Here is a 576,716-nt window from a genome sequence, read left to right on the forward strand (position 1 = left end):
CCCTTTTAAATGGAAAACCATGTTTCAGAAATGTGTTTACTAATGAACATTCATCCCATGGAATCAGAATCCATCCAGACCAATCTAAGCCCTCCAAAATGTGTGCAACGTAGACATCAAATCCTCAGTACCAGCTGTTTTTCTTTAGAGCTCCATTCCTATCATGTTGCAGTATTTGCAATGTGGCAAACCACACAACCACTTTTGACACCACTGCATCCTAAATGCATTTTCTTGTCCTTGTTCTCTATTAAAAACACACAGAGAAAACTGTTTGGATTGGGAAGAGGATTCTGCAGACACAGATTTTTTCTCCCCATGTGTCAAGAAGTGCCATTTATATTTGGATATTTTAAAGCCCTTCCTACAACTTCTTCATAAATTCCCTGGTATCAGTCTCTCTGCGCAGGAAAGGCAGCAGAGACAACTTTGCTCTCAGGGAATCATGCTTATTTGTTTTGGGTTCAGTGCTGAGGCTATGCCTTGCTGATCTTTCATCTTATGAAATATTACCTCGTCAGCAGTGCCGTTCTCCAGGGCCTGTCCCCTTCGTTCTCCAGCCCTCATTGCTCTGACTGGGGCAACGCTGTTCTTGACACGAGCTCTCCTCTCAACCACATCTGATCAAACCACCACTGTTCTGCTAGTTGGACTACCAGGTAGCATGAATAAACCTTTAATCATTCACTGCTTTATACTCCAGTGACTGCGCTGTTGTTTCCTATCCATAGCAACTACAGCTGCATTTTTCTATCTGCTCAGGCCAAAGGCAATTAGTCAATTAATAACAACTAAGTTCCTTCACTCAAACTCTGTGGTCCCAAGAAACCACTTCTGGACATGAAACATCCTATTCTGGTTTCACTTGTCTTTTATGTTGTGTAATAAATTTGACCAGCTGTAGAATATTGGTGTTTATTTGTTACTTTATGGAAATATTGAAGACAACTCTAACTTCAGACGACTTCACTTCCAATCATTTATTGTTTGTTATCTTGAGACTATGAGGCATGAGGTTTATTGCAGCTGAGTTTAAGCATCTAAAAACCAGACATCTAGTATAAGCATGTATTCAGACTCCCTGTATAATCAGTGGGGAAACACAGGTGTCTATGAATGATTCCCCTTCTATCTGTCAGGGATATCTCTCAGCATTAGATGAAAGTCTAGGGTAGAAAGCTTGTCTACCCAATGCGGCTTGTTAATGAAGCCGGAGAGCTTCTTCAGAGGAAAGATTCAAAGCATAGTTTATTGCTTAGGGTGTAGGAGGAGGCTGGAGAAGGCACCCAGAAAACTGGTCTGCAGCCACAGGTCTGGCCTGCAGCTAGCTTTACGTGCAAATGTTTCTCCGACTAAAAGATCCCCCTGAGCATTAACACATTGGTGTCTTTTGGTTGCAGTCCAGCATCTGGTGCATGAGTTATTCAAGATTTTCATGGCAATAGGGAATTCATGAGCACAGCAGCTGCTGGGTGGTCCTTCTCTCCCAACACTGCTGACCATGTTTTCAGCCTGCCTTTGTGAGCCCTTTCTACCATGCATTTCTCCTACATCAGCAAAGAGCTTAATGAAAAAGCCACCTAATACCGTCTGCTGAGGATAACGACAGTCTGGCAGATACTGCAAGGCCAAGTGGCAAATAAATATAGGAGCAAAGTAGAAGATGTACATACTTGCCGAGGGAAATGAACAGGACCTGGAGATGGTTGGGTGAAGCAGCCTGACAGACAGCCATCAAAAGCCAGGTGGATTTATTAGCCTGCCAAGAAGCAACAGGAGGAGGGAGATGAGGTGAAAGCAATATGTTAAATTTAAATGTCAGTCAGAAAGATGAGCTATAGAGCACTGTGAATAGCCTCTAAAGACCAAACCCGACGTGCCAAAGAGCCTTCATTTCCAGTGGTCAGTCCTCCTGCCTGTCACTGAGCAGCAAGAACAGTGTGAGCTTTCCAAGTTCAGAAAATGACACGGTTTCTATCCAGCCATTTTATTCTTTGCATCCTTAGGGGTGACTCATGGACTTCCTGGTAACCACATCTCTGGCCATGAAGAACTGCAGACACTACAGAGGAGCCCAGCCAAGGCCAGGGCTCCTTTGGTGATGCAGAAGAGATCACTGAAGATCAAAGCAAATAGAATTTCCATCCCACTAAAGTAGGGCTTGCACCCTCACTACTTTCTCCCCTGGAAAAATGGAAAAAAAAAAAACACCTGCAAGTTTGGTAATCTTCCTCTATCCCCTTTGGTCCAAACTCTGAAAGGAACTTTCTTGCTCTGGCCTCTGAAGCCACTGAGCCCAGTATTTTCCTTACAGTTTTTCAGCACAGGGCTGGGGACCTTCTCTGCAGGAAGAAATATCAGCGTGGAAACTGCTCCACACTCCATTCAGCAGTGAGCCTCTTCGCTGAGATTGCCAATAAGAGTGGATGCAGCCAGCCCCCAAAGAGCTGTGGTTTCAGTGGTGTGGGCACCTGTCCAGTAGAAAGTGCTATGAAACCTCCAACTTATTTCATTGGTTCCTCCAAAGACCAGCAAAACACTAACAATATTCAATCACCGCTAACCAAGGCTGATTTTGGACCAGACGCTTGAAGTGAAATACTACCTATTGGATGAGCAGCCCCTGCTGTAAGTCAGTTACACACTGTAGTATTTGAAGCCAGTAAAACAGAGCTTTTTATTATAACTGTGGCTTTCTTTGGAAGTTATTGCAACCACAGTTGAGTTTGGAAACTTCACATACAGCTTACTTCATTTTCTTCAATGACTTCATAAATATATATCTTGTTACCAACCCTTTTATTCACATGATGTTATTATTTTTTTTTAATTGCTGAGAATATTTTGGTTCTGTTTCTGCTTGGCAATGAACCATATAATCTTATTCTTTATTTAGATGCAGTTGTTCACTATTCAGACAGTACTTCCTACAGTTAGAACTCTCTCAAATTCAAACGCCATCACTTACCACACTCCAACCCACACAATAGGCACTTGCGGTCACAGGGACCTTGGAGCATCTTTGTGAGTACTTAATGCTGGTGTTTGAACCGTGGTTTGGACCCATGCAGAGATCCATACCAACTCTAGCAGTGCTCGGTGGCTTTGCTGGACAGTCAGATGTCACAGGATGCAAATGTGAGCCACATTTCTTACAGGTGAGCTGCAGGCCAGCAGTGATTTGTAGTGCTTGAGCAGTAAGAAGCTTAAAGCAGAGCGAGTTTCATGTGAAGATGACCTGCCGCTGGGTTCAGCTGGCTTTGAAAAACGCCTTTTAGATGAACAAAGCAGATCTTGACTCGAGCTTAGGTAGCTCTGGATGGTGAATAGTTGTATAACCCTGATTCACAGTCAGATCATCTGTCAGCTCCCAGGAAGAAGAAATCTCCAAGAAGAAGGAAAATTTGGAGCACGAAGAGAAAAAAAGCTGTTGTTTTGTTTTTATCAGAATTTATAAAATGAAGTGCTTCCACAGCTTAAGTGCCTCAGTGGAAAAGAATAATGATCTGTAAGAGTAAAGGAAAGGTGAAAATAACACTTTCTCTTTTAATTAAAAGAGGAAAGTGATGGAAGAAGGGGTGATAATTAAATTAAGTACAACATATAATGTGAAAGCACACTAAATCAAAAGAAAGAAACACAACCTGCCCCTTTCCAGGTATATTAAAACCCAGGGCAGCTGCAAGGGGCAGGGAGTTGTTGCTCTGTGGCAGGGGGAGAAGGAATTCCCACCCCACCCTTTACTCCTCTCCAGAACCCCCTGCTCCCTTCCTCTGTCCCTTCCATCTGCCAGACTCTGGCCTGCCATCCTTCAGTTGCTGCTCGCCTCTCATCCTGCACTGTCTTTTGAACTTTAAGCAGTTCCCTAGCAACAGCTGCTTCAGCGGAGAGGAAGAGCAGTGGACATGTTGCGGGCATGGCAATGGGCAGGGCTTGGCCTTGGCTGCTGGGGAAGAGTGTCCCCAGGACAGGGTTGATGGCTGTCCCCAGGACAGGGTGCAACACATCATCACTGCACCAGCCTGGGGTTACGACCTGAGACAGCACTGCACTTAACACGCTTGCCCTATTCTTCTGGGTTAACACAATGTTGCTCATCCTGTTTCATTAAAAATGTTCATTTGCTCTGGGCTTTGCCCAATCAAGAGCCTCTCAGATGCCATCAGTGTGACAATCCTATGGGAGAGTCACGTAGTCAGGCATGACACAGGGCTCCTCATTCATGAGGATCAAAATAAGAGCTCTGATTTTTATGGGTTCGATGGGATATTAGTGCCCTCCCTGCCCAGCCCGTCTGCCAGCTGGAGCAGAACTGGGAAATGCATGCTTGCAGCTCAACAGCAGCACTTCATCATAGCATGTGTGAGCTGCAGCCCATTGTGGGCTGCGCAAGGACAGCTGCTGATCCAGGCATGCTTCCCTTCCATCGGCTTTGCTTTGGCAGAGGAGACGGTGAGCAGCTGATGGCAGCAGCACCACTGTGGTTCAATTTACCAGAGTTCATGTGACAGCAAGCTCACCCTCCCCTTGTTATTGGTGCTGCTGTTACTCTTGTTATGGTTATCATCATTGTATGTCCCTTTTAATTTGCCCCAAAGAAACCAAACCTAGCATGTCCTGTGCTCCTTTCTGTAGCAGCAATTCTCTCACCACTCTCTGACTTCTCCCATCCAAGACTCCCCCACTCCAAGACCTCCCCATTCTTAACGTAGGCTATGATGCTTCTGAAATACAAAACAAACCCCCCTAAAGTACAGAGGGTGATTTTGAGAGCCCAATCGAAATCGACTACTGATAAAATTTGATCTCAAAGTGCTGAAGTTGCTCTGGAAAATATGATGCAACCTTTTAACCATTTGATAGGGCTTTTGAAAATTAGACCCAAACTCAACACTGCAATATTTAGTTAGTCCAGAACAGATTAGTGCACTAGTTAAATTTGTAAAGTGGGCACACGCACCTGTAGAAATTTATAAAGCCAAGAGATTAAAGCATGTGAAAAGACCTGCAGTATTCCATCCCAGTTTAAAATAAGACAGGGTTTCCTCTACTATCGAATAAAACAAGTGAATAGTGCTTTTCTCATTGGGTGCTCCCTGATGCTTGTGATCCAAGGTTTATTCTTGCTCATTATTTCCAAGTCTTTTAACTCTTACATCGAATAAAGGTGCAGAACTGTCACGTGGTGGAAATTACATGTCTGTGCTGCGAATATGACCTCAATCTCAGTCTTGTCCCTTTCCACTGTGTTGGTTTGTCTGTGCTCTGCTCAGCCTGGTAAGACCAGGACTTTCAGCCCTGCCAGCTGGTGCACCTTCTGCGTGCAACACATCAGTTCCCCACTGCTTCACCCCACCTCCTGCCACCTGGCACAGCCGCTGCATCTCCCTCCTTCCCTGCTCAGCACTCCCAGCACTCTCCCCTTTGCACCCTGCCTGTCTGCCAGCCAGCTGTGCCCAAGGCTGCGGTCTCACAGCAGGCTCTCCTGCAGGAGAGGTGGCAGCTGCTATGGGGAATTTGACTGCTAAGGTACTCCCACACTCACATATACCCCATAAACTGTGTTTTCTGTAGGAACAGACCTTCCCCTGTCAATTGCCACATCACTTGACATATTAAAACCCCTGTAAGTTAGACGGTAGTATTAAGGCGAAGACTTATGAAGGATAACTAGGTGCCTGGGCTCCCTTATCTATATGTTGCCTTTGCTACCCTCTGCATTGACAGCGATGGTGCAGTCATTTGCACTTGCTTCTCCTTCACCTTATGCCATCATTTCTGTCTTCCTAGTTGTGGCCCTGTGCTCATATCCCTGTGGCAGCAGTCTCTGTCACAGGAACCATTGTGCTCAGTGGGATGAATGATAAACAGGACGGAGAAACTACGCGCAAGTAGAAGGATGCTCAGGTAGAGAGAGGTGTTTGTGGGATGCAGGAAATGGAGCAAGTTGGAAATGGAGCCCATGTGTTCCACGAAGTAAAGGGCACCAGAAGAGGTGGTGAGTGAACTGGAAGAGAGGAGACAAAACCCCATTGCCTGCTTGTGGTCTCTCATAGATTTCAAAATCCCACTGCCACCCTCTCTTGCTCACACTCCTCCTGAAATCTATTGTCTTTTCCATCACGCTGATGCTGCCCACAGTACTAACGATCCTCTTCCTGCTCCCCTTCTTTTCAGCTTTTGAGACCTCCTTTCTTCTCCTGCACTGCACTGCACTGCACTGTTGCAGACCTTACCATTCTCACCCTAAAACGTACTGACAGCAGAAAAATCGTCCAAGGCTGAAAACCCAAGCTGACAGGGCTGCGACCTGATGCCCGGGAATTTACCTCCCAGGCAGCCTCACACCAACCTCACAAGAGCTGTGGCTGCTCTCACACCTCTGTGAGCTGCAAATATCACTCCACCAATTGCACCCTTTGCTGGGAGATCTCTATGGGGATGAGAACATGCCCACTTCCTTTATTTTTTATCCCTCCCAAATCTCTGCTTTTTTTCTTCTACTCCCTTCTCCTGTCACTTCCTTTGCATTTCCTACTTTTGGCCATATTCAGTTTTCACCCAAGCATGTCTCTTTATCAGTTACTGAGGCTTGGCAGCAAGCTAGTTATTTCTGACTGTCTAAGTGCCCTCATTAGGCTTAATCTGAGATTAATGGCTGAGTACAGGAGTTTGCACTACTCAGGCTTTGTTTTAAGCTATCCATTGTCTCATGCAGAGACCGTTGCCTTAGTTATATCAGCTTGTATTCAATGGGTTCTCTCCCAAAGCAAAGACTTTTATTTTTCCAAAGGAATTCTTACATACTGCAGAACTTAAATATGCCATTTGGGCCACATAAACGTATGTTGGCCAGATGTTTAATATGCCTCTTTCAATGTGTTTTGCTGACAATAAAAGAATAATGAATATTCCTGTAAGACAGTTTGATGTAGATTAGGATACAATAAACATATTTTGGCATTAAAAGCAGCAGAGACAAAAAAATGAATGAAGTGTAAATTCTTTTCTTATTTTTCCTCTGTGAACTTGCTATTTTATCCACAGCTCTAACTATAGCACATACTGTGAGTTGACCAGCAATATACTGTAAAAACAAAACAAGCAAACATCCCAAATCCATCACAATAACTGTCACATAAATCATTTCAAATAATGGATCTTTAGAATTTGCCCTTCTTGGTTATAGTCAGTGACTATCAGTTGCATTCCACCAAGGCCAAACTTGGTCAAGTGCTAATCTGGAGTGCGTATATGTTCTACACATAGATATGATGAACATTCAGAAATACTGAGACTAGAAGGGAACAGATTCTTCTGTAATTTATCTGTTTTAAAATACTATAGAAGCTACTGCTTTTGTGTTGGTGTAACTGAAAAGCAGCATTAGGCCTAAGATTTATGGAAGCAGTTTAGTATAGAGATAAGAGCTTAAAACACACACACACAGTTTGTGCATTTGGTGAACTGCTATAAATCCCCAGCACTGCCACCAAAGAAGACTTTCTAGTCTACAATAAAATATATTCTTTTTGAATTTGGTACTAGAAACATTTATTCCTTGCACAGCTCAACCATATGAATAAAGATCTCAGAATAACTTAAGTCGATTCCAACACAAAATTGTTGGTATGCAGCGTAGTGAATGTCATATGGAGTACTTCAAGTTATAAGCTCAAATACACTATCAGCCAACGTTTTGAGAAGCTGGAGTATGAAATCCTGGTTCTACTAAAATCACGATGTAGTCATGCCACTGTTTCAGTAGTTTGTTGCCTGAAAGGCCTCAGCTATATCAGTCCTGCATCGTCTGGAAAGAACGGACTACAAGAGGAAACTAGTGGGTGGACATTGGTATGTTTGAAATGTACTTTGCAGCTCAGACTGATCCCTAAAGGTGTGTTATCTTCCAAATATTTACCTCCTATGGCCTATAATGGCATTGCAGAAGGAAAGATGAACACAGTGATACAGAGCTATAACCATCATCAAAAGCTGTCATCCATCATTGGATCCTCGTGCTTTTCATTAGAAGTGGCACTCATCGGAAATCAGGAAGCATTTAAGACAATAGCAAAAAAACTATTCAGAGGTATGACATAAAAAAGCCTGTGACTGGACTGAGTGACACGGCATACATAGGTCTTGACATTGAGAGTTGTGAACTACTCTTCCCAGCAGCTCCAATAAGAGTGACTTCTTCCCAGCTTCTTTTCATTGCCTGATCTGTAGTGTCTTTTTGTCTATTTTTTTTTTTCAGCATCCAACTTCTTTGAGGAAAGACTCCTCTTCTGTTGCAAGGCATCACAGTGTACATTAAACACCCAGTCTCTGTTATGGCACCAAGATCATGTGGCAGGCAAAATAAAGGGTAAGCAGGGATGAAGATTGAAGTGTCGTCTCTGCAATGATATATAGAGATCTGATGTCACTAAAGCTGATGTGACTCAAAGACTTGGAAAAGGCCTGTTTCCAAGAGCTGGGATTTCCCTCCCAAGCGTGTAAATACAGAAGACTCTGGTCTCAGCCTATGCTATGTAAGAATATATCATAAACGCTATAGCAAAAGAAACCATTCAGGATACCCTGGAAAACTGCCCCCAGTAGTGGCTGACAGGATGCCTTGGTAAGAGTATGAAGCAGGGACAGCAGGTAACATCCCTTTTCTTGTATACTCCTTCTCTCAGCATCCAGCAAGTTTTGGCTTAAAAATTCCCTGTATAATCCAGCAGAAGAGCTACATCAGGTAGCTTCAGATGTTTGTTTCTTCCAGAATGGTATCTGATTACTTTGGAAACTTAAAAGAATTTGAGCATCCATAAAATTCTGAGGAAAGGTACTCCTGAGCTTAACTGCACGTTATGTAAAGGAGCTGTTTCTTCTTTCCATTTTGAACATGTCACCTGCCTGCCTTGCACATGAGCTGTGATTCCAACATTTCTGGTCTCTTCTCCAAGCTTAGGTGCAGGAAACTGTATTTTTTGCAGAACTCGGCAGTATTATTTAGCACACATTAGTGTGGATGATGTGCATTGGAGGTGGTGCTATTTTCATACCACTTCTCCTGAGTTTTCAGTGACTGAAAGGCTTCTGGACTTCCAGTTCACCCTTTGACTGCATCTGGCTTTCTGTTTTTCAGGATGGATGGACATGATGCCAAGTATTCCTGGCGTAAGGAGTGGTCCAACTATTAAAAAAGAATCCAAAGAGAGCCTGCAATGATTTTCTTCCTTCCTCTGATTCACAGTCATGTTTCATTTTGTAAGCTAAAGCCCTGAAGTGACACAGGAGGTTATTCAGGGCCATTCCATGGCAATGCAGCTGAGTAGAAAGTATGGTTTCCAGTCTTACTGGCAGCTGTGCATGTTGAACACATGACTGTTTCACCAGCATGAAGAAGTCATGTGGCTCCACCAGCCTTTTCACTGTAAAGAGAATGGAATAGGTCATGCAAGCTGTGTGCAAAAGTGCACAGTACAGCCTCATCCCTCCACTGTATTGCTCTGCAGTAAGTGTAAAACGACACTAAATACCTCTATCACCATGTTAGGACTCCTCTGATTTTCTGATAAAGGCTCTTGGTATTTAAAAACGAGTCCTTATGTGTTTCTCCAGGCTCAACTGCCTGAGACTCAGTACTGTTTATTGCAGAAGGGCAAGTGCAAGCTCAGGTCTGCTGACACCGCTGCAGTGTCTAATGAGATGAGCACACTGGGTTGTGCTCTCCAACATCCACGCGTGCTGCCTGATTCAGTTTAGGCAGTGACCGTGGCAAAATATCTGATAGTAGAAATAATAGCAACAGTGCCTCAAAATTGGGGTTAAACACTTCTGTTCGGTGTTTTGTTTTTTTGTTTTTTTTTTTAATTTGCCCTCCTTTCAAACCTTCTCCTCACAGAGATAAATTATCCCTCTTTTCCCCATGAATACCCTGCTCCATGCAATGGAGATACATCCCATGCCCAGTAGGATGCTGTACAGGGACCCTAAGCCAGTCATCCCTATTCACAGCAACATTAAGTGGGGACAGTTAAGAAAGGGGGAAAGAATGTGGTGGAAAGAAGAGTTGGTAAGGGATGCAGGGTTTTCTCCGTTCCCGAATATTTAGGAAAATATATAAATATTGAACTGACAGGGATGTTCTACAAGTTTCAAATATAAAATGCAAGATTGCTGCACTGAGAGTGAGTGAACGAAAGAGGGTTGTATATTTAATGGCTGAAATACTGCCAGTCTCTCTCCCCCGCCTCGAAATATGTTCATGATGCCGAGACATAAAGTTCAGTGTTTCATTCCATCTCAATAGGGATTTTATGACTAAAGTGCCGAGGATAAGAAAAGACCAATTTGTAGTTTTATTGATCAGGCTAAAGGTCAGGGACAGACGTGTAGGTCATGGCGCTTCCTCTGAACAGACAGAGGACCGAGCACCAACCTTCTGAAGGCTGAAGAATGAGGCAGGGAAGGGGGGACTTACAGTGATGAAACATGACAGCTGAGATGTCAATCATGACCAAATTGGACAGGCTCAGAGATAGGAGGTCTCACAACAACCATAACTTTGCCCCTGTGCCTGCATGTTCTGGCAGAGGGACTTGTACTGCATGTTTGCTCAGGCTGTCATGTGGTGTATGGGCAAACGCCAAGAAACAATTTAATATAATAAAATCATAATTCATGCTGACAAAGTTTATGAGATCAAGTTTCCCAGTCCTAGCAGAACCACAAAAAGCATATACTGCCACTACAGGCATTTTGGCTGAAACAGTAGGGGCTTCTGCTGCATGGAGATAGCACGGAAGGTATTTGTCATCAAGGCCCACTCTGGGTTGGCTGCAACAGTAGAATAACAATGTACAAAAGTACATTGATTCATTGTCAGGAATTTACAGTTTAAACTTAAAATGTCATGAAATGAAATGGTTTCCACAGCAATGTCAGTTTTTCTCCCTTACATATATTAATTTTGTCCTCATTTGCCCCTGTGAATCACCACTGAAAGCAAAGATTGGTCTCTGTAGTATACTCTGTTCCGGGAGTCACTGTGTTGTTACTTTTGAAGTCTAAACCTGTTTTGCGACTGAAACGGAGCTTGCTGTAAAAAAGAGATAATCCAACACAATTTTAATTAAGAAATGGGTGTATGCTAATTTTTGTTCCTGCTGATACTGAATTTTGAGAAGGAGCTGCTTGTGTAATGGTGGTGGGACCCATCCATCTTCTGCCCTTAGTTTGCTCCTGCCAGAAGAGCTGTCCCAAAGCCCTGAAGCCAACCCTACCTTCATCCTTCTGGCTGACCTCCCTCCTGTGAGAAGACCCTTATTAAGCAACCTGTGGCGTTCTCTGCCTCTAAATCCAATTTTCATCTCCTTCCTCACCCCACAAAGTTTAGCAGTAGGAGGCTCTCACGCTTTCCCACTATTTAAGGTACATGCAGGCCAGATAAACATTAATATAAGTGACTTAATTTAGGCATTGTACTTATTGATTTCACTTCTTCAGATTTAGTCTGTACAAAGCAAAAACAGAGTTTGTTTTGTGCTAATTTTAATCTTTGGGTACAAAGTGTGGAGGATTCCAAACTCATAAGTGACGGACTAACACAGCTAACCTATTTGAAGAGGTAAAACTTCATCCTAAACTTCCCTGCAGTAGGCTGAAGGCAAATTAAGCCTGAAAATAGGCAAGGTTCCAAGTCCCTGAAGGAGATATTTCATTCTTCTAAGTACAAACACTTGGGATAAATCCCACCACCCAGATTGTCAGATGGTTTGATTAATATCTCACTATGTCACTACATTATAATGATGAAAACAATGCCAGTTACCAGTGTGGGCATTTCTTGGTAGCTGATCCTGGGTAGTGGCAGGGAAGGCAGACAACAAGGTCTATTGGTACCCCTTTGAACCCTATTTTCTCAGATTTTGGAATTAATGGAGTGGCAGTTAAAGGTGCTGGGAAGCACAAGTTTAGTTATGGTATATGTTACATGCCAAATCTTTCAAGGGACTGAGATAGTCTAGCATACACACTAGGGTGTACTTGCAAAAACTGCATGCTGAAATGGAGAACAGGTTTATTTTCATTTACCCATTTTTATTCTCTGTAATCGGTTGATTTTTTTCTTTGCACATTCCCTCCTCATCCTAATGGCTTCTGAGGGCCAAGCAGAATCTAATTTCATTCTCCCCCCAATCTATTTCCTCCTCCATCTTTTCATCCTGTACTTCGTTCCTCTATTTGTTGATAAGCCAAAGAATGAACTTCATGGTGGATTCTAGCAGTACTGGTATATGAGGTCTGTTGTCTGGAGGCAATGTGTTGCTTAGCTAGTTACATAGCTGCTACACAGCTGGGTGGCTTCCAAATGGCTGTCGCAGTTGAGTCAACCAGAGCTTCTTCTGGCAATGGCAGTTTCATTGTTGTGGTCAGCTGGGAGAGTAATAAAAGCACAGATGCCTTATTGAAGAGCTCATTCTAAAGGAAGAGGTGCAGCAGTTCTGATTAGACAAAATAGAATGAGGTTTAGATACGTGTCTAAACCTCAGTAGCAATTTTTATGACTGACAAACTCGAAGACTTCAGTGCAACTCCCAGCACTCACCTCCCTGTGATGTGTGTTTTTCCTCAGGTCCATGGAGCTAGAGAACTGGCCTAACATCACGTAACAGGGAGTGAATAGCCTAGGCTCTGTGTGTATTTAAATTACAGCCTTAATGCTCCATTAGCGTGCACTTCTATCACCTTCATTACTTATATATTTAAGCGTTGGATAAATGGGTTGTTCTAGTAGGGAAGAAGGAAGGGTCATATTTATTTAGTGTAATATGAAAATATGGGAGGAGCAGAAAATAGAGAGCTGCTTGCAACTACACCTAGCATTTTACAGCTGAGGGGGTTTGCATCTAACACTCAGGCATATTAGATCACATCAGATCTCATAATTTACTAACAGCAGTGTCAAGGAGACATTCCTTGGGTGAAGCCAAACAGCACCTGCCATGTCTCTAATGTGTCATATTAGGGAGTGAACTCTTGGTGTTGAGGCATGGGAGGACAACAGCAAAAAAAGAGATTTTGAGCTGCAGTCAATACTGGAGAAAGGTAAAAGGCAGAGATCATTATAGGGAAAATGCAGGGAGGGAAAGCTGGAGGACAACAAGCAGCCAACACCAGTTTGATTTAGAAAAGCTGAGACAATAGGGCTGCCTCACATACACAGGCAAAATCTTAGTCTCAGCCAGAGTGTACAGCTATGAGGAAATGCTCCTTTTGATCTCTGGCATATAATTGCTAGTTGGGGACACTGTGAAATATTACAGCAAAATTGGGCAGAAAGATTTCAGCAGCCACATAATTAGGGACATGACTGAGAACAGGACGAGATCCAGGAGAGCTTCTTAGGGATGAAGGTGTTTTTAGGGCTAGATCAAGATAGGATTATGGATAAATCCAAAATTAGGAACATACTCTGACCTTCCAGTTGCCATGAATCTCTCAGAGTGAAACTGGAGATGAGGTTTTGCTAGCCAGGAAGGTGTAACTGGGAGAAAGGTGGAAAAAAATGTACATTCAGACAGGAAAGCTGAATTTCCTATTTTATTTCAACCCACTTTCAGGACATAATTTGAGATGCATTTGCACCACTAGGCTAGTTCTATAAGAGTCTACTGGAGGACCTGTTGATTTGCTACAGGATCTGCTGTGGGTTTTGTGAGGGCTTCCAGAGCCATTTCCCATTTCTGCTGCGTGGTACAACTCTTCTTTGGAAGCTTTGATCACATTTGTCTGTGCGGGAGCACATGGGAACTGCATGAAGGGAACTGAGGTTGGGAGGGGCTTGAGTGGGATGCTGACAACTTTTGCAACGAAGAGGTATGCTACACAGTCCTCCCATAAGGAGAGACACAAAAATGATCCAAGGGATGGAATACCTCTCCTACAAGGGCAGGCTGAGAGCCGGGGCTGTTCAGTCTGGAAAAGAAAAGGCTCTGGGGAGAGCATTTCAGTATCTAAAGAGGGGCTATAAGAAAGGAGGATAGACTCTTTAGCAGGGTGCCTGGTGACAGGCCAAGGGAAAATAGTTTCAAACTAAACGAGGGCAGATTTAGCCTGGATCTAAGGAAAAAGCTCTTTACACTAAGGGCACCGAAGCACTAGCACAGGTTGCCCAGAGATGGTGGACGCGGGCATCCATGGAGATATTCAAGGTCAGGCTGAATCGGACCTAGCTGATCCACGATCATTGCAGAGAGTTGGACTAGATCGCCTTTAGGAGTCCCTTCCCCACAAGGGAAGCCTCCTCTTTCAGGACTTGAACTGGGGCAACCGCGCAAGCACAGGCTGCAGCGTGCTGCCACCGCTCCATCCCCTCCTAGTCCCACCAACGCCGGGCTGCTCAGGCAGGAGGACCGGATCCGCCGCCCCTATCGCTGACCGGGCAGAAAATGGCCGCCCTGCGGGCAGGTCGCAAAACCGCTGCGGCCATCGCTTCTCTCCACCACCTTCTTCGGAGGCGCCGCGGCGGCCGGGCCGCAGCCGGCAGCTGATCGGGGCCGGTTTCCATGGCGATTGCGGCGGGGGAAGGGGAGTCGTCTGCGGAGACGCGAGGGAGAATGGGGGCGGGGAGAGATGGCGGAGGGATGGCGGCGCAGGGCGGAGGCAACTGCATCCTCCAAGGAGCTGTCATGCGGTAGTCTTGGTAAAGACACCAGCCGTTCTCCTGATCAAATATTTAGGAGGTCAGCCCAGCTGCTTCCTCTGGTGGCAGCCCCTACGGTGCCCCAAGGGTGCGCCAGGTCATCTCAGAAATGTGGTGGGGTGCAGGAAGGTGCTTGGCGAACAGCAGAGGCTGAGATGCTGCGGCTGGGATTCACAGGCAAAACAGACTGCCTGTGTCAATACGCCAGCTTCATCTTCAGACTGGAGTAAGTTCCAGAGTTCAGAACAGTTGTTACCATATAGAAAAGTGTTTATTGCCATGGTGACCGCGCAATGCAGAATCTTCCTGGGAAATGAAAGCGCCAGGCCCAGGGATCTGCAGTGTGTGGCCAGAGGGTTAAATGCAGCTGTCTTTACCTTTTAAAGCCAAGGATCACAATTCATGTGAGAATTGTATATATGTCCATGAAATGAACAAGTTGAAATCAGACAAATGTCTACCCATTAGCTATACATAAAGAAGATGGACACCAAGTGGTGTCCATTGAAGGCAGTGTCTTCCAAAAAGAGTCTTGTAAAATTGAATGCAGCAGCAGGGAGCTCTAGCTGTAGTGCAGACTCACTATTCACCAGTTCTCATACAAGGGAGGAAAGAAAATCAAACCAAGCAAAAAATACCCAGCCCTCTGGATTCTCTTTTATCCAGGTCTCCCTAGAGTCACGTGAAGCTTGGCTGATTTTAGCCAAGTTTTAGTAGTGGAAGATTTCTGAAGCATTCTGAGAGGAATTTGTTGAAGATGAGAGAGGTTTTGAGTCCAAGAACTGCTTGCACTGCAAAAGACATTGCCCACGGAGATGAAAACATCACTCATGAATAGGCTACACAGGGCATGTTCATATAGGCAGATCAATGCTGTACTGTGGGTACTTCAGTGTGCACCGGATGATCTGGTATATTTGTGTTTACCCATGCAGAGACATGAACTGTGGAAAGAAATTAGCCATATTAACATAGCATGGCATTGAAGTTAATCAACCTTGTTCCTGAGTAGAATTCACAGGGGTTCAAATCTGTGCACAGGTGGTTGTATTTTTTCCAATTCTGGAGTTATATGGGGCAGAACTATCCATGGCCAACTCTAGGCACATACAAATTAGGCAGTAGCTGCATGAGGTAATGAAATGCCTCTGACACTAGTGTCAACTCTGTCAGAGTAATGGAAAGCAAGGCTAGCAGCATCACTCATAGAAGGGCCAAGATGTGTAAATTTATGAGGGCTGAGGTTACTGGCATCTCATAATCTTCTTTCCCTTCCAAGTCCATTTTCTTTCTGTTTCCTCTTCTTGCACAGGACCAGTCCCTCAAATCCTTACTTCACAACTGAACTTTATGTACACTCCTTAGAATTCACCAACCACAGCTGGCACTCCACCTCTATACTGTCTGATGTAGTCACATCTTTTGAGACCCTTGGCTCAGGTTTGCTTGCCATAGTTAACCACGCAGAAATTCCACTCCCTGTCAACCCTGTTCCCTTCCTAAGGCACTACGGGAATGGCAGCAGCAGCTGAATTACCTGGCTGCTTTTCAGAAGAACATATCCCAGAGCAAAGTAAGGCAGTGGCCTCAGCCACTCAGTGTAATTAAACATAAGCATCATATTTGTGTAGCTTGTGCTGTGGTAACCACAGCAGTTATTTTCATTCAGCTGAAAGGTTTAGAAGGCAGACCTGTGGTATTTCACAAAAGATCCTCTTTGCAAGCAGTGCCTTAAGCTGTTTATTGAATGAAATACATTCGTGGAGCAAAAAGTGCTGGGGTGGGTTGGGGGTGGAGGCCAAAGAAAAACACATTGGATAGAACCACATCATTTCTGGCTGTGGTTCAAAAGTAGCTTTTGGAACAGGACCTGATATACTATTAGGGTGAAAAAGCCTTTTAATACATAGTGCTTTGGCACCCAGATAGCATCTCTGATTTTCTCCCTGGAGAGGAAATGTATTGTCTTGCCTCTACTTAAAGGGAGAGGGGGCTGTTTGCATAGACAGGTCACTGTTTCTGTTGCAGGTAAAATGAAAAGACTGGCTATTTCACACACACAGGCAGGAGCATATAGCACTGTACTGTCAGCCATTACAGGAACCTGCAGCAAGACCAGCTGGAGCAAGGCAGCTCTGAACAGTTTGCACAGCACTTTGGCGCAAACCTTTGTGTCAAGGTTAACTGATAGAGTGATGCTGGTAAAGAAAAGCCCATCAGAAAGTAAGGGAAAAGCAGATTTAAAAGACAGCAAGTCTGACTTCTTGGCTGCTCTACATCTCCCTGTATTCTCCTGGAGCAATGGTTGGGAGAGAAAGGGTGTGGCCACAGTACTGTGATGTCCCATCTATACTGGGCTCTAATACACACAGCATGCAACCAGTGGTGATATTGCCAAGGGGAGAGTAGCAAGCACAATCTGGGACATGCAAAAGGGACTGAGTGATCTCTCACTATCTCTTATGGTCTCTACCTGTTACACTGGAAGTTCTGAGCAAGCCAGAACCCGTGTCATGATCTGCTGAAGGGAGCAGCAGGATTAGAGAGCCTAGAGTTAGAAATCCTGGAATTCAGAGTTGGATACTGCTGCCAAGGAGAACACAAGAGATTTAGTAATCCCTCTCTGCTAGTGCAGAAGAACAGTACCACCTGAGTCTTACACAGTTCTTTTCATCAAGAAATCTCATGCCCACGTCTTTACTGCTAGATTTTGGTTGTTTTTTTTGTTTGTTTGTTTGGTTTTTAGCTTAGGAAACAGATGTGCAGAAAGTGAGTGGAGTTGTCCAAGATTGCCCAGTAAACTGGTGGTAAAACAAATAGGAAACCTGATGCCTCCCACTGCCAAATGGAATTCACTTGTCACACACAAGGTAATGAAACATAAGGCTGCTGTCTTCCTCTCAGCCTTTCTGAGATAAAGCAAAAAGCTCTTTCTGAAGATGCTGATGTCTCCTGTGCCAGGATAGCAGATGCCTGCGCTGTGTGGGTCCCATGTCCTATGAAGATCACTGTCCAGACAGCATGTCTCACTCCGCAACTTATCTGAAGTATTTGTTCCTCACGTGGGATGGCAAGTGGTGGGGAGATAACTAAATTGATCTCCCTTTTAGGTCTTTTCCTGGGACTTGGTACGTAGGTTCCAGATGGTACCAAGCCCCTGCTGCTTGGATCTGCACAGAAAACTGCTTCTTCCTCTGCCTATTTCACAACATATTTGGCTCTCTGTCGGTCGGTTGCTATTTGTACAAATTAAGCTGCGCTGCCAGGAACGTTTGCAAACAGTGAACAGGAAAGTGGGATGCACAAGGCAAGTCAAAATAGGTCTCAAATCTGGCAAAATGCCTGCAGGTGCTTATAACATTTGACTTACTGCATCCCATATATTACACACCCACACACTCATTCATCCATCTTTCTCTTGCCCTCACGCCCACACATGCTCACCCTTCACAGGTTCATTCACCTTCTCCCTTCCCTCCTTTCGCTTCCAAACAGTTATTCCCACACATAAATCCACCTCTGACACTCTTTGTTCCCAATATACAAACACACACCCATTAATGAATGCTGGAGTGCAGTGTCTGTGGGTGGAATATACACATTCATACAGCAGACTATGCTGTAATCTTGCACCTATGCTGTGAAAAATCCTTTGGGATTAGTGAGCTGAGAGCTCTGATTACTCTCACTTTTACGTAAAATACCACTGATCCAGTTTATGGGGCTGGTGCTTTCTGTATTCCTCTGCTTCTTCAGGGACACCTCCCCTTTCTCCTCATCTTTCTCTTCACTCTTTCTCCCTCTGCTTTTCCCTTCCCACGCTACTCTCCAAGACCACATGGGTTCAGAGAGCTTGCCCATCCCCATCCTTCCTCATGACCTAAAGCTAGCTCTGATTATCTCACAGGGACAGTGAACAGGGGTGAGCAATGAGCCAGCCATTCAGTGGTAGGACATGGTGCAGGAAATCCTGCAGGCTATGGTGAGATCAGAGGCAGAGTCGGTAAACGGTGGGGCAGACTGCCCTGCCATCCGAGCAGAGCTGAGTCCGCCTGGCATCGAGCCTACCTCTAATGGAATGTGACCCACCGTTGGGAATGAGCTCATCTGTAATCCACTTAATTGAGTTTTATGAGCAGGGCTCTCACATCAGGGAGCCAGTCTGCCTTCTTCCAAGCACTTGCCCTCCTTTGGTTGCCGCTTGGGAAGGGAAGGGCAGTGGAGATGTAGGCAGTGCTCCACTCAGCTGTCATTTGCCTGCTTTCTGGCTTTCTCCCTACTCTGGGGTTACAGGGAGCTGGACATATATGCTTTTCAAGAGGTCTGTTGCTTCATCGTCTCACATTGTTTGCTTTTGCTGCAAATAGTGAAGATCAAACATCCAGGTGAATACTAGCGATGCAGTCTAGACTCCCAGCTTTTTGGTCTCTGTGACAGTATTAGATACTCAGAGGAGAGGTGTCGCTGTGCTTTATGAATCTCATACACATGTACTCGGCTCTGGTGAGACCTCGCCTCAAGCAGTGTGTTCAGTTTTGGGCACCTCAATGCAGAAGGAACACTGAGGTGCTGGAGCAGGTCCAAAGAATGGCAACAAGGCTTGTGAAGGGCTTGGAGAACATGCCTTATCAGGAGTGACTGAAGAAACTGGAGCTGTTCATCAGGGGAAGAGGAGGCTGAGGAGAGACCTTATTGCTCTCTTCCAGTACCTGAAAGGTGATTGCAGTGAGAGTGGGGCTGGTCTCTTCTCAGTGGTGACAGGTAACAGGATGAGGGGAAGTGGCCTCAAGTTGAACCAGAGGAGATTTAGGTTGGATTTTACAAAGAACTTCTTTACTGAAAGAGTTGTTAAGCACTGGAATAGGCTTCCCAGAGAAATGGTTGAGTCACCATCCCTGAATGTGTTTAAAAAATGTTTGGATGTGGTGCTCAGGGACATGATTTAGCAGTGGGTTGTTAGAGTTAGGATAGTGTGGTTAGGTTGTGGTTGGACTTGATGATCTTTAAGGTCTTTTCCTCTTTTCCAACCTGAGCGATTCTATGATTCTATTATTCTATGAACAATCTTACCTAGGAATCCAAGTGGGATAGGGAAAGAACCATTCTGTTCTCACTTCTGCCTTTGGTCTGCAGAAGTCAAGTGGTGGTGCTGTCATCATCCCACAAGAGCCTTTGTTTACATTGTAGTTTTGTACCATCTTTAGCATCTGCCTCATCACTTGTTTGTATTCTTTGAGTTGGTCACAGAAGGGCCAGCAAACAGAGAGATCTATCTGTTGTCTGCCTAGGAATTTGCAAGCTTAACTGATGGAAAATGCAGCATTTTCTATTATTGAAGCATAACAGGAGAAGAAAGAGAGAGCAAGGGAAAGCCATCTCCTCAAGGGAGCATTGCTTTCCTTGGGAAGGGACAGTAGAGACCCTCTGGCATGTGTTATTTGGGAAGTATGTCATCCAGTGCTGGCATAAAGGTCTATCTTTGAGACAAATGCTGGATGAAACTCCTGCTGCTTTTCCATTGCTTCTGGTCTACCTTGTAGGGAAGTAACTTTGACATGGCTTCAGATCTAACGTTACACCCACATTACACCCATCCACTGAGAAGTAGCTCAGCAGTTCCAGGAATCCACAGCTTTAAGGAAGGCTATGATATATGGAAGGGAAAGTGTGCATTAACAGAAAGATTGTAAACAGACCTATGCTTGGAACAGCAGTGTCCAGCACTGTGCATTACATGGTACTTCAGCTGTTTCTTAAAATCCCCAGCCACTAGAATCATGGGATTACACAATAATAAAATATTTCATTTTTGTAAATATGAGCTTCTAGTTTTCAGAGTTGCAAACAACCCTAAAAGAATGAGCCATATGAAATCTGAGGACTCAAAACCCAGCAAGGAAATTAAAAGAATGCAGATTGTAAATATGCATACGTACATACATATGTATTTACATGTATGTGTTTTGCATTGCTTGATTTTGAAGCCAATCTCACACAGAGATGCAATGACTTTCCACTGAGGTCCAGATGCTGAGCCACTATGATGACTTCAGGATGGTTCACTGCAGCTGTGTTACAGCTGGAGCACACGTTTTCTTCCCTTCTGCTTTCCGAAGTTAAGCACTTCTTAAATCAGCTGTTACTTCTAAGGAGGAAGTCTTTTTGTGTTGTGGGCACCTAGAATGTGCGTCCAGCTAGGTAAGCAATTCTCTTGTCTTCCTTTTCATAACACATTCTTGCAAAATGAGCATAGTAGGAATGCAGGGTTCTTCTGTACCCAGTACCTCACCTTTGCCTCTCCCTTCTGTTCCAGCTCCCGTGTACACATACATTTAAGAAAGGTCTTTACAGTAATGACTCCACTACTCTTCTAGTAGCAACTAGAGACAAAATCTGTCAGAAGTCATTGCCAGAAGACTGGTAGGCAGTCGGACAAACTTAGACACAGACTGCCTTAGGGTGAACAAAGAGACTTTTTTCTTCTCATAGCACTTACTGTAAAATCTCAAAACAGTCATCCCAGAATTATATGAAGTCCCCAAATGGCCATGCAATCTGGATAGGGGTAGCAGTCTCCCAGTGAATCAATGCTGGAAATATCTTCTCTCAACTTAAATGCTTTCTTTTGCCGTGTCCTGTTACTGCAGAAGTCCTGACATCATGTTTGATACTATTTTATCCCTTGAGTAGTAGTTAGCTTCAAAAAATGGCAGGAGACCCTCAATATTGCCTTCGGCTCTCTCTATTTATGGAATCTGCGCACGACATATGGCACATGGAGAAAGGAAGAGCTGTTAAAAGGATGAAAGCTGTTCCACTAGATGTGGTTGTTAGAAGCCATTGGAGTATGTCATTGATGGGAGCAAAATATTTTGGGATATTTGTACTTGATGGCATGAATGTTTTTTAGAGAAGTTTTGTAGAAATTATTTTTTGAAAGAGCAAACTGTCCAAAAAATTGCCTCTGTTATGTCTCAGAGTACTGGCAATGTCAAAAGTTTCTGCAAAGATCTACACAGTGTTTCGCTCCACTGCTGCTTCAAACCCAAGAGAACCCTGTGTGTCCCAAAGCTCTTTTCCTCCCCATCCATAGATTTTGGCCTCATAAATGGTACTGATGCTCTCTACATTATTTGCCTCCTTTTTGATGTTCAGTTAGCAATGGGGGCTATCTTGTTTATCCGTGGCCAGAAATCTTGAAGCAACCAAGTCAGAAATAATTACTGCTCTTCCTTCCCCCATTAAGTTTCTTCCTTCCATGGCAACTGCCCAGATTTGTTGGTGGGGCTGAATTAAAAGCAAGAGACAGATTGGATTGCTGACACAGGCTGTGCTGTGGAGGTATTTACTACATCAGCCATGGAAGGTCATGCATCTCGCCACTCTCCTTAATAAAAATCTGGCTTGGTTCTTCAGCCTAGCCCATCCATTGAGCTCTTCACACACATCTATAAAACACCCACTCACATGTATGCTTATAAACAAGCAAACAAATCACGGCACCTAAAAACTAATTGAACAATTCCTCCTACAGCCTTGGAAGAGAAAAAAGAAAGGAGCATATCGTTTGTTTCTATTTCAGAAATATTGAAGTGCTGCTTAACTGCTATTGTGACAGAAAGATAGATAACTAGGTTGATTCATCAGAAAAGAAGAAAGTATGGAACACAGAGAGACAGAGAGGGAGAATCTTTGTCACATGGCTTTCTGTCAGCTTGATTAGTGGCTTTTTCCTGAATACCAATGGAATGGCCTCTGTGGGTCAATCTCATTAGAGATAAAGGTAAAAGAACTGCAGGAAACCGCATTGAGCTCTACCTGGAAAGTTTGACAGTAAGGCCTCTGCTCAGACTTGCAGGAACAGCAAGGTCAGGAAGCAACTGAGAGGAATATGGCAGTGACAACTGCTCCACAGACCAAGCGACCTGTGGCAAACTCTGATCAGCTATGCACAAAAATGGTTTATTTCTAGTGATGAACCGTTGGCCAAGACACCACAAGTAGATGCTAAGCAGACAGCTTTCCAGGTGAGCTGACTAGCCCGCAAGTGACTTTCCCCTGCAGGTCCTCAGAGACTTAGCGCTGTGAAGGTGATTCTGAAAAATAAATATCTCTTGCAATCGGCATGTAGGGTTTTAAGGTCAGTGGCAGAGCAGCAGAAATGACATCTAAATAACATTCAAAATAGCAAGGATCCCCAGTGTCAGGATATTTGATGTTGTTGGGGAGAAGGAGAAAAGTCTGCAGCTGCTGAGAGCAGCAGAGCTAGTCTCTTAGTTTATTTTGTGGGGAATATTTTCTATGCAGCAGATACCAGGTGGCTATCAAATATCTCAAGAAAGGGGACAGGGCAGCATAGGCCACAGTGTCAGAAATTCATGTGCCATGTTACGCTTGTATTTGCTATATGCAACAGCTGAATTTCTCACTGTAGAAAGGGGCTTAGTGAAGCTGCCCTTCAGGGGCTGAGTGAGCTTGGGTCTTGATTGCGAAGTGCTCTTTTTATCCTCTAATGCACGCCAGTGTTATAAACAGCCTTACAGTCAGGATCGTGGTCACTTGGCATCTATTTCAGAGGGCATGAGTATGTGGTGTGTGGGGGAAGTTTGCAGCGCATCTGCTCCTGCTCTGTCAATTCTGTGGACAGAAAGAGGCTGACATTAACGCTCACTGTATGGATTTTGCAAGCTCTGTGGTGATGTGTGCTTCCTGCAGTAGATTAGAGTCAATTTCTGTCTTGTCAAAAGTGGTTAGACATAGTCCAGTTTTGTCATAAGCTTGGGTTTAGATATTTGTGGGTTAGCTGAATACTGGGCTGATGCTGTTAGAAAACCACTACTTTATACTTTCCATAGGACTACAGACTAACAAATGCCAGAAGTCTGCAAGGCATGGGTGTTTCACATGCCCTGTTTAGTGCTGCTAACAACATACATGTACTATCCGCAGGTCTCACTGCCAGGAGCTGGAGATACCACATTCCCACCACACCTGAGTGCAGTTCTTCAAGTTCTGGGCTTTCACACCTTTAAAATGGGATCTGTTGTCTCCTATTATTTGCCTACATCCATCCACTCCAATTGCCTGTGATCACAGTTGGTTCTGGCTCAGCAGGCTTCCTGCTGGGAGCCGTATGGTTCTGCTCTGATAACAGGTTCTCAAAGCAAGATATTGTTAATTTGAACACTATCATAAACTATGAAAGGAAAACCTCTCCTCTAGTCTCTACTGGTAATATGACAGATGTCTTGGCACATCCAAGCACTCAATGGAGCCTGTCTTCTATGTGTTTCGGCTCCACAAAGGTACTCCCTTTCCCATATCTCCAAGGAAGTGCTTTTTAAGCACCTGATCCTGTGACCCAAATTCTTGGCCAAAATCCCCCTTATGGCCTAGAAGTAGCATTTTCCCAGGGATTTTATCAAGTTACTGCATGTTAGTGACCAAGAGTGCATATATAAAGCTAAGACAACGCCTTTGAAGCTATTTTCCTGATTTATTTATTTATTTTTAATATTTTCTATTCCTCTTTAGTTTTCCTTTATAACTTGCCCTATGGAGGTAATAAAATTACTGGCCGCCCAATATAGCCCTGCAAAACTTCCTCTTTTGCTACTCTTTAGCATCACTGACGAACTCCTGATCCTTTACAGTGTTTTCATTTTAGTATTTGTTTTGGTTAAAGCGTAATTTATTGACTGGAAATCAGAATAAGGATATGAAACTCACTTTTGCTGAGTTCCCCCAAAACCATCATCAAACTCCCCATCTCTGAATTATTGACATACAAGAGAACTGCTCAGTGCTGTATCCCCTAATTCTTGCTGTTATCAGTCTCCATTGTATAAAGAAGCTCACAAAGGCAGACATTCATCTAATATTCCCATTAGAACAATCCTGCTAATACAAGTGATTTAAGTGTAGACTTTTGTTGTAGAAATAATAGCTTAAGTGGAGGTGGAACCTCCTCTATACATCTTTCTTTTTTTTTCTTTTGATATCTAGGGCCTACACTGTGTGATATGTCACAGGGAATATCGGTGTAACTGCATATTGTAATTTGCTTGCAGCAAGAGTCGTTCGGTATATCAATGAAATATGTGACAGTGGTAGAAACATGGAAATAATATGTTTTTATGATCTAGCAGACTTCTTTTTTTATCAAGTTGTTTGAGTTTCATTTGTTAGTGGAGTAATATCATCACAAGAAACACTGCATAACCAATACTGCATCCAAAGTGAAAGTGTTACTTACAACATATTCTTTGTAAAAGAAAGTCTTTCCAGAAAAGGCTTCTTCGTGTGAGCACATAGGCGTTTGTATGCTCAAGGACTCCCTTCCATCCACATCCTTCCACCTCTGCAAGCATTTGAGTAGTTGTGAGTGATGGAGTCTACAAATGAAAATATCAGGCGGAAAGTAATTCTGAAAATAATGTAGATAATGTAGTTGAATCTGAGAGAGATTACACTGTATGTGTACGTTTGTGTGTCTCTGTGTATATGAAAGAAAGTGAGCGTGAGAGAGATTACATTGTGTTAGGAAAAGGAACAACAGTACGTATTAGAGAGAGATAAAATCGTGTTCTCAGGGCCTCTGTATTTCAAAGATTTCATTGTGCAGGTGTATGTACCTGTGCTTTTCCTAAGAAATATTTATTTGTGCTTTAGGAGAGGGTGAGATTACACTGTGTACATGACATTTTGTGAATGCAGTGCGTTATAGTATGCACACGTGTGTATGTGTGTATACAAAAAAGAGAGCCTGCATTGTGCTTGTTCAAAAGAGGAAAGGCCATGTGTCCTAGAAGAAAGACAGTGTGTGTCTATTACACAAAATGAAAGTGTCTAAGTATAAAATAACACAGCTTGTATATATGCATACAAGTCCACATGTATTTTAGATAATTTTAAAATTCTATTGCAATTTTTTTTTACAATAGAGACCACTGTAGAGGTTTAGAAACATAGAAACATTTTTTTTTTGAAATTGTGGAATGTCCTGGACTTTTTTTTCACTTTTTCACTCAAAGCACTTAGGCTTTCAATAGTTATTATTAAAATGCTTGTTGAAGATTCAAAATGATACCTAGGGAAATGCAACTTACAAAATACCTGCCTTAGAAGAGTCAATTGGAGCAATTGTTTGGTTCATCAATAAACAATGCTTGGGGCTAACAGAAAAATCAAAAATCATCAGAAGTTGTATGTTGTCCTAAGCAAATTTTAATGACACTTGTTTGGTATTTTACGACAAATCCATTCTAAACAGCAAGTTACCAGAAAAACATTCTTCCCTCCAGGAAAAATGAATATGTCACCAGTGATTCAGAAGCTAGAAGTTGTGAAATAAATACACCTTTTTTAAAAGAATCCTTTTTTTTTTTTTTTTTCCCCACAAGTAGTTTGTTCATTTTAATTACCTGCTAGAAGCACCTTTTTTTTTTTTTTTTTTTTTTTAATATTCAGGAAATAATCATCTGAATAGTGTTTCTCTGTTGAGAAAAATTAATGTTTTGGATATGTGAGAGGAAAGTATGACTGAGCCATATGCTGGAGAAGTAAGAAATCCTTTTCATCTGTGAAGAGAGAAAAAAGACTTCTACTGTCTTCTCCCTGACTCAGACCTCCCCTGCATCTTGACAGCAATGCCTCTGCTTCCCTATTTCTTACACATATTTAGCTCTCAGCAGCAGAAACTCCTTGTCATTGCAGCTTTAGTGGGATGAGAGGGCCGCTCTGGATCTACCCACGCTGTGTCCTGTCTTTGTGGACAAGGGCTGAGTCTACAAGGAGCCCGACACTGAGGCAGAAAAAGCAGAGAGACAACTTTCTGTGGCCTTAGCTTTAGTTATTCTACCTATCATCATCTTACTCAAGAAAAAGGTTGAAGTGGCCACTGACAACTGCTTAAAATGTTTTAATCTGATCTTGGCTTCATCATTTCAAAGAATTATAGAATAGGATCATAGAATATTCTGAGTTGGAAGGGACCCACAGGGATCATCAAGTCCAACTGCTGGCCTCACAGCGCCACACAAAATTCAAAGCCTAATTCTAAGAGTGGTGTTCAAATGGTTCTTGAACTCCAGCACTCGGTGCCGTGCCCACTGCTGTTGGACTCCAAGACTATCAATCACTACACAGGTTTGGAGAGGGGTGCTTGACATCCTCCTTCATGCCTGCTTCTAGCAAGGGGAAGGCAATCTGCCTTAGTAGAGGGCTTCTCAGTCCTGAAAAAGTATACACAAGGGGCAAGTGGAGTGGCATGAGGGGTGTTTTGATATGGCCAGACTGCTGCTTCTCTGTGTGGCACGGAGTCCAAACCTTACTGATGGCATCCTTTTAGTATTAGCCGCCATAGATCATGAATTCCTTGGATATCCAGCCTTGAAAAACTCCTTAGGTTTTAATGGGGAGGCCCCAATGCCATTCTGTAGGTATTTCATTGCAATAATTAACTTCTGTGTGTAAGTTTGCCTTTTTGGCCTACAGCCATCTCACCTCAGGCTGCAAATTTGATGACAGTTTTGAGGCGTGAAGAAGAGTGAGACTGCAAGTGGTGAGGTACTGAAGAGAAGAACTTGAAAACAGAGCTCTTTCATCTGTTTCAGCATTAACACAAATGCAAGTGATACTGCTAGCTATGGAGGATAACCATTCAACATCTGTGCCACTTTGTGCTATCATATAATGAAACCTTCTCTATGTCCCACGCTCAAGTAAGATGATAGGCACACATTTACACAAACAGTTAATCTCTTTAAGCTCATCCCCCAAGATAGCTAATTGTGGACCATGTTAGTTTCAGTGCTGCTGAAATCTGGCTCCACTACTCTTTGACAGCACATCTACAGGTTGTCTTGATGGCCACGTCTCTCTGCAATAACACCCAACAAGTCCTTCTCTTTATACACACTCATCCACTTTGTAGCAAACGTATCTGTTGTTCCTCTTGTGTGCTCTTGTATTTAAGTGTACTGCCAACTTTCAGCACCTTTTTATATTTCTCATCATATTTGTTACTTTTCTGTACAGCATGAGCTCCTATAGTCAGGCAGCTGAATGAATGTGCTGGCTGTCATTTAAAAAAGGATGTAAATCGGGTTGTGGAGAAAGCCTTTAAATGTAGTGCCTACATTTAAAGTGTATTAAAAAAAGGAAGGAAGGAAGGAAGGAAGGAAGGAAGGAAGGAAGGAAGGAAGGAAGGAAGGAAGGAAGGAAGGAAGGAAGGAAGGAAGGAAGGAAGGAAGGAAGGAAGGAAGGAAGGAAGGAAGGAAGGAAGGAAGGAAGGAAGGAAGGAAGGAAGGAAGGAAGGAAGGAAGGAAGGAAGGAAGGAAGGAAGGAAGGAAGGAAGGAAGGAAGGAAGGAAGGAAGGAAGGAAGGAAGGAAGGAAGGGAGGAGGAGGAAGGAAGGGAGGAAGGAAGGGAGGAAGGGAGGGAGGAAGGGAGGAGGAGGAGGAAGGGAGGAAGGAGAGGGAGGAAGGGAGGGAGGAAGGGAGGGAAGGGAGGGAGGAAGGGAGGGAGGGAGGAAGGGAGGGAGGGAGGGAGGGAGGGAGGGAGGGAGGGAGGGAGGAGGGAAGGGAGGGAGGAAGGAAGGAAGGGAGGAAGGAAGGAAGGGAGGAAGGAAGGAAGGGAGGAAGGAAGGAAGGAGGAGGAAGGAAGGAAGGAAGGAAGGAAGGAAGGAAGGAAGGAAGGAAGGAAGGAAGGAAGGAAGGAAGGAAGGAAGGAAGGAAGGAAGGAAGGAAGGAAGGAAGGAAGGAAGGAAGGAAGGAAGAAGGAAGGAAGGAAGGAAGGAAGGAAGGAAGGAAGGAAGGAGGAGGAAGGAAGGAAGGAAAAGGAAGGCAGGAAGGCAGGAGCACAAATTTTTCCATGTTTAATTGCTTGATTTCTCAGTCAACTTATTGATTTTTTGGAGGAGTACAAAACAGGTTCTGGACTGTTAAGTCTGGATTTACACATACCTTTTCAGCTGCATACATAAAAATACAGATGCATTTGGGTGTAGAGATGCATGTGTACACCCTCACCTGCCAAATGCATACATCCTCTTCTCACAGAAACCTTTGCTCCCACTCTGCCTTTCTTTCACATGTTTCCTTTCCTGCAGCTTCTGTCCACCACCTTTCCCGGAGTTCTGGAATCTCCACTGTTGCTTGTACTGAGTAACCTTTCCCCCGCTCTCCCTCCCTCATCTCCTCCTTCACTCCAGGAAAGCTCTTTTTGATTCTCTTTTCACTGATGTCTGGCATTCGTACCTCTGTAGACAGAGAATGGCAGGAAGACAGTGACGTGCGCAGACAGAATAACCGGAGAATAAAGAGGAGTTGGTTGAGAATCTGTAATTAGAAGCCCAATTTCCATTTCCTTCTCAGGCACTTTAAAAATCCCTTTCAGGGTTTTCTTGACTGTCTCAAAATTGAATGTCATTGAGATTTTTTTCTTATTCTTTTTTTTTTTTTCTTTTTTCTTTTTTCTTTTTGCATCCTCTTGTTTCCTTGGCAACAAGTTGGTGATGCAGGAGCTAGAAATGTGCTGTGTCTCCGTGGAGATGTTGGCGTGGGTGTGCCATGGTGACATCCACGATGGACGCACAGCTCTACCAATCCTACCCCACCCGTTGCAGTAAGCACAGTAGGCCCAACATCTGAGGCGATGTGCTTTTATTTTTAGCTTGATAGCTGTTAATCTGCTCTTTTTTTCAATATATGCCACGACAATGTCGTAAGATCCAGATACCTCATTAGTTACATCAGCAAAAATTGTCTGACTTGAGGGCTTTTAGGTCCAAATTTCAGGTTTTAATTCAGCGACTTTTAAACTCATGGTATACTCCTGTCTTGAAGAAGCACTTGTTACAATGACTTAAGTCTTTCCCCTTCTCTTTGAGAAGAAAGAGTTACCAGTTGTTAATGAATAGGATGTGAATCAGAGTTCCTAAGTTTCATTGTATTCTAAACTGAGTAGTTTCTCTCTTTCTTACCTCACGAGCTGATCATTTGGAATTTGAAGAAGCTGCTATTTGCTCTTGAGCTGGAGCGCGGGAGATTACAAGGAACTTTACTTGTGTGCTCCCATAAGACATAACTTTCTCTTCCAAAGAGTCTGTTACTCTGATTACTCAGCCTTTGTTTGGATTTGCCCAACTGCAGGCAGATAGCCTATAGAACTGTTCATAAAACAATAGTAAACTGTAAATACATATAGATTAGTCCTCCCCAAACACCTTGGTACAAAGCTCTCTCTCCCTGTTGTCCTACGCACTCAATATCTTTACAGTATTTGTTCTCATTGTGCATACAGCCTGTTCAGGTGTTGCTCTGTATTCTGCATTCATCAATGTTTTGGCTACAAGCCAAGACCCAAACACTTCTTTAGCTCTTGATACACACAGTATCAGAATAAGGACTTGCCACAGTCTCATCAGATATCCAAAAGTTCTACTGCTATTTTTTTTTTTTATTTCCTAGGAGGCTTTATGACATCACACAAAAACTCTGATGTCAACAAGGAACCCTCTGGGTAGGTTTTTGAGAAGTTGCTGAGGATCTTCTTACTGCCAAATGACTGTAACTTCATCCCAATGGGATTTGCAATAGAGCTCATCCATGCAGCAATAAAGCCAAGTATCAAATTCTTCTTGCCAGAAAGACCAATTAAAGGATTAAATGTGAAAAGCTGAAACCTACAACATCCATAGTGACAGGGTTTTCTTTTCTTTTTTAGACTGTAATCATCTTTGTAGCATATTGTTCTGGGATCAGCACCTTTGGGGATACATTAGTACGGCGATTGACGGAAAGAAGCTGAAGAGGGAAACCAAAGTGAACCCAGCCAAGGCAAGATAAGCTTCTCTCTCAGCCATGCTGGCAGATTTCTTTTGCCTTCTTTCCGTCACTCCTTCAGCAATTCAAGCACATTCTGAGATTATTCCGCTCCAAAATGGCAAGGTGCTTGTTTAAAAGGTGTTTTATTACATGAAGCGAGAGGAAACATGAGGAACAATCAGACACGAGAAGCGTGTTAAGATTTACACATTATGACAATGAGAAGGAGTAAATCCAGGCTCTGTTGTAGGGACGTTTTGTTCCAAAGCAAGCACATAAATCTGACTCAAATGCCTTGCTTATTGAATCTGAATCCAAAGTTTATTCCTGACTGCCACTGAAATCCAGGTCCAACTTTTCTTTTTATTTGGACTTCTTTTAAAACATGAAAAAACTGACACATCTACCTACCTTCTGCAGTTTGTTCAGCATTGTACCTGGTGTTGTGTAAAGGATGTCTCCTACTGCAAGGAATTAGGAGCCTATAGGCGTGACAAGATGCAGAACACCATTCAAAAACTTTGGTTGGGAAAAAGGCTGTATGTTCACTGGAAGTAGAAGTAACACAGCAGTACTCTGGCTTAAAAACATTAAGAAAAGAACTAACTGGTATCAACAGTAGAGACAGGAGAACAGTAAAGATAGGAGTAGCTAGGGAACCTGCTTTAGTGGGGGAGTTGGACTCGATGATTTCTTGAGATCTCTTCCAACCCATGCAGTTCTGTGATTCTGTGACACATTAGAGGGAATGTATCTAAAATCATGTGTCTAAACTAAACAGAAAGGAAGATGTGGGGTGAGGTGGGGGGAGCATCCTCAACGACTGAGGCAGAACTGTGGGATTATTATTTTTTTCATTTACATCCATTTAACAAAGTACTTAATCTCTGTAGAAAGTTTTCATCTAAACATTGCCATATTGCCATGGTTTTTGTGTGTGTGTGTGCGTGTTTTTTTTTTTCCTCAGTCTACAAATTGTTACTGATTTTGTAGGAAGACTCAAAATGCTTCTTAAAAAAACACAACCTCTTCCTTCTGCCATTCCTTCTCATCTCAGGTGTCCAGAGCTGTGGAACTGTGGAAACCTACCAGGAATATTGCATTGCAAGGAGGATCTTGCAGGCTAAAGTTCCTCTCCATTTTTGACAGTCAGATCAGCTTTCCTCATAGACAAGAGCAATAGTTTTCTCCATGATATTTGAAAAGTGAGTACAACATAAAGTTCAGATTCTTCTAGCTCCTTTTGCTGACTGCTTTTTGCATTTGTTAGCACCCTTTCATAGAATGTGCTGTACACACAGAATACACAAGAGTTCTCACCCTATCTTTTGCCCCCAGGAGACTAGACTGGCACACACCAAGTATATGATTGATTTTGACTTCTCTTCCCTGCCTCTCCTTCTCCCTGACTGAGATTCAGCAGCTTCTGCAATACATTCCTGTCAGCTGTCAGGGCACTAAAATAAACCTTTATCTTGTCTCCACAGCTCTGAATGACGGGGCTGGCAATAGGTGCACCACAGCCAGGCAGCCATTTCTGCCATATGCTCTTTCAACCTTACTGCATGCTAACACAGCAATCTGTAGCTTGGCAAATTTGCTGTTTTTCCTTGCAAGACCTCCAAGAGGCAGCAACTCTGGTTCCTATCTCTTCCTATGGCAGTATCTTGTTATGCTGGGTTACAACATTTCTTTTGCCTTCTTTCTCCAATATTCAGTGAGAGTCAGAGGCAGAATGCTAGTCCAATGCTAGAGAAGGAAAATCCTGCTAATTCTTTTAAATTAGAATTGGCTGCAAAAATGGCCTTGGGGCACACATTGTAAATTGAGTGAAACCATGCAGTTGGAGGGGGAAAAAATTGTCTTTCTTTAGGGAGAAAAGACATTACATATTCACACTTCAAGCATGCATATCATTGCTAACTAATCCTTCTTATACCACAATGCTAATTTCAAAATAGCATTTATATGGCATGGTTTGCTCGGGAGGGCATGGATGAATCAGTTAGTTGCCCTTTTTAATAAGCCCTATGCAACTGCTTCCTATGTTGCTCTTTTCTAGCCTTGCCTTCTAGTCATCTCTGTGCCACATGCTTCTTATTCAAAGGGCAACTGTTGAATAACCATGCAGCAAAATCACAGAGCAGGGGCAATAAATAAGGGGAAGCACAAACGCACAGAACAGTTCAAACTACTACTTTTCTGTGGTCTTGCTGCAAGGGCATGCAGATTCTGCTGAATGTCAGTGCTGATGCTTGATGAGGAATGATAAGCCTATAATTTACTTGCATGGCTGTGCAACTTCTTCCTGCTGAGTGGGAAAGCCTAGAAAACATTGTTATTCCTAATACCACTGCAGCTCAAAGCCGTCCTTTGCACCATGGGCATCACAAACACCATTGGTTAAATGAACCAAACAACACAACTTTTGCTTTAATATTGCTGCCCAATAACAGTTGAGAAGTCCATAAATTGCAGAATGAATATGTTTGCAGACAGGTGATGTAGAAATAGCTTCTGATGGGTCTGAAATGCTGTACTGATTTGGAAACCTACCCGTAGAGAAAATTACATCAAAACTGCACTGCATTATCAAAGACACATACCCAAAGTGCTGGTATTCTATATTGTCAGAATGGAGATGGTTTTGCTTTACCTGGAGCTTTACTTAAGTTTGTTAACTCATTATCTTTCAAAGACCTGAAACATTGGTGAAAGAACCAAAATTGGAAGAAATGCAAAGAGCAGTTGAGCGCTGGGGTCAGAATAAAGCAACAAATTCTGTTGTGTTCCAGACTGGGTGACGGAGAACAGAAAGATTCGTTCTCAAAGTTGAGGATAGGATGTTGCAAAGAATTTTTTTTTTAAATGAGAGCAAGTGGTTCTGCATCCAAATTTGAAAAAGGCAGGCAAACTAATGTTTATCAAAGCATTTTTGTCAGTCTGCAGAATCCTACCTTTGATCCTTCTATGGATTTAATCCCTTAGAAGAAGGAATAAGGATTTGAGAAATAATTCACAGCAGATCCAACAACTTACCAGCAAATCGAAAGAAATTGAAAAGACATGAGATTATGACTAGAATACTTGCAAAGATTTTACAAAAATACGATCGCATTGGATATAAATAAAGAATTTAAAATCCTCAATAAAGTAATTAAGGTAGGACAATTTTGCATTTTGTGGTTCAAAAAGTGGTGACTACAGAGTAGAATCTGTTCCACTTAGTAACACTGCAGGAGAGGGCAGAAAGGTTTACCATCTCTTGCGGTTTTTAATAATATATTTGCTAAAACTGCTGTGAAATTCTCAGAATTAGGTGAAATGACATGTCCTGCACTAATTTCTTTGATTCGCAGATGACCCTACTATTGTGAGACAGGCAGGAAGTCTCATACAATCTATTGCATGAGTTGAAGGAAGCGATAGGAAAGATAGGATTTGAAATCAGTTGTAAAATCGACAAAGACAAAATAAATGCTTCCTAAATTTTTTTCATGCAGAGGAACAGAATTGTAGTCTAATGCTGAGTATGTCTTATGTTTTCAAAGTACAAAATCATCCTCTAATTCTCCCAGGATGTGAGACCAGTATACTTACACGGAAAGATGTAGATTTCTCTTAGATTTCCTGGGAAATAGCAAGACAAATTTCAGGCCAGTGAGGTTGAATTGTGTGTGAAGAAGATTTAGTAAGAGATTGCAGGAGGTTGACGAGATAGTAAAAAGGTAGATTCAGCAAAGTCCTGATATTTTTAGTAGTCAAGATTAAATAAGACAGTCACTAAACAACCCTTGGGAGACCATTTGATTTCTTGGATGAATAAACATAGAAGGTGGCAGTACTTGCCAAAGGTCTAAGAAGTAATAACCTTTACTGGCTTTCAGGCAACAGTGTTAATGTGCAGTGTGTTTCAGCAACTTCCCTTTTTCTATTGGGTTCAGCTTTGGTTTATTAATTCCCTGTTGTTGCAGGAAGGTTGGAAGACCTAGCAGGCATCACAGTGCCTCAAGCCATGTCTTGGTAACTGTTGGAGCTTAATGCAAGAGTGAAAATGACCATGCTGTACTCTGTTCAGTGTTAGAGGCTAACAGTTAAACTGGAGTGTGTTGTGTAATGGAGATTACCTGACACTGTAGCATCTTTTCCTCTTTTTTCTTGGTGTTGCCTGTGATGTTTTGTTTTCTCTGATCTTCTTTTTTTTTTTTTTTAGCTTTTATCCTTAAGAAGGGATTACTAACATTTAAAGTTTTTGACTGAACTCAGAATTGTTCTTGAACAGAAGGCCATTCAAGACTTATCTTTATGCTGTGACTAACTTTGAGAAAGCAGAACATACAAAGCTGGCTTTTCTAATGTTGCAAAGACTTATTTCCCGTTTAGAAAGGAAATAGCATGCAAAAAGCTGTGTTGAGAAAACACAGATTCCTGTAGAGACTGTAGAGAACTCTAGAAATTGAGGAAGCTCAGAATTACAGTTCCTGAAGCAGCTGAAATTGTATTCTCTTGTATCTATCCTTAACAATAGAACCTTTCAATAGATGATCATATGATATGGATAAGATTTTCAAACTCTCTGTCATTTACTATGGAACATTGTTCATACCTGGGTTTAGCTTTCATAACAAACAGAGAATGAACCGTTTCCTCCTCTCTGCTGAATAAATTAGGGTAGAATTGCCTTTCATATTTTACAGCATACAGTAATAAAATAAATTTTAACTTTTCCCTGCTGAGATGAACACACATGAAAAGATCGTCAAGATCAGAATACTTATCTTCTCTGATGCAGGCGGTAGATGAATGCTTTTCTCTCTCTCCCTCAAGCTGAAGGAGACCTTTCCACCTCCATTGAGTATTGCATTTCCTGTGCTATTTTGTTCCATAAAAATCCCTGTTCACTTGGATGCAGGTCCTTGTCACCTCGCTTGCTCCTTCTCACCGCATTTTTCAGGATAGCATTTCCCTCTCTCTGGCCTCAGCCCACATCTTGTTGTGCCTCACCTACTGGGTAGTGAGGACTGGCAGCTGTGGATGGCAACTACTCCAGGAGGATGGGAAAACCTGGGTGAACTGTGAAACTAGTGTGCAGCAGTGCTAGGCACATTTTATGCCACTGATGTTGTATAACACAGTTCTGTCAAGTAGTGGGGGGGACTGTATGGCAGCCTGGGAGATTAAGCTGTCTCACCCCAGAAAGCTTCTCTTTCTCCTTGCCATCAGGATCACTTGTGGAAGGAGCTAATCCCATGGATTTACACAGTAAGAAAATTCACTGTTATGCTTGGAGCTGCTTCTAAATCTCCAGTAAGACAGGCTCCAGAAACATGGCTCTGTGTCCCATGGAGCTGAGCTAAAACAGGGCCTTTCCTTGCAACGCAGTTTCCATCCACAGGGCAGCAGGTTTGGATTCCTGCCTGCACAGTCCTGGACTCTTAATAAAATTCCATCTGTGTTTCCTGCCCTCCAGGGTGAATTCTTTTGGCTGACAGTGGGGTCCTGGAAAGCAAACAATAATTGCTATACCAGGGCACTACTGTGAGGGCCGTGCATGGTGTACCTCTGTCAGTGTAAGATAAATCTTTTTTAATGCACACACATGCCAATGCAGAGCTCTGATGCCATTGGAGTGAAGTGATGAGGAAGCTGAGCTGTGGGATTCTTAACTAGAAATTTCTGTTCTCCAATACTGATAATTTTATAGACCAAACTGAGCACTTCTACCCTATAAGAGTATCACAGTACCTATCTACAATTCATAGAGGTCTGATGCCGGATTTCTTAAAAATCACTGGTTAAAAATCTTAAAAATCTGGTTTCAAGTAGGACTACTTTTTGGGAACTCTAACAATGATAAGGCCTAGCTACCCACCAGTTGGCTGATCGAGCCCTGTGCTTGGTATTTTGGATAAGGACTCTTCTACTTTAATTGGACACAGTGAGGTTTGTGCCGTGGAACTCACTGCAAGGGAACAAACCCTCTGCATGTGTCATGCATGCCTGTTGGAAAAACTGAGGGACATGGACTTTCCTCTTTCTAGATCTTGTGTCCAAACTGAATGAAGTCACAATGGGGAGAGCTGCTTTTTATGGCCTTAAGGTGGGTGTTAAAAATACTTCAGCCTTTATTTCTGAAAGAGCCGCAGTGATTCTACTCGTGGATGTTTACAGTCTTCTACTCCCAGTAGAAACTGAATAAACTGAATAAACTGTTCTACTATCTCCTTGTATAGTTCTGGAAATGTGAAAATAAGTGAAAATATCCTATCGGTTCAGTCCAGCACCTCACAATACAGGCACTCTTTTAAAAACCCTCTCTGTGGTTTCTGAAGCCTGCTGCTGTGATCTTGTTCAATACGTGGCCTGGTCATCACATACCTGTGACTGAAGCATGGCCACAGTCAGAAATTCTTAATGCTGTTTCCTTATGTTCTGAAAGTTAGGTAAGATCTGATCTATTGGATGCAGCACTGTAGTGTTAGGGGAATGGCAATGTATCAGTGAAGAAGTCAACAAGGGATTGAAACAGCACTGGGATGGAATCCTCTACTTTTCTCATGCTATGAAGTTAGAGCTGGACTCACATCTCAGTGCATGCCTGTCCCAGTCCCATCACACCAAGAAGCAGGGAGCAGCACGGACATCATTTGCGTGGCACTGTAAGGTAACAAGCCTGGATGCTGGCAGCAACTTAGCCACGACACTGCAGGACTTGGCTACAACAGATATAGAGAAGGCTAAGGTACTCAAGGAGTTCTTTGTCTCAGTCTTCACTGGCAGCCAAAATTCTTATGACCCTGAACCTCACAGCCCTGAACCTGAACCGCTAGGTAGGAACTGGGGAGCTGGGAAGCTGGCTGATGTGGTTGCTGAGCCACTCTCCAACACGTCTGAAAAGCCATGGCTGTCAGGCAAAGTCCCCAGTGACTGGAAAAAGGGAATAAGGAAGACCCAGGGAACTACAGGCCGATGAACATCACCGTTGTGTCTGAGAAGATCATGGAACAGATCCTCTTGGAAGATATGTTAAGGCATATGAGGGATGATCGGGGGTCTGAGACAGCCAGTATGGCTTCATCAAGGGGGCGTCATGACTGACCAGCCTGGTGGCCTTCAGTGATGGACTTCAGCATCACTGGACAAAGGAAAGGCAACTGATGAAATCTACCTGGATTTCTGTAAGACCTCTGACGTGTCCCCTATCACATACTTTTATCTATGTTGGAGGAATATGGATTTGAAGGGTGGATGAATTCACTGGGTAAGGAGTTGGTTGGAAGGCTGCGGCCAGAGCGATGTGGTCAATGGCTCTGGAGACCAGTAATGAGCAGTGTCACCTAGGGGTCCATCTTGGGGCTGGTACTCTTTAACATCTTTATAAATGACACAGATGATGGGATGGAGTGCATTTTCAGCAAATTTGCTGATGACACCAAGCTGAGTGGTGTCGTTGATACAGCAGAAGGAAGGGATGCCATCCAGAGGGACCTTGATAAGCTCAAAAGGTGGACCCTTGTGAACCTAATGAGCTTCAACAAAGCAAAGTGCAAGGTTTTGCACTTGGATTGAGGTGATCCCAGATATCTATACAAACTGGGAGAAGAACTCCTTGAGACTACTCCTGCTGAGAAGGACTTAGAGGTTATGGTTGATGAAAAACTTAACATAGGTTGGCATCGCATACTTGCAGCCCAGAACGCCAATGGTATCCTGGGTTCAATCAGAAGAGGAATGGCCAGCACGGTGAGGGAGGTGATTATTCCCCCTCTACTCTGCCCTCATGAGAACCCAGCTGGAATACTGCATCCAAGTCTGGGGCTCTCAACAAAGGAAAGATGTGGAGCTTTTGGAAAGGGTCGAGAGGAGTGCCACAAAGATGATCCAAGGACTGGAGCACTTTTCTTATGAAGATAGGATGAAGGAACCGGGCTTGATCAGCCTGGAATAGTGAAGGCTGCGAGGAGACCTCATTGCAACCTTCCAGTATTTCAAGAGATTTTATAAACACGACAGAAATCAAATTTTTATACAGGTAGATTGTGATAGGACAAGGGAGAATGGTTTTAAACTAAACGAGGGAAGCTTTAGATTGGATGTCATGGGGAGGCTTTTCACTGAGAGAGTGGTGAGGTGCTGGAACAGGCTGCCTGGAGGCTTTGTGGATGTCCCATCCCTGGAGGCATTTAAGGCCAGGTTGGATGGTGCCCTGGGCAATCTGATCTAGTACTTGGTCTAGCAGCTGGAGACCCTGCCTGTAGCAGGGGTCCTTCAGATCCATTCCAACCCGAGCCATTCTATGATTCTATAACTTGGAGTAAATGATAGAGCCAACTTGAGAAATAGGTAAGTGGTCCATCTGGGTTACAGCTGGTTCTTGTTCAAAGCTTGCTTTCCTGAGTCTACAGCACAAGGGACTGCTGTGTGGACCCAACAGCACAGATTGAAAGGTCCCCGAAGAAGAAAGAAGGGGCTTCCTGTGTCATCCTGCCATATATTTGGTTTGGCTTGTAACGTATTGTGTTCTCCAATGGCAGACTTATACTATATAGAGAATAATAGTGGATAGGCTGTCTGCTCTCCATGAAGATATTTTTCTTGTTGACAGATAAACAGATGAGATTTCATTTTATTAAAGAGTTATGATATTCAGCATTAAACTGTTCTGGTATTTAACTATTGTGTTTGCATTTTTTATCATACTGAAGCTCAACAATAATTAATAATGACCTGGGAGTTGTAAAGACCATTCTTTGTGCATGTTAAAATCTTTCTACTCTTGGTTCCACCCAGATATTCGAGTTTGAATATGCCACACAAGTTACAGAAAACGCATTTTTTCTCTAATAATGAAAAACATGGAAATTCTTGAGGCCATTTCTTACTATGTTTCCAATTGTAAAGCTGTGTGTTTTCAGTACTGTGACCCAGCTGTGCAGGTACAGAAAGAAAAGTGGAATTCACTGGGAATAAATGCAGAGCACCTGTGAGTTGGCAACAATTACAAATGTCATGTGTACTCACTGTTGCAGAGGATGAGCTACCAAGCAGTTGTTAAAGACATTGAATGAAATAGAGCATTCCTGGACTGGCATTTTTGGAAGCCTTCCAGATAAGGTATCAGAATTTAAAAGATTCAATACCACACTGGCACTGTGACTATTAAAAATCAGGGTTTCAAAGCCATTTATTTCAGCTTGATGAACATGGACAGTCTTGTCAAAATAAACCAGGCTCTCCTTTTTTAACTTTTAAACTCAGGATTAACTGAAATCTAAGGTAGCATAAGTAACCCTTATACTGGAAACCACACTCCCCCAGGGAGATTCCTGAATATATCTAAATCAGGCTAAAAAAGGAGTTTGCTCATAGTGGTACACTACACTATTTTGTGTCAATAGACTTTAGATGACTGAAAGTGAGGCCAAATGAGACCAGAGTTGGATAGCTCCAGAGGACATTAAAAATGCAAACGGCCAACAGAGGGATTTTCAGGAATGCCTATTCAAACGAGGATCCTAAAAAATCTTTTTAAAATTGGCTTTTTTCCCTTCAGTATGAAATTTGGCTAACAAAAGGCAAGGCTACCACTATATGTGGAACATATGAATAAAGAGAAAATCCAATCTATCTCCTAACGAAAGCAAGTCGTTCACTTCAGTTCTGTTTATACTGAAGCTTTAAATATCCTTAGTAACAGGACTTTCACAGTGCTTCTCTTGAAAAGACGCCTCTTCAGCTCAGCTTGCTTGCCACTAGGATGGTTCCTATAGGCAAATTGTCTTCCTTTAACTTGCTTTTATTTAATTTTTTCTGTCCAGGAGATCAGCCTGATGATAGTCACAGAAACTAGTTCAAACAAGGTGATTCTTTAAACCAAAATTGAAGATGAGCTTTTACTGTAGCACCTAGATTTGCAGCTGAACTGAAGATGGTTCTTCTTTGAACCAATATGGACCATGAGCTACCGGGTTAACTTCAGGCGCTGATAAACCTTGCAAGAGAAGTCAACAGGAAAACAGCACTGGTTTGCATTTCTCAGTTCCCTCTCCTCCACCCTATGTTGCAACAACCACCAATACGTGTCATTACTTTTAAATGATCTGGAGTCTTTTAAACTGAAAACATGGTTTTGAATTAAAGAAGTTATCTTAATAATTATTTTACATTAACCAAACCTTCCTTCACAGAGGAGGAACGTGCAGCATACACCAAACAGTAGGCTATATATCTCTCCAAATAATTCCTTTCCCTTCTTGAGGCTTACAGCTTTTGAAAATACCACACTTCTCCACCTCCTCAGGTGTCATTAAGACAAGTCTCACAGATGAAGCATTTAAAATCTATACTCATTGTTCATCCCCTCCTGCCAGCTCTGTTGCCCAGTTCCCAGTTCATGTTGTTCTCTGAAACTGCTCTTCCTTTTACTTGTATAGGTTCAAAAGCCAAGGTCGAAGGAGCCTTCCAGGGCATGTCTGCACTGCATAGTGCAGTGATATCCAGAAACTCTGAAGGAGTGGTGAATGAGCCAGCACTGGCAGGGCAGCACAGTGGAGAGATGAAAGAGTCATTTGAATAAAGCATCCTATCCTGACTCAGTGACATTGAGAAATGGGGATTCACCTCTACTTTCCTTGAGTTTTGCTTCTGATATTCAATAATGCCTTGGTTGAAGTGTGTGTCTTTAACCTCATACTCAAATTCCACATTCTTTTCAACTTTTCTATAATTGCTGTGGACTCATCCTTTTTTTCCTTTCTATGTGGTAATCAGATAATTTACCCTACAAGTTGAAGTGATGACATAGCCAAAATGGCAGGACAGCAGGTATAGGGATATCACAAACTCATAGAATATCCTGAGCTGGAAGAGTCTCACAAGATTCATCAAGTCCAACACGTGACTCCACACAGCACCACAAAAAATTCAAACCCTATGTCTGTGAGCTTTATCCAAATGCTCCTTGAACTCCACCAGCTCCTTGAACTCTGGGCAGGCTGTTCCATGCCCAGCGCCCTGTGGTGCAGCCCCTGTCCCTCACCCCCAGCTGCCCTCCCCTGACGCAGCTCCATGCCGTTCCCTCGGGCCCTGTCGCTGTCACACAGAGCAGAGCTCAGCGCTGCCCCTCCGCTCCCTGTGAGGAGCTGCAGCTGCCATGATACTTCCCTTTAGCCTCCTCACATATAATTATCAAACACATAATCGTCACACGTATCATTGTCAAAACCACGCAACTGGGTAAACAATGTAAAGTACCACTTTTTAAAGTACTTAAGGGGTCCTGATTTTTAAAGAAGAAGGTGTCAGGAACTAAAATAGGTGGTAACTTGGGTCACGGTATATGGCTCTTCTACATGAGAAGATTAATTCAGAGGGAACTCAGATGTGACTCTCCAGTGACTGGCTGACCACCACTAACTCCACATGCACAGCAAACTCATTAAGGACTTTTGTCTTTATGACAGAAGTGGTTTGCAGTGGGTGAGAGTGTTGAGTGCCCATGGGGCTGGATGTGAAGCAAAGTGGCTCTGACTTTGGCTCTGACTTCAGGGGCTGAGCAGCAACCCCAAGTGCATACAGGACGTTGGATTTGCCTTCACTGTACTCATGCAGTCATTCAGCTGCCAGCCTGCTCCTTGTCTGAGTGGGCGTCTGGGAAAAGTGGGGGCCAGGCAGGCTTTCCTTGCCAGGGCTCCCTATAGCAGGGAGGTTCCCTAAAAAGGCCTCTTCAGTGGGAAGAACATGAGCTTCTAAAACACTTCTGAAGTGTGATTCATCTGACCCAGTTTAGGCTTCTGCTATAGGATGATCTGAATCACATCCTAGAAGTTCCCATTCCTCTTCATTATCTCCAAAGTGAGTCCAGGGTTATATTCACAGACAGAGTGCGTGCTTGAACAGGGCGAGTTCTGTATCCCAAGGGCACATGTTGTGTGGGGTAGCAAGCAGATCTGAGCTCACGACACACTAGCTTTGTTGAGAAGATGAGCCCCGGCAACATCTGAAGCTGGGGCAGAGACTCGTAAGCCCCATAGGCATATTCCAAAATACTATAGCCTTGCTTCTCATTGCCTTGACATGGAGTTACCATCAATGGTTTATGCCACCGACATCCCTTCCTCTGATCTGATGCCAATTGTTTTCTGCAGATCCACTTCTCACTTCTTCTACGATTGCATGGTTTGCCTTCTTTCCCTCCGCATGCATCTTCTGAAGATGAATCTAATTTTTGTTATTTAATCCTTTGGTTTACTTCGCTGTCAGCTGGTGCTCACAACTCTTCCCAGTTTAGTATCTTCTCTGCATCTCATTACCGTGCAATGGTTTCCCTTTTCTAGACGATAAATCCAGAAGTAATATTTATACCTGCTTAACTCTAAAAGGCACTTCCCTTAAACTACACACAGATGTAGCTAGATAGATTCTCTTTGAAATGCTGTTTACTTTCCTTAAAAAAAAATATGGGGTGCTGGGAATTGCAATGATGTCATAGCAACTGAATATGATTATGCAGGAGTCTGCGCTGAGGGGTATTTCAGAAACTGTATCTATATCTGTATTTATTTGTATGTGTGTGAATATTTGTATTCAGAATCTATTTAGCTATATTTGCACTTACTAATAACCTAAGACTCTTTTTTCTTTTTTGTGAGCAGTTTCACATTACAGTAAATTAGGAGTAACTCCATGGTGTAACTGAGAAGTTGATGTAGTGACATTAGTACTATGAAAGAGAACAGCATTTGACTGTGCCTCCTAGACACAGTAAATTAAATAAGCTAAATTTGAATTTCAGTAGATGAAATCCTAAAAATCCAGCAGTCTTTTTATATTTTTCACATGCTCAACATTCTCATGCTTTGCTTTAAACATTGTCTGGAATATTTTTTCAGAATGACAGATATAGCTACCCTGCTCGTATATATTCCGAGAAAACACCATGCTAAAACTTTCAAGACGTGTGCTTGGAGGTGTGTGTGTGCATTAATGTTCACTCCAACTCACTCATTGCCATGATCTGCTGTGCATGCAGACCCATACATTTTTGCCCCTACACGTGCATAGGGATGGTTGTGTGTGAACATGCACATCTCCCTTACCATAGTTTTACAGAAATCAGTTTACAGAAATTCGCTGGCTGAGATCAATAGATGCAGAAATCACTTAGGCAGGGAAATTAATATAGAACTATAGAGAAGGGAGACAGATGACTTCTGTAGTGCTATTTAAATTTAAAAAAATAATAAATCTGTTGCAGGGGTATCGTTTTCTGTGCCTACGCAAAGTCTATAGGATGGACTCAGGGGACAAGAGGGAAAGTTGTCCCGTTGTAGGGACAGCAAGACATTGCCATGGGGGTTTGTGCCTGCACACACGGAGATGGCAGCATGTGCATATATGTTTGCGGGTGTGCTGGGAGGGGGAGGGGGGGCTTCTAACAGCCATTTTAACATATTTTCCAACTCCCGTTTAGCTGACAGCTCCCACCTACGGTACGTCACCTGTGCATGAAGCACACGGCGTGCGGCGGCAAGAACCCCGCTCCCTCGTCTCCCCTCCGTGCCCACCCCGTGCTCCTCCATGTATAAATCCCACTCCCGACGGTGGCCGGGGGCTCGGGTGGGAGCGGGGCTGGGGGCTCCCGCCGCGTCCCCTCTTCCCAGTAGCCTCTGAAAGGCGTTGGGTAATTGGGTCCAGATTGGAGATGTTAATTATTCATGAGGCTGGCCGAGGGACCTGGGGGGGCTGCGGGGCTGGGCGTGGGGTGGGCCGGGGAGGGGACGAGTCGGGGAGCGCCGGGGAACAATTCTGGGCAGGGTGTAGGGAGAGGCGGCGGGTGCATGTGCGACGAGCGGTGGCTGTGGACCTTCCAGTCACTGCTCGCTGCCCTGGTGTGTGTGCGTGTGTGCGTGTGTGCGTGTGCGAGAGAGGAGAGAGAGGGAGGGAGGGAGGGAGGGAGGGAGCGGAGAGGGTGGGGGGGAGAGATAAGAGAGAGAAGAGGAAAAGCAGAGAGGAGAAGGAAGGAAGAAGAAGGAAGGAAGGGGACAATACGATCATGCTGTGCTGTATGAGAAGAACAAAACAGGTAGAACTGCAGATTTTTATATTTCTTTCTGCTAAAAAATCTCCCAGGCTCTTGGTTGCCCGTGGGGTGTGTGTCTGCCCGCATGTGTGAGGGGCTTGGGTAGGGGCTGGGGCAAGGGGGAGGACATTTCAGCTGCTTTCAGCAGATGTCTCTTTTGCAATTCTTTAGCATCTTGCGACTGAAGGCTCTTTTCACACCCTTCAGCGTGACTGCTTTGGTTTTCCTGGGCTGCTGATGTGGGGAGGGGGGTGGCCTGTGTCCACATTTGGGGAGCTACCAGCATCTCCCCATTACTATTAGTATTATTTTTTGCTTTAATTGTGATCAGATGCATTGCCTAGGATTTTCTCTCGGTGGTTCTGAGGGTGTGGATGTAGGGTGGGGGGTGGGGGGGGGGAGGCTGGCAGGAAGCGTGATGAGATCTGGCTCTACCTTGGAGATAAAGGAAGCGATTCTTCATCATATGCCAAGAAAAGAAAGGATGCCCGGTGAGCCTTGATCCCTGGTCAGAGTGCTTTCTATTGCTCCTGGCTCTGATGAATGGGAGATGCTTTACGGGCATGTGCTGTGAGGTGGCTCGGAGAACAGGTGCATTCCTTTTTTTTTTTTTTTTTTTTTTTTTTTTTGTCTTACAACAATCCGAGCAGGAATTAACTTGAAGCTTTTTTTTTTTTTTGCTTTTTTTTTTTTTGCTTTTTTCTCTCCCCTTCTTCCTACCTATGGTATAATGAAAAGTGTAATTAATTAATAACAAAAGCATTGGCCAGGAGAGGGGAGATGCAGCCTCTTTGCGGTACCCTTCGTAGTACAACCAGTTAGACAACTGTGCACCAGCTGGTGAGGAGACAGAGGACCACGCCTCTGCCAGCTCCGAACTCGGGTGGGATAAGAGAGGCTCACGGTGTGAACCTGTTGGAAACCAGTTCATTCTCTTCACTGGTTCCTCCTGGCTTTTCCTGTCAGGAAATCGGGTTGATAAGGAAATTCGGGCGGCGGCTTGATTGTCAGCGATGAAATTTTTGTATCTAAAATGATATATTTGAATGAAAAAAAAAAAAAAAGCTATATAATTCATTCCCACCTTCCCTGTTTTTATTTTGTATGAAAGCCCAAACCTGCTCCTTGTTAAAAGAGCCCATTTTCATGGAGCTGCTTGGACTTTCTTGGGAGGATGTTGGATTTATTCAGGTAAAACTTGGAGGCAGGAGATGCCCCCAGATATCTTTATAAGGCATTTGGGGAACTTCCCCTAATTATAGGTTCAGAGGTAATGACAAAGAGCTTGGATCCTTGTTCTGAGAGCAAAGCTCAACTCAGTCTTGGGTGTGGAACCACAGTGGTTACTTTATATGTGCATACATTGATATATCCTTTACAGTATAGCACTGCAGCACTCTCGAGCCATAGCTTAGCACATTGATGCAAGAAGCTCCCATACTATAGAACAGCGCAGTGCTTAAAAAAAATGCAGGGAAAGGTGTGTTTCTGAATGGAGAAACGTGTGTTATCAGATGAAGGAGTGATTTTGTAGAATAATGGGGAGGGGCAGGCAAGCAGGGTGGAAAGGGACCCTGCGTCATCTTGTGTTTTTCCCCATGCAGGTTTCAAATGCTTTGCAATTAATGATACGTTTGCTAAAATCTGGAGGGAGGGGGTGATGGCTGGGGGGAGAGGGGATCACACTGCAGCCAGCCAGCACAGCATGTTCAGCTGGCAGTTATGGGATGAAAAGAGCGGAGGAGGAAAAGGCAGGCAGACAGAGAGGCAGAGTGCAGAGGTTCATGGCAAATTTTAAGATAAAGTAAGTAGCATTGAGGTCTTCTGGAGTCAGAAAAAAAGCTATTGGGGAATAATTTTGCCTCCACTTTCACAGGCTGAGCATTTGCACTCCTGATTCAAACTGCAACGTGCTGTTCTTTACATCTGCGTGCATCCGCTCCTATCACTTCGTATTCTAACATATTAAGAAATGCGTGGCATGCAGGTATCTGGATCACACGCGGTCCTCTCCCCCTGCCCTGTACATTAATCCACCGCATGGTACACACCCCTTTGCGTGTGCATGTGCAGCACACATCCGCGCTCTCTGATCGCTCGCAACCCTACTACACATATATGCACCAGCACACATGCTCTCGTTTGCACATGCTTTCTCATCGTTATGCGACCATACATCCTGAATGTGCCTGCCTGTGCATATTCCATGGATGTTTCTGGGCTTGGAGCCCAGCTCCCATTCCTATACCTCAGTATACACTGAAATTGCCAAACTGGCAATATAGCAATGCGGTCAGCGATGCTGGTGATACATTAGAGGCATATTTAATTTGGAGAAGAAAAAGATTGCAGTTTTCAGCTTGGGCTCTTCCTATGTCCCCACCCAGATCTTTCATGGAAGGACAAAAAGGGAATGAGTTATCAGGACAGATCGGAGCTTCCATCGCAAAAAATAAGGACAGCTCACCTCATATTATTTTTTTAGGGGAAACCCCCGATGTCCCGCCTTTCTGGCAGCAAAAGAGCAAACCATTGAAGTTACAGGCTTGGGCGTGGAAGGAATCTCTTCACATTTGTGTCTAGGTGCGTCTGTATGCGTCTGTTCTCCCACCCGTCGAAGACAAATACGTTCACACACTTGCAGTTTGCAGATGATTCTTTCTTGTGGGTGCAATGCCAGCGTGAGGAGCAAGGTATCTGACTGCACGCCCATGAGAGATGTAGATAGCTTGGTGTTGTCATTTCTGCCCACAGCCAATTGCACCTCTGAATCCGTGCCCGCAAAATATTCAGCTAAAAAGAGGCATAACGTAAGGGCTGTGTCAGGCAGTTTCTGAAAAATTGAATGTAACCTTTCCTTCTGGCAAGAGATGCGGTCAGTAATTTGCAGGGCTGGGTAGTCAGATAGGTGTCTAGAAATGCGAGTGTTGTATGCACCGCATACTGGAACAGATGGGCGTGATGGGGGTATGTGCTCAGTATTGGATTGCATGAGTGATTAAACAATAACCCGCAAGCAGGTTTCCCACTTGTGGGTGAGATGAGTCTCATTCATCACCAGCCATATCCGACGGCTTCCCTCCCGCTCCGTCCTCTGCTCCGCGCCCAGTGCTGGCGAGCCTCGGCTGCAAAGGTTTAAACCTGCCACACCCATCGAATCAAAGGAGGGAGGGGGAGAGGCAGTCTGCATTTCTTTCCCCTTCCACACGAGCAGCATGAATAAACAGGGCTGTATCTCTGAAGAAGCCGCTTAATGCAATCGGAGAAAGCATTAGGGAGTGTTTTAGCAATTGCAGCCAGCCGGTGAGGTGTCTTGTCATTCCAGGAACTGCAGAGGTGTGCGGGAAGGAGGAAATGGAGAAAAAGAGAGAGAGGAAGATGCACGCGGAGTTAAGGGTGTATGGCCTCAGGATATTAAAATGTCTCAGATCTCATTTAGAATAACTTGATTATGCCGCACGATGTGGATGCTTCCAAACTTGCGAGGCATGGCTGTGCCTATAAACACCGAGATGGAGGGGAAGAGGAAGGGAAAGCAAAAGGAAAAGTAAAGGAAAGGGGCTATCCACATTTCTCCTCTCTCCACTCACCAGCATGGTGTAAATGTCACCTCCAGCCATTGACTTCAGGGCAGGGGCATCTGCACCCTAGGAGAGCCAAGCCACTGCCCTGATTTTCTATGAGGCTCAGAGCCGTTTCTGTGCTGCTTCCAGTAAACAATTGCTGCCTGGAAGTTTAATTACTTCAGGTCCTTACTATTTCTTTTCCTGTGACAATACTACTGGGATTTCTCCTGAGAAGCATGTCTCCAGAGAAACACCCCTCCCATCTCCCTGTTCTCCTCCGCTGCCATTGCTGACAATTAAAGGCATTGATTTCTTCTCGATCGCGTAAAGTAAAGGTTCTTAATGGTGCAGACAAGCCCCTTCTTCAGCAAATGTAGGCAGAGTTGACAGGGACAGAAGGACAGCCGTAATGCTCAAAAAGAGAGATGCCAGTCTGTTGATTGAAACTTCTTTTTGCCACTTGCTCCTGAGTTGGAATCCCCGGCGTCATGCAGCAGGCAGTACCACTGGTACCTACAGGCTATGGCCTGGTACACTTGAGTCTTCTCCTGCTAAAGGCTTGATCTGACAGGAAGCTCTCCTGCTGTTGTATGGCTCTCACTGACATGAAGATGAAAGTGCACAGAGATTCCTCCTGAAGTCTGCTCTCACTTCAGGCCAGCTGTCATGGACTCTGTGATCTAGGAGCTGCCCTACACAGACATTGCATTTCTCCCTCCCCATTTCCCAGAGACACTGTGGAGGGAGAACACCCCACTGTGACATCTGCCGTACTGCAAAGCCTTCTTATGCTAGTGGGAAGGTAAACTTGGCCCTTTGCCCACAGCAGGATAAAAACAGGCTGATAGACTTGTGTGATGTAAATCAAGGATGTGTATACCTGCTTGGGTTCACTGGCCTCACACACAGGGACATGTGCCCCCCTGAGCAACTTGTTGGCTCTATGTGCAGAGAATGTGGGGCATATGTGGGCTCACCCTGGTCTGTACAAAGCAAGTACATACATGCTGAGGTGTTACCAGCAGGCATAACCCAAGGACTACCTTAGCTTTTGGGTGAGATAGTATGAAGCAAAAGCTTGCTTTTACACCAAGTTTGTATAACTTGAGTTCTCTCATGCTCCCAGTGGTGCATTACTGCTGGTGATACATCACTGACTGCCATTTGCTCAGTCCATGTGTTGCTGGCCCTTGTATCCTTTCCTTTATATAACTCCCCTCTTGTCCGTTGCTGTTCCGTTGTTTCAGGCTTCCTCAAAGGGAGGGCTTTATTTGGGTTTGAGAATGAATGAAAGCTCTGACGACAGGTCCAGGCTAAAGCCACCTGAGGATGGGAAACCTTTTGATGGCAGCCCTCTGTGCTGATGCCCTTTGGAAGTCACAGCATTTCATTACTCATTTGCCTTGAGGCTGGCAAATCTCAGGAAGGCATTAGGTAGCAGTCCACATCTGGCTGCATCTGAGCTATGAAGAACCAATTTCCAACTGTAAGGCAACAACCACAGCCCAGTAGCTCCATCCAGGGTAATACTAGGCTGCTGAGATGAGGCTAGCCATCTAGAAAGGCTGAGTGAAAGATGAATGGGCCTTGCAAGTGGAAATACCAAAATAGCAGAGCAGGTATCCTGGAAGCAGGTACTGAAGTTCAAAGTTTGAAGTCCATTCGCAGTCATTTCATCTCTAATTCCAAGATCTTCCTGAGCATGCTGGGAGGCAACATGTAACCTCAGACTTCTGATAGCCTCATGTGGAGAAGGTGTTTATATATCCTTAGGGCTCTCTCTATTACCTGCTGAGTGTGTGTGTGTAAAACTCCATGGCTTTTCATGGTTGCAAGCACCACAGGCCGGTAGTTAGTATACAGGAATGTGTTCGGGGAGAGCTGATTTCTGAATTAGCTGATTCTAACAGCACTATTAACCTGCTTTCTGACTTGATGAAGGCATAGTTTTTCTGGCTATCACGGCCCTCTCTGCAAGATGCTGCTTTAAAATGGAATCTAAACAATTAGTATGTGGGGAAAAAAAAAAAAAGGGATTCAGATGCCTTCAGGTGAAAGGTGATGTAAACAGGCAAAGCATTGCTGTATCTGTCCTCAGCTCATGCTGGGATGTTTATTAGCCACTTGTGTGGCTAATAAACAAAGCACTGAATTTCTCCCCAGACTCATTTTTAACCACGATGAACCAGAGTTTGAGAGAGGGTTACTACTTAACCTTCCCCCTACCTTTCACCAGTATGCTACTCTTCTACTACTATCACTGTGCACCAGCCTGTACAACCTACAGAATTTATGTGGGGTGGAAATACTAATGAAAATACTGATTTGTTTTCCATATAAAAATGGGAATTTGTAACTTTTGGAGTTACATCGATCCTGGTGATTCCTCCTATTATTTGTTTTGTCTCTTCTGTTCTTCTCTTTGCCTCCTTCCTGCTCCCTTGACCATGCAGTCCTCCTGCTGCTGCTTTTCTCCTCCAGCTGGGTACCTACCAGCCCTCCATAAGTCTATGCTTCTTGGGAAGTCCTGCTGGCAGCAGCATTCTCTGCTACCATCAGGGGCCTTTTCCTTTCACCCTCCTGGCTCTGGAATGAGCAGGGAAACTGCTAGAAGAAAATACAAAGGTTCTTTCTTTGTGCTTCCGGTTGGCATTTGTAGCATCCCCAGGTCTCCTCCGCCTTGGGTAGGTGTTGCAGCTGAAGAAAATGAATGCCTATAGGCAGAAACAGCAGAGTGGTTCATTCTCACCTATTTCATTGCTGTCACATAGGTGAAAAATTGCCCAACACCAGCAAACAGCTGGGGAGGAGTATGGCTGCCATAGAAGCAGTTCATACAGTACATGCTAGTATCAGTTCCTGCTTTCCTGATGGTTCATGCTTCCTCTGGGCCTGTCCCTCAGCTGCTGATGCCACTCTTAGGTGTCAAGATGTGTTCTAGCTGTCTTGTTAGTCAAAAGAGTGTCCAGAGATTGCCTTCTTCTCACCAGGGCTGGTTGGCTTTGATTCCTTGAAAAGGAAGCCAGGATGTACTTATCTTCTTTCAAATTATAACCAATAAATGTCAGTCTCATTCATTACTCATCTTACTTCTGAAGTTTCTTGAATTAATTCCAGCTATAATCATGGTATATATTTATAGAAAACTGGGACATCTCATAATATTTAAACATTTTCAATGTAGGAGACATGTATCTCTGAAGGCTGGTAATTAGTATAGCTAACAGACTCTGAAAGAATCTTACTTGCTTGGTTTGAATGCCCCTAAAATTTAATCAGTCAGAGGAGTGTGTTTGGATCTGGACCCAGCTCTGAAGCTAGTCTTATTCCACTGTTCTCGTAGTTTCCTAGGACTGAAACTGTGGTCCCAGGAACTCCTAGTTTTCATCATTTGGGATAGCTTCTAATAATTGATGATGTTTAGAATAATTTAGTTTCGATTACTCTTATAATTAAGACCTATCAATTGGCATCCAGTTCATCACAATATCGAATAGAATCTAATCTATTTATTTTATCAATAGTATCCAATAACCTTATAAATCTGCAATGTTAAGTCTCAAGGATGAGGATATTGGGGCAGTGTGGCACCATGCTTTTCTCTTTTGTTTACCCACAGATTTAGGAATAAGTTATTCAGTGGTGGATTTAACAAGAATTTCATTAAAGTTATCTGTGTTTTGAAATGTAGAACTAAGGAAACAAATGTGACTTGCTGATTTGCTGAAGTAAAACTTGCAGGCATTTATTTTCATGTAAGTGTGAGATCCACTGCTGAGAAAATGCCTGGATAGCATCATCTGCTCTGCTTGAGCAGGGCATGGTGTGGCTGGAAGGTTGCACCGGAACTCTGGGGAAATGGAACAATGGGGAACTGATGTAAAGGGGCTTTTACAAGCTGACCCAAGGGTTTGTGCTCAGCAGGGACATTTCACTGCAGACTAGAGGGCTACACTGAAGTTGCTTTTTATGTTCCTCAAAACCAGAAACATTTTGGTGTTACTATTTCCTTCTTAACTTGTTTCATTGGAGTAGTCAGATTGGCATCTTGCAAAGGGCTGGACAGCACAGGCTGAGTCAGAACCTGTCAGAATGGAGACTCTGCCTGATCAAGGATGAAGTACAGTATTTTTAACCCTTCCTGCTCTTTGCATTTCCAGTGGAAGACCCAGGGGAAGCCCTGTGAAGAGTTTTGAGGACAAACATCCACAACAGAAAATTGATGTTTAACGAAGTCAGGACCTTTAAAAATGTAGTAAAAAGCATGAAAGGGATGCAACCAATCCCTCCTGAAGTGCAGGATCTTCTAAAGGGCCTTTCCTATGTTTCCAAAGCCCAGTCAGAAATACTGACTAGAAGAGATTCAATCTGGAGGGGAGGATGAATGGAGCAAGGAAGAAAGATACCCCCTCAAAGTAACAGAACTGAAGCTAACCAAAAACTTCCATGAAGTAAATAGAATTTAGATCATTTACAGAGCATATTTACAAAAGTTAATGTGAATCAATACCCTCTTATAGGCTAAAACTAGACATACAGCAAAAAAAACCTTCCATAATGATGCCAGTTTATATGACTCTTGGAAGATAAAAGAATTGACAAATTAGTAAAAAATGAGCCCAAAGGGCTTATAGGATTAGCAAATCTTCCTTTAAAGTTCAGTTATTTCTGTTTTATGATCCTTGTTTTCTTCCTTTGAATTATGGGATTCTACAAGGCAGGAAAAGATACCATAAGACAGTGCCTTATCTTGTAGAATTTCATTCCTTTGTAATTAAGGTGTGGCTGGAAAGAGAAGTCCAAGATGTATCACAGTATTTACCATTGTTCTGAAGTCAGAAATCAGCGATTTATGCTGTTCAACTACCTTCTTAGAGGTGTCTGTCTGACACTGTAGAACTTTAGATCTTCCTTCCTTTCCAACTATGGAGGTAACTCAAGTCTTGAGGTAATTATACATATACCTGTAGGGCTTCCTAAACATTGAAAGATTTCTTACTAGAATCCCTAAGTAATCTTAGTTTTATAAACATTATAAATCAGCTCAATACCTATTTAACAGCTAAGCTGTTGGGATCAACAAACCAAGTATTCTTCCAGTTGCTTTCCCTGCACAGCCAAAATGGGTAAGTTTGTCAGATCAAGCCTCTGCAGAGTGCATCCAAGAAGAAGAGAGTTTACTACCTTCCTGTAATCCAGAGACACTTTGGTTGAAGTAATCACCTAGAAATGTGGTAAATATACCGTTACTCCCAGAGTAGATCTGAAAACCCATCTCCAAGGAGAATGTGCTATTAGTCTATATTAGACATTATGCAGGGACCCACTTATCCCTGTGTTTCTTGGACACAATGATCATTTGTTGCATGGAAGAATCAAATATTGTTTGGACCAGAGGAAGGAAGTGTAAGAATGTCATCATAACTCTCTACCTTGGTGTTTACGATATTCATGGAGGGAGGGAAGAGCTTCAGTTAGGACTTTACATCATGTTTCTTGAAGTATTTAATGCTTATTTTGCATGTCTTCAGTGGCATGGTCAACTGCTAGTAGATGGCTAAAATGATGTGCAGCCAAAGGAAGAAGGTCAAGATGTAGGAACGGGTAAGAACAGATCAGAATGTAGTGATGTAATATGGTTGATTCAAACCATCCTGAGTTGTTTATGAAGCTGGTGGAAGCAATCTGTGAAGCTCTGAGTGCTTTGAAAACATGTGAGGACTGGGTGAAGTGTCTGAAACCTGAAAAAGAACAAGGAGGAGATAAGAAATTACAGACTACTCAGTCTAACTTCATTCCTGGGAAAAAAAATGGTGGAAATAATCTAATAAAGAAGATGATTAGGAACCAGCACAGATCTGTCAAGAATAGATCATGTCAAACTAATTTAGCTTTCTTCTGTAACAAGCCTTGTGGATACAGGGGAAGTGGTTGTCATACCTTGTCATTTTTAAGGATTTTGACATTATCTCACAAGCTTTTATCGTAAGTGAAGCAAAGGAGCATGGTCCAAATGAAAACATTGAAACAGAGATGCATAACTGATGTAGATAATCCTACTCAATGAGTAACTTTGGCTGACTTCCTGTCGAAATAGAAGACTGTATTGAGCAGATTGCCACAGCTTGAGCTGTGGTCTGTTAGTGCTTAATTGTTCTCATTAAGTACATTGTACTTTATATTTTAATTTCAACCTGGATGACTGGCTAAAAGAAGTGTTTTATTTAAAATACAGACAATGTGAACCAGGTATATGTTGGTGAAATTTACTGGAATTCAAGGCAATCTTGTCAAACCAAGGACTTAGTCTGAAAAGCATCAGAATGAATCCAAGGTGCTCTGCATGGGCAGGATTAATAAATTGCACCCAGCTATCCATGGTGGCCAACACAACAACCAGCTATCCTTCAGGAGGGGAGACAGCATCTCTAGATGACCACAAGTTCATCTTACCAGGTTGTGCAAATAGAAGTAGAGGCTGTAAGATGCACATAATAAGCCTTCTGCTCTGATCAGGACATGTAAGTCTCAGCTGAAATGCCATGCTTTATTCTTCATCGATCTCTAAGAAAGTCTGGTCCAGTGAGGGAGGGTGCAAACTGGGACAGTGAGAATTGCTGGAGGTCAAGGGAAATGTAATCTGCAAGGAAAGACTGAAATAATTAGCTTGTTTTTAACTTAAAAGGCGTAAGGCAGAGAGGACTTAGGATAAAGGTCTTCAAATGCATAGGAAACAAGTGCAATAAAATGAGAATAATCTCTTCTTTGAATCCAGAATGGATAAAACAGGGAGTGAAGGACTTTAATGGGCTATGAGAGTGATTCAGACTATGGTTTAAGAAGAGTTTTCTCACCAAAAAGAAGCTGATGCAGTGGGGTAGATTGTCTGAGAAAGCCATGGCAGCAGCTCCAGTCACTGTAGGGCTCTTGAGGTATTGCTGAACCCGGAGTAAATGGTCTCATAGGGTCTCCAAGGAGGATTTTCTGTGATTAGTATCAAATATTCACTGAAGCAGGAACTGGACCCAATCTGCCCCTTTGCAGAAGAGTGCTTAGCCACTGGACTGTAAAGCTAGATGTACTTCTGTGCTGTCTCTGGTCTCAAGCTAATTTAATTCTGCCATGAAAAAGAAAAAAAAAAAAAGCCTAATATATTAAGCATGAAAAGCTAGAAGTACCTTACTCTAAACAGTCTTCTGTAGTAGGAAAAGTAAGACTTGAGATCCCTTCAGGTAGAGAACTGGGGGATAATGTAGGTACCGTAATTTGAGCACTCAGATAATTACCTAAAAGCCTATAAATTGCATGCTGTCAGAGAGGACTATAGTTATGTCCTTTTTGAGCAGAGATTCAGGGATTGGAGTCCAAAACAGATGATGCTTCACTGATAACTGGAGCTAGATGCCTAAATCCTGACAGTTTAGATGCCACTCTGTCTTCTGCTTTTAGCATGAGCATATAGGCTCAGAAGACATTCATTTGGTGTATTGTGATAATGAGGTGTCTAGTTCTGCACATATTTTCTGGTGGCCTTAAAGCTATGATTTCTGCAAGTCATCTCATCCTAGATGTAACTCCACTATCTGTCTTCTGAACTTGGTCATCTGCTGGAACTCCACACTGATATTTCCTTTTCATCACCCTCAGGAGAGGATTAGTAGGGATTTATCAGTTGGTGACTTCTTCTACCTGTCTGACATGAATTATCTCAAAGCATTTATATGGCAGTCACTCAGGAATTCCCAACTGGAGTGCTGTACCCCTACTAGCACTCACCTTTAGTACTTATTCCCCTCTATTCCCATTATGATGTGTCCCAGCGGTTGCTGGGAGTACTAAATAAAACATGCTGAGATGTAATATTGAAGGGATTTCACTTTCTTTGGATAAATTCTTCTACAGCAGAAGAAGTACTGCTGCATGAGATTATGGAAGAAATAAAGCTGATCTGTAGTATCTTCTATTATCATGTGCTGAGTCCATACAACCCTCAGCGAGATATCCTTTTCTTAGGTTCTTCCAAAGCCTTTGCAAAACAGAAAAGCAGGAACAAAACATCTTCCCTGTAGTCAGGATTATCCAGCATTTAGGGGATAAATTGTAACAATCAAAGATGGTCTTTTTAACTACATGGAATTTTGCTGAATTTTTCCTGTTTGGACAAGGAGTTCCTTGGTAGGTATCTTCTTCAAAAGCATATTGTGATTTTTTTTTAAATTTTTTTTCTTTGTCTGGCTGTGTCTGAAGTTGATAGTAGAAGAAAAAGTGTAAGAGTTTTGCAACCATTTAATAAGCAACAACTGTAGCTTTAAAACACAAGGAAACATAATGCCATTATAGTTTCAAAAGATGGAATTTCCTATTTCCTTTCTTTTTCATTTGCATTTTTAAAATAGGAAATTACTTCTTAAAGCAAATTTTGAGTTTTCAAAGCCAGACACTTTGAATGTAAATAATTAATTAAAGAGTTGTCATTCCTTCCTTCTCTAATTTGCCCTCTCTCGTATACAGGCATATGGTTTGGTCCTTAATTATATGGTCAAATAGTGTGTTGATCTTATTTTTTGGGGAGGGGGGGAAAGAGGGGAAGGGAGTGGGTGGGTTAATTTTTTGCTAGGATCCTAGCCTCATTCAATGCACAGAATGAGATATACTTAGGGACTGAATGAGTTTTGCCATGAACAAAGGTGTTTTCTATAGTCTCCTGTTCCATTTATTGCCAGCGATGAAGGTTGTGTATTGAACTGAGCGGAGGGCTGTTTGAAAGCAGAAGAATGGTCTCATGTTATGGCAATTGAATTCTGCTCCTGATTTTTTCCTGCCTCCTGCCACAGGTTTCTGTGTGATACTGAAAATGCCTATAAATGAGATTTCCAGGGGTGGCCACTAATTGGTGTGTTCTCATTTTCTGGTTTCTCCATCTGAGACACCTGGGCTCTGACTGGCAGAAATGCAGAGCTGGTATTGTGTGGAGTTCTGCTCCCAGTGTGCACACAAATCTGGGGAAATGCTAATCCAAGGCGTCTCAAATTAGGGACCCCAAATCAGCAGATGCTGCGGACTTTTTCACCTTACACTCTTTGTGTCTGATTTCAGTGTCTGTGAAGTAGAGATAACAACCCCACCTACCTCCCTGGTGAGAACATCTGTTAAGGCTCATGGAGCACTGAGATACTGTGGCAAAACAGTACCCTAGAAAAGGCTGTGAGGTAATTAGTAATTCTGTATTCAGTCCTGGCTTTGAATGATGTGTGGCAAATAAGGCACTTTGCCATGCCTGAAATTAGGATAAAGGGAAATACTGAATAGCTACCCACTCAGTGAGCTTTGCCTATCTTTTATAGTAGCTGGGGGTGGGGAGGACTTGCAGAAAAAAATAAATGACATGATAAAAATTATCATAGGGCATACTCAAAAGGGTGTGAAAGCCAAGTCTCAGAGAAAGTCTCCATTTTACATTTTCTACATCAGCTTTTAGCATGTGCCCATAAAGATGATTGTAGGACAGGCTTTTTATGTAATGCATGAGTCACACTACTGTGTACTTGTGCCTGTGAATAAGGGGTTGCAAAATTACTGGACCAAAATGGGCCAAATATTCTGTCATTGAAACTAGTACTACCCTTTTCTGTAGTATCATCCTAGATCCCTAACAGATCAAGCCTAGACCTCTCTTGTTGTTATTCCCTTTGTGAGTGCAGAAACTGAGGCACAGAAGAAAGTGGAATCATCAGCAAAAGTCATTCTGCCTGTTTTCTCCTCTGTGTACCATCAGTACTGTTTAAACTAGTATTTACATTCCTTCCATAAACTAATCTAGAAATAATGGGAAACATACTTTTCTTTTCCTCTTCCTTTGCCTTGCACCTGGAAGATGTGGCTTGAGTAATGTAAATCATTTGTTTGCTTGGTTTGCTGGTCATTTTGTGTGTGTGCCTGTGGGAATGGAGCATGCATCTGTCTGTAGGATTGCGTGGGAGGATCTCCTGAGGAAGACCTAGATTTGACAAGCGAGAAAGCAGGCAGGTATATGGCATTGTGGGTTCTATGTCCCAACCTTGATGCTGCTCTCATGAAGTTTAGATTCCTGTTCCACCAGGGCACAAAGCAACCTAACATGCTCAGGGAACAGTTTTGTCTTAACAGAGGCTGAAAAGGAAATAGAGAAATTCCATCGCAGAAATTTAGAAGTCTTTGAACAAAGCAATTCTCCTGCACTCCATGCATAGAAGAAGACTTGTACCTCTGTTCTCTTGAGGTGTGTCAGCATGTCATGACACTGTAAACCTGACAAAACTAACTACTAGTTATGAAGCCTGTGCCTTATGAGGGCACCTTGTCTCCTGTTTTGAGTACCTTCTGGCAAGACTGCCCATCATGGCATCTTAAGAGACTGCTCCTCTAGTTAGTCCTCTGATTTTTGCAGACTCATTGGCCAGGGCTGAGTGATCTGGAGAGACACTATATGGAGTTGGCTATAAGAGAAGGTTTTGATGTGAAGTCTGGAGGCAGGATCCCTCTCCTTGGCCAGTTAGGGGTGGAAGTGGAGAGGTTATCAGTGTAGAGAATAAAAAGGCCTTGCTGCAAAGTGAATCTGGCCAAACTAGATGCATGCTTGCCAGAGGTAATGAAAATGCAGGTCTTGTGTTAGCATTTATGAGGTGGTGCGAATTTTGTAGCTCTCACTTCTTTCAGATCAGATGGGATTTCATCCTGGAGCAACTCCGACTCCTTTTTTGATCCCCAAAGCATCTCCACTGCCACAGCACAGAATTCTACAACTGAATGGGCCTTCCCACACTGAGGTTAGCCTTCCTGTCTTGCTAAGTACAGTGATTGGTCCCACTGACAGGTCTGGTTTTTCCTCTTTTTCTTCTGTGGTTCTGACCCGGTCCCACAGAAAGGAAAACGTGTTTCTCGTTGCTCTGGCTCCTCATATCCAGCCCCATCCAGCTCTACCTCTCACATATAATTAATTGCATCTCAGCTTCACACAGCAAGGTAGCATCGATACTGATATCTCCAAGCTGTAATGTTTCAACTTCTCTCTTGGGTACTTGCCTCTAAGCTTTTCCTGCTGTCAGGTGCAGTGAGCGGCAGAGTATGCTGAGTACCTCTTTGGAGTACAGAGCAACTCTGCTGTTTGGAAATCTATTTGTGAAAACTCTGAACATCGCAGAAATGCCTGGCGAAATGAATCACAATTGGAGATGGGCACAGTTTCTAAAAAATGCGATTTTCAAGTGCTGCAGTGTGAACTGGAGGTCAGTTTGCTGCCAGTGGCAGTGAAATAGCACTCAGTTATACAGAGCAGAGAAAAATGCTGAGCAGAATTTCTGCCATTCCATTGTTCCACTTTTATCAGCATCCCATGCTCTTGCCCTGCAGCACCTTTGCTGTTCCAGTTCTGATACTGCAGGATAGCTACTGAGTTGCTGGAAACTAGGCAAGGATATAACTGATCCTTTGAACAAAGTAATTCTCTGTTCAGTAGCTTTTTGTACATATTAAATAGTGAAATCTTCAGGGGGCTTTTCCCTGATGCAGTAATTGTGCATTCATTAAATTGCCAGATAAGACTTACTTTCCATTAATTTATTTTTTTGCTAAGAAAAATATCTCATTTTCCACTGATAATTCTGCCTTTCCTAATTTGACTATGGCCGACCTGTGGCTTCTAAGCCACACACAGAGACTGAGGAATTGAAGTGTGACTCCTACTATGGAGATACGTCACATTACTGATAGCACACTTTGCTGGTGCTAGGGCTGCTTTTCAGTAGGCATTCCCATATAGGAGGACAGTCTCGTGGTCTTATAGAATCACAGAACAGCTTGAAAAGGTCTGCAAAGACCATCTAGTTTCACCCCGCCTGCTATGTGCAGGGTCGCCAACCACCAGACCAGGCTGCCCAGAGCCACATCCAGCCTGGCCTTGAATGCCTCCAGGGATGGGGCATCCACAGCCTCCTTGGGCAACCAGTTCCTGTATGTCACCACCCTCTGAGTGAAAAACTTCCTCCTAAGCTACTTGTTGAAAATCCCTCACCTCATTCCTGGTACCTGCCATGGGTTTGGCACCTCTTGAACATAGAAAAATTGAGTAACAGAATTATAGAACAGCTTGAATTGGAAGGGACCTTGAAGATCATTAAGCTCCAACCCTCCTACTGTGGGCAGGGCTGCCACCCACAAGCTCAGATTGCCCATGGCCCCATCCAACCTGTCCTTGACTACCTCCAAGGATGGGGCACCCACAGCTCTTCCAGGCAACTTTTTCCAGAGACTCACCACCCACTGGGTAAATAATCTTTCCAATATCTAATCTAAATAGCTCTTCTTTTAGTTTAAAGCCATTCCCCCTTGTCCTGTCACTATCAGGTCGTGTAGAAAGTTGTTCCTTCTCTTGCTTATAAGCTTGCTTAAATACTGGAAGACTGCAATGAGGTGTCCCTAGTGCCTTCTCTTCTGCAAAGTGATCAAACTACAACCTGCCCAAACAATGGCAGGTGTTTTTGTAGGCCAGGAGGTTTGAACTCCCATGATGAAGTTCACTGCATTTTAGAAGGTGAAATCAGGGTAGAAATGGAATTATCCTGCATTTTTAAGAGTGAAAATATATTTAGATTTTAGATGCAATGTGAGCTAGTGTACATGTGAAAAAGACCACAGAGAAACTGTGTTAAAAGACAGTTATTAAGGCTGCTAAGTTAAGTACTCAAAAGCTAGCCAGTACTGGAAGTGTAGCTGCCTGTGCAAACTCACAACGGTCTCCTCTTGTGTATGTATTTTAATACACATCTAATAGCAGGAGTACATCTTATTTTTCTATCCAGGGATTCCTGCCACACTCAGGTCACAGAATGGACAGCACTCACTTAATGAGCAGTTATTCAATATTTTGTTCACTCATAATAAGTCAGCATGTGACCCCACAGCTATACTCAGTAAATACTCTTCAGATTCTGCTCTGAAATCAGAAATATTAATTTTCTCCTGGTCTGCCTTGTGATTCTGTGAACTTCCCTGACATTACTTAGTTAATCTTTGTGACACCTATGTGGGATAACTGAATATTTTATTCTGTTTTTGCAGATGGACAACTGAGGCACAAAGAGATTGTTTGGTCAACAGGATTCCCTAATTTCAGGTGCCAGTTCTGAGAAAAGATGTGACTTTTACTACTGGCTTTTATCTTCTGTTGCACATACGTGAAAACATTTCCCTTTGATCTCAGCTGCAGCTCTGAGTGTTCAGCACTGCTCTGAATCAAACCCAAAGCATATAAAGCCAGCTAATCAAAGGTGAGGGACATGCAACTAAGAGCTGCCCTGTGAAAATCCTGGGCGAGGCTAACAGAAGACTTCTGCAAAGTAGAGCAGGGCTGTAGGAGTTTGTCTGCCTCCTGCATTTCCACTTTCCACCATCTGACTGCAAAAATCGGGACCAAGATTTTACTGTAATCCTTTTATACCCCTGAGTTTCCTGAGCTTGAAATATCCAGAATTCCCTCTCAAGCGTTAAGTCTTCTTTAAGCTCCTTTGTTTTACTTTGCAATCTTTCAGCAGATATTTACTGTGCTGCTTTCCAACAGTAGCAAGATGGCATTGGGTAATTGACAGAACTGTCCTGACAAATTAGATTTATATAGGCAGGAGCCCAGGAGGTTTTTCGAAGAGTCTTGGTGCTTAATTCTCACTGGTTTTAGCAGGATTAAGGCAAGGAGGCATTTGTGAAAAGCCCACCACTGGTTCCTTAAGACCTGACCCTTTAATTCTTCATTGAATCAAGTTTATACTGACCCACTAGATCTAAAGCATATAAACGTGTACTAAAATGTCAGCAATTTATTAATGTCTGTAAAGCGCAATCTGGAAAGTGAGCACCTTGATGAGGAGAGAGGAGGATGTGTTATATTTTCTTGAGGCTTTGAAATAAAAGTTTCTGCAACCAAAGCAAGAAACAGGTGGAAACTGTTGTCCTTTGCATTACACTGAAATCAAAATGTTAAGTATCTGAAAGCCCCAAAAGGGTCTTCACATCTACATTCAATGCTGTTAAGTATTACTAGTGATTAGACAGATTGTGAAACCCTGAGTTAGAGACTAGTTTGGAAGACTACCATTCATGCATTTGGAACTTGTTGTTTCTTGAGGAGCTCAAAGGACCCTTGTGGAATTTATTCTGTTTGGAAATATTCTGCACCTGTGCTTCATTTCTGATTTTATTTCAGCAGGATTTAGTGAATAGGTTATGCCAACTGAATTCAGGCAGTAGATTGCTCCCATGTTTTTGATGTACTCCTCTGTTTTTATATATATATACGTTTGTGACATGCAGTTTGTGATACTCCAATGATAGTTTCCTCTTTCTCACTGAGGAGGAAGGAAATAAAAGGTTCAAATGAACAAAACCCAAACAACCCACAAATAACAAAACGAGAAGATTCCAAGGCTAAAATATCTGATACAGTAATCATTCACTGTAATAATATATGTGGGATTTGTGACTATTTTCATGGCTAAGCCAACAGTTCATCTGAAAAGTGGAATATAATTACTGATGTAACCTCCACATAACATAGACCGTAATCTTTGCATACCGTAATTTTTTCTTCATTTGAGCAGACCTGCAATTTGCCTAATTCCAGTAGCATGTCTTGTGAAGGACTAAATGTTGTTACTGTTGATGAATCAACAAATTGGACTCACAAGAGTCATCTTTGTCCTGTGATTTCCCAAAGAAGCAGAAATTAAGTCTTTCTGCAAAAAAAAAAAAAAAAAAAAAAAAAAAAAAAGGCTCTGTCTGATGGTGCTCTAAGAAAGCAAGCTGGTCCCTACAGTATCTCAATTGTCTTTCCTCCTTAAACCAGTATGCTGCCTGTGAACTTTCTTGTATTCAGCACTCTCATTGTCTTGACTTCTGTTGCTTGCTTCTTTGCTTCCTGTCCCAGCACCACAAGGGAGAAATATCTCAAGGATATAGAAATAATAACCATCGTCATCATCATAAATCCTCCTGCATTTGGCTCTTCTCACAGCAGGCACCTCTTCCTTCATCTGGAAACTCACTGTTAGTACAATAGGAGCCCGGATGAAAACTCTAAGAACCTCTGAAAAGTGGCTGGCTTCCTTCCACTCCATCTTATTTGTCCTAGCCAGCTTCAGCTATCCAACCTCTTGACATCCTCAGAAAACTCCTAAATGTACTGAATGGCGTTTGGGAAAGGCTGACAGGAAATGGAGCAGTCAGGCTTAGGACTGCACTGAACAGTCTACATGGATTGCTATCTATCTATAGGATACTTGGCCGTTCCTAAGTTCCCCTGAAGTCTTTCTTTTTTTCTTTTTTTCTGAAGTGCTGAGCTATTTTCATCACCATCTATGTTCGTGGCTGCGGCTTTTCTTACTGCCTTTGGGAGTCTGATCCACACACTGATGTATTTTTAGCTACACTGCTAATTATTATTTTCGTGAGTATAGTGTTTCGTTATTCATTAAAGCTGGGGTGATGTTTTAGTCATTTCTCAGCAGAACAAGTGTGAATTCAGTAAGTAAGTAAAGTAGGATCCCTGAGTTGGGATTAAGACTTGTAGGAAGAATGGTCTGGTAAGAAAGAACAGTATGAGAGGTGGGAGTTATTGATTTATAAAGGAATGTTACTAAGAAAGCAGAAGCAGGCTGTTCTCAGCATGGTCAAGAAGCAAGGGGCTGACTGAAACTCTGGGAAGGAACTCTTTAGCTTACCAAATGAATAAGCTGTCAGAGAAGCCCAGAGAATCATCTTTGGGGGAAATGAATGAATACTGGTAAGAGGTGCTGATCTTACAGAGTTGGTTACATATGAACAATATCAGCCCTGCTGCAGTGCACAGAGAGGGCTGAGAGGACCCTGGAGAGCATCTAACTGGCCTTCAATGCTTTCTATTTGCTCTTCATTCTGTGACAAAGCTGGGCACTCTGTGTGTGCTGGCTCTTCCTGAAAGACTGAACACACACTTTCCTGATGTTAGACAGTCTACACGCTTATGCCATTGCTTTCTGCCTGTCTTTGCACTGGCTCATGAGAGAAGAAACCTCACAGGTTCTGCTCATGATGAAAACCCACTTCTCATAACACATCCACAGCAGAACAAAAGTAGAAGGAGCTTGTTCTGTTTCCTGAGTGAAGAATGGAAAAAAAACAAAAAAAAAAAAAAAAAAAAAAAAAAAAAAAAAACAAACAAAAAAAAAAACAAAAAAACAAAAACAAAACCAGAAGATTTTAGGACCAAGATATTTAAAGCCATTTGAAGCTCTCTTATAAAATCTACTTAATGATGGGATGTCCAGAAGAGCAAGACAGAAGAGCTCATCTACAGCAGGAAGCTTAGGGGAAGCTCTGAGAGACTTTTTACATATGTCTGTGGGCATACTAGCCCTTATGAGAGGCAGATCCAAACACTTAGGCTTTTTTCCCAACATCTATTCAACATGTTCCTTTTGGCTGAAGATCTTTACAACATTAACTCAACAGTGTCCACAAAGGGTCTATCTCAGCATGCACTGCAGGCTTGCCTCCCCCTCTTCCTTTTTCAATAGAGTTGTGTACAGTAGAGGAGCAAAGTAGGAAACAAAATGGCTTGAAGCCACATGTGCATTTCCCAGAGCTCAGTGCCAGTCTCTGGAATAAGTGATTAAGCCCTAAGGCTGCTCTGTGTCACGTTTTCTGCCTGTGGCCCCCAAGGAAAGTTCCCATCAAAGCCTTGTCTGCGCTCTGGTGACAACCCTGCCTGAAGGACAGGAGAGGGGTAAGGACAGCATTAAGCCGTGGGCACTCTGCCACCAGGAGTGACAGCTGCAATCAAGGGTTTGATTCTTCAGCTTTATGCACCCTGGAAAGTATTAAAGTAACACAAATGGTGCATGGTCTCAGTCAGTCAAGCCCCAAATACTTGAGTGAAAGAAGCTGTGTCATACAGGTCCCCTCTGGAGGCCTTTTCAGGTTCTGACAGACTCTCATCCCTCCTTTCAGGATGTTCTTATCCTACATTGACAGAAGGGAATAGATAAGAGCAAAGCTTAAATATTGCACAATACTTTGTCTTGCTACAACACCATGCATTTGAGACTCTCACAGCACTACAAATGCTAACTCAATTAGGATCAGAGTCCTTTTGGAACACAGCAATGTCATCTTTCCCAAGCAGTTTGGAGTAGAGGATCACAAAGGACTTATAAATATTATCTCAGGTGAAAATTACATTGAAATCAATAGAATTACACCCCGCTTTAGCCACCCAATGTTGCATTTGGCTTTGAATTTCCAATGAGATCTCAGTGCAACTGTCTGTTAGTGAGCTGTACAAACTTTGGGCTAGGAGGAATAGAGAGATACGGTCCAGGTCTTCTCACACTTTTCTGTGTCAGCAATATCTAAGAGCTGATAGTGGGCCCAAGGACCCATTCTCCTCTATGATATTTCAAGAGTAAGTTTTATTCTTTCCATCCTCACTTCAACTAAGATGAGGGTAAGTAGGGAGGAGATACACATCTCCCTCCTTTCTCTGCTTGTATTTAAACACATAAAAGGAGTGAAAAGAAAAAAAGTAGGCCAAGGATAATTTCACAGAAGATTTCCTTTAAGGTCTCTGGTATCCAAGACATGCTGTTGGTTGGAAAAATTCAGATCCATAAGAGGTGGCCATGTCTTATCCATTACTTGTAGTGAGTCCATATGCATACTGTAGTGAGAGCCCTATTTGCTCCATTGCAGAAAATCTGTGGAGCAACCATGAGCACCAATGATACCACTGAAGTAAGGGTGGGTGGAGAGAAAGGCCGGGGCAAGCCAGAAACAAAAAAATGCATCTGTGTGGATGAAGAAAATCCCAAATTAACATGAAGAGCCACAACACAAATCAGTAAATGCAGGTGCTGTGAAAATCAGAGCCAGCATTCAACACTGCCATCCAGATACAAAGCTAACTGCAGTCTTAGTGGAACTAGGCCTGATGTTAGTAGGGTTAGGCAACACTGCAGAGCAAGAAGCTGAGCCAGCAGATCTAATCGTGGCTGGTTAGGAAAGGCAGGGCCACCAGGAGCCACTGAACCCTTCAAAACTTTAAGCCAAGTAAACAAGCTGCACCTGTAAGGAGACGGAATCTGTATCAATAGCCTTTGTTATGAATTCCTCCTCTTTAAGGATACAAGGTCACAATACATGCACTGTTCAGCTCTGCAGAGAGATTGTGGCATTGGTCTCTCTGAAACAGAAGCTGAAAAAGTAGTGAGAGATGCTTCAGAATGATCTGGTTTAGAGCATTTTTCAAGTAATGTAGAAGACCTGCAAGTCTGGTTGTTTGGGCTTTGCTGGAAGTAGCTCTGATGATTAAAGAGGTTATTTTCTGCTCCCTGTGGAGCAGGAAGGTGTTGGCTGAAGGTGGTCCCATGGCTCAGGCTCACTTTTGGGAGATTAGAAAAACAGAAGAAAAAAGTCTGACTGGGTAGATAATGAATGGTAAGAAAAGCAATATTGACTGTCCTTGCCAGATCCTGATCAAGAATCTTGGTTGTGACTTCCTTCGGTCTGCCACTAATTTCAGTGGGATGCAGCACCCCTGTGCCACCCATCATGGCTGTGGGCACAGGAAGCAGGTGTAGAGTATTACCCTATCAATAGCTGAAGTTGAGGACGAGAGAGACCTTTTCTTCTTTGGGCTGGTCCTAGGTATAAAGCAGTGTGGGATGCAATGTGTTATAGAAGCATCATCTCGCAGAACAGTTTACTGTAGAGCAGTGTGGGGAAGGCAAGGGAGGCTATTGCACAGTCAAAGAGTTTTCCTCACTGAAGACTTGGTTGATGTGAACACAGTTAATGAAGTGAGCATGGCTGATGGGGGTGGTCTGTGCTGAGTGAAGTGGCTTGGTTCTGACAAGGTTTTACTTCTTCTTCTCCTTTCCTTTTCTCCTCCCAATTTAATTCTTTTGTACTTTCCAGTCCTACACTCTCATTTCTTTCTCCCCCTCCCTCTCAAGCTCTGACATGGCACTGCCCTAGCCTTCTCTCTTACCAGATCAGCCCTGTGCAGAGCCCCTTCTTTTCACTGTGGGCTTCATCTCCACAACTTCCTTGCTCAACCAGACAGTGGCAAGGCCTGGGGCTGTGCTGGGAGGGGAGCTTACTGCTGCATTGGCAGAGCCCACCCTCTGAGCATATTCCCAAGTCACGGGAATTAATACGCTCTTTGCTTTCTCTAATTGCTTATGATGTTTGTTTGACTTTAACAAACCTGTGAATGCTTTCTCAGATGGTAATTGCCCCCATTTTCAATGATGTAAATTAAAATAATAATAGTAAAAATAATAAATACAGCCCCATGCTTATCATCAAGCAGGGAGGGAGCTACTTGATGCTCTACTCTCTCTCTTCACAAGGTTGAGTGATTAGTTTTAAGAGTTACTGTCATAGGTACCAGAAGTCTAAGACTAATAAGCAGATTAAGAAGAAGGTTTAGGGATTGGATGGTCTTGGGGCTTGAGCCTTTCATTGTCATTCTGCTGGCTAGAAAAACCCTGGGCAAATTAGCAAGGAGAAATATTGTGTGCAAAACTAGTAATAGGGCCTCAGCCTGGTTGCTCCTGCTCTGTAGGTGCCAGCACAAAATGCCTCATAATTCCTTGGTGCAACCTAGTAAAGGTCAAGTGAACCTCAGAGACCAGCAGTGGAAGGATTTGTGGTATCCCTGCCTGCAGTTTGCTTGGGTTGGGGAGAAGCAGGGACACTTCCCTTCAGCAGAGCTTGATGCAGACCTGTGGTCGCACAGAGGGGATGAATAAGAGCTGCAGGATACAAGCTACTGCTTCATGTAAAGGTGTTACTTTAAAAGGTTTTGTGCCTTGACCTGAACACCTGCTGGCTGGCTCCTTCTGGAGCAACACAGGTATTTCTTTCCAAAAAGAAGACTAGGCACAGCTGGTAGCATGGCATGTGCCAAGATCCAACCTAGAACAAGAGCATAGATGCTGATTATGGCAAGCACTCAAAGCCTTCAATATAGTCCACACAGACCTTGTGTTCTCAGGTACCCTCACACACATAAGCCCTCAGGGTAAGCATACATCCTTGACATCCTGTAAAAGCATCATTTTGGTGGGCTGTAGCACCAAAGTATAATTTGGGCACATGGAGCTGAAAGATGAGTGAAGGCATCTTGTGCTCTGTGGCCACGGCAGCAAACCCAAGTAGTATTTCCCACAGACCCAAGTGCTATTTCTCACAGACTTCCCAAAGCCATTCTGCTCCAAAAAGTCTGAGTGTTGGACATTGGGCACTTTGCATCAGCTTCAGGTATGAGGCTTTTCCTTTGCTGACCCAGCCTGCAAAGGCAGTGTAGGCATTTATGGTGCCTTTCTCACTTTAAACACTGGAACTATGGGGAGATCAAGTAGTAGATGACACCAAAGTGGAAAGTATAGTGGATTTATTGAGAAGGCACACTGAAAATACTTACATAGATTTAGTTTAGGTAATTTTCTACCTCACTTCTCAGTCACCATACACAAGTGTATAACATCCATCTATTGCCTGCCTATCATAAGCCTGTTCCATTTCAGGTATCATAAAACAGAGGGGAAAATTCACATCTGTGAGAGAATCTCATAGGGAAAATAATGGAAACCTAATAATTGCTCAAGTATTAAAGCTGAAGAGCTGACGCCCTGCTGGTTATACTCTGGGGAACCATCTTGCATAGCCTCTGGAGACACAAACTAACCTTTTCTCTTTCTGGGGTGTTTTGCCACCATCACCATTGCCAGCCTGGGAATAAAAGGAACTCTGTTTGTTTCCTCGACTTGCAGACAGGTTGTGCTAAGAGGTGCCATCCCATATCCAGGTGTCTTCACACCATTTAACTGGGTTAAAAAAGAAAGCTGTTCTCTGTGCTAAATTGCTTCCTCACTTCACAAGATGTGAAAGTCTTTTCTCTCTCTCTCTCACGTGTCCATGTTTCACTCCTTCTGGGGAGACAGATGGTTTTTTGTGTTTTTTTTTTTTTTTTTTTTTTTTTTTTTTTTTTAATGCGCTCTGCTCCTTAAATGCTGTATCTGAGACAAATCAGGTCATGCAGAGCCAGGCCCACAAAAGCTTTGAGGTGACTCAATCCTGTGAAATCAGTGAGAATCAGGTGCCTAAATCTCATTGCAAATCAATTGAATGATGTCAGTCAAATATATCTTGTACAGTAGTCAAGATTAGAGCATTATGGGCTGATGTGTATCTTCCTCAGAGGGCTGACGAAGAAAGGCTGAGGGAGCTGGACAGATCCAGCCTGGGGAAGAGAAGACTCTAGGGAGATGTCATTGCAGCCTTCCAGTATTTAAAGAGAACTTACAAACTAGAGTTAGACCAGCTTTTTACACAGGCAAATAGTGTTAAGGCAAGGATGAATGGTTTTAAACTACATTTTTTCACTTAGAGGATGGTGAAGTGCGGAAAAAGGCTGCCCAGAGAGGTGGTGGATGTCTGATCCCTGCAAATGTTTAAGGGCAGGTTGGATGGGGCCCCGGGCAGCCTGAGCTGGTGGGTGAAAGTCCTGCCCACATTAGGGGCTTGGAACTGGATGGGCTTTGAGGTCCCTTCCAACCCAAGCCATTCTATAATTCACCCCACAAATACCACCAATGATTAGCTGATTCAGCACTGTTTCACCCAGTCAACTGAAGGAAAGATTTCTACATGTACCTTAGTGCATGTAATGAAAATTGTCATGAAAATTGAATTACTTAAGGTCCATATATCTTTTCACTAAATACAAGGTTGTTTTCTTTTTGTTTGTTTGTTTTTTAAAATGAGAGTAACATATTTTAGCTGGTCTTGGAGGTTAAAACATAGCTTTCTTCATTATTTGTTATATTTGATACCTCTGTAAGCTCTGGAGATGGAAGGTAGAAAAGTAGCCAGAGATTAGAAATCTTGGGGTCTTGGGTCAATGAAATTTCCACATTTTTATTACCTACAAACTAACCTCTACCCTGTCTATGTCCTAAGCATTCATTTCTCATCTACTACTCTGAGCTATGTGACAGCAAGGAAAGTCTCAGTTACAGGAACTGTCTGCCTGGGAAGGAATGTCCTAGAAAGCTGGAGGTGTGGCAGACAAGCAGATTGAGATGGTGAGAGGATCATTTTTCCAGGATTGGAAAGATGACATGGGCTATGCAGATAGAGACATAAATCCTAGCAGTATGTTTCATAAAGGGAAAGCTTTGTACATTGGCTTCAGAGGGTATGTGGGGATGGTCTAAATGAAGAAGGACGTGTTTGGCTCTTCATGTACCTATATATGAACCAGCCTTAGTATGTTCAAGTTCCATGCACATTAAGAATATCATGAATATTTCAATATTAAGTATTAGTATGAGTTTTATACATAAATTTATAGATGAAGGGGGTGCATGACTGAATAATAATACATGAAAACTTTCCTTACCAGACCTGCTTTCTTGGCTAGGGGCTCTTGAGTCTGTACAAACACTAATAATAATTGTCACTTTTATACCAGAATACTACAATATTATGACCAAGATGTCATACATGCATGGCGGATAGATAAGACAGATAGATTTCTCGTTTTCCACTGCAGTGCTTTTGAATACATCCTGGCAAGGCTGACTCACCCTTTTAGCTTTCGAAGGAAGACAAATTGCTTTCCAGGAATTTCATTGTGTACAGGTTATTTCTGAGCCACTTCCTTAATTAAACCTTATCTGTTGTGTGCGTAATCTACAGATGAAGAGCCCTCATTTCTTTTGTGAGAACAGAAGTTTACCTCCAAACAATCTGCTTCTTATCCAACCCATTGTTACACAACATGACTTACATACTAGATAGATATCGTGTCCTATCCCAGAGGTAGCTTCAGGCCAGTAGCTCAAAATAAGTCATTTCAAATGCCTAGGATGCTGCAGTGGAGAAAAACTGAAGTGGGATTCTTGAGGGCTACTAAGAGCAGTTTGAATTGACACAGTCCAACTATTAGAACATTGTTTTTATTCATGACCTTAAAACCATGTCTGACCCAGCCTCATGTTCCTTTCTTTTATATCTGAGTTGATGCTGTAAGCGCACTGTTGGAAAAACATTCTGCAATTGTGAACCTTGCAGTCTGGCAGGGACTCAAGCTGATGTCATCCCAATTGGGATAAGGGGACAATGATGTCATTGGAATAGCAGTGAGCCTTCTAGCTCTGAAATACAGTAGTTGTGGTTGTGAGGTTCCAGTCTGACATCCCAGAAGAGGAAAAGCACTCTCCCACTCCTGGTCAGGTTAAGGATGGTTGGCCAGTGAGCCCTGCATGCACCTTAATCAGAACTCTTGTGTCAGGAGAATCCATCCTGCAGCAGGAGGGAGAGAAGCTCTCGCAGAACTGCATAGCCCTGGTGACAGGGTATCTGCTGTGGAGGAAGCTGTCACCAAGATATGCAGCAAGGCTACATTTCATCACAGCTGTCCTAGTGGCAAGAGATCTTTCAAGCAGTAATTTTCACCTTTTGTCCAAGGACTGAAATTTTGCCACGTTCACTATTGGCTTGACAGGAATCTGACATATAGTACTGGATCTTTAGGATCTTGTAGTTATTTTTCCAGTTTCCCAATCATGCTGCTGTTTGAAACTGATCACAGATCTTTGTGAGTGTCAAAGCTAGGGCATGTGTTACTTGGTGCTAGAAAGGAATATCTACATCCGTGTATCTGTGTCTGTGCTGCTCTGGCTTCAGTATAACGCATATATATTCAAGCTCTCCTTAAACCAACTTGTCTACACAGAATCACAGAATCGTAGGGGTTGGAAGGGACCTCCAGAGACCATCGAGTCCAACCCCCCTGCCAAAGGAAGTTCCCTACACCAGGTCACACAAATAGGTGTCCAGGCAGGTCTTGAACATCTCCAGAGAAGGAGACTCCACAACCTCCCTGGGCAGTAGTAATGTTGCTGCAGCAACACAGGACTTAGTGGAAACTGCACAGCTTGCCTGAAGAGCAGGGTAGGTGAATTTGTGCAGAACTCTGCTCTGCTCATCTGGGTCACATTGCAACATCAGCTGTGCTGCTGCATTCAGACCAATCCTTAATCCTACACAGCTGTGTGGAGCAGCTCTTTTTCCATGATTATTTGGGGCTGCTAGATCCTTGGCCACCACCTCTACTGAAATTCACCCCTTTTTATCTGGAGAACTATCCTGCTTGGACATCAGGAGAGGGGACCTTGTCCTCATTGGTGGCCCCAGAAGGATGTGGTGGGTACTTCTTGCTTACTGGTGGCCAAATATTGGGTTTGCTGGCACTGCTTTGTTCACATGTGCATTCCCATCTGTCTCACATCAGTGTTTTCATTCTGCATGGGAACGATCCCTTACAGTCTGTTTCTCAGTGACTGATGACTGTAGCCAGTCCACTGTCACCCTCTTCACATGCACTGTTTTCCAGCACGATGTGTTGATACAGCAGTGTCTCCTCCCTTATTCCAGCTGCGGTCTTTTTGGGCGTATTTATGAACTTCTGGTTCTGGTCCTTTCCCCAGATGGCATCTCTCAGTTGCAGTGGCCCGAGGAATAGTTTCTTCTTCCCTTGCAGAAATAAACACTTGCTATCTTTCTCAGCCAGCTCATTTTCTTTCTTTTGTGACCCGAGCCAGCATTGGAAACCAGGCGCAGACAGCAAAGAGGCCAGTGCCTCTGCTTCTGAGTAGCTCTTTTGAATGCTTCCCAATGGGAATATTAATAGAACAGTGTCCTTTCATCAGTATGCAGCTGAGCTGCTACTTGCCCAAGAACAGCTAAAGTTATTGGGGTGAAGAATGGTATGACCTGTAAATTCAGTAGGATTTTACAAACTGAGCATTATCTGTCTGCAGCAGACCAGCATGAAGTATGGGCTCTGTTTTGGTCCTATTTAAGTCTTTAATGCATGGCTTAAGTCTAAAAAACAGGAGGAATGCTTGTTTTTTGTTGTTCTACCCAACAGTCAGAGAAATAGTCATAATCTGCTGAAATTGGAAACACTGATATCTATCTGTCCATTATTTTTACAATGAAACCAAGAGTGGGGAGCAGAGAAAAAGGGCTCAGAATGCTTGCAGGCAGGCCATTTGTGAGGAGGGTATGTATGTGTGTGTAATAGCTTGCATCTGTGGCAGGGCGGGTGGCAGTAATGGTCTCTGCAGGCAAATCTGAGTCAAAAAGCTATAAAGCATGAAACACTCGATGTAGCTAGAGTCACACACCTGTGAAACAAAGTTTCATTAAAAAGGAACAAAGATTTGAAGGCATAAGAGGATCTGGAAAGAATGTGGAACACCCCTGTGGGAGAGTGTTTTAAAGATGACTGGGGGAAAAAAATGGAAAATTTCAAAATGGATGGGAAAGTAAATCATGCCAGCAGTGACAGTCCAGCTAGTGCAAACCTTTCCATGCAGGCAAGTTGCTCTAGCATTGCTAGCAGAGATGATGGCAAATTCCTTTTGCCAATCCCCTGTGTCTGCCCAGCCATGAAATAAGAGCCACTGTCCTCAAACCCATAACAAATGCAATGGCTGCTTCCGAACTTGTCACCTGTTAGCAGGAGGGGAGGGTGGGAATTTCCCAATTAAAGACGAGTCTGGGCTGTGTCTGGAGTAATCTTAATTTACCTAATCATAGAATCACTCAGATTGGAAAGGACCTTAAAGATAAAGTCCACCCACAACCTAACCATACTACCCTGTTTTCTCCTCTGCCCTCCTTCCTTGTTCTTCTTCTAAGGTTGAAAAAAATGAGGACGGGGACCAAAAGATTGAGCAAGATGGCATCAAACCAGAAGATAAAGCTCATAAGGCAGCGACCAAAATCCAGGCCAGCTTCCGTGGACACATAACAAGGAAAAAGCTCAAGGGGGAGAAGAAGGCAGATGCCCCCGCATCCGAGTCTGAGGCCGCCGACAAGAAGGATGAAGGCCCTGCTGGCGGAGCGGCTGAGAACAAAGAGAGTGAGGCTTCTGCTGCCACAGAGGCCAGCGCCGCCGACAGTGCCCAGCTGGATGAGGGCAGCAAAGACAGCAGCGCGCCAGCAGAGGAGAAAAAAGGGAACGGAGCCGCTGACACGGGCTCAGAGCAGCCAGCCCCGCAGGCTGCCACTCCTGCCGCCTCCTCGGAGGAAAAATCCGCTGCCGCCGCCGAGACGGAAAGTGCCACTAAAGCTTCCACTGATAACTCGCCATCCTTGAAGGCTGACGAAGCCCAAGACAAAGAGGAGCCTAAACAAGCCGACGTGCCTGCTGCTGACACCACTGCCACCACCACCCCTGCTGCAGAGGATGCTACTGCCAAGGCAACAGCGCAACCCCAAATGGAGACAGTGGAGAGCAGCCAAACCGAAGAGAAGACAGGTGAGTGAGCGCCTCGGTAGGGAGTGGGCCTCTCCAGAAATGGGTGCCTGCCTTGTTCTCATACAGATGGCTCCGAGACCTCTGATTCCATCACAGGAATCAGAGTGAGACTTAAAGACGGAATGCCTTCGAAAGGTTTTGTGGGTGGTGGATGTGCATGCTATTCCTTAACACCCTCTCTTCTGCTTCCCAATATCTTTGGAAAAACTGCATCTCCTCTTGAGGCTCTTGTTCCTCTAGGTAGGTGGATGCGCCATCTAGCCCTTTTCTACATGGTGGCGAGAGAGGGTCAGTCAGCTGATAATAGGATCAGGTAGGAAAGGGAAGATTAAAGGCCCTGACAGCTCAATGAATGAGGAATGGAGAGATAGAGCTGAATGCAGTCAGTCTAGGAAGTGTTTTCCAATTCTTTCTCCTAACCAAGCTGCAGATCTGTTTAACTAGTTCCCTGGGAAGAAGTCAAAAGTTTGGAGAGGCAAAAGTGAACATTTTTGACAGTAGCATATTGCTTGCAAACCATAAAGAGCAGTTACTGAATTATGATACTGAGATAGGTAGAAAACACATCAAAGACCTGAGGACGTTTTTGCTCTTGGTCTTTACTTTCTGTAAATTATCAAAGAAAAACAACATAAATAAAAGAAACAGTACATCAGAAGCAGGCACCACATGAAACTTGATCAAGAGGCAGTGCAAAGTGTAACTGACCTCCACATTCATGAGGCACTCAACTGGGATCAATAGCTTGTTGAGGAAAAAAAAGGTAGTGTACCACCTTGATTTTCATAAGTGGCCTTATATAAATGTTAGAGAGCATCTTCATCCAGACTTGCACTCACTGATGTTTTTTCCTCATTCCATTTGTTTGAATGACTTCTCTTCCAAAACGATAAATCCAATTCTACAGTTAGGCTTCCAAGCTTCATAGCTAACTCAGAGCTTCAGGTGACTGCACCCACTCAGCAAAGTGGAAAGATAAGGAAGTACTTATCCAAAAGGACAGATAAGTACTCAGAGAAGAGCTCGTGCAAAATAGTTCTGTTTTAATGTGCAGACAAGGGGAACTGCTTTGAGGAGTGTGACTCTAAGCTGAAAGTACATAACAGCAAAGGGATGCTTATTTTACTTCCTTTTATTTAAGCATTTCTAGAGATAAATCTTGAATTTGCATTCAACCATGTTGGCTCTTGGTGGTCTCCATCCCTTCTGTCTTTCACTTTATATGATGAGTTGAGTGGCAAAATAAATGGTATATGATTTGAGAAATCTAATTTGGTATGTTGCATGCTGTACTTGCATTGTATTTGTACATAAGCAAAGGTATAAACGTCACTGGTAAAAACAGTGTAATTCAGTGTTTTGGAGTCTTGTGTACACAGAATAATGAGTGCAAATTAACTTTTGGTTAAGATTTGGAGTGCCTTATTCCTAAATAAGAATAGCTATTCTGCTTTGAATTAACATCCTATTTTTATTCAGTGTAATATTCTGTAATGAATAGAGATAGGCAATTCATAGCATTAAGATATTTCACTTGCTTAATCTTACCTGTTTTCAATGGTCAGTAATCAAATAATGTTGGTTTTTGTTTTTTTTTTTTTTGTACTCAGTATTCTGAGTCATTTGCAGATATCTTCCCCATGGTCTTGTTGCCCTTAACATCATTTGAAATGATAATATTACAATCTAATACACATTTGCACATGATACTGCTGCTTATGTAAATAACTAGCCAACAGAGTAAGTTACAAAATCTACAATCAAATAAGTGTTTAAAAATGAGCTTTCAGTGATTATTTGATTGTTCAAGGCCAGTATGTGCATCTATTCAGACCCACTTAATATGCATGCAGTAATACTCAAGCTTACAAATGTTTGCAGAAAGCAAACATGGAAGGTGTGTGGCCACAGTTAAACTGATATTCTCTTTAAAATGTTAATGAATATAGATTTTTTTTTTCTAAATTCTTATTAAAGGATGGTATCAGCCTCCTAGCCACAAAGTCAAACAGCTGGGCCCCAGAGCAATGCAAGAAGGAAATGAAGAAAAAAACCCCCACAGATTAAATAGGCCTTCTTGTCTCTCTCTTTGAGGATGCTAGGTTGTGTTCTGCAACATGCTCTATAGCACAGTGTCCAGAATAGTAAGAAGCAGCTCTCTCTTCATAGCATCTTCCACAGAAGAGCATCATCACAGTATCAAAGATCCCACAGACAGAAAATATTTGATGTTAGGATGCCTGAATTCTCTTTTGCTTATCTTAATTCTGTTATTCTCTCTCATCTCTTTAAAACTCTGTTTCTCTCTCTTGGCACTTACACCTTTCATGGTCTTACAGACATGTACTGTGTCTCAACCTTTCTCCCAGTTTTCACCCAGTAAACATATCATTCACTGATGGTTGCTGGCATAACTGAACTAGTTGATTGTTCTTGGAAGAGGGAGGGCTACCAAACATCTGCCACTCTGGTACTCTGCTAGCCTGGGGACAGACCCTGTTTCAGCTTCATCAGTTCCCTTCTCCCAGAAGTTGTCCCCTTGGCTTTCAAAGGTCATCTCTTATCGTTTCTGTGATCGAAGACTGGCACAGTAGTAGAATGCAGTCTCAGGCTGCCAAAAATAAATCAAATTGGCTCCTCGCCAGCGTCATTGGTTGGCTGGTTGCCATAGCATGCTTGGCTGCTACTACTGTGAGGCATGCCGACCGTGCTACTTTTGTGCAGTCATGTTCATCTGCCTTGAATTTTACTACAGGCTGTAGATACAGGCTATGTCGTGTTATCTGTAGATATCTTCTATGGACAAACACAAGAAACAGTCAAAGAGATTTTTTTATTTTTATCAGAAGACAGGACAAAGAAGACAAGAAGAGAGGAAAAGGCTAATTAATGGATAAAGAGGACTGCATGATTTTTAAATGCTTAATATTTAATGTTTCTGGAGTGGGAGGGAGGCTGGGTGATTCTTCATACAATCCTCTAATTCCCCTGACAGACCTCAACCCTTTTTGTTATTCAGTTCCATGTACTCGACCTGTATATTGGTAGTGGCTTAGGAAATGACTTCAACCAATTGTCCTGCATCCATTATTAGTTGTTCTCATATCATGGGCATTCTGAATTGTAAAGTAGGGCAGTTCCTAAGCAATCCTCAGTGAATCGTCTCTGAGAAAAGTAGGAAGATTCCAATCTGAGGACACTAGGAAATGAGTCACTGGGCTTTGTTCAGTGGCAATGCAGGACTGAAGTAAGAAAGACATCTTTCTGTTCTCTTCATGACTAGTGGATGACTTGCATGTCAGAAAGGTATTCTCTTACTTGAGCTTTCTTGCCAATACTTATTTTTGTTGACTTTCTAGTTATGATACCACTTTTGCCCCTTTAATGTTGGAATTATGCTTAGAGAAATTGCCTTGAATGACAATCTACTCAACAGGTCAAAATTCAAAAGTGACTGGAAGGAATTTATACCTTACATATGGATGGAGAGGTGAGATATTAAATCTAGGGTGCACTAACTTAAATGTGGAGAGTGTCCATCAGAGTCATTGGAAAGAATCTACGTTAATACAGCTTTGAAGTGAGATCAGCATCCAGCACAGCAAATTATAGAAGGGATACTGTGGGCCTTATGAGGAGAAGAGGTGAATATCACACAATGTTAGATTCTCTTTGTAATTTACCAGGTTTTCAAGGCTCATCTCCAAACTTGGCTAGCTCTCACTTCAAAAGCATTCTCAAGTTGTCAGGTAAGGATACAACAAAGCCCAGAAATGTGAAAGAGTAAATTGTGCCTAAGGAAACAAATTGGTCTTCTTTTGTTGAGCAGTGAAGATTGCTTTCTCCTGCTTGATGAAATAGCTTTACAATGGGGTAGTTTCACGGCTGAAATGAAAAATCAGCCAGATGTCAATTGTCCTGCATGCGTGCAAGCCCACAGTTCTCCCTGGGGCCCCGTACCCTGCAAGCAAGGAACACAGGGAGGCACCATGTTCACTTCCTCAGAGGCAGCAAGTCCCTGCAGATCCTTTTTCATGGTTTATAGCTGAATAAGTTCTTTGTTTATTGCTCAATCAGTGTATTGATTGAAGGACAATAGTTGCTGCATCCAGAGAGTGCTGGCTGTATAAAGATTTGGAAGGGAAGACTGTCCATTGTCATGTAGGAGCTAGAGAGTACAGCCTGCGCTATGCAAGAGGATTGCAGTTGTATAACTGGAATTTTAGTCTTGGCTTGTGGGTAGCTGGCAGGAGACAGAACAACCTCACTGACATTCCTGTTTCACTGGAGCTTATCTCCACTGCTACACCTGGCAGCTGAGGAACACAATGCAAATGCACTAGTCCTCCCATGAGCACCCCAGAGGGAACAACTCTAAGCAAGCATACCAGAATTTTCCTGTCTGTAGTATTACTCAAGCAAAAAAGTAAGAATATAAATGCAATTTAGGTTACCTGCACCATGGTTCAGGGTGACAAAGTATGTGCCTAGCCCTCAGCTGCTCTGAAAATTTTAATCTTTGCATTGTGCCTAGGTGGATATGTGGATTGCAGTCCCTGTGAGGAGCAGAGTTTTTCAGACAACCAGAAACTTGTAATAGATGCAGATTTTCTTCTCTGTTGCAGAGTGAAATATTATCTCTGGTGCCATGTATGTGTTAAATTTGCCATTTTTAAATGAGATACTGCTTGCCCGGTATACATGTAGGCAGTATAAAAGACCTGACCATTTTTAATGAAATTCTAGGTGGCATTAAGCATATTTACTGATACCATGTGGGATGATTCTGGAAAATGCCTCCCAAGGAAAGCAAATTAATCACTGGTTTAGGCCAGGGAGGCCTCAGTTAGAAAGAGTGGTTAACTGGTTTATTTTGTGAAGGATGGAAATTATAGGAAAGATGACACCTTTTAATGCTGAGAACCACAGCTGTTGCAGTATCAGGTGAGCCACTCCTCACTGATCATGGCAAACTGCATGGCTTTCCTGTCCATGGGGAGGTTGTAAATAACAGCCTCACTATTGTTTGAATCTATATAGCATTCTCACAAATGGACAAAGTCTTGGACATGTATAGTACTAAACTTTCTAGGTGATGCATACAGTGAGGTTTGCTGAGAGCATTATACTCCTACAGACCTCTATAGGAAAGAGCTCTTGCAAGCAGTACATGCAGATGGAGTTGAAGGCAGTACATACTGATGTCATGTGTATTGCGTAGTGGTCACTCACACTAACACGGGTCTCTACAGCCAAAGTCCATGGTTAAACTGCCTAGGTCATGCTTTCAGTCACTATGTCCTTGTTACAGTGCCTTCTGCAGTGACCTGCTACAGGCCATCTTCAGAAAATGCTCCAAAATCCCCACATGGAAGGAATCCCCTCTGCCATAAATGGTAGCTAAATTTTTAGTGTAGGAAGTTTGAAATAGCAGACTCTTGGACAGAGCAGACAGACAATGAAATTTAAATGGCAGCTGTTTGCTGTAGCTCCCAGCTGTGCTCTGCAGCACCACCAGTGTCATCTCTTTGCACTGGGATCAAGTAGGCTGAACTTTGCAGACAGATATAAGCTTGCAGAGTATCAGCTGGGATTTACAGATCCAAGAAGCGTCACTCTAGAGGTAGCAGTACTGACTCAGTGGTATAGATGACTGCAGAAAGAAATGGGACTGGGAAGGTTCAGCAGGTCAGAGGGATCAGATTAGTTCAACATTCCTTGAGTGCTGCATAATAGGTGCATTAATACTGGATTACCAGTGGCAGTTCAGCGATCGCTTCCAATCTCTGCAGCAGCTCCATGGAGCCTAGCAGGGTGAAGTTATAGAATAACTGCAGAGGGACATAAAAGCTGCCAATACAAGTCAGACCTAACATTCATTTACTGTACTTCTCCTGCTGTGGCCAGCACCAAATGCTGCTATAGGCTCTCTACAGCTAGGACCCATCCCTGTCCTCTGCCACTTAGAATTTAACACCTAAAGCGTGATGTATCATCTCTTTCGATACTAATTATAACTAGGGCTTTATGTGGCGTATATAAAAATACACAATATCTGATTAACTAAGTGTCAACAGCTTTCCCAACTCCAATCAACTGTACCATGTCTGGAAAGATTACCAATGAATTGGACATCATTGCCTGAAATATCTTTCTTTACTTGTGTTCAGCACAGAGAGAACAAAAGCTTCTGATAGCCCTTTATGCTATTAAGCAACATTATGCTGTTGCTTATGGTATATAGTGTATTCTATATGCATATGCACAGATGGCACAGTACCACAGACCTTGCTATTTCACTCTTTCCTGACAAAAACGCAAGCAATGTTTTCAGTTGCATTTTGTATGAAAGAATTCCCAGGCTTTGTCTCTTGCTCTGAACTCCCCTTAAATCTACAGATGTTCTTTGTGAAACAGGGTGACAAACACTACATACATTAGTCCAGAAAAGGCTGTACTTGTTATGTATTTCCAGGAAGGCAGTATTTCTTCTGTGTTTCTCTTCATTCCAGCCCTTTTACACACTAACATATTTGTTTTTTGAACACAGCCACTCAATGATCGTGGATGACTGCAATGACATGTAGGTCCATTTTATACTTGAAAGGTGTCCTTTTTGTAAAAGTGCAACACAAGTATATTCAGCCATATAGTTGTCTGTGAGACTTGGCAGTGGTCAGGAGAACCAAAGAAATGGAAATAGTTGCAGGAGGCCTACAAGTCAGTGGTGGACATGAAGACAGCTACTAGAGTTGGCTTTGTGTGTAGGTTCCACCTCCAGTTCTGAAATTCCAATAGACTATCCGAAACCCCAACTCATGCAAGCTCAATTTGAACATCTCTAAGCACAGTGTATTTCTCAAGGCTGCATTAATGCTGTAGATATAAAGGAGAACTTCCTAATTCCTTAGCTTTTCTCTCTGTTGATATTGAACTATTTTTCAGGCGGAAAAGTAGAGGAGATGGTTAATAATAAAGTATCGGAAAAAATTAAGTAATAAAGAGTGCTGTAGCTTTTCCCTGAAGGGGAATTTGATTTTGCAGACAAGTAGATCTGTGGTTTTCTTCCCAACTAGAGGATCCCTTCCCGTATCCTTTAGCTCTAATACCCTACACCATATAAAGATCTTTGGCTTTATCATCTTCAACTTTGAATATGTGGTCTGTGAAAATGCTGCTTCTTCCTTTCTGTGGCCTATGTAATATCACTGTCAGCAAGCAACACTGGACCAGGGCTTAAATCTCAGCTGAGGTTCTGGCAGCCAGGTGCCCATGCTGGACATTGGCCCTTTGCTGAGCTGCAGAGTATTCAGGGAAAGAACTAAAGAACTGGACAAGGACAAGAGATGCAAAGGAAATGTTCCTAATGATAGGAGCAGTGAGACTCAAGGCTTCATGTAAATAAGCCTTAGATAGAGGTCATAAGGTCCCAATTAGCCAGTATTCAAGTGACCACACGCTTCCAGCTGTACCTCAAGCAAACGAATCCTCTTTTCATTATGAAAGAAAACAGACACTATTCAACCTCTTCATTTTCCTCCAGCAAGAAACAGTAATTGGAAATGCTATTAATGATGACTGGACATTACCTGTAACCTACAGGGCTTAATGAAGAAGAAAATTTCTCAAACATTTAGAAGAGCATCCCAATCCCTATGTTAAAGCTGTGCAGTACTGCAGAACCAGAACTGACAATGCATTTCATGTATAGAGAAAGGGATGAGAGGGCAGGAGTGAGAGCAGTGGCTGGTGTGCAGTAGCATTCCCCAGTGCTGCTGACTTCGGCAGAACTGTCTTACCAGCTGTGAAAAATGTTTCAAAGATCTTACTAGATAACTGATGGAAGACATGGAAAATGGGATAAAAGTAGTTAGAATTAAGGTAGTGCAAAGTATTTTTAGAATACCGTTTTGGTTCTGAAGAGATTTGAGCACCTGTTGATTTGAAAATGATGCAAAACTCTAAGAAGGAGGAAGAAGGTTTGAATGCAAGCCTGTGTGGATGAAGTCCATAACTGCCTAGTGTTTTGGTGAATTTTAATACTTTATCCCCACATTCTGTCTGGCTTTAGGCATAAGTATATATTCTGTCTCTGACAACCTGCGTTGCCTATTCCAAAATTTGTCTTCAAGCTCCTGTTCTTTCTCTCTCCTTACTTCCATCTTTTACAGCCAGTTCGGAAGCAACACTCACAAATGGCGGCTGCAGCTTCAGAGCTGAAATATAAACCTCACCAATTTAAGTAAGGCTAGGATTTCACCTGTTATTTTAGCATCGGTGTTGTAAGAGATTCAGAATAATCTTCAGTCACCAATGCTGAAACAAGAGAGAAGCCATTGGAGATGCCCAGAGAAGCTGTGGATGTCCCATCCCTGGAGGCATTCAAGGTTGGGTTGGATGGGATCCTGGGCAGCTTGATCTAATTACTGGGAACTCTGCCCATGGCAGGGGGTTGGAACTGGATGATAGGAAAAGGGGCAATGTTTTTAAACTGAAGGAAGGAAGATAAATCTTAGATGTTAGATGTCAGGGGAAGATTTTTCACTGAGGAGTGGTGAGGTGCTGGAACAGGTTGCTCAATGAGGTTGTGGATGCCCCATCCTTGGAGATGTTCAAGACCAGGTTGTGTGGAGCCCTGGGCAATCTATAGTACTTGATCTAGTTGTTGGAAACACTTCCTGTGGAGGGAGTGGGGGAGGAGGGGACTGGAATGCGGTGATCCTTGAGACCCTTCCAACTGCCATTCTGTGATTATATGATTCTGTGATTCTATAAATATTGGCCTTCTGCTTTCACTTGTGGTCAGAACTTGTGGCAGAAAGTTGCAACTCTGCTGTATTCACAGAGTGCTCCAGGTTGGCAAGCCAGTGGGACTGGTAAGATCCTGCAGCAGTGTAAATGGTTTGGGCACATCCTTAAGCTTTTTTTGTGTGCATGAAGGTAGTAAGCACGAACCCTTCCCTTCGCTACTGTCAGTTCTTTGTTTGTAGACCTGACAATGTGGCCAAACACAGCACCAGGCACAGGGACTAAACTTCACTTCCTGTCTATGACACAACCCCTCCTAAGGTACCTACAGCCCAGCAGCAAGGCACTGGGGAGAAACACACAGCCCTGCCACTGTACAGCACCAGTGCTGTGAGTGAATGGCTAGATTTGGTCTCAAGAGATACTAACTCAGTACTGTTCACTGCACTCAATAAAGACACATAGAATGAGAAATAAAATGTTTCTTTCTGCCTTAGGCTACAAACCTTCACGGCTGAAGTCAAATGACTGAGAAAGATGGATGGAGTCACTGATGTCTACCTGAGGGAACAAGGAGAAAATTCCAGTCATTCCTGAATGATGTTGCATGATTCTAGACTTCATTTCTAGCAAAACAAGTACACATGTTTCTGTCAAACAGAGGGCCTGAGCTTTACTGCAGTTTAGACTGCCTTCATGCAGAGCTTCTAAGTCCTGCCAGACTCTAATTTTTGTAATGAAACTTGTTTTCATTAAAGATCCCTTTAATTTCAACATCTTCAATGACATAGATGATGGCATGGAGTGCACCCTCAGCGAGTTCGCAGATGACACCAAGCTGAGCAGTGCAGTTGATACAGTAAGGGGGAGGGAAGCCATCCAGAGGGACCTGGACAGGCTGGAGAAATGGGCCCATGAGAACCTAATGAGGTTCAACAAGGCCAAGCGCAAGGTGCTGCATTTGGGCCAGGGCAATCCCAGTTATTTATACAAACTGGGGGAAGGTCTCCTTGAGAGCAGCCCTGCAGAGGACTTGGAAGTCCTGGTAGACAAGAAGACGGATGAACCAGCAGTGTGTGCTTGCTGCCCGGAAGGCCAACTGTGTTCTGGGCTGTGTTAGAAGAGGAGTGGCCAGCAGGGAGAGGGAGGTGATTGTCTCTATTTAGCTTTGTGAGACCCCATCTGGAGTACTGCATCCAGGCCTGGGGCCCCCAGAACAAGAAAGACGTGGAACTCATGGAATGGGTCCAGAGGAGAGCCACTAAGATGATCAGAGGGCTGGAGAACCTCTCCTATGACAAAAGGTTGAGGGAACTGAGAATGTTCTGGGGAGACCTCATTGTGGTCTTCCAAAATTTGAAAGGAACATATAAACAGGAGAGGGAAAGACAGATTACAAGGGTAGATAGTGATAGGACAAGGGGAATGGATTTAAACAGAGTCAGGGGAGGTTTAGGTTAGATATTAAGAGGAAGTTTTGCACTCAGAGGGTGGTGATGCACTGAACAGGTTGCCCAAGGAGGTTGTGGAAGCCCCTGGAGGCATTCAAGGCCAGGCTGGATGTGGCTCTGGGCAGCCTGTTCTGGTGGTCGGTGACCCTGCACACAGCAGGGGGATTGAAACCAGATGATCACTGTGGTCTTTTTCAACCCAGGCCATTCTATGATTCTATGAATTTGTCAGAATGAAACATAACACACCAGAATCAGGAACTGTGGGATTTCTGGATGAAAGTAGTAAGAGAAACCTTTGTCTGTTTTTATAGTAGCAAGCATGTGAGGGGTCAGGTACTCCCTAAAGTGGCAGAAGACAACATGTGTCTGTGCCTTGCATCAGGAAAATGAAATCAAATAAGCTTAGCAACAGGGAATACATCAGGCTGTTTGCTGTGCTGGATGTTTCTCTTGATGCCTCTTGCTGTAGTTGTTCCACTTCGTATAAATTATTTATTATTTATTGGGACCAAGATTGGGACCAAGCTTGATCTCCCCCTTTCCAGATGAGTATCCTCACTACCAGACTACAGAATCAATCTTTTTCTCTGGCCTAATGAATGTTTAATGACTTATGGAAGTGGAACAGCTCCAGTAGGAGAGGAAGAGCGAGAGAGATATGTTCATTCACATGGATATCCCCCAACAACACTCTATGAGCAGCATGCAGGACCTGAGCCAAGAAACTTTCCAAGGAAAAACATCTGCCAGAGGACCAAGGGAGACAACATGAGCACAAAGCGGTGGCCATTGTCTCTGATTCAGTGCAATTTCTGAGCTGCTCAGGCCTGGTCAAGTTTATGCCTCGGATAAGAGTACATGAACCATACAAATGAGCTTCAGCTTTGCCAGTAACAACCAACGTGAACATGCTGCGCCACCATTCTGGGTATAACCTGGCTGTACCTCTGCAAGATGTCATTTGTAGCATTTGCAGCCACTCTGTTCAAAGAGACCAAATTCATTACTTTCCTAATTCAACTGTTATTGTGAAAAGCCAATTAAACTGAAATGGCTGTTGTGGGGCAGCCGCCCTGATGTACTTGGTGCAGTGCTCACACTGGAGGACAGTACATCCCTCCCATGAGAGGGATGTCTCTCCTTCCTGGGAGAAGATTGCTTTGCTGTGTTTTTTGTTATTGTTTTTGTGTTTGTTTTTTTCTTTAAAGCTGCCATATTTAGACTAAAACTAGAATTAGTGATGCTACTGCTGCTCCTTTCACAGCAAGAGATTTCTTAGGGCAGAAGAGGCAAGTATGTTGCCTGGCCTTCTGCTGTAAGATAAGCTGGGTTCTCTCACATCACAACTCTTAGACATTGTCATAGGCACCTAAGGGAAGAGGTCCTCAACCAGGGAGGATCAGGCCTTTGCAGGGTTAGATTGAAAAGTGTCATTACCCATTCACCTTTTCAGGATGGGTGCTGTTATTCCTGCTCTTTCCTGCCATGGAGGGCTGTGATTAAGCAGTCCCAAAGAACGGATTTGGATTTAAGAGGAAGGGTGTTCTGCACCAGCAGTGCCACTTCATGTTCTCTCCAGATGAGGATTTCCCCAGCAGACTACTTGGTTCACAGTGTCTTTTCCTGCATCCAGGCTGTCACAATGCATGTGAAGACCTCTTCTCATTGAAAAGAACAGCAAAGGCTCCCAGTAATTTCAGTGGGAATAGTATTAATACCAAACTGCCTCCCAGAGAGCTGTGGGTGCGTTTTGATGCTTATTCTGAACAAAACACATTGCGACCTTACAGGTCAGCATGTGGGAAATATTAACATCTTTGATGCAAAGAGCTCATATTGGTGACGTTGCAACTGCTGGGGGCAGTTATCAACGAAATGGCCGTGGAAGGCCTGACAACAAGTATTCATTTTAGCATCAAATTTGCAGAGTCTTGAAACAAACTAATGATCTCTAAATGAAATTTCCCTTTTGCTTCAGCACAAAATCGGAGGGTGGCAAAAGGAAGAAAAAGAGACATTTTATTTTCTCTCCTTGATTGTAATTCCCTGCCTTCAGCTAGATCAATATCATTTCTGCTGGAGATGGAGTCTGCCTCTGGTTTCCATGGCAATCTGAGTTGTTGGAGGCTTGCAGGCTCCATGAATCCCCAATTTATCAGCCTTCCAGGGTTTAATAATGGAGACTAGCAGTCAGGCAGCTTATGAATGGCACATGTCTTTTGGACTGGGGGAAGGGAGGCGGGAGTGTGGCTTATAGTAAGGGCTGCAGTAATTTGTTTTCCTGTCAGTGACAGCTGAAAGGGGAGGAGAACAAGGGGAGGAGCAGCACATTAATTCTGGATGCACCAAAGGAATTTCTAGACCTTTTTGCTGCAATTACAGAAAATTTCCTCTTCTGGCCTCTTTTCCCTTGCCAATATTACCAAAGCAGGGGAGGAGAGCAACCTCACAGCCTGTCCCATGTGACAAGGTGGGTAGGAGCTGAAGACTGAGACCCAAAGGCTCCAGCATTGCATATTTCCTTCCTCTCCTGAGCCCTTGTTATTTCAGGATCAGCAGTGCATGAATGCCAGCAGGCTGCCACTGTTTTGGGTTATTTTTTTTCCCCTACTGATCCTACCACAATTGCCAGGCTGATCAGCAGAGCTGTCACTCTCTGTGTATCTGCCAGGACTCTCCAAATGTGCACCTCCATCTCCAAAGTGCTGTAAGCTTCATTCCCTGAATTAATTACTTTTCTGGGATTGTCCCGATTGTACAGGAATCACTAGCAATCACTTCAGTCAGGCTACTTTTGGCTCACTTGCCCATGATCAGTTCCGAGTATTTCCATTCCCTCTTATCTTTCCTCTGATTTCTCCTCTATGATCTCACAGGGCAACAACAGTAGAGAGGCTAAAGAATAAATGGATGCATCTTGAGAAGACCTTGATACTCTTTCCATTCACATTCCCCGTTTCCAAACCATTCTCCAGCATTTAATCCAACTTAGGAGGAAAAGATGGGTGGCACAAGAGAGTACTCTTGTATGATGAGACGGGGACATCTTGTTTTTCAATGCATATGCCAAGAACAGCTGCCAAGAGTTACATTCCACAGCTGGAAGCCAGTAAAAACCTCTGTATTCAAGCTGTTTAAATCACAAGGTATTTAATTAATTAAGAAGAGTTGCCTTTATGGTGTGCAGGACCTTTGTGAAATCTACTGGAGTAGCAAATGTGAAGAGCAAAGAATAACTGCTGGGTTATTTTTTCTCAGGTATTCCTATTTCAGAGAGGTAAAGTTATAAATGCTGTTCTTCTACCTGCTGTCTTGTGATGGCTGGCTGGTAATATTGCTGAGGTTGCTGCACTTCCAGCTTTAGCCTGAAATTAGGGAATTTCAGAAATCACAGACCTTTTTCTGAACACCAGGACCAAGTTGCTGCCCCTATGAAAATGCTGCTGGAAGAGGAGTCTCAGCCACAGGGAAATACCACAGGCTCTTGTATGACTGCATCCCAGCTCCTCATACTGTGTCTCTAAAATGCAGATAAAAGCCCTTGCTTCCCCACTGGGAGGGCACAATAATTAAATACCTCCACAATTGTGAGTTAGGTCATTGTTATGGTGATAAAGATCACATAAATACATTGCTGTCTGCCTATAGATATTTGGGAAGGTCACAATGAAGAGGGCTCTTAAGTTTCACATAGATCTGGATGCATCACAAATGTATGATTTAGGGATTATACCTTATAAAATAAGCTTTTTTAGAAGGGATAGGCAAGGTAGGAGGGGCAGGGGAGTTGCACTCTATGTTAAGAAGTGGATACACAGCAAAGAGCTGCCTCTGAGAAACAGCCCTGACCAGACTGAGAGTTTGTGGATTAAAATTAGGGACTGGACCAATAAAGAACACCTGGTGGTCAGGGTCTACTACATTCTGCTTGATCACGGGGAGCCTGTTGACTAGGTTTTCTTGCTTCAGCTACAAGAGGCATCACTCGCAGGTTCTCATACTAATGGGGGACTTCAACCACCCAGATGTCTGCTGGGAAATGATATAGCAAGCTGCAAGCAATCCAGGATACTCCTGGGTTTCATTAAGGATAACTTTCTGGTCCAGGTATTGGATAGACCAGCCAGAGGTAAAGCATTACTGGACTTGGTGCTCAGCAGTGCAGCAGATATCATTAAAGATACTAAAACTGCAGGCAGTCTGGGCTGTAGTGATCATGGCGTGGTCAAGTGTGTTAGCTTGAGAATGTGGGCCTGGCAAAGAGCAGGAGTGAAATTCTAGCTGTTTCAGGAGTCATTGGATGAGATCTTCTGGGAAACTGTCCTTAGGAACAAAGAAAGGGAACAGACCTGTCAGCTCTTTAAGGACACCTTTCTGAGAGCATAAGAGCTCTCCATCCCTCAGCATAAGACATTAAGCAGAGGAGGCAGGAAACTGGCGTGGTTGAGCAAGGACCTACTGGACTAACTGAGGGAAAAGATGGAAATGTATATGCACTGGAAACAAGGATGGGTGGCCAGGAAATAATACAGGGATGCCATTCAGACATGCAGAGATGGGATCAGGAAAGCCAATGTATTGACAGAATTGAAGATGGCAAGATGTGAAAAGTAACAGGAAGGGATCTTTCAGATACATGCATCAGAAAAGACAGGCAAAAGAGAGTATATCTCCTCTGATAAATGAGAAGAGAGATCTGGCTTCAACAGATATGGGGAAGGCTGTGGCACTAAGCAAGTTCTTTGTCTTGGTCTTCACTGACAGTCATGCTTTCCATACCTCTCGTATGTACAAGTTGACAGGGTTAGACAACATGCATGCCAGAGTCCTGAAGGAATTGGCTGATGTTGTTGCCAAGCCATTTTCCATCGTATTTGAAAAGTCATGTCTGTCAGAGGAAGTCCCTGTTGACTGGAAAAAGGAAACATCTCTCCCATTGTTAAGGAAGATGAGCCTCACATCTTGAGGATCATGGAACAGATCCTCCTGGAAGAGATGTTAAGGCACATGTGAGCAAGAAAGTGAACTGAAACAGCCAGCATGCTTTCACCAAGGGCAGATCATGCCTGACCAATCTGTTGACTTTCTACCATGAAGTGAGGGCATTAGTGGACAAAAGAAATGCAACTGATGTCATCTACATGGACCTGTGCAAGGCTTTCAACATGATCTTGAACCACATTCTTGTCCCGAAATTGGAAAAATATGGATTTGGAAGCAATACTATTTGGTAGATAAAAAGTTAGTTGGATGGTCACAGTCAGAGGGTTCTGGTCAATGGTTCTTTGTTCAAGTGGAGACTGGTGATGAGTGGTGACCCCATGGGTCCATCTTGGGACTGGTGCTCTTCAACATCCTTATGAATGACATAGACAGTGGGATGGAGTGTACCATTATCAAGTTTGCAGATGGTATGGTTGATGTAATAGAAGAAAGGGATGCCATCTGGAGGAACCTGGACAGGCTTGAAATTGGGCCCACATTAATCTAATGAGGTTCAACAAAATCAAGAGCAAGGGGCAATCCCAGATATGTGTACAAACTGGGAGAAGAATTCAACAGCCCTGCAGTGGAGTTAGGTGTCTTGGTGGATGAAAAGCTGGACATGAGCCTGAAGTGTGTATGCTTGAAGCTGGAAGGCCAAGAGTATCCTGGGCTGCATCAAAAGAGAAGTAGGGAGAGGGAGGTGATTGTTCCCCCCCTTCTTGTCCCCAGCACAAGAAAGATGTGGAGCTGTTGGAGCTGTCTGAGGAGGGCCACAAAAATGATCAAAAGCCTGGAGCACTTCTCATAGGAAGAAAGGTTGAGAGATTTGGGCTTGCTTAGCTTGGAGAGGAAAAGGCTCTGGGGAGACCTCATTGCCAGCCATCTGCCTCTGAGGCACTCTCACACCAAAAAAGCTCCTTTGCCTCCTCTTCAACTACTGTGTCACTCTTGGACTGCATTTGCTGTAGCTGTGATGGCAGCTGAGAGAGAACTATGACTGAAAAACCTAACCACTTTGGTAAGCTGTAGGCTTCTTCCCGTTGTAGCTGACTGCAACGGCCCTGCCATAGGTGCTGTATGTGGGCCCAAAGTGCTGTCAATAGGCAGTGTGATCACACACCTGCCAGCAGCTGGCATGTCATTTGTCTCAGCCTTCAGGTTTGGCTGCCTCTGTGTGCAGGAAGGAAACAGCAGCAGAAGAAAGGACAGCCGCTCCTTTCCCAGTTCTCCAGGAAGCAGAAATATTTGCAAACGTAGCTGTAACAGGGTTAACACCTCCTATTTGTGAAGAACATCTCCCTTTTTCTCTCCCCACCCTCATGCTGCACCACTTCCTTTTCTCTGGAGACCCCGCAGCTTCTGCCCATCCGCCCAAGTTGAGTGTTTCCATGGCAACCCGGCAGCTGGTGTCTAGACACTGGGAAAGATGCTAGGCCATGGAGCTGCAGCCCTTCGCAGCCCCTCCCTGAGCCCATCACCCACTCCTCCCTTCCCACCTCCTGCACGCACAGATGCCAACACAGGGTGGGATTTCAGTGGTGCTGGGGAAGAAAGGGAAGGAGGGGAAATCCCTAAGCTACAAGCTGGGCAGCCTGACAAAGCGCAAATGTGGCTGGGAGGACAGATCTGGGGCTGGTTGTCCTCTGAGGATTGAGCTGAAGTGGAAGGAGAAGGCTGCCCAAGCTGGGCCCGCAGTCATCAGCTGTGGCACTGGCAGAAGTGGCTTTTCCTCTCTCTGTTGGTACAACTGGGGTTGGCATACACGAGGCTGAAACAGAGGTGATGTGGTGCAGGAGTGGGAGGCCAAAAATGCCATGTGTTGTGGCCACATTCACCTTTTTGTTCAAATCTTCACCCCTTCCCCAGCATCCCATGTGCCTCCTTTACCAGCAGGATCCGTGAACACAACACATTCTACTTCCCTGCTGCTTTGCCTTGGGTCTGCCCATAGCGAGCAAGGGATTCCCTAGGCTTCTGGGAAAAGTCTCTCAACCCCTCTCCCTGGAACAGGAATAGTCACTTGTCCGAATTCCGCAGCTCTTCACTCCCCAGCATAAATTTGTCGATCCACAGAAGCAGTGAGCGGACAGGGCGTAGGATTTTAGAGCTGTGTATGGTGCATAGCAGGGCTGACTGCAATAGGCTAACTTGGATCAGGAAGGGAGCTGTATAAGCAACAGCTCTGAACCCGAGCTGCATCTGATTTCAGCAATTTCAGACATACCATAGACTGCCTGGAAGCAGCTTCTGGCTGGCAAGAAGGACAGATGGATCGGGACAGATGAATCAAGCTGTGAAGCCTGGATCCAAATCTGGACCCAAATGTCATTAAAACTAGGAGATGCTTAGGTCACAGATTTCAAATGGGGCCTCCCTGTATTCCTTACCTTCCAAAAAATTCCCCTCTCTGAGGTAAACGGGGGCTGCTTATAACAGGGCAGCAAAACCCAGATTAATATTTGGAAGCAAAGAGGAGACCAGACAGGGTGCAGGCTTTCACTCCCATTTCTGGCCAAGCTGTAGCTGGCAGAGGGCAGAGAGAAAAAGAAGTTGAGTATGGCAAATGGACCCACATTGTGGCCAATGCTTGAGAAAGAGCAGCTGTTGAGGAGGGATGGGCAATGCGTTAGCACGCAGACATGTTCAAGCCACACAATATCAGCAATAATTATGCAAACAGTGGGAAAGCAGCAGAAGCAAAATTCCTGCATCTGTAGTAGAGTCCCAGAGTGTTTGTGCAATTTCTTTTATTTTGGCATCAGCTGTGGCAATTTGAAGATCTACAATGGAACAGAAAAGAAAAGGAAAACAAAACCCAAGCCACCAGCCACAAAAGAAATGATCAGAAGAGAGGTTACTGCTACTCTGGCCATAAACTGATGTCTGCTCTGATTTAATTAATCTTGGCAAGTCAGATGGGAGCTGGGCAGGTCCCAAGAGACAGTATTTTACCCGGAAATCCACTCAACCTAATTTCACTAATGTAGGGCAGTGGGGAGACTTGGAGAGAAGCCTGCATGCTCAACCATTAGAGTGCAGCACAGGCAAAGGCAGCTGGAGGTGCCACCATCCAGCCATGCTGTTGCCTGCACGCTTGCTGCGGCTCCACAGCATCCAGAGCTGCATATGTTCAAGATGTTTGCTCACCAGCAGAGCTTATCGATATGATTCTCATCATTTCCAGGAAATAGAGTGCTGAGGGGCAGAAGCTCCCTAAAGACCCTATTTCATCAAGGATCTGTAGTTTATTTATGTATCATTTCTCTCCCATGGACAAAGCACTTAAAATTCCCTGTCAGGTGCGAGCTCTAGGTATGAGGCAACTGTCAAGACAGAGCCCTTAAGCTGGGAAGCAAGCACACTTCAGTCCCTCCCATCAAACAGCCCTATCCTTGAAGCACTTGCATGGTCACAGCCTAGGGTTTGTCCAAGGCTGTCCAAAAGGTTTTTGTACTTACTGACAATCACTGACAACGTCTGAACATTTCTGAAGTCCAAAGAGTGGATGTGAGCACAGCGAGGCAGTGGGTCGTGTTTCAGCAGTGGCAAGAAAAGCATCGGGGCACCTTTACTGGTGCAGATCTTGATGAGTGTGGCATGCAGGCTCATGCCAAACCACCAACATCCTCTGATGTCATGGGCCAATGTAATAAAATATGAGCCATTACTTTTGAAGCAGCCCTTAGAGGTTCAGTTAATAGCCTCAAAAATGCCATGTTTATCTTCAGTAATTGGAAAGGAAGAGCAGGGTGAGAAGACCAGCTGATGATGTCTGTGCATTGCTGCCAGGTGATGAATAGGGTCCCTATCCTCTCTATCCTCTCTTACTTCAACATTCCTATTTTGTGATGTCTCCCAGTGCATCTTTCTGCTGCCCTGGTCCAGGCCCATCTTAAAGGATAAGTCAGTGCCACTTGTTTGTTCTCTTCACTGAGAATGGACACGGGCACTCTGGTCTTTCTGGTTGAGACCTCACAATGCTTGCATGTTCTGAAGGGGCAGCTTTAGACAGGTGGAAATTTGGCCGCTTGGGATGGCATGCTGTTGTTCCTCAAGCAGGGTGCAGAACATTTCACCTCAATGCCCTGAATTCTCACCTGCTTTTTTTTTTTTGTCACCTTTTACACCTAGTTCAACAAAGTGCAAAGTGAATGTGAAATGTCAAGGTTGTACAGGTCTGGCTGTGTAATTGTACCTGTCCATTACAAATCAACATGTGCAACAGCCCAGAGTTCAAGGCAGTGGGAAATCAAGCCTGATATCCAGGAAGAGAGGAAGAAAGCTCCTCTCTGATCTATGAGATCCCCCAGGATATGTCTGTAATAATCTCCCCAGGGATACCTGGCAGACTTTACTGGGACGCTGAAAACTAGGTTGGAGAAAACCCCTGAGAAATAACTGCAGAAATACCCTGCATCAAACAAACCGGTGAAGGGTGAGTCAGGCAAAACCGTCTCGTCTCTCCTTGTGAATCATGAACTGCTATTAACTGGCCCTGATGTCAGTAGGGTTGTGCTGCAATGCTCCCATTGCTCGGGGAGAACCCTCTTCTTTTCACTGCTGTGATTTAGCAGTGCCACAGCTTGAACTTCATTTTTTATGCTGAATTGTTTATCCTTTGTGATGTTACCTCTTGCTGAAGCTCATTACTGAATAATAACACCAGGTTGCTTCTTTTCCCTTGTCTTAAAGATCAATGGAATTGTGCTAAAGCTGCTAGGAAGTGAGACATAGGTTAGTGGCAGCAGGGTGCACGTGTGGGTATGGTATTTCCCCTCGTTTCGAAACCATGTACAATTAAAAGGAGAGTGGCTAGATGAATTTGGCTTGATAGCTCTTGTTAGAAAGATACAGCTCTTATTTATACTTGGGCCATTAACAAAGGGTGAAAAGTGACTCAAGGTTGCGTTCAGCGTATGTTTGTTTTTTTTTCTGATTCCTTTCTGTTCTGCAGAGGACTTGAATATGTAATGAAGTGACTTTATAGTCTTTCTGCTGCTCCCTGACCTTAGGGTCAGTCTAGGCTATTTCAGCATGGCAGAAGTCAGTGCAATGTCTGCCTACTGCCAACTGCCTCCAGAGAAGTACAGGGTGGGCAGCAAGGCTTCTGTGCAGCAAGGAAATTCCTCTGCCAGCCAAGGCCCTATAGGTGCCACAGACAGTTCCCTGGAAATTAGATTTGCCACTATGGTGAGCCAGCAAGGAAAGTATTGTGAGCAATCCCACATCATTCCCCCATTTTGAATGCAACCAGAATTCCTGTTCACATCACTAGAACAATTGTCGAAAGCCTATAGTACTATAGGATCCTACTTCTGTAGAACCAGGACCCCAGTTTTAACTGCAGTGAGGGAATCTTTGCAACATAATGGTTTGTATGGCTTGGGCAAGGCTCTCACTATGGACAGCAGGAACTCAGGACCTCCCAGTGTCTGTCCCTGTGCTTGTTGCATTATGTGCCCTTCTGTTACACTGTCTTCAGAAGGCTGTGGGGAGTCTTGGCTGAAATCTGTGTGCATTTTCACTAAGAAGATGCAAAAAGTTTTAAACACATGTTTAAAACATGAAATGTGGCTGGGATTGTGTTCCTTATGCTGAGTTGCCCATCCTTTGCTGATCTTCCATTTATCTTGCATTTACGTATGGGAAAACAGACCTTTTGTCTTACTGGGATCTAGACTAACAAAGCTACTGGCTAAATGACATTGTTTTGGCCTACACTGAGATGTAGATGGCCATGCACGTCCTCAGCTCCATAATTCAACATGTGCCCTGCCATGAATGCCTTGGAGAAGAGCAGGATAAAAGAGATTCCCTGCCCTCTATGGGGAGTTTGATTGAATCATTTGGAAACATTAATCAAACTAAGGCAAATTAGTCTGCTTTGCAATCCTATCCATTTTTACATCCCATTTTTATCAGTAGTCTATTTTGTCTTTGGTTCATTGTTGTACCTGTACTATATATAGAAAGGGTCTTTAAGAAGCACTCTGTTTTGCTGCTCAGTATCAGGGAAAAGCAAGTGCATAGAAGCTTTTGCTGGCTGGCAATGCAGGGTCTCAGGCCATGGTATTGGGTGATGGGGATGTTCTTGAAGAATTTTTCTTACTGGAAAATCAATGTCTGAAGTTCATTAAGACAGAAAGTGTTTTAAGTTCCAAAAGCAGAGCAGTTGATAAAGTTGATTTAGGTTGGGATGTTACACCTTAAAGGTGATGCACGTGGAAATGGTGCATAGGAAGGCATAAAAAGAGAGGCTAAGGAGCTGAGGCAGAGAGGGGTGTGAGAGCTGCGGCACCTGCTTCCAGTGCTGGAAGCAAATACAAGTCTGCCATCTGATGGCATCGAATGGACCAGGCAAAAATGCATCATCGGCCTCAGTCAGGAATGGTTCACATCCCATTTAGTATTCTGACTAGTGATAAACATGGATGAGAGGATGCTTACCTTCACAAACTAAATCACGTGAACATCTGTAATGTTAAGCTGACAAAATGGGCCATACTGTGGTTTTTTAATATTCCAATTAGCTTTGCTCCAGACAGCTCTCAGACACATCCTTTCTTGTTCTGGAGTGCAAGGATTTAGCCATGTGTACCTGAGTTGAGTAGTGCCATGTAGCTTCAGGGCAAGAGAGCAAACCCTGGCCTATTTTATTTGCCATTGTAACACAAGATGGTAGCCCATCTCAGAAGCCAGGAAGTGGTTTGTTCAAGGGTACCCTTGAGCCCACCAGAAATACATAGATGATGTAGAGGTATATCAAGCACCAGTGCTGCAGTATGTGACATACCAGTCCTGTACCCCATCCTGCACGACCCAGCCCTTTGGCACTTTTTTTCTCTATTGTTTATAATAAATCTGGAGTGATGATCCTTGCTTGACTTCTCCACAGTGTCAGTGCATATGTTTAGGTGGGTTGAGGAGTAGTAAGCATGGAATGGGGAGAATTGGCAGACCAACCACTCCAGTGCACTAAGACCTTAGCATTATCCTGCAACCCTTTGGTGAACCACTGTCTTGTTCCTCCTGACTGCCTCTGTCTTCCCCTCAATGCTAGCTCCCTGATTGTTTGTTTACTGTGGGATTGCAGATCCACCCTCCATTTGCTATCACTGCTTCCCCCCATGCAGCTCTGCCTTTGGAAGGAGAGGCCAGAAAACTGGAGGGAAAGACAACCTCCTGTCCAAAGGCTCGCATTCGTTATTTCTGTTTGGTGTAAGAGGAATCTGAGTTACAGGTTACAATTTATTTTTTCCCTCTTCCAAGCTTCTGAGAAGTTCAGTAGCAGTTTAATTAGAGCTGAGAAATTCAATGGTGATTGGCACAGCCAGTGGGTGTAGTAAAAGGATAATTCAGACATTGGATCTAGCTGGTTTCACCCTACAAGCCAAGAGCTTCATCAGTGCATGTGGTGAAATGAGTGAGAGTTGACTGACACATCAGCAGGAGGCTGGGCTTAGGGCTCTAGGCAGCTCCTCCCAGTTGCATCAGGTTTCTGGTAGGGCTGGAGATTTCATGTGAGAGCCATGCACCCATCTGCTAGGCTGAACCTGGGCATCTTCTTCCCATGCCACAGAAATGCTAGAAACCTTGAGACCTGGGTCTCCTTTGGGAGAGAGAAGCCAAAAGCCCAGCAGTTTTGTTGTGCATGACTGCATGCATGTGCAGGATGCTCTAGATTGTGGCTGACTAATGCTGAATCATCTCTTTCCCACTAGATGCTGTAGAAGAAACCAAACCTACTGAAAGTGCCCAGCAGGAAGAGGTGAAAGAAGAAGAGAGCAAGGCGGACCAAGAAAATGCCTGAACATTAAGAAATGACTCCCCGTTGCCCCTCCCTCCCTCCCCCTATCCTCTATCCTTCCTTCCTGCCCCGATCTTGATCTCCCCCCTTCCTGCTCACGTCTGTGAGCCTGTCCGTCCCTCTCCCATTCCCACTTAAACCCTTTTTCTCTCTGTGTGGCAAACATTTAAAGAAGAAAAAAAAAAAAAAAAAAAAAAAAAAAAAAAAGCAGGAAAAATCCCAGTCAAACAGTGTGGCTTAAACATTTCTTTGTTTCTTGGTGTTGTTATGGCGAGTTTTTTGGTAATGATGATCCAATCATTTTGGGAAAATTCTTGCACTGTATCAGAGTTCTTTGACCTGGCGCGTGCGTGTGTCTGTCTGCCCACCGCGAGCGCTCTCTCTCTCTCTCCTCTCTCTCTTCTCCAAGTGTGTGTGTGCAATGTTCCGTTCATCCGAGGAGTCCAGACTTACTGAGTGAGTTAAAACAAAAGCAAAGCAGGAAAAAAAGAATAGTAATCCTTTTCTTCCTTTTTCAATGTGATGGAATGAACGAAAGAAAAACAAACAAACTTAACAAAACAAATGAACAAACAATAGTACTAAATCCCATTTTCTTTTCAGAACTAGAACAACAGCAACAACAAAAAAAAATGTGCCAATTAGCATAATGCTTGGCTCCAGGCTCCTTTTTCAAACTGAACAATAATTATAATAAATGAGAATAATGATCATTAACATAACCGTGTCGCATTTCTATGCTGCTGTACGTCCTGCTGGCCTCTGTGCAGACTGCTCTTTGGTGGCCTGCTTGCTGCGTGGCCCCACTCTGCTCTTCAGCCACTGCTCTACCATCGGTCAGTGGCCAAGCACTCTCCTCCTTGGCATCACTCAGGGGATTTTCAAGGGAAGCAGGCTTTGATTTTGAGTGAGGCATCAGCTCTGAGTGAGGCATTAGCTTAAGAAAAGTAGCAAAATTGATCTTGGGAAAGAACAAAAGAAGTGCGCTTCCAGGAGTCCTCTAAGCCCTGATTTTAGGGGAGCACAGTGACCTCAGAGGAGTGATCCCAGGGAGCCCCATGGGTGCTATCTGAAGGACCTGCTTTGGTCCGTGCTGAAACTCTGAGCCCTGCCAAGAAATGCATTGAGAGCCAGGAAGGGCCAGGTCCCCACTGGTGTTTGCCTCATTGGGATGGAAATTAAGAAGTTGTTGACTGATGTGACATTGTTCTGTTTGGCAAAATGTACTGGGGCAGTGCAGTAAGTGCATAGGCATGTGGTCATGGCAAGGTCTGGTGGTGTCAGAACCAGCCAAAAGCACTTGGAGAAATTTTTGTCCCTTGCTGCCTGGTAAAACCTAGGTTTAGTCACCCAGCCTGGGCTTCAGCTGTCATTTGTGACCACCTCCTGCAGCCTGCTCTAAGCACAGCTGAGGCTGGGCTCTTCATCCAAGCACCACTGTGTATACCTCCTGGCCACTGCCCACAGGATGCAGGATTGCCCCCAACTTCCCACCAGACCTGGCCTTCCATCGTGAAGGACGGGCAGCCCAGAGGCCAAATGGCTGCTGGGACTGCCGAACAGTGCTGTTGGCAGGAACAGGATTAAATTGGCCTAAAAGCAGTAGCACCAAAAAATGAGTCTGCTGACAGCCCCAAAGTCTTGCTAATTCCCGCTTCCTTTGTTCTCCTCCATCTCTTTGTTGGAAATAGGGAGAAAAGATGAACTGTGTCTCCTCAGAGTGAATCCCTTTGAACTGGATGTGCCATCAAAATGTGTAGGGATTCATTTCCATGCGCTTCCTGGCCTTGTGTAGAAATATGAGAGAGAGAGAGTGGGAGGATTGAAAAAAGAGAGGGAAAGAGAGAGTGGGAGAGAGATTGGACAGAGATTTTTTAAAACAGGGATTAGAGAGAGGAAGGGAAAAAAAGACTTTAGAGTGGATAGATGGATGATAGGGAGAGAGAGGGGAGTATAGCTAGAGTAAGAAAGGTTAGAGTGAAAAAGGTGAGAGAGAGACAGGAAGAAATTAGGTAACATGGAGCAATAGGTGATTGATAGCGATAGTGAAACGTAGCTAGCTGAAGTAGATTAGACAGACTCAATAGGTAGAAAGATGGGCTGACTGACAGATAGGTATTGTGTCATACTTCATAAACGATATATATGCTAATATTCCCATGTCATGATGGGTACTAAACCCTGAGACACCTTCCAGCCTGACCTCAACTCAGCAAATGTAGCGCGGACATCAGGCACTGCTTGGACCGTATGCCAGGTCTCACGAGCCTGCGGATGGGGTATGGGAGGGAGAGCGCTCTGATGGGCACGGGGCGCACCAGGAGAGGGGCAGAGTATGTTTGCTGTTCATGGCACGCTGGGTGCCCGGCCAGGACGCTGCGGACGCTCTGTGACTCTAGCGCTGCACGGAGAGGAGCGAGGTTCAGCTCTCAGGAGTGTGGGAGAAGTGTTCAGGAGGAGGCAGGAAGGAGAAAGCATGGCTTTTATTTGACCTCATCTCCTGTCATGGCCATTTAGAAGGGTTTACTTAAGGGTTGCGTGTCTGCAAGGACCGCTTGGTATCCCTGCTCTTCTGACTTCAAACCCCAAACTTTCCCTCTTAACTCCATTTTATTATTACTATTTTTCACTTTATCAGGAAAAGAAAACAACCTCTTATGTCTTCCTGGACATAGACCTTCCTCCCTCCTTGATAAACAGAAACATTTGCTCTCCCTTGGGGATGTTTTATCTTTGCATTTTGCATGTTGCTTCCCCCTTGGCTGATGGCTGGGGCATCGCGTGTGTTTTGCCACCGTTTATAAGAACATACTTTGCCATGTTGCTTAGAGAACAAAGGGTTGGGTTTTGTGTTTTCTTTTCCCCCCCACGAAGAGAACGGGGTATGTGGTTACCAACTGCAAACCTAAAAAAATTTGAATACTAATTCCTCTCCCTTGGTTCCAGTTTAAAATTTACTGGCTGTAACCAAGCACCCCCCTATCTTTCTTATTGTACCGTGTCCTGATCCTGCCAGAGAGTCAGGGCAAAGGGAGCGTGAGAGAGAGCGCACAGACAAACCCTGCCTTGAGCACGAGGTGGTTTCATGTGTAGTACACAAGATTTGTATAGGAAGTTGGGCTGTCTGCAGGGTACAGGAAGAGAGCAGAGAAAAGCATTTGGATTTCCTTGTGTTGCCTCTTCAGTCAGACTTTAAAGGCTGAAAGGAAGCAGTTCAAAGGATGTAGCACAGGACGGAAACTGGAAGGAAAACAGGGGTTTTGGGGGAATGAATTTTCCAGCAGGGTATCATGTGAGCTGAGAGCAGCACAAAAGACAGGAGGTCACAGAAGTGAAGAGGGGAGTGAGGAGTATCCAGCAGAGTGGCTGGAGCTTTTCTACTGCTCCTAATGCAACAACAGACGTGTATCTCTTTCTCTTTCCCTGAAGAGTATATATCCTGCCTGAAGGTGTCTGTGGTTGTTGCTTTGTGTCTGGAGAGGGAAGGGGATGACAAGGTGACTCCTGCAGGGAAAATGGTGCCTGGTCTCATGCGCAGAGCTGAGTCCAGGAGGGACTTTTTGGTGCCTCTGTAGTGAGATGTGCCAGTGATCCACATCTGTACTGAATGCTCCTAACAGCTGTAGGCCGGCTCTTGACATTTCACCTCATCTAGATTAAGCCTTGGAAAACCATAAAAAATCCAAAGTTAACAGCCCCCCCATCAGTGCAATGAATCATTTGCTTGAATTTGGTCTGCTTTGCAATGCTTACGGCATCCATGGACTTGATGCATTGATAGCATATAAAAAACCACAACACCTGGAAGCATTGCATCAGCCAAGAAGATCCTCTGTGAGCCACTCTCCAAAGGGAGGGAAGTGTATCCTGCTGGGACACCTCCAGACCCTGTGTTTTCCAGCACCAAACCCTAACACAGCCCCATGAGCGGCCTTAGCTGGAAGGAACTCATGTAAGGTGACTACATAAGCACTGTCTCTAGGGGAGCGTGTTGCTGTAGATGAAAGAATTGACCATAATTTAGGAAGAAAGGAAGGAAGAAAAACATAAAATGAGGTAGTTCGTTTTTTTTTCGGTGCTCTCCAAATGGCACATTGTAGCACATGAGGCTTTTTGTACCAAAGGTCTGGTGTTTGTCATAGGTGTCTTTGGAGGGAAGCAGTGAGGCTGTGGTTTGCAGAGGTGGAGGGGAGGCTCTTTTGGGCCCTCTTGGCCAAGAGTCCGTTCGGTGACCACTTGAGCTCAATGACTGGGGTGGCGGTGGCGGAGTCTTATTCCAGGCCTGTGCTAGATTCCCCACTTTTCCGCATTGCCACATTAGCACTTTCACTGGATATTTAGAGCACCTCAGGACTGGTTCTCCTCTCGCTCACACTGGGGTAACTCAGGAGTCACTCCACTGGAAGCAGTGGTGTTAATCTGGTGTGAAAATAATGCAAGAGGAGGATTCAACTCCTCGGGGGGAGTTTTCCAGGTCCCCGAGGGGGAAAAAAATCAATGGGAGTTACATGTCTAACTGCCACTTGTGCCTGTGAAAGTCTGCCCCTTACCTACCCATATGTATATAGGGTATCATTTTCAGAATAACCCAAGTGACATGGGTGCTTGAGAGTATACATTTCACTGGCTTTCAAATTAACTTAAGGCTCCTAAGGCCCAGATCCTGAAGGATGTCCAAGCTTCTATCTGAAGCCCATGTCAGGGCTAAAATTCTCAAGTCATTTTGGAAAAAGGAGCTATAAATCCCAAGTCATTTAGGTGGCCCTGAAAACACTACCCTCTATCCATTGTTCAGGGTGTTGATCTCAGGTCATATGCGAGCCTGCATTCTTACCTACAATGCTTTATTACCACATTCCTCTGTTGAGCAATACTCGGAAGAAAAGGTGAAGGCTGAGATTTTCAGAACCGGATAGTGACCAAGTGGTTCACATCTGGAGCGCCCAACTTGGAGACTCCTTACTGGGGCACAAACTTTGAGGTCCTCAATGTACTGTGAGCATCAAGATTGATGTAGTACACACCCAGAACCACCGGTCACTTCCAAAAATCCCAGCCCGAGATCCTGACTGCTCTCATAAGAGAAAATCCTAGGATAGCCGTTCATCCAATAGCTTGGTTTTTCTGCTCATGCCTGTTCCCAATGAACAAAACACATCCCTATGCATCACCTAAGCCCTATTTTGAGGAGTTACACTGGCATACAGCTGAAGTAACACAGTGGTAAATCAGGGCCCGAAGAAGAAGGCTACAGCCTAGAAAGTGTAAAGAACTGTGACGTGTCTGGAAGCTAATAAGAGCAGAACTTGACGATTAGAGCGGCCCATTTCCAATGCTCTTGTGTGAGGATCTGGAAAGAGTCTCTCACTCATTGTACTTGTGCATTATGAATGTGTCCATCTGCAGAGATCTAATGTACACATATGTCCTGAATATTGTCCTAAGGTTGCAAGCTTCAAAACTGAGCAGAAAACATTCCCGAGAAGTGAGAATAATACAGATGTCTGTATTTGAAAAATTGGTTCAAATAAAGTCTCTCACTTACAGATATGTGCTCTTGTGTGCAGTTATTTGCTCCTGGAATAGCAGTTTCTCCCTTGTGCAGATTTTCAGAGCTTGTTCGACAAATCTCATTCCAGTATCCTGCAACCTTTCCAGTTAAATCCTGTTACTGTGGAAAGAAATACTTTCTGTTTATTCTCTCTGGGCAAAAAAAAAATTATGTTAAAATGAAAGGGTGAAGTAAAAGGCCTGGTATGGTTTTATTGTTGTTAAATATCCACTGAGGTAGAAGACACAGGACCAAAGCAAGATGTGGTCTTCCCATACAGAAGTACCAGATATTTATATAATAAGAAACACATATAGCTGCAGATTCTCTTGACCCAGGAAAGATCTGTGGCTGTCTTGGTGCTCCCCAAGATGTGGCCAAACTGAGGAAAGCTGTGCCTTCACCACCACATATCTGCACCATGTCTGCAGTAAAGTGCTGGGCCTGGGATGTTCTGAGTGGAGGAATTCGCTGGTGTGTGCAAGTAGTGATGTGACTCACCATTAAGGAAAGCACCCAGCATGTTTAAGGAAAAGCAAGTACCAAATTTTTTAGACAATCAGACAATCTGTTGGTTGTTTTTGTTCTGTTTTGTTGCTTTCTATGCAACTCTACCTAAAGATATCGAATACCCCATAAGAATTGAAGCTTTGGTAACCCACTGGGATAAGAATACATACCTCAGCACCTTAGGAATCCCACCAAGTACTTTCATCAGTTTTGTGCCAAGTGCAATGAAATATGAACAGAGCAGCAATTCCTGAAGCTGTGCTAGGCTGCTGTCTTTAATACTGTGCTGTATATGTCAGCAGCTCAAGAGCAGAGCTGAAATCAGACATTTTTATCTCATCTGTTCATCCCAGGAAGCTTTGCAAGCACGATTTAGAAAGCGTTTGCATCTCCTCTCTGAAATACAGCAGCTGGCTTAGCAAGGGCCCAGGAAAATTCCTGATGGGGCTCCACGGAGCTGCCTGGGAAACAGAGCAGACCTCAGCATCTCACATGGGCTCTGGACAAAGTGCCAATTTGCAAATGAAAATGACACAATTAGATGTCTGTGTTCTTGCATGTAATCATCAGTTGCCCCATGCTTCTCCAAAAAAGGCGTGGACTCCAGCTTGTGTGCAAACAAATATTTAGCATTCAAAATCAAGTGGTTTCAATTAGCCACAGAGCTAGATTGCAGGGCTCAGCCCTGGCAGATTGGTTTTGCTTTGGTGGGATGAAACAGCTGGGAAGCAGCAGGTAAAGGCCTCCTTCCAAGTGAATGGCTCCCTCAGGGTGGCAGGGCTGCCTGGCGCTCTGCATGGCAGTGTGGGGACAGGAGGCTGAACTGTTAGGCCTTGGCACACGTGTCAGCAGAGACTCTCAGCTGCATATCAGTCCCCTCCAGAACCTTTCCAACCAGGCACACAAAGCTTCTTGGGCATCCTTTTCAGTGTCATACTCCTGCCACTGTGGGGTGGAATCAATTTTCTGCCCAAACTGTACAAAATGAGGCTCACCTTGGGTGCTGTCCAGGTACACAGCCTCCTCTGGGAGGCTTTTTATGTATGTGATCTGTGTCAGCAGCCTCCCCGTGACTGCTGTGAGGTGTGGGCAGATGAATGTGTTTCTGGTTCCCATGGCATTGCCCACACTTATCCCACACCTTCCTGGGAGATGTCCTCTCCTTGGAGAAAGCACACCGAGAGCTTCAGAAATGTGTAAGGGCAGAAGATGAGTTACTTTCACTCGCATTTCTAGGTCTGCTTTCCTTTGTGTTGCAGGCAGCACCAAGCACCATGCAACAGACATTTACTGGCTCCTAATCAGTTACATTTTGCCCTGTTTTACTGTCATATGCAAGGCTGGCATCCAGATTGACAGAAGCTGCTGCCCTCTGAAGAAGAGCAGGAAATGCCAGACAAAGGAAATTGCGCACTTCTGTACTTAAGATCACTTTTGTTTATCAAAAATGAAATTATTTTCCTGTTCATAGGACTGTTTTTGTTTATTAAAGAGGAAATAATTTTAATTTCACTTGGCACAGAGTGGTGAGCATGAACAAGACAGTCAAGGCAGTGAAAGTCTGGCTCTCTCCAAGGAGTAGCACTGAATCTGCAGTGCGGTGACAGAGTTTGCAGAGGTGGCAGCTTGTACCAGATGAGCTGCAGTAGCTGCAGAAACAGGCGGATTTCAGGGTGCTTTAGTCTATAAATGAACCAGCCTACAACCTGAATTATAAGCTGAGTATAGGTAGAAAGGCACTGCTTCGAGCTTAATTTAATTATGATAATTGATGAAACAAGTTATGAGTAAAATGTAATTAGACATTTGGGAACCATGGGTGGATGCTAAGCCAGGAGAGAGATAAGAGTCATTATCTGTCGAGGGAGAGAGGATGGTGCAGGCCATCGCTGGCTGGATAGCAGGGGGGAGATTGTCTGGGCTGAGGTGGAAACTGCTGGTGAAGTCTCTACAGAGTCTGTGATTGTTTTTTTTTCCCTCTTGAGATGTCATCTTCTAAAGTATTTGGTGGCCATCCTTAGGACCCTGACCGAGAGGAGAACCAAATTTTCTTGGTGAAGGAGAGGTCAAAAGGAGAAGAGTCCCCTTCAATTGTCCCCTGCATGCTCTGGGTGCCCATCCATGGCCATTTATCTACGCACATTCATTCAGTCTGTGGTTTAGACTTTGATGAGCTTCATTCACCTCCTGTCTGTGCTTGTGTTTAAATGCAGGGTTGGTCTAACTGTGGGTGCTGTGAGGCAGAGTCCTCACCTTCATGTTCTCAGTTTGTGATGTAATTGAACATTATAGGAACAACATAGGAAAAGCCATGAAATTGCTAAGTACAATCATGCCCTAAGAGGGTGCTGGAGTCTAGCTGTTTGTGATGTGGAGAACTGACCCTCCTGGAAGCCGTGAAGCATCCCCAGGACTGATGAGGGGTCAGTTTGGTGTTCTCTGGGGACCATCTAGTCATCAAAGTGCCAGTTCAGTGCTAGTTGGCAAAAAGTAGTCTTAAAAGACCCTGTAGGCTCACTAGACCCCAGGAAAAACCCAATAACCATAGGGATACAGCTGCTAAGTTTTATGCCTCAGAAGGAGGAGGAGGATGAGTGGGGCAAAGGTAGGTTGGGAAAGATGGTAGGGTATGTGGCATGTCATTGTGCATGGCAGGGTGGTGGTGGCCTGGAGACAGGGGCTCTCTCTTGCCATCTCCACCCACTGCTGGGCAAATCAGCACTCCCCACCCGCCTGCCCCTTGCCAGCCGAGATCCCATTAATAAGGCTTTCCAGCTTGTCACTTCCACACTGAATCCTTTGAAAGCTGTGCTCCTCTGGGCCCATTAGAGGGAGAAACTGTCTCTGCCAAAACATATGGGGCTGTCAGGCTGCGTCTGGCTGTTGCTATGAAAGCTGCCGCCATGCTCACTGTTTGCTGACTGCGGGAAAAAATGTCTGGAGCCCGTGGTAATGGGGATGGGGCTGTGAGAAGCTGACAAGGTGGCTGGGAGAGAGGGTGGGCTGCTGGAGGAGGAGAACATGGGGCTCAAAGCCAGCCAAAAGGATGTGAAAGGGCAGCTGGGACTAAGCGGGTATGAGAGTGGGAAGGGGAGCGGGGGCAGAGGATGAGCAGATGATGATCATTGGGTAGGTACCTTGGGCCAGGCTGCAGTAGCAGAAGATACAATGGACTGTGGCATTGTTCAGGCCTGTCTGGGGAAGGAAAAGATAGCACTAGTGCCGGATGGATGTGTGGACAGCGAGGTATGGAGAAGGGTACTGGGATATGGGGTGAAATGCATATGGTCACAGCAGCCTGGAAGCTGCTGGGTGCATTCCTGACATTGCCTGGATGCCGCTGAAGTCTCTCATTAACCAGTGCACCCTCCCCCGCTCCATTTGCAGAGACTGAAGAGGATTTAATGGAGTCCCTTGACTTTTCCCTCTGAAATATTCATGGGTTTTAGCAGTCCATTTCATGCTCACCTCCTCCTCCATTAGAGAGCATCGAAGAGGGACTGAGTGGAAAGTAGGCTGCCGTGGAGCCAGGGAGGCAGAGGAAGAGACTTGAGCCTGTGACCAGAGCTGCCAGGGCTGCTCTTGTCCCTCTTGCTGGGCCCTCAAAATGAGCCCAGGGCAGCATGCACAGGAAGGTGATTAATACAGCAGGAAAGGAAGGAAACCAATTAGGCAGCGTACTCCCTGGAGTTGCTGCCGCAACACTGTTGCAGACATACAGCCCATGTCTGTCTCCCTGCCTGTCTTCCTCATCTGTGAGGCCAGGAGCTTTGCAGAAATTGCACAGGCTGATGGAAAATGCCTGGAGGCAATTAGCTCCCTCCTTGCCTCAGCACTGAGGCTGTGCTGGGATACAGGGAAAACCCAGAGCTTCAGGGAGAGAGCACAGAAGTGTGCTGGGTTTCAGATGCTCAGTTCCAGACACAGCAAAGGACCTGCTGGAAAGAAAGGGTGTGACAAATAGTGCCACTGCACTGTGTTGTAGGAAGTGTCTCAGAAGATCAAGGCCAGGTGGGGTCTGTGTATCCCTCCCTGGCACAGAGCAAGAGCAGTCAGACCTCATGGCACAACCTGCCATGATATCAGTTAGATCCTTTGCAGGTGTGCTCATTTCCTTTTTCTTATCTTGCCCCCGATTGGTCTGATGTTTCCCAAATGAAAGTCATAGAATCATAGAATCACAGAATGGATGGGCTGGGAGAGACCTTAAGCCCTTCTGGCTCCAATCCCCTGCTATGGGCAGGGCTGCCCCCCACCAGATCAGGCTGCCCAGGGTCCCACCCAAGCTGGCCTTGAATGCCTCTAAGGACGGGGCATCCAAAGCTTGTCCAGGTCCTGAGGAAGTTTTTATCGGTGGATAATAGCAGGGCCTGGAGACTGCCCTGAGAAAACAGATTCTTGCTACAACAGTGTTATCACTGCAAGCTACTTTGAGGTGCTCAGCCAGGGGCTCCCAATTCTGCCTGGTAGGAAAAAACCAACACAGCTGCAGATGCACCAACACCTATTTACCTCACTTTCAAAGCGCTCGTCAGGCTGCTTCCTCTTCCCCCCTTCCCCATCGCACACGTGCATGTGCCCCGGGAATCGGCTGTTTGTGTAAGTGCTTGCAGGATGTTCCACATCTTCCTGAAGTGATAATCAGCGTGCCCAGAATCAGCTTAATTACTAGGTATTCATCGCACGCCCACAGGCTCTGCCACGGAGCCCTGCACAGCAGCATTGCTGTGAATGAGTCTGCATGTTTTTACTTTACTGCCAAACGGTGCTCGTAACCACGCACCCCAGAGGGAGGAGAGTCCGGTTATGGGTTATTTGTGTGTTTGCAGGCAAGGAGAGGGAAGTTTGCAAAGCAGCAGGCATGTGCCAGCAGACACGGAGCATCTCAGGTTTAAACATGTCAGGTCCAGAGTGTAGCAATTAACTCTCTCTGTAGAAAAAACATTTAATCGAGGACTTAAGTACCAGATGATAAACCACTGGTAGATGGTGTATCATCTACCAGTACGGTTAGATGATAAAGCTTCTCTTTCCATGCGTTGTACCCTGACATGTGTAGGTGTTCAACAGACAGGCACTTGCATAATCAAGGGAGAACTACTTGTTTTGGCTGAGGTGGTCAGAAAGCACTGTGAGATGGGTGCAGCCAACATGGAACTTGTGACTCAGATTTGTGTCTCATCTCTTCTTGCGGGTTGGAACATAAAACTATTAGAGAGTGCTGAAAGGAAGGCTATTAAGGTAGGGAAGGGTCTGGAGGGCAAGGTGTATGGAGAGCAGCTGAGGTCCCATGGTGTGCTCAGCCCAGAGCAGAGGAGCTGAGGGGAGCCTGATGGCGGAGCAGAGGGAGCGGAGGGGCAGTGCTGAGCTCTGCTCTGTGTGACAACGACAGGGCCCGAGGGAATGGCATGGAGCTGCGTCAGGGGAGGGGAGCTGGGGTTAGAGAAACGTTCTTCATCTTCTCCTAATGTCAGTGGGCACGGCCCCAAGCTGTCAGAGTTCAAGGAGCATTTGGACACTGCTCTCAGACATAGGGTTTGGATTTGGGGTGATCCTGCATGGGGCCAGAAGCTGAACTTAATGATCTGATCTGGCTGGATGTTGTGTTAAGGCTGGATGTTGTGTTGAGGGACATGGTTTAGTGGGAGCTATTGGGAATAGGTGAACGGTTGGACTGGATGATCTTTTAGGTCTTTTCCAACCTTGGTGATTCTATGATTCTATGATTCTATGATTCTATGATTCTGTGATTCTATGATTCTATCTTTATGGGTCCTTTCCAACGCAGAATATTCTGTGAATTATGATTTGTGAAGCAATTGTTACAGTGCTTGAATTTCTCTCCCTGAGCAATCAGACATTCCACAATGCATCCATGCTCAAATCAGTTCATGTCACACTCCCCAGAAAATAAAAATCGCTATTTACCACTCTAAAGCAAGTAGTTGCTTGTACTTGCACATGGAAATGTATTGTACGTTGGTTCAAAATGCTGTGAACAGGCACACAGCGTTATTTTTTCCAGTGATGGCTGTCCTGTGAGGCAGGAGAATGCATCTTGTGCAATGAGAGTGGCTGAGCAGAACTTTTCTGAAGGCTCTGGGTTGAGGCTGAGGGCATCTGCAAAGATCTTGGCCATGCCTTCAGCTTCTATGAGTGCACTTCTGTCAGCCCTGCAGCAAACAGAAAAAAAACTCCTGTACCTTCTCAGGTGATTTCACAGAGATACAAAGGACAGGTGGAAGAAGGATTCAGGCTTCCTTTCATTGCTCTGTTGGCCTGACAGGGTCTGGATGCTTCATGCAACAGTAGTCATTTCATTTCCTTCCTGGTGGCACTGCACAAAACTCGGCTGACAATCCTATCATAATATTGCACAGACTGGAAGAATTTGAGTCTATTCACAGAAAACTAAAAGAGGGGAGAATTAGATGTCAGGTGAGATTTTTTTGCTGAAAGGATGATGAGGTGCTGGAACAGGCTGCCAGAGAGGTTTTGGATGCCCATCTCTGAAAGCATTCACGGTAAGAATAGGTCCCTGAGTAGTCTGAACCTAGTGGGTGGCAGCCCTGCCCATGGCAGGGGATTGGAACTGGATCATCTTAGATGCCCCTTTCAATTTAAGCCATTCTATGGCTCTATAATTCTATGACTAAAACTGTTCTTCTCTTCATATTGGATTTCCTGGGGAGCTTGGGGACTGCAAAGTCCAGAACCAGGAACTCCTTTTGTCCCACAGTGCTCACCATCAGGGCAGAAAGTCCCCTTTCATTTAAAATACAAATTCAGATCTTAGATGTGCCCTGAACTGCCAAATCAACATTGTGGTCTGAAACCAGGAGGAAGCCAAGAAACACGTCGTCACATCTTGCCCATGACACACTTAAGATGTGACTTATCCTCTCTGTCTTGTGGGAAAATTGCAGTGAGCTCATCCCTCAGGAGCTTGTGCAAATCAGATCAATAATTTTTCTGCTCCAGAGTATTTGTTCTGTGGGGGAGAGGACGGGAATAAAACATACCTTTAAGCTTTGTTAAAAATACACACCACAAAGATAGCTGCCTTCTGGGGGTAAAAGTGTCTCCGGGGATCATCTCCGGGGAATGCCCCTGTTCATAAAGCACTCAGTGAGGAAAAGGCCCCCGGGGAGCATCTCTGCAGAGAGCACTTTGCTAAGGGCGGTGCCCCAGGGGAGCACCTGCACACCTTTACAGCTCACTCAGCTCCTCATCCATACTTTCTCTGTGCCCGCTGCACAGAAGGTTTTGTTGGGCAAACCAGCAGGAGAGTGAATCTGCTTTGGTGCTGAGTTACCTCTCTAACCAGAGAGTTACCCTTTTATTAATATCTGAATTCAATATGTGAATAGGTAATGGGGGGCTACTCCGCACACTGTGCTGGGGAAAAAGGGGTTGGGGCAGCAGCCTGCAGGGTGCTGCAGTGTTTGGAGAGAGGGCAGCCAGACAGTCATGCATATATGGAAAGGCGCCTGTGCTGTGCAGACACACCAGCCCTGCCTTTTTCTGCTGCTGTGACTGCTGAAGGGGAAAATAAGATTTGCCTTTTGTTTGGCAAGCCTCACGGCAAGCTCAGCTCCACAGCTGGCTGAGAGGAAGCACCTGCTCCTGGCTCAAGTGCTAAGCCACAAGAGATCCCAAAAGCTACCCTTCTGTACAGTCTGCACGCTCTAACACCTGTGCTGTGGTAGAGGTGCTGCATCCCTGCCACTGGGATCTCATTCTCCTCAGCAGCCATCCATGCTGCCCCACTCATAATGGAGAAAGCCGTGTATGAAGTGACGCATTGGGATTCATCCTTTTCTAAGCTGGACTGAAGGTCCATCATGCATGCGTGTACTTTCTTGACTGACTGCAGATACCCCACAGATACCCCATGCTCTTGTCCTGCTTTTGTGCCACCTGGGAATGTCACTGCACACCACGATCACATGCAATTGAAGGAGGGGAACACTGCTGTTCTTCATTCCTGACTGTATTTGACTGATAAGGCACCTCGCGTAGCAAAAGGGCTTCTGAAGGAGCAGAATTTATTACTTTTTTTCCATAAACATTTTTTTTTTCCATGAGCCATGGGGCAGATTGGAGTCTGACAGGTTCATCTGTTACTCGAAGAAGGGAAGAGCAGAAGTGACAAGAAATTTTAGGAGAACTATATTAAACTCGCTTTGTGTTGGTTTCCTATTCAGTATTAACAGTAACTGATAGTCCATTATCCTGTTGGCACCGCACTCTAATAGTATCTCCATTCACAAGGCAGTTCAGCTTCTGTCCTTCTCTTCTGATCTATTTGTTTTGCTCTAGAGTGGTTTTCAGACTGCGATGGATTTGTGCAGCATACCTTTGTGTAGAGGAAGGGATGGCACCTTTGCAGGCTGCCAGCTCTGTATCTGTGTGTCGGATCCCATGAATGAACCAGGGCTGCTCTAAAAGTAATGCCTCTTATTTTATTATGTCAACTCCCATCTTCAAAGGCGGATGTTGGTATGGCATTATTGGTTGAACCTTCCCACCAATATTCTGTTACTGTTACCCACTGACCCACTGATGCTTGCTGAATGTTTAGAGAGACCAGACTGTGGATGCGAGCACAGTGAGGTGGTGCATTTCAGCAGTGGTGACAGTGGCAGCGGGGCACCTCCACTGGTGCAGATTTTTATGAGTGAAGCATGCAGGCTCTTGTTCATCGCTGGCCAAAATGTGCAGCTAATAGTGGTGAAAAACAGTTGAAAAACAGTGTTTTGCTGCTGAGAGTATAGTCCATCAAATAGTGTTATTTGCTCCTTGTATCTGTTGTAGTTTCCATTGAAATAAATAGGTGGTGTCACTTTTGGAGCAACCTTCATAACTTCCCAGGTGTGCATTATTTCATATGGACACCTCTCTTCACGAACACTTATTCATCTCTGTTTCTTTTTCCATTTTCTGGACTACCAGCAGGCAGTGTGAGCAGAGGCAATGAAAAGAGGGAAAACACAAAAGGAGGGCTGGTTAGGAAAGGCTGAGTGCTGGGGAGGGAAACTCATTTTTCTGTTTCCACCTGAGTAGGTTCCAGTGACCCATCACAAGTGCGTGACTTGCCTGGTTTTGCAGAAATCACGGCATGTGGTCTCACCGGAGAGCTGCAGCCTCTCCTCCCTTGTGCCTGGATAGAACTGTGCGAATCTTTTGTTCTCTAGCTCTGCCCCTGCTCCCGGAGCAGGCTGCAGTTCTTCTCCCAGCGCACCAGATGTGGGGTGTGACTTTCTCTGCCCACTCCTGCCTGAAAACGTGTCCCCTTTTATTGGAAAAGTGCTTCATCCTTTGCTAGTGTTTTCTTAGCACCTCTGTGCTGTCAAATCCCAAGGAGATTGTTACACCCTGGTCTTCCACTGGCATAACAGGTGCATCATCCCAGCAGTGAGTCCAGACTGATGTGTGCCCCTTCTCCACTCCCACCTTTGCAGCCCCTGCCATGCCAACCCACCCACTGCTAAGTTGTGAAGGGAAAAGTTCTCCATCTTCATTAATAATCCATGAGGGCCAAATGGCTCATGCTTGCTCAACAAAACCGAGCGCTAGAAGCAGAAATGGGAGAGAAAAGCGGTAAGCTGGCAAAGCCCCTGTGGCTATTAACTACCAATTGGCAGCAAAGGTGGGGAGGTGTGTCAGCCAATGGGAATGCAAAAGAGTAAGAGTAGAGGATGATGGAATTGAGCACCCTATGCAGCCATGCATTCGTAAATTAACACACTGATGCTGGCTAAGGCCTTTCTCCTCTGTCACCACCCTCCAGGTGCAGGCCCCACAAGATAGAATATGAGCCCCTTCCCTATAAGGCACACTTCTTCCCACCCTTCACAAGAATCCCTCTGGTAGGACATGGGGCTAAAAACACCCCCAGTGTCATGGAGGTGTCATGGAGCAGAGGAATACATGTGCATCAGAATGGACAAGGACTCATTAAACCAAACTGCCTGTCTGACCAAGGACAAGCCTATTCCCATGGGCATACAGGCAAACACCAGAGTTCACAGCCTCTGTCCTTGCATCCCAAGGCGAAACATCCCAGGTCCTATTGTTAGGACATGCCAGTTTGTCAGATGGCTTTATGAAGCACAGCATATCCAATTTTGAACATTGGAGATGGGATGACTTCCTGCTCCCCTTTGCCTTCCTTGCAGACAGGAAGGGTTTGTTGCAGATATGAATTGAAAAAGGAGGGAGGGAAGGACAGCACCAAAGCAGATTCACTCTCCTGCTCTGAATAAATGTTTCCTCAGCTCCAGCAATTATGTAAGAGTAAAAGCACCAGAGGATGGGAAGGAAGCACTCCAAGGGTGCAGCCCACGAGAGTGGGAGAACAAGAAAGAGCTGAATTCCTTGGGAGATAAAGTTTTATTGCCACAGAGTTAATCTCCTGAGCTTTTAATTACAATTTTGTCTCATTCGCTGCCTCTTGAAATGAGTCCCCATTTGTCTGTCTGGTGCTAATTTTCCCTCATCGCAGCCATCATTAGAGACACAAAGATCCTGCACTGCCTTTGTTCCCCTGCCTGCAGATGCCCTCCTGGCAGACCTGGCACCCTCAGGGTGCCCCAGCCGGGGGAAGGGGAGATGCCTTAGGGCAGTCGCAACATTACCACAAGCACTACAGCTTCTTCATGGAGCAAATCCTTGCCAGCAGGCAGCAGCACAAATCCCCCACCTCTTCTCTGCAGAGCTGGAGGAGATCCCCAGCTGCACTGAGAGAGGCCATCTTGGGTGTTACTACAGGGCAGAGTGTGTGTCCTCAGTGATGGTTCTCTGGACATTTCGGTGTCCATGCTATGAAGAGCACCTTTACACCATGGATGGATGCTGTGCTGAAGGTGTGCAGGACTCTACGGTGGAAGGAAGGCTGGGTCAAGAAGTTGTCATGGAAAGATAGGGTGAGTCCATACCTCCTCTCACAGGGAAGACAACCAATGCACAAACACTGGCAAGGGGTCTATCTTGACTCTGCTCTGTGCAAACCAGTAAATCAGCAGCCAGGGAGAAGATTTGTGGAGATCTCAGTTCTCAGGTCACTCTACAAATGGATGATGGCCCTAGAGGAAGACATACCAGCCTTTATTTGATGTAAGGACTTTTCTCTCTGTGCTGCCTTTCCCTCCAGCCTGATAATAAAGCACCATCTGTTAATGGCATACATCACCTTTTCCTGTCTCTGACCATGAAAATTTTGATGGTAAACTGCATGGCTTCACTGGTGGGAGAGGCAGTATGTATTGTATGTCGTACATTAAAAGAACCTGAAATTAAGATTTACCACCAAAGTTATTGGAATGTATGATAGCCTTAGTGAGCACTTCATTTAGCACCTTCCTCTTTCTGAAAATGGCCGAAACATTAATTCCTGCAGCTGCCTGGGTATTGTAACATTCTTGAGCTTAACAGGGAACACGGGACTTCTGAAAAGGAAGGAGTAAGTTTTCTACCAACCATATACTCTGGAGGAATTAATCAACAGGAAGCACTGTGTAGAGTAGTTTTTCTGCAGTGTGTTTCCAAGATTGGACAGACACCCTCCCCGGCCATGCTTGGACAGTGCTAGTAGCACAGATGACAGAGTAGTAGCAAGGTGGTAGGTGCTCTCTGGAAGTAAAGCATTCCTTTACTGGGTACCCCAACTCACTGCAACTCAGAGATGCACCCATGTTTTTGGGCTGCCTGGGTATGGATTTTTTGGTAAGCTGTGATGTTTGCATCCTGATTTGTAACCCAGCCTGGGATATCACGTTTGGTGAAACTTCATGTAAAAATTTGTACTTCATGTCTGAAGCACCAAAATACGGTGTCTCTAAATCAAATACACTGCCTTGGGATTCCAGCAGATGATGGGCACATGAGACAAGTCCTGTCAACCTTAAGAGTGCCAACTGGTGCACAGCTGTGGTAAATCCTGTGTTTCATCCACTGCAAAGTATTTCCTTGTATCCAGCCCTTTTGCCCATTCTGACAATGCGTGCTTTGGACAGTAAAATCTTAGAATCATAGAATCACCAAGGTTGGAAAAAACCTCTAAGATCATCCAGTCCAACTGTCCACCTTCCACCAATATTTCTCACTAAACCATGTCCCTCAGTACAATATCTAAATGTTTCTTTAACACCTCCAGGGTCAGTGACTCTACCACCTTCCTGGGCAGTCATTGTAGTCCCTGATCATTCTCACAGAAAAGAAGAATTTCCTAAGATCCAACCTGAATGTTGCAACTTTTTGCTGAAATGCAAGATACTTTTAGAGACATGCCTTTTCTTGTGCATCTGATGATGGCCATTGTCCATAAATCCATTTCCAATTGCAATTCAGCTGTGTTTGAACACAGTCCTCCAGCAAGGAAGGCTGAAGAACACCGACCCCAGAACACCTCATCCCCTTTATTACACCTGTGGATGGTTTTTTTGAGTTAAGTGCCAAGAATTTGGATCTTCATTTGCTGGTATGTCTGCATCACTGCTAATAACTTCCTATGTACCTTTTCCAGTGGAGAATGGGGTACATATAATAACTGCTGTTACAGATACGGACAGCTCTTTGTGGTACTAACTGCAGCAATTAATGCTAATGAGTCTACTCTTAGCAAGTAATGCTATTGGTGTTATGCTCACGCCTCACCAAATGCAAAGCTTCAGTTTGTTAAGCAGATGCCAGTGTTAACAGCCAAATTCTCTTCCCATGGATAAGTTACTCTTAGTTAAATGTACCATTAAAAATAACCATTTAAAATGTTAATGAAAACAGAGATTGTGTGTGCCAGGGTTTTGCTGCCTTACCTTCACTCTGAGCTTCAGTGCGCGTGGACCAGGACCTCAGCACTGCCAAGACCCTGTGCAGCAGAGAAGCCACCAGCAGACAGACTCGGAGAAGAGACAAGGCAGGGTACGCAAGGAAGGGAGGGGAAACGAAGGAACATCACCTCCTTTTCACGTTTATTTCATTTTTGTATTTTTTTGTATTTTTTTTTTTAAGATCACAGAAGAGCAGAGCATTCATACATGTAAAGAAACAGAAACAAGATAACAGAAGTTAAATACATTGAGAAAAGAAAAAATAAAAAGCTTCTTTTTTTGTTTGTTTGTTTTCATCACTGGGTTTGGCTCATTCATTGGTTGGGTGGTTTCATTTCTGATCGCTTCCACTACATACACACTTGCACTTTTAGAGTTGCCTTTCACAGAGCTAGTTCCAAAAACAAACCAATGGCGAAAAATAAAATGGCCCTTTTCTCGTTTTGTTAAAGAGAAGTTCAGCTCATGTCTACAGTGCTGGGGAAAAATATATATAAAGATATAGATATATATATATATTTATATGTATATAACACTGTTAATGAGGAGAGTTCTAACCACCCCGCCGTGCAGCAAGAAGGGACTGGCCTTTGTTCTCAAGGTCTAGAGGATGAAACCTGGCTCCAGCTGGGAGAGCTGAAAAGTTTGTGGGTGACGGTGGCCCCGCAGGGCAGGCACTTGCCCTCGGCCCCCCTCCTCCCTGTCCTCGCACGTTTGTGCTCCTGCACGTGCACAGGAGTTCACCGTGTGCCGGACAGACGGAGCCATCACCAGGAGCATGCACATGTTAGGCTTTGTGTGGCAGAGGACAGCAGAGGACACAAGGTGTGTGCCTGTGTGTGACAGTCTGGAGAGCAGTCCTGGCTGGGAGGTGCTGTGCTCACAGAGTGGCTTCCAGGTTGACCTGATCCTTGCACCCATCTATGCATGGGCTATACAGACATATCTATGTGGGGGCAGGGTGGGGAAGGGAAGGGAAGGGAAGGGAAGGGAAGGGAAGGGAAGGGAAGGGAAGGGAAGGGAAGGGAAGGGAAGGGAAGGGAAGGGAAGGGAAGGGAAGGGAAGGGAAGGGAAGGGAAGGGAAGGGAAGGGAAGGGAAGGGAAGGGAAGGGAAGGGAAGGGAAGGGAAGGGAAGGGGGAGAATGAGAGGGAGGATGAGGGGGAGGGGAAGGGGGTCCTGCCCTACCTAGGAACTGCACCTGGATTATGGTCCTGTGACCTTCTGACATGCATTGCCCCTTCCTCTCCGTTGCCTGGGTGCCTCTGCAGGGCTTACCAAGGCAGGCTGAGGCACTGCAGCATAGAAGTGACCTCAATCTGCAACAAAGGAAGGACTCTTCACTTGCCACCCTTCTGGGTTAACCTGGAGAGATGCTCGTTTTTCCCAAGCCGTGTTTTGGCTGATCTCATTGCCACCACATCTCCCTACGCTGCAGAGATACAGAGGGCCTCACCTACATATCCTCCCCAAGCTGACTTCTGCTTTCCCACAGTAAATATCTCAGCCTGGCCTGATGGGAGCCAAGCAGAAACTTTGGGGGGACGCAAGATCTACCTGAGCACCATTCTAGCAAGTTGCAAGAAGGAAAAGAGAAAGAGGCTTTAATGGTGTGACACAGCTCTTTGTAGCAGGAGTCATGCAGTTTAAAATAAAATATCTTCAGGGTATCCCACTGGAAATGAAGCCACTTTATGACCAGTGCTGAGAGGCACAGTCTGCCCGCTGGTATGCCTAGGAGCTCTGTGCGTGGATGACGGGCAGCACTCGTCCTTACCCATTTCCACTGCCATCACACCTTGGAAATTACCATCCAGTTTCACCTCTGCTTCCCTGCCTGGCATGCTGCTCTTTCCATGGGACAGTTCACTTCTAGCATCCCTAGCTCAAGGAATTCTGGAGCCAGAGAAGCGGTGAGATCATGCAGCAGGAGAAGAGAGAGGGGGAGAACTTCTCACCCACTACGACCTCCACAAGACTGTCACTGTTGCTACATCACATCAAGCACTGTGATGGTGTGGGTGACCAGTCAGTGTGCTTGGATCAGAGGTGTGGGTGGAGAAGAGTTGTTATCCTTGCCCATGATCTCCATCATTAGGGAGGAAGAAGATGTAGCACAAGATGGAGCTGAACAATGGCAGGTTGAGGAGGACTCAAATGCAACTCCTCTGACTTCCCAAATCCTCTTCCCAAAATGCTCTTGAATCCTCAGAACTCTCTGTTGCTCCCCCAAGATCCTTTCCAGACGTGTAGCTCCCATTCAGATGACGGCATGACTAACTTGATCTGTGCTGGGGGCTCGGACGTTGCAAATGAGATTGCTCAGCCAAGTGGTCTGGGGGCATGGCCAGGATGCACCCAGAGCTAAGGATCACTGATGGAATTCAGGCTTTTTTTGACCAAGAGGGGAGCAGGCAGCAGTACATGAGGTCTGCCTAAGCAGCGACAGTCAGTGGCGTAAGAAAGTTGTGCAGACAAAGACCAACTCTCGACATAATGCATGTCACCAATGAAATCTTCATGAATGGCACGTTAACATGCACTCAGTGCTAGCATGAGGCGACACAACGTCACTGTTGAAGAGAGGAGGAGGGGGGGGGGGGGGGGGTGCATCACTGAGCAACATACCAGCCAGCTGCGGGGTTGGAAATGAACAAAAATGAGCACAAGTGCCATGGTACAGGCGTCAGACGCAGAGTCCCATACTGCCTGCTTTGCCTGCCACCCACCAGATGTGCCAAGCAATGCTGTGGGAGGCTGAGGTAGCACTCCCGCTGCCCAGCTCCTTCCAGAAAGACTTGCCTCCACCCTCCGCTTGGCCATCCAAAAGGGTTTGAAATCTGCTAGCAAGTACGGGGCCATATATTAAATCTAAGTCTTTGTTCCTCTGCTTGGACATTACCAGACATTTCATGTAACTCTTGGAATATTTACAAACCGGTAGAAGAAATACAATTTTTTTTTTTTTTTTCATTTCGTTCGCTTCTTTTTATAACACTAAATGTTAAATCTCCATTGACCAAACACAATGACACTGACAAGCTCAAGGAACTGGTGTCCTGTTCCAAACCCCCCTCTCCAGTCCAGAGGCAGACAAGAGGCAGTAGGAGGCAAGAGCATAGCTATCTGCAGGGGATGGGGAGGCAGGAACGTGAATGCAGAGAAAGAGAGCTCTAGAAGAAAGGGCTTGAGATATGACCAAAGGAAGGGAGGGCAGCTGACCTTATGTTTCCCCTGTTCATCTGAGCTCTTATCTTGGCAGATGCTCTGAGTAATACCTGCTAGAGATCTGGCAGAGTGGAGTGCCTGCAGCACCCATGGGGCACACCTGGGGTAGATCTGCTGTAAGCCTGCCTCACAGCCACACAACCAGGACATGAATCTGTGGACATCCTGCAGGAAAGACCAGAAGCCAGCATCGAGGTTGTGGCCATTTCCTGCAGTGAAGAAGATGGCTTCAGCAATTGGGTGTCCTGCTTTTTGTAACATATTTGTCTTTAAAGCAAAAGCTTGAGTGCTTTCTTCAAAAAAATAATAATCTCCTCAAAACTCTTCAAAACACCCAAACCCATGAGGACATAGCATGCAAGCAGCACCCCAACAGGGCTCTGACCCATGCAGGACAAGATACAGGACAGACCCCACAGTGACCAACAGGCTGCCATGGAAGAGAACCCTCAACCTAAACAGGAAGGACTTAACCCAGACCGGAGGGGCAGCCTGGTGACAACAGATTCAGGGGGACCCAGACATGCTGGCCATGTGGAGTTTTCCCACTCCCAGATTCGGGAGCAGCATCAGCCTGCAGCTGCAGGGTCACCCCGCAGAGGACAAGGAGCCTTTGCTGCAGCAGGAAATCCGGAGCTGTGACCAACGTGCTGAGTGACACAGATCTCCTGAAATGCAGACACAGTGACAGGGGCATACAAATACTCTGAGGGATATGGGACATGATGGCACCAAGGCCTGGAGACTGAGCATAATATAACACCACTCAAGCCCACAGCAGGCCTACAGTAAGTCTGCCACTATCTACCCCTCAGCCTTTCTCATTTCCTCACTCACCCTGGCTGCCTGCTGAATTGCCTGCTGGCTGCTGCCCCGAAAGCTGAGCCTGGCAGCCAGGAGGAAGGCATCAGGCCTTGGGATGTGCAAGCTGCTGGGCATGATGCTCCTATGCCCACTTGTAGGCAAAATAGAGAAAAGCCAGCTTGCAGGTGCTTAGAGGCCTGGCAGTGCCAAGCACTTGCATGGCATTTCCAGGGGATTTGCCTGGAAGCAACAGCCCTCTCCTGCAGGCCCAGCACCCTCCACACAGGAAGAGGCAAGAGTGTAGCCTACTTCTTCACTGTACCACTTGAAGCCCCTTCTGACTAAGCCCAGAATTTTGGATCTGATATTTGTTTTTATTCTTACATTCATAGGTCCTGGACATCTTCTGACCCAGTTTGTTTTGTATGTGTAAGCTGCAAAGTGAGCTTCATCCTGGCAGCGGTGTAAACACACAGTAAGACAACAACAGAAGGGGGCACTGGTTCTATTTAGGAACCATCACACTGTGGGGTTCACATCCACATGAGCTGCTCTGCTGGTACATGAAGGCTGAGAGCCAGACGGGTGTGGGTGGGAGGGAAAAAAAGGTGAAGAAAGGATGCAGAATGACTCCTGCTGTCAAGGTGACCAGGCACTCTAGAGAGGGGCCAACATGGGGCCCTGAGCTGCAGGTGCTCCTCTCTCCTCAGCCCTCTTCTCAGTCCAAGAGATCTCTCAGCATGCGGTCTCACAATGACAAGGCAGGACGTTATCTACAGTGGGATGGGTGTATGTACACATGGACTGTTCTTCAGCATGCTTAGAGAGAGCAGGAGAAATAAAGAGAAGACAGAGCACGAGGGCCACACATACACGCATGCACGCACGCACGCAGGCACACACTGGAGAAAGACACTTGGCCAAATTGAGGGGGAGAAGGAGAGAATCAAAAAAGCAAATAAAAGAGCAGGCTGGGTTGGAAGGACATAGCTTTCCTTCAGGTCAGAGCGGGATGTTGCATGAGGGAGGGTGCAGGACAGAAAGCATTTAGCAAAGTGCACAGGAGCATGGGATGATGTGAAGAGAGGAAGGGGTTCTTCATAGGACACCAGTGCGCAGAGAGCTTTGATAACTTGCTCTGTTCATTATTTTTTTTTTCCTTTTTTTTTTTTTTCTTCCCAAAAGTATGAAGTGCCTGAGCATCGGCTCACAAAAATGACCAAGGGCATCCAAAAAGTTAAGTGGCTATAGACACTGAAGCAAAGACCTCTTTCTGCGCAAGAAAGAAAGAGGAGGGAGGGAGGAAGGCAGGTGAGGAGTATGGAAAACAGCAAGGAGGAGAGAAAAGAAAAGGGATCTTCTTTTTGCTCAGCTCGGTGTCATCGATGTGGATGAAGCGCAGCATCCTGTGGCTCCATGGGCCCTGCGGGTGCCCCGTTTGCCTCTCTCCTTGTGAGGTCGGTGCTGTGACGGCCGGCAGTCGGAAATCATGTAAGCGTTGCTGAGTGGTCCTGCTGTGATTTTTCCTCTCCCCCCTCTTTGCTCCTGAACAGGCAGAAGTTGTTGTGATAGAAACGGTCCTCTCACTTCTTCTCTCCCCCTCTTTTTTCTCTCTCCCCTCTCTTCGCTCTGTCTCCTGTATAATGCGTTTTGTTTTGTGTGTTGTCGTCGTTGTTGTTGTTGTTGTCGTGTTGGTTTATTATTATTATTATTATTATTATTTTTAATTTTGATTTGTATTAACACTTGCTGAGTAGGCAAAGCAGGGATGCTGCCAACAGCCACAGTGGGACGGCCAAGCTCACGGAGCCATTGTCTACTCTCCCCGTGCCGGGTCCTGCAGGGTGCGAGAAGGGAAGAGAAAAGAGGACAACGTCACATTTGGCTTGGGGACACAGGGCTCCAGCACTCTCTCCCTGTGTGACACCCAGCCCACAGGAATGGGGCTTTGAGTGAGTGGAAGGCTTCAACCCAAGGCCACCAACATCACGTGAACCTTCACAACATGGCATCCCCTGCTCTGTCCCCATCCTTGCGGTGACCCTTGGGTGTAATTTTGCATGCTAGTGTTCAAGGCCAGACTGGACGGGGCCCTGGGCAGGCTGATCCAGTGGGAGGTGTCCCTGCTCATATCAGGGGTCTGGAATGGGATGGGCATTAAGATCCCTTTCACCTTAATAATTCTATCATTCTATGCTTTTATAATCTTTCTATGATTCCATGATTTGATCATCTTTCTATGATTCTTTGGCAGAAAGACACCAGCTCTGCAGGGACTGATGCATCATACTGGTCCAATCAGTCAAGCCCCCATCCCAAAGACTTCCCCATCACCACTCCTTATTCAGGGCGGAGGAGAGCATGGTACCTAAGGGGCAAAACCAGGATTTTTGGCAAGGGTGGAGAACGAATCTTTGTGTGTGCATGTGGGTCTGCCAGAGGGGGCAGGGAAGAGAGCTCTGCTGCAGCAACAAATAACACAGGCTTGCTCCAGGAATATTAAGTGCAAACGCTTCTGACATCTTCTCATCCATCCTTTCCTTGATGGGTTTCCTTTCCTGGATGACTTTAAAAGCAGCGATGCTGTTTTAAATTCATCCTGCAATGACAAGCCTCAGCAGCCTCTCCTTTATAGTGAGGCAGCGCTGTGTGCATTGCTGTGTTTTCATAAAAGGCGTGCTCGTCATCATTTCCATGTGTGTATATATATGTGTATGTACATGTATGCACACTGTTTTACACAATAAGATTCTGAAGTGTGGAGGTGGATTTGAGTCTATGTAAGGAACAATCCTGCTGTGGAGAAAGATATCCTTACTGGCAAAATAAACAAACAAACAAACAATCAAATAGATAAATATTGAGACCCCTGCTCAGAAGAGCCCCAAGCAGGTCAAATGCAGTTGCTTCACCTCAGCCTGTGGTATGAGCTCCATTCTGCTGCAGCACAGGTAGCAGCTGAGGTCTGTCTAGTGACAACTGGGCAGCCCCTCCACAAAGGGCATTCCCCAGAGCTCATAAATTCTGTGGCACTTGCAATTGTTGCATTTCTTTCTAAGGTAGCCTTTCACATTCTAGATCAGCTGTGCCCCAGTTCTGTTCTTTCATCATTAGATAGGAATGTAGCGGATTATGTGGAAAATTTGTATTCTATCTATGGCTTCTTTTTTTTCAGGTATTCCCTGTTCATTTGCAGTTTGTCACACAAAACCTACAACATTGTTTCCCTCTTTGTTTAGATGATAGGATCTTATTTCCTCACTGAACTCAGGAATGAGCTCAGCTGCTGCACTTACCTGACCCTGTGTCAGAGACTGCATCTTTCTTGGTCAAATAACTTGGGAGGAGTGATTTTCTGGGATTGTTTGTACCACATTTTGGCACTTAATAAGTCACAAAACGTGACCCACCACATAACCAACAACTCACCAGGCAAGGCATGCTGTCCACAAACTGCCTTTCACCATCTCATTTTCACTACATGGCTAAAACACTATTTTTCTATCTGAAATACCATTTGTAACACACACACAAGCAGCCACCAGCCCCCTCCTCACCACTTTTCTACAGGGTGCATATAGGATCACAGTGTACCTACGGAGGCACCTAGTAAGGCAGAGGCAGTGTTTGACCTTGCCTGAGTATTGCTGCCTGGTTCTGGGGATTGTGTGTGTTGGCATGGTAGGGTAGGTAAGTACGGTAGGGTATAGTACAGTGTGATATGAGACACAGTCTTCCAGAGTAGGTATAAGGGAATAGGTATAAGGGAAGACATGCAGGGTGATGATGATCTCAGCAGCTTCTGCTACCTGAGCTTCACTAAGTAGGCATGTGGGCACCTGATGAGCCAAGGATACCATCTCCATGGCTGGAAAGGATGCAAACTGCATGACTGCATGTCCTTGTGTTCCTCTGCTGAGCTCTCTGTGTCACCGCAGCACCTGCACGGGATCCTGCGGCTGCACCTGATCCCTGACCTTACCGCAGCACCAGGTGCAATGCATTTCGCATCGCACGCACTGTGAAAATCCGGGCCGGCTCTAGCCCAGCCACAAAACAAAACCTCCCGATCTCTGGGAACCGAAACATGGGCACGAATTGCCGCAAGCCGAGACTCAGCGCGGTCTCCGTCGCCCCCTGGTGCCCCCAGCACGTCCGAGCATCCTGGGCCCAGCGCCAGGCATGGGGCATCCCCGCCCACCGGGAAAAGGGGCTACAGAGGAGCTACGGCGCTTTCCTGCCACGTCCCGGTAAGCCCGAGCCGGGCTCCGGGAGTCCGCCTGCCAGCACAGCTCCCTGGGCTGATAGCTCCCCGCGATCGGGCAGCCCCTCTGTGGCTATGGCCGTGCAATAACATTCAAGGAGGTTCCTTCCACCATAGCCAGGGAAATTGGGCTTGTGAGGATGATAAGTTAATACTTTTATCTAACAGTGTTTCATAAGCATGCCCCTAAGGGACCCCAGAACCCGAATGACCAGCCACATCAAACACATCTGGAAGGAACAGAGAGTAAAATTGCTGCATTTCCCTTTCTGTGCTTGCAGACAGTGAGGTGTGCAGCAGGGCAGACTGCTGCCATGGGATAACCACATCCAGCCTCAGCTATCTGTGCTGTGCTGGGCATGAAGCAGCCTCATCAGCCCTGTGTGCACTCACTGCCATTATGGCTGCATGACCCTTCCCACAGCAGGGTCTCACTTGCTTATGGCATCATAGGCTAGTGCCTCTGGCAGGGGAATGTTTCCATGTTGTGTAATTTGCTTCTTTCATGACCTTGCCCAGACACTTATCATAGCACCATAGCACAGCCTGGGTTGGAATGGACCTCGAAGCCCACCCAACCTTGTGCCGTGGGCAGGGCTGCCGCCCACCAGCTCAGGCTGCCCAGGGCTCCATCCAATCTGGCCTTGAACATTTCCAGGGATGGGGCACTTAGAGGCTCCTTGAAGACCTCTGCATCCATGGCCTCCCTCAGCTTCTAGGGACTGCGGTGGCAGTTGGCTGCCAGCAGCAATTTTATGGCCCTGCATTACGTTGGGTGTCACCTTTTACCGTGACTTCAAGATGCTGGCACTAAGAGAAAGGCTGGTGTGCTGCACGCTGCTGACTGCAGCCTGAAAGTTCACTCCTCCCTCTGCAGCCTCCCCAGCACACCGCAGGACGGCCAGGCCAAGCAAAGTGCTTGAGGTGGGATGGAGTAGCTGTATCGGCTCACAGGCGTAGGAAAAGCTGCTGTAGTGCCGGCGCAGAGGCGAGCGAATGGCTGCGCCCTAAGCAATGTGCGTTTCTTCCCACCAGGTGGCAGCGGAAGGAAGAGAAAAGACAATGGGAAAACAAGCGATAAAGCAGCTACGAAGAGAACACCATTCAGCAGAGCCCCGCGAAAGTCCCTTCGCAACGGGCTAGCAGCCCAGCCCAGCCCATGGGTGCTGGAGGAGGGATGCTGCAATGCCAGGGGCTCTGCAGTGGGTGCTGCCGCCTGTGTCGGATGGGATAGACCGGCACCAGGAGGAGACCTGGGAGTCTGAGTGCAGCCAGCCCCTTGCAGAGCTAGCCATGCTGGTTAGCTAGCCAGAGGCCATGCTCCCTTTCTTCTGTCCAGTTGGCAGCCAGACCGTAAGTCAGCTCCATTCCATCCACTGACTATGATCATCCTTCCTTGCTACATGCCATCTCAAATGGAATGGTACTGGCTGCAAGCAGGGAATAGACATGTTCTTGGTCTAAATAGAGAGGGACAATATCACCTAGCTGTGGTCTCAATCACCCAGCATGTGTCTCCATGTTTCACACTCACATTCACCAGCCTGGAATCCCACTGGCTCCCACGTCCTATCACCTGAACAGACCAAAATGGAAACAGGAAAAGAGGCAGCTGGTGTCCACTTTTATCTTATTTACATTAGTAAGACTTAGTAAGCTCTTGGTAAGTTTGTAGTGCTCATAGACGAGGGTGCACAGAGAAGTTCCAAAGGGAGTCAGAGAGCCACAGGATTCTTCCTGGCTTTGGTGACTGTCCCTGGGATCTTCTCAAAGATCATGAGATAAAATGCTGTGCAAGATGCTGATCAGACCCCATGAGTTTCTGACTGAAGGTGAGGGCAGGAGAAGGCATGGGACAGTCTAGAAGGACTTCTCTGTGAAGGGAAAGAAGGAATGATGGTAAAGCAAGTGGAGCCACAAGCTGTTTTTCAAGCTTCTCTCCATCCTATGAGGCTCTGTTGCCGCTGATAGGTTAACTATACTTACAGCAATGGCTGGAGAGTGGCTTTGTGAACAAATAAGAGGACCAAAAATAAGGGAGGAATAAAAAATGCTCTAAGGGAGAAGGTAAAGGGAAAGTGAATAGGCACCATAGTGACATGAGGAGGGGCCTTAGGTTTTACACTTGCCAGCCCCTCTGCAAGAACTCATTTTTCTACTCTGTTGACTCTTGCCAGGGCTTCAGAAGATGAAATCTTTATTATCATGAAGGCTTAAAAGGGAGGAATACTGTTAATTCCATTTTCAAGGTCATACTTTGAAAGTTATTAATTTCTTTCTTCCAAGGCTTTGCACTCTACTCTGCGGCTTTAAGGATTAGCAGCTTCTACTTACTAGGGTTCATTTGAGGCTCTCTTCTTCCTGGTTTTGAGTCTGTCCCCCTCTACTTTGAGAAGAAGACATGCTTATTCACTCCCTGCTCTTAATGTTGAAACTATTTCGCTCATTACCTGCTTTACCCCATTCTCTCTACCAGTTAATATCTGTGGAGTTCTGTTTCTGTAATTAAAATTTGACTCTAACTGCACTGGCAATAGACTCTCTCTTCTAGAAGCAGAAGTACCACTGTGTAAGCGATAGAGGATGCCCTGCAGCAGCTCTCCAGTAAGATTAAGGAAATGTCTCTGGTGTCTATCAATCTTAGCACACTGTTTAATGTATGTCAGAATTTGCTCATGGTTTTTTAAGCACTGAACAGTTCTTTCCCATGTTTTGGAGCTCATTCATGGTGCACTAAGTACTCATCTATCATATCTCATGTCATAGCGAAGATTCATTCTGTAATGCAGCTCACCCGTCCTTCTCTGAGGTCTGAAATTGTATTTCTCTGAGCAGGCTACGGTTTTCAAGAGATGGCTGCTTACACCACTTATTCTAGAGCTGGCTCACAGTAATGCTGGTCTAGAATGAACCGTCACCGTTGTAAAGATGTTTACAAACATCTTTCATTACCAGATCTATCATGGATATATCAATCAGAAAGATCTCATAGCTAAGAACCGTCCTCCACCCTTTCTGTTCTCCCAGCAGCTGTAAGAGATTATTTAAAAACAACAACAAAAATCTGGCAAACTGCTGATATGGAATCAGTTACTTAAAACTCCTTTGTCTTTGAATGATTGTCTTTGAATTGAGGACTTCCATCCTACATGCAAACCATCCAAAAAAATATGTAGCGTAGCCTTTTGGGGGCATCATCTAAACCTTCTTTGCTTTTTTCTTAAAATAGGAAAATCTCTGCTCACATCTTAAGCACTTGTGTAAGGCACAGCAGACCAGCAGCGATGATGGTTTGGCTTCTCATTAGGGAACAAAGAGCATAGCTCCCCTTAACAAGAGCACTCACAGACTTGCCAATGGGAAGCTCTGGAACCTCTTGAAAAATTAATATTTTCATCAGATTTATGTGTGTCTGTTTACTCACTTCATCCTTGCCGTTTTCAGCAAGGTTTGCTAGGTAAAAGGGAAAGACTGGAGTGGTTGTGAACAGAAATAAAGAGGGAGGGACACACTGAGGGGTACCTGGAGGGGAGACTGGAGCAGAAAGAGAACCAGGTTGGGCTGGAGAGTGACCAGCATGTGAGATATCCAGCTGTACCACTACCTCAGCTGTACCACTGTCTCTGCCCCTCTTAACCTTCTCCTCTAGGGCCTGCAGCGTGGTGCCCCTGACCTGCCCTTGAGCTCTTCTGCAGGCCTTCCTCAGTGATCAGCAAACACGAGAACTCTCAAAGTCATGAAAAGGCAGGCCCATAGGCTGCGGTACACCTCTACAGCACGGGAGACACCTAAGTAAATATTTCTTCATGCTATTTGTAGTTTGCACATCAAAGGATGTGTAGACACACAGACGTGTAGGCATGTACAATCACAGTGTGAGACTCCTGGCCACTTCAGTATCCTAACAGTGCAAGCAGGGCTTTAAAGCATGGATAATGCTGGAGAAGAAAGTGGGATGCACCACCAAGCATGTCATGTGAGCGAGCTCAGGAGTACACTGGCCCATCAGCAAGCATGCATTTCTGTAACACCTACCGTGGAGTCAGCCTGTCTGGACTTCACTGGAGCTGTGCTGATCACAGCACATCCTTCTCCATGGCCCGACTCCTTGCTCCTGCCCATGCATCCACATTGCAGAGGGACATGCAGGTGACGCTGGGGAAGGGCCAATGCATTCCTCTTTTGCTTGCCTTGCTGCTAGGTTTCTCCCTTCTTCTGGGATGCTCTGCTGACAGACCTGCTCGCCCGTGGCAGGGCAGGCCTGCCAGGAGAACTCTGCTTTTACTGCAAGCCTGATTTCTTCGGAATGTTCTTTTCTTCCCTGCGCACCCCCTCCCTCCCAAATCCCACACCTCCCTTCTCCCGGTTGTTTTTGTTTTTAGAGAGAGCGCTTAGACAGCTGTATTAATCATGCAAGCCCAGCCATGTGTAATGTGCTTTATCAACAGCAGAGCAGACACTGAATGGCAACTGGATCGCAAGCGGGCCCGGTGCAGTGCCTGAGCCAGGAAGATAAACCTGCTGCTTCCCAAACCGACTTACCGTCATGGGTTAGTGAATGGAGAGACTGTTCACTTGGGACAACAACCAGAGGGGAGGCCAATTTGTTAGGCAAATTCTTGAGAGGAAATGGAAGTGAGGGAGAGAGGAGGATGATGAGGGTGGGAATTACTCTTTGGCCATATTCTAATGGGGTAAAGAGGAATTTTTGTGCGAGCTTAAGGATTAAATCAAGACAATAATGGCTGTTCTTTCTCCTTCTTGCTGCCCTCCACGCTTTGATCCCAGTCTGTTCAGCAGGCAGCTCACCGAGAGATAGAGTGGGGATTTAGGCACACTGTTGTACAATGGGTAGAAGTCAGTCTCATCATCCCTGCGGAGGAAAGTCCAGCTGGTAGCTTGGGAAACTCATCTAACACACAGATGGTATCAGGTTATGAGTGTCCTGCAGGCAGGGGACATCTGCCTCAGGAGGGTTATGGCCTGTCTGAGCTCTGCTCTGCAGGGTAATCTGTCCATGCTACAGCTCTGATGCTATCAATGTCCCTGCTGGACAACTGATATTCCATGGCGCTTTTTTTTCTGGGGGTTTGTTTCTAATCTCTCCAGTGCAGTTGTGTGATTTCTCCCCCACTGGTTTCACCCAGCCTCCACTCTCCCTCCTGCCTGCTGAGCTCTGACCTCTGCTTTGCAGGGCTGTTCTGCATGCGCACAAAGCCATACCTGTGGCTAAACAGACCTTGAAATGCCTTCACTTGTCCCAGTGTAGGGCCCAGCCCTGAGGAATACTGTTCTGGGACTTGCAGTCTCTGTTCCTACCCTCTGCTTCCACTTTTCCTCACTTGCTGGATTCTCCACAGCATTACTACCAGGGAGGGTTATGCAAATATATGCAATCCAGGGCTCATTCTGGAATAAATCAATCTAAATTAAAATTAATGAACAAAAAGTACAGAAACAGATCAAGCAATAAAGCTATTTCTCTCTCTCTTTCTCCCCTGTGTCTCTTTCTTCTTTACAAAAGCTGGGGTTTTTTCTTTGCACTTTTTGGGAAGAAGAAGATGTTTTTTTAAAACAGTCTCAGCAAACAGAAACTGCCTGTTGCTCTCCAGAAGCAATGTTAGTATCGGTGGTAATAGAAATAATTCTTGGCATTTCTTTTCTCTCTAAGATGTCTGTTTTTTTCCCCCAGCTACATTCCTATGAGCCCCTTTGGAAGGGACTATCATCACTTTGATTTTGATATTATTTTAACCATAGGGTCAAAATAAGACACAATGCCACTGCTTGGCTGGTACCTATGAAGCAAAAGAAAAAAAAAACAAACAATACTGTGGCCTTCTGCTTTTGCCCTGTCTCGTTCTTCCTGTTCCCTTGGCATGAAGCCCCAGCAGGCTTGGCACCCACTACCGTGCTTGCAGACCTGGCAAGCATGGATGTTGACCTTTAGCAATGAGAGAAGCTTGGCTTGCATGATTCACCCTGCAGAGCTGTTCTCCTTCTGCAGTGGAGAATGGGCTTTTGGGAAGAAGGGGAAAATCTGGCTGGGTACCACCAGCAAGAAGCAAGGTGAGCCCTGAGTTTTGCTGGCTATCCAAGGTACAAGATTGGCTATTTTGGTCTTTGTTTATGCTGTGTTTTTCCCAGCTCTACAGACTAATATGGTTCAGAGACTGTCAAGGCTTGGGTTTTCAATGACCATTTTTTGGAAATGAAGAGCAAGTTCTCACTTCAGTGAATAAGACTCGAGACAGATGGGTTCTTTAACCAGCCACATTGTACTTGGAGGACTGGTTTCTCTGGACTCTTCTCATATCACTGCCTAGTTGGCAAACCTCCTGTAAATAATGTGTTAACTCTTTACAGTCTGTAATCTCTGATATATTCCCCCATGCTTCACTCCTTAGCTTTAAAATATTCAGATGTTTATCCTTTTGCCAAAACAAAGACACACAGCTCACATGAGAGCTGCCTGCTTAGCAGGACTGACAGGGCCAGGCATTGGAGGAAGCAAAAGGGGAGCAGCAATGGGTGGAGGAGATCAATGCAACAGATGAACTCTCTTTTCTCCACAGCTAGGATTTCCATGGAGGAAGAAGAGGACTGAGACAATATCACATCTCTGTTTCCCACTCTGGTCATCAGACCCAAATGAACATCTCTTTTCTCCATTCTCCCATCTTCCACCCACCCCATGAAGGCATTAGTGACAGCACAAGCTACACAGGCTACAGCTAAATGGAGACTAGCTACAATCTACAGTCATCAGGGGTCATTCTCCAATCAGCACACCTTTTTGGCAGAAACACAGGACTGCTCATTCTGTTTCTCTCCCCCCTCCTCCACTAATTGCTAACACTGTTGCTATAAATGTTTTGTTGCTCTCTTGATGATCATGACTGGACTGGTGTCAGATCAGACCCCAAGGAGTGATCTGGATGCTTGTCTCTGGACAATGCATTATCGCCCCACAGAGCTCCCAAGGTTGAAGCTGAATCCTGCTGAGAAAAGTTCCTGGTTATTCTGTGGTCAGTCTTCATCATGAATCTCCTGACAGGAAGAATCATGAGTTTTGAATCCTGTCAGTCTGGATAAGCCACGGTGAGGATGAGTCTTAGTGCTAATCACAGGGGAGTGAGTCTATGTGCAAAGGGCTGAGGGCAAGGGACAATGGATGATGGAGATGGAGCTAACATCATAACAGTGATAGACTTCTGAGGTTCAGCAGATCCCGCTTGGCCCTGTCCTTTTTGAGTATAATGAGGAATAAGAAAATTCTCCCTTTTCAGAAGAAAATCCCTTTTGAAAACAACTTGAGGATGCATTAAGGTCCCATCACAAAGCAAAGTTACAATGAGGACAGGAGAATGTGATTAGGTAACACCACCCTACCAGACTTTTCAGGGCATTTTGAGTGCCCTGCTGCAAAATCAGGAAAGTTGAGAGCTGAATCAGCTGAGCTCTACTAGCTTTCCCGGATACAGCCTTCAAGTTCCATGTGTTTAGCTGAATGAGCTTCTTCTGAGTCTCTAGCCTGCCTGAAAGCAAGATGTTTCCACAGCAGTTAGCTAATGATAGCAACGCTTACAATGAGTACAGTGCTCTTCATCTCAAAACACCTTCCTTTTAAATTAATGCTCAAAGCCCTACAGGGCAGGGAAGTGTTACTGAGGCTTAGAGAAATGGAAATTAAGGGAGAAGAGGGAGGAGGCTGTGATTTTGGTCACTGAGAAAAGGCTTGTTTGAGAGCTGAGGACAGCATCTCAGAACACAAACTCATTGGGAGAAAAAGGTCTAACAAGGCAATTTTACACCTAAGGTTTCTTTGAAGATGAACAGCAAAGTAAAAGCAAATGTTGAGATAAAGTACCAATATCTGTGCTGAATGCTCACATTACAGAAGCTGGTATGAGCTTTCAGGAACCAAATGAGAATTTAAATTCTACTTTCTCCCTCTGCAAAATCCTCTTAGTGTGTCCAGGGTCAGTGGAGATATTCCTGCGTTTGGCATCACAGACTCCTGAAGACTCCTCACAGAAGTGATGTCACACTGGGATGTCCTTCAAGATGGTCTCAGGGAACAGGGAGCAGCAAAAGGATGAAACGACAACTTCAAAGGCAGAGGGGGAAGTGTGTTAAAGGACAGACTAAAGCTCTGCAGGGTGGTCTTGGCAGCTTGATTAGGAGGGGCATTTGATATGGAAATCTGGTTGGAAATCGATTGCGGTTTTTGCTTTATCATTTACCTTAATGGACTACTAATTCAAACCCAGCAGTAAACAGGGCTGGCTATGAAAAGAATTAACAGTGCCTGTCTGTGGAATTTAAGGATATATAATAAAAATAATCATAAAAAGAAAGAGCCCTGGGTTTTCCATCAGACAAAAATATTTGTAATGGAGAATTCTGCTTAAAAGAGAAGATGCAAAATTGGAAAACTCCTCAAAAACCTACATCCCAAACAGCCTCAGCAACTTTAATTTCACATCCAAGCACACGTTTCATTTGCAATACATATGATAATGGTGTTTAATTGGATTTATTTTGCCATGCTACATTCCCAACGGCTTACTTTACTCCTTTCTTCAGCTCCTTGGATGTTATTTACAAATCACTTTCTGGGATTTCATTTTACTGGTAGTTTGATTTCTTTCTTTTTTTTTTTTTTTCCTCCTTTTTTAGGTGCTTTTCTTTAATTGTATTTGTGGATTTGCCTTTTAAATAGGCAATTGTGACTACATCCTGAGCCTAAATAAGTTGCCAAAAGCAGAGCTTGATTTGAAAACACGGAGTTGTTAAATGGAGCTGATGTAACACCCAGCATTTATTGTTCTTTCCATGGGAGTACCTGCAGGTGCTTTACTTGGGCAGGTGCCCTTTTACAACACAACATGGGTTCATAATAGCACTCCACCTCCAAGCTCTACATAGACATTAACTGTTGAGGCCTCAGAGCATCCCATGAGCTGAGTATATCTCCATATGGCAGTGAAACAAAGATACTGAGGAGCTCTAGGCCAAAATGTTAACATGAATAAGGGGACCGGCTGCCTTATTGTTGATTTAGTTTCAAGCACCTGGAAACAGCCTGATTTCTGAAAGTGCTGAGTTTCTGTGCTTTTACACTACCTCAGGATCACATCCAAACCCCAAACCTCATGTGCACTCAGCAAGCCTGGGCCATGCTGCTTGTACCTGAGGGAGGCTTGGGCAGCATGCGGCAAGGGCAGGAAGAATATTCAGGCTTTGTTTTGCCTTCGTGCCTTCTCCCTTTGCAATAAACTAGTCCATAACACTTTACTGTAGTATATGCTTTTACATTGCTTTTCCTTTCATTCTGTCTGCCACAAAGGCAGAGCTACAGGACAGATTTAGGGGTGTATGATGAAGGAATGAGGAAAAAAGGGTTTTCATTGGGAATAGTTTGCACAACTAGAGTGAAAAAAAATCTCCTGGCAGCAATTTAATTTTCAGCTTCTCATTCATCCACTCTACAATCCCTGCAAAATTTTACGTCTCCTTATGCTTTTGATCCAAATCAGGATATGATGGAAAGAGTATATACGAGGGAGTCAGTCTATAGAAAAACTGATCTCCTGTGAATACTGTCCAGAGACCTGGATGAGGACATGGTGTCACGGATCAAAGCTTGGGAAATGGTTGTTGCTTTTTAGCTAATTGGTTTCCTGAAATGGGAGGGAAAAGAGGGAAGAATAAGGGAGGAGAAGAGAACAAATGGCATGTGGAAGAGGGGGGAAAGCCCTTATTGTCCTGCCCTGTTTTGCCCATCCCCAGCTCTTTGCATTTATCAGGATGATGGAGAATGACCCGGCTAGAGAGCTACTTTGACATAAAACATATACTGACCTGGAAAAGGATTGGGGAGTGTGGGTAAAACTCGTTCTAAGGGGGGAAAAAAAACAATAAGCAACATGCAGGAGAAAAGCCACTTTTCACACCAAGCAAGCAGCAAATACAAACCTGATGGAGTTGTCCATCCCCAAATTAGATGAGCTAGAATAGGTTGCATATATGGAGCATTTTTCTAGCAACACACCTAGTACACATCCCCTGTGACTGGGAGTCAGAGAGAAGTCATTTGAAAAACTAAACAAATAATATCTATACAGCAGTAGGGATTAAGCACCTGTGGTGAGGTTAATTGGAATGAATGGGCCACATCTCCTCTCTGAATTTCAAGACCACTCATGTCATCATGTTACAGCTCCTCTTAGCTACACCTCTGGCTGGAAGCTAGCCTTTGGCAGCAGGATGAGTTGTAGAGGTCCTCTGTGGGTAGTTACTGCCTCCACACAACCTTCTCCACAGTGGGTTTCTTGCCAGTGAGAGGTCTCTTAGGGATATGAACATTGGAATTGTCAGCCTGGTGAATCTGAATGGTATTCTGTCTCTTCTGGGCATTTGTCTCTGTAAAGGAGCAGAGCTTTTGCAGATTCACCAATCTCTAGCAGCAAGCAGAGCCTGCTGTTTCAGTTACTGGGTTTTTACAGTGTGTCCTTGTTCTACATCACAGCAAGCCTCTGGTATACATCACTGCTGGCTTCACGCTTTGCTTCCTCCATGCCAGGATCTCAAAAGAATTGCACAGACACTGAGGGAAATCAGCAGTCAGAGACCTCAGTCTGAGGCAGAAGGAGTGTTAATTCCATTTTACAGGTAGAGCAGGTGACGAAGAAAGCAAGGAAGCAGTCTGTCCAAGGTCAAATTCTGATCTGTTGGCAGAGTCAGGAGCAGAACCATGAATATAAGCCCACCAGACCAGACTCTACTCTGGCTCTACACTGGGTTTCTCTTCATCAACTACAGAGCTTGCTAGATGCCTTGTGCTGACTGAGGCATGCTCCTACTCAAGGGCTGACTGGGAGGCAGACATTTAGCTGCAGAAATATGTCACTATGCAAAAGCTAATAGGCCTGAGGCAATGAGTTGTCTCCTGGTTTATCTGTGAGGGTATTGCTAAGATCACTGCTGATGTACATACAGCTTGGTAAGATACAGCTGTAGTCCACTGTTGCTCTCTGATCACCCCAGTCCCAGCTCTCTGGAAGCCAATGCTCTCTGTATAGCACTCCTGGTGCAAGGAGCTGGCTTCTGACTTGCTGGAGACCACAAGGACCTGTAACACTGCAGATCTCCTGCCTTCACAGTGGTAATGGAGCCATGGGAGACCACAGCAGGGACAGGGGGGATTGTCTCTTGTGTAGAAAATACACAGCTAGCCTCGATCTCTGTGTTTATGTAGCACCAGGGGACTATTGTTCTGTGAAAGCAGGCTGTTGTGCTGACATGACTTCCTTGTTATTTAGTTTGGTTAAATAACTCAACTCCCCTTTACCTTCTTCCCACACAGCAGGCTGCAGGCTGCACAGCATAAGCAGTTAAAGCAAAGCACTATGGCCTCATTATCACGCTGCTTTCTATTCAAGGACTCTCCCTCTGTTCCCCTTGCCTGCTGCGTGCAGCCTTTATTGCTCCACCCTGGCTCATTAGCAGTGTCTCAGCCTCACTCCATCTGGCTGTCACCCTCACCACTTTCTTTCCTCTCCCAAGTCTCTGTTACTGACAGCCTGTGGGAATACACGGGGGATGCGCTGAGAGCCTCAGACTTTACTCCAAACCATAGCAAACACGACCACCACAAGCAGATGCTCAGGTACAAGGCAGAGTACTGTGACAACGGGCATGAGAGGGTGCCCACCAGCTAGCACTTGTGCCAGGGTGCTAACAAGCAGTGGCAGGTGAGAGGCAAGTGCCAGCTCTTCCGAGGAGCTTGCCTCTAGCTGGGATTGAAACTGCTGGACCGAACTGATAACTGTACCTGAAGCACTTTGAGAGGTGGTGGTGGGATGCTGCCTGCTGCCTGCATCTAATTGGCATGGGCCCTGCCAGGTGCTGCTTCACCTCCGCTTTCCTCACTTGCTGAAGGGCACTGAGGATGCAGCAGGGCTCCTGCTGAGGTGGCAGTCTCCCATAATTGAGACAATTTAGGCAGCAGGACTGCACTGAGGTGTGCAGTACCGCGCTGTTGTCTCCTCCGTTATCCTCAGGGATAAGCTGGCTCTGCAGGAGGCAGAAGTCAACTGGTCTGGAAGGACTTTCATTGGTTTTCTCTGCCTTGCACGATTGTGCCAAGTGCTGCAGCTGCTTCTGTGTGCCAGTGGATGAGTTTGCTCGCATATATTCATACATGTAAGCCTATGTATGCATATGCTTGTATGGCAGATATGCATCTGACATATACTTTTATATATAATTTATATATATACGCACATATGTGTACCACTGTGCAGCATGAGCTAACATATAAATTGTGGCTTTTATATCTGTAGCTTTTCATAGCACTCTGTTGGCTTAATGGAATGAGAAGGAAACAAGTTCCCTCTCTCCTCATATATCTGTGGGAAAAAACCTTTCCCTTTAGCTGTGGTGCTGCTTCTCACCTTCGCTGTTCTGTGAAGCAGACTGGCTTTACCTCTGTCAGGTCACCCTCACACTTAGGAGTTCTACTGCCCATTTCCTTCGTTTCATGGCATTTTGTGCTACGAGTTACCAGCCTTGTTCCCAGGCTCTGCAGAGCCGAACCCACCTCCAGCACAACATGGTGCTGCCTCCCGGCTCCTTTGTCCATATATATTTTTCACTCAAAGGGTGGTGACGCACTGGAACAGGTTGCCCAAGGAGGCTGTGGATGCCCCATCCCTGGAGGCATTCAAGGCCAGGCTGGATGTGGCTCTGGGCAGCCTGGTCTGCTGGTTGGTGACCCTGCACACAGCAGGGGGCTTGAAACTAGATGATCATTGTGGTCCTTTTCAACCCAGGCCATTCTATGATTCTATGATTCTGTGTGGGCATGTCCCTCCCTCCTGCACGGGCTCTGGTGCTCCTTGAACCTTTCCCCGAACTAACTCAGCTCCCTGCAACAGAAGAAAACATTTGGGAGTATTCAGAGGGTGGGTGGTAAAGCTCCCTTATGTTTTCACAAGTTGAGCTGCCTTGGTGTGTGGCCCACTGGTATCAGAGTATGGGAAATAACAAAAGCTTGGGGCATAGAGCAGGGGGAGTAAGAAGCAAGGAGGAGGGGATGGCAGCAAGCTATCAGATCCTCTGTATCATCAGACAGTACATATGTGTGCTGTCTGCAAACATATTCCAGATTGTTGCTGGAGACAGGACCCTGGGTAAGACAGACCCAGTATCGCTATTTGTGTGTTGCTATAAGCTCTGTCTCCAGGAGAGAGGGGTATAAATCTCTCCACCTACAGCAGGCATTCATGCTGCTACATCCTTTATGGAAGATCACTAGCTATCTATTCATACAGCTCTAGGAAGCTGCTTTTGTAATTTAATGCATCTTCTAACTATGGCATTGACTTCTAAGGCACTTGGTCTCTCTGAGAGTTTTTAAATGCAGGCGGAGACTTCCTGGAATGGAAGACACCCATTTTTCTCTGTTGCTGAACTGTTCTTTCACATCATTTTGCTAGCTCCCCATCTGCCCTCCACCTCAGACAAAGCTGCCAGTACCTCATTACTAACATTCTGCTTGTTACTGCACTCCTGACCGCCACTTTTTGTTGTTGTTGTGAGGGTTTTTTTTACAGTGGGCCACTGTGTCTGCCTCCCTGCTGGGATGCTGCCCTACAGTGAGCTTGATCTCTATTTAAAAAAAAAATAAAATAAAAATCCTGGATTCTGTGGAAGAAAAACACTCTGAGTATTTGAGTATGCACTGTACCTTGAAAAAACTTGGCGTTGCTTTTCTTAATTTTTCTTATGCTTGAGTCTGTGGCTGGGATTGTACATTGCTGGTTATTTGAGATCAGTACAGCAATTTTTTCAGCTGGGCTTGAAGGTTTCTGGCCACTTCTTTATGAAGCTTGATTCCCTTCACTCACCTCCTCCCAGATTTTTTAACCTTAGGAATACCAACAGGAGTCTGCCTGAATTTAATGTTTTTCTCTTTTCCATACTAACTAGAAGGAGAATGGAGAGTTCCTGAAATAATATTACACAATTTTCACAATGGCTTTCTCCCTCCACAACACTGAATGCTGAAGAAAATGGGAATTAACTAAACAACAAAAACAGAAGTTGGAAACAGTTTGAGGAAAATCATCCAATCTTTCTCACCTCCTGTACCTCCATTCTTCTGGCTCTTGTGAAGTTGCTACTTCACAAGTTCTCAAGTGTTTCACGGCACAGATAACACTTGAATTTTTACTGCAAAAATGATGAACAAAATCCAACAACTTGATAGAAGGAAAGTTACCTCAACACACATTAAAAGGAGGTTAAAATAGCACCCTCACTTTATTTCCTTGTTCAAGTCATCCGTAACAGTTGCCACCTTTCCTCTCAGTATAGATACTGGCAACTTTGCAAGATCTCCTCACTTTTCTTATAGGTTCTGCCACTGAATTCATGACCATGGGTAAACCACTTCTTCACTCTGTTTCTTAGTTTTCCTACTGCAAAAAGTGCTAATAACACTCACTGATTTCTGAATAACTTGCGATGTTAAAATATTCATTGCTAGCAAATCCTTTGAGATCCTTTGAGGTGAAGCTCTCAAGTCGTGCAAAATGCTTTTCTAGCAAAACCAACCCCTGTCTAATATCACGTGTCCATACATACATTATTGAATTTCATCTTATATTTTGTTTCAGCGATGCATTCAGCTCATCTGTGCAACAGGAACCAATAGAGAGGGCCAAATTTAGAATGCAGCCACAAATAATGGATTCTAAACTTAGCATTATATTAATATCAGCAAGAACAAATCTCAAGTATCTGAAAACTGTGTTCCAGATTGCTGCCTGAGAATTTCATTTGAATCTCATGACAGTCACAAGATGAGGGTGAAAAGACCTTCAAAGTAGAAATTTGCTTTGTTTCCCTGACAAATGCAGCAGGAAATCAAATATATGTACTTTTATGATAAATCTATTCTTCACGAAAAAAAAATCCACAGAACGCACCCAAATTTTACAAGAATTCAAACTGCAATGTAATAAATCTAGAGGTGGCAAACAAAGAATGCCAATGGATCTGTACTTTTGCAGTACATCTGCTAAAAAACAAAACCAAACCAAAACACTTTTTTTTTCCTGATACTTTGATTTATCTGACCCCACAACAGAGACTACATTAGACTGCCTCTCACACTAAGACAGATTTGCATAGTTTATTTTTGTTTCTGTTTAGAAGGTCATGCAGGTCGTGGCCTGAGTGCTTTAATTCAGTTTGAGATCAGCAGAAGAATACAACCCTATGTCACTTCTCAGTCTCTGGTCCATTTGTGTGAGTGGGTCATTCTGCTTCAGTCTATTTCTGGAGGCAATAGAAATGTGCAGTGAAAGCTGAGTCCAGGATTTGTGCCTTGAATACAGAACTGGGTTTTGAAAACACCATAGTGAATATACCCATGTGTGCATGGGTGGGAGGAGAAGAACAGGGGCTTAACATAGGGCAGGACAGAACCAGATGCAGAATTTGGAATCAGCAGGTAATTCTGTTTTTGGAGTTTGTCATGGCCCCAGCTTCTTTCTATTTAAGTTTACCACAAAAACTCAGTCATTGAAGGGGAGCAATGAGATCCCAGAAAGTTGTTTCATATCTCACCTGCTGATTATCTTTTCCCCCATGTTCCCCAAGGTATGCACCCTTAAATCATTCTGTCTTATGCTACTTCCTTCCTTCCCATTTTCTCCTGCTTTCAAACTCATTTCTCTTTTTCTTGACTCTCTTGTTCTCCTCAGGCTCAGTGGCTAGTTCTCTCCACCTCTCTGAATTACTTGTCATTTCTCAGCTGTCACAGCCCCTCCGAGCCTTGGCCTTTTCTCTGCCTGTTAAAAGGGCTTTCACTCTGAGGGAGTTTTCAGTTCCAGTCTTAAAACAAACACATTTTGATTATTTTAACAAAGTCTGACTTTGGCAAATAAAGTCAATCAAAGGGCTTGACCTTAACCTTTTAATTTGGCTGCGTTCGTGTTTCACTCTGAGTATGGACATGTATGTGTCCAAAGCAGTCAGTTCTCAGCTAGAGGTTTGGCAAGGTTGACAAGCAGTGTTTTACGGACCAGTGATCCTGCATGCTTACAACACAGCCTGGTTCTTCTTTGTGAGAGTGACCTGGACCTCCCCTCGCCCTCTTCTATACTTACTGTAAAGGTATAGGCTGGCATTTGTGACTCCCAGCTTGTTAGCAGCCACACAGGTGTAGTTCCCATAGTGCTCCTCAGTGACGTTAGCCACCATCAGCAGAGACTGGCTCCCCGTGCTCTTTATCTCCAGACCATTGGCACTGTTTATCCTGGAAAGATAGGAGAAGAGGAGTGCAGTGCAGTGGCCATTGTGTTTTGGGGAGGAAATCAATGCTCTTCAGACCAGCTGGCAGGTGAGGATGGAGGCAGGCAGTGAGGAGACGTGAGATGAAAGAGGCCAGGGAAGGCACTGATGGGAAGCAGGAGTCAATGAAAGGAAAAAGGGGTGCAGCAGAGAGGAATGCCTCTGGTAAAGCAGTGGAGAAGAAAGAAAAGCTGAGGGAAAGGGAAGAAGCCTTTGTTCAGCACTGGCTTACACTGGGAAATGAACTTACTACGACCAACTGAGGGCTAGTTCATACTTGGAACAACGATTTTTAGTGAAACATACCAATTAATATATTTTAATATGAGCATTTACAAAAGCCAGGCCACCCCTGAGCCTGCAGACATGGGTGAGCCAAAAAACTATAGTAATAACACTACCTTCTAAATGCAATGTAAATGCTCAGGTATAAGGAACAGATCCTTTTACTCATTTTCTTATACCTCCCCTAGAAGTAGATGGCTAGATTGGAGTTACATACTTGGAGAGCAACACTATTTTTTTTATCACGATCTATTTAACACATGAACACTGGAAGGAAAGAAGCACGACTAATGTTTTAATTGTGAATTGCTCCATTACTGATTTAAAGGCAGGAGCTTCATCTTTAGCTCTCCCTTCGGCATCTCTGGTTTAGAGAAGGACTGCCTTTTCCAGTCCCAATCACACTGCCTCTGCCTGGGCTGAAGGGACAGTCTTGACTTACATAGCACACAGAGAGTAATTTGCTTGAAGAGAAGAACTGAGGATGACAGCTGATTGTCTAAGGATGCCCTAGTGAGTGGACTGAAATGTAGAGAAAGGAAAAGGAGAGCTAATGGCCTTACCTGGTGTCATCCCTGTACCACTCAAAATCAGGCGTGGGCACTGCTGATGCCTCGCAGCGGAGTAAGGCTTGTCGTCCCGTGGCTGCCTCATTGCTCTTGGACTCTGTGATGGTGGGAGGGTCTGCAGGAAAGAAACACTGGGTAACTCACAACTTCCAGATGGATGGAAAAAAAGTAGAACTGCTTCAGGAACTGGCTTCCTTAAGCAAACCATTGGTGCTGGTGGAAGACTATAGCAGCCGTATGCTGGGGCACAACCAGCCCCTGCTCCTTTGAAAAATATCTGCTCTTTGAACTCCTCTAATAACTATACCAGCATTACTCCTTACGCGTGCTTCTCTTCAGTGGCACTGAATAAAGCTCTGTCATAATTGCACAGGCATATGCAGGTAAAGTTGAGGTTAATGATAGACTCCTGTAATTCATGAATATTTACCCATGGATCTCTAGTTCACATGGCCTTATCAGAGAGAAGATGATGAGAGAAAGACTTCATCAATGGTAAAGAAAGAAAGCAGAAGCAAAAGAAAGAAAGCAGGAATTTAGCACTAGCATAAAAACTGATTTCCATACAACCTTTGCATCTAATGTCAAAACTATAATAAGAAAGGAAAGGTTGATCTTTTCTGTCAGGTAACAAGCGATAGGATGAGAGGTTATCACTTTAAGTTGAGCTAGGGGAGGTTCTGATTGGATTTCAAGAAGAATTTCTTCTCCAAAAGAGTAGTGAAGCATTGGATCTAGCTGCCCAAGGAGGTGGTGGAGTCACCACCCTGGTGTTTGTGAAACATGTAAATATGGCACTTAGGGACATGCTTAGTGGGCATGGTGGTGACGGTTGGACTGGATGATCTTAAAGGTCTTTTCCAGCCTTAGTGACAAGATGGACCAATGAAAAGGCAGGATTATTTCCACCTGGCTGCTGGGAGGGAGTAGGCATCTTGTCTGCCATCACCAGTGCCCAGGGACTCAGAGCTAGCTGCCGTGCTGAGGCTCAGGCCACCGCAAAGCACCCTGCCTGTGCACGGAGCACAGCTCTGCTGCCTGTGTCCGTCCTGGCACAGGAAGGCCAAAAAAATAATCAGAATGGATCGTGCCTGTCAAATAAAAAAAATAGTGCTGTCTGGAAAACGCACTGAGAGAAGTTTGTTGTGAGCGCATTAGCCAGCTCAATGTGATCCCTTTCCTGACCTTAATCGGGATTTTATGCAGGGCTTTAGGGATATTGCAGTGCGCCCTCTAACATCATAAATATTAATAAGTGTACAGAAATAGGATCCTGCATTCAAAGGCTGAGGGTTCACGTAAATATTTTAATTCGGGAAGGAGGAGGGGTAATAAAAGGATAGCGAAGGTGATTTTTTAAGCCTCCTTCTCCAATTTTTTGTACAAGCCATGTACCCTGCCAGCTGCTGTGAGAAAAGCCTTTTCCACTTCACTAAACCCAGAGCGCACGATGAGTCATGCCACAAACAGAACCATTCGGTGGGCCCAAGAAATGCAGCCGCTCCGTATTTGGCCGGGGCAGCCAGGAGTGGGCTTCCTTCGCTGCTCTCCCTCCTCGCTTCCCCAGGCCTCAGTTTCCCATCTGCAATGTGCCAGGGCCATTACTCAAGAAGCCTGAAGGTGGTGGTGTGAGACCGAAGCAGAGCCATGCTGCTTTCTCCTGCAGTCGGCTGACAACCTGCCCGCTGCTCAGCCTCCGAGAGAGATCAGGTGATAAGGGATGGCCAGGGAGCTCCTCACTTGGGACAGGTCCCATTTTTCAATCTTACTGTGATTTTCATTGCTTCTACTGCATGTGTAGAAAGCAAGATAAGGAAAGAAGTATGCAAATATCTGGATTTCATCCCCCAAACAGGACCGATTTTTTTTTTTCTGTGCATCTCATGACCTCTTTGAATCTATCCGTGTGCTTGGCAACCTTTTGGTCCTGCAGGAAATGATCATTTGCTCACATTACACATTAGGCCATGTACTAATACTGCAGTACTGCATCACATCTTATTTTCATGTTCCATGAGAAAAAGGATCTCACTCTAGCACTCCAGTAACTAAGTTGAAACAAAGTCAAAATTGTACGTAGACTTTATCCAACCATGCTAAATACAGCACTGAAATTATACTTCATAGAAATATCTGAAAATACTAATTGCTTTTAATGGAACGTCTCAGGTTTATAAGCTCAGTTGTTTTTGACAACAAACAAACAAACAAGCAAACAAACAAAAACCTACAAACAACAAAGCAAACCACATATTTCACACATAAAACAAAAACTTTAGTTCATTATATCTGCTATTGCAGTTTCACACTAGTTGGTTAAGCCTGCCCATGAAGCAGCCTTTACTAAACTCCCACCATCCAATTTTCATAGAATCACAGGATGGTTTGGGTTGGAAGATCATTTAGTTCCAAACCCCCTGCTAAAAGCAGGAACACCTAATTCCTACCGAAGTGGTTTGGATTGCAAAGATGCTGCAGGGGCCCCAAAAGCAATGCCTGCAACCTTGACTTCTAAAGCAAGGCAGAAAAGTTGACATGATGTGATGGGCTCAGAGGGAAAGGAAGAGCAAGAATGGCACAAAGATGTGTTAAAACCACATGTGGTGGGAAATGAGAGAGGGATGGGCAAAGCCACTTGTTGCTGCCAGGTCTGCCCCTACCAACTCCCAGGGGGTGCTACCTATGAATCAAGGGCACATGTGCACATGCTGACTCATGCCTGCAACCACCTGAATTGCAGCTGAAGTTAGTGCTCTGGTGAGTCACCTGAAGAAGGTCAGGAGAGGGGTGTATGTCACATTCATCCATCCTTGCTGCAGAGCTATTAGCTTCCAGTCAGGGAAACAGAGCAGTCAGGTGGGTATATTCCTACCAAATAACTAGCGCCAAACATGAGCCATACACATATGGGGATGGCCATACACACATACAAGGCTATAGGAATGAAGGCGGTCTGACATATGTCACTGCAAGGGCACCTGCAGGATGAGGTGGATCCGCCCTCTGTGTGTGCATGCACAAAGTGGTCCATGCCCTGCTCAGCAGTGCATCACCCAGTGAGGATTCACAGGAGCTGGAGCGGGATGTAAGCCACATGGCACTACCTCTGAGTGCTCTGAGATGGATAGCAGGCTCCTTTCGCCAAACATTTTCTCTGTACTGCATTGATGCACAGAAGGCTTTTTTCACATGACCTGAAACCAGCTTAAAAGTCATGTTCTGCCCCCTCTCACTAATGGTGCCTCTACCATGCATTCCCTCAGGCCACTGGGGCACGATGCCCATATAAGCGCAGCCGAGTCAAATGGATGCTCACTCTGAGCTGGCTGAACCTTATCTATTCTTGCTGAAGCTGCTCTTCATTATGCTGTCATCTCAAATATCAATAAATGAAAACACGGCATGGCCAGGACGTCTGAGGGAAGTGACAGGGGCAACACATTGAAACTTCTTGTGAGGCCCCATCTGGAGTACTGTATCCAGGACTGGGGATCCCAGTACAGGAAGGACATGGAGCTCTTGGAGTGGGTCCAGAGGAGGGCCACTAAGATGATCAGAGGGCTGAAGCACCTCTCCTGTGAGGAAAGGTTGAGGGAACTGGGCTCGTTCAGCTTAGACAAGAGAAGGCTCCGGGGAGAGCCTTCCATGTGTGGCCTTCCAATACTTGAAGGGAACATATAAACAGGAGGGGGTACGACTGTTTATGAGGGTGGATAGTGATAGGAAAAGGGGGAATGGTTTTAAACTGAGACAAGAGAGGTTTAAGTTAAATATTAGGAGGAAGTTTTTCACACAGATGGTGGTGACACACTGAACAGGTTGCCCAGGGAGGCTGTGGATGCCCCATCCCTGAAGGCATTCAAGGCCAGGCTGGATGTGGCTCTGGGCAGCCTGGTCTGCTGGTTGGAGACCCTGCACATAGCAGGGGGGTTGAAACTAGATGATCATTGTGGTCCTTTTCAACCCACGCCATTCTGTGATGATTCATCTCTCTTTTTTTCTCCCCTTTTCTTACATATTTCGATATTTAAAGAACAAACTCCACCCTATGGTAAGCGCCTTATAGCTCCCCCCCATTTCAGATCCTTTAACATGGACCTGGAGGACATCTCCATTTACCCCACAGCCACCCTTGCCCGTGGGCAAGGATTGCTCTCCTGCAAGGTACTCACAGTTCACAGTGACCCGGACTTGCTTGACATCTGCTGAAGCGACCTCGTTGGCAGCTTTGCACTCATACTTGCCCGACTGCTCTCGTGTGATCCCCAAGATCTCCAGGTACTCCTCCTCACCTTCAAACTCCCTTCCTGCAGAACAGAAAAATACAGGTGATGGCTCTCTGGTAAGCATACAGACTGGGGAAGCCTTCTGCTTAATTGCTATGGAGGAACAATCACAACAGCGATTCTGCAAATAAACAACAGCCACTGAGGGAGCTATTTCGAGGTTATTTCAGACGCCGTATCAGCAAGATATTTGCATTTCATTTAGTTATCGAAAACTCAGGTTCAGGAAATTGAGAAGGAAGCACAAGTGCTAGTACAGTGTTGCACAGGCTGCCCAATAGACACAATCTCCATTATGTGAGGGTGGACTGAGTTCTGTGGTATGACTGAGAGAAGTCAGCCCACTGATGTGCTTGACCAGGGGTGGCTGGTTCCCCACATATGCTGGTGCACTGTCAGCAGCCCTTTCATCACTGCCAAACTGGGAAAAATATCTTTCTGCCTCTCAGAGCAGCTGCCACCCTGAAGAGCCATCGATCAGGCCGTGCTACATACAGTTAAACACATCCAAACTGAGAAATCAAGTGTCATTTGATCCGCAGAGCCCAATAATCATTACAAATCCTCCATCTACGGTACATGAAATGACACATTTAAGCTGTGCTGCCTCGCTAGGACAGCTCTGAAAGCTGTGACTTGAGAATCAGGACAGATTTCCCCTCATACCCCCTCAAAGAAAACAACAAGGACTCCCTTTCAGGCTTCTAGGAGAGCAGTCAGATTTTCCAGTGAAACTCTGCCCAGGAGACAATTTCTGCTCAAAGGGTGCTGAGCACTTCTGAAATTGTGCCCACTTCCCATTAGTTTGACGGAGCTCAGCCAAGGCCCGGAGGACAGGGCTGCTCCTTGGCTCTGCAGCACTGATTTAAGCCCCTCTTCGGAGCTCAAGTCCCCTATAGTCACCTGCAACAAATCCTACCACACAGACACTTGGCTGCTGCAGTGTATAAGCCTGGGCAAGCTGGGTGCACCACACACACAGAGTGATTTGACTTCTGCACTAGAGATAGGAACTTGAGCAACTTCAGAATCTGCTCAGAAATCTGTCCATCACACCATTATTTCTGCCCTTTTCTTTTCTCCAGGCAATTTTCAGAACCGTTCTAAGGGAAAACCATCCCCTGTCATGGAGACACACAGCACATGCATCTTTTAAGCCCATAGCAAGACAAGCTTTCCCCTTTCTTTCAGTGATCCCTCCTCCAACTCCTACCAGATGTTCAGATGAGTGGATACCTCATTGGTAGATCTCAAATTTCCAACTGCTCTGATGCAGGTTTTCTCATCCCCAGCAGTTGGCTGAGATGCCTTACAATGACAGAATCATAGAATCATAGAATCACCAAGGTTGGAAAAAACCTCCAAGATCATCCACTTCAACCGTGCACCTATCACCAATATTTCCTCGCTAAATCATGTTACTTAGTACAGCATCTAAACCTGTATGTCCTTCTGCATGGCAACATGTATTTTACAAGGCAATCCATTGGCAAAACCCTGCCAGTGCTCTGACACACTGCTTCAATCTTATGCTGGTGCTTATGGACAGCCAGGGCAGAGTTCCTGGAGGAAGAAGTAGGGCAGGATTTGCATAGGTATTTTTCAGTGGGGTAGCTCATGAATAAGTCTGAGAATATTAACTCCTGTAGGAGCAGGGCTAGGCCAGTCCTGGTACGGGAAGGAGCTTCAGTGCCCATCAAGCCCAGTCCCATACTTCAGCATGACACAAGGGTTGTTTCTTGGTGACAGCCATGCCCTGCCCTCCAGTGACAGGCTCCGCAGTCTCTCTGGACAGGCTGTTCTGTGCTTCCCTGTCCTTGCTGCTGAAACCATTTCCCTGCAGCCTGACCAAGTCTTCCTTGCTGCAATTTAAGTCTACTATTTTTGTCTTTGCCACCTATTGACAAAAAGAACAAATACTCATTCCCTCCTTCTCCGCAATAGTCTTTTATCAACTTTAAATCACTTATGCTCTTCCCTTGATTGCCACCAGGTTGTTTTTTTTTGGCTGAATAGTGCCAGGTCTTTCAACCTTTCTCTACTGGTGAGGTTTTGTAGACCTTCTTCATTCCTGCTCTTTCCGTTTAGATCTCTCTGACAACACCCTAAACTGTACACAGCATTTCAGATATGAAGCATCGCCACAGCTGAACATAGGCAGAGAACTGCAACACTTCTGCACTGTGGTGCTGTTTGTATAGCCAATACATCTGGTGTGTTTCTGCCATAGCGCGAATCATTTTTGGTTGGGAGGCTGGGATCTCCTCTAATTCCCACATCATCTTCTAACACGCTGCTGCCTGCTAATAATGCTCTTTGAAAATGCCACCCTCAGTCCGAGCTGACAACCACCACTCCACTCCTCTCACAGCAGCACTCCCAGTTGGTAGGTCAGCCAGTTGACTGGAAAGTTAATTGGACATCCAGGAAAGACTTACAGGGAAAAGGTTAAAACATAATTTGCCTCTGCTTTGCAAATCATTTGCTCTGCAGTTCTGCCTTGTTTATACACAGGGCTCATTCCAAGTGGGACTTGCTTCTCCTGCAATTTGCCCTTGTCACAAGACTGTCACTGTAATGAAAAAAGGGTTGAGGGTGACTTACCAGCTCTAATGGAGTGGCACCCTCATTAGGGGTGCTGCTAAGTCTGTCTATCAGAGCACTGAATCGTAGGGGCTCCAGAAAGTATCCCAAGAAGTGCACAATTTCCTAAGTGAAGATATTTTTCAGCTCCTCTCTGATGTATACACATGCACTTAAAACCATGTGCTGTGTCCAGCAGAAGGGCTTCCAGCAGCAATGTGCAGCCCTTACCAGCAGGTGATTCATATGAGGGGCTGCTGCTTTGCCCAGTGGAGCTCTACCAGCATGTGTGAAAGGGAGGCTTCTGTGTTAAAGGAAGCTGAAGACACCACCAAGCCTACTTAGCTCCTCATTCCTCTGCCCTAGGATGCAGATATGAGCATACCACTTCAGGAGAAGTTTCTGTGATAGGCTGTCTGAAACAGTGGTGGTGGTATCACTGATCCTGTCCCTGCAGCAGTGATCTGTTTCAACCCTGGGCATCAACATTTTCCTAAAACAACTTGGTTAATCCCATTGCAAGTAGGACCCGTTTGCTTGCAGCCCTGTCTCCCTAGAGTACATTAACCATTCGTAACAAAGAGCATTTATATAAAATTGAGGTGTCATAGTACGCATCAGAGAGAGAAAAAAGATATATCACGGTGTGTTAAAAAAATGTCAGGTTGTGATATCTTGCACAGAGCTGTAGAGATGTTTTCACTAATTCACCTTGGCAGCCAGATTAGGTGAGTCATATTAACTCTAACCTCCAAGGCAAAGCGAGGCGGGGGGAACAGAAACACAGCTCCATACACAGAGCAAATTTACAAATGTTTCAGCGCAGAAGCCAGCTTTGGCAGGGAGCTGATGGTTGTCACGTTGCAGTTTATCAAAGCGGGGAGGGAGAAGGTTGGGGCAGTGCTCTCTGGTGCATACAACAAAGAACATACTCTGTTAGGCGAAGAGCGGGACTGCCAGCTCGTGGCAAGTGAGCTGCTCTGTTCCCCACTGACAGAAAACATCTGCCTTAAGTGCACTACCCAGGGGAACAATCCTGGCCTCACTGCCAAAACCGTCCTTGCTCACAAGGGCTGTCCCCCAGCTGTGTTGTCTTTTTTGGGGCAACTCCTTTGCTGTGAGGGGCCTACTGTGTGTCTCCCCTGCCTGCCTGCCTCAGCCACATTTCATATCCCCTGGGTTCATAAATTAAATCATGAACCCTAACAGCAAACCAGCCCTGCAGTGCCAGCCTACTGGCAAGAAGCATCCTTCTCCCCAGCCCATGGATGTGCCCTCATAGAAGCCCCCACAGAAGCCCCTCTGCATATTATCCCCCGGTGACATGCACACCTGCCTATGCTCTCATCCATGCTGCCAAATCACACTGTGCATGCAGAAACACAGACTTGGACTTTCCCCATGTGTTAATGGACATTTTAGAAATGGGTGCACTCGTAGAGGTGGCAACCATGATGTGTGCCATCCTCTCCTTTTTGTGCCTACCACACTGGGCTCCTCCTTGTGCAGAAATTTCCTCAGTGCATTTCTTTTTTTAATTCCGTTGTGTTCTTCTATTAAACTGAAGCTCAAGCTCCATGAAAGTATCTGTTTGCATTTGGTATGTGCAAAAAGAGATCAGATGCTCTGCCTCTGTGTGTTTCTTCCAAGCCCCTTTGTAGTTGTGAAGAGGGGTGAGCAGAAGGGGCTATGTGTCCTGGCTGGGCTCTCCTCTGCCTAAAACAAGATGTAAAGGGATGAAAAAGGAGTGCAAATCAATAAATGCCATTTGAAGTGGTGTATTTTGTATGTGGCAACTTCCAATGCTGAAGTTTTATTCCCTCTGCACTGCCCATTTACTGTTGAAGGTCTTGCCCTCTTAACTTTCTTTCTTCCCTCTGCAACTTGTATTCCCTAGAAATAGTCTTCTAAAAGCCAAAAATAGCCACAGGAGACTTAGACGTCATTTTCTTGTTTTACATCTAGCTGGGATTTTTTTTTTAATTCAAAACTTTGAAGTTTTCATTTATCAGCCTCCGTCTCCTCACCCATCACAGATTCCAATGAACTTGGCAATTTTTCTGTCCCTTAGCTGAAGAAGCTTGTTTTTAGCAAAGAGATCAGTGGAGAGCAGCAGATGGTAGATGAGCAAAGGGACCGTCAGTGCTACAATGCTACAGCAAGGAGGGAAGGTAGAAAAATGAGCATGGCACAGGATACGGAGAAAAATAGATGGAGAAAATGAAAGATAATAGAGAGGGAACAAAGAGAGGGACAGAAGCTGAAGCTGGGAGAGGGAAATGGAAACAAAGTGAGATTCTTCAGGGACTGAGAAAAAGAGAAAATGGTGGCCAGCTACAGACACAGAGAAATGCATTGAGCCAAAGAGTGAGATATAAAGGCAGGAAGAGAGATGGTGGCGAACAGAGATGCACAGTGCAGAGAGGCACAGGCTGCCATGGAGTCACCACTGCCAGAGGGACAGGAAGAGAGGGGTCAGATGTAATAAGGCAATAATTACTTTGTTCAGGGAGCAAGGCACAGCAGGGTATTTATTGTTCAAGCTGGCCTCATGCCTCCCATGCCCTTAGGTCTGTAGCTATTACACATGAACCAAAAAACTACTGCAGTGCCAGCGAGGGCTCTGGCCGAGCTCTGGTTCCATGGATGCGAATGAGTCAAATTAGCAGGAAATACCCTGCCATGACTTTTCCTGTCGCTCATGGGACCTTGCTCAAAAGCAATCCCATTTTCTCCTTCTGTGCTGAGCTGGCTGCTGTACCTTTCCAGCCAGGACTGTGCTCCAACAGCTCAGGAAGCCTGCACACCTAGCAGGTGTGTAGGTTTTGGAGACCCTCCTCCAAACCCTGCACACCTAGCGTGCACGTACAACACGCTGGATGGAAGCAGCCTCTGTCTCCAAACTCCTGCTCCCCCTTTTTATAAGTGACCACTAAAGGTTGTCTCATGCACACACCACTGGGTGTGGGCACAGAGCAGGTGTGCAAGAGACCACTATGTCTCAATAACTGAGTACATTTTTTCTGTTCAAAACTTATGTGGACATAAGGAAGGGAACCTTTCTCTGAAATGCCAAATTCTGGTTTTGTTGAATCAGAAAAAGGTATTTCATTCTGCCTCAGCTTGAGATGTCCATCTCTTTTCTTCTTCTTTCCCCCCCTCGTCCCCCCCCACCATTACTTATTGAATTGGACCCAAGTTTGCTAACACTTTTTTAATGAACAGAAACAGCATTTTTTTAATAGCTAAATTGCTCTTGCACAAAACTTGGCCGTGATGCCAGTGTATAAAGTAAATTATCAGCCACAAGGTAAATTAAGTCATCTAATGTCACAGCTACAGTATTATGCTCCCTAAATGTTGCATGCTGCGATGTGAGTTGTGTTAGGACAGTGCTAAGAAACATCAAGTACTAATCCCACTGCCAAGAAAATGACATACAAACACGAACAAACCAATAATTGCACTGTTCCTCCATCCCCAAAATTGGAGGTTACTTTACAATGTGAGGCAGGTATCATCATCAGCTGGAGGAATCCCTGCAATGACACCAGATGCTTGAATAAAACCATGCATTGGAAGGGAAAGGTAGAGAAGTCCTCGGGGCTGAGGGGACTGTGCTGGAACAGCTAATAAAAAGCTGGTTGAAAGCAGGAGGTCCAACAAGGAACGCCAGTGCCAGCCCAGCAGCCCTGAGTTTAGGAGTTACATGATGTGCAGTCATAGATGGTAGCACAGCTGGGGTTTGTTGCCCACTGTGTTAAGCACAGGAAGGCAATGTCAGCTGAGACTTGCTGCATGGGACTGAGGTTTTCTGCATGTCATGGAGACTAATGAAAGGTAATTAAAATGCAACAGAAAGCAGCCAATCACTACTGTCTCCCATAGCTGGGTCACCTGGTTTCCTCTCATTTGGCCTCTTCTACTCCTTCCCCTACAAGTTCTTCTATCTTGGACAAAGCACTCGTGCTATCATCGTTAAGCAGTTCGAAGACAAATTTGACAAGTTCTTCCCTGAGGACTCAAGGCCAAGGAAAAGATAACAGCAAGAAGTCCATTCTGGGGCATCTTCCATAAAGCACAGCTGAACCAGACTGCTTCTATCCTGCCAGCAGAGAGCAGGAACGGACTGCAATGTCCTCACTTTAATTCCATGAACCCTTATGTCAGGCTTAGAACTCTGGGAAACCTCATGTGATGGTGCTCAGTAGTACTGGTTGTGCCAGTCAGCCAGTGTAAGAACCACAGGGTTGGTCTGTGCTTGGTGGCATCTTTAAATGTCCTTCTTATGTTCCTTACAAGAGTCCTGTGTCCTGTGTAGAGCAAGACATGCTCAATATACTATTGTGCAAGAATTAAGCGGCGTGCTTTCGCTGGCATCCACAAAAATGTTTCCCTGTTTTTAAATGCGGATTTGTTGCCTTCTGTGTTATGTACACTTGCACTTTTTGAGAAGAAGGGGTAAGAATGAACCCAGAACTTCAATGTAACTTAAACATTGCAAGAAATACAAAAAATAAAAATAATACAAAGATTCAGTGTAGCTCACAGAATTCCATGCTTTTATGTCCAGAACGTGAAAAAGGCCTAAGAAATTACAGTCTTTACTCAAAATTTTGAGATTTATTCAAAATAGGAAACAGCGTTAACTCAGCAGCTTATACATTGCTGTTCTTTCTCTGCACACCGGAGTGAATCATTTCACAGACAGATCACACAGCCCCTGAATCTCATGTGCTTTTGCAAGATCGCAATTCTTGTAGCTCATTGCTGTTTTCAGCGAGGCTACTCTGAACACAGAGTTCACAACTAAATCGTAAAGACCAGGGATTTCCGTATCAGCCTGGATCTTTCCGCTGATCTTTTACACAGCTATAGTTTTGAACTGTAGAAATGGGGTCAAAGAGTTAAGCCACCCCTCAGCAAGATTTACCCTTTCAAAAACACGTCAGTGTGTTGCGACGCCTGGCGCCAATATTTGTATTGGTGGATTAGCTCCTTGAAAAATCATTTTGTTTGCTTTCCTGTTGGCCACTCTCCCTGCTGCAATGTTTCTCAATTAGGTCCAGCACAGAGACTGCCTGACACCATCACCATACCTGTCATTCATGAAAGGAGCAAGGGGCTATTCTCCAGGGGACGTGGGGGATTGGAAGCTGAGGCTGGGTGGCTGCTCTTAAGACAGAGTGTGCATGAAGCACTGCCAGGTATCAAAACAAGGATCACAGAGGATTTGAGCAGGGTGGAGTGTGCTGCTAAGATAACTGCCTGGGCTCGTACACTGCAGGAACTTCAGATCAGTTGGGCTGGCTCCTGTGATATTATCATCTGAGTTATCTGCTGTTGATTCATAGTGATACTGGTCCAGATAAATTACTGCCTCAGCACAGGGTGTGTAATTCCTATGCTATTAAACACGCCCTTGCTTTACAAAGAACAGGGAGTCTCTCTCTCTCTCAAACTAGCAAGGCTGACTGCGAAGGAGGAGGAAGGCTTTTGCTCATCTTGCAGCTTATACAATTGCACAGGGGAGGCAAGCGGTGAGGAAATACAGGCCCTGATTTTGAGCTTTTCAGCTCCCAGATGCTGCTCCTGCAGTTGCAAGTGCAGCTGCTGGTCATCAGCTCTACCGCAAATCACGGCTATGAGTTAGATCCTCTCCCATCAGGAAAGTGAGATATCACAAAGGGAGAAAGCAGAAGATGATGAGTAGAAGAAACAGTTTCAAACCACCTTCCCATTTCTTCCACCATGCTACCTTGTGAGACTACAAGAAAGTCTGAGAAAAAAAAAATAAACAAAAAGGTATTTCATTGCCTTTGTCCCAGTTCCAAATGCTCTTTCTTTCCATGATGCTTACAGAAAACTTCAACAGCAGTACTGGATGTAGGATACAGACGGCAGACCAAAAACACTGACCGAGAGAGCATGAGAAACCTTCATTTTATGTGCCAGACTCATTGGCTCCTTTCTGCAATCTTCCTGAAGAGAAAGGTGTTTTATTAGCACGAGAGTTTTACCATAGATGAAATAGCAGTTGTTCTAATTAAACCAACACAGAGCAGGACACCTTAATCACCGGCACAATTTCATCTTCCTCGAGGAGAGAAGGGAAGAGGAATCACACCTGATAGGTGAGAGGGAAGAAGGGGAAATGTGCTGATTCCTCAATTTAGAGCACGAAGGGATCTCTCATCTCTGTAAAGATTAATGTAAGCTTCTGATGACATGTTTTATTAAATGGTTATATAATAATTAATGCTTGAAAACAAGGTTTCCAAAAGCTTCTAAATGCTTTAACTGAACAAGATCCAGCAGCTTTTAATGGCATTTGTGCTTGCAAGTCACTCAGGTGCACTGGAAAATGTCACCTTTGCTCCCCTATTCAAATCAGCACCTCATTTACTCCATCAGCACGACCTTGTGAGGCTATGTGGAAGCAACCAGGGACAGGGGTGAAAACCCTGAGACCTCCAGGGAGAGGGCCCATGTCCCCTCAACCTTGGGCAGAGGGAGGAGGGATTGACAGCACACGGCCTGAGTGAGAAATCCATCAGCTGCTGAGCAAGTACCCAGACACCAAGGACACCTGAGGAAATAACAGCACAATAATTCCCTTCCTGACTTCCAAAGCTTGCAGTGGGGAGGCCCATCCGTCCCTGAGATGAGGCATGGCAACAGGCTAGGTAGAAATGCTGCTGGCAAGCTGGGAGGCCAGTGGGCCAAAGCTTAATAGGAAAACAGCAGTGATTTGTCTCCACCACTATTTATGTTTCAAGCACATGACAGGCTGTCAATGGAAGTGAGTGCTGCTAAATTTACTGCTTCTAGGATCTTGGCCACAGTTGCATACTTGACAAGTCACTTCATTCAAAGTGCTAGGTGCTGGGCCAGACCTTCATCTCCCTTGCTCCACTTCAGCAAAAGCCACAGCTACCTGTATATATGAATACCCTCCCCCTCGGGGTATATATTAGCAGGGTATGAGCTTAGAGAAAAGGGACATTCCCTACACATTCATTTTTAACCTGACATTTGCTGGTCTTGTTCTGAATGCAGACATGTCGGAGCTTAGTAACAGAGCTGGGCAGTAGGAGAAGGTGAGTAAAACTGTGTACGTGCATGGGTGCACGAATGGGGGAAAGTATGCATGGAAGCTGGGACTGAACGCATGGCAGAGCATTAACATGATGAGGTGCGCAAGGGAAGGCTGGCAGGCAGGAAAATGAATGCGGGAGATGCTTGCAATCTTGCCTGGGTGCAGCAGAGCTTCCTCTGCTTCCTCTCTGCTTTGGAGGACTGCAGTTCAGAGCACCATTTGCCTTCACTGTCTCAAGGGCTGCACTGTGCCTGCCTCTACACAGCTACATGCTCGCCCAAGAAAAAGCACTGTTTTGGCAGATGTGACCAGAGACTGGCTCCATTTCTGCATGAGAACATTTCAGGGTTGATCCTTCTTACCTAGGCTACAGTCCAGGTGTGGCCCGTCTCACGTCAGTGGGGCTATTTCCACAGCCTCTCACAAATCCTGAGTTCATCCCACAGCAACAAAACTGAGCACTGCCCTTCCACACTTCTCAGCCATTTGCTCTGGCCCCTACTGCAGCAAGGGGATGACACTGAGAGGTGGGAAAGATGGGAAGTTGTTCTGTGCTAGTGCTGCGCTCAGATGAGTTCTGGACCCAGCTAGACACCACCCCTGCAACGGCCTCCTAGCAGCACAAAGGTCTGTCATGCTTCCTTCTAGCTTCTTTTCTCCTCACAGTACTACAAACACCTTGTTGAAGAGCACTGGTCTTAAGCATTCTGAAGCTGTTCTCTTCTTTACAAAGCTGTGCAGCTCTGTCTCCCCATTTGCCCGCAGATATCAAGACTAAGTTGTCAGGGATATGGTAACATGAAAGACAGCCACAGTGGAGTAGGCATATCCCATGGAACTGCCGCAACCTCTCCTTTCCTTATTTCCATGCACAGTGGAACTCTGCCTTTTTTCTTGCATACTCTTGATCTCATATACAAGATCCTTTCAGTTTGTTCTCTCATGTGCACTCAGCAGATCATACACATGCATGCACACAAACACACATCCCTACTCAAGAGTGCTGTGCAGAAGCAGGACGCATCCTCTTGTTTTCTGTCACATGCATGCACATTGATTGCAGCTCTCCACCAGCCCCTTAGGAATCTGCTTCACTCCCTTTTCCAATGGGCCAGAGGCCCTTGTTCTGCAATTGCGCCACATAGTTTATATGATTAAATGTAGCATCTGCAGCTACATTAGCTGGGCTAATAGTGACAAGTGCTATCAATCCTCATACTTGAGTGAATAAACTGATCGCTGGCTGGGGACAGAAATCTCCCCTTGTCGCTCATCATCACAACGCAAAAGCTGTATGCTTCATGTGGGTTTCTACGCCGCCTACGCAACAAACCAAGACTGCAAATGGGCCACTTCTCCCTCCTGGCAGACTAGAGTGCTGTAACATTGGCTCGCATCAACAAAGGCATATTTACTAGCACTGCAGTACGCAGATTTTGGTCACCTCTCCTTTACTGCAGCCCCTTCTCCTCTTTATCAGCATTGCCACTGAAAGCATCTGCAATTATCAACATCTTGTCCTTGTCTGCTGATCTGTAGGGCCAGTCACACATGGACAAAGATAGAAACCTGGACTGAAACGTGGACTGAAGGAAACAGGTGGAGTTCATAAGTTCAAAATTGACAAATAGTTCTGGCTATCTTCTGCTCTTTCTTTGGTTCGCTGCTTTCCAAGCAACGTAACAGACACTTTTCTAAGTGGCTCAGCCAAGGCTGCTCTAAATTTTACAGGGGGGGGAACACGACAATTGTGCCCTCCCACCTGGCCTCCAAGGACCAGGAATTCATCCACAGTAACCATCTGTGCTCCGTGGACTGAGGTCCTCTGACACTTTTACTAGATAAGAACCCCTCTTAATAATCCAGACACCCAATCTAATTCCTTTTTATCACATCTCCAATAACAATATTCCATCTGAGCACTCTGTGTAGGCGAGGACTCAATGGAGAAAAAAAAAAAAAAGAAAAAAACAAAAGTCCTGCAACTTCTGACCAGAAGGAGTTGAAATAATAATTTAAAAAAATGGCTCTTAAACCTCCTCTCCCCAATCACTTATTTCCCTATTTCTCAGCTGCTCTCTAAACTGCTGTCCTTGTATTTCTAGGTTCAGCATTCCAAGTGGGATGCTGGTTTTGATTAAAACAACTTCCCGGCTTACAGGTTATGTCAATATCCTGGTGGGACTTTATGCAGTCTGCAATTTCAGAACAGTTGAAGGAGGAGAGGAATGTTAACTACATTAAAATGGTGGATTTGTGTGCAGACTATTTTTTTTTTTAATGCTGCATTAGGAGCAGAAGGTCCTGAGATAATTTTTAGGCAGTTTGAGCTTACATATACATGGGGATGAGTAGAGCAGGAAAGAGAGGGATGAAGAGGTGAAGGAAGGAGAATGGAGAACTGGGGAAGAACTAAGTAAGACAACAAAACACAAACAAAACAAGACAAAACAAAAAAAAAGCATAAAGAAGATAGTTGGTGAGAAAGAAGTCTGAAGGAAAATTACAGAAAGGGAGAAAGATAAGGAAATGAGACAGAGAGCAAGAGATACAAGTTAAAGGTTGATTAAAATTGGAGGGGATGCACAGGGTTAGTCTAAGCAATGTGTATTGCCATGGGAAAGCAGTGAGGAAAGTAGATAGTGTTGGCTGGAAATACAACACGCAAGCGGTTACTGAACTCTGAGCCTTTCAGATGTATTTGAGTTATATTGATCTGTGGTAAACAACTTCACTGCTCACATGCAACTCAAAGCTGCTAGCAGCTTTGCCACTTACATGGTATATATACATGCATGGAACATACAAGTCAGAAGATAGATAATATGTCTCTATGATCTTCTACAACGAAGCCTAGGGACAGAGTGAGTTTGGTGCCTCCTCATTATTTTCTGTTTGCTCCATCATATTAAAGGCAGATAAAGCATATCATTACCTAACTACCCTCCTATTTCTAGATAAGTAAGTGCTACCATCTCGAATGCGGACGACTCCTCTAAAAGGCCTCAGCTAATAGAATGCTTCATATTATGAGACAGTCTGTGATTAATGACTCAAGAAGACAAGAAAGAAGCTGTACTCTGAGCCCACAAACAATCCCAGCACCGCAGGAGATCCAGAAGGCAAGATCCAGCACTTTTCACACAGCCCTGGAAGGGCTGGAGAATGGGTCAATGTCTGGATGGAGATCAGTGACGAGCGGCACCCCTCAGGGTTCATCTTCATCAATGACATTGACAGTGGGATCAAGTACACCACCAGCAAGTTTGACACCAAACTGTGAGATGCGGTTGACACACCCGAGGGATGGGATTTTATTCAGAGAGACCTAAACAGGCTCAAGCAGTGGGCCCAGGAGAATCTCATGAGGCTCTACAAAGCCAAATGCATGGTCTTGTACCTGGGTCACAGGAACCCCCACTATCAGTACAAGCCAAGGGATGAAATGATGGAACTTAGCTCTGCTGAAAAGGACCAGGGGTACTGGTGGATAGCAAGCTGGACGTGAGACAGCACTGTGCCCTCAGCCCAGAAAGCCAACTGTATGCTGAGCTGCACACTCAGCAGATGAAGGGAGGTGATCCTGCCCCTCTACTCTGTGCTGGTGAGGCCTCACCTGAAGTACTGCATCCAGATGTGGAATCCTCAGTACATAAGAACCACGGACCCACTGGAGCGCCTTCAGAAAAGGGCCACTAAAATGATCCAAAGGATGGAACACCTCCCATTTTGTGAAAGGACAAGGGAAAATGGTTTCAAACTAAAAGAGGGGAGATTCAGATTGGATATAAGTAAAAATTTTTTATGCTAAGAGTAGTGAGGCACTGGAACAGGTTGTGCAGAGAGATGGTAGATACCCTGTGCCTGGAGACATTCAAAGTCAGGCTGGATGGGGCTTTGAGCAACCTGATCTAGCTGTAGATGTCCCTATTCATTGCAAAGGATCATCTTTAAAGGTCCTCTTCAACTCAAATGATTCTATGATCCTCTGATGCTAACTAGCAGCTTGTCAAAGAGCATTTGTCATATGCAGTCTGCTATGAGGTGATCTCCACTCACATGCAAGGAAATCCTGGTTCTTCCATTCCCTGTTCTTTTTCCATCTAAAGGTATGTGTAGGAAGTCATGATAGAAAGCTGGTGGAATGAGAGATTGAGGTACCTGTTCAGGTATTTTCTTAAGCCAGAAGCCTTCCCAAGCCCTTGCCAAACAGAAATTAGTGGAAGGTTGACATTTAACCTTCTCAATTTGAACATCCTCTGGATATCTGCACATGCTATTTCTGCTAGAATGCTATGTCAACCAATGCATCACTTGCCTAATGATTCAGGGATTTGAACACCTTAACTTGGAGTAGACAGTGAGTTAAGGTAGGAAGGTATGACTCCCTGTCTGTGTTTCTGTTCACTAAGTCATCCATAACACTGGTAGATTTCTGTACTAGCCCAAGGACAAGCTGTGCTCTTTTCAATTAAGAAACTAAAGATAGAGTAAATATTTAAAGTACCCACAAAGATGATGCCGGCAGAGACCATTCAGCACTGCTTAAGAGTCACGAGGAGGGAGATGGCCTTGACTCCCTTTTGAGGTGGGAATCCAGGTCCCTACCTGCTCCGTGGTGTATATCATCAGCCCTGTCCAGGAAGAGATGCCTTAAGAGCTGGGATGGGAACAAAGGACATAGGGATGCTGACCTACAGCCCCTTCCCTGCTGTCTGCATGGCAGCTGTGAAGGTGCTAACAGCCCTTCCAGCCCCTTCACTGAAGACTAGGTGATAAATTGAATTTCAGGTTAGGCAGGGGCCTTTGTAGGGAATAATGCGGGAGAATTTCCTACTGAGTTTTCTCACGAGAAATGCAGTCTAAGTTAGATTCAGACTAATAGCCTAACACTTGTTCCTTTCTAAAAGCAGAAAATGCCCAAGGCATTTTTCTTGTGCTTGTGCAAAGACACTGATCACAAAACTGTGTACAGCACCACATTCTGGGTCCCTTCTGCAGGGAAAAATCATTAAGCAAAATCACACGCATACACCCAGCAAAAAAAAAAGGAAAGAAGATGAAAAAAGTCTGTGTGCAGAGGGAACAGTCACAGCTGGTTCAGTTTATGAGACAAGAAATTGTATTTCAAAGAGAATACAGGAGTTCTCCCCTTTGAGAAAGTTATTAACCAGAATTCACAATAAATCTTCCTCTGTTTATATGCCCCTAAACTGAAGGGCCCGGCCAGAGATTACACTGAATTCTGCAGGGCTCTGTCCTAGCAAGAAAAGCTCACAACCCTCAGAGCTTGCCGTCCCAGAGATCTCCATCACCTCTCCTGCTTTTGACCCATCACCTTCCTGCTTCCACTTTCTCACCCTTTTCCCTCTTTTTCAGCTCACGTACCCCTTTCTGCCTTATCACTTCTCTGTCTTACCCTCTCTTTCTTCTCCTTCTCTTCCTCTATTATTACTTCTCATATCTTCCTATTCTTTTCTCCTTCCAATCATATTTCTGTCTAAAAGACCAAAACCTGGCCATAACTCATCTGAACTACTGCAATGACAGAAACATTCCCAGAGAAATAGCAAATGGGAGAAGAGTTCCTGTATTTGCGGCTTTGTTTTGCTTTTACAGTTGTCTATTACATGGCAAACATGTGGAGATTGTTACAACAGAGACAATTCCATCTCCCATTACATGATTGGAAAATACTTGGTTGCTCCACTTCGAAGCTGTATGGAATTATAAGAAGAGAGAGAAAAACAAAACAGAACAAAAAATCCCCTACAACTAATGGAGTTAAAGAGAAATCACTGGGAGCTGTTGATAACAAAGAATGCCACATGTGAAAGAGCATGTCTGCTAGAAATTTCCTTGAAGATGACCTACTGAAGAGGTGTTTGGTTTGAACCAATTACAGTCTGAATCTATTTATACTTAAGGACCCTGGTGGAAAGCTCAAGTCTCACAAAAATATCTTTTGCACATATCAACTTCAGTCCTTAAGGCATTTATCAAGAAGGCAGGCAAACAATAGAAGATATAATGATGGTGTAAAGGAAAGAGTAAACAACAGAAAGAGAAGGTCAATTCAGCAATCCTATGCATACTTGCTCTTAAAAATTGAAAATTTAATGTGGAACATACATTCATGTTTTGCACTCACTTTTTAACAAGGAAGCAAGTAACTTAAGGAGGTGGCAGGTTATCCCACAGAAGTAAAATAATAAATCAGGGAGCTTATATAAATAAAGGACACCGTCTTCTTAAGCCTCTCTCATTGTTTGAGGAAAGACATGGCCTGGGTGGATCACTGCTCTTTTTCTGACAAGGCTTTTCTTAGATACATCCTCTGTGTCCTGCTGCTCTCTACTTCTAACAGTGTCTCAAATCGCACTTTTCTATACGTAGTATTTGTATGGTCAATTTTATATAATGCAATTTGTACTCAGCAGCCTGGAAACAAAAGTATAACAAGCATTGCAAAGCTGATATTCTCCTCATTAAAAAGAGAAAAATCTTCCTTCACCGCATATGACCTAGTATCTGTATCTCCCTTCTGGACAATATATATTGTGCTGTACATACAATGGAAGCAATAAATAAGCCATTATGTAAAGCAAGAAGAGACTTTCTAACAGGGCAGTGAGCATTTGGCATGAAGGCATTGATTTAAGCATCATTCAAACAGGTAATGATTAAAAGATGAGAAAATACCTGCTCTTACTCAGGAGCCCAATCAAGATATTACAAAAACCTTCCACAGTTTTTGCACAGTAACTCTCTACGTAACTGACGCCGAAGAGAACTTGAGGCACTGGAGCGGGAAGCGTTTGACCCTGCTGCCCTACACCTCTCTGTTCTGAAGACTGAAGTCTTCAGCTTCCAGTATTTCGGTCTTGTACTTTCCCCAGTACAATAGTCACATTATAAATTAAGCACGAGGTTGGACTTGTACAGCAAGCAGTGGTCAGCGCTCACACCAGCAGAGGGAGGATCTAGTCTATGATGAGCACAGCAGTGAATGCGGTATACATTTATGACTAGAAAAGCAGTCTTTTTTAGTTTCCATTCCATGCTCCCACCTCCTCTGGTTGAGGAAGCCTCCCTCGTATTCTTCACGCGCACATAAACCTCAATACGGCCACAACCTGCTACCCAGTGTCACAGAAGGTTATGATGAATGACTCAGAGTTTTCAACTACAGGTCAAACAAAAGCAAATTGGAAAATATACAGTGTACTGCTGACAGCCTTCAGAGTGAGCACTGCATGAGCCTGACAAAGAAGTAACTGAGCACCTTAACTGATTTACACTATGCTTCTTCTCTTCCAATCCACCTGCTTTTAACCAGCTGACTGAACTCTCGGACAATGCTGTGGACCTGGAGTCAGCTCTGCACAACTCTTCCTGTCCATCTCATACTAGCACCCACTCTTTCTCTTCCAATTTCTTCAGTATGAATATCACAGCAGGGAAAAGCTGTCTTCTGCAAACTCCAGTTTAATACTCAGGCATGGCATCAATATCCTGCTTCTGTCTCTTCTCTTTAATTAAGTTCTACCCCTTCTTTTTATGCCCCTTCTCCTTAACTCGTTCAAGTCTTCCTCTTCTCCCTGCACCTGCTTCAACCTTCCCGATGGGTTTTTATTTTCTTTCCCTTTCCTTCTCTCCTGGAAACCTGCCAGTGATACAGCAGAAGGGAGCATACCGAGAAAGGTTAGGCAAACACAACATTATTACCAGAATCAGCAACATATTGCTCATTAAACATTTAAAATCAACAGTTGCTGGCTTGATCTGCCAATACTGTGAGAAATGCCAGTTTTAGCTCAAGGTGCCTCTTGTTTCCAAAATGGCTTTATTTATGATGTGGGAGCTGGTGGCTGCGAGAACAAAACCTCACCTCCAGCAGCCAACAACACCCAAGCTACAGGCGGCACCACGGGAAGTTCCCCAGTGAGCACCAATCACTTCTGCCTCCCCATCGCCCCCGCTGCTTTCCAGAAACAAATGGATGTGTAAGAGCACAGAAATGTGTTTGCAGGAGATAAATTATTTATCTGAAATTTACTGTTGTGAAGTCAGCGTAATTCTCAAATCCGCAGACATATTTTATGCACTGATAGGACGTTTCAAACAGGGGCACTTGGACTTGTTTTTTCCCTCCTCCTGCAAGAATTAGCACAATAATGCCTCACCTGGAAAAGAAAAGAGCTGGCACTGGAGCTGGGAAGGCATGAGGATAATACGCTTGTAATTTAGTATCGTGGCCCAACAAAATTCTGTTTCTTGATAAACAAGACAATACAAAATTCCTTCCCCATTCCTTCCAATTTCTGTGATGTTCATCCTCAAATTTTTATCCCTTGCTTACAATGCTGATTAACTCTGTTGTTGGAAAAGAAGAGCTTTATACTGTAAGGTACAAACTTGCCCACTACTGTGGGCAAATCCTGTGCTTGCAAACCCTATGTTTCTGCTTGTGTCCACCCACCTGCCCTGCAGCGGCCCTTGCTCTCCCCGAAACCCCCTCAGACTGATCACTTCTACTCTTATAGGACACTCTCTTCTGCTGTCATTCTGGGTCCACTCTGCAACAATCAGTGTCTTCCAAATGACATGCTCTTCCAGGAGTCCATTGAGAAGCACAGCGTATCCAAAAACGATGCTGGCAATCTCACACGTCAGAGCAGGCATCAAGACTGAGATACTGTCTTCCCATGAAATAATTTCTGGGGCATTTTTTGCAAATTATTCTAAAGGGAATAGAGCTTGGTCTCCATTTCAAGACAGAATCACTCTGGGCTTAACTTGTTTGACACATAGGACACATAGCAGAGGACAAAATAAGATTGTCCTCTGCAATGGCAGGAGTAGGGATGTCAATAATATACCACACTGTTCACACTGAAGATAATCAGTCCAAATTCCTACAAGTTCTGGTGTCCAGTGAGCAGCAGCAAGTACTTCAGATGTTCACTGGCTCCTTCCCCTTAAAGTCAGTCAGAATGGAACTGAGTACAGCGCAGCCATTTTTTGTGCACTCCTTTGCTCTGCGCAGGTATGCTTGAACAAGCATATGCTCAAAGAGAAGCCAATGGCTTTCTCAAGGCTCCTGTAAATCCAGAAGACAGCAGTAAAAACTGTGATTTGCCTGTCTATAAGTGAGCATTTTTGAAAAATCCGATGGAACATTTCCAACAATCCAGAGTTCCTGCAGAGAAGTCCCAAAAGCTCCTCATTTTAACAATAACTGTATAAGTGGATGCACTCCCCCACCTGCCACTTAAGAAGCCTAATCACATACCAGATCCTCCATCAGAATTGGCCACCACACAGCAAAGGAAAAGCTGGCAGTCATTTTCACTGAAACGTAGCCTAAGCATCTTGAAATGCTGCCACCAGAGTTTTCAGAAGGAAAAGACAAAATAAGAGTCCTTTGATTCAAAAGCAGTCTCTCTCCTCCTTGCATCTGGCATGCCTTTTGTTTGTTAATCCAAATAAACACCTGACCTATGGTCAGATAAAATAGGCTGTGTTTTCACTGATAGGAGAAAATCTTCACGTCGCTGCAAATGGCTATTTTTGTGTGCTCTTTGATATTCAGCAGGAAAAATAAAGACCGTCTTCCTAACCTTCCCGAGTTGATTATGAGTCACCACTGTCAATTGGACTGCAGTACCCTGCCCAATCCAGCCCGAAAAACATACTCTTATACTTTCATTCTGTGGCAGCAGTTGATGGTAAGAAATTGCTGTTGCATTAACCCCGATGTTAGCCAGCCACTGCAGGTCTCAGACATAGCCCCGTTATGGGAGCCTGTATGGATCTGCGCAACAGATCTGGATCACTCTGGCAAGTGCTTCTCCACGAGAGTGGCCAGCTGGGATCTACCTGCTCATCTTAAACGGAAGGTAAATGAAAATGTTAAAGTTAACCTAACAAAGGAAGTGGCAACAGGTCACACTCCAGCTTTCCGAGCCAAAACTGAATCAGAAGAGCCCTCTCACTTTGTCAGAGGAATCAATACAGAGGAGTCAAACAACAAAGCAAGAGGATTTGCTATCTAGGCAATGACCCAAGTGGTCATCAACTGCAAAGAAATGATTTAAGCTCAATGTACACCAGGTAATTTAAATGGAAATAAAGCACGTTCAAATTTCTAAGGTTGGTACTGTGAACTGAAGACTGAAGAGAGAGTGGTCCCACTAAGCCCTCATTAGAAACCCAGAAGTGGTGAAATGGCTTGCTCAACTTGCAATATCATTGTAGCTTCAGGCAGTGAAATTATTTAACTATAAAATTGCCTGCAATCACTGACCTGAAATAAGAGCTCAATAACTCTGGCCTGTTATTAGGCTTAGAAACTCCCCGAGATCCAGAGGGCTGCAGCAGTATGGCAGATCCCTGTGCTCCAAAGCACTGTTGCTCTGCAGAGCCGTTTTAGGGTGAGGAACACCTCCCATTCTCCTTCCTTGAGGTTTCCTGAGGGCTTGATCCTTCCAGCCACAGGCTTTTTTTTTTTTTTATATCTGGACCAGATGCAATAGTTGTGAAGAGGTAACTTTTTGTCAACATAGTGAAACTGATGCTACTCACCCTCTGGTCAACACCATTGCATCATTTCTAGACGGTTGTGTTTCTGTCAGTTGCATAGCAGACTTAAACAAAATGAAAACAAACCAGCCATTTGCACCTCTGTAACAGGGTCAATCTTAAAATTACACATTTGGCTAAATGAGTGCAACTTCCTCATGTAGTCAAGCCCTGAGCTCCCTTTTTAAGAATAGGCAGAACACCAAAAGCTATTTTCTTATGAGAAACCCCAGAAATAAGTTTCAGGCCTGAGAGAGAAGGATTAATTTGCTAGTAATGAAAGTGACACGCAGGGAAAATGTAAAATCAATCTTGTGTTTAAAGGCAGAACAACACTGGCTCCACTTCCAATTTTTTTCCTCTCTCTCTCACTTTCTTCCTCTCTCACCACAGCCAGCTTGTTACCACCGAGCATACATTATGCACATTACCCACAAGGCTCTGCTCTGTTTAAATTAAAAAAAGAAACAGCGTTTTTAATCAATCTATTTGCACTCTTCTGTCACAGCTCACAAAAGCATTTTGATTTCTTTTCATTGCTCTCAAGAGAGCGCAACACAAATGACTAAAAAAAAAACCCCCAAAACACTGCAAACTAATAATAATAATAATAGCAATAGTAATAGTAATAATAATGACCTCCCTGAAAAAAAAAAAGACAAAAAGAAAAAAAGAAATGGAAAGGAGAGACACGAGGTGTTAGCCAGTCCTTGAGAGAAAGGCAGGGCACCTTAAAAAACAGCAGGTCAAACTTAGCCAGACCTCCATGATCTGCCTTGTTCTAGCCTTGGACATCTCTCACTACCAACAGCTCAGACTAACTCCAAAGAAATGGAGGGGCTTTTTGATCCTTTAAAAGCAGGCTCGCCTGCCTGCACCTTTTCTGCAGTCCCTGGCAATTCTGATACGTTCACATTTGGAAATGAAGTTGCTCCCAGGAATTCAGTCGCTATTTTGGGTTCCATACACTCTGCAATTCTGATCCAAAATTAAAAATAACAGAGAAATGTGTAGCTGTTTTGCCCATACTGAATCACAGCCATGATTAATTTTACCATTCAGACTTAGCGAGCGCTAATTCTTTCCTTCCTTCTCAAGTAAGGCAACAAGCAGAAAAGCAGACCATAACTTAACAAGGCCATATAATGCTGCAAACTGCTGTTCAGCTTTCTAACCGTAAACAATTTTACACAGTAAAAACCTTCTCTCTCTCTTTCTCCCACAGATGAAGAGAAAAGGAGAAGAATGTACCCAAGAAGGAACCTTAACACAGGATCAGGATCTGCCCAGTGCTGGACCCCTAACAGAAGGAAATATGGTGGCTGCAGAAGATGGTTCCTTGCTGCAGATGTTTTCATGCCTCCTCCACTCCACTTCTACACCTGAAACATCTCACACCAAACTGGAGCAGCTATCACAGATGTACATACTTGACACTTCCAGACCTAAATATTCTCCATGTCTCTTTAGTTTTACACTCCTGTACTTCCTGTTCTGGTGGTAAAGATCCTGCCAATACGGTGATACATCTTTCTGCTCCAACTCAGATACATAACTTGTCCCTTCTGGCCATATCAAAGACATACATGGTACATTAATTCTAAATTATATTCACAGTTCAAACTGTGAAAAAGATTTACTATTCAAAGAAGCAAAGCTAGGAACCATATCCAAGATACAAATCTAGATGCTAGTTTAAAACTGCTACATACAAGTATTCTGGGTTGCCAGCACCTTAGGGTTTCGTTTATACTTATCTGTAACCAAAATACTGCCACTGTCCCCTGCAGCTTTAAAAATGGAAGAGAGGAAGGGGAGATACTGGTTATCTTCCTAATTGCTTCTGTGTAGCAGTCATCTGCATAGGAAATAATGCTGGGATTTGCCATGGGCTTTAAGAGAATTAGATGCTCTCTATGCACAGAAAGTCACTGGCTCTGGATGGCTAACTCCAGTAGGCTATTTGGAAAGTCCCAGTTAAGTAGCAACTCTCTGCAGTGCTGGGAAAAGGAAATGAGAAAGAGCACAATGGCTTAATGGTACCCTTAAAGGTAGTGACTGCCCTCAATACTCAGTTTCTCTTTGAACCAATCACCATTTCAGAGGCAGTGAGGGAATGGATAGGCAGGGTGGGTGCAGCACACACGAGCGCAGTGCTGGCTCTCTCTTGATTCTTGCTGTCAGTATCTGACCTTAGAGGCCGCAAACACGCAATTTCTGGCAGACACAGAGAAGAGATGGGAAGTTTGGCAGGTACCTCTACAATAGGGAAAGGGCTGCAGCATTTTCCAGCCAAAGCAGCAGAAGGCACTGTGCTACAGTGCTCTTATGTAGAAGGGCCCTAGAGAGAAGGGCTCCCCGCAGGTAACCAGGAAAAGCGTCAGCCTTGCCACGTGTGGAGCACACTGTGAGAGTGATCTCTTGACATCGCTTTTTCTCACCTAACACAGCTAAACCACCAGGCACTGCCAGCATACTTTGGAGAAAGAGCAGTTATCAGCCAGCATCAGGGAATCAAGGGGTCAATGTGAAGGCATTTGATCTCATCAGCATAAACAATGGGCAGTCAGTGCGTGGTAAGTCTAGACCACAGGCAAGTCTAAACCACACAAGCTTGCCAATGGTGGAGAAAAGTATCAGATGGAATAATTATCCAGGCAAGTTCACATTCTTCTAGGTGGCCATAACTCCAACAAGAAGTAATAGGTTCTAGAGGCTGAATTCTTGAGACTGAGAGCCCAGCCTGGCCTGCCACTGTGTCTATGTTATTGAGAGTGCAGTGCAAAAGAGACAGACTTTTAGAGCAAAACTGTTCAAGAGATGAGCTATTCCCATCACAGGGGGTTACTTGGGACTAGCTGGGAACCACAGGACAGGCTCAATAGATTACACTCCCTTAGTGGCCAGTGAGTCTGTGCATCTCCTGGTTTAGCTGCATTGGAAAGTGCAGTGCATGCTCAGAGATCATCCCTGCCACAGGAACCAGCACACAGTATGCAGAGATGCCTCCAAAGCACAGTCAGGATTCAAACTCAATTGCTACTGTAGACACCCTACATACCACATGTTGCACTGCACTTTATAAGTCATATATTTCTAAATATAAAACATGATTCAAAATCAATTCCCTCTACAATAATTTACGCCCAGGGTGGAGAGTTCATGTGAACGGTCAATATTTCACTGTGCCAAGTGCAAAAAGAAGCCTTACCACCTCTACTTAAGTGCATTAAAATCACACGAGTTCCCAAGATCCTGACTTTCTTCTGATTCTGGATATCCTCAGAATGACCTCTTTCACTGATTCCTACTTAATATGTCTAGCACAATCAAATCACTACTGTTAAAATCCATTTAATATGAATAAATATTGAGTATCATGGATCCATTCATCCGAGAGTTCCATGTCCCAGAATTTATCAGAGTAAAGATTCCCATCATCCTTTACCTCAGGATCTTCAATCCCTCTCTTCTTAAAATCTTGATTATAGAATGGCTGTAAAAGTGAGATGGTGGAAGAATTTCCTTGTGATATTCCCTAATTTATTTAAGACAAAATATACTTTTCCCAAATGCCAGGAGGTTCTTCTAGAGAAGAAAATCCCTTCTGCCTAATCTACCATTCTCAGCAAAAACAATCCTGCCATTGGAAACATATATATTTCTGCTGATAATGTTCATGGTGAAAGAACATCTCATCAGTGGTGCAGAGTCTGGTTGGAGGCCAGTAATTATCAGTGTTCCCAGGGGTTGGTGGTGGGTCCAATCTTATTCAACATCTTCATCAATTACCTGGATGAAGGGATAGAGTTCAACTTTTGCGGTTTGCTGATGATACAAAGCTGGGAAGAGTGTCTAACACATCAGAAATCTGTGCTGTCATTCAACAAAACCTGGACAGACTGGAGAACTGGGCAGGGAGGAACCTGATGAGGATTAAGAAGAGCAAGTGTAGAGTCTTGCACCGGGGGAGGAATAACCACAAGCATCTGTACAGGTTAGGGGCTGATCTGCTGGAGAGAAGCTCTGCAGAGAAGGACCTGGGAGTCCTGGTGGACAGCAGGGTGGCCATGAGCCAGCAGTGTGCCCTTGTGGCCAAGAAGGCCAGTGTTATTCTGGGATGCAGGATAATAAGAGCATTGACAGTAGGTCAATGGAGGTGATCCTCCCCCTCTGCTCTGCCCTGGTGAGGCCACATTTAGAATACAGTGTCCAGTTCTGGGCTCCCCAGCACAAAAAAAACAACAGGGATCTCCTGGAAGGAATCCAGCGAAGGGCCACAAAGATGATTAAGAGCCTGGAGTATCTTCTGTATGAGGAAAGTCTGAGTAACCTGGGTCTATTCAGCCTGGAAAACTGAGAGGGAATCTGATTACAGAATCACAGAATGGTCCAGGTTGGAAGGAACCTCAAGGATCATTAATCTCCAACCCCCTGCCACAGGCAGGGCCACCAACCTCCCCATTTAATATTAGACCAGGCTGCCCAGGGCCACATCCAACCTGGCCTTGAACACCTCCAGGGACAGGGCATCCACAACCTCTCTGGGCAGCCTGTTCCAGCACCTCACCACTCTCTCTGTAAAGAACTTCCCCCTGACATCCAACCTAAATCTTCCCTCCCTCAACTTAAAACCATTTCCCCTTGTCCTGCTGTTATCAACCCTTTCAAAGACTTGATTCCCCTCCTGTTTGTAGGCTCCCTTTAGGTACTGAATGGCTGCAATGAGGTCACCCTGCAGCCTCCTTTTATCTAGGCTGAACAAGCCCAGCTCCCTCAGCCTGTCTTCGTAGGGGAGGTGCTCCAGTCCCCTGATCATCTTTGTGGCTCTCCTCTGGACCTTTCAAATAGCTCTCTGTCTTTATTGTACTGGGGGTTCCAGACCTGTTTATAAATAAGTATAAGGAGGTGGGAGACAAATGTGGCCAGGCTCTTCACAGTGGTGTGCAGTGACAGGACAAGGAATAATGGCCTAAACTTGAACATAAGAAGTTCCGTATGGAAGTGGAAGAACTTGTTTACATTAAGTGTGACAGAGCACTGGAACAGGTTGCCCAGAGAAGTTGTGGAGTCTCCCTCTATGAAGGTATTCAAGACCTGTCTGCACACCTACCCGTGCAACCTACTGTGGAGAACCTGCTTTAGCAGGGCCCTGGAATTGATGATTTCCTGAGGTCCCTTCGAACCCCTGCAGTTCTGTGAGTCTGTGATTTTCTGGATCTGTGAAGCTGAGAGGAAAAGGCACTTCTTTATGTCTGTAAGGCAAGGACATGGAACTCATGCACACAGATACACAATGCTGTGAAAGTGTGCCTTCATATAAGCCTGAGTAAAATGCAGGTTTATCAGCAAAAATCAGACCAGCCCTTATTAAGAATTTTCTGTAAAAGAGAAACCCTTCAGGCTCTCCTAACTAGAGACAGAAATCCCACCTCCTAAGCAAGCTGGGATTATCACTGATTCACTACAGCACAGGACAGCCACAGGCCAGCGAGACCCAGCAGCTTTATCTCCCCCAGCAGGCATAACAGGGCATGGAGGCAGCTGGGAGTCTGCCTACTCTCCTAGGAGCAAAAACTAGCCCAGATACTGCTCTCACCTGGCTCCTGGATGCCTTGGAAGAAAGGCGTCAGCAGCAAAGTGCTTCAGCTGTCTCCTCAAGATTTTTTAACAGCAGGGAGTTCAAACAGACTGCTCAAGTCTGAGGCATCTAAAGTGTCAGGGTTGAACAAGGGAAGGAGAAGAAATGCTCTATGGTGCATGGACATGTGAAGATTTTTGAAATCTACACAGTATTTTCTCCCCTGCTGAGTTTCATTTCCCAGTAAAGAGCTATCATTATATATATATAAATACCAGCTCACATTTTCACCCATCATTCATATTTCTCAATTCCCGTGCCTACTGCACAAACGCCTTCTGGTGGGGCATTTCCCTCTGGAAGTTTTGCTATCTGATTGCTATCATAAACAGACCTAGAGCATGCTGCTGACAGATGATGCACAGAATGAGCAAAAGCTTCCCCAGTATTACTGTTAACCCCACTGCAACTCCGTCAGTGCAGTGCAGCTGACAGAGCCCTTGCCAACATGCTCTGGAAGGGCAGCCAAGGACTGGGCTTAGGGACAGGAGCCAAATCTAGGGAGTTTCAGCATGGGGCTCTCTGCTGCTCCTGAAGCTTTTCTGAGTGAGTACTGCCTAAGAGTTGGTGTACGTACGTACATATGCATGCATGCCATGGAAGACTTAGCTCTACATGGGAAAACATGAAATATTAATTTTCTTTTTTCCTCCTCTGCTCTCAGAACAACTGAACTAGTTGGACTTCCTTTTCTTTTGCATTTTTTCCTGCATTTCCTTGGTTTGTGAAGTTCACAGGGCAACATCCAGAGCACTAAAGCACAGCAAAGGCATGAGTGCCTCAGGCAGTCACTGCATTGCACACAGTGCACCTCAGTCCTGAACTGTGTCTCCCTCGGTTATCTCAACCCTGAGCTTCTTACAGCTTTGACAGTTCTCTTTCTGTTTACATCTTTGCTTCTAAAGCACTGGCCTTCACCTTCAGCTCCTTCGCTCCCTAAGCCCTGGGCTGACCCCCTCCTCCCCCCAGCTCTGCCAGCAGCCCTAGCAAGCACTAAAGGAACTGTGAATGGAGAAAATTCTGATTGTGTTTTAGAGTTTTTGTTGTTTTTTTTTTTCTTCTTCTTAAGATCCTTATCCAGATGTGTGGCAAACTGCCCAGAGCAATCCTGCTTCCTCTAAGGCAGCACATCACACTGCTTAGAATTATTTCCAGAGGACAAAAAAAAGATGGGAAGGTAAAGGAAGAGAAATGAAAAAGAGCCAGCAAACCACTGGGTGCCAGCAGACAGGAGGGGAGGGAAGAGCAGGGAGGGCTGTGAGCAAGGTGTCATCCCTCAGCACATCACAGTTACCATGCGACTAGCATCAGCAGAGCGGTGGGGGTGCCAGGAAGGAGTTGGAAGCTCAGGGCAGGGAGCAGAGTCCCCCTGCAGAGCTCAGTGCCATTGTTTGTGGCCCCCCAGCCAGAGAAGGGAACAGCCAGCTGGGATGGAGGCAGGGGAAAAGTTCTGTCTCCTTGACTCACTGCTGCAAGCTGACAACAGGCTGCAGTGCTGCGATGCAGAAGACCCATGCTGGGGCTGCATGCCCCTGTGCTGTGGAGCGAACCTGTCTGTTTGCCTGGGGATAGGGCAGGAGGGCAAAAGGAGGTAGAATGTGCTTACACTCCTCACAGTATGCTCACACGTGATGTGCTTTCCCAACGCACTGGGTCACAACTCTGCAAGCCTGCCCTGAGATTGGTGCAGTGGGCACAGGGGGTAGTACACACCTCACCTGATGCCCTGGGCTCCCCCCACCCTATGGTTGACAGGAAGGCAGTGCCAAGCCTGAGAGGGGTTCCAGCGGAAAAATCTAGGACACAGCAGGGGGCTGACAGGCAGGTAAAAGAAGAAACAGATGTGGAGTCGATGTGATGTGAGGACTGTGTTTGACCTGCAATACAGCTAACATCAAAATCAGTCTACCCACTTTCGCTGGCCCTCCACCCCTTCACAACCTCCCCCCTCAGACGCCTACAACAACATATTCCATCCTCCCTCTGCCAGACTCATCCACCTGTCTTTGAGCTGTATCTATTTACTCATCCTCCTCATTCCTTGCCTGTAGCTCTCTTCCCGTTCCACCTTTTTATTGTATCTTTCTTTCTCCACTGTGCATTATAGCTTCTTTATTTTATTTCTTCCACCCCCTCTGTGCTCATCTTGCAGCTGCCTCTGCTGTCTTCCCCCACCATACTGGTCCAGTCTTCTGTGATGGGTAAATACCTGTCCATTCCTCCATCCTCTCACTGTGGCATGTATCTGGGTGGCATATTCATTTTTAAAATTCTTATATAACAAATACTCACAGTCTTGCTGGCTTGCTTCTGCCTCCCTCTCCTCATCATTATGAGAAAATAATGAGCTGGTTGGTCTATCTGACTGGTCAGGGGGAGGATGGGAGAGAAGGGAAGGGCATGTGGGAGTAGCAAGCCAGGTACCCCAGATCATTTGCCTGGGAAGTTCTCTCATCTTTCTTCCCTGCCCACTGTGGCCTCATTTGTCTAAAGATGCTGCTGCTCTTACTGTGTATTATTAAAAAGCCTAAGAAACCAATCATTCTGCAGAAGAGGAGTCAAGAGAAGCCATTAGGAACACAAGGGCTCTCTGCTAACCATTACCTGAGACTTCCCCAGCACTGGCAGGTAGGTAAGAAGGTTTATGATTGTCTCCCTTGGCCCACAGTGTCTTATATAGGGATTTTTCAAATGCTTCCCTGGTTCTGGACATTTAGAGGAAAATAAACCATGATGTGAAGGGTTCAAGAAAGACATTTAAAAAAAAAAAAAAAGAATTCTGAGTTGTTGAGAAACCTCCACTACCTCTTCCAGCCTTGCAGTCCCACCACATCAGTCCATGGCTGATCACTGCTCACCATTCTTGTAGCCTCAGATTCTCTGTTGGTACCGCTGCCCCCTCCTGCTCAGTCATAGATGTTCCCAATCCCATACTCTTTTCCTTCAGCCTGTTAAGGCTTTTGCTGCCTTCCCAATGCCCTTCCCACCCACGTTTCCAGAGTGATGCCTAACATGGCAGTCACTGAGAGCGCACTTGAAGCTTGCCTGTGCCATCTGTGCTTCAGCAGTCTCCTTTAACCCGCTGCAAGTACTTATGAACACCTGCCAAGAGGAGAAGTGGACAACATGCTTCAGCACTCAGTGGTAGTTCACTAGTTAACTTAAAGTTGTCCAGGCAAAAACTTAAGATGTTAAGCAAAATATTTTTTATTCCCTCCCCTTAAAATTGGCCTGAAATATCATGACAAGCATTATTTATCTTATTAAGTACACTACATTAACCTTGCAAATATGCTAATGCACAAAAGGCGCTGCCTTAGCAGCTTTTTAGAATAGGAAATTAACCACGTTCATCAGAAAGCTTTTAATTATTATTATTTCTTAAATGCTGGCGTAATGCAACAGTGCTCCTCCTGCCAGGGGCAGCAGGAAAAGAATGAGAGACATATGCCACCCTCCTCACAGCTGCCCCTAAAAAGGCAGCATGCATATTCCTACTCAAGCTGTGCGCTAGGAGTTCCTCCGTCTTCCAGAAGCACAGCTGGCATACATAGGAAATAGCTGCAAGATCAGGCTGGTAGAGGAAGGAAGGCTATGCTGAGCTCTGTCACAAAGGTGTTGCTCTAATGTGTCAGAGGATGCAGATGGACATGCCTCATGCTGGGAAAGGGAAGAGGCACGTCCTCTGCCCAAGGTGAGGTTTTAGAGGCTCCTCGAGCACCTGGTACAAACCCTGATCTAGGAGAGTGCAAAGGGCCTGACAGACATCTCACCTGCACCGTGTTTTGAAAATAAGGTACTTGGCTGATTCATGGCCCTTCCCCAGGATTTGCCCTCAGCACAGTCCTGCCGGTTCTCTCTCCCATGGTAGCAGACATGCCATGCTCCCCTTACTGCCTGCACCTGCAATCCCTTGAGAAGCTATGAAAACCAGTACTTTCAAGCGAGGCTGGACAAAACCAGTTCCCACCAGCTGTAATTCCCACAGCTCATCCTGCTCAGGATCCACACTGACTTACTACCTTGGTAGCTTGTACCTGCTCTGATGCAGTTGTGCTCCTCCCTTTACCCAAGCACCCTATTTAAGTGTGTTTCCAATGGGATTGCATCCCTTATCTCATCATAGGGCAAGCCCAACTCAGGCTCCACAGCACTGTCACAATCACAACTTCAGTGGCACAATTCTGGCATTTCTTATGTTGTTTTACGTTTACGGTGGCATTACTTTTGCAGCTTGAGGGTAACTGCTCCCACAGCTGCTGCAGTTTGCTGGGACACTGCAGCTTGTGAGACCCAGGAGATAAGGCCAAGGAGCACAGCTCTGCAATGTCTGGCCAACTATCTTCTCAGAAGCTTTACAAAAGCTTTTACTTGTGGTTGTTTTTTTTTTTCTTTTGCTAAGTAAAATCTTAGGAGGGCAGATTTAGCCCAGCATCCAATGCCTTTCTGGAGTGTGCCCTGATAAAGGAAAAAAAAAATCATCCCCCAAGCAGCACAGAGGTGAAGGAGCTTATCCTGTGCCATTGCGCAGGAAGTGTCACAGCCGGATAAGCTAAGGAAAATCAAAAGCTCAGAGATTTAGTCAGACACAGAGAAAGGGATGATATTATCCAATACGACATTACATGTTCTTTCAGTAACACAAATCAGCTTCCATCGGTCAAACGCTGCTCTCCTACAACATTATAGCCTTCCTGAACAGACTGTGCAGTGCTGGAGGAGCTCTGAGTGTTCCTTTCGGTTATTATAACATTATTTTCTCTGTAGTCATCACTCTGAGGCTGCCTTTATGCTTGGAGAGGCTGAGGCAGCAGGAGCTGAGAGCAGGCCGCAGATGGCTCTCCGGCAGAGGCTGGCATATGGCAGGAAAGGAGCAGCATGTCCTATTCTCAGTCAGTAACACACTGCAGCCTACGGCGCTTCGTGAGGGGCCTTCTCCAAGTCGCCATTTGCAGCATGGCCTACTCTCAGGCCGGGTCTGTGTTAGAGAGAGTGCCTGCTTGGCTCTGAGCAGCTTGAGAGGGAAGCAGGGAGGAGAAATCTGCAGTGGGCAGCATGCTGATGTGGACACTAATGATGGAGGCACATGTGCATAAAGGAAAGGTTTTCTGTGCTCACAGAAGGCACAAAAGGTGTTGGCAAAGCCATATTTGCTCAGAACAGCTTCACGGTGTCCTCCTGGAAGCCTTGGCAGCATTTCTGCCATGAGAGCAGAGTGAGGCGTGCTGAAAGCTGAGCTGCTGGCACATCCCCTGTTGGGACAGGATGGTTGACAGTCATCCGAGGGTGCAGGTCAGATCTCTGGCCTTCCAAGAGTCGAGTCACACACTGTGTTTGCACGCTTCTCAGTATGCTCAGGAGTGCGGTGATGCTACATAAAGAGCATCAGGCAAACATGGAGGCAGCTTCATGAGGAATGGAGGGAGAAGGAGGGGGAGGCACCAGTGTGTGGGGACAGGAGGGGGCTGTGGTTGCAGAAAAAGGTAATTTGCTGACAAGAGTACAGCAATTTATTCTGAGCCACTACAACTGACTGGTGTGTTTCCTTTCATTTCTGACTTATCTCCTTTCTTGTAAAAACCGTGGGCAGCACAGGGCCTGCTTCCCTCTGATTCAGCAGATTGTGCTGGGGAGGCCACAACAGACCACTGCTATCAGCAGAACTTTCATCTCTGCTCCCCTTTCTCCGACAAGCCCTGCAGCATCCCAGCTTACCAGCAGACAAAGCGCAGCACAAACCCCGCATCTATAGCCAAAGCTTCAGTGGGAGGCGTTGGGTGGGAATGTCTCTCTTTTCATCCCAGGGCTCAATAGCAAGGGTTTCCTTTCATTCCAATCTGGTGACAGTGAGCAGAGTGGTTTTTTTCATTCCCATTTACTGATCCGATTCTGTGTTTGCTCTTTTTTTTTTTTCCTGGGTCTCCTGGCACTCGTGATTGGTACCACAAAAACCTGTTTGCCAAGCAGACCTCGGACTTCTGGCTCCCTCTTAGCTCTGTGCAGTGCCATGTACTCTCACATATGGTTATGTACCTTAGCAAGCCTTCAGCTGATGTACTTTACAGAAAGATCCCATCTTCAGACTTGGTCAGAGTACTCCTTGAAGAAGACAAGTCATTGGTAGCAAGGAGCCAAGGGATGGGGCAAGCCTGAAGTGAGAAACCAGCCTGTGGGAAAAAGAGGGACCCCTGTGGGAAAAGCCTGCAGGTTGGCTGGGACTGGTACCTCGCAGAAGGACCAAGAAAAATGTTTAATGCTTGCCAAGCTGCTGCCTGTCATTTCGTCTCTTGAGCACCTTTCTTACAGCCCACAGAAAGCAATCTCTGCTGTACTGTTGTATGACTGGACACTTTCTTATCTGTTTCTCTGCATTTTGGACACAGAAGTGATTTTTATTTTGGTTTCCTCTCTCCTAGGCAGTTCTGTGAAGTCTATTGCTGGAGGATGCAAGCATATACTGGTGGTCCTGCCCCCGTATACCCCAGTAACAAGGGGAGCAGCAGGACCATAAGTCAGAGACACCCACATACTACAGAAAAAAATTACTCTCCTCAAAATAATGAGAACTATCACAGTCCTCCTCCATAGCAAGAGCCGTAGCCAGGTGGAGCACAGGCTGACTGCACCTTGCTGTTCAATGCATCTCACCAGCATCCTGAGGACCTGCAGACTCAGGCTTTTATTCTGCTCTCAGCTGCAGTAAAGTTCCCTTGGTTGACTCTGTTTCCTTCATCAGACCAGCTGGTTTGGTGGCAGGGCCAGGGAGGATGCTTCCATCAGCTGAGCTCACATCTGAAGAATAACCCACTCTCTGCAGTCTTTCCTGTGCTCAGGCCAGAAGGCAAAAAAGAGCAGTTTTTTCTAGCATGCTAGAAAAAATGACTCTGTTTTGGAGCTAAAAAAATGACTCAGTGTTTTGGAGCCTGGAAAGAAAAGGAGCTGTTCTGGACCTCAGTACCTGAGTTCCTTCTAGAAAATGCGTCCAGGCTAACTAGCTTCTTCTAGATTTCAGTGTAAATATCAAGAAAGAGCTAGCATAGTAGCATTAGTTTGCTGTACTGCTAAAGCCTTCATAAACTCTCTGAATTTTTTTCAGCCTTTTTTTTTTTTTTTAAATTGCATGTCAGTGCCTGTGCCAAACACCAGCAGTCAACACAGGGCTTGGACGATAACAAATGTAATGTTAATTACATGGTTATTGTTACTCATTTTTTAATAAGCTCTTTATATGCAATCACATAATAAAGCAAAACTGAGGCTCTTTGCAAAGTGTACTGTTCCCAAGCAAGCATACAAAAAAGTCTCCAGGAAGGGCTCCAGTTACAAAGGTGAGATTCCTAACTCTGATCCATAGGTCTTCTGAGAATGCAGCATGGTAGCTAACCTAATAGACAGGCAAAGGTACTGTCAAAAAGAGCAGAGCTATACAGAAGGACATCCAGACTCTACATTCATAATACTTCCTCTGCAAAATCCCAGCCAGTCTCAAACCACTCAGGAGTAGCAAATCAGATATCTAAAGAAGAATTTGTTTGCTTCACTCTCCTCCCCACCCAAACCTTAGTGCACATGGCAGACTTTCCAGTTCTCTGCAGGTTAAATTGTGGTGCTGCAATATTTCACACCTTGGCAGGAGCAGATTTATCCCATTAGAAAAGGGAAAGAGCTACTGCTCCCCATTTGATATCAGCCTGGGAAGAGTCTAAGATAAAAGACATCAAAAAGCTCCGATGGTTTTGTATGCAGGAGGATGACATTATTTCAGAGGATTTCCTCTGTAAAGCTGGACTTTAGATTAGTAAGGCACCCCAGATTTGTTGCTGAAGGCAAGCAGACAATGGGCCTAGTGCAGCGAGCTAAAATGTCCTAAAACATTTCTAAAATACTCTGTAATGCCAGACACAATCATATCTTTAATGGTAACACACAACAGCATAAAGGGTTTACTGACATGAATTGCAATGTGCTGCCTTGTTCCTGTGTGACAGTGTTACTGTATGGAGCTTGTTTCAAACAACAAAGCTGATAAAGCCAGATGCCATCCCTGCCAGCACACACTGTATATCTGGGGCAATTTAGGGACCCGCTGATTGAAGGAAATCCTCCTCCTACCAAACACAAACTGGCAACAGAAATGCTTCACAGCAGTGTCTCAGTGTTAACGACTGCAGCAGCTCCTGCAATCTTTGCAGGGGAAGTGGAGGAAAAAGAGCAGGAGATTGATTGTTGCTCACCCTCTCACCACATTACCAAAGGAACTGCACAGTGAGGGATGCATAAGGAGCCTCAGGGAATGGAAATAAGGGAATGGAGAGGAGAAGATGGGCTTTGGAGACACAAACCCCTGGTTTGCCTATGAGAGTCTGTCAGGAAGTATCTGAATACTGATCTTTCTTAAGACACATGAGTGTTAGAGAAGTCTGGCTTTCTGTCTGAGCCTTGCAATATGGATTGACCCCTAGTCAGCAGGCAGTACTCACAGCCAAGCCCCTCTTTCTGGATCGAAACTGGCCTCCAAGCCAGGAGTCACAGCTCAGTCGGGGCAGTGCAGTGATGCCTGTGTTGGGATGCAGAAACCCTCTTGGCATTGGTTCCGATTTGTCCAGGCTATAGCCTTGACCCAACAGGTCTCACTCATGTAATACCTCTGGAGAAGTATTTCAGTGGAGTCCAATTGGAGGTGGAGTCTGTAGTGCTGTCTGTCAGGAGCAGAAATGTTGCTTGGGGAAGGAGAGAAAAACATCTGTACCCAATTCCCTTTCATAGCGCTTTTTTCCCTGTTTTATAAGCTTCTATTTGGTATTTACTGCACAACCAGACCCTTCATGCTCTGCAAACACAGGCCCACACAGTGACTGAAGCAGAGCTGAAACAAGGCGTCCAGAACATGATGAGAAGGGGAGGGGATGAAATCGAAGCAAAGTAAACAGAAGGCAAAAAATCAGCCAGCCCAGCAAACAGCATTTAAGTCTCTCTCTTCTACTCTCCTTCTCTTGTTCAGTCATTTTGGTCCTGCTTTGAGTGTGCTGTTTTTATCTTCTTCGCTCTCATATAAAAGCCCAGCTCCCCTAGCAAGCGTGCAGATGATGATTTGGCATTGTCCAGGACCATTATGTTGTCAGCTCTCAAAGAAAAAAAGGCTTGTAAAAATCCTGTAGTCAGACAAAAGCAGAGCATGCGGCTCAGGACAGTTTGTACTGCTGCCTGTTAATAACCTTTCTGAACAATAACTTACAAGGAAAGATCTTCCACAGAACATGAAATTCCCTTTTCAGCTTCACCTTCACTTACTCCTAATTACTGTTCCACTCTCAGCTATATTCATGCTACATACGCAAATCCTCTTCAACCTCTTCTGAACAGAAACAGAGGTGCACTTCCCTGCCTCTGGTCCTGTTCTAGTGCCATCCCACACTGCCCTACATGGCTTGCTCACAAGTACTCTCAGTTCAGCTCTGGCTACACGCACATGCATTCATATATGTGGTTTCCAGCACTCTCAGCAACTTGGCTCCTGCACTGTTCTCAGATATATAAAGCTCAGCTTAAGACACAAAATTTTTCTTTCTTTACTCACTCAGGAACAGAAATCAGAAAGAAAATTAAGATGCACAAGAGGGTCATTTCTGTTAGAGATCTAAGAACAGCTTTTTCCAAAGCAAGATTTCTTGAGGCAGCATGTCTCTAAAGAGGGAAGAAACCACATCACTGGTTAGGATATGACAGTCCCCACTGCCCTGGAGCTGCAGCATAGTTGGTCCACTGCTGCCTGCTTCTAGGGATTTAGGATCCTAACAAAAGTACTTAGATAACCCATCTCAGACAACGTACAGCATTTTGATCAGTTTTGCTCAATCACTCTGATGGAAATTAGCAGCTCCATAGCAGAGCCAGTATGAATACGTGCATTATATGCCAGCTGTCCCTGTTTACAGCATTCAACCTTTGCCTGAGACTGGATTTGGGCTAAGATGCTGAACTACGAAACCAGGCTGAAGTGTGGCCATTTCCTTCTTTCTGGCAGCTACAGGAAAAGTTGCTCCATCCCTCAGCATACCCAGCCATCATCTCTGCTGTCCTCCTCTGGCAGGACACTGTACAGCCAGCTCTGGGAAATTCCGTTTACAGGAAAGATTGAAATGACTAAATCTGACAAGTGCAGGCTGTCCTTTCGTTAAGATAATCCAGAAATGAGTGCACGGATTTGGCAGCATGTATATGAGACCATGGAGCCAGTGCATGAGCACAGCAGCACAACAATATGTGGAATGGAGAGTGGAAATGGACACGGAAGTAACCCTTGCTCTGTATGCACCTAAGCAAAGGTCAAACACCAAAGGCGAAAGCATGGGCAGGCTCTGATCTCTGCTATGCCTGTCTAATGCCAGATGCACACTATCACAATTGATGGTCTTAACTCCAGACTTACACCCATCCCCAAAAGGTCAGGATGTAGCCCAGGGCAGTTCCAGTGGGTAAGCAAGAGCAAGCTCTGGGCTCACAGGCTTTCGGCAGTGTATATGCTGAGCTGGAAGTAGTTCCCGTTCACTGCCTGTTGATTTCAATGAAAGTCACGTATCTGAAGCTGGGGACAGGAAAGCTGTGTGGAATCCAAGGTTTTGCAAGTGTACTGAACAATAACAGCGTGCACAAGGGATGCACTAGGGATGAAATCCACCCTGAAAAACAGGGCTGTCAGGAGGAACGGACTTCTTTAAGCTCTGAGCTCTCGTCTAAGCAAGGCCGTATCCTGCTGTCTGTTGCTGTGATGCCTATTCTGAATAATGCTATATTTACCTTATCTGACAAACACTTACCAGAGCTGCTGAAATAAAGGCTCATGCCTACTGAGAAAAGAACCTAATTCATCAGGCAACAACATACGCTGTTTTTACAACGAACACGAAGGATAAACTGGCTAGAAAAAGGCCACATTACAAGAAAACCTGGAACTGTAGGATGAGTTTGCTGTTCTTAGGGAGCGCTGAATGAATACAAGCTACGTGTAGAGGTCCAGCTCAAGGCACTGGTCCAACCAACCCTTTACTTGCTGCAGAATCACCAGTTCCTCAGAAACATCCTGTGTGCAGGAAATGCTTACAAGTGTGCTGTGGAAGAGACAGGGCAAAAGCTCCCTGGGCTGGAGTTGGTAATGAGGCAGACAGCAGTCTCTTTAGGGATGTTCTAGTATATGTTAGCAGCCAGGATGAGTGGCCAAAATCCCAAAGCAGCCTGTATAGCTCAGGACACAGCCAGATAACAGAGAGGGACAGCTAATTCAGCATCTTGGGAAAAGTTAAGTAACCAGTATGTTGTGCTTCTCCCCATAACTACTTCTGACCCATTCTGGCCAGCCTCAAAGTTAAGGTCTGCTCACTGTGTGCACCCACCAAACCTTGCAACATCCTGGCAGTCATACACCTGTGTCAAGTTCACCACTGTACATGTAGCTGCTGGCTTAGATTCCCTCTGTATTCATGGTTCTAATTTTCTCTCTTTGTGGACTATTTTCTTGCACTAAAGTAACACGAGCTGAATGAATTTCTGGCATACTTTCCAGCCCAAGATAGCTAGTGGTTTTACCTTCCCTAGATAAATCATCCGACTCTTCTTTAGAAAACATGAATGCATTTCCCTTTGGTATACAGCATCTGAAGTACCCTGTCATTATTATTAACAGAAGAAGAACCTTCAAAGGCTGTGGTGTCGTCCCTAGATACTTCAGTATGCGGTGTTCAGAGCAGGGCCTGCATCAGCACAATGTTTTGCTCACTGTTAATGTCAGACATTCAGGTCTCTCTAATTTCCAGCACAGCAGAGCCCACTTGGAGAAGTTCATGGTCTTACCCAGCAGTGCAAGAAATGAGCTCTTTATGGAGTATGAAATCCATTTTCCCCAAGCCTTCATTTGGACTGTGCCTTATGATATGAGAAGATGCAGCAAGTGAATAAAGCACTACATTCTTGCTGTCTGATGGACAGACAAGCCTGGCATACTGTCTGTATCTCCCCTTGCCATTGCTATATATTTGTTAGGCTATTCGTCTCAAAGCAAAAATGACCTAGGAACCTAGACTTTCTGAAGACTTTTTCCCTGCTTATTCCAGAGAAGGAAGTGGAAGTGAGGGTAAGGGGACGGGGAAAGAGAAACTTTGGCATCTAATAAGATAAGAGGAAAAGAGACAAGTGAGGAACTGGGACTCAGCTGAACTGGAGGTGCAGCACTGCAGGCAGTGCAGAATGGCTGCAAGAGAGCCTATACTGCCTTCACAGAAATACCAAGCAGAAGGTTGGGAAGCATTCACTGAATTCCTTCTCTTGACATCCAGGCAAATTTGGAAAAAAGTGAGGCAAAAAGGGACTGAGGTCAATCGCCAGAGCCAGAATGCACTAAGACCCAACACCACTTGCTGCCTGGGCAGTGTAATATCACAGAAAGACAGGTTCATACCCTTTACCTCCAACCCCAGCTTCTCTCACCTACTTTCACCCCTGAGCTTTCAGGCACTGAACTGTAAGATCTTACTGGTAGGAGGAAACTGGCTTGCCAGACCCTTGTGATGGACAGGTACATGGATGTTACTGCAGGAAATTAATGCTTCTTTTCTCTCTCCTCGAGATGCAAAGATTCTATTCTCCAACAGCACCAAACATGGGTTCAAGATTCTACAACACATACGCAAGAAAGGAAGATGAAATATAAGGGAGAGCAAGAAATCAGTGTTACAGTACGTTTCTTTTAAAGCAAAGCTCCCGGTCTAGCATTTCAGTGGTGCAATCTTGAAGACCATTAAAATCAGGCTGTAATGAAGTAGCAGCAGAGGAAACAGTTTTAGGAAAATAAATAAATAACCACTGTTCTGTAGAAATAATAGACAATATTTGGCAAAAGGTCAGGGAAGGAAGGTAAGGGAGGAGGTGAAAAGGGAGAATGAGAGATCATGCATGTGAACAAACTCCAGGCGGTTTGTCAGACCTTAGGTCTTTTTTGCCAGCTTAACCTTCAGTCTGCAGACATGCTGGCTGGGATGCAGAGCTTTCATTACATGTGCTCTGTAGAGCACAGGCAGTGGGACTACATCTGTCCCTCCTGTAACTGCCAGTTTGAGCAGGAATAAACAAAACATGTGGATTATGGTCCCACTGTGTCATGGTGAACTTAGGAGCTAACTGTGCATGTGAAGGTTGCAACTAGATCTGTTCTCCCATGAGAGTGAATTTTCTTTTACCTCTCGCTTCCCAAGAACATCCTTGAACTAGATGGAGATATTTTGCAATAAAAAGAGGATAACTAGGCTTGCCATAAATCTCTGTGATGCGTTTTCAACAATCCCTGTGCATCCTGTTGGCTCAGCTTGGGGGGCACTTTCTAAGAAGTAGCAATGGTGTAGACCACTAGTGAAATAATATTTGGAGTGCCTTACAGCACTAGCAAAACTAGGGCACCACACCAGATATTTGTTCTAATTTCAGACAATGACTATTTATGGTCTCATGGCTCAGCTACCAAGTAGCGGTCAGGAAGATTTCCACAGTTTTGGAAAAGGATGGAAGCAGATGGGAAGAGATATGGGAACTGTGTTAGTAGCACATATCCATTGGTGGCCTGGCTAACCTGCAGGATTCATTTCCTACCTGTTTACTTCCTCCAGCTGAGAAGAGCTAGCTGCCAGGCCAATTCCAGGCTCAAGCCCCAGCATAAGAAATCAGCAGACAATCAGTGGGCATCTGATGATTTAATGGAATCATGAATGCTTTCCCATACTTGCTTAGTCTCAATACCTACATTGAGACTGTAAGACACAGTCATCAGCTCACTAATATATTTACCTGACAAACTGGAAACCCACTGGCAAGGATGAACGTTGGCGGGTGAGGATAAAAAGAAAATGCACAACATGCGAAGAGTCCATGAAAGAGCAAAAGAATGACTAGAGGTGTAGAACATATGGGTGAGAAGGAAAGACAAGGTCAGCTTAAAGACTGAAGTACATAATGAAAGTGACAAAATCATGAAGTTGGCAAAAACAAACAAACAAACAAACAAACATATAGAAAGAATAATGATGCACAAGATTAATTTATCCTAGGAGGGTGTGGAGTCTTTCAAAACAAGCTAATTATCAGGAATGATTCTTGTTGTCTACCTTGACTTCAGGCATTTGACGCTGTCTCCCACAGCATCCTTATAATGAAGATTAGAAATTGTGGAATAGATGAGTGGACAACGAGGTGGATTGAGAAGTGGCTGACTGGCAGAGCTCAGAGGGCTGTGATTAGTGATGCAGAGTCTGGCTGGAGGTCTGTAACTGGTGCTGTTCCCCAGGGATCAGTGCCGGGTCTGATTTTGTTTAACATCTTCATTAATGACCTAGATGAAGGGATAGAGTGCTCCCTCAGTAAATTTGCAGATAATACTAAGTTAGGGGATGTGGGCTAGCACACAGGAAGGCTGCGCTACCATTCAGTGAGACCTGGACCATCTGGAGAGTTGAGTGGACAGGAACCTGATGAGGTTCAACAAGGGCATGTGTAGAGTCCTAAACCTACAAAGGAACAACCACATTTATCAGGATGCATTGGGAGCTGACCTGTTGGAAAGGAGCTTTGTGGAGAAGGACCTGGGCATTCTGCAGGACAACAGGTTGACCATGAGTCAGCAGTGTGCTCTTATGGCCAAGAAGGCTAATGCTATCTTGGGGTGTATTAACAAGATCATGAGCAGCACATAGGTGATGCTCTCCCTCTACTCTGCCCTGGTGAGGCTACATCTGAAACACTGTGTCCAGTTCTGGGCTCCCCAGCTCAAGAAAGACAGGCAACTACTGAACAGAGTCCAGTGGTGGGCAACAAAGATGTTAAAGGGGACTGTTCAGTGTGGAGAAGGCTGAGAGGGGATCTTATAAATGCTTGTAAATATCTAAGGGGTGGATGTCAAGTGGTTGGAGCCCATTTTGGTGGTGCCCAGTGACAGGACAAGAGACAATGGGCACAAACTGAAACACAGACTGATCTGACATGAGAAATAACCTAATTACTTTGAGGTTGACAGAGCAGTGGAACAAGGTGCCCAGAGAGGTTGTGGAATCTCGTGCTCTGGAAGTATTAAAACCTGTCTGGATGCTTTCCTATGCAGCCTACTATAAGGGACCTGCTTTATCAGAGAGGTTGGACTGGATGATCCCCAGAAGTCCCTTCCAACCCCTACAATTTTCCTATTCTGTGATTCTTGTTCATTGCTGGCAAAAATGCATAACTACTTGGTGTGGAAAAAAGCATGTTTTGTAGCTGAGAATTTGCTCTACCAAGTAGTACTATAGTGACTGTGCTCTTTGAATCCGTTGTAGATTCTGTGGAAATAAATTGAATGCATTACTTTTTGAGCAACCTAATATTACTCACCATCATTTGAGGCATCTTATTACCAGCTGTCACAGTAGGCCATTTCCTACTGGTCATTCTGAACTGCTAATTCCTCTTGAACACTCAAGTCTCCAAAGAATCAAGGAAAATACTCTGTTATGCTCATAGGGGTGGCCATGAAGCGTTTCTTGCATTGGAGAACTTACTTTGAAGGAAAACCTTATGATCCAGGACAGATGGGTATACTGCATCAAAAGTGGCTTAACTTCCCTATAGTTCACGTTAGACCTAGTCATTCTTGTTGACAAATACTCAATTGGTGTGTGACTTTTGTCTTCACATCACAGCACTCTTCCCACTCCAACCTATAGCCTCTGATACACAAGAAGAGCAATTTTCAAGTGGCACTCAAAAAGGGAGGCCCTCTTATCTTGGGAAATCTCCCTTTAGCACTAGCAACTTTTCCCAAGAAAAGGAAGGGGAAATAAAATTGTGTGTAGTAGATGGATGCCAAAAGAGAAAACACTAGTTCAGCATTGAAAACTGGACTAGATCTGCCAGTGTAATACTGGATGTATTTGGAATTTGCTTCAGTTTTGTCTATCCCAGATGGTTGGAGACAAGGCCTGAGAGAAGACCCTTGGTCTCAAGCAGTGATTTATTCCGTGTCTTTAAAAATGGCCAGGAAATTGACAGTTACTCTGGTTTTGTGTGGCTCAGCCATTCTCCAACTGCCTGACAAACAGGGAGGTTTTGTGTCAGCTGCGAAAGCAACATATGTGAGCCACCTGCCCCCTCATTAGAGCAGCAGAGAAGGGGCATGGCCTTTCTTTTCCAGACTTGGTCACCAGGCACATCATGTATGCGTAGCAAAAGGAATCATGGTGGGGATGAGGGTGAACATCATCTCTCTTACCTGGCTATCTGGCTGGGAGTAGAGATGACAGGCCATGCCAACAAGTGCTGTCAGCCCATTAAGGGGAAAGGTCCAGGTCTTGTCCTGGTAAGTGGCTGCCCTCCATTGCTCTTGACCTCCCATGGGTTTGTTACAGCTCAGAAACCCAGAAACCCTCTTTGCATACTCCAGTCCTGCAGAGCCCCATGACAGAGGGCAGGTGGCTTAGCTGCTTCCCTCTTGCGTGCAGGCCTTTCCAGACAGGGTGCCTTGCATTTCCACTTCCATTTTAACTCCTCAGCTCCCTGTCAGTGCTGCCAGCCAGCTCACCTCATTAACTTACAGAGAAGGAGGCCTCTGGATTGATAGCAGGCAGGTTTAATGTGGCTCTCTCTGAGCACTCAAGTGCAGCATGCAGGAGGCTGCTGGGGAGATATTCCCGCAGGCTCCAGCAGAACTGACTGATTGAAGTTGCTCTGAATTGGTGGCTAATGGGGGAGCTTTCTTTGATAGCTCTTTCATTCTGGGTGCAGCTGGATAGAAAAAGATGTCTCAACACGAGGGAGAGGGCCTTTATTCTTTGTCCCCCTCCCTGCTTTATTAACAGATGCTTCCAAGGCACTCCAGCAGCAGAATGAGATCTGATGAAAACCTAATGATTTAAATGATTCTTAACTCCTTCTCTTTCAGCAGCTGCTCGCTCGTGTCTACACATCAACTGCTTATAAGCACTGACGAGTTACTGGGGAGCCAAGCCAACCAGAAAGGTGACTGCGAAATGAAACATCCCTTGGGAAGAAGGCTTAGGCCACTGGCATCAGATGTGACCTTCCTGGCTTCAGCTCTGACAAAAAGATCTTGGCTTGGTGTAGCCTTGGTAGCTGCAGATAGAATATCAAACAGCTCAGTGTGACAAGCGATGAGACAGTGATGGAGCAAGGCTGGGGAGCAGAGCTTGGGCAGGAAGCTGAGAGAGCCAGGGGGCCGCAGGGCAGGAGCGGAGGCTTTAGAGATGCTGTCACAGTACCTGCTCGTGTTCTGTATGTCTCAAATTGCTGTTTGCAAGAATTAGGCATGCCTAGGCAGAATTGCATCAAAGCTGATTAACAAGAAGTGGTTAATGGTGAGCTTTGAGCATCCTCCCCATGTAAGTCTCTGTTCAACAGGTGGACTGCAAGTACTTTTCCTCCCACTGTAGCTAGTCTTTTAATCAGATAATGGATTCCTTCCCACTGCCACAAGTTCTACGTCCTCTAAAGTTTCTGTCAGCCAGATGTCCCTGCAATCTGTGTGTATACATGAATTGATGTACTTGAGAGCATGTTTCACATGCACAGATCAGGTTGGGTTTTAGAAAGTCCAGAAACTCAGATAATTTGATCCATTTTGAGATCAGCAGGCCAGATTTTGGAGGACATAAATCAAGCACTGACTTGGAACACGGTCATTTTGCTCCATTTGAAGATCTGACTCATAATTTCCAATCTAGAGCCTGGCATCTGGCTGACTCTGTGGCAGGATACTAAGGAAGCTGCTCTCGTAAGGCTTGTGTTGACAGTTTCCACAGCCTGACACAGCAGCCGTTTGTCTTTGGTAATGTGGACCATGTCCAATCTTAAACTGCTGAGGTAAATTTAAGGGAAGCAGAAAGTAACTACACCCCTACCTGGGAACCTGGCCATCACACTGCAGTTACAACCTTCTTGCTTTTTACAAGAGAGAACTTGGACTGAATTGACTTTTGTTGGACAGATAATCAGAAAATCTCCAGTGTTTTTAAACTCAGAGACAGAAGCTTCATGTTTTAAAGCCATGTTGAGGAATCAGAGGTCCTCAGCCATTTCTGGAAAAAGGCTGCTGCTGTCATGAAGAGCACCCAGTTTTTGAAGGGAAAAAGTTTTTGTTTTTGTTTTTGTTTTTTAAATTTAAAAATTACCTATGTTTTCATGTACAATACATCAGAGATTTCCTGATCATCAAGTTCTGGTCAAAACATAGGTGAAAATGAGTATGCCTGCTTGGATGGGATCCAAGAGAAGACTTTGAAATGTGTCATCCTGGCCTCTTCACTGGGAATATTGTTTTCCCTTTTAGCCAGATCATACACAGATCTATTGACAATGGTTTTATTTGCCCTCCCTTTCTCTGCCTGTAAAATGCCATCTGGGAAAGAGAATTTTCAGATATTTATGAAGTCACTGGCCAGCTAAGGTGAAGTCCTGTTAGTGTGGCTGGTGCTAGAGACAGTCCCACGGCATTGGGACAGTCCCATAGCACCTGGCTGGGCGGGGGTTGAGGAACCATGAGTAAGGAAAGCACTCCCTGGGATGAGTACTGCTGTGTGCTCACAGCAGCTTAGCATAACTGTTTGTCTTGAAAACTGCAGCCAGTTTAACAAGGAAATCCTTCATGTGTGAGTTAGGTTGATTCAGCACATTGATGTATTGTTACAATTTGAACTGTAAGGTGTCCTGTGCTCTGTTACCTTCCCTTTCTCCTCCTTGCCATGTTCTTACCTTCACTGAAACTAGGCCTGCTGGCTAGACTGTGCTAATACACGGTGGAAATACAGTGCTCACCTTACAACGGATGTATGTAATAAAAGCCTTGAAGGGATCTCACAAGCTAGTTAGTCCATATTCCTGTACATTACGAGTCAGCTCCTCCTGAATTACAGAATCCGAGGGTTGGAAAGGACCTCTGGAGGTTATCTAGACCAACCTCCTGCTAAAGCAGGTTCCCTATAGCAGGTTGCACAGGAAAGCATCTAGATGGGTTCTGAATACCTCCAGAGAAAGAGATTCCATAACCTCTCTGTGCAGCTTGCTCCAATGCTTTACCACCCTCTAAGCATGAGAACTGAGCCATACCAGTAGGTTATTGGCAAAGCAGCAAAGTCTCTCATCTCTTGTATGTGCAGAGAAGAGAGCAAAAGAGTAGGGACAATACTAACCCTACAATCTGTCCAGCAAACATGAATAGAGCCACCCTCATCTACTTACTGTTGCACAGAGAGTTCTTTGATCAATAATATCAAATGATATCAGAAAGCATCATCACGGTGCCTTGACTTCTGTGTGTGCCTAGGAACAGGATATAAGTCACAATCATTCAACTTCCATGCCCATATCCCAAACCTGATCATGCAGGGAATAGACTATGCACGAGGTTAAGCACTACTCTCCTTAGCCCATTGCTCACCTTTCTCTAAGCACTTGCTCCAGAAGGGAGTCATGGGAATGGAGTGGTATTTAATAAAGGAGCAGGGTGACAGCTGTCACAGTCCAAGGCCTTCAGCTCAAGCAGTGATAAGGAGCTCTGCTCTTTTACCTCACATCTTCTATAGTTGGGGCAAGAGCACAGTTTAGCTCTGTCCTCCCTAATCATAAGGGAGGGGAGGCAACAGGACTGTTTTATGCTGGAGGATGAGGCTGAAGTAGGTCCTTTCACCACCCAGCAGGGAAGGACACTCCATAAACATTCATGCAAGGCCTTTTCTCAGGAGTTTGATTTGTTGTGGTGGTCTCAGATGAGAAAAGTATGACTTGGCTAACACACATGCAGTTTGGTGGTCCAGTGGTGATTTTAATGTGGATGTAGTAACAGGGCAGTGCTTAAGGCACTTACACAGAATCTGCTCTTTTCTGCAGCTAGTTCCTGATTTTGGCATAACAACAGGAGTTTCATAGCACTTGGCTCGGCTCCTCCAGTAACACGTTTTGGGGACAACAGGATAAAGTGTGCTGGCCAGGAGCCTCAGAGATTACCCTGGCCTCACCTACGTCGTTCTTTGGCTTCACTTTCTGACTTCCCTCTAACTCTGCCCACTCAAGGACTGCAAGAGGGCTGTTAACACTATTCACACTGGTGCTTCTGCTCTCTTTCTGCTCTTTTTCTGCAGATTGAAAGGAGGAGAAAAAAATATTAAAATGAGAAAAAATATCAGGGAGGCCCCAGTACACAAATACATACATGTCTGTAAGAACAGACATTTCATCTCCTCCCTAGTGGAGCTTCACCTCCCTGCTTGCAAAAGGAGTTTTATCACTTCAAATGCATTGGATGAATAAGAAGAAAAGGTTAAGAAGCAATTTCACCACTGCCAAAGTGCACAAAGCAAAAATAAATATAACAGACTGCCCCCCTCCCCTTACATTCTTACACATCTTTCACTAGCCATGGGATCTTCAAGGTCCTGTAGTCAGGAAAATTATTACAGCACTCTTACCAGCAACAATGCCTTGCTGGTGAGTTTTACTTGGCATGCATGTGGATGCCTGTCAGGGGAATATCTCCCTGCTTACACATTCATTTACATGCAACAGTCCGTTTTGTTCACAGTTCAAGTGCCCATTTGTTCTCAGGCCTTTCAGTGTGTGTAGCTTTCTGTTTAGGATGTATAATACGACTCTTTCAAATCTTCAATAACAGACAGCTTATGCTAGTGTCAGACTGAATAGATATACTCATTGATTTCTGTATCATTTGCGTAGTTCGGTTTGCATTCAAACCATTATATCAGGAGTATTAATGCTCAGTCTACAAATAATTTTGTTATCCAGATAGTAATAGTCTTATTAGGAATAGGAAGCCGTGGTCAGGTATCTCTTATTTCAAGCCTAATCTCTGAAGGCACTATCCCTTCTCCATGCTTGCTCTTATCTCTCTGCTGAAGATTACTGCTCCCAGCATCTCCTACGCCACTTAAGGCAAAAAGTCAACAGTAACCTCAGCAAACTCAGCTGATTTCACATTGAAGCAGATAAGAGAAGTTTGATGCTACCCTATTCTACCTATAGAGAACTGCAATCCTCAGCAGAGAGACAGTTAAAAAAATAATAGTAATAAAAATTTTTTTAAAAAAAGATATGAAAGAGAGAGGGCGGTGCTTTTGGACATGATATTTACAAAGTTAATGTTGGGCACGTATTTGTGTATATGCTGTGAGAGCATATTCCTGGTCCTGTACAGCTGTGCTGCTGTAAAGCACCACAGAACTGCTTTTACAGAATATACATTAGGCAGTATACCTAATACTAGCATTGCCTTTACTACACTTGTGCACTTGAGGTGGCACGACTTTGCATTCATAAGGCCTTAATGATAGATGTAAAGACTCAGTCCACACTGCTTTATCTCTCCATAGTAACTTTAATTCCATGAATTTGAAGCACAAGACAAATGCAACAAATAAACCTTCCCAACATGCACCAATGCACGTGAGGTATTAGAGCCAGTTTAATTTCCACAGTAAAGAACTTATATGAATAATGAATCCTTTTATTATTCTCATGAATTATCCGTGAGCAGGCTGTGAGCTTTATGAACATGTCTGCTGCTCAGAAATTGTTAATGAACAGTTAATGTTAACAAATGTCACTGTACTGGATTACACCCATGCTCTTTGCTCCAGCAATGTGAGGTTTGCCAGTGGTGACCTGGGTCACGTGGAAGCATTTAGCCTCCGTGGAGCAAGAACGAGAACCTTGTTAATGAGGGTGATTACGAATAGACTGTATTTGTTCATACTTGAGCTGCTTGCTTCCTATCACATTTAGGTAAGTGAGCAATCGCATAGCAACCTTAACATGAGCAAAAACTTACATACTGTGTGTACTGAGAACAGGGAATTTTAAAAGGCCACTGAGAGAAACAATTAGTTGTTTCAGACATCCTCAACTGTCTTTGGACACCAGTTCAGCCATTATTCCTATCTTCAGTAAGTATCCTTATCGGTGTTTTGCAGATGGAGTAAGCAACACACAAGGAACAGGTGTAACTTCCCAGGGTCACTTGTTCAGACAAACCATTTAACTCCCTATCTGCCCTATATCATGTTTCCAACAAAACTGTGAGGGGCCTCACTTCGTGAAACCGAGCTGGAAATCTCAGTCGAATGAGCTCTCTAAGGGGATTTCTTGCTTGAGATGATGAAGAAATAGCTTGGGGTTGGTCTGTTTCCTTCTAGTCAGCCACTTCCTTCCCCCATTGAATCTGAAATCAAGAAGCATCTAGGCATGTAAAAAGGAGCAATCATTGTAAGAGAACCTAGCCCCCAAGCTTTCAAATCTCCTCGAAAATTTGTCCTTGAAACCACCAGCTGTGTCCAAGTTCCAAGTCAGTACTTATGCCCACATCCACTCACTGTATCCAAGATGGGGATTAAATACATTAACCCACTGAAACTGAGGAAGAGAAAAAAACAACCTTGACTCAGATGCAATGCTGAGTTCAGGAATAACAAGACTAGCTCCCTTGAAAGCTGTATTTTACCGGGGACAAACAATAGCTGCATAGCCTCACAAGAGCTCCCTGAAAATGAGCACGAGGGCTAGCAGAACGGAGCTCATTAGAACCAGCCTGGTAGAATAGGCTGGAGCCATTTTCTTTAAATCTTAGTCCTTATCTACCTCTCTGTTGCTATGCCATGTCTTCTTACAGTTCATCTATTGTTAAACCCATCCACCCTCCTCTCCCTTCACCGCAATTAGAGCCAAACATTTCCTTTGAATTAGCACATCAACACTCCCCTGTCCCAACTAGAAACAGTTTTGCCTGAGGGCACTGAAAAATATTGAATGGCAGCAGTACTCTGCCGTCGGCATTACCTTGCTTTTTTATCCTCATCACACAGCTCTATTTAGTTTTCCCAGTGCAGCAGGCAGGCACAACGGAAACCAGGGCTTTCTCTTTCCAGGGAAGCCTGGCTCTGTAGATCTTTGGGGTAGGCTCTCTATGCAAAATTGGTTTTCCACCTAGAAAGAAAACTACGGAATCTTCCATTTGCCCCTTTTCATTGGTCCTCAATAGCCAGTTTTTAATCTTCAAATTGTGATGCCAGAGATTTATTTACACAAACAGTCCGTACTGCCCGTTTCTAATAACTCTGGTTTCTCTGGACTCTCCATGGGGATTTGCTGAACCAGGACACTTCCCCCAAATCCAGTGACCGGGTCTGTCTGTGAGCAGTCAGCCAGCTCCTGGCAGGAACCCACACGGGTGTAAAAATCCCAAGGGAAAATTTCCACCATGGGAGATCCCGCTTCACACAAATGCTACTTCAGGCTTGTAGTATCTTGCCTGCAAGGTGTATTCCTCCACTAATTTCTTAATTCTTAACTCCCAGTGGATCAAGTCATGTTGATTTTGATGAAAAATCAAACAGAAGTTGAAACAGTCAAACAGCTTCCTGCACATCCCAGGACAGAAATATCTTACTGTGTGAAGTACAACTGATGTCCACACTATTCACACGCTACCATTCTGACCATACCTGAGACTGGCCATGTATTTCTACTGTAAATCTGACAGTGTGCACCATCAGAAGTGAAAGTTTTAATGTGGACCAGGCTTAGGGGACAAAACCCCAAGGTAATAACAAGGAATGTCTTCTTTAAAGGAACTGTCCTTTATCACTGTATTTCATCCAAACCACATACACTCAGTCTTGCCACCTCATCTGTCCTTTGGTGACCTCAAAATTGCTGTTTCACAGATTAAGCTCTGATTAAACTTCCAGGTCTCCAGCTCACTAAAGAAACACATTCTCAAACAGAACAAGAGCATGAGCAAGTTCCCTTGAATAGCGAGACTAAGCACACAAAAAATGAACCTCTTCTGTTCTTCAGCAAATTAATCACAGGATCTTTTATTTTCCAGTCTCACCGTTTATTCAGTGAAGAATAACTCAAACTCCCTGCGTTCAGCTGCTAGGCAAAGCTATTAGGAACCCAGTTTGATTCAGTACATAGTTATGCCCCTGTTAGGATATTGCAATTCCAGCATCAGGATTCCTGGAGAGCGAGTCCCGTAACTAATTCAAAAATGAAAAGATACCTGCTCCTTTGCTTCCTACAGTCTGCCATCTCTGAGCAATTACCAGTATCACTGTAAATCTGAGCTTTAAATACTGTGACAAGCAACTGAAGTTGTACAGCAACTTAAACACAGAAACACTTATTAGTACCTGCATTTACAGTGAAGAGACTCGGGTCTGCTTTGTTCAAGCAATGAGACCATTTGCAGAGCTTTCTAGTCCACGTCAAGTCTCTGACTGACAGGTCACTTAGGCTTTCTTTTCCTCCCAGCAGACTGCTCATGTGTCTCAACTGTTCCTTGGGATAACACCTTCCTCTGCTGCGCCCAAAGGCAGAAACTAACATTTTATTCTTCCCTTTGTGAGGCTGGTGCTATGACACAGATTTAAGGCCTTCTCTCCAAAGCTCCTGCCAGCTGAGTGAAGGATTCCATGGGAGTTACACCAACTTGGGTGCAGAGCTGAGAAGAATCCTGTATTTGGTTCCAGCTACCCCTCCTAGCCAATGTGCAACAGCAGTTTCACACTTTGAAACATCTCAGAGCATCATGCAAATTCCTCACTGGGCACATAAATATTTCCTGTGTCTTAATGACCTACTTTACATATGCCTGTGTAGCTCTTTCCATTGTGCAGGGATGCTAACTATGAGAATGTTTCCTTCAGACTGAAGTAGGAAGGTGCTTTTAAAAATGCCTTGCAGGTGAGGAATGGAGGCAGAAAGATGAAGAACCAGCTACTACAACTTGATGGTGTGTTGTGGCATCCAGGTTCAAGAGAGAAACGAGCAATTCACATCCGGCATTCTCCAGAGCTGTCAGGCCCAGCTCCTTTTGCTGTCATTAGCAAATGCCACTGCCAGGACATCTACAAAGCAGCATGCTGCAAGTACGGTGATTTAATGACATGGCCAAAGGAATGGAGGGAGGGAGTTCATGTTTCCAAATGATTCATACCACCAAATGAGTGGAAGTCATGACATGCAATGCTCTTTAACTTTCCCGCTCTAGGACTGTGCTTTCCCAAGTGATTTATTATAATACTGGCAGTGTCCCGCTTTGAAAATCTTCATATGCTCTGGGAAGAGAGACTTGGATGCTTTAGGAATGTAGTTATTTCAAATTTACTTGGCCCTTTCCCTTGACAGTAAGTGGTCAGTTCACCTCCCCCATTATAAAAAGTCTACTTGAGGTTATCCACTGCAGTCTCTTTGGAGCAGTGGGTTAAAGATTCAAAAGGATCTCTCCGAAATGTAAACTTGTAATGACTGCAGTACGGTGCAGTGATGTAAAATCAATGCAGATGCGAGCTTTAACGCAAAGGTAATGGGAAGGCAAAGACATAAATAAGGAAAACTACAAGTGAAGAAAGGGCTTGTAATAGAGGAAAGCACACAGCGAACACAAGGTGCTGTCATTTAGGATAAATAACGCTGAGCTCTGACAAAAACATTTTCAAGACATGCAGTCTAAAGTGCCCTAAAGATGAACTAATATCATCGACTGAGGAAACTGAGGCACAAAGAAGGGCCACAGTTCATAAGAGGTCACTCATCCCACGCCAAATGCAAAAGTAGACCTCAGGTCTGTCAGCTTCCTACTCCAAGCCCCACCGTGCTATGTTAAAATGATTTGTTTCACCATTTCTGCAGTCATTCTCCAGATATGCTTTGCTGGTTAACAATAAACCCCACTCACTGCTAAGGTATGGGTTTCCTTAGGCAGGAAGGATATGTCTGTATTAATGTACTCTTTTTCCACACTCCACTTTCTCTTTATTTTCAACATTTACACAGATAAAATAAGCTTTGTTACCCAATTCAATACCATGTACCTTTGCATAAGGCAGGTGTCACAGCTGAATGCACACTGGAAGGGTTTAGATATGTATTCTAAAGAAGTAACATACAGAAGTAAACCATAATGTCTATTTCTGTCCCTTAACATTTTTAAAGCTATTCCGCACCCAGAATTACTGCAGCTTCTCTGATAGGAAGGCCACACACTCTATTGCCCTTCTTGTCCTTCCTACAGCCAGACCAAATATTCCAGCTGAGGGGTACTCCTCCTGAAATAAACGTTTTCTACAGCAGATGTATTATTCAAATGACATTTTTTCTCACATAAAACTACTTCAGTAGGAAACTTAGCTTCAATTTCAAATGTATTTAAAAAAAAATTCTCGTCTGACAAAAATGGAAACATCTCATTTTCGTATTTCTGTTTTGCTCTTTGTGCATTTCCCCACTTGATGCTGAATGGATACATACATCTATCTTTTCACCTTTGCTTTTCTTAAAACTCCCCCTTTCTAGCCTTTTAGCTTCTTATCTTCTGAAGTTGTATAACAAATGAGCAGTTACATGCTAACTCAAAAATGGAGATGATCCCAGAAACTACAAAGTGGAAAGTGTAAATATACATACACTCTCAAAATATGTATGGCATTACCATAATATTAAATACAATGTTGAGAAATAAAAAAGATGAATAGGAAAATAACTTCTTCAATGCTACATTTTAAGGTATTATAAAATCAAAGAATCCACTGCATTTTTAATTTTCCAAAACAGAAATAGCTTCTAAGAAAAAAGAATTAATCCTCTTAAAAAAAATAATGAAGATCACCTCTACTGTTTCTCTTAACCTAAAATAAACACAAGCACCACTTATCTGTCATTGTGCTTTGTTTCTGTTTCCAGCTTGCTGGCAGCCTGCTGCAACTCCCCCTTGGGATTTTGCTTCTTTTTCAAAGATAGGTGAGTGTTACTTTCTTGGTTCCCTTGGTATCTAATCCATTAACTCTGGACTGAAGTTTTTTCTGTGTTTCTCTTGACACCTGTCAAAAGCATTTCCTTTTCCAAAGCCTCTATCCTCTCTTTTCCAATTCATCACTTTCATTCATTATCTAATCAATCAATGAATAAAACACTGATCACTTTCCTGGGGAGGCACTGCTACAAGTGCAGGTGGTGAGAAAAGACCTATTAGAATACAAAATTCTGTATTAGGTTTTAAAACCCCAGAGTTTTCTCTCCATTTGCTCAGACTTTGCAAGCTTCAGAGGCCTGCCAAACAAAACATTGGTGTTTCAAGTTCCAGGTATAGGCACTTGTCACAGTTTATAACTCACTCACTGCCTAAGAAAGTTATTGCTAGCACTTCAAGGGAGGTTGACCACATAAAATACGCACTCTTCTTCAAAAACCCGAAGAGTTTCTAATTCCTATCTTTCCAATAGCTTTTGATGCCACAGTAAGTCTCTGATTGATTACTCACTCATCTAATTCTCAGATGGTAACTCTGCCAACACTCAGAATAGTTTTAAATCAAAAATTTCTTCTGTATCTTTTGGGGACAGGAACATACAGAATGTTTCTGGACTCTTAGGTCTGTTCAGCATGTTCTTACTGGCATACCTGTAGCTATCCTCAGTTGGAAATGTTGGCAGGCTTCTCCTAGCCAAGCTGTTGAGCATTCTCCATCACTGTACAGCTATAGAAAACTCTATTTATAGGGCATACATTTTAAATCTGAGTTCTACAAATGTTACTCTAAATCAGGGCATACAATTCAGCTATTTCCCCATTTTATTTAAATAGTATAGTTAGATTATCTATGCTTCACAAATAATTTATCATATTTCTTAGCAATCAGACATCTCCTTCAAAGTCAGAGGAAGGTCTGGAAGACAGAGAATATAAAGTTCCACTCTCTGCATTGTTGGTATGAAAACATGTATCTTTCTTTGATCACCCTTTCCCTCCTTCTAACGTTCAAGATCATTTGTCTAACGTGTCAAGCTTAAATCCCAAATTTTAATAAGCTTGGAGTCAGGCTCCACCCCCCCTAGACCTATTGAAGAGCTGGCTACCAGTGGGGAAGGATCTCTTCTGGAGATCTGCTCTGCTGGAGTTTTGTAAGTGAGCCCAGGATAGGGGTAAGCTTTCTATCTGTTCTCTTTTTGATATCATTATCTGCTTTGCCAAGCTCTCTTGTTTATTTTGTAATTATAACATCTTAATATTTATTGATTATACAAGCAATTTCTAGCCAGTGAGATGATGTCCAGCAATACGCTCTGCCTTCTAGTGGTGATCCTGAGATTCAGAGCAGGAACCCCGCAGAGATTTTTGGGAGTTGGTATACTTGACAGATTTACTGTATTTTACACACCACTGTGAAATCAGGCAGTCCCTCAGACCTTTCAGTCTATTTGAGGATGCACACTGCCCTGCACCATCTCACAACAAAAGCACATATGTAGCTCACAGAGGACAAACATTTGAGCAGTTCAGATAAAGCTGAGAATGGCAATCTATTCCCACTTTTGACATGCCAGCAACAAATGCCTGTCAATTACTCCATTTCTTTAAGGAAGTAAGAGAAACTAAGTCTAGCTGCAAACAAAGGCAACAAGTTCTCTTCAGAAGATGTTATAGATCACATTTCTCTGTATTTTCCTGCCTGTGGCAGGAGTTGTAACTAGATGATCTTTGAGGTTCCTTCCAACCCAAGCCATTCTATGATTTCCATTTATACAAAGTCTTCCTTTGTCCTCTTCTTGACAGAGCTCCAGATTTACTGTGTTTGATACATTTTTCCCTATGTACTGGCTGATCACTGGCTTTTCAGGACACAACATACACCCAGCTGCATTTTCTTTCTTTCCCAATTTCTATTTTACTGCTTGTAGCAGATCCTACTGCACCAAGTTAACATACATCAAGATACAAAGTTGGAACCTCAAAAAACGTGCCCACTGCAATGCTGTGAAACAGCCTAAAGCACAAACAGATGTTGCAGCTCCTTGGAGGCCTCTCTGGCTCCATTTAGTGTACACACAAACATCCTCTGTAACTTGCATGCATTACAAGAACTTTTCTGTTTGCTACACAGGACATTCCTGAGGGTAAGATCTGTTCTCATTTATTTGCAGTTCCTTATCCTCTCTCCAGCATTACACTAGAAACAGTGAAAACTAGAAACTTCCATGTCAGGGTGCTTGCACTGGGACAGAAAGTTGTACATGTCCAGGAAGGACTTGCTGATTTCCTCCTTCCTTACCCTATATTCCTGAATTCAAAGCATTTTTTTTTGAGCAGACAAAATGCAAGAGGGTGCTCTGCTCCCCTCCGAGACCAGAAGAAACTGCCTGCACTTCAGCAGGCACCGAATACAAATCCTTTCCTTGGATGAAGTGGCTCCTCCCCAATCCTTCAATGTGACAGTGGTGTCCTAAGTGTAGCACAAAGTTATTACGCTTCTCTCACCTAAGATACTCCAATCACGAGTATTTCAGAGGAGGCAAGCTAAGCCAGATCGAACCAGTGTGGAAGAAAGACAAATGACTGCTCGTCCCCAGAAGCTGATCTGAGCAGCTTGCAAGCTTGAAGGAGAGTTATGATTATATTTTACCTCATTAGTTTTCATCTCTCTGATTCTTCACGCTCCCCACAGGCTGCGGGAAGCTGTATGTGAGAAGGAAACCTGGTACAGGAAAAGAAGAGGTCATGTTCTTGGGGCTCCAGGTTTCATGGAACCTCTTTTGGGCGGTAGTGCTCCACAGGAAAATGTAAATGCAAATCCATGTAAAAGCTGCAGTGGAGTCACCTGCGCCCTTGTGGAAACTACTGTGTCATTCCAACAGATGTTATGGATATGGCACAGGAACTGCTTTGCCAGATTCTCTGGACTGTGCAGCACTTGAAATCAAACTAGACGGTCCCTCAAGGTCTTGAAATTTAGTTACAAAAAAATCACACTTACCTTTTTCCCTTAATGCAAGGAATACTTATTTCCAAAGCTAAGCAACCTTTTTTTTTTTTTTTTTTTTTTTTTTTTTTTTTTTTTTTTTCTTTTTCAGTTCAAGAGAGCCAGATTTTCTACTGAGAAGATTCAGAGGTCATTTCTTTTCTCTGAGATTTATTACTTCTTGTTACTCACTCTTTGAGCCATGAGAAAAGACAGTGGCTGTCTTAAAAGCTGCTCTCACTCACTACAGCGTAGCTGTCATTGGTGCCTTGCAGGTACAGCTCCCAGATTTTTGGGCAGCCATATTCAGTTACACACCAGAAAACCCACAGTCTGTGTCTACTGTATTCTCCTTTTTGAAGTTGGGGGCTATATATGAGTGAGGTTTTGAACCCAAACAATGCCGCTGTTGAGATCACTCAGAGATTATCTTTGAGACAGAGACATCACAGAGCATCACAGAGACAGAGCATCATAGACCATTCCTCATACTGGAGATCAGAAGCAGCAGCAAAAAATGCCTGGGATCCTGTTTTATGAGTGTAATGATTTATAGCATTATCACAGCTGTAGTCTCTCTGGAGCCAACAGTTGAGAGTACTTTGGTAAAACTTTTAACACCACGACTTCAGTCAGTCATAGCAATAATCTCCATGCTCATCCTCCCAGACACAAGGGAGTCAAGTCACCCTGTTGAAGGCCAAGAAAATGCTGACTCTTGAGCAAATGTCTGCTACTTTGTGTGGCAATGGTGATTTGACTCAAATCTTTGGTAGGTTGGTAAGGAAGGAGCACGCAGATGCCTAGCAGGAAACTTTCTCTAAGCATGCTCAGTTAGAGGAACCAGGACTGGCTGACAGATGAGTGGTGAAGGGGCCAGAACTCTCCTTTTATTCCATATGTACAAACACAACCCAGACCAAATATGAACAAGGATGTCCACACATATAGTGTGTGGACAGTTCCCACAGACATAGTCTCCAGGAGCTGTCAGCTAGGGACAAGTGGGAGCCATATTATATGTCAACAATTTATTTTATTCATTTATTTATTCATTTTATATTGAGAACACACTAATCTTCAAAAAATTCATCTTCTCAGAAGCTGTGAAATACATTTTCCAGTCCTGTTGACCCTTTGGCTTTGTGGAATCGCAGTCTGATATATTATCTGATAATCATATTACATACTTGAATGCTGCCTTTCATCCCTTCCCTGGTGCTGGTTGGTTACGAGTCACATGAAATGAATACTGATTGGGTGGCATTTACACTCCATGAATCCTGACTGGCTACATCCTTGGGAGCATGAAGGTCACCCACTGAATTGCTTTGTGCTTTAGTCAATATTGTCCCATGTGCTCCAGCAGCCCTCTTTTCAGAGAGCATTATCTAATTGAAAACCAAATCTCTGCATCAGAATGCCAGCCATGAGGCTCACCTATGTCCCTCCCTTTCCACATGCCATGACGGCTTGTATCTGATACTAACAAGTTTCATCTTTAACAGAAGAAATAGGACAAGAGCTGATTTCAACACTTGACATGAAACAGGTGGAAATTGAAATGGCAAAAGATGGGAGGGGTGCGATTTCTAAGGAGCTGGAAAAAAGCTGAGGAAAAGGATGGCAATAAAAAACAGTTCCATGAATATTGATGCAGATCTTTACAATAAATATTGTTGTGGTTGTGCTGTTTGTGCAGTTGTTTTCAGACTTATTCTCATGCCTTACTTAGAAGAAGCCCCAATGACTCAATTTGACAAATGTTGCAGAATGTCTGAAGTAAGCAAAGCTCCAGACGTGTACGTGCATTTACACCTGTCACCAAATCCTAAAAAAATATTTCTGCTTAACGAAAGTGCATGCCTGCCTCATCCCATCAAAAAGATCGGAAATGCCTTAGATGTACATCAAAGCTAAAATTCACATGGAGACTGTCATGAAGACATTTTGGGGGGCGGGGAGGGGGGGGAACAGAGAGGCAAAGAAAGATCTTTGGCTTATACACTATTACATAGGACGGCAAGGAAAGAACTGAGCACAGAGCCCAGGACACGAGTGCTAGGTGTCAGTGCAGGACCACTTGCAAAATGGCTTTCAACTGTTGAGCATGTGAGCAGCTAAGAATGATGAACCCTGCAGAAGCTTTGCCCACTTAACTTTCTCTGGGCAGCTATGGGCCAGTACTACACGTTGGCCAACTTTCCCATAGAACAGCAAGCACAGTTCTTCTCCAGCAACTGCCACTGATGCAGCTACAGCCAAAAGACAGGAATTACCAAGAGTAAATTCAACCATCTTCTCTAATTTAATCTGTGTGGGGGTAAAAAACAGTGAGCCAGAAAATGCAGATAGTCACATAATTGGTTATTGAGGAGTGCCAAGGGCAACAGCAGCCGCTTGTACATATAGAAAAATCTCTGACAGTGCACAATGTCAGCACTGATCTATTTTACCAACAGAAAGAGACATCGTTCTTGTGCAGCACCCAGTAGGCAAGAAGCAAGGAAGTGGTGGATCTGCTGAGCCAAGAGATGCCTGCTATTGAAAGAACGTGTACAGCAAACCTGCCTACTATGTTGGTACAGTTGCCAGGACTGCAGCACAGGGTCAAAAAATCTCCCCTCATAATAAACTCTGTTTATGCAAAAAGGAAAAAGTGCTTCCCTGAATTTTACCTTCAGATCCCAAGAACCTGACAGGGACAGGTGAAGCCTCAGAGAAGAAGGAGCCATCAGACACTCAGTGTTTCCAGATCCTGCCTTTCATAATTCTCTGGTGAATTTCAATAGCACAGACCTGGGACTCTTAGACTAGCTTTTCTTCAGCTCTCTATGTCCCACTTTCTTGCTCATTTCTCCCTTCCTTCTAAACCCAAATACCGTGCTTTCTCTCCTTTCTCTGCCCTGGCTCAGTTCACCTCTGCTTTTCCTCCTCTGCATTACGTGATCTTTCCCTCCATGCTTCTCCACCTCCAGTTCTGCCTGCATTCCCTATGGTTAGCTCTACATATACTATTCCCTCTGTCTTTTTCTTTCACTGTCTACATCTTCCTACGTCCATGCTTGCTCCCTCCGCCTCTCATCCTTTTTCTTTTCCATCTGCCAATTCCAAGCCTGTCTTTCCCTCTGTGTTTTTCAGTTCTTTTCTTCCCTGATGCCATCTCAATTATTGGATCATTCTCTGCTCACTTTCCCCTCTCTCTCTCTTTTCCCCTTTCCTCTCCCTTAGGGGCTCAAGCTTGTCTCTCTCCATTTATTTCAGGGATACCTCTGCTGTGGGTTTCAGACATCTGCGGGTTTGTTTGTTTTTATCATCACACCACTCTCTTGCTGCTTAGCTTCTTGTCACTTCGCTTTCCTCTTTCTGCCTACCCCAGCCATAGCATCATTACATCCCTTCTCTGCCTCAGCCCCATCATTTCCCACAGAGGCCATTATTATTAACCACGCCGGGGAATGTATGAGTGGCGGTCAACAGGGTCAGCAGGGCTCTGTTTCAAATTGATGGGAATGAGAAATGGAAGTGGCACAACAGGCAAGGGGAAGAAAGCAACGGCCCCTTGCACAGTGCTGCAGCAGAGGACACACCAGCAGCAGAGCTGGGGGGCTCTGGCAACCACACCCCAAACACTGTGCTTTAATTAACGTCCCCATGGAAAAGCTGGCTGCAGGCAGTGAGCGTCAAGGAGTCTTGGTGATCCAGACTGTTGCACTGTAGATCAAGCCTCATTTTACAGAAACACGTCTCCGTCAGCCTACTGACATCTTCAGGCCAGACAGAAATTCCTTTCAATTAATGAGCTTGCAGGAGGATCTCACTACTGTGGCAGGTATCTCAAACGCGGGAAGGCGGTGGAACAGCAGCTGCCAGCACCAAGGCAGGGAGAAGGAGCAAAAAGGCTATGAATACTGGCTTTTGTGGTTGATGCCACGAGAAGAGTTGATTCCCACTACAGTATGGGGTGGGAAGAGGGGAAGAGTGTCTCCGGTAATTGCACTGTGGTACAGTATGGATGTGGCCAGCAACAACCCCCAAAAATCCGTGGAAATGCTTTGGGTTCATAGCAAGAGGAGAGTCTTGCTCTTCCTGCTGTAAAAGGGATGCTTGGGCAAATGGAGAAGGACAAAGCACAGGAGGTATTCAGCAGCCAGGAGGCCGAGTCTGGAGACCTGATCTGCTTTGCATCCTGCACCAGTGTTGATAAAATGAGCTACAGGAGGAGAAGCCCGGGCAGACTCAGTCACACCGCTCTCAAGGATGTTGACTGTGAAATGCTCATACACACTGCTTATCACAGCCCTCTTGATGCCTATGGGCATTTGCTCCAAGCTCCCTGCCAGCTTTTTCTCTTCAACACTCCCACTCCCTCAGCTCCAGCTCTTGGCACGAGATAGAGGTCCAACAACACTTCTGAGCACTGCACCTACAGGGCAAACTCTTCAGAGACTGCCATACACCCTCTAGATAAGAGCATGCTGAGACAGCAAATGCTCCAATCTTCTTGCACAACACCTCATTGCCAGGTGCACTCTCTTTCAAGGTACGTACAGGAGGCTGTGTGAAACCCTGCTACCTACCATATGCTTTCACAAGTCTGGGAACGTAGAGTTACAAATGGCCTTCAAAACACTGAAAAATGCAAACAACTTAAAATTGCTCAAACAGCCCTGTCTCTGCTGCCTTTCCCTACAGGCATAATTCACTTATTGCCTGCATATAAATTAGGCAGGCTTTGATGGAAGAGCTATTGACAAGTGTACCTCACTCCATTTTCTTTTCCTGACCTGGAGAATTCTGGAGAGGAAAGAGCCAACTTGGCAAATGGTGAGAAAAAGGACAGCTGGGTAACAGATTGCTTTGGTACAAGCTTACAGGCAATGTCCCTACCTCCACGAGACTGATGTCTAGTAAAGGACATCTAATACATGGTCTGGTCTTTGGGTTTGCTGGCTAGCCAGCTAAATGAGTAGCTTTTGCTAAGGGTAGTTCTTTGACGGTACTTTTGTATTTAAAGTCACTTTCAGAAAATCTATTCCAGACAACTCGTGAATGCAGTTTCTTCTTGGATCTTAAAGGCAATGCAGTCAGTTTGCCACAGCAATGTGAAGGCAGTACACATGGATTCTGTTTAACATTTTGAATTTGAGTTTCCAAGTTAGGATTTGAGAAGTGGAAAACATGGAATTTGCAGCGTTCCCTCCTAGATTTATTGACAGAGTATAAGCGCTAGATTAAAAACAACATCAACAACAACAAACAAAGGGAGAGGCAAACATATAGGCAAAACAAAGTGATGTGTCAAAGGCAAAAAAGTAAGATCACAGTCACAACATAGTATTTGCCATTAGTATAAAAATGTCTAGGCTCGAAATATGCAACTTCCATGTTTAGGTACAATTTCTGGATATTGACATCCTGATCATGAAGGCTGCAGTGTTTGAGAACACTTCTGAAGCCCTTCTGAAACCTATGAGAACAATTTTATTGGTGTCCACCCACTGTGTTGTTTGTCATCAAAATCATACTTGTCAAAAGCAACTGATTAAAATGCAGTTGGGGCTTATAGACCAAATGAGAAGACAGAAAAGGTTCCATATGCAATACCCAGGCTCAGTTTTTCATTCATTCTATCCTCCAGTGTCTGTAATCCATTCTTTCCTGAGAAGCTGTTCCCTGAACACAAATTAAGCTTTTTGAGGCATCTGGACTAAATTATTTCTGCAGGGAAGTGAGCAAGCTTAATTCTCAAGTGATCCAGTTCCTGATACACACACTTGTAATGTCAAATCCAAAGAGAATGGCAATCACAACCCTATTATTTTTTAGCATAAGCTAAGCTAATAATATGGGAAGTCTCAGATGCATTCATTATTCTGGAAGAGTCTAAAATGTAGGCATTTTCGAATATGTACAAGCCAGTGTGTAGGCAAGGAACTTCATTGTGGTCACATTGTTTCCAGGAAGCAAGCTGCAATAATGAAATATGTCTGCATTCCCGGAATCAGAATTTGAGGCAAACATTCACTCTTGCAAAGAGTAATCTTTTCCTGTACAGCTGGGGATTTAAGCTAACAACTATGTGCAAATTACAACAAGTCACGAAAAGAAGTTAGAAAGACATCTAAGGAATGAAATCAATCCATTTTCACAAGCCGTCCTCTGTTCAAAACTCAAGAGCGGTCTAAAACCTTTCACGATATTTCTAACTCCAATTAAATTAACTCAAGCAATTCTTCAGACAGGTCAAGTTGGGTAAGTAGACTGGACTTGGAGGAGGATTAAATGTGAGCAGGAGCCAAGGGGTGTGTTCCAACTTTATCTTTGTGAAGAGTACAGTCTCTTCAAAAAGTGGAGATAGTTGGCTTTCCATTTAGGACAAGGCACATTTTATTTTGACTACAGCAGCAACAGAAGTACCAGGGAAGGCAATTTTACACAGCAAATCAGCCAACAGGATTGCTCACACACTCTCACATACACCTGAAGATGATATTACTTGCCCTTTGGGATACAAATAATAACATAAATTGCATACACACTGAGTATTTTCTTAGAAGTGACTAATGCCTTAAATGACATAATCTGATACCAAGCAGCATCTGATCATTTTTTTAAAGGCATTTGATTTACAAAAAAATTAGGTTTCTGCAAGGTACTCCAAATCAGCTGTCATACAAGGAAAGATGGAAGGCAGACATGGGTAGATGAGGGAAATGAATGGTCAGCAGAATTTCAGGTAGGATCTGCCAGTACATTACATATCAGACAGAGAAGGAGTAATACGTAAATATGAGCTTATCTCCAGTGACCACTTGGTTCAACCAGAAAAACAAGAACATGGGCTCAGCAACTCAGGCAGTGCTCACCTACAGAGAAATGCAGCAACCAAGGAGAGCGGAGAGCCCCCAGAGGCTACATATAGCTCAGCACAGCTATTACTCTTTCTGAGGAGGTTGTAAAAGTGAGCTCTTCTAGGGTTGGGGTGGCATCAAAGGAGAGAACTAAAAGGATACTAAAACATAAATAAATAAATAACCTGCTTCCACTGAAAGCCTGTGCAAACCCACATCTGAGCTTTAGGAAGTCTGGGTTGATGGAGCTGTGAGAATAATCATGCGCATATTCTGCTTTGTCCTTGGTGCTATTCCAGCCTTTCATCATGAGAATTACTTGAGGGGCAATCTAAAGCAGCAGTGAGAGCAACAGTTGGGAGGCTGGGTGGGAGAGCAAAAAGGGTGCAAAGCAACTGTCTCACCTTCAGAGCTGACCAAAAATAGGAAAGGGAGCTGTTACAAAGGCAAAGGCCTCCTACTCTTCACTGACAGAACTCTACAACCCTTCTCGCTGACATACTAAGCTCAAAGACAGGTAGTAGCTGTGCCATTTCGTATTCGACACCTGTTGTATTCCACAGATACTCAGCGCTCCTGTTGCTTTGCACACAATCACCAAACACCAGTGACAGGAGCCCCGACACTTCATCTCTGCCATCCACCTTTGTTAAGCTGCCTCCTAGAAACCTTCCCCATGGTATGGAGAGAGCAACTCTGGAGCAGCTGTTGGCTGTTTCCACAGACAGGCTGCAGTTCTCCACAGCCGCAAACATACAGATGCTAAAACAGTGCCACTCATGTAAGGAGGAGATGCCCCCTCAGCCCACAGGGAAGGAGCTGAAGTGGAAAGGTGAAGTTCAGCAGTGCTCACTGATGAGGCACAAACCACTGTCTGCTAACAGAGTTTCCTAGGAGAACAAAATGCTTGTTTGCCACTCTGACAGTAATGCATCCTATTTATTTCCATGGAAACTACAACAGATACAAAGAGCACCACAACACTGTTTGATAGAGCATATTCTCAGCTACAAAACACCACTTTTCAACGTAGCCATCATTATTAGTTGTGCATTTTCACCAGCAAGAACAAGAGCCTGCATGCTGTGCTCCTAACAATCAGCACCAATGAAGGTGCCTCACTGCCACTGTCACTGAAACACACCACCCACCTCCTCACTGTGCTCACATTCAAAGGTTGGCCGCCATCAACATTCAGCAAGCATTGGTGAATGTCAATGGGTGCCATTTTTTCCACACGAAGGAGTTCATTTCCATACCTTTGCTTCATCCGCACTTCCATGTCAGATGTTATTCTGTCAAGACTGCCCCTCTGTTGCCATCATCCATCACATGGCAACAAAATGTAAGGGAATACTGGTGGGAAGGTTCAACCTCTACTGCCATCCCTCCAACATCTGGCTCCGATAGCATGGGCAACATAGTAAAATAAGAGGCATGATTTTTGGAGCAGCCCTCATACCTACATCATCCAGCAGCACAGATCCCTACCTCCTGAATAAGGCAGGAGCACCTGATATGCCAAGGTTAGCTGCTCAGCAAATGAGGGACAGCTGGGTATGGATAGGTTTGCTTGGTACTGGCTGCATCTCAAAGCCTCCCACAGCATTTTCCTGTTGAAAAATGCTCAATTCTTAATTCTGATTGCCCAGTCTGCTAAATAAACACCAGTGTGTTGATGCTTTAGCTCTCACCGAGTTTCTGGAGCTGCTCCTGCCCAGATAACCTCTTCTGCCCAAATGATTCTCTGCTGGGGCTTGGCTCAGCACAGGACACATGTTCACAGCTCATTGCTCCGTGCTGCTGGATGGGTATGATGGATCCTGTGGCACACAACCAAGAAGAGCTGACTTCTCTCAGAGCCATGGGGTGTGAGGGATAGCAAGGAGTCAAAGCCTCCCCTGGCAAGGGAGAATTTTAACCTTATGTGCAGACGAGGTTCTTGCTATACTCAGGCTCCAACTCATATATTGGCCTAGAGACTGAAGAAACACGCTCCCTCCCAAACACATTCATGATTCCAGACTGCCAGGAGAAAACCAGACAAGGGGCAACCCTTGGCTGCTTTTAAAACATTTCTGCATTGATTCCTCCTTGAGATACAAGCCAGTGAGTGAGATGAAATCTCCTCTTACTCAAGCCCTATTTTTCATAATTATGCATCTTTAGTGTTTCATAACGACCAATTTAATCACTTTTGCCGTTTAGAGGGCTATAACAGCCAATCATGGTAATGGGCTTGGTATTTGGTAGGAACCATTTAACGCCCAAGAGCCCTTGTTCCGAGCCACTTGATGCCACTTAAGTTTGACAGACAGACTCTCATTAGCACAAGTTGCAAAACCTCTCAGATGAAGCTCATTTCTTTTAAACAAACTATGCTCAGTGATCCCCAAAGTCTCTGAGTGAGGAAATTTTTAGCTCACTTCAGATGCGTGCAGGTCTGTGGAAACTAATCACCATATTTCCTGTGCTGGGAAAATTTCTGTGAAATTCTCTAGCTGTCTCCTCACAGGTGTCCTCTCATTTCTTGCACATGACCTCTGCTCTTCTGTGGCCAGCTCCCAGAGGACTGGCTGGGTTTTGTGACCATCTCTTTTCACACAAAACCTTTTTGCTGAGCTTCTGCTCTATTTTGACTGGTAGGCCTTGAAGGGACAGCTCTCACAACCTGATTCTTCCTTGCTGGGACAACCAAACATACCTTTGGAAACCTGCAGAAATATCTACAGAGCTCTGATTACTGCTGAGGCTACTTCACTTGCCTTTGGCTTTCCTGCTACCCCATCTGTTCTTTGAACACTGATCCACAATACAAAAAATAAAGCTCAGGGCATCCCAGACTGCTCTAGACACTCTCAAACATTTGCAAGTCTGCATCTGAACTCATGTGATGACAGATTTGGAGAGAGTCATAGTCTAATGTCACTTTCACAGCAGAAGGGATAGATACTCCTCAAAGGATTGTGAGGTCATAGCATGGGCAGGGCTAACAACTTCGCATAGCTACCAAGAATCTACAGTGCACAGTTTAAGCCCCTCTCTGCAAGCCCTCACTTCTCCAGTGCTCCTTATGAATAGATCTACCATTTATATGTATTCTCTTTTCCACTGTGTCACAAACCACGGTACATGCAATGAGACTTAAAGCTGTAAGTGTAGAATGCCTAAGAGGAAAATAAATTCATAAGATAATGGAAAACCCAAGTCTCAGTGACAGAGAGGACAGGCACATCTTGTGATACAGTCTGATGTAACAGAGTAATATCTTGGCTTATGGTCAGAGTGACTTCAGAAAAGCAATTAGGTCAAAAATGCAACACACACAGCTAAAGGAGTCAAAATCAGTCCTCAGAAATCTCTTACATTCAACATTACTTGCAGCAAATGTTGACATCTTCCTAGCGTACTGCTCTGTGAGACATGAGATGGTGGCCCGAGAGAATGGATGGTGGGTTGCCTTCTGTCTGAACACTCTAAACGGACCTTGTGTTTAAACCACACTATTTGATTAAAGTGCAACTAATGCAGCATTCTCAGCACCATTATTAAAATGGATACATTTCACCAGGCACACACAGACACACACAACTTTTAAAGCACCGTATGATCCTGCCCAAAGCTGAAGAGAGCATTAACCAGTGTTATGATACATTACTTGGAAAGTAGCCTGATGCCCCTTAATTAGAGGCTGCCTGCTAAGGTATACTCAGCAGGAGAAGAGTTAAGGTTGTATTTGTAACCTTAAATCTCACCTTACCTGGCTTGCAAGTGCTTAACTGTGCAACTTTAATGTGTTCTTATCAGAGCATTTTTATTGAACCATTATTAACACCGTTAGATACTATCTAGCATTTCCCACATCCCCCTCCTCCTCAGCTATTACCTGAGCTACAGAAAACAAGAGATTCAAAGGAAGCACTTGACTCAGCCTCTGCTATCATCCTCCAAACATCCCTTACCCCTAATCCCCTAGCAGCTTCCTTAAACAGGACTAGAGTTTTGCTTGCTATGTTTCTTGCCCTCAGCCAGCCTATGCATTGAAGAAAACCCTCTACTGATAATTATTAAGTTCCCCTGACACTAGCTGCTCATTAATCTATTATTTTGCTCCTCTAATTACTTTTGTCTGTTTGAGTTAACAGTCTCCATTCTACATCTTTCCTGGGTCTCACTCAGGAGATGCTCATGTCAAATGTGACTTTCCTTCATCCCCAGCTCGCTTACAGCCTGTGCTCTGTGCACGGACTCTGAGACCCACCCTGCCACTTCTTGAGGCACAAGCCAGGCTCTCACATGGAGCCACCTGTACTGTGTGCCTGTATTTCACCCAAGCTGCGGTGTGTGCAACTCCAGGCATTTGAGCCTAGAGCTGAGCTTGCTGAAATGTTTAAGGCATAGGGGCTTCCCATCCCCACCTGCTTAATTCCCTGGAAATCTGAAGGAACCCTCTCACAGCTGGAGACCTCTCACAGGATGAGTGGCTACTTACAACTTCACGGTGCAAGAATCATCCATCTTTATTTACACCCTGGTTTCCCTTTGCAGTAGCCTTTTACCTAAAGACCAACAGTCAGCACAAATTAGCTTTAAGTCCTGTGGGCAGAAGGGAAGACAGAGATGAGAACCAATTATTTATTTGCCCAGAAGACACCAAGTCCATCAGGGACAAACACATTTGATATAAGTGAGATTGTCAGAAGGAGTCTGGAGATGCAAAGTTTGGAGCCTGGTCTGAGCTGTAGTTCACAGAATTTCTGACTTTTTGGATCTCACCAGGAGTGACACTAAAGATAATTAATTATTCTCCTGTTCCCTTCACACAGCTGTACTTTAGGTTCTATAGGCAGTCTCTGGACAGCTGTACAGATCCGTATCCTGCAGTCAAAGGATGCCTTTTCCTTGCAGATACAGCATGACTCAGGATACTTTTTTTCTCCTTCTCTGTTTTCACTTTGCATGCTTACTGCTGTTTCACAGTTCTAGCCTTTGAGGAAGGTGCGTAAGGTTGGTAAACATCAAAAAACTTACACGTGCAGCAAAATGCATGCACACAACCAGCAGGTTGAACAAACAAATGAGCACGTAGTAAAAGGCTCCCAAGTGAAGCATACAGCAGTATGCACATGGATACCCACATGGCTTTCACTGATTTAAATGTTTATTCACTCAGTGGGATGACTCTGCTGGCAGTCCTCAATCAGGCTCATGAAGTAGGACATGGCTCGCAAGAACATTTACTGCAAGCAGGAATCCTCCATCACTGCTTTCTTTGTCTACCTCAAGCTGCAGCCAGCTTATGTCCCACTGGTGGCCTTTTTGGGACACAAGACATGGGCTTTTGAGCTGCCCAGTGCAGTGTGTCGTGGGTATGGCCGTCTCTAAATTCTGTGACTCTTCCTCTCTGCTGCAGCCTTACATCAATACTGTGATAATTGAAATCTCTGACGATCAATGCCTTTTTCCAGGCCTTTATTACCTGCATTATGCACTTTTACTGGTGGCTGCAGGCCAGTGGTGACCCTAAGGATATGCTCATCCTTCACATCACTCACGTCAGCCCCAACCTGGTGTGAACTTCAGTGACTGCATCAGGCAGTGACTCTTCCCTGTTTGGATGGGCCTGCACTCAGTCATCCTCCTGCTGCCTGCTCTGCACCCCGCACCACGCTAATACTGAAGTGGCCACTCACTGCAAGTCTACGAGAAGGGATGATTTGCTCAGCCAGTGCATGAAATAATACAGGGTATATGAGAAGACTTGTGGTTTTTTTTCTTTTGGTATGGTTCAGCAAGAAAGAAAAATCAAGTGTAGAAAAAATAAGAACAACGCTTTTGAAATTTCACCTCCTAAAAAAATTAAGTTAAAATAATCCCATGTCTACAGTCTCTCCTGTTTTTCTTCAGACAAGAAAGGGAAGGATGTTCTGAAGACACAATTTTGAAATGCTCACAAAGAAGGTCTGAGTGAGGGGGGCAAAGAGCACCAGCCTTCACATCCCCAGATTCTTTTGCAGCCTTTTATTACCAGAATAACTCAATACTTTCAGTTGGCATGTTCCCACTTCCAAGACATCTGTATTCAGATGCTGGAGAAAGCCTCCACTCTGCAGAAGGCTGAATGATGCCTGACCTTGCTGTGGTCAACACAGCAAGCAGTGACAGGATGTCCTGCCCCCCAAAGCCGGCTTATTTTTTGCCCTGAGTTCATCTCTGTCAGCAGACTTCTTGCAGCTCATGGGGCATAGATGCTAAGTGTCTTCATCAGTGGGACTGGTATGCAAGTAGAGGGAGTGCCAAGAGAAAAATCAAATGATTTCATGGGAGAAGCTGGAAAGGTTGAAGACTTTGGGGCTGTATGCTTAACTCCCTCCAGACAGCACTGTTCTATGCATTGCTGTGGATGTTGTCATCCACATTCATTGAGATCCTCACACCAGAGGAGACAGCCGCTCTGGCTCCAATACAGCATATATCAGGCACTGAAGTCAGCCGTCACTGAGATCAGCTGAAGTCAAACTACACCATATATTAAAATTGGTGAACTCTCTTTAAATGAAATATAATAATAATAATGCAGGGAAGAGCTTTAAGCTACTACCTTAAGCTTCCCTAGTGTATCTTCATCCTACTGCGAAAGGAGAGGAATATGCTTGTCTGAAGTGAAAGTACTTATAGATTACAGCTACAAGGGGAAAAAATGCAGCCTTTCCATTTCCTTCTTAGGACTCACTTTTTTAAGGATGTTTGAACTGAAACCAGAAAATTCACAGCATTTTAAATTTAATATCTCTTTAATTCATAGTCAACCTTTCTGTATCTTTACAAGCACACTTTACATTTTGAGCAGTGAGCTCTAGCTGTAAACATGGAGCTGCCAGTGATGAGTATGACCTCCAGACATCAGGGAAATGGGACCCAGTCTTAAAACTTCACCTCCTTGCCCCTATAAAGCCTAAAAAATACCTGTCACTGAAGAAGTAGCACCAAGCACACGTGACCCAAAGCAGACTCGTTAGTTCACATCACTAGAGGGAGACACGATAACATACACACAGGCAGTATCTTGCATTCAGTGATGTTTTCTGCCAAAAGTCTGTTGAAGTTGACTTCTTAAAGGTAGGATACAAGTGTGCTCAATAGCATGTTTGTACAATGGAGCACAGGGAAGGCTGGTAGGGAAAGAGCAAGACAAAACCTACTAAACAGCAGGGACAGGGGCAGGCAGATCTTTTTTCTTCCTAGTCATGCCAGCAATGTCCCTTGATTTCAAAAGGTTTTTGCAGGTGGGAATGAAGGTGAATTTGGTAAGATTCATCAACTTGCTGTTTTAATTCCACTTATGCTAGTGTATGGCAACAATTCCTTTCCCTATCATCATTAATTACATAAGATTCTGAACTCTCATCTTCCGAGTTTTGATTTCTGGTCTTCTGGAATCCTTCAAGACTGTCTCATGGAAAGTCAGCAGGAGAAGAATAATCTGATAAATCCCAAATATCCTGGCTAAACAGGCACATCTCAGTCTCCCCTTCTACTCTGCTCTTGTGAGGTCCCATCTGGAATACTGTGTCCCAGTGTGGAGCCCCCAGCACAAAAAAGACAGGGAGCTGTTGGAGAGGGTCCAGAGGAGAGCCACAAAGATGATCAGGGGACTGAAGCACCTCCCCTACGAAGACAGGCTGAGGGAGCTGGGCTTGTTCAGCCTGGATAAAAGAAGGCTGTGGGGTGACCTCATTGCAGCCTTTCAGTACCTAAAGGGAGCCTACGAACAGGAGGGGAATCAAGTCTTTGAAAGAGTAGATAACAGCAGGACAAGGGGAAATGGTTTTCAGTTGAGGGAGGGGAGATTTAGGTTGGATGTCAGGGGGAAGTTCTTTACAGAGAGAGTGGTGAGGTGCTGGAACAGGCTGCCCAGAGAGGCTGTGGATGCCCCATCCCTGGAGGTGTTCAAGGCCAGGTTGGATGGGGCCCTGGGCAGCCTGGTCTGGTATTAAATGGGGAGGTTGGTGGCCCTGCCTGTGGCAGGGGGATTGGAGATTCATGATCCTTGAGGTCCCTTCCAACCCTGTGATTCTGTGATTCAGTTGAGAAGCACTTGAAGGTAGAGGTAGTGACTATACAGAACCGCACAGACAGGAATATTATACATGCAGTGAACTAGAAAGATGCTGCTCTTCTGTAGGTGAATGAAAGTTTTTATATAGGTACAAAATAACTCAGCCTTTAAAATGCCATGGAAAAGATCCAAATACCATGCACTGACTGAAAGCAATATCCATTCTGGGATGAGGAAAAATGGAGGCAATTCTGCCAGACTTCAACTTGCTATTAAAAAAAAAAACAACAAACCCACAGCATTTCTATTTGGCAGGAAAGCCACTAACTTGGTACACAACTACCATATTCCCAGTGATAGCACAGAAAAACCTGCCATAGATATAACAGACAAACACTGACCAAAAGACCACAGATGTTTCCCTCCAACCACTGCCGAAGGCAGCAGGGCAAAGTCCCTCCTCCCAGCAGACTAATCCACCTATTCCTCAAGTGCTAAAATACTTGTGAGGCCGTACTCTTTGTCTCTGTCATGGAATGGGAAAGAGAAATCAAAGCTGCATTAAAGCTGCTATGACAATGAACGTTTAATGTATCAACATGAAGCATGTTTGTACTGAAACAGCAACACAGACTGCAGGGACTGAATGGAGCACTATTACAATAGGATGATCTGTACCTAATGATGTATAAGCTGCATAGAGAAGGAAGAAATCAAACCCATTCTATGTACCAGGGAGAGAGCAGGACTTAATCACGTAAGGTTATTATAGATGGGGGTGGGAGGCTCTTGCTTCTGGGTCATGCAAGAAGAAGAAGGGATAAGAAGTAAGATGCAACTTACTCCAGGGAACCTGTAGCAGGGGATTGGACTAGATGATCTTCAGAGGTCCCTTCCAACCCGTATGATTGTGTGATTCTGTGACTTCTAAAAAAAAGGGGGGAAGGGGAGGTGGGGTGGGAAGTGGAGCCAAAGTAACCGGGATGAAAATAGAAACTGAAGTAAATTTGGATGCCTTTTGGAAAAGCCTGGAAAAAGTTGAAACTTTGGCTTCTTTCCCAGGAACTCTGTGAGCCAGCATCCTTCCCCAAATCCTCCTGTACAACATTGGACAAGAGAGAAACTGGGCTAAGAGAGGAAAAGATTTCAGAAAGAGTCCTGAAACAAACAGGGAGCATATAAGAGACAAAGTGAGAGGTCTCTGTGGAAGAGAAGACCAGATTTTTTCAGAGTATTTTGATGATACAAGAAATGAAAGAAAGGAGACGAGACATGGTTAAAAAGCATTCTTTCCCTCCAACATCGTAGAAAGCTGAGTCAAACAAGTACCCTGTAAACTTTACATTTCCAGATTAGGCAAAGGCAGATAAGGGCATGAACAGAGCTCATGCAGTAACACCACCAAATTTAAAAAAAAAAAAAAAAAAAATCACATTTAAAAGAAAAAAATTATATATATATTATATATAATATATATAATATATATAATATATATAATATATATAATATATATAACTCCTTCTCCTCAACTCAAGGTTTTTAGAATGTAGAAGAAAGGTGGGCTAAATGCAAATGGCTTAGATAACCAGAAAATCCCTTCCCACATGTCACCACCCAGTGCTTACTGGGTTGACTTGTGATGACTCTGTATGAAAGCTTTCTGTTTATTATCTTCTTTGAGCAGAAATAAGCTTTCCTTACAAACTCAAAGTGAAGTATTAAGGCTTTGGACAGCAAGGAGAGGCAAACAAACACTGGACATAAAGACCAAAGTTGCCCGTGTGAATGACAAGGTCATCTTAAATTTCATGCTTTCAGAGAGCTCTCTGCTTCCTTCATGTTCAGTATTTGACCCTAAGAGGGGACTTGCACATACTGAAGGAAGATACGTGAGTGAGTGGAGGATGTGAGATAATCTGTCTCTTTCAATTTAGGTCTCATCCTCATCTCTAGAAATTGAGCCCCAAAGCATGAAGTATAACATCCTTCTCAGTATTTTGGTGTGAATAACAAGAATATCCAGATTTGTTCACATTATCCTCAGAAACACACAAACTGTTTGAGTCTTGCCAAGTTCCTATCTTTAAATAACTTTCCATGGCAGTGAGTTCTACAGCTGTTTATAAACATATTATATGTATACCATCTCAATTACACAGAGCAGGAAGGCACTCTTCTGTATTCCCTACCCTTCTAAACTTCCCAGGTTATGGTAAATTCTCTAAAACTCAGTAAGAATTTCTACCACCCCCTAGGGAGAATTAACCTGGCATATCTGACAAGCCTTCCCGTCTCCTTTCATTTTACGCTGTGACATGAAACTTGGGTGTTGTAATCAATACTTATCTGCTTTCCTCTAGACTGTTTTTTATGCTGTGATTACTACTGTAATAACTAAGCTCTTTTTTAGAGCTAAAGTACATATCCTTAGAATGTCAGGAGGAATATGAGAGAATCCAGGCTCTTTTGTCTTCCATGCCAAACTGCCTTGCTATGCTGAGGTCAGGGAAGTCAGACTGGGAATGAAATACCTGGTGATTTCATAGAGGTTTCACACTGTAACTGCTCTAAGAAAATGGAATGGTTTGCAACTCTACTGGTTACACAGAACCAGTAAATCCCATTTGTTCAACCTTGAGCTGAGCCTCATAGAGATCAGTGTAGCTTTGCCTTCCTGTAACAGCCTCTGAGATTGCCAAAACACTTGGCTACTAATGTCACAGAACTTGCCATAGCACCCTGGAGCAAAGCCTTCAGGGAGATTTTAACCAACACCTCATGGGAAAGCAGCAGAAGGATGACTCTTTCTGTCACTGTGAATACCAGCTCCTCCAGACAGAAGCTGCCTTTCTCTTTGGCATTTGTCTGCCCATCTAGGACAATGGGCTTGGTAGCGAGATCTCTGGTGATGCCTGCAACAACAGTCCATGTCCATGTTGCTGTTAACTCAATTCACAAGAGCTTTAGGGCTGCTATTGAGAGAGAGTTTATTGAGAAGTATATGAATGTACATGAATATTTATTTTCCCCAGGAAGCTTTTTCAGTCAACCAAGCATCTAGCATGGCTCTGACTAAGATGGAGAGATGAGGAATGATAAATGATTGCCTCTTGGATTCTGATCTCAGCAGCTTATGGGTAGGGAGAACATGCATTAGCCTGAATAAACATAAGTCAAGAAAGACGTGAAATAAAACTAAGATGAGCTCAAAAGCAGACACTGCCTACCATCTGTAAACTATCTGACTGAGTTTTTTCTTGACTGTGTAAGTTGTTCTCCTGATGCATGGTTCAGGGAAAACAGAGCATCTCATAATGAAACTGGCCACAGATGGGTAGGCCGCCCCTGTTAGCCCACACAGAACCTGCCAGCATGATGAATGATATGTGGCCCTGAGCTGGGGCCTTCTCCAGCCTGTGGCACAACTGGGAATTTGATTGGACTGCATTCAGTGAGGAAAAATAATCTATACCTTCATGTAGGCTATGAGTTAATAGTAAGAAGAAAACAACAGGATAGCACCCACTCGTTATAGAAAGTCACAGAGGGGAGATTCTGAGTTTTGTCCCTTTCAAGAGATGAGAGCCTACAGGATATCCCCAAATGAAATATTCCTAATGCTGCCAACTGCCAAGTCACCTAGCTTGTATTAGTAATCTCCAATACTCATCCCCATTCTAGAGGAACAAACCAGGGACTCCTTATACATCCATTTCAGAGGGTTTCTAAGGCTTACCATCACATAGCGGGATGAGAAGTCACATGGCACAGCAGGCTTAATAAGCCCATGTCCTGGATCTCAAGGGAGGCAATCGGACTGTGTGCAGAGAGGTGCTGGAAACTGCAGGTCAGCAATCCCGTAAGACCTCTGCTGGCTGAAGGAGAAGAGCTACTGACGTTTGTGCTCCCAGGCAATGCCTATTAAGCTATCCATAGCTAGTTAGATGCTGTTGCTCTGGTCCTAGAGCACTGGAACCTGTCAGATAAGGAAGAAAAGGGTCTGGCTGACTCTCTTATTTGGTTGCTCTGTTAAAATCCAGTCAGACAACCATCTGAAGTGAAACAGAGGAGGAGAGCAAGGACTTGAATCATTTCAAGGAATGTCATTTCTGCTTTTATTACTACATACTGCTTGGAACTAAAGCTGATCTGTATTGTCAATTGCCATCTGAATTATTAAGTATTTTTCCCCTTATCTGTCTTCTTCCCAGGTGCTAGAGTCAACAATTACAGCCAAACTTCAGTTATTTCACCAGAAAAGGAGAGAGGGTTTTCCTGTGGGTTGATTCAAGGCTTGGGGACTTACAGTTGATTTGAGAAAAATGCCCTGTTCAAGTACTCACTAAAGTACCAGCAAAGGAAGGCATGAAGAATTTTTAAAATGAATTTTCTATTTCCCAGATAGGCAAACGAGTAGGATATGATGGTTCATTTAAATGAATGATCACATGCATCTCTGCCTCTTTTGCACAAAGAAGGCAGCATCACTGACTTCCCTTTGCATTTGTATCTTCCACTTCCCAGCCAACAAGAAATAAATCATTTCTGTGGTCCTAACCTAGGTAATTAGCCAAACACTACTGACCGAATCAATGAATGAAAGAAACAGTAGACAAATTTGCTAATGAACTCCTTCAGGAAAGTGCACAAAGAAAAAGTAATTTGGCTCTCTCGACCCCCAGTGCTGCTTTAATTTCATAACCTGTCCACTGAAAACCTCCTACACAAGCTCCATAACACTCGTTCTTAGAATTCTGCAGACATGAGTTTAATCACAAAAAGATCCACAGAGAGAAAAAGAGAGAGATTTTAGAAACCTTTACAATGTCTAAAATAGCTCTTTGATGCATAGCAGATGTGCTCAAAACTAGCATAAATCAAGCCAAAATGCCTGACAATCACGGAAAAGGGAGATTCCAAGATAAGAAGATGTTTCTAACCACGGTAGCTTTGAAATACAATGGGAATTTTTTGTTAATTGTCAACCTCAGGGAAAACATATAAAAGGAACCCTTTTGTCCCTCATTTTGGACAAGTGTCCTACTGGTATACGTGCTACACAAAGACTGGACTTCTGCCTGAAATCAGCTCCTCTGTATGGATAAAAGCTAATAGATGGGTTGAGACGCAGAAAGAGACAGTAGAACAAGCAGTGAGATGTGGACATGACAGACTGTCATGAAGTACTGCTTGTCCTCCCTCCCCAATTAGAAAGGAGGAGCTTGGTGGGCTTCACTGTTAAAAGGAAGGCCTGAAGTTTGATTGAAAGAGGGCTAGTGAGAAGACACTGATGGATACTTACAAGGCAGTGTCTCTCAGACACACAGCACAGGAAGAAAAGTGAGGAGGCACAACACTGGGAAAATGATGAACAGACCCATGAAAACTGACACAGGAATAAAAGCAGGGGTGGGATTCCCCAGTCCAGCTGTTTACCAGAGAGGATTGCCAGAATAGAAATATGCTCTGAGGAATCCTCAGAAGGGAGAAATGAAGTCTGTGATACCATGGAGAAGGCAGTACAATTGAAAAACACCTCAAAGCACAAGTATGCAGCCAAAGTGATGAGCCAAGACAAGAATCTTCATATTGCTCTTCTGAATGATGCATCTGATACATATCAGGACTCAGTTTTCACAAAGATTTAATTCTCCTATAACTCCTTTAACTCGAACATTAGGTTGTGCACACAGTGAAACACAGTGTGTTTCATTCTAAGATACAAGAAAAAGTTGGGTAGAAGACTAAAAGACTGAGGGTACAGTAAGACAGAAGACTCAGTAGGAAATAAATCTTAAGAGGAATACTGTCAACATTAAAAGATTTTAAGTACATGTTTAAAGGTGAAAAAGATAGGACTGATTTCACCATGCATGTCAATGGCACATCTGTGCTTAATACTAAAAAATCTGGAAAACCAAGCAGTGACAATGATACCATAAAGGATTAGTGTTCCCCACATCAGCTCCCCACATCTGCTCTTCCCACTTCTTCCTGGCAGTCTTTACTCATCTTCTTTCCTTCTTCTGCAAGAAATAGGCCCAAACCACAAGATGCATATCTAGATTTCAAATACATGAATGCTTTGGCTGAAGAGATGAGACAGGAAACCTGAACAACGCCAACGTGAACCACAGACATCAAATCCAGGGGCTTCTGGATGCAGCACTTGGGCCCCGTTCTATCATCTCTTTCTGGCCCCCCTCTCTCAAACTTTATTTGTGCAACTCTCTTCCCTTTGCTGGCTGACAGCTTAAATTTCTCTAGCATACAAAGAAGGCTTGTGTTCTGCATACTTCAAGCCCTCCTTAACCCTTTACACGTACGGCACTATCACAGAATACTATACAGAGTTAATGAATGCTTTCCCCACATGCTTCAGATGACAGAATTTATGATGGCAAAAAGGAAATCCAGTAAGGAGCTCTCTCCTCAAATGACATGATACAGAAGAGAAACCCAATAGTTGTTCCCATCCCCTGTGATAAGTTTTAAGGAATGAAGGTTTCCTTGCAACTCATAGTGCTATCACCATGAAGTCTGACTACTTAAAGGACATCTTCCTTCCAAGCTTGCCACATTTTCAAACATGGAAGGTGTACTTAGATAGCAGAACAAAAACTGCTCTTTTGCATGGCAGATCAAATATCTCCTTTACTCACCGCACAAGAAACCAGAACACTGTCTGCCAAAGTGGAAAGTAATATAAAATCACCTCTACTACTACCTTCCTCTCCCTTTTAAGGTGAATCAATGGGAAGCAAACTCAGTTTTTCCAGAAAGAACCTCTTCTATGTAATATACAAACAGAAATTCTTCTTTCTCTCCCACTCCAGCATCGTTTTCTTCCCACTCCCTTCATGTGCATTACCAGCAGTAGAGATCAGAACAGCAAGACAAAGGCCAAAGCTAAACAGAATCACAGGTCCAGTTCAGCATAAAATCTACTGAAGTAATTTCAGTTGTTTCCTGGGACAATCTGGTTATCAGGCTTTGGAGGTCATGCTACAAAACATGCTCGCAATGCACTGAGGAGCCTTGCCTCATTTCTGCAGTTGCCTGAATTTCTACTAAAATTTTCAGTAACATTGGAAAAGAAAGAAACTACTGCAGAGTTCATAAATCACCAGCAGGATACAGGCCTGTTGAGTCACTTACCTGTTGGGGTGAGGTGCCTCCAGGTGATCACAGGCTCTGGACGCCCATTTGCCATGCAAACCAGGGTCACATTGCTGCCTTCATTCACGGTGATGTCCGAGGAGATATTGGAGATCTTTGGTGGAACTGTGAAGACAAAACAAAGTTGGACCTCATTAATTCTGGAGGGAAGCTGGTCCGACTTATTAACCAGAGGCAGACATGAACTCCTCTTACAGATTGCACTCCAGTTTACCACCCAGTTTTCTGAATTAGAACAGTGCTCCAAATATAAGGTTATGGCTTCTTAGCATCCGAGAAAATCAATTCAAGTGTAACAACCTTTCAATGGTGCAAAGATGTAAAAAGAGAATGGAGAAAGATACATAGGGCAATGCTCTGCTTTCAGGAGTAACGCATGGGGTAAAGCAGTCAGGAGAGGGAAAAAGAGAACTGAAACAGAGACATGGGCAAGGTCACAGCCGAGTCAGGAAACACTGAAAAAGTAGGGTCTTCTGGCTGCGAGAAAGCTGTCAGCATTGACTAGAGAGCACCTGATACATGCCCCAAAAGCCCAGCAGCACTAAATTCTGTGGTGGCACAGTCATAGGACTAGCATGACTCACCTGAAATATGCAATGAGGAGACCAAATCAGAATCTCCAGGAAAGCCTCCTGCACAAGACTTCCTTTAGCTATCTTCTCTCCTTAATTTTTGTTTTTCTGGGAGCTGCCCCACAGGACTACCTCTGTTTTGAGGACCTACATCTTCGAAGAGGTAGAAATATCTTCTTCTGCAACTGTGATACTTTATGTTTGTAGGCTTCATAAAGGAACCTCTTGGAACTTGCCTTACTGCCCCAAGGCTGCACAGAAGAAGGTCAACACTACACATTGCCCCAGCTCTCAACATTCATTTTGAAACTAAAATAACCCTCGACACTATTTTATGTCCTCCTGCAGGGTTCCAGACTTAAGGCACAGAATCAGAGGTACACTTGGTACTGATGCCTTCCCTGGGCAGATACAACTCATGCTAAGGGCACGTGGCCCTGCTCTGTTGCTGTTTGTGTTACCAAACACTCACTGGGAATGGATCTAGAGAGCCCATAAATTCATTTCCTCCCTGACTGCCACAACAAGTTCAAGAAGCAGAGATGTGAGCCATGGCTTATGGAGATTTGCTGTGTGAAGGTACAACAACAGCAGGAAGTTTTCTGTGGTGCCTTTCAGCTAAGCAGGATGCCAGACGCTATCCGCACCTCCCATGGCACAGCTCCCAAAGCACAGTAGAATGGTTAAAGGTTCATACCAGCCACAGCTTTTGCTCCTGATGCCTTAACGGCCTTCCCAAGTAACTGAGTTTCTGTCAGGAAATGAAGTGATCCACAGGGGCTTGATCCAGAGGCTGTGGGCAAGGAGCGAGCCCTGTGTTTCAGCCTCCCAGCCATTTTCTGAGGCAAAACAAGCGGTGGTTTGTTCCTTCCTCATGTTTGTGTCTCTTCCATACTTCATGCCCAGGAGGAGGTGAGGGAGTTTAGCTAAAAAGGAATCTTCTTACTTTCTACTTTTTTTTTCCCCAGCTTCCAAATTTGTGTGTAGCGAGGAATGAAACAACATCATTTTCTGCTTTGCTTACCACAGAGTAAACAGACAGCAACCTCCTCTTCCAGCTCCTTGGCAGGAGTGGCTGATGGCCCTTCTGAGGCAGAGCTGCCTATAGATAGGTGGGGAAAAGGAAATGAAGCCTGAAGAGAGCAACTCACGTCAGCAAGCTGCATACCTGGATTCATAGCAGTGGTGTTTACAACCCCCATTCTGTTGGCCCCAAACTCACAGCCAGGCCTTCAGTACCTATGACCATGGCATCATTTTGGAGGAGCAAGGGCACCCAAGCAGGAACTACTTGAACAAGGCAAATGCATATTTGCAGGCAAGCTTGCTAATCTAGGTGAGGAGGGATTGAAATGAGGAGTGGGGAGGGATTGTCATAGTATGGAGAGAAAGGATGGCACTATGGTCAGTTAGAGAGCAGAGGGGACCAGCAAAACAGCAAAGGATTTTGCACTTCTGCTTGTGAAAGCTGCGGGTCCATCTCAAATGGGCTGTGCACAAATACAGTCATCACAATGACTGGAGTACACCCAGCTGTGTTCTGAATGGTGAGCTGGCTGGGAGCTATGGATCAGAGGCTATCACAGCATCACACTTGATGGCTGTTTTTTTTTTGCTACCAAGCTATTTCATTATGAAGAGACAGTGGATGAAGTGTCCTTTTGTGAGACAGAAGAAGCCTCAAAGTCACAGGCCTGGCAGGGAACTTCAGCCACACTGATATTTGCTGGATAGGTAAAAGTAGCCCAGCAGAAGTAGTGATTCCACAGGTTTAGCATAAGCTTGTGCCCTTGCAACAAAGATGAACTATATCTTAGATTGTATTAACAGGAGCATAACCACCTAAGTGGAGGGAAGTGGTTATATCTCTTTATATGGTGCTTCAGATGCTGTCTCTTAAGCACTACATCCAGTTTTGGGCTCACTAGTACAAGAATGCCATTGACATACAGAAGCAAGTCCACCAGAGGGCTTCCAAGATGATCAGAAGGCTGCAAGCACACAGCGTACAAGCACTGCCTGAGAAAGATGGGTATGTTCACACTCGAAGAGAGAAAGAAGAGTGAAGGTCTTACTACTGTCTACAAATACCTAGTGGAAAGGTGCACAGGCGACATTCAGAATTGCAGTGATCAGCAAAAAGCAGCAGATGAGCTGCTACACAGTGACAATTCTAACTCAAAATGAGGAAGAAACTTTCATTTTTGGGAAATCAAAGACAGGAACAGATTCCCAAAGAGGTGGCGGAATATCCATCCCTGGAGATATTCAACCCTTGCCTGGATGAAAACCTAAGCAACCTTCTTTAACTGGCACCAGAATGGAAAGAGAAATGAATTTGGAAGCCAGTCTGCTGTGCAAGAGTTTGTGTTGATGGCTGAGCTCTTGGTGAGGCAACTGGAGTAAGAGATGTAAGAGACAGTTGATTGCACCTGGGTTCCCTTTCCAGGAGGTAAGGAATTTCAGAGCAGGGATATCTTCCTAAAAGCACAACACTGAGTAAAGCAAGGCAGAGCAGAAAATCAACCCCTTTCTCTCAAAGCAAAATCCTCTGATAAACAAGCCTTGATACCTTTCACATCAATGATTTCCTGTGAGCCATTAGTAGTGCATCCATACTTGTAGGAAGAAGTTGGAGAAGACATAAGGAAAAAAAAAACAACAAACAAGCATTGCTGAAAAACACTGATGTTGCCAAATAATTATATCTCACCATGCTGAGGGATGTATGAGAGTTCCACTGACTGTGAAAGCGATCCATTTCCTGCTTCCTTCCCTTTATCACAGCCCTATCCTCAGGATTTTCTGCACAGCAAATGCTTGGCAGTACAAAACAACAGTCACACAGTGCTCTCCAGAAGTGGCCACTAATGCCTCAGGACTGCAGAAAGGACAGCAGAAAGAAAGTACCCCAGGTAGGAAATCAAATGCCCTGCCTCCTCCAAAAGGCACTTATTGGTTTCACGTTTGTGGTATGCACAAACAGCATTGAATTGCAGCACCATGATGAGATCTGGCTCAGCACTGAGTAGGCTTTGTTTTAAACTTGTAGGCTTAGCCTGAGAAAGAAAAATGGAGTGCTGCTATTTTTGCAAGAGTTGTGCCCAACTTCTCTGTCAGTGGACACAAGGATAGTGATTTCACAGCATCCTCAGCACAGCTGAGTTGTGATGTGCTGGTGAAAACGTGAAAGCAGAGCCCTGAGGAGACGAGAACAGTGCTAGACAACATGTTCCAGGGACTTATCTTAACCTCAAAGGGTTGGGGATTGCATCAGGAAAAAAAAGCCCCATAACAAACCAAGAAAAGGTCTGTTCTGGACTAAGCTGAAGTAGGCCTAGCAGATGGAGGCTCTGGCAGAACGGTCAATGCAAGCCAAATGGCTCAGCAGACAAAGCCACCATTGGGCATCAGCAGCAGAGCTTCAGTTAGGACATGTGCACCCTGCCCCTTCCAAAGCCGTCAAGTCATTTTAGTTTGCAGCACATCAAACGAACTCAGAAATAGATCTGACCACGCAGACCAAATGCCCAAAAGGAGAAGGATATGTCCAGATGGTCATATCTAGCTTGCCACTTTTTCTGTGGAAGAGAAAAGAGGGCATTCAAGGCTGAAATCCTGCTAGAAGTGTAATGTCTGGTTGCCTTCAGCCTGCTACCTTGGACAGAGGGCAAAGAAAGGCTGAGAGGAAGGGGGATAGCGTAGGAAATAATTTTTCTGTGAATGTAAAGCCCAGTTTACATTATCCTGCTTAACAGCCAGTCAGCATTAAAAGTGACCAGATCTTAGCGGACATTAATTTCTCTCAGACAAAAAAGTCCGAGACTTAATTTTCAAGATGTCAAGATGGCATGTTAAAAATGCTGAAATTGTCAGCACCAGCAACAGTTAGCATTGCCTACTTGGCACTTGTCATTACTTTGTACACACCTTTTTAGGATAGTCTTAAAATGAGAAGCTTTGACCTTATTATTTTTTTCCCAAGTGTGGGTTGTGTTATATGTTCACAGTTCCCAGACTGCAGGAAGGATGACTGCTGAGAAAAAAAAATAATCTTGTAGGCCTAGGAGCTTCTGAGATGTGACAGTTTCCTCTTGCCCAGCCATCTCTTAGTGACTCTCATCTAGCAAAACCTCTCACACCTGGCCTCTCTGAGCCACTAGCATCAGGGCAAAAAAATCACAGCCTGGAGACCTGCAGAATGGGAAGCATTACAATTAAACAGCACTTTCCCACGTTCTTCTATTCAGCTGAACAACTTGTCCCTCCAGACATCAGGCTGCTGTCAGGTCCTTTTGGCTCTGGTGATGTTGGGAAAGCACTGCCAGGTCTACGGTACTGCTAAGGAAGACTAAGCTGCCAGATTGTTTTTCTCCCTTCAGCATAAAAGGGCAGACATTACCCTATGCTTAGGGACCCACTGGAAGGGGGGAGAGAAGGGACCAATGTGCAGAACACCACATAACACAGCCATACTCATACCAAGGACACGTTCTGGAGAGCTGGAAATGAATTCAAGGAAGAACAGCTTTTCATGAATGCCTATTTATTTCTTCTACCTTTCAGATCTACGATATGCCTGATGCAAGCTCAGCATCTCCTAGTACATGTCATTGATTGTAAATCATAAACAACAAATTAACCAGTAACCATTCTTCTCAAGAAGATCAAGTCTGGAAGAGCGGGGGCTGCACAGCAGGAGGGGCAAGGGCAGAGCTGGTGGAGAAATGCAAGTCCCAGGCAACGTGCAGTGACAGAACGAGGTAGGGAAGGGTTGCACAAAACCTGCTTTGCACTAAGCCCATTCAAGTTAATTGCTGTCAATCTGTTACTTTCATGACAACTGCAACTCACATTAATTTATATAATAAGAAAGACCGAGACATGAAAAATAGAGCACACTCCCCCAGCGCAATCACTGTTGCTCTCAAAATGAAAGCAAGTGATTTGTTTTCACAAAACATTGCCATGTCTCAAAAACACCCGCTACAGCAGTTATTACAAGCCAGGGGCCATATACAGGAGGCAGCAAGGAAACCACAAACAAGAGAACACACAACATCTGCTGTTGTTATCCTTGCCTTTTATGACCAAACCCCTTCAGAGCTCAAAACTCCTCCTGAGATATTAGCTGTAATTGCGTACGCTAGGTCAGCTTTATCATATGTGGCTATGGAAGCAGGTAATGAGTGAGGCTGTGCCCCTGATTTCCTACCAAATGAGTCAGCCGAATGGTTAGGAGATGCAAGCTCACATCCGCAGAGGCTGGCTCATGAGTGGAGTGCAGTAGAGGACAGAACTAGAGAGCACCCCTTGTCATTCATAACTAGGCTACCTGGCTGCTCCCTTTTGGCAAATGGAGCTTGGCACAAGACTGTGAGTTACTATCTTACACTCCAAAGCAGCTGCTCCCCAGTCTAAAATTATAAACTTGCTTAATGTTTCGGTATTTTGTCAATAAGTTACAAAATGCATTTAAAATAAAATAATCATAATAAAAAAGTCTTATTCCCACTCACCGGACCTGAGATACACCAAAAGCTGTTTAATCTACCCAAGAAGTAGAAGCAAACAGTACTGAAAATAAGAAAGCCCAACATCCCATAACCTCCATTAAGTGCTCTAATAGCTCGTCCCAAGAAGGGAACCTTGAGTACAGACAAGAAAGTCACCACAACCATTTCCACATATCCCCATTAGTTAGTTACCTCCTCCAGTCTGTTTACTTCCCTCTCTATTGGCAAGTGGGACCCCCATCTGTTGGGCAAAATAAGACTCCCGCTCACCAATCCACAGGAGCCCCTGGCTTTCAGGGCAAAAAGAAAACATCAGGACTTCTCTCGAAAGTCAAAGGAACTTTGCAGCTACCAAAGCCCTCTGCAGATGCCTATCAATTAGCCTCCAGAGTTCTCATTTCCTTGTCCTGAGGTCCCAATTAACGGCACTTTGCAACAAATACCAAGTCGCTAATAGGCCCCAAGGCAGAGGTAGGGGGTTGCTGACCATCACACGCCCTTGAATGCTTTAGAGCTTCCACCTTGCTCACCACAATTAGGGGTCCTTTCCTGGGGCAATTAATTGTCAGCAAATTGGCCTCATTAGTCATTGTTTAGTCAACGTGTTAGTGGGGAGAGAGGGCTTGAAGAAGGGGCTGAGCTGCTAAACACAACTAAATGGTTTAATTTCCCTCTTATGTGTGCAGCAGGCTAATAACGGCTCTTTGCAGTAGTAACAAGAAACAGCTTGTTGCTACTCTAGTCTGCACGGGGAGCAAGTTGAGGGCTAGCAAGTAAAATTCAGATGCCCTTTGGGATGTGGCATGCTAATGTCTTGGAAGCACTTTACAGATGAAATGCGACATGAGACCCGAGACGTGTTTTTTACGGTCTGATTCATGCTGCAGCCTCAACCGGAGAGATGAAGCTGTCACCAGGGCAGGAGGGCAGAGAGTGAAGTTGTTGAACTTCACTGAAAAATGCAGACTTCAAAACATCTCTCCGACCTTCTGCTCTGCTAGGTTTGCTTCATCCTGCCAGCGCCTCTTCCAGTAGCTTTAAAGCTTCTGGTGAAGTAGAAAGAAACAATAAAAGTTTGTTTTTGTTTTGAATCCCTTGGGATTCAAAAAGATCTCTCAAAATACACTGCAGTGTTTTCAACAAGATGTAAAAACTGCTTATTTCTGTTGTCTGTAAGGGAATGTTTTGCCATGTTCACCCCTGGCAGCCTTTAGGGAATGGTCTGCCCCATCCTGAGCAAGGAAGCCACCAGAGACCTGCAGTAGCCAGTCCCACCACTGCCTGCTCCATTGAGGCACATTGCCTTCCAAACATCAGTTGCTGCTGATGTACAGAGAACACAGGCTGACGGAAGCATGGGGGGCTGCCAGTTTGGCCTTTGCTGTGACAGCAAGCTTCCCTTTTGAGCAGCTGAGCCTCACTTGCTGGGTGGTCACATAGGGAATCATTTAAATCTAAATGGGGACTGTGCCTATTGCACTGAGTGGGAGTGGAGCAACAAACAGGACGCGGTCATATCAAAGCCATGTGGGAAACCCCTCAGTTTACGGGGCTGGGTAGCATGTTAGACCTCGCTGCAGTGCTGACAAGCCAAACCATTTTGTCCAAAGGAAAGTTCTGTCTCATCTGACATATATTTAAGTGCCTGGGCTGTTTTTCCACATCAGATTGCATGGCAAACACTCTCAGTACGTTCGTTGATTCCTTGCAGAGAAAAGCATGGAGTGTAAACCTGCTGAACTGCCTTATCTGAGACCCGTTGGAAAAGTCAGTACAGAACTGGATTCAATTGCTTACATGATCTTACTGATTTGTTTTAGACTCATCTCCATGAACTTGTCAAGAGATAAATTATTCTACTTCCTAACCGAGAGCAAATCGGAGAGAGAAAAAAACAGCTTAAGTCTCCAACCAACCTCATTTTACAGTGTGCTGGTGTGATGTTGTGGGACGAGAGTAAAAGCAGTCTCATCTTTCTAGCCGAGTGCCTCACCTTTAATCTCAGATCCCAGCCTTCTACCATAAAGCAGCTCCAGCTCCAAGCCTGAGCCCCAGGCCTGCTCCCATGCTGTCAGCATTTCAGCAAGGATTCTGGCTGTCCCCCTTGGGCAAGCAAAGGATCACCAGCCCGTGTTTGTGGATTCTGGACACCAGGTTCTTAGCCACATGCTTAGTAGAAAGCACAAGCCAGGCACATGCCTGATATCTCCTTATCTCCAGATTCCAACCTCTGTATGTGAAGTACTGGTTGCTTGCTACACAACTTCTTTTCTTTTCAATTAACATATCAAATTTATGCTGGGGTTGCAGCGATCCACTTATCTGTGGTTCATCTCTTTAAAAGAAAGCTCTGTGCATTTGCCATCAGCACTGCTTCGGTTCTCTTAGCTCAAAAACTGACTGCACTTGCTGAAGCCAGCTGCAAATGCTTTCTGACCAATTCTCCTGGAGAGGCCCGCTGTGAAAAAACATCCTCCTTCACAAGACATGTGTAAGCAACAACAGAAGTACTTACCATGCTCATCCCAAAGGATTAACCCTTGGAATGCTGCCTAATCCCAAACACTTCTAGGACTACAAATGTACACAGCATTCAGTTTTTGTGCTTCGAGTGTGTCCTATATTTTCCTTCAGACCATTCTTTTTTTTTTCTTTTTCCCCAAATCTGGAAGTATTTAGTTACAGTACTGAAGTAATAAAAGGTCTTTTCTTCTGCAGACATAACCCACCCTCCTTGAAGAATTCTGTGAGAAATTCTGTGAGAAATGTTCTCAGCATTTAAGTCCTCCAAATGCATCTCAGAGAGTTTTCTTAAGAAAACCTTTTTCATATAAATATTAAGCATGTTGGATGTATATGAGATGTACAGCTAATGTATGATTATTTTCAAGCTTGATTCAAAGTCCAGGGAGATCCTTCTTGGATGTTACGGATTTCTGAACAAATTCTTTTGAAGCAAGAATGGGCGATGGCTTCAAGAAGCATTGTAACCATAACAGGGACAGCTGAGAGGAAATAATGAGCCATATTATGGCTTTTTAACTGAGTCCCTGCAGTCCTTGGTTGCTGCCTATTACCTCTTTTTTTGGGAAGTAGACTGGAAAGCATAGGCCAGGTATAGTCAGAAAGTAGACAGAAAAGCCTGTGCTATTTCAGAGCAAGAGGTACAGGTTCAGAGAGGGTGTTTATGAGTTACAAAGATGAGTAGGCTTTCCTGATCAGGAAAGCAGGGTAGGAAGCTAGTTTCGGCAGACAGCCCACTCTGGATGAAGGCAAGGCTGTCTATCATGGCTGTATAGTCAGGAGAAACAGAAACAAAGAGTTTTTGTTTGTCTGATGATTTATTTTTCAGATTGCATACTTTTGCTTATGTTCAGCTCATTAGGGACAGACAACACAGAAGAGAACAGCCCTCATGAACCATCGGACGGAAATCTACACACAGGCTGAAAAGAAAAGGCAGCTCTCCAAACTCTGCTCTCAGATTCCTTTGGCTGACCATGGTATATGCCACAGTCTCTGTGATAAGCCACAGGGCAGTGAATACAATGCTCTAAGTGTCTTGTGCATACCACATACCCAAGGATCTGGCTCAGTTTCAACCAATACCCACAACTTCTCAGTTGCAAGCCTCTTGCTCAAATCAAATGTATGTGGTAGATGTAAAACATTTTTTATTATCAGCTTTCCTTCTTATGCATTGAAATGAGCAAAATGGAGCAGGACAGCTTACTGTAACTACTTTTCAAGATTGCTTCCAGGCTTCCAGAGGAGCACAAAGCTACTGCAGCATTTTGGAAATGCTGGTTTTGTTTTTAGTACAAAGTATAGAGAATAAAGTGAAAAATCCCATAGTCAAATCTTTTAAGAATTTTGGATAAAATTCATTCCTGTGTTAAGGGCAAAGATTCAGAGAAGAGCAAAGAATACTATATGCTGTGATTGAACTATAGTACTATAATTCTCCAACTTGGATTAAGACAGCAGTCCGGGAAGAAAATATAGCTGTTTGACCATCAAGAGGATTCATTTTATCCAATTCAATGATGAACATTCTATAACAGAAGACACCACAGCTGCTTGTGCAGTCAGATCAGCAATAAGAAGACTGATGCCGTAGCACAGAGTTGCTGAAAGCCCCACCAAAATCACATCAAGCAAAAAAGAACCTGATCCAAAGACCAATCTCCAAAAATCTTGCAAATTTTGAGCATGAAAAAGACTCAAAGTGCATCTTCATAGGTTTTCCATTTGGGCTGCTCAGTACATTCCTATATTTCATTGCTGCTGAATCCACAGATGGTGGCCTTCCTCAGCACATGCAGTTATGAAATGCCAGCTGTGAGACCTTCAATTGTTAGTTATTGTAAAGCTTGGTGATAGCTGCAGCAGCGTATTTATAAAGGTCAGGATGTTATCATCAGCCATCGGAGAAAGGAAAGCCAGAGAGTTCAAGGCAAAAAATCCCTTGTCAGACATGCTCATCTACACAAATATGCTCCAGCAGTAAAGACAAGAAAGCAAATACAGTGCTTCTGAAGGAAAGGCATTTTCAAACATATTCAAAAAAGCAAGCAGCCAACTACAGCTAAGATGTAATTGTGGTGATTTCCTTCCCACAAACTCCTTCCCACAAACCAACTGAGAGCCAAGGCTTCTTGAGGAGTAGAGTTTCTGCTCTCCGAGACTCTCTGCCAAAAGAAAGAGTGCTCTGTTTTGGTTCAGCCACGTGCAGCAGCACCTTGAGGTTTTGGAAGTTTCCCATTGTTTTGTTTTCCAAGCTTTGCCATGTGGTAAGGACGTGCTGTATATGCACAGACAACCACAAGGGATGTGAGGGATGGATTCCAAGAGCTTTGCTCTGTAAACACATTACTGGTGCCATTTCAATTAAAGGAGAATCTCTCCCCCACGTCCAGACATGAGGCTTATTACTTACAGCCTGCAGCTTTAGCAAGGCACATTAAAGATGCTGGCTGTCCCTTTTCTCTCAATGAGCTCCAAGTCCGAACTCTTCAAAACTGACAGGAATTTTTTTGCTGGTCTCTCAGTATCAGCAAACTGAGTTATCTTGCATATTACATGCTGGGTTTGCAAAGAGGTGCAGGGAACCAGACCCTTAGGCAGGCAAGTTCCACTGGAGCTGAGTGGAATTACCCACCCAAAGTTGTCTGGCTGTTAGAAGGCTGGGTGTCTACAAGAAAGTTATACCTGCAGGAGTGTGCAATAAAGAAGCAGCAGGGCTTTGTAAGAAATTTCAGAAGGGTGAGTAACAAATTGAGAAGAAATGGGCAGGCATTGTCCTCTCAGGAGAATAATTAAGAAAAGATCTCCCGCACCTTCATATTGTGTGAGACAGCACCTCTACAGACACCTTTTGTCTGACATTTAGCAATAAAACACTACCCACCACAGAATCTACCACTACTGGCCAGAGAGAGGGAATGAAGTGATTTTCCCTGTTGCTCACCAAAGAACACTTCAAACTACATTTTGCTTCCATCACTGCGGGTGATCAAAAGCTAAGGTCGAAGGAAAACACAGCCTGTGTCTCTGCCATAACAGCACACACACATCTGAGCACCTATCATAGTTATCAAGGTAAGCAACTCTACTCAAAAATGAAGAGAGGAACGACTTTGTGGATGACTCAGAAGGTCTGCTATTCCAAGTTCAGTGTCTGTTTTGCTGCACACTTTTGCTATGACCTTGAGTAAGTCAGTCCACCTTTCTGAGGCTCAGTTGTCCATTCTACTCTTCGAGAATTACTGAGTGCAAGATGTATGGCATCCCCAGTGATTGGTATCTGACTGGTGTCATGACAGGTACAATGCCTTCACCTTTACAGCCCCAAAGGATGAATAGGAAGGTTAGGGGAGGAGTATCTGCAAAGCCTTAGACTGTTAAAGGAAATTCTCCATGAGGAATTATCATGCTGCAGACTTTCTTGGCAAAGCAAAAAGGGCAAACCCAAGGCAGACCTTCCCACAGACAGACTACACAGTCTGTTTCTGATTCTTCATTGCTGATGTAAAGTAAAAATAAAATACTCTTTTACAGGCTGAAAGAATCGGGGTTGTTCATCATAGCAGTCTCCAGGGAGATCTTAATGTGGCCTTTCATTATCTAAAGGAGTCAACAGGAAAGATGGGGAGAGACTCTATAATGTAAGGGTAATTAGTGATAGGACAAGGGGTAATAGTTTTAAACTAAAAGAGAGCAGATTTAGATTAGACATTAGGAGGAAGTTCTTAACTCAGAGAATGGTGAGGCTCCGGCACAGGCTGCCCAGAGAAGCTGTGGATGTTCCATCCCTGGAGGTATTCAGGGCTAGGTTGGATGGGGCCCTGAGCAGTCTGGTCTAGTGGGAGGTGTCTCTGCCCATGCACGGCAGGGAGGTTGGAACTTGGTGATCTTTGAGGCTTCTTCCAACCAAAACCATTCTATGATTCTAAGATTCGAAGTTGATTTTTCATAAAGGAGAAAATCAGCCACATGCCTCACGGGAAAAAAAAAATCTAGAAAACATTGTAAAAGCTTAAAAATGAGCAGAAGTGCAATCAGTGCAGTCAGGAATACTGATCGATGAGAGGGACTTTCTATACTTCTACACTTTCTATTCTGATGGTCATGATAAGCTGGAGTCTGAAAAACTGATTTCCTTAAAGTATAAAGAGAGATTAAAAAAACAAAGAAACTTTGCATCAGAACACAATGATGAAAACTCTGCCAAAGTCTGAGGAAAAGCAGAGACGTAACTGAGATGGCATCACACTATGGATCAACCTGCCACTGGATCAGGCACAGACACTCATGACAAATAGGCACAAGGGATGCAGCACAAATACAGTGTGACACTATATCCTGGGCATATGCTTGATGTATGGAGGATTAAATACCACACACACACTGTCCTGGGTAGATTGTATCTAGTGCTGACAGATACCTGAGGGATCTGTCTCGTTCTTTATACACTTTGGCAATTGCCATGCCAACAAAAGATTATGGGATTGGGGGGGTGAGAAGGACAGATCATTTACTACTCTATTTAACAGAGTCCTTATTCTCTGGGGGGATTCTGTCAAGTTGTTGGACTTCTTAAATTATATTTCTACCTGCCTATACACATTTGGCATTGACGGGTTTTTCTTCTTTTCTCTGTCCCTGTGACACAACAGCTCTCTCTTCTGCAGTCCCAGACCAGCCTTAAAGCAAATGTGGCTTCTGTAAGTCAGTTTGAAGACTGCTGCCCTCAACCCCCAGCCCCACATGTGCTGCAAAGAGAAGAAAATAGCCACCGTGCTGCAAAGACCAATTCTTTCCCCCTCTGGTGAGCCCTCTGATTGATGGCTCTGTTTGTCAGGAGAGACAGATTGTCTTGAGTGTGAGATAGCTAACTATCACCCAGGGAGGCTACCAGAGCAAGAAGGAGGGGGAGAGGGAGAGAACTTCAGACAGAAGGACAGACACGGCCAGACAGACAGAGAAAAAGGTAAGCTGAGGAAGGGAAAAGAGAAAAGGAGTGACGGAAGACTGTAGATGAGAGAAAGACAGTAGCACTTGATGAATTAAGTTGTCAACGTTGGCATCACCTATGTACCCTGTCATGCCAATAAATTCATTGAAGCTGAAGCTGCACTGAGAGTTAAGAGTGAGAGTGCTGATGGAAGGAAGAAATAACAGCCCATTTAAAGACTGAGAGCAATTTATTAGTTACCTCAGAAGAGAGGTGGTGACAACAGGGAAGGAGATGTACTTCCCCATCGTGCTGGGCAGGAAAACTTGTTTTGGATTTGAGATGTCCGGCCAGTTGCACTGCAGAATGGAAGGAGGTTGACAGCAACCAAGACCCGGTTCAAGAAGGAGAAATGCAGGGAAGAGATTTGTTGGAAGTCAAAGGTGTGCACTGCAGATGCACACTCTTCATGTCTCAAGCCATCTCCTGATTTGTATAGGAAAGATGCTGACAATGAACAGACAAAAACCCGTAGTTCAAGAGGAGGTATAAGGCACTGAGCATGGTCAGCATTACTGAGGGAACACAAAGGAAAGTGGAGATGGAAACCATACCTCTAGCTAAAGAGAAAGAGAGGTGTGACGGAAAGCTCAGAGGTATATAAAACTTTCTCCTGACTTAGCAGCTGGAAGCACAGCACCAAAATGCAAACAGCTTTGGCTGGCTGTATCAGGATGGCACTGCACTAAGATGCTCTCCTGACCAACAGAACCAAGGAGATGGATGCCCCTTCCCTGGAGATATTCAAAGTGGGGATGGATGGGGCTCTGAGCAATCTAATCTAGCTGTAGGTATTCCTGTTCATTGCAGGGGAGTTGGACAAGAAGACCTTTAAGTGTCCCTGCCAACTCAAATGATTCTGCAATTCTTTGATTACAGATGCATTCATTACAAGAACAGGAGGAGCCCACAGGCTCCTACTGTCCCCCTGAACTACAGGGAAGTCTCCTGGATGTGGCTGAAGAATAGCAAAATTAAAATTAATGACACAATGCCTTCTTCTGCTGCTCATTCAGCTGAAGGCAGAGCTCAGAGCAGTTCAGATGAGGGGTAAGCACATGCTTTCTCTCCCCTTACTATTCAAGCCTCTAGAAATGATCAGCATCTACCCAGCTGCTTGAGAAACACATCTACCTCTTGACTCCTCTCTCTTATTTTCCCCTAAAGCAGCCTGAGATTCATGGTGATCTCACCTGTAGCCTTCTAAAGATGTTTACTTTTATGTGACAAGATATGTCAGCCTACCCTTCCTTGCTATCAGAGTTGATCTCAACCAGCTGCCAGGCATTGCATCAAGAAGGACACTGCCTGCTCAAAGATTCATCATCCCCATAGCCTCTGATGCTCTGTGCTGTACTGATGCCTGAGCTTGGACAGAGGAGAGGGATGGAAGGAGAAGGGGGAAGAAAGATCTCTCCTTTGGGCAGAATTACTGGAGATATTTCCCTTGAAGAGGGAGAAATTCTGCTCAGATACATGTTTGGAGAATCTACTCCTTGGCTTGAGTGAAACACTGAAGACTTACAACTATTTGTAAGGATATTTGGAGAGCATGGATAGAAATATGCATCCCAATGCACTGCATCAGGCAACTCCATGCAGAAAAATAATATGTATGGCATAAAACTGTCATATGTGAGTATCCACGCGTATATACATATAAAATACATACATACTTAGAATACTTACAAATATATATACACATACATGCATACAAATGTAAGCACTTACACACATACTGCAGTTTGTTCCTGAAACCTCTTGCCTCTTCAGGAGCTCTCATTTGGCTGGTGGTCTGTAACCTGCCAAACAGCCAAGACAAAGCTGTCCTCACTGTGGTCCCTGAGCTGCACAGTGTAACTCTGTTGGCTACTTTCTATTTGATATAAAATGAGAACTGGGATCCCATTGAGCCAGACTCCATTCTGATCTGCCTGGTCCCCAAATCAGAGCAGCTATAGTGCCCTTGGGCTGTGGTACTGTATTAAAGTTGAGTGCAGCTTTAATCTACTTTGCTGTTTGCACAGTGAAGGCTGTGTTTGGCCTAGTGGGAAATTACCAATGTGTTCCTCATTTGAGGAGAGTGGACATTTCTCTTCCAGGAGATGGGATCTATAGGTTAGTATAACTTAGTTTAAATGATCTAAACTGGTGGCTTCCAATCGTTCTTAGTCTGAGGGCATTTTGCAATTTCCCAGGGGAAGTACAGGCACCAAATGGTGAATGCAACTCTCTTGACAACTGGCTTGGTTTTCTTCAAGTCTACAGACTTTCTGGGCATCAAAGACAGAAGGAGGAAGATGACTCAGGAAGGAACTAGGGCTGGGAAAGTAAGCTGGGCCTGCAAGCAGACTGCAGCTCCTAGAGGCCTGGATACCTGTCTATGTCCATCATGCCCCTCGAGCAACATGACATTGTCCTCAGGGCATGAAATATTTCAGTTTCTTTTTCTATCCTCCTAGCAGCTGATGGGCCATCTCTTTTGTTTCTCAGTTTTCTTCACAAGGATGTGTGGTTTGGTTTTGTTGTTTTTATTTAAAGTGGAGAGTGGCTGCGAGAAGGGGAAAGCCAGACTTAGGTAGGCTGCTGCTAGCAGCCAGGGAATGGGGAACAAGGAGGGTGGGCTGGAGAGTGGGGCTGCCTACAGAATGGTGTTGGTACTGGGATGAGCTAAGAGAAGCCACAAAAACTGTTGGCAAATTGCCCTGCTCTCTGTCTCACCGTGAGCTGCAAATTTCATCCCCATTTTAGCTGAGGAACACGTCTGTTTACTCAGAGAAAAAACTGGAATTCAGTAGTACTTGCCATCGCGTGCCAGAGTTGTACACATATATCTGGGAGAGAGATGAGAGGAATAAGGAATAGTTGATGAAGAAACAGGCAGTGACAGATGCAGAAGATACTGGGGCTGGCAGAAGGGGGGAGTGTAAGGGAAGGCAGAACCACAGCTGGGCCTAACTGCCATGGAGCTCTCTGGCAGCTCTGAGCCACTCTCTTTGCCCTCTCTTTCCTCCTCTTCTGCCTCTTCTGTTTTCCAAGACTTTGGACCAAGGACTTCCCCAGCCAAGTGCAAGTGCCAGAGAAGGTAGTGGCTGCCCTTGGAGGCGCTCAAGGCCCATGGCACAGGGTTGGAACTGGACGATCATTGAGGGCCCCTCCAACCTAAGTCACTCTATGATTCTAGGTGCATGCAGTATTTAATGTATTGGTAGCCTGGAGCTACCTGAGCTTTTTGGTCACAGTGGAAATGCAACAGCCCAGAATTTCAGACTCACTGCTCTGCAGTTTGACCAAGGCTTTTCCTTTTACGAAGATCAGTCTGGTCATCTAGGCCTACTTTTAGAAAACCTAATTTGCAGACAATACCTTGCAGAAGAAACAGTATTAGGTGGAAAATTCCCTTTCACCAAAAGCCATTTATAAACAACCATGACCAACTAGCTCTCCTGGAACTGCTGAGGCATTCAGAACACCTCAAAGAAGGTTTGCCTTTGGCTGGGTCTTTGACCAAGGTGCAAACAACAGTATTGTGAAGCAGCGATGGGATCATGCTAGAGGCTCCTGAAAGGAAGAAAGAATTTTATTTGGAAATATCATTCGATACTAGGTATGCTGATTAATAAATAAACAAAAAGAGGTGACATTCATGATGACATTTAAATGACTGAAGTGCCAACTGCTTGTTAAAATACCACATGGCCCGGAAGGAGGCAAACAAAGAAACAGGGTTTGGACAAGCGGTGAGTAACGGTGACCCAATCAATTTAACTATTGATAAAACACAGGTGAGGAAATATTCAGGGAAAAAAAAAAAAAAAATCTCTGCAAATCATCAGCTAATGGATTAAATGCATCTGAGTGCGAGATGGAAATTAACCGATCAATTCACTCAACAGCTCCTAATTATATGTGACAGGGCACGCAGACCTCAGAAACTATATGGAGCTCAGAGGACAGCAGCACTGGTAGAAATATTTGAAGGCTGCTTCTTACCACTGTAGGATAAGATATTTACCTCAGGGAGAGAATGCAGTTGTTCATTAAATATTAACTCTGCAAACATTTTAAGTCTATATTTTAAAAGCATGAAAAGTGAGGTTCTTTTCAACTGCTTTGTAACAATTTGCAACATTAGGTATAAATATATGGTATCAAAATTAACATGCCAATCTAAACAAAATTAAATGTAATGATACAGTCAAAATGAAACGTTTTTGCCTCATTGCAGTTAAATGTTTTGACATTAGTGAAATGAAATGAGGAAGTTAAAATGATTTGTTGTGACACTCGTCTGTCAAAAAAATTTGTTGCATCACCATGCTCCTGCAAAACACTTTGACGCCGGCAGAACTGGTCTTCCAGTAGGAAGCTGCATCACATTTTCTGATCACAGCTTTCACAGTTTTATATGAATCATCATTCACAGCATTTTACTAATGATCACTGTTCTGTTTTGGTCTGGGTTTTTTAGGAAATGGTCATAGGGACATCAACCAGCTTATTTCTCCCCATGATCTCACCCTTCTCATGTACAGACCTCTTGGGACTCCTTCAAAATTATGCCCATGGGGAGACAGCAGATTGAAAGAAATACAGAAAACAAAAAAAATAGTAATGATGATATAATTGTTCACTGGGGAAAGACTAGTAATGAAATATAATTTATTTTTTCCTGAACTAGATTAGAATGAAAACCTTGCCCAATTCTCACCTTGCACTGTAGTACTGAGTTTGGAATTCACTTTTGGAGCAAGGATAAGCACTAAGCACATATTTAAGCTACTGCCTATATAAGCAATTAAATTATTAATTCAATAGGGAAAAACAGTAACTTACAAACCAGATGGAAGTTCTAAATCAGGTAGCTCAGGAATGATGTTACAGCATAAGCAATGTCAATTCTGGAGATGATGAGACCTGAGCTGGGGCAGCCTTCCAGCCTCATCAAACTAATAATATTTATCACCTGTTCTAAAACCACAACTCTATAACTTGTGATGGTCCAGTATAATCTGTGCATGGCCAGTGATACTATTTTTAGACTGCTTTTAAATTCAGGGTTGCAGGGAATTCAGAGGGTGCAATGTTTAATATAGCGCTTTACAAACTCCTGCAAGTGAATTTAATTCAATCTGTCTTGGGTTAGAAGCACTGTCACGGATTAGAAATTGCCTGAAGAACCATAAACAAGGATAACGATAAGGGGCATGTAAGAGCAAAGTTGTAAGTAGGTGGGTAAGCGAGGTGCTGTAGGAATCTGTGTGAGGTCTGCTTTCATTTAACATCTTCATTAATGAGCCTCAAGAAGTAGCTCCCTAATGAAAGCTGTGGATGATGCTCAGTTGGGAGGAGCTGCAAACATCCATCAGGGCAGATAAACAAAATGGGATATGCAGGGGTTAGGTATAGAGGCAGAATAGAATTAAACAAGCTAATTAGCTCTACTGGGAAAATAACAGTCCTCTCATGGTCATGGCAAGACCATGGGTCTGAAGAGATCCACACACCTTTTCAGAAAGAATGGGCGTGCAACTTTTGGAACACACTTCTCAAAGGACTGACAAATGTAAAAATGTGGGTTAAGTTCTAGATGAGTAAATGATTAAGCAGCCTGGCCCCCTATTAGTAGGTACAAACATGATGTAAGGTCCAGTCTATAAAACATCAGTATTAGGAATGGCATGTAGCTGTCTTTATAGACAAGTTGAAGTATATCAGCTTCGATCATGTTTCAAACGTATTGCCCCCTTATTTGAGGCCCAAACCACACTGAATAAGAGAGAAAAATACTGAAATGCATGCATTCAATATGGTGAAGAGCAATGCTGAGGAAGTGAAAGATGACAGCAAATTCCCTAGCATCTAGACAGATTAAATGGTAGAAGAGTAAAGTTTCAGACAAATTATGAAGGCATCATGCAGTGGAAGAAAGGTCCATTTTAGCACCACTAACATAACATATTCAGTGGAACAATTCATCCAGGTATGCAGCAGCACCCTAAAGATTTAGAAAAAACAAGAAAGGAAGTCCTTGTATTGGTAAGTCTAAATACAAAAAAGATGACACACCTCATGCACAACATCTCACTTGAACACGAAGACCAGACTAGACCAATGCTCATTTTAGTATTATACAATATGGATAAGGCTAATGACTCAAAGCAGCCTTTATCTGAGCATGATCTGTACAGCTCGCTGTCAGCCGGAGAAGAGCTGTACAGATCATGAAGAGCTCACCAATTATCCCAGCACTGAAGCACCTCCTCCGCACTCTTGTAAACTTAGCCAGAATTGGTCCCTTCTACAGTAAATATAAAAGATCGCAGGACTGCATTTGAAAGTGTTAACTGTTTCATGGTTGTGCATCCTTGCAACATAATAGACTAACCTCTCACCTAGTGCACCTGTGTTCTTTTATACATGGGTTACTTCAAAAATAATGCCCCATATTTATTGCCATGGAAACTGCGATAGATAGAAAGAGGACCATAACACTATCAAATAGAGCATATTCTCAGCTACAAAGCACTCTTTTTCAGCGGCCACCACCATTAGCTGCGCATTTTCCCCAGCGATGAACAAGAGCCTGAATGCCATGCTCATAACAATGTTCACCAGTGGAGGTTCCCCACTGTCACTGTCGCCACTGCTGAAACACACACGACCACTGCCTCGCTGTGCTCACATCCACTGTGTGCTCATATCCACTGTTTGGTCTCCATAAATGTTTAGCAAGCATTGATGAATGTCAATGAGTGCCATTTTTTCTGCATGAAGAAATTCAATGACACACCTTGGCTTCATCCACATTCCCATGTCAGAAGCCATTCTGTCAGACTGTCCCTCTGCAGCCATCTGTTGCATGGCAACAACATGGAAGGGAATATTGATGGGCCAGTTCCATATCTACTGCCATACCAGCTATATCCACCTCTGATGTCATGGGCCAACGTAACAAAATAGAAGGTGTTACTTTTGGAGCAGCCTTTGTATTTATTATTAGGATCTTTTCTTTTTTTTTTTTTAAATAGAAGACAAAACCAAAACAGAATAAAAAATCCAAAAAGAACAACTCAGGAATGAACAGAAGTAATCTTGTCTGTTTCCTCTTTCTATCACCTGCGGTCAATTTGTGCCTCCTCCAGCTCCTCGGTTTGGGGTATTTAAAACTTGACTGGGCAAAAGAAGTAGAAAAAGTATATCTTCTATGAAATATATGCTTATGTATGCTAAAAAATTCTAAGCAGGCGGGGGTGCCAAGGGACAGAGAAGACAAGGAAGTTATCAAAAATAGAATATTTTACTGATTACAGCAGTTCAGAGCCAGGCCCTGCCACTCACTTGCTCTTATTTTGGGCAACATTCCACATGCCTCATCTCACTGGGAGTAGCAATGCTTTTTTTTCTACCGCTCCATTTTTATCTGGTCTATTTAAACTGTAGACTCTGCAGGGCAGGGACTATCTCTCAGCCTTTGTTTGCAGCCTTAGAAAGACTTGATTGGGACCTGCAGACAGAACACTGGTTTTAATCGGAATAAGCAAAATGAAATGACGTTCCCCAGTCTGCACCACAAAAATGTAGAATCGGAAGTTACAAAGTAAGTCTCTTTTTCAGTTGGCTAAGAGCTAAATAAGGAATCTGAACTATTAGTTCACTTGCAAAAATGTGCTTTTAATTCTGCATGCTGTTCAGTGCAAAATGGTCAAATTAAATATTAAATTCTTACTAAAAAAATTGCAACTGGGCTTCAGTGAACATGGCAACTCAGTCTGAAATGCAGCTTTTTTTTTTTCCCCAGAAAATGATAAGCAGGATGCTTAAAATAACATTGTTTGAGGTAGTTTAGTCTAGTTCAAGTTTTAAAGGCAATGCAGTTAAGAGGGGAGAAGCAATGGGGGCCAAAGAATTTAAGGGACTTGCTGAAAACCACAAAGGATGTGAGGGTTTTTGTCAGGAAGTCTCATATTTTCAGTTTTGGACTTAGATCCTAGGGACATGCGGTCTGAGAAGTAGTTTTTGTGCATTGAAAGTGCAGTGCTGTGAATTGAGTGCTATTAACACACAGACAGACGGAATATCCAAAACCAAACTCAGGACCTAGCTGTAGAGGCCAGGCCCTCATTTCAGGCATGCAAACCCTTCTTAGGACACCTGGGTAGCTCTGATACCTCAGGCTTCCTTTTCCTCATTCCCAAACCAACGTGTTTGCAGTTTAGCAGCACTCCTCTCCGTGCCTTGATGGGCTGCTGTGCACTGTTCCCTTTCAAATCATGAGGTGAAAGGAGGTGAGAGGGAGTACACATGCCTTCCTGGACAGAGCAAGTTTGTAGCCACAGCCTGATGAACATTGGAGATAAGAGCAGCAATAGCAAATTGGCCCCAGTGGGAATGGCAGCAGCATTCTTTTCAGCTACAGGCAAGGCAGCAATTATGCTTGCAGCGCCCAGCATCCGTCTTTCTGTTCCTTCCCTGCCCTCCCCTGTGCCCCATGCTCCCAGGCCAGGTGTGCTCAAGGCTACTGCCACGTTACGAGCAGTGTGAAGGAATCTTTGTTCCTCTCTTTCTCAGATACCTGAGCTCTGAATCTCGCCCCTCTGGATAACAACACAGAGAGGAGAGTGTGTGGAGAGAAGGAAAAAGCATGCAGTGCTACGTGCATGGTTTTGTTCCAGCCAGGTGGGCACAGCCAGAAGGAGAAGGCGGTCTCAGCCCTCAATGTCTCAGGGAACACTTCCCCATCTCCATGGACTAGGAGCAGAGCCTTCAGAGCTCCCACCCTTGGAGACACCGCCTGTTACAGCCGTTCCCTTTAAAAGTCAGTAGTGAGATGCTCAAAATGCTCTGCAATGCTATGAACCTCCCCGCTGAGCTCCTTCTTTTGTCCTAGCTCCCCTCCTTATTCTGGGGAGACAGCGTGGCTTATAGCCCAATAGAAACCCAACTACAGGAAAAGGGCTTAGTAGCATGGCTGGACAAAATTAAAGGGGTGTTATTAATTTGACAGTTTCAGCTGCCTGGTGTCATGTCCCAGGTTTGTCCTATAGCTGTGCTGATTATTTTCTCTCCTTGGATCAGGGACATTTCATTTATTAGCACTGAACTTCCCCCTCACTGCCTGCAGCCACTGCTGCTCTGATCTCCCCAATTCACTTTGCAATTAAATTTTGTCCTCTTGTGAAACGACTGCACAGGAAAGGTCTTGTGTTTTGTTTTCTTTGGTTGTTTCTTTTTTTCCCCTCAAGTTCTAGTTGGTCAAAACAGCCTCTGGAAATCCAAGCAGAATCCCAAACAGACAAAAACTAGTTGGAAGCAGTGTTACACGGAAAAAGAGTCTAAAGCACACAGCTTTGTGTGTCTGAAATGCCCAGCAGCAAAGAAGAAGGGGCACAGAAGACCACTAAGTCATAGCTGCAGAGGTATCCATCCGACACAACCATGGGGCTGACAGAGGTTTACAAAGAGGTGCTGGGTAGGAGACACAGGGGGTTTCTTGTTGGGAAAATATGGAATGAGGAGCACGAAAACCATTGTGTCCTTCCTTCTGCAAACACTGGTGAACTGACTGACAGGCAGGAAGGCTGGGGAACACAATTGCTTCCATTTAAGTGATTTACTTCATTGTAACTGCTTCTAAATCCCTCCTCCTTTTTCCCCAGGAAACACATTAACAGCTATAAAACTGCACATTTAAATGAACTCTGCTCGGGATCTGTTTTTGCTCCATAAAGCTCCAGAATCACAAGGCTTTTTGTTTCTTCTCATCAAACTCCTCCTCTACATTCGCATCCCTAGATGCTTTCATATCAGTAATAAACAACCGTTTTGCTGTTCCCCCTTGTGAAGCCTAATCTTTACGCCTCTCTTCCTGCCATTCCCACCAGGAACAAATCCCATCTTTCCCTGGACTAACCGTACCCTTTTTGCCCATGAGGAGAAGGAATCTAGGACCAGCCACAATGCTCTGATATTCCTGCTTCCATAGGACCAGACGACCTCCCTCCTGCAAGCCATGGATGTCTCACAATCCTTAATTAAATTCAAGCACTTTTCTCAAAGCTTCCTTGGCATTCCCTAAGTCCCAATTGCCTATCACTGAATAAATCAAAGGCTGGAGATAGGAAAAGCATGCTCATCTTCCCCTAGAAACAAACGCTTTTTTTCTAGGACTGAGCTGGCCTGCACTAATGCCAACTATGTGAGCTTTTTATGCTTTGGTTACCACTAGAATCACCATAGAGCAATGCACTGAAAGGCTGGACTGCATTTAATTGCACAGGTACCAATCACAGTGCTTTTATGCACTTGGGATGTTTCTTCAAATCCTCCGTTTCCCAAGTCAGGGCTGGCTCCCCAGGCTAGGCAGAACAGGATGAGGAAAAGCCTGGGTAAGGCAGCTGGTGTAAGTTGCCTCACTCTGGAGATGTCCGTGTGAGAGCCACAAAGCACTTTGGGCTGTTTTAAGTATGACAGCTGGCAGGGCTGCAAAGGTCAAAGCAAGAAGGAAAAGAGGGAGGAGAAAGCTCAGCGTGACGGGCTTGCAGAGTGTCACAAGGATCTCTGCAACACAGCAATACAGTCATTCCTGAAAAGAGTGAGGCAATCCTTGCTCTTACCCACATTACCATGAACAGAATTAGTCCCTGACTGATGCACGTGGCAATACTAAATGTGTGCCCAAATGCTGCAATCAGAGTTAAACCCAAGAAACAGCAGGGGATTGCTTTATGACCTGATGATGCATTGTTGATCCTTGTGTAAGTAAAGCTAGGAGAAAAATTTCAGGGTGCCTGAAAGCTGCTTCCTTGGAGAAGTCAAGGACAATGTCAGGCTGAGATGAAGAGTTTCTTAAAGCTGGCTGGTATGTATCCCTAGGACATGAGGATCTCCTGAGCTGGGAGAGCATTTCAGAAGCAGTGGCCTCCTGGAAGCCAAAGGAGATGCTGCTGCTTCTTCAAGCACCTGGGGCTGCTGTAGCTCTGTTTGGCCAAATGGAGGCTTGAGTGAAGTGAGCTGCTGAAACCTCAAACAGAAAGTGAAGGGCAGCCTGCTCCACGACATGGGATGCTGGGACAGAAAGCAGTGCTGGATGGACTCTCAGTGGATGAACAGATGCCAGTATTTGCACGAGGGTGCAGCTGTGCCATTTGGGACCTCTCCCTCTCCCTCTCCCTCTCCCTCCACAGGGCTTTATGGCAGCTTATGTCTGCTACTTTCTGGGAGTGGCAAGATTCCACAGCAGCTCTCAATCTGATGACAGCATGCTATGTACCTGTGGATACTCATAAAAGCACTTCAGAATCTTTTCTAGTGCTATATGCAATTCTATATGCTTCCTCTCTGGCAAAACCATTGGAGGTTCAGTTTTAATCTGGGAAGAAAGTGGGCATTTAGAAAGAGCCTGTTCTGGCTGCTGGGCTACAGTGATGAAGAGGAGGATGCAGAGTCTGACATGCAGGATTGGCAGACAGAATGACAGTTCTTTTGACTGGGGAATGGCAAAGGGCTATAGCAGATCTGAATAAAGACAGATCTGAAAGAAAGAGAGCATTAATAGAGACCTGACAAAGGTGCAAATGTTTTTGCTCTTGCAACCTGCCTAACTAATCTTCCAGCTCCCTTCTTATCCCAATCTCAACTTCTAATTTTCTTGCCTAAGCCTTCATAGCAAAGAGAGAAGGGAACACCAGTTGTATCCTACCTTTGAAGCAGAGCTGCATCAGACTGATATGAAGAAACAGGCAGCTTTGGCATCAGAGGGATGCCAGCCAGCCATCAAAGGGATGCTCTAGCAGCCTTGCCACTAGGTCTGGGAGAAATGACTACTAGGGCACTTGGCACATGTATGCCTTCTGACTGGTCTGTATTTCCTCTGCCACCAATTTCACTCGCCTTATTTACTATTCCGAACAGCCTCACTTTCTGCATGTGTGCTTGTTTGGGTAATTCTTGTTTCCTCCCATTTAGCACACAGGAAAAAAAGCATTAGTAACACTCCTGGTTTTAAATGAACCCTATTAATATTCGGCTCTGCAAGGAACTGTGGGATAATTTTGATAAATGTGGCTGGGAAGCTTGGTTGACAGAACCAAGCACAATGCTGGTGTGTGTTCACAGCCCATGGCTGCACACACAGGATGGGGCAAAAGGTGGGCACAGCATGGGGCTGGGGATGAGGCAGCAGGAGAGAAGCAGGGGGGGCTGCCTTACAGAAGCCTCAAAAGATTGGGCTGAACAAGATACAAATGGAGAAAGGAAAACAAAACCAAGATGCACTTTGGAAAAAGCAGGCTAGAACAACTGGAGAAACATCATTTGAAATACAGATGCTTAACTGTGGAGGGTGGAGAGGGAAGGAGGGGCCAGCCAACTTTGATGGCAAAATGGAGTCATAAATAGGAAATAGGACACAGATAGCATGCAGAAAAAGACACAATAAGCTTGCAGAAAAAAAGAAAAAAAAAAAAAAAGTTGAGGGAGGGCTGGTGGCTTGAGAGGACTAAATGTACCCAGACACCACTTCTGCAAAGCACACAAATGACTTGAACCCTCTTCTTTTGGTCAGTGTACTTGCATGCCTAAATTAAATGACTACTGTTTGCTGACCAGCATCTCATGCAGCACCATCTTGCAAGAAACAGGGAACACCTAGAGCTAGGAGTGAAAAGCACTGGCAGCTGAGATGAAGAATTACATGTGCCAAAACTAGTAGGACTCAGATAACATATTAGGTCCTCAAATACTATTTGTTCTCAAAAAGTAGGTGCAGCTAATGGAAAGGGGACTGAAACTAGAATGAAGTTCATAAGGATTTCTGTGAAGGAGTTGTTAAGTATATATTTGTTCTTGATAGTGTATGCTTTCAAACAAAGCTCCCAAAAAGAAGAGCGTATTTCCACAGATGCTTGCAAGTCATGCACTTCCACTTCATACACAAGGTACTGACTTTTCCGGTCAACTCTACACACTGCGGCTACATCTTGTCTTCAAAACTGCAGTCAGTACCAAGAGTACAGCAGTGAAGCAATGGCTGCTCTGAAAATGGTCCAGACGCAACAGTGTATGTAAGGAAAGACCAGCAGTATTTCCCACTTATCCCTGAGCTAATTTCTAGAAACACATCTGTATTTCACTTGCAAACAGTGTGGCTGATTTGGGGCCTATGACTGAATTTCTCTGACAAGCAACATAAGAAATCCATTTAATCAAGCACCAGCTTTACCATGAGGTCCTTGAAGAAAAAGACTTCCATCACAGGACACAATAAAACTACAGAGAGACATACCTGTTGGCAGCAGATTTTTTGTTGCCTGAAAAGTGTGTACGGTACATTTCAGTATTTGTGTTCTCTCTGCTTCCCAGCACCACGGAGAATCTTTCTCTACATACGGTGAGCTCTAGCCATGCTTCCAAGTGCCAAGAAGTCTATGTGTGCCATAGCCCATTTTGAACTCTCCACAAGATACTGCTCCACAAGTGGCTGATCCTGTAAAACTAATTTGCTCTTCCTGCAAAGCAGGCAAACACATGAAAAATGCCAGGACCGTTTAGCTGCCTCTGACGTGCCGGCTGTACCCATGCTGTGAGGTTCTGGAGAAGCATGTACCTCTCCTTTCAGAGAGCAGCTGCTGCTTGCCTGCAGCTGGTGGAGCCAGCTCCATCTGGAGACCAGATCAGAACCTATTAAGCACAGAGGTAGACTGCCTGTAAGTGGAGTTTGCAAGGCAGGGAAGCAGGCTAAGGCTTGGCTGCAGAATTTCACCTCTTCTAAAGAAAGGGAAAGAAAAAAAAAAAGAAAAAAAAAAAAAAGAATAAGAAAGGCAACCTGCACAGCCTATTGAGCAATTGCTCCTGCATAGCCTCTCCAGTCTAATTGATTTGGACACCACAGCTAATTTTTGCTCAGACATCTGTTAGCGCACATTAGCGCACGTCATTAGACAGGGAAGCACAGATTAGATGGAGGGGCAGAGCTCAAAGGCCCTGGTTTGGGATGCTGGAACAAGCGAGAGGAAGGATGGGAGGGAGAAGATGTTTGTGTAGGACTGGAATAGTTGGAAAGAGCTTGGAGTAAAAGGGAGGGATTTGGCTGGCTCAGAGCCTTCACAGCAAACAGTCGCATATGTTCCACATGCTTACCCATGCTGCAAGCACGCCCCTTTCATTATAGGCAATCCACAGAGGTCCTGGTCCTCACTGGTACACAGGCAATAAAGCCAGAGCTCCCACAAGCAACCCCACAGTATATTCTACCATGTTCTTGCAGTTTGCAGCTGCTTTGATTACGACTAGATGTCTCAGAGATAAAAGAATGGGACAACAGAAAAAGACCTTTCTCCCCTCACCTCACTCCAGCATGTTGTCAGATTGCTCTGGAAATATTTTGTATTTAAAGCTTTATGAATTTGATAAGTCTTTCCTCCAGAGAAGCAGAGCTATATGAAAGGTGACGACTAAGAGCATGGGATAGAAGGGGGACAGTAGGACATCAGCAAACCCAATGACCAACAGTCACAACCTTCCACAGGGTTGTGTGACAGCCCAAGAATGACTGCAGTTCATTTCAGCACCCTTGACACTCATGCAGCTGGTGATTTCAGTCAGGCTAGGACTTGGTGCACACCAGAACTACCACTTGATACAGCCTAATTTGTCTGCTGCTAAGGAAACATCTTTTCCTTTGACACAGCTATTTCTTTTTTAGGAACAATGTGAACCCTGTGCTTACTGGCACTGCAGCAATATGGAGGCATGTGCTCAAATACAAATCCAGCCTGCATAAGCAATTCCCAGCTGAAATCCCACGACACAATGTTCCCATCAGGAGTGACTGCATGGGTTCTGCAGTGTACAAGGTGCTACATTTCTGCTGATAGCACATCCTTGCTACATGAATCTCTATGTAATTTGGAAAGGTACTGTGAACAATATCTGTTTACACAGGAGGATGCAAAGGTAAAGATAAGAGCATAATGCAAGTTTCTCTGAGCATACTTCTGGTTTCCTGTGGCTTTGCCATGAAAGGTGGTGTAGCTACAATGATTTTCTGAAGTCTGAAAAAGAGTTGAGCTCATTCTTTCTGGATTTTGGTCCATGAAAGTGCTGAAAGGAGCATTTCTTACCTTTTGGGTCATATTTTGCACAAAATACATAGGAGCCCTAATAACCCTGAGGCCTTTATTCCTCCAGCAACTGTGGTGGAAATTAGCCAGGGCTGACCATCACCATGATCACACAATATTCATTTCCTTTGGAAAACAAGCCAAAAGTTGATGGAATGGCCTTGTTTTACTGTAACAGACTGCAGGAAGGAGGGAGAGGCAGGGTTTGTCAATTGAAACTGTATTGCTGGAGAGAAAAGGTCAACTTCTATTATAGGGTTGATAGAGATGAAGGTAAACCTGTCAGTCACACAGTGAAAAATGAAGCCCCCACCCTCCATCCAGCATAAAGTACCTCTGCCTGATCTCAGAATGTCATCCTCTGTTCCCTTGCACTGGTTCTGCTTTGGCATAGCTCATCTGACTCTAGCAGAATTTCTCCCACATCTTCCCAGGGCTCACACTCTGCCCGAGTTTGACAGGCATGTCACTTCAAATTTATAGGAGGACTGATGTATGACTGTCTGCACAGATCCTCTGCAAAATCACTCCTCTAGTGCAAGCATCTGCCAGATGAGAAACTCCAGCCTGATCAACGCAGCAGTAGGAGGAAAAATTAAAACAGTTATCCTCACCCAAAGGAGTAACTCCATGGAAAATATTAGGCAAACCGTCCAATGATGGACCCCTGTTAAGCATAACTACCACTGTTTGTGTAGCAAAGGACACAGGCATCCTGAGTGCTCATTGGCAGTAAATTAAATGAACTTCCCTAAACGGTTTTGCCCATGTCAACCCCCAAGACTGGTCCATACCAAAAAGGGGAAACTTTCTGCAGCTGCCTGGGATCAGCAAGATGATGGCATTAGGAAAAGTCTGGAGTTTGTTCCTTGTTTTTACATTATCTTGGATACCATCGCTACTAAAGTCTGTGAATTCCCTCACAGACAGGAACTGAAAATGACCGTTGTTTTAGTGTGGGCCAAGGGCATCCTTTATTCTATTGTGTGTCTTCCCACAGCCTTACTGCATGGACTCCATTGTCAGTGTGTACCAAGGACCTCAAAGTATGCAGCAGACATCATCTGTCCAAGCCCTGTAATTCCTGCACTGGTGAAACACATAATTATCATTCTAAATTTATCTATGGAGAAATTGAGGCATTAGTGAGGTGTACATGGGGGAGTGACTTACTATAGGCAATAGGAATGAGCGGTACATTAGGAAGGGTAGCTGGAAGCAACCTCCTCCAGGTGAAAGAGAAAAAAGAAAAAAATAAATACAAAGGATGGACAAGAAGAGAAATAAAAGGAAGGAATAAATGCAAGACAGATCAAAGAATCATAGAATGGTTTGAGTTGGAAAGGATCTTTAAGATCATCTAGTTCCAACCCCTCTGCTGTAGGCAGGGACACATGAGATGAGAGAGCTCAGAGAGTGAAAAAAAGGGCTGCTTCAGTGCATGCCAAGCAAGAAATGGAAGTGACAGTCTGAGTTGCAGAGCAAAAATGCCCCAAACTAAATTGGAAGGAGTCAGAGTGGCCTACCATGACTTCCACACTATACCACATTTTGCATTCAGGATGCCTGTAAAGGAGGCAGGAATCCCTCTGTCATTTGCATGCCTGAGGGTTTCCCTGAAGGGCAGGTTTCCATTGGTAAAGAGAGAGCTTGGGACAGTTGGATAAGATGCTATGAACAAAGCTTGCAGCATTTAACCTCCATTGGAAAGCAACGATTTACTCACCCGATACCAGTTACCAGACAACAGGGTTCAATTACATGGAAGACTTTACGGGAAAGAGTATTCATACATTATCACAGCAATCAAGTCAGTGTGACTTCGTTCAAGGGTATCATCCACCCTGGAACCTATTTCACATCTCGTTGGTTAGCTGAGTGAGAACTGATTGCATGTGCTCCCTTTCCTCTCTGTCTGGGCATATGTTGGAGGAAGACCCCAATTCATTACAGGAAACAGAGTGAGTTAAAGAGCCAAGTGTCTCCTTGTTATTCCCCTCTGGAAAGGCATATTTCTTGAAAGCCAGGAATCTACAATGGAGTGTTTCCATCAGCAAGAACAGAAAAAGCACTCCCCCACATGGCTTGCTTTTCCTCATTCCCTCTAGCACTAAGATATACCAGTGGCACCACAGGATGCCCTGTGTAATCTACGTGATGCTTAATTAAGCTATGAAATTAAGAGATTTTCTCCTGTGCTCCAGTATCTTTCTGTGTCTTGCCTTCACACTGTCTCTCATGACAGGGACTCTGGCACGTGCTATCCTGGTGCACAGAGGAGATTGCCCACAGCCCCCCCTCCCAGACCTTTTTTAGGTACACCATCACACAGCTTCTCCTTCCCTGTCCCCCACCATTGAAGTAACAGCCTTACTACCATTAGCACTGCTCCCTCACAATAGCTCTTCAAAGTGATTCTCTCCAGAGATAAAGGATAGGGTAGGTCAAGAACGGGAGGAGCCTGCATGACTTCAAAAAGTGTTTGGACAACACTCTAAGACATAGGGTTTAATTTTTAGGTAGTCATGTATGGAGCAAAGAGTTGAACTTGATAATCCTTGTGGGTCCCTTCAAACTCAGGATACTCTGACTTTATGATTGTGTCTACGATGAAATAAGAAGAAGAGTGTCCACCAGAGCCCCTGGTTTCAAGTTAGAGCCTTACAGTGGCCATAGTTAGGCCAAGAAAACCTACCTGCTTGGTTATGTTCATTACAGTTGCCTCTGATAACATGGGATCACTTCTGAGAACTTGCAAAGCATCTGCAAGGCCCATGCACCCAGCATACAAGTTTTCTGCATCCCGTTTTACAAGTGAAGAATTAGGGCACAGAAAAAACTCCCACAGAGCTACTCAAGAAGCCTGATGCTCAGCATGGGATTTGATGTAGATACCCCCAGTAGGCACCAAGCATTCAAGCACCCTTTCTTGCTACTTCAAAGGAGAATAAAGCCTAATTTCCTTACTGCCTCCTCTGCACTGCTGAGTCAGGCCTGTCTCCCCTTCCCACTGCCTTGTATCAGGAATGGCTACCACAGATCCTCACTGAATATCTTAGCATGCTGCCCCATCTGCTTTGTTCCTGTATCCCCTTTCATGATGAGGCAATATTGCCCACAGGCAAGCACAACAGGATGCACTGTACACCCATCAGAGGAGGCAGCCGTGAGGCAGACTGGGGAGAATGCCTTTCCCTCCACCACATCTGTGGTGAGGAGAGCCCTATCTCATCTCATGGACATAAGCTGCAGCATAGGAAGTTCTGCACAAATGTGCACAAGAACTTCTTTACAGTGGGGGTGACGGAGCACTGGAACAGGCTGCCCAGGGAGGTTGTGGAGTCTCCTTCTCTGGAGATATTGAAGACCCGCCTGGATGCCTACCTGTGCGACCTGCTGTAGGGAACCTGCTTTGGCAGGGGGGCTGGTCTCGATGATCTCTGGAGGTCCCTTCCAACCCTTACGATTCTGTGATTCTGTGATTCTATCTCACCTCCACATCTGATGGAAGGCAATATAAGGTGATGGGGAAACAAAGGCAGCTGGGAGTACACTGTTCTCCTGGCCAGCACGGATACCTTTTCTCCAAATTCCACAGCTCACAGCATGTGGTGTGCAGCCATTATGAGACATTATACTGTGATGCCTTCAGGCACAAAAACTCTGCCAAAAACTAGCAACTTGCTTTGGAGGAACAGTGAAAACACAACTTTTTTTTTTTTTTTTCTGCCCTGTGGATGAGGGGCAACCTACTTTTTTAACCTATTTAAAGGCTTTGAATCTGCTGCTTGTGACAGTTTTTGAATACCTTCCACAAAAGTCAACAGTAACATGGAAGTCTCCAACAGTCTTTTTGGGGCCTTGGACATCTCATTCATGCAAGCCTAAAAAAAAGGACAGATTTATTTCCTTCTCTTCTTTGTATTGGTTGTTAGTCCACAATGGTTGTCAGACCAAAACAAAATACGCATCTGCCCTTTACACTCCAGAGAAGAGCTTAAACTTGTCAGGCAGCCTCAAACAATAAGGAAATGGAACTATGGGAGCCTCATATTTTCAAACCTCAGAAAAATTGGCCTTAACAAAGCCTGACGTTCTAGGGAAGCAGAAACATGCTAGGGGAACTATTTGGAGAGCTACCTTCCTGGGCAATCCTCAGACTTGTATGGTATATATTGTATATATACAGTTGGCCCTATACTACCACATGAAGGACGCCCTATTTAAAGGTTGAATATTTGAGAGGCATATTTTCTCTTGGTCTGCTGAGAGCTCTGCGAGCTCAAGCAAGAGAGTCCTTCTCGCATAAAGAGCCCAGATGTTTTAAACTGACAGAATTCCTACCCTAGCCAAGTCTCAACCGTACACTAGACTTCCTTCTCTGTGGTGAATGTGAGATGGGAGAGCAAGGAAACTCTTGCAAATGGATAGCAAGATGAAGAGGAAGACCTAGAATTCCTAACATCTAAAGTTCCTAATAATAAATGATGCAAGCAGCTCCCCTAGGCAAGCTTCCCTCTGATGCACAAACTGAAAGAGATATTTTTAGTGTTCAGCCAAAAAAGGACAGGGAGGCCCAGGAGCATCTGATTACTGATAGACTGTAATGATGGAGGAGATGTTTTATCTCATGTTATCGGAGACCTTTAGTAGTGGGCCTAGTCTCCTGCCTACCCAAGCATAACACTATGCTATGCTAGAGACAATCAAAATCAGTCTGTGAGTATAGACAAGCTGATTAGACACAAATATCTTAACAAAACAAATAGTTGCACCACTTACACATCAAGTATAAGGCCCTGGCAGAAAAAGTGTTTTCTGAAGCAGCTCCCAGTGTGAAGATATAGGAACTGTCCAAAAAAACTAACCTAGGCTCATGACATCTTCAACACTCACCAGCAGCAAGCTTTGCGCTAACAATAATATCCAGTGGGGGTGCATTTAGTTATACTAACGTATTTCCTCTCCGAAAGTAGAGTCACTGCAAGTCACAAGCATTCTGTATGCCAAATGACTAACTGAAATAAACTGTGCTGTTTGCAGCTTAAACCAACTCCTTTACGCCCAACATCTGCCCAACATCTAATGACAGTTTATATTTTCATTGAAAATTCAGCATCCAGGCAAAAAAGAGAAAGCTTTGTGAGTCTTCGCTCTAAGTCAATTAGAATATAAATGTAGGTCAAATGCCAGGGAGAAGAATGGGACCTGCAGCAATTCAGATCTCAGATGTTCACATACTCTAGAGACAGAAGAATCATTTGCACGCTTATTCTATCTTACTGAGCTGGGGGCATTAGGAAAGGCAGGTTTCTTTGCTGCATATCTAATAGTGTTTTGCCAACTAGTCTTAAAAGTTTCTGAGAAATGACTCTTCTGCCTTTGTCCTTGGTAGACTATTTCACAGCTGAATACATCCCATTCCTGATCTGCCCTTGCTAGTCCTAGCTATGACCTCCATACATAACTTCACAACTTCTTTAAATGTTTGGTGATTCTGTTAGGTGTTTGCAGGGTGTTTAGTTTACTTAGATTCAATTTGCCATGCTCCAGAACTAGCTGCAATACATTTAGAGCAACTTCTGTGAAGTCGGTTATGTTGTACTACAGAATCATTGAACTGTAGTGGTTGGGAGGGACCTCCAGGAATCCTCTAGTCCAATGCCTCTGCTAAAGCAGATTCCCTACTGTAAGCTGCACAGGAAAGTGTCTAGGCTAGTTTCAAATATCTCCAGAGGTAGGAGGCTCCACAACTTCTCCGGGCAGCCTGTTCCAGTGCTCTATCACCATCAAAGTAAAGAAATTTTTCTCAGAGAAAATTTTTCTCAGAGGTTTCTGTGTTCTAATTTATGTGTACTAAACCTTGACTTATCACTGGGCACCATCAAAAGGAGCCTGGCCCCATCCACTTAATATCCATCCCTTAGATGGGATTTACAAGCATTCCCACTCAGCCTTCTCCAGGCTGAATAGTCCCAGGCGTCTCAGCCTTTCCACATAAGGGAGACATTCCTGTCCTCTAATCATCTTTGTTGCCTTTCACTGACTCTGACCAGTATTTCCCCGTCTTTCTTGAGCTGGGGATGCCAAAACTGGACACAGTGCTCCAGATGGGGCCTCACCAGGGCAGAGTACAGAGAGAGAATCACCTCCCTTGACCTGCTGGCCATACTTTTTTTAATGCACCCCAAGATAGCATTAGCCTTCTTGGCCATAAGAGCACACTGCTGGCTCATGGTCAACCTGTTGTCCACCAGGATGCCCAGGTCCTTCTCCACAAAGCTGCTTTCCAACAGATCAGCCCCTAATGCATACTGATGCATGTGGTTGTTCCTTCCCAGGTGTGGGAACTGCCCTTGTTGAACCTCATCAGGTTCCTCTCCACCGAACTCTCCAGTCTGTCCATATCTTGTTGAATGGTAGAACAGCCTTCTGGTATGTCAGCTGCTCTCCCCAGCTTTGTATCACCATCAAATGTACTGAGGGAGCATTCTATCCCTTCATTCAGGTCGCTGATGAAGTTTTTAAACAAAACCAGACCCAGCACCAATCCCTAGGGGAACCACTAGCTGCAGTCCTCCAACTAAAGTCTGCACCCCTAATCACAACCCCCTGAGTTCTGCCAGTCAATCAGTTTTCAATCCATCTCACTGTCCACTCACCTACTGCACACTTCCTAAGCTTCATTACAAGGATGTTATGAGAGACAGTGTCAGAAGCCTTGCTTAAGTCAAGGTAAACAACAGCTACTGCTCTCCCCTCATCTACTCAGTTATGACATCACAGAAGGCTACCAGGTTGATCAAGCATGACTTCCCCTTGGTGAATCCATGTTAACTACTCCTGATAACCTCCTTTTCTTCCACTTGCTTGAAGATGCCATCCAGAGTAAGTTGTTCCATTGGCTTCCCAGGGACAGAGGTGAGGCTGACTAGCCTGTAGTTTTCCAGGTCTTCGTTCTCGCTCTTTCTGGAAGAGTGATATAAGTTTTCCTCCCATCTTCAGACATCTCTCCCCTCCTTCAAAACCTTTCAGAGATGATAGAGAGTGGTTTGGTAACCAATTCTGCCATCTCTCTCAGCACTCCTGGGTGCATCCATCAGAAGCCATGGATTTGTTTGCATCAAGTTTGCCTAGATGATCTCTAACTAGATCTTCCTTTGTCCAGACTCTCTTTCCTGAAGGTCTTATTGGTAAAGACCGAAGTGAAGAAATCTTCTCAGTGTCCTCTGTTACCAGAGCACCCAACTCATTCAGTAGTGGAACCACATTTTCCTTAGACTTCCCTTTGCTACTGATGTACTTAAAGAAGGTCTTCTTGTTGTCTTTGATCTCTCTCTCCCAGATTTAACTGCATGCAGGTGGGCCTTAGCCTTCCTCAGGCATCCTTCATGCCCTAACAGTGCTCGCAGTGCTGGCCATTTTCCCAAGTGGCCAGATCCTTATCCCACATTTCTCTTTACAGTTTGCAACAATTCTACTTGTATTGATCAACTTTGCTGGCGTTCAAAGAGGCCACTAAAGAAAGAAGGGCCAAGATGCAATCATTCAGTATTACTGCTAGTTCCTGATGAGTTCAGGCAAGCCACACAGTTGTTGCAAAATTCAATTACATACTTACGGGCACCAGCACAAACATGTCTATGAACATAGCTATGTCATGTGCTACCCAAAATATCACTTCTAAACTACTTTCCCTTTTTGCCTCCTCTCCACTCCCTCTGCTACTCATTAAAACTCCTCTCTCCCACGTACAATGGTGGAGAGTCAGCAGGTTGCCCAGGTAGCATTAGCTAATGGGAACTGACAGTTCCCATTAGTTCCTGCTACCATTTTCCGAAGGCTTATTTTTTTTTTATACATGCCTGTCTTAGAGACTGACTAATTCTACAGGATACTTTTATAATGGGGAGACTGACCTCAAGCAGGAGACTTTTTGTGTCACTGTGAACAAGTGAAATGAAGACACGATGGGGATGGCAAGAACTCTCCAGCAGCAAAAGGCAGGGAGTAGAACTCATGTACAGCAAGAATATCTGCTTAACCATAGCAGGCAACTCAGTGATTGGTCCTCTAATGAACAAGTTGGGATCCTGTAAAAAGCAGCTTTAACTGATGATAAGCTAGAATACTGGACAAGTTATGAGAAGTGTTTTCCCATTGATTTAGCACTCTGGATCCAATTAAAGCACTCCTCCTTCCCTCTGCTAGCCAGTGCTTCTTGATGTTTGTAGGCTGTCTCACAATGACTTATTGGGACAGAGCTTGGAATGTCTTTTTATACGTGGTTTTTGGCACAGTAATTTTTACTACATTTTGTTATAGAGACATGGAAGTAAAAAAAAAAAACAATACAGTATAGTTACCTTTCATACTTACAGAAAGTAAATAATGCCCTGTAATAGTTTCCCTGCTGAGGTGTCATGTCTGATAAGAACTTTAGTCAGAAGTACTCAGTCCCCTCTTTCTTTCCCAGGCTCAGCATCCCTGGGTGAAATATGTTCCTCAAGACTGATTTCAGCCTTCTCTTCAACTGAATGGCAGATTTATCCCAAGAACCAAATTCTTTTTCCACTCAGGTCTTCTGAGTCTGCCAGAAAAAAAAAGTCATCCAGAATCCTTTGTTCCTTCTCCCTGCATGGTGCCAAGTGTTCCCCAGTTATGCCTGGGTCACTGCAGGTCACTGCTCCTAGCTCTGCAATACTGAGTTGGAAAGCTGAAGACATGAAGGTACATTTTCCTAAGAGCATGAGATGGATATTTCCATTACTGGTCTGAGGTTCCCCTTCCAAGATTGGCCAATGGCTGAGTGTAGCAGACAAAGGAGGAACAGAAACTACAAAAGAACTAAGAGGATTAGCATCTACAACAATTTCCTGTTTCACATGTTCACATTACCCTCTAGATCCTAAACAAGTCTTTACGCATCTAATTCTTGTGAGTTACCACACAGCTGCTCCTTGTGGGGGTCTCCATGTCAAAAATTTCAGGGAAAACAGATACAAGGATTTATCTCCTTTAACTTCTCTGCAGATAGATGAATGCTGCTGCTGCTTCACCCTCACCTGAATGTGCCTGCATTGCATTTAACCCTTCTGTTCTGAGGTCTTTCTCCACCTCAATTATTCTGCTTTGGCTCATCTGCTGAATTCAGAGCATTCCCAAGGAGCACGAGTGCCTCCCATATGTGCTGTAACAGACCCATACTATACTTTTACACTTACAGATCCCTTCCTTCAGGTTGGATGGCACAGACAGTGGTCTTGGTTTGCCCTTGTTAGTGGCAACTGCGTAGTGTAAGCCATCAAGGTTAGTTGTTCACTGTTTCTTTAGTGGGCCAGCAGACACAAACACCAGATATATGGTGCATTAAAAGGCTGGGTTTGCTTGCTAAAGATGGCTTTCACAGTCAGTATGGGTTGTAACTGGTTTTAAAGTGATCCACTGCCCTGTAGCAGCAAGGAATAAGGCCTAACCAAGTGGCTGGATAGAGCTCCAAAGCCCCAATTCAAATTCATCCAATGTTGAGGGAACCCTATCTCAGAGACAGCGGTTTAAGTTCCTTGATATGGAATTAGGGCAGCAGTAAGAGATAAATTTTATGTTTTATATATTTTCTCAGTGCTGTTCACTCATCCCTACAACCATCCAGCATGCCCTAATTGCTTCAGTATGTCCCTGCAAACAGAAATCGGGAGTGACTGGGTAAGAGGCATACAAAGATACAAAACTAAGATGTACACAGAAGCAGTCGTCCAATAATGATGACCAGCTGTCACAGGCAGCAAAATGCTCTTGGCAGTTGGCACTGGTGAATTTTCAACTACCCGCTGGTCACTGCTACCCCATTAATTGTGGGCATTATGCCCAGCCTGCATTCCTGAACAGCTTTTTTCTTTCTCTTCCCCCTGCCTCCTCCTCATGGAATTGTAACGCAGTTAATAAAAAATTTATCAGGGCAATAAAATAAACAACAATTTGATTTGATCTGGGGGCCAAGGAGAGGAAAGTTTCTGCTATTCAGGTGCAGACTTGGGAGTTTCTGCAACTGCTGGAAGACGTGCCCACAGAACCAATATGATTGGAAAAATTGAGTTGCAGGGTAGGTTTTGTTCATCTGTTTGTATGTTTTTAAGAGAATGGAAGGGTCTGGGTGGCAGACCAGTCAGTAGTGTGCTCTTAAACCCCAAGAAGAAGAGGGTAATACTGTGAAATTCATAAGGAGTAATGGGTTTTGCAGAACTACAGCAACACTCTACAACTGCAGGATTCAATGACTATATATCTGTGGTTTTGTTTTTAAATCTTACATAGTTTTTTTTCAGGAGGAAGAAAGGAGGGAGAAAGAAGCATTTGGGTTTAACACTACCAATGTCCTAAAGGAGTTCAAGGACTAGTGAGACAAGGGCCCAAAATCCAGGAGCACAAAAAATCCAGGAGAAAAAATGGAGTAGCCTAGAATAGTTTGGGCTAGAAAAGGAATACTCATCTAATGAAAAATTTAGCATCTGCCTCAGGGCTTTCCTGGGCTGGTGGCTCAGGGAGCAGCAAGTGCAGAAACCTTTTCAGGGGAGTCCTGTGCCCTCTGGCTCAGTATCAGGCAAAAGTATTCAGACAAGAAGATGGCAATCTTCCACTGGAGAGCTCATAAGAATTTATGGCAGGCTTAAAACAAGAGATTTGGAGGGAAAAGCAGCTGCCTGTTGTGAGAACAGGTAAATATATCAGGGACTATAACCAAAACATTATCCACTGCAGAACAGATTACAAATAAAAAGAAAAGGCAGTGTTAAACTGCTTAACGTCACAAAGTCCAGGTTATGGCAAGAGTCAAGGTCAGTCAACCCTGCCAAGGAGGCAGTGTCAGACTATGGCTAATAGCAGTCTCCAGAACCAGTCTCTTACACAGTATCGCTTTCCTGCATAAACACACAAGATAGATTCATGTCACCAGATTTCAGATATCAAAAAGTTCGCTGTGTAAATCTCAATTAGGCTTGCACTACTAATATTTAGACATATAAAATTAAGTGTGATGAATCTCACTTGTATTGCACAACTTCTGTTTGCATGGCTAAGTGCCTGTATAGACAAGAGATGCAACCTTAAAAGAGAATTACAGATAAAAAATGGAGAGACAGAGAAGTGCATTTCTCGACCTGAATTGTAGTCCTGCCTCTGATGGAACACTTGTGTAATTTATCTAGCAGTACCAAGTACACACCCTGGATTTATTAAAACAAGGTAAATCCTTTTATGATCTTGAATGGCTATGTCTATACTGTCAATATGGTTTACTAACTTTCACTTCAGTCTTCTGGAGAGCTATGCATATGAGTTCAGTCCCAGTTTCTCTTATGGAATGGCTCTGGTGCATCCTCTTCAGAGGAGGTTCAGGCACAGCTGACAAGGCCAGCACACTCCAGACATGCAGACTGTGCCAGCTTTGGCTCCCCTGACCTGGGAAAATCCTCCAACACAAATTCTGCAGTCCCCAGCTTTCAGATTCTTCCATGCACCCTTGTGCCATGTAACACACACTCCTGGCACTGAGTTATAAAAGCACCACTGTGCCAGACTGTCCCAGCCTTCTCATTATTCCAGACTCTTTTAAGCAGAAAATACAACAAATCAATCAATTAACTAAAAAAACCTTGCATGTCTCACAGCCACGGAGGCACAAGAGGGAACAAGGAGACCAACCCCTCGCCAGTGCCCAGTGCAGTGTCAGCACGATCTGTTCCAAAGGGTAGGACAACCACATAGCATGAACATAAGCCAGTCTATGCCATCTGGCCTGGAGTCCAGGGCTCTCTCTGACACTGTCCACAGAGGCAGTATTGGCACAGCCAAGACGTCAGCCTCAATTGCAAAGATGGTCTACAGGCTTTGCACACCTGTAAATACTCTCCTGGAATATAATCAGACCACACATTACATGAAAATTCTACAACAGTGAAAAACGCACTCACTTCCATCCTCTGCAACAGGCTAAGGAATTGGCAGTGAGAAAGCCAAGGTACCCCAATTTGGAGTGCCAAGGTTGGTCTCTTTATGGATTTTTGTTCTCAATCTCTTTCCGGCGGGTCAATAAGTGGATTAAACTTCCAGAGAAGATCACAAACTGGGAGTTCTGCGCAGGCATAATCCTAAAGATCATAGCTGGATTTGTATAGTTAAAATCACAAGGCTTCTACAACTGAAAGTCCATTCTGTGGTTATCTGGGGAGTTTTATCCTACTTTGCCAAGTATTTTGTCTTTGCATTCAGAACAGGAACATACCCAAAAGGCACATTCCCATTAGACTAACAGAAGGACAATTATTTTGAAGAGACACTCTAGACTACAGCTGCTGCAGTGGCACCCGCATGAGGGCGACAAGAAATTCCAGTTTAAGATCTTGCTTCTTGGCTCCTCTCCCTTTAAAAGGCTCTTCACACCATGTGCTTTACTTTGCCTGTCTTCACTGGCTTCTAACACATTGGTGGATATACTCACCACACAGCAAAGCTGAGAGCCAAACCTTCCGGTTAACACAACACTGACAGATGAGTCACTCACCCACTAATTCAGAGTAAAGGCTACTCCAAAAGTAATGCCCCCTATTTCATTGTGTCAGCCCACAGTGTCAGAGGGAGATGTTGGTGGTATGGCAGTAGGAGAGGTTGAACATTCCCGCCAATATTGTGTTACATGCTGCTGCCGTGTGAGGAAAAGGTGTGTCACTGACTTCCTCCATGCAGAAAAAATGGCAGTCATTGACATTCATTGATACTTTCTGAACATTTATGGAGACCAAACACTGGATGTGAGTATAGTGAGGTGGTGAGTGGTGCGTTTCAGCAACGTGAAAGACAAGCCATGTTCCAGATGGCTACACACAGCTGTCACACCACGAAATGAAGAGTGTCTCAATCAGCTCATCCATGTGAATCAGTAGATTACGACCATAGAACTGTGTATAGTGCTCAATACTGTTTTCAATTCCTTGGAAGTGATGGTTGCAACGTTGGAATTTATAACAGATGAATCCCACGAATGTTCACACAGGGACAGACAGAACACCATATGCAGGTTTGACCAGACCTGCTGAACTAATACAAGGCTGAAGGTGACAGTTTCCTGGATTGCATCTGACATGACAAGACAGCGACAAGACATGGTGTCACCACTACAAACTGGAGTCAAAATGGCAGTCTGTGGAGTGGCAGCAGGTGAATACCCCATCAAAGAAGAAGCTCAGATGCAGCCCACACCACTGTCTTTTAGGATAGGAAAGGGAGATCCTGTTGCATTTCCTGGGACACGGACAAGCCATCAAATCTGATCACTACATCACGACACTGACTGAACCAAAGGCTGGAACTTCCAGAGTCAGGCCAGAGATTATGACAGCCTTTCTCTTGCAACATGATAACACCAGGACCCATATCTCTTGGAAGACCATGGAACATGCTGCCAGTCTTGGCTGGACTGTCCAACTGCACCCACAGTGTCATCCATATTTGGCACACCTTCTGACTTCCATCTCTTTGGGCCAATGAAAGATGGACTGCATGGGCAACATTTTCCTAGCAACAAAGCTGTCACAGCAGTTGTGAAACAGTGGGTCACCTTTGCTGGTGCAGATTTTTATGAGCACAGCATGCAGGCTCTTATTCATCAGTAGTAAAAAAGCATAGTTAATGGTGGTGATAATGCTGAAAATGAGTGTTTTGTAGATGAGAATTTACTCTTTCAAACATTGTTACTGTGCTCTTTGTGTCTGTTGTGGTTTCCACAGAAATAAATAGGAAGCACTACTTTTGGAGCTACCTACATGCTATATGTTAGTCCTGACATTAAACTTCTTATGACACAGTTCTAATCTTCTTGCAGACAATTTTGTTAATGGTTCCCAAGCCAGCTTGTGACGGCCCTGCCAGGCAGACCACAACTAACCTCTCTTACAACCAACTGCAGCCAGGGTGCTGGGAAAAGTGCAGCTCAAAAGCTAAGCTCACCCAAGGGTGAGACTCCATTGCATTAACAGCACCATGAGAGTCCCTTCACCACACAGTAAAAGGAAGTGTCTCCTTACCTTACTAAAGGCAAAGGAGTTTTCTTATGCTTTTCTTATACTGCAGGCAGAGAATACTCAGAATGGAAAAGAGAAGATAATAGGCTGCCAGAGGCCCAATTTACGAACCCCAAAATTAATGAGTCATTCCAATTAAATTATTTGCCCTAAATTAAAACTTATCACCAAAATCCAATTCTCATTTCATTAAAGAGGACCTCCCTAGTTATCAATTTTTTTTTCCTTCACCGATTATTTTTTTTTTTAAAGGTAACCTTCATGGAATGAGAAGAAAAATGTAGTTATACCCTACTTTCCTGTTTGAGGAATACCTGGAAGTTTTACATTTTAACACTGTTTCTCATTCCTACATGTGTCCATGTAATAAAGATATTCCTGGAACAAATTCTAGAAGATTGGACAAGTGCCATCAAGTAGATGATGTAAGGTAAATCCGATACATGAAGGTGGAGGGAATTTTATGCGTAGCTTTGTCCAAGCCTCAACAGCCTCAACCTTTTGCTATCAGAACAGACCATGCTCTCAATCCCCATTTTTGGATTTCCAAAGGGATTTCCAAAGTGAAAGGCAAACAAACAAGTGATGGCAACTCTTGATGTGCCTTCAGGAAACAAACCGATCTCTTGATTCAGAAGTCTGAATATTCCCAGACTTACACACACACGGCTCAAGAAGGCTTTGATTCTCTTACCACAGGTCTCCCTACTGACAGTCCGAGCTGTGACAGACAAAGACTCAGCATCACTGATGACATCTACCATGTGCTAAATCAAATCACCAAGGTGAGCTTTTCTTTCTTTCCCAGGAACAACCTGGATTCTGCTATTGCTTTTCTAATCCATTACTTTTCTCCAGTCTTCTGTTGGAGATTAACACATTTTAACCTAATATTTACTTTTTCCAAGATATTTTCAAAAGCTAAGGTTGATTTTGAAAAAGTGCCCCCTGTCTGAATACTCACTAAATGGAAGCCATATGTCTAAGTGTCTGTGTCGGTTTTGTCTATTTTGCAGTACTCACATTTGGCAAGTTATTTTTTCCTCCTTAACTATCACATCTCAGGCTTTATTAAACCAAGCTGCTATTCTGTTATTTTGGAGACTTTTTTTTTTTTTTTTTTTTTTTTTCAAGCAACCAACTACTGACGTTTTAGCAGCTATACAGGAAATGTGATATTAAGTCATTATTTTCTCAGAACGCTTCTTCACTTTCTGGTGAGTAAGGAGCTGCTACTGAGGTAGCAATTCCAATATTTCTGAAGATAAAAAGAAGAGCTTGAGTGCTGAAAAAGCCATCAAAATCCGAACCCTGAAAACCTATCACTTAATACAGTTTATCATTTGTTGTTTTTCTGGAAAGTAGCTGGAGGCATATCCTCCAAGATACGGCTTACACATACACCAGAACGACAAATGACACATCTGCTGGGAAGTGAGAAGATGGCTAGCAACTGGATAGAGACAAGTCATAGGAGCACAAGGTTACAACGAGGTGGCTGGGATCAATATGCACTGTGCAGACACAAACACGTGGTAGGAAGATACAGCACAGATAACGTAACTATCTATCTGCCTTCTCTCACCTTCAAATCCCAAAGTCACCTTTACAAGGACAGTCTCACATTAGAAATATGATTACCTTGTTTCCTTTCCTGATGTGGCAATTTCTTTCTTTCTGTAATTAATTCATATTAAATGGAAAGCTTTTAAAGCAGGAAATAAATTTGCTTCTTTCTGCAAGTCTGGATGTTGTTTTTGAACTGTTGGCTCCATCTAGGTTTATTTTACAATCTGTTTCTAGTCAATTCCAATTGTCTTGACGCCAATGAAACAAAATTCCCTTTAATTTCAGTGGAATCGCAATTTTGATCCAGGTCCTTATCCACTAATACACAGCTACAAGTGTAGACAGTAACACATCGCCCAAACCCACGAAACTTGAGCTGCTGGGCCCCAGGAATCTGGAATTTCAAGAGAATCCCATATGGAGCTTTGGGCATGGCAGATTTGCAGTATCAACTCCACAGGAACCAGTGAAATAAGAAAAACAATAAAAAGTAACACACTGTTCTGTGTGTTAACAATTCCTGGCTGTCCCAGGTCCTCCTGTCTCATCCATTGGACAGCCTTCAGAGCCCTCGACCAGTTTTGGTGAACATGGCACCAGCCAGCTGGCACACCCATAGATCCAAACTGACATGTAGCCGAAAACCTTTTTGTGTACCCCGTCAGAAAGGGATGCAGTAGGAGACTGGGAGACATTGGTGGGAATGTTTTAAGGCAGAGTCGAGGTCTCAGTGGATACAAGAGGTGCTGGAGGTAGCTGAGCAGAGGATTACACAGACGAAGGACAGGCAAACAGAATAACCATACTAACAAAATCCTACATACTCTGTTTCCTTAGCAAGCCAAGCTAACTTCAGCATCTCTGGGGTTTGAATATAATAAAAACTCAGCTAAGCAAACCACAAATCTAGCTAACCTCAACTTGGCAATATTTCTTTCAAAGGAAAGGAAGAAAATAAAATAGACAGTAAAGCTACAATAAAGGTTGATCTGAGACAGGAAAAGGTGGAGCATGATTAACCTTTAGCTCTCATCTGTATCGCAAGTAAAAATACAAGCTGATCCTAAAATTTCTAGTGGAGACTAGATATACATCTTCTATTATTGTAGGTTAGAAACACAAAGCTTTAGATTAGATCAGATCTTGTGAGAAATTTTTCTTTTTATAAAAAAAGTCGTTGCTCATCTCCAAACTACTAAATAGTTACAGGCTTGTTATTTACAACAAGCATTACAAGGGCTGCTCTGAAAGCAATGCCTTCTGTTTCATTATGTTGGCCCATGACGTCAGAGGCGGATGTTGGTGGTATGGCAGTAGAGGTTGAACCTTCCCACCAGTGTTCCCTTACATGTTGTTGCTGTGTGACAGATGGCAGCAGAGGGGCAGCCTGACAGAATGGCGTCTGATATGAAAGTGCTGATGAAACAAAGGTGTGTCACTGAATTTCTCCTTGGGGAACAAATGGCACCCGTTGACATTCATTGACATTTGCTGAACAGTTATGAAGAACAAACAGTGGATGAGAGCACAGTGAGGCAGTGGGCGGTGCTTTTCAGTAGTGGTGACAGTGGGGCATCTCCGCTGGTGCAGAATTTTAGGATCATGGCATTCAGGCTCTTGTTCATCACTAGCAAAAATGCACAGCTAGTAGTAGTGACTGAGTTGGAAAAAAAAAAGAAAAAAAAAAAGTGTTTTGTAGCTGAGAATACGTTCTATCAAATAGTGTTATTGTGCTTTTTGTATCTGTTGTAGTTTCCATGGAAATAAACAGGAGGTGTTACTTTCAGAGCACTTTTTATCTGCAGAACAAATTTTTCTTCAACATTTGACATGACATTACTTTGGATATCAAAGGGGCTATATCCTGTTACGGGCAAATCGAGTCGAGGTTCAAGGCTTGAACTGTTCAAAACAACTCTTTTGCTACCATGGATACTGCTGTTCCAGCCACGAGAGAAGGAACACACTTGGATATACGATTAATGGCTATCTGCACTCTCTCAAGGGTTAGCAGACATGGGACTAGATACTTGCTGTTTATGGAGCTGAAAGCAAATATTGTCCCTACACCACTGCCTAACGGCCCCAGCTAAGACATGGGACAGTAGACTGAGAAAACTGGACAAAAAAATATCAAGGGAAAATGTTTCACAGCATTGGTCTGAACCTTGAATCAGCTGAACAGGCAAAATCACGCAAAGTCAGATGATACTTATCTAAAGAGACCACTCAAGCTAAGATGAGTTATATATATACGGAACTGGATTATCATATCAAGACCCTTCCTCCCAGCCACAGGAAAACATTCAGTGCATTTTATGCAATACTTTTTCCACCAAAATGAGTAAGCATTTTTTGAAGTATTCTGTTTTTGTCTCTTGCCTGCACCTGCAAAGCAAGCACCAAAATATTTCCAGAAAAACTTCCTGATTTATGCACTAAGTGCTGAGAATCAACCTATAAAACAGAGCCAAAACCTACACTGCATAGTAACATTCCAGCCCTGCCTAGAGATAGGAAAATAAAAGTTAAGAGGAATCAGGACACTGTGGGGAGACCATAAACAGATGGGGAGTGGCAGAAAGTTCCTTGGTAAACTATGAAACACCAGGTGCAATTTCTTGTAATTTATTGGTTTGGTGGTTGGGGGGGGGGAACAACAAAAACCCAGCACAGAAAACCTAGAAAGGCTGCCACCACTGCTACAGTGTGCCTGAAATTCTAGACTTACTTTGCTGGTAGGAAATTACAGTCCACAATAACAACAGAAGGGGGGCAGCAAAATCTACTGTGCTTTGGTTCCCCAAGATGATTCTCTGCACTCTCTGCTTAATTTCCCCACCAATCTGATCTGCTGTCACTTCCTTCTGTGCATGTTGGTCCTGTCTCTCCCAGCCCTGTAGTAATCCAAATTTATCTCCTCCCTCCATTTTTTTCTTCTTCTCCTGCACTGCTTCCAGTAAAATGATATTTTTTCTCCCTCCCAGAAAATTCATACTCCCATGTTATCTCATTATTCTTTGCAACAGCATGCCAAATTCGCTGTCGTTTTCCCACTGGAGCTATGTCCTGAAAAAGACAAAGTGGTCTGTGCTCATTCTTACCTACTGCAGACTCCCTGGAATTGAAAATACTACAGTGCTAGCACTTAGAAAGATCCCTCCGAATTCTGGGCTCTGCGCCCACCAAGCAGGAAAGAAAATGTATCTCAGAGAACAGCACCTGACTCCAACATCCTTATTGCTTGGCTAGCAAAGGAAAAATAGCTTCAGCTCTCTTCAAGTTGCTCTGCTTCTAGCACAGGGGTGGGAAGGTCAGAAATGCCAGGGGAAGATGGGCCCCCATCAAAACTCTGCTTAGCTTGAAACCAGCTCTGGTCTGCAGTGACCACCTGCAAGCACTGAGAGCCACCAACCCCATATCTGTCAGGGAACAAACTGGAGTAGAATGACAGTAAGGGGTCTAGAAAGGCTAAAAGGTGCACTGCTCCACACAGATTGCCCACCCTGCACTCCCCACTGCAGCTGCTGGAGACAAGTTGACATGTCTGTGGGTCAGTTCATCTGATGAAGCTTGGCTGGCTCCTTTAGGTTGAACTGGTTAACATCCTAGAAGGGCCTGCTTCTCCTCACTAGCGATAAAGGGAGTCCAAGGTGAGTCACTCCAATGGAAACAGCTACATGTGGTCACATGAATCTCTGTCTCACTGGCTTACCCCAAGATGTCCAGCAACATTTACATCCATCTGATATATGACTTCAGTTTTCTGTGAAAGACACTGGCTTGCCTTGCTCCAGTTGTGCCCAGAAACACTTCCCATAACTCTGAAGTCTAAGGCAGAATTTTCCCCTGTGCTTATCTTCAGCAGTGAGGGCAAAGGCTGCGTAGATAGAAAACCCCCTTCCTCCTCAGAGGAAACTCCACAACTAGATCTTACCAAGGAACTCACTGCCAGGGCAGTGTTTATACACAAGAAGCCTGGCTAGCTTCAGCTGCCTTCGTGGACAAGGAATTTTGCTCTGCAGTGCATGCACTAAGTCCTTTAATTTCAGGGGAATGGATACTGAAGGGCAACAGCTAATGTACTATATAGAATTAATAATAATTTTTCAATGGGTAAATCTCAGCATCAACAACTACATCTTTGTACCACTTAGAAACAATGAATGGCCAACTCTGAGTCTTTGTAAGCAAGGAGCTCTACAAAGGCCACGCATAATGGAGAAAGAACCTGTGTGGTTCTTTCCACACAATAATGCCTGTGATCAGTTGGAAGGAAACTGGAGGATTTGGCCTTTAGCTGGTACACATTGATTTCGAGTTTGTGATTAGGGCTGGGCAGAAAACAAGAATTCCTCTTCATGAGAACTTGCTGCTGATGCTTCCAAGTTTGTTTTTGTTCTGCCAAAATGACAAAGCTCTTTTGAATTTTTGTCATAAAATAAACATCTAAACAAGGGAGAGCGCACATCCTTTGAACTGCCAATAACTGGGAATCACAAGAAATGTTAGAGGCTGCAAGAGTCCCACAGTCTGAGCAAAAAGGCAAGCGTGAGTTCTCCATACTCCAGATACGACCATTAGCTTTTAGATAAATTACGGTAATTCTGTATTTTTTTTCCTCTTCCCAGTTTTGACCACAAAAGGAACCTAACACCTCTAAAACCTTCCTGATGAAATTTTAATCAAATCCAAAACCAGTCAAATGTTTTTGTCCCACTGAAGAGTTCCCGGCCGTCTCCATTCTCAGCGATGCCGTGGTGTAAAGCCTCTTGACAGCAAAACCAGCAACTATCTGCCTGCTCCTACCTGAGAGTAATTTAGCTTGAGCTGGACAGTTTTAATAGTGCCAAAAGTTTTAAGCCCCATGCCTGCTAATATCTCTGTGTCTTTGTGCCTGTGACCCTGCTAAGTGAGGACTATTGGGATTTATCCTCTGGCATTTATTTATGTCTGAAAAGGGCCTGAGGCTACAGCCCTAGAAGAGCCCAAGACAGAGCTTACAGAGGGGCAGCCACCAGGTTCCCTTTATGACTTGTTCTTCTAGAACAAGTTACTGAGTTTGTACTGGAACAAACAATTAAACATTCCCTTTATAAACACCTAGAGGATAATAATACAGTAAAGGAAAAAATAACCAATGCACTTTTGGCAAACATATATCTTGTCACCCCTTTTTTTATAGGATAACTGGCATAGTGGATAAAGAGGGAGCACTGCGTGATATATCTTGACTTGAGCAGGCCTGACAGCCTCCTGAACAAGCTAAGAAAATATGGCAGATGTTAAATCACCATCAGGATGCTTCAAAGAGCTGTGAACAACAGACAGCTATCTGCGGGGAGGGAGGTTTTGTGAGTTGTTACCACGGACTTCTTTGTGCCCTGATCTTTTCAATGCTTCACTTAACGCCTTTGGGATGCAGTATAAAGAAGGCACCTGACTTTCAATGAGGAAGCCAAGATGAGGGCCACTACAAGTATGTTCTCCATGGAGCCCATCTCCATTGAGAAATCAACTGGATGGAAAGCAACAGCAGCAAGCACCAGTGCTGTGCTCAGGAAGGGGGAAATCACAATTAATGCTCAGCTGTAGAAATGGAGAATGTGCATCAAGTCACAACATGCAGCAAGCCACTACCTGAGAGCTGCAGGAATTAATAAGAGAAAGCAATGAGGTATTCCTATAAATAAAAGGTGAATTTCATCTCATTCTAAGGTCAGTTAAGTGAAGCATGATATGCAAAATATTACAGTCACTTATTTACCTTTCACCTGCACAAATGAGTCCTAAACTAGAACTTTTGCTTGGGTTCTGGACAATATATTTAAGGAAAAGCGTTACCAAATTGTACAGTAGTGAAAAAAGCACAATGTAAGGGATGGAAAATACAACTTGTGAGAAATCAGCCAGTTAGGCTTGATTGCAGATGTCTAAGACATAGGGTTTAATGGGCAGGTGAAAGGTAGTTTTGAGTAAGAGGAAGATAAATTACCATCATCCGTTGGGGAAGGATCATAAATATTTGGCAACAAAAACAGTTTGGATCACATCTTACTAAAAGCTTTCCAAGCACAACAAGTATGAGATAATGGCCATACACAGCTTTTGGTGCATGGGGTCTCTTCAAAAAACACGTGTTGGAAGCAACCAACATCTATCTGATCTTGTCTCCAGTGCATAGGAAGGGAGCATGCTGCCTCTTGCGGGCCCTTCCAGATCTTTGCATCTCTGATCAAAGGCAAAAAGAAATATGCAGAGTAGCAAATGAAAGTCTCTAATTGCCACTACACCAACAGTGTGGCAGCATAAAATGCTGGTGGGTTATAGTTGCCTTTTCATGTCTTCACCTCAATGTGAAGGGCACAGTACCAGCACCTGTTTGTGACTGAGCTGGGCAGAGACAGCTGCCTCCAGCTCACCCCACTTTGGCAACAGTGCTGGCTATCTGAGTCAGAAAGACAGAAGAGCCAGCCAATGGTTATGCTCAGCAATCTTTGAGCAGTGGATGTCTACATCTCCAAGTAGAGCAGTCTTAGAGTTTGAAAAAGGGGAAAGAGTAATAAGGAATGCTGGATAATCTTACATTCTATGATTCTATGATTTTCTGAAGAGTGGAAATGAAACTCCATTAAGCTGTGGTGGTGTATGTAAGTGGTGATGTAAATGCAGCCAATTCTTAGGAAACATCAAAACCCATCTCTTTCAGCTGGCTCTGCAGTTATGGAAGTGGCCTTCCTTATTTATAATGCACCTATCCTGTACCTACCTACTTGTTAGTCTCTGATATAGCCAGCTCATCTGTTTCTTGGCATGAGGGGGCTGGGCTTTCACAGTGACCATCTAGATGAGGTTGCAGAAAAATGAGAGATTAAGGCCCCGCCTCTGGTACCCAGTGCAGGGGAGCAGAGACCTGGGACATCACTAACTGAGCAAGAGAAAGGGCATGAGCACAGCTGATGTCCATCAGCAGACACTGCAGGATGTCTGGTGGCAAGTGTGGGCAGCACCAGCCTGATTGCTCAGAAAGAACTTTTGATGGTCAGCCCAGGCTTCCTCCTGCCAGACCAGCACATCAATCAACTAACAACCCTGTTATTTAATTTTTCAGGAGCTGTGTCCTATTTATTTACTTTTCAGTTTAGGATGCCCGCTGCTTTCTCTAGTCCATGCTTTTAATTTTATTACACAAAAGCATGAGAAAGAAATAAATTATATTAAATAAGAAACCTAAAAAGCTTAGCACACAACTCAATATCCAAACTCCTCTCATTTGCACTAGTGACAGACTATTTTTCAGGCTGGGAAACTGCACATCTGGGAATAATAATAATAATCAATATGAGAAAATGATACAGTGAGAGAAAAGGGATATTTTGCAGTGTATACCAGTTTCTAATAAATTAGTTTTATTAGTTAAGATTATTTAAAATGAATTATTCATTAGTTTTAAACTAATAAAAATATGGTTTAAAATAAGCCTAATTCCTCCAAATTGTAAAGGAATTTTGTATTTATATTTCTCTTTTTTTATTTTTCTTTCAACAATCGTAACAAATCATATTTACTTCTAGAAAAATTGAAGCTGTGAGTTTCATCTAATTACAGAATTCTGGGACCTGAGGCTTAAGAAGTAAGCATGATGTTGCAGTGGGTCTTTTGGTAAATTCATGGAACATGTTAAGCAAAGATTATCCACAGACACTGCTTTGAGGCATGTTTGAGTGTGCCAGTACCTGAATTCTCTCATCCTCAGAAAGGTGGCAGTAGCTCAGAGCTGGACACCCACACATTTAATTGAAAGCTCAGCTGGAGAACTCAATTCTGCTGCTTACACTTGTATCTAATGGGCACAAATAAAATTAATAATACATGTGCATGGCTCTAAAATTCATTCATACCAATTTTTTTCTGGACAGGTAAATGAAAACCGCACGCGGTCGGACTTTACCAGAAGTAAACTACCTGCACAGTTGCAGCAAGGCTGGGTACACCTTCAGGGCTCTGTGAGTGCGTTTCATGCTGGCTGCATTCCCTCAAACTCTCAAACAGTCCAGAAGACCTGCTCTGAGCGCTGGTGCACATAACTCCTCATGCTGCTGAAGGGGGATTTTGCACAAGACAAATTGGGAACTTCATTTTTACTGCACTCACATGTAAGGCATCACCCCTGACCACACAGCCCAACTTTGTCTTGCTGATGAACACTCAACATGCTAGTTAGCCCTGAGCTGGCCAAGTAATAGCAAGAGGAGAGTCCATTTGTACATGTATTTATACACAGAATAATCCAAACATTAGCTGCGAGAAATAAAATTTGGAGCATTTTTGTTTGCTAGACAGATCCAAAGAGACAACAAATTCCTATCTGACTGATAACAAAGAAGCTGAACGTTGCTGCAGTACGTATTAAACACAGCCATACGTATCTATCTATTTAAGCTAATCTATAAATATTTTAGATAAATAGGCAGATAGACAGAATTGCAGGAAGATTAAATAAAAAAAAAAAAAAGTCAACTGTTTTGTTTGCTATTCTGGTCTAGGCAGGATGGAACAAGCAAACTCCATAGTGCCCTTACCAGTAATTGGTGACCTCCTTGATGTGTTTACTCTCTATTATACCAAGCATGCAGGCAGGCAGACAGGGCAATGCTGCTTCAGATTGCCAAGTTTCCAGTTCCCTGTGACATACGCAGGAGGAGGGCAGCTAAAAATGGAGTACATAACATAAGGCAGGCGGCTGCTACCACAGGTACCAGGTTTCACACATGCCTAGAGACAGTGCACCCTGCAAACCAGTGACCCTGCACAGAAAAACATCCAGGAAAATTAATTCCCCAGCCTTGCAAGAGGCTGACAACAGAAGGCCAAAAAGCACAACATTCTTGCTGATGTAAGAAAAAAGAAAGAAAATCTGAGGACAGAGACGATGAAGAAACAAGAGGGCTATCTGGGAAGACACAAGACAAGCACCTCATCCCAACAAGTGGCATCATAAACAAATGCTTTCCCCTCAGAGCCAGAAGGACCAGAGCCAAGAGCCAGGTTTGTATCTAAAATATGCCTTGGCATCACTGATGTTCCCTACTCTGTCACTGCTTTGGAGCGGACAGACTGATGTCAGAGCAAAGCCACGCCATGCCACAGAGGAAGGAGCAGCCCTGCTGGCTCCTGCTGTAAACCAAAGGAATTGCTCGCTCCTGGCTGCCATTGCAAGGTCCACAGCCTACTGGCTCTGTGGTTTCCCTAAGAAGGACACAGATCCTTCCACCTGCCATGTTTGTCTCTCTTTGCTCGCTTCTCAGGCACGTTGCTTACCTTGCACAATCAAGTAAACCTGGGAAGTCTTGGGGTGATGCTGTGTCTGCACTGAACACGTATAGGACCCCTCATCATAGACATCCACTTTCTGGATCCGCAGGCTGTACTCCAGGGGGTTTCTCTTCTCAAGCTCTACTCGAGGGTCCAGGGACCACTTGTCCTCTCCAGCAAAAATGATGCCAGAACGGTTTAACCAGGCCACCTTGGAGCTTCTGTCTTCTACATAACACCTGAAGATGGTGAGAAAGGTGAGAGAGAGATTAACAAGCATCTCCATTTTGTCCCTTCCCTCTACTACATTGCTCAGGTACTAGTTAGTACAATCCTGCTGGTACAGCAGCTCCTCATCACCATGGCCCAAAGCCCGATTCTTTCACAAGGATTTTGTGAAAGGCTTCATGAACATTTGAGATTTGGGGTGGCCACAGCTCCTGGTCTCACTTCCTGTTGTCTGTGGCCTACACATGCACAATAAATGACTTTGGAAGGCCACAAGAGATCCCAGTCACCAGATCCCTTCTAACTGCCAGTAAGAAAGGTCAGGAGTCCTTCACATGCTCCCTGCTCACCTTCAGAAGTTAAGCACACAAGAGGAGTTGCATTCCCAGCCCCCTGCCAGTCTAGAGGGCAAAGGTTTAGGGCTTCAGCTTTGTCAGCTCAGCACACAGCTTCTCCAGCCCTCAGTTTCAGCAGCGCAAGGAGAAGAAGCTGTAGTGTTAAGCTCACAGCTGAAGAAGACAAGGGGGACTCAACTTCTCTCTCTTTTGGCAGCTGTACCCATCAGAGCCAGGCTCACATAGGCTGAGAGAGCCTGTCCGTCAGCAGCCTGTAGGACAGAGCAGCTCAGTCTCCAGAGCTTTCGCTCCTCCATTGCTCAGAGCTCTGCTCACAGCCTCCTGGCATCCAAATAATCTAGCACCTCTCCCCGGCACTATTCAGGCATGTGTTGCCTTTGAGAAAGAAAAGAGAGAGGATAAAGATTATCACTTCATGATAAGACAAACATTTGACAGTAGGCTAGGAGGCTTTCACACAGCCTCTTAGCACGGGTCAGACATTTTCCAAGTTCCTCTGCTTGAATGCATTTCATTCAGGCCATGCCACAGCTGTGTCCTGTGTGACATGACCCCACCATACAGCCAGCACCTCCCACTCCCCTGCTCTGCGGATGCACTCTGGGTTGTTCTGAGTTACCTAGGAGTAGGAGGAAAGCCAGGCTGTGTGGGAGTAGCTGAGAGGCTCACCAAGCTGCTGGCCAGGCTGGAAGCAGGCCTGATTTGACAAACATTTGCTTTAGAGAGCAGCCCAAAAGACCTTTCAATCTTTCTGAAAGGTATTCCATGTTCCTCTGTGCACATTTTGGATTTGTGAAGATCCCAAGGGGGATGGCATTGAGAAACTAAGCAGATTAACAGCTGCAGCTGGACTCAGTGGGCGTTGAAGTTTCTCAGCCACTTCCAAACCCTCAACATACCTATCTGTACGAGCAGAGTACAACAGAGCCAGCACAGCACCAACCCAGTCATGCTGCTTTTTGGACTTGCACTATATGTACCACCTACTCTGCCTGGAGGCAGGTGCGCCATTTCTGCGCCATGCTCTTTAATGAGGTGCAAAGATACCCCTTCAGAATGCTCACCCAGGGGCCCTCAGTGACTGACAGGAGGAGGAGACACACTACAGAAAACAAAAACTGTGTCATAACGTGTTGCGTGCTGCTTTTGCCCAGGGTTATCCCTAGGCCAGTGGTACAACCAAAATAATGTGAGAGAGAGAGGGAAAGAAAAGGCAAGGAGGAAAACCGGACGAGCGAGCAAACTGGGTCTGAACTACTCATCTGGGCATACCTGTGCCTCTGAAACTGCCACAGAAAATCAGTGTACGAGTGTGGAAACTCCAAGCCCAGGCATGCTCCAAAGATGCACTCAGGTTTCCCAGCATGTCAGTCTGCACACACGCACCCTCCTACTCTGCCAGAGATGCCACCCAACCTTATGGATCATGCTTTAATAAGGATTTATGGTGATGATTTTCACAGTGTAATAAGTGCTAATTCAATACTAATAGAATATTAAATGGCATGTTAACTGACATTTTAACTGCAAGGCAATGGGAGCAAGGCATCCTGCAAGATATCAAATGGCTCTTATCATTCACTAATAATCAATAAACAAGTTCACTGAGATAGTCAAACGCTTTTCATTAGGCTTATTGAAAGCATTACCATCAGTGCTAGTGAGTGCTAATAAACTATTTGTGATCCATCCATTCAGTTTTTCCTTGTGGTTTCGGGTTTAATTTCTTGACATCTGCTGATGTAGCTACTGAGAAGGGCGGCGAGCGGTGATGGTCACGTCTTGGACAATCACTACAGGGACTTAGGAACTATTGATTTTACCATCAGTTCAATCCATACACAGAGAAGGAAAAGAAAACTTGCTGCTGTGCCTCTTTAGCCTCTTCGCTATCTCATAAAAAAAAAAAAAAAAAACACAACCAAAAAGCAAAAAAAAAAAGCCCCCAAAAACTTAACTAAAAATAAAACAAAATAAAACAAACAGTACAATATAATTTGGCTCCTTCATGATTTTTAGCTACTGCGCCATTTCTAGCTGCTACTGATATCTTTCCTTTCCTCACTCAATGCCTGACAATCGTGTAAGAGCCAACCAGGAGTGGACAACTGGAAACTGGAACTGGAGAAAGGCACCTGGACATCCTCACACACATCTCAGTCACCATTTCCACAATACTGAAAATGGTCTTGGGCAATTTCACAGTAGAAAAGGGAAGGATAATGCCTTTACCCCAGGAAAGTGCTTTGGGATCTTCAGCCAGAAATGTCACCTCTAACTACAGGAAAAACTAGACACATGATGCAAAGAAAATATTACCTGGCTCATTTTCTCCAGAGGAGATGTGCTCTGTTGCTCCTGACTGCAGACATTTATTTACACAGCCAGGACCAGCTCCACTAGCACTGCTAGGAGAAATGCTAACACTCATCAGCTAAAAGCAGTTCCAAAGCTCACCCTAACCCTAACCCTAACCCTACCCTAACCCTAACCCCTCACCACTCACTCACAACAATTCTGGTCCCTGCACCACTGCTCACTCTCCATCTGAATTGCATGAGTGCCTTCTCCAATGCTTGGCATGGCAGGCAGCCCAAAGTCTTTCTGCTCTGCTGATTAGAAACCTTTTTTTTTTTCTTTCTCTTTTTTCTAATTTTAAGTCTAGATTTATTCATGGCTGGACTATATCCATTTCCTCTCATGCCAACACCATCCTTTAGCTTAAATAACTTTTCTCTCTCCTGGGTGCTTATCTTCCAGTGTGTTCACTGAGAGCAATCATATTCCCTCTCAGCCTTCATTTTGCTGGGCTCAACAAGCCAGACTCTTCTAGTTTCTTCTTGTATGATAGACTCTCCATTGCCCTAAACATCCCAGTAGCCCTTCTCCACACCTGCTTCAGTCTGAACTCCTCTGCCGTGACCAGAATTCATACCCAACTTTCTAGATGAGGTCTCCCCAGTGCCTTGTACAGAAACGTTCCTATCTCGCTCTCCCTAACATCAACTGTTTTTAATGAAAGCAAAAAGGATTGCAACCAGCAAATATGACTATCAGTGCAGAACTGCTCATGTGCTGTGAGCATCCTCATCTCTCCATTCGATACGGACGGAAAATGAAATCCAAGGGAATTCGCCAAAAATATTCCAGCCTAAAAATGAGAGCTGCATGGGCTCTCACTAGCAGACACACAGCTGGTTTCCCATGGGTTTTCTTTATGTTAAAATGACTTCTTAAGAGCATAGGTTTCTGTTTTCTGTATAGAAAAAAAATATCAAACCCAAAATTACAGTAATTGTTATGCCAGTACTCTCCTGGGGTGGATGTAACTATACCAGAACAAGAGAACTTATACTGGCTTGATTTATAGCTCTTCCCATCTTCTGGGGATCAGTATACCTGCATAAACAGCTCTAGTCCACATCCATTCAAGCAGAGGTACCTTTTAATGATATCAGTACGAGCTGCTATGAAGAAAGTTAACTCCATCCTAGCCAGACCCAGTACATTTCAAATTTCCAAATAAAGCTCCTAAAGCTTCCATCAGGGTCTTGCAGTGGGATCAGATGGGAGGATGAGACTGCTGAGGAAAGCCCACGAGCTCCCTCCTTTTCCTTTTTGGGACTTGTTGGTGTCCCTTTTAAGTTCAGTCAGAAACCTGATTCTGATCTCGACAAAGCATGATTAGGTGACGCTAATCAGCTACTGATCACACAGCTTCATCCAGCCGTGAGTGTATGCCTCACTTGGCTTGTCTGCAGCTTCTCGTAGCATCACTGGGACCTCTGCACTTTCAAAAGGGGAAACCAGGGAATAACAGAGATGATGCAGGATGGCAATGGGGAACATTGCCAGAGGATCTGTCTTTGGGTTTTGCTTCACTTACGCCAAGGATGCTGTGCTTTTACCATCAGCAGGACATGAGCTGGCATTTAAAAAGCACCTGCAGTCGCTTAGGAACTGAAGCTCACTGAAAGACAATTAGTCTCTTCTGGGAACTGGATATTGGCTTTTACACTGAATTTGTAGAAGGACCTGAAACTAAGCATCAACTCAAGAGTCTCTGTACTGTTATAATCTTTTTCTGCCTCAGGAATACACCAAGAATGGGCCTGGGAGTGACTAATAAGTCGCCCCTATGGACTATCATCCCCTTTACCTTCCTTCACAAAATTTAGTATTGGAGATAGAGTATTCCTTCTACCTGAGCCGCCACTGCCTTGTTGATAACGTTCATGTGCTCACCACTAGGTCGTTCCAGAAGAGCAACTTCCAAACTTTCCCTTGGTTTTCTTCTTAAAAATAATAATAATAATAATAAAAAGGAAACGTATTTCCGAGATGTGATCTCCTCTCTGACAGGAGGGGAGGGAGGGTTTGGCTGGGTAGTCCACGTGACTCAGTATCTGGTAATTATCCAGCCGCAGAGGCAATGCGAAACGTTCTGTGCTGTCGCAGAGAATGACAGCACCTGGAGCTCCAGCACCCAGATAAAAAGCGGAGAGACAATCGGGCAGATGGAGAAAGGCAATGCTACATTGCAGGAGGGGGGAGAGAAAAAACAGGGAGAGGCAAAAGCTGGCGAGAAACATCAAGGCAGCCGGCACAGCTACTGGAGAATGAGATGATGCCACAGATTAGTACAGAAAAGGCCAGTTCTGAAAGAGGGGAAAGCAGAAAGAAATGGGATCATAGAGCAAGGGTTGTCCAGACACGAACGTTTGGGGAACGAACTGGGAACAGCAGCAGCAGTGAATGGGGATTGCAGGATCTGAGCACCCAGATGCATGGTCCAGTGCTCATCCTCCTGTAATTAGTGACAGACATTTCAAACAAAGCTGGAACACCTCCTAAAACGACGGTGTAAATCACCATCTAAATCTCATGATCCTTTCCAGCCACAAAAGCCCATTAATCTAGACTTAAGCAAATATGAGTTGGCCTCCTGTCTGAATGACAGTTTGCATTCCACCTTGTAAGTTTGTACTATACCTCTTTTATCCCCAGGCATTTCTTAACCCCTTGCCCCCTTTTTCTTTTGTTTTTAAACTCATTAACATCCTCATTTTGAGATAATTTGATAATTTGTTGCTGAGAATTTCATAGATTAACCCTTAATTGGTACAGGGCTGTGACTTGTATCAGATTTAAGTGTTACAGGAAACTCGGAAGTGACTCCATACTCTGTATGATGTGAAACAGTTCCTCCCAACACCTGAGTAGTACACTACCTGGCTTCCAACATCGTGCTGTTTTGAGGACCGTATCTTTTCCATCTATACTGTTCCTTCTCCAAAAGGGAAAGGAGAATACCGAAATTCCTTTTAGAGGCAAAGCACAGTGGGAACGGGAGCAATATTAGCGAAAATAAGACCAAATTTTCCCATCTTCTCTGAGGCTCTGAATACCTGAGATGACTCACCCAAATTATCATCCACCCTTCCAAGCACTGCCCTCAGCAGCTGAATGAGAAGGATGGCTTACGGCAATGAGGGCAATGGTGGGTCTAACCTGCCTTATCCCACCTGCTGCTGCATCCACAAGAGGGACACCTCCTTGATGTGCCAACACTCCAGCTATTATTTACAACTGACCCTTTCCATCTAAAGCTCCCACTGCTGCTGCACAACTGGTGGAGTTGGGGCTTGTAGAGATTGCACAGATCATGTACAGAGAAACATTGGCTTCCCTGACTGCTCCAATGCTGTCATCAGTGCCACTGTGGACTAAGCTACACCCATGCGAGCAACAGTAGGAAATAGAAAGAAAAAAGTCTAATGTAGACACAGCCTTTGAGGAGCTTAACCCTTCTTCCCCTTTTCTATCTCTCTTCCACATGAAAGCAGAAAACAGCTTCTGAGCAAGGCACACGTTCTCATTTCCATATCTGAAGCCAGTGCTGAAATACCATCATGAAATAATGCCTTGAGAGAAGAAGACACGAAGCAGATTCCCTTTGAGAGATTCTGCTGCTTCTCTTTTTTAATTCCATCCAAAACCAACTTCGGATGAGTACGGAGCGCACCTGGACGGTACAGTCAATCCCAGGTTACCTTGTTACCAGAGTGATATGGGGAAATTGGAGGGAATTCAGAGGCAAGCAACAACAAAATCCATCAAAGACTGGAAAGGGATCAGCATCTAAGGGAAGCTTAAAACATTAAATATGTATAACTTGACTAAGAGAGGACTTAAAAGGGATATGTTGACAAGCTATACCTCTTTGGAAGCTGAAAGCACCAAGGGAAGAGAGGAATTATTTAGCATGATGTGTGGGGGTCCAGAAAGGAGAACCGAGTCAAGAAAGAGAGGAGAAATAAGTGTTCAGACTTGAAGAAGAAGAACTTTTTTACCACCTTCAAGTGCTAGTCTCATGAAGAGTCCCCCAAGGAAAGCAAGGAAGCCTCTAATGTCTCAGATACTTAATACAGCTACAGTCTTCTTTTCATTAAGTACATTCCTAAGCAATCAACTACTAGTTGAATAAACTGCCGATACAAAGACTAAATGTTTTGTTATTTCCAAAAACCACCGGCAGATGGTCATATTCCCAAAAGCATTTCAAGTTTTCAAGCCCTTAAAAGTCACAACTGACCCCTGATTTTTAAAAGTGCTCAGCACTGAGATTAAGATCAGATTTGCCAAACTGCTCTGGGGCCTACCAGCTCTCAGTACAACACCAACATTTCTAAACAGCATTTGGCAGAATGAGTTCTTTACCAATGTAGCCCTTTACCTTGCTGTTGAATATGAGCTGTTATAGAAAATACGTCTCACAGACGTTTTATAATCATAGAAGAAAGTGCTGAAAGGCTCAGACATGTTCTGCCTATCCTGTGTGCCAAAGAGCTTCATTAGGTGGAAACCATGGCAAAGCCATAAAAGCTAGGCAGTGCTTGGCAATACTTTTGTCCCTTTATTTGCAGCTTTGCTGCATTCTGCCTCCTTCCAGTGCACCACTTCAGCCCACCAAAGGAGCCTTTCCAAAGGAGGCACTGGAAAAAGGCTTGCAGGGGAGGGGAAGAAGAGAAGTGGCTGCAAGGGAGAACTCTGAAAAGCTTTGATCTGAGCTTACCTTCACCCTCCAATACAGTACGCCTTGCAGAAGAGGACATGTTTATAAATAAATAAACAGCAGAGGAAAGAGGGAAGAGTGGAAAAGAAGTGTCAAGCACATTTGATAGTGTTTCGCCTGTTAATATGAAAGCCAGGAGCTTGGTTAAAACCTCCTGTTTGAAACAGACTGGTAGGAAGGCAGGACTCATAGAGAAATGGGGAAGGAGTAATTCCCGCAGTCATCCTGCAGTGAAACCTGGCAGACCTGACCTGCCTCATAGGCAGAGTTGCTTGGTGTGCAGTGGGGATGGTGAGAGGTGGGGAGTGATGGCTGCAAAACAGCCTTCACAAACCCAGACACCACCTTTGGGCACGCTTATCTGAGCACTACTGTGAGAGATCGTGTTTTCACTCTCTCTAATTGGGAACTGCCTGGGGACACTAATTCAGAGCAGAAAGCAGCAGCCAAGGCACAAACTCATGCTGCCCACGGTTTGAAAGCAACAGGCTTGGGTCAACTGGCTCCGAGCTTTGGAGCATGAACTCCCGCGCAGCTCCCAGCGTGGAGCATATATCGCAGACATAACCGCTCTGACTGTTCCTGAACATTCTGACCTGCAGTCTTCAAGAACTGGCAAAACAAGCTGTGCAAATCGGCAAGAAAACCGAACTTTAATTATTTTTCTTTTCTTTTTGCACTTTCTAGCAAAAACAATACTGCTGAATCCTGCTGGAAGGGTTTACCCAGAAGTACCTTACCTGGACCAACTGTCCTTCGTGCCACTTCTCTCAGAAGCCTGCCGTGCAATGACACCTCTCCCCTATGCACAGTCAGTCCCCTACCCACAGAGCTCGGTCCTGTGCTGCCAGCAGCTTGCTTTCTTCCTGCCATGGCAAGCGCTCAGGCTGCCCACGTGGACCATGCCTGATCCTGCCCGTTCTTCTGGCAGACTGCTTGTGCTAACTAATTTCCCGAAGTCTGGCAGTGAATGGAGAGATGCCCAACTGCAGCTTCAGCCGGTGTAAATCAAAGGTCAATGAGGCCTTGCTAAGTAAATGGAGATGCCTAGATTTACATGACTTGAGGCTCGGCCCTGCTTCCTCACATCAGCTTCTAAATGAATTCGTTAAATACAGCACTTCAGTCTGCTCAGTTAAAAGCAGCTCCAGCTGGCAGGAGGTTTCAGATCCAGGGATTGTTTAAAAGATGAGGATTTGTAGCCTGCTCTGCGTTTACACTTGGCTAGAGGTAGGCTTTCACCAGCCATGCAAGGGAGCTGACGTCGTGCCCACCCGGTGGGTGTCTGCATCCCCAGCGTCTGTGCTTGGTTGGCATTTACACAGGACTGCACAACCTTGTGGGACACCTAAACCAAAATTACCCTTGGACACTGCTCACTTCCGAGAGCGGCAAGGCAGCAAACACGAGGTCCTGCTGTACTTCTACCACTCTGAGGGTTTTCTTTTGGTCTGCTCTATTAAAACAGCACTTCTTTCTTGGAGAGGATGTGTGCTGAATTTTAATCTGCAGCAGCGTAAGCACCAGTACTGGCAGCAATGAGAGCTGTTTGGGATTTGCGAGACGGGAGTGAAATAGTAGTTAATTTTGACATTAAACCCTAGAAGTGAGAATGTTAAAGTTATTCTTAGGTTTTGGGGAAAAAAAAGAAGCTGTACTGTGATCGTCTGGCATGCCCCCCCCCCACCCTTCCATGTATTGCATAGATCTCGTGATTCCTGCAGTTTAATCCCTTATCTGCTCACTAAAACAGATGGTGTTGCAGGCTCTTTGCAGACTCTGACAAATATGACTGCGCTGGGAACACTGCTCATATATCCACAGCTTGCTGCACAACCCTCAGGACGAGATGCACTGGCTCGAGATGAAAGTTCACATTCAAAGCAAGGAACAGATCCTACAGTTTCTCCTTCAGCATTGCTGCTGAGGTCCTTCCACGCGCTTGGAACAGTCACACACAAAACATCTTCTTACAGACCCATGTAAAGCTCACACCAGCATGACCCTCTGAAATCTTCATGCTGAGATCCCAGTCAAATCCCCTCTTCTCTTTGGCCAGACACGTTGTTTTCCCTCAAGGAACACATCCATGTGCTAAACAAGGATACCTCCAAAACAGCTGGAAGATAAAAGACAACTGACTCAGGGGACTTGAGACCAACCCCTCTCTGACTCTGTGGTGATTGTGCTGGCTGTGCTGCTGCAGCTTTTCATCAGGGAAAAGCAGTTCAGGGTTGCCCAGCCTCGGTATTGCTCATGCTGAGCTGCTGCACGTCTCCTCTCCGTGATGCTATCTTGAGCGTGTGAGATCTGCCAGTGTTAGGAAAGACAAGTGAGGTTAACCGAGCTACATGCATTGCTCCCCCTAGAGCAGTATACAGCAGTGATAAACCACCAGTGGAGCCGCGTTGCTGTAAGTACTGGGCCGGAGGTGAAGCACGAGGTTACGGCAGCAGCTCTACTGCCCATCCCCTCCCGCCTGGCAGATCCTGGGTAATAAACCACTCTTCAGCCTTTCTTGTTCCAAACCCAAACTGCTGGGATTTGGGGAAGATAAAGGTTTCAGCCACCATTCAGGAGAGCCTTTGCAAGAACTAAAAGCCTCCATTGGCATAAAAGCAGACATGTAATGGGCTGTCTCTGTCCCTGGAAGTAGTTTAGCACTGCAGGAACTTAGAGTCCTTTTATCTCTCTACTTTATTTAACCAGAGTCATTAAAATAAACTGATTTCCCAGCCAATTAATTATCAAATATCTGTAACAGCTTTCAAGCCCTGCCATTACTCAGGCTCGGAGGCCCCCACAGGCAATGTGAAGCCGCACTCCTTTACCTGCACCATGGCTGCTCCTGCCCATGCTCAGCTGCACGCAGAGAAGCACCCTGGGGGCACAGTGAGTTGCAAGCAGTGAGTGCCCCCTCTCAGCACAACTGCAGGGAAATGCAGATGCTCCTTGTTCAGACATGAGCATAAGCAACTTCTGTGTTACCCACCGAAAAACCAGCCTCTACCCCTTTGTGAACTGGAAGGCTGTACTTACCATAGGTGCGCTAGCAATGCCCCTACCATCTATTTTATAACCAATACACTCCACTCCTGTGTGGTTTCAATTAGGGGATTTCAGATGAGATTGAGGATAATGCATCCCATAATTACTTACCCTTCTCCTTTCTGGAAACTCAAGCAGAATCATTTCCAGGCCAAAATGCGGTCTCTCTTGATTGATGACGCTAATAAAAAGGCTTTATTGTGATATAAATAGCCTTAGAAATGTCCTGGAGAGTCAATATCGGTGCTTGATGGCCTTACGCAAGCAAGGTCTTTATCTTATGGTATACTAATGCTTAATGAGTTATGCTTTTGCAAAGTTTGAATTTGGGCACAGAATGGGGAGTTACAGAAGGGTTAGCTCCCGAATTAGACATGCGAAGTAGGAGCTGCCTAAACACCTTTCCTCTTCTTTGCATTCCCTGTTAATAATCTCTTCGCTCCCAGCCTGCCTGGTGCCAGTTCAAACCCGAGCACCATCTGAGCACTGCAGCAGCCATGGGAATGCACCACTCCAAACTCCCATTGCTGGAAAGTTACCAGCTGCCACCACAGTAATCAGAAAACCTGAGAGTTCTCGCCTGCTGTGCACGCATTGAGCACCTCTCAGGCTTTATGGATGCATGTGGTCATGTTCTGGGTGAAGGGCATCCATCTGTCTGCTCTAGAGCACACCCACGGCATCCATCAAAGCAGCCAAAACATTGTCATTGCTTCATGCAAGGTGAAGACTACACAGTGCCTCCCTACACAGGAGAAGGGAGAGACACACATGAGAGAAAAGTCTAGGGCCTTCTTTTCTTTTAAGAGCCGCAGCAAATCTCAGTCCTCATAAAGGCAAAGCACAGTTTGCAAGGCTTTCTTTGAAAGCAGGGCATCCTGAAAGCACACAGCCGAACCTGGCAGGATTGTCACCTTGTGCATGCAGAAACATGAGATGTCATCGTCACATCTGACCATTTAGCTGTGCCTTCCAGCACTGCTACTTCGGCTCGGATCTGGGTGCTGAAGAGCTTTGCTGCGAGTGACAGAACCATATCCACCTGTCAGAAAAAGCTGCTGTCATTGCAACCCTGACAGCGATGTGATCAGGGCCTGACAGACAGGCAGAAACAAGAGAAAAGGAGCCATCAGCAAGGGCGACCAAGAAAGTTTTGGGGAGAATGGTACAAGACTGCATGGGAGGGGATGCAAGTGAATGACAGAGGGACAACGCCACGCTCTCTCCTCCATGTTATCAGTGCAGAAAGGTGAAAAGATGACACTGTTTCCAGCCCTGCCTCACCTCTGCACCCACTCGTCCCTACCACAGCCATACCCCGCCACGTAATTTAGAAGCCATTTTGTTCTTGGCAGTAGAGCCCCTGTGGGTGTACAAGCAGCTGTGCATGGGTGCATGTGTCATCTGCAGCGTGCACAGGGTCTGCTAAGACAAGAAGGCAGCTTCATATATGCCAGAATGAGACCTCGGTCATAGAACGTGCGTGCAAGGATGTGAGAGAGACTGTGCTCTGCAGGGAAAGCAGACAGCGAGAGTGAGAATGAGAAGGTGTGCAGGATTCGTCTGAGATGGGGAGTGTGTGTCAGAGAGGAAAAAGAGAGAGGTCTTGTTCACAGCCTTCCTCGATGTGTTTGATGAATATCACAAGTTTTAACCAAGAAAAATATGTATGTATTCAAATCAAACACCAAACATCCCGTTTGCCTAGAGCACTCCTGCATTGCTTGTTTGTTCTGTTGCAAGCTGCTTGTTAGAGGAACACAGGAAACAAGAGAAGGAAAAAAAATCCAACAGGCTGACATATTAAAACACAGGCAGCTATCAAGGCGGCAACAACAGTGGAAAGCAAAAGGCGGGCAGGATAGCTGGAGAGCTGCTGTGATGCCGCCAGAAGGAGAGCTATGTGTAGAGCTTCAGAAGCCTTGAGTGAATTATGATCACTTTTAGTGTACACGAATTGAGATTTTTCAGCAGCTATCTACAAGGGAACGCACCCAACAGCCCAATTCTTACAGCAAGGAGTTGAAGGACGACACTAGAAGCGTTGGTGTCCTGGCTCCATCCCCTGTAAAGCCCTCTGCACCGCTGTGAGGCAGCCCCTGTTGTCAAAATGAGTGCAGAGTGACAAAAGGATTTGAGCTGGATTTACCAACGGGAAGAAAAATAGCAACAACAGATTAAGTCCAAACCTCTAGGGGCTAATGGCTTTCTTAGGACTCCAGGTCAGTCAAACATGGATCTAAAAGACAGCTCTGCAAATATTTTTCCCTGTTCCTTTATGCTTTGTTCTTGCTGATAAATACAAATACCTTCCCATGTTTACAGCTCTTCAACACTACCACAGTCTCTGGCCTGTGGTGCCCACAGGGAGGATCTTCCAACACCTACACACAGTCAGACCTGCTGAGCAGCTCATGGTGCTGCAGGCAATGCAGGCAACCAACTGGAAGAGTCGCAAAGCCACCAGTCCACAGACACCATGTTCAAGAGATCTCAAGATCACTCAAACACTATGGGTCATGGACTGACTTGGCCAGGATAAAGGCAGCTGCAGAGTTACTGTCCTCCCTTTTTTTAACATCAGAGCAAAAGATTCATTTATATATTGAAACAAAGCCCTCACAGAAATCACATAGTCATTAAGGTTGGAAGAGACAACTAAAATCAAGTCCAACCATTGACCAACCCCCACCATGTACACTAATCACATCCCTCAGTGCCACATCACTATGGTTCTTGAACACTTTCTGGGACAGTGACTCCACCGCCTCCCTGAGCAGCCTATGCCATTGCCTCACCACTCTTTCTAATAAGCCATTTTTCCTAATATCCAACCTGAATCTATTCTCTCACAACTTGAGGCCATACCTTCTTATCCTACTGCTGTTACCTGAGAGAAGAGGCCAACACCCACCTCGTCACAACCTCCTTTCATGGAGCTGTGATACGGGAAGGTCTCCCCTGAACCTCCTCTTCTCCAGACTGAACAATCTGAGTTCCCTCAGCCACTCACCATAAGACCTGTGTTCCAGACACCTCACCAGCTCCACTGACCTTCTCTGGACGCACTCCAGGGCCTTGTAGTGAGGGGCTCAAAACTGAACACAGTACTCAAGATGCAGCCTCACCAGCACTGAGTACAGAGGGACAATCACCTCCTTGCTCCTGCTGGCTGCACTACTTCTGTTACCACTCAGGATGCATGACACCAAGGAAAGGGGAATGCTAGATGGACAGTTGGGTTAGAGGTGGAACAGAAGAAAAATGAAAGCATGACACTTGTGCAGGGTGCTGCTCTTGGGTCGGGGCAATCCCAGATATTTACACACACTGGGGGGAAGATCCTTGAAGGGAGCATATAAACAGGAGGGGAAAGGCTGTTTATGAGGGTGGACAGTGATAGAACAAGGGGAAGTGGTTTTAAACGCAGAAAGGGGAGGTTTAGGTTAGAGATTAGGAGGAAGTTTTTCACACAGAGGGTGGTGATACACTGGAACAGGTTGCCCAAGGAGGCTGTGGATGCCCCATCCCTGGAGGCATCCAAGGCCAGGCTGGATGTGGCTCTGGGCAGCCTGGTCTGGTGGTTGGTGACCCTGCACATAACAGAGGGTTGAAACCAGATGATCATTGTGGTCCTTTTCAACCCAGGCCATTCTATGATTCTATGACTCTATAATCTCTAACCAGACCAACCCTGGCTTCCTTTGGGCATGAAGGTTAAAGCCATTAGGGCAGCTCTGACTGCTGCTCCATGCACTGCACATGGGGTCTTGCCTGGGGGTGCTCTCGTATTCTCCATGATGATAGCTGTTATAGTGCAAAAAAAAATGACCCAGAAACTTCACAAATCCTTCTGCATCGTTTGACTCTCTGACCTCCGGAGGCAGTGTGGATTTCACACACTGACTACCTGCTGTGCGAAAAAGTGTCTCCTTTCATGTGGTCTAAATTAAGCCGCTATTAGCATCTCCAAGTGACCTCTTGTTCTAGTGTTACAGGAGGAGAGAAGGAGGGACCAATCGGTTTCCGCCGCACCCTTCATTAGTGTAACTAACTCAATTACAAGCCTACAGCATTCGGATGTGTGGAGCTCACCATCCCTTTGGAGCAGGATCAGGCAGTGCATGCATGGGGATGCCAGAGGGCACGTCACCAAGCACGAGGAGGGAGAGATGCAAAGGGGAAATGGCGCTCGTGTGTTTTTGTGAGATTGCTAACAGTGGAAAACAGAAGGAAAAAAAAAAAGAGAAAAAAGAGCCCCGTTTGGTCCAACCGACTGCCTCCTTGTAGGTAAATCTCACAAGATTACTAAGCATGCTTCACGGCCCTCTGGTAATTCTACATGCTGTCTTAAATGAGGGTGTAGCCAGTGTTCAAGTTAATGTCATTTTTTATAACATATTCCCTATTGTTTTCCTGTCCCTTAAAGGCAACCAAGCATCCTCTGCTTTTGGAAGCGATACTACCCAGTGAAGAAGCTTTTATCGAGTTACTCACCATGACTCCCAATCTCTTCCCCCTGAGAAGCCCAGGAGCTCAGCTCATCACCGTGCAGCTGAAGTGGAGGCTGTTTTTGCAGCCTGCTTTACTGCTCTGCAGCCCACCATGGTGCTGATGGGCCTTGTGACACCCTAATATTGGGCTGGGTCATCACCAAAACACTACGAACAAATGCAGGCAGACAGAAGTCCTCCAAGTAGCTCTCTGGCTCCCACTGTAGCTGTTCTCCATGGAAGGTGCAACTGCTCTCTGCTTCCTAGCACTCAACCATTTTTTAAACGATGCCAAGACCTTGCCCCTTCTCCCATGGCTATTTATTTCCCTTCATAATTTCCTGTGAAAGGCTTTATCAAAGGCTTTGTGAAAATCAAAGCACGTTATGTCTGCTGGGGATCACCTTTATCTCTTACTTTATTGAACTTAAAAAAAATAAAAACTCGTGGCTCAAAAAGGCCCAGTTTTACCTTCTAGAAGCCGCACAGGATTGATTCTGTTGTGTTACAGTTATCCGACTATTGTACCTGTCTGTCTTTAATTAGCTCCACAATCAGTTTGGCTAGGATTGAAAGAGAGCTCATAGACACATAATTCCCAGGATGTCTTTTGCTTATTAAAAAAATAATAATAGCAGTTAGCATGCCTTCAGCATTTCCTCTCCCAGTGCACTGGGGTGAAGGCAGGGCAGGCTGGAGACACGTGGGGGGGGAGGAGGGACAGCAGTCTGCCACCAGAGCCCCATGCCATCATCCCTTCTCTACAGCAGGTCCTTGGCTGCGGGAGTGGCAGTTGCTGATCTGCATCATATTGTCTGAAAGCGGCAAGGTTTCCGTGTTTTCTTCCCGAATCCAGCCCTGCTATTAGCAGCTCTGCGCTCGTTAGAGAGATGCAGTTTATAAGGATCTGTCAGACACTGCTGTCAGTATATTTCATGCATTATTTACTTCAGAGCCCTGAGACTAATGCTACCCCAGTCCCAGTGATTTACTGCATTTGAGTTTCTCAAGCTGATCCATAACTTTGGGTAATAATAACAATAACAAAATACTTTGTATGCATATATCATCCCCATCAGCAAAAATCCGCACAGAGACGAGTGCACGATGCCCACAGAGCTGCCACTGCAATGTTCCAGGGTGTCAGCCACATGCAGGTATAGCCCCTCACACAGACACGTCCCTGCACCCTGATTTAGGATCACTTGGCCCCAAATCTGCTGGCACGTGTGGACACCTCTGGGTGTGGGTCTGTACCACAGGGCTGCAAGCATAGCTCTGCTTGGGCAGAGGAGGCTCCCAAGTGAGCCCACAGACAGGATCCCCTGGTCTCAAGGAATTAAAATTCTCAGCAGGGTGCTTGGCGTCTGCATGGAGACTCTGCTCAGCATCAGCCCCTGCTCCTTCTTCCCAGCTGCCTACTGCCTTGTGAGAGGCTGACAGCATAGGGAGGATGCTTGCTGCCTTTGCTGCAGCTTTCAATGGCATCCTTCTCCCAGCACTGTGTAAGCACAGTCCCCTCACTGCTGCCTCTTGCTCTTCCTGGCTTCCTTCTCATTCACACATCACCTACCATTACATCTGACCCCTGCTAGTTTGGAAGTTCATTAAAAGGCTCTTGATGAGCTCTAGTGAGTGCCCACACTCTGCAGAGTGGCTGGCGAGTCTCCCCATCCCCCTCCATGTGGAGCTTCCATGGCCTCCTTGCACACGGAGGCAGGGATGACCGCCAAGATGAGCCCAGGGCTTTTAAGGATTGCTTTTTCTCTGGCTTGTTTGCTTTGATTTACTCTGTCCTCCAGCTTATTTGAGGAGCAGATTATCCCAGGGGAGGCTGTATGGACCCCAGGCCTCTGTGCCTGGCCACTACCTGCGGCACTCCACCACAATGCTCGCAGCCTCAGGGAAGGGCATGCTGCATCCTGGCAAGCTCTTTGTATGCTGCAGGCCCTATCATAGTAATACTAATAAAACCCAGTGAAAAGTGCCCACTCGCCCAGGCAAGGCTCTGCAGTGCGGAGGCCAACTCATGCCACAACGCTGACACAAAATCACTGAGATCAATGGAAGCGTTAAAGTTGTGCTGGGAGGATGGGCTTCTCCACAGCCTTTTACATTTCACAGAGCTCGTTTTTAGGGGCAGAAGGAATTGCTTCTGAGGGACTGACAGAGCCAGGGCTGTTGCAGACCACACTGCAACCAGAGAGCCTGGAAAAAGAGGGCATCCTCAGTGAGTGGGCTCCTCTGCCATGAGGGATGCTCCTGGAACCTTATATTGTGAGCCAGGACTGCAGAGCGGGGCCTTAAATCAGGAGCCGTGCTCTCCCTCACAGGCACCAAAACAAGCTGCTTGAAAAAGCCGTCATTTATGGTCTCAATAAATTGCCTCTCCAAATCACGCCCAGATGTGAAATTTAGGGCCCAGTCACCTTGCCTTTTTATTCTCACTGCAAAGTGCTCTGCTCTCCTACGGCACTCCCTGCCTAGTAAATCATGACAAAATACATTAAAAGCACCCATTATTGTTATTAATTACTATTATTGCATTAGCAGATTCAACTACTTCCTTAATCTCTCCAACAGCTGAAGCTCTGGGCTTGCTGAGCAGGGCTGGTGAGTGTGGATGGAAGCATCTTGGGGTGAGATCTTGCCTCCCTTTAGGGCAGCCCCTATCCCCACAGCACTGACACGCAGAGCTGCTCCGTGGAGCCGGTTTGCGGGTTGAACATTTCCATGGAGCAAGTTCAAGGTTCAAAAGCCAGGTGGGGTGGGGAAGAAAAGAAAGCTCCCTGGCTTGTCTGCAGGCTCAGTAATACCATAATACTTGCACACAGTGAGCCAGGCAGCCGGGCAGCCCATGTTTATCATGCTGCCCTAATGCTCAGCAAATACACTTCTACTCTCAGCAATGAAGCTTCCTGAAATGTCAACTCAAGCAAGCCAAAACATCCCTTGGTCTCATTTTTTTTTTTTCATGCCCTTTCTCTGCCTTGTCTACTTAACCTGCATTCCCTTCAAGGTGGAAGGTATCTCAAGCTGTTTTTGTACCTCAGAGGCTGAAGGCCCCCAGCTTTCTGCACTCTAACCCATGCTAACAGTAGTAGTACTCAGTTCTCTGCACAAAGTCAGACACTGGTGTACCTGATCATCAGCAACCTGGATGACCATAGAATCATAGAATGTCATGAGCTGGAACGGATCTACAAGGACCATTGAGCTCAATACCAAATCTCCATCATCTTTAGGAAGAAAATCAAACTCAGGGAAGTTTGGGGCTCTCTGGAGGCTATTCTGAGGACCTGGACAAACTGGATAACAGGAGCTTCATGAAATTCAACAAGGACAAGTGCAAATCTTTCATCTGCTGAAATGATCCCGGGCAACACTTCAGAATGAGGTCTAACTTGCCCTGCAGAAAAAGACCAGAGAGTCCCTGTTATTAACAGCTGAAGATCATTCTCCAGCATGCCCTTGCAGCAAGGAAGGCTGAAGGCATAGCTGGCTGCAATAATGAGAGTGTAAACAGCAGGCCAAAGTAAATGAATATTTCCCTCCCATCAGCAGTTCTGAGGGTACAACTGGAGCAATTTTGAGCTCTTAAAATGTTTGGTGGGAAAAAAAAATATATATTTTCATAATGAGGGTGTTGCAGCACTGGAAAGGTGCCAAGGCAAGGCTGAAGAACCTCTGTCCTGGGAGATTTCCAAAATTTAATGCAGCAAGGTCCAGTAACCTGATCAAATGCTGAAGTTAGCTCTGCTTTGAGAAGGACGTTGGACAAGAGACCACCAGAGCTGCCTTCCCAACTAAGTTTCAAAGAGAATGTTGGCAGTTCTGTCTGTGACAGGACTGGTTGAAAGCTGAAAGTGGAAGGACTCAATGGGAGATTCAACCATATCAGCCCTCTAAGCCTCTCAAAACAAGTCTGCCACCTATCAGCATCAAGTGAGCAAGGGAACAACACACAGCCCTCCTTTCTACAACACACAGCTGGTCCTTTCTACCCTGCTGCTTGCCTTCTCTGCTGCCACCCAAACTCTCCAATGGGGTGGGAATTCCCAGGCACACGTTTGTTTACTCTGCCAAGGAATTTCTGTGCATTTCTTAAGGCACGTGTTGTTCCCAAATGGTGGAGGTATCTCCCTCTAACATGAAGAATTTTCCTGGGAAGGAACTGGGATGAAACTGGAGAGACCCATGTCACAGTCATTTCCTTCAGCACTGAGATGAAGCCACTTCTGGGTTAGATCACAGCAGCAGTACACCACAGCTAGGTTCAGAAAGTGAGACCCTACTGCCACCAGAATGGGTCTGACAAGTAGGTCAGGCTGCAATTACCCACTCTGAATTTAGACCTGACTCTTGGGATAACAATCTGGGCTTTAAAACAAAATCAAAGAGATTTTTAATAGCTGAGAGAGGCAAGAATGTTGATTTTACATCTCCTTCAAAACACAGCTGTTATTTCTTCCCTCAAGTCGTCACTCTCCTTTTATTCTCTTCTTTTCCATTCACAACCTGAACTCCTCCTCTCTCCCTAGTTTACTCCATACTGTCCCTTCTCCCAGCTGACTTCCGCACGCTTCCTCATCGCTCCATTCACTGCCAACTTTTTGGTACTACCCTTGCATCTGAGCAATGCCTGCAAATGATCCCAAAGCCTCTTGCAGAGGGGCAAGTTAATAGGACCACTTGATGGGAGCTGGGCAGGCTCTTTTCCCTGGCTGCAGGAGGGACACGTGGTTGAACTCTGTAATGTGACGGATAACACATGAAGTGTGGAGTGTTGACCATATGTTGTAGCAATTCCTTTATACACAACACAGTCAGGAGAACAAACAGCCATGATGTAGGATACTCCTAGAAGTGCAGGCTCAGAGAGGGCTGGAACACAGGCCATACAGGGTAGATGGCAGGGAAGGAAGAAGGCAAAAACAACTCCTGAAAGTGATTTATGGTCAGTTCTGGTTGGTAACGAAGTAAAGATGAAGAATAACTTCCATTTGCTGACGGGGCAGATAAGAAAATCCAGGTGACCCCCCAGAACCCCTGAACAACTGCATACTGTGACATTTCAAGGGCTCCTAAAAGCTCCCAGGCCTATGCCCACATTTTGGCACAGGTGCTATGAGTGACTATTCCCTCTGCTGCTATTGGCTTGTGAATGACTGGCAAGAACCCAAAATTCTCAAGTCACCTTCCCCAGCAATTCAACAAGCCAAGTACCAGAATAAGCACTTGATGAAGCTGGGATTTTTCTGGTGACAGCAGGCAAGGAGAGGAAAATTGAGATTCTAGGCAGATTTCACAGGCTGGACTAGCTCCAGTTCTGCTTGGAAATGAAGGGTACTAGGGCACATCTTCTGCACCGCACAAAAGAGAAGAGTCAGCACTTTCATCCAGATGCTCAGACCCCTGGGCCAGTCAGAGATAAGACAGCTGCTCTGCTTCAGGGTTGGGCTTATGCAGAAGACGAGAAAAGTAGAGAAATCCCTTATTGAAGAACAGGTAAGGAAGGAGGGGAAGATGTGTCACACGAAAGAGAACAGTGGAAACTGAGTGACAAATGGAACCGTAGCTTCATTGTCTCATGTGAGATTCTTAAATTGCCCAAAGTGGGCGGGAAGTTGCTTTAACCTCTCAATATGGCAAATATAACTACCACTGAAAGAAAAAAAATGGAGTACTGTTGAAGGAGAGATGAAAATGAGACTGTTACAAAGCTGACTGTACCAAGCAGGAGTCTTTGGGTGAATGGTAGTTGAGTGCCTCCCTACTAGCTCATACAACTGGAGTGGGGACTGCAACCCTACCAAAGCAGGGTGCTTGGAACTGGATGATCTTTAAGGTCCCTTACAACCCAATGCGTTCCATGGTTCTGAACTGAAAAGCACTCACCACACTGCTTGAATGCTTCACCCTGATTGAAAGAAGCTCACATCCTCTGTGGAGAAGACACAGGAATGAAAGCCGTGGTCCTAAGTTAGCTGTAGAAAAGGTACTGCAAGGGAGCAGAGAATATGGAGTACACATGGGAGGGTTTTCTTTGATAAAAGTTTTTTATGACCCTAGGAAATCTACAACACAAGAAGGAAAAAGGGGCAGTGCTAGTGATATATTACAGACTGCAAAAGACTATCCTGAAAATGAACAGGAGAAGCTGTGCAAGTAAAGACGTATTCAAGCTTTAAAGTGCTTTGTGAATTCTTATTTTATGTGCCAGTAGAAAGGATTCTGTGGTGAGTTGGCAAATAGCAGATAAAGTTGCTGACAACAAAGCCTTTGGCTCAAAATTAAAGTTAATTTTGTAGTTGTAAGAAAAAAAAAAGAGGAGAGAAAAAAAAAATAAAATAAAAAGATGGCAGGTTAATTGTGATAACATAATTAAATTCTTACCCAGTCCTCACAGCACATCATAGTTATTTAGAGGCAAGTGATCTGGGGAATCAGAAATGCAAGTGATTACGGCATTTCACCTCTTGGGGTCTGTTTTGCAACGAGACGCAAATAAACTAAGTTTGGCAGTCAGAAATATTTTCTGACAAAATATTCTCCTACATCCCCAAGCTGATTAAAGGAACGATCCGGAAGAGTTGGGTCAGTGGGTAGGCACACATTTAAAGCAATAGATAAGATGAGAGAAGACAGTGCTTGAGTGTATGTAGTCAATATCCTGGAGCTAATAAAAGTTCCTCACTGCAAAGAGCTTCCTCTGCACAGATTTTCACATCAAATCTCGGCAGTCAGTGCTTATCTTTGGCCACTTGCTAGATTAGGTCCTATAGCAGATAGTATGCAGAGTCTTGCATCTAATTCTCCATGTGGACCATCTCAGAGGAGGCAAGGGAGGGGAAAGGAAGATTTCTCCAGCAGATCCTCCCACCTTTCTTGCAGCTGTCAGGGAGAAGCAACAAGATTTCTTGTGCTGAATAGGTGCTGAAACCCTTCTGCTGTCTGGACAACATACAGGTTCAGCCCTTGTCAGCAGCCCTATTAGTCTTGCCAGAGTACACCTTAATGGGATCTGTCCCTAGGAAACCCTAGGAAAAGGAAAATGTTTTATGTAGTTGCAGCCTTTGACTCTCTCATGCTGTCTGGAGACGTAAGCAACCCTCCCAGGGTGCACCTACTCTAATATAACAACTTGCTACTGACAACAGATTTCAACAGTGACTGCATCTAGGTCCAATTAACTGGTAATGAGAAACGGCTGCCAGCACAGGAGGGACTAAATTCTTTTTTAACATCATTAGGCATATAATAGATGACGTTCCACCAAGCACTGGGTTTGTGTTTAGCCCCATACATGTTCCCACATTCCCAACACTAGCAGAGGGGCACAGCATGGCACGCTGTTGACAACCAGTACCACATGCAGGATATTTCTCCCGTGTGAATGGACTATATGCTTTTTCCTGGCCTTCATCACACGAGAGTTTCCAGTCTTGTTTGAGAGACCATGAGATATGAGGCAAACACTGTGCTTTAGCAACGTGCCAGTTGCTAGGGCTCATGCTGACTGAGCACTGCAAAGGTACTCTTTGATTTGCTCATGCTGCCAGCCAATAGTTCCTCTATTTGGCACAGCAGACAGGGCAAGAACCAACAACAAACACCACGGCCAGTGTCTGAAATCCCTTCCTTTCCCTGTCATTGGGACTGGGCTACACACATTGAGTCTCTAAAGAGCTCCTTATCACAACAGTCTTTGCATATGTGGGAAGAAGTATCTGCTGTGGGTCCATTAAGACTACCACAGGACTTTAAGATCTAGAGCTAGAAAGAGAGTCATAGGTAAGCCGCCCATGGAGCTACCAGACACACTACGCCTTAACTTCCCTCTGCCTTTTTCATTGCCTTACAAATCCCCTGGGGGACCCGCTACTCCTCTGCACCCCTGGCAGAATACAGTGAAAACAGTGCAAGATTGCCGATGTACTGGCTCCACTCCTGAGTCCCCTCTTGTTTTAAATCAATAGTTTATGACATGTACAAGGGGAAACTGTAAATTTAATTTTGTCCCCTGCAGTGCGATTCATATCTTGTTTGCCGGTAAGATAATGAATGTGTTTGCCCTCCAGACCCCCTGCCCAGTAGAGCAATTTAAGGATAAAGGGAGAGAAAATAGCCAAGTACAATTAGGGAGGTCGATTAATGCTGGATTAATCAGTAGCTGAGCAAAAGATAGCTTTGCAACATTTACACACAGGGGACAAGGGGGAGAGGGAGACAACAAGCCTGCAGAAGGAATACAGAATCAGATAATTTTTCCTAGCATCATAAACCTTACCGATGACTTGAAGGTGCATGCTGTTGACTGCGTGACTGATAGAGCCTTGCATCAGCTGCCAGCATAAAGCCACAGGGCTGCAGATGCCTTATCCTTCTTGATGTTGCTTGGGGGTTCTCCCTCTAAAATATGAACCCAAACTGCTCCAAACTCTGAAGATACAAAGTTAAGCCTTGCTGAAACTCAGAGCCTTAACTGTTCCTGCAACACCTACCTGAAAATGTCATTGCAGTAGTTAGAGAGAGCATGAGCTTGTAATTGCTAAGGAAAGCTTGCTGAATATGCAAATGGCATCAAAACAGCTTGGGTAGAAAACGTGACAGTGTGCTGAAGCTAGCAGAGAGGGGAGCAGAACTGAGGATGACCCAGCACAAGGGAGCCCCAGGAGAGGGGTTCTCACATCAGGCGCTCGCTGATACCAAGCTGGAGCAGTGGATGGGATAACTGGCTCCAATAGTCTGCTCCCTGCTGCCCAACAGAAATAAGGCGGGATACATTCTTGGGAACAGACAGACTTTGCCAAAGAAACATGATTTTACTGCCAATTTCCTTTTCTAGCTGGCATAACCAAAAAAACTCCAAATGATTTTGGCTAGGTAGATAGGGCAAGAGGAAAAGCAGTATTTTTGGCCAAAATCTTCCATCAAACTTTGTAGAGAAGTCTTAGCTTTACAAAAATAAATAAATAAATAAATAAAATAAAAGATAAATAAATAAATAAATAAAATAAAAGGTCCAAAGAAACAAAACAAAAAAAAATGCCAACCCACTAACCTGGCAGCACAAGACCCAAATGCCAAGGGATTTGGATCTGTAAGGACACACACACTACAGTTTTTTGCTCACTGCTGTCTGCTTGGTAGTTACAAAGAGCTGCTAATACAGTGTATCTAGCGTTACTGCTGCCATTTGAGTTAAAACCAAGCCGTGCAAAAATGTACGGCAACAAATAAAAATGCAATCACAGTCTCAGCTCTCAAAGAAGGTGTAGGTGAAGGGCTGAGGACAGCCTTGCTGTTTTTGAATTGATCTGCCCCTCTCCAATTTAAAAACAGATCCTTTTCCTGCTCTAGCTATGCCTTTAAAACACTCTCTCACACTCAGCTCCGAGGCAGCTCCCTATGGATAGGCATTTTTAGATGGATGCAGTCTGATCTTTACCAATTGCTGCAAATTGGCTCTGAGGGCACCTTTACATGTCAGTTCTGCCTATTTTCTCTACAAACAGAGCGACAGGGATGGAGAGGATGGAGGAAAAGGGCTTTGCAAATAAAACAGTCGAAAAACGGAAAGCTAAGTCACAGCAGAGTAGTTCATTCAGACCTGAAACTGGGGCTCCTCACTTCCACACCAAAAACAATCTCCCTGACATCAGTTACAAATGATGATCAGACACGCATGCAGGGAGTGACATTCAAACACAGATGTGCAGTTTGCACCGTTTGGGGAGCGACTGGTTAGTGGCACTACCCCAGACTGTAGTACACAGCTGACAAGCAGTGGGCAAGCAGCACATAATTGAGCGTACCTAACACATGGGTGTCACTAGGCTTTATTTACACAGAATCATAGAATATCCTGAGTTGGAAGGGACCCGCAAGCATCATCAAGTACAACTCCTGCCTCCACACAGGGCCAACCAAAATCCAAACCCTATGTGAGAGCAGTGTACAAACACTCCTTGAACTCCAGCACTCGGGGCTGTGCCCACTGCTCTGGGCAGCCTGTTCCACACCCACCACCCTTAAGAAAAGATGATGAACATTTTCCTAACCCCTCCCCTCCTTCAGTGCGGCTCCAAGCCGCATGACTTGCTTGGTACAGATTATCTTATTCTGCGCTCTGCTATACCGTTTGAGACGAGACTAAAGGGAAACATCAGGATTAGGATCAGAGAGATAAGAAAAAGAAAAAAAAGCATGTGAGGTTTTTGTAACAGCAAAACAAAGCTCATCTTTACAGAGAATGTGCTTGGTTTCAGTTTGTTGCAGATGCTGCACATCGCACTAGCCTGTGGATGTAATCTCCGTCTCTGGAACTGGAGTGAACATCCCTGTCAAGGATGGTGCCACAGAAAAGCTGGGGTGAAAGATGCAGCTCCTTCTGGTGCGGCAGTACTGTTGCAATCAGGGACAACAACAGTGAAGAAAGGGTCCAAAATTCTGTATCCGATGACAGTGCAGAGCCAGAGCATACATTATTACAGCAATAAGCAGAGATAGCTTACTAATGGCTGCCTGCATGAGGAAATTTAATAGCATAATGCCACTGCTGACCTTGCTCTTATTCCCTTGTCCATCCAAGGAACTATTCGACTGTGCACTTACAAGAGCCATCAGTATCCCCTCAGCATCGCCTGAACAGTCAGGTTCTGCTCTCTCCCTCAAGTTATGGGTCCAGTTTAAGGATGACTTTGTGGAAAGGATTTCGGGACAGTAGAATTCTTCTCTTGTGCATATATTAAAAAGCAAACTTCACTGTCCTCCATCTGCCTGTTCAGCTCCTGTCACTCCTGCACCCACCTTCTTCTGTCCTTACACTGCAATTACATTTGTGGAGTTTTGTCCTTCCAGGCCAATCTGTTTCCTGCCCCTTTCAGGAATGATCCTAACACACTGATTAAACACTTTGTGGTCTTCACAGTCCCATACTTTCCAGCACTGACAGTTTAATTTCCAGTCTCCAAGTTTTTCTCATTCAAAAAATGCCAGATTGTGCATTGTCATGGCTAAAATCAAATTGTTCCCATTTATTTCCCAGAGTTGGACAGCTGTCTGAAGACTTTTTTTTTTTTTCTTTATTAAGACCCAAAAGATTATTTCCTAGTATCTGAGGTTGCAGTTTGCAAGTACGCTTGACATCAACAGATTCGCCAAAAGTAGACATTAAAAAAAATCACGATTTCTTTGGTTTTGTATTCAAATATTCTTTTTTTTGTATCAAGAAATGTTCAAAATTGCTTCCAAATGTAGCCACTTCACCTCCGAGTCATACACAGGCACTTCTAAAGCAGAACATGATCATCAGCCGAATAGCTCACACGTACCAACATAATGACCAACAGTGATTCAGGTTAAGAACCAAAACTACCAATATTGAGATGTAACCAGAATGCAAGCAAAAGACAACGTTACTCTGACGTTTTCATCCTTTTCAAGCTTTTCATCCTTTTCAAGCAAGTTTATGAGATCCTGCAATAACTGAAGCTGCCTAGTGTTCCCACTTCTTTTTCACTGCATCATACTGTATTTGCTAGTACTGAGTGAACAAAACACTAAAAGAAAATGCCCCTGATCGGTTAGCAGTTGCTATAATAAAAAAGCTGAGCTTGAATGGCTGTGATTTATGCACTTGTGGCACTTGTCACTTGTGAGCATTTGACAACTTTCTTGGTGTCAGTGAAAAATTGTGAACTGCCAAGGTTTCATGCTTCGTAACATGAAGGCTGATACACACCAGACAGCATCTATTTGTTATTCATAGGACTGGCCAAAGAATTAAAATACATTAATTCATTTGCATGCAAAATTTTGAAGTTCTGGAATTTGTTCCTAAGTTTTATTACAAAGTTTTAAACTTTTTATTTCTTTTTTCTTTTTCTTTTGGGTCAAGGAAGAGCCATTCCTGAGCAGGTAACAGTCATTCATTTGCTTGGTATATGCAAGATACGGGTACAAGATCCTGCCAGATTGCCATACAAGGCTTTGGACAGGGTTTTCTGCAGCCTAAACAAGATCCCTGCCTGTTCAGTAAGAGCCCAATTTGACTATTTCTCTCTTTTGCCTTTTGACCAGAATTTATATATTGATTCTGAAAAGCTGAAGGCCGCTGCATACAGAAACAGACATTTCTGTAAAATGTTTCCATTCTGAAATATCGATGTTGCAGAATGAAAAAATTTCCCAACAGCCTAATTTAAAAAAAAAAAAAAAGTCTGACCAATATTTTACTTACCCAGTTGAGAAAGACAATTAGCATGATATTCAGTTAACCAATAAAAGAGTGCAAATACTGAGCAAGTAATGATTCATTGAAGCAAACAGTTTGTAAAGAACAGCTGGAGTTCTAAAAATTACTCTTTTTAGTGAGCACTTATCAACCACTAAAACACTGGAAGAAAATCTGAAGCCGTTTATAAACAAATTGCTTATCACACAGCAGCAATGCTCTAACATCCCTCTGCTTTGCTGCTATCCATATTCTTCACACTATCACCTCTGAGCAAAAACTTGTGGTATAAAGTGCTGCACGCTGCAAGAGTAGCAGAAGCCGTTTCTGACAGATGATATTTGTAACTAATACTTCAGCTTCCTTTAACACCAGGCTAGGGGTTAGCAGCAACTTGTAAGGAAGCAGTGACAGCACTGAATCAACCCACTAGTTACTCCAGCTCAGTGATCAAGGCTTGGAAGTAGCGCTGATCTCTCTAGAGTCTGCCATAACAAATATTCCCAGCATCTGACGAGAAAGAGACAAAGTGGTGCATGCTAAAATGGAGCCAGCAGTGAGCCTGTGGGCATGGGCCAAGGTGTTCTATCATCCTACTAAGAGCAAGCCATTACCCCAGGCCCCGCTTCCAAAACTGTGACTTCTCACTTTTGGAGCACGTACTAAAATGCCATGATCTCCTCTCACCAAAACAAGGCAGAGGTGCCAGATAGTGTTTGTAGCATTTTGCACCTGAACTGTAGAAAGTAAAACTAGCAAAGTACAGAAACTGGGCAATCACTGATGCTTGTGCAGTGTGTTGGAAAAACGTGAAATGTTCTCAAAAAGGCTATTTCAGGGCACCAAAGCAAAAGCTGTGCTCAGACCTGCTGCTACCCATATGCAAAAGACTTTGCTGTTTGTTTTTTTGCATCCCAGCTGGTGGGACTGAGGTCACACGTTATCTAAGGGTAGCAAATCTTGGTTCTTTGGTCAGAGGAAAGATGAGCATGGACCCAGAGTACGATGAGATGGCCTAAGGGAAACACCTGACTCTCTGTGATTACTGTGTAGGGAAACAGGGCCAGGTTAAATCCTTTCCCTGTCCTGGATGCCTGGGCAGACAGGCATTTGAGCAAGGCCCTAAGTCACACAGGATGCTTGGAAGAACATGCAAATGAACCCAGATGTCCCAGGTCTCAGATCAACAGTGCAATCACCATCCTTGAGAACATCTTCTCAGGGGTTTTGGTTCCGTACTGCAAGGTACAAAACAGGCTTGAGAGTCATCATCTACCCTCTGAGCCTAATTTGAAAAATTAAGATACTCTTCTCCATACAGTTTGCAATAGGCAATAGCTCAGCAACTAAGAAGCTGAATCACCTCTATTGCACCGCAAAGGCAAGAACTTTTTCTCCAGACATACTTGAACAGAGAAGAATTGCAGTGGTCTCAACCCTGAATGGCTGTGACTCCAGTTCTCGTGTGAAAGCTGCCTGGTGACTTGGAGGATATACCCTGAGAACATAAGCATAAATGGAGAAGTCTCCGCCCAGCAGGTCTACATCTCTGCTAGGGTGGCATGTCCAGCAGTGATCAGGTTATACAGACCAGATCCTCTTCATGTCAAAGCAGGGTAGTTCAGGCAGAATAGCACAAGTAAGCTGCTAATGACTTTGTGGCCAATGAAAGGAGCTCTGTTTTTGGTGCTGCTGATCTTCTGCTTCTGATCAGGATGAAATACATTTGAATGTGATGAAGCGATTGCTGAGTGAGCCACTTGGAGTTATCTGTGTCACTGCTGACCAAGACTGTGCACTGAGCACTCTTAGTGAGCATTCTGAGAGCAATGCAGAACCATGGGACAAAATTGCTATTTGCAGAATGGTACCCAGAATGCTTTGCTCTGCAGCGTTGCTCTTAATGGACGTACTTTTAGAGGTCATTCTAATTTAATTAAGTCAACAGCTGCACAATAAGTTGTCACAGTTGAAACCAAGAAACATGTCTGATATTTATTTCTCTAGTTGTGACTGAGATGACCATAGCATAGCATATGAGCATAGGAGAATCATAGCATAACAGAATCCTGAGAGTTGGAAGGAGCCTCTAAGGGCCACCTATTTCAACTCCCCTGAAATAAACAGGAACACCACAGCTAGATCAGGTTGACCAGGACCTTATCCAGCCTCGCCTTGAAAGTCTCCAAGGACAGGGCATCAACCACAACACAAGGTAACCTGTACCAGTGACTCATCCTGGTGTTGTTTGGACAATTGATAGGAAACCAGATTTTGTATTTTGATATTGTTTGTACAGTATGCAGCCAGCGTGGTTAGGAATGTAACATTTGATGTTAACTCCCAGCATGCCAAACAGGTAAACAGGGCTGGCTTGTCCTGCTGGCAGGAAAAGGCAACGCATAGTAGAGAACCACAAGGATGCGCACTGAATCATCCAGTTCTAGGCCTTTGACCTTTAACATACATCTTGTCATTGACTTCATGCTGGAAGACCAACACAGACATGGAAATCTGTCCATATCAAGAAGCTCACTGAGGCAAGAGGTCCTGACAAGAGGAATTTCAAAGTTTTCAAAAGATTCCATTTCTTTTTATAGCCAGGATTTTAGGAAGATGAAACGCACGAAAATCAGAGGTTTTTGAGTTAATTGTAATGCATTACTTGGCATGCTTAACATTTGCATGACATGCACAGAACTTTTACATGGAGCATGTACGGCAATGATGTCAGGTTGTCCCATAAGACTCACCTCCATCAGCTAGCATGTATCAGACCTTAACATCTCTTCTCTCAGCTGATGCTGCCTTCTGCCCAGGTTGAACAAGGAACTGCCAGTACTATAACACACGTCTTTGTTAGGAGATAGCTCAAGAAAGTCTCTCAGCAACATAGGGCAGCAACTGTAAGGCAGTATGGCTGAGAAAACAATGATCCGACCACAGTTGTTAAGAGGCTCGGCATTAGGATGTACCAAAATTGTCCTGTCAGAAACATACAGATGATGCACTGAACCATCCTGGAAAAAGGAAATGGAGGGAATGGACGATTTCATGTAATCAGCTTCCTTGCAGCAGTTTCCTTCTCCTTATTTATAGTCACTCTGTGATTCACTCAGGCTGGAACCGAGAGTGCAAACACGTTTTCTTTGCTTCAGGCTCTCCTTGGACTTCGTTTGCACAGCAAAGCATCACCCAGTGCCAGAGATTTATGATACGCTCAGAGCCCAAACAAGGCTGGATCTGAACTGCCGCATATCCTCCAATTTCATGGTGGGAAATGTGCCCCTAGTGGGTTCCCAAACATTCCACAGCAGGTTCATTGATCCCAACCACAATTGTGGATGTAGAGCCACAGCTCAGTCTGTTCTGAAGAGGCACAGACACAGCAAATTTGAGTTAAACTTCAAACCTAGGAAAAGCTCCTGGATAGATATAATCTACTGTCAATAAAAAACTTGGGCCTAGGAACTTCCAAACCTGCACAGAATGAGAGCCAGCACCACACTTTATGAATTATCTCCCAGTCTCCATGCTAGTAGCAGTGAGCCGAAAATCCTAGGGGTCATCTTTCCTCCTCTTTGAAGGCTTGCAGAATTATTGTTTGGACTGCAACTTCACAGTTTAGATTGTTTTTCATCTAGATGATCTTTGTTACTATGGTAGCTTCAGCCTGGACCATGAAGTTGTTGTCCTGGGGATTCTATGAACAATTCAGCCAAAGGATGTCCCCTTCCCAGAACTAGATTTGGAAGCTTTTAGCTTCCCGTCTCTTAGGGTTCCCTACGCTGCAGACACAAGTGTCTCCTTCCTTAACTGCTCCCCACACTTACCATATCCCACAAGTGATAAATGAATATATAAGGAGTCTATGCGTATCTTTTTCTTTTTTTTTTTTCTTTTTTTGAAAGCAGGACAGAAAAGTAATGATCTTGTTCTGGAAGAAAATCAAAGGCTGCCGACAACAGCATGAAATGTCAGCTCTTTTAATTTCATTTATTTATTTATTTTATCCAGTTGCTTTAATCCTTAGAGTTTAAAGGCAAAGAATGAATGCAATGCACTGGAAAATGAAGAACATGTGACAGTATCAAAGAGGTAAACCAAAGTAAAGGGTGTGTGTGTGTTGGAGAAGCCTTGTTAGGAGACACATTAAGGCAATCTATCTGATAGATGAAGCCTATTATAACTGAAGAGTAGGGTCTTCCAGTCACTCTTCATCTTTCTTTTTTTTCAGCTGATGTGCCTCTCCTTCCTTTTCTATCATCCCCCTCCTGTCATAGAGTCTTCCTACAGGTCCCAGCAGGCATTTGAACTGGAGGGCTGCTGTGGTACCACAAAATCTCCTTCCATCTTGTTGGGGCACGACTAACAGCATGGGCAAACTGTGCTTCAGCAAGCCACGGTGGAACCTGCTGTTGTGAGACTACCCAAAGAGGCTCAAATGCACTTTATTTCAGTCAAGCTGAGATGTTGCTTCATCACTGTCTCTTGGGGCTGAAAACAAGGCACAGAAGCTCAATCAGAGGCAAAGGGAGTCTGGTCTTCAGGGGATTTTAGCACCAGGTGGGACAAAGGCAGCACAGAAAAGTTGCTGTGCTGTATATAGAAACTACGGCAGAGACATAGAAGGAAAAGCAAGACAGCACTTCTGTTTATCCTCAAGAAAGGAGCAGAAAGACAAAGAAACCAAATCACTGAATTCTCCTCTTTCTGTCATAGTTTTGACAGCCCCAAGAAACAACTCCACTGGAAAAACTGTGGTTGGGTACTGTTTACGATAAGAATCAGCACAAGTGACTCAATTCTCATTGCTTCACAGACAGAGCTTATTAGCTGTGATCTCCCTACTTACAGCATGTAAATGTCAGGTCTGCCTCCTCTAAAGCCTCCAGAGTTTGGTCAAAGAGGAGAATCTCACACAGACCCAACTCCCCCCAGCAGCCTTCCTGCCTTCACGTGGTTGCCCCTTCCCAGCAGAGGCTGCACATCAGGGTCTCACATCTTGTAATGCTGGTGCTGGCCATATCCAAACCACCACTCAGGCCTCAGCACAGGCATCTCTGCTCTTGGGAAGCAGTGTTGGAGAGGATTTACCTTCTCCTTCCTTTACAGATAGGAGATCTCCCAGTCCGACAGGAGACAAAGCAGGCTTCAAAGAGACTGCTATTATCACTGCAAGGACAATAAAACCAGTCACCTTAACAGAGGGAGAGCGAGCCTTATATTATTAATTCCTGCGAAGTGCTCTGAGATCTTTGGATGAATGGAGGTGTAAGAAAGACACAGAACATTTATTATTCCAAGGTCCAGTTTGCCCTTCTTTCCCTAGTCCTGAAGAAACAGGAAGAAAGAGAGAGGAAAGACCTGAATACAAATGCCAGGGAGCAGGCACAAGCCAGGTTGGACTTCAGGTGACAGAAAGGGCTATTGGAAGCAGAATGGTGGGAGTAACTTGTCCCCCAGAGTGGAAATAGAGTTCCCAGCAGGAACCTGGGTACCAGTCCTGGATCATGTCACCCTGAGGCACAGAGTGAGACATGGGACTGACAACATTTACATGTCAGACACTTTTTTTCTTTTCAATTCCAATTAAAAAAAAAAAAAAAAACGAACAAAAAAACAACACCAAAACAACAAAATGTTCAAAATTCAGTGACTGTCAAGCAGAAGTCTGGAACAATTAAATGCGATACTTAATTAAACATCTAGACTCTTGTGGAATGCAAGATTTACCTCCTTTCTCCCTTTTCATTCAGGAAGCCCAGAGATAAAACCTACAAGTTATGAGTAATTATACCCTGCTGAGAAAAGTGATGGAGTTCTATGCTCCAAAGAACTTAACCAGACCTCGGAAAACATTGAGTTGTCACCTAGGGGCTTTATTATTATTATTATTATTATTATTATTATTATTATTGTTATTATTATTATTACTACTATTTTCCTAGACACTAACACTCTTCTCGGCTTGTTCCCAGAGGGAGATAAACAAACAGCACGTGCCTGCATTTTAATGGAGAAGAGTTGGGACTACGATGCATTGGCTCAAACTCCTTAAGCTAGAGCAAGCGTTGAAGGCGGGCATACTCTGCTGTATGAGGTTGCTGAGGAATACTGTAGGGCCTGTGCTATTCCAGGGATGTGCTTAGAACAAAGACCTAGATGTTGTTAGGCATGGTGATAAAATGGAGAGTGATTTAAATATTTAATACAATATGAGAAATGGGCTAGAGAGTTTTTCCTGTATTGTTTGATGAGATGAAGCGGCGATCAGAGACCAAGAGTAAGAATCAAAGGTGACAAACCAAAATCGTCAGCCTTGCCACTAGTATTGTAATATACTGTTGTCAAGTGAAAAAGGCAATCAAAAGAGAATGAGAAAACTTTGTGCTCCTCACCTGCATTTTACTGCATTGATGTGGATAAATGGTCATGCATGGAACAGGACACTGGAGCAGAGAAAGAAGTCAGGCATGGAGCAGGTCATAAGATAGTCAAAACTCAGATTGTGGATTTCATAGCTCACAGGTTTCAAATGTGACTAGAAGTTACTTTATACTTGAAACTAAAATAGGCATTGGTGACATCCTCAGTGATGTGAACAGGGATCGGGTACCTCTTTGCTTCCCAGAAGGCCAGGGAGGCAAATCCTGATGCAGCACAGAACAGAAAAGCTGTTGTACAGGTTAAAGAGGCAGTCTGCAAAGTCCATTCTCTTGCCTCTCAAAGCGACTAAAAGCTGATTCTAGGGAAAGCTCAGAAGAAAAGGGACAGCGTGTACAATACTTCAATTGAATATTCATCCACCTGTCAGCCACTCTCAAGTTCAATGAGATTTAGAGACATTTAATTATAGATAGATTGTATTTCTTATTATGCTTCCAGGGATTTTGGTGGGCACATTCTAGACAAAGAGCAGTGTAAATGAAGACAGGGTTTCCTTCCACTTGCACTGGGGGTCAAAGGCTTGATAGTTTGGGGCAATTGTGATAAAACACAATTTGCTGAAATTATAGACCAAGGTTTGCTCTCAACCTGCTTTCTGTTGCTTAATAGGATGTTAGCATAAAGGGCCTTCCTCATCTTACAGTGCTTTTCTGGTGTTTTCAGTACTATTGTCATCTTTATTAAAGACATCTCTTGTAGTTAATGAAGTTCCTTGCCACTCAGACTCTTTCCAATCCAAAGTACTTTGTAAAACATCTTGCACAGGAAATACTGCACATGTACCCTATTCCTCTTGCAGAGCTGAAGCCCCTCTGAGCTCCATGAAAGCACGGTCCATAACATACTAACAGCACAGCAGATGAACTCAGTTGGCTTTACTCTCCCTTGTCCCCTTGGCTTCTTTATTTCTTGTCACTTTGCGAACTGCAGCTGGCATGAGTCATTTACTCAGATCCAGCTGTGGGAGTTGGAGTGTAGGAAGAAGGAGAAATCTTTCCTTCTGGACTGCAGTTCAGCATCCTTATCATCGTCTGCTCTTTGGAGGTCAGCGAGCCCACTGGGCTTATCCTCGGACCTTGCCAGGAAGATGGTGGTGCTCAGGGATGCTCCTTGATACTGCCTTCTCTGAAGGCCATTTGTGAGAGCGACTTCTGATGTACAACAGGAGTCCACTCTTTGCCTAAATTCACCTTTGTAAGTGCACAAGCTCTGTGGCTACTACAGTCACAGAAGGACTGGATTGAGTTCCCCTATCCACTGAGGCAGAAAAGGTCTCATTTGCTTATGAGGTTCCCCTGCCACATCCCATCATATACCCATAAGCTTCTTTCTCCTCTTCAGTTTTTAGGAAAGGAGAACCTTCTCCCTCCTCTTGGAGACCTGTTCCACCAGCAGGACTCGAGCCTTGCTCAACACCCGGGCACTTTTGACAATCTTCTTTCTATGACACCTCATGCTTTTCAGCTGAACAGCCTAGAACCCCCATAAGAAACTTGTATCCTTCACTGTATTTACCCTTCAAATGCTTGCAGCTCCCAGTGGGAAGCAGAGCACTCCGAGAAGATCTGCCAGGCATACAGAAAATGGCAAATGCTTTTCAGGAGAGTACAAAACGCAACTTTTGTAAGATAAATATATTAAGAAGGGGGTGGGGGAGAATACCTAGTGAACCAGCAGAAACAACAACAAAAAAGCCTCCAGGGACTGCAATTGGAGTCGCACTCTTCCCAGCATGCTTGTCTAATCTCTGCTGATGCTAGTTCACAAACACACAGCAGGCGCAATCCTCAGCGGTGCTGAGCAGGCCCTGGGAGACACTCAGCATCCTTTGCTCCCAAGGAACACAAAAGGTACTCAGCTCTTAATAGAAATTGCTCGTAATGAGTGAGCCTCTGAAGTACACAAGGTGCTCTGATGGAAGGCAAAGCCATTTTCTTGCTGAGTTTGAAACTAAAAGCTCTGTCTGCTTGGCAGCTGCCATTCAAGTCACGATCGGATCTGGCCTCTCAGGAAAATGCAAGCTCATTAAAGCATCCGGCAGAGCGTCCGGAGCTTCTCTGAGGAGGGAGGAAGGGAGGGCAGCATGGTGCAGCTCTCAGCTAGTGGGAGGAAAAGAGCAATCGCAGTTGGAACCAGGGCTCAGTATGCCGGTTAAACGGTAAATCAAAGGCAAACAGCCACTCAGCGTGGCCACAGAGAGCAGTTAAAGGCAAGCAAGGAGGAGGGATGGAGGGCATCAAGGCTTGGTAGTGGCCCTTAAGTACTTCCTCTGGCTACCCTGAGTGAAAGCAGAAACAGGCATTTACCTTTTGCCGTTCCAGGATTTTTTCCTTTCTATTTGTTTTTCCTGTCTCCACAAACACAGCTTGGCTGCTGAACTCCACAGCAGATAAATGATGTGCAGCTGGTGGGAACTTGTGGCCTTATTTAAAAAAAGGCTAGATAGAGCTATCTGGATCAATTGAGCCAATGCTTCCTTGAGTACTAATTCAGGCCAAACAACTGCCACTGAGAATAAGCTCAGCTGACCTCACTGGGAAGTGACCAGGCAAGATGGAAACATAAAGAACAGCTCTGGACACTCATACCAGTGGGGACAACTTGCTGCCATGTGAAAGCTGCTCCATGTAAGAGAAGCAGGGTCCCAGAATGGATGATTAACTCACTACAGCTTTACCCATAAATGTAGCCTAATATCAGCCCTGCTGGGTTGGAAGAAGGGTCCCCTTCATCCATATCCTTCTTCTGAAAATAAGCAGTAAAAAATACTTAGGGAAAAGGGTCACCCATCTCTGCAATATCCTCTCAGCTTCTCACAATCATCTCTGAGCAGGCCTTCTTTCATTTTAGCTCACGCAACTTGAGGAAGGGTTCAAGCTAAAGCAAATCCTCCTGTGCACTCCCATATGCTGTTGCAAAAGACTGCTCTGTCACACAGCCCAATCAACCCATTACCTCTCTCTGGTAATGCCTCCCTGTGTGCCCACGCCAGCTGGGAAACAGACCCCATTAGACCCCAGGCTTTCCAATCTCTTCTCAGTCATTAGTGTCGCTTGGGACTCAGCTTGCCACATTTGCTGACTATTTAATAGAGAGCTGGAGCCTGAGTCACCACCTCTGAGTCACTGTTTTGTGCCAGAGTGACTCCCTGGGTGCACCGGAGCCACGGTGAATCAGGTCCTCTGTATCTCAGCTGGCAACAACTCCGTAACACCCCCTCCCCCCTTCCTTTTTCCATTGGGACCTGCAGAGGATGCGGAAAATGTGATGCTCAAGAGCCAGTGAAGTTCAAAGCAGGGGTGACCACCTACAGCCCAAGGAAAAAAAAAGGACAGCTTGTGAAAAAACAAAGGGTGAAGCTCATCTCAAATGATGCCATTTTGCAGATTTCTACCCCCAGGGTCCGATCCGTCACATAATTATTGCTTCAAAGCAGATTTTACATCTGATCAACTGCTTTCAAAGGCATTACCTCAACTGCTGAACACAAAGAGTGCGCAAAGGCAACGGCAGCACAAATCTCCAGAGGTCAGTCCAGCTCCCAGCACCTTGCTTTCAAAGACAATTGAGATTTGCAGCTTCAGTTTTAGCCCATCTTTGATTGCAACACAAAAATCACTGCTGTGGCAAAATAGTTCAATAGCAGACCCACGGCCTCTTTCCCAAACTTACTGCAAGTCTACATGAAGGAAGACTAGAAAGTTCTCTTTGAGAACAAGAGGAACTTTCGCTGTGGGCAAGATGGGAAGAAATCACAAGAGACAGCAAAGTCACAAAGTCAAAGAACTCCTGACAGCTCTGAACTTTTGCACCCTCACGTCTGACAGCAGTTTCACCCTTCCTCATCCCCAATACCAGCTTTGCAAAGCTGTGTGATAGCCCAACTGCTGGGTCAGTGTCAAAAGCCCTTGAACCTAAGCACAGCACGGTGCTGAGATCTACCCTTAAACATCTGTTTAAGATGCAAACGCCATGCAGGGCTGTGGCATCCCTTAGCCTCTCACGTGCTGAGGGGACAAGGGAGCAACTCCTCTGACCCATGGCCTTGATAGCAGGCATGAGATAAGCGGAATGGGAGGATAACTGCGGTGGCTCAGCCATGGAGCTGCGGGGGTGTCTGTCCATCACCTTCTTACTTTTGTTTTTAGGTAAATATGCAACCAAAAGCTTGTCTGGAAAGCAGTCTGTGTTCCTTCTGCCTTGTCAAACTCTTCAAGGGAAACATTATCGCCTTAATTGCTTAATTCCAATTTGCATAATATGGCGCTCTGACAACTACAAAAACAGGGATGCAAAAGGAAGATTAAGAGCGACATATGCATGCTGCCAGCCTTCCACAGTTGGGAAAGCAAAGCTGAGGACCCGTGCTGGGACAAGCAGAATTGCCTGCTTTGCCTCCCAGCTCCTGGGCAGCCTTTCCTGCAGCCCACAGAAATTCACACCTACACAGGTTTCTCTTTCCTGAATCCAAGAGGGAATGTTAGATGTGGGATTTTACAGGCAACCACAGGATTATGCTTTCCCAACACGTCTGTCATAACTGGGAGCAGACATAGGGAATGTCACTGCAGATTAACCAAGAAACCTCCAGAACCCCAAACTTCCTACAGTTACAAGCACTGGAGACTTCCAGTGAGCCAAACTTACCTTCTCTTCCAAAACTTCACTTACAGAAGGCAAAGAAACCATTTTTCTGCCTCAAAAAACCTCCAGCCCCAAAGACTTCCTAATTCCACAGTAGCAAACACACACCAGGACAGTGGAGATGTGGAGCACAGGACTTAGAAGGAGCGGCTGAAGGAGCTGGGATTGTTCAGTCTGGAGAAGAGGAGGCTCAGGGGAGACTTTACTGCTCTCTGTAACCACCTGAAGGAAGGTTGTAGTGAGCTGGGGATCGGCCTCTTCTCTCGTATAACTGCTGATAGAACTAGAATGAATGGCTTCAAGCTGCACCAGGGGAGATTTAGGCTGGACGTTAGGAAATGCCACTTTTCTGAAAGAGTGGTCAAGCAGTGGAATGGGCTGCCCAGGGAGGTGGTGGAGTCACTGACCCTGGAGGTGCTCAAGGAAAGTTTGGACGTCATGTTGAGGGACATGGTTTAGTGAGAACTATTGGTGATAGGTGGATGGTTGGACTGGGTGATCTTGTAGGTATTTTCCACCCGTGGTGTTTCTGTGATTCTGTGAAATCTGCAGTGATTCTTGCTGTGTCTTCTTTTATCTGCAATGCCTCCATTTATATCTACAATATCTACATTTTGGTTCAACAGACAATGCTGCACAAGATCTCTGCAGACCACAAGCTGTGCTGTGTGTCTCATGCTTTTATTATTCCCTCTTCCCCCCTAAAACAGCAGGCCTCATGAGTATTGAAAAAGATATATGTCAAAGTTAACAGAAATTGCACTGATTTTATGGGTACGAAATGTGGGATTGATACCTCTGCAGCTATAGTACTGGATAAAAAGCATTGATTTGGCTTTTGGTGTGTATGTCTGCACTGGAGGCTGAATTTTCTAGCACTTAGGTTTATGCAGTAACTTTGGGGGTGGCCTGCTTCTAGACTTTGCACTGCTAAAGCAGCTTTGAATGGCTCAGAATAACCCTCAAATGTAGGCACAGTGATACTCCTACAGATGTATTCGTAGCTTATCCCTCATGTATCTATACAGCTTTGGTACAAAAAAGTGAGGCAGACAAGCCCTTGGGATACAAACATCCGTGAATTTCTGATCTGAATTTGCAGCTTGTACCTGTCTATATGTAATTGAGACACTAACCGAGATTTTAACAATACAGAATAAAACTAAGAAAGGGAACATGTTCCCAGAGGCAGGATTTTGTTGCTTCTTGACACAGTTTGTTGAAAAGCTATGTAACAGCCAGAGGCTATTCCTGGTCTGGGCACTTGGGAAAAATGAGCCATGTTTCCTGACTGATAAATTGGGCTCAAAGTTAGTGAAACATCTCTAGCAAGAGTCAGCAGCGGTGTGACCTCTATACTGAAAATAAAGCAACTGGCACACAGGCAGAAGCAGGAAAAATCAGAAGCCTACCAGCTTTGCTGTTTGTAATGAGAATCCAGAGTGCTTTAGCTGGAGTACGGAGGAGTTTGCAGTAGCAAAGGGGAAGATGCTTGCAGAAAAGGGGCAAATAGTGCTCATTTAGCAGCTGGGTATAAAAAATCAATGAATGGAGACGTGAACCGAGCAGATAAGTCAAGATATACGGAGCAGGTAAGCAGTGGAGTTTTAACAACAGCCAGCCCCAGAGGAAGGAAGAGGATCAGCAGACACTTGAAAATGAGCAGAAACAAATGGGAAGGAGATAATGAAAAGACCAAGCAGATAAATGCCGATGTCAAATGGCAGCAATCACTCTGCATCACAGCAGAGACTTCTTTTCTCTCTTTCCCTCAAAAAGGCACAGGAAATGAAAGGGAAAATTGGACCTTTAATATCTGAGGGCAGAAGGGAACAGCTGCCCTTGGTAGGTTACAGAAGCTGCAACCTCGACCTCTGCTATGGCAGAGGGGGAAGGATCTGACTGTCCTTACCACCAAGCCTCTAGCAAGAGAGGGTTGAAAAAGCACGCAGACGAGCCATGGTCAGCAACTTGGATGGGATGGCAACTTAGGATGGGAGCCCTTCAAAACACTATTCCAGGTACCCACAGTACGCAAAGCCCAGCAGCTGCCTCCAGCACTCCCTGTTCTCCTCTCTTTCCAGCCAAGGCTCGAAGAAGTGCAGGATCAGCATCTGAATGCAGTATGCGCTAGCAGCAAATAAAGGAGGGCTTGGGTTTTGCTACAGCTCTGAGACAAAGCCCCCAGTCCCTGCTGCAGGTGATGATGGCACTGGGAAAGAGCTGCTGGGAACGTGCCTCTTCACGGCTGCACTGGGCCAGACACTGGTTCAGAAATGAAATTCATGAGGTGTCCCGTGGGCTCTGGGTAATGAAGAGGCTTTGGCAGGCTGGAGCTAAGGTTGGGCACAAGTGGGGATGTGGTCTTTCACAGGCTGTTTAATTACAAAATGAAGCTGCCAAGAAATGATTCCCACAATGGAATGAGAATAGAATGGAGAAGATGTAATGGAAAAACACTGCTCCAAAGTGAGACCTGATAATATATACATTCTCACTGATGCACAAGATGGTAGCTGGTCCTTATGTTGACCCAGCATGCCTACAGGGAAGACAGGCTTTACTCCTGAAGGACCCATGCTCAATCTAATGGAGCTGTTATTTTAGGAAAAGCTGCCAGAATCCCCCATGAACAGATCAGCAGTGGGCCCTGTGTTCCAAAGTTGCCTGAGGCCGGGAACTTCAGCTCCCCCACAAACTCGGATTTCACCCTGGAATCTTTCATAAGCCAAAACACAGCTCCCAACAACTTCTCTTTCTCATTCATGCAGACACACACACCTACCTAGGGCTTTGATCAAGCTCAGAAATGAAGATTGCAGATCCTGCGTAACGCATGAGCTTGTTTTATTCCTCCCTCTCACCCTTGGAGGCTCTGGTAGCTCTGCCCTCTGCTGTGGCATGGCAGAGCTACCACCGCAAACCAGGATGGATGGAGCAGATGCCTCACCTCCAGCCCTCCACCCTGACCTGTTTTCTTTTCAGCTCTCATCTGCACAGTGCTCTCTCCAGATTGCTCTTCAAAGTAAAAAGCTCTCCTCCCTGCCTCTCTCCTGATGTAAAGCATCTGAAACCCCGTCACAGACTTCGCATGCAGCGCCTGCCTGGCTGTAACTCACAGTGAAAAATGCCCCATCTCCAGCAAGAGTTTCCCTGAGCCTTTTACCTATCTCAATACACTGCATCTCCACCGCCCCCCTCCCTGCTTTCATTTTCAATTGCATGTAATCAGTTTTCAGCTCTTTAACCTTATTCTGAGTGCTCTCTTTTTTAACAATTTGCTATTCCACCCTAAAGCACTCGAAGGGAAAGAAACACACACATTTTAATTAAATTTCTCTCCGTTTTTTCCCTTTCATTTGCATACTTATTTTTATTTTTTCTCCATTTCCCTCCCCGGGGAAGCGAAATAAATAAATAAATGCAAAAGGGAGAAGGACGCGGAACAGAAGTGGGAAGGTGACTGGGATGCAGATTGAAGGCAGGGGCCGGGGGTGGAGGGAAGGGAGGGGAGGGACAATCCAGCGACTAAGCAGAAAGTAAGGTCGGGCCTAGGGGAAATGCAAGGGTGCTCACAAGAATACTTTGAGGAGAGGAAGAGATAGGTAGAGAAGAAATTCATCTTTTGAAATGCGGGAGGTAACTCGTTGATGAGATACAGAAGGTAACGTGTTGATGTGATTCCAACAAACTCCTCTGAACTACATCTCTAAAGCATCTCCTGACCTGTTTCTGCTCCTCCACTACCACTTGCAACTGGCACAGCCCATGGCAGGTACCTGGCAGCATGGGGCCATGCCAGCAGTCAGCCCAAGGCCTGACGTGGGTGACAGAAACGCTCATTTCAGAATGGAGATGACCAACAGAAGCAGTCAAAGTGGAATAACAAAACTGATTAAGATTATACAGACGAAGATCCTGATCATTAAGAACAGCAACAAAAAAGAATAGGGCATTCCATGCCCTGGCATGCTCCTTTTTTACATTTCTTTCTTTTGTTGCTTGTTTATTTATTTATTTTTTTTTTTAAAGATGTGAATAAACCCGTGCAACTTGGCATTTAACTGCCCTTGTTTCTACTTCCTTTTTGCTTCCAGGTTCTGATTTCAATTTTAATCTACGGGTATGGTACTACCTCCTGTGAATCTAATAAGGATGTCTTCCTATAGCAGTCCCCTGCTGGTTCTAAAAGTTCTAATTTCATACCTGCTCTTTTCAGGTCGTTTTTCCCCACAGAATATATGGTGGTACCAGGGTAAAGCTGAAGGGATATAAATTCCTCTACAAAGAACAACAAGTCACATTTGGGACCTGCAGACATGGAATCTCTTTGGAATAACAGGGAGATCTGGCACAGTCCCATTTTACACGCAGATTTGTTATTACTCACACATCACCCGAGGACAGTGTCATTTCTTTTCTCTGCAAAATGCATATGGGGGCATTCAGGGTCCTCTTCTCTTCTTTAGTAATGACCGAGACTTCCCCGCAATCTCTATCCATCCTGATTACCTCCTCAACTGACTCTCCCTGGGGCTCCCAACTCTTGGTATGTAAAGAAATTATTATTATTGGTTGTGTTATCTTTGGCTGTTTATTCTTCAATTTTTTTTTTTTTAATCTCAATTTTACATCTCAGTGCTGCAATTTATGTTCCATCCTATTAGCATCACTTGGACGGAATATCCAATTTTTAAAGGATTCTTTCTCTGACTTGAATAAACCCACATAACCTGCTATTTAAGTGCACCCGTTTCTCTTACCTTTTTGCTTCCAGGTTTTTATTTTGATTTTCATTTCAGGCTATGGTGCTACCTCCTGTGACTTTAATAACAGATTTTTAAAGCACCTTCTCTGCTGGTTCTCTAGGTTTTAATTTCATAACTTTTTCCCTTCGGGTTGTTTCCAAGTTCTTAAATTTTTTTTTAGTCTTTTTTTTTTTTTTTTTTTTTTTTTTTTAATGTTCTGTGCCACAGAATTTCTGGCTGGGATAAGAAAATGATAGACATTTCTTTATTAGGGTCATTTTCACTCATTCTCACTGTCCTCCCACATCCAGGTTACTGAAAAGCAAGGACATACAAAGACCTATCTCCTCATCCTTTTAGAGAGGGCTGAATGAACAGCCTTGTACAATTTAATGGAGGTATTTCACTGTAGCAGGACCAGACAAGGTTTGGGCCATAAACAGCTCAAAGCAAAGCATGGCTCAGGAATCCCATTGTAAGCCTTCTGTCTGGGGTCCATCCTCCACATACTTGTTACTTTATTCGTATAAAAATAGCAAAAGCAACCTTCCTCACACGCTGCATCTCCTTCCCTGGCTCACCCAGTTACTGAGGGGCCTTTTCTGCACCATCCTTCCTTTCCTTCAAAGGCTGACCATTGACTGGTGAAGACAAAGCCTCCTTCATCTGTCACTATCATGGTGTGGTCGCCAAGCTGACCCCTCTCTCCTTCTGAACCAATTCTGCACCTGCCTCTGGGACCACACAGAAACAAAAGACACTGGGCCAGATGCCTCTTAATTGCCTAGCACAGAGTCAAGATCCCCTCTCCAACGCTGTCAATGCTGTTCACACCTCACTTTCTAAGCCCAGTTCTCTAACAAAGTCAGTACACTTGGCACCCGTTTTCTGAGACAAAGTCCTTATGTCTCCACACATTACAGAGAGGCAAAGCTATTTATTCTCTTGACTGTTCTCCCTGTCATCAAGTGCTGCTTTGTATGGTGTAAAAAAACTCAAGAACATTTTAAAGTCTCTTTTTGAGAAATGAATATGTTTTGAAACCCAAAATATAAATCTGTGCAATGATGTGGCTCCTACATAATGAGGACTTCTCCCACATTCTCCTCCTGGACTTGACATTTTACGTTCGTTAGCCACAGGAGCTGATAAAAGTTTTCAAAACGGGGACCACGAATGACATCCTGATCCCTCACCTCAATTTCATAACCTCATGTCAGATGCAACAAGTTTTTACATCACATCATCTGAGTCTGACTTAGTGCTTTACCACACCCTGTGCTTTATCTCAGTAATGGACCGAACCACAGTTACCATTTCAGAACCAAACTTTGAGGTTGAGTCATTTCCAACATAAAAACTTTCAGACAGAAGAAGTGAGGGAAGGCTTCTGGGTATTGAGGATACGTGATCAAATCAGCATAACATCACGCTCAGGGCATGTGAGCACCTTCCTTTCTGCACATCTCCTCCCACACGTGTGCAAGGATACTGAAGCAGCACATACCTTATCCTCACAAGAAGACTTTCACCCAAGTCCTGAATGACCACTTATGTGCCCACAGTGAATCTGAGAAGAAAATGCAGTTCTTGTATAATAGCACCCACTTTTTTTTTTTTTTTTTTTTTTTTTTTTAAATGCAATGTACTTTGCGTTTTAAGAGTGAAACTACTTAGGCTTTTTGGTTTGTACTCAGGGTCTGTGGAGATCGCAGCTGAAGCAAAGAGTCACCTTCACTTCCTGGAGATGGGCCCATGTGTCCTGCTTGGACAGAGGTTAGCTCCCCATCATTTTGTCTTATCTCCACTTCCCAGCCCACCAAAGTTTTGCAAATATCCCATTTCACAAAGATACCCTTAGGAAATGAGTGTGAAACCAGGCTGAACTACTCAACTAGCTGGAGTTGGACTGTGCAGACTTGGAAGACCACAAAAACATGCACTTCCTTAAGTCTGTCAAAGTAGACTGACAAAATATCCACCAGAATTGAAACAGATTCAGCTGCATCTGCTCTGATGGCAAAAGATGAACTAAATGGACTCTTCCTGACACTTCCAACCCTTTCATTCAAGGATTCACTGCTACACCCCTTCCAAATGCCAAATCCCAGTGGACAGCTGGAGGTGTCCACTTGTGTTTTAGACACTCTCAGGCTGTTTGTTTTTTTGTTTTTTTTCCAAAGAGAGGCTCTTCTATGATGAGGTTGTTAAACAGAAGGAAAAAGGAGAAAAAAGAAAAAGAGTAAAAAAAAAAAAAAAAAAAGAAAAAGAAGAAGGAATAAAAAACTAAAGCCCTTTACAGCTGTCACAGCCGCTCACTGCCTCAGTGCCTCCAAACGCTACTTGGCTCCTGAGCGTTGATGCATTTACTGTACTGGTAATTAATGCCGTTAGCTTTGTAATTAAAAAAAACAACTTTTTGCCTTTATACTTGGGGTGATAACGCTGCAAGTAAAAATTAATTAAAACGAGATGAATTGCCTTCAGTTAAACGAAACGGAAAGAGAGGGAAAGGAGGGGGCATGGATGGAGGGGAGGGGGTCGTGGTGGCGGGGAAGAGAGAACGAGGCACGCAGGAGCCCTGCTAATGAAGCAAAATGATGCTGTCGGCATTTTTAAAGATTCTCCCCTTGGCTATGGTACCTTCCGTTGGGTTCAGGGTTAATGGAGCCTAAAGCTATACGTCTGGCAGGGAAACTCTGAGAGTCACCATCACCCCACCTCTTTCATGAGGTCCACAAACACACCCGCCCATGTTTGTTCAAGTCCCTCCTCCTCATCACCTGCCTACCCCCCACCTGGCTACAAGGGGTAATGGGCTGTGAAATTGGCTTTTCTATTATTATTAATTAGATCTGATGTCAGGCTTTTTGTTTTGGTTCGCTTCTGTTTTTCTCTTCCTAGCTAACTGAAGAAAAGACCTGGATTCCTGAGGGAGAGGGAAGACTCCTTACAACCTGATGCTTGGAGCCAGTCTTAGCAAATATGAGCACTTTGGCTAGAGGACCAGGGTCCTCCTCCCTAATTTACTAGCCAGGTGACTGCTCTGTTCACTTCTTAACTCCTTGTTAACTCCTTGTCCCTCAAGAGTCCCATCTTTGTAGCCAGATATCAAAGAGCTATGTGTTAGCAGGACAGATGAAAAGTAAGACTATGAAAGGCTGGTGCATGGTAGTAGAAACCTAAGTGTTCCACAAAGTCTTGGACAAAAGACAAGAGCTTTATTTGGATAGACTTGAATAGTTCAAATTGAGAACTATATTTGTGTTCCATTTTTTAATTTAACCACTGTTATATACATCTCAATTCCTTACACTTAATATGCAGGATTTCACCAGATGAGGGAATAGAAAATAGGCAATCAGAATTTATCTGATCAGAATTTACCTGATCTTACTGTTCAAAAAAACACAGGGTTACCCACCCATCTACCCTGTAGCACCCATTGCTTTTCAACATGTCAGTTTGAGAACTTCAGAAGTTTCCCACGTACACATTGCCTCCCTGTAGACAGCAACCTACACTGCCCCCAGAAAGTAAATACATGGATTCCCATGGAGTCTGCTGACTCTACATAGCAAATAATAAATCTCCTTCTCTAGGTAAACTATCTATCCACAAATATTTGTCTACTCTAAAGTTAATACCACAGTATTTAAGTGCCCTGGGTCAAGTGGAAATGCTATTGCTATGAGAAAGAGCAGCAGTGTCTGGCAAGTTCTCCTAAGACCTGAAATAACTAAGACTTGATATAACTTTAATGTTACCATGGTCTGAATGTAAAACTCATTATCTATAAAGCTCTCAGCATCCTTCCACGCCAGTACTGTCCCTATGTTTTCTCATTTCCTCTGCAGAGCACCTCATCACCATGACTTTTCACAAACCCACTAAGCTAGGAGTCTGTAGGACTCCTGTAGGACTTAAGCCAGCATCCATAGGGCCAAAGCAACAGTTTCACAGGGAAACAGTCAGGCCCTGTGACAAAAATCAGAAACAATGTCTTGACCATTTATCCAGAGAAGCCTCTGCTATCATCAGTTTGAAATTCAGTGAGAAATGGAAGGAGGAGGAAGAAGTCTTTCGCACAGAGGGTGGTGACGAACTGGAACAGGTTGCCCAAGGAGGCTGTGGATGCCCCATCCCTGGAGGCATTCAAGGCCAGGCTGGATGTGGCTCTGGGCAGCCTGGTTCTGGTGGTTGGTGACCCTGCACATAGCAGGGAGGTTGAAATTAGATGATCATTGTGGTCCTTTTCAACACAGGCCATTCTATGATATGATTCTATGAAAGGGACCACCTAACTCCTGTAATGGGAAGGTAGGACACTGTTCCCACATAACCTTTGCCTCTGAATTCTGTGGTTGTAAGCAGCAAAACACAACGTGAAGATGCTTCTGATTCTGCAGTGACTGATGGACATACTGCACTTTGAATGCCTGTTCATGACAGTAATGCCCTCCCTTGAAAGCAGCACAACACTTGCCCCAAATATTGGAAAGGGCTGGATGAACGTGCTTTTTGTCTCCATTCTTGAGAAGGATGCTGGAGGTGCTAAATGTGTAGCACTGCTGTGACTGAGGACAAGTGTGAACACTTCGTAGTGAAACTTTTTTGCCACGTCCACTTTCTATTTGCTCACTTACGCAGAAGTGCAGTACAGTCACAGAATCACAGAATCACAGAATTGTAGGGGTTGGAAGGGACCTCCAGAGATCATCGAGTCCAACCCTCCTGCCAAAGCAGGTTCCCTACAGCAGGTCGCACAGGTAGGCATCCAGGCAGGTCTTGAACATCTCCAGAGAAGGAGACTCCACCACCTCCCTGGGCAGCCTGTTCCAGTGCTCCGTCACCCTCACTGTAAAGAAGTTCTTGCGCATGTTTGTGCGGAACTTCCTATGCTGCAGTTTCCAGCCGTTTCCCTTTGTCCTGTCTCCACTCACCACTGAAAAGAGTCCGGCCTCGCCATTCTGCCCCCCACACCTTAGATATTTATAGACCTGGATCAGGTCCCGTCTCAGTCTTCTCTTCTCAAGGCTGAACAGACCCAGTTCACTCAGCCTTTCCTCATAGGAGAGATGCTCCAGGCCCTTCACCATCTTCGTGGCCCTCTGCTGGACTCTTTCCAAGAGATCCTTGTCTATCATCGCTGTGGTGCAAAGGGACAGCCTGCTGATCTGCCCTCCCTGCAAAGTTTCAGAGCCATGCACCCAGGCTGGAGAGTCACAGTCTTAGCCTACAGCCTGCCTGCTGGTTCTGGGTGTCACAGCAACTCAAGAAGACACACTATTCTGCCCTGACAGCTCTCTCCCATCAACATGACTGCATTTTTATAACTGTACATTGCAGATAACATCATTCACTCTCCTTTTGTAGCTCTGGTGGTGAAAAGCAACAGATGGAGATATCCTGGGCAGCTTAGTATAAATGCTTGGGCATTACTGCTTCAGTTTCCCTGCCTTCAAAAGAAGGACAGTAGCATGCACCCTTTCTGTGAAGGTAAACATAGATTATTGGATTGAGAAAAATTGAGCCACAATCTTCAACGTTACCAAATGAAATGAGTGAAACAACAAGTGACTCTGGCCCTTCACCAGCAGTGAGGCATTGCCTTGACCTTTGCAGGCTATTCAGGCTATTCATTTCAGGTTATTTCTGAAACACAGGTGAGACCTTAGCCAGGTTGACAGCTCTGAAAAAGACAGTCAAGCAAGCAGAGCAAGTCCATGGTGCTGGGGGAAAGTGAAAACCGAGAACATTGCTCCTGACCTTTTAAATGTGACTTTGCAGCCATAGTTTGGCTGAACGCATACCTGGGGCTGACGGTGCCTGCTGTCACATCACAAACTCCTGCCAAGTTACTTATGAGGTACCATGGTATGATCAAGAGTCAACACCAGTGTACCCCTCTCTCCACCCCCATATCCAGTGCTGAGATGACCCTCGCATGGCACACACAAGCTCAGAGGAGACAGGGGATTTATGGATACAAGTCAGGGAAAGAAGATGGAGGAGTGTGGGGTGAATTTTGGAGCATAGAGTCCAGAAGCTTTTCAAGTGCTTTTCACTGGGGTAAGTCTCTCACTGTGACATATTCCCCTTCACTTCAGATGTGTTACGTTTTACAGAGCTAAGGGAAATAAATAAAAGTAACAGCGATGCTTTTCTGGCTGTCACGGTAAATCAGGCATCACTTCATTACAATCAATGGACTTCCACCAATGGAAAGTTGATGTGAAAGAGATGACCATTAGCCCCAGTGTATCTAACCTGCCAGCCATCTCAAATCCCTCATGGATCCAAAAATCAGCTGTTCTTTGCCGGCTCTTAGAGGAACCCTGGGAAGAAAAAGCCTGCAGTCAGACTATAGCTGCTGAGGCATGACGCAAATTAGACGCCAATCTCACTTCTCTATAGCTGTGTCAGCTCCTGCAGGGCCAAGCATAAGACACTGAAAAAGCATGGAGAGTAGAGATAGTGAACCAAAGCTGGTACCAGTTACAGTTCTTAAGCTTTGCTCCAGGAGCAAAAAGGTGCTATAAAGCCAAATGGCCCCATTACCCAGAGACTCCTCCCAGGCAAACTGGAATTACTCCAGTCCTTTTGCAGTCTTGGTAGTGAGGAAATGAGAGGGAAACAGGGACAAGGAAAAGGCCTGCCATCTCCTACTGTTCCTGGAATAGGTTATAGATCCAGCCAACCCCAAGTTTGTTTAGGGAAAAGCTGATGTTCGCACCAACCTGGCTGCCCTTTAGTAGCATCAAGTAATGCACAACTGTAGTCATGGGTGCAGTTTCTTAAATGAAGAAACCACATTTTTGCTGACTGCTGCCATCTGCCATAGTTGACAAGTGACCCACAGAAATTTTCCTTGGGAAAGCAAACAGTTGATGGAATACTTCAAGGTCCATCATCGTTTCACATCACAGGAGAATATTAGCCATAAACAGACTTCTAAACAAGACTGTCTGGAGAAATCTCCCTCATCTGCACCAGTGCGATGGGTTCACTCAGGCAACTGAATCCCCTTCGTCTATGCCAAGTAACAGTGAGCAATTGTCCACCCCACGGAGGTGAGCTTCCACTCATAAAACTTAAGCTGCAAGATGATTTGAATGTAGCTTCTGCCTCAGGGCTTTAATTGTAAAAACATAGATGGTGCTGAGAACTATAGGTAGGGCTCTCCTCCATTTCTTCCACAGGTTTCCAGAGTACTCAGTGGACTCACAAAGGCCAGTATTTCAGGATTAAATGTGGTGGCTATTGACAAACAGGAGACACAGATAACTGCATGGTACTGAGGGAGCGAGGGAAGGAGGAAGCAGGGAAGTATCCTAAGTAGAAAGGGACCCACAAGGACCACAGCACCACCCAAAATCCAAGCCCTATATCTGAGAGCGGTGTCCAAACACTCCTTGAACTCTCACAGCTCAGTGCCGTGCCCGCTGCCCTGGGCAGGCTGTTCCATGCCCAGCGCCCTGTGGTGCAGACCCTGTCCCTAACCTCAGCTGCCCTCCCCTGACGAAGCTCCATGCCGTTCCCTCGGGCCCTATCGCTGTCACACAGAGCAGAGCTCAGCACTGCCCCTCCGCTCCCCTGGTGAATGGCTGTAAGCATGGTGCATGACAGGTCTGCCATCCATACACCCCCCCGGTCCAATGCTGTTTAGAGCAGAGATGGCTGCCACACAGCACATTGTTGCTTTGTTCCCATGCCAGCAGCCATAAACAGAAGACACTGCTTTAAGGTACAGCAAATTTGTCCTTTTTTTCATCTCATACTTAATACCTAAGCCTGAATCCTCTGCCACCATTACCAGGAAGCTGCTGGAGAGGAAACCAGAAAAAGAAGGATAGGGTAAAATACAGCAAACTGACAGGGAAAAATGTCCAAAAAGCTAGCCCAGAGGACAGGGGAGAATCGAGGTCTCCACAGATGAGTGCTTTTAATTATGAAGAGGGCTGAACGGCAAAGAGCTTATGCTAATGAGTAGTCTCTTTTAATCAGCTTATTTTTTTTTTTTAAAAAACCATTTTTTAACAGTCAAAATAGTTCTGAAAAATGGTAATTATTAGCAACGCGCTAACATGGAGAGGGTGGGCCAGCAAGCCAAAATTAGGGAGGCTCCCACATGACTGAAGGAGACAGTACTGTCACATGCAGCACAGCATGGACGGGGCAGGAGGGCTCCTGGCTATGGAAAGTGCCTGGCTAGGAGATGGCTCACAGCTTGGACATCCTGGAACCGTGAACCTTCCCTCTCCTCCCTGCTCTAATTAATCCTATATTTTTGGCCACCACTGCTGGAAGTGGTAGGGTGCACTTCTTGGTCACACTTCCGCATGCAGAGGAGAGTGGAGAAATCTCCTCTTTACGGCCTCTTTCTTTTGGCATCTTATCCTTTCCTCTGAGAAGTAACACTGCCAGAAACATGCAGGACTTCCATTCCCAACATGCCTTCACCACACCCTGCTCACATTAGCCATTCTAACAGCCTGCCTGTTTCTCCAGACTGCACAGGACCCATGGATATGTCAAGCAGACAGTACCATGCAAAGCGAGCACCAGTTTGCAGTATCCTACTTTGTCTGAGGAAACAGAGCCAGGCGAGTGATGCCATCTGCTCCCGTAGGGCTGCCATCCTCATATTGCTCTGCACTTTGTATGACAAAAAGCACTACTAGACATCACTCTCCAGCTCACAACACTGGGGCAGAAAAGAGGAAGGGGAGACAGCACAGTCAGTGTGTCACATACGGTAGGGTGAAGGGAGAGAGTCATAGAAAATAGACACCAAAGGATGGATAGAGCGATAGGTTCCCTGACTCTTTCATGTGAGGTGAAAGACTGTGATTTTCCCATCTGACAGCTGGTTTAAGGCAAAATGCTGTTCCAAGGTTTATTCTGCTCCCCAGTTTTGACTCCAAAATACAAAGTGGAAATTCTACAGCTGTCCCTGTCCCATATGGGGAGGGCTTCGAGCCACCAGACACAACAAGCTATCTTGGTGTCATCAGATTCAGCCCGAGGAGTAGACACTGAGCAAATGCCACTTGATGGCTGGAAAGCACCAGTGTCACTCAACACAGCTTCTGTGCCAGGACCTCAGCTCTGCTCACCCTCTCCTGCTTCTCTAATGACAGCACCCTAAGGGCTTGTAACCAGCCAACATGATTTGCTTCAAGGAGCTTTCACCTCTGTGAAAAGCAAGGTACGGGCTGTAGATCTCACAGCAGTCAGGCATCAAGACGGATTTGTAACTCCAGTTTCACAGGATGAGCCCTATGATAAAACAGTAACACAAATTTTTGACCCATTCCTAAAAGACACTGCCTTTGCAAACAGTCACTGCACCAATGTGCATGGCATTAGCATAATAATTTGGTGTCAAAGCCCGAGGCCGTCGATGTGTATTTGTGCATGGCATATCATCTTCCCTTGTAATCCCCTGCTCTACTTTCTCGCCCCTGTGTTTGAGGGCAGGCATTTCTTTAGTGAAAGGAAGCAACTACAAAGCTGCTTATTTTAAAGCTGCATCTGTAAGTTTTGTGACCAAGGCTAGCTAACAAAAAATGATGACTTGGGGCATCACAAATCTGAAAGGAATGTTCATACAGATCTACAGTAACAACTGGAGTCAGGAGACATCCAAAAAAAAAAAAAAAAAAAAGGCATTTTGTATCTTTGGGTCACATTCTTCTTCTACTGAGGCCATGATGAAGCCATGTTGATTTCCCCTCTTTGTGAGGTGCGTGTGGTTCAAGGGCATGAGGAGCTGGAGAAGTGAGGAAGATAAATGCAATGTAAACCCAATACTGTGACCTCTGTAACTGCTAACACCATGTATCGTGTTGCATGATTCTTCGTCACAACATTTCCAAAGTCCTATCAATTCTCCATGCCATATTAGGTGAATTAGCAGTAATAGCTATATATATAGCTGCACATTAGGAAGAATCTACTGCACAAGAAGGAAAAGAAGACCCTTGTCTTGAAAGGCTACAATCTAAAGAGTGCACTAAATGCCAGAGCACATAATGTGAAACAGCCTAAATGGCTGCCTCCCACTGACAGGCAATGAGATTCCTATTAATCCAGTGCAGAGACAGAAAGTGTTAAATTCCATGTTAAAATAAATGACACCAACTGCGCACATTAATATGCACTAATAAAGACTGTTGCTAAAACAGGATTCTTTGTTCTGGAGCAAAATGCCTGAGTATTATGAGCAGGCCAAAACAAAAGTCCCTGTTGCCGTACTGAAAGCCGGACTGGGATTCTAAACAGGATTTTCAAAGCCCTTCCAACAAAATGTGCTGCTGGGACCAGTGGGACTGGTGTCCCAGGGCTCAGTTACTCTCTTCTTGTAATGGATGGACAAAAGCATCATGTAGGGCAGCTGCTTTCTGTATCATCCAGTGGGTATGCAGGCACTGACTACCTGCCTTGGGCAGTGGTGCAAGCTGAGCATGAAGCTGCACCATCTGGTTTGGATGGTCAGCTCAAGCCACGGCACAGCAGTGGGGCTTCACACGCACCAGGGAGAGAAAGGCAACCTTCCTGCTACCTGTGGGATGGGGAATCAGCAGCTGTGTGCAAAGCCAACGGCAATGAACAGCCCCCCAAAAGCAAATTAAATTGCAACACTTCAGCAGCAGTGGCAGCACACCCCTCCCTGCCTCTGCCTCTGCTCCAGGCTCCCATCTGGAAGCACTGAGGAGAGAGACATCAGAAAGCCCACGTGGCCCCAAATGCAGCATCCATGCTGGTGCTTACTGCCTATGTCCAAGAGAGCTGGGGGGAGCCCAGCCTCACAACACTGCAGGCTACTGACCCCGGCTCCTCGCAGCCCATGGGGAGAACAAACTGCAAAAGCACAAATAGATGCTGCTTGTTGGCACCACAGAACCTGGTGAAGTGAATCAAATGGGAGTACAGCAACATAACAGCAGCCCTGTAAAGTTTTATTTCCAAACATTTAAAGTGTGTAAACATGTCTTTCTCTCCCTCTCTCTTTTTTTTCCCCCTTTTTTCAGTGTAAAGGGAGACAATCTCGCATAATATAAAACCAAGATGAAACCATAAGGGTAACCACATGCTCCCGCAGCCACGGGCACCTCAGCAGCCCCCCTTCCTCCAGCCCCCAATTAGCCACCCTTGCGAGGTCTGCTCAACTCACATATCATCCCCTTTGCACCACTCTGCCCCTCACACGTGTGAGATCTAAGCAGGGAATTAACAAGGTGCTGCTGCAAAGCAAGCAGGGATCCTGGCCCTGCTTCTGTACACCAAACAAACAATGCCAGCGATAGGTAAATATAACTATCCACGTGTAATCCTCGCCACCATTTAGCTGTGCTCCCACAACATCTACAAACCTGCTGCTGTTCCAGATATTTGGAAATGCTGCTATTAGCAGTCTCATCTATTTCCACATGTTAAGAAAAATAGGAAATGCCATTTATTTGTTAAAATTTTATGACTCATGGCTCACATCTCCTTATTCTGCCTTTAAAAGCACCAAGGCCTTGGTGAGAAATGACCAGCTGCAGGCAGCCCGAGCAGGCCAACGTTCATTAAATGTCTTATTCAACTCCAAACCTCATGAATTGTTTAACGTACAACGGAGACAAAAGCCTTATTTCTTCATGTGTCAGCTCTTGTTAAGCGGCTCCCTGCCCATCTTGCTGCTGGCTATAAACAGGATTAACAACCCTCGCAGTAGCACACGCAGGCAGACGTGGGCAGAGGACACAGCGACATGCCTCAAATGCAGCCCCACACGTGGGGACCATACGGCCACATCCCCTGGGCATGCTGGTGTGTTTTCTCTCCTGAAGCAGGTGGATGTGCAGATCCAGACGTGCCAGCACCAAGCTTGACAGGTGACAAACACACTTGCCCCAATTGCTATGTGATGCTCGTTCACGTGTGCTGCTGTTCCAGGACTTGTGCGTACATAAGGGAAATGGGAGATGTCCTCGGGTCTGAGACACTCATAGGGACAGTGCAGGGGCAGCCTCCCAGTCCACCAAGCCAGAAGGGACGTGTCTTTGACGCCTCCCTCTGACAGGGCAGATGGATGACACATCATCCTTCCTCCCTGCCTGTCTCTCTAGATGCAGAAATTCTGTCTACCGTGAGTGGATGCCATCCTCAGCAAAATGCCACGTGGAGAACATTACAGGTCCTCCTGGACGGACATCACAAGACCTCACAGGACATCACAGGACTGCAAAACCTGAAGCTAAACATTACTTGCACCTTTTTCAGATGGTTCCTTAGAAGGCAGGGAACCTGAAGGACAAGCCTGGACTCAGGTGTTTTTTCCTCACCAAAACCAGGAGAGATTTGCATTGCTGACCAAACACACTTATGTGTATTTGTAAGTGACCAAAGCCATAGCATTTTTGTGATAACAAGGGAAATCTCCAATTCTCAAGTTCATTTATTATTCGGGATTACTGACGTATTTTCTGGCAGCAAATAATCTTTTCCCAACACATTACACATACTGTGAGCATTACCGCCAGCTGTAAGCCCTACCACTCCCTCCTACATACTGCAGGACTAACACCCGTATCGCTAGCAAAATCAACACAACACGAGCCAGGCATGTTACAGAAATGCTGGAAAATGTACAAGTTTATGCACAGATCAAACACGGGCTTACGAGAGAGCTCCATCACAGCCAGCCAGCATAGCTCAGAGTGAGGCCGAAGCAATGGAACCCACTGCAGACAGGCAGCTCCAGAACGCGGACAGGAAGAGAAGTGCCACATTTATCCAGCTTGACCCAACTAACAGAGGATCAGGTTAAAAATGAAGCTTGTGACTTGGATAAAAAGCTGGCAACACAAATGCAAATTTCACCATTCAACAGAGCATTTCAAAACTGCCTTTGATGGAAATACTCATAGTAGGAATTTTGTTTTCATGAGCATTTGTTCTACCGAAACCTCAGTACTCGCAGAGACAGAGGGCAGAAGGCTTGCAAACATCATCATGCCAAGCTTTGCTTTGGAATCAGAACGGAAGACTCATGAATCTCCCTGCACATACACATCCCACCTTGACGGTCCCTCAGCCATCTTAGGGACCGCCGGTCCCCATCTCTGCACTGCCCACACTGAGCCTCTCTGCTGCCCTTCCCGACATCTCCTTCCCCTTTGGTGCAAACCAAATGGCTCACAGCCCTGGGAGTACAATCTATTCCCAGTGATGTATGCATCTCCATCAAGGTATACCCTACTGTGCCAGCTCCCTACATTTCCACCACCCTTAAGGCTGCATCTCACAAAGCCTTACTCGCACAAGTAATCCCATTAAACTCAATGGGCTAGTTGCCTAAGAGCAGATTTACAGGATCATGCTCTTAAGTGCTACTAAGCTGTTCAGTGAAGGAACCTGAAGAGTCCCTCGCAGACTTCCCACAGTGCCCTACGTCACCACTGGAACCTGGTGTTATTTTCAGAAGATCAAAGTCTGTCAGGTCATGTTGGTTTCTATTAAGGGAAGCTGAGATGTTCAGCTGCACTTCTGGATGGCAGGTCTGTAAATAAATAGCTCTTACTGATGTGCTTCACCTGGTGGGTTTTGCAGGGAGCTGTCGACTGGCACAGCTCAGAATCGAAAATAAAGTCTGATTTTCCCAACAGTCTGAGGACACCACGTTTTTGCATTTTGCCCAGATACAACCACAGCACCAGCAAAGGCTGAGCTCTCACTGAGGTGTTTTGGGTATGCTGGGCCTGGCGTATGAGTTTTAGAAGCTTCCTGCATGGCTATTCTTCCTTCGCTTTCAAAACACCTTTGCACTTATGTATGCTTCTTCAGATGATAGAAAGAAGATACATGGGGAAATGGGAACAAAATGTACACGCTCTTCGTATTGAAGCAGGCCCAGTATAATACTATAATTAATAAACCTTAGCAGACCTCTATTAATAGCTGCTGGCACCAGAGCACGAAGTGCAGCTGGGATTTTGCTCATGACACTGGAAGGGGTAAAATTTTTTGCTTACTGTTCTCCTGTTCACCATCACACATTGCCACGCTCCATCAAGCTTCACATTTCAGAGGCAGGGAAGGAGAGCGGGGGACCACGGTGGATAAGAGATGGGGACGTCCTGGCCTGTGGCTGAACGCATTGTGACGGCTTTACAAGCAGAAGGGCTGGATGAAGTCATGTTGCAAAATTACTTGTCTATTCATGCGTAGGTCTGAGAATGAATCCTATACAACTAAATTAAATTTAAATTATCATACGCCAAATTGACATTAATATTCAGGGCAAAGGATCATTTTTTGCAGGCAGCACATTGATTTAACTTTAAATACCAGTGAATTCCTCTTGCTTCACCGGACACCAATGGCGCATTCCTTCATACCCCATCATCCTGCATAATGCCAGCTGGGCCAGGGTGAACTGCCGGCATCCACCTGCACCTCCAACCCATCCTGGGACAAATTCACCCAGCCCTGAAACCACACAGACCCTGCAGCAAGGAGGCTTGCTAGGGCAGATACATTTCTCCTCTCCCTTTTCCTTTGTGCATCCCTTCCCGAAACCACTTGTCCTGGCTGATGGGGGCTGTTGATCCCCATGTGAGCAGCTTGTGGGGTTGGGCAGCCCCAGGGGTGGGCTGGGGGGCTGCCACCAGGCAGCTTTCATCGCTCCCTCTGGATTTCACTGCTAAATGCCTTAGACCTTGGAGTACCATGCTCATTTGGCACTGACGCTTCAGTCACTTAATTCTCATTTTCAAAGCTGCCTCTGAATTTCTTCTCCCCCTACTTTGCCTTCTTTCCTCTCTCTCCTTTTTCCCTCTACACATTTTGACTCAATAGTTTTCCTTGAAATTGTCTAAACTTGCTGTTTATTTCTTGCCATCTAGCACGCTGTGATCTATCTTTTATTGTTAATATTTTTTTCTCTGCAGCGTCCCTGTTGCCTGTCTCTGGGTTCATTCTGTTCCCTCTTTCAGCAGCACTATATTTCTCCTCTCAGTATTTTTGCTTAGCTCTATTAACTTTTATTTATTTTTCTTTCACTCCTTCACCATGTTTCTTTTCTTAGTTGCCGTGCACCATCTGTATATCTGTTTCTGCCTCTCCTATGCTCCCACAACTCGATTACTCCCCGATTGCCTTTCATCACCACAACCCCATGATTCCCTCTCCTAGCACAAGCTATTGAGGGCTGGCCATGCCCCCACCTCGGGGGGTCCTCTCTCCAGTTGCCAGCTGCTGCCTGTGAAAAATACCTGTGTGGGGGTGTGACACTGTGAGCTCTGGCAAGGCAAAGCGGCTGGGAGTGCCTGAGTCAAAGAGAGAGATGTAATAAGAGATGATAAAGTTAGTGGATGCTGTGGCAAATCATGAACACTTGTAATCCTGCTAAGGGAGGGGAAAAAAAAGAAAAAAAGAAAAAAAAGAAAGAAGTCCCACCTCTCCTTGGCATATTTTACGTGGTTTTGAATATCTCATTTTGCAAACAAATTAGTTTCTCCTAACACGGGTTGGAAAACTAAAAATAAGCCTAAAAGTGGAAGTATAAACTTAGCCTTAACTGGGTAATCCCAACCGATGCCACCAAAATAAAGGAAATTCCCAATGTAAGGAGAGAGGTGCTGCAAGGAAGCATCAATGACTTCTCTGTTGACGTGGTCCTTGCCTTCCCCTGTGCCTACTGCAATTAGGGGAGCAGCATGAACTGAGATACCAGAAAAGCATCATCATGCTCCCACACTGTCCACTTGCTGTGGCTTGTGTGCACGAGGGAGGGCAGCAGCAGGGGAGGACAGAAAGGATGTGCCTGTGGACATCCTTTCTCATTCCTGAGGCTGCTCCTGTGTTTACCAGGGGAATAAGGGAGAGTTCAAGATGGACTCAATCATCCCTATTTTGGTGCATGGGCTTCGCTGTCCACACAGGACAAATAGGGATGTGTATATGCCCAGCACACCCCAGTGACCCTTTCCTCTCAAGCCTTACTCATAAGCGAGTGTTCGCCAGCTGGCTGGGCAGCCTGTGGGGACCTGCGCTTGCCAGGCCCACCTACGGAAAATGAGGCAGCGGTGAGAAATGAAGTTCATTTTCTTGCCTTTTCCAGATTCAGATTGGAACTCATCAGGGTCACAACAGCATGGATTGCAGCCAAGGAGAAAGGTTATTGGTATGCCTCTAAGAAATAAAAACAAAGCCGAGAGAAAAACAAGCCAGCGCACAGGCAGCAGCGTGGGAAGGATGGAGAAATGCCATCCATGCATTCCAAGTTAACAGGAATGGGCCCAAATCTCACTGGAGGTTCAAACAAGGACCCAAAAGAAAAGCCCTGCCGCAAACCTGGAGGTCTGCTAATGTGGCTCTGAGTCTGAACATCATTAAGGATTGCTTATGGACAGCTGTGGTATGTTAGGATGGCAGATAAAACAAATCTGCCATTTTGGTATATCTCTCCATTTTTCCTGGAATAGCTTCATGAAACCACAAATTACTGAATTTCATAACGGGGAATTTGGGAGCATATTTGTGTCTTCATGCATACACACATGTGCGATGGATCTACGAACGCTCATATGCATGCAAATTTACATGCATGCACAAGTACAAACCCACAAGTTCTCTCACTGGCTACACATACGACTTGCTGGGCTTCCCTTCATCCCGATCTGCCGTTTGTGCCCTACAACGCTTTGCTGTTCCTTCACTTCACGGTTTGCTCTGCTATCCCCTGTTCTCATTATCCTCAGCCTCGTGGAGCCTGGCTATCCCCCCCGGAGGCTGTTCAGCACAGAAATTTGTGCTTAGCTGAATTTTCACCGTAGCTTTGCAATTCACCTTTACAAAAATAAACTCTCCTACGTGGAACTTTTGCAATCAGCAAAGAGACCAGAACAAACAAATGGAAAAACAGTCCCGTCAGCGATTCTCTCGCCATGTAAATCGCACGCTCCAAGATGGTGTAAGAAAAGGGCTACCAATCCGTAGAGCGGCTGCGTTGGGCCCAGCACTGATGCTCCTCTCCCGCTCAGCCGGCGCTCCCCTGTTTATCCGATCTTATGCAATAAAATGCGTAATTAATTTCTAAACGCTTCCGTTGAACGGTGCAATTTGTCAAGTCGAGTTGTTAATAGAATTAAGCTTTTTATCAGCGATTAGCAAAAGAAGGTAAAAAAAAAAAAAAATTAATTACGGAATTGTATGCCTCCCTGCTTCAAAGCCAGGTTTGGGATTAAATGTTTGATAAAGGTTCCCTGGCACATTATAAAACATTTAGCAAAAGCCGCTTTCCCCATGGTGTTTTCTGCAAAACAGCCTCTATGCAAAAAGGGGGCTGGGGTGGGGAGGGTACTTGATCACACGCCTGGTGGAGGGCTGGCCTGCAATCAGGCAGAACTTATTGTATGGGAACACCTCCGTATTGTGTGCTGCTGGCACTGCTGACACCGGCACTGCTGGCACTACCTGCCCCCACTGCTGCTCTGGGGGTGTTTAGGTAACCTGTAGGGAGTACAGGGGATGCTGGCGGGCCAGAAGCAGCAGCACCCGGCCCTGACTGCAGTGGAAGGGCTGATGCTGCACAGTAGGAAACCTTTGCGCTCTCTGTCATTCCATACTTTGTGGAGGACTGAAGTGCAGACCCACAAATAACACCAAGGGATGAGGCCCTTCCTCCGCAGCACAGCCAGTGCTGGCCCTCACCGCACGAAGAACGTGCCCCAGCCTGCAGAATTCACAGTGTGGCAGGCGTTATCTCCACAGTGCAAAAAGATGGGCCGGGCCTCATCCTCTCCTACGGGCCCACCTGGGCAAGAGCAGGGCTAGGGCAGGACTGCTAAGCAATATGAAAGGCCAGGAATGCGACCTAGGCCCTGTGCTCCCTATTACTGGGGACAGAAGTGTGCTGTCTCCTTTCCTCCTGCAAGTGGTACGTTGGCTGTCTGTGCCTGACCTCTAATAGATGCTCCTGGAAGCCGTGCGCATGGTCTGGTTTGGGAATACAGCCCAGCCCAAACACCTCCCTGACAAGGTCCAGACCTCTGGTGCTCCCCCAAAAAACACAGACTCTGTTTCTCCATGGACCCATGCAGGGCCTGCCGGCAGCAAAGCAAGAAGCCCCTCAGAAGGCAGCTTGGAGGGGGGCAGCGATCCAAAGAAAGGAAAAACACCTCAGCAGAGCCTTAAGGCATGATAGGGGCTAAATACTGACAACGCTTATGTTTCCACACACAGCAGCTTAATTAGTGGCACGAATCCTTCTGACACCTCCATTTCACGCTGTCGGTACAGCAAGCTCCATAATATGCAGGATTTCTGGCAGCTCAGCACATGCGCTCTGCCATGGCTATGTGATATGCAGGAAGAAAATGAGAAGATGAAATCGCAAACCTCATCTCTGATCCCACTGGCAAGATAAAGTCACAAAGATAATTGGACTTTCAGGTGCTTCACATCCCCCCCAAAAAAACAGGAAGAGAGCACTGAGTGCACTCTCACAGCATCCCCACGTTGTTGTTCCCATTCCCAGTAGATCTGCCCTCTGTGGCAGCCTCTCAGCTCTGTGCATTAGCAGCCACGATCTGAGCAGGAGCAATTACTGACTGGCCTAAGCAAGACAGCAGTGCTGATGAACTACTGCCAGGAGACTACCAAACACAGGGTCTAGCTCTTACGGTGTATCTCTATTTAAATGCAACTCACTGTTTACTGTCTATTATTTCCTTCAAAGACTCATCAGCTATCCAGGATATTGGGTGGGATTCTTTGTTTGTTGGTTATTCGACCTAAATTATCATATGCTCAGTGAGCTACTCTTCACCCCTTGAACCAGACTTGTCAATTCCTCCCTGTTTCTCTCTTTCCTAGCTGTTTGCATCCTTCAAAAGCTGGTGGATTGTTATAATTCATGTCCCGTCTTAAGTTGCCACTTAGCCAAGCTAGACATATTTAGTTCCTTTAATCTTCTTCCCTAATAAGTCAATCCCTCAGCCCTTTAATCATCCTAGCTGCTGTTCTCTGGATTCTCTCTGATTTGTCTGCATCCTCTTGGTGTCAAGGTGCCTAGAAGACAGAGCAGCATTGTAAGCTGCAGCAAGCCACCCATTTCCAATGGGTGTGATAGCACAGACCAGTTTCTTTTGGGCTTGCTTTTTTTCCCCCACTGCTACACCCTATCCCCAGTGCAGTATTCTGCAGTTCCTTGAGATAATGTGCTGGTTGCTATAACTTGGGTGTTTTCCTTTCACCTGCACCCATCTAAGGATGGCATGTCACTCTGTCAGTGCACTGCAACTGATTTGCCCTGTTTTCCTTTAGAAAAATAGCCTGAAAGCCAGCCTGCAATGCCTTTCTAGTCCTGCATCCGCCTATTTGTAATTGCTCTGTGATGGCTGCAAAAGGGTTGCGATAGGAAAAAGGCAGACCAACCACTCACTTCACTAATGATTTGTGCTCTCCCCAGGCATGCTTTTCATTCACCTTGCGTGAGTGTCATGCTGAACTTTCAGCTGTTTGAGGTCTTAATATGGAAATATTTGAATGTTAAGACAGGGAGGGAATAGAAGATTTGGGAGCCTCAGTTTGGATATTGGCCTATGGAGTCTGACTGTGAAAATCCCCTGCACTCAGTGCTCCATAGAAGTAGAGTGCTACTTCCTTTCCCATGCAAATACTTGAAGAAATCAAGTATTGCAAAACGTATTCAGTTTTTGTTTAACAGCTATACATACAAAAATAATTTGCTTCACAGATTGCTTCCAAGTGTAGCTGATATTTTGATTCAAAACTGCTAAGTGGTTTTATTTCACTTCTACTTCCATTAAAAGAATCCCAAAACCAAGTTCAAGGATCCTCAGCGATTCTGAGTTCTCTTCCTTCAACTGCCATTTCTTCTGAACAAGATAGAACCTTATTTTGCTTTCTTTCGAACCTCTATCTACATTCTTTCCCAGCAGTAAACACATGTTGCAAGTCTCTCTCTGTGAAAGCTTATTATTCTCATTAGTAAAAGAAAAAGCGCTTGCGGAGGCAATAGACATTTGGGGGAGGGAATGCGAAAGTTAGTTTCCTCTGGGAAGTTTCATTGTCAGGCCCCCCGAGTCTTCTCAGCCGCATAGATGGATATGCCAGCCTGTACACATAACAAGGACAGAACTATATTTTCCTGTTGATTTATACTAGAAAACATACCAGTGTGTGTCACATTGATTTAAACTAAATTATCCAAAAGAGAATAAATAAATAAATACATGCTGCTCTGACAGTTCTGCGTGGGAGGTCTCTGCCCATTGCCATTTAAGCTGGGTAGGACGCTTAAATAGTTGCACAGCTTTGCAAAACGTGACTCACATACACCCGCTGGGTGTTCCCCAGCCCTCAGTCCTACCCTGGAAGAGGAGAAAGGACAGGGCAGCGTGTGAAGAATTCTGGAGTTCAAGTCCCTGTTCTGTCAGTGACCTTGAGCTTAGTTTGCAGTGATGCTGCTATGGCGCTTTCCAATGGGATGTGAAGACAAACCTCCCCAGGTTGCGAGCACCTTCTTCCCAAGGGAAACAGCAAAAGGTGAAGGATACAGCAAAAATCTGTGTGTTGCTCAGACAATTGTGCCAGTGACCAAATTAAAAACAAAACAAACAAACAAAAAAAAACCTACACACACACCCTCTTCTTGGGCAGATAATTTTCCAGCATTTCTGCCATTTTATTTTGGGCAAGCAATTTTATGCTTTGGCTATTGAATGCTCAATCATTTTGCAAGGCAGTTCTCTAGCCAGTTTCAGTGCCATAGAAAAAGATGTGGGTGTTCAATTCATGTCGCTTCAAATATTTAGGACGCGATTTCAGCTCGAATCACGTAAGCTTTTCTCATACAAAAGCCCTTTCCCTAGCAGCTGGGGAGGGCCAAGGGTGGCTGAAAGAAGCTCTAATCAAATGTTTCAAGAGAAACTGGCTGATAGGCACTGTGGAACAATTTATAGCTGTCTGGATGCAGGTACTGTAGTTTTGCAATCATGCTAGCTATCAATCAAGCTCTATTCTACTGGTCTTTTACGCCCTGTATTCCAAACTCCAAGCCTAGCTTCGTCAATGGGAAAAAGTGTTTTGGTAATTACAGATGATTATCCTACTGGACACTTTCATGTATCATAGCACATTTGGGCAGGAATGATAGGCTTGGGGTAAAACAGGTCTGGGACTTGGAGAGCAGGGCAGCACTACAAGGCATTGGAGCAGCTGGGAGGTAGGGTGGGAGAGCAGGAAGGGAGCAAAGCACTCATCCTCAGAGCTGCCCAACAGGGAAGTGAGCTGCTATGAAGGCAAAAGCCTCACATCTTACACTGGCAGAACTTCAAAATGCTTTCCCTGACACCCTAAACTCGAAGATGCATCATAGCTGTGCCATTTTCTATTCAACACCCTTCTATTCAACACCCTCTCTACATTTGTGGAGAGTTCCACGGATACTCAGCGCTCCTGTTGCTTTGCACTCAATCACCAAACACCAATGACAGGAGCCCTGCCATTTCATCTCTGCCATCTACATTTGTTAAGCAGCCTCCTAGAAACCTTCCCCGTGTGCGTGGAGAGCACAACTCCGGAGCAGCTGTTGGCCATTTCCACAGGCTGCTGTTCTCCACAGCAGCAAAGATGCAGCTCCTAAAATGGTGCCACTCCCAACAAGCACCATGCTAACACTCCAAACTGGAGGAGATGTCTCCTCAGCCTGCGGGGAACAGACTGAAGTGTTGGTAGAACCCCCTGAGATGGACACTACAAAGGCAAAAACCTTGCCTGCTGGTTAAGGCGGGAGTGCCTGAAGTACCAGGGTGAGCAGGCAAATCCAGGTACCAGAGCTCACCTTAGCAGATGAAAGCCCAGGGCCATGGTTTGGCAGTGATGTCCTAGGAAGAGCTTTATGCTGTCACTCCAAAGACCAATGGATAATTTTCAAAAGGCCTTTCTGGAAATTATTTAGAAGTTGTTTCACAAGTTCTGCTCCCACATACCGCACAAGCAGAAAAGCCCACCATATTTCAGAGTTCACTATCATTTGAATTTGTGATTGGAAAGTGGAGAAATATTCGATGCAGACAATTCTGAACGGGCTAAGGGATGGTGTGGCTGCCGAGTTCATTGTGAAATTGTATTTTGTTTTATAACCTAACAAACTTGCATCTGCCTCTTCCATGATGCAGTAACTCTTTGAATCTCCATGCGTGCCAGGATGTGCGAGGCTCACAGAACTACCATCTGTTTCCCTGTCATAAGCAGCCCAATGGTGTGCATGCTGCTGAAACAACAGGCCGTGTTGGTAATAGGCTTTATTTTATTTCTGCCGCTGCTTTGCATGGATCAATTATACCTGTTCCACACTTCGATAAGAGATTCCCCACTCATGAGGCCACGCTTGCCCTGCTGCAGCTGGGCACAGGCCCTTGCTGTTCCTGATGGCAGGAAAGCTGTTTTATCCTCCCATGCCTGCTGCAGAGCCAAACACCAAATTTATGGTGCACTGCAGCCCATCATGCTCTGCCCTTGTCTCTCTCCTGCCCTACTCTGTCAATGTCCCATTCCCCCTGTTACTACAGAACACCTTTGTGTTACTGCTCCAGCTTGGCTCTGTGCGTGGCTCCCCAGATCTGGAACAGCTCATGGTTCCCTTGATCCTGCTCTTCCCCACCAGATCCTTCCCTCTCCCCATAGCAGTCCCATAAATACAGGCAACTGTCATTCTTGCAGGATGCTGGCCCTCTTTTGCCCGCCCAGAAAGAGAAGGAGCACAAGCTCAGGGCCAGGGGAGATGATTTTCTCTACACAGAGATTTGCAGGGAGAAGAAGGGGAAGCCTGCACTGCTGGGTGAGGGAGGGAGATGGAGCCAGACTAAGGCAGCTTCCCTGGCTCCCCAGGAGAGCTTGCATTTGGCTTCACCTTCTCCTTGGGGTCGCAATTACTCACAGCATTAACACAACCTCAACCCCCAGCCCCAACAGGCACCCGTCCCCCTCCCCTCCACTCCACACAAGAGGAAAATTGTGGAGAAATGCTACTTAATTATCACACCACGTAACTAATTAAAAGCTGAATGCTTGCGTGTGGTATGCTAATGGGGCATTAGAGAGCCAGCCTGATTTGGTAAAGAGACACCAGCCCCCTCCTTCCCTCTTCACCTTACTTCAGGAGCTCCAGGCTGACAGGCACCTGGGATGAAGTGGGAATTTATTATGCTGTGTTTGAGTTCACAGGTTCACAGAGGGCAACAAGGTCGAGCAACGCAATTGGTACAAAGGGAGAAATCACCCAGGCAGGAGCTAGGAGCGGGTTGGGTCATGTTTGCTATGGAAATTACAAACACAGTGGGGTTCTACATGCATCTGAAAGCTCCCCTTTTTACCTTTATGGGGTACTCAGTAAGAAACTAGAGAGTCTCTGGGAAAAGATGCCTATGTTGAGCATCATCCCACTAAGACAGTACATCACCCAGCACTTAGCCAGCTCTCTCCCTTCATTTGATGCTGTGCTACAAATCTACGCTTGCTTATCCATTTACAGCTTGAACCATTGCACTGTGCTCATTAAGCAAGAAGCTGTTGGGTTTTTCTTACTCACCATGGTACTCACACATCAACCCAGAGATCTGACTCCAGTTCCTGTTCCTTCAGCACACCTGCATGCTGTGACGTGTTCCATCACCTGCAGACCTCTCTTGTGACCATCACAATGACTCGAGGCATGGGCAGGGCTACAGCACCCAGTGCACAGCCAGACGTGCCTCAGAGCTGGCTCTGCCTGTATTTTCTTCCTGCAGGTTTCCTGCTGCCCACTCGTCCTTCAGGTGCCTGCCAGCTGTATTTGCCAAAGTCACGGGTGCCCAGATGCTCCCCTTCACAAATCCTGCAATGTGTGCGATGAGCCATGTTCCTCCCCAAGATACATCCCAACCTACTGTTTACCAGGGTTTTTGGCAAGCAAAGACAGATAACCCCCTTGCCAAGCAGCTCCAAATCACTTCTTCCTGGCTAGAATCTGTTCACAAACTCTGTTCCCCCTCTTTCATCTCCAACTGAAAGAGGCTTTTAGAAGTTTATTTTCCATCATTAGCCCAATGCCCTGCCCCCAACTGACGTGGCACTGTCCTGGGTGCCCACAGTCCCTGGCTCTGCTTCAGGTACCTTGACACCGCAGCTAAGGGACGTCCTGACCCAGTAGAGACCCAATCAGGGGTGGTGGGGAAGGCAGGAGCTCAATCACAGCACTCAAGAGCGAGGGAGCTGAGGCTGAGCTCTTCCCACCAAACTCACGCTGTTTCCTCACAGCTGGTCTGTCACTGCTCATCACCTGCTCTCCAGAAAAGGATCTGCTCCTCCTCACTTCCATGCAGTAACAGCAGCTCTCTTTGGCGAGCTTTCTCCAGCCACCTGAGCTCAGCAGAGTGATCTCCTCATCCCCTCACTGTTCTCCTACCATCTCTGTCGCTTCGGAGTTGATCCGTGACCATTCAGGTTTGGCACACTCACACGGTGCCTCAGCCGATGCTTGACCCTCTCTCCTCCACCACCCAGTTTGGTCCCAAACCATCAGCCTTACTTTATGGATCACCCCAAAGCCCTGGACTGTCAGAACGACTTCAATTACAGCAGTGATGGGCCCCATGCCACCAGCAGCATCCGCAGTCTTCCAGCGGCTGACAAGGACTAATTAGGAAATGAAACATTAGTTAAGTCGCTCTCAATTAGGGCCAGGATAACGTTTTCCTGGCAGCACTGGGGCGCTTTAACTGCTGGTCCCATGATGACTGTGAGCACATCAGACTTGCTGAAGGAGCTTTAATGTTTAACATATGTTGGAGGATTACAGAAACCCTCTCAGCTGTGACATTTCTGTGTGCTCTCTGCTCTTCCTTTCCCCTGTAGCAAACAGTGAATGCTGCAGTACAGGAAAGCAAGAAAGATGCTCAGAGCTATTACCAGTATAATATGTATCCATGAACATGTATATGTACATGTGTGCACAAATAGTATATATATACAAAATATAGTCCCCTGAATACATACAGTGCACATTTTAATTAAACAATCATTGCACTCCATCCTCATTATTCCCTCCTCTAACACCAGAATCAGATACAACAGACCACTGTCCCAAGATGAAAAGCATCAGAGAAGCCCAAGGGCTTCCTAACACAAACAAAAGGAAAAGGAAAAAGAGAGAGAGAAAGAGAACCCAGCAGTGAGGTCGAGAGAAGCAAGCTTGGACTTTCCTCAAATAAAAGCCAGATGCAGCTAAGTCTTGTATGGGAACCTCAGAGAGACAGAAAGCAATAAACAATACAACAAAACAAAATGAAAACCTAAAATTTAAAAGGCTCATATTCCCTTGGAGGAAAGCAGGGGAAGAGGAGAAGGGTGTGAAGATGTTCTAAAGAAAATATTCTACTAAAGAAGTACACAGCGTATCAGTAAATTTTGTGCATAGTCATTTCATGTGGTGCAGCAATCTTCAGGGAGCAGCTGCAGCACAACTTTTGCTGGGATTAAAGAACAAGGCCGTGCTCTCAGGTGCTCTCCTAAGGGAGATGTTGGGCAGAGAGAGTGGGAAGCCAACTGCAAGTGTAGATGAGTGTGTGCCACAGTTTGCGGGTTGGAGAAAGAATGGATTTGCATCTGCTTGAAAGCCATCGTTTGGAAGACTTTTTAAATGGAAATTTTGGTTCCTGCATAAATAAAGAAACTGTTTTTTCCCCTCAAAAGAAAAAGACTTTTCACATGGAGAAATATCTTTCAGCTAAAAAATGAAGACCCTTTTGACTATGTGAAATTTGCTAATGGGAACTTTTTGCAAGATCATCACTTTGGAGAAAAATATCCAGCTTTTCAGCTGGTTTTAATGTAGTCTTTTCTGTGAGCACATCGAGAAACTTCCTGCTGAAGCCAGGAGTCAGAGCCTCACTGCCCAGCAGCAATGCAAAATCCTGCCCAGAAGTGGAACATCTGAGAGCTCTTGTGGCCAGTGGAACTGGGGCTCTGAAATGACTGCACCAAACACCACTAACCACCAGCTAAGATCTCTGGATCACCAGTTGATAAAATACATCCCTGGCAGAGCTGCTTTCCCAGAACTCACCATATGCTCCCAATACATCACAATTCCAGCTCACACAGGCGCATGAGAGAAACCTGAGGTGAATTTAAATGGACCCGTGTCTATTATGATGGCAGCAAAGCATTTACACTGAACCAGAATAAGATAAAATTGAGACATCACAAGAAACTTCTTTCTGCCCATCCACACAGTGCTGCATAACCCACACCTGTGTCAGCATGCATGGATCCATTCAGTAAACCTAAATCTGACCGACTTATGGCAGAGGTGAACGCAGAAGCTGCAATAACCATTTTCATGTTATTACACCTTTATGCCAGCTACACTGAGATCATAACCTGGCTCTCTGGCTTGCCTAAGGTCCCAGTTCTCCACCAGCTTTTATCTTGTGTTTCCATTTACTGCTTTGCTGCATAAAAGCTCCCGAAGAAGCCCAATGGCAGACTTGTTCTTAGCAAGCCCACAACAGTGACACACATTGCTAAGCCTTATTCAGCAGGCACATCGTGGGAGGTCCTAGAAGAAAAAACTTACACCTTCCTTATCAGGTTACTACGTGATTTTGCCTAATTTGCTTATAAATACTTTGATGCTGTTTAAACAAACGCTGCTTAAAAGACTTAGTAGAATGAAAGGAAAGCACTGGGGTATTCTCTTATTTGATCCTATGAAATCAAAACTATGTTTTTACTGATTCTGCTTTTGAGGTGGTAACATCTGAATGTAAACATGCTTCCCACTGTGCCACTGTTCTGGCTGAAACCAATGACTGTAGGGGGTGATTCCTTTTGATGGAAACACCTTGCAGGAATGCATAAAGATGCTTACACACAACTTTCTGATTTACATTTGCAAGGGATTTGAAAGCCTGTGGCTCAATAATTAATGCAAAAGCAGCTAAATGCTTTGGGTTTTGAGCAAGTCCGCTTGACTGCTATGTTAGCAATATGGTGGCTGCCTCTAAGAACCTCCTCTTGCATAAACCGTCCAGTTGGAGAGCCAATGAACAAGTGTCTTGGCATCTCTGTGAGGATTTCAGCACGCACTAGAAAGCATTGCTGATAATGAATGGTGATGGCAGGAATGAAGAATGCAAAGGATAGATCCAGTCCAACAGCCTTTCCTCCTGTAGAGTCTTCACTAATATCACAAGAAAGCCACGTCTTCCATATTACTCATATTTGGGGTTGACATTTCAATAAAGTCATCTTTAGACTTCCCAGCAACTGCAGTAAAACTATTAATGGTACAGAAAATGAAATAGGTGTTTGCAAGATTGAGGTTTGTATGTCATTTGCTATGTGGAACTCACCTTCCTTACAATGACGACAATCTCAACTATTAGTTTGCTTAAAAAATTATGGGAAAGCAATTCGGAAGCATAACCCAACCCTTGCCCAGAGGCCAGCACTGTTTTAGGCAAGCATTTATTTAGCAGTCTATCTATCTAAATTAATTCGTGTTGGGGAAAGAAAAAAAGCAGAGAGTTATGGAAATGATGGTATCTGATAGCCACACACAGCAAGACTCAGCAGCTCCATAAGGCACTTTTCTTTAGAAGCAAACTGCAGAACCCTGAAACCTTGAGACAGACTTCTCATGTGCAAATATTTAACAGAGTTTGTTCTGTAATAAAATTTCTAGGGGACAACCTTGCCACCTGTGCCAGCCGAGGAATACATTACCTGGTGGGGTTAACAGGGTTCCCTGCTGCAGAAATAAATACATTAGGAGATGAGACACAAAAGGTTTCACAGCTCCTGATTTTCCTTTAATAATATTCCATTAAAAATGACTGAAAGGCAACTCTTCTCCTATAAATCAGGTACCTTACTGATGCCTTTTAATCCTGAGACGGGCCTTCCTTGGTTTTAATAGCTTCCCTTCTTTCCCTCTCTGTCCGTCTGTCTCCAGATATGGTTGATTTACCTGGATTAGCAGAGACATTGGCTCCACATTCTTCAAAAAGTGCTGATCAGTCTGAGGCAAAAGATTAAAAGTCACACAAATTACTTCTACCACTGAAAGAGTCTAATTGATTTTGGAAAAAAGAAATCTAAATTATGATTTGCTCTCTGCCGGTCAGAAACTATCTAGAGGAATGCACCATTCAGGATGGGCAGGAAGAGAAAAGTATCTCCCTGGAATCTGGCAGGTTTCTCTTTGCAGCAGGAGAGGCATTTCTCTTCCTTTCTCCTCGCTTATGGAAGGTATTAAGAGAGCATGAGAAATTAATAATGCAGCGATCTGCCCTCTGTGGTCGTGAAGAGGGAAGATGGAGGGGCTAAAGACACCCTAGAAGGCAGGCAACTGGAGCTGGCTATTTAGCTCAGAAAGTAAAGGCTCTTGCCTCTATCATCAGAGAGCTGATGTTCAGCCCCCGGTGCAAACAGCCAAGCAAAAGGTGTGCTGGTACCTGAGGATTAACTGATATTTGTAAAGCACTTAGGAAATAAAAAGCACCAACCAAGTACTTGCTAGGATTATTTCCTAGTAAGGAGATGACTAAACACTCCTCTATCACTTGGGACAGATTTCAGCTACAACCATTTATTCTTGCCTGATGGGAATTGTAAATGTGTGCTCCATAGCAGCCACAAACTGTGCCAGATGGGACACTGGGGAATGATGGGAACACACACTCATTGAAACACGTGTGTCACCATGTGGAGAAATCGGAGCTGCAGTGAAAAGAAGGATGTGTAGGTTTGTGTGTCCTGACACAGTCCATGGCACGGGTGACATCCAGGTGAGGTGGAGTGGAGGCACCTAAATTTCAGATCTGCAGTTGATGCTTTCTGTTCCTCACTCTACAACAGAATGAACTCTCTGCAAGTTGCAGATGGAACATACACACAGAGAAACTGCCCTAGATTCTGACTAATACGGCCAGGAAAAGCAAGGCAGCACTGCTGGCCCGAAGGTATATTTGAATGTAGTCGATATCCATGGTTATCAAAATTGATTTTGGGGATGAAGGATTTGAGCACCCACAAAACAAGAAGTTAATGCTAACATAAGGTGTTCTTTAATGTCTTGCAAAGAAGATCCTGATTCATGAGCAGGTTCCTGAGAACGAGTATGGCCACAGGACCACCGGGTAGCATGAGGAAGGGGAACACATCCTCTGCCTGAAAATACAACAGCCAGTCACATTTAAAATAACACAGAAACACCTGGACACCACAGCTTATCATACTGCTTTTTTCACCAAGCATCATTAGTACGCCCATCTCAGCTTCTAACAGTAACTAACAAGAACTGGTTAAGCATCCTGGAGTCTCTTAACCTACAAGGCTGCACCAATACAGCTATCCTATGTACAGACAGGAAAACTGAGGGAAGAGACATGAAATACCCCAAAATGGTTCCATGGCAGAAGTGGAACTAGAAGCCAGCTGCTCTCTTGCCAAAATCTTCAAAATGCCACAGTTCAAAAGACAGAAAACAGGTAACTAATAATTCACCTCAATCACATCCCATCTCTACAAATGGCTCGTTCTAGAATAAGTTACCAAAGTACTCCCAGACCGTCCACACACGCAACAATGTGTTGGAAAGGAAGATCTTCTCCTGCTCTCAAGACAATAGATTTTTTGTTTGTTACTGAGGAACAGGAAGATTCAAGACCCCTTGCTCTCTCCTGTCTTATGTATTACCTTGTCCAGTGTTTCTTCTTATCTTTGCTGGTGGGCCTTTGAGTGTTACCAGTACACACACAGGAGTCAGCCTAGAATCTCATTGAGCTCTTGCTCTGTTTCTGATTTTGGGTGGTATCTCGTGGCACTAAGTTCCATATGTTAATTAGCCATTTTGTAAAAGAGCATCTCCTCTTCACAGGTGTGAATCGTTTTCCTTTTCATTTAATTGCTTCTCCTGTTTTCTTCTAATGAAGGCAAAGTAAATAGGAATGGCTGAGTGAACTTATTTTTTTGCAGTGACTATTTCTGTACCTTTGTCACAGTGCTTTTTATTTGTCTTTCCTCGAGAAAACAGTGTTGCTCTTTTTAATCATTCTTTATGAAGAAAGCTATTAAAAGACTCCAGTCATTTTTGTTCCCTTTCTCTGGTCATTCATCTATTTCTGTTATTTCCTTTTGTGCGATGAGGTGAGCAAACTGAATAGAGTGTACAAGGAGAGCACGTACCATCAATTTATATAATGGTACTGTATTATTTTATCTATTATTCTCTACCCCTTTCTTAATGCACTCTCTCATCTTCCATGCTTTTATTTCACCATCACTACAGGCTGAACAAATGTTTTCACAGAGCTGCTCAGTGTCTCTTTTTGTTTGTTTGTTTGTTCCTTTCTTTTGAGTGGTTACAATTATTTTAGAACCCAGAAACGAGCATGACTAATTCTAATGTGTTGTTTCCTGAGTGCATCACCTTGCCTCTGCTACACTGAATTTCATTTACTCTCATGACGCTTGTAAACCACCTCAGCGAGCTCATTGCCAGAGCTCCTCAGTGTCTTTTGTAGGCTTGGGCAACCGAAATATTGCTGTATTATCTACACACATCTCCTCCCAAGCAATATTCCCTTTTTGAGGCTATTAATCCATATTAAACACAAGTCATAACACTGTTTGGTGACACATTCACTGAGCTGAGGCATCTTTTCATGATGAGAACCAGCTATATATTCCCTCTGCATTTATTCAGTAAATTTTGTTTTTCTTATTACTTTATTTGTGATACAGCTTTATCTCTTACCCAGTGACAAGCTTGCTCCTTAATAATCTCCTGTAAGAGACTGAGTAAAAAACCAAACCTAAAGGCATTTAGAAAAGTTTGCTTACATGAAATGTACTCATTTCTTGGTATCTCATCTGTTTCAGACGGGAGTAATTTTAGTATGGTAAAGAAAAGACAGCTGGCTTATATGGAAGTCAGATTGGTTTGACCATGTCGAATCACAGCAATTGCACAAGGTAAAACCAGCCAGGACCTCAAGAACATCATCTGGTCCAGCCTACCACACCGAGACAGGATCAAATGTACCTCTAACTCCACTCCTGGAGAGTATCATCAGCCTACATGACTTGAAGTGCCAATGAAAGAGGCTCTGCATTCTCTCACCTATGCTAACTAAGTGATCAGAGGGCTGGAGCACTTCTCCTATGAAGAAAAGTTGAAGGAACTAGGCTTATTTAGCTTGGAGAAGAGAAGGCTCCGGGAGACCTCATTGTGGCCTTCCAATATTTGAAGGGAGCATATAAATAGGGAGAGGAAATGGCTGTTTATGAGGGTGGATAGTGATAGGACAAGGGGGAATGGTTTTAAATTGAGATAGGGGAGGTTTAGGTTAGAGATTAGGAGGAAGTTTTTCACACAGAGGTGTTGACACACTGGAATAGGTTGCCCAAGGAGGCTGTGGATGCCCCATCCCTGGAGGCATTCAAGGCCAGGCTGGATGTGGCTCTGGGCAGCCTGGGCTGCTGGTTGGCGACCCTGCACACAGCAGGGGGTTGAAACCAGATAATCATTGTGGTCCTTTTCAACACAGGCCACATGATTCTATGATTCTAACCCCTTCCAGCACATTGTTATTCCCATAGTTAGAAAGCCTTCGTAGTATTCAACTTCGCATCTTGGGATTCAGAGCACAACAGATCAATACCACCTTTAAAAGAACAATTTATAAGAACAAAGACTCTTAACATTTCTCTTTGCCTTTCCCTTTTAGAAAAGTGAAACTTTACGGTTCTAGTCCTTTTAACCTTTCGATACAGGTCGTGTTTTCAAAGCCTCTTGGAAAACCTTCTGCTCCCCTCTGGGTTCTCTCCTCCTTGTTTACCTCTTCCTTAAGGCATGTTGCCCAAAACTGCACGCAGCACGTCAGCAGATAGTGCATCAGTGCAGGGTACAGCTGATTATTTCACTGCTGCATCACTGCACACAAGACGCTTGTCAGCATGAAAGGACAGAGGTCTGAAAGGACAGAGGGACATTTTTGGTTCATCTTTAACTTGGTGCTTTCAATGCTATTGGTAGTTTTAAAAATACTTTTAATTAATATTTCAATTAGTTTGCTCAGTGCCAAAAAGAAAGTCCCCAGTCCTCAATTCCCACCGTCATGACCTTGAATCTTTAGAATTTTACAAAACCCTTGTGCTGATTTGAATGCTTGTCTACAAATATTTGCCAACAACTGATCCCTTTCATTTTCTGACCCTTTCAAAAGCCCTTGTTCATCCTTTTAATATACTGCAATCGAGGGGTCTGACTCTCCATGCCTCAATGTAAATCTGCTCCAGCTGACTGAAAATTACCAGGCATAATTTTTCTAGTCACTCAAGAGCGCACCAAGGGCCTGAGATTCATTTGCTCAGAGAGAGCTAACCACACAAAGCAGAAGACTAAAATTAGCTAGTCTGTGACCTGTTTGTTCCAATACCTTTGCTCTTGACCCTGCTTGAAAAGCGTGGACCTTGGACAGGTGAGGCACCACCCAAACATCCACTGTAGCAATGATAAATGAGGTAGATAGCTTTGCCTTCCCACCATGCCCTCAACCTTCTGTCATCTATATCCATATTTATGATTAATCTATGGAGAGAGGTAGATACAAGTTCACAGTTAAGGGACAGAGAGGTACAGATATATTTAGAAAGAGGAGAAGAGGGAAAAACAAGGCAGGATTATCAATCTAGTGTTCAGTTTATCAAATTAAGAGTGATAGTCTGACGTGCATTACATGGGTCAAAGCTGCTTAGTGTGGGACACGAGATGCTTTGACCTGCCCCACTTATGAGATGACCCTCTTACATAAAAGGACACACTCCCCAAGCACGAGTCTTAATTTAATGCACACAGCCCCCATGTCAGACGAAAGGTATGGAGAGCACACTGAGGATTCCTCTTCCCTCTCACTATGTGTGTGCCCGCATTCTATTACGAAGAGAAAGCTTCCAGGCTGCAGCAGGGATGCTTACTCCTGTGCCTCCACGTGTGCATACAAAGGATACGTGGCACTGTCAGCCTGCTCAGCTCAGTGCCTAACATTCTCCAAAGACAAAGAGGGAGTGAAAGGGAGATGCATTTGAAGTGGAGCAAAACACAACTAATGCCCTCCATCTGCAGTAGCACACACAGAGCGCAGGTGCAGGCAGAGCAAAGGACGCTGCGTGTGAGCGTGGCTTCTCTAAATAGTGTCACTCTGTACAGAATGAAGTCTCACAGCGAGCAGTCCTATCATCATCACACTTCTGTGAAAATGGAAAAGCGTTCCCAGCCCCTTTCTTTGTTATGCTCTCAGTTATTCCAAAACAACTGTTACCCACCTACAGATAGCGTTCTCCAAATGAAGGAAAAGTCATCATTTTCCTTTCCAAAGGGAGTTCCCTCCTTGCTTCAGCTGGGTTTGAGTCACTCCTTGGAGACCATGGGGGGTGTTACAACAAAGGAGGAGCACCAAGGTGACAATCTGGGTTTACAGAAACTATCCTAATTTTACCTGGGCTCCGCACCCTGAGTCTTTAGCCCTGAGCTTCAAAAAGGTCCTGGCTGAATTGCAGCTCCAGTGGACATCCAAGCAGGGCTGCTGGAAGGCCTGGTCTGTGGACAAGGGACGTTTAATTCACAGCTTGATCTAGGGCTCAGCACGCCAGCAGCTGGGAGAAACACTGTTGGAAAAATATTGGTCCATTGCCCTCGATGGGAGGGAAGGTGCCTCCTCATGCTTCAGAGTCAGCGTCAGCATCCTGACCTTCATGGCTCCTGGGAGGAAAGCAGCAGGAGGAGTTTGTACAGGCTGAGGAAATATGGAGAGGGAAGTACATTGCTCATCTCGAGTTCTTCCTTTCTGCCACTGGAGGCTCTTTCAATGGCAAAAATCCATCCCCATCACGTGTTTTATGGAGAACAAGGTAATCCATTACACGAACAAGAACAGCACACAGCACTGTACAAGATGCTGGGCAGAGAAATCAGTGAATATTCCCCTACATTATTTATTTAGGTGACTTCAGTCATACCCCTTTCTGGGACTATTCTATTGAATAAGTTCGCTACCAGAGCATTTACAGAAACAGTCAATGCCAAGTGAACAGCAGAGAATATTTGCTGAAAGCACCTTCTAAAGTTGGAAAGAATAGATGCTCTGAAAAACCAACTCTGAGTTTCCTGAGTGCACATTAAGATGTCCCTGTGCTGCTCTGCTAATCCCCTAGATGAAAATTGCTCTGAAACAGGCGATGTAGAACAAGTTTTCCTCAAAGTGAATGTGCCTTTACATGCCCAGAAATTTGCAGGCCTGCTTAGGAACAAAACCAGGAGATGTAATCAGAGAGCTGTTTAGCAGCAGTTTGCTTAGAAACAACACAGTCTATTGATCTTAGGTCATCAGAAAAAAGAAATGGCCCATGCCGGGAAGCATCATGTCTTATATTCCAAAATGATGTACATGGGGCAAGAGCAATCAGCAAAAGACGACGAGAAGGCTCCAAGCCAAATGATGGTGGTCTCAAGGTTCTTATCTGCCCCTGCGTAGCTCACTGTTACAAATAACAATGAATCCAAAGACCCCCTGAGAGATAAAAAATGCATAAATCCTGAAACAATTAATCCACATTAGCTGATCAGGAATTATGCCCTGCAACTTGAGATGGAAGAAGAATGCACTGAGTCAGCCCTTCCAGCCTGCATCAGGGCTCACAGCATGCACAAGGTAGCTTTGCAGAGCCCGCTGTGGCCAGAGGCACAGAAGACAAACGGATTATATTGGGGCTAGTAGCTGCCATCTCTTCCTTCAGGATTTTTGAGACTAAGCATCCCAACCTCTGCTACGTTTGTTCCTATTACAAGGCGAGGTGACACCAGGATGCCTTTGCACACACCCACATCTTTGGATAGGACATATCTGCTTGCAGGGCAGCTGCAGAAGCTGCAGTAATCCCCAGTTCTTTTTGGGAAATGAAAGTCCTTGACTCAAGCATGAATGATACTGGCAAAGATCCCATTACTGTAAAGCTCTCTGCCAGACAGCCACCTCTCTCCCTCCCCCTTTTTATATCTCTAAGGTCACTAAACTGCAATTTAGTCATCATTCTTTATAGAGCATGAGAAGATATGAAACATCTGGAAACTGTTGTAGTCACACTTTGAGATACACATCCCGAGGGGATTTAGCTGCATAGGAATGGGATGAAGTACTTTTTACCTCCAGGTCACTGCAACCTGAATGCATCCTTGGGAGCAGGTTCTTTCTTGGGTACTAATGCCTCTTAGAGGACCAACTATGAAATGAATTAGAAGGTGTCGGTAAGATGAAAACCTCAGATAACCTCACAAAGTCCATCAGACATCCTTCTTTCTGGCAGTATCAGCGAGGAAAAGTGGGCCACAAAAATTTCGCTCCTAGTTTAATTCCAAATGTGGTCCCTCAGGAGCTGAACTGTGGCCTGCTGGTAGGGAAGAAATTTGCCCTGCTGCTACTCGTGCTTTGTAAGTAGGAACAGCAGTCCCTGAGCACAGACAGAAATATTCCCAAACTGACAGAAAAATGTATTTATGCAAAAAAGGGAGCAAAAGACTTCTTTAAAAACCTGCGGAAGCCAGCACCAGGATCATTCAATTACAGGAGGACGAATTTTCTTACCTGACCAACAACACAGAAAATTAATTTAAATGTTATCTTTAATAATCTCAGACCTCTTTATTTACTTCATTCAGAGGGTGGAGGGTTAAACACAAGGTGTTCTTGAATAATTAAATGAAGGAGGAAGCAGTGTCTATCTGACAAAGCTCCTAATCTTCCTTATTTATTAATAGGAGCTGCACTAAGACTGCCTGTCCTTAATCCCAGCTCTCACCACGCAAATTTAGAGCATTAGAAATAGAAGAGGCTAATTGAGGCCCTAATGCCAGGAAGACAGATCTTGCCCACGTCAAAAGCTATGACTGGTTGGATTGTGTCAGCTGCCGAGGGAGGTCCCACGGGCCAGGGAAGAGAAGGGAGGGAGGCCAGCGTGTTGGCTGTGCACGCTGCACTGGGATCCAGGCCATGCTCTGGGGACTGGAATAAGCCCCACGGTGACGCTGGAGCTCCTTGAGAGCCTGCTCGCCTGCCTGGGTCTGCACAGAGGGCCTGCTGCCTTTGAAAGCCCGCTGCAGGTATGTGAGCTCAAGTCTTCATTATCAAAGAGTCCAGACTCTTCCCGCTTCCTCCCCACAGGCCTGGCCGCCTAATCAAACTCTTCAGCTCAGTGTATGAGTTCTGACAAGATCACAGCCCAAGGAGGCTTATACAGACTCAGCAATCCCAGCTCCATCCGAGCCAATTTAGCCATGCTCTCGGGGTCTCAGGCATGCAGTACAAGCCTAATCTAAAGGTAATCATTAATTCATTACTGCCACAGGATACGGCAATCTGCCATGGGCTGTTGATTGTTTGGGGGAATCAAGTAATTGATCATTCATATCGGATTTCTTTTCTTTTTAAACAGTGACCATCCTTCCCAGTTGTAACATATATATGAACACACTATAAAGCTCACGGTAAAAGGACTCAAAATATTTTTGTCCAAAGGCAGTGTGTTTTTTTTTCCTGTTACATAAAATCAACTTTTGGAACTCACTGCTGCAAATTAAAGAGGAGGATTTAAAAACAAGAAGAAAAAAAAGAGAGCAATGCTTTTATAGCAACACCAGAATCATCGCCTATGTTTGATAAAGGACTACATACCCTCATGCTGGCAGGCATAAGATGTTCATTAACCTCATTCAATCAGGAAGAAAATGTCTGCTGTGAATAGGTAATTCAGCCACGGTGTGGTACAAGCTGCTTGCACCTTTCGGAATCACGTGGCAATCCCAGAGACCAGCTATTACATCTGTCTCACCCAGACCAGCAACTCAAGGCTGCTATGTGCAGCAGATCTCTGAAGAGCTGGACAAGGACAGAGCAATGCCTGTGGTCTGGTTTCTCATCCTGCCCAATGGTGCTCAGAATGTGGTGGGTTCCTGGGAGTACAAAAACAGGGTGGGTGTCAGTAAATCCATACCAAACTGACCTTTTGCTTCCTGCCTCACAGGAATGTAAGCAGAGTTTACTCTGAGGGTGAGTACAGTTCAGTCTGTGCAGAAGATGACCTCAAAAAAAAACGTAACTGAGGATGGAGCACAGGGAAGGTCAGAAGCTGGGCCGTTCTTCTCACCTCCCTCATTATAGAAAGGAAGAACAGGCCTGTTTGTAACAAATGTTCCTCTTTACTCCTGTCTCCTACCATAGCATTTCACCTGGTCATGTTTTTCCTCCAAAGTATCTCACAGCAGCCCTTCTCCAGCATGCTGAGCCAGAGGTACTTAACCCAAATATCACCTCAGGAAACAGAAAATTTTTTAGCCCAACTGTACCATCCTTTTCAGATACCCCTCACATAACACCAGTTCACATGGAAGCCAATGCAATGCAGCACCAAGCCCTCCTTATTAACAAAAAAGGACTCCATCTCTCATCTCCTCTAAGACAGAGCTGACAGCACATTTGCTCTTTTTTAATCAGGTCCTCCTCAGGAATATGTGCTGGGATAAACCCAGCATTGCCTCTGGTAGCAATCTGTGTTCCTAGGACTGGTGAGCATCACAGGAATCACCAGCTGCATTTGGGATAGTGCCGAAAGAAATGTAAATCTTACTGGAGACTATCTCAGACTTCAACTCTGGCAATCTTGAGCTATAAATTCTTAGGACTGGGTTTCCTGCTGAGCTGGAAATACCCTCAGAGCAGTCTCTTGCAGCGTACTCTGGCTCGTTTGCTTCTGATACTGCTTTTTTCAGGTGATCTATCAACACATTTATGATGGCAAGGATGGGAGGAGGGAGTAAGTATGCAACATCCCCAAGACCGGGCCAGTACTACAGAGAGAAGCAGGCATCTGCAGAGCTAAAGCCACCAGCAGTGAGAGCTTAAGACGGAGCTGGGACTCTCCCTGCATGGCTGTAGCAGTCTCAGATCCCTGCAGGTGTGACCCGACACTGGACCAATGAGACCCAGCTGTCACTAGGTCTCTAAAACTGCTGCCAGATTAGATGGTAGCAGCTTGAGCCAGTCCCTCGTCAGCCACCACCGCCTCTCCAGAGAACTGCAGAGAGAGGTAGCGATAAAAGCTGGGAGAGGAGTGTTCTGCAGTGGGATCAGCTGCATTACTTCCCTACCAGCTTCCTTCTGCATTTTGCTTGCTAATCGGGTGGGATTTGGCAGCGTTTAGGGTCTGCTTTTCTCCAGGAAGGGGTCCCTAAGGGCAGTATACAGGCAGGTCTCTCTGCCTCACCCCCAGCCAGGTGCAGCATCCAAAAGCCAGCATGCTGCTGCATTCACCGCATCCTCTCTCCAGTGAGAGCTGGGGCCTGACAGCCCAGCAAAATGACCCACTTCTTGCCGACTCAGACAAAAAAGCTCCACTTAGGCCCCAGGAAAGTGTCTCTAATAAGGCCATCCGTTAGCCGTGTCGCCTGGACCCCTCTCAGCTATCCTTCATCCCTGCCCTCCCTCCCTGCAGCCAGCCATTAATGCAGTCAGAGCCAAGGAGAATGAAGCCGTCGGGCTCAGTAAATATTACCGAGCTCCACACGGGAAGTGCAAGACCATTATTTAGACTCCCAGGTCCTGGGTATGTTTTGATCAAACCAATTTAGCAAAGAGAGGTAAAAGAAAACAAGTGGCTAGTGGCTGGCCTGCACACCCAAGGACTCGGGGGACAGAGGAACACTGCTGGCAAGCCCCAGTGAGAGCAGCCCTAGCAGGGAGCGCTTCTGGACCAGTCACCACTGAAGGGCACTGATCCCAAAGATGTCTCCAAGCTTTTGCACTGTGCAGCTGTGAAGAAGAAATCTCTTTTTCCCCCCAATATGCGGCTCTCCAGTTCCTTCGTGTGTGTTGGTACATGCCTACTTACATCTTTCCATATCAGAACTCATACAATGCTGCTCCAACAATGTATACTTCTGAAAACCACCCGCCCCTGTTGTGCAATCTTCCCTGCGGCAGACCCAGCTGACCTCCCTGCCATCTCCCTTCTCCCGCTCCCACCTCTTCTTCTTCCCTCTGCGCACAGCTTGGCTCAGCAGCCGGCTCCTCCTCTGCTCCCGCTGTGCACAGCAGCTCTCCTGCCAGCTCAGCCATCTCTGCTGCTCTCCCTCACAGCTCACATCTCCCCATCCTCTTTCTCTGGGCCCCGCTCCCTCTGCTGTTCTGCTCTTGGCCCCTCTGACTGCCAGCTCTCAACTCCTCATTTACGCATTGTTGTGAGTTGTTTTGCTTTGTAAGAACTTGAGATACAATTTGCAAAAAAAATTTTAAAAAATTAAAAAAATTAAAAAAAAAAAATCCCAAGACAATGAAGTTATGCTATACGGTATTTTGAGAGAAAGAGGCAAACTGGTCTCCTGAGAACTCAGTATGAATTTACACCTTGCTCGTTCCCACAGGCACAGAGAAGTGCAGGCTGATAAATCCCTTTTATTACCTGCACTGGTGTCTGAAGGCAGGAGAGGATTTTTAAAGTCTGGCCAGATCCCTACGTGTCAAATTCAAGGGCAACATTTGAAATTCAGCGGTGACAGAGTGATGCGGAGATGGAGAATGGTGACCATGTGTCATCAGCCCAGAGCGTGTGCCAAAGCCAGAGAGGCAACACATCAAAATAGCTCATGGAGCTCCCAAGATAATTAAAGAGTCACTACAATTTCATGGAGCACTCCAAAAAAAAAAAAAAAAGAGAAGAGAAGAAAAAATACTCTGCTCGGCACAAGCGGATGGCACAAATGCTGAGGCAGCAGCACAAAGCTTAGTTCCTCCCACGCCAAGCAGAGCTCTGCATCCTCAAAACGCAGCTTGGGTTGGAGAAGTGACTGTGCAAGAACACTGGGTTTTCTGCACACTCAATCTCTCCCCTGGGCTGGTCAGGGAGAGCACCACTCACTTTCTTGACTGAAATAAGCATTCACTACTTTTTTCTCCTGACAGAGCCAGCACAGCCCCCGAAGGAGGAACTAGAACCTCCTGTTTGGTCAGCAGAACCAGAGTTAGAGAAGCTCCAGCTGCAGCAGCACCTTAGCAAAGAGTCCAGCTTGGCTCTCATATGCAAAGATTTCCCGACCTGCCTTTGAATTGCAGAGCAGGCTTGCATCCTATCAGTGCAACTTCCCTCGAAAATTCAGGCAAAGGCAGTTGAGACCATGACTGAATCAGAGAGCTGTGCCCAGCTCTCACTTTGAGTAAATGGGCTGTGCTGCCTCCTGCCATGGAGCAAGGGTGGGACGCAATCCCTCTCCTCCCCAGGGCATGCAGTTCCCTACTTCAGTGGAGTTCCTTATGGTCAAATTCACACTGGGTTGCTAGGAGAAGTGGGCTGGCTCCCTGCAGGCAGAACTCAGCTGTCCCAGCCTAGCTGGGGCTCAGGGCCTGTGGGCCTCCTGGTGTGTGCAACTGAATTTGGTGTCACAGCAGCAAGGGAGGGTTTGTGCTGAATACATCTGTTGAAAGCGTGAGAGCTAAGGAGATTGCTGTGCCAACAGGCATAGCTTTGGTTTGCAAAACTGAGTTCCCAGCCTCACCTAGCTTAGCTGCCATTTGCCACGTCACCTGTCAGACACTTTTCCTATGTTAACTTACCCTGTTCTGAACTCCCACTATAGAAATGAGTACCTGCACCTCAACCAGCACTGACCATGCAGTTATACAGTGACCTGTGTTTGCAGAAGGCACTTAGGGAGAGACATTAGAAGTGTCTGGCAATGAAGCAAAGCTGAAGACTTATTTCTCAGCTAATTAAAACTATAAAAGCCTAATGTGAGATTGGAGCAGGCCTGTGGTCAAACAGGCTCACAAGATGCTTGCATACACCTCTGTATGAGTGCTTGCCACACGCTGCTATCCTACAGATGAGTAAAAACCACTCCTGATGTCACTGCTGGACAAGAACAGCCAGGCTTCTGTCTGGAATGACCCAGTTTCTTTTGCTGCTGTTGGCTGGGATGCAAGATAGTGGCTTGGGAAACTGTCAACAGACTCCGTCGATAACCTGTAGAAGGCCTCTCCGTGGCTCTCATCCGACATGGTTTAATTTCTAATTCAGCACAGCAGTGACAAGGACGTAGGCTGCTGAGGCCAGTCAGCAGTGCAAATTGGCCAGGACAGGCTGAATTGATCTACAAGGAGGAAATGAATACACAGCAGAAACGTGGGGCTGTAGGCAGTGGTGGGGCAGGCTGGGGAGAAGGAGGAGGAAAGCACAATAAGGCAAACTGATGATCAAAGCAAGGACAACACGGTGGGAGGGAGATTACTGGCATTTAGAGCTCAGGGCCCGGCACCCCATACCCAAAGAAAGTCTTTCATATCATGCATGTACCATATGGATTTCATTACCATCATCAAACTTTGCTACTGCCAGTAGCATGGGTGCTTTTCAAACACCCCCAGCCTGTCTAAATGCCCTGCTGAAACACACAGGCTGCAGGCCACACTGTGAACGTGTTTATCCCAGCCACAACTGCAGATTTTTTAGAATGACAGTTTGTATCTTGAAAAAAAAACAAACCCTGTCAACAAGCACAGAAAGTGCCCAACCACCCAGTGCAACCACTTGGATCAGCTGCTGAGAACACTTAATGAGTACGCTGGCTGATGCTTTAATTATTCAACAAGTAGTACATTACTTAATTGGCATTTTTCAGTGGAAGCTGTACACACAGCCCTTCCTGCCAATTCATGTCAGGCAGACAAGAAAACTCAACACTCTCCCATAAGTGTTGAAAAAATCCAAAAGTTGCCAGATCATTTCTTGCAAAATTGCTCTGCAAAACACCGAGAGGTTCCAAAACTGGTGGAAAATAAATAAATAAATAAACAAACAAACAGAATTATTTTAACATAGACACTTCGCCTGCAGTTTTATCCTCATTTTGACCAGCTCTGTCTAGCATCAAGGATTAGCAGAACTTTGTTACTGCCACGTGTAACATTTGAAATACAAAATGCAAAACCAGGCATAAGCTGAATGAATACATCCGTCTGTCACTGGGTTGAAACTCTGCTCAGATTCATTAGAGGGCTTTCAAACATTCTGAATGAAACTGATCCCCAGTTTGAAGCAAAACTATCAGTGATGCTTCCATGTTATGACTGGATGAGAATGTTGGTACAATCTGAGAATCAGAATATAATAACGTAATAAGCAGAATGCAATCCTTGAAAATAAATGCTATTGCACAAAGTGAAAGCCACACCATATAGTAACAAGAACAAAACAGTATTAGTAACACAGTGGAAAGACTGAAATCATTCAAAAATTGCTCTGGAAATGCCCTTTTCTCTGCCCATTGTCAAAGGAAACAATAACAGTCTGACAGCAAGGTGACAGAATCTCTGGGCTTCTTAGTGCCCAAGAGTGAATGGAAGCAGCAGTTATTGTACTCTACACTGTAAGAAATAATTTATTTTACCATGCATGCTGCGTGTAACAGAGAGAGGAAGCCTCCGTGTGGAAAGTGAAGCACAAACTCTTCATGAGCATTAGCAATAACAGGGCTCACAGTCATTCGCCACAAGAAACAAATAACTCCTCTCATTTGAAAAAAACATACCACAGGGCCATAATTACAGAGCACTTTACTATGTTTGCGGTCTGCTTTTTCTCACTTTCCTTGCGAAACTCAAGGATTCATATAAGCAATGTGTACAAACTGTGATAGTGAACAGGACTGTGATTTATCTGACGTGTAAACTAGCTGGAGACATTTCCTACAGCAGCCCCAAGGCACGATGGCACAGCAACAATTAACCATTCATTAGAGGGTGAAAGAGCACTGGAACAAGTGCACAGAGAAGTAGTGGAATCTCCATCTCTGGAGATACACAAAACCTGCCTGGATGCTTTCCTGTGCAAACTGTTGTAAGGTACTTGCTTTAGTAGAGGTCAGATTTGACGACCTTCAGAGGTCCCTTTCAACCTCTACAATCCTGCGATGCTGGATATTTAGTCTGGTTTGCTGACATCCCACCACTACTGGTTTATCTGAAGTTAAAATGAGGTGGGACAGAGCTACCCAGGCCTCAGTCCCACACCTCACCCCTCTTAGACAAAAACGCTTCAGCCACTTTGATGCTTTTGACTGCTCCACCTAACAAACATCAGCAGCAGAACTGGGACATTCTGAGGAATAGGGAGGGCCCTTCATCACGCTATGCTCCTGGAAGAGCTGTTTAAATATTTTTATTAGAGGCAGGGTATTTTTGGATGATGGAGATAATTAAGCACTGAACGTGCAGTGATCCATTTGACATCTAGAATTAAAGTTATGAAGTATTACTAATAAAAACAGAACCCCCAGAGGGATTTGAACTCACATCTTCACAATTTGAGGCAAGCTCTGCATTCATGACAAGGCTCACGCAGCCCACTTGCCAGGTCTACAATTTACTGCTCTTATATTGCCTACAGAGGGTCTCCCCCGGTGTTCTGAAATGCAAAAATTATGTACTACTGAACGTCGCATGCAAACATAAATCCATTTGTTTAAATGAACACAAGTTAGGAAGTTCAGAAACCTGTTTCCTAGTTTGCCACCATCTATAACACCTTCTTGTGTTCATTATCCCTGCTGTCAATATCCAGCGTGTTTTCTTCATCAGAAGGTGAAAAAAATTTCTAAAAAGCAACTAGATGATGATGATGAAGAAAGTAGCGTGTGCTCTACGAGCGCCTGCTTCTCCATACATAATGTCACAATGGTTAGAGCATCTGATGTGATTGGAGTGACTACACTTGTGCACACACACATGGAGGAGGCAAGAGGTCGGCTTTGACAAAGCACTCGCTTCCCCAGGTTCTCCCACCACGTCTGGTCCTATCACAGCGGCAACAAAGCTCCCTCTGTTCTCCTGGAGGGAATCGCTGCCGTGCCTTTCCACTGTAAATCATGCCATACACTTCTGTGCCACACAGCGATACTTTGATAAATTCCAGAATGAGTCAAAGCAATAAATCTGTTGGGTTTTAATTATAAGTGTGCTTTTTGGTGGGGAGGGGGTTGGGTTGTTTTTCACCTTCTGCCAATACAAATAATGTACATCTGCTTCTTCAGCCCCGCCTGCATTATTCCTTCTTGGAAAACCCTCCTCTGCTGCCTTGCTACCCAGGACAGCATTGGCACAGTGATAGCTGTCATGGGAGCATAAATATCCATTGAAGAGAGAGAGGTTTTTTTTTCCCTTCCTGATGCTGGGTCAGGAAGCACTAACCAAAGCAGGGTTAGAAAACACAACAGAAAAAGCACCGGTGTGGGGATTTCCTGGCCAACTCTCCTGTAATCTCAAGTTTCATTTGATACTGCCTACCTTTGCGATTTTATCAGTGCTCTGTGACTATGTAGGTATGTTTTTTTTCCCCAAAGTCCCAGCTTCTAAAGCTGGATGGCCAACCAAAGGCCTTGCAGCTTTTCTTTCAAATACAAATACCAAGTTTCTAGCTGTTAGGGATTCAAATAAAAACTTGTAAATGTGCGCTATCAAAGCAGGGAACAAAAAGACAGACTTCAAATATATTCTTGCATTTGCTATTTTAAAATCCACTTTCATGCATCAGATTCCTGCCTTTGAATAGCTGAGTACAATTCTACAGAACGATTTTAGAGATGCTGTAAGGGGCTTGCTATAAGAAAAAAGGGATGAAGGCCTGTGCATCTACACAGCTGGAGGAGAATGAATGAAGCGGCCACATGTGCATCTTCACATGGGGTCACCTGCGAGGAATCAAGTGTGCAAGAGCATACAGCACGGCAGGCACACATGCACACCTTGGCATGCACACAGCACAGTGTATGCCAGCAGAAGGACTGGGCAACAAGAAGAGAGACAGGGAGAATCCGTGTGTGCACATGCTAGTGCTCCCAGAGGTCAGCCCGCTCTCCTCAGGTTTAATTCCCTTTCTTGCTGCTACTGTTGAGAAGTAAATGTTCGCTTTTTATTAAAAATCAAAAGCGGAGGTGCTTGTAATCCTCCTGACTCCAGTTTTTCTCATATAAATGGAAAGTTTAGCTTAGAGCAATAGCAGGTAAAACCAGACTGAAAGCAGCAGCTGATTCCCAGGAGATGTGCAACAGCTAAACGGCATTTGAGGACGGTTTTTGTTTGTCTGTCTACATTTTTCATTAGCTAAATACTCATACTATTATTCTTTTCTAAATGGAAAATTTGGCAAATCCTTGCACAATGTATCGTATTTCTGGAAATCATTTTTCAGTATTGGTATTGCAAAACCAACTGCATTCTCCCTCCGTAAAACAAAATCTGTTCTCAGCATGGCAAAGAGGAGGCGCTGCACTAATTTCTCAGATCTCATTTAATGAATATGTTCTCTCCTTCCTCGGTTCACCCCTGCAGCCCTCTTATTCTCACTACTGGTACTGAAAATCTTCCATTTGAAGCGCTATCCTGGCTTTAATGATATTTCCCCTATTCAGTGTAACCTTCAGAGCAGCGACCATGTCATAAGGAATTTATCAGCAATACTGCCAGCTTGAACTACAGAAAAAATACAAGTGGGGAAGGTGGGAAGAAGGAGGAGAAAGAAATGAAAAAGAGGCTTCTGAGCCTTTAGTTTATTTTTGGTGATATTTCTAGGTTTTCTTAGAGGAAATGAAACTTAAAGGGTGGAAATTCCTTCCTTAGACATATTTCTCATGCTTACACTTTAATTAGAACTTGAAATGAGATCCAGTATAATACTGGCAGCGGACAATATACTATGGTAAACACGCACCAGAGGCATTGAATTTCTAAACTGCTTCTTCCCCAGTCCCTGGCAAAACATTTGGAAACATAGGCAAAGGCAATCCCAGGGCAGGTTTCTGGCATCGTAAGATGCATCAAGAACAACACTCTATTGCATGCAGCAAATGTGATTCTCCTGCAAGTTCATTAGAGCAAAGGACAGGACAAACCTTTCTCTGTGATTCTGAAGATATTTGCCACTGTTCTTGAAGTGCATTGGGAAGGTCAGATTTTATGCTCTGAGAATACCACTCAGAGAAGTAAAATACACAGTATGGGTCATGCTGCTCTTTAACTAGTCTTGTCGAGGTCTTAATGCTACCTCAGCAACTTTACCCAACTTGAGACAAAAGAGATCTTCCTACTTGTGCCACACTCCATGGTCCAGGCCAGGAAGCTCCTAGCTGGTCACCAGACCATCTCCTGCTTCATGCTAGACCATCCATCTCCTTTTCTAACTAAGACACTTAGAGTCCCCTGCTCCCCTTGGGATGCCTTTCTACCTGTGCTACGCTGAAGCTCCTTCCTCTCACTTCTTTCTGGCACAGGCATATGTAGGTTTTGTGTGAATAAGTCCTGTCAAATCAGCTGAGCTGAACTCATTTCCTTTGCAGGTGCCCGTCCTCTCCCTGAGCCAGTCTGTGAACAGTAACATGCCATTGCATTATCTGTCCCATTTAGGATTTTACACTTAATTAAATCCTCTCTTAACAGCTTCTCCTTCTTTATCTTCTTCATAGACTATAAAGACCTTCTTTTATTTTTAGCCAGTCCTGTTAGCTCAGGACTTGAAGCCTCTCACATTGTATTTTCGGCCCTTCTTTTCTGCACCTTTTTGAGTTCTCTGATGCTGAAGGAGCCAAAGGGACAGAGTGGAATGAATGATAATCAGTGGCTATAGGAGCTGTACCACGCTGTGTTCCTGTTGTATCACACTGATCTGTTTCAGTTAGCAGCTATTAAATTACCAGTTGTGTCACCACTTTTGCCAAAGAATCCTAGACTGTCATTCCTTTCTTGCAACCTGCTGCCTTGCATGCTTAAAGTCAGTCTTTGGACGCCCTGTCCTCCAGTAGAGCTCTGCAGTAGCTTCTGCATATAAGTCATATAATCATATGACTAGGAAGGGATGCTGCACAGATGGTAATGGAGGAAAGGGGGTGGGAGTGGGGTGCAGTGCCTGTTAGCCTGCTAAATGCTACCTGTCTCTATAGCTGAGCCACTTAGGTAAAAATCTGCCCTCTCCTGGAAAAATGTTTCCAGAAAAGAGGGTGAAGAAAGAAACGATTGCTACCAGCTCCCCTTCATGTTATATCTCAGCAGCTTGAAAATTCATTAGGGATGTAGGTCTAATTCTGGTTTCTGTCTGAGGAGGTTCAGATCATACTCTTCCATTTCCCAGAGGAACTCCCATAATCCCCATTGGTGCTGAGAAGATACTAGTTCCTTCCTCCTAAATCTACCATAAAAATGCACTGGGCCTGAGAAAGAAAGGACCATGCATAGCCTATGGAGCAAGGCACTCGCACCTCTGCCCAAAGCCCCTGCTCTGAAGCCAAGCTGCTAAGCTGCTCAGTCTTAATAGGACTAAGGTTCTCCTGGGCTTGTACAGAAACACAGTGTAAGTACCTGGATAGAAATGATGGTAAACAACACAAATATGCATCTATTATATAGAAACGAGCATCACTGAAGAAGCGCATTTGGATTTAAGAGCCAAGAGTGGCAGTTGGGCAAGACTTTGGTATCTGTATCTTTCTAAGAGTTTCACCATCAATTTCCCTGTTTCCCATCTGTGAAATAGAGTAATTTTACTTCCTTGCACGCCTGAGGTGCTCTGACAATGCATTAAAAAGATTGAGAGGTACTCATATAGTAGGGCAATGAAGGCCACATATCTGCTTAAGATAGCTCAGTGACTAACAACTATCAGAAAAGAGATGCACTGCAAGCAGCACATGAGACCACTGGCCACACATCAACTTTTTCTGGAAGTATACATCAGGCAAAGGCCCTAAGGAGATTCTCCACCATGCAACACATCTACCTCCTTGCTGTATAATCTCATCCAACCTAAGTTTCATTCAAAATGAGAATCATCCTAAGAGCTCCTATTCTGACTCCTCAATGTAGCACAGTTATTGGAAGGGAGCTGGGTAATCCCACCCCAGGTTTTTTGCCTTGGAGATGCAAATGAAGACGTCTACATGGCCACAGTTCAGAAATCCTAATTTTACTGCTGCATGGCTAATTTTGTACATGGAAGATGCCCAGAGTTCATGATCAGGAACTCATCACAACAGGTCAGTTTCTATTTGCAGCCATACTAGTTTCCCTTAAATAACTGAGGCTAACATCTAACAAGGTTCCAAAAGAATCGAACAATGGCATGATAAATTCATAATAATGGAAAGAAGCATTACCTAGCTTCCAGCACCCAGCACCAGGACCATTTCCCCATCAACACATGTGACAGCTGGGCCTCTATGGCAAGTAACCACAAAGTACAGGAAAATCACTGATTTTCTTCATGTGACTGAGCAGTACTCAGCACCCTGCTAGCCAGAGATATGGTGAGAATTGAATTTATTCACCTGCTCTTCATGAGATGCTGCAACGAGATGTTGCCAGCCTTTGTGACAACAGCCCATTAACTCATTCTTACAGCTCTGGGTGGCCATAAAGGCACTGCTCACCAGTCCCTAAACTCTGCTTTCTTCTTCTAGAGCTTATGACAAATTCCAGGTTTTGCCTGTCTGCCTCTGCATACAGAATCCTGACGGATTTAAGCAAGGGCAGATGTAACAAGATCAATGTGCTGTATGGCAGGTGCAAAACGCAACAACCACTTTAATGGCTAAAACCTGAGCACAAGGGCCTGGCTGCTTCTTGTCACGAGCACTGACGTCTAAGAGCTGCTGGTACCCAGCAGCTCCCAGCAGTGTAACTGCACTCTGCTGCCACAAGTTTGCCCCTTCACTGCAAAAGGGAAGGGTCTGTGCATGCTTTTCTCCATTGTAAAGTAATTGACTGACATGAAATACCTGCCTCCTTCTACTCCAGCTGTGAGCCTGGGCATTGTGTCAGTCCTTGCATCTTCTTTAAACAGGGGGGTTTCGTGCACATTTATCAGGCAATCAGTGGTACACAATTTCTTAAAGGAAGAAGGATTTTGTCCACCCACTCCACCAGCTAAATTAGTTTAGCTGCAGCTTAATAGGATTTGTGCAGTATATTTCCTGTATGTGTAAGCAAGAAAGGTGTCACTTAAGGGTGCTGAGGGATTCAATTATATGTAACAAGACAGCTTTCTCTCAGCTTCGCTCACTCTGTTACTCAGAGGTTCATCTTTGTGTGGCTTTTCTTCCTAAGATATTCTTACAGACAAGATCTATTTTCCTTTGTTGTGCCAAGAGATGTCCCCACAGAGATCAACACGTGATTTGAAGGGACAGCTACTGCAAGGGAAGGAATGTGTGCATCCACACGTGTGGCTGTGTGCGTGCAGGCATCTGAGTGTGTGTTTGAGGAAGACAAGATGGAGAAGGGAGAGGAGGAAGAGGAGGAGGAAGAAGAGAAGTAGGAGGAAGAGGAGGGGAAGGCATGCAAAAGAGGGGAAAGTGAAGGGCAAGATGGCTTTTCATCCTGTTCCAGCAAGATATACTACCAATGCCTTTAGCACACCTGTAGTGCACAAATATGATGGAGGTGGAAGAGGGCACAGGAGAAATGCAAACTGGAGGGCAACCTCATTTCTTTGTCCTCAGGATGTGCTCCTGTCTCCATCTGTTAACTGCTGTACAGTATCTGGCTATGTCCTTCCAAGAGCTCATGCTCACGCATGACTTTGGAAATACATTTTGTTCTTCTGAAGCCATCAAGGACAATAATAAATAGAAAACAAAACCGCCCCGACAGCTTTTCAGGCAGGTACCCTTCACAGGCATTCCAGTGTCAGCTGCCCTAAGACTGCACCTTCACTTGAAGGGAAGCCTGTTTAATCAGGTGACAAAAAATAAGATGAAGAAGAAAACGTTTCTTGAAGAAACAAAGGAAGGCCAACTTTCCCCTGTGTTCATAGTTTTGCTAAGTGTGACTGCTTGAAATCTGCCACGTGCCAGAACATCACTGTGACAACAAGCCTCGAGGCCTGGCATCACTGGAAAATAATAACTGATATTAATTCTCTTTGCCCTTTACTGCTGAAGAGCACATAAATGCTCATTACTTTGGCCCTCTTTTGGGAAAATCCAGTGGGCCTGCTGAATTGATGAAGCATATGAGGTTCAGCTAAGGTCATAGTAAAAGAGATGCCCAGATTGTTCTGCTCTGGTTTTGCAGTCTTGACCCCGGGGATCCTTAGTGGTGTTTACGCTCCAACAGAGCCCCATCTTTAACAGTTCCGTATACAACAGCTATTCCTTTCATTTGCTTTTTGAGTGTTTTTCACTTCTGACTTTTGTTTCCCTGCAAAAGATAGGCACACGTGGATATTCTTATAAATTGCCTTTCAAAAAGACTCTGGCAGAGCATTTCATGAAAAATCTGTTGCAAAAACTAAGGAATACTGCATCAGAGATGTAAAGTTCTCTCGTGGAAAACATGTCTCTACAAGACAAAAAGCAGAAAAGAAAGAATGATGGATCTTCTTTTAATACGGTGAAAACAGCAGGGTGCTGCTGAGAATTTTGTACGACTTGTGTACATACGCAATACATCAGCTAATGCACTGAGAGGGAGAAGGAAATTGCGAGAGACCAATATCTACTGCTAATATAAAATGATCAATCCTGGACTCTGTGGATCCTCAAAGAGTCAAGCTGATACATAGCAGCTGGACAGACCACAGAAAGAGCTTCGGTCTTGACACAGGCAACGCGTATTCGGAAAAATAATCTACACTCCTCAGATATCTCCCTGGGCTGTAAAATTAAGTATGATCCGATGAGAACAGAAACTGTGTTACTGTAGGCAGATCAATGAAGACTTTTCTCCGGCGTACCTCAATAGTAGACCCAAAGTAAATGAAACGTTAAGACGCAAAAATAATACTTGGTGAAAAATCATTCCTGTGCAGAGGCTCAGCGCGAGGCCAAAGCTCCAGCAAAATCTCATCTAAGCCAACAAAATACAGCTTACGTTGGATTTAAGTGGTGCCTAGACTTCGTGTGAGTCATTTCTCTCAGGGGTGGGTGAATCTCACCCACTGAGAAAAGTATTAATGCCACTGCATATGTCAAGCTGTGCCTTCAGCTGGAATACTGTGGCTGGTCAGCTCCAGTACTTTCCTAAAAAATGAGTGAGAGGAGCAGACACGGGCAATGCAAATGATTAGAGCTCTGGAGAGACCCTGGGCTGCAAAAGATCATACAAAATGGAAACTGTTTAAAGAAGGAACAAGCAACGTTGTACCTCTAAGGAACCCAACCAGTGTAACTTGAGGTTCCTTACGTGCATGCTGCTAAGGGGCCCCTGTGCGTATTTGCTAAAGTTTATTAAGGGGTGACAAAGCACTGCATGGAGGGCATGAATCAGCTGTATAATTAGTAGAAGAATTTGAGATTAATTGATGCCATATTTCTCTTTTTACAGGCTAAAAATTAACACATTTAAAAAAAAAAAAGGGGGGGGGGGGAGGAATAAATTGGAAAATTGGACAAGGCTAAGGAACATTTTAAGTACCAAGGCTTAAATATCAAGTCCAGAGCATCACTAAGATGATCAGAGGATTGGAGCACCTCTCCTATGAAGAAAGGTTGGGGGAACTGGGCTTGTTTAGCTTGGAGAAGAGAAGGCGCTGGGGAGACCTCATTGTGGCCTTCCAATACTTGAAGGGAGCTTATAAATAAACAGGAGGGTGAATGCCTGTTTACGAGGGTGGATAGTGATAGGACAAGGGGGAATGGTTTTAAATTGAGATAGGGGAGGTTTAGGTTAGACATTAGGAGGAAGTTTTTCACTCAGAGGGTGGTGACGCACTGAACAGGTTGCCCAGAGAGGCTGTGGATGCCCCATCCCTGCAGGCATTCAAGGCCAGGCTGGATGTGGCTCTGGGCAGCCTGGTCTGCTGGTTGGAGATCTTGACTGTGGCAGGAGAGTTGAATCTAGATGATCATTACGGTCCTTTTCAACCAAGGCCATCATATGATTCTATGATTAACCCCATAACCATGGTGAATCCCACAAAGGGGAAACCGAGGGTGAAAATGGCAGGACAGTATAGGTCCCCATGCAGTAGCAGAAGTAAATGCATGAGTAAAGGTGGCAATCTACAGGCTGCTATTATAGCAGATTAAAGAAGCCTTTTTGAATGTGGCTCTGGGTGCTAATTCCCATGAGTTCTACACAAAACATCCTGTGTTTGAAAAAGGAACTCCTCTTCAGTCAGTGCTGAACCTGCTACTAGCTCTTGCATTATAAATACTCAGTGAAACCTCCTCCATGACATTCAGAATTTTATAAGCATTTGTCATAATTTGTCCTCTGTCTTTTTTCAGAGCCAGAGTTCAGCCTACTCTGCATCTCCTCGCTGGGAGACCCAGAAGTAAGGGAAGCAGCACATCAAACTTCCATACACACGGATAGGAGCAGGTAGATTAAGAGAGGAAATGAGCAGCAGAGGGAAAGTCATTTTCTAATCTCTCATCAGAATGAGTGCCTGAAGGGCCTGTAATTGGAAACACACTTCTGCAAGGAAAGATACACTCCTTCCCAGTGCTGGTCACTGTGTCTGAATGGGTAAGGGAGGGAGCAGGAAAGGGGGAATAGGCATGGAAACTGATCAGTAAACAGATGAGACATACAGATATGCCCTCTGGTTTATACATTTCAGTACTAAATCTCAACTGCCTAATCTTGTACCAGAGTACTCTTCTGTCTGTTGTGCTCTCTCTTCCTATATTGCTATTCAAGCCACTCACACGGCAGGAACACTGGTACTTGTTTTCTTCTCTCTGGAAACACTGAGCGAACACAGCTCAGTAAATTAACAGTTTCTAAAAGGGTTAGAACAAAACACAGAGTGGTTCAGAGTGGTAAAAGAGAAGTAATATCTCCATTTTCACAATTACTCTTTCCTGGAAAAAAAGGAAAAAAAGAAGAAGAAAAAAAAAAAAACAAAGAGACAAAATGTGTTCCTGGCCAGATTCAGACTTGAGTTGAATGATACCAAAATAAACGTGGGTCAGCTCCAGGTCACTCACTGGAGGAAGGGTTTTTAGAAACAAGTCTGTTGACTATCAACACTTTACATTTGGGCAGGATTTATCCAACTCTCAGCACACTGACATTCTGCATTGGCTTCCAACTACAAAAGCATCTCCACTTTGCAGAAGTGATGCAGCAAATAGACAAGAAGGCTGAAGATTAGAGCCAGGCATTCTCAAGAGCCAAGCCAGGCCAGAGACAAGTGAGGGAAAAATTACAGTTGTTAATATTAAGCAGTTGTGACATCTTCACAGTCTTTAAGGGATGGCAAAGCTGTTGTTGTAGAACCAAATGGAGGGAACCGGCGATGCTACTAGTCAGGAGGGAAGTTGTGTTGATGGGACAAGAAACCCAATTTGACACACAGCCTTGCTCCACTCTCTCATAAGAAGTAAAAGACCTTTTAGGTCTTTTGACAGTAAGGGAGCTGAGGTCTGGCTATGTACAAAGGTGATTTTATTATTAAAGAGCACCCAGTTGTAGGAGGCAGAATTATTCAGACTGGCCATGGCCTGTCACTAAGAAATCCCAGAAGTCCCAACAGACCACAGCGGCATCGGCATATTGCTGCACCCTTAGCTTCCTAAGCCAAGGTTCTGCATGTATATTCTGCCACAGAAAGGATCTCCAAATCCCATCCTAAACTTTCATTGCAGGGGAATTTCTCTGCAAGAATGGTGAACTTGTTTCATTTCAGAGTTGGCTGCCTTTCAGCAGTGAGCTAAGTGGTTTGGGATCCTTCTGGATGACACAAATAAGTGCTACATAAATGTCAGCTAGGAGAAGAAAGCTCCTCTGTAAATGTACGGCCATTCTATAGCCATATGCTCATCCTGAGGGTTTCCAATGACTGGGTTTCCCCTTTTGAAAAGCTATGTAAACATATGCAAACCAGGCCTTTATATAATACAATGAGGCGTATCATACATTAATGTGCAAATAGGTCGCTCTCCACTTGCCCTCCCACTCACTTCCTTTCTAGCTAGCTTCAAGCTAACTGTAGCAAGAGCTTAAATGTAAGTCCTCAGTATTCCTGATTTAGCACCGCAGGGAAACAAGAAGACTTTCAAAGGCACAATGTACTCTTTCCTTTCTCTAAGCTCCCTAAAAAATTACATGAATTAAAATTCGACTCGAGGTCAACAACATACTGGCCAGTAAAACAGGACTGTATTCCAGCATCACACGGCACAGATTTCAGATTTCTGCGCACCGGGCAGTGGTAGACTGTGATGGGACAGCAAGACTGAAGTTGTTGTAAGAGAAAGCATGTGCCCTGGCATGGTGGTAAGGCTGAATAAATAGGGATTCTATGTGGTCTTTAGGCTAGTGTGAAAAACACCAGAACAAATCTGTCCTGAACCTCCAGGAGAGGTAGGAATAGGAGGGGAAGAAGGAAGAGGGACAAATGCATCATAAAAGCAAGAAAAAAGACAGAAGCAAAGAAGCAGTAACAAAGATCGCTGAATTGGGACTATGCATGTTTGAAGTGTTGTACAAACATTAACTAATCAATCAACTAATTGCCTAATTACAACTGTGATCAGGAAAGGGAGATAGCAGGGGAAGAGCGGGAGGAAATGGAGAGAGCAGCAGAGCAGGAGGCCATGGGTGGCAATATGTGCTCTTGGTCACACAGGCCACATTATCCCAAGCTAACCTGTGCCAAATTACCATGACGATAATTAGCCAGAATTCCCTGACAGATCATTACGAGAACATTAACAGGGCATTAGGAAGAATTACCCATTTTTCACACATTGATTAGGTGCCATTGCTGGTTCATTAGAGTATTGGCTTTCTCAAGCCCCACTCCAACCAGCAGCAGGTCTCCCCGTGCTCCCCAACCCCTCAGCACAGAGCCAGGCCTCTTGGGCTGAGGCTAAACGACAAGAGCTCAAGGCCATATGAGGTGCAGAGGAATCACCTCTTTAATCCAGCCAGGTCATCCTGGTCGCATCCTGAATTATAGCGCTAATGGAGGGAACAGCCTGCTCCCTGCCAGAGCCTGCCCTGCACCGAGGGCCCAGCTCTGTGCCTCCTGCTCCCCACCCAGCCCTGCATCGGCCCTGCAGCAGGACAGGCCAACAGGATCGTTTCTGCTCCAGAAATTGGATGCTGTGCTGTACTGCTAGCAACAAGAACCACCAAACAACAAAAAAAGATGACTTATGGTTGAGGAATCTGTTCCCTCCCCTTCCTCTTGGGACACATCACCTGCCCACCTACATCCAAAATAAGTTTCAGTTGAGTCACGCTTGGGAAGGTAACAGCAATCCTCTTAGTGCTATTACACAACTGCCACGGTATCCCTAATCCAGCCACGTCCAGCACTGAGACCCAAATCTGGGGCACATACCTCCCAGCCTGGCATCCCCAGCTTCTTGCGGGGGCTGAAATAAGCAGGGCGGATTACTGAGGTAGTAGGAACTAAAGTTTTGGCAAGTATGGTTGGATTAAAGAGCAAGTGAATGGGTATGCAAGTCACTGAGCACCATCCAGCAATGCTGAGGGCAAAGCACGCAATCCCTCACTGCCAAGAGAGGTGCCTAAGATAAGGCATAAAGTGAAGGAGGCAGGAAGGCACTCCTTTGACACTGAGAAAGTGCAGAAGAGAAACACTTTGGGGTGTCAGGTAAAAATACAAAGAAGAAATGGTCTCAAAAGGGTGTTGTGTTGCTGTATCTGAGGAATACTGTTGGTAAATGACTGGGACAATACCGTTGTTATAAAAAGGCAGGGAATGTGAGAGTTCAGTTAGAAACACCAGCAGGATTTTGTAGGATCATGAAGGCAAAGACAAGGAAGTTCGAGTCCAAAGGACATCAGGATGAGTCACACAAACAGAAAGATAATGAATTCTCACTAGCAGAGGAAAAGGGGAGATTTTAGCATGCCACTTTTATGGTGTCCAGAGAAAGGGGGTAGACTTTCAAGGAAGTATGGAAGCAAATGTTAAAATAATCAAGAGTAAGGAGGATTAAGACATGAAGAAGTGTTAGAAACATTGAGAGAAAAAAGAGATGGATTTTCTGTATGTGGCAGAGGAAGAAACAGACTAGGGATAATACAAGAGAGAAAATAACTAGCCTCCATATTATAAGAGTATGTGACTGGGAGGATTTTTTCATCATTAGGAGTAATAGAAGGACTGGAGTGAATAGAATTGAAAGGAAAAAACAAGCAGCTTTTCAACAACAGCCTGAGCTGTGAGCCCTTGTTGACTAAGAGGTGTAGAGATAGTGTGATAGGCCAGAGTGCAGGAGGTCTGGAAGTCACTTTGGGTGGTTGAACCTGGATTTGGCAACGTGAGCGTCTAGAAAGGACAAAGCCCTTTGAGATTCACAGAGCTCAGGAGGATGAGGCACTGACACTACGTGTGACTTAAAGTTGGAAGAAGAAAGTAGAATAAGGGAATGTGCTATGTCAAACAAGGGAGCAGAGCCCTGCAATTTGCCACAAAGAGGCCGATTGAGGCCCAGCACCGCCCTCAAAACACAGAGGACAAATTACAGAGGGTCTGAGGTGGAAGAAGAGAAAATCAAGAAGAGATTGCAAAGAGTCCATACAGTCAGAAGGAAGGGAAAGGGAAAAGAAATGTGGAGATTTGTGCATCCAGTTTCCGTACAGCCGTAAGTACAAGACTATGGTTCAGATGCATCTGGGGTTAGGCATGCCAGTGGTTCCATTGCTTTCCTCAGATAAATATTGATCAGAGAATCTCCTTGCTATTCACCCTCTGGATACCACTGTGCCCTGATAAGCAAATGCATTGGCCCCCCTTTTTTTTTTTTGTGAAGGGCACAACCATGGCTGAGGAATACCACACTACTGCAAATCCCTCTTCTCTTTTCTGCCAGTCAGATAAAGTCAGATGGTGGGACAGATATCCTATTGCTCAGCACCTCCTCACCATTCCTTGAAGTAAGCCAGCCTCTGAATTACCAGCAGGGCAGAGCAGGGCTCAAATGTCTCTCAGAAGTCACCAAAACGATTTGGCAAGCAGAGCTGATATATGCTGAGGCTGGCATGCTGACAAGTCTGAGCACGGTGTGTCACTGGAGGTAAATCAAGGCTGACAGCCAGTACTTTTACCTTCTCCTCTCTTTCCCTGGCCTTTAAAGTGAGCCAAGTGTAGGGCATATAGGAGGACAGAGTCCAGGAGGATGGGAGCAAGGTACAAGAGGAAGGACCTGAATATCCCTCCGTGGCAGTAGGTGGGAACTTCGGGCAAGCAGCAGCCAGGCGGTGAGCCCTCTGTGCAGCGTGTAAATCCACGGGAGGCAGGCAGGGCACTGGGGCTGCGATCCTGACCTTGGGCCAAGGCAATCTGCTTTTTAACTGGCAGCAACTGTAATCCAGTCTGCGAACAGATGGTGCAGAGAGAAAATATATGGGATACAAACCTATCCAAAAAGCAGCCAACCTTCAGTAGGAAGGTGATTAAAGTAAGGCAAGAACAGGCTGATTGCCTCTGTTTGGAATGAAGTCAGGTGCCATAGTCCCAGTCTCATAGGAACCAAAGATTTGGAGCTCCTTGGCAGCTGAAAGGAGCCCAGTGGAAGGCCACAAAGATGAGGAAGGGCCTGGAGAATCTCCTGTATGAGGAAAGGCTGGGTCTGTTCAGCCTGGGGAAAAGAAGATTGAGGGGAGATCTGATGTTTATAAATATCTAAATGGAGATGAGAGACAAATGAACGCACGTGGTGGTGCATAATGGAGTAATAGCCTAAAACTTGAACACAGAAGTTCCATGCAGAGGAACTTTACAGTAAAGGTGACGGAGCACTGGGACAGGTTGCCCAAAGAGGCTGTGGAGTCTCCTTCTATGGAGATATTCAAGACCCAACTGGATGCCTACCTGTGCGACCTATTGTAGGGAACCTGCTTCAGCACATGATCTCTTGAGGTCCCCTCCAACCTCTGCAATTCTGTGATTCAGTGAAATGCAGAAGCTGTCTCTCAGTCACTTAACACTTCTTAGGGATGTAGGCAGAATTTGGCCAATCCTCAGCTCCTGTGCCAGCCTTCCAATACTCTTCGCTCATGCTGTCGCTTCCTGCCCTAAGGCATTATCATGAGTCTTTTGCTCTAACAACTCCACACATACGGACATCAGGGATGTGACATGAGCCCTTAGTGTGTAGAACAAAATTTGCACACACTTGGCAGCAGCAGACTGAATAAATCCTGTGTTGAAATACTCAGAAACATACAGAGAAAGTTCAGAACTGGCACTAAATTTTGCAGTGAATGCTTTCTCTACATGAGCTGAACTTGCACAAGCCTTTTGGTTCCTTCTCTCTCACTAACTTACTGGCATAATCAGTACTGGTTAGAGTGACTGCAGCTGTTACCCCTGCTTACTGGCTTAGGTCGTGGAACCAGTGGTGGAGGTCCTTGGTCAAAAGGCTGGGCCTGAACTCTAGCAACTCAAAACCAAACCTACTTCCTAGGTTTGCTTGAAACAGCAGATCTGGAATCCATGGTTTTGACATTCAGAAACGTATTTCAGAAATCAATGATTAAGTGATAAAAGATAAACATAAGCTACTGCTGTTGCTAGTATTAAAACACTGACATTGCTATGCACCCGAGGAACATTACCAAGTACCAAAGGAAGTACTCAGCAGGAAAGGTATAAAATCCGCCTACTAGAAGCACTTAAACTGTTTGTGCATCATCAGTACCCAACAGAGCTGTGATACGTGAGGCACAGAAAACAGGTTTCCTTATAACACTAATGGAACTACTGGTTTCTAATGAATTTACCTGATGTCCTTCCAAGTTCTCTGTCAAGAGCCAGCATGCTGAAATGCCCAACGTGCTCTGCAGGTTCATGCTGACAGGTCACGGGCTCTCACATAAGGTATTTTGTGGTTTTTTGACTTGATGATGCTTCAGTGCTTGAGATAAATTGAGATGAAAAATGTAGATGGATTTTCCTGTGTCTTTGCATGACCTGAAGCTCAGCGAGTTTTTCACCATGGCTTAGTTTTTGATTGAAACAGTTTACTCCCTGCCGCAGTCTGCAAGTGTACCTCCAGTTAGAAGTACTGTCACTCAAAGCACACGGACTTGTTCTTCAGATTTTGCTTTTCTGCAATATTGTTGTTAGTCGTCTTCACTAACATACAGGCACATGAATTAGCCTTCCTGTGAAATGGACAGATCCTGCTGCCTGCACACTGCTGCAGGGAGGAACTAAGGCAGGGAGCAAGCACATGGCTGCTTGCTGGGGACTGGCAGAACAACACTGCTTGCAGATTCCTGCCGTAACCCCTCTGTGCCCAAAAATGACCACCACCCCTGGCAAGAAACAAAGCAGGTCCTTCTTTGCTCCCCATGGCTAAGGACAGATGTTTCTCTGCAGCCCCTAAGTGTGACAGATTTCATAGCACAGTGAAACAAAGCAGAAACTACACTTCCCTTAAATGAAAAATGTAGGTGCACGTAACACTTACAAACAGCAATGCCCAAGAAGGGGAAGGTACAAGGTATGCTTTCACCTAATCCTACCAGTGTTCCTCTCCTGCCCTGCAGCATCCCTACTCATTCACCCCTCCGTTTCTCAAATTTGGCTCTGCCAAAACCCCTAGTTCCTGCCCTGTATGCTCCTGACACATCAGTCTTGGGTTGCCATTAAAAGCTCTGCCAGCACAAGACTGGGCAGTGCTTTGACAGTGTTCCCTCATGAAAAATGACACTTCCAAAACAAATGCTTTGGCTTAATGGATGTCAGGCTGCTGTAATTTTGAATCATTAAACTTGCAACTCTGATGAGCACTCTCAGTATGTTCTTTCTAATTACTAGGACCGAGCAGATTTAGACAGGGCAAATATGCCAGGCTCTCCCTTTTCCTTACTACAACCTGACTTCCCGTTCCTCCCTTCACTGTCTCCCTAGCTCGGCTTATTTATTGCACTAGTGTGTGCTGTTTTGCCTTGCAAATCCTTTTGCACAGAGACATCCTCTCCCAGCCAGTTTTAAGAGAGAAATTCTCCTTCCCCAGTCCCTCATTCTTTCCTTGCTCATTAGCTTTGCTAAGCCCCTTTGGCTGTGAATGTGCAGCAGCATTTACACTGACTGGCAGTGACCTAGCCATAGGACATCAACATTACTGCCTCTCAACTTGCTGGGATCTAGATGTCTATCCTTCTGCTGTTACGTGGTGGTCTGTCTTAATTCCCTCTGACTTTATTGCAGTCAGCTTGTGATTTGAGCCTCTCCTCTTTATCTGTATTTTCTTCTTCTGTCTGCTTTTATTTTCTCCCTTCCATCCCTCATCTCCTCTGAACCTCGTCCTCCAAACTCTGTGAAAACAAATCCTCAAAGATGCTATTATTTGACAACTGGCTCTGCTGGTAAGATGCAACCACATACACAATTCAAGATCGTTGGAGGAAGGACTGTCACTCATTCTCCCTATATAAAGTGCCTGTATTGAAGGAGTCATTACACCCCTCCCCAAAACACAGAAGTGGAAGGAACATCAAGATCAGTGCATCTAGTTGTATTTGATAATAAGCAACAACATGATAATGTTTAATGCAGTCCTGTTACTCACAGTAAAGAATGTACAACTGACCATTAGGCTGTTCTATGCTGCCTCCTCATTTACTTGTCATTCTCCCTCGTATTTCCAGAATGCTTTTTATTTTATTATCTCTCTCTTTTTTTTTTTCCCGCTTTCTTCATCTACTCCTCTCACTTTGTTCTTTTGCTCTTGGAATCTACCTTTCTCCCCCTTGGCCAAGCATACATTGAATTTCACTGTCAGAAAATAAAGACCTCAAGGGTTATGAATTATCTGTCCTATTTTAGTAATTAAAGATGAATATACAGAGCCAAGGCAGCTTAGGCATTCGTCTGAACAATCACATTATATCAGAAATGTCTTGTGTGGCCCCTAGTGAAATACATCAAAGAATTTTCTACCCCTGTATATACAGTAGTTGTCCTAGTCCTGCCCTGGGACCATTCTGCAGCCAGTCAGATTAACTGACCTGGATTTGATTAGGGACTATATATTTGATTTCAATGGATAGAGTTTGATGACTTCTGATAATTTGCAACTTAGAGCTAAGGAAAAGCAGCTTATTGTTAAATGCAAATAAAACGAAACGGAGTCTAGCTGTCTGAATGCAGATGGAAATTACATAAAGCCCATGAGCATCTCTGAAGATCTTAACCAGTTGAGAGAACACAGTCCAAGAGAGCAAAAGTCCCTGCTTCAGTGGGGCTGCACTCAGCATTACCTCCAAAAAGTGATACATTACAGGGTGACTTCAGAAAGCAAGGGCACAAATGAAGGACTGGAAGGGCTCAGAGGCAGAGGGAAAGGGATGGTCAGAAGGGCTGTCAATGTGAAGAGAAAACACGCCCAGATTTTATGAGCATCCCAACTTTTGCTGACAGCAGGCATCTCACCCTGCTGCACAGAAAGACTGAGTTGTATCAGGAATGTAAGAGAGCACAGGACTTGCTGCCTCAAGCTTTCCAAAGAGCGAATGGAGAAGGAAGGATGAAAAGAGGCAAAAAGCTGTAATGAGCTTTCATACCTTTTGGGGAGAGAGACAAGCAGTGACCACATGCCCTCAAAGGAGTAGAACCTGTTTCAGGAGAAGAAAACAGAAAGAGAGGAGCAGCGCTCCTCACAGACCCACACAGACCATCCAGAACTCACTTTTGCCCACAGAGAAAACTGAAGGAGAACTGCACATCTCTGCTTCTCGAGTGCTGGGAAGTGCCACGTGTCCAGGCAGTGTCAAACAACAGCATCATATAAAATAATGTAAAGGCTACAGGCTGCCATCAGTTGTGAAGATCACTCAGCCTACAGCAGAGGAAGTGGTGTGCTCCCTTCTAGTCCCTGTATCTGGAAAGGCATCCGTGCCTTCTTCAGAACTCCTGCTAATGCAGAAGCAGAGCCTACAGGGCAGACTACATGCCAGGCCTCACAGACTGCTTGGGAAACCACGTGTGTGCACAGACTGCACTCAGCTCCCCACTTGCTGCACCCCACCGACCCGTCGCTGACGAGGGGTCAGAAGCCATTTTGCAGCTTCCACACCTTTTTGTCATGTGACATGCAAAAAGAGAAGGAACACTCACATTTCCACTAGCATTGCTGGAGGTGTGGATGCTTTGGATGCATTGCTGAGTTCACGCAGAGAGAAGGAGGCCCTCGTTTTGCCCTGACTCCAAGGGCTTCATTACCAAACCCAATGCCGCATTCTTTTTAGCTTCTCGTTTCATTATTTTTTAGAGGAGAAGAGGCAGATCAGACATTTGACCTGTTTGGTTTAATTCATCCAAACTTATTAAATGTGTGCAATGGTCTGGGTCACTTCCTTCTGAGTCCAGACATGGTTCACCCATTCTCTCCTTTTGATTACACCAACCGAAAGCAGGACTGAAACTGCCCTGACCTCCAAAGTCCCAAATCTGTTCCCTGAGCTCCACACAGATCAGCTCAAGGAAGCAGGCACTTGCACCTTTTTCACTTTTTTTCCATCACTCTCAGCAGGAGGCTGCCTAAAAGTAGGGCACCAAACAGCAGGACCACGAGGGAGGCTGTCAGAGTTGAGCAAGGACTTTCCCAATTCCAGCTCCTCCTGTGTAGCTGTGGTGGCTCACGCACCTCTCCTGACAGTCTCTCCTGCTGTGCTCTCCTGGCTGAGCAGGGCTGCCGGGTACTGTGGTGTCTGTATATCCCTGCCAGACCCCTTCTCCAGAGCGAAGAAGAAGAAGAAAAGCCTTTGTGGAGCAACATGGAACAAATGATTTTCTGTTCAATAAATCATTTTAGAGAGACTATTGACTCCAGGACCTCTGAATTCATCGACCCATTCATAAAAGTCTCATCTTCTCCACTACCCTGTATACTTGCCTCACTTTCCACTATCGCAACTACTACACTTCATTTTCTTTTCCTTTCTTTTGCTATTTCTTTTCTCTCTCTCTCTCTCTTTTTTTTTCTCCATTCTGACCTCATAATCCTATCTTAACCTCCTAATCCTCTCGGCAGTTCCCTCTTCTTCCCCTGATCTCAACTCCATATCATTCACAGGCTGCCACACTGACAGGAGAGAAAGAACAGCAGATATTTACCAAAGTATTACCATAAAGATTAAAGCTAGCATATACCACGGCTTGCTCCTTCCCTCCAGCCCCTGGCCTAATGAAAACACTCTGTGCTCTCTCCCTTTGCTTGGAGACAAAATGACAAAGCCCTATAATCTCTAGGACAGAAGAAAAAGACAACCCAGAGGTGATTAAAAGGATAGAAAAGAGAGCGGAGGGGGAAAAAGAAATGGGAATAATATCATTTAGGCACTTCTGTAGGGCCTGGCTGTCAGTATCACGCTGACCTGCAGTATCTTGTGCTTTCCGTGCACTCGCTGCCTGCTCTCACCTCTTATCCCTGCTGCTCAGAGCATAAGCTCCTTGAAAGAAGATTCTCCCTTTTGTTCTTTGGACTCAGGGCCCAGCCAAAAGGGATAAGAATTCGTAGCTCTGACTCACAGGTATGGCCGTGGCAGGAATAAAGGAACCTCAAAGCACTTTACAAAGGAGAAGACAGCTATGGGAGAAGGGTAACTGAAGCCCAGGAGGTTGGGGCAACTTGTGCACACAGGTACAGAAATGGCACAACCAGGAGGGGAGAGAAATGGAATGCATTTCTCTAAATGAGATGGGAGAGGTTAAACAAACAAAGGAAACAGAAGATGAAAAGGATAATTAGAAAGAGAGACATAAAGGAAGAAAGAAGAAATAGGGCTATGTGGAGTGAGAGAGCAAGGTGAGGCTCCTCCAGCACACAGAACAGGCCGCTTGGAGCAGGAGGAGGGAAAGAGTACGTGACAGCAGGAGTGAAATGTATTGTCTTGCTTGAGGTTCAGCCTTTTCAAAATATGACACAGAAATAATGTGCCACTATGAAGCAGGTAGATGTATGTCCAGGCAGGGCAGACATCTGCACAATGTTCAGACTTCCCCCTCACTGATGTGTCCATCTCCTACTTGCTTCACAATCCATCCTCACACAGAGACAAGGGATCCCATGCTGAGGCCACAGGATTTATTGGCACAGCAAATGCATTCGAGTCCCACTATGCACAGAAGTTTATTACAGAGGTAAAATTACAAGGACTGCACAGAAGACAGTAATGCACACAAAAGCTCAGTTCTGATCAACTCAGCATCAGACTTGGAGCAGTTAGCAAAAACAGCCTATTCTGTGCAGTAGAGCCACAACAGGAAGGCAAGCCCTGATTCAAACAAACAAACAACCAACCACGCACCAAAAAAACCCACAGAAATCTCAGATCCGACCTGCCTGTCCTTTCCACAGATCTAGCCAATTAAAAACATTGCAATAAAAGAACCTGACACAGTTACAGCTTCCTATTTGTTCACATGTTAAGTCTGCAGCAGGGTTTTTGCTGCTGGATTCCCCCATCCAAAGAAAGGGGCTATTGACTGCAGACGAAGGCAATCAACAAATGGCTGGATGTCATCCTCTCCCTGGCAGTGAGAATCATGTACTAGCCTGGACTGCTTCCATCAAAAGATCTCAAAGCACTTGATGAATAGTTCATTAAAGCCTGGCAGCACCTTTGGGAGATGGGAAAGGAACAATGAGCGATCACTTCAGTCATCACAGAAGGGCATCTCCCTTTAGACTTGAAAAGCCTCGCTTGTTAGCAGTGCACAGATGCACCACAAGACAGTTTAAGGAAGCTCTGAAGAATACCTCTTCTAGCTGAAAGTACAGAGGCAATTAAATAGCTAAACAAAGTGAAACCTGGCCATGAGACAATGAACCAACCCTGCTTTTCCCCAGTGCTATTTAGCACTTTTCCTTCACAGCGCTGAAGGCAGTTTTGGAAGGTGTTAAGCATCTTTATCCCTGTTAAAGAGTAGATAAGGAAGGGAAAGTCTAGAAAGTGGAAACAGGATGCCAAAACTCACACACAGTGAGTCAGCAGTGTAGAAAACACACCATGGGTTTCCCAATCTTGCTCTCCCATGCAAGATCACGACGAGAGAGTCCTTCATCAAGCCGGCTCGACCTGAGGTTGTAAACCCACCACTAATGCTTTCAGCACATTCCCATTGCAAACCACAGACTCACCTCAATCATCTTGCTCTGCATCTCTGCATCAGGCACTGTATATGCTTAACAAACATCTCTTCCCAACACACTAGCATTTCTGCTTGCAAAACTCTAGGCTAAATGCTGTTTAAAGGGCAGAACCTAAGCCAAGTGCTACAGGATGCTGCATAGGTGCTGAGGGCCAGTCGTGCAAACCTGCTTCCAGCTCTGAATGCTGCACTCTCAGGGAGCACAGCAGTACAGCTGGCTGACGGCTGCAGTCTTCCCAGGACAGGCTGCCCTTCCAGAGATGGGGACGATCCCAACCAGCTTCGTACTTTGGCAGTAGGGAGCAGAGGGGATCCCCTTGAATTATTTGCAGAAGTTACTGTTAGACAAAGCTGGAGTGCATGAAGGGTCACGCAAATTTGTTTTCCCATGATGCCAGTGCCAGACAGTCAGATGAAAGGGCAGCCTGGCAGAGCTGCATTTGGTCTTAGCTAGATTTGGCTGGGCAGACTCCACGATGCTCCTCCTCCTTCCTACTTAATTACTGTGAACAGAGGTTTTAACTGAGAGAGATGCTATTTGAGACAAGGCTGGTGAGAGAGATAGCTAGGTCCTTGGAGTTAATAATTAATTACCAGGCATTCTCAGTCTTATGACATTAACTGCTTACCCTTTTAAATAGTAGTAAATTGGAGATACGTGTCTCATTAAAGAGTTGTAAAATGTTTTGGAGGAACAAACAGGGAACTTACAGAGACGTGGTGGGAGGTAAACTGCACTCTGGGAGGAAAGGAGATGCGGGAAGGAGGTGCTGTTGTTATAAAAGGCTGTTTTATTTCATCAAGAGCTGGAGCCTTGATTATCCAAAAGGACTCTGTAACTGCACTCTTCCAGAAAGAAGGAAGAAGGTAGTGCTCTGAACATACAGGAGACTAATTTCCTCCCAAAAGGTCAGAGAGTTCTTGAAGTCTGCCACTACTGCCAACTTATCAGATTTTAAAGATTTGGGAGAGCATATACCAATACGCGTTTCCTGTACTAAAACACAATAGGTTGGAGAGCAAAAGCACTAGGGGCTCTTCCTACAGAGCCTTACCTAAATCTATTGCTCTTCAGTAACACAGACTAAGAATGTCCTTATTTTTTCTCTCAGTTTAAATAGGGGAAAAAAAAAAACAGTGAATCAGCTATTCACAGCTGGATAACTGTTGAGCATCACGTGATCTCAGCTTTTGCAACCAGCATCTTATTAGGGCGTATTTCAGGTCAAAACCATGCCAAGCAATTTTCTTGTATTTTGCTCAAGCGTTTTTCCTTTGTATGTTTGAATTCTCCACTGGACTCTTTTGGGAGCTGAGGTCAGCCACATGGTTTCAGAAGTTTCTTACAAGGCAAATGGATTTCTTGTTCTGTATGAAATAACACAGCTCAAAGAAAGTTCGATTGAAGTAATTACGTACAATAAGTGATCAAGTAATAGGCAAGCCTAAAAGCATCTGCGGTAAGGAAGCTCGTATTGATACCTCTCCTTCTCTATCTCTTGATTTCTATGGCTACACCTTGTTCAGCAGCCTCCATGCCTGCTTCTTCCACCTGAATACTGCTGCTTTCTACTTCCATCTGAAAAAAAAAAGTAATGGCCTCTGAAAAATATAGAAAAAAAGTTTCAGGTGGATACTGTGCAGAAAAGCAGAGTTCTGGGGACGTTACTTTGCTCAAGCCCACAGAGGCTTTGTAAGGTGGCTTTGGTTCTCTGGCAAAAGAAGCTATTTAGTACCTTTTAGCCTCCTAGGACTTAATACATCAGACATTGGACAACATCTTTAGTATAAGAGTATAAAGGAAGAGACCGTTTATAATCAAAGATTGCTTGACACTTCTCAAAAGCGCCGGGTGCGAAGACGGTAGTCATGTCTGAATTCTGATTAGTTTAATTACAATCTGCCATCCCAAACTCCACTTGCAGTCTCAATTGGATACATCCTTCTTCTTCACTTCTTGTCTGCCACGTGCCATTTGATAATTGCCAGGTTCTGCCTCACAGGCAACTGCCTGAGTGATGAGAAGAGCACTGTGCCCTGCAGCAGGACCCTTCCTGCAGGGATGGCAAGAAGACTGCTTAAAAAATAAACAGTGAATTTTAAGGAAAAAACAAACAAACAGAAGAGTAGACTGTGGTTCCATTAAACAAGAGTGCAAGCAGGCAGCGCAGCAACTTGGCTTAGAAAAAAACTGAAAAAAAGGATATTCTGCTCAGACACGTGTTGCCTTATGCAAGAGGTCTTACTAGGAACAGGACACAGGGTGGTGCACACTCTGGAAAAAATAATCTGAGATATCTTGTTGGCTTCTAAATCATTTAATCATTAAGAAAAGAAGATTTCTCCATACGTATATGGAAGAGTCCTGAAAATCCTCTGCTTGGAACTGACAAAAAAATCTAAACATGATGACAGGTTGCAAGGAGATAGAGAGAAAAACCAAGGCCAAGCAGAGTGCTGTACCGCAATACGATATTCCACATCAGGTCACCATATCTGCACAAGACGCAATAGAAATAAACGAGGTTCAGGGACGGGTGACAGCAGTGAGTTAGAGGCCTGGCAAAACTTCTGTGAGAAGGGAGATTGAAAAGACTGGGGCCTTCTGCTATCGGGAGGAAACAAATCAGAGCAGATAGCCCAGCAATAAACAAAATAATGGAGAGCACAGAGAAGGCAAATGCCCTGTAAAGGCACAGTCCATGGAATGGCAATGTGTGAATTCTCCATTGAAGAAAATGTTCAAGATGCAGGCCTTGGTGGGTAAAGTGATGTGCACCGTTTTTTTGCCATAAAAAGGAGTGACTATGCTGCATTTCTTGGAACACGGACAAACCATCAACTCTAACCACTACATTGTGACACTGACTGAGCTGAAGGCTCAAACTTCCAGGGTCAGGTCAGAGAAGACAACAGTCTTTCTCTTGCAACACAATAACACCAGGCCCCGTACCACTTGGAAGAACGTGGAACACGTTGCCAGTCTTAGCTGGACTGTCCTACTACACCTGCTGTATAGTCCAGATTTTGCATCTTCTGATTTCCATCTGCTTGGGCCAATAAAAGATGGACTGCGTGGGCAACATTTTGATAGCAACAAAGCTGTCAAAGCAGCTGTGAAACAGTGGGTCATGTCTGTCATGCAGATCTTTACAAGTACAGCTCTTGTTCATCGCTAACTGAAAATTCATAGCTAACGTAGACTGTCTAGAAAAATAGATTTCTGTAGCTGAGAATTTGCTCTGTTGAATAGTATTATTGTGCTCTTTGTATCTGTTATGGTTTCCATGGGAATAAATAAGAAGCACTACTTTTGGAGCCACCTATGTATTACCAAGGCCAAACTCTGTTCACAAAAGGAGCGCAAGGCAATTATGTGAATTGCAAGAATACCAATGTTTGCTTAATATGTGATGGGAAAACTCCTCCTCACAACCTCTTCCCCCAACATCTGTGATACAAATCCTCTTGTTTCTAACCACATGCAAGAGACAATCCGCCTAAGGCACAGAAGAAATTTCTCATATCAGCAAGTCATTTTGCATATTTGCCCACTTAGGATGGTTTTCTATTTTCTTACACAATGCCGATTAAGAAATGCAAGATAGTGCTCTAAAAGACTTCTGCTATCACCTGATATTTCCTAAATTCTTCCGTTTGTGAGGAAATTCACATATGTTAATTAAGAGTCTGTTTGAAAAGTACTCTCTCTGCAGGATTTTTAAGCATTCAGGCAAGAGAGGGGAGAGAACACACTGTGCAAGTGGCTTATGTCCCAGCAGCTAGAATTTCCACCCTGCATCATACATCCCCCCTTTGAGTAATCTCCAAGAAACACCGAATCTGGCACGGACACATCAAGGAACGCAGTGAGCTGGGAGGGCACATGCAACTGACTTACAGCCCCTGAAAGGACCTGCTGCACACCTCCAAGACACGCAGGTCTGTCATCTCCTATGTCCCCATCCAGATCTTCCCAGCAGAGCCCTGCAAGCTGCTAAGCACTATGCAATTAATTCTTTAGATATTCCTCTTTATTCTTTACCAGAAAAGCAAATGAGAACATCTTAAACAACACAAGAGTCCACACTGCTATCTTTATCTTTTGTATCCTTTACAGAGATACATGAATGCAGGCTCATCCTGCACCATCCTGCTCATCCTTTGGAGCAGAATCTCCATTTCATGTACTGGGAGCTGAGTGTGGGCAGTGATCAGTGACTTTCTCAGAAACACAAAAGAAGCTGCATGTTCCCTGCATGTACCTTCATTGCCAGTGAACTGGAACTGCCAGCTCGGGCCTTTCTGACCACAACTGAGAAGATAGCATCCCCCACTTTTCTGTTATATTATGATAGAATCATAGAATGGCCTGCCTTGAAAAGGACCACAGTGATCATCTAGTTTCAACCTTTCTCCCACAGGCAGGGTCACCAACCAGCAGACCAGGCTGCCCAGAGCCACATCCAACCTGGCCTTGAATGCCTCCAGGGATGGGGCATCCACAGCCTCCTTGGGCAACCTGTTCCAGTGTGTCACCACCTCTGTGTGAAAAACTTCCTCCTAATCTCTAACCTAAACCTCCCCTGTCTCTGTTTAAAATCATTCCCCCTTGCCCAATCACTATCCTCCCTATAAACATAAACATTCCCCCTCCTGTTTATAAGCTCCTTCAAGTACTGGAAGGCCGCACTGAGGTCTCCCCAGCGCCTTCTCTTTTCCAAGCTAAACAAGCCCAGTTCCCTGAACCGTTCCTCAACGGAGAGGTGCTCTGACCCTCTGATCATCTTAGTGGCTCTCCTCTGGACCTGCTCCAAGAGCTCCACTTCTTTCTTGTTCTGGGGGCCCCAGACCTGGACGCAGTACTCCAGACGGGGCCTCACAAGAGCCGAGTAGAGGGGGACAATCACCTCCCTCTCCCCGCTGGCCACTCCTCTTTTCATGCAGCCCAGAACATACCAGGAAGCTTTCATGCGACATCTTGGTGCAGCAGCCTGTTACCTAGCACAACTCTGAAGACCACCTATAAACCAAGCGGCCTTTGGCCAGCCACTGATTTGCTTAAGCACATCTCATTTTTGAGCCTCAGTTTCTCCCACTGCAGAATGGAGACCAACTGTAACTTGTTTCGAAGGGTAAATTAATTAAAGTATCTTGAGGTTCAGAAACGGCAGCGACTACTGAGCAAAACCGTCTCAAAGTAATTCCACGTGCTCTGGCACAGATCTGACAACAACTTATCTACACGTGCTTATAATGGAGGTGAACATTTTCATTTTCCCTGAGCATATTTTAAGCTCCATCGCATAAAAGCCAAGTCTATATGAGGCACCACCACGCAGAATGCACAATCGTTAATTTCTGCAAAGCAGCCTTGGTGTCTGCAGCAACACTTCAGGTAACTCAATAAATTAGAATAATAAACACAAAGGAAACCAGAGAACAAGCAAGGACAGGGCAGAAATCACAAACAGAAGTGGATGGCATAATGCATGGTACAAGCACAGCACCAGTCCCATGGCCGCAGGCCCTCAAGTGAAGGAACATGTGCTGGTGCCAACACCAGCCCCAGCAGCAGCACGCAATGCCTAGGACTCAAACAGAGCTGAAGCAGGGGACAAATGGAGCTGGTGTCAACTGGAGAGATAGAAAGGGCTCCATCTGCCCACAGGTGCTGCGTGCTCAGCTGTGCCTATGGGCAGGGAGCCGGGGGCCAGGAGCTGTGCTTCTGCACAGGTTCCTCTAGGCTCCTCCACATAGCACGGATTCCTGCCACAGCAAAGCAACGTAAGGGGAGAAGAAGCTCCCCTTGTTTTTGTTTGCTGTCTTGTAGAAATGCTTGCCCTCCCTTAATGTGCCACCCTCACGTGACAGTATGACAGACCTGCAGCCCCAGCTCCTCAGCCCAGCTCTGCCCCTACCCTGTGCACCCCAGCTCAGCCATTGCTCCAGGCCCCTCTCCTTCCCCAAGCACAGCACTCTCCTGCATCCGAAGCGCTCGCTTCTGCAGCTTCTCCTATTTCAGTCCCAAGCCTCTTCTGTTCACATAAAAATGACAAGGGGAAGCAGAAAGAATTAGGTTGCAAGGAAAGATTCAACCAACTCGTTCTATTTTCCATCTGGATCAAGACCTGAGCCCACAGGAAGCCTCCAGAGGTACTCTCCACTGCAAACGTACTGTGACATTTGAGAGACATCTCAGCGAGTCCCAGGAGCAAAGGCATGGACTTGTACGGGAAAGTTTTCTCTGTGCTGCACAAGGAATCAATGCTATTTTATAACAATTCCTGCTGTCCCCAACTGGGCATGAAGACAATCAGCATCTGGCCAGGCCCTCAGGGGGACTGCAGAGCTGGAGATGTGTCAGTGCTGCTCTAGCATGAAAGCAGCAAGGTGGGGGGAGAGGAGCTGTGATGGGTTCAGCCAGGCTGGGAGCTGAGGGGCTGGGAGGGAGCTGAGGAGATGGGATGGTGCCAGAGGGACCGGGTTTTGTACACAGCTGTCTGCTAGAGATCATACACATGGTTTCCCTTTAGCTGTGGTTTTGAAAGCCCCCTGCCTGCTCTGCTGGAGGCCCTCCCTGCTCACAGAGAAGTTTCCTCTCCCTTTTTCTCAACACATCCCGGTTTCCCACAAGGGAAAACCCCCCCGTGCTGCAAGCTCCCCCGGGGCAGGTCCCCTGCTGCTCTTCCCTGCCCCAGCAGCAGCACAGACGGCTGTTTTCTTGCTCCATTAAGCCAGCAGATGAGGCTGGCTTAGCTCAGCACCCTGAGCTGCTGCTCAGAGCCCAATATCTGTCTCGGCACAAGAACTAGCACCAGCATGAACGCAAGAGTAAAGGAGGGATTTGTGAGTTTGGCACTACAGTCTTCTACTCCCAGACAGTGAGGAGAGCAGCTCCTTGATCCTGAATCAAGCAGGCTAATGTTGCCTGCGAATGCTTTGGGGCTTGGCCAGGAGACCGTGCTGCCTTCTTTGAGGCCATCCAGCCTACTCCAAGAGAAGATGAATCAATGCAAAACAGCATCTGCCAAGATATTGACTTTGGTTCTGCTCACAGACTGCCTGCACTTCAGAGATGGATAAAATTCAGCTTGATTATCTCTCACTCACCAAGAGGAAGTTTCTCTGTATGCTTAAAAAATCACTGGGATGAGCCAAGAAGGGATCGATCTGTTGGAAAGAAATGCTGACAAGAAAACACGAGTCAGAGACGGGACAAGAGCGGACGATGGGTGAGCAATGGAAACAGCCTCTGGCAGCCTGCCTGACCAGTTTGTAACAACCTGGTCACTACAGCTGGAGAAAGATTAAGACAAAGGACATCCATCCAAGCTTTACAGCAGGCCCTCAAGATTTGTTTCGCATTTTTCACCCCCACTCTTGGATAGTTTTTCCTCTCTTAACTTGCTCCTCTCTCTCCCCAAGCATCCTTTCCTGTGCTCGCCTGCATCCCCATTGCACTGAGCCTTCTCGTTGCTTGAGATGTCCCTGGAAGCCAGCCAAATCTCTGCCTTGAGGTACAGCAGTGGATGCAAGACTTTGTGCCTTATGTTACATGCCACCTCCCCCATAGTGAAAGGCCCCAGCAACACTCATAACACTATCACAACCACCCCTCAGGCAGACCCTGAGTCTCACATGTTCAGATCCAAGAGCACAGAGATGACTTCACAGCAGGGAAAGGTACCATTTCATTAGCAGAACATGCTGACAAAGCTTTATGAGATGAACATTCAGTAACAACTTCAAACTTCTCCACTAAGAAGCAACTTTCAACTCATTTTTCCTGCCACATCTGTGGTAGAATATCCTCTAGGTCCCACAGCCCTCCCAGGGCAGCAGATGAGGAACAGGTATGTGTCCCTTCAACAGAAAATTGGTTTTAAGAACAGTCTTGATATTGATTCTTGCCTCTTCTGCCAGACAGTTTTAGTGTAACATGCATGGACTGGAGAGGCACCAACTACTGATGGCTCGGAGCATGTTGTGCTCCAGGGATGGAAAGGAGAAGAGCAGCTGCAGCAGGAGAAACGGGCAAGGACCTCCTGGCCAGGTTTCCAAGGCTCCTTCCAAAGGCACTCCCCTCTGCCTTCAGATGTCTTTCTGCCGAGCTCCTGCCATCCTCTGAGCCCAAAGGCTATGTGCAGAGAAGCAGAGGGCAAGAGACCCAAAGGAACCATCCAGTCTGTTCCTCTATGTGAAGGATGGATCAGTTCTACTTCGTCATTTGTGGCATCTGTCACTCCTTGTATATGTCTAGTCTGTCCTTACAGCCCTCTAGTAATGGAGCTACAGCTTCCCAAAGCAATTTGATCCAATGTTTTGCTGTCTTTACTGTTGCAGAGTTCTTACTGACATTCTGCCCACCTCTCTTGCTGCAGTCTAAAACCATTCCTCATTGCATTCTCCTGCAGAAAATATTATTTCTTTCTTTTTGCATCTTACCTGCTTACATGTCATTAATCATACCTCATCCTTAGACCTCTCTTCCTTAAGCCTAACAGCTCCTGCTTTGAATTAAATAAGGAAAAAAGAGGTCAGTTAAAAGGCTAACTGTCCCGATTATGCTCAAGGTCCTTGACCCACTTGGCCTGCATCTGAGCACCTCTTCCTAACACAAGTGAGAAGGAAGCTGCGTGTTGCTCCACCTTGGGACACACTTTTCAAATGGACAGACCTGCATGCCTCTGATTCATCGCCAGTACTGGAGAGCAGCCAGAGTAATAGGAAGGCAAGAAATGCCACTCTAAAGGCCAACAAACACGCACAAAGTACATTATGCAAGAACCCCTGTGGACCCCCTTGTCCTGGTGGAAGTCCTACAGATGGCCCATCGCTAAGCACAGTCGATGCAGGGGAGAGGACGTGTGGGTGGACAGATAATTTGATATTTAGCTGAAAGAGCTAAAATGGGCTTAATGCAGTGCTCGGAAGACAGATTGCCGGCAGCACCTTCTGCTCCTGATTATGGATGCCAGGCTCAGGTTTCCCTTAAGTGTGAAGGCAGCCAGGTTGAATTTGTTGCCACAAAGGCTTTGGAGACCCAGTCCCACAAAACAGAGGTACTATGGGAGGATAAAAAAGGCTTACCAGCACTGAGGGCCATGCACATACAGCACCAGTAGCTGGCTTTAGTTCTTAGCATCTCATGGTTCCCTGCCAAACGTGCGGAGGTGCCTCCAGAGTTTCTGCAAAGCCTCTCCTACAATGGACTAATCTGTCTGAGATGATCATAACTCAATAGCTAAAGACAAACTGCTTCTCTTCATGGCCAGAGAGGTTTGGCACTTTAAACACTGAGGACTTTCCACAGCATTGCACTACTGCTTTTATTTAAGTGCATCTGCCTTCCTTGCCGTTTGTGTAAGGTCAGATCTGTACCCCAGTACCAATTTGGGTCTCCCCAAATCAGCATCGTGCAGGAGTGTCAGATTTCTCACCCAAGAAGGACATGATGGAAAAAACCAAACCTTCTGCACCCTTTTATCTTCTACCAGCAGAACCACAGAGCACATGAAATAAGCAGAGCAGTGTGGTCTTCTGCAGACTGCAGCAAAGCTGCTTTCACGCAAGCCTGCAGCCTCAGTTCTTGCCTGTCAGCTGCCCTATTCTTCCACTCATTTCCAACTTGGGCTGCAATTGAAAGCAGGAGCAGCAGATCACTGGGATGTAACTACATTCCTGTTAGGAAAATAAGGAGCTTTATTGGTGATACAGCCTCTACCCTCACTCAGAGAACAAACAGGCATCAGGCATTCTGCACTGGAGCAGAAAATAAATGCCCTGGGAATATTCTGCAGGCCCAGCCTGAAGACCAGTGGCTAACTGAGTGGCTGGGCTCCACAAAAGAGCTCAGAGCTCAGTCTGTCATCTAAAGCAGAAGAGGCCAGAGCATCACAGTCTCCATGCTGGTCTGCCATCCTCCTCTGCTTCTCCCCCAGTTCCCCATTCTTGCACCCAGGTCCAGGAAGAAGGGAAGTCTGAAGAAGGGGACAACTGAGCAAAGAGAGCAGAAGACAAAGAAGAGAAAGAAGTGGCTCGAGTCAGGAATAAAAGCATGCTTGAGGAGGGGCAATGGGTGAGAAAGAGACGGATTGAGAGAGACAAAAAGCAAAGGAGAGGTAGGGGAAGTGGAGAAGACATGGAAGAGATGTGACAGACAGCTTCATCAAGGTCACAGGCTGGGTCGGGGAGCACGCCAAACAGGGGGAGCTGTGTACAGGCTTCATGAGGGGAAACAGAGATGAAGATATGCCACCTGTCCCCTGATGAACTTACCCATCCTTCCTGTCCCAACTGACAAACATTTGTATATGTGCTTGACCCTTTCCCCTGTCCTGAAGGCAGAAGACACCCAAGGGTGGCAGTGGAAGGAAGAAGATGAGGTGCTGCATCTGCTCTTGGCACACTCTAAGTGTCAGCAAGCAGTAGGCATAATAGCAGGAGGCCCTAAAGAATGAATTCAGCTGGTGAAGGAGGCAACTCCTTTTCTGTCCCTCATTAAGATAAGAACACCTGTTACTGCTGCCCACACTTAGCACACTTTAAAGCATACTGCCCTGAATTATTTGCTATCCAAAACCATGGCTGCTTTATGTAGCATGCAAGTGAGAAAGGATCAGACTATGCACACTTCTTAATGTTTATACTTTCTGCCTTTTTGGCTTTAAATAAAGAAGCATGCTTCTGTTCATTTTGAGCTGATCCATTCCAGAAGAGAGCCTGCAGTGGGAAAGTTGAGGGGGAAAGCCACTACAAGGGGCTGCATTTGCCAAGCTTTCAAAATGGGCTACATCCTCCAGCAAACCCACAGAGGATAGAGTCCATCTGAGAAACAGCAAGCTGCAAACAAGAACGGGAAGGAGATAAGGAAAGGAGGGTGCAGCATTCCCTGCCCATCTTCACTGTCCTTTAGCCCAAGGGAACTGTTAATAAATGTGCCTGCTCTCAAGGGACCAAGGCTCCAGCAAACCACACATGCCACAGCTCACACAAGGAGGGGGCTTGAATACAACAGGGCTCCAATAAACAACTGCTGCAGCTGGCGCAGGCTCCGTGCTCCATAGCTGCAGAGAGGGAGACTACGGATCATGTTATATTGTATTTGGCAAGGAGGGGACAGTAATTTGCGGGGATTAATCACTTCCCACGTCCCTCTGCTGCAGGCTCAGAGGGCAGCCTGGATCCAAGGGGGTTCCCTGAAGTCCCTGTGCTACCTGCAGCCATCCAGTAGGGTTGCCGCTTTGCCGTGGTGATGCTTTTCCTCTCTCAAGCGCTTTCTAATTCCAGCATGCCCCTCCATCACATGCTTTCTGTTCCCTGAGAAGATGAAGTTGGGATCAGACCACAGAAATTCCTGCCGACTCCTTTTGGGAATCTGAGCTGGGGGTGGGAGGGGCTCATCGTGAAGGAGTCAGCCTGGCTTTGTCACTGTGGCTCCTCTCCTCCAAACGAAAAGAAAGAGATTATGATGGTACAACATTTTAACCTTTCTTTTTCTGAGCTTGATAGGCTTGGCCCGAGGCACCTTTCCTAGCAAAAACAGGCTGCTGCAAGATTGATTGGTTGGGTGCAGAGTTTAAAGGTAATTTTCTGTTGTCACATGCACATAAATTACTGTGGCTCAAGCTGCGATCAGCTCCACATCTTGCTTGTTCCACTGCTTTTACGCTCAGGCTCTGATGAGGTGTTGCAAGGACCATGACCAATGCTCCCCAAGCAACATCCTATATAAATACATATCAAGAGCATCACAACGTATGCACCGAGTTAGTGCCTGGGGAGAGAAGGGCACGTGCCTGCAGATCTGCACAGCCACGGGCTGCCAGCTGCCGAAGTTGCAGCTAGAACCTTGTTTCCTCATCTACAAACCTGTTTAAAATGTTCTGTACGTGAACGCTGGGGCAAAGAAAACTCATCCACTCAGATTATACACAGGGGAGAGAGGAAAACAAAAAAGGATGCATGAGCACACACAAAGGAAGCGCAGCTGCAGCCAAAGTGAATTCATTTTTAACATTCATGAAAATATTCACAGAACACTTCAGCTCTGTTCGCCTAAATTTTGCTGTTTGGAGTAAACACTTGAGCTGGCGCAGGCTGTATGTTCTAGGCGCAATGCATCAGGGATTAGGGGTGGCTCTTGGCTCCGAGTTACGGATTCACACTACATCCCCCACGTACACATAGCCCCGTACTTCAAGGCACAGATTCACAGTCTGTCGCTGCAGTTTCTGACTCTCAGCCCTGTCACAGCCAAAAAAGACAGAGCGTGTCCCCGTAGCCATCGCATTCCACCCCCAACGCGACCTCTTTCAAAAAAGGCACTCGCGGTTCTGCCAAATTTGAACACAAAACCAATGGCAAACAACGGAAGTTCTGCCCATGCTGCTGGTTTAGGTGAGCAGCCCCCTTTCCTGCTTTCCACGTTCCCCTCCCGTAACTCATCTTTGTCATTGGTTTCTTTCCCCAAGCGTCTTAAGAGCCCACATAAGGGAAAACTCTACAGCACGCAAGGGAGGCTCAGCTGAAGCCCTGAAGACAGGAGCTGTGCACGTTGTCTTTTCCTCCTCCATAAGTACAGCTGAGACTATAACTGGGTAATTGGCTAAGTGCCTGTCAGCTTAATAACAGAGAAAGATACACAGAGGGAGTGGAGAGATTTGTATTTACTATTCAAAATCATGAGTGCTGCCTGCTAGTGGGTTTCATGAGTTTTGGTTGCACAGCAAAGCACCAAAACCCAGGCAGACAGGCAGCTCTGAGGCTCGGTCTCTCACTGAGTGCAAACAGCCATCCTGGGACAGAGAGAGTGATGGACAGCAGAGAGCTCCATCACACTGCCTCTGGCTAGAGCAGCCCATTCCCGGTGCATTCAGCTGGGCTGCAGCGGGGTTGGTTCTCCCCTCCCTGCACAACGGGGGCGCCTGGGGGTCAGAGCAGGCCTCTCCCACACAACCGAGTTGCTCCTAATAACAAGATCTGCAGAATGAGGCGTGCACCGAGGAGACTGGCTGCTGGGATTATTTTGAAATAGCTGCTTTCTAGGCAGAGGTGAAACTCAACGTTATTAGTTCCCATTACTTACCATAAAACCAGACATGTTAGATGTGCCTGAAGCCTGAAGCAAATGCTTTGGTGTCAGATTCAGCTGAAAATCACATTCGTTTCTTCTTGAGCCAGAGAAGAGTAAAAAGAAAACTCAGTAAATTCCTGACTTCACCTTTGTGCCCTCCACTGCTCTTACTCCAGGAGAGCCAGAGTTCACACAAACCAGAGTGAATTTTGATGGACAACACAAGGAGGTGAAAATGGCTACATCCAGCCTTGCAGTGTGCCTGCTGGAGCCCTGCAGCTGCATCACAGCAACTGGTGGCCCTGCAGCTCCGTCAGAGTGGGAAGCCTATGGGTCTGGAAGGAAAGGGCAGGTACGTCTAATATATATTTTGAAAACTTATAGTTACGAGACTGCAAATTCCCGTAACTGCAAGGTATTTTAAGGCTCAATCTCTCCTTGTGACCTGCAGAGGAGGGGAGCAGTGTGGAAGAGGTACTGGCTCCAAGACACTCCAAGGTAACACATCCCACTATATAAATTTTAATGTCAACTACGTAGGAAAGCATATGGTGCTCAGCTGCAAACTGAAGTGCGCGTGCAGGCTCAGGAGAGGAGGTTAAAGCCATACAGTCTGATACTGCTTCTCCTCCTCCATCTTTCTGAATGCAACTCGTACGTACAGTGTTATTCAACATAAGTAATTCCACCAAAAGAAGAATCTTTTCCTAATTTCCAGCCAACCTTTGCTTATAATTGGTTTGTCCTTGTTTGTCCCCTTGAGTGGGGAGCCTTCTGACAAGCTCCCCACTCCTCACTGGGTGTTCTGTGCGTAACACTGTGCATATGCACGTGCATGTGAGAGGAGGAGAGATGCCGATCTCCCGTACGTACTGCAATTCCCTTTATCATATGTATACACACAGACATCTATGTACGCGTGTGTGCCTTCATATAATGGCACCATCTGCTGCCAGACCTGGAAGTTTTGCAACATCATCTGTTACTGCATTTATATACTTCTTTTTATAGTTTAATTCTTTTTTCTTTTTTCTTTTTTCTTTTTTTTTTTGAAGGAAAGTATCAGCTAAGTGTGGACCCTTTCGCACAGACCCCAACACGCCCTCTCGACGTGCACACATCACAACAGCACTGTATGCCAGAGAAGAACAGGATGCACATGGGAAGCCTTGCTTGTCACATCTGCTGGGCTGTAGTGTGTGGCTGAGCCTAATGGAGATGTTGCTGGGCTGTCGCCCTGGGGCCAGGCCGGTCACCCTGGGCCTCCCCCTCTCCCCCATCCCCTGCCCATCCCAGTTAATGGCCAGGGACTCACTTTCGCTCACATAGCACTTAACACAAAGGGTGCCTTGACTTAGCCGTGGCCTTAAGTGCCACAACAATACCACTAATAAGCAGGGTTACAATTTTACCGCCGAGACTGTATCATTATGTAGCATTATACCTTTGAACATGCCTACTCTCATTTCTAGTAAAGGGCTCAACTCGGTGCTCCCTGTTATAAATCATATGCTAATTATAAGTATAATCTGAAGAGCTTTTCCTTTTATTTTAAAACGTATGTATAGGGCATAAGCTTTGTCGTGATGCTGTGCTGCTACTTGGCCTGAAGTGCCTTTATCCTCCATACAGCTCTACACGTGGAACATGAGCAAAACACAGGGCAGCCACTAACAGAGTTAGCAGAAATTGCTCATACCACAGGATCACACAAACAGTGCCACTGCCACTGCTGGTCACCGAATGCCAGGCCATCCTGCCACATGGACTTTTAGAAACTGCTCATTAGGATGAAAGCTCCCATACATGCTGTCAGCCTAAAGCCTCCTACCTGGTAAAAATGGAAACTGGACACCTAGCTAAATGCTAGTTTTCATTAATGCCTCAGAAGCAGATTGACAAAAAGCTGACACTTGGAAAAACTCAAACACCATGAACCAGATTCTAGATTCTGCCAGGTCCCAGCTCCCCATGGGGCTCAGCATCACCTGAGAAGCACGTGGCAGCTTAGGGCCTGTGTCACTTGTGTCTTTTTACTGGCAGTCCCCAGGAAACTGCCCCAAAGACAAAGGAGGTATTTCTGGCAGTGCCCTTCGGCTCTGGTGGATTTCTCCTGGTATCAGTGAATGGATGGGAATGGGAATGAGACCTATTTTGTTTCCAGCTAGCAACGAGACCCATTGCAGAAGACATAGAAGGCCAAACTAGTCCCTGTACCATGACTACCAAAAGCACTGGGCAAGCGGCAAGCCCTGCTGATGGCCCCAGAACAGTGCTGTAAAGGTACTCTGGTGTGATCATACAGCACGGACTCCATCACTAAATTGCTTGCAACTCTACCTGAAGGCCAAATGTAACACAGTGACACGGTCCCCTGCTTCCTCAGCTTGCAGCAGCTTCCCTGCACTACCACACGTGTCACAGCTGAGCTGATGTCCTCCTGTTTTTCATCTCCTCCCTAGCACTAGGCCTCTGCCTTTGCTCACTCAGTGCTTGCAAGAAAAATGAGGTGGAAGTGAGCAAACAGAAAGAAGGGCTGTGTTTTTCTTTTCATGTTTTAATTGATTGTGGGGGATATTTTGTGTGTTCGTTGCTTGGCGATTTTTTTAACATCAAGTAGGGAAGTTGCATACAAAACCTGAAAACCTCGTGACCACGATCTTGCAGGCAGAAATTGATCTTGCATTGGCAGGAATTACACGATTCCCTCTCAGTACTCAAATTAAGGTTCAGTGTTCCCCTTCACTTGCTGAAGACAGAGTTAAAAATGAACTCTTAAATCTGACAGAGCCCCTGATGCACAGCATCGTCTCCTAAACATCCCATTCCATCTTCCTGGTCGAAGACAAACCCCAGCAGCTCTGCTCAGCCCTTCTCACCTCTTACACCTTTCAGCCCCCTCCTCCCTTTCCAGTCTTACTGCAAGGAGCCCATCATTACCCTTTTCCCTGTGGATAGTCCATCACAAGCTATTTTTATTCTCACTCTTTGCAATTCCCTGACTAACTTCCCCATGCCAAAATATCGCTGAAAGTCATCAACCTTCAGCAAGGCCAACAGATGAATCAAACCTGGTGCCAGGTCATTTAGGAGATGAGCCAGTATAGCGTTCAGAACATTTTTCTAATGTCCGTAGCAGGGGAATATTCAAATGCCATGGCTTTAAAAAGTCATACTCAAACTTCCCAGAATAATTCCATTCTAACAAGCTGTAGATGAAGCTCCAGAGGAGTGGCTTCCTTTAGGAACATTAGGGCTTACAATAGGAAAATATTTTTCTCCCCTTCATAGATTAGTCCATCCGCCCATTCTTCCGCCTACCAGTGCAACAGCATAAATAAATGGGCAAGGCCCCCGAGGAGCAGATGCACTGAGAATACCCCGTCTTCCACGCCACGCTGAATGTTCCGCGCCACAGTTTGGAGGAACAGAATGTTTTTACTAATATTATCATTATGTACATTGCCTTCCATTCTCTCCAACTGCATACCATTTTCATTCCCTCCTACATTTTCCTTTCAAGCTAGAGGCTGGAGCTACTGTGCACTGGTAAACTGCTGCTGCATGCTCGCTCTGAAGTAGATGTGTAACAAAGATATAAGAGGTGATACGATCTCTGTACAGAAATCTCTTACCTATCTCTCTGTGGAAGTAAAGATCTGCTCAGAGCACGGTCAGAACGGACCATCTAATAGTTTTTCCCATCTGGCTCTTCCCCTTGTGTTGTCACCAGTGGGTCTGTAGGCACTGAGAGCGAGATGCTGGGAGTTTTCCAAACACAAGGCTGTCATGATGAGTTATGTTTTGGAGCGGCAGGGGAGACGGTGAGGGGGGAGCAAGCAAACAGAGTCTAGCTTTAAAACTGAGGGAATGAAAGTCATTGTGTGGGACCTCAAGGCAGAGGGAACCCTCTCCCTTTGCAACCTGACATCCTATCTCCCGGCTGCAGCCCCTCCTCTGAAGCAAGGACCAAAACGTCCCAGAAACATGGGGCTAGTCCTGGGGAAAGGGAGGGAGACAACCTCCCTTCCTCAGAAACACGAGATCTGCTTAAAGAGCTGGGGGAGGTCACTGTCCATGCTGACCTGTGACAGAAGCACATCCTGCCAGGAGCAGCATACTACTTGGTGCTGCAGTTGCAGGGCTGGGAGGTGCACAGCTCCCACCAACTGTGCCACTTGGCACACATCTGGCTAACACAGCTGGATCTCATTATTCAGATGTTGCATTTTAGTGCCTGACCTAACACTGGGAGGCCACGCTCTCCGTGCACATCTATGTACCCCAAAACCACTCTCCCAGGCCCACTCCCTGTCACCCTGCTTGGCTTGCTGACAGAACTTTTTGCAGGCAACACATGCAGGCAGCATCCCCACCATCCTTCAGCTTGTTCTGCTGCAAACGCAGCTTCAGCACACCGTGTTTAGATAAACTTCAGAGCTCCAAGGCTAAGTGGGAAATGGAAATCCAGTGACCCCTGGCTGGGCAAGTGAGCTTAATGACTTGTCTGCAGCTGTTGTCCCAAACATACGCCAGCAAACATCTGCCTGACCAAGGCAAAGGATTGATGGAAGGGATTTGCCTTTAAAAAATGGGATGAGCCGGCCAAGAGTTCCACCAGAAAAGGGTTAATGGGATATACGAATTGCTACTGAGTGGAAAGGAGAGGAGCCCGGAGTCAGAGGCAACACCCCTTGTTAGGTGCTTACCGTGTCGCCTCTAAACCCCTTCCATCGCGTATGCAAGGCAGATGAATTACTCTGTAAATCTTATTACCCCGTGTGGATAAATCTTGCACGCGAGTTAACAAGTCTGGAGAGCTGGGGAATGGAAGCTGTGAACGGATATGCCAGGATCAAAACAAGCCAGCACACGGGGGCTGAGGGAAGCGATACACACAGACACATACATCTCTCTCCTAGCATCCTCCGTCCCCGATCCCATCTTGCTGGCTCACACACCCTCTGTCATTAACTGGGAGGGATGCAGGGCACAGAGGATCACGTTGCAGGCTGTTTGGTGGCATCCAGCCGGATTTATTTCAGAGGAAGAGAAAGAAAACTTTGCGGCTGCTGCTCGCTTTGCTAGGGAATTGCTCCCTTGGTGCTTCAGGGTTTGTGCACTATCAGCTCCTCACACAGATTACAGACTTTATTTCACGTTACGTCCAGTAGTTTTATAGCCATAATATACAGCACATGCACACACACAGCATTTTCCTTTGGTAGGGAACCTACTGCAGGTAAGTTGAGCAAGGCAGAATTTGAAAAATAAACCCACAGGAGCAGCTTTCAGCTATTTGAGACGCTCTGAACCAAAAGCCCGCAAAGCCACAGAACTACTGCTGGAAAACCCACACGGCGGATAAGGAAATACAGTGCTCAACACTGCCAGCAAAACACGGCTTGGTGTGCAAAGACACCCTCCTCCTCTCAGCTGCTCAGGCACAGCAAACACCCACCCACCAAGCCCTGCAAAAGACCCAGCGCAGTGAGTGAGATGTGAGCTGCGGGGACACCAAAGCTCTCCCGCTGTTTATTCTCCATCCTTTCCACTCCTGTATCCATTTGCCCTCCCTTCCGGGCACAGAAAATAAATAAATAAAATGAAAAGCCAGAGTTTCCCGCAACAACTTGTCCGAGAGTTCCCACAGCACCAGGGATAAAGTTTTTGCAAAGGTACGACAAGAGGCATGGCATAATCAACGGAACATCTGGCAAGCACAGCTGGATCCCTTTCGCTCTCTCCATTGATACGGCTGGGCTGGTGGTGAACGCACGCTGGCGAGAGCAGACTCACACAAACACATCTTTCCCCGCTGAAATTCTTTTGATCCAGAGCACTACGAGAGGCTTTCAAAGGCTTTGCAAATGTTTTGATACGAAGGCACAAACACACACGCGGAGCCTGCTTGCAGCAGCTGCCGTTACCGCAGTCGGAGAGGCAAAATAACACTCACAGAGGCACGCACACAGTATTACATCTATGCATTGCAAGCACGGCAGCACAGACACGCATACGGAAAAGGAAAAGTTGGCAGAACGCCCTACCTGAGGATGGCTGTGTCCCCCTGCCTCACGGTGATGTTATCGGTGCCGCGGGTAAAATCCACGCTGCGGACTGGCAGCCCTGTGGGGAGAAGGCAGAGCAATCTCAGTAGGACCAGTGGTAATTGTTTCCGATCAGGCTGAGCCCTCGCTACCATGGCTGGTCTCGGTGAGTTTCGCTGCCTGCACTCGTCTCTCTCTGCGCGTGTATGTGGATGGGTGGATGGATGGATGGAGAAAGAAAAACAGTAATAATAATGTACAACTCTCGCTCTGACAGACAGCCCCGGAAAGGGGAGGTGATTTCACAGCCCTCAGCTGCCACTTTCTTGTGCTCTTTTCGGTCTCTCGCCGGCTTCTTCCCCCCCTCTTTCCAAAAAAAGTCTGAGCACAACCTTCAGCGGAGGAAAAGAGAGGGAAAAAAGAGGAGCGTGCGCGTGTCAGAAAGGCAGATCAAAACGACGCAAAAGTCAGGCGGCAAAACCCAGCAACAATTAAATCAACCCGTCTGGAGCGATGGAGAAAGGTGGGGAAAAAAAAGAAAAAAAAAAGAAGAGCGCAGCTCCCGTGCCGCCGGCTGCGCGCCTGGCCGGTCCTGCTTCGGTGCGTGGCTGTGCAGCTCCCAGCTCCCTTCCTAACCCACTTTCCCAGGCGGAGCGAGCGAGGGAGGAGGGAGAGGAGGAGGAGGTTGGAGAGGAGGAGGAGGGAGGGAGCCGCACTCGTGAGATGAGGACGGCGGCTCGGCCGCACGGCTGGAGCGAGAGCGGGAAGGGAGCGGCGAGGAGCGGCTGCATCCCCGGCCCCATGCCCTCAGCCCCTCTGATCCTCGGGACCGGGCTTCCGCGATGGGACTGGCCGGGGATGCGCGAGTGTGTGTGCGTGAGCGGAGGGAGCCCGGGAAGGGGAAAGACGATGGCGAGCTGGGAGACTGGGAAGAGGAAAGAGGAAGGATGGGGACAGGAGGGAAAGGGAGGATGGAGGCAGGATGGGAGAGAAGAAGGAGGAATGGGGGAGCCGGGAAGGGAGGTGGCGAGGCTGAGGGCAGGCGGGGGTGGCTGCGGGAGGCAGATGGAGGAGGCCCCAGGAGCGGGGTACGGAGGATGGAGGACAATACGGTGAACGGTCACAGGAGTAAATACTGCGAGAAGGGGGCTGCGTGTTCAAAGCAGCACGGCCAAAAGTGCAAACAACTTGGCTTTGAGCTCGCCGATACGAGGAGGAGCAATGCTGGCAACTGCCCCTGCAGCCCCAAGCAGCGCTTTTTCCCTTCTCACACTTTCTCTCCCCAAACAAACAGTGGCACATCGCTCCCTCTGCCTCCCTCCCAGCTCTCCCCGCTCGCTCGGTCCCTCCCTCCCCCCCTCTTTTCCCAGCCTTTGAGGGACGGAGGGCGGACAATGCTGGTATTGAGCTGCCGCCAGTGTGAATGCTCAGCCTGTCCTCCCCGCGTGCCAGCAGCCGCAGCTGAGCCCCGAGCCCTGCAGCAGCGCTGCCCGCCGGGAAGGCTCCCGGAGCACACAACGGCCCTGCACCGGAGTGAGAGGGAAAAAAAGATGAAATTAATGGAGAGGAATAGGCCGTGTGTCTTACTGCTGTCACCGGCTTGCTGCTTCCCCATCCCGCTCCCCAGTGTGTGAGGGAGGGAGGGATGGAGAACGGCTCCTAGGAATGCTCGACCAGCATAACCCTTCTATGGCCAAAACGGAGGGGAGAGGTAGTTCGAAGACTCCTGGGGGCACGTCAGACCCAAACTAAGGAGATGCAAGCAGTGACTCCCTGCCATACAAATGGAGGCTCAGGATCAGAGCAGAGGTCCAGCCAGCCCTGCATCCTGTTGCTGAGCCAATCACAAGCTCAAGGCGAGCGGGCAGTGATTGCCCCTGAGCGTTTCCCCAGTTCCCAATGATCTGTGTCTACGGCATGTCCCAAGCCAGTGGCAATGTCTTTGTAGTTCATGGCCCTCTATTGATTTTCTTCTTCCAGGAATGCATCCAGTCCTCTCTGAACCCCTAGGAACCAACCCCTGCAGTCTTGGTATGGAAAGGCTATGCTGTCTGTGGGTGCTTAAACAATCTCTGCATGTGTTAAAAGCCCACAAATTAAGGGCTAAGGTCAAGACACCACTTCTCCAGTGTCATGCAAGCAGTAGCAAAAGAGATGGCTGCTTTGTATTCAAGCCAAGGGAGTGAGCAGATGCAGATAGTTCCCTACAAGAGACTTGGTATGGATGGCAACAGAGAAGGGGAGCAAGGAGAAAGGGCTTGGCAGTTCATCCACACACACTGAGTGTTTCTGAGCTCCTGCAGACAGAACTGAAGAAGCCCCTGCTGCTGAGCGACTCAGAGCCACTGCCCTATGCACAAGGGATAGAGGTGCCATCACCTTGGTGGCATCCCAGGCATGGTACGATGGGCATCAGGAAGATGCCTCTGGACTCTTGTGACAGTTTAAGTACAAGCCCCAGCCCCATATGAAGTTAGATAGCACTCCTCTTTGCAAATCAAAACTTTGCATGGATCTGTTTTACAAGGGCCTCCCACATATGTTCCATCTACATTTAATAAGAACTATTGTATGTAAATTAAATGCCAGTGGAGTAAAGAAAACATATTTGTCAAAGATTAACTATTATGTAATGCAAGAAGCATCTGCCACCCAACTGCTAGAGCTCACTAAATATTTCCTTATCTCAGAGTATTTACTTAGGAGGCAATAACTATCCAGTTAAATCTAAATTTAATGCTTAGTTAAATATACTTCGTGGAAAGTGACACTGGTATGTTTTATATAGACAGTGACAGAGGAAGGTTCAGAGAGGGAGAAGGCAGGAATCCTATCCCCAGACCCCCATGACAGCCTGACTAAAGGTGGGACTGCACTTGGCTATGCCTCCCAATAACATAGTTGCATCACAGCAGAGTCGGAGACCCCTCTCCACTGAAATGGAAATAAGAACAAAGCCTTCATCTTCTCAGACATTTATGCAATCCTCATTAGAACCACTCTAGCATAACTATTTAATAATAATCATCATAATAAACAGAGGGATAAGGATTAAATTCCCCTGAGGGTCTTGTAAACCTTGGGAAAACATTGAAATTTGTCTTATTTGCTTTTAAAAACATACAGAAGTAAAAGGAAGAAGTTGCCTGGGTGTAAAAGTCCAAACAAGCAAGAATCACACAAATGCTAGGAGAAAGCTTCATGAGCAAAATAAATAACATGGGTTTTTCGGTGTGTGCTCCCGGAAGAAATAACTCTCTAGGCTCATCTCCCCCTGCTGGAAGCTGATAATGAAAGCAGCAGGACTGCCTTCTGACTTACCTACCTTCTAAAAACTGTCAGTTCTGGCCTGACAAGTCAAAATTTTTTTTAATATGCTGTAGTACAGGAATGGAATGGGCAGCATGAGCCTAGTCCTATAGGTACCACATCACCTTCCTCCATCTGCTTCTGACGGAAAGCCAGCAGAAACTAAAATCATGGACTTTAGACACAAACAGGGATGGACTTCTCTGCATTGGAATTGTCTAAAGGCAAAGAATTTCTCACAGAAGCCTTCAGAGTCTTTCATGACACACCTGACTGCTGCAAGGGGACAGCGTAACTGCTCTGCAAGTCAAATCCAAGCACCTAGGGACTTTATTTAGGGTATCTACAGTGGTCAGTGAAAACATATGATGTTTTGTGAGCTATGACATGTTTAGTCAAGATACACTGCTGTACTCAGCAGCAGAGCCTACTCAAAGCTCCTCAGCCATGCAGAGAAAATACAGTTGTGTTCCATTGGCAGAGAAGTTATGGAGATGAATGGGGAAGAGGCAAAGTGGTTTCACGTGGAAGAAGATGAAGAAACCGTGTCAGGGCAGTGATGATCTCTGCTTCCTGTGCCTGCAGATCCTCCTGGCATACATTTCTGCCATGGTGGCAAAGGGCTGTATCATTTAATTAAGCAGCTATGTTCAACCCTCCTTTTCTTTCTGGCCTATGGGGAGACAAAAGAGTAGAAAAGGAGGAGGAGTAGCAAGACTAAAAGAGAAGGGGAAAAGCCTGTGAATGCAGCAGGTGCATCTACAGGCAAACTGAGGACGAAATGAACTTTGAATGTTAAACACCTTTTTCGTCACACTTAAAGAGAGTTCCTCTAGGCTGCACTCGGACCATTCTTCCAGCTGTACCAGCTGTACCTGCCAGATACAGTGGCCTCCATCTACACCAGGCCAAAAAGCGTGTTGCAAAAAGAGAGGACGTTTCCATGAGGAAACTGAAAAGAAGAAAATCCGAGGGCAAGATGCTGTCTACCCATCTTCATCCTATGGAGACTGGAGCATTAATGTCACTTACTCATATCCCCAGGGCACTTAGAGAAGACAGGTTATATGGAAACATTCTGCAATATGAGGAAATGTAAGTGTATGATAGCTCAAATACTAGTAATAACACTTTCTGCATGTGCTTTATTTTAAGAAAAACTGGCTTGTTATGACTGGTTTGCAAATCTATAAATCAGTCTGGCTTTTGAATCTGAAAATCAGCAAGCTTAGGCCTGAGACACATGTCAGGACATGTATTGAAACCAGAACAAGCTTCCTCTGAACTAAGAACCTCATCAGACAGAAGGATTTAGCACATCAAGAGCAGTCACAGACAGGTCATAACTGTGGATGATAACATGCACATGCACAACACTCTAAGTGTGGCCACTGAGCTGTAACATAACCTCCTCCTGTATCAGAGCAGTAGTGATTTCCACCGATTTGTAACCTCTTTACTGTGTCATCGATCTCTCTTCACAATCGATCACTTCCACGTGGGCAATTTAGAGACCAAGATCCAGGTTCTGAGTTGCCCTAAGTTGACATATCACCCCCACAGCTGAAAAGCTATCCCTGATTTCCACCAGCTAAATGTGAGGCCTTGAGCTTGGAAGTTCCTTTGCTTCTGCACTGCCTGGGTTGAAAACTGTTATCATCATTGAAAGAGAAAATCTTGTTCAACTGGCTAAATGGATTTGTACTCATGCTCAGATTCACCCTTAAAGACCAAATCCAAAGCTTAGACAGAAGAACAGCAGCCTTTTTTCAGCAGGATATGATTGAGTGGCATTAAAGAATTAGCATCACAACTGGTTTGTGGCCTTAATTACTGGTTACTGCCACAGTAAGTGCTTTTAGAACTACAAAGTAATTGGTAACAAGTCCTTCCTACTTCTGAGGAATGAGAAACTAGGAGAGCTTCCATTTTCGTTAGAAGTTGTTCAGTTAAACCCTACCTGCACGCAGAGTCTGCAGACCTACTGGGCAGCAGCCTGCACTGCCCTCCCAAGGCCCTCTCCTGTTCATGGCTTAGGAAGCAGGGAGAGAGCTGAGTCCAGCTCTGGCATTTCTCAAAGGGATGCTACATGTGGGTTTTTTTGCTCTGGGAGGGAAATCGTTGCTTTACAACTGTCAAGTAACACTTGATGAGTCAAGTGGAGCCTGAAATACTTCACTTCCTGTACAAATGCCTGGAAAGGCAGCAGCTCTATCTGTGTAGGCTCAGTGTCCTCCCGGAATGTCCCTCCCAGTGCTAGTGAAGATCTACAGCCCCAACAGAAGTAACTAGGATTGGCTTCACAAAAGGATGCTAAAGTAGTTGAAAGTCCCACCCAACATATAAGCAGAGATGACCCTGAGGTTGGGAGGTTCTAGGACTTGGGAGGCCTCCAGCCCCTATTTGCTCTGTGACTTTAAGTAAATCACTTAATAAGGAATTCACAAAAGCTAAAAGGCTAATCTCCCTTGTCTCCCTCTGCCCTTAGAGAGATAATCTTCTCTTGAGGACACTTCAGAGCAGACGCCTAATTTAACCATTTAAAAAAGTAATATCTCGTGGGGCACGTCGTAATTTCCAGCCTCCTAATGGAGATCCCTGTAAACCTCTAGTTTCTGATGGTATTCAAAGTATGAAGCACCACAGACTGTAAAAAGATCTGACGATGCAATAAAAAAAGTCTCCGCAAGCCACAATCTATAGAACATGCGGGGCAAGATTGTGATGTGTTTCTTAACACAGTCATTAACAAACTCCCAAATGACTGTGTGGCCACTGCCAAGGGTGTTGTGATCACAGCAGACAGGAATCCTGTACGACTAAGAAGTGGTAAAACCCATTCTGCTGAGCCTTGCTCTAAATTCAATGACCTGCTCCAGCATGGAGCTCTCCACACAATACTAATGGATGAGAATAATCGTTCTGACAGTGATGATTCGGAACAGAGCTCCCAAGTCTTTCTGAAATGATACATGCTATACATTCATCATCACCAGAGAATTAATTTTATTGTGATGAATAGAGTGCAGCAGGCTGTTGTGCCATGCTTTTTCTTGTCCATTACAGAAGCTCCCACATAGTTTTTATGAAACTGAAAGTGAGGCCTTCAGCGAGACAAGAAAGATTCTCAAGATTTGTGACGCCATCAGGACAGCAGGTACTGTCAGAAAACCTCACAGACAACAAGCAAGGAGATAAATTTGAATGCAGAAATTTGGAGAAGGGTCCCTCTGAAATTACAATCTGCCTGAAATTCATGCTTCTGAAAACACTTGACATCATTTCACTGCATTCAAATCTGAAAAGAAGGAAAACATATTCCTAAACTTGTCCAGATTTTCAAGATGACGAGATGGGAGAACTGTCCCACAGACTCAATACCATTCTTACAGGTTGCAAATCAGGGATACCTTTGCATCACTTCTTTTCTGCTCTCTTCTCCTGTCTCCTCATCCTGATATTTTTAAGTGTCTCTCCTTTTTCTGAGTTGCATCCATGTCCTATATCTGTCAGGGACAGCCCTATTTATAGGTTTTAAAGCTGCTGTCCAGCTGCCTGCCCCAAGCCATGGAAACTCACTCACTTCTCTTGGCAAGAAGCCACGACCACTGATTGTGCCAAGGTGCCAGAGGACCTTGTGAAAGAGATTTAAGATCAGTGGTTTTATTAATTAATTATCCCCCCCAAGTCAAGAACTTCTCATCTTATTTTAAGCACCAACTTATTTTCTTTACAATCCAGCTACTGAGTCCAATCATGCATTTATCTGCTTAGACTAAATGGTCATCTGTAGTTAGAAACTCTCTCCCCTAAGAATAGTGTTGTACCTGTTTGAGTCTCACTTTGTACCAATTTTGATCCTAGTTAAATACACTACCATGCATCCCCAGGGTGGAAATGCCAAGAAGGGAAATAGAGCTCTCTCAGCAGCCCCCACAAGAGCTGGCAGACACCAGATTCCCTGTGCCATGCTGGCGATGAGGGTCAGACTGCATGCAGCCAGGAATGAGAACTTAAGAGTCCAAGCCCAAGTCCAAGCAGTGGAAGGGGTAAGGAGCACCCTCTCACTGAGAGATGCAGAAATAAGGTGGCTCCCCAGGGGGTGAGGGATTTTGCTGGTGGCATTTCCAGCAGCTGGTCCTGTCAGACAGCTCCGCTCTGCTTCCGGCATAGTCCTGAGATGGGATGTAGCAGCAGCACAGCTGCACTGCCCACGGGCGTCACTGCTTGAGGCAGAGGCAGTCTGTCTCAACAACCCTGATCTAATCTCATTCAAACTCATCAATTTGAATAAACAAAAGTAACCCCAAGGTGGGCATACTTGAAAACTGCTCAGGTGAAACAGTACCTACCAGACAAGCCAATACCCACAGAGGGAACAGAAATTCTTCTCTGAAGCCCATCTTACAGTGCTGTTAAAGCTGGGCTGGAGGAGTGACCAACACATCCTGAAACAGCTCCTTAGAGAAGAGAGCTGGGAACATTTTTTAAGGCTTCCAGTATGAGAACAGGTGAGCGCTCTCCTGATGGGGCAGAGGCAGCTGTAGGAACTCAACCTGTCCCCATACTGCCAGCAAACACCCCTTCTAACAATCTATTCCTCTGAAGAAACCTGTTAGATCTAAGAGCTTGTTGAATGAACAAAAAGAAAAGAGCCCAAAGAGGAATGGAAGTGTTGCTTCCCGTGAACCCCTGAGGTTTTGTGCATAAGCCCTGGCCTTCGGCAACACTTCATTACCTTCCTAATTTATACAACACACAGGTGATTTTTAAATAACGCCATGAGCCCGCCAGCTTCTTCCTGCGGGCAGACATTAGGGAAGGACAAAAAGCAGGTCGGACAGAGCACCCTGGCAGCTGCCTGGACAGAGGCTGTTGATGTGCAAGCAGCCCTACAGTTGGATCTGACTGGAGCAGGGTAATGAAATAAGCCCCCCAAAACCTCTCTGATGATGAGAAGGAGCTCTAAGCAGGCCATTTCCATCGCTCATTACTTAAAAAGTGACACACAAATGGACTAGCAAACAAACCCCAGACACCAGACTGATAGCACTGGTAGGTGAGGTTGCCTCAGGTGCCCTTGGGGGATACCTGTCACTGATTACTTTGAAGTCAAAAAATGTTGCCCATAAGACCTTTTCACCTTATTCTTTCTGTCTGCAAGGAATTGCCCTGCAATTGCCAGATAGAAGCGAGGAACCAAGGAGGGCCTGAATTTGTGAAAAGGATAGTTTTCACCTTGACAAAACACTTTCACATAGTCACATGGAAGAATGCAAAAATCCTTTAGCAGAGGTACTTTCTGTGTGGTGAGTGCTTACTACAAAGCAGCTGGCAGGAAAGCCTGTCTTGGCACGGTGAGAAAGTGCCGCCAAAAGCAGGGAGTTATCCTCACAAGTCCTAGGCCTTGAAACATACTGATCTGATGAAGGTTGGAAGCAGAAGAAGCCTAAAGCCCACCAATTTTCCTCGTTTGAAATTTCTAAGAGTTTCTGAGATGGCAAAAACAATCTTGACAGGCAAAGGCCCTTTGGAGGAGTCCTAGCCCTGATAGAATCACATGGAGCTTTGCCACTAATTTCATCGGGGCTGTAAATTCACCTCCCGAGTCCACCTCTCACCCTGCTTCCTGTAAATTCCTCTTGGCTAGAGAATGATCACAACACAGAAATAGCAAAGCAAATATGGAAATTAAGGCATACCTTCAAATCCAAATTCATTTGACTGAATTACAACAATTTTCCAGTAAATTCATTGTTCATCAAAATGGGGAACAAACAGTGAATCTGACTAGCCTTTGACAGACCTGGCATAAGCAGATGAAGTGCTTATTTCTACTGCTTCCATCTCTGGCAGGACACCCCTATTCTGTCCATCAGCATCCCTGTTATCCCTGCCCACTCTCCTCATCTGCTAATGTAGCTAAGTCCTGAAAAGATGAAGCTGCTATTGTCATGAATTTTTAATGATGCAAGGAAAAGGCTTCTCCTTCAGGAAGAAGAATATTTGGTGGCATTTACTCCTTATGATCAAAGCCATTTCATGTCTCTTGTGTGATATTATTAGAACACAATACGAACGGAGAGCAGCATTCAGAATAAGGCCCCTTATTCAAGAAATGCTTTCTGCAAAGAAGAATGCCAGGACCAATGCCAGCGGGAAGCCGATGGCCTTACAGCACCTCTCTGCCCATGTGTGTCTGCAGGGAATCGCACGACGTGAGAGCCTAGTGGGGACCATAGGGCCAATCCCCTTGCATCACAAGCATGCTGTAAAAACATTTCCATTCCCCTCCAAATGCTTCCCAACACCCAAAGCAACTGAATGGCTGTCAGTAAGAAACTTGAATCTAATGATGTAATATGCCACAGAAAGACCTATATTTTAGGTCTCTGCTGGTATTTAGTAAAGAAAATTCTCAGAGGATGACAGGAAAAGGACTGTGTTCCAAAAGCAAAAGGCAGCTGCTAGTAGGATTAGGGTGAAGCTAGTTCTACAGTTCCCATGCTCCCAAACCTTGCGTTATTTCTGTACTGAGTGCGTGCTTGGGACATACCAAGGAACCACCTGAGAAATCTAATGCCATAAACAGTGCTTACACGCTCTGTCTGTCCTGTCACCATCTGGGCCAATCCTCCAGTGCCAAGAAGCAAATGAGGACCTTACAAGAAGATGTGTTAAGCATCCACCAAGGAGAAAGAAAATTCTGAGCTAATAGGAAATAGGAGGTTGAGACAAATTTGGCTGTCTGGACGAAATCCAGGTATTTTCTATTTCTCCTCTCTACTAAAGGACACAACAGAGTATAGGTTTTTGAAAAGTTTCTCCCATTGACTTCAAATAAACTCTCATGTCCCTGACATACATGGTACACGAAATTTTTTCACAGTGAAATATCTTTGGTAGCCAAATTGCTATAATTAATTGTCATGTCTTACTGCTGTAACTCAATCAATAAGGAAACACCAAGAAGCCAAACTAATAAAGCTCCTAGCCACAAGCAATGTAGGTCATGCAGATTATTGCCATCATTACTCAAGAACTTCCAAAACAAATCTGTCCCTTACTGATGTTTGATGAGTGCTTCATGAAAAGCTGGTGCCTTGTTCACACTATAACTATGATGAGACTGAGGATGCATTGTTGATACAAACTGAAATGTTCAGCCTCATTTCCATGGCTGAAGGACTGAGATACCTGTGAGTAAGGGATATCTGCAAACACCATTACCAGCTGAGTCACACTGCTTATGCTACCAGACACATGCCTCCACACTGTAAGCCATCATATAAAACACATTTGCACTGTTATCACAAAAGTTAAGGGAATCACAATTGGCACTGAAGTTTAAGCATTTTGGTAAACATAATGTCTATAAATTAATGTTGATATCACGTAACGGTATGCTTCCTCCATCCCTCTGCAACCTGATCTATATTTCCTGTAATCTTTTTAAAGTGATAATCACCAAAGGTGGTCGTGATTCCTGTATCCAACTTGAGCAGTTAATAAACATCAGTGACAGTCATGATGGATGTGACAGGTCACGATGGCTGCATTCCACTCAATGGGGATTTGGGGAAGACAAGCAACAACACAATAATTAAGGGCTAACTTGAGCAATGCACTCACCTGACCACGGTGCAGGTCAACGTCTCACTCAAGCCAAATTTAGAAGAAACTAAGATCTGCATTCAGTTCGCAAATATGACTATGAGTCAATCATCTTACCTCTTAAACAGTGAGCAGCCCAGGAGCACACTGAGCTCTCCTATACAACAGTGGGATATACAACACAATCTCCCCTTGAGTAGGAATGCCTTTACTGAAGAGATTCCCTATGCCTTGACATCAAGAGAATCCTTGCTGTGACAGGTCCTCAGTAAGTGACTAATAGCTTGCAGAACTTTTTAAGTTTTGCTAAGATGGTGTCTTAGATTAACTGTGAACATGTAATCCTTTAGACATAAAATACTGACAAAGTCTGGGACTTAGGAGTGTTATCAACCATCCATATACTCCTTGATTTGGTTCAAGGAGTTCAGAAGCAAAGTTGCCCACTCTGAACCTTGTGACTCAACAGAAGGGTCTTCCTGGATAAGTATGTTTAACCCTGTCCTTGCCATCTTACATCTTATGGAGTTTCTGTCTTATTCACAATTAAGCTTTGTTAAATCACTATTTTAAATTCATATATATATTGCTGCAAATGAAAATCATATTTTTATCAGCAAAACAGCAGTCATGCAGATGTTTACAGAGGCAACAGAAAAGCCTCAAAATAGCCCCTGCTGCCTTTATGTCCTTCCAAGATGGACTCTGATAAAGCATCCACACCACAGAGCCCCCTCTATGCCACTGTACAAATGAAGCACTGTTGACCAAAGCACAGAAAGACCATGAGCACTCATAAGTATCCAAAGGAAACTGGAAGAAATCAATACTTGATATATAATGTGGTTACATCCTTCAACGTTTGGCAATAAGAAAGATCCAAAAATCTAAAGTTTTATTTTACATATAAGGTTGATAGGTAACATGTCAGGGCTTAAATCTTTGGACTGAAAAGGTTGCTTGCTCTTGATGGCACAGAGAGTTGCTCACAAGATTTAAGTTTCACTAGAGAGAAAACGCTCCCCACTCTAACATACCCAGCACAACAGAGTCGTGGTTGAGGCCCCAGGCACTGTAAGTACATAAGGAAAGAAACTCAGAGGAGGGAGGAGCAGGGTATGCTTTGTTGTGGAAAGGGGACTATGACATCATCATGCTCTGTGAGGTAAAACCAACATTTATGACATTCCAACCTACTGAGATAACTGAAGAAGAAGAAAAAAACAAAAAAACACCACCAAGTTTTAAGCTCTATGGTCTTTGTAGTGGAAATGCTAAGTTAAGGCTTGAACCAGTGATTGAGCACCTGGTAGGAAGGCAGGGCGAACTCAGGGGAGCTCAGGGGCATGCAGTGCACCTGAGTGACTGAAGAGGCAAAGCCAGGATCCACCCCTTCCCAGACCTCAGCTAAAGGTTGGCAGTGGAGGTAAGGATATTTCCCTGGAGATCTCTGCATATGTAAGGCCTTCTGAAGATAAGCAGCTTCTTTCTCTTGTTTCTATGCTAACTGTTGTTGCATTTGAGTGAATCCTCACTTGCTGCTGCCTGGGATCTTGCTGTTCAGCTGTCAGTATTGTGCTTCCCATCACGTTACACTAACCAGGCAGGAGTGACAGCAGCATATATACTTAGGATGGATTATCTTACAAGGATAATGCATTGGCTGGTCATCGGGACCTCTAATACTCCAAAGGAGGAACTCCTGGGGGAAACCCTGGGATCCCTTGGATCCCCCTGGCAGAATGCTGCTCAAATCATTTAAGAATGGGGACCCATAATGGACAATGGTACAATAATTAAATCCCCTTCCAAGATGGCAGAACTTTTGAATAAACTAGAACAAATTTTCCTAACAAAGAAGAAAGAGTAGGAGCAAAATCCACTGTAGCATGGGTTGCTACCATTAACTATTAATGCATATTGTTCAAACAAGTGCCTACAGACCAGGCACAATATCGGAACATTAGAAGAGGCAGAGGTCCTCTCTGTAACTAAAACTAGGAGACCCACACTGTGGACATCTTGACTGAGGTCCATGCAGGTATCCCAAAACTAGATGTTTAATGATTTAATCAATTCTGGGGTTCAATTTGCAAAGATTGATTGCCAGCCCAATCCTGTTTTCCTCCAGCTATGGAAGCAGCTGGAGGAAAATAAAAAATTAAAAAAAAAAAAAAAAAAAAAAAAAAAAGCAGGGACAGGAATTACTGAACAAGTGCCAACAAGAACATGGAACTTGGACTAGTCTTGGATCTAGTTTCTAGATTTCTAGTTCCCAACAAGAGGAAAAAGCCTTCCCAAGTGACCTGGGCCACTGTGCCCGAGCCACTTGAGGAAAAAGAATTGGCAATTGAGCAGTTACTTGTGTGATGGGGGATTCTGACTCCCAGATGGACTGGGGGCCCTATATTGAATTAACTATTTTTCAATCTTGGAAGAACATACAAGAAGTGGTGGCATTAGTAGACATGGGTGCAGAAACATCAATTGTTTATGGTGAGCCAACTAAATTCCATGGAGATCAGGGTGATGAGTGGGGGTTTGAGGGACAGACCGTCCCTGTAACCCAGACAAGGTTGAAGGTGGGGGTTGGGTGGCTCCAAGAGTATAAGATGTCTATTGCTCCAGTCCCAGGGTATATACTGGGCATAGATATACTATGGGGTCTGACTCTCCAGACAACTGTGGGAGAATTCAGACTGAGAGATGTATTATTATCCGAGCAGTGCAGGCAATATTAGGAGACCATATGAAACATGAACCGATTTGCCTGCCAGAGCTGCGTCAGATTACTAACACTAAACAGTATAGAAGCCCAGGGGTGCAAGAGGAAACTTCAAGAATGGTGCAGGAATTTGAAAAATAAGAAATCGTAAGACCTGTACATAGCCTGTATAATTCCTCCATGTGGCCAGTATGAAAGATGGAATGTGGGGAATGACAGTGGATTACAGAGAAATGAATAAGGCCATGCTGCCTGATCATGCAGCTGTGCCCAGTATTGCCTCCCTTACAGACAAATTAAGCAGGGAAGATAGAAACCTACCACTGTGTCCTAGACTTGGCAAATGCATTCTTCAGTATTCCCATCCATGACGAATAATAAGATCAGTTTGCATGTAAGTGGGGAAGCAGGCAGTGGACCTTTCAGGTCCTGCTACAAGGGTACTGTCATAACCTAGTGGTGCATGACCTAGCGGATTGGAATAAACCCGATAACATCAAACTCTACCACTATACTGATGATCTCATGCTGATGTCTGACTCGCTGGAAGCATTAGAAAAGGCAGCAGATTAATTCTCTACCTATCTGCAAGAGAAACGGTGGCTCTAAATCCACGGAAGGTGCAAGGACCAGGCCTATCTGTGAAATTCCTGGCTGTAGTTTTGTTGGGAAAGACCAAAGTACTACCCAGTGTAATAAACAGACAAGGTTCAGGCATTCCCAGTCCCTACTGTGCCAAGGCAGCTGCAAGAATTTTTGGGTATACTGGAATACTGATGTTCCTTTTTACCCCACTGAGCACACGTGCTGAGGCCTTTATACCCACTCACAAAGAAAGACCGAATATGGGACAGGGGGAGAATGGAACAGGAGGCCTTCCAGCCTAACTAGCTGTTAAACTAGTTTAAACAGGCACAAGCACTAGGTGTATGCAATTCTACCCTTCCAGCTGAACTTTATGTCCATGTAACTCAGGTCAGGTTCAGCTTGGGCCTATGGCAGCCCAACCATTCAAACCCCAGTTGGGTTCTCATGTCGGGTGTGGTGTGGAGCAGAAGAGATAGTATGACTGAAAACAGTTATTTCAGGCACATACACATTATAGGCAGCAGAGCCACTAACCCAAACAGTGTTAGTTAAGATGACCTTGCCAATTCAGCGGTGGGTGAAAGACCTGATCTACCTTCCTGAAGCAGGGGTGGCCAAAGCACAGACAGTGGCACAATGGGCCAGCTATCTCATCCAGAGGAGTAGTCTGTCATTGCTGAAAGAAGAGCTCCAGAAGATCCTAGGCCTGGTGACATATCACAGTGATATGCAAGAAGAGATAATGGTAGCTCCACTGGAGAAGAGTCCTGTTCAGGAAGGTTCCCTTATTTGTGTGCCCATGGCTGTTGTGTTTCAGTGAATCCTCACTCCATGCAGCCTGAGATCTTGCTGCTCTGCTGTCATTGTGCTTTCCATCGTATTACAGTCTCTCTCTTTTTTTTTTTTTTTTTTAATAGAGAATAGTGTTTACAATAAGGAAACCAAATAAATCAGAAGACAGAAGGGACAGAAAAAAAGTGTTTCACTCAGACAGCAAGTTTTTCCTTATAGCATCCAGAATGATTCTGAAGCTCTTGAAAGATCTCCTTAACCCGAAGAGCCAATCTTAAAATTCACTATTTGAGCATGATGGCCAGGAAAGAGTCAATGTTTTGATGACAGGGGAACAAGGCATTTTGCTTTTAGTTTACTACATGTAACAGAAAGACTGAGGATGTCTACTGAGCAGATGACCCTCAGCTCCTGACAGTTGACTCAAGAGCATTCACAAAGTGAAACCGAGGTTGCATGTTTCTGGCTCCTGTAATATCTTTCCATAAAGCTGCCATGTGTTTGGATAGCTGTATGGGAGATGGATGGAATTGAGTATACAGAGAGACATATTTTGTAATTGGAATATGATTATGGAGCTAATGAAGCTCTAATGGCAAGCCCCAAAACAATGTGCAAGCTGCTCAACTTTGTCTGATTCCCTGAATCCAGCAGTTAAGGATAACTTTCCCCAGCAGGTTATAGCTCTCATCTCCCCTGACGATTTTGCCAGCACAAAAGAGAATGTCAAATTCTAGCATCCCCCAGAAAGATGCAAAGCTGTTTTGACGACTCATATGGCAACCACAGCAATTAAGTCACATTAATAGTAAGTCAGAATAGAAGACTTTGGAAAGTTAAGGTAAAGGGTAATAAAGTTTAAGACCAGAAAGTGTTTCAGAAAGCAAAACAAAACATGAAGCATTATTCAGAGAGCCTACAAAAGTAGATTCTCTCCCTTTGTCTTAGACTGGCTAGAGAAATGATTAATGCTTTCTGATTTTTTGACAAGATTTGGAATATAGGCAATGAGAAATAAATAAATATATATATATATATATATATATATAAAAAATATTATTTTTATTTCCTCACTGGCCTTCCTCAAAAGGAAACAGAGGAATCTCAGAGTAATATTTACCTTCTTCAAAAGAAAGGAAAAAGAACTGCATTTAGGATTTTAACTTGGTACAGATGATCTTTTGAGAAAATTATTCTTGCACTGTCCATAGCAGGATTTAGGAAATGCAAAGAATACACATTTAACTAACTAATGCTTATCACAAATACAGCAGTATGTTTCTGCGCTGTACAACATGAGTTAAATCTTAAGCTACTTCCTACCATTGTGCTTACCAGATGTTGGAGTCAGCTTGCCTTGTTTTCATTAGGCTGTTAATACATGCCCCAAAGACAGCTTCACCTCAAAGCTCCCTTGAGAAAGATAGAAAGGTTGAGCTCTGCTGGCCAACCCAGCTGAAGTTAACATAATGCTGACACTGCTGCAACGTGCTTCCTATCTCTTCACTCCTCAATAAACACTCCTGGCAAGAAGCTTACAGGGCCACAGAACCTTTGCTCTGAAACAAAAACTACAGTGTGGGCCTGATCCTGGACACAGGGAGGTGGAAGCCTGCTGGAAGGCTGGCAGAAATTCAGCTGCTGCAAGGCAATTTGGACAAACTGAAGCTTATCCTGACACTGCCTGGCTTTGGCTAATGTCTGCCGACCACAGAGGAGGAAAGAAAGCGCTACTTGCCCCAGTACCTGTGTGAATTCAGCTGGACTTTTCTAAGTGAAAACATCTGGTAGGATTTCCCCAAACATGCAAGTTGCTTTTAGATAACTCCACATTACATTTCAACATTAATTTTAAATAAAAAAAAAACAACAACGAAAACCCACCCTCATTTCCTGCCTCTACTATATGATAAAACTTGAAATTACCCACTGTCCTTCAGAGTACAGACTTGGCCCCCACGTACAATCTTCACTCCCTTGTGCTGTTTCTCTGTGCAACTCTCTGAAGAAATAGTGTTCTTCCCTCTGCCCTTTTCCTTGCTCAGGCAGAACAGTTACATGGGCGTCACCAGGCCAGCATCACAGAGTCTAAAAGAGGTTCTCGAGGTCCTGGTGACACATTTTCCTTGTGTGTCTGTCTCCTCTGCTTTACAGCTGAGTCACATGAAGCGGCACCAAGCTCTCTCCAGGACAGGAAGAATAGCTGTGCATTATCTCTTTAAAATCCTCCTAATCCTTAGGCGACAACTGAGTAGGAGCCGCCGCAATGGGGCAAATCCTTCTGCTTCATATTGATCGAAATCAATGCCACATTACTGCTTATCATGTCACAGGGTTTTATACAGCAGACCTTCTCCCCTAAAAAGGAGAACACACGTGTGGAAGGACTTGGATTTTTAAGCTTCTTAGATTTACATATAGCACACCATGCTGGCCTTGAGGAACTAGACACCGGAAATACAAAGAAAGAAAGCAAACAGAGCAAACGGGACAGAATAAAACCACCTCTGTGATTTAACAGCCTGACACATCATTTACCAGAACAGAAGAGAAAGTCTCTTCTCCAAAGAAATATCATTGTTATCCTTTAATGGAGACCAATTGCCAACTGACAGCACTGAAAAGTTGCTGCATGCCCTAGACACCAGTTTGTTGTCAAAGGGATGCATAGAACCATGACAGTGAGGGAGTGACCTGTCACTGCCACTTGTGCCTTCCGCAAATGTTTCTTCTTCTGAAAACATAATGCAATTTCGAAAGATCATGAAAAACTTCATCTTATTTCTATAAATCTCACAGACAGAAGAGCCTGCACTGGAAGGCGGCTTTTCCAGAGCTTAGCTATCCGCTCATGGCCACCGATGTCCTTTCTATGTGACACCTTGCATTTCCATTGGAGATGGCCCCATGAATACTTGTAGCCTATTTCCTGATATGTCTGGGTGCATCCTCAGGTCACTTCTGGTCCATACAGTTCCTTTCCTTCCTTTCCTTTAGCTCACAGCACTGATACTTCTGCTGTGAGAACACAACACCCTAAAGAGCCCTGTGCCTATCAGTTCCCTGATCCTAATCTCTCCCTTAGCACACGCAGTAGGCTTCTTTATACCAGGCAGGCTGTCTTTGCTGGAGTACCATAGGTAAATCCCCCAGATTTCTGTCGGATCATTTTGCAGGGACAAACACACACAGCCAGCATAGCCTTAGGATTCCACTGACACAGATGAGGCAGCACAGCCAGGCGGAACGGCTGAAAAGCAAGGCAAGAGCAGAGGCCTTCCAACTCCAGCTCCCCTGAGAGCTGGCAATACTGCCGGGTAAACAAAGTTTATCCTGAAACTGGCTGAGCTGTGCGGCTCTGCTGAGCTTCTCCGAGCTGACTGAAGATGCAGTGCTTCGTTTAGGTCTTCCCAGAGACAGAACAAAACGTAATGTAAATAAATAACTGCAGCGACAAATAGGAAAGAGGTAAAAATCACTCCTCTCCCAAATGTTGGACGTTGTGGTTTCCGTTTTAAAATGTTGTGCACAGCAAATTTCAGAGCATCTCACCCTGGCTGGCAACCACTTCCTCCTCCTCCCCTCCCCCAGGGATTGCTCCCTATTAGCTAGCAAATGGAGCTTTCCATCTCTTCCCTTAATTACTGCCCTGATACCAACATCCCACACACAGGTGGATTTGAACTTCCATCAGAGAGATGTAGCATCTGCTGAGCACAGAGAGATTTCTTTTTTAAGACAATTAAAAATAAGTATCTGATTGTTTCTATGAGAACTGTGGACAGGACATCTTGAAAAACCCACTGCTGGCTGAAAACTGGCAGCTGCTCCTCAGCCTGACAGAATAATTAAAACCGGTGTGACAATAATTAGCACTTCTATAGCTCTTTTCATCCGCGTATATCAAAGCACTTCACAGAAACAAGTGCAGCTACCTCTTTTTAAAGCTGTGCTCAGAAGAAAAAGAAACAACAAATCAGAATGTTTTCCTCATGGAAAATTCCAACAGCTTCATCACTGATATTCATCTCAAATTCAAGTTAAGGACTGAAATATTAATGTTTACATATATATATATATATTTAAAACATTCTGAAATATAGAGGCTAATTGGGAAATTTCAGCATTTTCCAATGAGCCAAAACGTTTTGGCACTCTGAATTTAGTGCATTTTGCTCTGAGTCTCCCAGCAGAACGGTGCTTCTGCCTCTGGGAATGGAATGCCTCATGGGAATTGTAGTTCAGGTCTCCCACTGAGCGCGTAACTATTGGTCAGGCACCGCGTGTCCCCATCCTCCCCTAAGGCTGCAACTGCCTGTCTGCTCTGCAGAAAAAACATCCCCAGAAATCCTCCCCACCCCTGCTGAGGCTGTGACTGGGCAGCACTGACTGCAGCACAGAGAACTGGACAATTTAGGGAAGAAGACAAAACCCAACAGCCCCAATGGACAGTTTCACGCTTTATAATTCAGCCTGGCTCTCCTCCTGTAAGTCAGCAAAGCACCCTACGATAGATACTACTTTTTTGATTACTGCTCTTCTGGGATGAATTCTTTCAGATCGAGCCTGTGTCCAAGGAGCTGAAGGAGCAAGTTTCTGCTGCTGCTGCCTTGGCATTGTGCCTGTAACTGACATGGCCACCACGTCCACTTGCTCACAGTTTACAGATTTGTTCTTTCAAGGACCTGCCTGTCTAGAATTGGTGGGGGAAAAGAAGGACAAGTTATGATTGCTACTTACAGACATGCCTCAAACCAAAGCTGCTAATTTAACTGCACAGAAGCTCATAATGGCATGCATGCAGATGATTACCAATGGGCAGGATGCGGTTTTAATACCGGTGGCAGCATAGGGCTCTTCCCCACTACCAAATCATGAACCACAAAAAGCTTCTTCTTTGTGAAATGATGCGGGGAACCAGGATGAGCCTGAAAAATCTTGCCCAAGGAGGCTGTGGATGCCCCATCCCTGGAGGCATTCAAGGCCAGGCTGGATGTGGCTCTGGGCAGCCTGGTATGCTGGTTGGCGACCCTGCACATAGCAGGGGGGTTGAAACCAGATGATCATTGTGGTCCTTTTCAACCCAGACCATTCTATGATTCTGTGATCCTATGAATCTGCTGCTTCTCTAGGAAAGCCCATTTACTGCATTTCCTATTCAGTTCAAAGCTCCTCTTGCCCCCACCCCTAGAAATAAACTAGGTCAATTTCTCTCAATGATCCCCATTACTAGGAGGCTGAGGAAGGCTTTGATGGCTAGAGCTGATCAAAGTTTTGTTCTTTTCTCTGCCTGTTCCTTTAATAATCTCAGAGTAGCAAAATGCAGGGAGGCATGCAGGCTCATGAGGGAGAAATCAAGGGGAAGTAGTTAACAGTGCTACCAATTTAGCTAATGTTATTAAAACCAAAGTAGACACTTGCAGGCGCAGAGCATGAAGCAAAAGAAGAGTATCAAGTTCAGCCTGTTATTCATGACCACACAAACAACACGGTCAGCTCTTTAAACCTGATCTGGTTAAACAAGATAGCCACAGGTAACCTAACATCACGACTGGGCAAACAGGTTCAAAGGCCACCCTTCCAAGCATATCTTTTACCTGTTCTTCCATGTACCTTACAGATGTGTTTTATCTCAGCTGCTTCTGATACTATGTCTGATAAAACATGACACATGCTGTAGTACCTTATTCTTATCATATTAACCATTTACTTATATGTCTAATCTACATCACTGGTTATTACCTCAACACGTAGATTATGCCTGTACCACATCATACCTTCACTCAGCATTACCATCCAACATCAGTTCCAGCAAAGAGCTGAAGCATTCTTGTAAAACAACGAAGAAACCAAACCCTAGCATAAAGACACTGGAATACCTTGGGTAAAAACCCAGCTCCTAAAATATTGGCCTCAGCAGCCCACGTTTCCCTTCATTGCTGTATCTTGCACAGCTAGTATATTGTATGTTCGCACAACTGCAGAAAGCAACAGGACTCTTCCCATCCTCAGCCGTAAGCAATATGCTCTATCACCTCAAATTCTGACAGCTGCAGAGGAAAGGAGGAGAAAGACAAAACGTTTGTGATGGCTTGGGATGGTAATGTGACTGGTCAGGCATTCCTCAGTTGCTGGATGAAATTCTCAGACAACCGTGTGAGCAGTAGTGAATGCTTACAGCTACTCATTCTGTAAAAAGGCAGTGCTTGCATGGAGAGTTGGCAATTTGAAAATGCTTTTAATTTCTAGATCCAACAAGTGCATGATGTCGGCATCATACCTAACTCCCAGTTAAAAAGCAGGGAACAGATCCGGATGCCCAGAACACTCTTTTATGCCAAATGTAATCTACGCTCCCCTGTCAAAACATAAATAACGTACTGGGACAGTGTCACCTTGTGGTTGTTTGCTGACATAGCGGCCAACCGAGCGGGGAGACAGGGTGCCTAACACCCCTTCTGTCGAAGGGACATGGCCAACCTCTTTTCAGCTGTCTGTGGGGACAGGACAAAGGGAGACGGCTGTAAGCTTGAGCATAGGAAGTTCTGCACCAGTATTCAAAGAAAATTCTTCACAGTAAGGGTGACAAGGCACTGGAAGAGGCTGCCCAGAGAGGCTATGGAGTCTCCTTCTCTGGAGATGTTCAAGACCTGCCTGGACACCTACTATGCAGCCTGCTGCAGGGAGCCTGCCTTGGCAGGGGGACTGGACTCGATGATCTCCAGAGGTCCCTTCCAACCCCTACAATCCTGTGAACTTGCCCCACACAGCCTTTGCTCGGAAATGCCCGCCTTAAATATTTCCTTTGTAGTAAACAGATCCTCTGCGATCTGCTCGGCGTACCCCCTCCATGCAGGTGTTAGCAGTGTTTGCACTGGCAAATCCCAAAATGCTCAGAGGTGGAAAGGCATTGAACATGTGAGTCAGCTCTGTAACTTGCAGTGCCTACAAACATTCGGGAGGCTGAGCTGCGAGAAGAGGGAAGCTTCTCAGCTTATAAATAGGAGCAGCGAGGCCTAGCACTAAGATTCCACTTGTCCCTTCGTGAACCTCCTGCCTTGCAAAGCACATTCCAAAAACTGGCACGTCTTCTTGCTCCCAGCGCTCCAGCCCTATGGAGAAAGTGGATTTTGGAAACACTGTTCTGTAGAAGGAGGTAAAAATGCAGCCCTAATTCAAAGTTAGTACTAAGCAAGGAAATTCAGACACCAAACTGTGCTCTTAATGGAGAACTAATGGATGTTAATTAACCACCAATTGACAAAGAACATATTTACTGTAGTTTAACAGCTCTGCAAATAGACACAAACTCATTTACACATGTTTAAACCTTAATAAATACATTTGCAGTCATTGGCCGCTTAAGTTGATGTTCAAACTGTCCCCTATAGTAAATCTAACGGGATACATTCGGTCGCAAAAGTTATTGCACATTAATTAAACATTAGCTCATTGCAGAAAACCAAATAAGTTGATGGTAAATGGCCTCTTTCATCAATACTGGTTTATTACACAGCTATTAAAGAGCTGTATGCAAAAATGAAGAAAAACCACCACTCCAAGCAGCTTTCTCTCTGCGCTGTCATCCCCTACCTCTGCAAAGTGAGCACGTGCATGGGGCCTCCCCATACGGACGAGCTCCTCAAGCGCTGTGTGCTGCTGAGGAGGGGCAGGGTAACATGCACTGACTGCAGCGGGCAGCGCTCCAAGCAGCGCTTCCGAGAGTGGTGTGGTTGTGGTGAGCATGCGACAGCATCCATAAACAGTGGTTCTGAGCAGGAGGAATGGGAGGGAATAGAGCGTGGTGACACTTCACAGCAAAGGCAGGGGGAGGAATACTTATACAGTTTTCACCCTAAAAGCTTGTTTCAGTCAATCCTGCCAGCCTTCTACTCAACTCCACTCCTGGTTGTCTCAGCTTGAGCAATATTATCTCCCTTTACAGAATCACAGAATCATGAAGGTCGGAGAAGACCACTAGGATTATCAGGTCAACCCTAGTCCATCCCCACTAACCGTGCATCTCAGTGCCACATCTATGGGCTTTTGAACACCTCCAGCACGGTGACTCCACCACCTCCCTGGGCAACTTGTGCCACTGCCTCACCACTCATCCTAAGACATTTTTCCTAATATCCAACCTGAAGCTCCTATGGTGTAACTTAAGGCCAGAAGATGGACTAGATGGAGAAAAAGCCACTGTCTCAGCAGAGTGATCTGAAGCAGGGAATCATCTTCCCTCCTTCTCAACAAAAGCCAAACAGTCAGGCTTAGGCAAATTAAAGCCTACCAAGAAGTGGCTCAGTGATCCTAATGCTATCCCACCGACTGCCTGCTGTTTTGTTGAAACATTTGAAAATGAAATGCTTTCACATATACAGTCTGATTTTATTTTCTGATTAAGCAAGCTCGGAAATGCATAACAAGCTTGAATGCTCTCTAGTACCTACGTGAAACAACTTTATCTATGTGACTATAAGACAGGTGGATTTGCTGGCGGTGGGAAAATAATTCTGTCTGCCCTCTGCTCCTATTGCTCTTGGGTGAGGGCTGGATGGTGCTTTGCTCTGTTTCTGGTGCAGTTGCTCTCTCTGGGAGCTACTACATTCACTGTCCTTTCAACATGTTCCAAGAACCTTCTCCTTGCAGCTTTTAGGATAACCCCATCTCACCCCTCAGTACGTTCCTTAAGGTTGCTTTTTACTGGCAGCCACATATTTTGCTCTGAAAGCACTCCACTTGCCTCCCAAAGGTCTGTCATCATAAGGGTTAAGAAATTAGTGTTACGTCAAACGCCTGAAAGATTCCCTCACAAAATGCTCACCACAGACAATAGGAAGAACACCTAGGAGTTGGACACCATGATCCTCATGGGTCCCTTCCAACTCAGAATGACTCTATGACTCTACCTTCACATGCTTCTTATAGAATGGCACTGTATAAAACTAAGTCGTGTTGTATTTATCTGAGGTTGTTCCATTCTCCAATGCTGTTGCAGAAGCCTCCAGTGGAGGGAGCTTAAAATAACTAAAAAAGCTTTACTTTCAGGAGACACATGACTTAATTAAGTCATCGTTTCCTACTTTATAAAAAAAAAAAATCAAAAATATAAATATCTCAGGAGGAGGAGAAAGAAATAATCAGCATTCATCACACAGGAAACGTCCAGATCAAATGGAGAAGAAGCTTTTTTCAGACTTTGAGAGAATAGAAATAGTGAGAAATGGAGAATACAAATTAAATTAAGAATCATAAAATTTTCTCTGTTTGCACAGCTCGGGTAACACTGTCTGGGGCCAATTTATTACCAGGCTCAATGACAAATAAACTCACATGAATCCCACGCTGAAGCAACCTTTACTCATTTCACAATAAGACTACCATAGGGGTCTGGTAAGCAAAGATGAATTACAGTTGCCTGTCAGAAATAATGATGATAATCCTTCCCACTCCTACAACATCTGAAGATTACAACAACCTCTGCAGACAACCTAGAAATCTCAACCACTCTAGGTAAGCTGATGAAAGCATGTAATCAATGTGTTCACAGCTAGGGAAACTGAGGCACGAGGAAATGAACTGGTCCAAAGTCACAGCCAACTTCAATCCCTGTACCTCATTAAGGTGGAAATGACTCCACTGATGTCAGTGGGGTTCTTTTGGTTTACACGTCACTGTCAGCATCTCAACAGATGGACAGCAGCAGCACTCTGTGGATACAGAACAGAGTCCTCTTTTGCCAGTTGCTACGTCAAACCAACCGAGTGAGAGAACAAAACAGAACTTTCCTGTCCCAGAGTTTGTAGCGGAGATGAGACTGCCTTTGTGTATGACACGTAATTGCACCTGGAGAGCATGAATGTGTTACCGTCTAGCTAAGACTCAGATTTGAGGATCCTGATGGCTGGGATAGGTTTTCTCTGATATTGAGGGGGTATGTTTTGTTCTAGTGATTCAAGCACACCAGCTGAGCCTCCCCCTCCATGCTGAGCAATTTCTCCTCCAGCTTAAGAGAGAGAGACCCTTACTTGTGGGAACTAAGGAGGGCACAAAATACAACAAAAGCTTATTTTTATCCATTGCACATGCGTGTGCAGACTTTTCCCTTGGTACAGCCTTAGCATAATAAGATTCACTCTGCTTCACTCCAAATTCCTCCCAGGCAGGCACAGCCTTGGCTGTGAGCACCTCCCTTACACAACCAGCATGCCCAACCCAAATATTTCCAACTGTGGCCTTATCTCAAATCCAGCTTTCCTGCTGGGGCTGACACACTAATAACAAGAAGCAGAGTAACAGCGGTGCATCCAGGAAAGTGACTCCTACGGATTTGGTGTGCTTTGAAGACACCGAGCTGTTCTGCCTTTAAGAAGCACAACTCACGTGGCATCTGTCAGCCAAAGGCATCCAAATCTGCTGTGCTAAGATGACTTTTTCTTCTCAGCCACAGGCAGAGAAAGAAGTTCCCTTCTTTCCCCAGATGTTCTTGCATGCTCCAATGCAAATAGGAACTGTCTGTCAAAACAGTATGCACCTCTTCCCAGGGAAAGAAGATCCAAGGGCAACGTGGAAGGAGGCCTTTACAGAATCTGCAGCTTCCATTAAATAAATTAGCATCTGGACTCAATTTTGGAAACCCAATGTCAAAACGACTGATGGTACAAACTAGTGCTCTGGAGCAAAAGCCAGAATCTTTTTAATGTGGTCTCTGGCAAGCTCCATGAAACAAAAAGTCAGTATGGCTTTGCCATTCAATACATAAAAATCAGAAAAAGCTGGCAACCATGCAATCAGCAAGGCATAGCAGCAATCACCCTTACAAGATGCAAAAGGCAAGGGTATTCATCCTCAACAAGGCACAGAGCTGGGGAAGGGAAGGACGATGCTCCAGCAGTACAGCTGTTTGTCTTCTTTCCTCTCCTAGTGATCTACTGGGGAAGAAGTTTCTTCCCCCTGCCCAGCCACAAGTGTTCCCACTTCACTTTTCAGCTTTGGCAGGTGTGATTTCTTCCTGTTCCTATGCAAAATTCCTTTCAAGTGTCTGCAGTTCTCTGTCTCTCCTCTTCCCCAGGTATCTTTCTATCAGTGCTGGGCGGCTGCAGAATAAGCACAACAAAATGTCTGCCTGCAGGTGCTGAGCAGTGATAGATGTAGGCAGCTGGCTGGCCAGTCAGGACTTCACCTGCTTTACTGCTGATGAACTACTCCTCCTGTACATTAATTGCAATTAATGCTTTCCCCCATTTAGGCATCCATCTTCTCCTCTTCAGCATTTTAGATTTTCCCTGAACTGTCTGGCCTACAAAATCTAGACCAAAGCTCCCCAGGACACCACAGCACACGCTGATGCCAGAGGACAGACGTCAGCCTGTCAATCTCCTTCCCTTCTTCCCTCCAAGGACTTATTTTCAAAGTGATGAGTACTAATAATTTGGGGATATGTTAGCAAAAGGGGCATTTACCATGCCATAACTTACAGTTCCTCTAGTAACCCTGAAACTAAAGGGACTCACAGTCTTTATGGTCCATAGAGGTAAACTAAAGAGAGGCAACAGAGAAACTCAAACCAGAGCTATTGCTGCTAGGTTACAAACAGACCTACCCAAAACCAGAAGACATTTTGGTGTAACAGCAAAGGTATTCTTTTTCATGCTCTGTACTAGCACTATTGCTGGATCAGGCCTCTAAGTTTGCCAGAGAATCTCCTTCAAACAATCGAGGTTAGGTGCCATTAACGAAGAACCTTAATGTGGGTATTGTAGATTTGATGCAAGCGTTCAGTCTGCTGCCCAGCTAACACGTATCAAACACAGCTTTCCTGAAACCCTTCAAATTCCTTGCTCACTGCAAGACACCGCTGAGGAATCAGTCTCAAGGCAGACAAAAGGTAGAAGGCAAAAGCAGTCCAAGAAGAACTCTTACAAAGGATGTTTAACGCAAGCATGCCACGCATCTTGGATTAATGCACTTCATCTGGTGAATCTGATAAACTATATGTTTATTTTCCACCCCAACTGTCTGCAGTCATGCTGACTACACTAGAGAGAAGCATCTTATTCAGTCTAAACTTACTTTGGTCTATAAATTACCTGCTGACCAAGTCCAGCCCCTTGCAACTGCAAGCAATTTCCTCACAGATGTTTTCAAAACATTTGATGGGTGCCAAGCAGAAGGCTCAGAAGAGAAAGGAAACAAACCCTCTTCCTTCTTCATGTTACCGCAGTAGGTACACTACAGCATTCCGGTGGGAGAGCCAACAGAAGAGGTAATTTGGAATGCCATTCATCAGATGTGCCTTGTGCAGCAAACACTGAGGATTCATCCCTGTGTCCCAGTCCACTGTTCTCAACCTCTGTTTCCAATCCAAAGTGTATGTCTATACAGTTCCAATATGGGCAAATGGCTGTGACACCTAACAACAACAACAACAACAAAGTTCCTTAGATAATCTCCTTCCAGTAGTGATTTGGAAGGAAAAGGGTCCCAAAAAAGGAGCCACAGTCATAGTAGGCTCAAGTAAAGAGATATGTTGCAGTAATCACATTGACAGAACCAGAGAGAGGAGATAGCTCTTCACTAATTTACAGCAGCGGCTGCTTCTCAGACGAGATATAAAATGGTTGTATTGTTCAAACCTATAAACAGAAGCATCAGAATATGTATTCTACTCTGCAACATTCATATGGTTAGAGAAGGGACCATCAACAAGACACGAAGAGCAAAGGCTGAAAGCATTAAGCCCAGTTAACAACTGATTGAGCAGAATTTAAGGTCTAGATAATTTTGTAAGTATTGAAAAATTTGTCCAGAGGTTAAGCAAAAATTCTGAATCGAGTCTACAACATTTTGGGTAAAAGTGATACCCTCAATGAAGTCCATAAGGCCCCTATCCTATGCATGGGGTTTATATTAAGTGTGGAAGAGGGAAAAGAAGCACTATGACCCATCTAGACAGCAGACTGCCAAACAAGGCCATGGCAGATGTGATGTTCTGGAGTCATACAAAATTCAGAGACTATTATACTGATATGTGACAGATGTTATGGAAGCATGGAATATTCAAAGAACAGTGCATTAACTTTATAAATATTACATGCATCCTTATGGATTTTTTTAGCCATTATTTCCGTGGCTCTGTAGGTAAACCAAAGTTTTCTGCACATAGCAGAAGATCCTGAAGGGGAGTCAACAGAAATTTTCCAGTGCCAGATAGAAGACAAAGGCAATGCTAATGTCATTAAACAATATGAACTCATGGAAAGACTTAAATATGTCTAACTTAACTACCTGTGAGAGTTTTCTGGAAGATGGGTTCTATCTGCATGGTGGAAGCTAAGAGCATTCCCCAGGATCCAGGTGCCTGCCCAAGCTGTGACAAGGTAATAACATACCATTTTGCTTCCCTCTGATTTTTTTGTTTTCATAGGAAGGACAAGCAAGTAAGTAGGCAGATGAGATCCATAGTGTGTCTGGGATTAGCAAAGGGCTGCAGAATGCATGTGCCCTGAAATTTAAATTAGACTTTGACAACCACCTACAGAGCTTCACAGATTATTATTTAGAGTTTGGGAGCCAGTGATGATGGGGAAGGTAGCACAGAACAGCTGCACAGCACCACCTTCAAGGAGATTTAGGCAGCAGTCAAGGTCTTGCTGAGAGTCATTCCACTGGCAGCACCTGGATCTCCCTTCAGATGGCTAGGCACGGCTCAATCTCTGAGTCCGAAGCAGCTTGGCATGCTGTAGGAAATACCCCATGAGACTCGCACCTACTCACAGCCTCCTCGCATGTTGCATGCCGTGCTGGCAGCTGAGTCACCGTGTACAAGTGTTATTTCCACAAGCTGCTGTTTTCCAACTGACCTCATCCTGACTTCCACTGCTGCACCAGACACCCATGCAAACAGAAGCTCTGACAGCCACGCACAACCTACCTTCCTTATTTCCCATTTCGCATTATTAATTACACACATCAGCTAGAGAGACGTAACTGCAGCCACGATCCTCCTCCTATCCAAAGATTCCCCTGAAGTTCATTAACATTTATACTGTAATGACTGTTGAGCTTGCCACATTTCCATTCATACCCAATGAGTTACCAAATAATGACTTAATGGCAAACACGGGGTAATTTATATATTGAAATTAAAGATTAAACCTTAATCTTAATTAAATCTCACAAAAGTTCAGTAAAGCTGCCCAAATTATAAAAAATAAAAAGATGCATTGATTATTAGAGAAATGGAAATCACATTTCATAAATACAGGAGTGAGCCATTAAGGGAATGGGGAGATCAGAAAAAGCACTAGCGGGTGATTAAAAGAAGATAAATATTTATTAAATGTTGCTGTGATTTATTAAGCTGTGTTGGGCTAAACAAATGTAATTTGATATCTGAATCATATCTCATTCTGATACAGCCTTCATTAAATCTGAAGTCTTGGCTTTAAATGGATATCATATGTTCCCTTCAGTTCTTAATCTCTTTGAAATATCAGTTTGATGCTGTGGAAGACATTGAAAGTCACCGAGACTGAAGTCTCCTGCGTATCAATGAGGTTGTTTTGCACTACAGGTGAGTAGCCAACTTCCCATTCCTCAGTGCTTTCTTATCCAGGGCCTGCTGCAACCTTGTGCTGTGCCTCCGTGACAGGGCAACGTTCAGATTTAAAAACCATTTCATCAAAAGACTGAGCAGGAAGAGCACAACTTCAAATTTCAATCAAGCCTTCAGCTCTCCCCTGCAGCACTCCAACAAGCAGGGCACGGGTCTGAGGCAGAACGCCCTTCACTGGCTTTAAAGCAGGAAAGCTGACTGTTGTGTTAATGCAGTTAGCTGAGGTTGAGCATGCAAAAACATCTACCCCCCTTGTCGATATCCAGTAATTAGTCTAGCAGCAAATAGTCTGTTGATGCAACTTTCAGGCTGAGATGTGAATCGTGCAGGAGCTGAGAAATTCATTCTTCCGAGGTTCACAGAGCAACCTTATCTCAGGCCCCTTGCAGAGGGAGGTGAAGGGTCTGCTGGAGCATGACGCTCCATGTGCATGAGGTGTTTGAATACGAGCATTTCTCGAGGTTAGACAGCAAGTTATCTGCCTGTCTTAAATGCATTCTCGTGCTCTCTTTTCAGCTTCTATTTGGAAGAAGAGCTTCTTGTCGAAAATTACTACCATAAATGAATTTCTGCTGATAATTAAATTTGCACAAAGTTAAAATGAAGTAACAGTGCTCTTTCCCAGAGCTACAAAAAGAGTTATAGACTGCTGGTGAGAATCACTGCCTATTATGTTGTGAACCTGGAAGAAGGTTGCCTGGAGAAGTCCTATTTGATTTCTGCCAGTCAACCAGAATCTGCACGTTGCAAGGATAACTTATTTCCCTCTGTGCACCTCCGCACATTCACACTCCTTAAAAAAGAAAGAAGAGAGAGGGGAAGGAAAAAAGGATGAAAACGCCCAACAAACTGGAGGGGAGAAGAGACAATCACATGCTATTTTTTTCTATCTTTGCAGGAAATTAGGATCAAAATAAGGCTTTGTTGGACTATGTGATACAAGTTTCACCCCTCTCCTCTCTAGTATCTTCCACAGTCATGTGAGTACAGAGGACTGTAGCAGTGGGACAGAAAAGTGCAGAGTGCCAAAGCCACTCAAAGCCACTGAGAGGTTTTGAAGGTAAAGCTCATCGTCTCTTTTTGAACCATTCTTATTCTTCACAGATACAGGCATCCTGGTGAAAGCCAGGCTCCAGCTTTAAGAGCCAAGAAGATTCACTAAGCCAGATTAAACATCTTATTTATTAAAGAGCAGATGTGAGAGATGCCATTGCTTTGCAGGCAGCATTCTTGAAGGAATTTGGTGATAGCAAACTCCTGGCACTTTCTCTCCCTTACGCAATCAGGAATTGACCTAGCACAAAGTTGTTAATTTCAATGAATTTAGCCAGGAAAAGAAAAAAGTCATGACTTTAAAATCATGTCTACCAACACAGCCAAGCAAATTCTTCTTCTGGAACTAGGTTTTCAACTTAGGTTGAAAACATGAGGAAAAAGTTCAAGGCCTTGAAGCAATTGTCTTGGAAAGTTTTAAGCTACTGAAGATACCGGGTTTAGGACCATAACCACAATAAACACAGCAAACAAATAAGACTCTCCTGGCAAGAATAAATCAGAATTGCAGAGGCTGATGCTGCCAGTGAAAAGAACTTGGAGGTAACCAAGTGAAGAAACAGCATGAGGAGGATTATCCTTATTTGGAAGCAATCCATTGCAGCAATAAATTAAGCCAAGGATCTCAGCATCAGAAAACAGCAGGGCAACCTATTAAACTAAAGGACAATCTGCTTTTTCCATCACTTTTGAGCCCTGACTGAATGGCAAAAAAAAACATTGGAGCAACGAAAACATACGTTATCTCAATAGCAGCAATGGTTGGCTGGAAGTTAGAGACAGTGAAATCATTTGCCTTCACATTGCTAGTGCAAGAGCCTGATCTTCAACAACATCCATGGACTGCAATGGTTATAAAGATCAATTCACGAAAGACATGGATAGAATAAAAATGTTCATTTGTTTTGTTCATCAGAAACCTAGCAGCTCTTAACAAAACTGCTACAATAGGTTGGGATCTGTGAAGCAGCCACTCTGAGTCCAGCAAACCATGGACTTCTACCATGATTTAGAACACCCTATGGTCAAGAAGAACAAATTTTTGAACTGTACACACTTAGTTCAAAGATGTCTGTGGATCTGCCAGCTGTACCACATGCTGGAAGGTTTAAGGTCAACATTTACTGCAAGAAAGCAGCATCCATAATTAAAGGCTTTCTGACAGGTAAAAAGAGACTATGTTTCATAGAGGTTTAAATCAGAAAGAAGAGGTCTCCACAACAAATACAGGGACAACATGGTTGAAAGAAGAGTTTCAGAAAAAAATTAAATGTGTACTGGCCGCATGTATAATGTGATTTAAAAAAAAAAAAAGAAATAGCATTTATATTTTGGATAGCTGCTGGGAGCTGTCCCTCTACATATTCAGATAGCTGCTCCAACTACGAACAGCAGGGTTTCTATAATGCCTGATATTCCCCTCTGAGCAAGAGCCTTGCGAGTACATTTTCACCTCCACCTCCCGTACCAGCTGCTCTTGTAGTCAAAAGGCCCCGTGAGTTGTCCTGACAAATCTCAGAGCTGACATGTCGCTCCCTCTGGTCTCCCAGTTCCAGGCTCTCCCACAGAAGAGGTGCCCAGCAATCCCAAACTGCACGCTCCACTTGGTGACGAGAGCAAATAACCTGTAGCTGACAGATAGATACTCAAGCACACCCAGCATCTTCTAATTCCCACTGAGATGCTGGTGTAAAATTCTTCTTTAAAAGCTCAAGTGAGGCTGACAAACACATACAGACTCTGAAAAGGGCAAAGCGTCAGAAAAGGTTCCCTCCTTTTAAAAAACACTGTGGAAACATTAATTCCTCATTGCAGCACTACCTCTACATCAGGCTATTGGTCACACAGCACTAAGATAGCCTCTGTTCCCAGCTCACTTTTAAGTCCAGCTGCCACCAAAATGGTAAAATGTTATTGTTGTCACTGTCAGGCACTTGGTCTTTATCGGTCTACTCATGACAGGCCTTGTTATTCAGGCAGGTCCTGAGACAACTTCAAAGGGAGATCTTCTCATCTAATGACAAACACACCAACTTGCTTGACTTCTCTGATCTTCTCATTTCCTTCAGGCCTTCTGCTGCAAAGCAGCGCGGTGCAACCTCCCTTCCTCTCCAAGCCCAAGTGAATACTAAGGCAATACTGTGGGAGCATGGTTCTTGCCAGCACAGCTGCTTCCTTGGTGAAGCCCAGCTTTAGCCAGAGATTTTATTCCAAATGCTGACTGTTTACAAAGATCTGAAGAGCAATCACAGTGCTGCTTTCAAGAAGGAGAAAGACAAGCTGCAATTGGTTAGTATCTACCTTATAGAGGTTCATTAATCTCTTTTGTCTCAGTTTGTTTTAGGAGCTCATCTAATTTCAGTAGCTTGTATTGCTTCTCGGCCTTTTGGCTAAGATCAAGTGTAGTGCAGTAAGTTTAAGTTACGCCCCACAAAACTCTTTTGGTACGATCTGTAGAACAATATCTGTCTCTTTTGCCATGTTTGATCCAAGCACACATGGTGGAACTCCCACTGTGTTTCTGCTAAATCCTACTCTGTTTCATAACGCAACGTGCCTCACAATGGTTAAGGATTTCTAGATAAAATCATGGCACTAAACCAGCTTCTTGCAGATTTAAGAATATATAGCGCTGTCATATTTAATAGCATCAGCACCGTTAAAGCAAACCAATAGAGCTAAAACCTGAAGTGACTGACTGCCCTTCTGTGGAGAACTTCTGTATGGACTATACGCAGTGAGCAGGAGTGTAATGCAGGAATCATGCAACTGCCTATTAAGATGCTTTTATTACATATGCCTGAGTTATTCGTGTACAAGTCACGTGTGTTACAGAAGTATCTCATCCTCTGTTCTTCATTCTGGAAAAGTCCAATGACCCTGCTACAATGATCTAAAATAACCACCTGAGTAAATGCAAGTATTCTAAATAAAAAACTAATCGGCAGATTACTAAATAAGACAGCTCTTTCCCTTCATCCCACCTGGAAATTTCTAAGAAGTTAGCACAGGAAGGACCACAACACTTGTCTGAAATACCAGATGTTTTGCAGCGCTGCTTGCAAAAATGTAAATGCACTAGATTGGAAGTCTACTATTCACAGTTTAGTATGAAAACAAGAAAATCCCTAGAGCAATCACAGAGAGATTCTGAGAAAAACTTAAAATGATACGTATTTGTTGATTCAGCATCCAACACGTCCTTTCCACTTCTGCCAGCATCCCCTCTTTAAGACTGTCAGCACTCCAACTACTGCTTTAAGTAAGCTTAGATTACGCTCATTTTAAAAGTGGATAAGCAGGCAGTGATAGGTGAAATAATTCATAACCATTAAGACAGTGAAGCCCCAAATCCATTGCATGTTGCTTGCTAGACCCTACTAAGACTTGCTGGGGATAAAGGTCTTTAGAATAGTCTACTAAAGGATCCACTGAAAAAACGGTGACTCTTGGATTAGGCTGGAATTAAAAACAGCAATGTCTTGAGAGTTAGGATGAGAAAAAGGGATGCAAGAAAAAAACCTTACCCTGCCAGTGTCACTCATGACTAGAAAAGAAGACACCTGCTACAGCATTTAAACATCAGAAACAAGTGGGGAAAGGGAAGCTATGAAAAGTCAAGACCTAATTCTGGTGTATTTGAAGGTAAAAGCTAATCATCTCTTTTTTAACCATTCTTATTCTTCACAGATACAGGCATCCTGGTGAATGTGAGGATCAGAAATGTTAGACATGGGGAGGAACAGATCTTGAAAGTACAGCAGCTAGGATTTGGGAGTGAAGACTGAGATGCTTAATTTAACTAACACATGTCTAAAAACCTGGGCTGTGCCTTCAAAGAACACACAGCACATACTACAGGGTCCCCCAGGTGCTGCTGGAAATAGTGTGGCCTTCACCATGCCCCACTGCCTGAAAGATCAATTTCAACCCTCACAGCTTCCTACTGGGACCTACCATTGTATTTACATTTTCCAGACACTTTTCAGAGAAGAACAACATTATAAATAATACATTAATTGTCTTTATACACTTCACTAATTATTATTTCCTGACAGTTCAATTAATGTCTCCTTTATGTGTACTGCCAAAAACCTCTGGCACGTGCTGTTGGCACTGCTGATGCACTCAGTGTATGATTGTCCTCAACTGTGTTGCCTTTCTCTTTTTCATACAAGCATGACCTGCACTATTTGGTTCCAGACTTTAAGCCCATTTAAACTTTCTGAGCATTCTAGCTAGCCTGTTCTTAAAAGACTACTTCTTATATGTCCACAGTTCCCTGTGTTTCATTTCCCACCTCTATTCAGAAGCAGACAAAATACTTTGCAGATACTTGATAGCACCCTGATAACAGACTTTCAAGCATTCTCTATTTAGAACATGCGGAATTTGGGACAGGAATTGTATTTCACCTCCAGACGTTATCCTAACACAATAAATAACATACAAAGCATTCTAAGGATTTCAATATCCTTACTTTTCCCTTTAGGCTCTTAAAACTATCATCTGAGTTTTTAATCATCTACTTACTTGAAGTTTTGTGTCATGTCACTCTTCAAGTGATTCTCCTGGGAGGACAACATATTTGGTCCGTTCAAGTCACTCATAATGATTGAGCCACAATAAGCAACACTGATTGGAAAAATGTCTCATGGAAAAAAAAGTGTTGCAAGGATTGCCAGTTTGTGGAAATCAAAGTATTCTGCAGCTATGTGTCAATCTCATCAAAGCTCTGAACTGTATCATGCTCAATTTCCTCGGAAATTTTCTTAGAAATTAATTTTCCATCAACAGTTTGCTCTTGCCTTGCCATCCTGATTTGCAACTCATTTTTATTTTTATACTATGTTAAAAATATTAAATACGATGATTTTTTTTCCTTAGAGAAAATATTCCAACCAGATACAATATTCAGTTTCAGAATTAACGTCCAGAGTGCCTAAAATGGGAGCTAGCACTCCTTGTGCATTCAAGAAATTAGCTGCTATAAACAACATTTGCTTGAGCCTGATAACCTGTTTCCCCAGTCCATGTGACGCTGCTGCGTGTGCTCAATTTCAGTTTGGATAATTCAGAGTAATCCTATTATAGAGAGGCACCAGGCACAAAGTTCTGGTCCAGATGACATGTCAAAGTTCAGCGGCTCTTGGAATTGGGATTTCTAACTTCAGTTCAATTCTGAATTAGTACAGATTACAGTTCTTTCCTAAAGTATCAAAAGCATGACTTTGAGTTTTTCCTGGTCATGGTATTTCAGAGGCTGAGAAACAGTTAACATGCTTATGTCTTTGAGACCTGAAATCTGTCTCTCCAAAGGCTCTATCAGAAATGGTATTTCGGCAGAGCCTAAGCAAATCTACAGAGAATGCTTGTCTGGGACCTTACCTCATTTTTTACACACACACACACACACAGATTTTATTGTAACTCATTGATTTTTCCCAATTAATGTTGATTCAAAATTGCTATTTTCTCTGTTGTATATTTATCTGTTTTTCTCTCATCATGCCTCACATTTATTTTTTTAAGAGATACTTCGCCCTAGGAGCAGATCCTGAGAGTCTCCAAAGAAAGAAGAGAAAGTTTTCTTCTGCTGTAATATAGCTTGCAAATAACAAGAACACCAGGGCTCAACAGCAGCTACGCAAATGGCCTGAGAAGATACAGCTGCATTGGGTAAAGTTGAAGATTGCTATCCACATACTGTATTTCCATAAGTACAACTAGATCCCTCCAGTTCTCTACAATTTTAACAGGGTGGCAGATAAAATCTGTGTCAACTAATGCATGGGAAATAAACCCTCAGATTCCAGTTTTCTGATCCCCCATAGCGTGTCACACTTACTCAGTTCTCTACCATATCCTGTTTTGCAGGTTCCTGATGACCTATTTCCAACAGTATTTTTAAAAGGAAATATACAATTCAAGACAAGGGTAATGTGTGTGAAGATGTAGTGGTTTTATCCTATGAGCCCACAGTAGGTGTAACTACGCTACATAACACAAAGAGCAGCATTTCAATTAAAATATATCCCTGACAGCACAGAAGTGCTCACACTTGGAGACTTGTAACACTTCAGAAGCATGCGTGTGAACTAGGTGTTATTGAGACCTCTTCAGGTGGTATTTAAGTCACTGAATTTCTTTTTGCTCAAATTTTACTCCTTCTTTGAGAATTACTACTTGACTATTCTTGTCTTTCTAAACTGTGGCTCTGTTTGGGCCTCCATACATTATTCTTCAGTGATAAAGACTTCATTTCCAGTTTTGCTACCAACATCAGGTTTTATCTCCCGGTCTGAAGGCTCCTTAAAATTTACTGGCTTTCTCATGGCTTCACACCTGATTATTTATTTTTTTCTTCCTTTGGCCTCTAGCTGCAAAGTGGAGTTTCCAAGAAACCGATTTCTTCGCCATTCCCCAGAAATTCTTTACTATTCATTAAACAGCAGTCACAACCAGCTGGAGGGAGAAACTAGCCAAATCCATGGTTGGGCTAGAGGCAACTTCTGCCAAGAGAACCCTCCCGGCTACCACAACGTGTATACCCAAAGAAGAGAATGAAGACATCTAAATCCTCTGCTTGCATGACATTTACCGATTCACATGTTGATTGCAGACATGAAAGTGATGTCAGGCATATTTAGAGACAGCGCATGTCTAAAGACAAGAGGTCTTGTAGGTGTAGTGCCTGAAGTGCTAGCAGGGGCAGGCAAGAAGACATACAGCCTTCATTCCAGCCTTACAGCAGTCCCAGTACGGTCCAATATTAAAAGCTAAATAAAGAAGACTGACCCAGGAAACTGCTCAACTTTTACACTTTGCCACATCAGCACCTTTCCAACAGTTAGGTATCTACCCAACCACAACTCCCTATGAGATTGATTCTGTCACTCGTGTAGTTTTACTGGAGCTACACCAGTCTGAAAAAAATTCCACCCAACGTAACAACACAGCAAGAAAACATACGGGAAAGGAAAAACAAGGAGGAACAAAGGAGGAAGGACTGAGAGGTTCTGGAAATAGCTGGGGTTGTTCATGCTGAGCCATCGGGCCTTGAGATTTGAATAATGCATGTTCCATAAATCTAAGTGTCCCTGCTTGCCACGTTTTAGAACAGAGAGCAAAAATAATAGCTACTGTCCACACTTATCACCAATAATAAATTACAGGGCTCCTGTGTGTGGCAGCGATTAATGCAAAATGCAACCTAAAACACATAACTAAATAAATAGATAGTTTGACTTTCCTGAGGGTTATCTCCTTCCTTTTCTACACCCCTCTCAGAGTCTCCTTCCAACCAAAAACTACAGTGGGAAAGACCCACCCTTACATTATACCCCCTGCAGACAGACAGGCAGACAGATTCCTGGTTATCTCCTAAATATACTCCAAGTCAGTCAACAGAGCATACGCACATCTGAAAACAGGAGGTAGCAATGCGCTGCACAGCTTTTTGGTTCTGGAAGACTACAGCGTTCCCAAATCATCATTTCCCCCTTCAAACAGGGCACATGCCCATGCATGCAGCTCTTTAAAAGCCAAGTCCATGCTGCATCCCCGAGATCCCATTCTGTTCCACAGCGGATGCACGTGTATATGGGGAGCAAGTTTCCTTTTGGCATCATTCCCTTTCTTTCAGCTTCAACCAGTTAACTAAGTGAATGCTGGGAATGTCTCTGGCCCCAAAGCCAGTCATCAGAACACGATGCAAGGGTATGGTGTGAGGAGCAAGAGGGACTATAGAGAATCTATTATAGAACTGGCCTTTCTGGTGCAAAATTCCCTGTAAGGACCCCAGTGCACTAACGTTTTCAATTGGTCTGGAAATTACAAGCTGAAGTGAAGACTGACCCTTCATTAGCCATACCTGCTCAAAGGTCCTGAGGATGGGTTGCCTTCACAGAGATGGAAAGATGAAGCCTGAACAGACAATACAGAAATCTAAGAGTAACTGCTAACTCAAAGGAAAGGTGTGTGAAGATGAACAAGGTAAGCATCCACTTTATCACTAAAAAAAAATTACTAAAGAAATGTGTCTCTCAAATATAAAGGGTTAGGTAATCAAGACAGTGCCAGAAGAGGCAGCCATTAAAAGTGACCAAATACTTGAACAGAGATGGAGTCAGTGCTAGATGACAGCAGCTCACAGGTAACTAACTGTACCTTATTCTTTCTTTTACATTTTAACTTTGACATATACTATTCTGGGGGAGATTTATTTTTCATTTTGCATAGGCTGCCTTCTGCGCTTACCCAGCCTTTTCCCTCTGAGGGAAAGTTGGTCTGTCCCTAGAGATACTTCTTCTGAGCTCAGGCAATTTCCACTTAGAGAAGCCATCCCTGTTTACAGGCTGGGCTTCTACACAGAGCTGCCCTTGGCATCCTGCTTCTGTAACTGTAAAGCAAGGAAGAGAGCTGGAAAAGGTCACAAGAATCAGAATAAACCACAGGAGAGACAGTACTGAAACACTGGCAAAGACAGCTGGGACGCAGTTTAAGACCCAAGGTATAACACTGTTATTTGACCTGACTGAACATCTATGCTACCTGTCACATGCCCTCCTCCACCTGCGCTCTTCTCTAGTACGTCAGTGTATGTCTGCTTGCTAGGCTGGAGACACTGCACTTTAGAAAAGCAAAATAAGAAAAGAAATTGTGGGCTCAAGCCACTGAGGCTGAGGTAGCTCACAAGAATAAGAGCAAGAAAGAAAAAAAAAAAAAAGAAAGAAAAAAAAAAAAAAGCAGCAGCAGCTCATACACAAAGCAGACACTATTATTATTATTATTAGCTATTCATTACTCATATATTGGTATTATAGTAGACCCAAAAGCCTCATTCAGTATCAGGACCCCATTGTACTCGTCTCTATGCAAATACAAAGAAAGCCAGAAAGAGCTCACAGCCTAATTTAAGACAAGATCCAGCAGGTGAATATAGCAAAAATTGAAGGAAAGGAGGGTGATAAGACCATGTGATCTGACAGACTAATGGTGCACTGCTGAATGCTCATTCCTGAGAGATCTGAGGGGCTATGTCTTAATAACCCTCAGGGATGCTTCCTGCATTTTTAAGCTGTGAAATCTCTGACCTCCTGGGTAAGCAAAGCCCAATAATATTTCCTTTAGTTAAATGGATATCTAAAACATGCTTAATCAGTAGTCCATTAGCTCTCCACTTGCCTCATTAGAGTGTCTGCAGTGCAGGTAGGGCTGATCCACCATGGTTTTTACATTTTGGTTTCAAATGCTGCCAAGCAAGGTGTAAATGCTTCCCTCCAGAAGCATTTTATTTGATCAGTCCATATGTTCTAAACATATGGCACTAGTCCATTACAAGTTTTCTGGGAATTAAGAAGTCTTTTCTGCTGTCTGCTTGCGCACTAGCCATTAATAATTCTTAAAGATATTGTTATTATTATTAATTTTTTGAGATTACAACTTTCTTTTTTTCATTCATAAACAGTGAAATAGAAGCCAAGAGTAACAAGGGTAACACTGAGCAAAATGCCAGCACTGGTGCTTTTGGCACAGTCTTCCCAGGCCTTCTTTAGAGATATCAACAGCATGGATCCCATTTGTACCACCTCTATGAGAGGCTATGTGCTGCCTACTGGACTAACAAAACTGCGATCTTGACAGCCAGCAAAAAACAGATTCTTCATCCAATTCACCTGTGCTGTAAGACTTCAAAGAAATGCCAGTCCAACTAGCCAAAACAGAAAGCTTACCTACTCCTCTCACCACTTTCAGCACATCACATCAATAGTCTTCATCAAATAGAAAGCGAGGATGATAGCCACTCATCTTTCACAGCCATTAAAAATTAATTTCAAAATGTACGTGAAGAAGTCTGATACTGAAAAGCACTTGACATTCTTAAACACGGCATGGAGTTCAAAGCAACCCTGACAAAAATAGCTTAATAGACATCTGGTTGTTTTCTTTCTGAGCTGGCATTTTGACTTATGTATCAAGAAAATGCTTACTCTCCATGTCTGTGGTATACATTACAGCTCATAAGCATTCAGTATCTAAAATGTAAACATGCTTTTGTTTAAGAGTAGTCTGGTTCTTCTCTACATCTTCAAAATAACTTCCAGTAGTGAGGTAATGATACAACATCTTCCACAAATCATTTTTTCTCAACATTTGTTCCTGTAGATCAACTGCTACACAGTTGAGTGGGGGGGGAGATGGAGAATTTATTTTCCTAGTAGCCTGAATGTATCTCACTGATTGCATACATGCAAATAACACTTACATTGAAAAAGGAAAGGCAAAGGAAGCGTATGTTACACCTGGAATAGAAACCTGTGAGAGTTGTGATAGCCATTCACACCATGGCTGTCGACTCAGTAACAGAGAAAAACAAACCATCTCATACCCCAGCCAACTCTGAACTCGCGGATGGAAGATCTGCTCTGCCCGAGATCCAGACAAATTAGACACAGTTTGCACTTAACCTTTTGGCAGTCAACTAGTACACTTGGGTCAGCTCTCAGGACAAACACCAAGCCCTTAATTGTAGAGCAATTCATATTTGCTTTCCCTGTACAAGTTAATCAGCTTACCTCTGTGTCCGAGGAAAAAAAAATAATAGAGTCAAAACACAATACATCTTGTACTGGAAACTTGTTTTTTTGGGGTGGGGGGGCAGAAAAGAAGCTGATCATTTTCTACATTGTTACAGAGCAGCACTAATACATGAAATTTTAGCTCTACAGAGGCACCTTTCAAACTGACAGACCAGAGGCTAATGATGACAAGGTGTTTTTCAGTCCTAAGTGAGTAGAGGTAGCTGTGATTCTCAAAATCACAGCTGTGGTCTGGCCCCTTGCTCACATTCAGCTCCCAGCCAGTTTGTTTTCTCCGTGCAGCCATTTCATCCAAGAACTAAAAACTCACACCCCAATTGTAGGGTACAGGAATGGGGCATCTGTCATTTGAGTTCACTTAACAGTTGCACAGAGGTGCTGAACTTGGCAGGTATTCAAGTATTTTGGTATGTTCTCCAGTAATGTCCCTGAGCAGCCATTAGTGCAGGGGGCCATGAGCATTAGGTATCCCTAGAATCACAAAATCGTAGGGGTTGGAAGAAACCTCCAGAGATCATTGAGTCCAACCCCCCTGCCAAAAGAAGTTCCCTACAGCAGGTCGCACAGGTAGGCATCCAGACATGTCTTAAATATCTCCAGAGAAGGAGACTCCACAACCTCCCTGGGCAGCCTGTTCCAGTGCTCCGTCACCTCACTGTAAAGAAGTTCTTGCACACATTTGTGCAGAACTTTCTATGCTTCATTTTCTGGCTGTTTCCCCTTGTCCTGTCTCTACACACTGCAGAAAAAATCCAGCCTTGCCACTCTGCCCCCCACCTTAGATATTCATAGACCTGGATCAGGTCCCCCCTCAGTCTTCTTTCCTCAAGGCTGAACAGACCCAGCTCACTCAGCCTTTCTTCATAGGAGAGATGCTCCAGGCCCTTCACCATCTTTGTGGCCCTCCGCTGGACACTTTCTAAGATATCCCTGTTTTTTTTTTTGAACTGGGAGCCCAGAACTGGACGCAGTACTCCAGATGAGGCCTTACCAGGGCAGAGTAGAGGGGGAGGATCACCTCCCTCGACCTGCTGGACACGCTCTTTTTAATGCACCCCAGTAAGCCATTGGCCCTCTTAGCCACAAGGGCACACTGCTGGCTCATGGCCAACCTGTTGTCCACCAGGACACCCAGGTCCCTCTCCGTAGAGCTCCCCTCCAGCAGCTCATCCCCCAGCCTGTACCGGTACATGCAATTATTCCTCCCCAGATGCACTCTACACTTGCTTTTGTTAAACCTCATCTGGTTTCTTATTGTCCAGCTCTCCAGCCTGTCCAGGTCTTGCTGAATGGCAGCACAGCCTTCAGGCATGTCAGCCAATCCTCCCAGCTTCGTATAATCAGCAAACTTGCTGAGGTTGGCTACTCATCAAGGTCATTGATGAAGATGTTGAACAAGACCAGTTAGTAGAAGGTCTACTACAACCATCTGTGATACTCAGACAATGTCATGTAAGCCAGAGTGATAGGTACATCAATTTTATGCTAATGCCAAGAACACCCTCCCTCCCTACAAGACAACAGCACATGTCCAGGATTTACATCCAGGCTTATCTCACCAAAGATGCCATACTAAGAGTCTAGGCACCTTGGATGATTCAAGAATGAAGAGACAGACAAATTGCAGGATGACTCTTACCATCAAAGTCACTTTCAAAGATCATCCTCCTAAATCAGGTACCCTAACTTTATGCCTAAAGTAACAAAGTGGCAAAACTCTGAAGCTCAGCTATGGTAGTATGGAGTATGGTAGGGAGAAAGCCATATTTTATCCCATACGCAAAGGCTTTGCTCACTGTTTGGTCTGCATCAAATCCAAACAGCTCCTCATAGCCAAGCCACCACAAAACCATGAATTTTTATTTTTAAAAACAGGTCTAGAACAACTGGTAGGACAGAGACTTAAAATATTCTTTGTCTTCATGGGCAAGCAGTAATGAATGGTTTTTCTTTCCAGGGCATTTTCTTCTGTTTTTCTTTGAAAACCAGCCAACCTTTCTAGTCTATATATTGAGTTTGCTAATTTGCAAGAGGTTGGAATCATTTCTCATGTTAAAAATACTCAGTGAACTGGGCTCTGTCATGGAATCACAGAATCGTCGGGTTTGGAAGGGACCTCTAGGGATCATCTGGTCCAACCTCCTGAAACTTTTCCCTTTTTTTTTTGTCTGCAATAAATGCCATTTTGGACTGAAAGTCCCCATTTTGAGCATGGAGACAGAAGAGGTCAGCATGGGGGAGCGCCCTCACAGAGCACACCTCTGCTCGTTAGCCAGACATGTAGCAAACAGCCCTGGAGAACTGGTACTGAGACTCTGATAAGGAACTCTGGAAAAGCACTCCATAATAAAGGCAGGGGAAGTTTCAAGCTTGCCTGAGATCTGGGCAGGCTGCCTAAGGAAATGGGGGCTGCAGAGAGGCCTTAGGGAAGCTGCGTGCAGCACTTCTATAATTCCCTTACTGCTTTTCTCCTCCTCACTCACTGACTTTTTATTCTAGCTTTTTCTGTTTCCCTTACAATACAAAAGACAGTTTATGGCTTTCTGGAAGAACGAAAGCCAACCACAAGGGCTAGGATCCAAGCAACCTGGAACTGCAGGGAGAGGCAAAGCCAAATCTCACCCGCATCTCCTCATTTCAGGGCAGCTCCCAACACAAGCATCCTTTGGTATCCTTTGCCTTTGCAGAGCACTGATTTTTTTCTGACTTCTGCAACTGAAGCCCTTTTCATTGTGTTCAAACAACGCTCCCGGAGGAGAACCGGGGCCTACGGTGCACCTCGTGCTGTCGGCCTTCAGAATTCTGTGGTTGACTTGGGGGATTCGCTAGGCACTGTAAAGACTTCAGCCTTTCTTATTATTTTTTTCTTCTTCTTTTTTGCTTGCAAAGGGCAAATGCCAGCTTGAAAGGCACAGATTCCTATAAAAGCTCTATTGCTTCTGGATATACTACGCTCTGGCTCCAGCAGTGCAAATAAAAAATAAAAAAACAAAAACCAAATCAAACATTAAACAAACTTCCTTGTCAGGAAACTAATAGCACAAAGCCAGTGTTCCAGGAAAATATGAAGTGCTGTAATTGTACATCTGTTTAAAGAGCATTTCACGATCTTTCACGTGCATCTCAGTCTGAGTCTCAACTCCTACCTCCAGTGGTCTCATTACACAAATGGAGGCAGACAGCTTGATCTTCTACACTGCACAATTCCTGCACAGGAGCAAAAATTCAAGCACCTCTGCGAGTACTGGGCTGCTCAGAGCAGTTTCCAGGTAAGGGAACAAATAAGTTTATTAAAAAGGTGCTCCCTATCCCTTTATGGCAGCTCATTTTTTGTTCTATTTTATGTGTTCTAAGCAAAATTATCACTCAATAACACATGACGTGCTCAGGGCATAGCACAGCTATGTGGGCACTCTGTAAGAGCAGTGGAAGGCACAAAGGACACAGCTGCAGATTTAATGTCAGAAGGTATAGGTTTGCCTGCTTGGACCTAAAATTTTGCATCATGACAAGCTAGTATGCATAACAAAGGGAAAGAGTTGCAACAGAGAAGTTGAAAGTTGAAATAGAGAACTAGACTGAATACAGGAAAACCAAATGGGATATATGTCAAAACAAAACAATTAAGCCAAGAAATAATGCAAAAAATATTTCAGAAAGCAAAATTAAGGCTCAGACTGCATAAGCACCTAACAATGCACTGGAATGCAACATCTGGGAGCACTCAACACAGACTATGGGACTCTTCAGTTCTGCATTTAGCAAAGTGATAACCTTTGTGATTAAAAAAAAAAAAAAAAAAAAAAAGTTTGTAATCTTTTCTTTAATATTATTTTTATTCCCTAATACAGATCCATCTTATCCCTTTTCAAAAGAACAACAGCTATGTTAAATACCAGCTCCTCTCAAAGGTCTCTATGGGTATTAACTCTGAAGTCTAATTATGTCAATTTAACTGTCGGCATTGTTAACTTGTTTCCAGCCATTCATTTCAACAAAAACATCTGTCTGCCCTAGAATAATGGGCAGAGTTTCAGATTGTGGATGGAGCACAAATAGAATAATTGACAGTGTCCTCCCACTCCAGCTCTGAGGAGAAGCCAAGAAAGGTGGGAGCATGAATGAGGAAACCTAATAGCAAACACATTGGTACAGAAACCTTTGATACTGCACTGTCGAAAAGCACTACAGACACTGCGTGACTGTCCTGCCATTGGGCATGCACTGCTCACTGATGGCTGGGTCACAAGGGAAAATGTGGTGCCTGTTTTTACTAACTTCTCATAATGCTTTCCTGTTTGTCCAAGGGCTGGAGATCAGCCTCGGTGGTTTGAAGCTTCCACATGTTCAGTTGGACATCACATGCTGGCTGCCAAGTTTCTTGGCTAAATTGTGAGCAGGTATTTAATAAAACATACCATATGCTTTGGCACTGCCTGAACTTGCTGCCAAATATCCTGACACGTTAAGCCCCAGCACTCCTAAATCCAGTCTCCTGGTAACGCAAGACTCAGCCAGGCATCACTTCTAACATTCAAATCAGTCAGAGCTTAGCACTCATTGACCTTTACGAAGACCAAGCCACAGACTACGTCAGGCCTTTCTACCTTCCCACCTTCCCAGAGGAGACATAAAAATTAAAAAATAAAAATGAAAAATCATGCAATATACTGCCTTTTAAGGTCTGCAAGACAGTGGGCCACCTCCACATGCTGTTTTTGACACATCCAAGCTCATGCGATTCCATGCAACAGCAGGTGCACCCCTACATCTTCTAAGAGGCATTGTAATCTTGTGGCTGGGGCAGTCCCAGCTGCCTTGAACTATTCTGCTCTGCCTGCACTTCTGACAGAGAAAGAGGTTGAGCTGCCATTCTTTTGCCAGGATTTGCTGCGTCCTAATTTTTCTACAGGATACACAGGGTTTGTTTCAAATTAATTGCATCGGCAAAACACATTCTTTAAGCTTGTAGATGTGATGGAAATAACTTTTGTGCGTCAACAGTTCTGTTAGGTAGAGTCATCCATTGTCTGTGACAGACAACTCTTGTATTAAATCAGAGCACACAGTTTTACAGGGGGACCAGGCAGAACTGAGATCGAGCGCCGTCTTTACTGATTTATAAACTTGCACATTTTGGACTTACAGAATATAAAAATAATCTTCCCTGAAATTCAAATGGAGATGATTTCTCCAGAGACAATCATATATAACAACAACAACAAAACAAAACAAGAAAACAGGAACTAGTTTAACAACAAAACCAGTATTTTCACTGTGGCACTGACTTGAAAAATTCATCTTGTGAATATCCATGCTTTCCCTCTAAAACTCTTCTCAAAACAGAATTAGGCCATAACAGTTGGACAGTGATTCACCCACTGTCTTCTGAGGGAGAAGACCTTCCCCAAAAGGATGCTCCCAGCTGGTGTGCAGCTGAAGCTGATGGCACTGGATTCCCACTGCACCTCTCCTGGTAAGGGGAACATGGAAGGCAATATGGGGTGCAGCTGGAACGCTACTGCTCTCTGACTCCACATCTTTGTCACAAGGGGCCCTGGCCAGATGGTAGAGTTTAAAGGAACTCGTGGACTAGTATTCCCTCAGGCTGCTCTTAAATTATACACAGAGGTTAGCATACAATTGACTTCTAAGCCACAGAGCCAACCACTAGCTTCTTTGTTAACACCATCCCCGGCCGCAGATGCCAGGCAGAGTGAAAAATTGGCACCAGTGAGCCTTTTTATGCAGTATGCCTTTGAGTTAGGCTTGAATGAAGGGGAAAAACATCAAAGTTTTCCTAACTCGACTAATATCACTCACCAAGACAGAAGCAGAATCGTGCCTCAGCGTTCCTAATTCCCTGTGGTGCTTTCAGCCACGGTCCTTTCCTCACATAACTCCCGCCCGAATAAACCAGAATCTTTTAGAGCTGCCGGCACAGATGGATGGGTTTTATTTCCTTTTGGTTATGGAGAAATACTCAGGATCATCACAGCAAACTCCAAATGCACAAAAAGCGAGAGTCACCTTTGCAGCGAGGCAGTTTGGGTTTATTTGGCTTATTTGGTGGATTAGAGAAAGCAAATCATTTCCAATTCAAACATCCTGCAGTTAAGGCCATTGAATTTTAATGCTTATATCAGCAAAAGTCTCCTTAAAATGTTTGTGGGGTGTGTGTGTTTGTTTAAAAGAAACTGGGGTCTCACAGGGTGGGACAGAGAAATGCATGCTCATCACCAGACAAACAGGAGCAGGGTCCCAACACCCACAGCATGGGCCAAGGAGTTAGTGGTGGTAGAGTGTGGTGTGGAGTAAGCAGGAGGAACTGCGATGCTGTGAATGTGAATTCTGCTGCGTGGAGGAGGACAAAATAACCCAACAGGCAAAAAAAAAAAAAAAACAAAACACCTCCATCTTGCTTGCAGAGCAGAGATATCTCTCTGTGCTGCAGTGAGCTCCCAATCACCTTAACAGCCTAAGCTTTCCTCATTTAATCTCCACATTGTCTCATCAGGTGATTTCATGTTCTAAGGGTAGACAGGAACCAGGAAGCTCTCTGCTTGGTGCCTTCTGAGGACACCAGAGAGAGACCTGCTGCCAGTACTCCCTGCAAAGACAGAGACTGCATGGAGCGGGCCCTGGTTGCAGAGGAAGAAATGTTAGCCCGTGCGCTCCTCCAGCTGGAAATGCTGGGTGGCCTGCTAAGGGCAATTGCATTTGACTAACATCAGCCTGTGCTGAAGCTGCGTTAGTGACATATAGGATCAAAGCACCATGAATGTCATTTTTTATTCTGCAGGGGAATTGCTTTCCCTACAGCAGTATGCACAGATACCCATATGGTTTCTCTGCAAACAAAACTAAAACCCCACAGCCACCAGGTCACCTTCATGTGAGCTTCTCCTGTGTTATGCTTGATCCCTCCTCTCACCTTGAAGATTTCAGCTGGCAGAGATGACATATTTACCCTTCTTTCTACACAGCAGCTTGGGAATACAGCTTGTTCTCAGCACTGCATTAAATCAGAAGCAAACACTGGCACAGGGGACAAGTATCCCAGAAGATAAGGAAGGGACTAACAATCTCCATCAGAGCAGAAAACCTCTTGGTCAAGTTTTCAGAGACAGCATTCTGCACATTTGTTCCCTGCAAGAAACGGGCAGAAAGGGGCAAGTGTGTCTCTTTGGAAATTCAAAAGGAGTCCTGTGGACACGCTCACACTCAACAGAGAAAAGAGAGCAGGGGATAAAGAGGAGACCCACACAAGACAACCCTCCCAAGCGGGACCAACAGGGACACATTTATTCCTCAGAGTGCTATTTTCTGCCCTCCCACAGTGCTTGTACTGAGTGGCAGCTCCAGCCAGCCAGATCACTGTGTCAACATCTGCAGGTGTGAGTGTGTGCTATGTGAAAGGAAAACAAGAGAGAGAAAACATTTAGGTGGAAAATGTAGGTTTTCATTTTCTTTCATTGGGCTTTTTGTTTGTTTGTTTTCTTTACGTTTTCTGCCTTTTTCCTGTATGCTTTTTCTCTTCTACAGCGAAGAAATCTTTCAGTGCTGATACCAGGAGGAGATTCCTAATGATTAATTGATTTTGCTGTCAAACGCAGGAAGCGTGTGTGCAAGAGCCATGTGGGCATGAGGTGCATTGGCTATTTTTTCCTAACGCTGAAAGTTCCCCCTCCCCCACTTCTGATTCCTTATAAACTGCAAGAAACGCACACAAGCAAACGAAGGAGAGAAACAAAATTATGAAGAGACAAAACGAAAAACAACTAAAGCACCAAGACATCTGGAGCAGAGCTGCAGGAAGACTGTGAGGAAGCCCAGAATTTGCCTTGACCTTTACAGTTTTTCAGGCTTGAGCAAAACACAAAGGCTAAGAGCTTTGCTGCTGCCAGGTTACGGCCCCTCCTGCTGCATTTTCTGCCAGCTGTGTTCCAACTCGCATGTCAGCTCACCTGCATCCTAAGAGCAGCACCCCTGCCCATTCTTCAGGGACTGCACAGGCCTCAGGGTCAAAATCTGCTCCTTCATCTCCAGCTACACCAAGATGGCAAAAACCTGCAGCAGAGAGCTAATAAGATTTAAATTCCAGTGTCACCTTTGCAGATGCACCCTCGAGGAGCCATCCTGATCACATTTCATAGGCACTGATAAGCACCACATGTCTGTAGTGTCCCAGCACTTCTGCACTTTGGATATGAATCCCCATGACACTTCTGGCAGGCAGAGCTGTGCTGGCATTACTGGAGAGCCAAGTGCAGGATCCTTAAACAGACCTTGAACACGTAGGTGCTACTGGCCATGCACCAAACCTCCTCCTGGCTTCTGTTCAATGCCCTGGAGGCACCTGAGGTAATTCTGTGGGTAATCTTTATGCTCATCCATTATTGAGACATCTATATTTCTGCAATTAAACATGTGTATAACCACTTAAACCTGGCAGACATTCAAAACCCTCCTTCACAGCCATGCTCTGGCTGAATTGATGTGCTAGATACTCCCTCACTGCCTTGTCATCTGGGTTTTACACACAGTATGTTTCCTACTGCCTGAACACATCCCCGTCTTCCTTTTCTCTTTCTCTTTGAAGACAAGGAGGACATAGCAGCACTTTTCAAAGCTATAATCTAGTACAGAGCACACTCATGCAAATCCTTCCTATACTCAATTACCAGTAAGGACTTAAGCCCGCATTTCAAGGAATATGCAGACCTGAGCTATTCAGCAAGAGGAAGAACCTAGAGCAAACTAAAGAGAATCTTGCTGTTGTCCCCCACCCTGCACATAGACTTTCCCACATCCGTGAAGAAAAAAAAAAAGAAAAGGGCATATCTGGCTTAGGAACTCTGATAGATTCCTGAGGAAAGAGGGAAGCACACAACTTGTAAGGGGATTTCACAATATTCATTTCTCCTTTTGTGACTTACCCAAGGTCACCTAGGATGACTCTGGCAAAGCACAGAGCCAAATGCTACTCGAGTGCCAGACTCGCAGTGTGCTTGCACCAGGGCTGCATTCTAACAGTAGGAATACAATGAATATTTGGTTAAGAATATTATAAGCTGTCATAGCATGAACAGAAATTGGATATATTTAGATCTTTTTCAACCTTCCACTGCAGGGTTGACTCAGGCTTTCTCTGACAGTGTTATCTTCCTTGTGAGTCAGCTAGCCCAGTGAGATCTTGACTCCTTTTTTGTTCTCCAGGCCTTTCTACACTCTTTACTATGCCAGACCATCACTCCCACCACCCTTCTTCAAACAAGCTGTCAGACAATGGGAGAGCTCAAACTACAGTCACTTAAGAAATAGCTGGACATTGTCTGCATTCACATTTTGATCCCGTATCCAAGACTTTTAAATTGGTATAAATAGAAGTTGCTCTGTCATCTCAAGAAAACTGAAGCTGATTTACTTCACATAAGGACATTTTTTTCCATGGGGTAGAGACAGGCAGAAAACAACAGAGAATTTGAAATAAAATTTAAAAATATATATACATATTTAGAGAGACTTTTTCCACAGAGATCTCCAGCTTCTAGATTGAGATTTATTGTTCTGTAATGGGTAAGAAGGATTTCACATGACATTTTTGTATTACTGGGTTTGTTAAAAGGAAAATTTTATAACAGAGCTAACCCTAAGCAGATTGGGTTTTTGTCATAAAAGAGAAGGAGGAAAAAAAAGGAAATTGTCTGATTTCCTCTAATGGCATTGAAGAAAATCTTGAGTCACCTAAAAGTAACAAAGATTAAATAACCTCAGCCCTGTTAAAAATTGACATAAGCTGACTTCCTAAGTACACATTCTAGATGGTATTTTCTATTCCTCTAGAGATGGGAAGGAATTAGATGTCAGGTTCCAGCAGACTCATTTCAAGTTCTTACACACGGCCTGCAGGAAAGGGAACTCAGAACTTAAACCCAACTACCTTCCATACCCTTCAATCGCTGGCTTATCTTAACTGTTGAATGCATTCATATCATCTTCAGAACTAGAACATCAGTAACATATGTATATTTGCAAGGCTTCTGATTTAAGACAATGTCACAACCCTCATTTTTGCAAGCAGCGAGCTAAAGGACTAAAAGATTGAAGGACTTGTCTAAGAGTTACCTGAGAGCATATGGACCCAGCTCCTTCAACTTTCAATTCATACCCTGACCACCATGCTGTACAAAATTCTGCATACTGTGATAGGACAAACACCCTATACTCTTGGCTCCAGCTGGTCAATGATACAGGTGCCTAAACATTCAGTGTACCTTTCTCTCCAGCTCCTCTCTTGTTTGATTAGTGGATGCCACATTTTAATCCAATCCAAACGTGAGCTTCTCTATCTTGAGATTTTCTATGATAAGTCCCAGCTCAGAGGCAACAGGTTAGGTCAGAGAAAAACAATTCATGTTTTCCTGAAGAAGGACGTCTAAAGACATAAGTGCTTTGCAGTTCTAGTACTGTAGACTTTTGGCTTTTGGGCCTTTCATGTAAATATGCTGTGATGGAAACAGGCTTCCCTTGTGGAAAACTTTTATGGAAATAACAGTTCATAATTCCCTTTAGGGGGGGGAAAAAAAAAAAACAGTGAGAGGGAAAACAAGCCATCCCCTCTGCTCTCAACTGATGCTCAAGCTTCTAAATATTTGCACTTGAAAGCCTTTGGGCACCTTTGAAGTTAGATGTGAGAGATTTTCAGACCGCTTTCTCTACAGATGGCTCTGAGGACCCCAATTTTTACCAGGTGCTTTCTAAAACAAATTCCTTTCCACAGCATCCTCTGTTCACCCTACTGATATGTATGACCACTTGATCCCTGCAGTCCCTTCCCCACCATATCCCTCTCCCAGCAACTCATTACTTCTTGGTACTCAATTTCTAGGATCCAGGTACTCTACCTGGAAAGTCCTTTTCATCTTAAAAACCAGTAGTGATAGATCACAGAATCATTAAGAATCATACAATCATTAAGGTTGCGAAAGACCAGTAGGATCACAGAATTGCAGGGTTGGAAGGGACCTCCAAAAGATCATCAAGTCCAACTCCCCTGCTAAAGCAGGTTCCCTATAGTAGATCACACAGGTGAGTGTCCAGATGGGTCTTGAATATGTCCATAGAAGGGGACCCCACAACATCTCTGGGCAATCTGTCCCACTGCTCTGTCACCCTTATTGCAGGTTCATAAGAAGTTCTTCTGCATCTTCGTATGGAACTTACTATGTTCAAGTTTTGGGCCACTACTCCTTGTCCTATCACTATGCACCACCAAGAGGAGCCTGGCCTCATCCATTTGCCTCCCACACCCCTTTAGACATTTATTAGATCCCCTCTCAGTCTTTTTTTCCCCAGGCTGAACAGACCCACATTACTCAGCCTTCCCTCATACAGGAGATGCTGCAGGCCCTTCCTCATCTTTGTGACCCTCTGCTGGACTTCCTTCTAGGAGATCCTTACCTTTTTTGAACTGGGAAGCCCAGAACTGGACACAGTATTCTAAATGTGACCTCACCACATTGAGAGTTAGAGGGGAACAATCACCTCCCTCAACCTGCTGGCCACACTCTTTTTAATGCACCCCAAGATACCACTGGCCTTTTTGGCTACAAGGGCACACTGCTGGCTCATGGCCAGCCTGTTGTTCACCAGATGCTTCTCTACAGAGCCCCTTGTCCAGGGGATCAGCCCCTAACCTGTACAGATGCTTGTGGTCATTCCTCCCCAGGTGCAAGACTCTACACTTGCTCTTGTTAATCCTCATCAGGTTCCTCCCTGCCCAGTTCTCCAGTCTGTCCAGGTCTTGTTGAATGGCAGCACAGCCTACCAGCAGGTCAGCCACTCCTCCGAACTTTGTATCATCAGCAGACTTGCTGAGGATGGATGCTATCCCTTCATCAGGTCACTGATGAAAACGTTGAACAAAGACCAGACCCAGCACTGACCCCTGGGGAACACCGCTTGTTACAGGCCTCCAACCAGACTCTGCATCACTACATCTACTCATCTGTCCCACACTTCCTAAATTTTCTAACAAGGATGTTGTGGGAGATGGCAAACACCTTGCTGAAGTCAAAGTACACAACATCCTCACCAACCCAACCAGTGATGACATCATCCAACCACAGTCACTGCACGCATTTGAATTTGATCTTTATGACAAATTCTCTTCTCTCTAATGAGTTACAAAAATACTGTAATTCATGTTACAAATGATGTAGCTAAACGTCTACATTATGGTGGACACCAACAGCTCCAGAGGAAACAAGCCACCACTAGAGGTATTCAAGAGGCAACACTCAGTCATCAAAATCTAGATTCAGTCACATACATAGCTAATTCAGATAGAGGTATAATACACCCTCATATCAAGGAATCATTTTTGTATGACTACATAGAAATTGATTAGGTTGGAAGAGACCTTCAAGACCACCTAGCTCCATGGCATTCTTTAATCACTGAAGTCAGTTCTACCTAATGAACAAGCCCACAGCAGTCCCCTTCTTGTTCCCTTGTATTCATACTCTTCTTTCCTCTACAGTGGCATAACACACTAACCCAGTTAGGCAAAGCAAACTTTCCCTTCCTAACTCCTTCCCTAACAATCTTCCTTCCCTTTGTACCACAGCATCGAAATCCCTATGTGATAGTTAGTGCTATGCTCAAAAAAGTTATACCAGTAAGCAGAAACGACATCTACAAATTACCCCAGATTTTTGAAAATTTCAGCCATGCTCTTCAAGTCTGCAGCCTCCCACAGCAAAGCAAATTCCACGTGCCCTCTGACCACTGCAGGAATGGTATTAACGTATTGGAAGTAGAGCCCACGGTTTCTTTTGCAGAACCCAGTTGTGCCAGATAAATAAATCACCTGCAGCCATTTATGTGCAAATAACCTGTGCCAAGGGGCCTTTTGGAAGGAAAGCTTCGATCTGTGTTCATAACAGCAGTGCTGTAATGGGAGCAAATAAACATGCGTACTTCCTCTCCGTCCTCTCCCCTCCCACAGTGCTTTTGTAACAGTGCACTTTGCCTTGCTGAGTTAAAGCTGAGAAGTAGCATTTTGCATTAAGTAGAGGGCTGTTACGGACCAGAAAAAGCCGCAAAGTGCACTTAACAGAACCCACCCTCTACTCCAGAGCTGGGAGGTTAAAACCAGAGATGAGTGAACACGTCTCATTTCCCCATCTGTAGCCAATTCCCTTGACAGGCCCCATTAAAAAGCCAACCAATTCTGGCACTCCGGATCCCAGAGGAGCCCCCTGACACAGTTATTAAATAAAGTACACCAGATTTCATTGTGAATGAGAATTGCTTAACATAAGCACACCACTTAAAGAGAGAGTGGAAGTGCAGAATTATGTTTGAACCTCTGGATTCTTTCACTGCTGGCACTCTGCTGCCAGTGTTAAAGCCCTTCCTCTATACCTCCTGCACCATGGCAGCCATCCTCAACTTTCTTTGAGCCTTCACTGTGGAAAAAAAAGCTTAATTCAAAACAATTACACCATCAGTCTCAAGTTTCTCCCTCCGTATGTACTATTAAGTGCACTCACGCTAGCCATGCTGAACATCATTACCTTACCTTATGCACATGCAAACACATTCCCACCAGTCTCATTTTCCAAAGAAAAGTGGGAAATAAAACACGTTGTTGTTTTGTTTTTTTTTTTTGTTTTTTTTTTTTTTTTGTTTTTTTTTTTAAACTTTTAAAACCACCTGTACTTTAGCAGTGTTCACACCCCAATGTGCCCATAAGAACATTCATGGAAAAAAGACAAACTAACCAGCTTGTTCCTGGAAACATCCACTGCCATAGGACAAGCACCAGAAAGAAATTACAGAGTCCATAGACAGCCTGCTCCTCTGATTTTATTCCCTGAGTTAAATGGTAGGAATGGCACCCAAGACCTCAAGCCATTTCAGTACAAGTTTTTTTGTGATTGGGCAGCCACCCAGATAACAGCCAGCAAGTTTCAAATCAGCAGAGACATCTGGGCAGACTCCCATCTGGTGATGACAATTTCCAACCCAATATTTGTCAGGCTCACCATTATTTGCTACCCTTGGAAGTATGTGATGACAGCACTCTCTGGCAGGGCGAGGTTAAATCTATCCAGTGCCCCACACCCTTTGTCAAGAGGAAGCCCCATGCTTACTACAGGTTGCTCCTTGCTGAGGCTGTGCTGTTGTACTTACAGTATCCAACTTCCCCCTGCCTGGCACGGATCTGACTTCTGTTTGCTCCTTATTCAGAGCAGGCTACTTTCTCCCACCAAAAAAATAAAATAAAATAAAAAATTCGTATGAGGTAGGGACAAAAAAAGTGAAATTACTTCATTTGCAAAAACTGAAGGGTCTCTATCTGCCTACCACAGCAGACCAGCAGAAACACAAACTGTTAAAATACACAGTTCTTTCCATTGCCTTAAACACAGGGCATGCGTGTCAGGGCTCTCTCCCCATAGGCACATTTCTTCAATGTGATGGAAAGGATCAGAGAGCGGGGAGGCTTCCCCTCTGTCCTCCCACAATAATCAGGCTCTACTCCACCTGCGCTCATGGATTTATCAGGGAGTACCACAAAACTGCACAACAAGTGAACAAACAGAACAAGGGAATCTCAGGAATCTCTTACACAACTGATTCCATATCCCTGTCCATATTCTCTCAGGCGTAGAGTTTCCCAATGCATCACTACTACATTCAGGAAAAAAACAGAGCGCGTAAGAAACTCACGGCGTCAATTCTTACTGATAAAGTTTGAAAATATTTCATTAAAAGCTACATAGGCAGACTAAAATAGACTGAGAGAAACCCTGGTTCTGCATGGCATTAGCTACCAGCACAGCCCCGGAGGCAGCCCGTGGTCCAGGGGCTCACAGGTTTACTCCCAGCCTAAGGAAGCCGCCACAAATTGAACTCTGCTCACAGGATCAGAGATAGCTGCATGACTTCTCCTGCTCCCAGAAGCTGTTAAAACCCTGCTAAGAGAACATCTTCTTAATTTGCATTATCTTGGTCATTTCCAATTCATCCGAACAGAGCTGGCAATTAGTGGTTGTTGGTAAACTGCTGCAAGCTCCAATCAGCTCTATGCTGCTCTGGCTCTATTTTTACAAATTCCTGCAGTTACAGACATACCAGAGAAATAGGTTTGACAGCTTCTGTCCCATGAAGTTAAAGTTTTCCCCAATTATAGCAGATAATGAGAAGACCAAACTCAGTGAAAAACATACAGCCCTATGACCTGAGGACAGCAATGCCCAATTTGTGGGAGAACATTGGGCATCAGGATGCACATGCTGATAAATTCGGTGCAGAGCCACCAGGCTGACTGAGATGGAACATTTTTTTGTTTTGCTCCTTTAATTACAGGTAAAGAAAAATTCAGCCTGAAGAGTCATGAGATCACCTGGACTAGCCTGTGGCAGCTGGGAGAAATACTCACAGCTTGAAGCCTGTGGAATGGGAAGGAAGCAGCATGGCACAAAGCAAGGTATGGAGGGCTGGAACGAGATGGGAACACTGATTGCAAGGAGAAGGATCTGATGGATGTCGAGATGTAAACCTTGACAGATGGAGTTCTTGTGTTATCTAACCACTGCTCTTCTCATTGTGCACTGTCTCATGTGGTAGAGCTTTCACTGCTGTTGCTCTGAAAGTCTCTGCTCTGCGTCCTGCCTTTTGAACAGCCTTCTTGCATCGATCTGCCTCATTTACTCCCCTTCCCAGTTCAGTTCCTCTCTTGACAGCATCTCTTATTCTCCTTTGCCAACAATCCTGCAGTTTTTCTACTTTTGATCTCATTCCTCTCCATCAAGTATTTAGGATTCCCATCTGTAAGAGATGGACAGTGTAACACTACAAAACAGCATGCCAAGGCAGTGGATTTGCCAGTTCAGAGCGTTACTGACTGAAGCAAGAGACTGAAGAGACTCTCACGTACAGCCGCACAGATGTTTGCTGTCTTCTAGCTAGGATAAGATAGAGGGATACCATTTCCATCTTCCTTAACCGGACACAGAGCTCTTTCTATATTTTATGATCTCAACCAACAGTTAATGTTGCAGTGTAGAAGTTGCTACAACATCCAGCCTCAGAAGAGATGCATTCCCCAAAGTGCATCTGCACAGGATCCTTCAAATGCAGAGGGCTAAAATACAGAGTATTTAGATAAAATATCCAGTTAGTTTTACTTTATTCACCTATGGTGTATCTGTGACAACCTGCATTCTGGCCTCTGCCTACAAGCAGAGAGGTTAAAAGACTGGGGAGGGAAAACAGTTTGTCTAGTAGTGACTGAAAACCGATGCAGCTGAAACTTCCATTTTATACAGAAAGCTGATGAGGAAACTGCACGAGGAATTCTGCAAGCTGGAGAGGCCACTGGCAAGAACATCACTTTCTTCACAATTGAAAATGGTTTGAAGCATCTCCACAGACGGCTGCCTCAAAGGCCACAATTCATTATTCAGTGAAACATTTCATCCATTTGCAGCACCTTACAGAACAAACGCAGCAGACAGCCATGGATCACGATGGAGCCAGCACAGCAGAGCCACAGAATGAAAAACGCCCTATATTACCCTCACTTCTCAATCCCGTCAGCTTGGCATCCCCTGCCCAAGGAACATCCTAAAGATGAGCCAATGCAAGCAATGCAGCTGAAGCCTGGAACAAATGAGAAGACTTTTTTCTCACCCAAAATCCAACGTAATCATTTGCCAAGACAGGTTGCTCATACAAATGCTGCCTGGGGGCCAGGCAATGTGACAGCTGCTCTGGTTGAGTTGTTGGGGCCAGAAGCTATTCACCATGTACCTGTGATGCTGTGCCACTGCTCGTGCAACCAGGAGCACAGCTGTGAGCTTGACCTGTCCAGGAATGCACAGGGCAGCTGGGGCTGTTCCTGCACCCAATGATTTCCATTGGAAATATCTCTACTTGCTTCTCCCCAACAACAAGACAGGAGAAGCAGACCAAAGTCTAACATCTTTCAACCTGCCAGATGAAATCAGAAGATTAAGGGCCTTTAGTCTGCTCTGCTCAGCAGCAATTAATTTAAAGTGATAGAGAGGAAGGTGAAACCTCCAGCCTAACGGTCAGCTAAGGCACGGGAGAGAAAATGAGCCATTTCATAGTCCCTATGGTTATCATCTTCTGCCACAAAGAGTAAGATTTGATTATCCCCTTCTTAATATAAAATTACAAGTGGTCATAAAATTATCCAGGCCTTTTCTGAAATCCTTTTACAATAATTGGCTTCAGTGACCTCCCGAGGCAAAGATGGCCGTATGCAATAAACAAGTTTACTCTACATTAACATACCTGTGCCTTGTAATTAATATCCAAAACAGACAAAGAGAGTATTACAGGGACATCCTCTTATGAGTAACCTCACAGAGAATCCCAAACAAGCTGCATAGACCTTCCCGTGCGCAAGATGACAGTGCATAACTCAGTGGGCAGTGAATCACCGCAGAAACAGTGGATGGTAAGGATGGTTGAAAGAGGAGCAGGCACGTTTACTTCCATGGGAAAAACATCAGCCCAGACCCAAACAAGCCTTTCTCCTACAAAGACAGCCTTGAATACTAAGATGAAGAGCCCAGGTATTACACAAATGTACTATAGATCCCAGGGAAAATGCTGCATCTCTGGCTAGGCTGCTGACTGTTTCACCTGCCTGTTCCTCATGTTATCTATAAAACAGGGATTAGGGGAATTCCATTCCTCTGGAGCAGAGAGGGGGAAAAAAAAAAAAAAAACAGCACACAAGTCGTATGTTAATAATAGCGTTGTTCATATTATAAAGATGCAAAGTGATTTGAGCTCCAGCAGCAGAGACCTCATTGTGCTTTCAGCTGAAACATCCATTTGTTAATTCTTTGACCCCAGACTTACGCTTCCCTGCCTCAGCACTGCTTTCCATGCACATTCTGGAGATGTGATCAGAGTTTCCAGGGAGAGCTAAGGCTGAGTCACAGCTCTGTGACTGAGTGATGACTTGCTGGGCTTTTCATACTTTTCTCCCTCCTTCCTTTCCCAAGGCTTCCAAAAAAAGCAAGGATACATGGCTGTTTTCCTGCAATAGCTAGAAATGGCCATCCCCTCCCACTGAGTGGGCTCCTACACAGGGCAAACCAGTAGCACGGAAGAGTCCAAGCCTGAAGTCAAGTTTCGAAGGAACTCTGCACTACAGGGCTGTCCTCAACACTACAGCTAACACGAGAGCTGCAGACTTAACAGGGCAGAGAGTTCAGCACAGTGGCACATATCCATGATTACAAGGTGCTATGACACAGCCAAAGGACAGTGACACATTCTCACAGAAAACCTGACTTGTGGTTTCTGTCAAAAACCAAGCAGAATATCAGCAGTAGCATGCGTAGCTGCAGGCTATGAGAGAGACACAAAGGTCTGAAGTGACACAAACAGCTTCCAACAAACTTCCTAGAAACCAAGCACAACATGTGTGCCTTCCTGCTTTCCTCACTTGACCTTCCTCACCTCCGTGAGACCTGGATCTTACTGGGTGACCTCCACTGCTGCAGAACAGGAGGAAGAAAACTTCCCAGCATTACATTTTGAGCCAAAGCTGTATAAAGAAAAACAGCTCTGTAAGGCAGGCACGAAAAAAGCAAGGGCAGTTCCCCTCCGAGCAACACAAGATACTCAGATTGTTTTGGCCCTAATAATTCAGTGACTCCAGGAAATTGTGAGGAATCTAGGACAAACAGAGAGTTCCTGGCTCCCAAGACTATGTGTAAACCGCAGGGGAGAAACTACAGGGGGAAGGAAATCTTCACAGTGACAAATGGGGACAGGAAAACACAAAGACAAGGCAGATTTGTCAAGGCAGTGGCTGACTGGTCCTCCCCAATCCTATCAGGGAGTTAATTCACCTCACCATTCCCTTCAATTTGTGTTCACAAGCAATCAGCTCTTGCAGAGTGAGCACACAATGTCCTGGTTTTACCTGACACCAGTTTTTCACATTAATCAGAGCTCTCTGGGATCATTCGGCAGCCCAAAGCAAGGCATCGTATGATCGACTTACACAGCCAGGTTGATCTTGAGTGTATACATATGAGTTGGGGAGGGAGGGGGGAAGAAGAAGAGCAAGCTTGAAGTAAAAAGCATAATGAAAGCAAGGAGATGAGCACAGTGCAGCGTCCCCAGCTCATTAACTCTACCCTGGGCTGCAGAGGGCCAGCTGAAAGTGTGCAGCAGCAGGAAAGTGCTCTGCATAACTGTGGGGACCCCAGAGGGACTGACAGGGAGAGGCACAGCTTGTGAGACAGAGCTTGTTTTTCTTTCCACAGGGAAGTAGGAGAGCAAGGAAGAGAAAGAAACTTGACGGTAATCATCTTCTACATTTGTGAAGAGCTAAGAAACTTTGTCTGCTCACTAGGCATTTCCCAGTGTGGTGTTTCCCCACTGTGAGGTTTCTATCTCACGCCTGACTGACTTTTCTCTTGATTTCTAGTAATTAGGAGCCTTCCAGCCTGCCCAGAAGAAAGCCTCTGCTTGCAGCATCCTCCTTTTCAGGGACCAGTTGGATGCTATTAACTCACTGACATTTAAAACCCCCTGGTTCTCCATCAGAGCCCCAGCTGGTGGGGCCACAGTGCATGCTCATCTCACTGCCGTACATCTCCCCTCCAAACCCAGCTCTCCTAGGGGAACAGAGCAGTTAATAAACTCCAGAGGAAAACAGATCAATCAGGGTACTTGATTCAAACACTGACACAGGACATTGCTCAAGAAAGGATTCAGCTGCCCTCAGCAGTGAAGTGAGGATCACTACAAGGTCCCCCAGGAAGCTCCTGCCTTTAGCAGAGTCTGTATTTCACATGTCCACATGTGTATGTAATAAAAATAATTGCTGCCTGTCATCATTAGAGATAAGCAAGACAAAGCCTGTGCTTTTAAAAACCAATATGGATTTCACATTCTGCTAGCTGTCTAAGCTACAGCAATTGCTGCTTCCTTTGGAGACTGATTTTGCCTTAGGCCTGGCCTTAAGAGGTTATCTGATGAATTTTAGTTACTTAGGAAAAAAGGGCAAAGGACAGACCTTCCTTGGGAGTGAAGATAAAACGTCTTTAAAGCGAGGAATCAGAAGATGGCCCTAATATGAACAGGCCCTCAGTAACCCGCCTGCTTGCACATACCTTTCACTTCTTTGGTCCCCATTCTCCTTTAGCCTTCAAAGGGCAACTTGAAAAGAAGAGGGAGCTCCTCATATGGAGTTCCAGACACAGGACAGGTTGCAGAAGTAAAAAAAAAAAAAAAAAAAAAAAAAGCCACACTTCCCCCTACAGACCCTACTCTGAATAAGCCTGCGTGCACACTGATGTTGAAGGAAAGCAATGTCATCAGAGATACTCAGCAGAGAGCAAAGCATCCAAAATTATAGGTCACTTCCATACAGCTGTCCAGCCTCTTTCCCTTGTGGCCACAGTGATTTAGAAGTAAGAGGATAACTTTCAGAGCTTTTCTTGGGGCCAGAACATAGATGCCATGGGAATCACAAAAAGCTGTGGAGCAACTGATACATTGCTATGAGGAAGAGCAGCCTTAAGGCTGCTCCTGCTCATGCAAAGACATGGCCCTCAGGAGAGCCAAGAAGCAGTGGAGCTTTCAAGGTTCAGCAAGTTTGTCTGAATTTCCTCTCTTCCTTCATGTCATCTCTCATATTACTGCTGGCTATACCTACTGCTACACCTTCCCATGCTGTGTTTTTTGATTTCCCCTTAAAGACATAGACTCACAGAATCGCTCAGGTTGAAAAGACCTTCAAGATCATCAAGTCCAACCACAATCTAACCACAGTACCCTAACTCTAACAACTCACCACTAAATCTTGTCCCTGAGCACCACATCCAATTGGTTTTTAAACACATCCAGGGATGGTGACTCAACCACCTCCCTGGGGAGCCTATTACAGTGCTTAACAACCCCTTCCATAAAGAAGCTCTTCCTGATATCCAACCTAAACCTCCCCTGGAACAACTCGGAGCCATTTCCCCTTGTCCTGTCACCAGTGAGAAGAGACCAGCCCTGCTCTTACTGAAATCATCTTTCAGGTATTGGAAGAGAACAATAAGGTCTCCCCTCAGCCTCCTTTCCCCACACTGAACAGCCCCAGTTCCTTCAGTCACTCCTTATAGGGCATATTCTCCAAGCCCTTCATAAGTTTTGTTGCCCCTCTTTGGACCAGAACATGGAACAGAGTAAACTAACAAGTACGAAGAGAAAAGGGCAGGGCAGAAAAACATTCAGACTTTAGGTGTCAGTTTGCATACATTTTGTGAGAGTAAGTGATAGAGCACATGAATGACTGAAAGAGGTGAAGAGGGAATATGTAAGAAGGACAGACAGGTTATCAGTCATTCAGCCTGTCCTCCATTAACTTAATACTACTCTCTCACGTTTCTCCCCTACGCAAAAGATGGATGCAACTCTTCTGTCTTTATAGAGGAGGGAGCAAATAAACAGATTGGAAAAGAACTTCAAACCTCACCTCTAGTCACTGGAGCTAAGGAAAGAAATGAGGAAAAAGCTCACCCCCTCCAGTTAAATCTGTAGTCCCTAAAGAAAGAAATGCTCCCAACCACGACCTGCAGTGCCTTTGTCCCAAATGTAATGTTACTCACCTCTACCCTTGACTCTTAGTTACCGAAGTGGAAGGGAATGGCCCCTCCGTAGTGGTTTGACTTCTAACCCATGACAAGGTGTGCTGGCCTTGGTGATGGAACTGATAACAAAGGCACTACAGAAGACAAACACTGCGGCAGCTCAAGCTTTTGCTGTGATGAATAATCCTCTTGCAGTTTCAGCTCATTTATTTTGCCCAATCCCATTTGGAAGCAGAACTGCTGTGCATTTGCTGACACCACACATGCATAGAACTGGAAGGCACTGGAAGGAGACTGGAGGAACTGGCTGTAGGTGCCAGCTATTTTCTACAGTTACACAGAAACCGTACCTTCCCCTGGAAGCAGTCGGGATGGGGAAGAGCTGTGCTCCTGGGTCTAAGGCAGAAGGAGACTCTGAATGCAACAGTAGTGAAGCTTTGATCGCTTCCCTAGCGACACAGCTTTCATACTGTGGCATATGTGCTTCATCCAGCTGGGACCAGAGCACACTACAGCTGCTGCTTCTGCCTGCTCCCTGCTGCAAGAGGCTATGAGGGGAGTCGCTGCGAGTTCCCCGCTGAAGAAAAAAAAAAAACAAAACAACAGTGCCATCTTACATCCCAGATGCCATCAGAGACTTTTTTTTTTTTAAAAAAGGTAGTTTTGCTAGTAAATGTACAATAATTAATCTGCATGTTTTTCAAACTAATACTGGTGCAATGGCTTGTTTATGCAAAATAGCTAGAAGTACAAAAATTAAATGCATCCCTAACCTGCCTCTTCTCCTCTTGCTGACAGCTGGTATGGTTTAGGATTATCTCATCAGTACTTTGCAGTGGACATGACACTCATATGATGTAATTAAGATAATACATTCAGTAATGATCTTGCATTTTAGCCAATGATAGTCTGCTTCTACTACAAGGCAACTTAACTTATAAAAAATAAAGCAGCCAACAAGGTGATGTCTCCTGCTATGTGATTTAATTTGCAGCACTGATATAAAATAACTGCAGAAAAACATTTTAATCTGAAGCAACAAGGGGGTTGCTATCAAAAATACATACCCGAGCTGCTCATGCCAGTCTGCAGAAGATAGACAATGACCTGTAAGCTCTGATTGCAGCCTCTGTGCTCTGTTGAACACATTGGCATCCAGCACTCAAAGCAGGGTAGCTGCCCCAGTGAGTGACACAGGTTAAACAAACATGGTCCAGAGGCAAAGCTATGTGAAAAAGTTGGTTGCTGAGGTTTATAACATGCTTAAGATTTTGGTTAGGTAGTTTATGTAAGGGCATGCTTGCTTTGCAGCGTTCATTGCTCTCCTATTATTCAGTGAAGGAAGCAAGAAAAAAAGGCAGACTGTGTGGGAGTAGGAGGAGAGAGCAGGGATAGAGAAGATATCTTTTTTGCTTTCTAGACCCCAAAGAAACAAGCTTTCCTATAACAAGGATGTAGCAAACAGGCATCCCTAAAGAAAACATACATCCTTGAAAGATTCATTTATATTTAATACTTGAGTGTTTACAAAATAAAAGGTGAAGGACAGCCTCCTGCAATTATTTTTTTACTTGCTTAGCTTTATGCCTAGTCTTCACGGACTCACTACCTCCCCACACGTGCCCTCTGGCACCTGTTCCATGGGCAGAAGCAGAAGTAATGACACCAGAACTCGCTGGGAAGAGCAAGTCTACTCCTTGAACAAGAGTCGACTCAGACACAAGGACACTGCTCACATGTGTGGCACAGTACCACCGTGCACACGCAGCTCCAACGCGCTGGAAGAAAACCAGAAAGTGCTTTTGAAAGGGCCTAGATCTCCTCAGAGAAACTGACTAAATAATTAATAAGAAAATAGCCCTGTCTGTCAGAAATGAGTTCAGTGACATCCCTGAGGAAAAGGCATCTGTTTGATATTTGGCCTAGCTGTGTCAGGGGGGGAGGGGCATGAGAAGAAAGCAAGGCTAATGCCAGAAATAATGACACAAATAAAGTAGATATAGAGTAGATATGCTGGAATATTAGCAAAGCTACAAAGTTGATGTTCTGTCTGTTAAAGGACAAGAATACTACCCAGATAAGGAAAGGAGATTTGAAGAGCACTCCATTAAAGAACACAACCACAACTCTTTCCATTACAGTACCTACTCACAGAGAAAGTACCACCGTTACAAAGACTTTTGGAAGGCATGCTTTCAGCTGCTTATCCTTGCTGTGGTACAGGGGAAGAAGCGGGTGATTATCTGTCAAGTTCACATTAACTTCCATACTGCACTAGAACCAGGAAAGCAGCTCATTTGTGCATGGTAGTGATGGGTTGATGGTTGGACTACATTACCTTAGTGGTCATTTCCAACGTTCATGATTCTATGATTTCCTCCACGATCCTCCACAGTGGCAGATTCACTGTATGGCTGCATTCACAGAACACCGATGTAGCCAGCTCTACTGCTATGCACGTCCACCAAAGCAGAATAAATACATGAAATTGGCCACTTGGGAAACAGAGAATCACAGAATTACCTAGGTTGGAAGAGGCCTTCAAGACCGTGGAGTTCAACCATGAATCAGACCAAGCAAGTCCCATCACTAAACCAAGTCCTATAGTGCTGCATCTACACGTCTTTTCTATTTAATATTTCTCCCTCTCACACTGAAACCCATCCCCATGCAACCTCTATCTCTTTCCCCTTACAACCACTTTGTCATTCTACTGAAACGCTTCTGAAGTTTCTTCCGCGAAGCCAGCTTTAGTTTTCTTCTTCAAGAGAAACAAATAACCAAGAAAATCCTTTGGGAGATTCACTCCCGTGAATAACTCTACTTCTATACTAAGATCGGGAGATCATCTATGTCTCATATTCAAGTACTGACAGAAGATGCATTAAAAAAACAAAACAAAAAACAAGATTCTCAAATCACCCCCGTCCTCTTCTTGCTGGAACTCCATTTCCTTGCATAGCATGAAGGAAAACTTGATCCAAAATACCATTCACAGAATCCCTCATTTGAATCTTAAATTGGGGAAGTTCGTCTGTTCTGCTTATTCTGCTCTTTAATTATCCTAACGAAAGCAAATATGAATCTCCAAGGGTTTGGTCCCTTTCCGACTGCTTTTAAACTCAAAGACCAGCAGCCATCAAAACATTTAGTTGTTAGCATGCACATCTGGGGAAGATTCCCCAGGTACCTTGAGCAATGTGGACAATGTGTTCTACTAAGGAGAGAAGTTAAGCACGACCTCTAATTTTCTGCCTCTGGAAAATGCATGAAAAACCTTTTTCATGCTTACGCTCCAGAAAAAACACAGAGGCCACCAGCTTCAGGCAACACAGTTTTCTTCAGCTGCGCAATACAATTCAGGAAGACATTCCATCCAAGCAGAGCTACTTGTATGATATACTTAAAGGCTTCCATCCAGTGTCAGTTCAAACTAAAGCTTTCACATGAAAGAGGGCAACATCTTTGTTTCACACAGCCCTTTGTGAGGGCCACTGTTTACATTGAGAAGCCAGAATCCAACAGATCTGAGCCCTTCCCATGTTCTGCAATTAGTTTTCTCCTTTCTCTGAATGCATGCCCACATCTCAAGCAGACAGGACAAACTTTCCCTTTACAATGAATCTGTATGACACCTAGCAAAAAGAGGCTTCTAGCTGTTGCTGTAACATAAATAATAAATGACTGAAATAATAAATAGAAATAAGGCATTCTGTTGCAAACAAAGCCAACATATCAGTGAATGTGTTTGGTTTTTTAAAGCATATTCAAACACCAGCCTAAGCTCCGATGTTAACACACAATGTCTTTTTTAAAGCTCCAAAGAAAGCAACACAAGTCAGCGGGTAACTATTCAACTCTCAACCCTTCTGAACATTCATATGGATAACTAACTTGATTTGTTCATGTAACAGTGCAATACCTTCCTTAATTGCTTCATATTCCATTTCTGCTGCTTAGACTTAGGATGTCTCAGCATCACCCATAAAAACTCAGTGGGTTTCACGACAGCTGTGGAGAATTCAGCCAGCAAAATTTGCCTCATGCTGCCTTGAACAAGAGCACCAGCATCACTGAAGTAGACAGTCTAGTTATTAGCTACCCTGTCCACAGCCCTGTGTGCATCAGCATCCAAGAGAAGGTATGCAGTTCACGAGGTGGGACTGCACTACAAAATTCGCGATACCTGGGCTCTCCAATCAGCTAGCTAGCCCACTAAACTGGTGCAGGCAAATGAAAGGCCTATTTTATTTCTTCATGCACTTGTTTTCTGCTGTTTTACTCAGATGGCTTCTCCTGTGTGCATGTGAGCAATACAGCATGAAAAGAAACTTGTCCTGCTGGAACACTCCAGGTGCACTTGAGAGTCAGAGTCATGGCTCAAAAAGCACCTTCATTTTGTCCGAGGAAATGGGATGCAGGGTCAGCTGTCTGTTCCTTTGTGCATAGACTGATGCCCCACATGAAAACACAGAAATGTGAAATAATCCAACAACACCAACTAGAATACATTTTATCAGCTACAGGACAAAACACAAACATGAAAAACTCCTGCATCTTCCCCCACCCAGGGCTGATGGCTGTGTTGAGTCAGGATAAACCAGCAGCCACTTGAAGAAGCAACCTGAATTTTGCTTGCTGGTAAAAGAGAGAAGAAGAATGATTTCTCAAGTGTAAGTAAGCCAAGGATGAGACTGAGGAAAGAAGACCAATAGGATTTATTTGTAATGACAAGTGACAAGTGATCACCATAAAGATATTCTTGGAACAGAATCCTGCTAATCTCTGCTATAATTCTAGTCCCAAATGGTTTGGCTCTGGCAGCACTCTTAGAAATGATATATGTGAAAGCATTGGGGATTGTCAAGAAGAGAGTTTTGCCCTGACAGTTACATTTTAGGCTTACTGGGTTTGTTTGTACTTTTTTTTTTTTTTTTTAAAGCTAAGGTCAGCTACAATTAGTACTTAGAAAAGAAAATGTTTATAACCCCTTGCTTTTATCATCATTAATAATGCAACAAATGTATTGAATGTGGGCAGTTTTTTCAGCAATCTGTAGTGTTCTCCCCCTCTGGCTCAGAAAATATGCACCTCTTGAGAGAAAATCTATTTCATTAGAAACCTGATAAAATGCCTAGAAATGACAACATAAATAAGCATTTAAGTGCTGCTCCCTCTTTTACTCTGAAGTCTTTTCCAGCTGAGAGAAGCAAGAAAGAAGCCGTAGTGGGATGGAGGGAGTGAGAGGTGATGAATATTTGATCACGATTGTCTTAAATAAACGCTTGTCTCAGACATATCCTTCTGACATACCAACTGCGCATTCAGTCTCACCTCCCCAGCATCACCTTAGGGGCAAGCCCATGGCCAAGGTACTTTCAGCAGACAACAGATCAGAGAGCTCCCTTCTCTTTTGCTCCTTCCTTCCCCAGTGTGCTTATTACATCCCACTTCTTTGTTTTCCCTCTTTCCACAAATCCATTCCCAAAAGGCTTTCACACAAGCCTTCTCCAGACCTGCTTTGTGCTATGAAGGTGGTTTGAAACGCAGGTCAGAGGGCTGAATCCAGCACGGCCATGCTGAGCTCCTTTACAAGAGCCTCTCAGAAGGGGATTCCACAGCTGGAGTTGGAGAAGTGGGGGAGAGGCAAGCCAACAGACTGAGGTCCTCAGCTCAGACCCCCACAGTCCCATTCTGTATCTCAGCTCTGCCCCAGTGATGACTCAGAGAGCTTTCAGGCATCACACAAAGCAGGGCACCAAGACACTCTGCATTTTTTTCCTGCTGCTTGTTTGTAGAACCCTTCCTTCAGGACCAGCACAGCCAAGTGAGAAAAGAAAATTTTGCTCCAGGCTGAGATTCCTTCCATCTGCAAAACGCAGGTCAAGGAGGCAATAGGAAACAAACCCTCAGGTGAAAAAATAAACAAAAATACTCTCCCCACAAGTAAAACAACTTCTAAATTTACCTGTGCTGCTTTAGGGGACCTCTCCAAGACTAATCTGTGCCTTTCTCTCCCCCTTCCTAGTCACCACACTAGCCCAATATCACAGAGCCTCCATGCATTCATCTTTATTGTGTTTCATGAAACTGGGCAATGCTGTCAGTGTTTAAGGCATGAGAAATAAGGCCATCCTGAAGACTGAGAACATTATTCACTGAAGGGATTCACAATTTTCTGCAAGCCAAACATCAGAAGACTCACAAAAGGTGCAGCTAGGTTTGTTGGGATTCTAAGCATTTTTGAGATGCCCCCCCACCCCCATACATACATGCATGCACACACACTATTAGTTTCAAGCTAAGAAATGTCTTAATTTTTCAAGTGCTTTCTTTCCCCATGCACAAATTGGCTGTCAGATCCCCATGGATCTCGCTTCATTAGGCAACCACCAACTTCACTGCCACACTTCCCACTTGACTGAAGTGGCACAGAAAAGTCTACCTAGAGCACTGTATCTAATACAGGCTGTTAAATTCTAAACTGAATGCTAGCTAGCTTGGGACAGGTTTCCTTTATCACAGGTGACACGCTGCAGTTGTGTAAATACAACTCAGTTTTCTAAGCTGAAGAATTGAAGCAAAGGAAAAAAGGCATCTTAAAAAAAATAACAAAGAAGAAAAAAGCAGAGCTGAGGCCAAGAAATAAAGGCTTTGTACAGATGGTATCTTTGGAGAAGGGAATCCGTCTTATATAAATGTCAGGCTACTCCATTAATCTGTTTGAAGGCGGTAGGTTTGGCTGGATTATTCAGCTCTTAATAGCAGGAACCTGTGAGGAACAGCAGGTTAGGGAGGTCAGCTAGAAGGTTACAGAGGTCTACCTGGCAAAACTGCATTATGGAAATTAATCAGGAGGCATGATGGTATTACAGAGGATCTTCAGAGGCAGTAGTGAAATTTTGAGATTTTTCGTATCAGTAAGACAGTCAGGTTTTCCAGTTAACAGCAGTCTAGGCAAAGGCCTTGGCTATTATGCTGCATAGAGGGTCACAGTCTATAGCAGAAGACTCATTCTTACAGTTCTTGTTCTGCATAAGTTCAGATAAAAGAACTTGAATTAAGAAAAATCCCATCTGAAATGTTGATATTAGCCCAGCTCCCTCCAAAGCGTGGAAACAAGAAAACAAGAGCTCCACTGTGCCACTGACTAACCAGCTCTCTGAATGCCCAGACCTCATTCTTTAACAGGCTCCTGCTAAACCTGGCCCTTAATACCTTCTCTTGATCTAAAAACCCTTTATAAAAATGTTATGCTCCTGTACGTGGCATCCCATGTCCTTCTGTGAGAAGCTTCCCTAAAGGAATAACTGACTCTCCTATATGAAAGGTAAAGACCTTTCTTCCTCTTTCATGGACATACTCAAATGCAATAGTTTCACACAGACACGCAACTACTTAATCTAGAGAAAAGGAAGGGAGAAGGAAAAATATTGGAAAGGCTTGTAATAGCTAGTAGTGGCAACAAGAGCAGCTCCAGCCTGAACCAAGGCTGGTTGGTCAGAGGCTCCAGCACAAGCTGCAGAAAAAACACACTACAAAAAATAGCACATGGACAGTTGCAAAGAGTGCAGAGTTTGACTGACAAAGCTGTAGCATAGGCTGGGAGGAGGAGGACACAAAGACAAGATAGATGTGATGCCTTCCAGCACTTCAGCAGAGATGCTATGTGAGCACATTTCACTTTCTGTTCTGCTTTTCTTCTTCAGTCAAGTCTTCACCTGTGACTTGCACCCGCTATCCTGGCTCTAGGCCTGATCCTACCTCCCTGTGTAGGCTCACCACCTCTTAAGCAAGGAGACAGTTTACTGTTCCTAAACCACAGGGACAAATAACTGGAAGGAACAGGGGAAAAAAAAAAAAAAAAAAAGAAGAGAGGCATGAACGAGACTGGACCATGCATCATACTTGGCAAACAGCAGAGAACAACTTTTACTTTTTGTAACGCTGGAAAACCCGTTAGTGGTTTCTTTGTAGAATGTAAATGAACACTTTTTATTTTTTCCCCAAGCAACCTCAACTGTGCTTGTATTGGAAGCAGTGCCACTGAACTCCTACACTGTTCATCTCTCCACCAAGATAATCACTCAAACAAAAGAAAAGTGTCTGTGACTGTGACTCCAGCCAAGTTAATGCAAGAAGCCTGGATGAACATAAACCATTCTAGCACAAACAGCATGACGCTAAAGGTCAGCTGGGCGCATTAATGCTTTCACCTTAATAAAAGCCATAATCAAATTCTCAGTATTTAATGCCTAATTTCTACTTGACATTGAAAAAAAAAATGTTCAAAAGGGAAAGCAAAAAGAAACAATATTTTCTTTATATACTCGGGAAACCTTTTCTCCAGCAGATTCATGTTTTTTTCCCTCCCTTCTCTGTAAGACGGGATTAAGCACAGCACTGCAGCATCTACTGTCAGCTTGAATTCCCTGCCTCCCAGAATGGGTACTCGTAATTAAAAGCTTAGCTCACCTTATCCCTCCAGTTTCCCAGGCGAAAAGTCAAAGCCTGCATTTAATTGCATATATATGTGCACGTATTTAAAGCCAAGGCTCTGAAGAGAGATGAGATTTGGGAGTGGGGAGGGGAACACGCACAGAGGTATTTGACATGAAGCCTGAAACAGACAAGACTGAGAAATGGGAAGATAGGGAGAGAGAAAAAAAAATTAGACTGCAATTTCTATTTCTTTCTCCTTCCAGGCCCCTGCTTGCTGACCTCTCCCATTTTCTTCTGGTGCTGAGGCTGCAGCAATGCAGAGCAAGTCGAGAAACCCTTCCCCCTACCCAGCTGGCTGTGCTGGGCCTGATGCACCACAGGGTACTGATGGCCTTTAGGGCTGCCAGGGCACGCTGACTCACATTCAACTTGCTTTCAGCCAGAACCCCCGATCCCTTTATTTGTGGCTGCTCTCCAGCCTCTCATCCACTGGTCTGTATATAGATACAGGGGCACAGACTCCCACCCCTTCTCTGGTGCAGAATCACACACTAGCTCTTGTTGAACTTCACAGGGTTGGCAATTGCCCAGCCCATCAGTTTGCTAAGACCTCTCTGCAAGGTCTCAAGGGAGTCAGCAGCTCCTCCTAATTTACCTTTGTCTATAAACACACTTAGTATACCTTCGAGTCCTGCATCCAATATATTCATGATAACACTGAGGAGAATTAGCTCTAATATGGAACACCGTCACTGACTGGACACCAATTTGATTTAACACCAATTCTGTAACACATAGAGCCCAATCCATCAGCTAATTGTTTACCTATCACATTATCAAGATCCTGAATTCCCTTTCAATTTGACCTCCTTTTGCTACTTCATCACTGTCAACATGAAGAAAAAAGAAAACAATACTGGATAGCAACCAGAGAGCCATACGAGTCTTAAGAGTTCTGCAGTAATGCATGGGTATTCATGATTCTGTGATCTTTGCTTCATACACACTTCCATGTCAGATGCCATTTTGTCTGCCCCTCTGCTGCTATTTGGTGCATAGCAACAACATGTAATGGAATGCTGGTGGGAAGGTTCAAACTCTACTGCCATACCACCAACATCCGCTTCAGACATCACGGGCAAACACAATAACATAGGAGGCATTACTTTCAGAGCAGCCCTCATAAAATATACAATATTGTTAACATGTAAATAACAAAACATTTAAGTTTTTTAATATTTTTCTTAAAACATTTTAAAAAAGAGAGGAACAAAAATCATAAAATTAGGGGGATATTTGAACTTGTTTTGGGGAAACTAGCTGATCAGTGGCAGCGGTTGCAATTCTTAATGAGGTCTCAGAGACTTTCAGATGAAATTTTACATTTCCTATACTTCATCCTTGAAAATAGTTATTCACAGATGTACAGACTACCAAAAAGTGATTACATGAGTAAGGAATGACTGTGAAGTGAGAAAGATTTCCCTCTAGTAAGACAGGGATTATTAAAAGTCTTCACCAGCAAGAGCTCTAGTCATACCACCCAAGTTGCAGAAAACAAAGGAAAGAAGTGGAAGAAGGAAGATCTGCCTACTGTAAGTGAAGATCAGGTTCAAGACCACCAAAAGAACTTGAAGGAGCACAAGTCTATGGGACCTGAGGTGATCCACTCACAGATTCAAAGGTAACTGGCAGAAGAAGTTTCTAAGCCACTATCCCACTGCATTTGATAGGTCACAGCAGTCTGGTGAGGCTCTCACTGATTGAAAAAGGGAAACATAACTCCCACTTTCAAGAAGGGAAAAAAAAAAAAAGATGCAGAGAACTACAGGCCCTCACTCTTACCTCTGTGCCTGGCAAGATCATGGAACAGATCCTCCTGAAGGCCCTAAGGCACATGAAAAATAAAGATGAAGTGACTGGTGGTAACCAACACGACTTCACTGAGGGTAAATCATGCCTGGCAAACTTGCTGACCTTTTATGATGGATTTAGAACTTCAGTAGATAATGGAAGAGCAACTGACATCATCCACCTGTCCTACATGATATCCTGGTCTCCGAATTGGAGAAAAATGGATTTGATGGATGGACCACTGGCTGGATGAAGAACTGGCTGAGTGGCTGCAGAGAGTTGTGGTCAATGGCTCAGTGTACCAGTGAAAAGTGGTATTCATCAGGGATCAGTGCTGGGATTAGATTTAACATCTCTGTAGGTGACATGGACAGTGAGATTGAATGCACCCCCAGCAAGTTTGCTGATGACACCAAGCTGAGTGGTGCAGTTGACTCCCCAGAGGGAAGAGATGCCCATCAGAGCAACCTGAACAGGCTTAAGATATGGGCCAGTTATCTTGTGAAGTCCAACAAAGCCAAGTGCAAAGTCCTGCACCTGTATCAGGGAAATCCCAAGCATAAACACAGACTGGGCAGAGAATGGCTTGAGAGCAGCCCTGAGGAGAAGGATTTGGGGGTGTCTGTTGATGAAAGACTCAACATGAACTGTCAGTGTGTGCATGCAGCCCAGAAGGCCCAGCATATCCGGGTATCCGGGCTGCATCAAGAGAAGTATGAACAGCAGGTCAATAGAGGTGATTCTGCCCATCTACTCTGTCCATGTGAGACCCCACCTAGAGAACTGTGTCCAGTTCTGGGGCCCTCAGCACAAAAAGGACATCAAGCTGTTGGAGCATGTCCAGAGGTGGGCTGTGAAGATGATGAGAAGGCTGGAGAACCTACCCTATGAGGACAGACAGAGAACTGGGGCTCTTCAGGCTAGAGAAGACACCAGAGGGACATTATAGTGGCCTCCTAGTACCTAAAAGCAGCCTACAGGAAAGCTGGGGAGGGACTTTTTGTAAGGGTATGCAGCAACAGGGTGAGGAGAAATGGCTTTAAACTAGCAGAGGGTAGTTTTAGACTAGAGATTAGGAAGAAATTCTTTACTGTGAAGGTGGTGAGGCACTGGAACAGGTTGCCCAGCAAGGTTGTGGATGCCCCCTCCCTGGATGTATTTAAGGTCAGACTGGATGGAACTCTGAACAACCTGGTCTAGAGGGAGGTGTTTCTGCCTAAAGCAAGGGGTTGGAACTAGATGATCTTGAAGGTCCCTTCCAACCCTAACCATTTTATAATTCTATGAAAATCTTTGGTCAAGAGACATTGTCAGATTTTTGAGTTTAATATCTGATTGCAACTCTATACATACCATTTTAAATTCTGCAAGTAATGCATTTATATCAGCTGAAAATGCTGTTCTAAACATAAATTAAGGAAACCACCTCACCCACTCTCAGCAGCACAGCAGCCAGCTGAACAGACCACATCTGACAGTAACCCTGATCACCTCTAGAAAGTTCCTAGAGCACTTGTGTGGCCCATTTCACTCACCATCCCCCACACCACTCCTGTCCCCATTATCCACTCAAAAGTATTGCTCTATCATTGGTGCCCTGCAGGCGAGCACGGCAGCTGTCTGTGCCATCAGGATCCTTTTGGGTTTCTGACAAACACTGCAGCCAAAGTCTTTTAGTATGAATTTTATAAGTCTGGAGAAGTTTTGGGTCCACAGGCAGCGTCTGCAGTTGGTGCCACCCAACAGGCACATCTCACTATTAGGCCAAGAAGAAGGGCAGCTAACTGTGTGTAAAGCATCACCAGCAGGGTCTGGGCTGTACAATCCCTTGCACTCCTGAGGACTTTTTCCCCCTCTCATTGAGGATACCTTGCCCTCCTTATCATCCCAGCACACTGTGCTGATCAGTTAGTTTACCACACGCTGTGCCATCTTTTTCAAAGCATAACCATCTGGGCCTGAGAAAACCTTAGTGCCCTCCACACATTGCAATCCACAGAAAAGCAGCTATCCTCAGTTAGCACAGATCACTCCTAACAGGATTTCTGAATCTAAAAGTCTCCCTCCTGTGTTTCTAGTGAGAAGGAATGTCCTGAATTAGTAACCCCCTTCTCTAACCCTGGCAGCACCAGCTTAGAAAGCTAGGGAAGGCCTTCCCTCTGTTGACACCTCTATTCCCTTTTTCTTTAAAGAAAAGAAAAAAAAATAAATAAAATTGATAGCACTAACCTCAGAGCTTCCTGCTTCCATCCTTGGCTGCTGGCACTCAAAGAATGTATGGATATCTTGGGACTAAGCCCTGAGGAAGCACCGAGCAGCTCGAAGTTCCTCCCTGATGCCACAGGCAGGAGGCACAAGCGTGCAGCACACAGAAGGGTTTTTCTGCTATCTCTGCTCACTTCAGTTTCTCAGAGGAGGCGGGACTTCTTCCCACAGCTGTTGTGAATCTTCTAAGTGTGCATACACTGAGTAACAAGGCACCTTAACCTTAGTGAGTCAGCTTAAAAAGCTTTCATCCATTTCCTCAAGTGCTTTCTCATGGCATAGTACAAGAAAAAGAAAGACTAATGGAAGTGGAAATCCAGAAAAGCCTTCTAAGCTCTGAGCACAAGGCTGTCCTGAGAACTTGCCTGTTACCTTAGTCTCTGCTCTAAAGTTTAGTGTGAATATTAACAGGCACCTACTCAGCTCAGCATAGCTTCTTACTTAAGTCATAAGCGTCCTTATGCAGTTACAACAGCACAGAGAGGAAAAAAGGAATAAAATGAGGAAAGTTAATTGCAAGAAAACTGCAGAGTTTATAGGCAAAGATCTACACTGTTCATTACAAATACTATAGCCGCATTTATTATATGTGATGTTCTTAAGACTCTCCACATAGATATTACTGTATTTATAGTATTGGCTCTTATCTCTTTACATACAGGCTGATATGACTATTATCAGAACCACTGTATTATCACTATGTAATCACTATTAATTTTTACTGCAGGATGTCCTAGGAGAGTACAGACATACTATTTAATAGTTAAGCAACTGGCTAGACAGCTACTGCTGCCAACATCTTACCAAGTGTGACTGCTTCATAGATTCCAGCTCCTTCTGACCACTTTTTGGAAGCCTCACACCACCCAGGGGAAAGCCTGGAGGCTAGACTACAAAAATACACAGCAAAAGCAACCCCAGCTCCACCACTACAAGGAATACCCAGCCTCTGCTGCACATCTCTGTTGCAATATACAGACCAAAAGACAGACGAACATGTTAACTACCTCATGTGAAAACCCTTCCCACTCATCTTGTTAGGGTGGGAGCAGGTGCTAGACTAGACGATACAATTCAGTGTACAGGCGGTTAATACTGTAGCCGTTCTCAGCTGCCCCTCAAGTTTCTGTGACCCTCTAGTGTGCACGTTGCCTAGCAGAGCACGGGATGAAGAGGCAGACAGGACAGTTAGGTAACAGCAAGCAGACATCTAAGGAACTGTAGGGAAAACAAAGCTAATTGCCTTCCTGTTGCTCTAAAAGCCACTGCTTCCTTTGTTACTTTGAGATGCTCTGCTGTATCTCCTGTGGCTTCGACTGTGCCATCAGACTGACAAAATGTCAGTTTCTTCTCAGATCATTCTTTACACTTCTTAATTGTAAACAGGGTACTTCATTTAATTTACAAATTGTTTTTCCTCCTTTGCAATTAACTCCACTGAAATAGTTTTCACAATATCTGTGTCCTTTCTCTCCAGAAAGTTCATTTCCCCAGAGTGCAGAAAAGCAGAAGCCTTTGGAAAGGTGGTAGGCCTAGAAGAGGAATGAAACTATTATGACCCAGCCTGGTCTCTTGAGTCCTGGGGGCCGCTTCTTCAGTGTGTAGAATGAGAGACTGCAGTACTGACAGGGGAAATAGTGAACCTCCCACGGAGAGGCTTTCAGATGGCAGTCCCTTGGGATGATGACAACTGTGCAACATAGCCAGCACCCAAGCCCTTCTTTTTTGTCCTGACAGCTGGGAGGCATGCCTGGCTGCTCGTTCCTGCTCACTTCCATACACTGCAATTTCTTCCTAGCTTTTCTGACACACGAAGTGTATACAATATAGCCATTAGCATTCTCTCTCCTCACCCTGAAATCCTGTCACAGCACATCTATCCCACTTCATCCCTCTGTTGTTTCTGAAGTGTCCACCGGATTGAGTTTCAATTTCTTGAGTTTTCAATTTCTTCTTCTCACTTACAAAAACCTACAGCAATTTCAGCCCTGTCTGTTCTTTTCACCTGTTTGAACTCACCTTGAGCTCAGCCTCCTCCTTTACCAGTGATACCACATTTCAGCTTCCTCCACATTTCCCCTCCAGTCACATCCCACTGCCTCTTTCCCTGCCACCTCAAGCATATGGGATCATGCCTTTAAGTATGCACTGCCAGAGCTGCTACCTTCATCTTTCTATACTGCTTAAACCTACTGAGACACCAGCATGTTTAAAAACCTGGAACTTGAGCACCAAATTCCCAGAGGCACACTGCAACCCTTTAAAAATCTCCCCTCTACACTATGAAAATAGAGCTACTGACACTCGGTCGCCCTCCTGGTCCTCCCACAGCACTCTGCAAACCCAGTGCCTTTCAAGTTTGTGACTGTGCCTTCTGTACTTATACATAACGGTGCGTATTACCTGTACATAAAAAGGAATATCAAATGATGCACTGCTGCTCAAACTGAGGGAAGCTGTGGCAGGCAAATGGACAGCAAGGCTTTCTAAGCCAAAGATATGAGTCATCAGTCACCAGAAGCATAAAAGCCAAACTCCATAACTCAGTGCTCAAGCTTTCATAATGTCTTCCCATGGGAAAAGGCTCACTACAGTCCTTTAACAGATCTAAAGAAGCCTTTACTTACTCATTCATCTTTCTGACAACTGAAAGCACTCCCCATCCGTCCAGCTGAAGGTCACTGTAAGGACCTGCTCCTCACAGTAGGTCTTGGACTCTTCTGTCCCACCATGCCATAGGACTTGTGCAATGCAAGATGGGGCCAGGAAACCAGTGTTACCTGCCCCTTGCAACACTCCCGCATCAAACACTGGGAACACAGAACATCAAGACTTCTCTGTTTTTAAAGGGATTTAGATGTCCAATCTAAATTCTCTTTGATAAAAGAATAAAGTGCTTCAATCCCAGTGGCACGTAGCAGAGGGGCCCCCAAGGCCTTCACAGCAGGTGACGTGCTGCACATCTCCAACCATGGCCAGCCCTTGCTGGTGCTGTTCTCTGCATTGTGGCCATGCCCCAACTGTGGAAAAATGGATAACTTCTCTCCATTTCCCTTCCCCAGGAGATAACAGGTACAGTACGACAGGTTGTGCCTTCTCCTGCTCAGAAGGGGAGGGCAGCAGTAGGGGTGGTGGCTTCCAGGGTGGTCTTTCTGCTCTTGTTCTGACAGCCAGAGAAATGAAAGGGCCATATGTCCCTCTGAAGTGACAGGCCTGCGTTTGTAGCAAAGGGAGAGAGGCTGCTCTGCCATGTGCCGGGGGGGACTGGCACCATTGCCTTCAGTTTTCTTGACACTTTCAGGTTTTTTCATGTTAAGTTAAGCATTTTTTCTTCTTTATTTGATCACTTTCTAGGTCTGAGGAAGCTTGGAAACCTTATAACACTGTGATGTGAACTTCACCCCAGCAAATACCCAACCACTACGCTTGGTTGTTTTTAGGCTCACAGGCCCCACTAATGGTGAAGCCCCTAACTACTGGATCTTGTATGGGCATATAGGGTAGAGACTATCACAGTCCCTCAGAGATTCCCATCCAAAAAAGCAAGACAGCAAAAGGATATAAAGAAAAACAATCGAAAAGATGGAGAGTGAGGAGCAGAAGCAGCCTCTAGGCATGTAGAAAGGAAACATTTGAAACACCTTTTTTTTTAACCTCTCATATGGAATGACTGGGAGCAACCCAACAGAGATCCTTCCTGGTACTCCTCACTACTGTTAGTTACAGCACAGAGGCGAATAGCCCCTCTGTATGAGGACTGCCATCAGCCTGACAATGGCTGTCCCACCATCTTACCATTTGACAGCTCTGCTTGGGGACCACCAGGAGTGGTATCAAAGGGAGTGAAGGGCCTGATGCCTGCACGAGGGATACAAACCTGAGAATGATTCATTTTCCCTTTTTTCTTGGAAGTCATCAAGCCCTCTAGAGGATGCTCCATACTTCTGGAGATCTTTCACCTTTGTTTAGCCCTGAAGTGGCCAGTCAGCTGTGCTTCTTGGTCTTTGAAGGTCCTTCCAACTGTTTCTCCTCTCCCTCTCCCTTTCCCTCTCAGAAATCATCTGAACAGTGTAATAGAAAGGGAAAGGATGCTATTAGTGAATACTCTGTAAGTATTCTCTCGGTATAAGTACAAAACTTAGAGAATAGTGAGGTAAGGAGCCACTTTGAAAAGGCACATTCATGCCACGGTTCCTTAAAGATGGAAGGTTATATACTGGAAGGCCGTACGCCATGTAAGCTATTCACTCAGGAAGAATAACTCCTGGCATTCACTCTCAGTTCTAGGAGTCCCAGGCTGGGAGAGAGCTCCTCAGTAAAGAGCAGGAAAGAGAAGAAAATTGTCACATAGATAACTGACAGTCCATTTTGCTGTCTCATTTTGCATAACTCCCATTTCCAATAGTGTAGCCCACTGTTTTAATTTTCACTTTATTAGAATAAACTAGATTTGTTCTCACTCTTAAACCTTGTTTGGTAATAAGTGTGCCATTTACACACGTCATAAAAACCAAAATGCTCTGTGGGAGCAGTGAATAACAATTAGTGACTAAGCACTGAAGAATCATAGAGAATGATCTGGTAAATGCCTGCAGCATTTCTAAGACGTAAGATATAGGATGCATGTTTTCACTGGGCTTTGTGGCTTTTTTGAGGTAACTCCAGACAGCAAGGCACAGCCCTTGGTTATATAAACTGGTATTTTCTACCACAGGAGTCAAGGGCAGCAGGATCACACAGAACTGTAAATTCAAAGGCAACTTCATAATGATACAGCTTGAAATGCAGATGGATATGCTGTGGGTTTTGTTTGGCTCCACTACAAAAGTAAGGCCGATGTCTATCTCTGAACAAAATGCCACCAGCAGAAATCAGGTCATGGATCTGGCAGAAACCCTTCTCCTCTTCTCCATTTGCACCCTTGCTGTATTCTCAAGAACATTTTGTTGATGTTGTCGAGAATCCAGTCCTACTTACCCTGAAGGGCAAACTAAAAAGTATCACTGACTTCCTCAGATCAGTGCAGCAATGCGAGCTTGTATATTACATGATTTCTTCCAGTACAAACCACATCACTCATTAAACGCAGCAAAATTGACACTTGTTATTACAGATTCACCTAGATGCCTCCTTATGGGTAACCACATGGGAAAAAAAATGCAAACCACCTTTCCAAGACTAGATCCTGCTCATGAAAATAAATCATATTGACCTTCCCCATGACGCAGAGTTTCTCCTTTCTGGTATCTGTGTCTTTTTCCTACTTTGCTCTTTCAGTTTGAGTTCTTGATTTTATCAATTTGTAGTTTTTCTTTCTCTTTTTCTACTTCTAAAATCATTTTTTATGTGTTCGAGCACAGGCCAGATGAAAGACCTTCACTGCTGTCTTCTCTAGGCAGTAATGTTCTCCTAGGCCAGTGCTCGTCGAGTCATGACGTACCTTTTTATTTGTGACATCAACTCTTCAGTCAAGAGAATGGACTGACTAAAAGAATAAGAGTTTGTCATGTTTCCCAACTATCCAAAGGCTGTCTTCTTTTTCCCCACACACACCTTCCACCGGACATACAAAAGCCCCAGTGCATAGTGCGTTGGACCCGTTCCTGGCCTTCTACAGCTGTGATACCCAACAACTGAAGCAGGTTCTGCTCATAAGCCAAAAACACATTACAGCCGAAAAAAAAGCAAATCTGGATCTACGCTGGCTCTGCAACAGGCCACCTCATGTGCCTCTGGAACTGAGACTTGGATAGGCAGCCAACGCTGCCTTGGTGCTGGCAGAGTGTTGAGAAGGTAATGAGGCGGGAGAAGGAGGGGGGAAGAGGAAATCAACCTACTGAGATATAGCACTTTTGATCCTGACGTGTGGCCCTCTGAGAGATGTTTGGACTGGAGACTGGAGGCCCAATGAGTGGTCCCCTCCAACCAACACTTCTGTAATTCTATGTGCCACCATCACACCCAGCTCTTTCATGTCAGTGCCCAGGCAGCTGGCACACACAGATGGTCTGGAGCTCCGCAACCAGGAGTTACCAACCTCATTACCAATACCACAAGTGTGACTGCAGCAAGCTACCTGCAGCAGGTTGTTTGCCAACAACTCTGAATGTGCAAGAGCACAACTTTGACTTGCTATGGGCACATAGCTCTGGATAAGTGCATGTAGGTAACACAAAAGCTCCTGCAGTTTCATTGTTCATAGTATTTGAGAGAGAGAGAACAAAGACAACCTGGAACATGCTCATATAGTAACACATTCAGATTAGAGTGAAGATGGATTAGTAGTCTTTTCTGACTATTAGCACTTTGATTCAGATTACAAATTTCCAAACTTAAGGGTATTGTGAGAAGATGTTTAGGACTGGTCCTCAAGTATTTCAAACAGTGAAGTGTTACTTTTTTTTCTTTTCTTTTTGAAAGAGAACATCTTGATCCTGCTCGCATTGGGTAAGAAGCTGCTCTTCTGTACCATTTCCTTTCTAGGGCTGACTAATGGAAACCATGAGGGTTGAGATGCTGTAATTTGCAGTCTGCTAGTAAGAGGAACATCTCTCAAGGGCCTGGAGACATCAGCAGTTTCTGGAATCAGTGCCTGGGGTTAAGTGCACAATTGTGGGCAAACTCTGCTTTTATCTTTGGATTCTAGTCCTGTCTTTTTCCTGGACATCTGTGCCTGTGACATGTGGTGGTGGAGGGAGGAGGAATGCACGCTGTCATCCTGTTCTTTCAATTTAAATAACATCTTTTACATATTTACCTATCTGAGCAAGGAAAGGCCTCTTCTTTGCATCTAATCATCAGCAAACAGCAGCCCACTGTGGCTTTTATCAATAAGCCAGTTTTAGTTCAGTCTGTAAAAATAAATAAATAAGCGCATACAGCAAGAGAGACACAGAGAGAGAAGCGACACAGACGGTATCATTTTCAAAGAGTTTTTTTTTTTAACACATTAAAGAGCTTTTCTTTACTTTTTTTCTTTTTTAATTTAGTGACAGTCTAGGAAGGAGAAGATGAAGATAAAGGAAAAAAAAAATAAAAAGGAGATTTAATGAGGATGAGAGAGAGAGACTAAAAGGATGTTTCCTAATCTCAATGAGCAGTTAAGGAGAATCGGGATGGAGGGAAAGGATGAATCTGAGAGATAATTATTGGGGATGAGTTGGATCAGTAAGGGCAAGAGAAGAAAAAATGCAAGCCTACATTCAGAAATTCAGCCAAACCTGAAAAAGACCTGGTACCTTCTGCTATCTCATCTGAGGGCAGGCCAGTGTGCCTTCTGGGGGCTGCGAGGACAGTGTGGAATGGCAAGATACCACCAGAAAGACAGCTGCTCTTGTCTTCCTTGAAAACAATCTTCCTTGAAGCAGGAAGCAGTGGAAATCTCCTGAGAAAGACTGTTCCCTTGGCGCCTGTAAGCAAATCTGGAGTTTCTGATAAAGCCATTCTGTTGAATCCCTAGATGTATAGCCCAAATTTCATGCTGCTGGCCATAAGTAGTCAAAATTTCCTGCTATTTGCAGAAAAGGGAATGGTTCTGCAGTTAAAACAATGGATGAAGATTCCCTCGCTCTGTCTCTTGTTCACTGCATGATGCCGAACATATCACTTTGTCTTTCTGTGTCTGACTTTTCCTGCCTCTAAAATACATAGCTTATTAAATGCGTACACATTTAATCCAGTTAGCTTTACTAAAAGAAGTCAGTATTTCACATCTCCGTAAGAAGCCTTCTGCTCCTAATGGGAAGCCTCCTCTTCACTTGCAACTGAAGCAGGTAGAAGCTAATTTCCTGCAGCAGGAAAAAATGACTTCAATCCCTGCAGAGGCTGAGCAATTCCAGCAGCTGCACGTGCTTCATAAAGACAGGTGCTAGCTGACACAGATTTGTGACAAGACTTTCCAGCCTCACGGGGGACACAGTGACCCCTTAAGTCACTCCTGTTTGCAAAGTACATCGAGATCCTTAGATGGAAGGGGTTATAAAATACGAAATATCATTTGCTACCACTCAATCCCTCCCCAGAAAAGACATTTCAGAGTTGTCCTATTGTGACATCTGTTTTATTTTTTAATTTCCAGACGGTTGAACTAGATAAGGACCTGGAGGGATTGATTTATGAGGGGAGATTAAAAACACTAGATATGTACAGTTTAGTTAAATGATGGACATGATAACTCCTTACAGGAATCTGTTTTGGTTTGGTGTTGTTTTTTTTTTTTTTTTTTTTTTTGGAGGGACAGAATGGGGAGAAAGGGAGGAGATGTGTAGCTTTAAGCTTTATTTTGTTTATAATTCGCTTTTATTTGCACTCAGTAGGAGGGATACAAGGGGTGCTCACAAGGGTGACATAGGAACGCAGAACAATCAGCAGGAAGAGGTACACTAGGTTAATATGAAGCAGTTAAATTGCTGTATGAAGACAGTTAGCTGGAGAGGGATTAACGCAGAGTCTAGCACAGCTAATGACAATGGGGATTGAAAATTTGGGGCCTGGATCCTGCAAAGTGCCCACACACTGTAATTTGCAAGATCCAGGACTTAAACTGAAAACCAATTAGCCTTACGACAGGCTTAAGAAAATGAATCATGAAAACAGCTGCAATATATCACTGATTGGTAGTTTACAATGGAGGAGTGGAGAAAGGAAACAACATCACATGGAGTCCAGCAGAGACTCACTGAGAAATACCATCAAAGAGCTCTTTGTGCAGGAAAACGAAAGCAGCAAGTTATCTTCTAGTGGTTGACTCCACTGGAAGCTCTGTTAAGGGGATCAGGGCAAAAATGCAAGAACTCCACATCATCTGAGGAACAATCACTGTATTGCCACTGTGATGGATAACATACTGTGGCTGAAAAACAGAGCCGATCTCTCTACCTGCAGGCTCCTGGCAAAGCCATACATGGGCTGCTTATCAGCCATGTCAACAAATGGCACAAGGGACATACTAATTGTTTTTTGCCAATGGTCCCTGAGAAAACAGGTAAAAGGTTCCAAGACAGAAACAGTCATTTGGAGACATCTAAAAAGTCATGGCAAGTGCTTGTAGGGGTGCTTGGGGAGGCACCGGGAAGAGGTGAAGTCTCCTGGGAAAGAGAGTCTTCTGGATGCTGAGATGGAGAGGGAGTGTTGTGATCCCTGCTAGGAGTACAAGCCATTAGGTCTGCCCTTGGACAACTCCTCACGCTTCAGCACTGTATCAAACCCACAGCATTCATCACTGCAGAGTAATAAATTTCTCACTTGCTCTCATACCTTTGCCACCATACAGATCTGCTGTGCTATGAGACCTGATGCAAGCCATGGGAAACTCTCAAAATACCCCTGAAACTTTGACAACTTTACTGAAGTGACACTGGGGTTCACAATATCAGACCCGCTTCCAGAAGAGACCGAGAAAACAATTTATGGCAAAACAAAAGGATGGATCTTGAACCATGGGACCACCTCTTCTGCTTGATAATCCTTCTTTACTGGGGGATGTAGCTGAAGTAGGGCTCAGGGGCAAGCAGCTGGTATGACCCAACAATGCAACAGCATCAAACACCTCCTTCCTGAGCAAAAGTCCTGCTGTGAGTCATGCATTTTCCCAGGAGCCCTGCTACAACTCGTCCAGTCACTGCCTGAGTCTCCGAGGAGCAGGGGGTGCTTCTTGAAGAAGTGATAGGCAGCTGGCGGCAGAAGCGATCGCTGTGTGGCAGATGAGATTCCACAGCACGCTGGAGATGGAAATATCACCTTAACAAGCATGGACAGCCCCCAGTGGACTATAAAATTCATTTGGTGACTGAGATAATTCAAAAGAGCCAAGTGGCACGGCAATAAAAGCCGGAACACATAAATTTAAACTCAGCGAGCTCTGCAGTGCCCAGGTAATAAGTGACAAAACAACCCACACCCACACAGACTTATCGAAAACTGTCTGAAAGTCACAGTCCAGAGACCAGGGAAAGATGCACAGAAATTGTCTTTTTTAAAAGGGGAGGAGGGTGAGAGGAGTAAATAAGAGAAAAGCGCTTACACATCCACAGTATATTCATCCACAGGCCCAGAGAGCATCCACACACTTATGGCAGCTGTCCTGGGCACTATGCAAGCCACTTTTTATTAATTGTATTATCCAGACCAAACTAGTGCATGTAAGAGGCTAAATACGATTCTCCAATGCACAAAGTTAGGCCACTTCAAGATGACAGTTTCACACTACCTGCATGTAGCTGAGGGTTGATTATTGCAAACTACCTTCATTTTGCTTTTATGAACAACACAAATTCCCTTGTCCTTCATCTCCTCCATCCCCACTGGGATTCCTCCCCAAACTGCTCTGCAAGTGCTTCCCAATACTCTTCCCTCCCAAGGAGTTAGTTTGCCTCTTATAAGATGAACAGCCTAAAATTGTGATAATAAAAACTTTATAGCTCTCCATCATGTTCATTCATGCTAATGTTCTCTCTCAGTGTGGATATAACAAAAACTTCAGTGAAGGAGAAGAAACAGAAGGCTTCTGATTGCATCACCAGCACGTTTTTCAGTGCTGGGAAAACAAGGCAGTACAACATAAAGTGTCCATCAAGGTCATTAATGACTGAGGGAGGAGACACAAGAGCAAGAAGATGCTGATCAATGACATGTCATAGTTTGGAGATGGAAACTGCAGTAGACATGATCCATACATCTCCACGTCCCCACAGGGAACAGTCCTAATCGAATAAGACAGGTGTCTTTATGGAGAGGTCCCAAGGGTGAAAGGGAGGTAGAGGTCTGGAGAGTGATATCAGCTGTTACATGGAAAATTGGAGGGTCCAGAGATAGAGAAGATCTCCCCATAGTGCCTCAGTGCAAAGGTGGGGACTCCTGCATCTGGAAGGACTGGAGTGGTACAGAATACTAATTACCCATGATGGTTAGAAAAGGGACACTGGCTCAGCTAGCTAATTCATTATAGCAAGTCCACCAGTCAACTGACTCCCTTGTCAGAGAGAGACAGACACTCTCACTGACATAACAGGCATAAGCATTTTGATTTCTGGGCACCGTGAGTGATGGCAGATGCCACACCTGTCCCTAGAGCTTAAAGCTGGGATCTTCAGTACCAACAGAACAAGCCTTCATCCTAAAGGAGTCATTTTACTTTTTAATAAGTAGCAAGGGCAGACACTGAAGGGGGACAAAGACTTTAAGAGAGTACAGGAACATCTATGATTTAGGTTTAACAGCCACTGTTCTTTTCCTCTCCCACACAACTGGTCTTTCCAGAATCAGTGCTGGCTGTGATTTATTACCATCACTAATTTTCTGTATTGAGGCAGCACATGGGAGCTGCATTTGCGGAACAGAAATCCACTCTGATAAGAATTGCACACACAAAGACCAAGGATACAGTCACTGCTCCAAGCACATTACAATTCAAGTACAGATTAGAGACCAAGATAAATACTGCCCTGTGATACACCTGGGCTCACTGTTGTTTTTAGAATCTTCCTTTATTAGTGAACAAAAAAGACTTGTGAGAATAGGGTTAAATATATGTTTAAGGAACCACAACCCCTTTTAGGAACAGATGCTGTGGAAACAACTGAAAAGACATCTTTTCCAGGCCTTTTTCTGCCTTGAGCTTTCTGCCTTTTTTTTTTTTTTCCTTTTTTCTTTTAGTTCCTACCTTTTTCCATCCTAGTAAAGGCATTTGCAATAGAAGCCAAGCTCTTCGCTGACTATGAGGTCATTTGCTCTTGATGCTTATTTCCTTCCCCACACATCATCAGCCACTCTGTGAACCAAGGGTGCCGCGGAGCAGAGAAAATGCCACCTTGCAGGAATGGAAATGGTACTGCATCTCCATTTCTTTACTTACTAAGTATCATTCATTCTTACTTTTTTTTTTTTTTTTTTTTTTTTTAGGACTTTTAAACTGGATCTTTGCATATGATGGCTACCACTGAGATCAGACTTCAGTGGAAGGTCAAGCTGGTCAACTCAGTACTGTGTACAGGTCTGACTATTTCAGTCTGTGAAATCTTATCCAAGCATTTCAACCAAAGTAACTGTTAGACATGTACTGGCTCCTTTTACTATGAAAGCATAGTTCCCTACAGTAAACAAAACAAACTAGACTGGTCAAAGGCATTTTTATACCAATATCTGTTACAGACATGGAAGTTGTGCCATTAACTTTGCAGAGTCCAGAGAACATAACTAAAGGCATAAAAACCCCCAACGCCACAGACATTGCATATTCCTTCCTCATCCCTCTCACTTAACATCAATTTTAGTCCTACTCTGCTCTGCAGGATGAAGTAAAGAAAGCTATTTCATGCACATCCCACACTATACCCACCTTGCTGACGAGGCTGAATTGTGTTGGAGGACACAACTAAAAGAGTTGTGAACTGAAGCCAATTTTGCTTGTCCTACAGACCCTTGCCAATGAGCCCTGGCAGGCAATAGCCATTTGGGGCTGTTACAGGAGGAAGGCGAGCTGCCAGCACAGAGAGCTTTCACAACTTAAAGATGCCATGTGTTCAGAGGGGTGTCCAGCAGAGAGAGGGACCTCTCTACTCTACCCTTCTGAAGCCCCATCTGGAGTACTGTGTCCAGGTCTGGGGCGCCCAGTACAAGAAAGACAGGGAGCTGCTGGAGAGGGTCCAGAGGAGAGCCACAAAGATGATTAGGGGGCTGGAGCACCTCCCCTACAAAGACAGGCTGAGGGATCTGGGCTTGTTCAGCCTGGAGAAGAGAAGGCTGCAAGAAGACCTCATGGCAGCCTTCCAGTATTTGTAAGGGGGTTATAAAAAGGAGGAGAATCAACTTTTTACTTGGGTAGATAGTGATAGGACAAGGGGGAATGGTTTTATGCTCAAGGAGGGAAGGCTTAGATTGGATGTCAGGGGGAAGTTCTTTACAGAGAGAGTGGCAAGTGCTGGAACAGGCTGCCCAGAGAAGCTGTAGATGCCCCATCCATGGAAGTGTTCAAGGCCAGGTTGGATGGGGCCTTGGGCAACCTAGGTCTAGTATTAGATATGGAGGGGTTGATGGCCCTGCCTGTGGAAGGGGGGTTGCAACTTGATGATCCTTGGGGTGTCTTCCAGTCCAAGCCATTCTATGATTCTATGATTCACAGAGGCAAGGTCCCGCCCTCCTTTATGACTGTAATGGGCACCTTAGATGGCCAGTGAAGAGCAAGATGTACCCTGAACATCTTCTGCCTCCTGCATCAGGTCTGTCACTCTCTCTTTGTTGCCTTGCAAAATTATGGAGAAGATTATTCTGGAAGTTCTTGAAAAACACTTGAAAAACAACATAGTCATTGCTCACAGCCAGCATGAGTTCACAAGGGGAAAATCCTGTTTAACCAACTGCACCTCCTTCATAAGAAGGTTACCAATCTGGCTGAGCAAGAGAGGCCAGTTGATGTAATCTTGGCGGGTTTCAGCAAAACTTGTCATACTGCTTTTCACAGTATCCTTTTGGACAAATATACAGCATACAGACAGAGAAAAACCTAATACAGTGGGTGAGCGGGTGGCTGACAGGTCAGACATAAAAGTTTGTAATTAATGGAGTTACATCAGACTCATGACCAGTCACTGGTGGCTTTCCATAGGGCTCCTTTTCTGAGCCACCATCACCGCATAACTGCTAATAAGTGAATTACAGGAGAGAAAGGCCTTTGCTGTGGATAGGCAAGAGACGTGTCATTTGGCTCTAAGAGTGTATGGGAACAGAAAGGATTTAATTTTTCGGCCCCTCCCTTCACCAGCTCTTCATCCACCATGAGATGAAATAAACGGAAGACGAGCTTTTTGCATAAATTGGGGATATATGATTGATAATGTGTTATCTTGTCAGCTGGAGACACCTGCATGGCAGGTATTCATGCTATCAGAAGGGTTCTAGCTGGTGAAATACAGTTTGGTGCCGATAAGGGGACCCAGGGACTCATGGCATTGGCCCCATGAGAACAAGAGGATTAATGCTGATATTTTGCAGCCTGCTCTTATTGAATTCTGATTCCTTTTGACAAGTGAAAAAAGAAGAGGGAAAGAGTGATTGGGTTTGGGCAGATAAAAGACATAGGAGGGGTGGGGGTAGCTGGTAGAAAAGAAGCTGATGGATGGGAACACAGAAGGCCAGGAGATCTCTTGGGAATAAAGGAGTATCAAACAATTTTCTGATTGACTAAGTCTTGACTGCAAGACAGGGAATCAGGGCAGGGGGAATGGGTTTGAGAAGTTCCTCAGAGTATGAAGATGCAGTTATACCACAAACAGAGCTAAATAACACAACTCTGGGAGGGAGGAAGAGCAAGTCTCCTTATTTTGCTGGCATTTTTTCAACAGGCAGAACAGCCATCACTCAGCCTAATGCCTTGGGCTTTCTGCTCCTTGCCCATGGCAGAGAGTCCTGCTATGCACAGTGATCAAGCCCCTCAAAATATTCCTGTTAGGATAAGGCTTCCTTTAATCAGGCAGCACACCAGGTCATAGCAGACCTATGTGCAGGGAGTCTCAATCTGCAATACAAAGGGCTGCGAGCCACTGGGGGCACTGGCAGAGTCGGTGCAGGGAACTCTGCGCTAGCCAAGTTCCCACTGTGAGAATCTTCAGGATTAAGCCTTTAGGTCTTTGTTTGTATCTGTATCTTGGGGAAAAAAAGAAAAAAAAAATCATTTTCTAAATCATTTTCAAAATCATTTGCAACACTCATGAAGGAAAAACCTTAAGGACTTCAGATAAGCAGTGGCAATGCTATGCATGTTCCCCAGGAATCCTCCTAGAGCTGGAAGAGCAAAAAGAACTCTGAAGGAGCAGATCCTCTGCACCACAAACATCTGTGGGAAACCTACCACACTAACCACACATACTGCCTGCAAAGAGGGCTTTTACCAGCAGCAAGCAGCATCAGCATGCAAACGCAACAAGATACCGAGACATGATGGTAACAGCAGCTTGCCCTTCTAGGATGGGAAGGTCTGCGAGGCAGACACAGATGGATCCTTTTGGTTATAAGATTCTGTTTGTGGTTCTGTGAGCATGTATTATTAATACCCTACAGAGTTTTAATTAGAGCTGAGAGATTCATTCATTGTGAATAATTTATCTGATTAATTTTGCCTCACTTCTGTTCATGAACTGTCCACAAGCAGTTTGTAATTTTCTCAAATTTATTTGTCATTTGCAATTATTTGCTGACTTGTCTCTGTAAATAATTCTCAGTATATTGTTTGTCCACAAACTGTGCCCAGATAGTCGATATTCAAAATTGGAGCTGAGTTAGATACATTTCTGTGAAATATATTCCGTAAATCCCACTGTATGTTTTTGTTTTTTGAGTAACCTTTAGGATCAGGCTTCCATAGAGAATACTACTTTTTATGAGTTCAAAATTTGCCTCCTGCAAATAGTCTCCAATATTTACATAAAATTCAGTGCTCCCATGAACATTCCTGCCAGTCAATATACTCACTACAATACACACAGAAGAGAACACAAAAGGAGTGTTTTATCGTGGAAACAAATAGTTCTTTTGTTAACCAGTGCCCCAGTCTATTCCTAAGGGACCTGTCTGAAGGTTCATTTCATTTTATTCTTCTGTTTTGTTTTGCTATTCTGACTCTTATCGGTCAGGGGTTATGTTCTCTAAAGTCACTTCTCATACAAACAATGCTGTGCCCTGAATACTCTGTGTGCATCTGGCAGTCTGTCTTTCAGGGTCCCATCCAGCATGGGACACAGAACGGTGCACCAACCAACCATAATGCTGCCAGTCTGCCAAGTGGCACAACCAAGAACCCTGCCAAGCACGTCCTGCTTGCTTGAGGATCAGAAAGTGCTATCTATAGGAATGAACATGTGGCAACAGGACACCTTGCCTGCTCTACCACAATTCAATTTGTAGGGCAGCTTTCCTGCAGTGCAACTTTAAAATATTGTTTGGCACTAAAGAGAGACATTTCTCTGCTTGCAGTGCTCAGGATCTAGTATAAAAAAAGAAAGTACACCTTTCCATAACTACTAAGCAACTTCCATTTTGTGGCTTTGAATTATTAGCTTCTGGCGTGGGATTGCAGAGGCACATTATTGTCATCCGACAAGATGCTGCAGTTGCTTATTTTTACATCAGGTTCAGAGATGTATTTCAATATCCCGGAGCAACTGGGAGGTAAATATTTCTGTGAAAATTCTGTGGATGCTTGTTAAACCAGCATTCGCTGCTGCTAGGATTTGTGAGCACATGCAGCCATGGCATAACCAGCGACAGCACAGGCAGCAGTAACCATTTCAGTCACCTAGCCCAGCACCAGTGGAGCCAGGCCGTTACATTCCTTTCTGTGTTTTTTTCGTACAACTTAATCCATGCTGGTTGTAACTGCTGCCAGCAATGAGACTCCTACTCCATCTTTTCAGGTATTATTCCACATCTCCACATTTAAGTTCTTTGAGACAGCTTCCATCTTTCCTTTCCTTGTGCAATATTGTTGCTTTCAATTATTAATTACATCCAGAGACCAGAACAGACTGCCACGCTTGTGTTTTGCGAGTGCATTAAGGGTTTCCTGCTCAGCGTACCAACACTTTCCACATTTCCATTTTGCTCTATGACTAGACCTGGTTTTGCCCCACATATTCTCGTACTCTCCACTCCAAATCCCAGCAAAGTCAATGCCAGAAGCCCCCAGTTCTTATGAGATCTCAAACATCACTTCTGATAGTTACCACTCACATCTTATACACATGGCCCTTTTCCTCATTCTCATGAGCATCTGACTGCACTTTCCTCCTGTTTTTCTGTGATGTTACACTGCTCTCACTGCTCAGAGCAGACTGCTGTATTAAAGACTAGAATGGGTAGGCAATCCCATTTCTTTGCTTTGCATTCACTATTTGCATTTCCCAGGGCCTTGTGGGTGAGTATTAGCATCCTACAGAGCTCTGTGGGTACATGCAGTATTAACGTCCTATAAGGTTTTGTAGACATTCATTATTAACACACAATAGAATCTGTGTAGATACATTATTAATACTCTCTTAGCTGGCAAGAGAATGGTGATATTTTCATATGAGAAATGTAATTGTTTAATATCAAACAGTATTATTTCAAAGATTTAATTGTGTAATTGGGGTCAGTAATCGCTTGGTCGTTCTCAGAGCAAGATGAACTTGCAGGCTAAAAGATTTATTGTCCTGACAATAGAGAGCAAATTTTAATATTTCTGAAAAATTGAGAACTATTAATCCTGGCATGTGTTACTCTCAAACACAGCGAACTGATAAAACTTTGATCTAATTTTCCCTTTGAAGGGGCGTTGGTGGGGTGCGGGGAGGACAGTTAACTGTATGTGGCCTGCCGCTGAAAGCACGGTGCAGCACAAAAGGCTGCCCGCATTCGGCTTCCCAGGAGCTCAGGCTGTGCACAAGGCAGCTATGGCAAGAACAAACCGTTCTGTCTCGCTGTGCTGGAAGGGGAGGGAAGGCAGGAGTGGTTTCCATGACCACAGGCGGCTCCACAGTCATTTCTCCAAAGGATGCTGCTTGCATTGGCACCTGCTGCACACACGCTTTCCCCTTTCTGTGAGTGCCAATGAGTGTTTGCACCCCAGATCAACTCATACCAGTGCCAGCGGATGGTGAGCTGCCATTACTATGTGGATAATGTGTCTGAGTGAAGCTTATGAATTCTGTTTGATACTAGGGGCTCCAGCGTTAGTGGAAGACTCCAGGATCTGAGAGGTTCTCATACCTTCTCTGTGTTTTTTGTTTTGTTTTTTTTTTTTTTTTGCGTTTTCTTTTCTGAGGTTTTCTGCCTCTAAGTTGAACTAAAATCCGCAGGAGGTGACAATGATAACAGAATAGGCCTGTTAAACTTTGATGGCATCCACTCAAACAGAGCACAAAAGAAAACCAGCTGGCTGCTGCCTAGGGCAAGCTGGTTTTCCAAGCTGAAACTAAGGCTGGAAGTGGGAAGGAAGGAAAAGCAGAGCACCTAGCAGTGCATTGCATTGATGGGAACACACTGTGGAGGTAGCCAGCTCTTATAAAAGCCAGAGCATTCCCTCAGCCACTGAAGGTGAAAGGCTGTGAGGTCTTTGGTGGGCACAGGAATACAGAGTCCTTAGGGGCCAGCAGGGAAAGGTAAATGCCATGTATGATTTTCCATGCCTTGCACATACTCATGCTAGTAAAGAATGTCTGGGATTTCTGAATCTTTACAATCTCTGTGCATAATTTTCACTTTAAGTATGATAGGTCCCTGAGGAAAGGGTCTACAAACTCACCCTGCCTACAGAGCTCTAATAAAAGGTGTACCCTGCTCCAGAGCAGTGAGGACTGGCTCCAGCACATACAGCACACAGAGCATAAGACCAGCTTCTATGGAAAGGGAAAAAGGTACTTGAACAGGGCAGGAGAAGAAAAAAAAAAATGCGAAGCAAACAGCCTGTGCAGGCCAAGAGAAGCTTATGGCTACTTGAAGCCAGGATGTCTGGATACAACAGCAGCAGCCTGGCACGGAACAACCTATGGAAACTATATAAAGGCAATGTAACAGAGATGAAACCACAGATAACAGCTTGTGAATACAGATGGGCTGCTTAGCTTTTTGCAGATGTGGGCATTACATTTGCAGCTGAGCCCTGGGATCTCCTAATGAAAAAGACTGAGAAGTAGGATATAATGCAATTTATGATAACGATCAACAGGCAACTGTGTGTTTTTCACAGATTCAGAAAAGAGCTGTTCCTGTTAACAGTATTTGGTATTTCATTGCTTTTAGACTATTCTGCAGACTTGCTGAAAAATATAAAGGCAGGAACAACTTTTTAGTCTTGCTGTACCCTTCCCTTTCCCAGCTACTTTGGCTAGGATAGCCAAGATACAGCCTTGTACCTGCAGTCTTCTTGACCACTGAATCAAAAACTCAAGGATGAGGGGCCAAATTTGAACAGTCTTGATTCTACTACTGACCCCTTGCTGACACTTCTGGGTGTGAACATCGGGAAAGCTAGAGCCAGCTATGGAGAAACACAAGAATTTAGGCAGAATTGAAACCATCTGCACAGACTCAATGTTTCTCACCACGCTGGCTAGACATGAGAGCTTTGTCTCATTCTGAAAAACGAAAGTGTGTTTTTGCCCAGAGAGAATGACAAAAGCTACCAACAAGCTTTGCAACTAAGATGTTTTGATGTGGAAAAGACGTCTAGTTTGCATGAAGAAGATTTTTTTTTTTTTTTTTTTTTCACTCCCTGTGCAGTATATGTAATCTATATTTTTGCTTCCCAAAGGGTGTAAGAAAAGAGCTGAAAGATATTCCATGAGAGGCAAACTAACACTCTGGCAAAGGAAATCAGTGGAGCCCAGAAAAGCCGTGCTTGCTAAGTCAGGCTTCATGATCCCGGATTCAATTTCTTCTACGTACAACCTGCCCTGTGGTCCTCTAAGTCAAAAGCTGAAACTTGCTGCTAAAAGAGCAGGTCCTGCAAAACGCTGCAGTGCCAGTTCAGCTTGGAGGTCTCACTTCTCTTTCTTCGAGCAATGCTGCAATTTACTGCTTTCTCTGCATAGAATGACTGCCATTCTCTGCTTTACTGAAATAGCTTCCTCTGGCCAATGCCAAAGAAGGTGGCCTTATTAGACCAGTAACTCACTCCTGAACACAGTGATCCAGGTATGACAATCCCCCAGCACCTGCCTCTTACAAAAAAAAAAAAGAGCAGCAGTGAAACTGGAAAATTACTCTCTTCCCTCACTCCTCTCCAAATGGTGTGAATGTCAGATCCAAATCAGGACCAGCGACAGAGAACATGGAGGAAATTTCCTTTTGCTATGTTATTTGAAGGCAAAACAACTAGCAAGCCATGCCAAGGGGATTAAATGAAAAACCACTATAAATTCACAGTGGATGCTGGTGCTGTTAAAAACACACATCACATTAGGACAGATGGTAGCTTTATGCAATGTCCTGCACTGAGGAGTGAGGTTCACACTGCAGCAGGGATTCTTCAATGGGCTCAGGCTTACCCCCAGCAGCACTCTGGCTTTAATGGAAGCTGCTTCACCAGCACAGACAGCACAAGTCTGCCACCTCCCCTCCTTTCCCAGACATGTTCCACTGGCAAGCAGAGGAGAGGGGCTTTCTCCCTCATCCTACCTCTATGGCCCCAATAGGGTCAGGTCATTCTCCCCTAAACAGTCCTCTCTGTTTAGTCAAGTGGATATTGGGATGTTTCTATGTGAGAGTGCACTGGTGGGCATATATGCATAGACACATCCATGACATACTAAGAGATTTAACCTCCCTATTCGGATGGATTAAATGTGCAAGCCCCATGAAGCAGGGCGTTTCTGCCCTTGCCCAGTGAACTCTTGGATACCTATGGGGTAGAAGGGCTGTAAAATTATGCCCACTGTGCTTTTGAAGATGCAGAAGAGAAGTAGAATGTTAGGCAGAAATATTTTCTCCAGGACTCTGAACCCATCAGTATGGCCTACTTTTCAGATGCTAGGTAAAACAACATTACAAACTGTTGGCAAAAACAAGGTGCCAGCATCTCCTATGCTTGAATTGTGAAGGATTCTCCCCAACACTTTCAGCACAAGGGCATTTTAACTTGCTTGCAGGCGTGCAGAAAGATGCAAAATAAGACAAACTGCTAGAAAAGAGAAATGGGCGCATACTTCACTTCTGAAAGGGAAACGAGGACTGCCACAGTGGTGGTTAATAAATAGGTTTAGAATGCATCTGTCTAGTCATGGTGCTCCATTTTGTGCCTATGCAAGCATCTTAAAATGAGGTGGCAGGTAAGGAGAAGAGGCAAGGCAATATGTCCACCCTACAGCAGGACCTGAACCCCAGTGTGGCAATCAGACTGCTCAGTGGACTCTATCACCAGAGGAGAAAGAAAGGAGGAGGGAAGGAAATCAGAGGGGGGAAAGAAAGGCAGGACTAATAGCAACTCTAAAGCAGAGAAGTGAAGAAAAGAGATGAGAAACATCACAGGAGAGAAATGACTAGCTGCAGACTAAATGTATTAAAGGGGCAGATTTATAGTCTAAGTGGTTATGCAAGTCCCTTGAGGGTTTGCTAGTAGAGTAAACCTGTCATGGATACAGACTGGCTCCGTAGCAAGGCAATCCATGGGAAAATGTTTGGCTAATCCATCCCAGTGGTCTCCTGTGTGGTCCCCAGAATGCTCTCTCAGGGCCGGCTTGCCCACAGAGCACTGTAGAGGGGTTGGAGAGGACCCTGTGGGACCCACGGGAGCACTAAGCTGGGAAAGCCACCTGGAGAGATGTGAGGAGCATGTGCACACTGACTGCATCACCTGCCAGGCCTGCTGCACGCTTATCAGCTGTAAGACCTGTGCATGTGTGTCCATGTTGGATGCAGCAGCCAGAATTCACACACTGGGTGCCATGCAGTTCCACCCTAAATTCTTTTCTCTTCTCACTGCTGTGTTTAGTTGCTGTTGCTCCTAACAACTGGGTGCCAAGCACTTAGACTTATGTGCTCAACTTGCAGCCACTGCAACACAATTTATTCAGCGCTCCAGTAATTCTGAAGCTGGCCTCACTTGTAGTTCGATTTGCACAAAGTCCAGGACACAGAGTTCCCAGTAAATTCTTCATCCAGAAACCAGTTTAAAATCCAGTAGGGTAACTAATCAGGGCTTCTGCCAGCCCTCCTTGCTTCCTCCACAAGAGCTCTGGAGTCGACCGATATTCTCAGGTTAGTTTGAGGCTGCTCCATTTCGTCCCTTGGCACAATGACTCAACGTGCTCTATGAAAGCAGGCATCTCAGGCATGGAAACCAATTCGCCATGCTACCTGCAGAGGTTTGGTCATGGAATATTGAAAGCTTGAATTCAAACCTCATTGAAGCTATTACAGCCATAAAGAGGGAAGTGGGGAGAGCTAGGAGGAAGGAGAAAGGCACTGAGGTCCATTGCTGACTGCAGAAGCATAACAGGAAAGCAGCTTTAAATACCCTGAAGCGAGAGAAGAGAATGTATCTCTCTGTATTGCTAAGCTGCTGGGAACATGCTATTGCTCTTTACCGTTTCAAAACCAGGACAACCTCTAGAACCTCAAGTATGAATGGTATGCTACTGTTCAGTGACCCAAAAGAGAGGAATAGGAAAGCACTCAGTGTAGCTTCACTAATTGCACATCTGTGTCATACTGTGCCTACTTGAGAACCTGTGGAACTCACTGTTCCATGGTAGTAGAACAGCAAGTACCAAAACCCATAGAAATAAGCTAATATGAGAAACTTTCAAAATCTGAATTAAAAAGGAAATCTAAAAATTATTAACGGGGAGATGAAAGAACCTAAGATGCAGATATGAGCAGCTCAGAATATATACTATATTTGCACATGGTATGAAATAAAAGTTGAAAAATACCTTTGTTTGACTGCATAGCCCAAAATTGGTGCAATGTAAGTGACTGACAGCTGCCTCTGATCTACCACTGGTCATACTGAAGATGGGATGAGTCACCAGACTATAGGTCAGTGCTTGGTTAAGAGTCTCCCACAGACATCCATCTTTTTTTTCCCAAAGATTTCCTGAGATGTCTGCTTGCAAACAGGGATTTTAAACTCTCTGTTCTGATCATCTAGCAGTATCCTCAGCTCCTGACTTTCAGCACTGCTCTCATTTGCTTGCCAAGAACTCAAAATGGGGAGTAAAATGACAAAGGTATAGTGTTTCTGTGGGTGTGCGTGCTCCCTTCCTGGATGTGAAGATAGATCTCTGCATCACATCGTATCAAGTTCCCATTCACGTGAGGGTGATTGGGGAGTCCCCATTCATCCTACAGTGCAGGACTTCAAGAAGACATAGGAGACTCAATTCATGTGTGCCCGAGTTGCTGCATCCCACATAGTCTTGCCTCTATGCTGAGCTAGTGACTCGTGAGGGAGCTCCGTGCTGACTCAAGCGGTGCAAGGAGTTACAGCACAGCCCCAGCTGTGCCCACACTGTGGCTGCTGTGATAGAGCAGTTGCTACTAGCCAGGAGACAGCTTTCTGCTGATTTGCCCATCAGGCATCCCTGCTCCTGCTGAGCTCACTGAGAGGCACAGTGCTGAAGGCCAGTCACAGAAGATTGGGCCAGCCAGAGGATGAGTTGTAACTTGCATTCTAGAGAAGAAACAGTTCCTAAATCAGCATAACCTTGCAGAAACCCAGCAGCAGTGGCAGCACTTGTTAAGATCATCAGAGCTCTATGAACGGAGCTGTTTTCTATAAAAATGATGGCATAGTTATCAGTGTGCTAAAGAAGTGGCACAGGGACGTGCCACCTCATTCCACCTCTGAGCAGCAGCTTCATCGACAAGCAGGTATTAGAATTCCTTAATTCTGTGCAAGATCTGCTCTCCGTGACATCAGTATAGGGCACATCTTGGTGTATGCTAGACTGTGCTTTTGCAGCAGAAACAGAAGGAGAAAAATCCCAGCTCGTTCACTTTTATTACAGGAATTTCAGTAGATGATTATTTAATAATATGGTAACGTCTAGGAAGCAACCAAGAACACTCTGTAATATGCTAAGCATTGTCAAAGCTCTGAGCAAGAAACAGACCCTGTTCAACTGCCTGCAGTCAGCTAGACCGTCAGCTGGACCTTTGTCACTGCATGGTTTCTGACATTGCTAGAGTGCATTAAGGGGCCATATTTCATTCTAGGTACCTGTGTTTACTAGTTTTCTTTCTATGGTATCTCAGTACCTCGGGGTAGCATATTTGCATTCGTAATGCTTCTGTAAGGTGGATGCCACTGCCATATTGCAATGGTGAACTCAGGAAATAGAGGGCTAAATGACCTGCCTGACAAATGGGTCGTGTATGACACAGCAGGGAATTGAACTTTCTTCTCTCAAATGCCAAACAAGCCTCCTAATTGCCACCTCTTCCTTCGAGCACCTTCCATTCACTTTATACACAGTGACTGGGCAGTTCATTTCCTCTGTAAATGTGGATGCTTTCCCCCTGAAATCTCCACTGAACACAGTGCAAGCGATATTTATCTTAAAGATCTGAGCACTCCCAAACACAAATACTCCTCATCTGATATTTGGGTAGTGTTGGAGGCCTGCTTTGATGCCTTTCCTCTCTTCTGCTGTCCAGATGAAGGAAATGTGAGAGCAGAGAGATAAAAAATACAACTAAGCAATAATCTTTATGATCGTTTTGGGAGAGGAATAGGTGCTGCAAAACAGACGCTTCTTCCAGTACAGCTCAATAAAGCTGAGAGGACTGCTCCCTTTATTGGTAGTCACAGACACCCTTTTCTTCTTTCTGCCCAGCACCAGGGCTGAGCTTCTGCCACTCTCTGCTTGGCAGGACGTGCTGTTCAGCCATCTGCTGTGGCACAAGGACGAGGTGAAGCATCCACACTCTCATTTGTTTAGCAGTCTATTTGAGGCATGGGTTATGAATGAGTAGCATGGCTGGAGGAGGTGGGTTTCTGATCACTGTCTGGAGGGAGCTGTGCTTTTACAAAGGGGTTACAACCCGGGTTCGAGGAAAAGAGGGATTGTTCAAACCAAGCCTTGTTCAGACAGACTGGGGCTGAAGAAAGCCTCATGCTGAGGCACAGAGCACAGACAAGGATTGATGGAACAGAAATTTCTCACTTGCACATTGCTCATACGCTGCTATTCCTCCTTTGCTAGTAAATATGAATTTACTGAGGCTCCTACCGAATGCTACTTGTCTTTAAATGTCTCCTGCCAGCACTCAATCTCCCATCTCTCACTGTTACGTAGCAGCCGTGAACAAGGAGACACACTCATCTCTGTCCTACCTTACAGTGTCTTTCAATAGGGAAACAGATGGTTTAATATATTCTCTGCCTTCCTCTGTTCAATAAATCCTGGTGCTTGCAGAAATGTTAATCTGAGAGAGCCCCAGGGATAACTTTTTGTCCTGAACAGATAAAGAGTTCCCATTCCATATTTTCCATTCTCTCCTAGAAATACCAGTTGTAGGGATGAGAAGTACCAACCCACACTACAATTTCTGTTTTTGATCTCTCCAATAAAGCAGCTAGCAAGGAAAGCAATGATCAGCCCCCTTGCAGAGGTCCGTCCTGACTAGCAATAAAGAGAAATGAGCACACCTCCAGTTCTTCATATACCAGCTCCTCCCATGCAGCGTGGCTGGAGAACACACAGTCCATCACGGCAAATGGCACATGTGTTGACACAGTTTTTCCCAGCCAAATCCACAGAGCCACAGTGACAACAAAATTACAGAACAGCCTGGTCACTAAATTACCCAGCAGCTATGAGACGAGCCTTCTGAATTGCCTTGTTATTATTTCCCTAATACAGTCTGTTAGAGCATCTGGCAGGATGGGGTGTTTCATGGCTAAGCATGCAATAAAACCATGTGATTAGACAGTTAACTGTCTTGTGATAACAGGGTAGGGATTTGCAAACATTTAAAGGAGGAGGATTCTCTCCAACTAACCAAAATCCAACCAAGAAAGCTCAAAACTCCAGACTGAAAGACACATAATCATCCACTTCAGTAGAAAATCCCGCGTTTCAGAAATCCTCTTTCACAATGGGAGATGGTTTTTCTTCATGCTAGCATCACACATTCACCTGTTAGGAACTGGACACGTGGCATGACAGCAGATAAAAGCCCACCCGGTCTGCGTTCCTTGCTCTAATCAGCAGAGATGCTGAATACCTCCTGAAGGCCAAGGAAAACAGGTGGCACCCCTGAACAGCCCAAGACCACAGCTCAGAGTAAGCAGTGGGAATGTAAGCAATCTCACTAAATTAACCCTTACAAACCACCTTTACATTCTAATTACTGGGCAGCACAAAGGGCTTTGCAATCACCCTGTATCCCTACCCCTGTCCCGCTCACTGCTCCCATGATGGGGCACAACTGGAGAGCAGGCAGCTGCTATTCTAGCATCTGTTCAAGCAAACAACAAAAGTTGCCCTGAAGACACAGCTCCTGCGTAGCCCATGCTCAATAGGTCAGGCTGTCTCACAGACCTCCCAAGAGCCAGATGCTACATAGACGGGCATCCCCACAGTACGATCAGAGCATAAGCCTCTTCCACTTGCAGCCATCTCCAATCAGAGGAGAGCACCCTATCCTTGGTATTTCTCTCCTAACAGCTCTTTGGCTTTCACATTTTACTGGAACAGCATTCTGATTGCTCTTCTCCTCCTCTTCCCGGCCCTGCTAACCAAGCAGGTAGGCGGAGAGGACACGGATATTTGCATTTATTTCATATGCAGCTCTGGGACAGCTTTGACCTTTTTCTGTTTGTTTACAGTCTGTTTGCATGTGTCCAGCAATATACATTCCCTTGCACCTCACACCCACTACAGTTTCAATTTTGTCCTCGCTCAGCATCCCTCTACCACAGCAGGCGAAGCTGAGCATATCCTCTGCACAGGGAGGAGTTTTGTAAACCTTGGCTGGCTGAACAAGAGGCTGCTTTTGCTCATAGGCAGAAACGGGTTTGAACCTCTCTCTGCTCCTGTAAGTTTTCTCCAGTTTACATGTTCAGCGAAATTTCAGACTCATATCTTCTCAGAAGAGAGATGCCCATGTCAGATCTCCCCAGCAGACCTACCATGGGAGAACTCGCAGTAGGCAGATTACTCATTACATTCAGTTTATTTAGCAGATTCCGTCCTTTTTGTTCCCTTGCTGATAGATGGTCCATGAACAAATTTCTTATGCATTTATTATTGTTTATTATTTATTTATGCAAAATTGTTCAATGAATATTTTACATGAGTAAATTTCAGTCTGAGTGTTTGTAATGAGCTTTCATTCGATTAGAGTATTCTGAATATTCATGATGTCTAATTGGCCATCTCAGTCACATGGCATTCTTTCCTGTCCCGTTATGCAATGACTTAACTTTTATTAACTGCTTTTGCCCCAAGGAAATTCCATCCAAAAGGATCACATTGACTGGCTTCAAGTTGTCTTTCTGAAACAAATAATTGCAAAAAGCGTCACCATCCAACAAAGGCACAAAATAATAAATTATGTAGTTCCGTAACATACCATAATAGTGTGCATGGTCCTATCTCTGCTAAACAGCCACAATGACTTACTGCAGGAGTTCAGTTAACCATTGAAACAGTTATCCCCTTGCATAAGTAGAGTTACAACATATGTCTTAAACTGAGATTCACGCATTCTTTTCAGCTCCTACACAAAATGACTGCTATCAATAACACCACTCATTTTGACTAGCATTATTAGCCAAAAGAGGCCAACCAAGTATTAAAGATTGCTTGCTTCCCACACAGAGAGGCTTGATTTGCTATTTCCAATACCTCCCGAGTAGATGAACGTGGGATGCCAGCTCCAGGTTCTTCTTTTCCACATCTATTCCCAGATTTACATGTCCTTATCCAACAGTTACAACAGATGAGCTGCTATTTTCCCTTTATGCTCCAGCTTTAGCTAAACTCGTATTGATGGTAAAATTTCACGTGCTGATTACAAGTAGTTGAAAATATGCTGAATAGTACAAACCATGTCCAGTAAAAGAAACAGCTCTGAGGCCATTTCTCCATGGCACAAAGCAGAGCTTTGCAGAGAACTGCAAGTCAGTTTTGGTACCAGAAACAAAGGCTCTGTGTGAAAACAGCATCCCATCCTGTTGAGAACATGAGATGAAAATGTCTGACAAACAGTTTTCTAACTGTCTATCTTGCTCCACTGACTATAAAGAGCCTGCAGCCAATATAGTTTTAGATACTAATGTTGTTAAGTTGTAGATAATTAGTAATAGGCAATTAAATAGAATCATCATAGAGTCATAGAATGGCTTGGGTTGGGAGAGACCTTCAAGACCATCCAGTTCCAACCCCCTGCTGTGGGCAGGGTGCCATCCACTGGATTCACTCCTCCTGAATAAGCTTGATAAGCTCAGGAAAAGACATGGTGAAAGGAAGATGTATTGGAACAGCAAAGAGCATAATGAAGCCTCACACTAGCATTGCATTCACTTGGTGACATGCACAGCCCACGCCTGACATCATTTTCCCACCATTTCGGATGTTGACATAGTGCAGAATTCTGCACTCTTCCTGGAGTAGTGCTTTCTAGAAGAAAAGAAAAAAAAAAACAACAAAAAAAAAACCTCTTTATTCTTCCTCTGTGTCTGTGAAAAGAGAGCTCCAGCTCAAACGCTCTAATTCTTTGCTGTGGGGCTATGAATTGAAGTCTTTTGGGCTGAACATGCAATCGAATGCGGGAACACAGACAATAAAGTACTCCAACACTTTTTTCAATCAAGGAAATTACACGATATTAATGCAAGTTAGCTTGGGGTTGACTTCACCTGCGTAAAAGTCAGGAAAGTTAAAAAATGATGGTTCCCACAGCAACCTTAACTCACCCATGTTGCGGATATCTAATAAGGCAGAGTTAACAGCATACACATGAATATAAAATACTACTCAAGCAAATCTCAGCCATCAGATTGCATTAATATTGATTTGTTTCATTTAATAATAGATTGTCCCATCATTGCTTTCAAGAGAGCTTTTTATGAAACTATTTTTTTTTTAAGTAAAGATTAAAAAAAAAAAGAAAAAGGGAACATATTTTATTCACGTTTGATATTTTAGAGAACTGACATTGTTTCTTCATTGGAAGAAACTGACAAGCAGTCAGGTAGAATACAGTTTCTGCTTTCACAATATTACAGAAATTTTGGCTGTAGAGTTTTTAATTAAAAATGTGAAACCTAAGTGTGCTGACAGCCAGGAGGGACAAGAGCAATTTTATAGAAAAGGAACTTAAATAGGAGATCTTAGTCACCTCCTTCACACCCTGTGTTCCTGCCTGCAATGCTGTGCTGAAACCTGTGCTGGGAGAAGTCATCTTCATTGATGGGTACAATCCTGGATGCACTCCACTTGGGGGTACCCTAGACTCATCCTCAGCACAACAGGAGCACATAACTACAGAACCCTAAAATAATAAAAGCCAGAAAGGATGGCACCTGATCCAACTTGCCACTCAAAATCAGGATGGCACCTGATCCAACTTGCCACTCAAAATTGGGCTAGCTGGTGGTTAGCTGGTTTGTTTGGGTTGCACAAGGAGTGGTAGCTGCATTGAAAGGTTTTGGTGCAGCCACATGAAGAAAAGCTATGAGGTGTCCGTGACTAAAATGCCATGGCAAAACCCAATCCTATATACATAGAGATGCTGGAGGTCAGGATGCTAGTTATGATATAACCCATGAACCTTGGCAGCTAGTGTAAATGCTCACCTGCCAGAAACTGGCTTGCAATGAGTTTAAACTTAGCAGAAATGACATAAAACTGTACTAAGAGATTAAGACTCAGTAGGAATGATCCTGAGCCAGAGGTTCAGGACTGTTCCTCGGTACTGAAGAGCTATGACCAATTAATCAGCCCTTCCAACCCTGCAACTAGATCTCCCTAGCCTCCATAGTAGCTCTCAGGAGTGGCCACAGCACCCAACTCTTGAAAGATGCACAGAGAGAAACAAATGAGCTCCAGGAATCCAGATGGTTCCTTGTGTTTTATTCACTCCAGGAAAAACAAAAACAAAATAAAACAAACAAAAAAGCCTCCTTTTTTTCCCTAGACTCTGGCACCTGACTCAGAAATGAATCATCAGAAAAACAAGTCCAGCAACATCCTAGGTTGTACGCCTCATTTTGCCTTTAAAAAAAAAAAAGATAAACAACCCCCTTAATTTGATTTCCGAGTCCTTGTAAAACAAGCTTCCCCAGCAGCCCCCCCGCCTCATTTCATAGCTCCTCATTTAAGCGAACATGCCAGTGTTTGAGCCCTGCCTGGTCAGAGCACTATCTGCTCCATCGGAGGAGCGTGGCTGCTCACGTGGCAGCTCTCATTAGCAAGTGGCAGGGACTCAGCTGCACCAGCTTTGATAAGCTCGGCTCCGCTCTCACAAGTACACCGCAAAGCAATTAAAACAGCAAAGGGCCCTTTTTTCCCCTCCATCCTTTTTCTTCCTCCTCCGAAGTTGAAGAAAAATGATTTGATAAATTATTCTTTTCAGAGCTAAACACTCAGGCAAAGGAAAGGGTGGGGGTGAGGGGGAATAAAACTAAAATAAATTTGCTCCCTAGGACCCATTATTAGGCTGTATCCCCAGTTTGCTGGCAATCAGGACAAATTCTGCCTCTTGGGGTGGGCGATTACCACAGCAACATTCCTTGGCATTCATCTTCCCCTGCTATCAGGCCTGCTGTACGTGCACCATGTGGATGTGGGTGTGATGGATGAGAGCTGGGCCAGGCAGTCAGGATAGCCTCAGCCTCGTAGCTTAATACTTCCTTTACTCTATGGGACACTGTATATGCTATATGCAGAGGCAATGCGGGCATAGCTTGGTCCCAAGCCCCTCTGCATCACTTGGACTTGCCTGCTGGGAAGCAATTGGGAGGCAGGTAGCAGAGCTTCAAGGAATTTACCTACACTGCCCTTGCTACCCAACCTGGAGCCAGAACTGCATGCTTGAATCAACCCTGGGGTTTTGCTCGCAGCCTGCAGCGTACCAGCACTACACTGCTTCTCCAGGGCTCTCATACACTGAAGCCATCTCTGGTTTGCAGAGGAATAAAAAAGATGGGGAGGCTTGGGCACCACGTAGATGAGACTAAGTGATGCGCTGAAGTGAACTGCTGGCTGATTAATGAGGAGTTAGCAGGAGGCTTCGTGCAGGAAGCAAAAACAAAGATGGGACTCAGGGACTCAGGAAAGAAGAAAGGGTTGGCATGGCAATAACACAGCTCACAGTCAGAGACCTGCTTCTGTAAACTGGGCTTGGCAGACACAGAAGGGAGCTCCTGATGACTGGGGACTGAAGAGGAAGGTTTAATTGATACTGCACCATCCAAGAACAGACGCACTGAAACACTGGCCAGTACCTAGGCTCTGTCTGTATTTTCCAAATGTATACAGAAAATGACTTTTATTAAATGAGGTTCTGACAAGTGCTTGGATTTTGAGGCTGCTCAGCAAACGAGCAGTATCAGCGGGATTGGCCTGTCACCTCTGAAGCACTCTCCTTACTTCATCTCTCACCATAATCTGGTTTGGGGGCCAGGGGTTTCCAATACACATCATGGTTATTTTCTGTCATTCCCCGTGTCATTAACAACTGTAGTTTACAGTGACATAGACGCAGAGAAAGAGTATTTACTAAAAGAAACAAAAAACACTGCACACAAAGATTTCAAACTGGTAAGCATGTATCCACTACCACTCAAAATAAATCCTCTGCAAAATCTTTCTGCTTTGTGCCCCAAGCCACAAAACCATCTGATTTATGCTAGGATGCTCACTGAGGAAGTGAGGGTTAACAAGTAACAACTCTACACAACATGTCCGGAGAAGAACAATCCCTTTGTCACCTCCAGAAATGGCCACAGTTCATCCATCTTTACTCAGAAAGAAAGGCAGATTCAGAGAAGGAGATGTCAGAACATCTTGGAAGTTAAGTGGGAGAGGAGATGGGAACTGGGAGTTTCCCGGCAGCCACAGGTGGATGCTGCTGTGATGATGCATGATAAAGAGGCACAGAGCTGGAGGTACAGAGGACACGGTGCAGTTTCCAGAGGATCATCCATCACCGGTGGCTCTGCCTTCTCCTCTTCATGCTAACAGGTGATGGAGTCTCATCCATAAAACATTTCCTGGGTGTCACTAACTGGAAGATGCATTGGAGGGTTACACTCACTCTGCATAAGAAATAACTTTTCAGATGAAGGAGAGAGCTGCCACTTTTCAACTACTGGTGCTCTCCTTCTCCCCACCCGTCCCTGCACGCAGCACCCAGAAATCATCTGTCTCTCTCCATCAGCATCTCCTCTCCTCACCAGCTGCTGCTCTGATCCCTACCCAGGTTCCGATTCCATAACTATTACATAAGTATCTTGTAGATGCATTTTAAGTGGTTTTTTCTATATAAGCTACTCATTTATGTTGATCTGTGGAATCTTCTCATCACCGAAAGAGGAAAATTAAGTTTCCAGCAGTGCCTCCAGCTCCCAGCTTCTGCCAGCTCATCTCTTCTCACATTCTTCTGAACCCATTCCTGCTCTGACTTACACTTGTCCATTTCACCCTAGGTTTCAACATAAAGCCCTGCACCTTCAGTACAACACAGCAGCAGCACAACTGCTATGTTTAGCATAGGCAGCAGGGCCCTGCTGACTTCAGCGTCAGGGCTACAAGAACTCCGAAGGTTCTGCTCCCCACATAATCCAAACAGGAAGATCTGAGTGGGAAAAAGTGCTCAAGCAGGGCAAAGCTAGTATCTGTATGATTTGCATTTACATTTACAAACAAAAAATGGCTGAGTGATTCCTTAAGCACTTTGGATTTAGGATCTGAAATATGACTCAGGTTACACTTGATAGGAATCAGCGGGTTTTGTCATAATATTCTGGAATTGAACGGTCGTTTTGACAAATCGCCACATGCATCAGCAACACTGGCAGACTCCACAAAGAGGAATTAAGTCCTGAAGCAGTGGGGAGAGGGCAGGGGGGCTGGCAGGGTGGACAGGGGCACCGGCAAGGCTGCTACGGGTAGCCCGAGCCTAGGGTCTGCAGGCAGGATGGGTGTGGGCAGAGCAGGGTGTAACAAACACTGTGCAACAGCTGTTTGCAGCCAGCTTGATTGCTCCCTGTTTTTCACTAGAATCACAGTTCAACAGTTCTTAATGCCAGCTCCTGTGCCATTTACTGCCTGACTTACCAAACCCAACGTGTTTCTGTGCTTGCGCTCCTGCATAAGCAAATGGATGGTTCGGACCGCCAGCCTCAGCTGCCAGCCGTGCAAGTGTTCCCAGAAACAAAGTGCACTTGGTGTTCAACACTTACTTGTCTCCTGAACAAGAGGCAGCATATCTGCAGAGAAGATGAATCTCACCTGTAATTAAATGCTCCTAAGAAGCAAAGTGGCTACAGAATAAGGGTGAACATACGTCTTGGAGATGGATAGGATGAGAAGGATGCCTGTGTTTTGGAGGATTAAACAGCGTAAAGCTATAGGAAGATAAGATGCAGAGACAGCCAAGTATGAGAGCAGGGCTGAATAGACAACCTGGAGATAGAAAATCAGCTGCAATCACTGAACAAAGAAATGGGAGAGAAAAAGGAGGGCTCTGTGGAGAGCCACTGAACAATCCCCTCCAGAGGAATAAATGCTGACCCTACTTCTCTCCTGGCTTGTCAGGGGCTGTTTGCCTGAATGAGTCCAACCAGGAGCCCTCTCTCGCTCTCTGAGCATTAATATATTCATTTCATTACTCAATTATTTAAAACATTTCTTACGTTCCATCCATTTCACAGAGATGGAGGTGGAGTGGGCTGCTCCCTCGCTCTGAAACTCGCAAGGCAGGAGCCTCAAGAAATGTAGGGTGCACAGTGTTACTGATGCCCCTCCTCCACCAGGCTCACGCTTCAGTTACCCCAACTCCAACACCAAAGTCTCTTTCACCTACACCTCAGACATCTTGTTTGGAAGGAAACCTTGTCACCATGGTGAGGTACAGGGGGTGAGATGGGAAGCAGATGTACATGAAGTCTCTTTCCTAGCAAACTCTGCTGGCCCCTGCAGGCAAGTTGCCTTTGCAGTGTGCAAAATGTACGGCTACGGGTTAGACAGAAGCTCTTCTCCATTTGTCTACCAGCTTTTGAGGGGCTAATTAGCTTGTTAGTCATGGTGTCTCTCTCAGGCTTGCAAACCACCATAAATCTCCTTCTGTCTCTCTCTCCCTGTTTCAGGGGAGCATTAATTCAGATTCGTGGATGGGAGACCTCCAAAGACAACTTAAGGTGCTGAAGGCGGCTGCGTTCATGAGTGAGTGGCTGTCATTCCTTCTACAGCATCATTAGTCCTCATGTCCTGGAGTGACACTGACAAGAACCACTTGTAAAGCAGAGTTCTTGACCATCTGTAGTCACTTTGAGCTACTATGCAGTTCTGCCCTACAACCGATACTACTAGAATCCCATAAAATAAATCTGGGAGACTGCTGATGAATCACCTAGACATCCTCTTTCCCCCAAAACATCAACTACATTAAAATCATTCCTGACAGACATTTGTCCATGCTATTCTTTTAAACTCCCAGTAGAGTAGAGCCCATGTTTTCCCTGGCCCTCTCCTCTGGAACATCATTATGGCTTTGCTGGTAACTTCATTAACATTTTAAACAGCACTGGGCATTTTCCTGCCATCCCCCTTACATCCCCAACCCCAAGAAATTGTTATGAGCATTTCTGTGCACTCTCAGTTCTTTGTCCTATGCCTGTAGATGAACATGTTCTCAAGGGAAGGCCATCTAATGACAGGTATCACATCCACCAAGAGACTGCTCTGCTCTCTCTTTGGCCAGCAGTTTCTGCTTGGAGTAGGTCACAAAATAAACAGGCCTGCCTCCTGCATCTCTGTGCATGGGTTGCTTGTTCAGGGGCACTGAGGAACAGCAAACACAGTCGTCTTGAGCAACACCATCAGTGTGAGGCCTGTCTTGGGCTTCCTGCTGCTTGTCACTGGAGCTGGTGGGTGGATCCAGTTCCAAAATCCTCATCTGAGACAGAGGGCTGGCTGTAGATTTTGCAGAGAATCAGCCAGGTATTTTCGCTTTAGCTTTGCTATTTCCTCTGCAAGAAAGAGTTAGCAACTTGACAAGGATTCTGCTGTACCTTTATTAGCAATCCTTATTGTGTTCAACTCTTAGGGGAGAGTTCCCTCATCGCAATTTCATTCAGGCAATTCTGCTAGCAATGTGCATGGTTACCAACACTAAAGCATTGTGGCAGATAAGGAAAGAGCACCTGGGGAATCCAGCCCTCTGCTCTGCCATGAGGATTTCCTGCTGTGCATTCTCAGACCTTTGTCCAATTCTGTGATAAATGTCCTCAAGTGATAGTGTGCGCAAGCCTTCCCTTTGCAGGAAGAGTTCCTGAGCCAAGAACAACTCAGTGGCACAAAGTGAAGCTGGATAATCAGCCCCATTTGCATTCTTTCCCTCCTGATGCTAGCTAAAGCTGGGTAAACAATTCTGAATGAATCATTTATTAGCTTAATTCTACCTCCTCCAATTCATGAACTGTCCACTAGTGCTTCCCAGCTTCCTCCAGCCTATTTTCTCTTCAAAATCATTTGGATATGAACACAATAAAATCCACTGAAGTCAGCAGGATGATTTCTTTGCAGAAAAGTAAGCTTGTACTTTCAAGCTTTTGCTGAGCAGAGCTTGTCTTGATGAATCTTGTTCCTTTATCTCTGCAAGCTATCTTTTATTTTCACCTTACTTGTTAGCAGTGAGTTTGGGATTTTGCACCTATCTTTCCTGAGTGACTGCAAGAGTTATGTGGTAGCTTTGCATATTCTCAAATGGATGAATACAGCTTCCAGGGAATTTAACTTCCAAGGAAACCAGAAAAATTCACAACATTTCCTCAGTGCTGCGTTACCAATACATTACAAACAAACAAATAATAAAATCGGGAGTCAGCCCCCTGGTGGGCTTTCATTTTTTTTTTTTCCAAAAAACAAATGTGTTCTTTTCATTCCCCTCCTTTCTTCATAACCTTTCAGGCCCATTCTGGTTGCCTAAAGCATGAAGGCCAGAAATCTGAAAGACAAATTATTGTGACTTCAACATTAAGGCCTTTGGGAACACAGAGAATACTACACAGCTCATGACAAAACATGAGTGCTGGCAACTACACAATTATGCTCTAGTCATACAAACATTTGCTTGCAACGCTGAATTAACTGCCATGATTTCTACAACAGTTGCAGCAAGGGGACTTCTTTCCTAACAAAATCACACAAATCTAAAATGGGAGAACAGAACCAGAGTCAAATTAGGCTTTCTAGCTATTGCTGGAGGAAAGATTTGGGCTCCTAAGCTCTATTTAGTCCCTATATAGGATCTAATTTTTTGTCCTACAGATCTTTCCAATTTACATTCAGTAGCAACTGTCCCCTGTGCAAGCATTTCTCTCTTATCCTTGTCTGAAGGCTTGCATGCTCTGGCAGTGTCATTCCTCCATCAGCTCAGTCATGAGCATCTTGAGGCATAAGCATCTTCAGGAGCATCTAACCCATTCCCTGAGCAGCTCTCCCACAAGTCTGGTTGGGAAGAGATGCAGATGTATCCCTGAGAGTGATGCGAGCACTCCCTCTGCCGTTCCCTGGGCTGCAGGCAGGCAGAGCCAGCCAGTGCTCTGCAGCCTTCCCAGCTGATGTTTTCCCCTGACTAATAGCTGTTTTGCTGGCATTTGTCTCACCGCGGAAAGGTTGCCGCAACACATGCTGGAAACTTCTGCCCACAAGAAATTCGAGTGATAAAGCTGTTTGCAGTCCTCTTGCCCCCATCAGGCTCAATGATTTCTGACCTGGGCACACACACACATTCCTGCCCTCTGGGAGATTCAATTTAGACTGGTAGACAAGAAGTCAAGTTCACGATCATCTGGACAGGAGAGCAGATGGCTTTGCACTTTTGATTTTTTCAAGTGAAACCATCTGGCTAATTCTCTGTGGCTTGTGCATGGGTAGGTTAGCAGCAAGCCACAGCATGCTTCCCTATTGAGGCAGCACCTGCAGCCACAGGGGAAGAATCTGCTATTTTGGAAGTGGGTCCTGCCCACCCTAATCTCTTTAGCTGTGTGTGCATTAAGGGAAGATGTACCAACATGGCTTTAGCCACTAATTCTAGCAGAGAAGATGTTGCACAGATAGGTATCTTGTGCTGCCCAGATAGATAAATGCCGCCTTTTCCTAGATAACAGCCTGCTGTGGCCCTTCACACACATACCCACCAGGCTGCAATCCAAATCTGACTCAACTTACCCCCAGGGCTGAGGAGTGTATTGCTCTCAGGACCATTACCTCCTGCTTCCCCACTCCACAGTCTGCAGACATCCATGCTTCACCCATATAACACCCTCAAGAGCCAGGGTAGTGCTGCAAGCCCCATCCTACAAAAAGATTGAGAAGCCCAGACTTCTCTCTGTCAGATGGGAAGTGTATTTCAGAGCACAGCCTTGTGCTACCTAGCTTAGTTCCCTAATACAAGAGATGGTAAACGTTTTGACAATCTGCTGTCAAGTTTGATTAAAACAAACCAACAAGCTTTACAGCTTATTATCCATGTTTTCTGCCCAAATCTCAGTCAGAGCCTGGCCTGGCACTGGTCACAAATGTACGTGATGCTTCAGTGCCTCCTGGACCAACGCTACCACTCCCAAGGAACGCTCCTGATCTCTCTTCCCTCTTGAGGCAAGGCACTGCAGTGGCTCATACCAGCTTCTCCTCACTGCCTGTGTGAGCAGACGTACAACGATGCTGCTCTCTGTTGGCTGCAGCACAGAGAACAGAAACGGCTTCACATGCTGCCACTGTCACTTATATCCAAGAGGATCCTTTAAAGGGCGTTACACAAAAAGCAAGGATTTGGAAAGTTTTGCAGCTTCCTGCATTGTTATGTGAGGTTGCTAAGAGTGAAAGTGCATGAGTTTTATTCTCTATGATGGTCAAAGAAGATTCAGCTATTGTTGACTATGAAACTGCTACATTCACAACCAAATACAAAACAGAAAAAAGAAATCTAGATCCTGCAACTCCATTCCCCTACCCTACCCACATGTTCCACTTTTTCTCTTCCATTTTCCCCTAGCAACTCCCACATCCTTGTTCTTTAGCTCTCATTGGCAGTGTCTGCAGCACAGTCTGCTTAGCAGTGCTCTACCTGAAGCATGCGGATAGCACAAGGTTTGGGAAGTTGATGAGGAAAGTGCAGCATTTGCTCATGAAGTGGCAATGGGAGCTTTAATGATGGGCAGAAATAACACAAAAAAAAGAGGACGCTGTTCTGCAGTGCCAGAAGCCATTACAGCAGTCCTTCAGCCTTTGGCTATCTACAGAAGAGTCACCCTCTCCTCTAGAAAGCTCTCACCTATGAGGTCCATGCACTTACAGCTGTGAGTCACCTACTTCAGAAAATCATGGAATCATTAAGGTTGGAAAAGACCACTGTCAGCCCATCTCCTGTGACTCCATCACCTCCCTGGACAATCTGTGCCAATACCTCACAGCTTTTCCTGAGGATTTTTTTCTAATGTATTTTGGATGTTTTCCTAATATCCAACCTGAACCTTAAGAATGCGTTCTGAGACTGTTCTGAAGAAAACAAAACAAAACAAAACACAACCAGCCTAAGAATACTGGAAAACATAAAACATCCGTGGGGAAAAAAAAGAAAAAAAAAAAAAAAGAAAAAAAAAACCAAACAGTGAAAAACATGAGAGGAAGAGCAGAGACAAATGTTGCTTTTTGTCTTCAGGATACCATTCAGTCTTTGCCATTTCCTTATCCTTCCTACACCAGAAATTCCCTCTGGAATTTGAGAGACCTTTCTCAGAAAAGTTGTGTCACACTTTCACTGGTTATCTTCACAAAAAGCATTTTCCATGGAGGTAAACATATCTCCCCATTTATCCTTTCACCTCTCCCAGTCACCACAACCATTTCTGAAGCTCTGAAGGAATCCAGATGAAACCCTAATATGGACCTTGCTTGTTTCCAGGCCTGCTTTCAGTGTAATCAGCCACAATCTGTGCAAAGATCTTAAAGAGAGACAAAAGAGATCCTGGTCTTCAGCTTTCACCAAGGCCTGAAGCTGTGTTAGTACCAATGCATAAGTGAAGGGATGGTTCAGAGTTTCACTCCTAGCTGTGCAGAATAATTGCTGTGCTATGGTGGGTGTTCCCCTCACCTTCAGTCACCTTTCAGAGTTAGAGATGAAGACTGAGGCTGTGAAAAATGATGCCTTTATTTTTCTGGGGTAAGAAGAGCAGGGCTGACCCTCTCTCACTTCCTGCAACCAGTGCAGTGAAACGGGTCAGCACTGCTGGACCAGATGTTCAGAGGGCTGGAGCACTGCTCCTAAAAAGGCAGGTTGAAGGAGCTGGGCTTGTTCAGCTCAGAAAAAAAAGCAAGCTCTGGGGAGACCTTACTGAGGCCTTCCAGTAAGTGAAGCTTATTATAAATAAGACAGAGACCAACTTCTTAAACAGTCTGAGAGCAATAGGACAAGGTAAAGGATACTAAACTAAAATAAGTGAGATGCTGATTAGTTGTTAGGAGGAAATTTTTCACTATGTGGATGGTGTACCAGCACAAGCTATGGATGCCCTGTCACTGGAGGTGTTCAATGCCAAGTTCAGTGCCAAGTGTTCAAGGTCAGGCCTGCTGAGCTCTCCCAGGACAGGGATGGATGTGAGCATCTGAGAAAGATCTTCATAGTGCACACCATCCAAACTCTTCCTTGAAGAGAGGAATACAGTCCTTTCTGCAGTACTTTATGTGAGGTTGTAAAGCTCATTTTCACAAGGCTTTATAGGGCAGCATCTTCCATCCCATCTGGACACAGCAGTCTGAGGGATCTCGACAAAGCCCTTCAGCGTTCTGTGGAACGGGGACACTACCACCAGGCAAGGGCTGCATTGCAAGTCTTGCAGCGAGAAGCCAGGGCTACAAGATCTTTACGTACAAACAAATCAATCCAAATTAGAAATGCTGGAGTCCACTACTCAAACACCCAAAATGGAGCAGTCTGCAGCTACCCTGCTGCATTCAAGCCAGTAAGAACAAAACTCACGAGAAGACAAACTCCTCTTTGCCAGCAGATGGCAACGGTACTTCACGTTAGCATTTCAGATCCCGTTCCTGGAAAGGGGCGCAGCGGTGCCATCTACAGAGTGCTCGAGAGAATCAAACTCTTCTTAAAAAATGCTTCAACTCTGCTCAGCAAAAACACTTTAGCAAAGCGTGGGAGAGTAAATAAGGACATTTCATGAGCAAACCCACCACCTAGAAGCATGGGTGTGATGACACATTCTCGCTGCACAGGACAAACTATGATTTTCTCATTCTCCCCTTTCATTTTCCCTTCAGAGAGATTCAGCCCAGAATATTAAGAGAAGAAGCTTATTTATTTAATTAATTATTTATCTGGGCCTTTTCAACTCTCCAGATTAAAGAGACAGGTTTTCCCCCCTCCCTGCACATTCCCCTCTGCCAAGGGAAACAGGAGGACTCCAGCCAGGATCAGACAATTTCCAGTGACAAAACAAATGGCAGCTCCTCCTCCTTCCACCTGTAAGACCCATCCCTTTCTCCCAGTTTGCAGTGAGTCCTTCAAATGCCCTTGAGCTACAACACAGAATAAACTGACATATATAAAGAAATGTGCCCAGCAGTTGAAGCCATTCAGGTGAGGTATGTGGTTCCCCTAAACACAGAGAAGCAGACCGCCAAACCTTGTTGCATCCCTTTCTCCTGCGTTCTGCTCTGTGGAAGACTCCACACCTTGAGCTGTGGGGCTTTAACTGTGATTAACTGCTGGCCTAAAGTCCAAAGTCAGGCCATTGAGGCCTTCAAAATCTCCCAGTGAATGAGAGGAATCACTTGAAATCACTGCTGTGTCTCCAGCTGTAGGCTTTCAGTCAAGAACTCAGAGCTGGTGCCGCTGGAAAGGACTGAGGTGTGAGTGAGTTTTTGCACAAAGGACTGCAGGCAGAAGGCGGTTTAAATAAGAGCCAGGCAGGAGTGCCTGGGGCAAGTACCACCTGCTGGAGGTTGGGTCTGGCACCGCAGGAGAAACTGTACTGGAAAGCATGAATAGGAAGATGAAGGCCCTGTCACTTGGATGGCCGAGCACAGCATCTCCAAAGTGAGTAATTACGTTCGTCCGGACTCTGCAGGCCCTACAGCAGCTGTCACGGCATAGGGTCACTTAAAAGATTAGGTTGTTTAATTAAAACAGGGCGTGGAGCAGATTCTGGGGAAGGGCAACCTGTCCAATGACAGCATGGATGGTGTGATGCCTTTGGGAGAGGAGGAGGTCAGAGGACGAGCAGCATCTCTGCTGCAGGGAAGGGGAACAGCTCTGAAGCTCCTCAGGCAGGTACTGCATGGTGACCTGCCTCGTTAGCAGCAATAAAAGTCCCATCACAGGGCTCGGCTGAACTGGACATATTTCAAGATCCTCTCCAGCTGGCTGAGCGATTCCAAAGTGGGAGGAGAGATGTCCTTGAGATATTATTTCTTTCTCAGACAGTTCTGCTGAGAAAGAAGTAACAACACACCAACCCTTCCCACTTCAGTTAATAGCCCACCCCTCTCTACAGGGCAATTGAGAGTCATAGGGCTACAAGTGACTTAGCACAGTGATGAGCGCAAGGTACTCTGAAGGAAGAGAGCAGCAGGGGGAAAAAAAAAGAAAGTAAAAACAGGCACAAAGGTAAGAAATTCCTCAACTGCAACTGCTGTCTGCTTCTGCTGCATCTGCGGGTAGAAACTGAGTGTGCCTTTCTCATTTGCCTTCTGCTTCCAAGGATCACACAGTGAGAAAAGGAATATGGATCTCATGAATTAGTTTCAAGTGGCAAAGACCAGTTGAAAAGGGGAAAGTCCAACAGTTCTCTAAATGCTAGCAGGCTGGGTGCCTTTTAGCCTTTACAGGAACCATTTTCTTAGGTCATAAAGTGGTTGGTTGTGACAGGGCAGGGTAGTAAAGGAGGGGAGCAGAAGGAGGGCTTGGATCTCCAGGCAGATGAGTGCTTGCAGGGCATACACAATCTCATTGCTTTAGCTCTCAGCAGGATGCACTGTCTGTGGGATGAGAGGATTTATTGTTCCACAAAAAGGGAGACGAGAGTAAATTAACAGCACAGTTCTCCACACTGGGCTCTCTCATCTCTGACCACTCCCTAGATCAGGCTGTTCAGTTCTCTCAGCAGCCTCTTCTGCAAGACAGCAGATCCTGCTGTAGAAGTTCAATCTTAAGACCTTTTATACAAGGGAGAACTCCTCAGATATACTTTTCTAAGGAGAACTCACTCAGGATTTCATATTAAGCATCACAGGACAAACAGCACGACTCCAGGTATGCACATACAAGAGCCCATCACCTTGCACAGTGCTGCTCTGCATACATTCAGCTTCAATTCTACGCCTTCAAAAGGAAAGCTTGTCATAGAAACCTACATCAGAAAAGCTAATCCCATGTGACAGACAGTCCACGCCAAATTATGAGCCAGCAGCTGGCTGCCATCCTGCTCTCAGAGGGTGCTACTATCACAGGGCAGGAGAGCATGCAGAAAGCACACACATCAGTGAGACACCAGAGCATGCCAGACAATAAAATCCTCAGAACCTATAGCATACACCACACACACACACACACACACAATTTGTGGCAGCTCACACACAGGACAACGAAACATAATGCACACGTTCAGTGGGGGATATGGGCACACAAGTGGTTTTGTGCATCAGCACAGCATCTTACAGCCCCTTGTTTGGCTTACTGTCACACAAGAGCATTAACTTGAAACAAAGGGGTTGTACTCTGGGAAGAACTATGTAAGGACACTCTTTTGAAGCAGGAGCTCAAAGAATAATCAAAATGCATGGGCTTGTGTGGTAGCAGCTGGAAGGAGACAGAGGGGTGACTTCGAATGGAAGCAGCAGCAGCAGCAGAGGCAGGCATGGCACTAGGAGAAGAGAATGCTCACAGCAGCTCTGGTGTCATCAGAAACCAATGTGGGTAGATTCCAAACAGCCTTAGCCACTTGCTGCAAAGATGCCCCCACAGGGCAAGGATGAGGAAAACCTGGTGCTTTCTGTTTCCAGTGTTTCAGGCCCATTGAGGCTCCTGACTCCTGCAGAGTCCCCTGAACTGTCCAACAGCACAGCAGCTGTCCTCAGCAGTTTGCAAATTGTTATCGCACTGTCAGCCTTTGCAAAAAACGATGGGAAAGGGCCATGCAATCAGGTGATGCTAATCAGTTTAGTTTTGCTGAAGCCACCAGAACAATTCCAGTTCCCCTATCTGATGCATGAGCTCTCGTGCCCTGCGTCCAGGAGTAGAGCCAAGCTCACAGTGGCCCAGTTGTGACTCCTGTTCAATATTCCTCTAGGAGGGTTCTATGTGCACTCTCGCAACTACTCAAAGCCCTAAGTAATCCCCATATCACTCGATTTTCCTGCAAGAGTGCAGCAGAACATTTTGCTAGGGAGACAAAAGCTATTTTCAAGTAGAAAATTGTGTCATTCTGCTGAGGCCAACTTCTGCCATACACCTCAGTGCCACAGCACTGCATGCTACAAATCATGATCAGATACTCGCTATCGTAAGTCTTTGAGACCAAAACTCTGTGCCCCATTCACAGAGTGACAGAAAGAGCAGAAGGCCTGAAGTGCTCCATCCAAGCCAATTTTTATCATCTGGGGCCTGACAGTTGCTTCCTAGCAGTTGCCAGAGATGGAGACAGAAGTATCTGTCCACATGCAGTCTTAACACCTCTGAAACTAAGTGCAAGACACCACACCAGGATGCAAGGTCTGCAGGTTATTACCCTCCAGCAGGGCTTTCACCACAACAAGCCAAGCCAGCAGCTGTCACAGTGAAAAGCCAAAATAGTAGATGGACACACACACCAGTGAACGTGGATGCACATACATGAACGAAGACAGAGGAGAACACCTGAGCACCAAAAAGGCTCCTGCCCTATCAGAGCAAATGGGAATTTTAATCTGCCAGGTTAAATGGATGCTGGGGCATCATCCACTGAAAGGAATGTGTCTGCAGCACAGCTAGGATCCAACCTTCTGCTTCGCTCCTGTCTCCAGAGCAGAAAAACTCCAGTTCCTTCCCATTTCTCTACACAACAAAAATGCAGGAAGGAAAAGAAAAATAAAACACTCCCACGGAGGCCCTAACTCATCTCTTACTCTTGGATAAGTCCAAATTTATGACTCTGTCTGCCTTTGAGTCTTTATTATCACCTTAAGTGGCTAGCTTTGTACACAATTTATTATAAAAGCCTGGAATCTACAGTCAAATTACAGATCAATTGAAAACTACACAGAAAACAATTAACATCTGGCAGCAGTTTAATCTATAAAGCTGTCACAGGCTTTGCCAACCCTGAATTCCTCTTCAGATACCCATATTTCCTCACCCCAAACCCAGTCTCCTCTTCTGCAACTCACACAGCATCATCTGCTAAGGAGAGCCCATCCTTAGTGAGGTCTCTCAAAGCATTTCCACTGACAGTCAACTTTCCCCTTCCTCTCAGCTCTTCTGTGTTTTGCAGAGAGGAGAGCAAAAAGAAATTAAGAAGACCACTAGCAACTCTCAGTTCTCTGTGGGAGAGTCTGGCCTTCTCCAAGGTCAGATATTTGGCAGCTGAAGGCTTCTCTGATGAATCCTTCACCAAAGCAGAAAAGCGATGTAATGTTTTGAGGCCACCCTATCCTTCTAAAAAAACCTCTCTGTCATTCATTCCTGAGGATAAAGACTGCCTCCAGCAGCATGTGCCCCCAGGCCTGCTGCCAACAGATCATCTCCTCACCATCCAGAGCTTTATGATGCGTCGGCAAGGTTCTTCTAATCGCTGGGGCACTAGGAAGGAGTTGGAGCTGAGTGATCCTGAAAACCTCTCTAACCACTCTCTCTCTCTTCACAGATCTTCCAGAGCTAATTCATCCCTCTCCAGTCTACCAGCACAACAAATTTGCTAGAAGAAGGTACTTCAGTATGCACTGAGGCAGCTACAATGAATAAGTTTCTTGGCTTTCCATTATGTGCCACATGGTGACTACAAGGCAAGAGGGTATCTGCCAAGTTCATGGATGCTTTATATTGTAGGGTTTATGACTTCACTTTTGAGGTACAAGTTGATGGACACGTTCTTCCACCCAATGCGTGAAACACTGCCCATGATGGGGTTAAAAGGAACAAAGGTGAAGTCAGGAAAGGGAACTGACTGCACCATTTCCAAATGTTACTTCTTAAAAGTAATGTCACAGAAATTATTACTTCTTTTCATTATTATTATTGTCATTTACCACAGTTTTCAACCCCACTGAAATATTATAATTTATACATACATATATATACATATATATATATATATATATACAATAAAAAAGACCAAAATCTTGTGGTCAAAATCCTCCTTTTGGGATAGTGGGATGAAAGACACTTTGGACACATCCCCCATCTTTCCCCTTCCAACCGTGACCCAGATACACATCCATCCTCAGCGAGATGGCAATAACATGGCGCAGAAACGAACCCACTGCCAGCACAGACAGACTACTGAGCTGGGAGCAACTGGCAGGAATGGCTGTATGGGAGTAGCTCTGGAGATGCTTTTGTGTCTCAGAAAGATGGGGAGAGGAAATGGATGAGTGGACAGTGTTAGAGAAGCCTCCGCCCTTCAGTGAGCTAAGAACAGCTGTTGTTGATGATGATTGCTTTCTAATTAGCTTGCTCTTGTATAAGCTTGATAATTTTATGTACCTCCAGAGGAGCAGATTAGCTCTGAATTCACATTGTATCCATTTGTGAAGAGTACCCTATAAATTATTTACCTAACTCTCAGAAATATTACTTAGAGAAGACTCTAAGTATGTCTAATTATAAGGCAAGACCAACAGTAGGTAGAACGGCTGTATTTACAAGTGCACAGAAATGATATACCACTTTAAAAGTTACTATGCATACCCCTTGATGCTACAACTGTTTTACTACAGGTTTACAGCCTGGCTCTTATTAGGCAGGAACACAGAGAAACTTCTGCAACAGATTTGTCCTTCAAGAGACAAAACAATATACACACCCAAAACAAAACAAAATTTACTCACTGTCCCCAAATACGTAAGGTTATCATAACCGTAATGAAACAAAATGAATTTGACTGTATGCTGGTAAATGGCTCTAAACTTCATAAAGACTCTAACAACCTCTCCCCAAGCTGCTGGCTCTGATTCACTACTGGTTTAAGTAGAATAACACAGTGATGAATCAGCTATGCTCTAATTTTCACTCAATTTTTTGCTATGTTAGTACATTGTTACTTCATTACTATTGAGCTGCTATATTTTTTCTGCACTTTGCAACCAGCACTGTTAACCCCTGGGGAACCTGCAGCCACTGTAAGAGAGTTAACACTAAGTGTAGTGGCAGTAGCACCCCAGTTTTTAGCTGAAGATTAAAAGAGACTGAATGCACTAACATATTTGCAGTCTGTTGACCTTATTTTAGGGGGAAGACATCCAGATGAGGGAAAACAAAATGGTAGCAATTTATACCATTGGCAGATAGGTAAAAGAAACTGTAACCTGATACTGACATGGGAAAAAAAGAAAGCAGAGAAAAGCATTTCCACAGAAGGTACACTGAAGTGCAACACCGACAGTCTTTCCCATCACTGTCTAGAATTACCTGGCATACATGGACAGTGGGTAGCTTGGATTAAATGCACAGGATATGGCAGAAATGACCAAGAAAATACTAAGACTTCACAGAAATAAGCAAATTATCTGAGGCATCCTGTTTGCATGTTCCATGTCTACAAGGCAGATGCTGGGATCAGGCTCTGGGAGGCACTGTCCAGAAGCTATGCAAAACTGCCCTCTCTCTCACTCTTGAGTCCTTCCAAATTCAAGCCACTCTGCTTCACCTTTTCTTTGCCTAGAATTTGTCTCCAAATTGCTCATTTTAAATCAGTGACTTTGAGTAAGCTCTCCTTATAGTCCCTTTCCAAGTGCAATAAAGAAAACCTTCCCTAAATGAATGAGCAGCACCATAGCAATCACAGAGTGGCCTGGGTTGAAAAGGACCACAATGATCATGTAGTTTCAACCCCCCTGCTATGTGCAGGGTCACCAACCAGCAGACCAGGCTGCCCAGAGCCACATCCAGCCTGGCCTTGAATGCCTCCAGGGATGGGGCATCCACAGCCTCCTTGGGCAACCTGTTCCAGTGTGTGACCACCCTCTGTGTGAAAAACTTCCTCCTAATATCTAACCTAAACATCTCAGTTTAAAACCATTCCCCTTGTTCTATAACCACCCACCCTCATAGACAGCCATTTCCCTTCCTGCTTATATGCTCCCTATGTGGCAATGATCCCCAAAGATGCACAATGACTTCTGGGCAGAATGGCTTTCCAGAACCACTTCCAGTTTAGGGCCACTGCAGACCAGTATCTCCCCAGTGCAACATTTGAGAAAAGGCATCATGAGATTCCTGCTGAGATGGACCAAGGGACTTTTACAAGGGCAAACGTAGAAAATATAGAAGTCCAGTAACTCTGATGGAGTACGCACTCTCTGCCTCATGTTTTTGCAGCACAGTGATTAACAGGGGACACACATACCATAGCAAAGGAATGTTTCACGGCTGAAAGGTTAATTCTTGATTTGATTTGTTTCAGAAGTATTGGAGATTTGATAGAGGAGGACGATGGGGTGGAGGATTAAGAGGGCTCCTGATCGAGGAAAAGAATGATTACTGAGATAGGCACTAATGCGCAGAGAGAATTGCGCGGTTCCTCCTGAAAATGTATGTTTGATTTTCTCACAATGCTTTTCTGTTGCTGCCAATCCTCACGTTCCCAGCACGCGTCGCTTGCCACTGCATTGCCCCTTTCTCCTTCCCACACACTTCCTGGGCCACCAGGTGGTGGGACTGGATTTGATTTGGGAAAGTGGGAAAGGGGGAAAAAAAGAAGAAAGAAAAAAAAAAAAAGAGGGGGCAGGAGAGGGAGTAACTGAAACAGCAAACCTAAAGTTGAATCCCTTGCGCTGAATGTTAACTTACAGAAAAGTAACCCAACAACCTTGAAATAGAGCAAAGCCCAATTTAAATTCATTACATTTAAATTAAATTTAAAGCCCATGTAAATGATTGACTTAGTTAAGAATATGTCATGTGGAAGAGAAAAAGTGCAGCAGCGACATGCCAGGCAGCTTTGGCTAATTTTACAATTCACAGCAAATCTTCATACTCTGATTGTGATTTAAAAAAGAAAAAAGAAGCACACAACTTATTAGCACCAATATGCTAGTTATTAATGCTTCTTCCACAAGAAATCACTGAACGTTTTGCAAACTCCACAAACAAAAAACTTCAATTTACTGAAACACAGCCAATTTATAGGAAGGACAGGGAGATATGAAGTGGAAAAAAGAAGAAGAAGAGCATAGCAAGAATATGTGCAATTATTCCTAACTGGAATTCTGCCTCTCTTTAGACTAATACTCTGAAGTGGGTAAAAATGCTCTAGGATCCTATACTACCATGGCCTTAATTCCGATACAAAAGAACATTTTATTTTTATTCAATTGAGAGAATAATTACTATATTTTAAAATCTTTTTTTTTTTTTAATAGATAATCTACTGACACCAGTTGGTGACACTGACACCAGTGGGCACTAGGTCACAGCCTGAAGGATTATGTCACTGGAACTTTATGAAAATAAGCTATTTTTAAAATTATTAATAATAGCGTTAATAAAATCATTCAAAACACGTTCTATGCCTATCCATCCCATCCTGCTACTTCACACAATGATTTTATTGGGTTGGTTTTGGTCTTTTACTTTTGTTTTGTGTTGTTGTTGTTGTTTTTTTTTTAAAGAAAAAAATCACTGTGTGTACAGACTTCTATTACCCTTAATGCATTTCCAGCATGTGTGCTAAAATTTAAAAATAACAAAGTTATGACACTGTGGAGCTGAACTTTTAATCTTTTAATAATATCTTACGTGGTCAAAATAAGCTGGTTAAGCAGAGTCAGAACAGTCTTAAAATAAGAATTTTCTGGTCAGATCTCATTCTCACAGTCTTCGCTTACTGAGATAACTTTTCTCTTCCCATGTGAAGTACTGAGCCCGATGGCTGAGTGAGGAGTCCTACAGTAAGACTGACCTCAATTTGATAAGATTGCTCCAGTCAAGTGTCTTGAAGAAATACTCTAGCATAAAAACATAAACAGCTGGGAATGAGAAATTAAAAGGTATTCAAAGGGGAATGGGTTAATACACAGAAAGGAAAGCAGCTGCTTCCGCTCAGAGCAATATGCTATTTTTTTCTTCCCCAGAAGCCACTCCTGAAGTGTTATTACCTGTGTATGGCTTTGTTGCTTTTCTTGTGATTTTTTTTTTTTTCCCCCAAAATGAACAGGAATTGGGTTTATCTTGCAAAAAGAATAGAGAAAGAGGAGCTGTATGTGCCTCCCCCCATATGCCATAAGAAGAGACATGCTTTATGAATACAACTGTTTCGCTTCATTTAATCTTCTTATTGGTGCTGACTCCAAGTAAGCAGGACTTCAAGAGTTGGTCAGTTTAGCGCAAGAGGAATGAATGATGCTGAAGCTCTGAAGGGTGAGCTCTGAATTCAGTATAAGCTGTGATGCTGGGATTCAGGAATAACTTAGAAGAGAATCATAGAATGGCCTGGGTTGAAAAGGACCATAATGATCATCTAGTTTCACCTCCCCTGCTATGTGCAGAGTCACCAACCAGCAGACCAGGCTGCCCAGAGCCACATCCAGCCTGGCCTTGAATGCCTCCAGGGATGGGGCATCCACAGCCTCCTTGGGCAACCTGTTCCATTGCATCACCACCTCTGTGTGAAAAACTTCCTAACATCTGACCTAAACATCCTCTGTCTCAGTTTAAATCAATTTCCCCTTGTCCTGTCAATATCCACCCTCATGAACAGCTATTCCCCCTCCTGCCTATATGTTCCTTTCAAATATTGGAAGGCCACAATGAGGTCTCCCCAGAGCCTTCTCTTTTCCAAGCTAAACAAGCCCAGTTCCCTCAACCTTTCCTCAAAGGAGAGGTGCTCTGACCCTCTGATCATCTTAGTGGCTCTCCTCTGGACCTGCTCTAAGAGCTCCACATCTTTCTTGTGCTGGGGACCCCAGACCTGGACACAGTACTCCAGATGGGGCTTCACAAGAGCCGAGTAGAGGGGAACAATCACCTCCCTCTACCTACCAGCCATTCCTCTTTTCAAATGTGACCTGAAGCAAAGAGCAGAGACCTTTGCATTGAAACAGTGTGAAATGAGAAGGGATCCCTTGAAGTCTCACTGTCACAAGAAGCCAACCCATGCCTGAAGCTGCAAATTCTCCCACAAAGCATGAAGTAACTGGGAAGAGAAAAATCACTTATTTGTAAACCATGTGCCCTCTTAGGGGGCAATACTGTAGCTGGTTTTCCCCTCCTTGCCTTTCTTTCTTTTTCCCCTTTTTTTTTTTTTTCTTTAAATCTTCTTTAGCATGTAGTTTTAGATCAGGTTTAAAAAAAAAAAAATAAATAACAACACCTTTATGAACAAGAGGGCGGTGAAGAGACTTGAAAACAAGTAAAAAAAATGTACCCCAGTCCAATGAGTCTGTATGGTAGGGGAATAGAAGGGAACGGACTGCAGAAACTGGCCAGATGCTTTTCTGAGAAAGCATAATTTTTACACTAATTGCATACAAATTACTGGCCTGGATTCCTCACCCTGTGCAGCTTTACTTCAATTCATAAATAAAACCTCATCCTCCTGGAGGCTCAGTGGCTGCTACAGCACAACGAGAGCCCAAGCCAGGGACAGCTATCTATCCTCACATGATGTGTGGAGGTCAGAAATCCTAGCAGCACATCCCTGCATTCTCCATGCTGGGAAGCTGGCTGAAGAAAGGCTTTGAGGAAGAGTTCAGATGTGGATTATCCAGTGCTCTTCAGCAGCAGAACACCATTGCTGGCTAAAAGACACAGCCCTGGCTTGGATATTGTACTTAAAGGGTTTGCAAGCAGTAGACTGTTGAAGAACAGGTTCAGGCAGACTCAGCTCAGACCTGCTCTCCATGACTCCTATGTCTCACCCCCAAAGGGCCATCTGCCAGATCACAGAATCACAGAATTGTAGGGGTTGGAAGGGACCTCCAGAGATCATCGAGTCCAACTCCCCTGCCAAAGCAGGTTCCCTACAGCAGGTCGCACAGGTAGGCATCCAGGCAGGTCTTGAACATCTCCAGAGAAGGAGACTCCACCACCTCCCGGGGCAGCCTGTTCCAAATGGGGTCTCACAGCCAGAATGTAGCACAGAACCCCTCTGGAAGTCAGCAGTGCCCTACAGCTTGATGAATTGCTCTCCGAAGTAATCAAGCGTCTCACAGAAAGGGGTCTTGAAAGCTAGGCACACCAATTTAAAGATTTAGCTGGAAGATTTTGACAAAGCCCCTTTAAATGGAGCAGATATTTGTCTCAGTGAATGGAAAAATACAGTACAAATTAAGTCTGCAGAATGAGAACATTGGAGGAAGCGACCTGCATTGACTGGTAGCCGATACTGCACCCCTCACGATGTGTAACTAATAACAGCACGCCAGACGTTCAGCTCGCGCATTAAATATTAATAACATTTTTCTTCTGACTCATCGTTAAGCCAGAGCCTTGCTGCACAGCACAAACTGATTTACAGACCATCCATGGCAGGCTCCTGAGCACCCGTGCCGCTCAGCTGAACACTGGCCAGCCAGGGGCTTGTCAAGAGACTGGCACGCTAGCTAGGTCAGAAACAGGGAAAGCAACAAGCTGGGAAGGACGGAAACAAATAACCAGTCCTGCCTGCTGAGAGACCACCAATAATGTACAGCATGTGAAATGAATCCCTCTGCACGAAGCTCAAGCTCTGAGGATGCTGCAGATGCAATTGGTGGGCACTGCTTCGCTCACCCTCAGCTTCTCAGGTAAATGGCACAGCACTGATAATCCTTTTGGGACAGCCAGCCTCGAACAAGGTGGTCACAGCCCACTCCCAAATAAGGCTGTGACCAGAACCAGCTATACAAATAAAAACACAACTTGCTGTTCCCTTGAAGAAAACAATACTCCGTCATATTCATACTAGAGAGTCAGGCTGCTCCTTTATACCTCTCTCCAACAAGGTGGTTTCCACTTCATAAGCTTACACTGCCTGTAGCTAGAAAGAAGTGCTTGCCTGAATCCACGGAGAGTATTTTGTAGGGAGATTCAGGCAAGCCTTTTTTTTTTTTTTTTTTTTTTTTTTTTTTTGTTTTTGTTTTTAAAAAGTAGCACTCAGCAGCATATAGATGATGTACAACATTTGGAAAATGCTTCCAGTGATTCTTACCAACACCCTATCATGAAAGCAGCTTGTAGTTTCTTTGAAAGGAGAGCGGTGAATTCCAGCAATATGGGACTGATTTCGAAAAGGCAAAAAGAAAAACTTGAGAAGTGAGTCAATGATGAATTAGAAACATCAGAAGAGGGCGTCAGGTTTTCAAAGAAGGTGCCAAAACCACTTCTGAAGAACTGTGCTTTCATTTAAAAGCCTAAATAAATAAATAATAATAAAAAAGCAGTAGCTTTCTAGCCCTTTTTCCCTGTGAAGTTTTAAAAACATAGCTAGATCAGTAGAGTTGTTTTTCCACATGGAGAACTTCTTAGAGGAGTTGTTTCATTCTGGAGCATTTGGAGGATAGAGGAAAAGAGGTATGCATTAGAACCCTGGCAAACCCTTCATGCTTTTCTCATGTTAGTTAGGATCACTGTCCTCTCACCAGCTGTGATGCAGAGATGCTAGATGAGCTGGCAGAATGTCATAGTGGGTATTGTGTTGGGATGAGCACTCGAAGTCAGTCCTATTCACCTGCTTGGGTGATCTTTGACAAAGGACTTGAAAACTAGTTATGCCCAGCTTTCTGGACATCCAAAGCAGAAGGCACAAGCTGCAGAGTCCTACCTCAACCATACAGTCTCTTGTCAGAGACTGAGACAGATACACCTGTTTGCAGGAGCTTACAAATATTAAATACATGTATGCATACGCATGTAAACATGAACATTTATGAGTACCCCCATTTAGTTAATTCTTTCTTTCTCCAAATCACAGAGGACAACTGCATAGATTTGCATTCTTTATCATTTTCCACAGCCCGCATCTCCTTTAAATCTTGGTGCTTTGTTCAGCTGCACATAGCAACAACACCACTGAAAGTAACTTTCTTCCTCCTTCCCTCTCTACCTCCTCTCTTTTAACACGTACAAGATTAATTAGTACATTGCACACAGATTCCCACCTACAATAATATTGCTCTGCTCAGCAAAGATTGACGTCTGCAGGGGGAGAGGTACCACATTACCAAAAGTTTATTACTCCTGTGAAATCTGATCCAGAGCATTAGCAAGGTATAGACAATTAGCAATTTTCAAACTATGTGAACCGAGAGCGTTACGTGATTCACCGTCTTTATTCTTTTTTATTATTATTGTTATCATCTTTATTTGCTAATTTGCAGAACTATGAATGAGTGTCACTGTCACACAGGAATTTGCCGGGTTTTCTCACATTTCTCTTGTGCATTGCCCTTTATTGCTCAATTGTTTTGATGCACAGCAATGAGACAGCCCCCTAAAAAGTGGCATTTTTTTAATTGCTGTCTGCTCAGAAGCAGGTAATAAGTCCTGTACCCGTTGGCACAATGGCTGAATCAAAGCCTGCCAGCTACACAGCCCTGTCCCAGCCTGCTATTCCCTATCAAAGCATCACGTGTTTATATAAATGCACTGCAGAGGTCTGGATCATTACCCAGAAAGAGATGTCAATAAAACAGCACTAGAAACAAAACAAAGCACCAATTCAATACATTCATTTCCAGCTGAGGACTGTGCACCAATTATAATACTCCAAGATCTATGCAAGAAGAGATCACTTGACCATTCAAAGTATTTGAGAAAGGAAACCAGGACAGGAGGAAAAAAGGAGTGTCAAAGGAAACCTGATCTCTGTGTGGGATTGCTGTTCAGAAGAACCAATTTGTGTTGATGGGTTGGACATTTAAGAGCTGATAGCACATTGTGCTGTCTGTTGTGACACTGGTGACTATGGGATTTCTTCAGCAGCAACTTTATTTGCTAAGATCCAAGTAATAGATAATGAACTTCACAGATATGTAGCATTTCTCTGTGTCAGTGCTGGAGGCAGCAGGTTTTCAACTGCATTCTCTCTGTCCCCAAGGATGAAGGCTCTCAGGGAACTCAGCTGGTCAGTTCCCTCAGAGACCTCCCTCGTCTACAAACTCTTTTGGCAGACACTGGGCTCACGAAGCAGCCAAGCTTTCATGAGGTTTTTTTCTGGGAGCATTTGGCTTACTAAGGCACAGTTGACTCACAGCCTAAGAGTACCTGCTTTGCTGGTAGCAAACAGAGCCATGTATACACCTCCCAATGCCACCACAAGACCTCTGCTACATCCCAGAAAATATAGTGCTAGGCTTTGAGCTCAGGTTTCTCATAAAAAAAAAAAAAAAAAAAAAAAAAAAAAAAAAAAAAAAAAACACACACACACACACACACACACTTGCACAGATTCCTTTTCTTGTTATTCTCCTGCCCCTCATCACAATTTTCTTGGATTTTGTTTATTTCCACAGAGTTTGCTTACCTCTAATGGCTAAGCCAGAGGGAAAAACACAATCTTGCTAAATCATTTCAATCTATCCACCTGCCTCCTACTCTTATACTGTACAGCTAGCATTTCAAATCACACAAAGGCCGGAAAAGTGTAACCAATAATGTCAATTTCAGGCGAAGAAAGCTCAAAGAAATAAAGCCTCAAACCAGCACATCAAGATGAGAAAATTAAACTACCTAACTGCCTACACTGAATAAAATTGTGAAGCAGCGCTGGTGGTGATAATTTCTAAAAGATTTAGTTTTAAAATATTAGTATTAAGGATAAGGGATTAACATTAATACTGTAGGTGACTAATCTTGACTGCGCCTTTTTAACAACAGTGTTGCTACCACCATCATAAAAGAAATTAGCACTGATAATTAGATCAAATCCTTCATGTCAGTAATCCCACTTGAAGATATTTTCAGAAGGTTGGAGGTTTAAGGCAATTTCCTGTATGTGTCCAAGACTCATTAATTAATATTGATATTTAATATGTTCCAGACTTTCATTTCTTGGTAATACTCAGAGCTGTGTCCAACTCATTTGAGATAATAGTTTAGTCACACCACAAAATAATTGTCCATTCAGCACCAAAAACTATCGTGCAACTAATCAGAGGTCTTGAAAATTGTTCTGTTCAGGGAATTGAGGTTCTCTGCATTTGAGCAATTTCATATTTGGTTTATTTTTCCCATGGAAATGCCCCGTGTTTGAAGTAAAATCAGTCTTAAGATGTGCCAGCATTCTGTTCAGTGATTGGTACTACTTTGTTTCATGACTTTATCACTGCTGTATTATTTTTTTCCCTAATGACTCAACTTCCACACTCTTGAAAATAAATACAGCGTCATTGTTCCCCTTTTAATCACTTTGAACACCTTCACATCACAGAAGGGGTGAAAAAGAAAGACAGAAAATGCTCTGGATTCCCAATACCAAAAGCATCAATTAAAAACATATGATTTAACAACTGTGTAGCAATTGCAGACAGCTTCTGGGGACTTACACGTCTTTTCCTGTCATCCCATTGGCACTGTTGTGCAACACCTTCCCAGGAGAAGGAGCAGCAGAAGATACAGTTGAATGCTTGCTAGTTAGCAACCAGCCTTGCCAGATTTAGAAACGTCTACAGAAACACTTGGAGCACTTGAGCTCGGGTGTGTACCTCAGACTCGGTAGCATTCCTCTAACAGGCACCCATTGAGAACAGTGCAAAAGGAATTGGAATATGCAAGAGGCAGTGCACCTGCATAAGCCGACCTGATGTTTGGGAGAGCTTTGCACAGCATACCTCCCACTGTGCTAACAGCCTTTCATGTATTTGTACCTGGCAGCTGAAAGAGCCACACACAATCTCTCCCACCGCTGTACCGTTAGCTCCTTATTTCTGGGCACCTTGGTAAGGCTCGACTAAACCTCACAAATCAAAGAAGAGGAATTATTGTTTGGTTAAGGTTAAATCCCAGTTCATCCATCTCGAACCTCCTGCTGAGGTGCTGTACAAACGCAGACAAGGAAAATACTTCAAGGTGCTTATGAAGAAACCATACCACAAAGAGTACCTTAGAGAGCTGAGGTTTGCTGATTATTCAGTGGTCTTATAAAAACAGGAACGGCCACTTACCTGTAAAGAAAAAGAGAAAGAAACATCAATGATTATTCACTTTTAAGAAGAGAAGTGTACTCAGTCCAAAATAAGAGAGAATAAAATGACTGCAGTGCACCCACAGACTGTGTGTGGGGTACGAGAGCAGGGAATCAGCCTGCAAGCACCAAGGCAGAGCTGCAGGATAAAGACAGGGCTGAAACAGAGAAGGATATAACAAGAAACGATTCAGATACACTTGTAAACCAGTAGCAGAATACACGGATGTATTGCTTGCCAAAAACAATGTCCCAGATAAAGGCAGCAATCACGTCCTCTGGGGGCTTCCTTCCCATTTTTTGCTTCTCCCATTTTGCCCTAAATTAGGGCAGAAAATTCTCTCCCACCATGCAAGTCAGTGTGTCCCTTACTGCAGGCTGAAGGACTTATCCTCTGCATGAGATATGGAGTTCAGTAAGATGTTTTCTAAATCTTCCCACAATATTCCCCTCCTTTCCCCTCTCCATCAAGAAAGACGAACAAAAAAAAAAATTGATGAACTTGCAAACGAATTCCTTTCTGTGCAACATGTGTGTACCGTCCCATTAGCAGCAACACAGCAGGCCATCGATTGGGGAGGGGAAAATGGCTTTGTTTATGGTAATGGATTTTGAGACTCCTGGTGATAATTTATTTAGCAGGAGTTTTTGCAGAGCTGGCTATTACGCTGATGGAAACCCTCAGAATGGGCTGATGTGAAAAGGGGTGGGGTGAAAAGAAGTGCCATTGCTTATTTTCTGAAAAAATATTGTTATTAAATAATTTGAAGCACATTGATAAAATGCGTCTGAGAGCTAGGCTGCTGTAATTTATAATACAAATTACATCGCTATTGACAAATGGCAATTTAATCCAGCGATTAACTTCAACAATGTGAATTCCTCTGTTGCTTTTTTTTTTTTTTTTTTTTTTAAAATAAGACATACATAGCACACGAAGCTGGATACGTGCTGGGCTCACCAGATGCTGTGCTGTTGCTGGCCTCAGACTTATTTTCTGCCTCATCTCCCCAAAGGATACACAACTGGGAGCAACTTAACCAACCCCCTTATCATCTTTAAGTATGGATCAGCCCTGGGAAGTATCCATAGGGATATTCATTCTGCATAATTACTTGGTTTCTAGTTGAGCAGTCTCTTTTGCTTACACAACTCTACCTGCCTAATGCTGTTTTTGGAGGAAGAACTCAAAAACAACTCCACAACTTGCTGGATGTTGATTCACCTAGATGATTTAAAATGGAAAAAAAGATCATTGTCTCGTCCTCACGTATCTGTAAGGAACAAACACTTGATCAAACCACCCAGTACGCTGCCTATTCTTTTGCAAATATGTCCAGAGGCAGAAGCACCCATCAGTCGCAGATGCCAAGCCTGTGCAATAACACTGCAGGAGCCACCAGCTGTAATGGGATAGTAGGAAATCAGATCATCCTACATTTAAACTGATTCCTATCACCGATACTCTTTGCAGTACCGAAGTAGAGTTAAATGCAATAATGTGCTGCTGCATGGTCACTTAATTCAAGAAGTAAATTCAATATTTGCTGGCATCCCCTACTCAGAGATACAAAGCAAACACATGTATGGGAGCTCTTATTTAGAATTACCTTTCCAGTGCCTCCTGGGGCAAACCAGAACAGCTTAGGCATCTGTCTGCAAATAAAGGTTTGTCATTTTCACCCTGTACAAAGTTGTTTACAAACTCTGCTGCCTCTTGCATTGCATTACCACTATGACCCTGTTGCTGTCTTAAGCATACATGAGTTTTGCCAAGTAAAAATAAGTAAAGGGACCTATCACCCTATTTTAAGAAAAAAAAAAATGTGAAGGTACTGAGGTTGAACAGTGGAAACAGACAATGCCTCTATAACACCACTTGCATGTAATTAAGAGCAGAGTAGAAAACAATGGTAACATTTTTCTGATGGGTCAACTGCACAAAGATTTGCCAGCAGAGCTGTTTCCCAAAGCCACTAAATTTTTATACAGAACCCCATGAAGAATTTTTAACTTCATCCTTTAAGTGATAATTTTATCATTGCTATTTTGGATCCTCCTCTCCTGAAGGAAGGAAGCTAGGACAGAGAAAGAGGAATATTAATAATGCTGCATGCATGAATTTGCTTTTAAGCCTCTAGATGGGCTTAGTGAAATATACTGCAGGATAATTTTTGAAGGGGGTGGTCTGACAGATGTGGCTGAACACCTGGGAGTCGGGTTCAGCTTATGCATCAGCTTGTTTTGTGACCTCAGCTTTGTTCCCAATCCAGTGAAATTATACTCAACAGGATAATTTCACCCCTTGCTAATTCTGTTAAGGGATTTAGAAAGACAAAAGGCTTTTTTTTTTTTTTCCTTCTAGCACCCAGGAAAACTGATTGTGAAAACTGCTGCTGCAGCAGGACACAGTAGACCTGTGATAAAATTCACTTTCTGACTCCAAGATTACAAACTGTAGTTTGTATGTGTGCCGAGAAGGTTCTACCCTATCCTTTCCTAAGGAGGCTTTTTCACTTCAGATAAATATTATATGGCCAGAGTGTTATATGGCAACCCTACAGCAAGCTTACAGTTGGGGTTTGAAGGATATGAATGGCATTTTGCATTTCCTGTTGCTCTTCCCCCCCCCCACTCCTGCAATGAAACAGTTACCTTAAATGAATCCAAGCTTACCAACAATTGCAGAGTAGGCAATGTGAATGACATTGCATCTTGGTGCAAATATACATCTTGTAAAAAATACCTCCCCCAACTCTTGATCAGACACTCTCTGTGGAAAACACTTGACTGGGTTCACTGCATCCTAACAGAAATAACAGAGGTCAAGCACAGCCATGGCTGAGATGGGCAGTGACCCAGACTGGACCCAAGCACCTCACTTTGGCCCAGGCCAGACTTTCCTTAAGGTTCCATTTCTGCGGGCTGACCGATTCTTTTCCCTGTGTAACTTGAGAATCTTGATGAGAAGAGTGCCCGCGGTGGGACGGCTGCAAATGTAATGCAATCAGAAGATAATGACTTCAGAAGGAGAGGGGAAGGAGGGGATAATCAGCAGAGGCAGATGAATTCCCAAGATTAAAAAAAAAAAGAAAAAGAGACAGTTTTTATACAGATGTCCCTAGTAATGAAGAATGAAGAATACTGGAGGAAAGAAAAAAAAAAAAAAGTGAAATGTGAACAGCTTTGTTTCTAAATAGCACTATTTCAGAGTTTTCCATAGGGTGTAAGTAGCTCCTCAAGTTGAGTGTCTGGAAATACCCCAGACAGATTCAGACCTCTCATCTGTCTTTCTCTCTCCCTCTCTCATACGTGTACCCGTATCCAAGCCACAATTTAGAGCTTGCTTTAGTGAGAATTGAGGAAGGGAATATAAAATATGCAGGGAACATCCCTGTCTCCCTTCAGGCTCAGGTTGAGCTCAGTGTCTATGAAAATATTATGCAAATGTGACAGTGTTTTCTTTGGGCAATCCATTTAACCAGAGCTTTCAACACCTCAGAAGCCTGGAGACAAAGGGTGCCAGTAATGATAAACACAATTTATTTACAATGGGAATAATAGGGATGGTGTGGGTGGCTGAGACTCCAGGTGCTCTCCCCTGCTCTCCCTGCCTGTTCTACCACAGGCTTTGGCCTTCCCTGGTGATGCCAGTCTCTCCCTGGGGCAAGGGCTTCCCAGGGGTTGTTCTGCCCAGAGCTTTCTCTTTCTGCTCAGATTCTGCATTTTGTATTCTGCTATACAACTTCCACAGGGAAGAAGTTTTAACTTCTCAAAGCAAAGCAATAGAGGACCTAACATCAGCAGGCCTGGCTGCAAAAACCATCCCAGAGTTCAGGCCCGAAAGAACCCAGGTGCAATTACAATCCCTCCAAGAGGAAGCTACATACTGGCCTAGCACTACGTTGCTCTCCTGGACACCCTCCATCACCAAATGGTATCAACGATTAATAGCAACAACTCTGAACACTACTCATCACAGGGTGTGAAGCTGCTGAATCTAGCAACAGCTGGGATGGCTGAGGGCACGCAGCTTGCCATCAAGCCTCCCTCCCAGTGCTTGCAGCTCCCACCTATGGGCTAACCAAACTTCTGGGCCAGCTGCTGCACCTGGAAGCTCACTCAATTAACATGAATCACACTGACGTCAGCTGAGCCTGCTCAGCTGCCTGTAAAACTGTGCTAGGGAAGGGGCTGCTTCATGAGCTGTCCCTGCTGTGGGGTGAGAACATCTGAAGCTGAAACCACTTGCACCCCCACAAACTTCATTAACTGCTGAGTGAAGGCAGAAAATACATGGCATGTTCCACCCTAGAAATAGCTCTTGTGCGGGAAGAATAGCTGCTGAGGTGACCTCCATAAAGATCATGCTTCCAAAGGATGATCAAACTTCATTACACCTTTCCTATGTAAGTTATCCTTTATTATTATTACCCCTGAGACCCTGTACTCTCTTAAAAAAATCTAATTCTTTTTAATTTGATCTAAGTAAAACCATTACTTATAAGTATGACAACTGTATTACTAATTACATAATAGTTTTATGGGGTAGCACCAGTAAAAATGGCTTGAAGTCTAAATTAGGTCTAATAAAAAATTAATTTAATAAATCACTTGGTCTCAAAAAATATTATTTACTTAAAATTAGAGTTTGCTGAAAAATTTCACATTACTTTTTATTAATGCCACATAAAGTAATTGTGTAATTAGAAGCTAACTTATGAGGTGACACAGTTTAATTGATAACGATGCACAGCATTTACACAGCATTCAGCAGTCGGAAAGATCCCAGAATGTTCTGTTAAGGACAAGTGAGCTGGTGTCTGAGAGCCACACCAGGACAGCAGCCACCCCTGAGCACCTGCTTATTAGGATCCACCAACCTCAATACAGCAGTGTGGAAAGGAGCCTGAACACAGAATTCCACTGAACAGGGAGGAAAAAAATAAAGCCATTCCTTAGAAATAAGGTCAGGGAGCAGGAGTTTGTATTGTTTTGTTCACAGTGAATTAAGGAACCATACAAGACTGCAGAGCACCATTACTTGCAACCTGCACCCTGCAGTTGTAGGGTCCCTTATGACCATGCAAGGTCCTTTGGAAAGGACCCCTTTGTCTCTGCCTAAGCTCAGTCTTGTCTCACTCAGAGTGCCTGATTAAATCAGGATCACTGATAATTAAATTAAAAGTTGTTTCCCTTGCAGAGCGTGTACTTCCCAGTACTGTGCCAAATGCTACTTTTATGGGTTTGGGGGCCGTTTAACTTCTAGGTGCTTCACATACTGTAACGTATTAAGTCTATGAGTTAATTTAACAACTCTGTAAGGCACTTTGTGCTTTCATTTTACAGACAAGTTAAAAAAAACCACATCAGTAAGTTTGGGATGGAATGAGCAAGAAACCCCTCATCCTCACATGTATTATAACCAGTAGCTCACACATCACACTAAAGAACAAGGAAATTCACAGCAAGTTAAATCTTCCCCAGGACAAAGGAAAACAAGAGTCAGATGACTGAAGTCCACCCTGGACAACTGATGCTCCACAATGAAGAAGTCGGCTTTGGGATTTGCTAAGTACCCACATCTGTGCAACTGAAGGGGAGATCCATGAACTTAGTTCTTGTGAATCCTACTGATGGGTGTTGTGAATGTCTATCCTGCCTAAACCACATTATTAAGAAAGCAGGTATAATGTTATAATGGGATTATAATAGCAGGGTGGCAAAATCTTTTACTACAGCAAATGAGAACAAGCCCAAATGCAGCAGCCACAGATGCAGGAATGAAGGAAAAGAGCTGCTTACCTTTGAAAGGCCTCAGGTAGGCAGGGATCTCCAGCAAGGGATGCCCTCACCTCCACTGCCAACCCTTAAACGTGGTTTGGGAAGGGATGGATCCTGGATCCACCCCTTCAGTTACTCAGGTGTATTGCATACACCTGAGCTCCCCTGGGTTGGCCTTGCCTTCCCACCAGGTGCTCAATCACTGTTTCAGGCAGTGTCTCAGCATTTCCACTACAGCAGGAAATAGAAGAGTGCAATGGTTTGACAAAGGAAACATCACCCCCCCCCCAAAAAAAATTAAAATTAGTTAGCTCTGAGGTAAGTAACATGAGCAAAGAGAGAGAGGCTAAATGGAATTACAGCTGCAAGTGATTCCACTATATTTCAGGATCTGGGTTGTTTTTTTGTGGGTTTTTTTTTTTTTTCTCCTCCAAACTCATTTCCATTCATTTTTAGAGGCACAGAATGAAAGAAACAAACTGTCATCAAATACTTCCACTCACAAACTGGAAACAGACTATGCTAGCTAAAATTAGTCCAGATTGAAACTTATTTGCCTGTGATCTCCATCAGTAGCTTGTAGCACACTGCTTAAATGCCAGAGCCTCCCAGCAAGGTGCACATTGTAAAAGCATGAACAGCTGGGACTGGCCTCCTGCATCCCTTGGCACATTTGTTCCCTCCCTTGCCTGACGGAACCTTGCTTCTCAAAATCAGACTCGAGTGCCAATATTGCCAACTGTGAATTCAAAATTTGTTGTCAGAGAGCTTTACCTGAGATCTACTCTTTCCACAAACCTTCCTCATCATAAATGCACTCACTGGAATAATGACAGGATGTGGATGCCAAGAGAGTGTCAATGCAATCAAGACAAATTGGTGAAAGAATTGAGAGAACTACTTGACAGCACTCATCCTGCTTGAATGGAGCCTACTTAAACATTCCCCTGCTTTCTTGCATCACAGGAGGCCCTCCGGCAGCACTGCATCCATGCTCTGTTCTGTTCTTCCACTGCCGAGCACAGAGCTCAGCAACCTGAACTACAGCTGTAGGCAGACTGCAGCTGGAGGCTTTGGGCACAGCTGCACACCAGCCATGTAGGAGGATGCAGCACACAGTCTTCCCAACACACGGCACCTTTCTGCCACCACACCAACTGTGCCAAGTTAAGCTCCCTGCCTGAAACACTGATTGAGCACCTGGTGGGAAGGCAGAGCCAACCCAGGGGAGCTCAGTACCTGCTTCCACTCTGCAAGGACATCAGCAGATCAGCTAAGCAGATCAAACCAGGAGAAGCCTTTAAAGAATGCTGAAAGTGGTAGCAAGGACATTGCCATGAATCAACCTGTGACTGATTTGACACTGTATCCTCAGTCTCCCACATACAGGTTGCCGAAAGGAGAAATAAGACTACAAACCCATAGCAGTATTTAAGGTGCATCTGGATAGGAATCAAATTTGTAGGACAACACCAGAACCAGCAAGAGCTTAAAAATAGAGACCAAAGGTGTCCTAAGGCTTATATAAGAGAATCTTAAGCACCTGACAAATCTTTTACTGTATTTCTGATAAAGTCGGGTCACAACATTCAATGCTTTTCTATGAAGTCCCTTCTCTGTCCATTTTTCTACCATTCTATGTACATCTCCTTTCTAACAACTTGTATAATTTTTCTGAGCTGCTAGATATTCCCCAAGCATCATTTTAGATTGATGTACAGTAGGCTTACTGTTGTATCTTGCATGATGCAGAAGACCAATGGCTCCTTGAACATTTAGTTTTGGGCCCTTCACTGCAAAGAAGACATTGAAGCCCTGGAGCATGTCCAGACAAGGGCCCAATGAAGCTGGTGTTAGGTATGGAACACAAGTTTTACAGGCAGGGGCTGAAGGAGCTGGGATTGTTCAATCCAGAGGAAGACCAGGGGAGCCCTTATTTCTGTCTACAACTCCCTGAAAGGAGGTTGTAGCAAGATGAGGATCAGCTTCTTCTCCCAGGTAATAACAACAGGCCAAGAGAGAATGGCCTGAAGTTGTGCCAGGGATGTTCAGGTTGGACATTAGGAAACATTTCTTCTCAGAAAGAGTGGTGAGGCAGTGGCATGGGCTGCCCAGGGAGGTGGTGGAGTCCCTGGAGATGCTCAAAAACAGTGCAGATGCAGCACTCAGGGACATGGCTTAGTGGGCATGGTGAGGACAGGTCGAAAATTGGGCTAGATATCTTAGTGATCTTTTCCAACCTTAATGATTCTATGATAAGTAACTATCAAAATGCTCCTGGTGTAAATAACCAAACCTTCTGAACAGAGGAGCTACAACCCCTAACCAGCAATGTATACACATACCTACACAGCCTGGAATGTTTCTAAGAAGGTCTGCAGTGGCAATCATGTCCACGGCAACATGTCACCATGGTATCTGCTGTGACATCAGTAATGGCAGAAGCCATCTCAGCATCTACTTGCTTGCTTGTGGAGGTCACAGTATCAGCTGTTCACTTAACCATGAGATGTGCTCTACTACCATAGCAAAATTTCAAGTTAAGTTGGTGGAGCACTACCAACTAAATGTGTTCTGGTCAAAATGTGATGCTTAGTGAAAGCCAAAACATTTCAAGTCTAGGGCAGACTAGCCAAATACATCCATAGGATGATGGAGAGAACTAAATCAAAATACTTAGCATTTCCATTCCAAAAGCAGAGTAGACATTTTAACACAGTTCTCCTTCATTAAAATGCTTGAAAAGTTTTGGGTGTAATCCAACATGGATCAAAAAACAAAATTCAGAAACTTGTAACTTGTCATGAAACAGAATTAGCATTCTCCAGCTCGCACCACTTTCGGGAGGTTGGGGAAAGCTGGTGCGGAGGGGGTGTCGCATTTTAAGATCAGGAATGGAAATAGAATAATACACAGAAAGGAGATTTGAAATTCAAATGCCACAGGGTTCAGAGGTGCTGGTGCCTAAGTTTGTAGTCTGGGCTGTTAAAGGGATAATGCACAGGCTTGGAGACGCTTCTAAAATTATCTGTAAAACTCAGAGTGTGTACTTCAGAGGGGGACAGGGTGCAAGTATGATCTCCGCTGACAACCGCTCTGAATCCAGCTAGTTAGGGACCATCTCTATGGATTCCCAGATATGCTGATGAGCTGGCAGTTGACAATGTGTGTGTCAGGGATAACATTTTGTTATATATATCAATAGTGGCATTTAATTTCTGCATGAAATTTCTGCATTTATTTTCTGGATGAAAACTGTCCAGTCCCCTAAAGAAATGAAATGCTTGTTAAAAGGAAGAGGCTGTTTGATCTTTTCTTTGTGGAATTTCAAGCCTCTGACTTGCAAATCTTGTTCAACTATCATCTTTGAACTACAGCACTAGCCTTCTGTTTGCACAGAGGCTTATGCTAAGTTGACACATTCCAGTGTCCCAAACAGGCTGCCTCCTCACTGACAGGATTGTCTTAAGAGTACATGAAGTGAGACTTAGGTCTTTGAATTTTTAAGCGAGTTAACATCAATAGCAAGGCTCTCAAGTCATACAGCAAGGACAGGAGGAGTACCTGCACTGGTATGAATGACTTCCTGTCCCCAGACCCAAAACTTGAATGATTGATATCATTTTTGATTGAAAGAGAATAGAATAGTTGGAAGGGACCTTGAAAGATCAAGTCCAACTGCCTGGCCACTTCAGGACTAACTAAAAGCTAAGCTGTTTAATGCACCTGGAAGAGTGTTTGTCCCTTGACTGCCAGGGCACAATGCTGGCTCCTGCTGAGCCTGCTGTTACCATCACTCCTAAATCCCTCCCTGCTGAGGTGCTGTTTAGCAGCTTGTCTAGCATTACTGCATCTCAGGTCCAGAAACAGGCATTTTCCTTTGTGGAACTATGTGCCACTGATGATCGCACAACTCTCCAATCTACTAGAATCTCTTGAACCCTTCTCTGTACAAGAGAACTGCTCCTGCTGTGACTGCAGTTACCAATGTGCTACCTTGACATACTTCATGCAATCCACCATTTATTTTTACATCTTCAGTTTGACTCTCCTCTCAGCTGCTTGGATTATCACCTGGGGTACAAATGCTTCCTACTTGTTTTCCTGGTAATAACAACCAATACACCAGAGTAAACAAAGTTCTTCTCAAAAATAGATTAAAAAGAAAAGATGACATTTCAGCATCAGGAAACAGAACTTCCTCCATCAATCTTAACAGAAAGAGGTAAGGAGAAGGGCAGCAGATATAAAGAAGCTTCGGATCCATCTAAAGGTGTTGCTTGCCTCTGTTTGCCATTTTTGCAAGTTTCTGTGCAATACACTCCTATGAGTGATGGCAGAAGAAAAATGCAAAGCACAAAGAAACAAGCAAAGCACTGCCAAGAGAGATCAGGTTCGGTAGATTTGTATGTTTTAAGACCAGAACAGAGGTTGAAACAATTCCCTCTAGCCTTCGATATGTCACAGGGCTTTAATCTTCACCCTGTTTTCCTTGTACTTAGCTCAGTGACAGTTACCTGGCTTTTTTTTTTTTTTTTTTTCTTTTCCTCTCAAAAGCAAGGTATCCAGTCTTGGCTTGAAGATGATGAAGAGTTACCATGCCCTCTAAAGGAGTCTGTTCCAGTGTTTGATCAGCTTCACTGTTGAAAGGTTGGGCCTAATTACTCATTTGAATTGGTCCGACATCAATTTCCATGTCTTGGTCCTTGCTATGCCTTTCTCCCCTAGATTAAAGCATTTTGTAGCACATACATTTTTTTCCCTTATGAAGATACTTATGCCCTGCAATCAAGCCCCCCTTCAATCTTTTCAAATAAATTAAAACAGACTGATCTTGAAGTCTCACTGCAAGACACTTTCACCACCCCACAAAGTCACACTGAAGGCTCTTTGTGTGCCTGTTTAATACACAGCATGCTCTGAACACGTGGATACTAGAAAAGGGTGTATTGTATCAGAACTGAACTCACCAATGCCATGAGTGAGAAAACCAGTTCCTACCACAGTTCGTTGTTGTGGTGTTTAGAGATCTACCGTCATTAACATCCTTTTTATTACCACACTGTTTGCAAGTCTAAGCTCCACTTGTACAACACCTTACTCCTCTTTTCAAGATATAGTCTTTTAGCTAGCAGAAAGACTGATTTGCTATTCTACCCCCCTAAATATCTGAATTAATTTTGGGTATCCTACACATCTTGGCAAGAAAGGATGCAGCCTTCAAATAATCCAAGCATGAGGTTTTCACTGTCATTTTTTTGTATCCATCTGCTAATCTTTGTGTCATTCACCCCCCTAGCCCTCCCCATCACCATACTTATTCACAGATCATTGATAAAAATGCTGAATAAAGTGGGGCTTTGTACTGACTTCTCAGAAGCTACTCAGGAATGCTCCCATTTGATGATTCCCTATTGACAACTGCTTTGTGAGATCTATCATTTAGCTTCCTCTCAACTCACTTAATCTCCGCTTTATTGGTAATTGCATAGTGTTAACATTTTATCAGAATGCCATGAGGTATTATATCATGTTACAAAAATCCAAGTATGAAGTCATTCTTATGAGCCAGACTTCTAATACCACAGAAAAGAGCAGATTTGTTTGAAAAAGCCTATTTTCCTTAAATCTGTGTTGACTAGTGCTAATGACATTCTTACTATCTAATTCTTTAGCTGCTGGATTCTATATCATCATTCCCACTTCTATTCTGGAGCAATGTCAAAATAACTGCCCTACTGCTGGCTCAAGTGATCCTGGTTGTTTTGCTTCGAATCCAGCACAACATTTATATTCCTCTAATATTACTGTTATTCTCCCACAAAGATTTAAAATTAACATCTGTGATCTGGAGATCACCTCAATCACCTCTTGTGAGCTCTGTGGAACAATTTACCAGAGCCCATGGATTTCAAATGTCTACTCTTATTAAGCATTGCTAACATCCATCGTAACTATTAATGAAGTGAAAAATGCCTTGTCAACTTCATAAACAAAGGAACGGTTACTATGACTGGTAATTCCAGCCTGAACTACCTGCACAGCTTCTGAGCTATATTCCACATTTGGGATATCAGCACATTCCAGTAACTTCCCTTCACACCTTGGAAACGCCCCATATGGAACATCCAGGAAGGAGCCGGCTTTACATGAACATGATGTAAATTTTTTTCACACTTCATTAGAAGACACGCAAATGAACATGCTGCTGAGCTTCAACCCAGTGGTGAATACAAGGGATTGTTCAATATGCGCAAAGAGAAACCCTCCCTCTGAAAAAACCTGCTTCTCCCATCCATGCAAAGCACACCATCACCCTGGCAAGCCATCACTCTTTCAACCCAGGCATTATTGTTCCTTCAGACCTTTTTCTTGGTCCTTGCATTTGAGCTTTGTATGGAAACTTGAAGGCTGCTGCTAGAAAACATCTAAGGCACAAATTCCTGACTCTCTGCAGCCAGAACAGCTGCCCAGGCTCATATTAGCTCACCTTCTCATTACTACAACATCCTTTTCCCGGTCTTACTACTGCAAACCTGCCAGGTTCAAATCAGTGCAGAAAGACAAAGGTCACATTCCCTCCCTGTTGTCCGCAGTACGTTGTATTCTCACTCTGTTTCTTTCAGCTCCTCCACTATTTAAGGAAACACAAACTGTCCATCTTTGCTGTCAAGGTTTTATGGCTTACCCTTATCCAAGTATCACTTCTGAATCCCTAACGAAAGGTTAGCTCCCATGTCTGAAGGGCAGCGTTACCCAACTTGAAATGTTTTCAACAGCGCTTTTGAGCTTCCTCCTCTTAACTTCTGCAGAGATGCTTTGTTGTCCTGCTTACAGCTCAATGCTAAAGCCACACTGTTCATAATGATGACAGCCAGGCTCAAGGTGCTCACATAGTTCTCTCATGCTGAGCAATAATACTAACTCTTTTTCTTTCCACCTTCTCATCTGTGGATTTCTGTGTCTCTTGCCTTACATTTAGTTAAAATATATAGTCCAGGCTTTTTTAGAAGGCATAATGATTGTTTGAGACTTTCAGCCAGTGGTCAACGCTGACATCTCTGCTAACATTTCAATTGCTTCACATTCATTCAGATGAGCACGCTAGGGAGCAGCCAATCACACTTTTCTGGTGTGACTGGGGCAGTCAGACTGCATCAATATTCATAAGATAAACACTGCCTTCAGGTGGTCCTGGAAACAGCAAAATAATCAGTTGCACTGTTGGGCAGCCAGCATAGCTTGGGAAGCACTCGCAAGAATCTGAGGCACAACTTGGAAATTAGAGCATTCCTGAGACCCTTCTCCACTGAGTGTATCAAGCCACCCTTCTTTCAATGGAAAGAATGTTCATCAGCACAGGAACAGCTGCCCTGCCCCAGCTGTACTCAATGCACAGGAATACACCTGAGCACAATTAAGGCAGACATACTCTCACATGTTGCCCCTCTCCTAGGCTGTGTTCGCAGGCATGACTTATCATTATCAAAACTTAAATTTTGACTTGTCAGTAACTGTGAAAAATTAAGAGTAGTTCTATGCAGGGTGCCACTTCAACTGCTATTTTTTCCTCTCACTATTTAATGGCAAAAACCACATTTTAAACATTATAATCAAGTGCTTTATCCCACCAATCAAGTCAGTTATGCCAAACCTATTCTCATTAATGAATGGGTCCTACGCCTCTTTCTTACTGCACTCAGTCCTAAGTGATCGCAGCAAAATAATATCTTTTCTAGATGCTATTTGCTGCATTAGCTCAATTTGCTTAATGCATCCTGACTCTGAATTCTTATTGCAGCTGTGGCCTTAGCAGCATGGAGTGTCCTCAGCCATACACAAGAATTGCTGGGTACAGAAAGGAGTCCAAAGCAATCGTTAGCTGTTCCTGACTTTGGGAGCAGCTATACACCACTTCACTGTGCATCACAGTTGAGAGAAACCTCAGGACTGCCCTGAATTTTGTCATCTTATAATGGTCTTTCAAGGCTATTACATGAGAAGGATATATCTGGAAATAAATACATTCCAGAGTTCTTTCCTATACCCTAATACCCTGCCAGTTGTATCAAACTGCTATTAAACTAATTAAAGCTCATCCTAAGCCAACCACCCCTAAAACTTAGTTTTGAAAACATCACAGATGACTGTTTACACAGGAAGGAGGAGCACAGCACCCCACAATAATATGCTAATACCTCTGAATTTGTTCACTGTTGTAATGTGATACAACAGCAGCAGAGTAGCAAGATTTGCTCAAATGGAAGAGCCACAAAAACAAAGAAAAGAAACTGCTTACCCTCAAAACGCTTCAAGTACACAGAGATCTCTAGTAAGAGACCCTTGCCTCCACTGCCAACCCTTAAGTGAGGTCTGGGAAGGAGTGAATTCTGGCTCCGCCCCTTACAGTCAATCAGACACGCTGCATGCACCTGAGCTCCCTTGCATGATCCCTGGCTTCCTACCAGGTGCTCAATCACTAGTTCAATCTCTGACTTAGCATTTCCATTACAGAGGTAAGTTTGGGAATGTTGAGGAGAGGACAGAAAGCACACACACATGTGAATCTTGATGAAAGTACACAGCCCCACTCAGGCAAATTTTACTCAACAAAAAAACATGACAACAGCCCTCATGAGAAGCAATTCTGCCACAATGGTGTTTCTGTTGAGACAAATCCTGAAGCCAAAATTTCAAATCAAGGCAACCCATAGTATCTAACACCTCTCTACATGCAATTTGTTGTTCCCCCACTGGAAACCCTGGAATATCTAAATGCATGTAGCCCACTGACAGCTCCAGCTAATCTCTTAGCTGTCACCTCACTTAAAGATGTTCTCTTGGCCTCACAAATAAAAAATACTCATCTTTAACAGCTTCAAGCACACAAAACATCATTTTGTTTTTGCCTCTCAAAAGGCCCTTCAAGAACAGTGATTCCTTGAAGTGCATTTTCAAAACAGAAATCTCTAGCCCAAGATCAACAAGAGAAAGATCAGGAGACTGGAAAATAAAATCAACTCTTAGCTAGAGAAGAGTCCTCTCAGCAAAAGAACCTGGATGGATTTAATAAGGGAATGTGAGCATCAGTGGCTCTCAAAAGATCCCAGTTTCTGGCTTGAACAAAGGCAGATTTTGACCTTTGGTATGATGCAGTAACAGTCCTCAATGACCTCTAGTTAGTCCCTCCCATGACAGTAGCAGCTGATTGAACCAACACTCTACTTCTGCCTGATCAGCACTTGAAAAAAAATCTCCTTCAGGGCATACGGGCTAGGTTTTGTTTTAACTCCAACAGCTCAATTAGGGTAATAGAAGGAGTTCACTGTATTCTTGAAAATAAGCAAACAAACTTCCTTTCAAACAATGGTACATATTATTTTTCCTGCAAAGAATATGGAACTTTTAGTGAAGTGTTTGCTTGGTAGTCCTGGACAGACAGTGCACGAAATGAGCACGCTATAGACAAGCGCCACTCAAGGTGGTGTCCCCTGACCTTCCCTCCAAGCCATGGTCTGGTTCTCTCATTATTCTTTACAGCTCAAACCTGCCTGAAGCGGAACTGAATTCTCTTAATCTCATCCCTACACAACCTGTGTTCTCTCCAGGAAGTACTGACCCATGCAATCCTTCTCTATCAAAGTTTGCAGGGGCTGTACGGAGATCTGCTCATCTATCTCAGCTCAGGATACCAAGACTCCGCTTTAAGCACTGCAGCCTACAGACACCTTCTCTTCTCACTGACAAGCCCATGTCAATCTAGAAATTCAGGTGCAAAGATCAATAGTTATAAGAAATTATGTGCTTCTTTTTGACATAAAACAGCCAGCAGGAGCTATGTATGGTAGGTTATGACACTGGTCACAGTTGTTGTCCATGGCAAAATAGCTGTCCACCAAGTTCTGCAAATATGCATCTCTGACAGTCCACATGAGATGTGAAGAATAGAGAGATTCTGATAAGGGATTGCAGAGAGCTGAGGAAGGAACAACAAAATCTTGAAAATTCCTTACTTAAGAGCTAACAGCTTCTGTGGAGAGCAGAAAATGCTGAGCTAATGATTTTAGGATGGATTTTTTTTCACCTTTAATTATGCATCATCAGTGACAAGCTCATGTGGAGCTAAAACCTAGATCTGGACATGAAGCTAATTTTTAGAGCTACTGGCTGTTCACTACCAAGAATAAAAATGATTCCTTGTCTTCCTAGATTTGGTTTAAGGAGCAAAACCTCTTTGTCTCTCCGTCCATATTAGCCGCCTACAGACAGCCCCATTTTCCATTTTTGCATTTAATTATGCCTTCCTATGTGAACTACTTTACATTTGTGCTTATTGAATCTCAGCTTATTGATTTCAGCTCACTTCTTGAATTCATCATAGTCAGTCTCTGGGCTAATCCTATTCTCCGATGCATTGGCGATTGCTTCCAGCTTTGTTTTGCATATGAATTTGATTAGCATACTCTCCATTCCAGTCTCCAGTGAAAATGTTAATAAAAACACTGAGATGGAGTATTAGATGGAGTTCACATGCATGCAGGACTCTGCACCATTGCCTCACCTGATTCTAAACATTTAATAATACTCAATACCCAGTGCAGACAGCCAACCAACCCACACTTGGTTAACTGTATGCAGTAAATCCACTGAGTATATACTCTGCAAGAACACTCATAGGCCTGGGTCAAATGGAAGGAGAGGTCAAGTCAATAGCATTTGATTTAGGAAGGTACATGAGCTTGAGGCTGAATCAGAGTTCGAATTCAAGTCCCTGAAATTTCATCTTCGAAAGACAGACATCTCAAAAGACTCGCTTACATTTTTGCAAAGATTACGGCAATCTCAGCTTTAATTCCACTGGTGTGACTCTTACCAAACACCTTCAAAGGAGGCCAAATGGCAAAGTAGGTTGGCTGGTTCTCATCTGGATCCAGCCTTCCAAAAAGTTGAAGGATTAGGACTTAAAGATTAGATCATATCCATCTCTCATCACATATTTAATGGCAGTCAAGGCATACTGCAATAGATATGACTGTTGCCATACCATAATTTGCCTAAAGACAAACTAGGATTTCCCATCTTTACTGTGGAATCAAAAGGAGCATACATGCCTCTGTTTTTAATCCATAAGGCTTCATTTTTCTCTTTTTAATGTTTGTGGTAATTTTGGTGTTTTCTCCTGCTGATCCAAGTCTTCATTGCTCTTATAGGACCTCTCACATTGGCTCCTTGGACTGTGCAATGACCAGGAAAGAACACTGATCATTAGTTTCCAAAGTCAAATGCATCTAGGCAGGTTAATTTTCATTACCAGCAGCGTGTGATGGGATTTGTGATACTGTAAAACGATTTATTTCTGTGGGAGTTTCACAACTGGCTGGAAGCAAGCTGAACTGGGACAAAGGTGCTATGAAGTTGGTTCTACTTGAAGAAATGGTCTTGTTTACCCAGGACACAAGATAGGCCTGCTCCAGCTTTTTCAAGTTGCCCTGAAACCAGATGTAGGCAGTGCATCCAAGTATAAGACATCCCTGTATCAACTGCCCTATTCTTATAATCAATTCAAGCAAATTTAGGACTGCAACCTGTTTTTGGCCTTCTCATTTGTTCTCTCTCTCTGCTGCAAATCCCATACTTGTATTTAACTTATATATCTATTATTAAATATTCAACATATCTATATATAAACAGTAAGTATTTATAGAATGCCTGCTAGTTAAGAACTCAGGCATCAACCCTTTTGCATCCTTGTGTGATGAAAATCTCTCATTAGGGCAACTCGACTGACAGAGGCAATAGATCCTTTTGCATGTTGAAGGGCTAACATCACGGTTAATGCAGGCACAGCAGCAGGTCTTCTTGAACACTGGTAGGTTCAGAAGGCCTGTTCAATGCCACTGGTTCCTCTTTACTTGCAGCTGAAGTGAAGGAAAAACGCATTATTTGCTTCATTTTAACATTTCAATATAATCAGAAAAAGCAAATGCACTAAGGATGTCATTCAGTCAAAAACCACGGAAGAGATGTTTAGCATCATGTTGAGTACACAAGAGCAGGTGTTAACTTGTAAGAGCTTCGTTCTCCAAAGGAACAGATGGTCTAGAATATGCTTGTCCTTTCTCATTTTTCAGCTGCCCCATCCAGTACTATTGACTACTTTCTGCATCTTCTCTGCAACACCCTTAAGCCCAGTAGGCAGTTCTCTAAGCTACTACAGTGAGGCTTTTATTGCTCTTTCATTTAAGGGACTTTATATGACCCTGTTTATAACACACTGATGTTCTGAATAGGATTGTAAGGGAAAGAAAAGCTATTGTCTGAATTGCACAGAATAGAAATGAAAGTACAGATGATGCTTCTGAAAAGACTTAAATGATGTCTAATGATGGGGGTAATCACAAAGCAGGGTTCTCAAAGGCACATGAATACCTAATCCTCAGTGGTTTAATTGAAAGGTGAGCAACCTAATTTATTTTTTTTTTTTAAGCATCTCACTGTGTATCTACCTGCATCATGAAATATCTGAATACCTTTGAAAATCTAGCCCTTGGCCTCTCTCCCATTTCAAGAAAGAAGACTAGGCAACTAGAAGCATAAATCAAAAGACTCCTCAACATAAAAATCTTTTCTGAAGAATGAGTGTAAGCTCAGATGCCAAATTTGCCTTATTCAAAAATACAACCATATCTTGCCTGGAAATTTCGGAGCTATTAACAGATCTGTAGGACCTCAGAAGCTACTTATGAATGCTCTGTTCCTATTCCTGATGGATATAAGAGTTGGATACTATTGGTGATGTACGGATTATGCTTTAACAAGTGCTGAAAGCGTCACATTTTCTTAATGAGAATTGGAGTGAAATTGAAAACTACAGGCTTCATTTAAACAAGAACAATGTGAATCTGGCAGAATTCAAACCCAACTGCAACTGAAATACTGACCTATATAAAAGCCAGGCGCAGAATAAGAACATGACTGGAAGGCATTCCTGCAAGATACTACCAGCTTTAACTGAACTGAGTCACATGCAGAAACAGTAGTTTCATATTTGCAAACATTATGCACTTAGCAGTGCGCAGAATTCAACTCTTACTGTCTTATACTAAGCAAAATAAATATCAATTTAAATGTGTAACAATAGGTATAAATAAATCAAACTGCTTAACACAGGTGGAACTGTAGATAACTGAAATTTTAGATGTGCCACCCTTTAATTATCCTTCCACAAAGAAATGAGCTGGAGAAGAAATAGAACAGACTATGATTCTGTGAATAGAACATAGAAATAGAACAGACTGTGATTCTGTGATTCTGTGATTCTGTGATTCTGTGATTCTATGAGCAGGCTCTAATTCATTGTTACAGAATTAAAATAAAATTGCCTGGCATCTCATCAGTTGAGCTTGGAAATCCAGGGCAATCCCTTGCCATCACTTGGCATGTGTCCTTGGCTTCTATCACCCTTTTGTGCTATTCCAAGCTCTGCAGCACAATGCAGTTTCTATTAAAACAAACAAGTTGGTGAGACTGAAGGTGGGAAAGGAAAAAGGTTTATCACAAAGTAGCATCTCTCAAAATTTAAAAATATGTCTCCCTGCTTGTTCACTTCTTTAATGCTGTGTGGGCTTCACACTGAGCGTACTGATTAGCTATGTCCCTTCTCGCAATCCTCTTAACCATCCATTGGGAAGGATACTGCCATCTCTAACCACAGGTCCCCATCACAGGAACTGTTTCGTAGTTCTCCATTTCCACCTCTCCCAGTCTGCTTGCCCCTTTCTTTCACTGTTTATCTGTGCACCAGTGGTATCACTGAGGTGGGTTCCCTCACATGGTAACAAAACCATGTTTATGTGCCTGTAGGTTTTAACCTCTGGAAGTGTTCCCTGCAATCACACTTTGAAGGATGCATGGGGTTCATTTTTTAGATCATTCCCCATGCAGATGAGCTGTATCCAGTGGTTATATTATGAAGACCCCCGGCAGGTCTTTCCAAACCTTTCCTAACCCAGTTAGTGGAATCAGTCTGCATACCTGAGGAAGGAAGGCAGCTGCATCTTTTATGCTGGAAAGAAGGCGGCATTGCATTTTCAATAATTTCTTTGTTGCTTTAACATGAAAAGAATAGACTGGATGGAATGGGTCAATTTCAAGGCTACTCCTCTATAAAGAGAAGGTTTTTAAACACATCTGTCCCGGTGTCGAGTGACGAGAGCAATTTTCTGGCTATTGATCTCTTCCCAGCATAATTTCTTTGTGATTATTTTCCCTCTCCTTTCTAGCTTCATCACTTCTCTATAAGGACTTTCCAAAGGACTGGTGATCTGTCCCCCTCTTCCAACACACGTGCTCCAGCCTACCTTCTGTAACTGCAGAAACAATCCTCTGTGAATAACAGAAGTTTGGAGACAGACTTAGGGAAAGAATTAAAGAAGTTTTTATGTGCACTTTTCATTTTCCACTTCCCCAGCCATAAAGGAAACGACCCTCCCAAATTCATGCTGCTAAAACTTTTAGATCCCACTATGAGTGTATTCGATAAAAGCATGTGACGTGAGTTTCACACAGCACCAATCTGTTCCAATCTTTTCCAACAACTGCACTAAAACAGCGACGACAGCTATACCCCACAAATGCTCACAGGGATGCTGCTCTCAAGACACAGTCACTCGACAAAGACAGAAAGATCACCTTAAAAGGCACAGGCAAGTCAGGAAAAGATGACTTTACAAAGAGCTAAAGTAAGCTTTCCTGTCATTAAAAAAATAATTTCAGAATGAGCCTCAAGAATATACCTTCTGCTACATTCAGTCCCTGCTCACTGCAAGAGAGACCAAGTAACTGAGCTGCCGGCTCCCAAGCTAGCTTGCTGCTGCTGGTCCCCAAAGCCCCAACACAGACAACTTGAGAACTTACAGAATACCTCTACCAGTGCTGCACCACCTTCCCAGTGAAAGGCTTTTCCTTATGTCCCCTCTGAACCTTCCAAGCCACAGCTTGCGGCTGCTGCTCCTTGTTTTACTGTCTGTTGTTATTTAGTAGCACTTGGTTCTGTTCTCTTTGTAATCGTATTTCAAGTGCTCTTGACTACATTAAATAAGCCTGGATCCTTCTGTCTTTTTTTTTAAGTTGTACCATACGCCCCAACCACCGTATTAATTGCCTCCACTAAACTCACTCTAGTTCCTGAATATGGTTCTTGAATTCTGACGTTAAAGCAGAATGAATGCACAAGATGCATATGCTACTGTGTACACTAATGCCTGACCTCCACAAGCATCGTCTGTTTGTGAGGATTGTTGTTCCCTGAAAGAGCCATGAAACTAGGATGCATTTTGGAAAGCTCTGTGTTATACAGATGATCTCCTCTTTACAGGCCTGGGACAGAACTTGAGAAAATCTTCTGCTGGAAAAGGCTAGCTCCAATAATTTTTCAAGAATTCAGTGAGCTACAAGCCAAAAAGAAGGGATGATTTTAAAGCATAACATCCCCACCACACGCCATTTCTGCACCTCTAGAGTGCCTGTCTATGTACAGCTCAGGAGAATATTGACTTCTACAATGGATACACAACCAATCTGAAAAGAGTTTCCATCACTGGATAGAAGATAAGTCACAGCAGATTCATATTATCTTGGGATGTTCAAGTTCAAAACCAGGAATTAAGAGCAGGAATAGCTAAGCCCCTAAGAGGCCTAGAGTAAAAACCATACTGCTTTGCTTAGCATACCTAGCAACTGCTTTAATAGGCTTTCTCTTCTGCACTCAGACTTTCCTGAGTAACGTTCCTTTACATTTCACTTTTCCTATACAGTGCAGGAAAAGCACACGAGCACTTCATGTAGACCTGTAATATCTCCAGATGCAAGCCATCTGGAGCTAAGATTGCCCATTACATAGGAAAGCACATCATCACATAGCCTTGTTGTGCCTAAGCTATCCTCCATGCTGAGCCATTACAGCTTTGTGCACTACAGATCTCCACTGGTGCGTTCATAGAAGTTCTTGTACACAGTTGTTTTCAGCCCCTTTAAAACACAGAGTCCACATTTCTGTGTGTGCTAAACACCAACTATTTGGTGCTACAAAGGCCACGTAAACTGATGATGACAGTGAGCCATCCACCCCAGTAACCCCATTCCCCCAGTGGAAATGATGCCAGCAGCACGTTGCCATGTCAGTCACTTCTCTGTCAGATACAGCGAAAGAAATGAAGAGCAAAGAGAATGAAATGGAGTCCAGACACAATGCACAAGTTCAAGTCTCAATCCATTCTTTACGGAAGTTCAGTGGGAAAGAATTGGCTAACGGCCCATTTGCAGTTCAAACACCAAACAGCCTGGCAATGAGCATGTCTATTGGAAGATGTGCAGAGCTCAGGCATAACATACAGAGCAGGTGATAGCATGTCAAGAAATCTCATTTGAAACAGATTAAAATTATTGAAATATAGGGAATTATGGAAAACTACAATCATTTTGCAATTAAGATTAGGACTTTAAAAGGATTCACATCCTTTGTAACAAGCAAGACCGGCAATAACTAACAGCCACCTACTGAGATGGAGCTATTAACATGCAAATGATCGTTATTCTGGCCAATGTATTTTTTACAGTAAACACGGCATTTATGCAGATTTCAAAGAATTTTTTTTGAAACAAGGTATACACCGATAAAGAGATGGGAGTGGGAATACTGTTTGTTTACTCAGGAAAACAGTTTCATTTGATACAAAAGGAAACCAAGAAACACAATTACTGAGCTGGGGCTGGAACAGACATGGTGTGGGATTCCAGCAAACCTCCCTGACAACATGATTACAAAGAAGAGCAAGCTTCAGGGCCAGAATGTTAATATAAGAAATGCAAACCTTTATTTAACAATTTAGATGGAGGAAAGAGGATGCTACTGACTTGAAAGTAAGAAATAGGAAGAGATAGGGAATTTTTTACACCAAAGATGACTTTCTCTGCTATCAATAGGGGTATTATTAACAACTTCATTTCAGGGGAGCTTCCTTCATACTGTATACATCTTGACAAATTATTTTAATTTGTCCACCCTTACAGATGAGGGAAAAGGAACACAGCTCTGGTGGGAGGCAAAAATGAGCAAAGAGCTCATTCAGAGTACACATAGAATGGGAGGGTACACAAGGTTGTTTTGCCACTGTGTTGTCAGGACCTTGGCAAAGATCCACAAAGAGGCAGAGTAAACAAGAACAGCAGCTACCAAAACTGATGAGTGGAAGAGAGAGCATTATTTACTGTGAAAACAAACAAACAAACAAAAAACAGCCACCTTTAAGTAAGATATAGGAAAATGCTCCTCTGTGCAGCATAGACCTGTCCGTCAGAAAAATATTATTTACAATTGAATTTCACTGCAGCTTCCTTTCACATTCATAGAGTTTCAGGTCTTTAGAATCTCAAGCATCAGGGAAGTCAGCCACATTCTAGGAGTCTAGCTGGCAGAATTGCCAAAGGTCCTGGAAATATCTTTTGTGACTCAAGCAGCAGTGCTTTATTTTAAAATTACTTTGACTAGCCATACCAGAGAGCCTTTAAGAGATACAGCAGCATATAGCTTTAACCTACGTGGTGGAAATGGGGTGAGAGTGACAGCCAGAAACGTCAAGAGGTGGGGAAGGGTTACATCAATTTCCCACTCAGCAGGTTGCATTCATATCACAGTCCTGAGTAATCCAAAATAAGGGAATCTTAAAAGGAGAAGCTGATTTTGCAAATGTGAAGTTATAATTCCATATTACAAAGTGCACATTAAGATTTTTTTTCAGCTTTGCAAAGGATGTTTCTCAAAAATGGCTAAGGCAGAGAGCATCACTGTAAAAAAACAAAAAAGAAAGAAAAGCCACTCACCTGCTAATAAGACAAAAATAAAATAAACAGCATGGTTGGTGTGTGTAGAATCAGCTGTGCCAAAGCCCGTGAACGGACGTTTTACACTACTGCCTTTTCACTGGAAACAATGGAGGTTTCTTTTATCTATTTAGTGTAACCACCATCAGGTAATTGCTGAAAACTCTCAACACTGCGCTCCCACAGGGAGTGCGAAAGAGATGAAGATGACTGGCACAGTAGAGTTTATTTTGACCCCACAGCAAATCACAGAATCACATCATGGAAGAGCCCTCTGGGTCCATCTGGCTCAACCACTGCTCCAGCAGGGACACCCAGATCATGGTGCCCAGACCATGTCCAGGCAGCTTTTGAAGACCTCCAATAATACATATGCAGCTGCTGGAAGAAGAATTTAAACCTTTTTTATTTTTTCATAGTTAGTAGTAAGGTACAATCTAAATAAGGTAAGACCAATTAAGTCTTGAAAATCTAGATACTTGGATTATACCTACTATTTGCTTTTCTACAGCTGTCAGAAATACCATACAATCCTTACGAATGATAAAGGCTTAGAAATTGTTATAGTGGATGAGTGAATGGTTCATCTGGCTGCCATCCAAGCTTGTATTAGCTTGGATGAAGCAAAGGACACAGATATACTACTTCCTATTACTTTTTGTAATTGAGAACTGACTGTAAGAGAAACACGCCATGGGCAGTTTTAGAAAAACCTGCCCATAACAAATGATTCCAAAAACCCAGGAGCAATTTAAGGCAAAAAGAGTGCTTGGCTAGCATAGCAATTATATAGCAGAGTATTTTAACCTCGACTATTACTGTGCTGCCTTAAATCATATTTTCTAAGTCAGGAAATTCTATTACCCTCATTTTATAGACAGAGGACTGAGTGGTGCGCAGTGGTTTGCCTGGTCCCTTGATTGTCCTAGTGTAACTGTAAGTGTAAGACCCAGATGGAGTTTCCATAGCTCCTGTCAGCCCATATAGCTAAGGTTCCTTCCCAACAAAACAAAGGACTGTGAAAGGAGACCAGGAGGTGGTGGATCCAGCTTCTTGCCCCAGCAGCTCCTTGAACACTTTCCCAGGCCATCAGTTGACTACAGCAGCTACGACTGTGCTCTACTAGTAAATTTAAATGTGCCCAAGAATGATCCCAGATACATCAACATTAATAAACAGCAAGTCAATAAACTGTAAGCAAGTTTGCTTGCATAGATTTGCCCTACTAAAATCTGCACCTACCCTAAATGATTCCCAGAAATGAATGGCCCAGGGAAACACCTGTAAGCAGGAAGGGCTGCTCAGCACTACACTCTTTGGGGTACTTTAGTGTTTTACTACCACTGATCTGGGCCATTCCATGCCACTTGGCTTTACTGTTAGGAAATGCTGCAAGGTACAATTAATTTATTAAGACAGACTTAAGATGCTTGCTAGATGTCGCACAAAACATTCATGGCAGATCTATGACTACAACTCAGGTTGCCTGAGTCCTGATTTGGTTTGTAAGCATTATGTCATATCTCCTGTATCAGCAACCTCTTGTTTAGCCCATGCTTCTCTACCTGCACAGTGACAAAGCACGGAGGATATATAAATAAGGTGCTTTTTGGCTTAAGCGTGAGTAGGTCTCTATTCCTGAATCTTGCTGAACAATACAAATTTCTCAGTCTACAGATTAAAAACGCTGTGAAAATCTAGAAAGTGTTCTGTAGCATACACTAAATCTTCACACTATAAATACATTTCATATTTCTTCATCATATGCTTCTTCATTACTAAAAGCTTGGTCAATTCCTCTAAACTCAAATTGCATATCCTGACCACAAGGCACTGACTCAAGCTCTTACCAGTTCCTAAACTGTAGGTGTCACACCCTAAATTCAGAACAGAGACTTCTATCAACTGATCCTCGTAAGTCCAGTATGAAAATCTATCTTACAGACTTCTTCCCTGGCACATGCATCCAGAAATGCAATGCCACATGGATGCAATAAAATAAAATCTAAAAGGACAATCAGTAAGAGACTCTGCCTTCTTTTGCCTGGAGAAAAACAATGAAATAATGTGGTGGCAGAAAACCAATCAGCCATTAGGCCTCTTTAGTTTCTTCCACTGCAGGGCTATAAAAATGAACAGAGAACGATTCTGTTCTGTGAGACAGGGACAGTTTGGGCTGTGCAATCTTTTAAAGTGGTTCCTGCCTTTCAGACAGCCTTTATAACCAGGAAAGGTCTTGAATTCTAAATCTCAGATTTCTCTTAAACTCTAAGAATCTGATCAAATGTTTTTATTTGGTCTCAATGGATACTCATTTTGTTCAACTCTGTCTTGTCAGCCAGGGTCTCCTTTGCTACAGCAGATGGTTAGAATCTTACTCTAATACATCTTCCTTCTCTGCAAATCAACCACCACATGTCTGAGCCCACATGCTCAGTTTTAATTAATCGGGTGAATACTCTTAAGTCCACTTTGAGTGATCTAGGATTCCTGACAGCCTCTAACAGTTAACAAATTATCTTTATGTAGGACTGTTTGAAAACATTTGTTATAGATAGGCCTTCGACACAGATCTAAGCTTTCAAAAAACTCACAGAGGCTTGGATGTAACAGCCAAGTTCTGCATCCAGTGACTGCTGCATAGAAAGTTTGTACTCAAATGCAGGAAGCCATATGTATTCACAGCCAGGACTTCAATTTCCTTTTTGCCCTTGGTAATTTTAATACCATTTATAACATGGGAGACAAATGCCTGGAAAACAACATTGCAATGATCTCCTTGATGAGCAGACAGTTCACTTTCCAAACAAAATGAGTTAGGGAAAAGAGATCAGCTGTTTGCAAGGACTGATAGTGTCTTCATTCCAAGCATACCAAACCTGAAAGGTCGTGGCACTCTCAAGAGGATTTCTTTCACTGCAGAAAATTCAAGTAGCTAAAATGCTCAAAATGCTCAGGAATGCATTATGAAAGCTGAAGATCTGGCTTCTTAGAGAGGAGAAAAATTTTATTATTTATTATAATTTTCCTAATTGTTCTGGGGGTAAAATCCATTTACATCATGCTCTTTTCAACCTTGGGACCAATGGGAGCCATGAAGAAGTCTTGTAAAAAACCAAAACAAAACCAAAGCCAAAAAACTAACAAACAAGAGACCTTGGGGCTTTGTAAATGGAGTTCTGTCCACAAAGCAGAGTTTACATTGAGTTGATTATCCTTCATCCTACACAAGTGTGGGAGATACGAAGAGTGAGAACATTAAAATATTAAAACAAAAAAATATTATTGCTTTTTACTTTGCATTACTCACTGTGCTTAAAAACCCAAATCAATGAGAAAAGCACAAAACTTCACAACATAAGACTCCCATCACAGAAGGGAAAACAGGACAAGGAAGGACAAAGGGATCTAACAAGGTCACAGAAATTAAGTGACAAAGTAGCATTTTCCATCCACCCATAACATAGGGCCACTTTTCTGCAAGCAATTGCAGGGCAAGAGGGAGAGAGAATGGCTGCTCAAAGAGAGATTTAGGAGTCCCCCTTCCCCTCTTACACAAGAAACTGTGCAGAAACCTAAATATATTTTTGACAGAGGAAGAGCGCTCAAAAGATCCTGAAGGCTTTCTGCTAAGGTTTAGCTTTCCTAGCATTTTAGCTGCTTTCTGGGGCTGAAACTCTATTGCAAACCTTGTCCACCAATCTTTCCCAAAAGCAAAAAGCAACGCGTCTCATGAATTCCATATGGCAGTAAAATGCTACCAAGATATGGAAATTTATTCCCTGTTATGACCTAATTTCCAAAATCCTTGAGGCAATTTTCAGCCTGATAGTGGCAGATGTTGCACATTAGACGAGTGTGTTTTGAAGCCAGGATATTTACCTGGATCATAGTATTTACCCTGTTCTCTAGTTTCCTGTGCAATATCCATCATCATGTTATTCAAGCACTCTTGGTATCACTGCACTGGTATCAACAGGACCGATCACACTCATTACAGATTATAAACCACTGTCACATCATTTTGCAGAATGTAAAAAAAATAAAAACAAAAAGCAGTAGTTCCTTCTCTAACTCTCAAAATTCAGGTGTTTCATAGTACTAGGTTAGAACACTGTAAATAATCTTACTGGAAAATGGCAGACCCTTAATAAATGTGGAAAGAGGTTTTTCCATTAAGTACACCTCTTCTAAAGATCTTCTGTGATACAGACAGAGGGAGAAAGCATCATTTATTTCTGACACTATCCACAGTCCTTAGTCTCTTTCTGAAAGGGGTTAGCTGACTGATGGAGCTTTGCATGTAGCTAGACCAGCAACCAGCAAATAACTTAAAAAAGAAACGCTTACATAGGACTAGAGATGTAACAAGGGCAGATGCTCCTATATCAGGCACCTTTCTGCTTTTCCTGGCTTATAAGTTGGTTACCCATAGAGACGCCCCAGCTTTCCCAGGTGTTTTTTAAGCTGATGAGGTACCTATGGAGCAGCTGATGAGTCACCAGCAAGGGCAGCACATAGGCACAGGGGGAAGGGCAAGCAGGAAGGAGAAGCAGTTCTGGAATGACGAGTCCCACTGTGCCAGCTACACAGCCCCACTTTCACACATCACTAGCCACCATATGCCAGAAGCTTAACGCTGAGAGGCATGATGGCGTGAAGGCTCGTCAGCCCTTTAATGCTGAGAGGCAAGACGTCAGCCCTTCATCTCTTCCCTCCCAATCACCATCCCTGCTGCTGTTGATGACTCTCAGCTCCAGGGACCAAAGTGTCTATTAGGCTCATCAGCCTCCTCCTGCGGGTGCTCCCCCTGAGAGGTTCATTAGGACTCACCGCCTGACAGCAGGGAGCCACAGAACCAGGTGGCCACCTCCTTTTGTAGTGCCGGCGTTAATTCGGAGGGGTTAGAGCTGCTGGGAAGAAGCTGTTAAATTCCCTGTTTCCCAGACAGAGGGAAGGGGCCATAAAAACCTCACCACACAGATGGACTGAAGGAAGACAGAACACTTGGTACGTTCTCTGTGGGAGTTCATTACCACGGGAGAGAAGAGAAGCATGAATCCCTTGTGTCTGCCAACAGGCTTTGAAAAGCAGTTTGTGCTTGCTGAGTCCCTCCTGACTCTGTGCATCCCTCCAGCACACTCTGAAGTAGTAGGACCATGCTGCAGATGGGAAGATGAGGTTTGTGTCCATCCACCCCATCAGAGGCCCCATGAAAATCAAACCAAGAAAGAACAGTTCCAACATCTGCCATGCTACATGTCCTTCTTGTAAGACAGACTCTAACTGCCAATGTAATGGCCTCGTGCTTCTTTTTTCAAACTTCCAGCCTCTTCTGTAGCCGGACTTTTCTTTATGGGCTACCTGGATTCTTGGGCACATATAGAAAATAAGGACATTTCCAGCAGAGAAGGTATTAGTACTTTAATAGCTAGAGAAAAATATCTGATTAGAATGACTTTGACAAAAACTTCAGCAGACAGCTTGAAAAAATGAAATGGCGAGCCTATTTTCTCCCGGCCTTATGTCTTCCTATTTACACAAGATGCTAGACTTCCCTTTCCAATGCACTTAGAATCTTAGAATCATTAGAAAAGATTAGAAAAGTTAGAAAAGATCTCTGAAATCATCTAGTCCAACCATCCACCTACCACCAATATTGCAACTAAACCATTTTCCTTGGTACCACATCTGTATGTTTTTTGAACACCACCCTGGGCAGCCTATTCCAATGCTTCATCACTTTTTCTAGAGAAATTTCTAGAGAAGAAATTTTTCCTAATAGCCAGCCTGAACCTCCTCTGATGCAGTTTGAGGCCATTCTCTCTCATCCTATCGCTGTTACCTGGGAGAAGAAGCCGATCCCTACCTCACCACAACCTCCTTTCAAATTGCTTCAGATTGTAGAGAGTGGTAAGGTCTCCCCTGAGCCTCTTCTTCTCCCTGAACATAATCCCAGTTCCTTCAGACCATCCTCATAAGACTTGTGCTCCAGAGCCTGCACAGCTTTGTTGGCCTTCTCAGGACACACTCCAGAGCCTTGCCCATGTTACAGTCACTTCCCTCATTTGTCCACTTCCATGTGTTCCAGTGGAGAAGTTAAGCTTACCAGAGCCCATCAGGTGAGAAGAAAACACCTTTCTAGCCTGTACTGAAGGAGAATCCAAGAGGACTGTTTCAGTTATTCCCTTCTGCATCTTCTGGTTTGCGTTGGTACATTTAATTTGGCTCATGTTACACGTAAGCACTCTTCCTTGAACAGTAAAGAGGAATGGCTATGGCAGCTGACTTTTGAGGTGGAGAGTTCTCTATGTGATGACTAAAACCCTCACAACACGAAATAATAATTATGCAGTAGCATTTTTCTAATGTGCCATTTTCAATGGAAAATTTATTTATAGAGCAGCCATTTAACAGAGAAGTGTGAGAGTCACAGCAATATTTCAATTGCATGTCAGCAGGAAAACTGGCCCAGTAGTTGAGATGTGACAAGGGCTGGATGTTAGGCTGAGAAACAAGATGACCTCAGGCAAGTAATTAAACCTCCCTCTGCCTCACTTTCCTATTCTGTTTAGCTGAGATCCTTAATGATTACCTTGTCTGACAGGTGTAATCAGTATGTAAAGGGATCTGAATGGGACACTCACTCAGCTGATCCTTACACAACAGGGAGGATAGTTGAGGAATGGCAAGAGGGAGGCTGCAAGGGCCAAGTGTGGTCTGTCTTCCATCACTGACACTGCATATACTTGGAAACCCTAAATTGCTCTGCACCTAATGCTGTCAAAAGGTGTGCTGCCTAGAAAACAGTCTGACAATGCAGTATTGGTTTGAATGGGATAGAGGCATGGCCTCACAATATTGGGCAATCATACCACGCTGGCCAATATCGATGTGGGAGATTAAAGCACCCTTCAGCTCCTGCTATACAGTCATCTGGATGATACAAACAGAGAAAGAGTGTATATACAGCACATCACTCTTGCACACACACAGATCCACAAGACATACTGCAATTACAGCTTTGGTCAGGAAGCCAAGGAGTTCTGGGGACAAAGTGCAGCCAGCACATCATGAGCTTCTAGAAGAAGAGTTGCACTTGGGCACAGAGCAGATATGTTTAACTCAGGGAATTCTTTCTGCTCCCACAGGGAAATGCACCTCTGGCATTACTTACGCTCTTTGGAGTAATCACCTACTCTCTCTTGAAAGACAGTGGGACCACAGGGGAATACAGGCTGGTTGAAAGGGGCTGGTTGTCTTCCAGGCATGCGGAAAATCCTAGTATGTAGCATCTAGTGAGCTGTGAAGATCAGGAGAAGTGGAATACAAACACATAAAGGCATGATTTGGTTTGGCTGTAGTTTAACTAGATGACTTACCTATGACTTGAGAGTGGGTTATGTTATAGATGACTTGGGAGAGTGAATTTTAGAGGTGTGAGATGCAGGACAGAACCCCAGGGAGAAGTTCTTTATAGCTACACCAGATAGATTACTTGGAAAGAAGCATGCTCTGAATTCAAAGGAAACTGAGATAATATCAGTAACTCGAGGCCTATGCATGCAGAATTCAGTAAAAAGTGAGTTTCATTATTTTTCTGCAGAAAGAAATTTGCAGGCACTTCTGGATGCTGAAAGAGACTTAAAAATACACGGATGAGGTACAAAAGAACTGTGCCTATGATTGGAAAGTCTCTGCAATCAGCGTATAATTAACCTGTGAAACTTGTTGCCAGAGGATATTATAGAGAAAAACAGATTAGCAAGATTCAGAAAAGGATTAGACCTTACAAGAATAGCATCTGCAGCTAGGCTTGCTAGAATAAAAACCATATGGGTTATTAGTCTTCCCACTTCAGGGTATAAAATGATCGCAAGTAGGGGTCAGAAAGCAATGTCTCCCTATTATGTTGTGTTGTAAAACTGGGCACACTAGGGGGTTGTTACAAGTCTCTCTCTCTAAAGTATCTAGCACTGGCAATGGTTAGGACAGAATACTGGACTGGATGGGCCATTAGTTTGATACAGACGAGCAATTTTCCATACCATTCTGCCCTCATTTCCTGGGAGAATTCTGCTCTCCAAACAGATATGCACTCCAAGCAATTGAAATTCAAGTGTAAACATGTCATTGCTTGAGCAATTTGTGGACATACAGAGGTTCAGAACAGCAGTTAGATCCCAAATAGAGGCATCTTGTGGAGTAAGAAATTTTTCTATTACAGCTTTGTGATCACCACCTACTAACTTCATGGTTGTCACTCAGGTGGTCAGCATTGGTGGAAACGTGACCAAAATAGAATCTCTGCATGGAAGCAGTAAAGAAATCTCCGGAAAGTAGGATGGAGCCTGTATCATTTGCACTTGCATCGTTCATCCATCCAGTGAAAGAAAGAATGAGGCCACGGAAAAACTAACTGAACCACAGACCAGCACACCCTTTCCTCTGTCGTTGCAGTGATTTTTCCTTTCCACTTCTCAATAGAGGCAGCAGCTACAGGTCTTCTCCTGGCTTTCTGCTCCATGGTAGGTGAGTACAAAAATTCTGCTCTTCTGCATCAAAAATGGGAGAAAAAGGGTGGTAGGCTGGAGGTGTGGTGAGGCAAGAACAGCAGGTACTGAAAGGCGTGAGGAGGTAAGGCAAAGAGCAAGAACTATGACCATGTGGCACCAGAATGAGAAGCAGAGATGGAGGCAGCTTAGGGTGGGAATGTGCACTGAAGGAAGCAGAAGGACTTGTTAAAGAGTCTGAGAGAGCAGTTGGATGATCATCCACGAGGTCTCACAGCACAGCAGCAGAGGCCAGCATAAATGGGGTGCAGATGGTCAAGAAGGCAAACCACCCAATTCCGGTGGTTAGAATGGAAAACTGCTTATTAACTCCATTTTATACACAAAGCCACAGGCAAAAGCAAAGCAAAACAGCAGTAATAACAGAGGTAAAAGTAAAGATGGTTGGATAGTGAAACTAAGAAAGTGCGTGGCTTAGAAGTGTGTGGTGATATTGTTAAACTACTTGGCACTGGGAGAGCATGCATGGTCTAAGTGCTTTACATGATACTTCTAGCAGGACTGCAAGGAGAAGACAGAACATGGTTCTCCTAATTTCTCCTGGCCTCCCCAGAATAAACCATTCCAGCATTAAAATGGTATATACAACTTAGGGCAGTGCACTGCTTATGCCATCCCTAACACACATTTTAACAGGACAGAGCCTTTCACGTGAATCTGAAATTTCCCTTTCTGACTATTCCAGCTGCTCCTTTGAAGAGTTCACTGAGTCCTTTACCTTCCAACCCTTTGAAATTTGGCCAAAGCTTTTTAAAGCAGAGACCATAGTTTTGGGACGTGCCTGGTATGGCAGAGGCTGGACCCTTGTCAAGATCATTCAGGTTTTTGAAAAAGAATTAAATGTGTTCCACCCGCACCATCAGCATCTCTCAGTCCTCATCCCTAAGGTCAAGTGTCCACTCTGCATCAGATAGCCTGATCTACAGAGACTACATTTACTCTTGTAAAGGTCAATCTAGCAGCACAGCTATTTTCCCTCTGGATTTCCTGTGATCTTGTTTTATTCCTGCAAATCATGAAGTCAGCTGTCTCTTTTTTTTTTCACCTGAGGCCTATTGGACTTGGCAGTTGTCTCTTGCACAATGGTGGCCATCCCCTGAAAGGCATCTCTCACTCCTAGAAAAGCTGGGTGCACATAAATTCACATGCAAGCACATGCAAGCACATGTTCATACAAACACAGATGCCAGGATTCACAGATGCACACACAGCTTCCTAGCTTTGCACTGCTGTTTTCAGCAAGGACCACTCAATGTGTTTAGTCCAACATGCTGCGATGATGATGTAAACGGAAAAAGAAAAGCCCTTCACCTGTGAAACTAATTAATAGTCAACAAACTCGCTTCAAGGCAGGAGACCTGGCACGGAAGGCGGGGAGCTCCGGCAGGAGCCCAGATCAGCTGCTAGATGGCAGCATCCATTCACTCACCCACCCTGAGAGCAGAGCTGGGGCTCTCAAGGTATCTGTTGGTTTTAATTCTGCGAGAATTTTATGCTCATCAAAGTGAACGACTGTTATAGTTCCCACTATAGCCAAAATGCTCAAGGCTGTTGCTGTCGCTGCCCATCAGCATACATAAGCAAGAAATGGAAATAATTCTGGCTTTTAAGGGATACTACAATTGAGGTTGCAGCTTTTTAAGGGGATGTGGCTGGACAGACACCTTGAGGTGAAGCTGCTCTAATCACACCTAATCAGTAGGCAAAAGAGACCAGGTACTCCCAAACAGCTATTTCAGGGGGCTTCATCACTCGGAAAGGCAAATGACTATCTTCTGAGGGCTTTACAAATGCCAGTTCATTAGTCCCCCCATACCTATCACCAAAGCAGGGGAGCCAGAGCCCTGTGCAGGCAGGAAAACAGACTGAAGCTCAGAGGAGAGCCCCTAGTTACAGCAACCTCCAGTGCTGCAGCAGATTTAGGGGCACTTCTAAGGATGCCAGTTGAATATTATGTCCTCATTACTCATATAATTAATAATGCATCTAGTACTGAATTTCTGCTGTTATTTATTTCAGCATTATGTTCCAGTTATTTTCTATAGCTCTTGCCTTTTTGACATGCAATACATTTCCCTATAGAAACTGTGGGCCTGCATTACTGAGGAACCATGGGTAAGGCAGGTTTTCAGCAGAACAGTTAAATACTCGGTCCCAGGATCCTATTTAGCAATGAGATGCTGTTGAACACAAAAACTGAAGGACATGGATTTAAACTCCTCCATGTAAGAAAGACTCCACAAATGTCCACTCGTTTGATGCCAGCCATCAGAGTAGATGAGGGTAAGCCATGACCCTGAAAGATTTTACTAGCATGAAGAGGAGGTAGAGTCATTAGGTTTCAGGGTTAACATCAAATACAAATGACTGGATATAGATCAAATCTACCTTAGAGAAACTGCTTCAGGCAGATATTATGTTAATTAGGCACACTCCATGCTTGAAAGTTTTCTTTGAAACTACATGAAACTACATCAATGAAAAGGGGAAAAATCTATGGTGTTTTTTTGTTTTGTTTTGTTTTTTCTGCAGATGGGGAGGAAGTGCTTTTGGACTCTGCAGGCAATTTACAAGCTCAGTATGAAGGTGGCATAAGTGCCGGGTTTGTCTGCTCTCTTAGACAAAAATAGTCATGAGCTTCTAAATTGTCATATAATCTCACAGAGTGAAAACAAGAAGGTCAGGTACTGTCCTTCCCAGTCTAGAAGCAGAAGATGTTTATTTAAGCATATCTGTCCAGGGCACTTATTTGGGTGAGCGCCATTTTGAGGTCCTTAATTTCTTACATGCAACATATGGGAAAATTTGAAGGAGGTTTCAGGTTTGCTCAGGGCCAGGTATGGAGGATGCTTGTTCTCAACTGAGTTTTGCAGAGGGATGCATGTTCCTGCTCATCAAGGGGAACTGGCTTGCAGAAAAAAAGAAAAAAAAAAAAAAAAAAAAGCTACCAGTTTACTCTTTTGCATAGTGATGAAAACTGTCCCTGCTTCCATGCTCATTAAAGATACCAATAGGTGCCGTTCCTTGAGGACTGCCTGCACGTAAGTGGTTTTCTCTGACTCACAGCCTCCGTGTAGACTGCTCACTTCAAGTTTGTCTGTTTTACCCCACTCACTGCTTTCCCATTCTATCAGCACAGGATAAACTTAATATTTAGGTCAAAGGAAAAGTTCACTTAGCAGCAATTAACATGTCAGGCTTTTAAGTTACAAGTCAGAGCAAAAACCAAAATAAAATAAACAGAAAGAATATGACAAAAAGAAATATAAAAAACCTAGGAATGGGGTTCCCATCTTGCTATAGAGATCTTGCCTAGATCTCTGAAATGGCTGAGCTGTGACAGGTAGCCAGATAGGGTTCATACAAGCACACTGCCTTGAGCTGGCTTCCTCCATTGCAGACAGGAATCACAAAGTTGGCAACAGCCAACGAGTCTGTATGTGTAAGACACAGCACAGCCCTAGCCTTGTCCCTCTGATCAGGTATGTTGCTGGTTACTGCTTTCTCAGCTAGAAATATTTTCGCCATCTCAGCCACCAGAGTTGAAGATGCTAAGATCACAACAACTCTCTCATGCCTTTGAGTGCTACCCTTATGCTTGAATTCTAAGAACCCGTCTGGAAAATTGTTGGCTGATCCCCTGTGCATCTGTTTTGGTCTGTGCAGAGAAAGCTCTTTTGCTTTTCTTTCTTTCTTCAAAATGCTCCCTAAACAAACAGTCTGAGGTTTGCTCCCAATTCAGATGTAGATTCCAGGTTGATGAGTTATGGAAACTGATGATTCTGCAATCTAAAAGAGTGTTTCTCTGCTTAATTCATGCCTAGTTAGCTAAATGGCACATGATCCATGTAATGGAACTGCTGTCTGTTTCTAAGACCGGCAGTTTGTTTCCAGTAAGCCTGCCGGTTAATTTTCTCCGCCCAGTCTGGACTGTTTAATTTATAAATTACATTAAATAAAACTAAAATCCTGTTGGGGCTACTAATATATCATTCATTAAATATTATGTAAAACAGCGAAGATACACATTTTCTGTTCAGCCCAGACACGTTGCTAACTCCCTGCAGAGCCCACGTGCGCTATCTCCGGATGCAGGCACGCTGCTGAGGTTCCCCTGAGAACAGCCCTGAGTCCTCCCACCAGCTGTCGGCGTGCTGGGCTCCCTCCAGCACACCTGAGCAGCCAGCTCCAGGTTGCTTGCTCTGCTCTGTGCTCCAGCACCTCCGACTGAAATGGGCCTGTGTGCACCCATGATTTCCTAAGGTTCAGGCTTCTTTGCTCTGCCAACTTGACACAGAATCCCCAGAGTGTCATTAAGCCTCTACTCTGAACAGATCCGAGATGCGTCTCCAATCACGCTCCCTGCTTTCCTGCTTTCCCCCCACAGGGGAACCTGCATGAAAAGCGGAAAACTTCACGAAGTGAAATGGAGCTCATCTTCATCTATCCAGGTAACCTCTGCCGTCCTGTCAAACAGTGCAGCTGCCAGGGAAGAACAACTGGAGCGATGCAGGAGTGAAGGAGAGCAGAGAACCCAACAAGGGAAATAAGCAAACCTTAGTGCAGAAAGTTTATGTTGTTATTTCTGACGTGTGTTTTGCACAAAGACACATTGTACATTTAGCACAAGTCCCCGGGACCCTAATGAGCTCCTAATGTACCCCATACTTCAAGGTTTTTCCAAAGAGGCCAGTAACATAGCAACAGCAGCAAATCCTTGACAGGAATAATCAGTATTTGTGCTGCAACTCTAGGCTTCCCCTCTCTCCTCCACTAAAGAAGGTATGTTTGGCTGGGATTTCTGCTCTGCTTTCTCATTATTCTTACTGCTCTTATGAACTTTGTTTTTTTTTGTTAATCCTTTCTGTTTGGTAAAGCAAAAAATAAAAATGCCACAGGTGACTGGCAGTGAGCAGAGCTCACTTGTGCTAGCAACATCCTCCCATGAAGAGTTTTATCTGGGGATGCCATGGGCAAGCAGAGCTTTGCACAAAGACTGACTTTCATGTGGCACCAAACAGGAGATACACCAAGGCTGGTGGTGGGTCCCTGGGGCTGTCAGCTCCTGCAAAGAGCCAGGAGGAGATGAGTGACGAGAGTCCTCTGCTTTGTTCATGGTGGTCAGCTAGGAGAATCTAAGTCACTGAACTCCAGAAACACTCTCTAAAAAAGCACAGAGAAAATATTGTCAACTGACTGTGCTTCTTGAGGCCGCAGGTGCCAATAGGCTCCAGGTCCTTTTCAGGCAAGCTCAACATTCCCCTCAGAGGGATGCCATTTGGTGTCATTACAAACCACATCCATTCCTTGCCCACAACTTCTGCCTGTGGTGTCTTGCCCACTCCTATCTTCTGTTTTCACTTTTGTTTTTCTTCTACTTGTCATTTTATTACTGCATTTGGAACGAGGCTACTTTCCATCTTAAGCAAAGAACACAAAGAGATCACATGGTAAGAGAGAGCTGAGAGAACAAGACATTTTGGAGTACCTCTTTGGCCTCACAACTTCAGTATATTAGATGTGATACTCACCAAAAACATCTCTGTAATTGTTACTGATGTATAAAAATGAAACGTGCTGTCCAGCATTACAAAGGCAGAAGACAACCTGTCTTGAAATAATATCTGCGTTTCCTGCAAACATTCCTTAACCACTCTAATGTAAAACTGCTCAAGATATAACATCCAGTTTTGAACTAAAAGTCACTAAACAGTTATTCTGTAGTTTGGCTAGTATACTTTAAGCAACCAAAAGGTCAAAAGCATGAATACTGCAGGTCTTAGTGTAACTGGAATTTTTCAGGCAAAGCCTATCAATATTTTTTCCCCATAAAGCTAGAAGAATGATGGCTTGATGATAGTGAAATATAGCATTTGACAAGGACTTCTCGACCCTTTAAGATGTTTAAGAATGGTCAACTCATTCTAAGAATGTCTCTGATATTAAAAAAGAATAGCACCATAGCTGCCACTCTTTCATCTAGTGTCTAGCAAGAGAGGCATGCTTGGCTTATACATTCACCTTGTGAATGTCATAGAAGTCAGAGAAATAAATATAATTCCAACCACTTAGAGCCAACCAATCTTAGTCACAAAATATCAACAGACTGAGCATGGAAAATGAGTGAAGAAACCTTTGCCAGGAGGAGGCAAAGACTTTCTTTTAGGTGGCTGTCCAAGCAGTAAATTGGAAGAATATTGTGAGCTAATTCAGCTGTAACACTCCTGAAAAAAAAACCTACAAGAATTCCTCTGCATCCAAAGCATGCTTACCACCATGCAGCAAAGCATCCACCCACAGGTCCACTAGCACTCTCCACGCCAAATATATCTGAAACTTGACACAGTATAGAGTCACCTATGTGGTTTTCTGCATTGTGTTGCACAGACCCACTCCAGCACTGTGAAGTAACAAGACAGGTCTAAGGCAGGATACACGGATTTTATCTGCTATTATAAGGAAAGTGTGATCAAAATCCATCACTGTATTTCAATTACCCCAAACTGTCATCCTAGAATCAAAGATAAAGGAGGGTTACGTGGAAACTCTTGACCTCTGGGAGAAACCTACTGGAACCACACGAAAACATCACGGTGAGTTGTTCTCACTTGTTTTTCATTTCACATGTGGCAAAGCAAGGTAAAACCTGGAGCTGCCCATGCTGCAACTTGGCCTACAGCAGCAGTCAGTTAGGTCTCCATGAAGCGTGAGGGGATCATTAACAGCGTCACTTTCTCTCTCAGCTAACCTGGCTTTACCCAACCAGAAATGTCTGCAGGAAAAATCTGAAAAACCCATTAATGGGGATAATGATGCTTACCTCCTGCATAAAGTGCTTGGAGATTTGTGGAGGGAAAACATTTTATACAGGGTAGATATTTATTAAATCCTTTTAGTTTCCTGTGTCAATGATTCCTGCACTCGGACATAATGCCCACCACTGTTAGAGGCTATTGCATCTCTGGATTGTATCAACAAGTCCATACAGGATGATTTAAGACCTATGGCTGTCACGTCTATCCTACAGATGAGATGCAGATCTCCTAGTTGGTCTATGCCCACACCTTAATGAATGCTTATTTTTTCTCTCATCTTTCAAAATGTGTCACTTTACATCATCAAAGGAAACACACAGGTGATTGTTCTTCGGGTGAAATCCATGCTCCTTGAACTGAATGGCTACATCTGTCTGATCTAAAGAGGGCTGGGATTTTATTCTGTATCTGAAATTCTCTTCCATATGAAAAAACATAGTTTGTTGATTTTTTGTTCTATCTGAGTTGGAGAAATCTTAAAGCTAAGCGTTGAAAAAGACTGCTAAAAAGTTGTGACACTGTCCTCGCCTGGGACCAGCTGCCCCAATTCTGGTAACCAAATAATCTGCTTATTTGACATTTCAGGGGTCTCAGTATGCTCTCCTGTGATAGATCTCTTCCTCCTCCTTGAATAAAGCTCACTAAAATATTTGACCTTTTCCAGTCTTTAGAGTTTCATTGTGTTTTTAAAAAGGAAAGAAAAGCAAAAAAG

At 44.4% G+C, this 576,716-nt stretch overlaps 2 protein-coding genes across 3 annotated transcripts; one reads left to right on the forward strand and one right to left on the reverse strand.

Annotated features, from left to right (window-relative positions):
• Positions 1 to 44,580: 44,580 nt before the first annotated feature.
• Positions 44,581 to 97,575, forward strand: GAP43 (growth associated protein 43; the record flags this gene model as incomplete). The annotated part of the gene is made up of 3 exons (XM_079540978.1): positions 44,581 to 44,610; positions 73,956 to 74,577; positions 97,487 to 97,575. 3 exons carry the CDS (start codon positions 44,581 to 44,583, stop codon positions 97,573 to 97,575), a joined length of 741 nt encoding a protein of 246 aa, XP_079397104.1.
• A 24,657-nt stretch (positions 97,576 to 122,232) lies between these two features.
• LSAMP (limbic system associated membrane protein) lies at positions 122,233 to 405,583 on the reverse strand (the record flags this gene model as incomplete). Of its 2 annotated transcripts, XM_079549438.1 has the most annotated exons (8): positions 122,233 to 122,330; positions 134,625 to 134,660; positions 140,942 to 141,090; positions 141,974 to 142,094; positions 146,152 to 146,286; positions 224,071 to 224,196; positions 277,786 to 278,018; positions 405,429 to 405,583. In XM_079549438.1, the coding sequence occupies 8 exons, from the start codon at positions 405,581 to 405,583 to the stop codon at positions 122,233 to 122,235; spliced, it is 1,053 nt and encodes a 350-aa protein (XP_079405564.1). The 2 variants fall into 2 exon arrangements, with proteins under 2 accessions (XP_079405564.1, XP_079405565.1); XM_079549439.1 differs by lacking the exon at positions 134,625 to 134,660.
• Positions 405,584 to 576,716: the final 171,133 nt, after the last annotated feature.

The sequence above is a fragment of the Tetrao urogallus genome (assembly GCF_951394365.1).
Source record: "Tetrao urogallus genome assembly, chromosome: 1".
Lineage (NCBI taxonomy): Eukaryota > Metazoa > Chordata > Aves > Galliformes > Phasianidae > Tetrao > Tetrao urogallus.